The sequence below is a fragment of the Mustela erminea genome, chromosome 20 (assembly GCF_009829155.1).
Source record: "Mustela erminea isolate mMusErm1 chromosome 20, mMusErm1.Pri, whole genome shotgun sequence".
In the NCBI taxonomy this organism is placed as follows: Eukaryota; Metazoa; Chordata; class Mammalia; order Carnivora; family Mustelidae; genus Mustela; species Mustela erminea.
The window spans coordinates 30,867,643-31,379,141 of NC_045633.1; the positions used below are offsets into that span (position 1 = coordinate 30,867,643).

The following is a 511,499-nucleotide window of genomic DNA, read 5'->3' on the forward strand; positions in this document are numbered from 1 at the left end:
TCCTTGCTCCGCGGGGAGCCTGCTTCTCCCTCTGACTCTGCCTGCCACTCTGTCTGCCTGTGCTCACTCTCTCTCTCTCTCTCTCTCTCTGACAAAATAATAAAATATTTTAAAAAAAATAATAAAGTTACCATTTTAGTAATAATTGAGAAAACATGAATAAAAATAATGACAATTCTTAAGTATGCTCCATTACTGTCTGCGGTCTCTCGTTGAAACCCATTCTGACACACCTGTGTACTGGCACAGATGTGATGACTACAGACTAGAGGCACGTGGCCAACAACAAATGTAAGGCACTTCTGGATAACAGATAGACGAAAATGTAAAAAAACTGATTCTAAAGAATTAGTATCAGGGGTAACAGCAAAGTCAGCTTTTCGTGATAATACTGTGACAAGCACTCTGGGTTTCTGAGTAGCTGATAAACTCTGTGTTCCCTACCTGGGATTTTCAGATTCAAGCTGAGAAGTGCCTTTAGTCATAGTATTAAGTACCTTTGTAAGCCTTTATGAATAGTAGTATTGTGGGTATCTGCACAGCACAGGACAGAAAGCTGTGTTGTTAATTCAGTCATCCTTACTAGAATTTTGCAGTTTAGCTGGTATGTGTATTTTATTATTTCATTTCTCTAATTAACAAAAAATTACATAGGCTTTGTGCTCATCTTGGAGCCCAGTGCTGAGCTTGAACTCAGGACCCTGAGATCAAGACCCGGGCTGAGAACCAGACGCTCAACCAACTGAGCGACCCCGGTGCCCCCAAGCAGGGTTTTATAAACTGTGCTAAGGAGTTTATGTCTTATTCCAGGGCAGAGGGAAGTCGCTGAAGCGTTCTGAGGAGAGTGACATGAACACTTAATTTTTAGGGGCGCCTGGGTGGCTCAGTGGGTTAAGCCTTTGCCTTCAGCTCTGGTCATGATCTCAGGGTCCTGGGATCCAGCCCCTCTTTGGGCTCCAAGCTCAGTGCGGAGCCTGCTTTCCCCTCTCTCTCAGCCCGCCTCTCTGCCTACTTGTGATCTCTCTCTGTATCAAATATATAGGTAAAATCTTAAAAAAAAAACACACACACACAATTTCTAAACGTTCATCTTGGCTGTCTTCAATAGCATGCATTGAGAAAGGCAAGATTAGACGTGGATTGACTATTCAGGTGACTATGGTAATCTGGACTGGCATGACAATTGCTTTCTTTTGGTTTCTGAAGTAAAGAACTGGAGTTTCTTTTTCTTTCTTTTTTTAAGGTTTTATTTATTTATTTGACAGACAGAGATCACAAGTAGGCAGAGAGAGAGAGAGAGAGGAGGAAGTAGGCTCCCTGCAGAGCAGAAAGCCCGATGTGGGGCTCGATCCCAGGACCCTGGGATCATGACCCGAGCCGAAGGCAGAGGCTTTAACGCACTGAGTCACCCAGGTGCCCCGCCACGCCGCTTTTAAACGACACGTTCTCATTTTATTCAGAAAGGAGACCTATCCGATAAGGTATTATCTCCATCTTAACGACGGTACTGAAGGCCTGCAGTTCTCTCCCCTCGCTCTGCAGACGCCCCCCCACAAAGGACAGGCACCGATGTCCCCGAGCCCTCTGGGAAGTGGAGTCCTTCCGCCGGGACCCCCGACCTGGCGCGGTCGCCTCCAAGTGCGCAGATGCGACTCCAGACGGAGCCTCGGGCTCGAGCCTTTTGTTTCCCCGCAGCTCCGCGAGTCCAGAAAGCGACTCCGTCCGCCCCTCCTGTCTTTTCCAGAGCGCAGCCCGGCGAGGACCCGCCCTGTGGCCGGAGCCGAGTCCGCAGCGCGTCCAGGGGTAAGAGAAAGCTGGGCCCGAGGCGCGGTGCGACCCGCCGGTCCAAGCGCGCGGCTCCCGTGCCTCCCGCAGCAGCCCCGGCCAGGCTCTCAGATTCCGGCCCCCGCAGGGGAAGGGCGGACCCTGCCGGCGCATCCCGGGCCCACTCCTCGGCGCTCTGCGTACTCCTCTCCCTGCACTGGCTGGGAGGCGAGCCGAGTCCGTAGATTTCGCTCTAAGCGACAAGGCGTCCCGGAAGCGCAGTTGCCGCTAATCCCTCTGGGAAGTGGAGTCCAGGAGGCCAGGGGAGGCGTGGCCGACAGGGGGATTCTGGGAGCGGGAGTGCGGAGACGAGGGAGCTTGAGCGCCTCCCATCGGTTTTGGGCTTAAATCATACCACTCTACCAAGAGCCTTACCTGAACTTCTGGGACACAGAGAAAAAAAAAAGGGGGGGGGGGTCTGTGTGTTATTCATTACCCTCTGTGCTTTGCTTTATCAGAGTTTTGGGGTCTTTCTGTTATTTGGGGGCCAATGCAAGGAGTTGATTCTACACACACCACACCCACACACACACACATCAGAGTTTTGGTGTCTATTATTTTGGGGCCAATGCAAGGAGTCGACTCCTCTCTCTCTCTCTCTCTCTCTCACACACACACACACACACACATACACCCTGGAATGCAAGGATTTGGTCAGAAGCAAGGAAAACCTCTGTTGTCATGCAGTTTGCAAACTGGGAAATGGAGCCTTCGTCTACACACCGAGAATACATTTCAAAAGGGAAGGATTAGGCTCGGGGTTAAAGACACACAAACCACAAGTTTCAGGTGCCGAGAGACAAGCAGGATAGTTAATAAGTTATTTCTGGTGGCAGTTTCAGGCTGTGGCAGCCATTCAACAAGATGTGCTGTGGGCGTCCTTTTTTCTTTCTTTCTTCTTTTGCAAATTTTGTTGAATTTTGTGCCACCCCGTCACCTTAGTCTGTGCTGACTGGTTTTGTTCCTCATGGTTATTCAGTCTGATTAAAAGTTTAGTTTTTCTCCCTTGACAGGAGGGAACCCATCTTGTCTGTCAGTTACTACTGTCTAATTACCAAAGTCTTTTGTTCTCATTCTGGCCACGCAAGGGAATCCCTGTCTATACATTTTCAGGGCCTTTATTATTTTTTTAAGATTTAAAAATTATATATTTATTTGTCAGAGAGAGAGAGAGAGACAGAGAGCACAAGCAAGGGGAGAGGCAGGCAGAGGGAGAAGCAGGCTCCCCACTGAGAAGGGAGCCTGATGGGGGACTTAATCCCAGAAAGCTGGGATCATGACCTGAGCCGAAGGCAGATGCTTAATGAATTGAGCCACCCAGGCGCCCCCATTTTCAGGGTCTTTAAAAAAGAGCAGGTGGGGAATCAACTGCATAAGGGCCCCATCTGTCAACTGCCTGTCTTTATGAATAAGGATGAAGCAATGCTGGGAGTCTTGCTTATAGTTACTGCTACCGTAATCATAGGCCACCTTATGGCCAGTTGTGTGCTTTAGGGTCTCATGGGAGTTTGGCACAGTCTGGAACCAGGTGTGAGGCTCGTAGTTCCCTGCCCTGATTCTCTCCTGGTTTTGTCCTGGTGTGGCATGTAGTGACTGATCTCAGCACTCTAGAGAATGGTCTTCTAGCTGTGGAGATTAATTTAGCCTAAATAATAAAGGATTCAGGCGCCTGGGTCACTCAGTTGATTAAGTGACATCCTTCGGCTCAGGTCATGATCCTAGAGTCCTGGATCAAGTCCTGCATTGGGCTCCCAGCTCTGCGGGGAGTCTGCTTCTCCCTCTGACCTTCTCCCATGATCTCTCTCAATCTCTCAAATAAATAAATAAAATCTTTAAAGATAATAATAAAGGTTTCAAGCAAAGAAGAATTACTTTTGAGGCCCTAGGACTTAACTGCATAGGAATAAGCCTCCTAGGAGTAGAGACAGAAAGAGGGAGATGCCCCAGGGAGCAGGAACCAATTCCAAAGGATGGTGAGCCTAACCTCAAAAATCTCTCTCCAGAGTTTCAGAGTAGAGTTGAATGATTTGCACAAAGAAGCAGATTATATATTGCTGAAAAGTCCATATTTATCTCATCTGAAACTGTGAATAAGAAGGAAGTCATAGCAAAAACAGGACAAGAAAAGCGAAGCTGATCATGGATTATCTGACCATTGAAGCTGAGGAAGAAGGTAAGAATTATAGAAATAGCTGTGGAAGAGAGAATATTCCACTTTTCTTGCTTTTATGATAAAAGGCAGCTCACGCTTTTCCACTGCCGGTTAGACTCTTCCAAAAGGTTGATGAATTGCGGGTCTACAACTTTAGCTTTTCAGGCAATCCTCTTTTACTTTACCGTCTTACTCTATCCTCATCCCATCTTTTTGAGTTAAGTCGGGTAGGCCTTGCCTATATAATTTAGCTGGCTTGTGATGGCTTTTGTCTTAGTTAATAGAGTTTACCTCCTTCATGGCTTTTTACCCCCTAGTCCTTCCAGCCACGATCGCTGAGGATGCCTCTCTGCCCCAAAAACAGAACACAGAAGAAATGGAACCTACTGTTGAGCTACTTCCTGTTGAGTTCCAGGCAAGTTTGAGTTTAACTTCCCCCTTCTGAAATCTTAGCTTGATGTTCGCGATGTGTTGTTTCCTTTTTTCATCTTGCTTCAGAGGTCCACAACCATCTCTACTACAGAACTGAACCAAAGTAGTTTTTCCTTGAAGACTTGAAGTTCTGGGGAGAGCTCAGGCTCGAGCCTTGAATTCGGAAGTAATCTGAGTGAATGGTTTTTAAGCCATGATACTGTGATCACTAAGGGAATAGAAAAGAGATGAAATTTTATTACTGAGTCCTTTAGCTCTTCAACTCTTAATGGTCAGGGAGATGAAGAGGAACCAGCAAAGGAGACTGAGAAGGTGTGTGGCCAGTCAGGTAGGGGGAAGTCAAAAGTGTGGCATCCTGGTAACTAATTGGAGAAAGTGTTTCAGGGAGTAGAGAATGAGAGGTGCCTGGGTGGCTTAGTCGTAAGCGTCTGCCTTCAGCTCAGGTCCTGATCCCAGGGTCCTGGGATTGAGCCCCACATCAGGCTCTCTGCACTATGAAGGCTGCTTCTCCCTCTCTCATTCCCTCTGCTTGTATTCCTGCTCTCGCTCTCTCTCTCTCTCTGTCAAATAAATCCATAAAATCTTAAAAAAAAGTGGGGGGGAGTAGGAAGTGATCAGCTATGTTAAATGCTACTGCTAAGTCAAATAAGATGAGGCCTGAGAATTGACCATTGGATTTGAAAAATATTACTGCCAAGAACAATTGCGTGGAACAGTAGGAATGAAAGCCTGATTGAAAGGATTCAGGAGAGGGGTGCCTGGGTGGCTCTGGGTTAAAGCCTCTGCCTTCGGCTCAGGTCATGCATGATCCCAGGGTCCTGGGATCAAGCCCCGCATCGGCTCTCTGCTCGGCGGGGAGTCTGCTTCCTCCTCTCTCTCTGCCTGCCTCTCTGCCTACTTGTGATCTCTGTCTGTCAAATAAATAAATAAAATCTTAAAAAAAAAAAAGAAAAAGAAAGGATTCAGGAGAGAAATTGGAGCCAGGGACTATGGACAACTATTTTGAGAGTTTTACTCTAGAGAAGAGGACACAAATACGGTGATAGTGGGAAGGAAGACCAAAGAGGGTTGGTTTGTTTGTTTTTGGGTGTGTGTATGTGTGTGTGTGTGTGTGTTTGGAGGATTTTCTTACCTTTTTTTTTTTTTTAATTTAAAAAAAATTTTTTTTAGAAAGATTTTATTTATTTATTTATTTAACAGACAGAGATCACAAGTAGGCAGAGAGAGAGAGAGAGAGAGAGAGAGGAGACAGCAGGCTCCCTGCTGAGCAGAGAGCCCGATTCGGGGCTCGATCCCAGGACCCTGGGATCATGACCTGAGCTATAGGCAGAGGCTTTAACCTACTGAGCCACCCAGGTGCCCCAATTTTCTTTTTTAAATATAGGCAAAATAACAGATTGTTTATAGGTATGTAAGACTGAGTGGAGAAGAAATGACTGAGTTCTGGGGAACTCTAACACTTAGAGCCACTTTTCAAACATGACTTCATTTATTTTAAACAAAAAATCATGTGAATTAGGGATGATGAATCTTTCACAGTAAAACTGAGGCTCACAGGGGCACCTGGCTGGCTTAGGCAGTGGAGCATGTGACACTTGTTCTCAGAGTTTTAAGTTCAAGTTCCACATTGGGTGCAGAGATTACTTAAAATCATTAGGAAAAAAACAAAAAACAAGGCTTGCAGTAACTTGCTCAAAATCATAAGATAGTTGAATTCTAATCAAAACCCAGAAATGTCTGATCCTAAATCCTATGCCTCCTAACCACTGTAATCTTTTTTTTTTTTTAAGATTTATTTATTTATTTTAGAGAGCGATAAAGAGAGCATGAGCAGGGGAAGGGCAGTGGGAGAGGGAGAGAGAGAATCTCTCCATCTTCATGCAAAGTGTGGAGCCTAACGTGGGGCTTGATCTCAAGACCCTGAGATCACGACCTAAGCTGAAACCAAGAGTCAGATTCTTTTTTTTTTTTTTTTTAAAGATTTTATTTATTTATTTGACAGAGAGAGATCACAAGTAGGCAGAGAGAGAGGAGGAAGCAGGCTCCCTGCTGAGCAGAGAGCCCAATGCGGGACTCGATCCCAGGACCCTGAGATCATGACCAGAGCCGAAGGCAGCGGCTTAACCCACTGAGCCACCCAGGCGCCCAAGAGTCAGATTCTTAACCAGCTGTGCCACCACTGTGTTCTACTGACTGACTTCCTCACAAAGTATTCTCCCATTAATTATGGTCAACAAAATACACTCCCATGACTGTTGATAAAACACGGAATATGAAGAACAGTTGATTATTTTCAGTTTACAACCAGTAAATCCACTCATTCAGAACAACTGTAGTTATTAAAGGACGACTAAATATGAAAGTAATAGCCCTAAGCAGAGAGAAAGAAGAAGCCTCGGTTAGAACAAGATGGCTGTCTGTATACACTCAGGATATCAAGCAGAATGTCCTTAAAATCGGTGAATATTCCAGGAATCAGTATAAATTACATATTGGAGACTTATCCCATCTACAACAACTAAGTACAATTAGTAATTAACATTTGGTTGTCATTCAGTGGTTAATTTATATTGGATTTATTTAGTAAGCTATGTAAGAGACAGAAAAATATAGTTAAGAGTATAGCTTTGATGTCAGATCACTATGTTGTACACCTGAAACTAATATATTTTATGTCAACTATCCTTTGATTTTTTTTTAAAGATTTTATTTTTTTCTTTGACAGAGAGAGATCACAAGTAGGCAGAGAGGCAGGCAGAGAAGCAGGGGAAGCAGGCTCCCTGCTGAGCAGAGAGCCCCATGTGGGGCTCGATCCCAGGACCTGAGATCATGACCTGAGCCAAAGGCAGAGGCTTGACCCACTGAGCCATCCAGGTGCCCCAACTATCCTTTGATTAAAAAAGAGATAGCTTTGGAGTCAGACTGCCCGCCTGGGTCCACCTTTCAGATCTGGTGTCACTTCTGTAAATAATGTTAATAAGAGCACTTACTTTATAGAGTTATCATTACAAGAGGTAGTTCAAAGGACTTAGCACATAGCAAATATAAATGTTAGCTGATATTATTTTCCTTAACACAAACTAATACTTAGAAATTTTAGACTATTCCATTAAAATAAAGATTTAACCTTCAGATTAAAAAATACTTCCTCTTCTAGATTGTTCTCTTCCCTAAGTCCTATAAGAATGTGCTTGCTCTTCCAGGAACTGGTGACAGTCAAGGATGAGGAAATGGACTTCACTCATGTAGAAGAAGAACAGCTGAATTCTGCCCAAAGGTACATGGGCATGGATATGAAAGTGGAGAATTGTGGGAGCCTGGTATTTTGGGGTAAGGAAGTTATTCTGTAATGCAAACTCCTTACTGGGACATAAGCTTCTTCCATATCTAATGGCATCGAAAATGCCACAGTTTTGCTTCAGATCCAGAAAGCATTAATGCCCTAGGAGATCCCTGATCACTCTGGGCTCAGCAATGGCTTCTTTTCTCTTTTGGCAAGTAAAAGTTCACTGTCTGTGGTATTGAAAAAGGACAGTTTCATTACATTGGTTTTAAGATGTATAAAGTTATAGTAATCAAAAACCCTGTAGTTCAAATTAATGGGACAGAACAGATGGTCCAGAAATAGACCTACACATATATGGTCAATTAATTTCTGATAAAGATGGAAAAATCAATTCAATGCTAAAAGGAGAATCTTTCCAGTAAATAGTACTAGAACAATTGGACATCTATATGCCAAAAGAAAAACCCATACCTCCCACCATACGTGTTACTTTCAATGGATCACAGACCTAAGTATAAAACCTAGAGGAACTGTTAAAGACAGTCTTTGCAACCTTTGTAAGGCAAAATTTTATTAGATATGATATCAAAAGCTCAATCCATGGGGCACCTGGGTGGCTCAGTGGGTTAAAGCCTCTGCCTTCAGCTCAGGTCATGATCCCAGGGTCCTGGGATTGAGCCCCGCATCGGGCTTTCTGCTCAGCGGGGAGTCTGCTTCCCTTCCTCTCTCTCTCTGCATGCCTCTCTGCCCACTTGTGATCTCTATCTGTCAAATAAATAAATAAAATCTTAAAAAAAAAAAAAAAAAAGCTCAATCCATTAAAGCCATCTGGGTCTTAGGTTGGCTTTCTTGGAAGGTTTTTAACCTTGAATCCTGGTCCCTTGCTAGAGATAAGACCATTCAGATGATCTGTTTCTTCTTGAGTGAGCTCTGGTAATGATTTACCATCTCTCATTCCTGATATTGGTAATTATATTTTCTCTGTTTTAATTTTATTTGTTTTCTTAAGAGTTTAACAGTTTTATTGATCTTTTCAAAGAACTGACTTTTGATTTCATTGATTCCTTCTGTTTTCTGTTTTCACTTTTATTCATTGATGCTCTTATCTTTACTATTTTTCCCCTTTCCTAACTTTAGGTCTAATTTTCTCTCCTTCCTTTAGTTTCTTAAGGTAGAAGCCTAATCACTGGTATACGATTTTTTCTCTTTTAATATGAACATTTAATGCTATAAATTTCCTCCTAAGGACTGCTTTGGCTGCATTCCACAATTTTGATATGTGGTGTTTTCATTTTTTTAAAAAAGATTTTATTTACTTATTTGACAGATAGAGGTCACAAGTAGGCAGAGAGGCAGGCAGAGAGAGAGAGAGAGAGAGGAGGAAGCAGGCTCCCTGCTGAGCAGACAGCCTGATGTGGGGCTCGATCCCAGGACCCTGAGATCTTGACCTAAGCTGAAGGCAGAGGCTTTAACCCACTGAGCCACCCAGGCACCCCATGGTGTTTTCACCCAGGCGCCCCATGGTGGTTCAAAATAACTTCTATTTTCACTTGTCACTTCCTCCTTGACTCATGGGTTATTTACAGATTTCCAAATTTTAGATGATTTTCAATAAAATTTGTTTTCAATTCTGTGGTTTGGTTCTGTGTGGTCAAAGATACTTTGTTTGATTTCAGTTCTTTTAAATTTCTGAGATTTGTTGTATTACCCATAATATAGTCTTGATGAATGTTCCATGTGAACTTGAAAATAAATTTAATTAGGTCAAGTTGGTTGAGAGTATTCAGGTCTTCTGTATCCTTACTGATTTCCTGTCTACTGGCTTCTACTGATTACTGACAGAGAAGTGTTGAATTTTCCGATTATAATTGTGGGATTGTCTATTTCTCCTTTTAGTTTTATCAGTTTTTGCTTAATGTACCTGAAACTCTTTTGTTAGATGTATACACATAACAAATTATCTTCTTGGGGAATTTTTTAATGTCCCTCTTTAACCTTAGTAGTATTTATGTGGAGTTTTATTTTGTATGATAATAATATATAGCCACTCTGGGTTCCTGTTTGCATAGTATATTTTTTCTATTTTTAAAAACCTATTGGGGCACCTGGGTGGCTCAGTGGGTTGGGCCACTGCCTTTGGCTCAGGTCATGATCTCGGGGTCCTAGTATCGAGTCCTGCGTCGGGCTCTCTGCTCAGCAGAGAGCCTGCTTCCCTTCCTTTCTCTCTGCCTGCCTCTCTGCCTACTTGTGATCTCTGTCAAATAAATAAATAAAATCTTTAAAAAAAAACAAAAAACAAAAAACAAAAACTATCTAACGTAACTTTCTTGTGGACAGCATATACATTGGATCCATTTTTTAAAATTAATTAATTTTTTTGAGAGAGAAAGAGAATGAGCAGGGGGAGGGACAAAGGGGGAGGGAAAAGCAGACTCCCTGCTGAACAGGGAGATCAACACGGGGCTTGATCCCAGGACCCTGGGTTCATGACCCAAGCCAAAGGCAGATGGTCTATGAACTAAGCCACCGAGATGCCCAGTCACCAGTTCTTTCACAGAACAAAGATAAACTGTCAGGAGAAAGAGGATAATTGCGTGAAAATATGTGATGTAACTGAGGTGCTGTCACTACATCAGCAATCATATTATATGAATACATCAAATTACCATGTTGTGTGCCTTAAATTTACATGTCAAGTATATTTCAATTTTTCTAAAAAAGCAATGAATACCATGGACTGGATGAGGTCTTTACTGGAGACAATGTTGTGGGGGATGGGGAGGGGCAGCACAGGAGAGGTTAGATTCAATACCAGGAAACATCAACATTTAAGAAGAAGAAACAGAGGAAGTCCCAAATAAACAGAGATCAGGAGTAAACCCTTGACAGCTTAGAATCACAGAAGTCAAGAGAGAACACATGTCAATTATATCCGAATGAAGTTGGGGAAGGAAGCGGGGGGAATGTTGTTAGGAAGGAGGCATGGTCACCACTGTCAAGTGCTGTTGAGAGGCCAAGCGAAACAAGGAATGAAAACAATCCACTGGATTTGGGTGACCTATAAATGGTTAGTAACTTCAGTGAGAGCAGTTGCAACTGAGCAGTAGGGAGAGAAGTGAGAAGAGGAACAAGGATGTGATAAGAAAATGTACGAAAGCTTTTTGAGAAATTTGGGTATGACAAAAAAATAAGGAAGAAAGAAAGGAGGAAGAAAGGAAGGGAAGAAGGAGAGAAGGAAGGAAAGGAGGGGGCAGTGGTTAGTGGAAACAAAAATTCGTATTTAAAGTGTATGGTAAAAAAAATAATAAAGTGTATGGTGAACATGAAAAAAATCTGTGCCTTTAAAAAGGGACTGGGGGGGGGCGCCTGGGTGGCTCAGTGGGTTAAGGCCTCTGCCTTCGGCTCAGGTCATGGTCTCGGGGTCCTGGGATCGAGCCCCGCATCGGGCTCTCTGCTCAGCGGGGAGCCTGCTTCCTCCTCCCTCTCTCTCTGCCTGCCTCTCTGCCTACTTGTGATCTCTGTCTGTCAAATAAAATAAATAAAATCTTTAAAAAAAAATAAAATAAAAAAATAAAAAATAAAAAGGGACTGGGGTGGGCACCTGGGTGGCTCAGTGAAGCGTCTGACTCGTGATTTTAGCTCACATTATGATCTCAGTGTTGTAAGATTGAGCCCTCTCACTGGGCACTATGCTGGGCATGGAGCCTGCTTTAGATTCTTTCTCTCCCTCTCCCTCTGCCCCTCCACGCCCTGCCCCCTGCTCTTTCTCTCTCTCAAGAAAGAAAGAAAAAGAAAAGAAAAAAGGGGGACCAGAGGGAACTATTTAAAAAGTCAAAAAGTGGTTATTTCCAGGTGATTATTAGAAGTGATTTTTTTTTCTTGTACTTTTTCAAAACTGCCCAATCTCAACTTTTCCTCTTCCCACCCTTCATCAGATATATTTTTTTTAAAGATTTTATTTATTTATTTGACAGAGAGAGATCACAGGTAGGTAGAGAGGCAGGCAGAGAGAGAGAGAGAGAGGGGGAAGCAGGCTCCCCGCCGAGCAGAGAGCCTGATGCGGGACTCGATCCCAGGACCCTGAGGTCATGACCTGAGCTGAAGGCAGTGGCTTAACCCACTGAGCCACCCAGGCGCCCCTTCATCAGATATTTTATATCAGTGTTTATTCTCATCCCACCAGGCTCTCCTCCTTCCTGACTTGTCTGCTCAGCTTTCCATTCTCTTAGGTAGACCCTCCTCATCGTCCTCTTCTTGTGTCTTGTATTAGCCATTCTCCCATCTCTGTTAGTTCCTGAGACTCCCTCTGCCATTGCCAGGAGGTGCTTTCTTTCTTTCTTTCTTTTAAAGATTTTATTTATTTATTTATTTGACAGAGAGAGACACGGTGAGAGAGGGAACACAAGCAGGGGGGAGTGGGAAAGGGAGAAGCAGGATTCCCATAGAGCAGGGAGCCCAATGGGCTCGATTCCAGGACCCCGGGATCATGACCTGAGCCGAAGGCAGACACTTAACAACTGAGCCACCCAGGTGCCCCCAGGAGGTGCTTTCTGAAAACATGCTAAAAACATGTTTAATAAGTGTCATTTTTATTTTCTTTTCCTCTTGCCAACTCAGTCATCTTTTTTCTTTCAACACAGAGAACACAAATATTTGTACTTTTTGTTTATTTCAGATTCTGAATCTATACCTGAAACTAAAGAATGCTTTCTGAAGCAGGGACTTTATGATGAAATATCATCTGAAAGAGATCTGATAATGGAGAGACTTAAGAAGGATGAGTCCTGGGACTCCAGACTGATAGAAACCTGGCAATGTGAGGACACATTAGAAAGGCAGCAAGGAAAACTGAAGAAAGATTTAAGGCAAATCATAATTAAACGTCAGCAAAACCCTGTGGAGGATTGTAGTGAAAGTGGCGAAAGTTCAAGCCCAATTCAACATCACATTTACTCAGTGAAAAAGCCTTGGAAGTGCAGTGAATGTGGGAAGGCCTTCAGTTACTACTCAGCCTTCATCCTCCATCAGAGAATTCATACTGGAGAGAAGCCTTATGTGTGTAATGCGTGTGGGAAGGCCTTCAGTCGGAGCTCATCACTTATTCAGCATCAGAGGATTCACACTGGGGAGAAACCGTATGAGTGTCACGAGTGTGGGAAGGCCTTCAGCCATCGGTCAGCTCTTATCCAACATCACATCATTCACACTGGAGAGAAGCCCTATGAGTGCAGTGAATGTGGGAAGGCCTTCAACCAAAGCACATACCTTATTCAACATCACAGAATCCATACTGGAGAGAAACCCTATAAATGCAAGGAATGTGGGAAAGCTTTCAATGATACCTCATCCCTTATTAAACATCAAAGGGTTCATACTGGAGAAAAACCCTATGGATGTACAGAGTGTGGGAAAGCTTTCAGTGACAGGTCGGGCCTCACTCAACATCAGAGAACTCATACAGGGGAAAAGCCATATGAATGCAGTGAGTGTGGGAAAGCCTTCAGTTACTGTTCAGCTCTTATTCAACACCAAGGAACCCATACCGGGGAGAAACCTTACAAATGTAATGAGTGTGGGAAAGCCTTCAGTGACCGCTCAGCTCTTGTAAGACATCAGAGAATTCATACTGGAGAGAAACCTTACAAATGCAAAGAATGCAAGAAAGCCTTCAGCCAGAGCTCCTCGCTTACAAAGCACGTGAGAACTCATACTGGAGAGAAACCGTATAAATGCAATGATTGTGACAAAGCCTTCAGCCAGAGTTCATCTCTTATTCAACACCAGAAAACCCACACGGGAGAAAAACACTACAAGTGTAAGAAATGTGAGAAAACCTTTAACATGCGTTCAGCCTTTCATCAACACAAAGAAATTCATGATGAATAGAATGCAGTAAATTCACGAAGTAACTATGTAGTCTCAGAGCACCCAGGTGGCTCGGTGGGTAGAGCATGCAACTCTTGATCTGTGGGTTGTGAGTTCAAGACCCATGTTGGGTGAGGTTTTACTTAAAAAAAGATGGGGGGTATTATGTATTTTATCCTAATTGTGTAGACCTGTTCTACACAATTAACTACAATTACTACTACAAAAACATGAGGCTGTGTCATGCAAAAAATAGCTCTCTTTCTCGAAAGGTTATTAGGTAGGGGAAGAGGACTAGAAGTACAGTAACAAATCCCAAAAAGCTGAAGCAGTACAGAGAAATACTAGAAAAGCACATAAGGAGGAAGTCTGGTTCAGTCAGAGAAACAGACTCAGAAGCTAAGTATCTGAGTATTATAGAAAAACGAGGGGCGCCTGGGTGGCTCAGTGGATTAAAGCCTCTGCCTTCGGCTCCGGTCATGATCCCAGGGTCCTGGGATCGAGCCCCGCATCGGGCTCTCTGCTCTGTGGGGAGCCTGCTTCCTTCTCTCTCTCTCTGCCTGCCTCTCTGATCTACTTGTGAGCTCTGTCTGTCAAATAAGTAAATAAAAAAAATATTAAAAAAAAAAAAAGAAAAACGAATCAGAGGAGCAGCCTGACCAGTACTTGAGGCTAAAGAGTCATTTCAGTAAGGTAGGAGGAGTACAAGCAGCTTGAAAGGATAATAACAATCTGTATCAGCTCTCAAGAGCTCTGTGTCCTTATTTCTGCCTTTTCTTTCTGTTGCTAATTATAAAATGTCCCCTTCCTTCCTTCCCCCCCTTCCTCCCTCCCTTTCTTTCTTTCTTTCCTGACTTTGGATCCTTTTGTTTGGACCTTTAAAAAAAAATTTTTTTATAAACTTTTTTTTTTTTTCAAGATTTTATTTATTTATTTGACAGAGAGAGATCACAAGTAGGCAGAGAGGCAGGCAGAGAGAGAGGAGGAAGCAGGCTCCCCACTGAGCAGAAAGCCCGATGCGGGACTCGATCGCAGGACCCTGAGACCATGACCTGAGCCAAAGGAAGTGGTTTAACCCACGGAGCCACCCAGGCGCCCCATAAACTTTTTTTTTTTAATAAAGATTTTATTTATTTATTTAACAGACAGAGATCACAAGTAGGCAGAGAGGCAGGCAGAGAGAAAGGAGTAAGCAGACTCCCTGCTGAGCACATAGCCCGATGTGGTGCTCGATCTAAGGACCCTGGGATCATGACCAGAGCTGAAGGCAGAGGCTTTAACCCACTGAGCCACCCAGGCGCCCCTTGTTTGGAGCTTTTTTGTTTTGTCTGACTTTGTGTGAATTGAGCTTCCTCATACTAACTTCTGCTCTGGCCCTCACCCTTTAAGCCTGGATAAAGCTTTCTCAACCACTTCTGCCTATAAGGATAATATATTGTGCTTGCTACCTGTAGTCCACTGGTGGCAAATATTAACCTTAAGAAACAAGAGGAGGACCTCCACACCAGAAATCAGGAGTGGAGATAGGGTGACTAGGAGGGAACCTCAAAGAGTTGAATTTTTTTTTTTTAAGATATCATTTATTTATTTGAGACAGAGAAAGTGAGAGAGAGAGTGAGCAAGCACTAGTTGGGGGAGGAGCAGAGGGAGAGGGAGAAGCAGACTCCTAAATGAGCAGGGAGCCCCATGCAGAGCTTGATCGCACCAGGATCATGACCTGAGTCAAAGGCAAACACTCAATCGATTGAGCCACCAGGTGTCCCCAAAGACTTAAACTTTTGACTCCAACTGTATTGTTGGTATCTTAAGAATTTCCTGAAGTTATAATAAAATTTAGTTGTTTGCACAAATTAATACTGAACTTCAAGGCATGTAGGTGGGAGGAAAGGTCAATTTAAAAAGTTTCTACATTTAATATGACAAAGAATAATAATGCTAAGATTTTTTTTTTAAAGATTTTATTTATTCATTTGACACAGAGAGATCACAAGTAGGCAGAGAGGCAGGCAGAGAGAGAGTTGGTGGGAAGCAGGCTCCCCACTGAGCAGAGAGCCCAATGTGGGACTTGATCCCAGGACCCTGAGATTATGACCTGAGCTGAAGACAGAGGTTTTTGTTTTGTTTTGTTTTGTTTTTAATTTTTTATTTATTTTTTATTTTTTATTTTTTTAAAGATTTTATTTATTTTTCAGAGACAGAGGGAGAGAGCGCGAGCGAGCACAGGCAGACAGAGAGGCAGGCAGAGGCAGAGGGAGAAGCAGGCTCCCTGCCGAGCAAGGAGCCCGATGTGGGACTCGATCCCAGGACCCTTGGGATCATGACCTGAGCCGAAGGCAGCTGCTTAACCAACTGAGCCACCCAGGCGTCCCTGAAGACAGAGGTTTTAACCCACTGAGCCACCCAGGTGCCCTAGTGCTAAGGAGATTATGAGAAATTACAGATGACTTAAAAAAAAAGAAATTACAGATGATACTGTAATCCCTATAGACTATCCATTAAATGATAATGTAAGTAGAGGAACTACATTACATGTTAAAAAAATATTTAATTATAAAAAAATTTAATCCAAGGAAGGCGGGAAAGGAGAAAGAGAGGCACAGATGGGACAAATCCTAAACAGCAAAATGGTAGAGCTAAATGCAATCAGTAATTACATTAAGTGTAAAAGAAACACTCCAAATAAAACTCAAAGATTACGACACTGCATAAAGATGCCTGACCCCAGTATATGTAAAAGAGGTACATGTTAAATACAGAAACACAGGTTGAAAGTTCGAAAGATGAAGATACACAGTGAAAACACTAATCAAAAGAAAGCTGGAGTAGACATATTAATATCAGATAAAATAGAATTCAAGAAGGGTATCATCACAGATACAGAATGACATTTTGTAATGATAAAATGGTCAATTCATCAAGGTTAGGAATTCTTATGTGTAACTGCATTACATATAGGATATATGTTAATATTATAAATAAGGTTTATAATTTTAAGTTATTAATATATCATGTGCCTCATCTCAGGGCTTCCAAAATCACAAGGCAAAAACCAATGAACTAAACTTTTATAAAGAACAATCCACAATTTTATTATTTGGAAATTTTAACACTCCCGGGGTGCCTGGCTGGCTCAGCTGGTTGAACATCTGACTCCTGACTTTGGCTCAGGTCATGATCTCAGGGGTCATGAGACTGAACCGTGTGTCAGGCTCCGTGTTCAAAGGGGAATCTGCTTGAGGATTCTCTCCCTCTGCCCCACCCCCACCACAGGCTTGTGCTCTCATGCGCTCTCTCTCTAAAATAGATGTATGAGTCTTTAAAACACTTTAATAACCCATTCTCAGCAGTTGATAGAACATCTACACAAAAAATATTAAGGATCGAGAAAAGCTGAACAACACTGTCTACCATGTTGAATTGACTGGCATATACAGAATACTTTACACACAACTTCAGAGTGCACATTCCCTTTAAGTGCACATGGAGTGTTCACCAAGGTACGTTATATACTGGGCCTTAAAGCCAGGTCAGTAAGTGCAAAGGACTGAGAATATTTTCTACTACATTTAATGAAAGAGATCAATACAATAAGATAGGAAGTGCCCAAATATTTGGAAATTAAATGCCATACCTATAATTAACCCAAGTAAAAAAAAATTTTTTTAAGATTTATTTATTTATTTGAGAGAGAGAGAGAATGAAAAGCAGGGAGGGGCAGCAGGAGAGAGAGAGAGGGAAGCAGGCTCCTCACAGAGCAGGAAGCCCGACTCAGGGCTTGATCCTAGAACCCAGACAGAGACCATGAACTGAGCTGAAGGCAGACACTTAACTGAGCCACCCAGATGACCTCGAGTCAAAAATTTTAAAGGAAAATGGGTTGAAATAATATATGTTATCCTCTTTGACTGTAGTGGGATTAATCTAGATACCACTAACAGGTAGTGGGGGAAGAAGCCTCAAGTTCCTAGAAATTAAGAAAAACACCATTAAGTAACCAAAGAAAAATAGAAATTGAAAAACAATTTTTTTGACGGAATAAAAATGAAGATTCAATGTATTCAAACTTGTGGATACAACTAAAACAACGTATAGAGAGGGGCGCGGGTCGCTCAGTGGGTGAAATCCTCTGCCTTCAGCTCAGGTCATGATCCCAGGGTCATGGGATCGATCCCCGCATCAGGCTCTCTGCTCAGTGGGGAGCCTGCTTCCCCCTCTCTCTGCCTGCCTCTCTGCCTGCTTATGATCTCTGTCTGTCAAATAAATAAATAAACTCTTTCAAAAAAAAGTATAGGGAGAGATCTCTTGCATTAAATTACCTAACATTAGAAAAGAAGTTTGAAAATCCATCATCCCAATTTCCATTGAAACACTAAAAGTGGAAGCAAATTAAACACAAAGTAAAAGAAAATACGTAAGGAAGAGCAGAAATTGGGCTCCTGGGTGGCTCAGTCCGGGAAGCATCTGCCTTGACTCAGGTCATGATCCCAAGGTCCTGGAATTGAGCCCTGAGTCGGGCTCTCTGCTCCGAAGGGAGTCTCTCTCCCCCTCTGCCCCTCCTTCACCACTCAAGCTCTTTCTCTCTCTCCAATTTAAAAAAAAAAAAAACTCAAAAAAATACAGAACAGAAATTTAAAAATACAAAGCATGTATACAATATAGAACATCAACGAAGGCAAGGGTTGGTACTTTCTGTTTGGCTGCTTTTACAAAACAAAGCAAAAGAAAACAAAACTGAAAGAACATGCAAGAAAATTACATGTGGGGGTTGGAAGGAATGCCGTGAATGGAAGAGGGCAGAGTGCCACCCTTCACTGTATTTTGCTTTGACTTGAGCCAATCAAAAATTTTTTTTAAGATTTTACTTCTTTATTTATTTTAGAGAGAGAGAGAGAGCATGAAGGCGGGAAGGGAGGACCACAGGGAGAGGGAGGGGGAAAGAATCTCAAATAGATTCCACAAGGAGTGCAGAGACACTCGGGGCTTGATCCCAGGGTTCTATGAGATCACGACTGGAGCTGAAACCAAGAGTGAGACACCCAACCAACTGAGCCACCCAGGCACCCCTCAAAACATTTTAATAACTATCCAGTGCTATTCCAAGCCATATCGGATAGAAGCAAAAAGAAACATGTACCCCTATATACAAATTGGAAAAGTTAATACAAGCTCCATAATTCAAAAGAATAACTATGCGGCAGGCCCCTGGCTGGCTCAGTCAGTAGAGCATGTGACTCTTGATTTCTGGTTTTGTAAGTTCAAGCTCCTTGTTGGGCATAAAGTTTACTTAAAAAAATAAAAGTAAAAAAATTATTACATGCAAAGTCCACATTGCCCAGTCTGTTTGCACACCATTGTCAACCTGTACAAAGTAGGATGTGATGGCTTCATGGCCCAGGAACCAGGAGCTGATTGGAAATAACCTCTCAGTGCACAATAACCCTGGATTATAAAACAAGCAAACAACAGCTTGTCTTACTTAAAATTCTGATATTTTGTTTTTCATAGATTTTTTCTATTTTTTGTATTTAGAGATTTTTTTTTTTAATTTTTGCAGGCTCCTTGCTGAGCAGAGAGCCTGATGCGGGGCTCGATCCCAGGACCCTGGGATCATGACCTGAGCTGAAGGCAGAGGCTTTAACCCACTGAGCCACACAGACGCCCCTAGAGATTTTTTTTAAAAAAGATTTTATTTATTTATTTGACAAAGATCACAAGTAGGCAGAGAGGCAGGCAGAGAGAGAGGAGGAAGCAGATTCCCCGCTGAGCAGAGAGCCCAATGTGGGGCTCCATTCCAGGACCCTGGGATCATGACCTGAGCCAAAGGCAGAGGCTTTAACCCCCTGAGCTACCCAGGCTCCCGTAGAGATTTTTTTAAAAGACTTATTTATTTATTTGAGAGAGAGGAGGGGTAGAGAGAATCCCAAGCAGACTCTGAGCTCAGTGTGGAGCCTGACGGGGGTGGGTGGGCTCAATCCCGTGATGTCAAGATCACAACTTGAGTTGAAACCAAGAGTCCACCGCTCAACAGACTGTGCCACCCAGGCACCCCCTTTTTAAAGATTTTTAAAGTAATCTCTACACCCAACGAGGAGCCTGAATTCACAACCCTGAGATGAAGAGTCACATGGTCTACTGACTGAGCCAGTCAGGAGCCCCTGCATTAATTTTGATTTAGAAAATATTGCATTAAAACATTTCTCTTGATTACTGAATTTTTTTGGTGCCCTCTTAAGTTTTGCACCCAAGGTGCATGCGTCACTTGTCTCACCCTAGTCCCTGCCCTGAACGCATTATATGGGATCATCTGGTGGTGGAAAAGCTGGAATGGAGGCGATGCGGCGATTTTCAACATGCCCAAGGAAAGCAAAGACTCTTTGTGGACATATTTATCTACAAACTCATTAAAAAACTATAAAGATATTGGTAGATTTTAGGGAATTCTAAAACTTCATTTGCACTTTTTAAACTCAGAATCACAGCCTGGAGTTACTGGTCAGTTTGGGTCTTCATCTTTGCGACAGAGGAAATCAACAGAGACATTCATTTGTTACCAATCTCACTCTAGGATTTTCCACTTGGGGGTCTGGAAGCTTCATCTCAGGGGCCCTCCAGGGAACCATATGCCTCCAGACAGGGCCTGAAAACCCCGTATCCAACTGTATACAGCTGCCAAGCTCACCCTCCTCTGCCTCCTCTGATTGGGGATCTCAGCTGGCGCTGTCTGTGCCCGTGGCAAGATTGGTGGGACTATATACATTTCCCCAGGTGAGTGATCTGAAGCTCATTTTCATTTTATCACTTTTTACCCATCAACATGACCAGCCCCCTTGCAGGTTCAACCCAAAGTCGCAGTGCAGCCCCACTCAAAATGTAAATGAGTCCACACGCATTCCTCCTGAACCTGGCAAACATCTTCCTGTGATTCACTTCCCTACTTCATAGAGTTGTCATGTGAACGCGGTAAATTAATTCATGTAAAGCACATGGAAAAGTCCCCTGGCACACAGGGGAATCCTCAATACGTTCCAAGATATTATCTATTAGTTTCGTCACTAAATAAACTTTCAGTAAAAACATATAAGTAATTTTAAGGGAGTACCACCATTGGCGAAGAAGTAAAATGCATCATTCAGGTAACCAGATAAGTGGTTGGTGATAACTTTGTTTACAGTTTTAAGGAGGAAACGAAAAATTTTTGAGAGTCATGGGAATGAACTGAGAGCCATGGGAAAAGAGCAAAAAGAAATTCAAGGAAATAATCAAACTATACAAGAGAAGGAGGTATTGATGAACAGATGTTCAAGCCAGCAAAAGCCTAGAATCTTCGTGTATTTGCTGAAAGGAGCTGAGTAAGGAGTCACTTAAATTATTTAATCGGAGTCTAGTCCCCCTGGAGAACATGACTGTACATGACTGCATAGACTTCCCATGTATACATACTTGCTGAGTGCAGGTGTTCATACAAAATCATGCCTACTGTACTTTTGGGGTAAAGTAAAAGATTTTACAGGAATAATTTTGAAGTCATTTGATTTAGCTTACCATCTAATTTCAGAACCTACCCTCCACTGATGTATTTTCACAATAAATAGAATATTTGGGGAATGATAAGATGACGTGTTTGGCTGGATTATAAAAGGCATGACTCCTATTGAGAGGATCCTGAACATTAGATGAGAAATAGGGGGGCGGGCACGCCTGGGTGGCTCAGTCAGGTAAGTGTCTGTCTTCTGCTCAGGTCATGATCCATTGGGCTCCCTGCTCAGTGGGGAATCTGCTTTTCCTGCCTCTGCCCCACCCCTTGCTTGTGTGCTCACTCTCTCTCTCTCTCACTCTCCCTCACACAAATAAATAAAATGCTTTGTTGAGCTGCCTTCGATGAACACTTTAAAAAAATTAGGGACTTTATTTTGGGGCCTTACTTATTTAATGATTTTTTTTTTTTTTTAAGCAGAGGGTTGACAATGGTGACATAGCATACAGCAGAACACCAGCTGCAGAATTTCTGGGGACATAGCTATTCCAAATTTATGAAAGCATAATGGTTTCAGCTTCAGCATCTTCTGGGTGCATTTTTTGGCTTTGTTTCCCCCAACAGGTGAATTAACGATGTGATATTGCAATTCACCATCTCAAAATGGTTGCAATTTGCCGGAAAATAGAATGGCCCAAATGATCAGAACATGTGCATTACTGAGCAGGCCAGCTATGAGGTCATTGCAACTGTTCATTGTGAGATACACCATCTCGTCTGTATCGTGTGGACAGAGCCATTATGACATCATCTGTTGGTCACATTCAGCTTTCAGATTTATTATCTCCTGGCTCCATAGGCCATAGGAAATCTTGCTTAAATTATTTTGATCACATGATACTCTTTAATGGGTGATTACTGAAAAAAATCCTTTTACTTTTTAAAATTAAGTTTCTTTAATCACTTATTTAAGTCATCTCTACACCCAACATGGGGCTTGAATGATGAAGAGTCACATGTTCCTCTGACTGAGCCAGCTAGATGCCCTAAAAAAAGTTCTTTTTAGAAATATTCTTGTAGGGGCACCTGGGTGGCTCAGTGGGTTAAGCCTCTGCCCTTGGCTCAGGTCATGATCCCAGGGTCCTGGGATCGAGCCCCGCATCCAGCTCTCTGCTCAGCAGGGAGCCTGCTTCCCCGCTGCCCCCTTCCCCCACCTGCCTACTTGTGATCTCTCTGTCAAATAAATAAATAAAATCTTTTTTTTTTTAAAGAAATATACTTGTATTTGGCTATTTTCTGTATGTAAATTCCCACATTTAAAGTAAATAAATCTTCTGTATTTTTTTTTCCTTTTAAGTAGGATCCATGTCCAGCATGGAGCCCAACACTGGGCTTGAACTCATAATCCTGAGATGAAGACCAGAGTTGAGATCAAGAGCCGGACGCTTAGCTGACAGAACCATCAGATGCCTCTAAATCTTTCGTATTCTTGATAGTCCAGGGATGGACTGACCAATTTACAGAGAAATTGCTGTTTAAGAAAAAAAAAAAAAACCAGAGCATTTATGAAATGAATGAAAGTGCTCCAAACAGCTAACACAGCTCTGTGCTAAAAGTCATCTGTTGTTTGGAAACAATAGATTCCATGTTGTTTCTACTGTGCTATTGCAATGCCTCTGCCCCCCTTGACAACTGGATGTGTAGCTAATGCGGTTCCACATCCCTCAGGTCCCATCTCTTCCCCCCACAAGCCTGCCCAAGAGGAAAGTGGTGGTCGTAATCGCCAGTGGAGAGGGAGGGTGTTTCCAGGGCTGCTCTGGTTTCTCACAAGATCTAAAACCGTGAGGGCTGGTGCACGGAGAGCAGAGGAAGTGAGTGTGTTGTTGGGGTTGGGCTGCTTCACACCATGTTCTAATTTTCTACCAGAAAAACACTTAGGAAACAAACAATAATGATGTAACAGGTTATCAACTTTTTGACTACTTTTGTCAACTTATGTGACGTTGTGTGTGCCTAGGCCCTTAGACTTGTACCAGTTTTACATTACTGTGTTGTCAATTAATAAATGTGTTCCTAAATAACAAACGAAGCTTTAATTAAGCACTCAAATATTTGCATGACATCTCATTTGAATCATGTTGTGACTGGTTTAAATTAACAATAATTGGAGGCTCTCCCTGACTTTGTGCCACCTCCAGATCTATTACCCTCTTTAACCAAGACTTAACCATAGTTAAAAGATTAATGTGGCACCAGGATTTGGGGTAAAATGTGGGAGTGAAAAAGAAGAAGCAAGCAGATAAATAAAGGGGGCAACCAAAGCCAAAGTTACCACAGTAGCATAGTTGAGGAAACAGAAAGAAGGAACAAGTATGAAATAAATTACACAGGAATCATGGGCAGAACTCAAGGAAGCTTAGAGATAGAAGATTCAAGGTAACTTTGATTTTTTACAAAAGATTTTATTTATTTATTTGACAGAGAGAGATCACAAGCAGGCAGAGAGGCAGGCAGGTTTCGGGGGGGTGGGGAAGCAGGCTCCCTGCTGAACAGAGAGCCTGATGCAGGGCTCAATCCCAGGACCCTGAGATCATGACCTGAGCCAAAGGCAGAGGCTTAACCCATTGAGCCACCCAGGTGCCCCTAACTTTGATGCTCTAATCTTAGGTGCACAAGGTACCACTGAGGCCAACAGGGAAGTTAGGTTAGGACATCAACTTTGAAGGGATAGACAAATAAATGGAAAAGTCTTGACAAGCATTGTGGAATAAAGAGAAGGGAATCTGTGACCCTACAATTAAGCAGGAAACTAGATGGTTAAACTCAGGATCCCACTACTGCAAGTCAAACTCTCCTACTTGGTGGTTGTCTTTAGACTCCAAGAAAGTTTCAACCTCCAATTCTAACTCACAAACCCATTTTATCTGTATTACCTAAATCCATTTGCCTCCTAAGAGCTTTCTGGCTGTACTGCATAGAGCAGAGTTTTCGCAGGCATACGGATCACTCAGAGTGTTTGAAAAAATTCCCTCTCTGGGGCCTCTCCTCCAGAGATTCTTTTTTATTTTTTTATTTTTATTTATTTATTTTTTTTTTAAAGATTTTATTTATTTATTTGACAGAGAGAGAAATCACAAGTAGGCGGAGAGTCAGGCAGAGAGAGAGAGAGAAGCAGGCTCCCGCTGAGCAAAGAGCCCGATGCGGGGCTCGATCCCAGGACACCGAGATCATGACCTGAGCCGAAGGCAGCGGCTTAATCCACTGAGCCACCCAGGCGCCCCTCTTTTTTATTTTTTTAAAGATTTTATTTATTTATTTGACAGAGAGAGAGAGATCACAAGTAGGCAGAGCAGCAGGCAGAGAGAGAGGGGGAAGCAGGCTCCCCGCTGAGCAGAGAGCCCAATGTGGGGCTTGATCCCAGGACCCTGAGATCATGACCTGAGCCAAAGGAAGAGGCTTAACCCACTGAAACACCCAGGCGCCCCTCCTCCAGAGATTTTGATCCAGCAGATTTAGCTTGGGCAGGTTGATCTATATCGTAACATGCATGTGTCTCCGATAATTCGTGACTGACCATAACTTGTCAAACACTGCTGAAAAGTCTACAAACGTGAATACAAAAGAAAAGAAATGGTTTCCCAGTGAAAAATCATCTTCTGTCTCAAGACCATTTGCACAGAGAAGCTAGGATTCTAAAGCTCTATTTCCAACCGTCCTTAGAGTTCTTAGGCCTTATCTTCTAAACTGACTGTCCCTCAATATAAGATATATGTTTGCCTTTAAGTTTGGGAATTAAACTCTAAGAGGTGTATTCTAGTTGAACCTAGATTACACTGCCCTCTCCTTGGAGAAGTTTAGGGAGAAATTATTTCCAAGGGCTGAAAATTGCCCCACCTTTATTTAGAAAGTAAGTAAACTGGAGAAAATAATTTACATGTCCATTATGATTTGATATTAAAAAATCATCATAAATGTCAGAAACTCTGTGAGGATAGGCTTCACTATTCCTTCCATATGCTTCTGTCAGAATTCATTTCTGATTTTCTGAAAAAAATGTATTCGCTTTCCAGGTCAGTTAGGCACCCACGAAAGTCAACCTCGGTGATAAGACTGAGTTCCTGTTTTTCATAGGACAATATCCAGTGAACAGTCCTAGGCCTAGGAGGTGGCCCTAATCCTGAGCTACTTGAAGTGGACCTGAGTGGGTACTATGACTCAAGATGTTGATTTGGGAACCCAGGGGAGCTCTCCTGTTGGTCACTGAGCTGAAGAAAATGGGAGCCCATATAGAATTCCTAATTATCATTCCCATCTTCAAGGCCTGGAAGAACATAGACCACAAGGAACTGTGAAGGGCATTGACTTCAAGGTCATTATGAGGTTTCTTAACAGCGTGAGTTCCCTGGTGGGGAAGACTATTTACTGATTCCTATCATGCAGGAGTGGTGTACTGTTGATCCTGACCAGAAGAGAGAACTGGCTTACTTGCTACCATCTTGTGAGGATTCAGGTTAATTTTACTATTACAATTCAATAAACACCCTTTTGAACAGGGGATAAGAGCAGCAGCCAGTAGGTATGCTAGAAGGAGAACAGATACCTTCTCCTAGTATTAAATAATCTTATCCCCTGGTTTGGTCTATGCGAGGCTTAAGAGTAAATAGTCTTCCTTGCCAGGCACTTGCTTGATGGTGCCAGCGGTGAATGGGGGTGAATCCAGGAGCATAATCCCATCATCTAGGACCAAGAGGTCCCCTTATTGGATGCCAATATACATAATTCAGCTTTCTTTCTTTTTTTATTCTAAAGATTTTATTTAATTATTTGACAGACAGAGTTCACAAGTAGGCAGAGAGGCAGGCAGAGAGAGAGGAGGAAGCAGGCTCCCCGCCGAGCAGAGAGCCCGATGCGGGGCTCGATCCCAGGACCCTGGGATCATGACCCGAGCCGAAGGCAGAGGCCTTAACCCACTGAGCCACCCAGGCGCCCCCAAATAAATAAAATCTTAAAAAAAAAAAAGCAAAGGGGCGCTTGGGTGGCTCAGTGGGTTAAAGCCTCTGCCTTCGGCTCAGGTCACGATCCCAGGGTCCTGGGATCGAGCCCCGCATCGGGCTCTCTGCTCGGCGGGGAGCCTGCTTCCTCCTCTCTCTGACTGCCTCTCTGCCTACTTGTAATCTCTGTCTGTCAAATAAATAAATAAAATCTTAAAAAAAAAAAAAAGCAAAGAGGGTGTGGAACAAGGAAGTCATAAATTAAAAAAGAAAATCTTCTGGCAAGGCAAGGTAACCTTCCTTGGGGGCACAACAGAACCTGTTAGGAGCATTGCTTCATTGGTGCTGACCAGAAAATTCCAGACTGACAGGTTAGGATTACATTCCTAGGGAAGGTTGAAAGTAATTAGGTCAGGTATTAAATCCTGGTATGGTGTCATGGGTTTGAGGTAGGGAAACTGAAGGACTCCTGCTTTTTTTTTTTCCTCCTTTTTCTGTTTTTATTCTTCCTAGGACTTGCACCCCTACACCCTCACTCCACTCAACACAGGACTCAGAAAGTCCTCCTTATAAGGGACAAGGAGCTAATAATTCCTTTAGAATAGGTAGCATCTAAGGAAGGCCCAGGAGAGAATGACCAGAGGAAGCATTTGCTTTTAGGCAAACAGGCTTGAGTGATGGATTGTAGAAAGGGCCCACGGCGACCCCATAGCTGAATACAGACAGGCCTATCAGGGAACCCACCTCGTAATATCCATAGGCCCTAACTCACCAATGGTCTACTTACAATCGGGCACAATTACCAAAAAAGGAAAAATGCCCTATGTTGCCATTACCTCGTCACCTAACAGCTCCCACCCCTTTCCTCCTTGTAGACAGTCTCTGCTTTGCTGTCCTGCCCTCCGCTCTCTTGGGGGGGTATTCATAAACTCCTGTTACCTTTGTTTTCCCTCAGGTGAGTTCTTTCATGGCCCCCCCTACCGGCTTCCACCTGATCTCTGCCCCACATTTGGGGGCTCCCATCCAATTGGACAACCATCTCATTTAGACACCACAGCCATTATGTGCACATTCCAGACCATGACACAAGACATCTGGATCCCAAGGCCCCCTGGCTCCAAGGAATAACACCTGGGCCTTCGTCTTTGTTCTGACCAGTTCCTAGATGCCTGAAGGGACACGTTCACCAGGCCACTGTCCTTAGTAAAAACTCCCAGACCCTGAACAAAAATGAGTCTCCTTCCTTTCCTTTCTGACTCTCCCGGACACTCTGTACCTGCACTTCCTCTACGCCTTCAATAAACTCTGCTTTCATTTCCTGCTAGCATTGTTCCATTTCTGTCCTATGCACAGCCAGGGACTTCCACGGCTGGTCCTGCAGAAATCCCTCTGGGTTTCCAGACTTGGCCTGCTGGCATCAGGTTTAATCCAAGTGATTCCATTTTGGGCCTGTTGCTTCTTCTTCTTCTTTTTTTTTCTTTTAGATTTTATGTATTTTAGAGAGAAAGAGAGAAAGAGAGCAAGCAGGGGGAGACGCAGAAGGAAAGGGAGAGAATCTCAAGCAGACTGTGCACTAAACACAGAGCGCGATGCAGGGCTACATCTCATGACCTTGTGATCATGACCTGAGCCAAAATCAAGAGTCAGTCACTCAACCAACTGAACCACTCAGGTGCCTCCGTTGGTTCTTTTTTTTTTTTTTTTTTAAAGATTTTATTTATTTATTTGAGACAGAAATCACAAGTAGACAGAGAGGGAGGCAGAGAGAGAGGGGAAGCAGGCTCCCCGCTGAGCAGAGAGCCCGATGCGGGGCTCGATCCCATGACCCTGGGATCATGACCTGAGCTGAAGGCAGAGGCTTTAACCCTCTGAGCCACCCAGGCGCCTCCTCCGTTGGTTCTTTTTAATAGAATTCAGGTATATGAAAATCTTAAGTGTATTCATAATAAAGGAAATGCATGTTAAAACTATACTGAGTTGCCTCTTCTGGACGTGATGCAGTTACTAAGGCTGGGCTTAATGAACTCACCGTAAAAAACTATAAAACTAGACAGAATGCATGAAAAAATGTTTCTGACTGGGGACAACATGCAGTTCAGACCTGTGATCCCGGAAAAAAAGCATCTTCTATTCCATAGTATAGGGGAGGAAGGGTCCAAACAGACCACAGCAGACTCTCTAAGATGAGAAGACAGAGATTTGAATTCAAGGAAGTTGAGGTAACTGGGATTTGGGTAGCGGAATCCTAGGGAGCCAGAAGCTACACAGAGAAAATATCTAGAAATTTCTATAATGGGTCGTCTTGAGTCTGTTCCTAGTAGAATCAATGTCTGGCAAAGAATTAACAAGAAACTGTAAGCTGAATAATTCTCAGAGTTCATACAGAGCTTGGAGATGCTCATGTTCTAATTGCCATAATTAGTAAAAGTATAAAACTAGCCTTAGAGGAAGGTCAAGAATTGCTCAAGCTTCAAGCCAAGGTCACACTCTTCTTGGGGTGACTCATCTTTACAAAGCTACAAAACAAGCCTTGAAAGAGTCAAGCTGATATGAAAGTAATTTGAACTGTCTTTTTTTTTTTTTTAAGATTTTATTTATTTATTTGACAGAGAGAGATCACAAGTAGGCAGAGAGAGAGAGAGGAGGAAACAGGCTCCCTGCTGAGCAGAGAGCCCGATGCGGGACTCGATCCCAGGACCCTGGGATCATGACCTGAGCCAAAGGCAGCGGCTTAACCCACTGAGCCACCCAGGCGCCCACTGAACTGTCTTAAAGAAAAAAAAAATATCTTATTCTGGTAAAATACATATAACACGAAGTTTAACTTTTTAATTTTTTTAAATTTTTAAATTTTTATTTTTTTAATTTTAATTTAATTTAATTATTTATTTTTTATTTGTGAGTGGACAGTTCAGTGGCATTGACATTAAGGACATTCACACTGTATGCAATGATCACCACAGTCCATCTCCAGAACTATTTTCATCTTCCCAAGCTGAAACTGTGTCCCCATTAAACATCAGCTCTCCATTTCCCCATCCCTTCAGCCCTTGGCAACAACCCTTGTACTCTCTGTCTCTATGAATTTGACTACTTTATTTTTTTTTTTTTAGTTTTTATTTATTTATTTATTTGACAGAGAGAAAAATCACAAGTAGGCAGAGAGCCAGGCAGAGAGAGAGGGGGAAGGAGGCTCCCCGCTGAGCAGAGAGCCCGACGTGGGGCTCGATCCCAGGACCCCGGGGTCATAGACCTGAGTTGAAGGCAGAGGCTTTAACCCACTGAGCCACCCAGGCACCCCTATAAACTCTCTTAATAGAGTAGAGAACAAGCAGAAAGTGGCTCCTCTACTTTGTATCCCCCCTTTACCTGTGAAGGGATACATTCCAAGACCCTCCATTGATGCCTGAAACTGTGGATAGTGCCAAACCTTATATATACTATGTTTTTTTCCTATACTTACACACTTATGATAAAGTTTCACTTATAAATTAGGTATGGTAAGAGATAAACAACAACAATAATAAAATAGAACGACTATGACAATATACTGTAATAAAAGTTATGGGAATGTGGTCTCTCTTTCAAAGTATCTTATCGATAGTGTACTCACCCTTCTTGTGATGATGTGAGATGATAAAATGCCTGTGATGAGATGAAGTGAGGTGAACAAGGTAGGCCTTGTAGGTAGCGTTCGGCTACTACTGACCTTCTCAGTATATGTCAGAAGGAGGAGCATCTGCTTCTGGACCATGACTGCCACCGGTAACTGAAACTGTGGGAAGCAAAACAGGGGATTAGGGGTTACTACGACTCAGAACAACCCTAAGAAGTTCATAGTCCTAGTCTCATTGTACATGTATGGAAACTAACATACCGAAGAGTGAACTAGTTTGTCCCAGGTCAAACAACTAGTAGGATACTGGTAAAAACAAACACACTATCCCTTTCTCTCCCTCTCCTTCTCTCTCTCTCTCTGTTTCTAGTGTTTTGGCCCATGGAAATCAAGTCTGAAAGGGAGATTTCACACAAGTGTTTTTTCTTAATCTGTTTTTTTTTTTATTTGCTAAACATGGAATCGGATCAGAGGTTAGTTCTACTATCCATTACAACTAATCGCCACTGATAATAAATCCTATGTTGCTTTATTTAAATAGCATTCGGGAGTTAGGAGAAGGGAGTTGGGGGAAATTGGAAGGAGAGGTGAACCATGAGAGACTATGGACTCTGAAAAACAATCTGAGGGGTTTGAAGTGGGGCTGGGGTGGGGGGCTGGGGGGGAAGTGGGAGGTTGGGGTACCAGGTGGTGGGTATTAGAGAGGGCACAGATTGCATGGAGCACTGGGTGTGGTGCAAAAATAATGAATACTGTTATGCTAAAAATAAATAAAAAATAAATGAAAATAAATAGCATTCTGGTAATTTCCTAATACGCAATTTCAGGTAAGTACCTATTTTCATATTTTTATGTTGAATAACACAGATACGTATAGTCATTCATTGTATTCAACATACTATGTTATTCGTCTGGTAGGACTGCGTCCAGGGTTAGCGCTCTAAAAAGTTGGTCGCTGTACTCTACACTCAAAAGAGGAGGTTTTTAAAAACCCGGCTGCACGAGGGCCCATTCCTAGAAATTCTGATTCAATTGGTGTGGAAAACGAGCATCTCGGTGGTGGAATTTTAGAGCCTTCAGGTGATTCTTACTGGAGATTCCGGACTGCTTCGCTGGGCGGGAACCGGGCGGGGCGGGGCCTGGGAGTCACGTGGCTCACCCGGGGCCCTCTAAGGCCGTTGATTGGCCCCTACCACAGCGGCGGGTGCGTGAGACCGGAGGCTGCGGCTCTCTGAACCTGACCAAAGAGTTCCGAAGCCTCCGCGCTTCCTAGAAGGTACGCGGGGCGAGACGCGGGGCGAGACGCGGGGCTCTCCGCGCGCGAATGAGGGTCGGCGAGTGGAGCGGGTTTCTTCCGCGTTCGCGCTCTCGGGTTGGGGGGCGGTCATTGGAGGGGCGCCGACCGCATCGCGGGTCCGGTCGGGAACCTCGAGAGGGGATCCCGGCCCCTATGGCTGCTGCAGGTAGACACTGAGGACTTCCTGGAGGAGGTGAAGCGGCGGAGGGTCAGAGGAGCGCAGCAGGTGTGGGGAGAGAGGAGCTAGGGGGTGCGTGGCGCGGGCGAAACCCCAATGGCAGCTCCACGGCAGGTGTCAGGGCTCGAGAGACCTTCAGGGGAGGGCGCAGGGCACTTACGGAGCGTCTTCCTGAAGATGTCAACTTGTGAATATTTTCCGTGGCGTAAGGAAGAGCAAGTCGGATGAATGAGAGGCTGGTTTGGTTGTAGGCGAAAAGCAGATGTGATTGGACGTTTCAGGAGTTCCCATTATTGAGAAGTGGCATTCAAGATTCTGGCTTCCAAATGCACGGTGTTCACGGTAGACGGATAGTTTAGATAATGAAAGGTTTGAGGTCCCTTCCCCAATCGTGAAGTCTTTGGTCAGTGACATTTTTTGGAGTGCCTCCTTGCTTAAAAGACAGAGCATCTTCCAAATAATATTTTTAGGGAACGTGAATGGTGCGAGAGACTTTCTTAAAAATGCACTCACAGAAAGCAAGGTTCACCGGTGGCCAGAAAAAAGCATAAGGAAAAAAATAAAATGAAAATCACCTCTGTCCTATCACTTGTGTATTCCCAGAGAGTAACGATGTTGAGTTTCTAATGTCAAAGAAAAACCAAAGTAAAGATCACAGTTTGGATATACCCCCAGGCCAACCACCCCGAGCTGTGGAATCAAAACTAGAGCTGTCCTAATTTCCCCAAAATGCTGACTCTTCTTTTAGGAAAATTAAGCTGTCTTCATGTCAGGGTGACCTTGGAGCTTCCTAGCCAATTAGCTAAAAACAAGTAAGCTTCTGCAGTGCTTTTTAGTCTAGAAGGATTGTAAGTTTCTAGTAAACAGTCACAATAAAAAGCAAGGTACTTCCTCATTTCGTGTATAGGGGTGGAGAAATAATTTTCTTACTCCGTTCTTAGCTGAGGTCCCAGCAATAAAAGATTAAGAGGAAAACAAGTTTATTAACATGTGTAGGAAATACAGAGAAATGAGTAACTTCTGCAGGGGGTCAGAATTCAGGCCTAAAAATAAGTTAAAAAAATCTTTAATGGGGTGCCTAGGTGGCTCAGTGGGTTAAAGCCTCTGCCTTCAGCTCAGGTCATGATCCTAGAGTCCTGGGATCCAGCCCCACATCAGGCTCTCCACTCAGCAGGGAGTCTGCTTCCTCCTCTCTCTCTGTGATCTCTGTCTGTCAAATAAATTTTAAAAATTAAAAAAAAAAAATTCAGTCCTAAATACCCTCTTAGTCGGGAAAGGGGAGAGAGGATGTAGGCTTCTTAGAGGGGAATAAATGAGTTTTAGGAAAGACGAAGGGGTCCTCAGAAGAGCAGACAGGAGGCCTGAGGGCTTATGACAGTTTGGGGGTGGTGTTAATGTGTAGTCTCATCTGTGACAGAAGTCTATCTTCCCGGGAGGGGAATTTATGACAATTGAGTTCCTTTTCAAGGATCGGTCTTTAGGCAGATAAGGGGAGTTCAGAGAAAGGCTTTCTCTGTGTTTGCCGGTTTTCAAGTGCCTGTAGCTCAAGATAATTATGGGGTGGCATATTCTGCTACACCTTATGCTTTTTGAACTAAGCGGTAGCTGCTGAGAGCTCAGCCTCTTCATGCTTTCAGTTTTGAAGTATCCTTGTTTGCTGTGTATTTCTCAATAAATATTCATGTCAAGTAAAGCTCTCTGAATGTTGTTTTGACAATGATTGCTTCTGTGCTTGTAATATGTAGCCTGAAATCTCTAACTGCCTTAAAGTCGTTTTTATACTCTCCGAGTTAATCCTGTAGGATGTAGAAATACATGAACACCTTCCCCCATCCACCAAAACAAGAACAAGCAGAGGCTCTTCATTCAGATCCTGCGAATGATCTGGAATGATCAGATCCTGGTAGCAAGGGAGTGAGCTACCATCCCTTGCTTGGCAGAGACCCAGAGGCAGGCAGGGGTAATACGGTTTATGGTGGACAGAAATGGAAAACTCAGATGTGCCCAGTTTGGAGGGTGTTGGCTTGAGAAAGCTGGAGGTAGGTTAAATAAATAGGTGTTTGGGTAGGGGAGTGTATTTGGCTTTCTCTGTTGGTCCTCAGTTGTAGGAAGGAAGTCAGAATTAAGGATAAGCTGGTAGTTATTGACCTGATCTTGGTTTGGGCTGATTGCTTCATTGGGTGTGACTTGGGTTCTGGGCTGGTTGTTGCAAGGTGTGGGTCAGAGTTCTATTCTTGTCTATGGTCTTGTCCCTTTGCGTATGCGGTCTTTCAGTGAGGTCCTACAGAACATATTATAGGGAGAAGGGGAGGGCAGGGCCCTGAGAGAAAGCTTTGGAAATTGAGCTAACTTCAGAAGTTCCTTAAAAAGACCATTCTAGGGCGCCTGGGTGGCTCGGTGGGTTAAGCCACTGCCTTCGGCTCAGGTCATGATCTCGGGGTCCTGGGATCGAGTCCCGCGTCGGGCTCTCTGCTCAGTAGGGAGCCTGCTTCCTCCCCTCTCTCTCTGCCTGCCTCTTTGCCTACTTGTGATCTCTCTCTGTCAAATGGATAAATAAAATCTTTCAAAAAAAAAAAAGACTATTCTAACAGCTTCTTTCGTTTTTATCCCCTATTTCAGCACCAAACATGGTGACTGTATACTGGCTCAGGTGTGTATGGCCAGTTGGAATTCCCTGTCCCAGGGCTGCCTGGGGAGAGAGACTTAAATTGGAACTGGCCTTACTCATTATCTTTTTTTCTCCTTCAGTCCAGCCTGATGGCGGCAGTCCTGCCCCATCTCGGAGACCCGGACTTGGAAGCTGTATTCCTGACAGCTGGGTGGAAGGTAAGCTGGGCTTTTCCTCCCCTTCCTCAGGGTATGGTAGCCAGGCAATGGCTTTTACTCCTTTGTTCAGGTTGAGCCATCTTTATTAATTCGGGGATTTTTCCTTCTTGGAAGGTGGGCTGTAAAGAGCCTGAACTCTGGGGTCAGGCAGGTTCAAATCCAGGCTTTGTTGTCAGCAAGTTACATAAGCTCCCTGGGCCTCAGTTTACTTAACTGTAAATGGGATGATACTGCCTATGACCAAGAGTTCTGAAAATTAAGTGAGGCACTTAGTCAAATAGGTCAATAATACTTTACATAGTATCTAGTTCTATTTTAAACACTCTGTGAATTTTATTTTATTTTTTTTAAAGATTTTATTTATTAATTTGACAGAGACAGACACAGCGAGAGAGGGAACACAAGCAGGAGGAGTGGGAGAGGGAGAAGCAGGCTCTCCGCAGAGCAAGGAGCCCGATGCGGGGCCTGATCCCAGGACCCTGGGATCATGACCTGAGCGGAAGGCAGACGCTTAATGACTGAGTCACCCCAGGCGCCCCCACTCTGTGAATTTTAGATGTGTTATCATAGTTGTTCATTGTTTCTGTCAGTGAGTGTTACTGTGTATCAGATATTATCCTTTGTGCTAGAGATAAACTTTCTGAAGGAGTTTACAGGTTTTTTGTTGTTTGTTTTTGTTTTGTTTTGTTTTTGTTGTTTTGGGAAAAGTAGATATGTAAACAGACTCTTGCATTACAGGGATAAATTCTGATCTGGGTGTACTAAAGGGTACAAGTAAGCTTACTTACTGAATTTGTAACATTATGGAGGGTGATTCTAAAAAGCTGCATTTAAAAGTAAGGAGACAAGGGGCACCTGAGTGGCTCAGTGGGTTAAGCCTCTGCCTTCCGCTCAGGTCATGAGCTCTCTGCTCAGCAGGGAGCCTGCTTCTTCCTCTCTCTCTCTGCCTGCCTCTCGGCCTACTTGTGATCGCTGTCAAATAAATAAATGAAATATTAAAAAAAAAAAAGGGGGGGGGAGACAAGTTAGGAAGCCATGGCAACGATTTTGGAAGAAGGTTGGACAAGAGAGAGGGAATTCGAGTTGTTGCAGTTCTACCACACTGCTCCAGTGTGTCTGAACTTTCTGAGGAGTCCTAGGCTCTCCCTGCTTCCCCGGCTTTGTCCCCAGCCTGCCCTGCCCGCCAGAGAACCCGAGGTGCTCTTCTGTTCCTCCATTGCTGCGCATAGCCTGCTCTCTCCATACACAGGCAAACTCACATAGTCGTATTTCGAGACTGAACTAAAAACTCCTCTTCGTGAAACCTCCGGCTTCCTACATTAATAGCATGACTTGTCCCTGTGATCCCAAGTAGGCAGGGGAATAGCTGTTGCAGATGTGTGGTGAGGCTTAAACCAGAGGTTGTGAGAAGTGAGAGTAGTCTTACCCTAGGAGCTGGTTCCGAAGGGAAGGAGAGAGAGCAGAAATCAGACAGCAAGGCAGGCACAGGAATGTCTTTTTAAAGATTTTATTTATTTATTTGACAGAGGGAGATGACAAGTAGGCAGAGAAGCAGGCAGAGAGAGGAGAAAGCAGCCTCCCTGCTGAGCAGAGAGCCCCCTGGGATCATGACCTGAGCCAAAGGCAGAGGCTTTAACCCACTGAGCTGCCCAGGCGCCCCTAAACAAATAAAGTCTTTAAAAAAAAAAGAAAAAAAAGATAGAAGTTTTGGCATTTTTGCTGATGAAGGGGAAGGAGTGAGGGGAGTGAGTGTTTAGGAAAAACACTCCTGTGTTTCTCTGCTTTCTCCTTTCATGCCACACTTAGGACACCAGACATGTTGGGGTTTGTCCCACACGTCAGACAATTCTGTGACACCAGTGGGGTTGGGGGCACCTGCAATTTAACTCAGTTTTGACACTTTCTACTTGGAGTTAACATCAGACCCCATGGGGTAAGGGCCCAGTCCCAAGAGACTGCCCCTCCCCCCACTTCTGCCACCAGCCGGTTTTAAGTCCAGGTTGACACCTGGGCCTTGACTGGCTATATATTTGGAGCTTCCCATGACCCCCTTTGCGGTTTGATTAATTTGCCAGAGTGGCTCAAAGAGCTCAAGAACACTGTTTACTTCTACTGGCTTTTACTAGGTTTATTATAAAAGACTGTGACTCGGGAACAGCTAGACAGAGGAGGGGCACAGAGCTTCCACCTTCTGAGTACACCAGGCTCCCAGCTCTCCATGCACTCGCCAACCCTGAAGCTGCCTGAACCCCATTCTTTTGTGTGTGTGTGTGTTTTTAAGATTTATTTATTTATTTGTCAGAAAGAGAGAGCACAAGCAGGCAGAGAGAGAAGCAGGCTCCCCGCTGAGAAAGGAGCCCGATGCGGGACTCGATCCAAGGACTCTGGGATCATGACCTGAACTGAACGCAGCCACTTAACCAACCAAGCCAACCCAGGCCAAACCCATCCCTTGTGGTTGTTTTTTTTTTTTTTAAGATTTTATATATTTATCAGAGAGAGAGAGGGGGAGAGAGCGAGCACAGGCAGACAGAATGGCAGGCAGAGGCAGAGGGAGAAGCAGGCTCCCCGCTCAGCAAGGAGCCCGATGTGGGACTCGATCCCAGGATGCCGGGATCCTGACCTGAGCCGAAGGCAGCCGCCCAACCAACTGAGCCACCCAGGCGTCCCCTGTTTTGTGTTTTTATAGAAGCTCATTACATGGGCTTGATTGAGTAAATCATTGCCCTTTAGTGACTCATTGGATCTCCAGCCCCTCTCCCGCCTCTGAAATGGGGGATGGTTCAAACATTCTAATCACGTGGCTGGTTCCTTTGGCAACCTGCCCGCCATCCTTGGGGCCTTTCCAAAGATCACCTCATTAACATAAACTCAGGTGTGGTGGAAGGAAGTTGTGATGAATGTGGAGATTCTCCTTTGACCTCTGGAGCTATTTCAAAAACCAAGGACAAAAGACCAAATATAAAGAGAGGCTCCTGCTCTTATCCCTTAGGAATTCCAAGGGTTTTAGGAGTTCTGTGCCAGAAATGAGAATGAAGATTAAATGTATATTTCTTTTTAAGATTTTATTTATTAGAGCACGTGCACGAGAGGAGAGAAGGGGCAGAGGGAGAGGAAGAGGGTGATAAACAGACTCCCCACTCAGGAGGGAGGCTGGCTCAATCCCAGGACCCTGAGATCATGACCTGAGCCCAAGGCAGGTGCTCAACCGACTGAGCCAACCAGTGCCGCTAAAGATATATTTCTTGTTAAAAATCACAGCACCGGGTGCCTGGGTGGCTCAGTGGGTTAAGCCACTGCCTTCGGCTCTGGTCATGATCTCAGGGTCCTGGGATCGAGTCCCGCATCAGGCTCTCTGCTCAGCAGGGAGCCTACTTCCTCCTCTCTCTCTCTCTCTGCCTGCCTCTCGCCTACTTGTGATCTCTCTCTATCAAATAAATAAATAAAATATAAAAAAAAATAAATAAAAAGTTAAAAAAAAATCACAGCACTACACGGGAAAGAGAGTAAAGATATAGAAAAGGAAGAGTCCTCATCGTTGGATTAAGACCCTAGGGGAGACATGAGGGAATGGAAACTGAGGCAGAAGGGGAGGGATTGCTAGGAAGACAGCTTCTTTCGCTGAGGGAAAAGTGAAAGGATTGAATGAGAATGTAGGTAATGTGTGGCGGGGATGGCGGGGTATGTGTGTGTGTGTGTGTGTGTGTGTGTGAGAATTAGGGAGCATGTACCCTCTGGGCTCTTTCCTGGGACCTTGGACCTAACTGGCAATGACTTCTGGAAGGAAGTGGTTTTGTGAACACATGTCCTCCTAGGCCCCTCTGAGTACCTCCCACTAGACTGTTACCGTGTTGACTCCATCTTTCCCCCTGAATGGTCCATTCCCTAAGCAGGTACCTGGGCTACTATAGAATCATACAGGTTGTGCAGGTAGCAACTCCAAGGGACCCCATTTACACAGCTGTCATGTAAATGGTGCCTTCTAGGTTTGAGCAGTGCACAGCCTGAACAGCTGTATCCTTTGGCCTCAGCAGGAGCTGGAACCTTTATTGCTGGCCTGCAGCGTAAAGCCTAACAATTTACTGGTGCCCAGAGTTTCTTGGAAGAATGAGGGTAGTAAAGGTACAGAAGACCCTGGGGAGGAATAGGAGGGTGAGAGTTTGGGGCAACATTAAAGGCCATATAACTGAATGTATAGAGATTACCCTGGGGGAGATGAAGCCATTTTATTCCTCAGTGCTTGCTCACACTCACACAGCAGCAGAGAATGTCAGCTGAGGAGATCAGCAGGACAGCTCTGGTTGAAGGAGAGACTTTCGGGATGGTGGTGGGAGGGAGCTTGAAATGGTAATTCTGAAAGTCAGCCTTGGTAGGGAGGAAAGAGGGACCCTGTACTTTGGGAATTCTGGTGGTGGTTTCCTGACGGGTGGTGGTGGTATTTCCTATTACTGAATGCCCTTGCCCTGCTCAGATAGCCCCTCAGGCTACACCGTTTCTCCTAAGGGAAGGGAGTTTGGTGGGCAGACACCTGGCCTCTGCCCCAAAGGCTGCAGTAGTATGAGGCACCTTCTTTTCTCCGCCCACTTGAGTTGAACACTCGTATATACTTCTACCGTATATATTGTACTAAATAGTCTCTGTTTGCCCACCTTTGATGTATGCTTCAGCCTCCCCTACTTAGGTCTGTGCCTTCGGAGGCTGACCTTTATATGCCATCAGTGGGTTCTCTTGCCCTCTGGCTTCCGGTTGGATTTTGACAATGGGGTGGAGGGGGTCAGGGGGCCAGAAACCTGGAGGAAGGTGGTGGTCAGTTTTGTTCCCACAGTGCCCTGCCTGCCAGGCTATGGGATGACAGAATCCACATAGCCCCAGTCTTGCTTCCTCTCCAACAACTTTCTAGATTCCAGTAACCCTCCCCTACCTTCTTCCCCTTCAGACGGGGTGGGTGATTGTTCCCCATGAGAGCCAGCCTTGTTGGTTTCCACGAAGCACCTTCCTTTTGAATAGCCTGCATGCTAACTGATCTTCAGGGACCTTATTTGAATGTGCCATCTCTTTCCTAGGGGACCCAGGGCAGAAACATGTTCCATGTTAAAGGTGGTATTGTATGAGAGCGGGGTCAGCAAACTGACCTGGACCTGGCGGTCAGGTTTTACTGGAGCACAGCCATACTCATCCACTTACCTGTAGTTCCTCGCTTTTGTGCAGAATAATCCTAGCAGAGACCAAATTGCGTAGGAAGCCTAAAATATTTACCCTCTGGTCCTCTACAGAAAAAGTTTGTCTACTCTGTAATAGAGAAGAAAGAATGAGCTTGGCCGATTCACTTGACGGCCTCAAACCTCACCTATAGAATCATAGTGATAGCTCACAAAGTTATTGTATGAATTGAGCCTATAATTAGTGTCTGTTTTCAGGAGTTGCTGTCCTTTGAGGATGTGGCGATGTATTTCACCAGAGAAGAGTGGAACAAACTTGACTGGGCTCAGAAGGACCTCTACAGAGATGTGATGCTGGAGAATTACAGAAACATGATCTTGTTGGGTAATGAATCGGCTTGAAGATTTGACTCTGAGTGTCTACACAAGTCCTCAGTCCCTTGCCATTCCAAAATCAGAGAAACTCCAAAAACTAGTCTTTACCATAACTCATTTGGCTGCAAGACCCAACCTGTAAAGTCATCAAGTGGTCAAACCTGATCTCTTCCTCCAGGGAGCTATGTCTCATCCTTATTTTTCCCACTTGGTCTTTGTATCTGTTAAGCATCAGAAATATCACTGTGTTTGATTAAGGGTACAGCTGAACCCCTGTTGGGGGCAGTACACGATAAAAAATGGACACACCACATCACCTTTCTAAAATCTGGAAAAAATTTTGAATCCTGAAACATGCCTGGCTTCAAAGCTTTCAAATAAGGGATTGTGGGCAATGAATAGTTTCCTTTGGTTTAGAGGTCAGAGATGCTTAATCCACTCCCTACCCTGCTCTGCCTCCTCCACATCTATAAGATCTGTAGAATGGGGCACCTGGGTGGCTCAGTGGGTTGAGCCTCTGCCTTCGGCTCAGGTCATGAGGTCATGATCTCCGGGTCCTGGGATCGAACCCCACGTCGGGCTCTCTGCTCGGCAGGGAGCCTGCTTCTCCCTATCTCTCTCTGCCTGCCTCTCTGCCTACTTGTGATCTCTCTCTGTCAAATAAATAAATGGAATATTAAAAAAAAAAAAGACCTGTAGGAGCCGAAAAGATTATGGCTGATTGGATTCCAAAAGTTAGCTTCTTTTCTCTTGAAACATCTTTTTCAGTCTTCTCTCTGGAAATGGGTTCCTTCCTTTTTGCAGCATCACCAGGTGTCCAGGAAATGACTCTTAACTGACTTCATATCTGAAACTTCACTGCTTTTTCCCTTGGGGAGCCAGCCTTTGTCTTATTCCAGTGCAATCTCCTCCGGGGGTGGGGAGGGCATTTCTTCAACAAATAGCTTTCTTTCTGGAGCCACAGATTTGACCTCCACACTGACACTCTTGCCACAGTCTTGACCACCTCTTGTGGGATTGTCCACCCACCTCTGGAGTTTTTGATGTCTGTTTTCCTTCTAAAAGCATTTTAAGAGCAGACTTGAATACACAGAAGGTACAGGAAATTATGATGGGGAGGGGAGAACATTCAGGGATAACGCTGTTCGTATTTTGGAATATTTCCTTCCAGTTTTTCTCCCCCTATGCTCTTAAAAAATGTAGCCGAACATATTCTTTGTATAATGCTGTAATTCCATTAAATCTTAACATTATAGCATCTGATGCTATTGAAAGCCCCCACAAATACAGTAAATGGCCGTAATGTAATTCTATTGTATGATCTGTAATAGTTAATCATTTTCCCATGTGGAGGTATTTAGTTTGGGGTTTTTTTTTTTATTGTTGTTGGCTTCCTTATAAAGTCATCATTTTCTGTATTATAATTTTCGAATGGATGTTTCCGACCATAAATTCTCATATAAATTTCTGACTATTCCCCAGGATACAGAATTTTGGTGTTAAAGGGGACGGGGCACGTTCAAGTCTCTTTGTATTACCCAGTGACTTTTCAATAACAGATTAGGAAATAAAAATCCTTTGCAGGCCCACTGCCCAGAAATTATCCCCATTAACATTTTGGTTGGACTTTTTCCTTGTATTTTCATATATATGTATACCTATGTACATATACATGCACATGCATAGTTTTTTAAAAAATTTGGATTGTACTTCACATGAGTTTTGCATTCTGCTTTAAAACCTATAGGGAACATTTTCCTATTTTAATATTCTTGAACACATGGGTTTTTAGTATCTGCCTAATATTTTGCCTTCGTTGTATTTACAGGCCTTGTTGATGTTTACTTTATTTCCAGCTTTGCGCTGGTACAACTCTGCTGAACAGCTCTGGTCCATTCATCTTGGTCCTAATTGTTCCGTAGCCTCTATCCCTAAGAGTGAAATGACCACATCTAAGAGTGTGATGGTTGTTGAGGCTTTCCGTAAAGATTGTCAGATTGTCAGAAAGAAAGACTGGGCCGAATTCTATTCCCACCAGCCCTTTTGATTATTATCCTAATCTGTTTGCCACTGTAGACCCAAGGGCATTAAGCTGAGCACTAGGACATCTCTCCCTGACTCACTAACCACATCGCATTTACTTCCCCATGAGTAGGATTTCACTTTCCCAAACCTGAGGTGATCTGCCTGCTGGAGCAGTGGGAAGAACCGTGGATCCTGGATTTGCCAAGAGCCGGGACTAGGAAGGCTTCCAGTAGTGCTTGCCCAGGTGGGTGAGGAGAAGGCCCAGTTGAGTGGAAATCCTGAAGAGGCAGGAAAGCCAAACTAATGAAACCCCCTGTGTGCCCCAGAGATTGAGCCTGGGGTTTGGTGTACCTCCTCCCACTTTTTCATCCCTGCTGCCCTCTGAAAGTAGTACACGTGACCATTAGTCCCATTTAACAGACAAAAAAACTGAAAGATTCAGGGGCCCCTGTCTGGCTCAGTCGGTGGAGTGTGCAGATCTTGATCTTGGGGTCATGAGTTTGAGCCCCATGTTGGGCACAGAGATGACTTAAAAGTAAATAAATAAACTTCGAAAAGATTCAGATCTCTGTCACACAGTAGGTTGAGAGTTGGGATTCCATTTCAAGTCTGCCAAGCTCATTCATTGCGGTAGATTTCTTCTCTGAAGCAGCCCGTCCGACGGCTCTTAACGCCAAACCAGATAGGCCTTATTCTACCCTCGTTACTTTTCCTTCCTCTCTGTTTCCTCTTGTTCCTTTGCTTTCCATTTTATTTTTCACATTCCCATGGTGTTTCTTGACATACCTGCTTGTTCCTACTTACTGTGTCCTGATTGCTGCTTCTGCCTTTTTCCATAACCTTCTCCTCCAGAGTTTCTCAGCCTCTGTTCTGTTGACATTCTGGGCTGGATAATTCATTGTAGGGGCCTGTCCTGTGTACTGTAGGATGTTTAGCCATATCGTTGGCCTCTTCCCCCTAGATTTGAGTAGCACCACCCCAGATGTGACTACCAGAGAGGTCCTCTGACATTACCAACTCTCCCCCAGGAGGCAACATCACCCCTGGTTGAGAACCACTGCCATATTCTCTTGGCTTTTGTATCTACTTCCCTCTGGTTCCTTTCCTCTTCTGTCTTAAACTGCCCATTTTTTTTTTTTTAAAGATTTTATTTATTTGACAGACAGAGATCACAAGTAGCAGGGAGGCAGGCAGAGAGAGAGGAGGAAGCAGGCTCCCCGCCAAGCAAAGAGCCCAATGCGGGGTTCGATCCCAGGACCCTGGGATCATGACCTGAGCTGGCAGAGGCCTTCACCCACTGAGCCACCCAGGCGCCCCTACACTGCCCATTTTTAAGGAGTTGTTCTCCCAGAACTATTGAAAACCTGCTTATTGAGAAAGTATAAGATGCCTTTTCTACACTTATGTGACACTACTGAGTACCCAGAGTAAGTTACTTTCCAGTGGAGTTGATGGGTTTGTTCCATTCTCACTTCTCTGGCACACACTTGTGCATTTTTCTGTTGGTTAGTTGATGTCCAGAACTCTTTCTGCTATTGAAGCCAGGAGTTCTGTGAAAATCAGAATTTTGGCCCCTTTAGCCAGATGATATAATAACTGAGCACTATTTTAGCTTAATTTGAGTGTCTGATAGCATACACTGTTAGCTTCTCTTTTTTGCCTTCTGCAGTGCACAGGTCATTTCTATGTTTTCTTTTTATTGGTTAGGTTCTGAAATCAGATGCAGGATGAAAAAGCCAACTCCAAAACAGCAAATTTCTGAAGATTCAGAGTCCTGTAAGACATCAGTGGTAAAGCGAACAATGGCCAAGAGACCTGCAGAAAAGCTACATAAATGTAGTGAATTGGGGGACCTTTACAGACGTGCATTCCCTACTCTTGGTGATGAATGCCACAAGGACTTCCTTCAGAACCTTCACCTTAATCGAGATCAGAATGCTCAAACACGGAAGAAGCGGGGAAAATGCGAGGAGTACGGAAAACCTTTCCATCAGAGATCATTGCTTTTGCGGCACAAGCAAATTCTTACAAACGTAAAATCTTATGAATGCAGTGAATGTGGAAGAGTCTTCAGGCGTCAGGCAAATTTCATTCGACATCAAAGAATGCACACGTCAGAGGATCCCTTTGATTGCGACATATGCGGGCAAGCCTTCAAACAGAAGTCCACTCTTGCTGTCCATAAACAGTGTCACCCTCAGAAAAAGCCATATAAGTGTCATGACTGTGGAAAATGTTTCCGTCAGATGGCATATCTTATTGAACATAGGAGGATTCATACCAAAGAAAAACCCTATAAATGTAGTGAGTGCGAAAGAACGTTTAGTCAGAATTCAACCCTTATTCGACATCAGTTAACCCACAGCGGAGAAAAACCCCATAGATGTCTCCAATGTGGGAAGGCCTTTGGTCGGCATTCGACCCTTCTGAGCCATCAACAGATTCATACCAAACAGAACACTCACAAATGCGGTGAATGTGGAGAGGCCTTTAGCCGGAGTGTAGATCTCATTCAGCATCAAAGAACCCATACCAAGGAGGAATTCTTTGAATGTAGAGAATGTGGCAAGACTTTTAGTTTTAAGGCAAATCTTCATCGCCATGAGGTCATTCATACCGGAGAGAGGCCCTACAGATGTGACAAATGCGGAAAATCTTTCATCTGGCGCACAAGCTTTATTAAGCATCAGGGTACTCACAGAGAACATTTATCAATGTGACACTAACACAGGCTATTGTGTTTGGACTGCTCCCTTGAGCTCCTTATTCCTTCATTGTCCAAGTCCAGGCAGAAGGGAGGCATAAAAACTTCGTGGTTCCTTAGCCTTGAGACTATTTGACGGATTATGAATGATGTAGGAATACTTTTATTTCTCGTACCCCTGGGGGAAAATGTTTTTAAGTAAAAGAAAGGTGTAAAAAGATACTTTTCTTGGTTTTATGTAGAAAAATTACCTGATACTACATTAACTTTTTTAAATGATTTTATTTATTTGATACAGAGAGAGAGAGGTCACAAGTAGGCAGAGACGGAGGCGGGGAGAGAGAGGAGGAAGCAGGCTCCCTGCCGAGCAGAGAGTCCGATGTGGGGCTTGATCCCAGGACCCTGAGGTCATGACCTGAGCCGAAGGCAGAGGCTTTAACCCACTGAGCCACCCAGGCACCCCTACATTAACTTTTTAAAAGTAAAACAAAGGCCACTCACAGGTAACTAGTGAGATTATGAATTACTAAAATTTGGGTGCCTGGCTGAGACGTCGTGAATTCAAGCCCCACTTTGTGTGTGGAGCTTGCTTTAAAAAACTCGCTTAAATTTATCCATAAACTAAAATTAGTGTGCTACTAGATTCTACTGAGAGTTCTAAGTCAATTGTTGATAGCAGATGCTGTTGGCCTGCCCGCCCTCTGCTTACTCCCTCTGTTGGGTTTCATCTGACTTGGACCATGTGTCTCTCGTGTGTGTCTCGGTCTGCAGGATTTTTCTAAAACCACAAAAGGCCACTGCTCTGTAGAGTAACCACATTGTGGGAGCAGGCCCCAGCTAATGCTTGGTGGGAATTTCACAAACATGATCCTTTCTCCCCTTGGGTGGAATATCTCTGAAGCCTGCGTTTTACACTCGTTTTCGGTTTTGCCATTCACTCACCTTGGCAGCTGCTTTATCAGTGGTCTTCTCTGCTCTGTCTCTTCCATACTCCCCTGCCAGTGTTTCAACACCTCTTCTCCCCACAAGGGAGTTGCTTGTGCTCAGAAAGTGTCGACTATAGTCCTCGAGGAGCCCTAGCCCTTTTGCTTCCAGTTATTTCAAGCACATTCAACATTCAGGTTACATGGGTTGAGCTGACCATATGACTCTTCCCTGCGGCTACCAGTACAAGAAACCCATTTGAAATTCTAATATCCTAAACATCATCCTAGGTCTGCACTATAAACTGCTGCTATTTGGATGTTCTCCTATAAATCCCCTCTAGTTTCTTCTTGATTTTACTTTCTTGCTCCTACCAATTGTGACTTCTTACCCAACGCATAAAAATAAAGCTCTATTGAGAAAAAGGAAGTGGCACCTCTGAAAATAAAGGAATCATGAGGCTTGCCAGAGGAAAATAACAACAGATTGTATATTGGGTTCAAAAAGCAATAATTTGGGGGCGCCTGGGTGGCTTGGTGGGTGAAAGCCTCTGCCTTCAGCTTGGGTCATGATCCCAGGGTCCTGGGATCAAGCCCCACACTGGGCTCTCTGCTTGGCGGGGAGCCTGCTTCCTCCTCTCTCTGCCTGCCTCTCTGCCTACTTGTAATCTCTGTCTGTCAAATAAATAAATAAATAAATAAGATCTTTAAAAAAAAAAAAAAGGCAATAATTTTGTACTGGTCAGCATGAACAGGCTAGAAGAACCTAAACAAAGTTGACTTCTGACTGAGGGGGAAATAAGCCAGTGAGAGAGAAGCCCCACTTAAAACAACCTAGGGAGACAGGAACCTATGAAAAGTGCTTCCTTCCACTGCTAAATGGAAGCCATAAAGCTCCCTAATAAAGCAATAAAATAAATAGGGGTGCCTTGCAGGCTCGATCACGGATCATGTGACTCTTGATCTTGGGGTTGCAAGTTTGAACCCCATGTTGGCTGTAGAGATTACTTAAAATCTTTAAAAAGAAATACATACATTTGGGGCGCCTGGGTGGCTCAGTGGTTTGGGCTGCTGCCTTCGGCTCGGGTCATGATCTCAGGGTCCTGGGATCGAGCCCCGCGTCGGGCTCTCTGCTCCGCAGGAAGCCTGCTTCCCTCTCTCTCTCTCTCTCTCTCTCTGCCTGCCTCTCTGCCTACTTGTGATCTCTGTCTGTGAAATAAATAAATAAAATCTTAAAAAAAAAAAAAAAGAAATACATACATTTAAAAAATGGCAGCTTGGGGGCGCCTGGGCGGCTCAGTGGGTTAAGCCTCTGCCTTCGGCTCAGGTCATGATCTCAGGGTCCTGGGATCGAACCCCACATTGGGCTCTCTGCACAGCAGGGAGTCTGCTTCTCCCTCTCTCTCTGCCTGCCTCTCTGCCTACTTGTGATCTTTCTCTGTTACATGAAGAAATAAAAAAATCTTAAAAAAAAAATGGCAGCTTGGATTCCTGATGACAGCTCTCCTGTATTGTGTGGCTGAGAACTGATTTGGAAATCAGCAGTCTGGTCTGGGGAGACTCAGCTACAGGCATACATTCAGCTATAGGAGAACTAGAGGCTTGCTCTGAAGGCTACACTTGGGCTGTGGCCAATAGCTAAACTAAGCCTGCAAGTGGGCCTTGGACAATGAAAAATAAAGTGGGGAGCCCAATTACGATAAGCCTTTTGCCCACTAGAATTATCAGGGTGTTCCGAAGAGAACAGATGCTCTAGGCGAACCACTTGAAGAGGCAATAGGAATATGTGGGTATCCACGATGAGTGGCCACAAGGGCTCTCAAGCCACGTTGTGTCATACGAGCCCACACTCCATTGTGACCACCTACTGGGGCTCCGGGGGTTGCCAAAGACTGTTCAGAATCCTGCCAGGTTAGCACAGTGGGAAATGGGCTCACCAGCTCAGCCTGGCCCACCCCACTGTGTGTGCCTAGTAGATAGCCCTGCCCCACATCCCTTAAAGGAACCTCAGATGCTCCATGAACTTCTGGTCCCTTACTCTTTGGTGGGACCCACACATGTGCTGCTGTGGTTCCCACCCCTGGGCCCCAGGAGCTTCCCTTTTAACTCTATGCCACTGCCCTAGAGACCTCTGAGTCCTGAGCAGGGCACAGGACCTTCCAGAATACAACTTGGAAATGTTTGGGGCGCCTGGGTGGCTCAATGGATGAAAGCCTCTGCCTTCAGTTCGGGTCATGATCTCAGGGTCCTTGGGATCGAGCCCTACATCGGGCGCTCTGCTCAGCAGGGAGCCTGCTTCCCTCTCTCTCTGCCTGCCTTTCTGCCTACTTGTGATCTCTGTCAAATAAATAAATAAAATCTTAAAAAAAAATCGGAAATGTTTAAAATGAAGACATACTCGGGCAATAAATCAAATGACCATATCACTCTTCCCCTCAGTTCAGTCAGGTCTTCTAACACTTTTAACAAAAATCTAGCCTTACCATTTTGTTGGGCAGGACGCTGTGTGAGATGGGTAAGAGAAAGTGAAGATTGGAAACATTATTCCTGCCTGTTATGGACCGAATTATAAGCTGAAGTCCTAACCCTGGTGTGACTGTAATTGGAAATAGGGCCTTTAAGGAGGTAGCTGAGGTTAAATAAGGTTCTAAGTGCAGAGTCTTCGGTGATAAAGACTGGTGCCCTTTGAAGAGGAAGAAATTGTAGAGATCTCTCCATCCACAGAAACCAACCCTGAAACCAACCCTCATTGATCTTAGACGTCCAGCCTCCAGAACTTCAAGAAAATAAATGTGTGTTATGTAAGCCACCTGCTCTGAGGTCCTTTGTTTTGCCTCAGAGCCGACTAATACACTCACCCTTTACTGTCCTGGGATAAGACATGGCCTATACACATTAACTTATTGTATATAATAGTTCGCATGGTAAGTGACAAAGCCTGTAGATAATGTTAGCTCAGTAAGGGAAATATTTTGGGGTAGGATAACTAGGAAGTGACCCTTTAAAATTGTTTTACAAGAGTGGACTTCTGGGGTGCTTGGGTGGCTCAGTGGGTTAAGCCTCTGCCTTTGGCTCAGGGCATGAACTTGGGGTCCTGGGATTGAGCCCCGCATCGGGCTCTCTGCTCAGCGGGGAGCCTGCTTCCTCCTCTCTCTCTGCCTGCCTCTCTGCCTACTTGTGATCTGTCAAATAAATAAATAAAATTTAAAAAGAGTGGACCTGGGGCGCCTGGGTGGCTCAGTGGGTTAAAGCCTCTGCCTTTGGCTCGGGTCGTGATCCCAGGGTCCTGGGATCGAGCCCTGCATCGGGCCCTCTGCTCAGCGGGGAACCTGCTTCCTCCTCTCTCTCTGCCTGTCTCTCTGCCTATGTGTGATCTCTGTCTGTCAAATAAATAAAATCTTAAAAAAAAAAAAAAGAGTGGACTTCCGCATCGTTAATTTGGTGCGTTAGGGTCCAGGGAAAGGGAGCTGGGATTACTGGCAGAGGAAGCATCTTGACCAAAGGCATCTGTGTGGAAAATTGCAGTGTGTGGGCAACAGTCGTGTGTAGGGAAGGTGGAAGAGAAAGGGAAGAATGAAGGGAAAGTGAGAAGCACAGAGAGGCCAGTCCGCTCTAAGTTTGCGGCATTCCTCCAGTAAAAAGAACGCTGGGATCAAAACTTATACCACGTTATCATTACTACTCTATCGTTTACCACCTCTGTGACCCCGGGCAAATAACCTTGGTAAGCACGGGAACACCAGGGAGGTACAGCTCATGGCACATTTAAACGGACACCATTTACACATCTCTTCACTCTCAGCCCAGTGCCAGATATGAAATCTCACTGAAATCTGCAACATTCTCCACATGACTCCCCAAAGCCTGAAGGCACCCAGGCCAGCTCTCACCGTCCCTCCTGCTGGTCCCAAGGAGGGTCCGAGGAGAAGGCGTGCGCTACTGTTCCACCACGTCCAGGATCAAGGAAGTGAGTTCTGGAAGGCAAATAATTGAGTTTTGGTTTTTGTACATTTGGGGAGGAAAGAAAATCAAGATGCAAGGTTGACAAGGCTAAAGTAGGACACTCAGAATAGAATGTAATTTGGTACTTGCTTTGGGGGAAAGAAACAGGGAAAGTGTATCAGCTCACACACCGACCAAGGAATTCCGCTTCTGGGAATCTAGCCTTCGATTCTTTTTTTTTTTTTTTTTTAAAGATTTTATTTATTTATTTGACAGAGAGAGATCACAAGTAGATGGAGAGGCAGGCAGAGAGAGAGAGAGAGAGAGAGGGAAGCAGGCTCCCCGCTGAGCAGAGAGCCCGATGTGGGGCTCGATCCCAGGACCCTGAGATCATGACCTGAGCCGAAGGCAGCAGCTTAACCCACTGAACCACCCAGGCGCCCCTAGCCTTCGATTTTATTTATTTTTATTTATTTATTTTTTAAAGATTTATTTATTTATTTATTTGACAGAGAGACATCAAGTAGGCAGAGAGGCAGGCAGAGAGAGAGAGAGGAGGAAGCAGGCTCCCTGCTGAGCAGAGAGCCCGATGCGGGACTCGATCCCAGGACCCCGAGATCATGACCTGAGCCGAAGGCAGCGGCTTAACCCACTGAGCCACCCAGGCGCCCCTAGCCTTCGATTTTAAAGAACAAGGCAAATCACGTTAAAATCACATGGGCCTTCACTACAGCACTGCTTGCAACAATGAGGAGAAACGCCTGAAATGTCCAGTAAAAGGAGAATGGCTCCATCATTATGTCCATTTGATGTAAAATGATGCATGCAGCCGTTAAGTGTAAAGGTTATGACACCCACGTAAAATACTTAAGACAGAATATTTAGAAGATGTAAAATAGAAACACTATGATTTTCATTACATGAGAGGTAAGCAGAGAAAAAAATGAGAAGGAAAATGACAAAATGCCAGTAACGGGTGATCAGGGTGGTAGATTATGGGTAATTTCTTTTCTTGTTATTTTCCCAAATATCCAATAATGTCCTTTTATTCCCTTGATTAAAAACAAAAACAGGCGGCACCTGGTGGCTCAGATGGTTAAGCTTTTGTCTTCAGTTCGATTATGATCTTCAGAATATGCTTGTGCATGTGTCAAAAATTCTCCATAATAGGGGCACCTAGGTGGGTCAGTTGGTTAAGCGTCTGCCTTCAGCTCAGGTCACAGTCTCAGGGTCCTGGTCAGTTTACTGGCCAAGCAGTCTCATCACTTGACCTCTTTTTTAAGTAGGCTCCACACCTAGCGTGGAGCCCAGTGCAGAGCTCGAACTCATGACCCTTAGATCAAGAGACAGGCTGAGATCGAAATGGGGGCCCTTAATGGACTCAACCACCCAGGTGCCCCCCCCCCCAATCTAAGTTCCAAAGCATCAGCTGTGAGCTTTCATGTCTTCCTCTCCACCTGGGAATGCTGGGAGTCCCTACTTACTCATAGGGCTGTTAGGAAGTCAAATGGAAAAATGTCTGGGGATGCACTTTATGAACAGAATATTATAAGATGCCAGTGTTAATGCTGATAGCAAAACAAGCAAGAGTTGAAGGACCTTCTGCCTTTGGTGTCCTTTTGCGGGACACCTCCAAGGAGACGCTCCAGAGCATTTCCTTACATCCCATATGTTAAGAGGCCTTTGATAGAAAAAAATGTGCTTTAGGGTATGTGATATCACAAAAGCTCCTCTCCCCCCGACAAAGCTTACTTAAAATGTTTAGGGAGGACTTTCATCAAAAACCAAGTTTTCGAACAGAGTGCCCTTAATTGAACAAGCTTCGAAAATGATGCAGTGACGGGAATTAGTGGGTGTGTTTCGGTGGGGCTTTCCTTTGCTTCTACTTAAAAAGGAATCAACACGAGTTATAAAACAACTCCTAGAACGGGGAAGAAAGAGACTCTGCAAAGTCAGTATTTTAAAAAGCAAAATATAGGGGCGCATGGATGGCTCAGTGGATTAAAGCCTCTGCTTCGGCTCAGGTCATGATCCCAGGGTCCTGGGATCGAGCCCCGCATCGGGCTCTCTGCTCAGTGGGGTGCTGGCTTCCTCCTATCTGCCTGCCTCTCTGCCTACTTGTGATCTCTGTCAAATAAATAAATAAAATCTTGAAGAAAAAAAAAAGCGCAAAAAACATAGAATGCCTCTTGTTCGCACCGAACTTTACACGTGTTTTGGATTGTCGTATTTGAAATCCCCGTCCACCATCGAGATGGAAAGATCGTTCTAAGCAACTAAAATATTTCTCAGGGAAATAAGTGGAGCGGGCAAGGTTTGGGGCTGAAAGTGGGAAGAAGAGGGAAGAGGACAGGACTATCCTATGTCGGAAGGCCCTTCCCTGGGACCATCCTGTGGAAGGGCTCCCCACTTCCACATTCCTGCTTCACTGCGATGTTCTGAGTAGGTACTGAGACTCAAGTCACACTCACTGATCTGTCTTAACTGTGATGCCTGTGGAAACATGACCCACACCTGACTGAAATACTCCAAATGCCAAAGAATGTAGTTTCTGGACAATGGAAGGAACCAATCAACCAACCAACCAACCAACCAACCAACCAAAACAGCCAGGCAGGAGCCATGTCAGAACAGTGGGACTTTATTTCTGTGGATCCTTTGGTGTCGGATCAGGTGTGGACTCTGTCTAAAGCTCTCCCCACATTCAAGACATTTATAAGGCTTTTCTCCAGTGTGGGTCCTCTGGTGTGTAATGAGGGTTGCGCTCTGACTGAAGCGTTTCCCACACACCGAACACGCGTACGGCTTCTCGCCAGTGTGGACTCTCTGATGTTTAGAGAGGTCTGAGCACCGTTTGAAGCTCTTCTCACACTCTTCACACGTATAGGGTCTCTCCCCTTTATGAATCCTCTGGTGTCTGAAACGGTTGGAAGTACGGCAGGTTTCCCCACATTCGTTACACTTGAAGTGTTTCTCTCCCACGTGGATTCTCTGGTGCCGGTTGAGGTGGGAGCTCTGTCTGAAGCTATCCCCACATTTGGGGCAGGTGTAGGGCTTCTCGCCCGTGTGTGTCCTCTGGTGTTTAATCAGGGCGGCACTCTGGCTGAAGCTCTTCCCGCATTCCTGGCACTCGTAGGGTTTCTCCCCCGTGTGGATTCGCTGGTGTTTAAAAAGGTCAGAACGCTGTTTGAAACCCTTCTCACAGTGGTCACATCTGTACGGCTTTTCTTCACGGAACTGCCGCTGGGTCTCAGAAAGACGTGCCCTGCGGGAATGTCCCTCAATGGCGACAGAGCCCCGAGGTTTCGCCCTCTGACGTTTTACCAGGTCTCGGCATTCTTTCCAACTGTCCCCCTGTTCGTTCCCATTAATGGGCCTCTCCGCTGTCTGGATGTGTGGACAAGGAAGAAAGTTTGAAGTCAGGGCACTGTTGGCAAATTCATTATTTTTGGAGTCTCCCTCTTCTGTGGAACCATTCTTGAGATCTATGGTGCTGGAGAGTCCTTCCTCTTCAGGAGAATTTTCAAGTTTCAGATTTTCTACCCTGTTCACATGGGTATCACCATACCTAGAAAACGGGGGACCCTTCCTGCGGAACCCTTCTTGTAGCTGCTCCTTTGGCTCTACTTCTTCTAAAACTTCTTGCTTTGGAATAAATTCTTTGTTCTCAGTTCTGGTTTCCAAACCTGAAACGTGAAAAAGAAAGGAAAAATGGCTGACATGTCTTCCCTGCATAGGAGTGACGCGTATAAGCAGCGGCAGTAAAATATCCCCCTCAAAACCCTTTTCATATTCTCCATGAGCCACTCCCCAAGTTAAATTATTTTAATCCATCTGCCAGATGGGCTCATATTTACCAGTATAAACCCCATTCCTTTCCTTTTATACCTGCGCCGACACCCACAACCCATCTCTTTCCCCCCTGCCCATTTCCCTATTAGAGGAGTCACAGTGTCATAACAGAGGCACATCTGGAAAGGTTGTCAAGAAGGACAGGACAGGCCGTACCCCATGAATGGATGGTTTAACAAGAGAAATTCTACTCATGTGATGAGTTATCGTAACAGACACACCACGTGCCTCCAATGTCTGGAGGCATGGTCCGCGTGGGAGACAGATCTTGGACTGACTCAAAGTTTACAGGGGAGCAGTCCAGCCACCCAATCCAGAATATCTGAAGTTTACACTCCAGGGAGACTGAATCAGATAAATTCTCAGTTGGGGGTCCTCAGGCACGACTGAGAACAGAGGGTGGGGACCACTTGCCGATCAGGAGAATCAAGTGAAAAAGGACACACAATTGCGAGAACCTTAGCGCACTGTCGGCTGCTCCTGCCCCAATCCTTGAGCTCCAAAGCTGACATCCTCCAGGCAGAAAGGGAAGGGATGTCACTGGTTTTATTCCCTCTTATGTCCCCAATACCTAGAACAGCACCTGGCTTACTGGAGACATTCAAAATATTTGTTGAATAAATCCCTCTGTGGTAAAACTTGCCAGCCCAGGCCTGAAATATGGGAATTCCCAAATAAAACAGCACCCGACAGCCAAAGCAATGCTGAGAAAGAACAAATTACAACATCAGATTTTAAGATATACTACACATCTGTAGTAATCAAAATAGCCTGGTACTGGCACAAAAACAGAATAAAGCGCCCAGAAATAAACCCACACTTGTGTGGTCAATTACTTGATGACAAACGAAGCAGGAATATACAATGCGGAAAGGCAGTCTCTTTAATAAACCATACTGCCAAAACCAGACAGCTACACATAAATGAGTGAGGCTGGACCACTTTCTAACACTGTAAACAAAAATAAATACAAAATAAATACAAAATTAAAGACCTAAATGTGAGACCTGACACCATAAATATCCTAGAAAAGACCATCAGCAGCAATTTCTCTGAATTGGCTGTTTACTACACATGGCTCCTGAGGCAAAGGAAACAAGAGCAAAAATAAGCTATTGGGATTATATAAAAATAAAAAAAAGCTTTTGCAGAGGGTACTTAGCTGGCTTATATGGTGGAACATGTGACTCTTGATATCAGGGTTGTGGGTTTGAGCCCCAGGCTGGGTGTACAAATTACTTAAAAATAAAATCATTAGGGGCGCCTGGGTGGCTCAGTGGGTTACGGAAGAAGTCACCAGAATAAAAGGCACAGCTCGAGAAAGACAGTCGACGATATTTGTAATAGGATGTAATGTAATGGGACAGAAGGTAGCTACATTGTGAACAGAGCATAATGTATCAACTTGTCAAATCACTATGCTCTACACCTCAAACTAGTGTCATATTTGTGCGCCAACTGTACTCAAAAAAAAAAAAAAAAAACTGCACAGCACCAGACGACTGACCCTGTATCGAAGACCACCAGGTCACAATCCTACCCCAACAGAGTTTTCAGTCAGAATTCTTTTTTTTTTTTTTTTTAAAGATTTTATTTATTTATTTGAGAGAGAGACAGTGAGAGAGAGCATGAGCGAGGAGAAGGTCAGAGAGCGAAGCAGACTCCCCGTGGAGCTGGGAGCCTGATGCGGGACTCGATCCCGGGACTCCGGGATCATGACCTGAGCCGAAGGCAGTCGTCCAACCAACTGAGCCACCCAGGCGTCCCTTCAGTCAGAATTCTTATGTTTGGGGGTACCTGGGTGGGTCAGTTGTTAAGCGTCTGCCTTCAGCTCAGGTCACGATCCCAGGGTCCTGGGATTGAGGCCCACATCAGGCTCCCTCTCCTACTCCCCCTGCTTCTGTTCCCTCTCTCATTGTGTTTCTCTCTGTCAAATAAATAAATAAAATCTTTAAAAAATATCTATTTTTTAAATAAAATCTTCTTAAAAAACAGATATTTTTTAAAGATTTTATTTATTTATTTGACAGACATAGATCACAAGTAGGCAGAGAAAGAGAGAGAGAGGAGGAAGCAGGCTCCCTGCTGAGCAGAGAGCCCGATGCGGGGTTCGATCCCACAACCCTGAGATCATGACCTGAGCCAAAGGCAGAAGCTTTAACCCACTAAGCCACCCAGGCGCTCCTTAAAAAGAGATTTTATTTAATTATTTGACAGAGAGATGGAGCACAAGCAGGCAGAGCAGCAGGCAGAGGGAGAGCGAAAGCAGACTCTCCCCTGAGCAGGGAGATCGATGTGGGACTTGATCCCAGGCAGGCAGACGCTTAACAACGGAGCCACCCAGGCACCCCTGGTATTTTCCCAAGATTGGAAAAACACAAACCACATAACAAATGATTAAAAATCCGACCGTAGTTGACCCTCAAACAAGGGTTTGAACTGTATAGGCCCACTCATGTGTGGATTTGTTGGTAAAGATGGTACAATACCGAAGGCAAAAAAAAAAAAAAAAAAAAAAGACATTACAGTACTGTAAGGGTCTTTTCTCTTCCTTATGATTTTCTTAAGAACACTTCCTTTTTTCTAGCCCACTTTAAAGTAACAATATAGGGCGCCTGGGTGGCTCAGTGGGTTAAGCCTCTGCCTTTGGCTCAGGTCACAATCCCAGGGTCCTGGGATCGAGTCCCGCATCAGGCTCCTTGCTCTGCAGGGAGGCTGCTTCTCTCTCCGCCTCTGCCTGCCACTCTGCCCGCTTATGTCCATGCTCGTGCGCGCGCGCGCACTCTCTCTCTCTCTCTCTCTGACAAATAAATAAATAAATAAAATCTTTAAAAAAAAAAGAATGAATGAGAGCTACATGTGTTGACATGGATAAATACCAGAAATGTAATGTAGGCCAAAAAATAAATAAAAAAGGCAAGGTGCAAATGAATCATACAGGAATATATTAACATATTTAAATATTAAATTTGTTAAACCTGGGTGGTAGATACACAGATGCCCATTATATTTTTTGTATTTTTCTATGTATTTTATTTAAAACAAATGAAAACGGGGCGCCTGGGTGGCTCAGTAGATTAAAGCCTCTGCCTTCAACTCAGGTCTTTTTTTTTTTTTTTTTTAAAGATTTTATTTATTTATTTGTCATAGAGAGAGAAGCGAGAGCAAGCACAGGCAGACAGAGTGGCAGGCAGAGGCAGAGGGAGAAGCAGGCTTCCTGCCAAGCAAGGAGCCCAACGTGGGACTCGATCCCAGGACGCTGGGATCAAGACCTGAGCCGAAGGCTGCCACTTAACCAACTGAGCCACCCAGGTGTCCCTCAGCTCGGGTCTTGATCCTACGGTTCTGGGATCGAGGCCCCCATTGGGCTCTCTGCTCAGCAGGGAGCCTGCTTCCTCCTCTTTGCCTGCCCCTCTGCCTACTTGTGATCTCTGTCTGTCCAATAAATAAAATCTTTAAAAACAAACAACAAAAAAAAAAAAAAGAAAAGAAAAGAAAAGAAAAAGCTGAATCTAGCACCTAACAATATAGAACAGCAAGGTCCTGTTGGATCACAAAAGAGACAATAGCTCTCAACCTGTATGTGTGACCGGCCCTCCACAAATCACGCACAGCTTGAAAGGAAGTCAGCACTTACTCGGAGAGACCGATGAGACCGTGTTTCTGCAGTCCTTCAGGGCGTTCTCCCGGCAGAAGTTCCTCTGAGCTGGGTCCAGGTGGTCCCATGCCTCCCAAGTTAGAGACACAGCCACATTGTCAACCATCACCAACTCCTGAAATGACACGAGACCTCCACTCAGCGCCTGCTGTTCCAGGACAGTGTAAGTGACCACTCATCTCCGGATGAAGCCGGACTCCAGAGTAGTCTGCACACACTGAGCAGGAAGCCCTGGGAATCAAGTAACAACCAGGACTGTTGAGTCTTTTCCAGTGAGTCTTGGACTGACTGGAGTTTCAAAGTAAGAAAGAGGCTGAAATTCTCTTGCAATCCTGAAAAGCCTTTCTGTGGACTGTTTACAATAATGTGGAGAAAGAGCAAAATATTCATTTGAGTTACATCACTGTGATTAATCAAAATGGAAATCTGATATGGATTAAAAATATACAGGCAACCAGGAAGTCCCAAATTCCAGTGCTGACTCTGAGGCTTGCTCACCTCATGTGTGAAATGCATACAAATAATTTAAGAAGATGAGTGCAGCTCACTGACAGCAGCTGTTCAACGACATTTACTTTCCCTTCCCATGACCATTGCCCTATAAGATAATTAACCAGCAAGATGATCTTTTGCGCTAGCTTATTTAAATCTAAGTTGACCATTCTCAGAGGGTAAAACCGCAGTTCTTAGAAAGGGAAGGTTCCAACACTGGTGTGGGGAGATGTCAGTCCAGGCTTCAGTGATGGGTCACAAATTGACTCCAAGGATCTCTCACTAAACAACAGAAAAAAGAAATATATTTTTAAATTTTCTGTGTGTTGTTTTGATAGCTTTAAATTTTATTTCCTTTTTCTTTTTTTTTTTTTTCTGGCTAGGGAGACTGCCCTTCCCAGGGCTAGTCAATTCTTTGAGCAAAAGGCTCAGCCAGGGGCCTCTGGGTGGCTCAGTGTTAAGCCTCTGCCTTCAGCTCAGGTCATGATCTCAGGGTCCTGGGATCGAGCCCCTCATTGGGCTCTCTGCTCAGCGGGGAGCCTGCTTCCTCCTCTCTCTCTGCCTGCCTCTCAGCCTGCTTGTGATCTCTCTCTCTCTGTCCATAAAAAAAAAAAAAATTAAAAGGAAAAAAGACTTAGCCAATGCTATTTAATCTCAAGCCATACCTCCTCTACCTGGCCTGTATACCCTAGGAGGTAACACTCCTTTACCTTCATCACCCGAGAAGCAGGTATCAGGCCAACTACAGACCAGCCCGATAGGTTAGAGCCTGTTAAAATTATTCAAACCAACCAATTCTAAAGTGTTCCTCTGCCCTGCCTTGTCTTTCCTTGAGAAACCTCAGTATACACAGATAGGCTCTGGCCTAAACCTTCCCCTTGCTCCAGTGTTCTGCCTCCTCACCACCCGTGCTGTCCTTCCCAAGCAGCTCTGAATGTCATGCTGTGCCTCCTGTTTCTAAGATCTGAGTATAATAAAACTTGTTTTCTCCTGACCCTTGCTTCGGCTTCCTTGTAAATGAAAATCATACTCCTTCCTGTATGTCTCTTCTACTCTCAGTACTCTGAATACTTTCACCCCAACACCCCTTCACTTCTGACACCAGATGTAGGGGTTCTCATATATCTGGGAATTCTGTAATACAAGCTGGGTATCCTAAAGTTTAACTCAATTCTGGTATTATCTATCTGGATATAAACTCAGATCCCACAGGTTAAAGGCGGGGTCCCACAAGACTATATTCTCTCCCCTCAACTTTGGAAGCAGCAGGTCTCCAGGTTACCCACTATTTCTGACTTGACCATAAATCAGGGATTCCCAAGATCTCCCTCTACCAATTTGACTCTTTGCTTGAAAAGCTCACAGTACTTAGGGAAACACTTAAGTTTACCAGTTTATTACAAAAAGATATAATAAAGGATACAGATGAACAGCCAAATGAAAAGATACATAGTGAGGTCTGGGAGGGTCCAGAGAGGAGGAGCTTCTGTTCCCTAAAGAGTTGGGGTTTGGATGTACATGGGTACATGGATGTGTTCACCCATAGGAAGCTCTCTGAATCTCATACTGATGAAGTTCTAGAACATAGGCGAGGTTCGGTGGGCTGAGGTCCAGAGCCGATGACCAAGAAAGAATTCTTGAGCCATCTTTGGTGCAAAATGGTGGTTTATTAAAGCACGGGGACAGGACCCGTGGGCAGGAAGAGCTGCAGCTGCCCCGGGTGGTGAGGGATGGCAGGTTATGTACCTTGCGGTTGGGGGGAAGGTGAGGGGAAGGGAGGTTTCAGTGGAGTTTTCATATGCTAAAGAGGGCCTACAAGGTGCCCGGATATTGGAGGCCTTGCCCCTACGGCTTGATCAATGTTGTCTTTAGGCCAGCCATTAACATCAAGATAGTTAGGAGATTTTTGGTGGGATGTCACAATCCTGTTATCAATCATCTTTGTTATTAGAAGAGATTTAACTACATTTACATTCCCTTCTACCTCAGCCTCCTTCAGTTTTGTTTACGGTGGGGAGGGAGACATTAGGGCTTGAGGAACTGAGTTATTTGCCTCTGGAAATTGTGCTATTGATAAAGTAACTTCTTTGTTTGTAGATCTCTAGGACATTTGTAAACCTAGGGGAGACTGTCTTGCAGGATGTGATCTCTGCAAGTTAACTATTTGTTTCTCGTTTATGGCCGTCAGGGGTGCCTGAGGAATGGCACACACATTACCGAGGGGAGCAGGTGGAGAGGGGGCTGCAAGGTGCCAGCTTTTGCTTTGTCTTCAGCCAGTCTCCTGCTCCCTCATCAATACTGTTCGGACTTTTTATGGAGGCTTCATCACATAGATATAATCACTTAATTCCACTATAGCCCATCTCCCCTCTGCCCAGTACCATTATCAACTGTGTGTGTGGGGGGCGTCGCTAAACTTCTAAAAAGTAAAACAAAGTGGTGGAGAACTGCTGCTCTAGCCTAAGTAGTTAACGACATCAAGGCACGTTCCATCTGACATCTTTCTTCCCCAAATAATCTAGTTAGACTGGAGGGTGTCTTCCAATGGGTAAACAATGCTCCCATGTTGATTTTGTGCTCAGAGGTCGGTAACTCAAGGATCGTTTCCTGGGTAGATCTACCTGTCACTGTTTCCTTACGAAAAGAAATTTCCATGCACACCCTAAAGTTAGGACAAAACATAGTTAGGAAAGAAGGTCTGAAACTCAAGCATCCCGGCCACCAGAACACTTTGACTCCTCACCTGGGGTGAAGCCCCATCCAGCGCTCTCTGAAAAGCGCGCACCGCCGCCGCAGCCTTCTCCCCGCTCTGCGGGCAGTACCTCCGCACCCAGGCCTGGACCTCCTGGGGCAGGATGCTCAGGAACTGCTCCAGCACCAGCAGCTCCAGGATCTGCTCCTTTGAGTGCATCTCGGGTCTCAGCCACCGGCGACAAAGTTCCCGAAGCCGGTTCAGCGCCTCTTCGGGTCCAGCCACCTCCTGGTAACGGAACCGCCGGAAACGCTGTCGCGACTTTTCCGGATCCTGACAGTCCCCGGACGGGTCGGGCTCCTGACCTTCGGGAGAGTCTTCCTCCACTTTCACTATCAAAAGTCCATCACGCAGAGACGGCGCGCCCACCCTCGACCTCGCAGCTGCCATCCAGGCTCCTGCCTCAGCGTCAGTGACTTGACTCCCGGTCAAGCTCGAGCTCATCGTCCTCTGGCGCGCGCTGACTTTCCCGGAGTTCTGCCTTCAGGTGACAAAGACAGCAAACCCTACAAAAAGCCCCGGAACTCATCGGCCTTCCCCAGAACAGCAGCTTCCGATTAACCGGTCCCCAGCAGGGCCCTACTCTGCCCGGCCCACTCCGATACTCCTCCCACCCGCAGGTATTCCACCCACAAACCGCCTAGCCCGGTGACAAAAAGTACTAAAAAAAAGAGCCCGGAAGTGCGTCACCAACTTCCGGCGGTGCCCTCCCTCCCCGGCATTTCCTGGGCCTCTCTAGGCGCCCGGGAGGAGTGAGGTCCATCTCTATGGTGTGCCCTTCTGCCCCTTCCGCAGGTACTTTGTGTGTGTACCCCTCCTGGAGGAGTTTGCAGTCTCTGAGCTCAATAGAACTAAGTGATACTCTTATTTTACAGCTTGAATGTTATTTTTAAACACGTTGTCTGTGAATAAAGTTTTGTAAGTGTCAGGTCCCCCAAAATTGGGTACCCCAATAATGGGTCCGTGATTAAAGGAGCGAGACTGATACAAAGCGAAGGTCAAGCAAAGCTTTATTTTGCGCCAAGCATCAGAAATCAGACCGACAGTCAAACAGACAGGTCGGGGCTGCCCCTCCAGAGAGGACGACCCCTCCCTGCTTTCCAGACTAACTTATAGAGCAAAGGCCATGTGGTTGGACCTGGCCACACACTGGAAACTCCACAGTGATGCTAGGCGACCAACTGAATTACAATTTACCGTAAACATTTGAACCAGCCTATCACACCTTGGTTAGGATTGGAGCCAAAAGGCTCCCAAAGGGGGGGGGGGGGGGCCCATACTCCTTGGTAGCTAGGAGACAGTATGCGCCCCCACTGATTGAATACCTCCACCTGGCCTGACCCACCCTTGTACTTGGACTTTGTTACATGGGACTAGTTTCCAGGACTTGCTTTTAAATAAGTTCCCTTGTGGGGAGCAAGGTCAATTTAAGCTTTACAGCAAAATGGCAGTTCAACCGGGGTGGGGCTGCTCTGGCTGAATAGGCCCTTACATAAGTTTTGCCCTTACATAAGTTTTGTTGTAGAAGATTAAAAATCCACCTGTACAGTGAGTGGTAAACCAGCGTCCGTCCACGTGGTACTTGTTGATACAGGAAAGGTTTGTAGGGTACCTGCTACACACGGAGGATTCCTGCCTGACACTAAAATTACAAGACTGAGTAAACATAGTCTCTATCCTCAGCCTCCTAAAAGAGTCAGACACTTAGATCGTTACAGGACAGGGTGGTAAATGCAATATTTTGGCATGTATGGTCAGCCAATGGCTGATGGGGAGGGAGGGTACCGTGAAAGACTTCACCTAGGAGATTAAAGTTTAAAATGTCCATATGGACTGAAGACATAAATTTTTCTAAGGTTTTGTTTATTTGTTTGACTGTAAGGACCTATTTAGCAAGAGGCTTTCATTACAGTTAAACTGTCCCTGCTTCCCAATGCCCAGGGGATTCACTTAAAAACAAGTCCTGGAAACCAGCTTCAGGTAACAAAAGCCCAGACAGAAAGGCGGGTCAGGCCAGGTGACCTGACATCCGTTCAGTAGGGGGTTGCATACGGTCTCCCTAGCTACCAAGGAGTAGGAGCCCCCACCCTTTGGGAACGCTTTTTGGTGCCAATCCTAATCAAGGTGAAATAGGCTGGGTCAAATGTCTACTAGGGTAAATTGTAACTCGATTGGCCACCTAGCATCACTATGGAGTTTCCTGTGTGTGTTACAATCTCATTGGTCACCTGTGTGTGGCCAGGCCCCGACCGCATGGTTTTTGCCCTTAAAAGCTAGACTGTGAAACAGAGAAAGGTCGCCCACTCGTGTAAGAGGTGCGACCCTGGACGTTCGGTTAGATTCTTGATGCTTGGCGCGAAATAAAGCTTTGCTTGACCTTCGCTTTGTATCAGTCTCGCTCCTTTAATCACGGGCCCATTATTGGGGCATAACATGACAGAGAGGGAACACAAGCAGGGGGAGCAGGAGAGGGAGATGTAGGTTCCCCAATGAGCAGAGAGTCCTCCCCCACCCATGGGGCTGGATCCCAGGACCCTGGGATCAATACCTGAGCCAAAGTCAGACACTTAATCGACTGAGCCACCCAGGTGCCCCTGTGTTGACCTCAGCAGAAATCAAGAGTCCGTTCTCAGCCACCCAGGCACGCTTTAATGTTCATTTCTAATGAAACTTTCTTCCTTAATCATGAAAAATTTCCATGAAGCGTTTATATCAGGAATTAGGTAGCATGATGACTTAATTTTCATCTCCTCCAAGGAAAGTTTTTTTTTAATTTATTTTTATTTCTATTTTTAAAAGATATTTATTTATTTATTTGACAGAGATCACAAGTAGGCAGAGAGAGAGGAGGAAGCAGGCTCCCCGCTTGAGCAGAGAGCCCGATGCGGGGCTCGATCCCAGTGATGAGGGAGCAGGAAGCTGGCTGAGGACAGAGCAAAAGCTGGCACCTTGCACCCCCTCTCCACCTGCTCCCCTCCATATGTGTAGCATTCCTCAGGCACCCCTGACTGCCATAAAACGATAAATAGTTAACTTGCAGGGATCGCAATCCTGCAGAACAGGAATCTCCCTTGCTCTACAGATGTCCTAGAGACCTAAACAGGGAGGTTACCTTATCAATAGCACAAATTTCCAGAGGCAAATAACTCTCGGTTCCTGAAGCCCTAATGTCCCCCTCCCACCATAAACTGGAGGAGGCTGAGGTAGAAGGGAATGCAAATGATAGCAGGATCATAACACCCCACCAAGAATCTCCCAATTATCTTGATGTTAATGCCTGACCTAAAGACGACATTGATCAAGCCATAAGGGCAAGGCCCCCCGCCCCCCGTAGGCCCTCCTTAACTGTGAAAACTCCGTTGAAACCTCCCATCCCTTCCCCTCACCTTCCCCCAACCGCAAGGTATATAACATGCCGACCCTCACAACCCGGGGCAGCAGCTCTTCCTGCCCACGGGTCCTGTCCCCGTGCTCTAATAAACCACCATTTTGCACCAAAGAGGTCTCAAGAATTCTTTCTTGGTCATCGGCTCCGGACCTCAGCCCACCGAACCTCACCTAGGTTCTAGAACTTCATCACCAGGACCCTGAGATCATGACCTGAGCCTAACGCAGAGGCTTTAACCCACTGAGCCACCCAGGCGCCTCCAAGGAAAGTTGTTTTGTTTTTTAATATTTTCTGATGTGGCACCAAGCCAAGGTGTACACATATCCACAGGTGACAGGGCTGTATGAGGTTTTGTTTCTCAAACTGTGGGCCTCAGACAGCACTGGAACCTCCTGGAAGCCTATTAGAATTGCACAATTTAAGCTTTGCTCCAGACCTCCTGAATCTGATTCTGTTTTTTTTTTTTTTCTATTTTTAAAAGATTTTATTTATTTGAAAGAGAGAGAGCAGGGAAAAGAGGGTGAAGAAGGGTCTCCACTGAGCAGGGAGCCAAGTGTGGGGCTTAATCCCAGGACGCTGGGGATCATGACCTGAGCCTAAGGCAGAGGTTTAACTGACTGAGCCACCCAGGCACCCCAGAATCTGTATTTTAAAAAGATCCCAAGTGACTTGTATACACAAGAATTGCAAAGGAGAGATCAGATGAATTTTTCTGACCAGTACCAAAATTAAATATTTTGTGCAAATAGATTACTAGGACACGTAAATATTTTGTGTGACAATGTGAAACAGAGTTGTGTTTCAAGGGAAAATGTGGAAGGAATGGAGCTCCACCATAGGTATCCTGCCTCCAAGCATTTGAAACTAAACTTTGAGTTTGTAACAGGAATTTTGATCATTTAAAAACTTCATTTAACGGTGCCTGGGTGGCTCAGTGGGTTAAGCCGCTGCCTTCGGCTCAGGTCATGATCTCAGAGTCCTGGGATCGAGTCCCGCATCGGGCTCTCTGCTCCGCCGGGAGCCTGCTTCCTCCTCTCTCTCTGCCTGCCTCTCTGCCTACTTGTGATCTCTCTGTCAAGTAAATAAATAAAATCTTTAAAAAAAAAAAAACTTCATTTAAAAATATTTTATGATGGGGGCACCTGGGTGGCTCAGCAGGTTAAAGCCTCTGCCTTTGATCCCAGAATCCTGAGATCGGCCCACTTCGGCTCTCTGCTCAGCGGGGAGCCTGCTTCCCTCCCTCTCTCTCTGCCTTCCTCTCCGCCTACTTGTGATCTCTGCCTGTCAAACAAATAAAAAAAAATTAATGATGATATTGGGGCACCTGGGTGGCTCAGTGGGTTAAGTCTCTGCCTTCAGCTTAGGTCATGATCTTGGAGTCCTGGGATTGAGCCCCACATCAAGCTGTCTGCTTAGCAGGGAGCCTGCTTCCCCTTCTCTCTCTGCCTGCCTCTCTGCCTACTTGTGATAGCTCTATCAAATAAATAAATAAAATCTTTAAAAAAATATTTTATGATGATATCATTTTGACCGCTGGACTCTATTATGTGACTGTATCCTCATTATAGTATGTTTGAAAACATAAATACCAAAGACTTATGTAAGTATCATGGAAATAGCTTAACCTTTGGATCCTATATAGTCAGAAAAGTCAGAAGCAGAAAATAATCTAGCTAGTTAATAGAAAAAGATTTTAGGAGGTTTTTTCCTTGCTTCAAGGAACAGAATATATAATAAAAATACAATAATCATGTTTTACATGTTTCAAATCCATTTATACTTCAACAATGTTCAGAAAACAAATCATACAACTGAAATGAAAAATTCTGTACATTGGTTTAACATTTACATTAAATCATCTGCATTATTTAACAAGTGAAGAATTATCCAAGTTATATATTGTAGGTAAATTCATATTAAAAATTCATCTATTTGGGGCACCTGGGTGGCTCAGTGGGTTCAAGCCTCTGCCTTCGGCTCAGGTCTTGATCCCAGGGTCCTGGGATCGAGTCCCGCTTCGGGCTCTCTGCTTCGCTGGGAGCCTGCTTCCTCCACTCTGCCTGCCTCTCTGACTACTTGTGATCTCTGTCTGTCAAATAAATAAATAAAATCTTTAAAAAAATTCATCTATTTAAATGAGTACAATTAATATCCTGATTTATGAATGCAAAGTCCCAGGTAAGGTCAGAATTCCATATGACATCTTTATGGACTAAAACTTAAATTACAAACTAATGATTTATCCAAAAGTTGTGCAAAAGCACAGAGAGTCAACCCCTACTTTCTGCTTTAGCAACTATGTGGCTAGTTGGGTTCTGTTTTGGTTAGACATCAATGTGCAGCATGAAAGAGGCAAAGGCAGGTTATTTCAGGATTTATCTTTTTTTTTTTTAATCTTTTTTTTTTTAAAGATTTTATTTATTTATTTGACAGAGAGAGAGATCACAAATAGGCAGAGAGACAGACAGAGAGAGAGATGAGGAGAAGCAGGCTCCCTGCTGAGCAGAGAGCCCAATGCGGGACTCGATCCCAGGCCCCTGGGATCATGACCTGAGCCGAAGGCAGAGGCTTAACCCACTGAGCCACCCAGGCGCCCCTCAGGATTTATCTTTATGACAAATCCACTTCTAGAGAAACAACTTCATTATTCTCAAGGCTTAGGTTTGTCTTTCTTGAAATTTGGAGCAATTTATAATAATTTAAAGACATAACTGGTCCGATGTTTGTATCTGATATCTCCAAATGGTCTGAAAGTTCCTGGAAGGCAGAAACTTTGTATAAGTCTACTTATTCATCTCTGTGGGGATGTCATCACCATTTGGCAGGAAGTCAAAAGTTCTTTTCCCAGTATTTTGGGACAAGGCTTCCACTAGGGCCAGGTGGCCAAGGATGGGCAAAGGAATTAAGGACAGAATGCAAATTCCTAAGTTCAGGCAAACCTAGCTTCAGGAAATATCCATTTATATAACTAATTATGGAATCTGGAAGTCAATAACAAGTACTGTGAGGGCAGTACAAGCATTTTTCATCCCCTCCCATCAAGGTGGTCTGCTCCCCCCGTGATTACCAGTCAGGTTCCACCAGCTCCTGCCTCTGGGTTGTGTGATTATGGACTCTAACCACAACATACTGTCTCACCTTTAAAAAATAATTGGAAAAATAACTGAAAAGTAGGGGAAGGATAAATGGGGCCAGAGATGAAAATTAGATTACAAGTGGCCCACTGTAAGCTCCTACGTACTGGCGAAAGACTGCCCACAATTTGGCTCTGAAAAGCCTCAGCACCCAATGCAAAAGGAAAACAAGATCAGTTACGTGACATGCAGTGTGTCTTGGGTAAAAGCAAACTATTAATAGTAGTAGCTTAGGAGAAATTCAGCTATTCTTGATACCAAGTGGGAAGATAAATTTCCCATGACTGCCCAGGAAAAGGACACTGTGTGACATAGTGGACAGTATCTGAAGATCTCTGTAATAAGTAAATAAAATTAATGGATTTTAATGCCCTTTCAGTGTTAGCCGATGGCAAGTCCCAAAGCACAAATTCAAAAGAGCTAATTCTGTGAAGGAAGAAAAACAGTGTTGTTTAAGATTCAGCTCTCTGAAGGTCTGGTTTAATATAAAGACAAAATTCAAATTGCCTACAACATCGATTTCCAGACCTTTTACTCTGCCATGCAGGCTGTGATGATTATATGTGAAAAGCCCATTTCCAGTACTAACTGGATCATCACCCTTTTCTCTCCTCTTGATAGTATCTTATTGTGGTATATTGCAAAAATGGCCACAAAGTAAAACAAAAAGTACAGGACTAGGCTTTGCAGTTCCTCCTTTCTAAAAGTGGAGTCTTGGGCGCCTGGGTGGCTCAGTGGGTTGAGCCGCTGCCTTCGGCTCAGGTCGTGATCTCAGGGTCCTGGGATCAAGGCCCGCATCGGGCTCTCTGCTCAGCGGGGAGCCTGCTTCCCTCTCTCTCTCTGCCTGCCTCTCCATCTACTTGTGATTTCTCTCTGTCAAATAAATAAATAAAATCTTTAAAAAAAAAAAATAAAAAAAAAATAAAAGTGGAGTCTTATTTTCCCACCATTTTAATCTGGGCTGATCTTGTGGCTTGATCTGACCAACAGAATGTTGCAGAAGTAACACTGAGTTTCAAGCCTTGGGATCAAGAACCTTCGCAACTTCTGGCCTCTTGCTTTTGTAACCTGCCACCGCCAAGTGAACAAGTCTAAGTTAGGCTGCCAGGTGATGGAAAACATATGGCCCGCATGCCTTCTAGAAATCCAACTGACAACCAGCCAGTCCCCAGAAGGAGAAGTGCTTACCTCACCCGCTGCCGACCACAGACCAAAGGAACCCAGCAGAAAAGCCACTCAGCTAAGCGTGGACCAAATGGCCAGCCCACAGAGTCATAAGCAAAATAAGTTGTTGCTTTTTTAGGTCACTAAATTTGGTGTGGTTTGTTATGCAACAAAAACTAACAGACACACTTAAAAAAAACAAGAGCAACCCAATTCACAATATTAACAAAAAAGATAAAACGCTTAGGAATGAACATAACAAGCTGTGTGCAAAATATATGAAGAAAACTGAAACACTCCTGACGGATCCAAAATTAGGCTCCCCCCCCGCCCCCCCGCCCCCAGAAACGGAAAAACATACCATGTTCTTGGATAGGAAAATCAACTTCATAAGAATGTCAATTCTCCCTAAGTGAATGTAAGTTAAAACTGATCCCAACAGAGACTTCTCTCTGGAACCAGAAAAACTGAATCTAAAGTTAAATTTGGAAAAGAACTAAAGAAGCAAAAATACTTTGAAGAAGGAACCGAATTGGGGACATTTGCCCTCAGAGATATTAAAACCAAGGGCGCCTGAATGGCTCAGTCGGTTAAGCGTCTGCCTTCCACTCAGGTCATGATCCCAGAGTCCTGGGTTAGGGCTCCTTGCTCAGCGGGGAGCCTGTTTCTCCTCCTCCCTGCCACTCCCCCCTGCTTGTGCTCTCTCTCTCTGTGCCAAATAAATAAAATCTTAAAAAGAGAGATTAAAAAAAATAATAATAAAAAAAATTAAAAAAAAAGAGAGATTAATACCAAGTATTAATCCTCAATAAATTAAAATACATCATCACAGGGACAGACCATTGCACCAGAGTAGAAAATCTAGAAACAGACCACAAAGCACGAGGATTTAGTGTACGATAAAAGCAGCCTCACAAAATCTATGGGAGGTGAAGACACTTTCTCATAAATGAGACAACTGGGTAGCGATTTGGAAAAAGAGTTCGATCTATACTTTACACCATACACCAAGGTAATTTTGAATGGATCAAAGGCTCAGTGTTTAAAAGTGAACGTACGCAAAGAACATGTAAAAAGTGAAACCACACAAATCCTGTAACCCACCAGACATATCGCAGTGTCAATTTAGGCGTTTGTAAACATATACACAAACGAGAGGTTATTAAGAAGTGCATCCCTTTGGCTAAGAATCGCTGCACAGACGAGTCCTCTACTCCGCAGAAACATATTGCTCCGGACTCCGTTACCCCCAAGCCTGGAGAGCAACCCACTACCCCATAACCCGCCTTCCCCGCGGAGGCGCTCGAGGAAACGCCTCCTTGCCCTCCCACGTTCTGATAGGTTCTCGAGACCGAGGCTGCAAAGAGACCCGCGGACCTATTGGCTAGCGGGCGTGGCCCGCGCGGGGCTTGCTGGGATTTGTAGGCTTCTGGACTCCCCGTCTGACGTCGCAGATTTCGGCCCCTTGAGCACTGCGGTGGTGAAGAGGTGGGTGTGTCTGGAGACGGGGTGCAGGGAGGGGCGAGAATTCAGGAGGAAAAAAAAACCCACGAAGGATTAAACATTGAAGAGAAATTAGGGTTGCGGGCACTCAGGAAGGGGCGAACCTACTTCGAAGTGGGGCGCAGAGCGTTTGAGGTGGGGGAGCACAAGTTCTACGGCCAATCAGACATTAGCTAAACTGTCGCCTTAGCAACCAGTCCGGACAGCTAAGCCCGGTCCCTTGCCCCGACTCCAAGGAAATGGGGGGAGCCTGGGCTGTTTAAATGTGTTTGGGCTCGGATGGACAGAAGCAGAATCCCTTTCCTCCCAGCTCTAGTGGCGCTGAAGCTGCGGCTCGGTGGGCGGGGAACGGCCGCGTCCCGGAGCACCACAAACTCCCCGCCGATTGGCCCACAGCCCCTCCGGGGCGTGGTCTGGGGCGGGCCCTCCCGCCCGCTGCGAGGCGAGGACCTCCGGGATTCCTAGAGAGGACTCGGAAGTGCTTTCGGCGGTGGGATTGATGGCTCGACCCTGTTGGACAGGGAAAGCTTGGACTTGCTTACTTCCGGCGAGGAAGTGTTGCGAAGTGTCGGCTTCGGTTTTCTTTCCGTTTGTGGGGAAAAAAACCTGTCTTTCCGAGCGTGGCTGCGGGAGCTTGGTCTCCGGGAGAGCTCCCCGGGCCTGGTGCCTGGAGGAAAGGGGATGGGCTTTGTGTCCAGACGGGGGTCCTGTCTCTAACCTTGACCGACCCGGTTTCCGTGACTATGGGGTCAGGGGCGATACCGAAGACTCCAGGTCCGAGCCTGTACTTATAGCTGTGCTTCTCTTCGGGACCAATGAAGTTTCCTCTTGGTCTGTCATGCTCTTGTGGCATGAAGGACAAGACCCCTTTTGACCGCTGTAATGTGTTTGACCCCTGTTTTGACTTAAGTTTGGCTTGTGATAGAGACAAGCAGAGACTGCGTCTGGACTAGTTAGTAAGTCTTGTCCTATTATTTATAAGAAATATAATGTTCCTCACCATTAAAATTGTATTCGGTTAGGCCCGATGTCAGGTTTTTATTGCTTTTCTTTAAATTGTTTAAATGTTGGAAATGTTCTCTATTGGTAGTAATTTTATGGGCGGAGTGACGGCTGTCTTGTAGTCTGTATTTTAAAGTAAATTGCACTGTTGAGTTGTCATCTTTAGTACCGATGACCTCTTTGTCATCTCTCTGCTAATAATGATTTCCAATATATCAGTAGGTTGCACACTCACGGAAGTGCCCTTCAGAAGATCTTAAAGAGCAGAAAACAGATTTGATCTGTGTAACCCCGCTAACCTGGAGAGACATCCTTCTGAGTTGGAATGATAATGACAGAGTCTGGGGAAGTCATAGACTTAGACCCTCCAGCCGAGACTTCACAGGAGCAAGAAGACCTTCTAATAGTGAAGGTGGAAGAAGAAGACTGCACGTGGATGCAGGAGTACAACCCTCCAGTGTTTGAGACTTTTTACCAGCGCTTCAGGCACTTCCAGTATCATGAGGCCTCGGGTCCCCGGGAGGCCCTGAGCCAGCTCCGGGTGCTGTGCTGCGAGTGGCTGAGGCCCGAGCTGCACACCAAGGAGCAGATCCTGGAGCTGTTGGTGCTGGAGCAGTTCCTGACCATCCTCCCTGAAGAGTTTCAGACCTGGGTGAGAGAACATCACCCGGAAAGTGGAGAAGAGGCTGTGGCTGTGGTAGAAAATATACAGAGAGAACTGAATGAGCGCAGACAACAGGTGAGTGAAAGGGGAGACACTGGTGCAGTGAGGAAGGAGAGGAAGAGAGTTAGGTGCTGCTGAGCAGGGGTGAGATCCTTGGCGCTCGGGTCCTTCATCCATATTCTTTTGTTCTCCTGGGATTAGGTACACTGTGGAGATTTCCTGCCACTCCAGCAAAGAGAAGCAGTATCCAGTGTGTTAACCTGGAGAAGACAGTCAGCGATTTTATTTCTTTGTAAAATTACTGTATCTGTTTTTTGAATGACATGATGCAAAATTCAAAAGGTGCATAAGGTTGTTATGAAAAGTAAGTTTCCTCTCGCCCCTAAGTCCCCAGCTACCTTAATCCTCTTCAGAGGTAGCCACTGTCGCCCAATACCTGTATATCCTTACAGAGAGAGACTTTCTTCTGTGTATATATGAGCACACATGTAGGTGATATGTTTTAAGAAAGCATAGGTGTTTTTAAATCACTGTGCACTTCTGCCTTTTGCTTTTTTCTTACATTTTGGTTTGTTCCATGTTCGTGCAAACAACGCTGCCTCAGTCTCTGAAACTGTGTTATATTTCACTGCGTGGATGAGTGTACCAGAATTTTAACTCCTGTTGAAGCCCATTTAAGTCATTCCTTTCGATTGTTTCTGAACTTTTATATAACAAACTTTGCTGCAATGACTTTTACGTACATCATGAATTATAGAATAAATGCTTAGAGGAAGTCCGATTGTTGGCTCAGAGGGCATATGCATTTGTGATTTTTTTTTTTCCTTAAAGATTATATTTATTCATTTGACAGAGACACAGCGAGAGGGGGGAACACAAGCAGGGGAGCAGGAGAGGGAGAAGCAGGCTTCCTACTGAGCAGGGAGCCTGATGCAGGGCTCGATCCCAGGACCCTGGGATCATGACCCGAGCACAAGGCAGACGCTTAACCACTGGGCCACCCAGGCACCCCTGCATTTGTAATTTTGACAGCTGTTGACAGATTGCCCTCGGCAGGGCTTAGACCAGTTTTTACGCCCTCCTGCAGGGTACGAGAGAAATTTTTGCTCACAGCCTGATGATGTGATGTTATCCAACTTTTTGTTATTGCTAATCTGAAAGATGCAATATTCCATTACTGTGAGATTTTAGTGTGCATTTCTTATATTATGGGTGAGCTTGACCACAATATATTTTAAAGGGCTATGTGTGTACCCTTTTTTTTTTTTTTTTTTAAGTAGCCTCTACACCCAGTGTGGGGCTTGAACTCACAACCCCGAGATCAAGAGTCACATGCTCATTGACTGAGCCAGCCAGGCAGTATATGCGTGTACCCTTTTTTGTGCATTATCTGTTTGCATTATTTATCTATTTGAAAAAAGTAAGCACTGTGTCTGTCATCTGAGTTGCAAGTTTATATTTCCACTTTATTGTTGGTCTTTGCTCATGGAGATTTTTGTTTTGCAGGGGTTTTAATTTTTAGGTAGTCCATTTATATCTTTTAATTTATGGTTTCTGGGTTTTGTGTCATACTTAGAAAGGTCTTCTCCACTACAGTATTATAAGAAAATTTTCTAATAGTCTTTTCTCAGTTTTTAAGTTTTTATTTATTTATTGTTTTGGTGCACAGTGTTTGATATGGTTATAACTTTCTTTCCCCAGATGTCTGTCCAGTTGTCCCAGCAAACTTGTATAGTAATCCCTTTTGTCCTTTCTGATTAAAATGCTGTCTTTATTACATTCCAAATTTCTGCATGTATTTGGGTGTATTTATGGTCTTTTTAATCTGTTTTATTGACCTTATTATCTGTTAATGTTTGAGTTTTTTAATTATCTGAGCTCTGCAAAGTGTTTTGGTATTGATCGGGCTACCCTTTCCTGTTCCAAATTTTGTTCAATATTTTCTTTTTTCCTGATGAACTTTAGAATTACTTACTTTAGTTTTCACCACTCCAAAAATCCTGTTGTTTTTTTTTTGGCTGGGGAGGGGGGTTTTGCAGTAAATCATGTATTAATTTAGAGAGGATCAATATCTTTATGTTGTTACATCTTCTTGTCTGTTTTTTTTTTGGTAACTTAACGTATTTACTTGACAGAGAGCGAGACCACAAGTAGGCAGAGCTGCAGGCAGAGGGAGAGCGAGAAACAGGCTCTCTGCTGAGCAGGGAGCCCAATGCTGGGCTTGATCCCAGGATCCTGGGATCGTGACCTGAGCCGAAGGCAGACGCTTAACTGACAGGCGCTCCTCTTCTTGTCTTACTCATTTATAACCTGACCCTCTACCTTCTTGTTGCTAGGGTCACACTTTCTTAAACTTTAATTAATTAATTAATTTAGCGAAGAAACAAAAATTGTGAGACCTTAGGTCACAAGAGTTTGAAGTTAGGTGGAGAATTTCCCTCATTCTTTCTTTTTCTTTTCTTTCTTTCTTTCTTTTTTAAAAAATATTTATTTGAGAGAGAGAAAGTGCGTGGGCAGAGGGAGGAGGAGGGATAACCCAATTCCCTGTTGAGCGGGGAGCCTGACATTGGGCTTGATCTCAGGATGCAGGATGCTGAGATCATGACCTGAGCCAAAGTCAGACACTTAACTGCCTGAGCCATCCAGGCGCCCCTCCCTTATTTTTGAGAGCCATTGCACTTCATTGTAAGGTCCCAGTCTCATTATTCTTCATATCTGGGTGAGGGGTACTTCAACATTCCAGAACATCCTCAGGCTCTTCAGCTGGTATAATTCCCTCCATGAGGCAAGTGGGCAGCAAGAGAGAATTGCTACGGACCCTCAGCCAGACCCTTGGCTATACCGAATGATTATCCTCCAGATGGGAATGTCTGAACCTTTCTATTGCCTCCATCAGGACAGAAAGTAAAGGTTCATGGTGACCTCTGGTTATTCCTTTTTTAAGCCTAATTTGGGACATTAACAAACAAGCTTTTCCTTACTTTTTAAAATAATAATATTGAAAAATACAGAGGAAAACAAAACGGATTTTTGATCCAGGATTGACAGTCACTGTGTACTTTTACCTCTCTCATTGTGATATGCAGCCTGTCTTTGGCAGGGACACAGAGAAAATTAATTTCTGGTTGGTAGTAGGGATTTGAGGCCCATAGAGAGGATTTTTTTTTAAAAGATTTTGTTTATTTATTTGACAGACAGAGATCCCAAGTAGGCAGAGACCAGGCGGGGCGGGGGGGAAGAAGGCTCCCTGCTGAGCAGAGAGCCTGATGCGGGGCTCGATGCCAGGACCCTGGGATCATGACCTGAGCCGAAGGCAGAGGCTTAACCCACTGAGCCACCCAGGTGCCCCAAGAGGGGATTTCCTTAAGGGACCCCGTAGCTCACTTTGTTTGCCTTTCTCTCTGCCTGCCATCTGCATCCCCGACATTGTTCCTCAGCTTTATCTCCAGGCAGTTCTTGTCTCTGGCAGGCCTTTTCCCAGGCTTTATCCCTTACCCCTCCTCCTTGGTGTCTCTGTCTTAGTGTCAGGGAACCTCAAGGGCTACTTTGCTTTTTCGGTGCTGACATGCCCTTTGACATACTTGGCATCATCTTAACTCTTACCCTGAGTGGGTAAGGACACACAAGGACACACAAACTTCCATGCCAAATGATCTTTGCCGCAACTGTTGTGGAGCACCCGTTAATGTGACTCCTGTACCATGTTCTGCGAGTGCTAAGAGGGTGAAAATTTAAAGTGCTTTGAAACATAAGGGAGGGGAAAAGGGGGATGGCAGTTCTCTCTCAATGCAGGATCTTAGTATCTGCTAGGACGCTGCTGAGCTAGTACCTTCCAGAAAAGATAGATTGCGGAGACCAGTTGTGGCAGAGTAATTGTGTGTCTGCTAGGGTTGACCGAGAGCCCAGAACAGAAACATGGAGTACTGAGCAGGCGGGTCAGGAACTAGCTCTGGTCTTGGTGTTGGTCTGTCCTACACCTGAACGGCATCCACTACGGAACCGAGTGTGGCTTCCGGAGTCTATACTGACCTTTGCAACTTCCCTTCTCACTTCTTTCCCCTTCACTAAACTTGACTCACTGTGGCTTTCTTATGGTTCCTTAACTGTACCAGACACCTGTTTTCTGCCTGAGAGTCTTTGCTTATATCATTCTCTCGGATCCAGACACTTCTGACTTTTCTCCTGGCGGGCTTCTTTTGCCCTTTAGGTGTTTACTTAAAGGTGACACTTCCTCAGAAAAGCCTTTCTTGGCCGCCCTTTCTAAAGTAGGTCTCATCAGTTCTGTCTTAAGGCACAACTTTCTTCTCCTTTCTAACCATTAACAGTTTGTAATTATGTATTTATTTGTATGTGAATAAGCTTAATGGAAGTCATCTTCACCTAGAAAGAAATTGTGTTTATTAAGCCACTGTGTAGTCAGTTTGCCTGGCTCATTGTAGATACACATTAAATATTTGGCAAAAGAGTGAATGGAAGAGTGGGAATTTACTGGATTCTTCCACAGCCCTCTCTGCAACATGCTGATCAGTGTGGTTGTGCTTGTTAGATCGTGGTGTGTCCCGAAGGGCTTCCTCAGAAGATGGTGCCACCTGGAGTTGTACAGGAGTCCCTCAGCCACCAGCTCCTGTCCGTGGACCCCCAGTCTGAACAAGAGCCACAGAAGCCTCATCTGCTGGAGGAAAATGGTGAGGACATGAGATTTGGTGGAGCAGATATGGCTAGAAGTGGGTGGCCAGGCCACGTGGGTAAGCGGTAATTGTGGGAAAGAGACTTCGGGCTGGACAGCCTCTCTGCAGTCAGCAGGTTCGGGAGCTTGGGAAGGGCTGGGGACCTGGCATCGGGTCCTGGGCATTCAGAGAGAGGTCACCTTGTAGGATGATTCTTAGTGAATGTAGCCCCGTTCGAAAGCTGCCAGGATGATGACAGCTCTAAGTGCGGAGGCTGTCAGAAGACCTGCAGAAGTCCTTTACGAAAGTGTCGTACTTGTTTTATGACAGTTTTCCGGCTCCAACTTGTCGACTTTGTAGTCTTACTGCTCCCGTAAGAACAGCTCTCCAGTTCCTGACTGCGTTCCTTTCTGGCTCCTCAGTGGTTCACCTTGAAATCTTATTTTCAAGCAGGGCTTCCCGGTGACCATTAGAGTGACTGTTCTCTCTCTCTCCTCCCTTGCCCCCCCCCACTCAATTTTATTAACTTGTATTAGACACGTGACGGAAGGAAAGTGAACTGATGAGTCTTACTTATGATGGCAAATGTCCACAGGTCTCTAACCCTAATCTGAAACTCTCGCTATCAGATATATTTTAGAAGTCAGAAATTTTCAGATTTATTAAGGGAATATAGGAATATGATTTATATACCCTATAGTACAGTACCAACAGGATCTGAGGTGGGACTCCACAGTGCACACATTAATATTTCGGCAGTGAAATGTATGCAGCTTTGCAGTAAGTAGATTAAATAAAAACTTTCAAGAGCTTCACATCAGTTCTTTTTTTTTTTTTTTTTGTAATTTATTTTCAGCATAACAGTATTCATTGTTTTTGCACCACACCCAGTGCTCCATGCAATCCGTGCCCTCTATAATACCCACCACCTGGTACCCCAACCTCCCACCCCCCACTGCTTCAAACCCCTCAGATTGTTTTTCAGAGTCCATAGTCTTTCATGGTTCACCTCCCCTTCCAATTTCCCCCAACTGCCTTCTCCCCTCCATCTCCCCTGGTCTTCCATGCTATTTGTTATGCTCCACAAATAAGTGAAACCATATGATAATTGACTCTCTCTGCTTGACTGATTTCACTCAGCATAATCTCTTCCAGTCCTGGCCATGTTGCTACAAAAGTTCTGGTCAGGTTTTGCTGTCAAATTGATTCAGAGCCTAACTTAATGCGAGGAAGGCCTTCTTTTGTATTTAGCGCTTGGGGATTTCAAAATTGTGGAGAAGGTATCACAAACATGTGTTCCAGGTTTGGCCGCAGCCTTTCTTGTGTTTTCCCCTGAGGGGTCAGCCCTTCCATTTCGCATGCCCCATGGCTCCGGATGGCTCCAGTCTTTTCCAGCTTTCCTTTCACTATGGTAATAATAACAAAAGTTGGAGCAGCAGCAGCCGTACTAATATAGTGTTTACTGGGCATCAGCAACTGTCCCAAGTGCTTTACGTGTGGGAATCATTAAGCCCTCAGTGTACCAGAGAAAATAGTTTTTGCTGTTTACCATCTGGGGCCAAGGGACCCTTTTATTTTATTTTATTTATTGTTATATTATTTTATTATATATATTATATATTTTATGAATAATTTACAAAAGAAAGGATAATAAAAAATAATTCTCAAGGAAATTTTAATAAGAACTAAACCTCTTTATATCAAGTACATTTTGGTAATAGAAACATAAAAAAATGAAAGAATACTATCACCTAGTACTGTCCTTTTTCCCTTTAGAAAAATGAAAACTGTCCCTTTTGCAAAACTGTCCCCAGAATCTTGTTGCAAAATCTTGCCTGATGAAGTCCTTCCTGTTGAATAATTCACTGGATGAGAATGTCATATTTCCTTTTTGAAATTAGAAATAGAGTGTTTGTTGTCGATTCTTACATTTGAAAAAATTTACCTCTGATATTATTTGTAGAGTCCTTTGAAGATTTGCCCTTTGGGTTCAGTTTCATCGTTATTGTGTAGAAGGCCCTGCTCTGTCTCTTCACGGTGTCTTCTTACTCATCTAGTAATAGTGAAGTGTCTTCAGCTGCAAATTGTCTTTGCCGATGGGGTGGAAAATGAATTCTGAATTCACAGCTGTACTGAATGAAAGCTAAAAGCAAGCATCAGCAGTCTTTTTTTTTTTTTTTTTTTAAAGATTTTATTTATTTATTTGACAGAGAGAAATTACAAGTACACTGAGAGGCAGGCAGAGAGAGAGAGAGAAGGAAGCAGGCTCCCTGCTGAGCAGAGAGCCCGATGCGGGACTCGATCCCAGGACCCTGAGATCATGACCTGAGCCGAAGGCAGTGGCTTAACCCACTGAGCCACCCAGGCGCCCAAGCATCAGCAGTCTTATACCTTCTTGAAGATGATGCAAAACTCTGGGCAGTGAATATAATACTTGGAGACTAGTGAAGAATGATCACTTATTTCACTCTTACATCATCATCCTCAGTATTTCCTTTATTCTCCTGTTTTCTTACTATTTTAGTTTTTTTTGCCATCGTTGGGAATAATTAATGAATAATGATTAGGAAACATGCAGTAATTCTTAGTATGATGAATTAGGAAAATGTTTTATGATACGGGAAAAATACAGTCACTCAGATCTCAAAAGGTCCCCTCCATGTGTAGAAGAGTCCAGTGGACCCATACAGAAATTAGGAGACAGAATGAGTCATATTCTATTCTTTAATAGTACTAAAATAATTTTCTTATTGTTCTTCAGAAGACCTCTAAAGGAATAAAAGTCATGTAATTCCAGCCTTTAAAATAGTTAACACTGTTCAGAAAAGAAACCCCAAATCCCAAATTGTGTCTTAATATACTTAGTTGGCATACCAAGGGTTAATGCCCACACTAATCCAACGTAATAGGTACTACTGTTATCCTCGTGTTAGAAATTAAAAAGCTGAGGCCTGGTCAGGTTAGGTAATTCATTCAAGGTCACCGAGCTCTTAGTGACAGAGCTGGGATTCTAACCCCAGCAAAATCCAGTTCTACATTTATCCTTTTACCCAGTTCCTAGTTGTGCTGCCCTTGCTTCTCCACCAGGCCCTTCCAAGTGCACTCCTGTCCACTTCCCTCCACTGCCAGAGTCTCATCACGCCAGGCTGCTCTGTCTTTCTGTGCCTAGGTACGGCTTCTCTTTTCCGCCTTGTGAGCTAGACCCAGCCAGATTCTTTCTTCCAGCAAAATTATGAGGTTTGTTTTGTGTTTGTTTCGGTTTTTGATTTCCACACACTGGGGAAGGCTGCATTCCTCATGCCTTTGATAGCACCGATGGCAGGTTTTCTGTCTCTGGAACTAATTCCAGCGTGAGAGGGGCAAAGTCATTTGCTAAAAAGCTGAAGAAACAAAAGGTTTTATAGGAACTTCATAAAATAAGTGGAATTGTCTGGAGTATAATTATTTTAATTATTGTAGTTGTAATTGGAAGGTAGTCTATGCTCAAAATCCAAATTACTGTTTAAGTACAAACTATATTCATCCCTTCTATTTTTATTTATATTTTTTTAAGATTTTATTTATTTGACAGACAGAGATCACAAGTAGGCAGAGAGGCAGGCAGAGAGAGGGGGAGGCAGGCTCCCTGCTGAGCAGAGAACCCGATGCGGGGCTCGATATCAGGACCCTGGGATCATGACCTGAGCCGAAGGCAGAGGCTTTAACCCACTGAGCCACCCAGGCACCCCTCATCCCTTCTATTTTTTAATTAAGATTTTATTTATTTATTTGACAGACAGAGATCACAAGTAGGCAGGGAGGCAGGCAGAGAGAGAGGGAAGCAGGCTCCCTGCCAAGCAGAGAGCTTGATGCGGGGCTCAATCCCAGGACCCTGAGATCACAACCCAAGCTGAAGGCAGAGGCCCAACCCACTGAGCCACCCAGGCACCCCTATTCATCTCTTTCTCGGCGTCTTTTTTGACTCTCTAGCCACACTCCTGAATTCAGCTGCAGTCTCTGCCGTCTCTGTTTTTGGCTTTCGTCTCTAACCATTATCTCTTTTTGTGTCATTGTTGATTACTTCCTAGTCCATTATCTCTTTTGTGTCATTGTTGATTACTTCCTAGTCCTTAGAGAGAAGCAGACTACATAAGGACATACATCTTTAGGACCAGGGAAACCATAGCAACGTCTAAACTGTGAGATTAAAGATTAATACCAGGTGCATTTGTCCCAATCAGGGCATACATAGATCATGAGATCGTATGCACCCCCAATCTCAAACAAAGAACAAGCAGAGGTGATAGCAGGGGTCAGAAGGTCACCAACAGACCCTCTAGACATTTCACATACAATTCATTCTGCTCAGAAAGCACCCTCATCCCCCCAAGCCCACCCCAACCCTGCTTACCAGAGTCACATTCTGTGAAAAGGCTTTGCTGGTGCTCCCACCTCCTGCTGCTGTGGAGGTGCTCCTGCTTCTAGGCTCCTGTGGGAACTTGAGTGACTTTCAAGTATATTACCCTTACACTGTGCTGGAAGTAAGTGAGGCTCACATGTCTGCTCTCCCCACTAGACAGTAAAGTTTTTGGAAGGCAAGAATTGTTTTATCTTCCTTTCTTATAACACACAATGTAGACTTAGTGCTTTACTAATTGGCTGACTCTCCATCAACCATGGTAGCTTTTGGACGGAGGAGAACGTGGACTAAGACTTTGCTTGTCAAAATGGGGCTCAAGGAGCAGCACCAGAATCACATGGCTTTGTTAGAGGCGCAGGATATGGGGGCCGCTGCAGAACGGCTGAGCCGTATCTGTCCTGTACCAAGACCTCCACACGATTTGTGTGCACATTAAAATTTGGGAAATCCTGGGCTCTCCATAGCACTTCAGCCTCGTGGAAGCTGTGGGACTGGTTGTTCTTTGAGATGATGAGATTTGACCTTGGCGGAGCAGATTGCATCCTTTACAAGTGAATGGCACAGTCTTGAGGTCCCCAGCAGGGATTAGCCTGATTGACTACAGCAGGGAGTCTAGTTTTTGTGGGGGAAGAGAGAGTGTAGTTGGTGGGGGAGGAGCCACAACGTGGAGGGCCTTGAGAGCCAAGCAGAAAAATATGGCCTTGCCGTGGCAAGGCGCCATCGTGGATTCTTGAGTGCAAGTAGACCATGATGGGAGTTGGAACTGGACAAAGATATTCTCACTGATGCCTCTTTTTCTCCCCCCTCAGCCCTACCTGCTCTCCAAGTTCCTTCCCTTCCCCTGAAGGACAGCCAGGAGCTGACAGCCTCACTTCTCTCAGCTGGGTCCCAGGTGAGCCGGCGTCCCATGCCCACAGTGAGGACCCATGTCTGTTCTTGGACAAGGAGGCCCCCTAATCCTGAATCCCCATCAGGAGTTCTGTCTCACTGCAGACCGGGCCCAGCTGGGGTTCCTCCTTGAATGCTGCTTTCCCTTCGAGCCAGTGCTTCCCTCTCGTCTTTGAAGCACAGACCCTCCTTCTGTTTTTCCCTTCATGCTCCCACTTCTTCCCCTCACTCCAAATCTGAACAGAGGAAATGGGAATTTAGTGGTGATCTCGTGTTTCAGAAGTTGGTGAAAATTGAAGATGTGGCTGATGTGGCTGTATCCTTCATCCTGGAGGAATGGGGACATTTGGACCAGTCCCAGAAGTCCCTCTATAGGGATGACAGGAAGGAGAAATTTGGGAGTATTACTTCCATGGGTAAGAATGATTTCATCTGCATGGATTAGGACATCTTAACTTTGTTATAAAGAGTATTTCTGGCACATCATATAAAAGCATGTATGTGACTTAATTACTGTGACTTTGCTTATTTTTTTTTTTTCTGTGAAAGAGTAAATTGACATTCCCCCTTTTTTTCTTATTCAGCTTATTCTGATTATTTCCATCATCATCATCAGGGTATGAGTGAAGTCTGATAATACTTGGGGGATAGTATTTGCAATGCAGCAAATGTTCTCATTTTAGTGCTTTAAGATAAAAGAGCTCAGAGCTGACAGGCTTGGGTTTTAATAGATTCGTAGTAGTTAATTGTATTCTGTTCCTTGACACGTTGAATAATTCCTAACTGAATCATTCTCATCTGTGAAGGCATCTCAGACTTTGCCGAATAACTGCTTATTAGAGTACATTTGACCTTTGAGCAACATGGGGCCAAAGGCGCTGACCCCCCACACAGTCAAAAGTCTGAGTATAACTTTTTTTTTTTTAAGATTTTTATTTATTTATTTGCCAGACAGAGAGCACAAGTAGGCAGAGAGGCAGGCAGAGAGAGAGGAAGGGAAGCAGGCTCCCCACTGAGCAGAGAGCCCGATGCCGGGCTCGATCCCAGGACCCTGAGGTTGTGACCTGAGCTGAAGGCAGAGGCTTTAACCCACTGAGCCACCCAGGCGCCCCATGAGTATAACTTTTGACTCCGCCAAAACTTAACTAGTCATAGCCTACTGTTGAGCTGAAGTCTTCTGATAACATAAAGTCAAAAAATTTATTAAAGTTTATAAAAAATAAAAAATAAAAGTAAATAAAAAATTTTAAAAATTTTTAAAAAATCATAAAACCGAGTAACACATCCTTTATATATATATGTCATATATTGTGATCTTACATGAAAGTAAGCTAGAGAAAAGGAAGTGTTATTAAAATCGTAAGGAAGAGGAAATGCATTTATGGGATTGTATGTATCAAAGGAAAGTCAAAGTCAGTGGACCTGTGTGGTTCAAACTCGTGTTGTTCAAGGGGCGACTGTGTTATTGGAGGATCTCCCCTTTCATCAGTGCCTGGGGGGCTGGTTGTTCACTCCATCATCATTCTCAGATCGCGGGTGTCTATTTCATGACATCCGCCTGGCCACCTCCATTTTACATGTCCCCATCCCTTCTTGAAATTTTGTGCCCCAAATGAGATTTTGAGCTTGTTTCTAAATTATGATCCTGCAAACTATTACTCAATTATATGCCAGGCACTGATGAAAGGGGAGATCCTCCAATAACACAGTCGCCCCTTGAACAACACGAGTTTGAACCACACAGGTCCACTGACTTTGACTTTCCTTTGATACATACAATCCCATAAATGCATTTCCTCTTCCTTACGATTTTAATAAAAATCCAGGCATATAATTTTTTATAAAAAATCTCTCACCGTATAAATGCTGATCTCAGCACCAAAATTTTGGAGCTTATAGCTTTTATCTTCTTTTGAATGAATTCTCTTAGAAGAACCACTACAAACTAAGCACTCTGGTAGACTTCAGGTGAAATACACATATAATGTCAAATCTCTGTCTTTTTAAAAAAAGCTTATTTATTTAATTAGTCTCTATACCCAGCGTGGGGCTCCAACCCACCACTCCAAGATCAAAAGTTTTGTGCTTCTCTGAGCCAGCCAGCCACATATAATGCTAAATTTCTTTTAAGCATTTATACCAGCTTACATTGTTCTAAGAGTTTTAGTTCACTTATAGGCTTTTATTTAAAAAAAAAAAATTGACTCCTACTCTCTAAAATTCTCCGTTTCTTTTACTACTAGTGATACATACTAGTATTTCCTTTTCTTTGATTTGCTTGTTTGTGCCCTCTGAGGCTTTATCTTGTAGGGATATTAGTGATGGTGATTCGTCTCAAAGGATTACTTATGCAGCACAAATGTTATATGCAATGCAGATACTTCTTCATTCTCTTTTTATTTTTTTATTTTTTTAAGATTTCATTTATTTGATAGAGAGAGACATAGCAAGAGAGGGAACACAAGCAAGGGGAGTGGGAGAGGGAGAAGCAGGCATTCTACTGAGCAGCGACCCTGAGGCGAGGCTCCATCCCAGGATCCTGGGATCATGACCTGAGCCGAAGGCAGACGCTTAATGACTGAGCCACCCAGGCGCCCCTTCATTCTCTTTTTAAATGAATTTCAGATATCTCATATTTCACATTTGAGTCTGGTAGTATCCTATTCTTTTTTTTTTTTTTTTAATTTATTTTCAGCGTAACAATATTCATTGTTTTTGCACCACACCCAGTGCTCCATGCAATCCGTGCCCTCTCTAATACCCACCATCTGGGTCCCCCAACCTCCCACCCCCCTCCCCTTCAGACCCCTCAGATTGTTTTTCAGAGTCCATAGTCTCTCTTGGTTCACCTCCCCTTCCAATTTCCCTCAACTCCCTTCTCCTCTCTGTCTCCCCATGTCCTCCATGCTATTTGTTATGCTCCACAAATAAGTGAAACCATATGATAACCGTTTTCTTTTTTTCAGTTACTTTGCAGGCATTTAATGAGTTTCAGACTTTGAGTACTTGGCACAGTTTTTCTTTATATTGTTTTCCAAGCAGTTTTAACTTTGTCCTTTCTTTCTTTTTTTAAAAAAATTTTTTAATTTTCAGCATAACAGTATTCATTATTTTTGAACCACACCCAGTGCTCCATGCAATCCGTGCCCTCTATAATACCCACCACCTGGTACCCCGACCTCCCACCCCCCGCCCCTTCAAAACCCTCAGATTGTTTTTCAGAGTCCATAGTCTCTCATGGTTCACCTCCCCTTCCAATTTCCCCCAACTCCCTTCTCTCTATCTTCCCATGTCCTCCATGCTATTTGTTATGCTCCACAAATAAGTGAAACCATATGATAATTGACTCTCTCTGCTTGACTTATTTCACTCAACTTAATCTCTTCCAGTCCCGTCCGTGTTGCTACAAAAGTTGGGTATTCATCCTTTCTGATGGAGGCATAATACTCCATAGTGTATATGGACTACATCTTCCTTATCCATTCATCTTTTGAAGGTCATCTTGGTTCTTTCCACAGTTTGGCGACTGTGGCCATTGCTGCTATAAATATTGGGGTACAGATGGCCCTTCTTTTCACTACATCTGTATCTTTGGGGTAAATCCCCAGTAGTGCAATTGCAGGGTCATAGGGAAGCTCTATTTTTAATTTCTTTGTCCTTTCTGATTTTTTTTAATCCATCTGTTCATTACAAGCTCTTTACAACTCTAGTGTACTCCTACATTAAGAACACATTAGAGTATTTCTGCCCCTTATCTTCTCTGGGAAGGCCACATTAGATTATTTTCATGCCTTTGTGTTCTTAACAGCATTGAGAAGGTCAGGATTTGGGGTGCCTGTGTGGCTCATTTGGTTAAGGGTCTGCCTTTGGCTTAGGCCATGATCCAGTGGTCCCGGGATCAAGCCCTGTGTCAGGTTCCCTGCTCAGTGGACAGCCTCTGCTTCTCCCTCTCCTTCTGCACCTCCCCTGCTCATGCTCTCTTTCTTGCTTCTGTCTTAAATGAATTAAAAAAAAAAAAAAAGGAAGAGGCCAGGGTTTTTAAAGTATCCGTCAGATTCAGAGAGAGATTTTTTAAAACAATAGATGTATCCTGGAGACAGCCATTTCAGTGGGGTGTCCGGGATGTTGGGGAACAAGAGACAGTTTCTATTAAGATAGCAAAGGAGAGGAATTTGGGAAGGCTATCACATAAACCTTCGAGAACATTGTGAAGTTTCAGAGAAAGAGGGCTTATCACTGTAAGAGTACATGGCTTAGGTGGATAGCTTGGTTTTGTATGTTCTCTCTTTCCTTTCTTTCTTTTTTATTGGGAGGGGCAGAGGGGGACGGAAGAGAGAGAATCTCCAGCAGACTCCTCACTGAGCCACAGAGCTTGATTTCACGACCCAGAGATCATGACCTGAGCCAAAATTAAAGAATCCGCCGGTTAACTGACTGAGCCACCCAGGTGCCTCTGTACATTCTCCTGTTCAGTGGGAGAGTTCTAAGCAGACTTAAATGCAACTGGAAAAAAAAAAAACTAGTAAAGAGTGAATTGAAATGTTGGGACAAGGAAGAGGAGATCGTTGATGAGGGTGGTCCCTCAAAAGCGGGATGGCATTGGGAGGTCCAGGGAGCAGGAGCGAGGCTTGGCCTTTGGCCACGGAGACAGCGCTTCTTCCGCCATGATGGGAGGCTGACGGAGGAAGGCAGCCAGCAAGCTTTTGGTTGCGGCTATAGGGTGTTCAAGGAGCTTTGCCTTTCTTTGAAATAGGAGACAGTCACCTGTTGAGAACGAGCAGGTGATGAAGTAGGTGGCAGAGTAGAGGTTCGAATACACTGGCAAACTTTAGTTTGAAAGAGGCCGTAGGGGCACCTGAGTGGCTCAGTGGGCTAGAGCCTCTGCCTTAGGCTCAGGTGTGATCCCGGGGTTCCTGGGATCGAGCCCCGCATTGGGCTCTCTGCTCAGCAGGAAGCCTGCTTCTCCCCCTCTCTCCCTCTATGCCTGCCTCTCTGCCTACTTGTGATTTCTGTCTGTCAAATAAATAAAATCTTAAAAAAAAAAGGCTGTACATACACATAGTAAAACATATTCAAATAGTATAAATGGGTCTAAAGTAAAAAACTGAGTTACCAACCCCAGTCCTCAGTCTTCTGTTGACTATTACCAATTTCTGGATTGTATCTCTAGGCATATTCTGTCTACACACGTTTTTGCAAAAATGATAACATACCATACAGTTATCTGGAATTTTAAAGTAACAGTGATATATCTTGGAAGCCACGATGGAGATATTTTGACATTGCTGATGAGAAAAATGAGTGGGGAAAGGAGCCAACCGTAGGAACGTAGAATGCCAGACAGGACAGCAGTGAGGTTGAAGGGCCTGGATATTTAAAGCATCAAGTCTGCCTGATTTGTTTTTGTCTCCTCTGCCCCCCACCATTGTATTACTAACTAGCTGGGCAGAGCATTGAGCAAGAAGCATAGTCTTCTGTCAGATATGCAGATAAACCAAGAACATCAATAGAAAGTTTGTCGTGTACGTGGTAAAGGGGTGGGAAAAGAGGAAAAAAGTAAATCTGAACCCATTGGTGTGATAACCTATATAATCACTTTCTCTGGAAAAGGGCAGTTGTTAATAGAACGAGAGAGGTGCATTGGGCTAATCTGATTTTTTTTTTTTTCTTTGAATTCATCCCTGGAAAAAGAAAACCATGTGCTTTTTTGACTGGTTGAATGGGAGAGAATTCTGGTAAGAATAGAATGTATGGGCATAAGCAGATGTGAATAAAAGAGAAAAAGAAAGCCTGTGATGACAGGGAGATTACTTGCTTACTTAAATGGGGGAGGAAAAAAACCCATTCTTTTTGTGTATATGTTTGTTTCTACTATCAAGATGTCTTTTAGGAAGAGTAAAAAGAGTTTTAAGAAGTTGAAATGCAAGTTTTCTTGATGGTATAAGAATTACAACTTCTCCCTATGAAAAAAAGGTTTGTAATAGTATCTACCTCAGAAGGGCATTGTTAGGATAAAATGCCATAAACTTTATAGGTCTGGTCCATAGCAGCACTTAGCAAATGGTATCTCTCATTACCATTATTCTGTAATATTTGAAAGCAGCTTTTCTGTTTACAAAAAGAAAAATCTTATTAGAAAGTTCTCGATAGGCCCTTGTCTCTCTGTCTCTCTCTAGCATATAAAAAATAATAGTCCCTATTTTTTTTTAAAGATTTTATTTATTTATTTGACAGATCACAAGTAGGCAGAGAGACAGGCAGAGAGAAAGGAGGAAGCAGGCTCCCTGCTGAGCAGAGAGCCTGATGCAGGGCTCGATCCCAAGGACCCTGAGATCATGACCCGAACTGAAGGCAGAGGCTTTCATCCACTGAGCCACCCAGGCACCACCAATAGTCCCTATTTTTAACTACTGAAGATTTATCTCTGCAAAGCATAATAAATGTCCATGCTTCAAGTGAAATGTGGGTTGCCAGTCGGGTTACACTGGAGGTGATTGTGGTCTCTCCAGCGTCTGTAGTCATCAATGACTATTAGGTATTAAGCTAGCTCTTAACAGTACTAGATTCTTCCCTGGGTATAGGAAGAATGCATTTTTTCCTTTAGACTAATTCATACCAAACAGATTCTTGGGGGATTAAAAAAGCTGGAAAGATCATCTTTCTTCTCCATGCTGTAAATGAACAGACAGAAGGAGGTTAGCTGCACAACCCAGTACCACATTGTAGGAAGAAGGTTTACTGTTGCACAGGTGGGCACAGATAGGTCCTGTTAAATACGCCACCAGGAGGGCGTCACCTTCATTAAGTAGAAGGACTGCTCTCCTGGTTTCATCCGTTTGATGCATTCTTGCCAGCGCTTTTGTCCCCAGCCTGTTTCCACAGGGGATTCTTTGTCCCCTCCCTGGAGCATAAAGCCGCCTTTGCCAAGTCCTGCGGTGCTAGCACATGTTCGGCTTCATAATTACCCATGTCCTTCAGTCATTTTGTTTCTTCCCGTGTGGGGAGTAGCTAATCTGTTTTCCTTCTGTTACTTCAGATTATGAATCTGGGCATGACAATGTGGAACTCGCCGTCAAGCAGATTTCTGATGACGCTGAACCCCACTGGGTGACGTCAGGAAGCCCTGCAAGAAATGTTCCCCAGAGTCAAGGGTTTGGAGAAGTTAGTGACCTTCACAGCATGGTAGAGAGGTGGCAGGTAAACCCCGCAGCAGGGAAATCAAGGCAGAACCCTTCCCAGAAAAGAGATCTCAGTGCCATCGCGGACGCTCACCGTAAGCAAAACACAAGTGGCGAGAGAGGTCACAAATGTAACGATTGTGGTAAATTTTTCCTTCAAGCCTCAAACTTCATTCAGCATCGGCGAATCCACACTGGAGAAAAACCATTCAAGTGTAGTGAATGTGGGAAAAGCTACAATCAGCGCGTGCATCTGACTCAGCACCAGCGAGTCCACACTGGCGAGAAGCCTTACAAGTGTCAGGTGTGCGGAAAAGCCTTCCGTGTGAGCTCACACCTCGTCCAGCATCACAGCGTGCACAGTGGAGAGAGACCTTACGGCTGTACCGAGTGCGGGAAAAACTTTGGTCGGCACTCGCATCTGATCGAGCATCTGAAACGCCACTACAGAGAGAAATCCCAAAGATGTACGTATCAGGGGTTTGTGTTTGGAGAATGGGTGGAGACGAAAATGGTTTTATGAGCTTAGAGCAACAGGACAGACATGTTGTGCTACCGGGAGCAGTAGCTAAGGGGCAGAGATCACAGTCCGTTTTATTGTTTGATACTTTAATGAGTCCAGTGAGTGGGCAAACCTATGCCCTCTGCCCTCCCCAGCTTCCCTCTTCCCAGAGGTACCTGCTTTCAGCTTTCTTTCCTTTTTTTTTTTTTTTTAAAGATTTTATTTATTTATTTGACAGACAGAGATCACAAGTAGGCCTAGAGGCAGGCAGAGAGAGGGGAAGGGAAGCAGGCTCCCTGCCGAGCAGAGAGCCCGATGTGGGGCTCGAACCCAGGACCCTGGGATCATGACCCGAGCCAAAGGCAGAGGCTTTAACTCACTGAGCCACCCAGGCGCTCCTGCTCTCAGCTTTCTTACCTGTTTCTTCTGGTAATTCCCTTTTTTTTTTTTTTTTTTTTTTAAGATTTTATTTATTTATTTCAGAGGGAGATAGAGGAGGAGCAGGGGTTAGGGAGAGGGAGAGGCATGTTCCCTGCCAAGCAGGGAGGGGAGCCCAATGTGGGGCTCGATCCCCAGACCCCGGGATTATGACCTGGGCTGAACGCAGACACTTAACTGACTGAGCCACCCAGGCGCCCCTGGTAATTCCTTCTCTGTCAATCATACGGCTATTGCCCGACTTCCCGATTTTAAACATTATCTCTTGCCTTTCTGTTGTAGTAAATGAGGATTTTTGGCTCTCCTGCATGCACCCTTTTTCTCGTTTTGCTTACATTTTATTTTAAAATGATAAAATAATACTAGACCAGGAAGTTGGAGGAAAGGAAGCAGGATCCACAGTCCCACCATCCTGTTATTATTTAGTGTATTCCCTCTATCTTTTTTTTCCACAAGCTTATTTTTATGTAGGTGAACTTAGAGGGTACAGCTAAATATTAGACACACTTTGTCCAGTATGGCTCTGCCCTCCTGTCATTTCTGACAACCTGCCGTTGTGTGGAGACGCCAACACTTAGCTGTTCCTCAGTTGAACTTCGAATTGTTTTTTGCTTTTGTCCTGATAATTTTTAAAAAATATATTTAGGATTATTTCCTTATAGATGCCCGGAAGGGGATTAGTGAATGAAAGGTCAAAAACATTTTTACGGGTCTTTTTTTTTTTTTTTTAAAGATTTTATTTGTTGGGGCGCCTAGGTGGCTCAGTGGGTTAAAGCCTCTGCCTTCGGCTCAGGTCATGATCCCAGGGTCCTGGGATCGAGCCCCGCTTCGGGTTCTCTGCTCAGCAGGGAGCCTGCTTCCCCCTCTCTCTCTGCCTGCCTGTCTGCCTACTTGTGATCTCTGTCTGACAAATAAATAGTCTTAAAAAAAAACAAACAAACTGGTGACATTTGCATTTCCTCTTTATTCTTTCAGGCAATGACAAAAGAAGTAAGAATATAAAATTGAATGTTAAGAAGAAAATTTCAGAGTTTTCAGAAGCAGATGTGGAACTATCAGGAAGAATCCAAAGAAATGTTTCTGAAGGTCAAGATTTTGGAGAAGGCCATGAACACCCAGGCCAGTTGGATAGAAAGCAGGGAATTCCCAGGAAGGAGATACTAGGACAGCCCTCTTCAAAGAGGATAAATTTCAATGAAGTCACATATGTGCACAAAAAATCAGCCGCAGGAGAGAGACCACACAAATGTAATGAATGCGGAAAAAGCTTTATTCAGAGTGCACATCTGATTCAACATCAACGAATACACACGGGGGAGAAGCCCTTTAGGTGTGATGAATGTGGGAAAAGCTACAATCAGCGTGTGCATCTCACTCAGCATCAGCGCGTCCACACTGGCGAGAAGCCCTACACCTGTCACTTGTGTGGGAAAGCGTTTAGGGTGAGGTCCCATCTCGTTCAGCATCAGAGCGTGCACAGTGGGGAGAGACCCTTTAAGTGTAGCGAGTGCGGGAAAGGCTTTGGCAGGCGGTCCCACCTTGCGGGGCATCTGAGACTCCACTCTAGAGAGAAATCCCATCAGTGTCGTGAGTGTGGAGAAATCTTTTTTCAGTACGTTAGCCTCATTGAACATCAGGTGCTCCACATGGGTCAGAGAAATGAAAAAAATGGCATTTGTGAGGAAGCATATAGTTGGAACCTGACCGTGATTGAAGATAAGAAGATTGAGTTACAAGAGCAGCCTTACAAGTGTGATATCTGTGGCAAAGGCTTTAGTTATAGTGCAGACCTTATTCAGCACTACAGAACTCACAGTGCAGAGAAGACCCATAAATGTGACATATGTAGAGAAGGCGCTGGCCAGTGTCCCCACGTAAAGCAACATCAAAAAACCTACTCCAGCATGAAATCTCATCAATGCAATGAGTGTGGCAGAGGCTTCACTCTGAAATCCCATCTTAATCAGCATCAGAGAATCCATACTGGTGAGAAACCCTTTCAGTGCAAAGAATGCGGAATGAGTTTCAGCTGGAGTTGTAGCCTCTTCAAACATCTGAGAAGTCATGAGAGGACAGATCCCGTAAATACTTGAAGAGGATAGATGTTTCCGTTGTAGAACAGCTCTTACTCAATTTTAGAGAAGCCTTCCTAAGAGAAACCCTACTCCTATAATGAATGTAATAACAACTTCCAGCATTCTCTCCAGTGTAACCATCAAACCTACAGATTGGTTGAAATCCTTCAGTTAGAACTTAGGGACACTGGGGAACCCACAGTGAGTAGACACCTATTTGCTTTCCTCATTGAGAAATGCTTTTGTTAGCATCTTCATGCGTAAGAATCTAGACAAGAGAGAATCCATGGATACGGTGGATGAGGGAGAGCCTTCAGGTGGCACTTGTTTTTTGGTTGCATCTCAGAGAGCTCACACTGAGAAAAGCCTCATGAATGCAGTAGAAATAAGCTTTATTTGTAGTTTCTGCCTTGTTTGACAGCTTATTCAGGGAAGAGCACAGTGAAAGGAAGAGAGAACTCTTCAGCATGATTTCTGTTTTGGTACCTCAGCAACGAACCTTTTCTAGAAACGAGGATCGCAGCCACTAGAATGCTCCAGCTGTTATGCCCATCTTGAGTATTAAAGGCTTTAAAAAGAAATCGACTTAAGGTATTTATATTCTGGCAAAATTGGGGTTCAGAGGCTGGATGGTATGTGTTCCTGTTGCATTATTTGGCCTCTGACTTCTCCATGAAACATTTTCTGCCTTGTTTTTGTTTTGATCCTGCTAGCATCAAAGGTAGCTGCTAGCAAGAAGAGTTAAGTGTGTAAATTTAGGAGAGAAACTGTTGGTCAGTCACATCTTACAGGGAAGAGAGAGGGACCTTTGGAAGAGAGAAAAGAAAATAGGCCAAACTGTGGGCTGGTTTTCAGTCTGTCACCCACAAGATGGAGGGCAACTGGGTCCATGGAAGGACTTGGACCAAATTAAGTAAAGAATCTTGGTCCAAGGAGGATGTGTCGCAATTCCCAGTTGCTCTGGAGATAGACCTCCTCCCTAGGATAATGGTGTGTAGAGTAAGTGTCAGTTTGGATTGCTGTTGGATTTGAAAGTAAACCATAATCGGGAGCAGAAAGGTACAACATCTGGTTAGCCCTGCTTTGTTGGAAGGTCGTGGGGGAAAGATGACATGGATAAGAGGGTTAATTTGAGCCTCTTTTCTACAGACAGGGAGAGTGTGCTTCTGGGAACTGCTTCTGCTGACCGCTGGGCTTACAATAAACAATAAATAGTTGTTGACTGTATGTTTTGTACACTGGTGCCCTGCCCAGATCCTCATTACCAAGCTGGCACGCCCATCCCCTGGCCACCGAGTTTTGGCTGCTGAGTACTCACAACTCTCCCCCTTCTCTAGAGACCTTGGAAAGTTGTCCTCAGATGATGGGAGATTCCTCACAGGAGTTAGCTCTCCTCCATACCCGCCAGCCAGAGGCTGATTGATATGGGGGATACAAAAGGCCGATTGACTAGGTCTGTCTCAGTTGGGGACGGGGAGAACTGGTTCATTTACGCTCCAGAACTCTCCTTTGTGGATCAGGCCAGACTGTATCTGAGACTGCATCCATGCTTCGTTCTTGCCCCTCTCTATCCTGTTTCATTCCTTCCCATAAAGACTTTTCTGGAAGGGACACCTGGCTGGCTCAGATGGGGGAGCATGTGACTCCTGATCTTGGGGTCATGAATTCAAGCCTCACTTTGGGCATAGGATTTGCTTAAAAAAAAAAAAAATACAAAATTTTTCCTGAAGAGCACTTCCCCAACAAATCACATGGCTCTGAATCCCTTTCTCAGGCTCTGCTTTAGGGAATCTGATCTAAGACATTGGGTGCCATGAGTGGTCTCAGGAAGCTGAATATAAGAATGGATAGTGGAGTTGACCACTCAGCCAGGAGGCAGGGAGGACCCCCATCACTGCTAGTGCGTGGAGTACTGGTAGTTTCTGGTGTGAGGTTGTGGGACAGTTTTGGGACACTCACTGTGGTGAACTGGGAGGGGATATAAGTAGAAAGGGAGGCCCTGCTGGCTTATGTAGGGTTTGGGTGGAAAACAAAATAATAGAAAGGTTATGGAATTGGGTGGCTTTTGCTGAAAGCCATTAGTTGCTTAAAGAGACAGTGACACCCTCGGGACAGGTAACCACCAATTTCATGTAAAGTGAGTGTCGGAGGGCCTCACTGGTAGCATTTAAGAAGTCTCCTACAAAGAGAATCACTACCGAAGGTCTGATACAAGACCTAATGGAGAAGGAACACTTCAGTGAAGACTGGTATTAGTGTTTATTGAGCATTTGCCATGTTCTAAACATCGTGTGCTTTATTGGATCATCTCTCTTTAAAACTGAAGTTTACAATAGTTAATTCACGTGCCCAAAGTCACAGAGCATGTGGCAGAACTAGTATTTGAACCCAGCCAGACCACGTTCCACTTTGCCTCCAAATCTAAACTCATAAGCAGTAAACTATATTATGTCTTACATTATTTTTTTTTAAGGCTTTATTTTTTATTTATTATTATTTTTTTTTAGAGAGAGCTATGTGTGCGTGGGCACCTGACCTGGGACAAGGGTGTGAGAAGGGGAGGGAGAGAGAATCCTAAACAGGCTCCACGCCCAGCGTGGAACCCAACTTGGGGCTCTGTCTCACAACCGGAGATCATGACCTGAACCAAAATCCAGAGTCGGTCACTTAACTGACTGAGCCACCCAGGCACACCTGTCTTTTATTATTAAACATCAAACATTACAAAGTGGCAAAACTCTGTTTTTGTCACCTGTGTGAAAAAGAATTCTGATTCAAGATACCATAAAATCATAGTTACAAAATCTTAAAATTGTCACAGGTCCCATGGGATTATCACCCCCCTCCCAACGGAGGAATCCCCAGTTTTCAGGCACATTTATGTAACAAATGCTTAATCAACATGAACTGGAGAAAACATTTTCTGACAGTTGGTTATCCAGTTTCTGATTGCCAGAAACATCTTCCTGAGCTGACAACTATGTTGATCTGTCTTACAGATCAGACTTACAGCTTTCCTTCATTGCTTCTGGGTGCAGGAAGACCAAAAAAATAAAATAAAATAAAATAATAAAATAAAATAAAATTAATAAGACAGTTTTGTGATTTCAATGTTTGAAAAGCTTTTTGGTGTTAGTCACCGTATCCATCATACCTTCTCTTCCAAACCTCCAAAAGGAAAGGGAAACAAAACATTAGGGTCATACATTTTATTTTGCTCGAGTTTGGGCAAGTCAGAATAAGATTTGTTGGCTTGAGACACTACTTTCTTAACCTTTTTAATATTGCAAAATTGGAGGCGACTAAGGCAAAAAGGGAACAGAGCCGTAGAATCTATGTTCCAATCAATTACATCAGTAAATGGGTGCATGGAGCATGTTTTTAGAAAATGTTTGCTATGGTACTGGGGGCAGAGAGGAAACCTGTGATTGGTTCTATAAAAATTTTCTATTGTTTCTCCAAAAGTACTGGAACCATTAGAGCACAGCTAGGTCCTCCGTCATTATCTCGAGGTACTTTCCCTACAGAAGGAACTTGTGACCTGCACCTTCCACCCTGGAGGCTAGATTCCCCATAGTTCCCTTCCTTCTTTCTCACTGGGGCGGAAATGCTTCTAAACTTTGGTCTTTTTCCCAGTCTGAGGAGACTAAATCCCCCTGCCTATGTAAAAGATCAGGGAACCACCGAGATGGTGAGACCTCCCGGATTCCTAGAGAGCACCAATGACATGGAGCAAGGCGGGGCGGAGCTGTGAAGCACTTTCCGTGGGATTTCTGGGACTTGTATTTGTCCTAAGGTCTGGTTCTGCTGGTCTTCCTTCTCCCGGGTGGACCCCTCCGGCTCCGAGTTCTGGTGTGCAGGGTGGTGGAGGGGTCACCCCAGCAGGATGTGGAAGGAAGCCCCTCTGCCAGGGTGCCCTCGTCCCTGCCCAGCCCAGCTTTGTGCTTTGACTTAAACCTAAGTGATGGGATCCATCAGGAAAGGCGTGGGAGGAAAGACATGAGCGTTCTTTCTGCCCTTGTACAGACTTCTAGAATGATTTCACCAGTAAGTGCAGTTCTGGTGGTTTAGACCTGAGGAGAAAGAAACCTAGAGAAGGTCTAGAAAAAGAAAACTACACAGATCAGGGTGACCACAGAGTTGAACCTTCAGATCACATGTAGTAGAACTAGAAGACACATTTGAAATCAGAATGATGCAGGGAGAAAAAGAAGGGTAGGAAAGTAAGGAAGTACGTACAGAGATACAGAAAATGTAGCAGATTAAAAAAAAAAAAAAAGGATATTCAAGGATGAACACCAAAATGGAGGAACTAGCAGGTCTTAGACTTGATGTCAAGGACAATTTTACCTCCTTACATCTGCCTCTTGGTACCTCTGAGCATAATAAAGCATGAGTTTGGTGCAGTATAGCAACTGCTTTATTTTATCCTTGGCCGGAACTATTACAAGTACAGTACACATTCCTGGTTGTGAGCGCTACCAGGAGAAAATAGGATGGGTTGTTTTAGTACAAACGTATCACTCAGTCTAGATAAACCACCTTAAACCCTTGGGGTTATCTTGTTTCTATGAGGAAAAAAAGCTTGTATTTGTTGTGCATCCGACAACGTGTTTGTTTCCACGCTGAATACTTTGCCTGGTAAGTTAGTATGCTCTGCCCCTAGAACTAAATGCTGCAGAAAGGGTGACTCAAACGAGAGAAGCTAATTTTTTTTTTACAGTTTTGGAGGCTGGAAGTGAGAGATCCAAGTGACAGCAGAGTTGGTTTCTACTGTGCCCTCTTCTAGGCTTGAGGACAGCGGCCTTCTTGCTGTGTCCTCACATGGGCTTTCTCCTGTGTGCATGCACTCCTGGATGTGAGGACATAAGTCCTAGAGATGACGGCCAACCCTGTGACCTCATTTCACTTTACCCCCTTGTCTCCAAATGCAGTTACATTGGGAGTTGGGGCTTCAATGTATGAATTTTGGGAGACACAATTCTGTCCCCCTTAGGAGGGTATTTTCAACGTACTGGCTTCCAGTGTATTCCCAATACATGTAGATGTACAATACAATATATTTTTAATAACTACTTAGTAGTGTGTCCCAATTTTATTGTATTTTTAAAAAAAGATTTTATTTATTTATTGGACAGAGAATGACAGCTAGAGAGGGAACCCAAGCAGGGGAAGTGGGAGAGGGAGAGAGAAGCAGGCTCCCCCGCAAACGGGGAGCCCAACGCAGGGCTCAATCCTAGGATCGTGGGATCATGACCGGAGCCAAAGGCAGATGCTCAACAACTGAGCCACCCAGGCGCCCCAGGTGCATCCCAGTTTTAGTTGGCAATCCAAGCTTCAGAAGGTTACTAAGGTCAGATAGGTAGATGGGTAGTAAGGATCGGAGACAGAATTCATCTGTCCAGTTCTAGATCCTGAATTCTTTCTCACCAGCATGTGGCGTATCTTTTTTTTTTTTTTTTTTTTTTTAGTATTCCTTTTAATACACCCTGTTTATATAGTGCTTTTAGTTGTAAGACTGAAGTTTTGAAGACCATAGGAAATAGGAGTTTTTCCTATGGTTTTCTTTTTTTTTTTTTTTTTTTTTTTTTTTAAAGATTTTATTTATTTATTTGACAGAGAGAGATCACAGGTAGGAAGAGAGGCAGGCAGAGAGAGAGAGGAGGAAGCAGGCTCCCTGCTGAGCAGAGAGCCCGATGCGGGACTCGATCCCAGGACCCTGAGATCATGACCTGAGCCGAAGGCAGCGGCTTAACCCACTGAGCCACCCAGGCGCCCCTTTCCTATGGTTTTCAAAAGCTCTGCAGGGAAAGCAAGCAGTACAGTCCTCACTTTACAGCAGAAGAGATGGAGGCACAGAGATAGGACTTCACTGTGACTTGTTATCTCTGAAACGGAGGCTGGAGCCTCAGGTCTCCTCGGTGTAACGTAGACAGTGCTCCACACTGCAGTGAGAGACAAGGTCTGTACCTGATGTTTTCACAGCTTTCTAATTCCGGCAGCAGATTGAGTGAGCTTCACTCCCCATTCCAACATCTTCCCAGATAAAGATGGGTAATACGTGCTCTCCCAGAGGGGTCACTGCAATTCCAAACTGTCCCTGGTTGAATGGTGCTGGTGAGATACGTGTACTAGTTACTGTCATCATGAGAAAGCACAAAGGAAGCAGGTATTTGATCCAGAGGGGCAGGATTTTAGTAGGAAAAGACCCTTCATAAACTCAGGAGGATGGTGCTTGGGCACGTCTGTTATCTTGGAATTTGGCCACAGGCCAGTTGTCACTAGTCAGGAGACAAAAAACAAAACAAAACAGAACTGGACTGTGGGCGGAAGAAACCAAAGCAAGCAATCCTTAAGGACACAGAGATAAGACTTGGTGTCTCCTGTCCCCGTCTTAGTGAATTTGGATTCTACTCCACAGGGTCCATCCTACTCCTGAACTTTGCCAACACCTAAAACTCACCCTCTACTGAAGTGGGCAGCTGCTCCTTTTAAGCTGCTGGTCTCAGTGTCGCTCACTGAAATTTTGCACGAGTACCTGTTGATTATTTTGCAGCTTTCAAATCTATCAGATGCTTGTTTCTTCTGTTTTCCTTCTATACAATGGCTCGAGACCATGTTAGTTTTCTAACTGTTGGTGGTACCGTTACCTAGTTTTGCCATAGATGATGTCCATGAGTTTCCCTCTGGCTATCTTAGTTGCTCTGTTTTTAAGGAAAAACTTGGGGATGGGGCGCCTGGGTGGCTCAGTGGGTTGGGGCCTCTGCCTTCGGCTCAGATCATGATCCCAGGGTTCTGGGATCGAGCCCCGCATCGGGCTCTCTGCTCATCAGGGAGCCGGCTTCCTCCTCTCTCTCTGCCTGCCTCTCCGCCTGCTTGTGATCTCTGCCTGTCAAATAAATAAAATCTTTAAAAAAAAAAAAAACTTGGGGAGATTCAAAAACTATGCCCCTATCACTATCTTCTCTCTTGGGTCCCTCTGAGAGCAAGCAACACCTTCACAAAAATATACTGACAGAGTTTCCTACATATGCATCTCATTAGCTAGAATTATAACACGTGGCCATGCTTAAATAAACCCAGTGTGAGCAGGGTGTTAAACCGTGATTAGCATCAAGATTCACTTCCTGGAATTAGAACAAAAAAGGAAGAACACGGAAGTACACAGATGCTGAGAAATTGAACTTGAATGGGCCCTGCCTGAAAGAAAGACGTGCTGGATACACATACACTCAATTTGTGTAACTGGAACAAGTTTCCTGAAATGACACTTACTACATAGGAAAATGAAACATAGTAAATTCAAAATATAATTTTATTAATACTTTAAATACAATCTACTAAAAAAAACCCAAAACGCTTGGGGCGCCTGGGTGGCTCAGTGGGTTAAAGCCTCTGTCTTTGGCTCAGGTCATAACCCCTGGGTCCTGGGATCGAGCCCCGCCCGCATCGGGCTCTCTGCTCAGCGGGGAGTCTTGCTTCTTCCCCTCTCTCTGCCTGCTTCTCTGCCTGTTTGTGATTTGTCTGTCAAATAAATAAAAATCTTTTAAAAAAATGCCAAAAACATCACTTAAATAGGCCAGTTTTGTTACCCAAATGTCATCTTCAAAAATATTTGCCAAATGAGATTGCTTTTCAATGAGGAAAATGTAAATCTCATCCATATACTTCGCTCAATATTTTTCCTTGTGACAACCAACGAACTTCTGTATGAAACAGTAAGTGGGTATGGTTAACTCCAATCTCTGAACAGAGTATTTCAAGAAGTCGACTGTTCAGGGAGCCTCCCTTAATAAAATGAACAATTTTCACTCCATTTTTCAATACACCCGTTAGACTTGGTGGAATTTCCTTGGACACCAAAGCTTGCTTCTTCCTTCCTTCCCTCCCTCTCTCTCTTTATTTTAAAAGATTTTTTTTTTTTAAAGATTTTATTTATTTATTTGACAGACAGAGATCACAAGTAGGCAGAGAGGAAGACAGAGAGAGGGAGAGGAGGAAGCAGGCTCCCTGCTTTACAGCTTTCTCAGTTCAATTTATACTGACCAACAATGCACGTTTCTAATTCACCAAATCTAATCCAGTTATGTGTGAATTTAAACTTAAACAACACAACAGATCCTCTGTAAAACCATCTTGCCACACGTATCTGACATAAACCAGGAGTACTGGACAACTTGTGATATCGGTGCTCTCCTCAAGTTGGATTGCAAAATCAATCCCAGTCTGCAAGTGTGCAACAAGCATCGCCTCCAAGTGTTTTGCAATCGTACAGATTTGACGAGATATCATATTGTCACTAAGAGGTATGGTTCTTAATTTATTAGCTGATTTATCATCAAAAATGATCCGTACCGTATCTATACATGCTGGAAGAATAATTTTTTCAGCAGCTGTGTGAGCCATTTTCTTTTGCTACCCGACAGGCAATCAAGTATGATGATAACAAGGCCCTCTCATTCATGGTTGTGGGCCGTCTAAGAAATGGTGGGGATGATTCTGTGCTATTTCTTTCCCTTTGGAAATGGTCGTCTTCATCTTTATCTTCCTCCTCCACTTTCACTATCACTACGCCTTCCATCTCCTGGGTATGCCCTGACTCAGCAGTTGGGTGTTCAGGTTTAAAGAACTGGCCTACTTGATCCAAACAGGGTCTGTCTGCAGGACTGTCCTTTTTGTCCTAGATGTTTTAGGAGACCAGTTTCTGCTATCCTGCAGAGTAGAAAAATTTAATGGCAGTATGATAAAGTAACAGCATACTGTGATGCTAACACCTCATGCTAGGAGTCATGAAGACAATTCACTAAATCCAACGTCATGGTATGTGTGTGCGAACAGATTCGGTTCATTACATTATGTTTTTGTATACAGCTCAATACCCATGGAAATCTTATGCAGTACACAATTACTCCTATTTTAAAAAGCTCAGGAAGATTGGGGCGCCTGGGTGGCTCAGTGGGTTAAGCTGCTGCCTTCGGCTCAGGTCATGATCTCAGGGTCCTGGGATCGAGTCCCACATCGGGCTCTCTGCTCAGCAGGGAGCCTGCTTCCCTCTCTCTCTCTCTCTCTGCCAGTCTCTCTACCTACCTGTGATCTCTCTGTCAAATAAATAAATAAAATCTTTAAAAAATAAAAAAAAAAAGAGTGATGTGGTCACTCGTAAAATGACCACACAAGTAGGGTATACAGGATGACCCAAGGGGGCACAGGAAAAAAAAACTAAAACCTGTATTTATATTTGAAAAATACCGAAATCCACTTCATCATTCCTGATAGCCCTCCTCCTTTTTCTTTGGTCCCCATCTCACATCACTTACATTCTGTCACCATTTGTGTTGATGAACTTCACCTTCCAACTACTAAATTTTTTTGCTCATTTCTCTTATTTAATGATAGATCTTCAGAAAATCCCATCTGTCTCTGGTCTTTTAAGATGAAGGAAAAGGCATCTTAGTCTTTGATATCTGGGTCAAAGTTTTAAAGGTGGGAAAGTTTTTTTTTTTTTTTTTTTTTTGACAGAGATCACTAGTAGGCAGAGAGGCAGGCGGCGGGAGAGAGAGAGAGAGAGGGAAGCAGGCTCCCTGCAGAGCAGAGAGCCCGATGCGGGGCTCGATCCCAGGACCCTGAGATCATGACCCGAGCCGAAGGCAGCGGCTTAACCCACTGAGCCACCCAGGCACTCCATAAAGGTGGGAAAGTTTTGAAGGGGGAAATCACATGTTCCTAGATGCATTCCCTCATAATAGGAGTATGAATCAAAATGAAGGGACATGGAGGAAGTGAAACTCCAAAGATACAGGGCTGAGGTCAGGAGCACAGTCACTGCTCCCTGACCTAAATAAAGAGGCCTGCAAGGAGTAGTGGTGGTAAGATTCTGGGCAAGAGAAGCAGAAAGACGGGGTTTTACTTTACATTCCTTGAATGATCCCAGTACCCAGTCTTCCCTCAACTTTGGATTCATTGTTTCCATTACTAGTTTGGTATATGTAATATTTTTATGGCTTTTACCCTAAAATTTAATTTGTAATGGTTTCATGCCTTATCTCAACTGTCCCTCAAAAACAGACTGTCTTTTGCTCTTATTGTTGCCCTTAAGTCATTCTATGTAGTTCCTTGCTACCCACAGACATTTAAAAAATATTTGTTTGAATACAAAGGTATTTGCTGCCCATTTTTAGAAAGATCAATAAATTCCTTATAGGCTTGGTATTTCAATATCATGGCGTTTATAAATTAAGAGACTGTCAAGTTATTTGTAAAACATCTGAATAAGGATGGGAGGAGTATTATAGTAGCACAAATCTGAAGTACAGAAATTGTGTTCATGGGTAAGTTACTTATGTATCTCCCATTGCACTGTGTAACCAACCTACTTCTCCAGCAAATTAAGTATCATTGATATACTTTCAATTAATTCTCTGCAATTGATTTCTTAATTGCATACAATATTTTGAGCACTGATCTCTCTCTCTATTTTTTTGTTTTTGGTCCTCTGCCACTTTCTCTCAATGATGAAACTATTTCTGGTGGCATTGCAGGAAAGGGAGATAGGACAGTAGGTTTGGGCCAGGTGGATTTTTCAGTTAAATTCATTTATCAACGAATTTCCAAGTTGGAAGGGCCCTTTGAGATGATCTAGTTAATTTTACTTAGGACAAATTTGAGACCTGGTGGTGTTCTGTCCAGGATCATCTTGCTAATCGGTGGCAGAGAGAGCACTGGAAATAGTCTCCTAGTAGCCCAACACACCTTCCACTGCATCCTCAGGAGTCCCTTCACCGCTTGAGGTCAAGCACAATCACCCTGCACAACTAAAAAATCCACCAAAGAGTGAAGCGTATGTAATCTTTTCCTACTGCATCCAAATCACTTTATTCACTAGGTTTCGAACACTAACCACCACCATCATTGGCGATGGGCTTGGGGATGTGCAAAAGATCTGCAAACATTCACGAGGCATAGTAAAGCCGTCCCCTTAAAAGAAAAAGGTCCGGGGGCGCCTGGGTGGCTCAGTGGGTTAAAGCCTCTGCCTTCGGCTCATGATCCCAGGATCCTGGGATGGAGCCCCACATCGGGCTCCCTGCTCAGCGGGGAGCCTGCTTCCTCTTCTCTCTCTGCCTGCTTCTCTGCTTGCTTGTACTCTCTCTGTCAAATAAATAAAATCTTTAAAGAAAAGAAAAGAAAAGAAAAGAAAAGAAAAAGGTCCGTGGAGCTTGATAACCTCGTGGGTCTTCCTCATTTTACATTTCAGGGTCTCTGAGAACTCAGGTAAAAAAGCCCTCACCAAAAATAAAAGAAATGCGAACAACTGGGGAACACGTATTAGGTCAGGATCCTTTTGTCCGCTACCCTCTGGAGTGAAAACTGAGGACAGGTGAGGCACGCAGCGGACTGCCTCTCTACGGTCCCTGAGGCACCTCATCCTAGGCCGGTAAACAAAACGCCGTTCCCCTTCCGCTTGGATCCGGGGGTGTCTGCCCGGAAACGGCGCGTCCTCCGGCCGAGGCTGGGATGCAGGATGGGAGATGTGGACCGTCCTCCACCGTCGGGGGCAGTCTCGGCGAGGGAAGTCGCGGAACACGGCTCTACACATCCATTTCTGTCCCCGCCCATCCTCCCAGGCCGGGCCCGCGTCTCACCGTAAACCCCGGAGAAGTCTAGGGGTGCTGGGACAGAAAAGGGAGGTGACTCCGGGGGGAGGGGGGGCCGAAGGGCAGCACCTTTGGACCCAAGCCCCCTGCGGTCGCCATGATCCCGAGGGCGCGCGCCCGTTTGCGCGGCTCACGGAAGCCGGAAGAGCGTCCACGCCAGCCTTTCGGGGTCCACTCTAGGAACGCGGGAGGACTGCGGCCTTGTTCTCCAATCGCTGAGTCTGGTTTTGGGGGCCTCTCACCTCAGCTCAGCTTCTCCCACCTCGGAAAAGGAGGCTTAAATGTCCTTTGACACCATCCTGCTCGACTACCTACACGTTTATTGATGGCAATAATCCTCTAAGAATTCTGGTTATTATCAAACAATACGGCTCAGTGACGGTGTGTCTGTGTCAGAGGAACTGTAACAAAAATCTGGACAGAGGAATATCAAAGACAAGAATCAATGTTTTCAAAAAACCCAAGTGGTGGCTTCTCTGGGGACCCTGATTATGTACTGCCACTTGAATGGGCAGTATTTTCAGAAATTTTATGTGGGTAACAGACTTCTTGAGTACCAGACAGTGGTGAGATTCTGAGCTTGGATAGTGTTACCAGGGAGTTTTCAGCCTCATAATAACGTAATTACTGCAGTGAGTCCAATTTTGCTGTCAAAATGTTAACACAATAGTTATGGCTTTTACCATTACTTAGGGAGATCAAGAAACCTCACCTTTTATAAAACCAGAATCCAGACCTTGAAAGACTGACACTCCAAATTCCAAGACAAGTTTGAGCACAAGGGAAAACCCACAAAAGGAAGAGCCACATGCTACGGAGGCAACCAATGACCAGGTGATATCCTGAGTAACCTTTCAAGCCCTACATAATATCCCATTCTATATGAGGTTTGACCTTGATGTGGTTGTCGCTTACTAAACTATGGTCCTCCTTGAAGACCCCATAGTCCTACAATTTCTTCCTCTACTTACTTCTTCAAAGTTCCTTCCAGTGTTCCAAGTCATCTTAAGAGCGATTACATTGTTATGCATTCTTTCTTGTCTAAACCTTGTCCTCTCCCCTTCATCCCTACTTTCCCCTCCTCTGGCCCCATTCCTACACTAAAGTGCCTAAAAGGTTCAGGGAGGTAGCTTAATGACTGTAGATTGCTGGGTGTTTTTGTATTTATGTAGCGTGTGCAGCAGGGACTGGGAGGGCCTTAATAATAACTCCATTCTTTTTTTTTTTTTTAAAGATTTTATTTATTTATTTGACAGAGAGAAATCACAAGTAGGCTGAGAGGCAGGCAGAGAGAGAGGAGGAAGCAGGCTCCCCGCTGAGCAGAGAGCCCGATGTGGGACTCGATCCCAGGACCTTGAGATCATGACCCGAGCCAAAGGCAGCGGCTTAACCCACTGAGCCACCCAGGCGCCCCTAATAACTCCATTCTTTGCCTGCTGATCAACTGGCACAAGGAACCTTAAGGAGCCTGGTGATATTCTTACTTTCCAGTTCACTTGAAGACTTAATGTAGCTCCTAGAAGAAATATTCTTCCTGCAAATCAGAACCATAACCCAAAAGACTCTGGGTTTGGAGATATGAAGCACAAATTCCACAAGTGAGTTACAGCATATGATAGTAATAGGGGCTGCCCCCATACCACTTGGTTCCTGTACCCATATACTATTGGAGACAAAATATTGTGTTATTGGTTCGAGTTATCAGTGCATATACTGTATCCTAGAGGACAGCTCCCCAACGTTGCAAGTTGTAATTTAGCTGAGTCTTCAATATACCACTCCATAGTTTTTAAAGATTTTATTTATTTATATGACAAAGAGAGGGAGCACAAGCAGAGGGAGAGAAGCAGGCTCCTCACTGAGCAGGGAACCTGACACAGGGCTCGATTCCAGAACCCTGGGATCATGACATGAGCCAAAGAAAGGCAGATGCCCAACCAACTAGGCCACTCAGGTACCCTACCCATTCCACAGTTCTATCAGATAGCTGCTTTTGGGTGATGAGTAAGCACCACGAATTCTGCGGTTACAAGCTCATTGTCAGACCTCCTTGACCATAAAACGTATTCCTTGATTTAAGGTATGTCTAATGGATAAGGCATTCTATAAACCCTCAGATGATGGTGCCGGTGGAGATAAAGCAGTCAGGGAAAACTCCATGTTTAGAGCTTGTGTCAATTCTGATGTAATATTTTCCCTCTTTTGTAACTATCATACCTAGTTCAATGGTGGGCATATAGGAAAGACTAAGAAAGTGCTAGATCCCTTGGATCCCTTGGGAATAGTTGTTCATATATTTTTCTTCGAAGCAATGCAGTGTAAGATAAAAACGACAACTTTTTTTTTTTAAGATTTTATTTATTTATTTGACAGGCAGAGATCACAAGTAGGGAGAGAGGCAGGCAGAGAGAGAGGAGGAAGCAGGCTCCCCACTGAGCAGAGAGTTGATGTGGGGCTCGATCCCAGGACCCTGGGATCACGACCTGAGCCGAAGGCAGAGGCTTTAACCCACTGAGCCACACAGGCGCCCCCAAAACAACAACTTTTAAGAGATGGCTAAATGTTGTCACCTATGTCATCTGAAGAACTGTTGAAAGATTATTTTTGTTCAAAAGCAAAATTAGTTTCTTTTTGATAGGGACAGATGCCTACTGAAGAGAAGTGGACCCTTTTTTTTTTAAGATTTTATTTATTTAAAGAGAGAGAAGAGAGAGGACATGGAGGGAGGAACAGAGGGAGAGGAACAAGCAAGCAGACTCTTCCACATGCAGAGTCCGATCCCACAACCCTGAGATCATAACCAGAGCTGAAACCAAGAATCAGATGCTCAACTGACTGAGCCATCCAGGTGCCCCAAGAAGTGGACTCTTAAATGAGTGCCTCCCAAGGCCCTCTCACTGGAGCAAACTGCATGAGTCAGCTAAAGCTTAAGACACAAATGCACCCCTGCCATAGTTTGCTCACTTCTGGGGCAGAAATGCAGCTGCCTAATTGGTACAACCTGTGGAGAAATGGCAACTCAGGGAAAAACCCCAAACTCACAGTGATCCGAGAACATTAGAAGAGTTGTTAATGAAGAGGAGGGAGTAATGTGCCATCTACAGTCCCAGGAATCTCAAAAGGAACAACAAGCATCACTAGGGGGTATATTTTTGCTCATCAAAAGAAAAAGTTTCAGACTGGAGCTGTACAGCAAGCAACTGACTTCTGACTCCATCCTGCCGGACAACTTGGCTAGAGATTGTGTCATAGTAGGAAGTTGCATTAGATCAATGACCCTCAAGAAGGAAAGGGAATCTCGAGAGGCCGTTGGAATTTGAAAAAGCATGTGATTACTACACTTTTGATTTTTCTTGTATTTAATATGAAATGTCAAATGTCATTAAAGGATCACACTTGATTTGTAAACTTAAAGGACTAATATCTAAAGTCCCTTGCAAAATACTTTTTTTTAAAAGACTTTATTTATTTATTTGACAGAGATCACAAGTAGGCAGAGAGGCAGGCAGAGAGAGGAGGAGGCAGGCTCCCTGCTGAGTAGGGAGCCCCATGCAGGGCTTGATCCCAGGATCCTGGGATCATGACCTGGGCCGAAGGCAGAGGCTTAACCCACTGAGCCACCCAGGGGTCCCTGCAAATCACTTTTTATTCTTTAAGAGACTTGCCAGTCCAATTCCAACCCAAGATATGCCATTTTCTAAGGACCTGGGAGGTCACAAATTTCTGGCACAGCCCTCCCCCTCCCCATCTGTCCTCATGCTCCCTGCTTTACCTGTCCATTTCTGTACAAGCCAGTTTTTCCATCAGCAGCGCTGCTGTCTTCCAGGCTCAATTTCTCTGAGGAAACTCCAACTTCCTCAATGCCCCGTCCCTCCCCCCCAAAATTTATAGATTCTGATCCCACGATTTTTTGTGGTCCTCATACGACCCAAACACCTTCCACCCTCGCTTTAATCAGTGTAATTTGGGGGCGCCTGGGGTAGCACAGTTAAGGGACAGGTTCCCGGTTTCAACTCAGGTCTGATGTCAGGGTCATGGGATCAAGGCCCACAGCAATCACTGATGAGTCTGCTTGAGATTCTCTCTCTGACCTCATCCCCATCTCTCTCTAAAAAAATAACATAACACAACACAACATAACATAAAACATAACATAAAATCTTTTTTTAAAGATTTTATTTATTTATTTGACAGACACAGATCACAAGTAGGCAGAGAGGCAGGCAGAGAGAGAGGGAAGCAGGCTCCCCGCCGAGCAGAGAGTCCGACGTGGGGCTCGATCCGAGAACCCTGGGATCATGACCTGAGCCGATGGCAGAGGATTTAACCCACTGAGCCACCCAGATTCCCCCATAACATAAAATCTTAAAAACAATAATCAGTATATTTTGTACCCCTATGCTGTTTCCCCCACCCGCTGACTTAAGGAAGTAAGACCATGAGGTCCACCACTCCTTCTCGCCCCGGAGCCACACACACACCACCTGGGCGGCCACCACCCCACGGGGGCTCCACCGTTGGCTGGAATCAGGAAGGGCCAGCGGGGTCGCTTTCCCAAATTCGGGGCTGTCGCGGTCACTACTAGTAGACTGGCTACAAAAGCTGCCAGTGGGATCAGCACCGAGGGAAGTCATACAGAAAAAGCACACGAAAAACGACGCTAAAAACCCTCATCCGGGGCCCTCATCCGGGGCCCTCATCCGGGGCCCTCATCCGGGGCCCTCATCCGGGGCCCTCATCCGGGGCCCTCATCCGGGGCCCTCATCCGGGGCCTGCCTTCCGCCCACGGTCGTCGGACTCCGCCTCCGGAAGTGCCACTGAGAAGCGCCGGACTCCAAGCGGTCTAGAGCGACCCCGGAAACCCTGGGGCTGCTCCTAGAGCGAGGGTGTCCGCGACGGGACGGCCGCCTGGCCTGTCCCTCAGCACGGGTGAGTGCCCGGCAGCCGTTCTGGGGTCGCGGTAGGCGTCGCCGTTGGTTTAGGCTCCTGGGAAGGAGGAGGCGGAGCTCCGTTCCGGCCGTCGGCGGTTTCCGTCCCCAGGAGCGCTTCAGGGCCGGGGTGCGAGGGCCTGTTTCTCTTCAGTCAGGTTTCACCCTGACGCCCCGCGGACTAGGGCCTCGCCGCCGGGGCCCGGTGACCCTGCTGTGGTGCGAGCTGGGTGTCTGAGCCCCGCCCCGCCCTTCGGGGAGCGCGTCTTCACCTAACAGGAAGTGGGAGAGGGCAGCGCCGGGCGAGGCCTTCCGAGGGCTGGGCGCCAGGGCGGTTGCTGAGGGTTGTGGAAGCGGGACGGAGCCCTGTGGCGTCCTTGGATTTGAAGGACGCGAGCCAAACTGTTTGAGACGCAGCTCTTCCCTGGATCACTGTCAGGGCCGTGGAAAACGGCCTGCCCAGCTCGTCTGCGTTGCTGAACTGTATGACCACCCCCCTCCCCCACCAAATGGGAATTTTGTCATTAGGCAAGCCCATTTAGTAAATCACAGTGGGCAGGCAGAGTGTTTGCCAAGTAATGCCTGGGGGGGGGGGGGTTGCTGCTTAAAAAAAAAAAAAAAAGTAATCATAACTAGTATGTTTCTCTGGGTACAAACTTGACCCTTGAAAGAAGTTTGTACATTTCAAATATTTTAAATTTTCTTCAGAAATGTTTATTAAGTTGGGCTTTTTTTTAAAATTTAAGATTTTATTTATTCATTTGGCGGACAGAGATCACAAGTAGGCAGAGACACAGACGGGGGGTGGGTGGCGGAAAGCAGGCTTCCTGCCGAGCAGAGAGCCCAACGTGGGGCTCTGTCCCAGGACCCCGGGATCATGACCTGAGCCAAGGCAGAAGCCTTAAAAGTTGGGCTTGCTTTTTTCCCCCCCCCCCCCCCGAAATACCATAAATGCTGAATAAGTGGAATTTAAAGCTTCCCAATTGGACCATTTGATTTGGCTCTTAAATATTTGAAACGGAATAATTTCCATTTTTTCTTTCTGTTTTATTTAGGTGGTTAGTCATTATTAACTGTTTCTGTTGAGTATCTGCAGCGTGTAAGATACTTGGCTAAGTCCTGAGGAGGTAAAAAGATGGGCTGACTTAGCTTAGTACAATAAATTCTCACAGTCTGACCCGGCAGTGATGGTCCTTGTCCTTCAGAACAGGGATGGAGGAAATATCCGCCCAGGAAGCAGTTGGATCACCTGTTGTCCAGTTTCAGTCTTTGGAGAGCCTGTCTGAGGGTCTGTCCCCAGAGCCTCCGTTCGCACAGGACACCGACATGGAACAGGAGCTCAACGGGGGTAAGGCTGAGAGAGAGCACTGAAATCCAAGAGAATGGGGATACAGTGGGGGCTTCTGGGTCTGGTACGAGAGAGGCCGGGAACTTCTCTAAGAAGATGGCCCCTAGGGGAGGTCTGGAAGGGTGGGACCGATGTGACTCAGTTCAGTCCTGATCTTGGCCTCTTAAGGACAGCCCATCTTTCTTTAATAGGCAGAGTGGTGGTCATTCACTCTGCTTTGGCTTTTTTTTTTTTTTTTCCATTCATACAACCTTCACTTTATCCTGGTTTCACATCCAGAAAAATTTTTAAGATACGCTGCTTTTGCTGTATCTCACAAATCCTTGCCTTGCTTTTACTTCCTCTTACAGTTAGGGCCCTTCTCTCCCTCTGTTCCCTTCACTTAGTTTCTTCCCTCCTTGATGACTTTGCGAGCTTTGCCACCTGCCATTCTGTTGCAGCTGCAGTGTTTGTGACTAATCTAATTTTGGCCCAAAAAGCAACCATTTAATTCTTGGGTCGAGCGTAACACCTGTACGAGTGTACACATATCACATATTGACTCAACAGTAACATCTTTATAAATAGGTTGATGTGTTTTGTACTTCTCGTGTTTTGTAAGAACCTTGTTTTAAATTGCTGTGGCCAACTGCATTGCCTGAAATAACTTAAGTGTCAGCAACACCAGTTGAGTGCTGTGGTGTGTAGAGTGCTGTGGGGCGTTGTGGGAGTGTGGAAAAGGTTGTGAGGAAACAGACGACCATTCCTTATTCTTGGGAGCCTTACGCAGTGGTTACAGAGACAGTGTCCATTCACACGAAGGCTTACTAAAATTTATGTAACAGTAAATCAACTAAGTAGTCATTTCTCTGGACAAGTCACTGCAAGTCTTTGTGCTTTGCTTTGCCCATCTGCAAAACAGGTACAGTACTTAACCCTCTTGTTAGAAGAATGTTCTGTCCTAAGAATATGGTGATATTTTATAAGAAAATCCTGAATCACTGGCCTAAACATGGGTAAGGAGGTCATGCTGATGTTGAGAAGGAGCAGAGTAGATGCACTTGGTACCTGAGAAACGTTCACTGGTTTTACTAGAATGTTGATGTGAAGAAGGGTCCCGCTGACTCCCTCTTCTGTCAGGGAGCCCTGGGGAAGGGTTGCTCTCACTCTTGGCTCCTCTCTCCTCCCTCAGCTCCACCTGTTCCCCAGGTGCCTGCTCTTCCCCATGAGGGAAGCCCAGGAGACCAGGCAGCTACGCTCCTGACAGCCAGGTACCAGGTGAGCTGAGGAACCCTCTGCTTTTTCCTCAGGGACTCTTGCTACTGATTGAGTGTGGCCCTTCCCTCATCCCATCCGTAAACCCTGCCTTGAATTTTTTTCAATAGCAGACCCCAGTTTCGGAATTGACCCTCTTCAGAGACCTGGACTTCACAGAAACCACCTCCCCATGTCCCCACCTCCACCAGTAAACTCTATTCCTTCTCTGTCCCTGGTGCTGTGATGGGAGTTTATTAGATTTTAAAGGTTATGGAACTTATTCCCGAGTTTCTAGTCTGTTTTCCCTCCTCCCCAACTTTGCTGTACACTGGTCACTCTCTCTGTGTCATCTCCTTCATTTTCTGGCCACAATGCTATAGTGGCCTCATTCCCCAGAGCAGCCAGGCTGTGTTATTTCAGGAGTTTGTGACATTCGAGGATGTGGCTGTGCACCTTACTCGAGAGGAATGGGGATGCCTGGACCCTGTTCAGAGGGATCTCTACAGAGAAGTGATGTTAGAGAATTATGGGAACGTGGTTTCACTGGGTAAGGACTTTCTTATTTTTCAGTTTACCTATTAGGATTTCTTTACTTCCTTGTTTCTGAGGAGGTGCCAGGTCTCTGAGAAAGTACAGTGTGGCTCAGATTCCAGGTGTTAGAACCTCTGAATCCTCCATCTTCAAGGTCATCTCATCTGGGAGTGGGTTTTCTTGGGGGAGTGGGTTTCAAGAGGAGACCTTGTACTCCTTATCTTTAGTTAATGATTCCTGCTTTTGTGGGGCATCCGGTTCCTGTTAGAAAGGGGAAACTTGCTTGTGCTTTGCCTAAGTTCTTACCTTCTCTATCTTTTCCCTTTTTATGAGAGGGACCTTAAGGTCTCCCATTCCACAAGCAGACACGTTCCTTCCTGGTAATTCAATGCCCCTGTATCTGAAAGTTTTTCATTTACCTTGGAAGAAGAAATCCTTTTTTAAGTAGGCTAAAATCCTTGCTGAATGATCTCTCACCTCTTAACATTCCTAAACTCATCTCCAAGAGGCAGAGTGTGAGAGACTTCATTTAAAGACATGACTCACTGCGAGTCTATTTTCAGTGAGTCATCCAGATGGTAGTCCTAAGTAACCTTACCCGGAGCAGCAGAAGTTTTCAGCTTTAAACTGAGTCTCTCCTTTGTCATTTGGGCGGTACAGTGTGCTGCCGGGATTGGGCCCCTAATAGTGCTCTAGAGGGGCATCAGCAGGGCTGTTGGCAGCCCCTTGATGTGAGCATTGCTCCTTTTCCTTTTTTTTTTTTTTTGCCGGTCTCTGCTTCTGCCCCCCACCAATACATGTATGTATTTAATCACATTTTTTCTTTTCTTTCTCTCTCTCTCTCTTTTTTTTTTTTGGCTTTGCCTATGCTGGTGGCATCCAGGGTGTTCCTTTGTCTCCTTGATTATGCTCAGGGTTAAAGCAGTCTTTTTACCTGTGGGGAGGCAGCCTGCCCACTGGGAAGGTTTTTAGTGTGTTTCCCATTCCTGGCTCTTTGATCTTTATAGGCATACTTCTCCGCCTTCCTACCACCCGGATTCATAGTGTGAATTCCTGCCCGGCCCTGAGTCATACCCAGGCAAGTGCTTTCTCTGGAGAAACACTTGCAGTTCTTTCAGCAGGAATCTCCAAGAGATGGCCCAAGTATCGGCTTCCCATCGATATTGCTCGTCCCCGCTCGGAAGCTCCTTTTCCACGATTGTAAGATATCACACTTGATTGATGCTCTCAGGATGCCACCAGTATGTAAAATTGCAGCTCCTCAGATGACCTTTGTTAAATTTCGGAAGGGCCAAGGAGGCCCTCCGTTGCAACCAGATGAATTTTGAACCTGTGTTCTGAGTTCATTCAAAAGCCACGGTCGGTGGTCAGCTACTTGTGTTCTGAGAAACCACAAAGTTCAACTCCAGCTCTTCAGTTATAATCTTTTCATGTTATTTTAGAATGTGGAACATATGCTGTGCACCCCTCCTTTCTGTAGTGAATATGACCTGCCCCTTCTCTGGTCTGACTTTCCTGTGACCCCTGGGCTTTCCTCATGTTGAACACTCTAGTCTTCTCCAAGTCCCTGTCTCCCCGTCCCAAGGCCCTGACTTTGTCCCCTTTATTCTTTGTGGTGCTATACAGATTGATGAATTTAAATAACCTTTCCTGATCAAGTGTTCCTTAGCTCTGTCCTTGATGGATGGGAAATGGGAGGGCGAAAGAGTTTAATTTTTTTATTTCAGGGTATCAAATTGAATGTATATTTAACAACTTTGTAAACTGTAAAGTGATGTAATTGTAAACTACTGTTAATTTTATCTAATAATTACATAATTTCCAACAGTTAACCTGTCTACTTTTTGGAGTAAACAAACTTCTTAGCACTTTAATCAGCCTAGTAGCACAGCGTGCTATTAGACTGAATTTTATCCCATTTCCTGTGTCATCTCTGCACAAGTACAGGACACACATGCACATGCACACATACTGGGTACAAATGCATACAAGAACCCCCCACCCCCCACCCCCGCCGTTCACCTTGCTTTTGTGACCAAGTAAGCAGCATCTTTTCAGTAATTCCTTTTTATAGTTCTTAGGAAATCATTTTTATATTTTTAGGCTCAGCAAACTCCAACTGAAATGTAAGTTTACACACGTAATTAGCTTAATGTTTGGTGTTGTAAAATACGGGCATTGTAATTCAGTTCCTGACTTAGCAGCCTCACTGTCAAGTTCACATCTTTTTCCCACTGCAGTAGCTCAGTTGTCACAGACATCAGAACTTTGTTCCTTTGGGTAAGTGCTTCTACTATATAGTGGTAAATATACAGAGTATGAACAGCTGAGTAAAAGAATAGAAAAGTAAAAACTCATATTTTTCATTACTAAATCTGAAGTGTGTTCTGTTGACAGCGAGTGAATTACTGGCTTGAGGATCATACCCAAAAGGAAGTTTTCCGTGACTTAAGAAAGTGGTCTGGTTTGCATTTCACACAGGGTCAGTGTGGTGGGGGCCTTATTCAATGACATCATTAGAAACATGCCTATCAGAATTCTGGTTGTTAAGTAAGTTAATAAATCAGGAAATGTTTGGCACATACTCTTTCCTTTTGGAAGTTGATGTCATGAAAACAAAAATGATTTTGTATAGAATGTCTTTTTTACTGCCATGTCTCTTTACTGTTTATTGACGAGCCAGTGTGTTACAAGGTACGATACATATCTCATTTAATCCTTGCCATAACCCTGTGAGCAGATGTTACTCTATCTTATACCTGAGGAAACTCAGGCTCAAAAGTTAAGGGATCCACTCAGGGTCAGAACTAGGCGTAGGACTCAGATCTGAATCTGAAGCTCATGCTCTTTTTCACTGTTACGCCCCTTAGGACAATTAGTCCAACCACATACATTGTTTTTTTTTTTTTTTTTTTTAAAGATTTTATTTACTTATTTGACAGAGAAATCACAAGTAGGCAGAGAAGCAGACAGAGAGAGAAGGGGAAGCAGGCTCGCCGCTGAGCAAAGAGCCTGATGTGGGGCTTGATCCCAGGACCCTGGGATCATGACCTGAGCCGAAGGCAGAGACTTTAACCCACTGAGCCACCCAGGCACCCCTGCAGTGTTTTTTTTTTTTTTTTTAAATATTTATCCATCTATGTCTTGAGAGAGAGAGAGCGCGCGCGCACGCGGTGGGGAGGGTCAGAGGGAGAGAAAGTCCCAAACAGATTACAGTGCTGACTGCAGAGACTAACATAGGGCTTGGTCTCACTACCCTGAGGTCACCACCCTGAGATCACAACCTGAGTGGAAACTGAGTGGATGCTCAATTGACTCTGCCACCCAGGGGCCTCACATGTGTTTTTTAAAAGTAGTCTTGTGGCTTTATACTCTGATTACAATTAGAAAAATCCATCCAGTTAGAAAAATTGGACAGATGGGCATTAGGTTGTACAGTTTGGGAGCAGAAAGAACATGCATTCGAGGGGCGCCTGGGTGGCTCAGTCGTTAGATGTCTGCCTTCAGCTCAGGTCATGGTCCCAGGGTCCTGGGATTAGGCCCCACATCAGGCTTCTTGCTCAGCGAGGGGTCTGCTTCTCCCTTTCCCACTCCTCCTCCTCGTGTTCCTGCTCTCACTGTCTCTGTCAAATAAATAAAAATCTTTAAAAAACAAAACATGCATTGGAGAAGAAATAAAATTGTGTAGGGATACGTTCCATTAAAATAGGTATCTAGGGGTGCCTGGGTGGCTCAGTTGGTTAAACAGCTGCCTGTGGCTAAGGTCATGATCCCAGGGTCATGGGATCCACCCCGCTTCTGGCCCCCTTCTCAGTGGGGAGTTGCTTCTCTTGCTCGCTCTCAAATAAATAAATTTAAAAACAATAGGTATGGGGCGCCTGGGTGGCTCAGTGGATTGAGCCGCTGCCTTCGGCTCGGGTCGTGATCTTGGGATCCTGGGATCGAGTCCTGCATCGGGCTCTCTGCTCAGCAGGGGGCCTGCTTCCCTTCCTCTCTCTCTGCCTGCCTCTCTGCCTACTTGTGATCTCTCTCTATCAAATGAATAAATAAAGTCTTTAAAAAAAAATAAAAACAATAGGTATCTACCTCAGAACAGTATTACTAAGGAAAGATTTTGTGTATTAAGGACCAAGAAGAAGGGCATAAAGCTTCTAGGTGACTAAAATCTTAGCATAACTGGTATAGGCAACAAACCAAATAATGAGGTGAATTTTAAATGTCATTTTTAAAGACCAGATTAAGTTAAAATAAATCTCATTGGAACACTGTCAAGGTTTAAATTTCAAAAATCAAAAGATTTTAATAAAGGATCAAGTAATTTTTATTTATTTATTTTAAAGATTTTATTTATTTGAGAGAGAGGGAATGAGAGAGAGCATGAGAGGTGGGAGGGTCAGAAGAACAGGCTCCCTCCTGAGCAGGGAGCCCAACGTGGGACTGGATCCAGACTCTGGGATCATGACCTGAGCCGAAGGCAATCGCTTAACCAACTGAGCCACCCAGGTGCCCAAGATTAAATAATTTTAGATAGGAAAAATTAATTGCAAAGGTGTGTTTTGAAGGCATAGAGTTCTGACTTTAAAATTTAGGAAAAAGGCATTCAGGGTGATGGCAAGAAACCTGCCTTAATGCTTCCTGTGACCCTTAGAATGTTAGACTGGAAAGAATATAAACTGTGGAATCAGACTTGGGTTCATCTTACATCGAGCAGGTTATTTAAACTGGTATTCATTTTCTTCAACTATAAAACATGAAAAATAATGTCTGCCTTTCTGGGATTATGCCAAGGATTAAATTTATGCCCAGGATGAAATTAGATTAAATTACATTTGTGTAAGGACCTGGTTTGTGGTAGTTCCTTCAGTGTTGTTTTAGAAAGGACTGCAAGGGAAAAGAGCTATAGATCAGAATAAAAAATTTTTTTTTTTTTAAATTTTTAAGTAGGCTCCGTGATTAGCATGGAGCCCAAAGCAGGGCTTGAACTCACAACCTGAGATCAAGACCTGAGCTGAGATCAAGAGTCGGATGCTTAACCAACTGAACCACCCGGGTGCCCCAGACTAGATTATTTTTTTTTTTTTAGAGATTTAATTTATTTATTTGACAGAGATCACAAGTAGGTAGAGAGGCAGGTGGGGGCGAGGGGAAGCAGGCTCCCCGCCGAGCAGAGAGCCCCATTTGGGGCTCTATCCCAGGATGCTGGGATCATGACCTGAGCTGAAGGCAGAGACTTTAACCCACTGAACCACCCAGGCGCCCCTAGATATTTTAATATAAACAAATTTCAGGAATGTGTTCAAGTTCTTTCTTTATAGTTAATTATAGTTCTTTCTTTAATTTCCTCAAATTGAATATTGCTCATACTTTTGTAAAGGAGTTTGGATTTTTATTTTAAAGAGACTTTCATTTCTTTGACACTATGTGATTTTTTTTTTTTTAAGATTTTATTTATTTATTTATTTGAGAGAGAGACAGTGAGAGCATGAGCGAGGAGAAGGTCAGAGAGCGAAGCAGACTCCCCATGGAGCTGGGAGCCCGATGCGGGACTCGATCCCGGGACTCTGGGATCATGACCTGAGCTGAAGGCAGTCGTTCAACCAACTGGGCCACCCAGGCATCCCGACACTATGTGATCTTTTAGTTTGCTTTTAAAAGTTTTTTTTTTTTTTTAAAGATTTTATTTATTTATTTATTTGATAGAGAGTGAGAGAGAGAATGACAGGGGAGAAGGTCAGAGGGAGAAGCACACTCCTCATGGAGCTGGGAGCTTGATGTGGGACTCGATCCCAGGATTCCAGGATCATGACCTGAGCCAAAGGCAGTCGCTTAACCAGCTGAGCCACCCAGGTGCCCCTAGTTTGCTTTTAATTAGAACGTCCATGACTGCAAATCTGTTGGGTCTTGGCTCTCCGTGTATTACTCTAATAACTATTTCTCTGTCCTCTTTTTTTTTTTTTTTTTTTTTGGGAGAGAGAGAAAGAAGATGAGTGGGGTTGGTCAGGGGTGGGGTGGGGCGGTGAACAAAGGGAGAAGCAGAGCGGGGAGTCTGAGATGGGACTCGATCCCAGGACTCCAGGATCATGATCTGAGCCAAAGGTAGACGCTTAACCAGCTGAGCCACTCAGGCACCACTGTGTCTTCTTTTTATTTATTTTATTTATTTACTTTTTTACTCCTTTGTCAGTATGTTGATCTTCTGTTGTCTTTCTGTACGTATGTTGGGGGAAGGGACAGATTTCATTCACAACCATTATTTTTGACTAGCAGATTATGTAAAAGCCAGGTTCTGAAAGACTGGTGTTGAGCCCTAGGTTTGCTAGTTGTTGTGGTCTTGGGTGAGTTACTTTTTTTTTTTTTTTTTTTTTTTAAGATTTTATTTACTTATTTATTTATTTGACAGAGGGGGAGCAGAGAGAGAGAGAGAGAGAGAGAGAGAGAGAGATCACAAGTAGGCAGAGAGGCAGGCGGAGGGAGAGGGGGAAGCAGGTTCCCTACTGAGCAGAGAGCCTGATGCGGGGCTCGATCCCAGGACCCTGAGATCATGACCCAAACTGAAGACAGAGGCTTAACCCATTGAGCCACTCAGGCGCTCCAGGGCGAGTTACTTAAATTGTCAGTCTTTGTTTTCTTATTTGTTAAATGGGTACAGTGGTGGTTTCTACTTCATGAAGTTAGGATTTCTATTAAGTTAGTGAAATTTATAAAGTTCTTGGTGTGGTACTTTGGATCTACCAAATGTGCAGTAAGTGTTAGCTTAATTATTTTAATGATACTGATGATACAGATTTTTTTTTTAAGATATTTATTTTTTTGACAGAGACACAGTGGGAGAGGGAACACAAGCAGGGCGAGTGGGAGAGGGAGAAGCAGTCTCCCCGCCAAGCAAGAAGCTTGATATGGGACTTGATCCCAAGACCCGGGGATCATGATCTGAGCCAAAGGTGGCCGGCTTAACCAACTGAGCCACCCAGGCGTCCCAAAACTCTAGTCTTTTATCTCTAACTGCCTACTAAGCTTTTTCTTTTATCCTTGACTGCATTAACTTAAGCACGATCTAAAATCAAATGCTTCTGGGGTGCCTGGGTGGCTCAGTGGGTTAAGCCTCTGCCTTTGGCTCAAGTCATGATCTCAGGGTCCTGGGATCAAGCCCCGCATTGGGATCTCTGCTCAGCAGGGAGCCTGCTTCCCCCCATCTCTCTGTCTGCCTACTTGTGATCTCTCTCATAGATAAATAAAATCTTTCAAAAAATAAAATCAAATGCTTCCTTCCACGTCGAGACAGTCTTTTTTGTTGTCTGTAGGTGATAGGTGTAGATATAGAATAAATAAGCAAAGTTTGCTTCAGTTATCAAATACTTAGAAATACTTTAGCTGGGGCACCTGGTTGGCTCAGTGGGTTAAAGCCTCTGCCTTCGGCTCAGGTCATGATCTTAGGGTCTTGGGATTGAGCCCCACATCAGGCTCTTTGCTCAGCAGGGAGCCTGCCCCCCCCCACCTGTCTCTCTGCCTACTTGTGATCTCTGTCTGTCAAATAAATAAATAAAATATTAAAAAAAAATACTTTAGCTGATACCCGAGGTAAAAGTTACAAATTCTGTTATCAGAATTCAAGCAGAATATTTGCTGCTTCAAGCCATGCTAACCTTTTTTTTTTTTAAAACTTAGCAACTATTTCATTTGGCATGGAGGACTTCAACTAAATAAGCATCCAAAGGGGGGAATAGACTATTAAAGCCCAGCAGAAAATCAGAAACACAGTAAATGCCTTTCTTTTTTTTTTTTTTTAATATTTTATTTATTTATTTGATAGAGATTACAAGCAGGCAGAGAGGCAGGCAGAGAGATAGGGAAGAAGCAGGCTCCCTGCCGAGCAGAGAGCTCGACGCGGGGCTCGATCCCAGGACCCTGAGATCACGACCCGAGCTGAAGGCAGAGACTTTAACCCACTGAGCCACCCAGGCGCCCCAGTAAATGCCTTTCTTTCTTTTTTTTTTTTTTTTTAAAGATTTTATTTATTTATTTGACAGACAGAGATCACAAGTAGGCAGAGAGGAAGGCAGAGAGAGAGAGAGAGGAGGAAGCAGGCTCCCTGCTGAGCAGAGAGCCCGATGTGGGACTCGATCCCAGGACCCTGAGATCATGACCTGAGCTGAAGGCAGAGGCTTAACCCACTGAGCCACCCAGGTGCCCAGTAAATGCCTTTCTTATGTGTGTTCTGTATCTGCCCATTCGTAGGCTCGCATATGGAATTCCAAGAGGACAGCTGTTGGTTTGTCATATTTTCCAGGCCCAGTGCCCTTTTAGAAACCAGTTATCTGTGATATGTTGACACCAGGACACAAAATTGGCACTCAATAAGTAACTTCTTTTTTAATTGTTTTTAATTTTTTTTCAGTAAGTGACTCTTAAGTAAATAAATCAAAAGAAGATACTAGATGTGTGGTTCCTGCTAGTAAAAGTTTACAAATAATGTAGAGATGATAATTCCTGAAACCAATTAAATAAAAATCTATAAACTCCACTATATAGTGACATGTCAGGATAAGAGGAACAACTAATAAATTGTGTAGCTATTCAGTAAGTAGAAAGAAAGGTTTTTGAAGTTGATGGGCTTGAGCTAGCCGTTGTATGTGTGCTTCTAGAAGACTTCTGAGCTGAAGATGTATAAAAACTGCCCCTTTGATACTTTGATAGTTGTGTCTCCCTCAGGATCAGACTGCTTTTTGGTTTTGCTTTAAAAGAGATAAGATCCTAACAGTCCCATTACGTGAGCCAAGAGAGGCAGGCAGAGAGAGAGGAGAAAGCAGGCTTCCCGCTGAGCAGAGAGCCTGATGTGGGGCTCAATCCCAGGACCCTGGGATCATGACCTGAGCTGAAGGCAGAGGCTTTAACCCACTGAGCCACCCAGGCGCCCCAAGAAAGGCAATTTTTATGTTAAGGTGCACTTTTACTGAATTTACCTCTCTATCGTATTATACTTAGTTACTTATATCTGTGTCTATATACTTTCCAAATGGGAGGTGCCTCATAGATGTTTGTTGAATAAAGAAGAGTGTAAGCTCCTGATGTGTAAGAATGTGTTTTTTTTTTTTTTTTGTTTCCTCATGTGCACTGAAGCAAATTGAGATTCGTGACGTTTCTTAAGATTGGTTCTTGGAGTATTTATTCAGTCTTCAGTGATTGTGTTGCTGCAGTTTAGCTCACCCCACAATGGGTGTTTTTAGTATTCGCCTTTCTCCAGTCCAGCAAAGGTATATTTTGATGACCTCCCTTTTGACCGGGTCTAATCCAAAGATTGATCTATAGGCAATAGCTGAAGAAGATCACTTTTATGAAGACAGGTACACGCTCATGCACCAGTTCCCTTGTCTGAGTAATGTTTAAATGAATACTTTTCCCAAAGTCATCAACTTGCCCCATAACACACCTCTTTCTGGAGCACAAGTAGGAGCTCCTTGTAGAGGATCCTTGCCCTTCTCACTCTCCAGGACTTCCCTAATGTCTTCTAAGAATTTACTTTCTTTCTCCATTAACCATTAGTTAAGAGAAACAGTGGCTTTGTGTAGTGTCTGGGGGATAAATCGCCACATCCCATTTCCTTCTCTGTGAGCAGGATTTCCAATTTCCAAGCCTGATGGGATCTCCCTGCGGGAACAAGATCTACAGGTCTTTGATCTGGAAACTAAGAATAGAGAAGTCTTAAGAGATGACTGCTCAGGTGAGTAAGGTAGAATCAATCAGATGGAATTAGTAGGGAAGTAAGATTCAAATTGTTGAGCCAAACTGTAGCCGCTTTGGCAGTCAGAATGAAGAGCTCGGTCTCTACACCAGATGGCAAGCTCCTTTGTTTTCCCTTCAGTTTTGATGAATTCTTTGCATTTATTTTATCCCTTTTCCCTCACAAGTTGTACTGGGTCCCTATAAATCTTTTGAATTACTTCCCTATTACCTGCTTTGAACCATCTTAATTGGTTCCGTCCTCTGTTTTACCACACCCTGAACTATTTGTGCATTAACCTCATTGCTCCTGTTCATGCCCTTACATCTGCTGTTGAGATTTTGTGCCTCTACTTCAGAGTAAATAAACTTCTCTTCATTTTAGTAAATTCTAGATTACTTAATTTTCTCCTCTCTGAGGTTCCCCCCCCTCAAGCACAGGGTACAGATTACATTTGCATTTTCTATTTATATATTGAATCAGATGGAGAGACCAGAGAAGAGAACAAGCTGTTGATTCCTAAGCAGGAAATTTTGGAAGAAGTACATTCGTACAAGGTGAGAGTAGGAAGACTCAAAAAGGATATTGCCCAAGTTCCTGGGACTAGAGAAGTGTCTAAACCTGAGGACAGATTAGAAAGGCTTCAGGAAATCCTAAGGAAATTTCTGTTCCTGGAGAGAGAGTTTAGGCAAATAACAATCAGCAAGAAAGCCTTCACCAGTGACAACAATGAATGTCATGAACCTGAAAAAAGCTTCGGTCTGGACTCTACCCTGGATACGGATCAGAGAGTTCTTCGAATTCAGAATATTGATGACACTGATAAGTATGACATGGGGGTGAACCAGAATTCAGCTGCTGGGAAACAAGAACAAATAAATCTCATACAGGATGTTCAGAGTAGTGAATATAAGGAAAGCTTAATGGATGTCTCCCACCTTAGTAAATGTGACAGCATTCCTGCCACTGAGAAATCCTACAAATGTGATGCATGTGAGAAGGTCTTCCATCAGAGCTCTGCCCTTTCTAGACATCAGAGGATTCATACTAGAGAGAAACCCTACAAGTGTAAAGAATGTGAAAAATCTTTCAGTCAGAGTTCAAGTCTCAGTCGACATAAAAGAATACACACTAGAGAAAAACCCTATAAATGTGAAGCATCTGATAAATCCTGTGACACATCTGATAAGTCCTGTAGTCAGAGCTCTGACATAACTCCGCATAAGAGGATTCACACTAGAGCAAAGTCTTATAAATGTAGTAATTGTGAAAGAGTTTTCAGTCGTAGTGTACATCTTACTCAGCATCAGAAGGTTCACAGAGAGATGCCCTGTAAGTGTACTATATGTGGCAGTGACTTCCACCATACCTCATACCTTGCCGAACATCAGAAAGTCCACTGTGAAGAGAAAGCCTATGAATACAGTGATTGTGGGTTGACCTTTGTTAAACATCAAGGAATTCATCTCAGAGAAAAGCCCTATACGTGTAATGAATGTGGCAAAGACTTCAGACTGAATTCCCATCTTATTCAGCATCAAAGAATTCACACAGGAGAGAAACCACATGAATGTAACGAATGTGGAAAAGCTTTTGGTCAAACTTCATGCCTTATTCAGCATCACAAAATCCACGGGCGAGAGAAATCCTATGAGTGTAACGAATATGAGGAAAGTTTCAGTCACGGCTCAGATCTTGTTCTTCAGCAGGAAGTCCTCACCAGAGAAAAAGCCTTTGATTGTGACGTATGGGAAAAGAACCTCGGTCAGAGAGCACACCTCGTTCAACATCAAAGAATTCATACCAAAGAGAAACCTTATGAATGTGATGAACGTGGAGAGACCTTTAGTCAGATTCAGGCCTCCTTCAACATCTGAGAGGTTATACCAGGGAGAAAGCATACACGTACTGAAGGTGGTGAAGCCTTCAGTCACAGCTCAACCTTCATTCAGCATCAGAGAATCGACACCAGAGAGAAACCCTCTGAATGTGACGAATGTAGGAAGACTATTTGCCAGTGTTAAACTTCATCGACATCTGCAAACCTATACCAATGAGAAAATCTACGAATATATTGAATGTGGTAAATGCTTCATGCCGTTTTCATACCTTAGTCACCATTGGAGAATTCTTAACTGGAATAAAATTCTATCACCATAATAAATGTGAAATAGCCTTCAGTCAAAGTAACTACCTTGCTCAGCATCAAATTCATTCCATGCAGAAAGCCTATGAATGTAATAAATACGTATGCACGTGGGAGGATTCAGTCCTATTCTACCCCTTACTCAATGCTAAAGAATCCATGCCCAGGAGAAGCCATTCAAGTGTAGCAAAGGTGACAGACCTTCCAGTAGGAGTTCAAGTCTTTTTCATCATTAGAATCTCCACACCAGATCACAGTCTGCTAATAATGCAAATGGAAAAAATGTACTTCTACATTTCAGGCTTTATTCAACATCAAAATATTGGAGAGAAAATTTTATATAAAATTGTTAATACACAGCCCTGATCTTTTTCATTGCAGAAGAAGATAGTCTGAGGAGTGACTTGGTGAATGCAATGCTGATTCCTCATGGCATTCTTTTATTTAATAGGTGGTGTAAGTAGGTATATAAAATTTATGGAACTCATTTAAACTATTTTTTTAAATATGGCCTATGAACATTTTTATTTTTTCTGCAATTTGGTTACTGTTACAGCTTCTCTAAGATATTGTTAATATACCAATGTAAAGACATAATTAACTTCTGGAAAGTAGCTCATTTAGCTGTTTCTGCTGTTCTCAGCCCAAGTTCTCTCCAGAACAGACTCTTAGGTCTGCTGTTTCCTGAGCATCCTACTTTCCCGTTCCTTTCCAGGCACAACACTTGGATTCCTGATAATTTCTCCATTTTCTTAGTACCGTCAAGTGATGGTTTTCTAGTTTTAAGTGTCTCACCAGCAGGTATGCCGTCCCTATTTGATGTTCGTGTTCTGGTGTCTTCTTTCCTAAAGTGAAGCATCTACCTTTAAAAAGAATTGGAATTCCACATCCTGTCCATCCATGCGTTTGAAGGATTCCATCTCTGCTCTGTTTGTGGCAGGCAGCTAAACATTTTCAAATGACACCCAAGTTCTTAGCTGCCTTGTCTGCATCCACAGCCCTCTAAAAGAGATAACGACATCAGGGAGCCAACAAGACTCCTGGTGGTCTAGCTACATTCATTCAGCACCTATTCTGCATGTCAAGGTTTAGAATTATTTTATATCCTTCTGTTGAAGGCCAGCAATGTTCAGGTCTGCTTTTGATAGGGGCAAAATAAAAGAACATGTACAGAAAAGTCAGAGAACTTCATAAGGGAATGCAGCTTTTCAAAAAAAGATACTGCTGTTCTTCTGTAATCTCTCTGGAAAGAGAATTTCAAGAGTGGCAGGTATTCCTGGTATAATTTTAACCATTACGGTTGTTTCTTTATCTTTTTGGATTTTTGCCCCCTTCTCCCATCAGTCCAGGACAGTATTTGAAGTCTGGGGGCTTTGTGTATAATTGTTTTTTCAATCATCACATTTTCTGTATTTTGTGAGTCTACAGGCCAAGAACTTGGTTTTTTGATTGATAAAAGTGATCACAGATGTCAGGATGTCCAGAGTTCAGGGTCCCTGTCAACAACTCGCCAAGAATTCCTGATTGTTTAGATGATGTTAGAGCATTTTATTATATTTTTCCATCTCAAGTTTCATAACATTTTGTGAATAAGATGTCACTTAAAAGTCTTAATGTCATTCCAGCAAGTGAGGCCTTCGTAGTTCAGATGTTATAATATTTACTGGGGATCCTCAACAAATATATAACAATTTATTGCTTATTCTATAATCCTCTTATGGCTAAGCTCTAAGATAGTTCTACCACCATATTTTGCCTCTTAGCCGTCAGCAAGCATAGGATCTTATCAGGGCAAAGTAGAGATCTAAATGAATTGATTTAAATGTAAAAGCAAATGAAAAATGCATGTTTTCCCCCCTTGTTTATGAATGTGTATGCCCTTATGTACAGAGACCAATGGTCACTTCTGGTGATTATGAAACAGATTAATCCCTAAATAACAGAATATGTAAAAATCACATGTATGCATTTGGTTTAGGAATGTGCTTTTGTACTTCCACTTGAATAAAGGTGTGTTTGATACTCAGAATCTGTTTCAAAAAATATCTCAAGGCTTCAACCAGAAGCATTTGGAAATCTTGGAATCACCTTCCTGGCTGTGACTCACTTCCTTCCAGAAACCTGCTTCACAAGAATAGATCACTCTGTTTCATACCGATACAAAGCTTGCTCTTCCACAGACTTCGGGAACAAAGTCCATTGGAATGTTGAGGATTTTAAGAATTGTTCAGTTAGGATTTTGTTGGCACATAGTTTGAGGTTTCAGTAGAACTAGGCAGAGAGAGAGAGAGAGTGTGTGTGTGTGTGTGTGTTTTAAATAAGTAAAATGTTTAAAAAAATGAGAAACCAAAATAATTCTGGAGGACAGTTAACTTGCCTCTTTAAAATTCTGATATTTAATCAGTCCAACATAATATGAATTTGTGTTTTTAGTCTTTTAATCTTGAAGATTGAGGAAGGAAGAGAAGAGATCTAATAGTTGAGGTCTACCAGATTTATTTTCTGTCAGTCCACCTACCTACATGTGTATGTATGTATATGCATAGTCAGACCTAATTCTTACAACTCCACAAGGGAACTAGCTCCATTTTACAGAGTTACTGAAGTGTAGAGAGGTTGAAGAATCCGTTAGGGTCACTCAGCAAGTTAATGGCTCAAGTCAGGCCTGACTCCAAGCTTTCCATCGTCATGATGTTGGTATTAGACACATCCCAGAACCCAGAGAAGTTTTCTTTGATAGCTCTTCATTCCCTGTTAATCCTCAGTGGTTGACTGTTACCAGTTTGCAGTTTATCTGAATGCTTCCAGAGCTGTGTGGCGTACTACTGGAGTACTCAAGGTACTCTCTGTATCTTTGGGGAGCAAGTCCGAGATCCTGCTCCCTGAAACAGGCGTAGATAATTTTGACAATGACACGCCACAGGTCAGAGCTCCCAAACTCTTAACCTCCTGTCAAGCTATCCTAGCTCCCATCACTATACACATTTCCATTTCTCAATGGCCAGAATGTGCTGATTCCCCCTGCTAACTGGAACTTGCTGATTGATGGATGTGTATTAGATTTCCTATCACTTCTGATTAAATTATAGCAGTGAACAGGGTGGGTAATGGGAGAATCAAGTTTGATGACTAGGTTTTTGTCTTGAGCAAGAGAGTGGATAGATGTAGACTGGAGAGATGGGGACCACTGGAAGAGGAGCAGGGAAAGTATTTCAGGCAAAAGAGCATGCCAGAAGGCCTCCAGATGAGAGAGTTTGGCATCTTCAACGTAGTAAGCTCTCTGGAGGAATGGCTCCCCCTAGGAAGTAGTGGGCAACTGAGGAGATTTAAGAATGAAGTTCAGGGGCACCTGGGTGGCTCAGTGGGTTAAGTCGCTGCCTTCGGCTCAGGTCATGATCTCAGAGTCCTGGGATCGAGCCCCACATCGGGCTCTCTGCTCAGCAGGGAGCCTGCTTCCTCCTCTCTCTCTGCCTGCCTCTGCCTGCTTGTGATCTCTGTCTGTCAAATAAATAAATAAAATCTTTAAAAAAAAAAAAAAAAGAATGAAGTTCAAAGGAGGCCCCTTGGGTGTCATAACCGCAAAGCACAACGGGATTCCCACATCTGAAAGTGTGACCTCACCTGTCCTTTCATTCATTCATTAATACAGTTGCCAGATGCTATGTGATATTCAGTGCTAACCTGTGGGCACAGTTAAACCATCTACTAAGTAATGAAGACATAAGTCACAGCAATGACTTGGGAATTGGACATACCTGTGTTTCAACTTTGCTGTTTTACTAGCTGTGTGACTTTGGACATTTTAGCCTCTGGTTTCCTTGTCCATGTGATGATTAATAATAGCATGAAAATTAAACCAAGTAATGGAAGAGGTACTGGTCATATATTAAGTGCCAAAGAATTACAAATATAAACATCACTATAAAAACCAGTGAGAATGTAAGTGTTTAGCATGAAGTCTAAAAAAGAGCGAATTAAGGAGCAAGCATTTAGCAGTGCAGGACTAGCATCGTCCAGGGAGGGATACGCTGGGTTTGGAGAACTTAAATATGGCTTGAGAGGTCATCAGGAATCCTAGACTGGTAGGAACTGCCTCCTCATAGGCGCTCCTTACTGGAGTTAGCAAACCTTGACATCTCTTTTTTTTTTTTTTTTTTAAATATTTATTTGAGGGAGAGACAGTGAGAGAGAGCATGAGCGAGGAGAAGGTCGGAAGGAGAAGCAGACTCCCCATGAGCTGGAATCCCGATGCGGGACTCAATCCGGGGACTCCAGAATCATGACCTGAGCTGAAGGCAGTCACTCAACCAACTGAGCAACCCAGGCGCCCCTTGAGATCTCTTTTTGCTAAGATTTGTACCCTTCAGGATCCCATCTTATACTCACTTCAAAATATGGGTGCATGAATGAACCAGTGTTTAATCTGAGACTAGAAGGATGATTTCAAACAGGTAATGCCCTGTACAAGTCAATGGAATTTTTCATTTTGCTGATGCATCCTGTTCACACTCTTCACTTTTATTTTTTTAAGATTTTATTTATTTGGCAGAGACACAGCGAGAGAGGGAACACAAGCAGGGTGAGTGGAGAGGGTAAAGGATTTCTGCTGAGCAGGGAGCCTGATGTGGGGCTCCGTGCAGGGCTCATCTCAGGACCTTGGGATCACGACCTGAGCTGAAGGCAGTCGCTTAACAACTGAGTCACCCAGGCACCCACACACTCTTCACTTTTTAGAAAATGGTTGACCTCATATTTGTAATCCATGTTTATAAATTTACAACTTGGGCATAATGACAGTGTCTCTTTTTTTCCCCCACACTTGCTCCAATTACAAATCTCCACCCAGTCTAGCCTTTGTCCTTCCCCAGGCTCTGGTTTGAACTGGCCAGGGGTCTAAAGGCTGGCTTTACTTACTGAGTCTGCAGTTTGGGGCACCTAAAATTGTGAAAAAGTACGAACTTCATGGGATTGTTGTGAAAATTGAGACGCCATTTTACTCCATAAGTGGTAACTGCGGTTTCTGAGTTTAGCAGGAAATATCCCTATCAGGAACAATTCATTTCCCTAACATTTTTCCTGCATCAACATATCAAATATACCTCTGGCAAACTTATCTAGGCACAGTAGGGTGTTTGAAATCTTGATCCTATTTCCAAGGCTTTTCTTCCTCTTTTAGCCCATGGATACCAGTATGTTAGCCCTGCTTACTTACATACTTCAGGCCCGGTTAGGGGTTACTGGGGTAGTGTAGGGGTTGAAGCGACATAGGGAGAGGACAGGCTGGATTGCAGGTATAGATAAGAGATTTCCTCCCAGCAGGGTCATCCCCGCCTTGTGATTTGGAAGAAGGGAGGTGGGGATGGGTGGTAAAACCGCAGGGGTCAAGGGAGTAGGCGAATGGGGGTGCATACGGGACAATAGGGGTGAGAAAGAAGTAACCAATTTAGATCCAAGGTCCACATGGGTGATGAAGGGCAAATAGGGAAATCTAGCCCCATCTCCCTCAATGCCTCCTTGGGGCCCGAAAGAGGCGCTATCCCAAGCCGCTCTTGGCCAAGCTCCCCAGCGGCCCTTGAGAACTCGCGATCGAGAGGAGACCTCCGAGCTGCCTAGACGGGACCCGGAAGTGCGCACGGGGGAGCCCGAGTTTCCAGTCGTGCCGGGGGCCGTGGTCGACGCTGCTGCGGAGCGGTTGCGCCAGTGAGTATCGAGGTCCGGGAACGGGAGCTGCCCGCCCGCGCTGTCGCTAGGGGAGAAGCGCGGTCCTGCGGCGGGGGTGGGGCTCGGGCCGAGGGGACCCAGGTGGCGTGGGGGTGGGGCCTCAGGCTGGACCGCGCCCCCGGCGCCGGGGCCCAGGCAGCCTGGGGAGAGAGCAGTGGGACCCTCTCCTGGAAAAGCTTCACTTGCATGTTCCCCTACATCTGCCCTCTTCTCCCTCCCTTTCCCGCAGTGACTGCCCGTCCGTTGTGCCGCGCTCTAAAGAAATTATAGAGGTCTTGTCTTTGGAGCAGCACCGGGGATTGGATCCAGCCCATGGAGAAGCTGCCTGAGCAGATAACCCCGGAGTCCCTGTATCCATCCTCCCAGCAGGAGCCCCGAAAGAGCAAGGGTGAGGAGCTGACCTAGCTGGCTTTCTTTGTCTAAACTTTGTCCTTCCAGCCGCGGCCTCGGATCAGATGGACACGGTTAACTTTACACTTAGAATTGGCCTGGTGAAAAACTACTCCCCCCCCCCCTTTTTTTTTTAACCTCAGGGCTCTATTACCTGTAAATAAAGGCTGTAACCGAAGTTTCCTTTCTTGACTGTGTGGAGCAGACCTGCCTCAGCAGTACTATTCTAGCACTGAGTCGTGGAGGATCTGTCATTCCAGCACCTGCCAACTTGCTTGGCTTTCGGAGAAGCTCAGGAAATGTTGTGAGAATAAATGAATGAATGAACTCAGCCAAGTATGTCCCATACCTGAAGTACCAGGAAAAGAGCGGGCTTCTCCGCTCATCCTACCCAAGCTCTCCTTCATCCTTAGGGAAGATACATTTACCACCCGAGGTGTAAACTCCAAGAGGGTGCTTTGCCTGTGGAGTACAGTAGATAAGCTGCCACCTGCTGATGGAAAATGAGGTTAAGCTATTAGTATCAACATTTTTCCCCTGAGTATCAACATTTTTATTTCAATCTGCCACCCATCCCACCATTAAGAGATAGATATATGTGTAGGCATTAAAAAAAAGATTATTAAAATGGGTGACAAAGACTTAGATAAAGACTCTGTGATGGCTTATTTTTGGGGAGATTTTCTTTTACACATTTATTTGTAAGAACTATGTTTTCAGACTAATTTGTTAACTTGACAGGTATTGATTGAGCTCTTAGTATGAGGTGTTAGGACTAAGTTGGAAGAAAACCAAACTACTACTCACCTGCAAACTTAAGAGTTGGAATAGTTACCTGTGAGAGGCTTTGGGACAATAAACTGTAGAAGTTTGCAAGAGGAGATCCCCGTAGACTGGGTTTTGGCCCTGGAAGTCTTAGAAAGTCAGGAGTCTCACCTTGAAAGAATTTAGAGTAAGAAGGGTATGAAGTTGGCATTTCTCTTTTAAGTAGTATACTATTGTTGTATTTATTTATTTATTTAGAGAAAGCAAGTGAGCGAGCGGAGGAGCAGAGGGAGAGGGAGAGAATCCTAAGCAGGCTCCATGCCCAGCATGGAACCCGACATGGGGCTCGATCTCACGACCCTGAGATCATGACCTGAACTGAGATCAAGAGTCGGACGCTTATCTGACTGAGCCACCCAGGTGTTCCAGAAAGGAGTCAAGTTTTTTTTTTTTTCCTAAAGATTTTTTAAAAATTTATTTATTTGACAGACAGAGATCACAAGCAGGCAGAGAGGCAGGCAGAGAGAGGAGGAAGCAGGCTCCCCACTGAGCAGAGAGCCCATGCGGGCCCAATCCCAGGACCCCGAGACCATGAGCCGAGCTCAAGGCGGAAGCTTTAACCCACTGAGCTACCCAGGCGCCCCGAAAGGAGCCAACATTTAATTGAGGGAGGATAGATGCTTACCACAGGCTCCCTGTTGCTAGTCTTTCTAAAAGGCCAAGTGCCTATACTCACCTTCTAAAATACTAATTTCCTCATGTTAGTTCACAGTGCCCACTGCATTCAGTCCATACTCCATAACCTGGCATCCCGGGTCCTCTGCAGTGTGGCCTCAACCCACCTTGAAATCTTTCCTGTGGGCTCCCCAAAACAAACCCAGCAAGACTGTTGTGTCCTGCACTTTCCACCGTTGTGCCTTTGTGTCCTTTTTCTCACGTGCGTTGCTGCCCCGCTACATTCTCTGCCTACCCAAACGCCACATATCCCAGTGTCCATGCACAGGAGCCTCCTCCATGAAGTTTCTGAAGCAGACTTGGGCTTTGAGATGCAGGAGACGTTTACATGAAAACCCGAGGACCTGGTGGTTGATTGAGCATTAGGGAGGAATTGGGTACAATTGCTCTCGTTCCCATCACTGTCATACCCCTTAAAAAAATTATCACTAGTTGCTTTTGCTTTTTTTTTTTTTTTAAAGATTTTATTTATTTATCAGAGAGAGGGGGAGAGAGCGAGTACAGGCAGACAGAATGGCAGACAGAGGCAGAGGGAGAAGCAGGCTCCCTGCTGAGCAAGGAGCCCGATGTGGGACTCAATCCCAGGACGCTGGGATCATGACCTGAGCCGAAGACAGCTGCTTAACCAACTGAGCCACCCAGGGGTCCCTTGCTTTTGCTTTTGTAATGCCGGGCACTGCTTCTGCTCCATCAGAATTGATCAAAGCCACGTTGCCAGTGGCTTAGCTAATGAATCCACTGGACACCTTTATTCAGCTTTAATTTTTTGGCGCCTTTTAACTATTATTTTGTTGCTGTGATCGCTGTTCCTTGCACATCGTGTTCTTTGGGTTTGGAAGTACTCTTCTCTTTTCCTCTGGTCTTTCTTTTGTCTTCTCGGGCCTTCCCCACTGCTGTTTCTCCATCTGTTTTTAAAACATTGGTTTTTCCCCAAGACTGTTCTTAGCCCTCTTTTTTTTCCACTCCTGTGGGTGATCCTATCCCCTTTCAGGACCTCTCTTAACTGCTTTCTTCTGCTCTTGCTGTGAGCTGGGACCTGGATACTAGACGTTCGTGGGTGTACTTCGGAGCTCCTTGTTTTCTGCCGGGACCCCACCTCCCTACCTTCCAGTGACTGTCTTGGTTAATTGTGGTAACTGGTTTTCCCAAGCTGGAAAATTTGGATTTGTGCTCTACTGTTCTCCTTCCCCCCATATTCAGTCAACCACCGCCAAATCCTGTCATTTTTTCTTCAGAAAGGCCTGATTCTGTTGCCTGGACTGCCATTTCCTCACTTTAGACCCATTCTAGTTTTCTTGGAGTGCTGACACATCCCTATGCTATTGGCCATGTCCCCTACTCTAGGCTCTCCTCCGTCTGCTGCCAGAATGAATTTCCCTGGAAACAAATTTGATCAAGTCAGTCTCTGTCCAAAGCCCTGGGTGTGGCATATATGCTTCTTCATATCTGGCTCTACCCTTTTCCTATTTCCCTTTTTTCCTTCCTTCCTTCCTTCCATCCTTCCTCTTTTGAGAGAAAGAGAAAGCGCAAGCCAGGAGGCAGCATCCTAAGCAGACTCGGTGCTCAGCGAATAGCCCAATGTGGGCTTGATCTCATGACCCCAGGATCATGACCTGAGCCGAAATCGAGTCAGACACCCAACTGATTGAGCCTCCCAGGCACCCCATCTGGTTCTCCTCTATTTTTCTGCTGTATCTCTGGCTTCCTGCCCACATGGGCCATATATTTCACTCACATGGGGTTTTCTTTTCTTTCCTTTTTTTAATTTTCCTTAAACTTACTGTTCCCCTCCATGTTGCTGAGCCTTCACAGATGCTGTTACTTTTGCCTGGAATATTCTTCATCTTGTTGATCCTGATCATAGTTCAAGATCCAGCTCAACGTCATTCTTTGAGGCTGCCATCTCCAGTTCACCTAGGTAGGGGTTGTCCTTCCTGATTGTGCTTTGAGGCACCTCTATAAGCCCTCTACTGGTATCTTGCATGTAGTAGGTGGGATGTATGTTTGCTGATTGGCTAAATCAAACGGAGTGTATCTGTTTCCTAGGGCTTCCATAACGAATTACTACAATTTCATGGCTTCATACAGCAGAACTGTATTCTCTTGCAGTTTTGCAAACTAGAAGTCCACGAAGGCAGTGCTGCCTCTGAAGGCTGTAGGGTAGAATCCCTCCTCGGCTGTTCCCAGCTTCTGGTGGTCCCCAGCAATCCTTGGCGCTCCTTCACTTATAAGGCTGCCTCACCTGTCCCATGGCTTTCTTTCCTGTGTGTTTCCATGTCTGAATCTTCCTCTCCTTTCTCTTATATAGATGGCAGTCATTGGATTTAGGGCCTACCCGAATCCATTCTGACCTCATCTTAACTCTGCAAAGACTCCGCTTCCAAATAAGGTCATATTTGAGGTTCCAGGTGGACATGAATCAGTGGGGGGCGGGGCAGGTAAACGGCACTGTTGGACCCAGTACAGTAAGTAATGCTAATTTCTTCTGCTGTTAGAAGTAAATATACTTGGGACCCCACAGCTTTGTAGTTAGGGTTAGAAGAACTACTTTCCCCCCTTCCCTTTAAATTAGAAGCAGATCAGTGAAGAAACTTTTTTTTTTTTAAAAACTTCGTCCACAGGGACACATTTGATTTGTTTATTTCAGGGGACAACTGCTCTCTTCTTGGGCTTCTCGAGGTCTGTCTCAGTCTGACCACTGTCTGCTGAGGCATTCTAGAAGGTTCTACTCTCTACCAGGGTTCGAATCCAAGTTTTTGATATTTTTTCCGTAAGTGGCTCTAACCCATGAGGAGATACATCTCTCTGAATTCTGTTTGAGCCTCAGTCCGGAAGACGTTTTACAAATGGTCTGTTTGGGTCCCTCAGTGACTTAACGATTCTTCTCTGGATTGCTGGGAGATAATTAGGAGCATTTTTTCAGGTTTTTTTTTTTTTTTAAAGATTTTATTTATTTATTTGACAGACAGAGATCACAGGTAGGCAGAGAGGCAGGCAGAGAGAGAGGAGGAAGCAGGCTCCCTGCTGAGCAGAGAGCCCCATGCGGGGCTCGATCCTAAGACCCTGGGATCATGACCTGAGCCGAAGGCAGAGGCTCAACCCTCTGAGCCACCCAGGCGCCCCTGTTTGTTTTTTTGAAGATTTTATTTATTTGAGAGAGAGAGAGATAGCAAGAGAGATCTTGAGTGGGGAGGAGAGGAAGCAGCTCCCCGCTGAGCAGAGAGTTTGATGTGGGGCCAGATTCCGGGATGCGGAGATCATGACCTGAGCCAAAGGTAGATGCTTAACCAACTGAGCCATTCAGGCGCCCTAATTAGGAGCATTTTGAAGGCCAAATTGTGTGCAGGCTTCTTTACATAGTACTGGGCTTGGAAACAAAGAAATGGAAGACATCATTTTTTTAAAAAAGATTTTATTTATTCATTTGACAGAGATCACAAGTAGGCAGAGAGGCAGGCAGAGAGAGAGGAAGGGAAGCAGGCTCCCTGCTGAGCAGAGAGCCTGACGCGGGGCTCCATCTCAGGACCCTGAGATTATATGACTTTGAGCTGAAGGCAGAGGCTTAACCCACTGAGCCACCCAGGCACCCCTGGAAGACATCTTTTATTTTATTATTATTTTTTTAAGGTTTTATTTATTTATTTGACAGACAGAGATCACAGGCAGAGGCAGGCAGAGAGAGAGGGGGATGCAGGCTCCCCACGGAGCAGAGAGTCCAATGCGGGGCTCAATCCCAGGACCCCGGGACCATGACCTGAGCTGAAGGAGGCGGAAAGCAAATACTTTAGAGATTGAAGGGCGAGCTCACTTCCAGGTGGGATTAGAGTAAGGTTAGGTTTCAGGAAGGAGGCTGCCTTTGAGCTGGGGTCTGGAGGGTGGAATAGGTTTTTGATAGGTGGAGGAGAAGGACCTGGGGGGGGATATGCATGGCCAGGAAACTGGTCACATTGACTGGAGCATGGAGATGTGACAGAAGGTGAGTCTGTGAGGCGGAGTAGCGTAAGACTGTGGGAAAGGAATGCCAGGCCAAGGAGCTTAGCTTTCGTTTGGTAGATATTGAAGTATGTTATGTCGATTTTCTTTTCTTTCTTTCTTTTTTTTTTTTTTTTTAAAAGATTTTATTTACTTATTTGACAGTAGGCAGAGAGGCAGGCAGAGAGAGAGGAGGGAGCAGAGAGCCCCATATGGGGCTCGATCCCAGGACCCTGAGATCATGACCTGAGCCGAAGACAGAGGCTTTAACCCACTGAGCCACCCAGACACCCCTGTGTCGGCTTTTCTTAATAGGCGGCTAGCCGGTGACCTTTGTATATCGAGGGAGAGAATCTGATTTGTTGAGTGTGGTACGGGAGGCGAGAGGGGATTAGGATCTGACTGAGGCCGTTACTAGTGAGAATAGGAGGAGAGGGACAAAACCCAAGGAGTGTATTGTAGGTAGAAACAGTAGTACTTTATTTACCGAGTGGATGTGGGGCAGAAAAGGGCGTTACTGCTCGTGGTCACCCGTTCCCTTTTTATTTTGAAAACGCTAAAGCTAGAGGAGAGTTGCAAAGAACAGTATAACAAATACTCATACACCAGAGGGAGGAGCACGTTTGAGACATACGATCTCAAGAGACTTAGGGTATGAGAGCCACGCAGAAATGTCTTTTTAGATTATTGGAGGTGCCGTCGCCTGTCATAAATATCCCCCATTTCAGGAGAAGGGGGCACAATCCCTTCAGCTACTCAACCCAGAGAAAAAACTTGGTTTTTCTGTATTAATACCTGTCAGTCAGTAATCCTGTCCATACCTTCGTCACCATTTTTTTCCAGAATCCCAGCACTTCTTACCACCTTCTCTGCCACCATCTTGGTCCAGGGTGCCATCATCCCTCATCTGGATTGTGGCGGTGACTTCCTGGCTGGTTGTCCTGCCTCTGCCCTTGCCTCCCCACCGTCTCTTCCCAACATAGCCGGCAGCGTGATCCTGTTAAAATGTCAGGTCTTGTCTTCCTTTGGTCCCAAGCCTCCCAAGGCTTCCTGTCTCACCCAATAAAAGCACACCTCTTACAATAGCCTATCGGGTCCAGTGTTCTGTGATTCCTTTCTATGTCTCTGACCTTATTTCTTACTACTCTTCCCCATGCTCATTGCGTTCTAGTCATACTTGACTCTTTGAAGACCCCAGTCCTTTGCACTTGCGGTTTCTTCCATGTGTAACGCTCTTTCCCAGAAACCCTTATCTCCTTCAAGTCTTTGCTTCAGTGTCATTTTCTTAGTCCTCCTTTGACCATGGGGTGCAGAATTACAACCCTTCTGCCCGCTCCCTCCCTCTGGCTCTCTATTCTTGCTTTGTCTCGGTACCACTTGTATCATCTAGTAGTATGTAATTTACAAGGTTTCCTATCCGGCTCCCTTACTAGAATGAAAGACCTTAGAGGGCAGAGTTTTTGCCTGTTTGCCCCCTGCTGTATCTCAGCACCTGGGACTGTACCTGGCATGTTGTTGGTGCTCAGTAAGATAAATGTGAATGGGTCAAGTGTCACAGGACTGGTAAAGAGAAGGATTCAAGAGTTGTAAGAGAAGGATCACCTTCAGCTTAATGGAAAGAGCGATATTGAACAGGGCCTGAGAGCTGTAGGATTTACATTCTTGAAGATGTCGGGCCGGCTGTCAGTTCTCTGGCAGTGGGCCACATAAAAGGCTCATCCTCTAGGATACTAAGCCTTCACATGTTGGGAGAGAACAAATAGCATGTCCCACAGAAAGGAGAGGGGGCTTTATGTAGGGGAGGTGAGGGGGAATGAGGCTGGAAAGACGGGCCAGGCCAGGGAGATGTAGAAGAAACCCTCATTTTAATATTTGCCCAAGCCAACCACAGAAGGCACGTCTCCTGCTTCATGAAGTATTCCAAATCCAAGTCCAAATGGAGGCATTCCTAGGCTATTGATCTTTCCATTTTTTGTAAAGATTTAATTTAAAATTAAATACCATTAAAAGTTCAGCTGCTCAGTTGCACTGGCCACATTTCAAGTGGTCAGTAGCCACACGTGGCCATTGGCTACTGTATTGGACAGTGCAGATGTGGAATAGCTGTATAACCACAGAAAGTTCTGTCGGGACCATGCACAGCAAGTGACTTGAATTCATAGTACCAGTTCATTATGGTATCTTGCTAAAAAGAATTGGTCTGCCTAGCTACTATTTAGACTCGATTGATGCCTTTATCTTTCTTTTTAAGTTACCGAACTTTTTAGAGCTAGCTGGTGTTCTCTGTTTGCAATTTGTGTGACATATAAGAGAAATAGTTAAACACATGTACAAGCGGATGTAAAAACATTGAGTTAGTAATCACTCACACTGCTAGAATGGTTATTGCATAAAAGACAAGAAGTTAACATGTGTTGGTGAGGATGTAAATTGGTGACCTACCAACAGAACTACATATGATCTGTCAGTTCCACTTCTGAGTATTCATCTGAAGGCAATGAAAGCACTGTCTCGGAAAGCTACCTGCACCCCTACGTTCACTGCAGCATTAGGTCCAGTAGCCAAGACATGGAAGCAGCCTAAGTGTCCATCAGTGGACGAGTGGATAAAGCAGATGTGCTGTGTCTACAAAAATATATGAGTATACACAGTGGAATATTGTACAGCTACAAAAAGAAGGAAATCCTGCCATTTTCGACAACATGGATGAACCTCGAGGGCATTACACTAAGTGGAATAAATCAAACAGAGACAAATACTGTGTGATCTCAATTATATGTGGAATCAAAAAAACAAAACAAAACAAAAAGCAAAAAACCCCAACTCAGACACAGAAAACAGACTCGTGGTTGTCAGACGTGGGGGGTGGGAGGGGGGGAATTGGATGAATGGGGTTAAAAGGTAGAAACTTCCAGTTATAAGATAAACAAGTCCTGGCATGTAATGTACAACCTGGCAATTATACTTGATAATGCTGTATTGTGTGTTTGAAAGTTACTGAGAGAGGGGATCTTAAAAATTCTTATCAGAAGGAAAAATTGTTAAAAACACAATATCTAAACAACATGCAGAGGATGAGGGTATATTTGGGGGTGGAAAACAAGTGTGAATATGGTTCTGTGATAAGACAGCACAGATGATTATTCTTTTTTATTTTTTTAAGATTTTATTTATTTGTCAGAGAAAGAGAGGGAGAGAGAACAAGCACAGGCAGACAGAATGGCAGGAAGAGGCAGAGGGAGAAGCAGGCTCCCCGCCGAGCAAGGAGCCCGATGTGGGACCCGATCCCAGGACGCTGGGATCACGAACTGAGCCGAAGGCAGCTGCCCAACCAACTGAGCCACCCAGGCGTCCTGATTATTAAATTCTTAAAATGACCATTGACAAGTAAAATCAGGGCTGTTTATGTGTTAGCTTTCACTGCTGATGGAAATGCGACATTGGCTGTTTCACAGCACCCCCTTCTTTCGTAAAGATCCCTCTTAGCACAGGGCCTCCTTTCTCTAATATCATTGCAAAGCAACCTCTCCAGCTTTAGTAAGCGGTATTTCAGTTAAGGGGAGAAATGTGTTAAATAGGAGATGTTTTTCTCTCCTGCCTCCCTTGCATGCAGGGGTACAGGATTTTTTTTGTATATTCTCTTAGAGTTGAAATCAACTTGGGAATATTTCTCTGTACCCTATGGTTCATATTTTAAATAACTTTTCCTCCTCCCACCTCTTCCTTTATCAAATCTTACCCATTTGCTGTATTTCTAAAAGATGCATATGAGGTCTGAGATCGTGTTCATGAATGAGCATGTGAACATCTGAGTGTAGAGAGAGATACTCTAGTGAGAAAGGTGTTGGTCTCTGATACGTGAAGGGAGTCTTCCCTGTACCTCAGGGATGATCATGTGGCCAGGGTGCTATGTGGGCAGAACCTCTGGGGTGAGGTTCTCCTCTTTAATTTATCTGTTCAGACCCTGCCCCACCCCACATGTAGCTCCCAGCCTCTCCCTTCTAAAGTTCTGAGATGACTCCACTTCCCTCAAACTCTGCTTCCCTTTCTGCTAATCCCAGTATGTCTGTCTGGTTATCTACTTTATAAACCCAAATTTTAGTTTCCCCACCACTTTCTCCAAATCTGCTCAACTTGTATCCATCTTTTCCCTATATTGCAAGGCCATTTTTCATACATTTTTTTAAACCAAATGCTTCTGGAATACTGTGATCATCCTGTTCCCTACCAGGAGTTTTTCTTGTTATATTTTACTTTTTAAGTATTTTCTGTCAGATGGTGAGAACTGGACTGAGGATCAGTTAATTATAAAAGCAGAAAACTCTCAAAGTAGGACTACGACTACACAAAGGAGATGAATATGAACAAAACAAACACAAGGGGCTCTGTGAATATGGACAAAACTTTCATAACATCACAAACTCTATCGAACAGCCACAAATTCTTAATTGAAGAGAAATCCCAAATGTGTAATATTTGTAGAAAATTATTCAGGTGGAACTCATAACCTTATTCAGCATGAAAGGATCCACACATAAGAGAAACCTTATGAGTGTCATGAATATGGAAAAGCTTTTGGCCATATTTCGAACTTTATTCAGCAAAAAAGAACACATACTGAAGAGAAACCCTATGAATATAGTCACTGTGGGAAAACCTTCCAGTGCAGCTCACACCTTATCCAGCTTCAGACAATTCATACAGGAGAGCTGCCTTATATGTGTGATGATTGTGGGAAAACCTTTGGTTGGAGCTCAAGTCTTGTTCAACACCAGAGAATCCACATGAGGGAGAAACCCTATGTGTGTAGCGTGTGTGGGAAGGCCTTCAGCCAGAGCTCAAGTCTAATAGAACACCAGCGAGTTCACTCCAAAGAGAGACCATATGAGTGCTATGACTGTGGGAAAACTTACAGTCGTAACTCACACCTCATTGAACACCAGAGAGTCCACCCAGTGGAGACTCCTTATGATTGCAGCGAGTGTGGGAAATCTTTCAGTAGGAGTTCACTTTTTATTAAACACCACAGGATTCACCCTGGAAAGAGACCTTATGCATGTTGTGAATGTGGGAAGTCCTTCAGTTGGAGCTCTTATCTTATTTAGCACCAGAAATCTTATGGTGGAGCAAAATCTTCTGAATACAAAGAATGTGGGAAAACCTTCAAGTACAGTTCATACCTTTCCAGTCATCTAGGAATCCACACAAGAGAGAAACTGAATGAAATGAAGTGGGTAGAGCCCTTGGTCAGAGTTCAGCTCTGATTAAATGTCAGAGCTTGCAACCTGGGAGAAAGCCATTGGGTTTCATGAGGGTGGACGGCCTTCTGTGCTGGCTCAGCTCTTATTAAAACCTGAAAATACAGATGGTAGACAAATCTCATGGGTGTGTTCAATGCACAAAAAGCTTTAGATGGAGTTTCTGCCTTACTCAGCATCAGCAGATTCACTTTGGAGAAGTGTGTGTCAGAGAGGGCTGTGGAAGGAATGTAATGCAGCATGACCAAGGTGGTGGCTAAGCAGAACCTTCAGTTAACACTATTCAGTTAACATTTGGTGTCAAGGATCTGCATCAGAGGGAGATTCTGTGGTTTGGTGTCCAAATCTTCATAGTCTTCTGAAAATGGAATGAGTTAGGTCCATCCCAGGGAAGAAAGAATCAGGAAATTCTAGATTTGGACTTGTAGGTCAAGAAAGCAGCTGGGTGACCTTTGAACCCAGTAACTCTCCTATCTCATCTATTCCATTTGTTGTAACTATCAATGGAAGTGGCTCTTGGATCTTGTACCAGCATGTCACTCCTCGGTGTTCTGCAGACTCTCTTTTTGCTTTATAGGACATAAATGCACTTAATAAACAGGCAAATTTTCTAGACCAACAATCTCTTGATGACACGTTATGGGCTTTGTTATGTGTCAACTTGGGCTGAACTGCATTTGCCAGAATTCCCTTTTCTGTATTTTTCTTGGTTCTTGTGGGCTAGAGGGAGATTCTTAGGAGACCAGGAGGGCAGAAGAAAAGCAGCAGTTATTATTTTTGTGGCTCACCCACGTTGTTGCTAATCTGCTGACTCAGCTCCCCAGGGAGCCACAGCAGCTGGGCCTGCAACTGGCCTACCTTCGCCTGGAACCTGCTCTGCCTTTGGTGGGGTGTGTGTGTATGTGTGTGTGTGTTTGTGTGTCCTCGTGGTTTTACTTCTCTGATCGAATCCTAGTCATACACGTGCTTACTGTTCTTGAACAAGTACACACTGATTTTCAGTTTAGATAGAGAGGAATGGTTAATTTCTGGCTGTTTTTGAAAAAATAATTTTTATGATTTCCTTTGAGAAAAAGTCACGGTTCAAACTCCTTCATAATAAAATTTAAATCATAACCTGAGACAGAGCTTCACTACTGTATAATTGTCCAGGAAAAGGTTGAATAGCCAAGCAGTTGAATAGTGTGATACATAATGGATAAAATTCTTAAAAATATTTTTTATTTTTAAGAAATCTCTACACTCAACGTGGGGCTCAGACTCATGACTCCCAAGATCAAGAGTCACATGCTCCACTAGCTGAGCCAGTTGGGAACCATAAAATTAAAAAAAACTTTGAGCACCCATTTATCATGAAAATTTAATTAATTAATTAAATTTATTTATTTAAAGATTTTTTAAATTTATGAGAGATAGAGAGGAAACACAAGCACACGGAGCTGGGGAGGGATAAACAAGCTTCCCGCTGAGCAGGGAGCCTGATATGGGGTTGAATCCCAGGACTCTGGGATCGTGATCTGAGCCGAAGGCAGGTGCTTAATGACTGAGCCACCCAGGCGCCTCTAGCCCAAATATTTTAATAATTAAAAGAAATTCCAGGGGTGCCTGGGTGGCTCAGTGGGTTAAAGCCTCTGCCTTTGGCTCAGGTCATGATCCTAGAGACCTGGGATCGAGCCCCACATCGGGCTCTCTGCTCCACGGGGAGCCTGCTTCCTCCTCTCTCTCTGCCTTGCCTCTCTGCCTACTTGTGATCTCTGTCAAATAAATAAATAAAATCTTCACCAAAAAAAAAAAAAAGAAAAAAAGAAATTCCAGGGGCGCCTGGGTGGCTCAGTGGGTTAAGCCGCTGCCTTCGGCTCAGGTCATGATCTCAGGGTCCTGGGATCGAGTCCCGCATCGGGCTCTCTGCTCAGCAGGGAGCCTGCTTCCTCCTCTCTCTCTCTCTCTGGCTGCCTCTCTGCCTACTTGTGATCTCTATCTGTCAAATAAATAAATAAAATCTTTAAAAAAAAAAAAAGAAATTCCAAAAACACCTCTACTGGGTAGTATATTGTTAAGTTAGGTATCTGAAAGAAATATCTACTTTGTTGTAAGTGCTTTAAAAAAATTTTTTTTTTTAAAGTAGGCTCCATGCTGGGCATGGAGCCCAGCGGGGGTTGGGGTGGGGTGGGGTGAGGGCCGTCAAACTCACATCCCTGAGATCAAGACCTGAGCTGAGATCAAGAGTTGGATGCTTAACCGACTGAGCCATCCAGGCACTCCAAGTAAATGCTCATTTTTGGTTACAAAAAATCAGATTATGTTTCCTCCAGTTAGTTTGGATTAATGATTATCTAAGCTATCAATGAAAATTATACTTACATTGTGGACTCTTAAAATGGAAAATTGCCAGTCTCATAGCCCCCAAGTCTGGTCTGGTGCTGTGCACACAGCGGGTACTGAGTGAATGGCTCTGGAATGAATCTGTTTACCAGACACCACAGTCTTCTTTATTTCAGATCTCCTGTCTGCACTCCTCTACTTTTCTCCCTCTGTAATCGATAGGTGGTTATCAGCACTCACTGAGGGTCACCTTGCTCTAAGAACCGCCTTGCATCTGGATGTCCTGAGAATGGACTTGCCCTCTGTGAGGTCGGGTCTGAGCTCAAGTGCCCACTTATGCACTTGATACATGACCCTCCTTGAATCCATCCCCACTCCCTTCACCGCAGAAAGGGCTCTTTCCTTCTGTGGGGTCTTGAGATGTGTCAGGGATAAGGCAGGGCTTGATGAGTTGGGGTTGAAGGCTGGGCAGGATTCTGATTGGCGGAGAATAACAGAGAGGGGCACCCCAGGACAAGGCAAGTGCGTGGGGTCAAATGCCAGGCTTCAAAGGGCAGAGGTGTTTGTGGAGACCAGGAAAGGGGAGAAAAGAGTTTGTCTAGCAGCATCAAAAGCACTGAGGTTGGTGTGTGTGTGTGTATGTGTGCGTGGTCGGGGGAGATGCCTGGCTCGCTCAGTCAGTAGAGCATGTGACTTGATCTTGGAGTTGTAAGTTCAAGCCCCATGTTGGGTATAGAGATTACTTAAATAAAGTGTTAAAAAAAAAAAAAAGAAAAAACAAAACACTAAAGTGGGGGCTCTGCTTCTTTGGGCACAACAATTACAAGTGGCAAATGACCAAGCTCTTAGATCTCAGGTAAACACAAGGGCAACCACTCAGCCCAGTTACTGGTTAGGCCTTTCTCTGTCTTAGTACTGAACATTCCACACCAGGAAATGTTCAGTCCTGGACGAACGGGGATGACTGGTCACCTGACGCCATAGTAACCCCACCTTCCTGGTCCCTCATACCTCCCAGCTGCAACAGGACCCAGTAGAGTAGAGCAGGAATTCTTTTTTTTTTTTTTTTAAAGATTATTTATTTATTTGTCAGAGAGAGAGAGAGCGAGCGAGAGCTAGCACAGGCAGACAGAGTGGCAGGCAGAGGCAGAGGGAGAAGGCGGCTCCTTGCTCAGCAAGGAGCCCGATGTGGGACTCGATCCCAGGACGCTGGGATCACGACCCAAGCCGAAGGCAGCTGCTTAACCAACTGAGCCACCCAGGCGTCCCTAGAGCAGGAATTCTTAACTTAGGTTGCATACTGGAATCACCTGGGTAGCTTTCAGAAGACTATTGCCTCGGTCCCAGTCTCAGAGATTTTATGGTGTGGTGTTTGGCCTGGATATTGGCATTTTGCAAGTTCCCAGGTAATTCTAATGTGCACCTAAGGTTGAGAACCCATGCGACAGGGGATATTAATGCTTTACAGGTGCTGAGAGAAGGACACAAAAAGACCACATAGGATCTGTGTCTCAGTCACTAAAGCCTAGTAAGAGGACGGGGCTGGGACTGTGGAGTGCATCAGGGGCCCCATGTGAAAGTGGAGACAGGGTGTCCCAGGAGGAAGGAGCTGTGGGAGGGGGCTCTGGCCTTGGATTTGGAGGCAGCTTTTGAGGCGGGGGGGGGGGGGGGGGGGGGTTCCCTGAGGGCAGTAAGCTTGGTCTGGTGGGGAGGGAGCAGACGCCTGCTCACTTCCCAGTTCTGTACCTGGTAAAACTACAGTTTGGGTGCTTGGGTTTTCCCTTTGAAACTCTGGCCGAAGGAAGCACAGAGCCTAGGGGAAGTCAGAGCCCCAGTTCAGGGGGGTCCACCCCATTTTCCAGCAGGCAATTACTCTTCCATTGTCCATCCTCTACCCTGGAGCTGGGAAAATATTAAAATATTTCTAGAGGATGCTATAACCTAAACCTATGCACACATTCTAGAATTTCCAGTCCTAGTGGCGGCTGGCCTGGTAGCCCCTAGTCTTGCTGTGTATATAGCCTTGGGACCCCTGGGTGAGAGGCATTTCCTGTGCTCTGGTTAAAGAGGTAGGAGTCTGGGCAAAGGGAAGATGGGAGGAGGAAGAGGAATTTGGGTACTGCCATCCAAACATGACTGCTTTCATCTCACCTGTCGTGGCCCTTAGGATGAAATTCTACAAGACCCTTCACGTCCCAGCACTGCCCATTGATTTCCTCAGTCCTCTTGGGGATACTCCTTCCAGTCATTTTAAAATTTGTTGGGCCCCTGAACACAGTATTTTTCAAATGTAAGTCAAAGCAACTAATGGGTCATAAATTAATTTATCATAGTAAGTTGCAACCAGCACTGAGGGTAAAAGAAAACATTAGGCAGGACCGGAGAAGGATAGACAATATTTGCATGCATTGAGTGCAATGCAAAAGTGAAGCTTTTCTGTGTGCATGTGCACACGTGTGTGCCCGGTATAGTAGTTCTTGCTGTAGAACCAGTGAAAACCTTTGCACAATGCAGTCCCCTATCGGGGATGAGATTCCGTCGAAATCCTGCCCCCTTGCAGGTCTTCCCTTGCACCGTATTAGCCTCTGCAATCCCTGTAGCTATGTTCCTTTGTGCACTGATAACATCTGAAAAAAAAAAAAAGAAAGAATTATTCAGTTACTTGTCTCTGTGCTAGATTGCAAGCTCCATGAGGGTAAGGACTGTATGCAGTGAACATCTTATCTGTCATTGGAGAAAGCACTGAGATACTGTGTAGCTCAATGATAAACCCGAGTTTAGCATCCAGCTGTGTTTATGTCCTTTTTTTTTTTTTTAAAAAAAAGATTTTATTTATTTATTTGACAAGAGATCACAAGTAGGCAGAGAGGTAGGCAGCGAGAGAGCGGAAGCAGACTCCCTGCTGAGTAGAGAGCTAGAGAGCCTGATGTGGGGCTTGATCCCAGGACCCTGGGATCATAACCTGAGCTGAAGGCAGAGGCTTTAACCCACTGAGCCACCCAGGCGCCTTGCTGTGTATATGTTCTTAAACAATAATTTTATCTGAGAGATTTCAATATGGCAAAAAGCTGGAAAAAAGTATAATTACTCAGATTAATAATTATTACTGTTTTCTGGTACCTGCTTTCTATCCATATACTTTTTTCTGAATTACTTGAAAGTGAACGTGGATATAACCTTCACCCCTAAGTACAATGTCATGCTTCTCCTAAGAGGAAGGTGGTTCTACATCATTGTGACCCTAGTAAAATACCTAAGAAAAAGAATTTAATTCCCTAATACTGTCTGAAGTGCAGTCCATATTCAGACTTTCTCCAGTTGCCCCAAGAATGTATTTTATAGCTCTTTTATTTTGAATCAGGGGAAAAAAAAAATCAAGGGTCCTGAGGAGTTGGGGCCTTCCTCCAGGCACTTGCCATTAGGCCCCTTCAGCCACCCGGCAGGAGGAGTTATATTACCATTCCTGTTTCAGGAATAAGAAAACTGACACCCAGGAAGGAGAAATAACTTACCCAAGGTCACCCTCCTGGGAATGGCAGAGCTGGAATTCGAATTCAGATCTGCCCGGCTCCGGATCGCTTCCACCTCCATCAGCGCACCCACCGCGAACAGCTGCGGAGGCCAGGGACTGCAGAGCCGAGAGCCAGGTGAGGGGCGGGCGGCTGCGGTCGCAGGCCCGGTGAGTCCCTGCCCCCCTCCGCAGCGCCCCGCGGGCTCCGTGGGCTCCGTCCGCAGACCGCGCATCCTCTCGCTCCGGGCCTCCGGGCCCAACGGAAGCTCGAAACTCCGGGCCGGGGGACCAAGGCGCGGGTGAGGGGCCCTCCAGGAGGGAAGCCCTGCCCCGGAGACCGGGAGACCCTGACGGTTCGCAAAGCGGGAAGGGAGGCCGCGGGGGAGCGAGGGGCAGGGTGTTCCCGCGGATAAGGGGTTGTGAAAAGGGGCCCCAACCCTCCACCTCCAGGCCGCACAGAACCCTACGGGCTGTTGGGACCCACTGTGGGGTGCGGGCGGATCGTCAGATCTGGGTCCATTTTGGGGTCTGGAAAATGTCCCCGTGGCTTTGGGGCCAGAGAAGGGCCAAGGAAGCTTGTTGGCAGGAAGGATCCTCTGAACAAACCGGGGTCAGTTTGCTGCCCAGGTTGCCCCGAATCACTGGTGGGAAAGGGGCTGAGGCTCCTGTGGCCCTGACAGGTACCCCCACTGTTCCGACCAGATGTACTTTCTTTCGTCCATCCCTTTCATTCCCAGTACAGCTCCCTGCTGACCCCGGGGTTTGCGCGGGGCCTCGGGAGGGAACAGGGCTGCATCCAGGCTGCTGCAGGGTGGCTCAGGGACTCTCCCAGAGGGAACCCCGATTGAGGAAGCTCCCCCAGGCCCGCGGCTCCGGGCTGGTTCAGGCTCCACCGAGCTGCAACTCTTTTACTTTCCTGGGTCCTTTTATTTATTTATTTTTTAAAAAAGATTTATTTATTTATTTATTTGACAGAGACAGAGATCACAAGTAGGCAGAGAGGCAGGCAGAGAGAGAGAGGAGGAAGCAGGCTCCCCGCTGAGCAGAGAGCCTGATGCGGGACTCGATTCCAGGACCCTGAGATCATGACCTGAGCCGAAGGCAGTGGCTTAACCCACTGAGCCACCCAGGCGCCCTCCTGGGTCCTTTTAAAATAATAATTGAAACAGTGTGATAGTTGCGTCACTGACAGTTGTTTTTGTTTTGTTTGGAATGCCTTTTTTTTTTAATTAAATATTTTATTTATTTGAGAGAGAGAGAAAGCGACCACAAGCAGGGGGAGCAGCAGAGGGAGAGGGAGAAGCAGGCTCCCTGTTGAGCAAGGTGCCCCAGGCAGGACTGGATCCCAGGACCCTGGGATCGGGACCTCAGCCCCCGGTGGAGGCTGAACCTGCTGAGCCACCCAAGTGTTCCTGTTTTGCATGCTTTTGGCAAAATCAAAAGTTTTAGCAATTCTGTAACCCACCCACCCCCATTCACTCTCTCTTTCTCACTCATGCAAATGAGCTTATCTATTAGGAAGAATTCATTGGTTCCTGATTTGAAAGTCACCAAGCTGAACTCTGGGCCTGAGGCCTGAAGTGGGAGGGAGGGGCAGCCGTGTGGGCCTCTGGTCCTTTGTCCTTGTGCTGACCTACAGTGGTGGGTCTTTCTCTCCTGTTCTCCGTTTCAACAGTACAAAGGGGTCTACAGATTCCCTGTTGTATTAACATGTCTAGGGTCCTTTGAGTCTGGCCGAGATCAGTGCATCCCCCAAGTTGCATGTCGATGGGGTGCAGTGGTCTAATCCCCGTGCTAAGGGCTGTTCCAGAAGGCTGGCAAGGTCCTCCTCACTGGAGAGCTGCCAGGTTGGAGGTGGGGTCAGATAAGAGGTGGCACCCTGGGGTACATCTGGCCCTGAAGTCACCCAGGTAGGGGGGAGGAAAGCTTTGTACCCAGTGACCTGTTTTTTGTGTCTTTCTCCCCTCTAGTTACCAAGAGCCTGCAAGTTCCTTTTTTCATCCCTGAATCGCTGCCTCTGGCCTAAGCTGGGCATGGGGCGTCCGGTAAGTGTGGACGGATTGACAGGTGGTGGCTGGTGGCTGGGAGGGCTGGGTGCCGTGGATGGGGCCAAGCAGAGCTTTATGGGAGAGGCAGAGGGCCCTCCCACCCCACCCTAGGGAGGGAAGGACCCCACGGACGCTGGAGCTGCTTGGGAGGGAGACCTGTGTGCGTGGGGCAGGAAGAGTAGGGGCTTGGGGACTTCCTGGGCGGACGGCCGATGAGATGGAGGGGTCCTGTGGTGATGGAGCGTGACCAAAGCAGGGAAAACACGAAAGCCTGTTTCAGGCAAGTTGAGGTTGCAGGGGAACGGGCCGGGGTGCAGACCATCTGCTGACAGCGTCTAGAGGACTTGGTCCCACGTGGAGCAAGGGGTCAGGATGGCTCCGACCAGAGGGCTGTAGAGCTAGGACTGCTCTCCGGACTGCCTGACTCCATCATTGTAGAGCAAGGAAACCGAGGCCCAGCAGTGAGGTGACTGAGCGGTGTGGCCTGGGGGGTGGAGGAAGATCTAAGGGGAGCTTTGGACAGAGCGAAGGATTATTCAGGTGGGAAGAAGAGAAGCTAGTGACAGGAAGGAGGGGAAAGCGCAGGAGGCTGTTTCCAAACGAGTCTGACAGCACTCAGAGAGGAGTAGCTGTGTTCACGTGTTTATAAATAGCAGATTTTGGGGGGTGTGTGTGCATGAGCGCACCCCCCACTCTGCGGGTCCCACAGCCTCAGAGACACTCCCTGCCCCGGCTGCAGGGCGGGGGTGGGGGTGGGGGGACCGTGGAGAGGCCCCAGTGCCTGGGGGGATTGCACAGGGTGTGGACCAGGGAGAGCAGCCCACTCATTCTCTGCACTTCAGACCCCGGCCTAATGACCACCCCCATTGTCATCCTGAAATCCAAAGCTATTGGCTGTTAGCTGCCTGTGGAGCACAGTGCAGGGGGTCTTTGCAGGTGGGGTGATTGTTAACAGAACCGAGCGGTGAGAACTTTAGGGTTGGCGGGGCTTTGGGACTGGCCTAGTCCAACATCATTTATTGAGGTGGAAATTGGGGCTCAGAGAAGGGACCCTACTTGCCCAAGATCCCCCCAGTGACTCAGTGGCAGAAAACGTTTCATGCATATTTTAGGTCTGCTGAAGCGGTCTGTAAGGTTTTCAAGTTTATCCAGGCCACGAAATCAACATTTCCCGAGCCTCACGTATGTGCTAATATTTCTGCAGGAGTCATCTCCTTCCCCTGTTCCGCATGAGAAGCCCTCACTTTTCCCTTGAACAGGTGATGATGACTTTAGAGAACAAGGATATGAAGGGATTCACGTGGGCCATAGCCCCAGCCTTGACCTCCCTGGGCTACCTGCTCATACTGCTGGTCTCCATCTTTCCCTTCTGGGTACGGCTTGTAAACGAGGAGTCCCACGAGGTGTTTTTCAGTGGCCTGTTTGAGAACTGCTTCCATATCAAGTGCTGGAAGCCTCGACCCTTATCAGGTAAGGAGGGATGGAGGCAGGGACAGGACAGGGGGAGATGGGGCCAGCATGGGGACTTGGGGGACAGAGGACCAGATGGAGTCAGAGAGGACAGAATTTAGTAAGTGCATAAGGACATTTTCTGAGTCTCTGCTCTCTAGGTTAGAGGAAAGTATGTGGCTAGCAAAAAGTTAATAGTATCAAGTCGACCACGGGGTCAGGAGCAAATGTGTCTGCAAGGAAGTTGATTTCTGGGGTGGGAGTGGCTTTACCTAGGATGGAGGGGCAGGGGTCTTGCCCTACTATGTGAGGCTCCGACACCTCCCAGGGCTGCTGTTAGCTCTCCGACAAGGGACCCTTTTTGGTGGGCACAGCTCCCAGCTGGGGAACAGCCTTGTTAGGAGAACCCAGGCTGGATTTCAGCTCCCACTTGTCGCCTGTGCTGAACACCTGTCCGACTGCAGGTGGCAACCTGGCAGATAAGGTGCTCAGGCCCGAGTACCACATTCTCAAGGGAGAGCAGGCAGATAGGAGCCCAGTGGACCATGGATGCACTTGAGGCTGCGTTTTACAAGGGACTTAGGGAGGTCAGGAGGATGTCTGTGTTGGAAAAGGGGTGAGCCTCTTTGGGGAAGGGTCCTTAGGGACTCTCTCCTGAAGAGGAGAAACCTCTTTGGGGAAGACGGGCCATGCTGTGTGTGCTCTTCGATCTGGGGCTCCTCAGCCTCAGCGCTGCTGACACTTCAGCTGGATACTCTGTTGTGGGGGCGCTCCTGTTCCACGCAGGACAGTTTATGGCACCTTTACCCCCTCCGACTCGATGGATGCCCTCAGTTGCAACAACTAAAATGACCTCTTAGCATGGCCAGATATCCCTGGTGGGGGCTATAAAACTGCACCCGATTGAGAACCATTGGTTTAACCCCAGAGTAGATTCTAGAACATTTGGGTCTTTAGCAACACCTTTGTCTTTTTGTCCCACCCCTAGCTGTCCATCTCTCCGTGCTTAGGAGGGCGTACAGACGTGTGTTAATGTGTGTCTGAGTCATGCCAATAGTAGGGGATCATCGAGACCCTGGTTCTGCCATTTTAGATCTATTTCATTACTTCTGTTAACTGGGATAAATAAATAAGGATTACCCCCCCACCCCCCACCCCAGAGTTCAGAACATCTTAACCGCATAAGTTCTGATTTTCTACCAAGGGCTTATTTCAGTGATACAATTCTTCACATTGACACACACCACTTTTTTTTTTTTTAAAGATTTTATTTTATTTATTTGACAGAGAGAGAGAGAGATCACAAGTAGGCAGAGCCGCAGGCAGAGGCGGGGTGGGGAAGCAGGCTCCCTGCTGAGCAGAGAGCCCGATATGGGACTTGATCCCAGGACCCTAAGATCACGACCTGAGCCGAAGGCAGAGGCTTAACCCTCTGAGCCACCCAGGCGCCCTCCACACACAACTTTTATAATTTTTATTGTTTATTGAAAAGACCGTTTGTCCATCTAGATTTTTTCCCCCCCCATACACTTCCACGTCATGGGGAACAAAATGTTGGAACCAGAGCCTTCTCGGAGGCCAAGTGGTGGGGTTGGAGCCGTGGTCCCAGGCCACACTGTGGGACTGAGGGTGGCGAGTTCCGGGGGCCTTCTCTGCAGGCTCTGCGGGGCTCTGTCCCCGGTCACGGGTCAGGGTTTCCAGCTGCAGCCCAGCTTCCCTCCCCCGCAGTGTACATCATTCTCGGCCGCGTTTTCCTGCTGTCTGCGGTTGTCCTGTCTTTCCTCACCACCTTCGTCCTGGTGTCCTTTGCGTCTCAACTGTTTCCCAGGACCTGGAAGCACAATCTGGTGTCAGCCTTCATCAGCTTCCTCACAGGTGTGGAAGAGGCAGGCAGGCCTTGTCCTCAGGCACGCCTTGGCCTTGGGAAGGGGTCAGGGTGGGGGGACCCCAAAGCAGGGAGATGGTTGGTGTCCGTGATGTCAGGAGAGAGGGAATTTTTAGGGCCCCTCTTACCTGCTGCCTTCTCTGAGGCTGCCTGCTCCCCAGGAGGGCAGTCGCTCTCCCTGGGGGCCGCTTGGGCCCCTGCACTACAGCTAGTACAGCCCTTACTGGGTTGGCTTGGGGTCATCAGTCTGGGGTTCTTTTTTGGCCATCATCTCTATCCTGGCCACTGTCATAGAATCTGGTGCAGAATGACAATGTGGAAGTGAAATATAGAATATGAGTGAAATACAAGTGTTTCTTGGATGAGTGGACGGAAGACACCATCTCTGCCCTTTGGAACCTTGACTTCTTTTTTTTTTTTTTAAGATTTTATTTATTTATTTGACAGAGAGAGATTACAAGTAGGCAGAGAGGCAGGCAGAGAGAGAGAGAGAAGGAAGCAGGCTCCCTGCCGAGCAGAGAGCCCAATGTGGGACTCGATCCCAGAACGCTGAGATCATGACCTGAGCTGAAGGCAGCGGCTTAACCCACTGAGCCACCCAGGTGCCCCTGGAACCTTGACTTTAAAAGGCTGGCCAAGGCCCTGCCCCGGGAGACTCCCATCACAGGGAGAAGGTGGAATGCTCACAGTGGGAGAATCAGGTTGAGTTGCACCCAAAGCATCGCACCCAGGGGCCCCAACTGGAGTCAGCCAACAGCACAGGCACAGAGGGGACCCGGGAAAGGGATTTCTGGTTATGGGGCCCCTGAGAGCTGAGGCATATGGGCTCTGAAGTGAGTTGGGATGGAGGCAAAGACAGGCGTGTGGGGTAGAGGTTACGGGCTCTGATGGGGCTCAGGTGTGGGCTGGAGAAAACAGCCTCCGCACAGGAGGCCCCCCCCTCCCCCCCGTGTGGACCACGTGCCTCTGTCGGATTAAGAGCAAAGGTGGGAACCACGGGAGGAGAGCAAGAGTGCCTCCCTGTGACCCTGCAGGGGTCTGTGCCTTCCTGGCCTTGTTGCTGCATGCCCTGGAGATCCAGAATCTGAGGATGAAGCCCAGCCCCCCCCAGTTCTCCGTGCAGTGGCCTTACTACGTCCTTGGCTTTGCCATCGTTCTGTTCATAGTGGCTGGTGAGTGTCCTGGGGCTGGTGCCCCTCTCCCTGCCCTCTGTCCGGATTCCGGAGCCAAGGACGCTCTGGAGCGGTGCTGTCCGAAACTCTAGTCCCTAACTACTTGTGGCTATTTAATTAATTAAAATGAAATTTGTAGAAGTTCAGTTCCTCATTCATGGTAACCACACTTCAGGTGTTTGGTAACATCATAATGTGCTAGTAACTGCCATATTGATTGAATGGGGCAGATGTGGAAATTTCCATCAGTGCAGAAAGTTCTACAGAACAGCACTGCTCCGGAGCCTCAGCCCTCTCTCTCACCCTTGTCTTCCTTGACTTTAGAACCAACCTCCAGATTTCATATTCTACCTTATTCTGTCTTGACTCCTACAGGTTTCTGCGCCTGTCTCTATCTCTGTCCTGGAATCTGTGATCTTCCTCACCTCACCATCACCTTACTGTCTTATCTTTTTAAATTTATGTTTATTTTTTAGAAAAGAATTTATTTATTTGACAGAGAGAGACCACAAGGAGGCCGAGAGGCAGGCAGAGAGAGAGGGGAGGAAGCAGGCTCCCTGCCGAGCAGAGAGTCTGATGTGGGACTCAATCCCAGGACCCTGGGATCATGACCTGAGCCGAAGGCAGAGGCTTTAACCCACTGAGCCACCCAGGCGCCCCCTGTTTTATCTTTATAGACCATCACCATCTATGCCCTCCATCCTATCTGATTTTTTCCTTTTCCCTAATCTTCCTGCTATACTAACCTGACCCATGACGTAATCTATTTTAACTTGATTTTATTATACATTGAATATGTATATGTAATGAATGAATATGTAAAAATATTTGTCATATGTGAAGTAGATAATTAAAAATAAACTATGCTGGGGTGCCTGGGTAGCTCAGTGGGTTAAAAATAAACTGTATGCCCATTTCCACCATATAGTTTTAAGAATTAGCCATATTTTCATGGAGTCCATGGTTTGTAAGTTACATTCTTATTTATATGTCACTGAGAAAGAAAAAAAGGATGCCAAGAATCATTAATTATAAGGTGCTGTAGTCTGTAAGGCACATCCTCATTTCAGAAACGTGAAAAAAATGGGCTTGTAACATTGATGAAATATGGTAGGATATTAAGTATCTTTGAAGTCTTCACCCCTCCCAACCATGTGGCTCTTTGTGATCTTGTCCTCTTGTCTCCCCTCAGAAACCGATTATTCTGAAGTTTCTGATAATCATTATTACTGTACACGCGTTTGTCCTTAACAATTATAGGACTTAGTATTACTTGTTTTAAAACTTTGTATAATCATACTGTGTTTATACAGCAGTATAACCTCCATATTAATGCAAGGAACTCTAAGTTTCATTCATTTTTAACATTTTTTTTCTTTTAAAAATTTTATTTATTTGTTTGACAGAGAGAGATCACAAGTAGGCAGAGAGGCAGGCAGGGAGAGAGAGAGGAAGGGAAGCAGGCTCCCGGCTAAGCAGAGAGTCTGATGTGGGGCTCAATCCCAGGACCCTGGGATCATGACCTGAGCTGAAGGCAGAGGCTTTAACCCACTGAGCCACCCAGGCGCCCCCATTTTTAACATCTTAAGTACTTAATTGTATAAACTAAGCTTGTCTGTAGAAGGAGTATGGTATTTCTCTGTGAGAGAATTTTAAGTTCATGGTTCAGTTTCTTTTAATGACTATAGGACCATTCAGATATTTCATTTCTTCTTGAGTTAGTTTTGGTAATTTATATATTTCTATAGGTTTATACATTTTGTATAAATTTTGAAATTTATCGACATAAAGTTACTTGAAATATTTTCTTTTTTAATTTTATTTTGTGCTGCATCTGTAGTTATGTGCTTCATTTTTCATACTTAATTTTTTCTTTTTTCATTGCCAGGTTTGTGTTGGATTTACCACATTTTTAGTCTTAACAAAGGTCCAGCATTTAGCTTTCTTGAACTTTCATATTTTATGTTTGTTTTCTTTTTTTAAAATTTATTTATTTTTATTTTATTTATTTAAAGATTTTATTTATTTGACAGACAGAGATCACAAGTAGGCAGAGAGGCAGGCAGAGAGAGGGAGGGAAGCAGCCTCCCCGCTGAGTGGAGAGCCTGATGTGGGGCTCGATCCCAGGACCCCGGGATCACGACCTGAGCCAAAGGCAGAGGCTTTTAACCCACTGAGCCACCCAGGCACCCCTGGAGGTCCATTTTGATGTTTGATGTTGAATGGAACTTTTCACTTATAAACATTAGATCAAGCTTATTGATTATATTATTTTAATTTTGATTTAGAATTGTTCTAGTTGAAGCTAGTCACAGGAGAAATACTGCATGATTGTACAATATGAGATGACCGAAATAGTCAAGGTCATAGAGGCAGAGTAGGATGGTAGTTGCCAGTGGCTAGCAGGGCAAAATGAGATGTTGTTCAATGAATATAATGTCTCAGTTATTCAAGATAAGTAAGTTCTAAAGATGTGCTGTACAACATAATACCTATAGTTAACAATACTGTACCGTGCACTTACAGATTCATTAAGTAGATAGATCTCATGTTAAATATTCTTACCACAATAAAAAAATCAAAACAATAGCTGAAAATAATGAATTTGTTTTCAAGAAATGGAAATGATAAAGATACCCAAGTATATTTTTTAAATGGAGAAAATTACATTAATTTTAAAAGACTGGGAAAAAAAAGTACAATAGAGCCTACTTCCTATAGGCAGTTCTCAATCTCATTCACTTAGACGACCTGGTTTTTTGTTTTTTGGCTTTTTTTTAGATTTTTATTTATTTATTTATTTGACAGACAGAGATCACAAGTTGGCAGGGAGGCAGGCAGAGAGAGAGGGGGAAGCAGGCTCCCTGCTAAGCAGAGAGCCCGATTTGGGGCTCGATCCCAGGACTCTGGGTTCATGACCTGAGCTGAAAGCAGAGGCTTTAACCCACTGAGTCACCCAGATGCCCCAAGACACACTGTTTTCCTTTCTCATTGCTTCCAACTTAACGAGATAAGAACCATCCCTGACAATTCAGATGCCAGCTTCAGAGGGGCAGAGCTTACACATAGATGGAAACTTTTCTTTTGATTTTTTCCCCTGTAAAACTCCTCTAAACCGTCTTTATAAGTGGCTTAATGACAGCCTAACAATGGACCTCACTTGACCACACAATGCACAGACATGGCTGGCATCTCTCAGGCCAAGAAACAGAATCGAAGCCATGTGGAAAGGTCCACAAAGACACGGTCTGCTACAAAAGCATACCTTTCCAGAAATCCAGTTATTAATAAAGTTAACTCACATTTTATTTTATTTTTCAAAAGATTTTATTTATTTATTTGACAGAGAGAGAGATCACGAGTAGGCAGAGAGGCAGGCAGCTGGAGAGGGAAGCTGGCTCCCTGCTGAGCAGAGAGCCTGATCCGGGGCTCGATCCTAGAACCCTGGGATCATGACCTGAGCCGAAGGCAGAGGCTTTAACCCACTGAGCCACCCAGGCGCCCCTCTTCCTTTCATTTTTGTTTATTAAAATTAGTTTTGCTGAACTTACATTTTGAAGTTGACAGTATCCCCAAGCATTCAAGATATTATTTTATTATTTTTTCTTATTTGGCCGCTTCCATTGTTGTTGACTCTAAAAATATTCTTTTTTTGAAGCAATCTTTGTTTTCTCTCAGACTTTCTTTGGTACCTTACAGGGTGTGGCTAATTGTGTCATGACTTGTAGTGTGAACTGCGTCTGAGGAGTAAGGTCTTTCAAAATTTCTCAACCATCTTAATCTCTCTCTCTCTCTCTTTTTTTAAAATCTCTGTGTGCGTTCCTTCTCTCTTTTCTTTGCGGAACGCCAGGAAGACATCTGTTAGACTTTGTCGCTCTATCCTATGTCTGCCTCTCTCTGTCTTTTCATGCTTTCCATCTCTTTTTTTTTCTGGGCTGCCTCTGAATAACTCCTACAGATCTTCAGTTTCATCCATTCACTTTCCAGCTGTGTCTGGTGGGCTTCTTTACCGATTCATTACATTTTTATTTCAAGTCAATCTGTTTTTATAACTGGAATTATATTTTCCCTTAATTCGTGTGAGTTTTATGCTGTTTTTCCTTATTTATACTTTTAATCTATTCTCTAAATATATTTTTTATTACTCACGTTAAGCATACTTTGCATTCTGTGTCTTATTTTATTTTTTTAAGATTTATTTATTTGACAGAGGTCATAAGTATTCAGAGAGGCAGGCAGAGAGAGAGAGAGGGAAGCGGGCTCCCTGCTGAGCACAGAGCCCGATGCAGGGCTTGATCCCAGGACCCGAGATCATGACCTGAGCTGAAGGCAGAGGCTTAACCCAATGAGCCACCCAGGCACCCTGATTCTGTGTCTTTTAAGTTTAACAACTGAATGATATGCAGGTCTGTGTCTGTTGGCTGCTATTTCTACTGGCTCTTGTTTCTTGGTATGTTTGTAGATTCATTTTCCTTGGAAGTTTTTTTTTTTTTTTTTTTTGTAGAAGCTCGTTGAAGCCTGTATTTAAAGTTTTTTTTTTTTTTCAAAAAGGGATTTGCATTTGCTCTTGTTTGATGCTCGTATGTACAACTAGCCAAGGATCACAACAGGTATTGTGAATTTGGTTGCACACCCACAGAACAGCTAGCCTCTGTTTATGAATTCTCAGTCAATACAGGTAACTTTGAAGTTCTAGCACCATATGGCAGACCCTTGTTAGACTGGTCATCTTGAGCAGGCCCTGGGCTTTTCCTCTCACTTTGTGTCCCAAATGCCCAAAAGAATGGAAACTCAGGGTCACCTGGGTTGAGTGTATGTCCCTATGGTGAAGGCTGATTGTATGCTTGCTTAAACTCTCTAGGTTTCTGTTTTCACTAGAGTTTTCTTCCTAAGAATGCCTTACCCTGATGCCAGTTTGATGCTCTATTTACAAATAGGTTTCTGAGGAAATATCTTCTATCAAGTTTTTGGGTTTTTTTTTTTTCAGTGGGAGAGTATGTAATCTGCTGTCACATAGAACATAGAAGATGTCCTTCCCTTAGCCTTAACCTTAACACAGCATTTATTATTCACTCAAGCTATCTCCATTTATGACATCAGTTCTCTTTTTCCTTTCTTTTACTTTGCTAGGAGTCTTGAGTGGGGCATCCAGAGGCCTGGGTTTTGTGTCTGACCTTCCTCTCCTAAACCTTGTTTTCTTACCTATTAATAGTTAGCTGGTTTCTAAGACACCCTGAGCACTGGCTCTGGTTCTGTGAGTTTACCCATCTGTTCGTCTGCCTTGCCTTGTGATGCGTTCTGTTTTCCGTCTGTCTCTGTAATACTCTCTGTTGGAGGGGAGAACTAGGGAGGTTGGATGCAGGCCAGAGGGGGTCACATTCGAGGAGGGCATTCCTGATGTCACTCCCTAACCTGACCCAGACTTCCGCTGTTACCCAGGTGCCATCTGCCTCTTCCAAGAAACAGCCTACCTTAGCTGCCATTGGTTGCCCAGTTCCCGGAGGAGTATCGAGGAGACCCAGGGCGTCCCCCACCTGGAGAATCTGGAGAGTTTGGGAGGAGACCTGAGCTCCATACAAAAGGAGACACTGCTGAAGGAAGAAACGGTTATCTAAGGCGTCCTCCGCTGTATGAACCTGCGGAGGCCTAAGGGGCAGCCGGTCTCCGTCGCTTCGCTTCCGAGGAGCTTCGTGACTCAGATCAGTGCTCCCCTACCCTGTACTCACAGCTATTCTGTCTTGCTTGTATTTGCAATTTATTAAAAGTTTTTTGAATTAGTCTGTGTTTCCTGAGCGTTTTGTCTTTTTTTTTTTAAGATTGTATTGATTTATTTGAGAGAGAGAGCGAGAGAGAGCGAGCGAGCGAACACAAACGGGGGTAGTGGCAGAAGGAGAGGGAGAAGCAGACTCCCCATTGAGCACAGAGCCAGATGTTGGGCTCTGTCCCAAGGTCCTGGGATCATGACCTGAACCTAAAGCAGGTGCTTAACCGATGAGCCACCCAGGCGCCCCAAAACTCAAAATTTTGATGGAACGTTGTGTTGGCTAAGCTGTGGGGTGGTGGGAAGTCACGTGTTGTACATGGAAGTGCAAAATGACATAACCCCCGCTGAGGGGATTCTTACAATGTGTGCGAAACTGCAGAAGCATTCCTACTTTAACATTCTCAATTTAATGATTTATCTGACAGATATACCTACACACATGTTTAAAACTGACATAGGTATAGGGATATTAAGGGGTACATTTGTCACATCAAATGAGCAACTCACATGTCCATGAATGGGGGACATGTTAAGTTACGTTACATCCACACTAGCTTAAGGGGAAATAAAAGAGTGAGAAAGATGTTTATGTACCAACATGGAAAGTTTTCTAGGACATATTACATGATAAAAAATAAGGTATCTGGTGTAGTTCCTTTCATGCAAGAAATGGGGAGAAGATAAGGAAAATTTACAAATATTAGTATTTGAAAATAAACGCTTGAAGCCTATATGATAAACTAATAAATCTTTGGAGATGGAGATAGATTAGGGAATGGGCTGGAAGGGGCAGGCAGAGATAGGAGCAGTAATTCTCTGCGGCTAACTTTTTATATGATTTCGACTCACAAAACATGTAAGTGTTCTACCTATTCAAAAACCTATTGAATTGTAAAAGTTAAATAAGTAAGGGTAATATAAAAAAAATCCCTAACTGTCCATACCAGCACTCTGAACTTCTAACTTTCATATATATTTTTTAAAGATTTACTTACTTGAAAGGGAGTTGGGGGGCATAAAGGTCAGAGGGGGAGAGAGAAGCTTAAGCAGACTCCCCACGGAGCCTGACTCAGGTCCTGATCTTAGGACCGTGAGATCAGGACCTGAGCTGAAATCAAGAGTCAGTTGCTCGGGATGCCTGGGTGGCTCAGTTGGTTAAGTGGCTGCCTTCGGCTCAGGTCATGATCCCAGCGTCCTGGGATCGAGTCCCACATCGGGCTCCTTGCTCGGCAGGGAGCCTGCTTCTCCCTCTGCCTCTAGCCTGCCACTCTGTCTGCCTGTGCTTGCGCTCTGTATCTCTCTCTCTCTCTATAACAAATAAATAAAAAAATCTTTAAAAAAAAAAAGTCAGTTGTTCAACTGACTGAGCCACCCAGGCACCCCTATAACCTACTCTTCCATTGTTAATGCTAAAACAACTCTCATATCTTTCATTTTACTTTGTCCTGCCAAAGATAGGCCAGTTATAATTCTACCCATTTTTTAAATTAAAGACCCACAGAGGTGATGTCTTTTGTCAGATAATTTTCTTCCCCTCTCCCTCTGCCCCTCTGTCTCTTTCTCCCTTCCTTCCTCCCTTTACCCATTCTTTTCTCTCAGGGCCTCATAATGCTCTCACCTCATTCAGTATCATGTTCCTTGCTAGGAAAAAGGCCCTCATTTTCTCAGCATCCCTGAGCTGTTTTCTTTTTGACATTTCCATTTCCCTAACAATCCTTTGGTTATATTCGGACCTCTCAGGGCTATTCTTAATTTTTCTTCAAAAATATTCTCTTTATTTATTCTCTTTAAATATTCTCTTTATTCTCTTTATTTTATCATGAGAAAGAAGGGCCAGTGATGTAGAAAAGCTGTTCCAAATATAAAAGTTAAATAAATAACTGTGGTTATTAAACAATAAGGAGGTCCCGACATGGGAGCTAGATTAAAGAATAAGAGTCCAAACATAGAGGCAGCTTTATACAGGGAAAAATAGAGCCTTCAACAAATGGTGTTGAGAGAAACTTGCTAATCACTGGGAATATGGAAGGCACAGATTTTTTTTTAAAAGATTTTATTTATTTGAGGGAGTGAGAGAGAGAACGAGATAGAGCATGAGCAGGGGGGAGAAGCAGAGGGAGAGGGAGAAGCAGATTCCCCACTGATCAGGAAGCTTGACACAGGGCGTGATGCCAGGACCCCAGGATCAGGATATGAGCCAAAGGCAGACACTTAATGGACTGAGCCACTCAGGTGCCCTTGGAAGGCACAGAGATTTTAAAAAAGAATGAATGAAGGGCGCCTGAGTGGCTCAGTGGCTTAAGCATTTATCTTCCACTCAGGTCATGATCTCAGGGTCCTGGGTTTGAGTGCCACCTTGGGCTCCCTGCTCAGCAGGAGTCTGCTTCTCCTTCTACCTCTGCCCCTTCCCCTCCAACCCTCCCCTCCTCCAATGCAGATTTGTGTGTGTGTGCGTGCAGGCTCTCTCTCTTAAATAAATAAATAAAATCTTAAAAAAATAAAAAAGGATTGAATGAATTTGAATACATAAAACATACAATCTTTGGTCATGCATGAAGTTCATTAAGAAAGACAAATGAGGGGGCGCCTGGTTGGCTCAGTGTGTTAAGCCTCTGCCTTTGGCTCAGGTCATGATCCCAGGGTCCTGGGATAAAGCCCTGCATCGGGCTCTCTGCTCAGCAGGGAGCCTGCTTCTTTCTCTCCCTCTGCCTGCTTCTCTGCCTACTTGTGATCTCCATCTGTCAAAGAAATAAATAAAATCTTAAAAAAAAAAGAAAGACAGAAAAATGGGGGGGGGCACCTGGATAGCACAGTTGGTTAAGCGTCTGGCTCTTGGTTTCAGGTCAGGTCATGATCTCAGGGTCCTGGGACTGAGTCCCGAGTTGGGCTCTGTGCTCAGGGTGAAGGCTGCTTGAGGATTCTCTCTGTCCCTCTCCCCTTGCCCTTCCCCCTGTTTTATTTCTCTCTCTCTCTCTCAAGTAAGTAAATAAATCTTAAAAAAAAGACAAATAGGAAAATACTTGCAAGACATTTGGAAAAGGGCCAATTGTCTTAATGTCCCCAAAACACATATATCAATAAGAAAGAGATAAAGAACCTAACAGAAACAGAGGGAAGGATAAACATAGCTAGTCCGCAGAAAAAGAAATACAAGTAAATAATGTGGGTAGGAATAATGATTGACTTCCCTTATTATTAAGAAATGCAAGTAAAAAATTGTGACATTGGGGCGCCTGGGTGGCTCAGTGGGTTGAGCCGCTGCCTTCGGCTCAGGTCATGATCTCAGGGTCCTGGGATCGAGTCCCGCATCGGGCTCTCTGCTCGGCAGGGAACCTGCTTCCTCCTCTCTCTCTCTCTCTCTGCCTGCCTCTCTGCCTACTTGTGATGTCTCTCTGTCAAATAAATTAAAAAAAATTGTGGCATCATTTATTTTCCTCATCAGATTGGCAAAGATGGAAAAGTTTGATAACATCCAGTGTTGATGAGATTGTGGGGAAATGAATGTTAATATCCCATTGCCAGTGGGAATGGAAATTGGTGCAGACTCCTTGCAGGAAAATTTGGCAGTAGCCGACAATATTCCAAATGCGTATTACTTTTAAACCCAGCAATTCCATGTATGGAACTTATCCTTGGATAAAACTTGAATGAATGTTTAACAATGTTCTTTCTAGATTTCTGGTAAATCTTAATGCTGGAAACATCCTAAAAGTCTATCAAGAGTCTCCATAAGTCATGGTAAATCCATGCACTGGAACACTATGCAGCTGGTTAAAGAGAGTGGGGTAGATCGATATGTGTAGACACAGAAAGAGATGCTGTTTAGTGAATAAAAGCAAAGTGCAGAACAGAATATAGCATGATTCTGTTTATGGGAAACAAACAGGGTATGCATTTTATGCTTAGTTTGCCTATAATATTTCTGGAACCTGCTTCATGGCCTCATCCCAACCTCTGATTCCTCAGCTGTTCCGTTCTTGTTGGTTTCCATCCCTCCTCTCTGCTCAGCTTAGACTCCTGGTCAACACAAACTTTTCCCACCGGAGTCCTCTTTCCCTCCACTCTGGGATTCTCTATGTTAAATCCCAACATTAGGGACGCCTGGGTGGCTCAGTGAGTTAAGCCTCTGCCTTCAGCTCAGCTCATGATCTCAGGGTCCTGGGTTCGAATCCCGCATTGGGCTCTCTGCTCGGCAGGGAGCCTGCTTCCCTTCCTCTCTCTCTCTCTCTCTGCTTGCCTCTCTGCCTACTTGTGATCTCTGTTAAAAAAAAAATCCCAACATTAGATCAAGCCACCTGTTTATTTTAAGCAGATTTGCCCCAGATTGCACATACAATTGTGTGGCTTAATTCTATCACTTGTTTGGTTTCAATCTCACTTGGGTGTTCAGTGTTGCTTGATGATCTTTCCAACAACCTTACAATTTTTCCTTTTTTCTAAAAGATTTTATTTATTCGAGAGAGAGAGAGGAGGAGAGAGCACAAACGGGGAGAGAGGGTGAGGGAGAGGGAGAAGTAGGCTCCCCACTGAGCAGGGAGCCCAGTGTGGGGCTTGATCCGAAGACCCAGAGCGGAAAGCAAATGCTTAACCAACTGAGCCACCCAGGTGTCCCTACAGCTTTTTCTTACATTATTTCAATATCACAATAGATATTTCAGTTTTTTACTTCATTATTTAAGCCCATCATTGTCCTGTGCGTTCTCAGCAGGTAATATCACTGGGGAAAGAGGCCAAGAATGAACTCCTCAAACACCTCTAGAATGATTTTAAAACCATCTACTTCAGGAATCAGCCAGCTACAGTCCTTGTGTCAAATCAAGTGCCGGGTGTGAGCTAAACATGGTTTTGACATTTTTACAGGATTGCAAAAATGCAGAATATATGAAAATGCATCCAGCAAAACTTAGGATAGTTATTTCTGGCCTTTCGTGGAAAAAGTTTGCTGAGCCCTAACCTAGACCATCACTCTTTGAATCTTTTTGAATCTTTTCTTCCCAATTCCTCTCCAAAGCTTCCCTGGAAACCTGTGATCTGATCCAATCTCCTCCTGCCTCTGCCAGAATGCTCTCTTCTCTGTGTCTTCTCCATGGCAAGCTGATGGAAGGTTTTTGATATCACTAGGAATAGCTTAGTGTTCCCAGATAGACTGAGCCAATCAGGCAATTTCATTTGGCCCTGGATGTCAAGGTTGTCTAATAACTCTCAGATGTGAGTGCATGTTAGCGGATGGAGGCTATCCAACACTATTCCCAAGGTGGATTGATTACATAATTTGTAATATAAAAAAATCTGTGATCCTCTGAGCCCAGTGGACTTGGTCCCGAATGCGCCATAAGGTATGGACCTAACATTATTTCTTTCCAGATAACCAACAAGTTGTTTGCTTTTAAAATGTTCTTTCATTTTTTTAAATTTATTTTTTTAAAATTTTTTATTTCTTTTCAGCATAACAGTATTCATTGTTTTTGCACCACACCCCGTGCTCCATGCAATCCATGCCCTCTCTAATACCCACCACCTGGTTCCCCCAACCTCCCACTCCCCGCCCCTTCAAAACCCTCAGATTGTTTTTCAGAGTCCATAGTCTCTCATGGTTCACTTCCCCTTCCGATTTCCCTCAACTCCCTCTCCTCTCTAACTCCCCATGTCCTCCATGCTATTTGTTATGCTCCACAAAGAAGTGAAACCATATGATAATTACTATCTCTGCTTGACTTATTTCACTCAGCATAATCTCTTCCAGTCCCGTTCATGTTGCTACAAAACTTGGGTATTCATCCTTTCTGATGGAGGCATACTACTCCATAGTGTATATGGACCACATCTTCCTATCCCTTTGTCCACTGAAGTACATCTTGGTTCTTTCCACAGTTTGGCGACTGTGGCCATTGCTGCTATAAACATTGGGGTACAGATGGCCCTTCTTTTCACTACATCTGTATCTTTGGGGTAAATACTCAGTAGTGCAATTGCAGGGTCCTAGGGAAGCTCTATTTTTAATTTCTTGAGGAATCTCCACAGTGTTTTTCAAAGTGGCTGCACCAACTTGCATTCCCACCAACAGTGTAAGAGGGTTCCCCTTTCTCCACATCCTCCCCAAGACATGTTGTTTCCTGTCTTGCTAATTTTGGCCATTCTAACTGATGTCAGGTGGTATCTCAACATGGTTTTAATTTGCATCTCCCTGATGGCTAGTGATGATGAACATTTTTTCATATGTCTGATAGCCATAAAATGTTCATTCTTATAAATATATGCGGCTTTGCTCATTTACCAAATTATTTCACCCTCTCTCTCATCCTCCAGATCCAATCAATCCTCAAACCCTGGCAATGTTACTACCCCAGTAAGTTTCATATCGAATCACTCTTGGCAATTTCTGGTCTCAGGGACTGTCCCAGGTCTGTACCATCCTCTCTCTCCTGGACTGCTTCTTAAGCTTCTTTTTAAGCAACAGTCAGTCATCTCGTTTCTCCACCTCCCTCCCCTCTTGCTCGGTCTTTCTTGAAGGGTTCTCAGCAGCATCTTCACAAATTGTGTCCCTTCCCGCCTTGAAACCTTTCCATGGCTCCCCATTGCCTTTAGCTCACCAGCTGAAATACTAAGTTTAACCGTGTGCTCCAGTGGCCCGGGTTGTGTGGGAATGCCGTCAACCCCTCCCCACTCACTGGGGACACTCACCTCACTTTTTAAAAGCTCACCCTTCAAATCTGAGCTGAGGTGCCCCTCCTCCAGGAAGTCTTCCCTGACTCCCTCCTCCAAACTATTCGCGGGGGAGGCCCCTCTTATGTGAACCTATAGAATTCGGTGCTTCCCTCCGTCACCCTCGGCCCCTGCGCCTTGCACAAAGTACAGGAAGCGCGGAATAAGCACGTGTTGGCCTATACAGCCTGTTGAAAGAGGCTTCATGCCCAGTAGTGTGTCTGGAGGGACCTTCTCACGAAGGGAAAGCAGATGCCAAGGCGCGGAGGCGCCAAAAGACCTGACGACTGTGAGGACCTCGAGCCTCTAGGGCACGAGTTAGCCTGGGAAGAGCAGCTCAGTCTCCCCGGACAGGCCCAGTGGACCGGCGACCATAGAGACTCCCCGACCTCCGGGAGTCCTAGAGAGGAAGCGGAAGGGGGCTCTTTCCTCACGCACCTGTCTGACAGCGTCCGCGGCCCACATCCGGTCCTCTGAGCGCTCGGGCCTGGCTGGCGTTGTTGAAGGGCTGCGGGTGAGTGTTGGGTTGGGGCGACGCGGGGCGACGCGGGGCGGCGGGTGAAGGCGGCGGCGGGGCAGGGTTTCGGGGCCTCTGCGGGCTGAGGCGGTCGGGGGGGGGGCAGCGTTTCGGGGCCGCTGCGGTGGCGGCGGCGGGGCTGAGGTAGCGGGCGGCGCGTCTCCCCGGAGCAACCTCCCGCGGCACGGAGGCCTTGGTGGGGCGGGACGCAGGGGCTCAGGTGGGAGCGGACCCGGGCCCGCCCGGCCAGGGTTACCTCAGCGCTCGGGGCGTCCGCGAACTCGAGACCTGGAACCAGAGCAGCCCTCTCAGAAAATCGAAAGTAGCCATTTTAGATCAAGACGTGGGACGCTCACGTAAAGAATGGCTTCTCTTTTAAGCCTTCTCTTCGTGAAGGGCCAGGGATGAAGGATGAAAAAGGACCTGGCGCGCCTTCAGGGAGTCTGGTAGTCGGAGACACGCTGGTAAACATTTGCGCCGTAGCGCCCTAAATTCAACAGGGGAGTGAATGGGAGTGAGTACGCGCAGTAGCTGGGAAGTCGCGAGAGAAGTCTCTCTTGGTGCAGCAGAGAAAAATGAACGGGTTGAAAATGAAAAATGGGCTTACGAAGGGTGTATAAGTGCAGAGCACCCAATAGGATATTAAGTAGAAGTTTCGGAAGTACCTCCTGCCAGTTTGATTATTCTCTGTAGGTTAAGAGTGATCTTTCCCTTCTCCAAAAACCCAGCCCCTTCTCCACTTTCGACTCCCAAGTCTGTCTCCCCAGCCTGGGTACCGCGCACCCCCAGCCTGAACCCGTCGTGAAATGGAATAGTATTCAGCCAGTCTAGTGTAAGCCCCTTCTTTTTTCATGAGTACTTGAACCGACATTAACCTTTTTCTCATTTTGGCTCCCCCTGTGGTTTATCTGCAGCTTATCTTTTGGGAGGCCGACCTTGGTCATCTAACGTCTTACAGCTCTAGTTTCTTCATTTGAAAAGTAGGGGGAGTAATACTCCCTATACAGAATGGTTATTTATTTTTTTTTTAAAGATTTTATTTATTTATTTGACAGAGAGAGATCACAAGTAGGCAGAGAGGCAGGCAGAGAGAGAGAGAGGAGGAAGCAGGCTCCCTGCTGAGCAGAGAGCCCAATGCGGGACTCGATCCCAGGACCCTGAGATCATGACCTGAGCCGAAGGCAGCGGCTTAACCCACGGAGCCACCCAGGCGCCCTACAGAATGGTTATTAAGTATTGAATGAGAGTGTGTGCTCACAGGCTTTCTAACTGGTAGAGCCTACAGGAGTTAAAAAATCTTAATTTTTTTTTAATTTAAAAATATATTTTATATTTTAAAAATATATATAATATATTAAAATATTATATTTGTTTGTTTGACGGAGAGAGAGAGAGAGAGAGAGAGAGAGCGAGCGCGCACAAGTAAGCAGAGCGTCAGGGAGAGGGGGAGAGAGAGAAGCAGGCTCTTTGCTGAGCAGGGAGCCTGATGTGGGGCTCGATCCCAGGACCCTGGAATCATGACCCGAGCTGAAGGCAGCCGCTTAACCAACTGAGCCACCCGGGCGTTCCCCCCCCCCTTTAAAAAAATTTTTATTTTAGAGGGAGAAAGCAGGGGGTGGAGGGGCAGAGGGAGAGGGAGAGAATCCTGAAGCAGACCATGTGCTGAGGAGGAACACAAAGCAGTGCTGGATCCCAGGACCCTGAGATCATGACCTGAGAGAAATCGAGAGTCTGCCCTTAACTGACTGAGCCATCCCAGAAGTTAAAAATCTTTTGACCAATTGTAATGATACATATATGTCACTCTTTTGTTTTCTTTAGGCTGAGCACACGGTCACATCCAAGCTACTGGCAAGTCTATTGGTTTTACCTCCAGAATATGTACCAATTGTAATGATACATATATGTCACTCTTTTGTTTTCTTTAGGCTGAGCACACGGTCACATCCAAGCTACTGGCAAGTCTATTGGTTTTACCTCCAGAATATGTCTTGACTGTCTGCTTTGTCACCATCCTGAGCCTCTCCTGCTTGGACCACTGTAAGTGCTGCTTCCCTTCCTGTCCCCTCTAAACTATAGTCCATTGACATACACAGGCAAAATAAACTTTCTTTTCTTTTTTTTTTTCTTTTTAAAGATTTTATTTACTTGACTCACAGAGAAAGAGCACAAGTAGGCAGAGTGGCAGGCAGAGGGAGAGGGAGAAGTAGGCTCTCTGCTGAGCAAGGAGCCTGACATGGGGCTCGATACCAGGACCCTGAGATCATTACCTGAGCCGAAGGTAGCCACTTAATCGACTGAGCCACCCATGTGCCCTGCAAGATGACTTTTATAAAACATGTGGCTCCTTGCTAAAGTAAGATTAACTCATAATTTTTAGTGTGTTCCAGTTCCTGGATAATCTGGTTCTGCCTGCCTCTGCCGCCTCTTCTCGTGCAGCGTTGTCACTCCCTTAACTCTGCAGAAGCCATACTTCACTTTGGCTTGTTCTCAGATATACAGAGTAATTTCTGGTCTCAGTCCTTGTGTGTGGAAAAATCTGAATGACTGATTCATTCTCATCCTTTGGGTCTCAGCCTACATGTAATTTTTTCAGAAAATTGTTCATCCTCCATTAACAGCACTGTACATATTTCCTTTCTAGAACTTATTTCCATTTATAATTTTAATTTATTTGCATGTATATATTTTTTCTGTCTGCTGTGCTAGTATATGAGTATCAAAGGGTAAGTGCTGTGTTTGTCTTGTTTTATATTTTTTATATATATATATACATATATATATATTTAAGATTTTATTTATTTATTTGAGAGAGAGCAAGAGAGGGAGAGAGAACACAGAGGGAGGTGGAGAAGCAGACTCCCTGCTGAGCAGAGAGCCTTACACAGGGCTTGATCCCAGGACTCCAAGATCATGACTGGAGCTGGAGGCAGATGCTCAACCGACTGAGCAACCCAGGCACCGCATCTGTATTATATTTCTGGTTTTTGCAGGTTTGGCATATATATTTACTGAAAATGTATTACACCTTTGGAAGAGTAGGTCTGTGTGGCTGATCTAATTATAACCTATTTTATATTCTCTGATTTTCGTGTTATTTCCCTGATGAGATCCTGCAGTGTTTGTGGGCATAAAGTAAAGTCTCTACATTTTTCTGCACATACTTGGTAGTTAGCATAACTAACTAGAATTGATGTAATTTTTAGGATATATGTTCAGTTTTTTGAAAGTAATTGTCATGTTCTCCAGCAGAAGAGCCATTGATGGTAGGCACAGAACTGGGATGGACTGATTTTTTCTTTTTCTCATTTATGCTTCCATTATTGTTTGTCTGGCCTTCCCAGCAGACACTCAGTCTTCTGGGAGGGTGTGAAGATGCTTAAAGAGCGTCCAGGGATGGCAGAAGACCCTCAGCAGCCGATGGGTGTTCCTGTGGTAAAGCTGGAGAAAGAGTTGCCATGGGGCAGGGGAAGGGAGGACCCTAGTCCGGAGACTTTTCGTCTGAGGTTTCGGCAGTTCCGCTACCAGGAGGCAGCTGGTCCCCAGGAAGCCCTCAGGGAACTCCAGGAACTCTGTCGCCAGTGGTTGAGGCCTGAGCTGCACACCAAGGAGCAGATCTTGGAGCTGCTGGTGCTGGAGCAGTTCCTGACCATCCTGCCTCGGGAGTTCTATGCCTGGATTCGGGAGCATGGCCTGGAGAGTGGCAAGGCTCTTGTGGCCATGGTGGAAGACTTCACAGAGAGAACATTGGAGGCCAAGGCGGTGGGTGAGAAGGGGGAATCTGGGTCTTGTTTCATTGGTGTGGGAAGGGGAGATTTAAAGGATTGAAAGGTTTGAGGAAGCAGTGGGAGTCGATGAGGTATACAGTCTCCTTCCCCTGCTCCCAGACTCCCTGAAGTACTTTCTGGAGGGCAGTGGAGTTTTCAGCAAGAAAATCCATTCTCAGGGAAGGTGCAGGGCTTGTAGAAGGGCTGTTAGCTTCCTTTTTTGGTCATCAGGACAAGAGGCCTGGCCATATTTCCCTTGTGAGCCTCAGGCCCAAGGAACCTTACTTTTAAGGTTCCTCTTTGGGCAGGATGCATGTGAGAATGCAGAGAATTCCAGTTGGGTGAATATTCTTCTTAAGAAGCATGGTCTGCACAGTGCAGTTTCCACATCTGGGATATCATCTTAAGTGGCTCACATCAGCGATTCTGTGGTGGTGGTCTGGTGATGCCAGGCAACTGCATCTTAGATACTTTCTTGGGACTTTGGCTGGTGTCTGTGACTCTTTGGTATAATCACCTGATTATTGTCTGGGAAAGAAGAGAGCAGGACTTAACATTACTGTTTTGCTTGCAAGTAACTGTCTTTCTTAACTTCATCTTTCCTTTCCTGCTGTAGTTACCCCAGACTTCCTCCATAATCCTAAGAATTATTTTTTTACTTCCAGCCCAGAAGCTTAAAAGTAGACCCAAAGGGGCCTGTTTTTGTGAGTGTATCTCAATATGAGTTGTCCTGATTTTTCTTGCTATTTTTAGAGCTAGTTTTTTTCCTAGGTAATTCACTATGGAATCAGAGCTTGTATTTTTTACTTTTAGCATTTGTAATTGGGGGATTTTTTTTTTCCTAGTAGGGAGTGTTTTGGGCTAAAGTTCTCAGTCAAACAATATTTAGCCTCTCTGTGACATTATGCATGGTGGAATTCTGTTAGGCTGAGGGACCCTTGCAGAATGGCATGGACATAGAACAGTTGCTCATAGCCTGATAAAGAGAGCTTAGTCTCTTTTTCACCTTCTTACCGACATCCTGTGGAAGAACCTAGCCAGCTTTTTCTTCCCCTCCCTTGCAGCTGGAATGGTTCTTTTCTAGGTTTTCTTTTTAGGTTTTAATTCAGATCCCTCCCCCAGGCCTCATTCTAATAGGTGTTGGGGACTGTCCTTAGGTTCCATGCCACGTGCAGGGAGAGCAGCAGGAGACAGCACTTGGCAGAGGCTCTTGGGAACCAGGTGTGCACCTGGGGCCGGTGGAGATCAAGCCCGAGTGGGGGATGCCCCATGGGGAAGGAGTTCAAGGCCTAGACCAAGGCACTGAGGAGCAACTCAGTCAGGACCCTGGAGCTGGGACACAAGCCTTCCAGGAGCAGGGTAAGATGCACACAGTAAAGTAAGGACATAGAAGACTGTGCTTTGTGATCCTATCCTTTACAAGTCCAGCAGTTGTTAAATGAAGTGACCTGTGGGCTGTAATTCTGATTTTTCCTGGTTACTTCCTTGACTTTAGTAGGAAAGAGATGAAGTGGAATTGTTTCCTGTATCTTGATTCTCTGATTTCTGCAGGGGGTACCCGGGATTGTGTTCTCTTACCATTTCTTTTCTTCTCTTTTCCCTCACATCCCTTCTAGAAATCTCCTAGAAATATATAGGTGACATGTAGGGATATTTTTTAAGTGGGCAGACAGACCATATCCCTGAAAGTAATGTATGACTTCATTGTGTTAGTGAATCTCAAAGGAGCTTATTGCCAGAGTGTGACCAGGGAGCTTGGCTGGCCTTCAGGGGGCAGGGCATATTGGGTTGGGATTATCTTCCCAGTGGAGAGCAGGATAGTCTGTACCCGCACCCCAGCTTTAAGGTCCTTAAGGTTCTGTGTGTCAGGCAGTGGACACCTTTGAACAGGTTAACTGCAAGGCAGCGCTAATCTTTCTTATGCTTTTTTCCCTTTGCTTAGCTCTGCCAGTTCTTCAGGCTGGTCCTGGCCTCCCTTCCGTGAACACCAGAGACCAAGAGATGGCAGCTGGGTTCCTTACAGCTGGACCCCAGGTGAGCTGTACCTCTCCCCTTCTGGGGACCATGACGTTGTTTTGAATTAGGTTCACTTTTCCTAAGGTTTCTCTGCACAACAAAGTGCTATCCACAAGTTGAACTATTTCACCTTTCTTGTTCTGATGGTTGTGGCAGGTTTGTTTTCTTCATTTTATCATCCCTAGTTGTTAACACTCACTTTTACGGCTTTGTGACTTTTTTTTTCCTTCCCGATTGACTCAGGATTACTCTTTTAATCGTGAGGAGGAAGACCTTATGGATAGAAGCCACTAGGCTTTACGTGAGGGGATAAATAGCAGCTTTGAAGCATTTGAAAAATGGAAATTGGGTTCTTTGGTTGTGAGGGTATAAGCTTAGTGGCTGCAGCAGAGACTTAGAAATACAGTGGCTCAGACGAGTCCATTACTTCCCTGTCATTAAACTGTTGAGAGGTAGGCCCTTCTGCTCCCGAGAGCACTAGCGACCCAGTTCCTTTGGTCTTCTTGGTCCATTCTTCCCTAGAGTGTTGTCTCCTGTGTTCTCTTCTGCTTTTAGATTCTTCCTACCTTGGGATTGTTTCTCTATCCATAGCAGTCTCCTTTGTTTCAGGGGTTGGGGACATTTAAAGATATGGCCTTGGCTTTCCCTGAGGAGGAATGGAGGCATGTGACCCCAGCCCAGATAGACTGCTTTGGGGAATATGTGGAACCCCGAGACTGTGGGGTCTCAGCTCCAGGTAAGACTTTCCATTCCAAAGGTAAGAAACTGAGGAATTTTAAAAGCTACAGGTCAGGGTTCTTATCCTTGCCCTGGATTTTAGAACCTGGTACTACTGACAGAAGATGAGTAAATGGGTCCAAGGAAAGAGAGTGGACCCAGGTTTAAGGAGCTGGCCACGTGTTTTCCTGTCAGGACAGGAGCAGTCAAGGGGACAAGAAATCACAAGGTAGTTATTCTGGTTGTGATGAGAGTGGCTGGTCATTAGACTCCTGGAGCACCTGCTGTGTGACTGAACCCAGGCTCGAGAGCAAAAGAACAGCAAAAGATGATCCTCTGATCTTGTTTACTTGGCAGAGATGTATTGAGTGCCCCCCTGGGTGTTGGCCCCACCTTTGCAGCTTTGTTTTGGGGCTGGACTAAGGGCATGGAGCCTTTGGAGCACGAGATGTGTGTACAGAGGATGGCAGGAGCACGGACAGAAGGGTGTTAGAAGCCAGAGAGGTCCATGTGGGCCCGTGTTACAGAGCGAGCAGAGTATCACTCTACTTCTTTAGCGCATGTAAACCCATCCTGGCTCCATCACTTACTGAGTGTGACCTGGGGCACCACAGGTGACCTTCTCAGGCCTCTGGTTTTCAGTTGCAAAATGGGAACGTTTATAGAAATCTCACGGTGTTGTCAGGATTAATATTTGGTGAATATAGTAGTGTCAGATATTTTTATTAGTAGTACAAATATTTTTAAGAGTCAGCATTTATTTATTGGCTCAGAAATGTTTATTTGGCATTTTATGTGGTCAGCATTCTGCCTTAAAAGGTGCTTGCCTCTGTGATCTTACCAGTTCAGGTGAAGAGCTCAGGTGTATATAATGTCATTATGGCGTAGCGTAAGGGGCACTAGAGGAGGGACTTAACGAGACTTGGTCCAGGACAGGGTTGTCACGCCATGGTAGTGATGTGAGTGGCCAAAGGCTACCAACATACGTTACAAAGAGGTGTAAGACTTCTGTAACAGTAGAGGATGTGGAAACCCCCGGACATAACTGTGCAGTGCAGGAGCTAGTGCAGTCGCCCAGATGGTGGTACTAGTATTTCAGCACCTTGATCCCCCTTGGGATGAGATTCTACCAGTGATGCTGCCATGTGCTGGAAGTATTCTGTTCTCCTCCTTTTCCCAGAGGGTTTTTATGTGTTCTTGGCCATTCTGATTGTTCTAGAGAGTCTGACTGTATGCTCGTCCTCTTCCCATTGTTTCAAACAACCGAACCACTTCCTTAAGTGTTTATGGGGAGTCTGGGTGGGCCAAGGTCCATTTCCCACCCATACTATCTACCAGCTGTCTCCACCATCAGATCGTCCTGGGATTTAGTCCCATTTACCTATGGCTCCTGCATTGACAGCTGTGTAGGATTGGGCCTGAGAAATCAGAATTCCATGCTAGGTAATAACTGGCACATACTCGCATCGCCTCAGTGTCCAGGTAAGGCTCGTGCTTTGCATTTAGTTTCAGTTTTATTATTCATAACACCTCAAAACTGGAAACTACTCAAATGAACACCAGCCAATGAAATAAAGAGATTTCAATACATTCTTGACAGTGTAAAAGCATATACTACCAACAGCAAAAAAAAAAAAAAAAAAAGAATAATGTAATTATAGCTATGCTCCACCATGTGGGTGAATCCTAAAAGCATAATAATGAGCAGAAGCAGCTAGAAACAATGTGTGGATCTAATGTATAAAGTTCAAGACCAGGCAAAAGCACTTTATGGTGATCAAAGTCCGGATAGCATGTTTGTCTGGTGGGCAGAATATAGTCACTGGAGGGTATGGGAGAGGGCTTTCTGGATGCTGGTAATGTTTCTTGAGTTGGATGCTGTTTACATGGTTATATTCATTATGAAAATTTGAACTCTACAGTTATGTTTTGTGCAGTTGTATTTCCTGGAAAGTTTATGAAAGAATCTATCTGAGGTGAGACTGCTGTCCTTCATCTTTGTTTAGGTCCGGAGGCATGTGAGATTTTTCTCTCTGTGTTTTAACAGCCTCACCTGAAAGGACCCTTCCCATTCCTAAGTTCTGCTTGTTGTCTCTCTCTCTTTCTTTCTTTTTTTTTTTTTTTTTTAAAGATTTTATTGATCTATTCATCTGACAGAGATCACAAGTAGGCAGAGAGGCAGACAGAGAGAGAGGAGGAAGCAGGCTCCCCACTGAGTAGAGAGCCCGATGCGGGGCTCGAGCCCAGGACCCTGAGATCATGACCTGAGCTGAAGGCAGAGGCTTGAACCCACTGAGCCCCCCAGGTGCCCCTCTTTCTCTTTTTAAAAATTTTACTTTTAGTAATCTCTACACCTGGTGTGGGACTCGAATTTATAACACTGAGATTAAGAGTCGAATGCTCCATGGACTGAGGCAGCCAGGCGCCCATTGTCTTTTTTTTTTTTTTTGCTGTTTTGGCTCCTTTGCTCCCTAGAGCCTTCCTTTTTTTTTTTTTTTTTCACCTTCCTCATCTTCTGTAAATATTTGTTCTGTTTAAATTTAGAGAGAGTTGGAGAGAGATCAGAGGAAGGACACTGAGAAGGGTTGAGGCATTTCAGTAGCATTCACAGGCATTTCAGTCTGGTAGAAGTCAGTGACAGAGTGGGTTCATTCATTCATCCAGCAGCCGGTAAGCTTGTGCGAGGCTCCTAGGAGACCTTGATTAGTAAGATCTGGTTAGGCAGAGGGAGCAGTTTGAGCAGGGACTACTTGCTGAGCAAGCATAGGGAGGATATGTAGAACTCCAAGTAGTTCATCCCTGGAATAGGTTTATAATTTCTAGGGAAGGCAGGACACCTTGATGAATGTAAAATAGCATTTTCAGTAAGATTGTGTATAAATAAGTGTAGGATGGGGCGCCTGGATGGCTCAGTGGCTTGGGGCCTCTGCCTTCGGCTCAGGTCATGATCTTGGGGTCCTGGGATTGAGCACTGCATCTGGCTCTCTGCTCAGTGGCGAGCCTGCTTCCTCCTCTCTCCCTCTCTGCCTGCCTCTCTGCCTGCTTGTGATCTCTGTCTGTCAAATAAATAAATAAAATCTTTAAAAATAAATAAGCGTAGGATAAGCAAAATGCTTGATCAGTTTATATTTTATATATATTGATACAGTATATATTGATCGGTATATATTAGCTGAAGAGAGCAAGCAGGGCATGTTTCTTCAAGGAAATCACTGAATTAGATTTAGAAGGAAATGAAAGTCTGAGTTAGTAGAAAAGTGAGTGGGTGTTAAAGTTTGGCAGAGTATTCTGTAAAAAGGTACAGAGGTAGTCTTGTCTTGGGTTGCTATAGTAGAATATTATAGACTGTGTGGCTTAAACAACAGACACTTATTTCTCAGCGTTCTGGAAGTTCGAGATCAAGGTTCCTATAGATTAAGTGTCTGGAGAGTGCCTTCTTCCTCGCTTGCAGCCAGCTGCCACCTCACAGTCTTCAGGGGGCGGACAATTGAGGGATCCATCTTGTGACTCTGTCTCTTCACAAGGGCACTAATCCCATTGTGAGGAATCATGCTTACATAACCTCTGTGTAAAGCACTCTGATTTCTCTTCCCTTTCTTTTATGGACACTAATCCCATGGAGGGCTCTACCCTCATGACTGTACCTTATTTCTTCTCAAACACCCCGTCTCCCGATAGCATCCCATTGGGGTACAGGGCTTCAACCTATGAATTTGGGGGGTTAGGGACACAAACACTCAGAAACAGATGGAGAAAAATAGAGCAAAGTCTGGTTTTAGAGTCAATGAAAGGAAACTGTATTGAGGTTTTCAGTCAGAGGGAAAAAGAAGGAATTGTGAGGGGGAAACCCTTAGGAGCCAGATTCTAACGTATAAATGTACTTTCATAGTTCCTGTAGAATCAGCCTGTATCTCCTTTGTCCTGTAGGCATTGGGAGCAAGGAGAAGGAGGCTAAAACCCAGCAGTCAGACCTCAAGGGGGCGCTTGCTCGGGTGACACCAGAGAGGTTTGGGGATGCCACTCTTCAGAGCCCTGAGCTTGGAAGAACTTGTGAGCAGGAGCCCAGTAGTTCTCTGGGAAACATGCCGGGGCCGCTGCCTCCTCAGCATGGCGTCATACCCCTGCCGGATGACCTCAAGACCCACAGCTCCTTCTGGAAGCCTTTTCAGTGCCCTGAGTGTGGAAAAGGCTTCAGTCGGAGCTCAAATCTTGTCAGACACCAGCGAACTCATGAAGAAGAGAAATCCTATGGGTGTGTCGAATGTGGAAAGGGGTTCACCTTGAGAGAGTACCTCATGAAGCACCAGAGAACACACCTGGGAAAGAGACCTTATGTGTGCAGCGAGTGCTGGAAAACCTTCAGCCAGAGGCACCACCTCGAGGTCCACCAGAGGAGTCACACGGGGGAGAAGCCCTACAAGTGTGGTGACTGCTGGAAAAGCTTCACCCGGAGACAGCATCTGCAGGTGCATCGGAGAACTCACACGGGGGAAAAGCCCTACACCTGTGAGTGCGGCAAGAGCTTCAGCAGGAATGCAAACCTGGCTGTGCACCGGAGAGCCCACACAGGCGAGAAGCCGTACGGGTGCCAGGTGTGTGGGAAGCGGTTCAGTAAAGGGGAACGGTTGGTCAGACACCAGAGGATTCACACCGGGGAGAAGCCCTACCACTGTCCTGCCTGCGGGAGGAGCTTCAACCAGAGATCCATCCTTAATCGGCACCAGAAGACTCAGCATCGCCAGGAGACCCTGGCGCAGTAAGTGTCCCATGCTGAAATGCACCTTTTTTTGCCAGTAGAAGGTCCTGGAAAGTGCAGAATCTTTCAGGACCGCAACTGGAGGAAGACCTCATTGGAAGATGCATTTGTCCTTATTCACTGAAGGGCTTTGAGGTGGGGGCTGAAGAGTGATGGGGTGCAGAAAGGTACTTTGACCCATTTTCTTTCCATTTGTTGTTAAACAACCAGGGAAAGGCCTGATTTATTTTGAGTTTCCAGAGAGCACAGCTCCTCATGTCTCTAATCCAAGTGATGTGAACAGTTTCTCACCGTCTTTTGGAGAAAGGATATCCTGAATTTCAGAGCCTCTGTTGGTTCATATCTGCCTCTTGAGCAAGTCTGGTAGTAAAGGCAAAATTTTGTCCCTTGTTGACAACTTAAGCCTCTTTTTTATGAGGGCTGTTTCTACCTGCAAGATCATTAGCTCAGACTCTTCCTTCTTTTCCATTTAACAAATATTTATTGAACAGCTACTATGTGCCTGGTGCTGGGAACACAGTGGTGAACAAGACACATGAAACCTGAGCCTCCTGGAGCTTGTGATTTAGCGGTGGAAACATACAGAAACATTAATAACTCCAGGCATTCTAAGTTATGTTTGTGCTAAGTGCTGTGTGGGAAGATAGTCTTCTGGTGCTTGGTCGTTCTGCCCTGCTGCTCCGGTGCTGGATCTTTCCCTCCCCTGTTGGGATCTCTCAGGCAGCTTTGTTTATTTTACTTTATTTGTGGCCCCCTTTGTCTCTGTACCATTGTACTCTCATCTGTAAAGTTTCCCCATTATTCCTTGTACTGTAACAACAGTTCACATCCATTAGGAAGTTAATATTTTGTTATTGATCACTGAATAAACAAAGTATTTTAAAAAACATTCAGTTCTGTATAAAGATACAATTAAATGAATCTGAACAATGAACTTGTATTAATTAATACCCTCCATTTAATGTCACTGTAGCATGTAAGATGATTTTTTTTCTATTCTTACTTCATTCTACACATTTATTGAGGCCCAACAGGAACTTGGCTAGGTGTTTCCTGTATATCAGTGAATAAAATAGGGGGAAAAGATCCTTGACCTTGAGCTTATGTTTTAGTGAATATATTTGCTCTTTAGAACCACCTAAGGTGGAACCCACTGATACTCCTGTAAACACTGTGGACCTGGGATCTGCACCTTTGTCCTTGGTCCTATCACTGTCTTGCCTTGAAATGCGTTCGCCACCTACCTCTTGTTACTAAATAGTCTTGGTGCATCTAGATCCTTGTCATCTGAGAGGCTCTTGGTCACCAGCTGGGGATGACGAGGTGGTAGTGATCTGTTTTGCATGAGTGCCAATTCAGGAAAAATAAAAGATGTTTGTGGGCACTTAAAATTACATAATAATGAGGAGATACAGTATTTGTAACTGTTTATGCTTTCTTATTTTGCCATCACTAAAGGGTTTCATTTCTGTATAAAATTCCGGAATATTCTGCTTAAAATTCTGTGTAATGAGCATGGACCACACTACAGTCTTGTAATGCTGTGCCATCGAATGCTGGCTGTTGAATGAGTGAGTCTGAGTACTATAATTACAAGGTATGATTTGTCTTGTGGTGCCTTTTATTTTTATCTATCTATTTATTTATTTTTAAAAAAGGTTTTATTTATTTATTTGACAGAGAGAGAGACAGGGAAAGAGGGAACACAGGCAGGAGGAGTGGGAGAGGGAGAAGCAGGCAACTTACTGAGCAGGGAGCCCAATACATGGCTTGATCCCAGGACCCTGGGATCATGACCTGAGCTGAAGGCAGATGCTTAATAGTCTGAGTGACCCAGCCTCTCCATATTGATTTTTTTTTTTTTTTTAAAGTTTACTTGAGAGAGAGAGAGCTCAAGAGCATGAGCAGGGGGAAGGTCAGAGGGAGAGGAGAAGAAGACTCCCTGCTGAGCAGGGGTTGGGGTAGGGGGAGCCTGATGCTGGTTGATCCCAGAACCCCGGACCATGACCTGAGCTGAAAGTAGATGCCTGAGAGAGCCATCCAGGTGTCCCTTATGGTGCCTTTTTTTTTTTTTTTTAAAGATTTTGTTTATTTGTCAGATAGCCACAAGTAGAGGGAGCAGCAGGCAGAGGGAGAAGGACACTCCCCGCTGTGCAAGGAACCCCATGTGGGGCCTTGATCCCAGGACCCTGGGACCACGACCCAAGCTGAAGGCGGCCACTTAACTGATGACTCCTTATCCTTTGGGTGGTGAGAAAACCAGGTAACTTTCTGCCAAGGTCTGTCTTGGGGAGTTACTACATTAAACATTTGCTTTTCAAAATGTATGCCACGACTTGTTACCTGCAGCCTGATTAACTGTACTTCAGTATTTCCAGTTTGTCTTTTATCCCATCCAGCCTAGGGGCAAGTAGAAGAACCCTTCTTTTCTCTCTTTTTTTAAAAGATTTTGACGGGGAGAGAGAGCGCTCACAAGAGTGCACAAGCAGGGGGAGCAGGAAAAGGAAAAGCAGGCTCCCCGCTGACCTGGGGCTTGATCCCGGGACCCTAGGATCATGACCTGAGCTGAAGGCAGCTGCTTAACTGACTGAGCCACTTGGGTGCCCCCAGAACCCTTGTTTCTTAACAAGTAAGTTGGTTTCAAGTTCACCATGCAACGCAAGCTGACTTCATCCGCTTCTGAGATGTTTTGTGCATCATAGGATGTGGCGTGGCATCCTTGGCCTCAACCTGCTAGATGCCAGTAGCACCCCCCAACGGTAACAACTAAGGAGGTTTCCCACCATTGCCAAATGTCTCCTGGGTGGCAAAATTGACCCTTGGCTGAGAATCACTGCTTATAGTATTCAGGATAATAGCTGAAATGAATTAGATGGTTTAGTTATTAAAAAGACTGGCCTCCCAGGGACTAGAGCAATTTCCTGCTAAGCTTAATGCCCCAGCCTAACTTTATAGAAAACAAAGGAGTTTTATGAGAGATCACATAGATGAATTGTATTATTGCCATGCAGAGCCAAGAGCTATTGAAATAGAATCTCAGGATAGGGGGCTGGAAATATAAAACCCAGGTGGTTTCTATGCAGGCAGCCTGGCTTGTTGCTTTGAGTTCCTTTTAGGCAGGCATCTCCCACGGACCCTCTACATCACAAAGAACTTGCTTGGGGCCTAGATTCATCTTTGTAAATGCAGGTGCCTTGTGGGGCCACTTAAACTTAGTGCAGCCAGGGGCAACCTTTTTTTCTCCATAAGGTCTTCAAGGCACACACAGTAAATACTTGAATGCATGAAAGTCCTGGATCTCTGCCTTTTTCCAGTAGCTAGAAGGATCCTCAGGATGCCTGAGGAAGAAACAAGACATCGTGTAGCCTCTAGTGGCCTTCCTGATAACAGCAGTCATCTCTAGCTATTGTGCCACTAATTACAGTCCTATTAAAATCACCTAGAAATTCTACAAGCCAAAGAAATTTACTGGGGCTTCCTACAATTTTGTATTCCTATCTTACTTTTTTCTCCCTTTATTATCTCAGTTTCTGAAGGACACACTTCTAGAGATTTATTGTGTCCAAACTGTCCCTAGTATTGACACATTTTAATAAATTTCAGTTAAAATTTGTTACAACAGGGAGGACAGGCAATGTTCTCCCTTGTGTTTGTTGCTGGGAATTTAAACTGCTAGGAAAGAGAGGGTGGAAAGGGTTGGGTAATGCAGGTGTTGTACCTTGAAAAGCAGGACTTGGGAGAAGCAATTTCAGTTTTCTGGAAGAGCAGATAGGCTCCAGTAAAAGGGCTGCTGCACTGCTACATGCTCTTACCATAGCACTGTCGTCTGAGAGGCCAGAGACCAGGAAATGGCAGCAAACCCAGGAGCTTGTCTTAACTTGTTTTTCCTTCCTTAGTAAAAACTGTAATTTCTGAAGGAGGTAGTAGATTAACCTTCAGATAGATTGGGAAAAAGAGGTGGTACAATTTATACCTCCTTGACGCCCATCTCCGGGAGCTGTTCGCTTGTTATTTCTGTCTCTGAAATGCTTGAGGAAAACCCGATCGGTATCATCTAGAAATATCATTGATTCTTGCAAAAGGGCTCAGCATGTTGTATGAACAGGAAAAGTAGAATGGCATAGTGTATCATTGAGAGCCAATCTTCTCACAAGGTTTTTCCAGCCTTTATTTCAAAGGGTTGCTGCTGCCTGAATTGAGGCACTAATGGAAGGAATGGGAAATAAGTGATGGGAAAAAAACCCAGCAGGGAAGTCTGTGGGATTTGTGTGTAAATAGACCAATGGGATAGCAGGAAGGGTTGAGAAATAGCCCTCGGTCTGTACAGAAATCTAATATGTAATAAAGATGGACTCTCGGATCACTGGGAAGATTTATTTATTTAAGATTTTATTTATTTGAGAGGAGTAGGGGGAGGGGCTGAGGGAGAGGGAGAAGCAGACTCCCCACTGAGCAGGGAGCCTGATGTGGGGCTCAATCCCAGGACTCTGAGATATGAACTGAACCGATGACAGGTGCTCAGTGGATTGAGCCTCCCAGAGATTTTTTTTAAAAAGTCATATTGGAATAATTGGACAGTGATTCGGGGAAAGATAAAAAAAAATAGACCCATTTCTCACATCACATTCAAGAATAAACTCCAGATGAATCAGGAATCCAAATATGAAAATGAAAGTATGCAGGTACCAGAAAACGATGTGGATGCAAATTCCTCTAAAACATGGGTTCAGGGAAAGACTTTCAATCTAGGACTGAAAATCCAGAGGCATTAAGGAAAAGACTGATGCATTCCTACATAGAAATTTTGAGAACTTCTGGATGGCAGAAACAATAAGCAAAGACAGATGATAGGTTGGGAGAAAGTAATTGCAAAATAACACAAAACTCTAATATTTCTAATATACAAGGAACTTAAAAGGCGAAAAAGAAACCCCAAACCAGTCCCGTTGAAAAACTGTCAAACTTGACAGTTTGATGAGAAAATGGCTATTAGCCATATTCAAAGATGCTGAACTTCACTTAAATCCCAATTAAAACTACACTGAGAGATAAATATTTTTTTCTCCATCCGATTGGCCAAAATTCCAGAGCTCGACAGTTCATGCTGTGGATAGTTTGTGGGGCAACAGGAATTACATGTTGCTAATGGCATGCAAAACAGTGCAACCTTGTGCAGAGGAGAATTCCACAGTATCTTAACAAAATTGTGGATGGGTTTAAAGAATTGCCTCTAATAACGTGAAAATACATACACACATTATTCATTACAGCCCAATTACTAAGCACGAAAATATTGGGAGCTGCATAAATACCCAAGATATGTAATTTAAAAAACTGTGGCACATCCACACCTTGTAGTGTTGTGCAGCCTTAAAAAGCGTTGTTGGTTCAGTTTTCACAATTGCAATACGGATCTAGATTAGATAAAATTATTGTATTGATGTTAAAAGTACTAGCGTTGATAACTATGTTGTGCTTATGTGAGAGAGTATCTCTGTTCTTAGGAAATACACAGTGAAGTATTTAAGGATAGAGGACCATCATGTGTACGTACACAATATATACATACATCTGTATACGGAGGGGAGGTGGAGGCAGAGCAGAGGAGGAGGGAAGAAAAGGTAAAAGTGTCGATGAGAAATGAATCTGGGTAAAGGATATATGGGTATTTTGCATTATTGTTTTTGCAACTTTTTCTGTAAACTTTAAATTATTTTATTATAAGAATTTGAAATGAGGGATGCCTGTGTGGCTCAGTAGGTTAAGCCGCTGCTTTCAGCTCAGGTCATGATCCGAGTCCTGGGATCGAGTCCTGCATTGGGCTCCTTGCTTGACAGGGAGCCTGCTTCTGCCTCTGCTTGCCTGTGCACGTGCTCGCTTTCTCTCTCACTCTCTGACAAATAAATAAATAAATACAATCTTTAAAAAAAAAAAAAGAATTTAAAATGAAAAAAGAAATAAAAGTCCTGACAGGATTAACTAGTTAATGAGTGTGGGAGGAAAAGCGTAGCAAGTCCTTGTGCAATGATAATGGCCCTGAGCTGAGTAGGAGGGTGATGCAGCGTATAGCTAATACAGGCACTGAATTAATCATACCTCATCTTGGGCAAGAGATGCGGATTCATTCTTGTGCTTTTTTCACTGTGCCTGTGTTTGGCTAAGGCTCCTTCATGCAGTGACTTGAAGGAAGACATTTCGTGTGGCAGCTTCCTTTATGGAAAGCCCCATTTTCAGTGACTTCATTGCTGGGCTTGGTTTTGCGTAGGTGTACTCACATGATACTTTGACCTCACCCTTTAGGCTGGTCATTTGCTTAAGGCCTTGATGGCCTCTCCAGGTAGTTTCAGGCACATTTTACGTTCTGCCACAAGTAAGGGACCATTTTCCCCAAACCTGCTGGCTTTAACCCATTGCTTCAGGGAGCGTCTTTGGTAATTAATGCATGTTCTGGTTAATACAAATGTACAAGTATCCCAGTGGGCATTTAGTCCACAGTGTTTTGGAATTATTTCACAATTTGTAGCTTACTTGGTGCTTATGACAGACCTCTGTATCAGGGCAAAATTGATGGTCAAATAAATGAAATCTGGAGGGTTAACTGGTTTGAGCAGCAGTGAGTTAAAAGGCAAAAAAAAATGAGTCTAATTTTAGAATTGTTGGATATGAAATAACCGAAGTTAGATGTTGGGGACTGGTCTTCAGAAAGCCTCACTTTTTGGTGGTGGTTTGTGTTTTGGATTTAACTGATATGCTGGGAATTAGGCACCCCATTTGCTTGACACCTCTAATGTGTGATAGAGTTTATGTACCACCTGGTGACTCTAGGTTTACATGTGAAAGCTCCCATAACACCAGGCTCTAGCAAACCTCAGAGCACCTCAGCTCCAGCCCACAGCAGTGTCTTCACGCACTCTTAGATCAGTAGGAGCTGTTACACCTAGGGACCTGCAACATTCCAGTGTCCTTACTGTTCCCTAGCTTCTCTGCCCTCCCCTACTCCAAAAATGATCCCCACTGCCATCTGGTAAATCCCAGCTGGCCCTCATCATACCTCTACACTGAAGTACTCTACTTCAGAAAGGTCAGTGGAGCAGTGGGAGAGGTAACTAGATTGTATGGGGTTGGATTCTAGAAGATCATTTGCTCAGAGAATAATGGCATCTGACTCAGAAAATCCAGTGTAGCAGATCTGGAAGCAAGTGATCCAGCGCCACGGTCTTTGGACCTTTCCCGTGCTTTCTATGATCTTGCAGAGACAATTACTGCCTCTGGGTGGTAGTCAACAGCTCAGTAAAACCAGCTCCCTCAGTTTGCTGAGCTGTATTCATGCCTTTGCTGGTAGAGTTGGCAAGTCCCTGACACACTTAATACTCAAGGTGAAGACTGTCCTTAAGGTATTCCAGATTGAGGTTTTGTCCTTCATGCTGTTAAATTAATTAAACAAGGAGGCCATTAAATAGGGAGTTCTAATGCCTTGGCAGCCTACATAAGCAACCGCATACCTAAGTCTGTCAGTGCCTCAAAGAAATTGAAACATAAGGGCAAACAATCACAAATAGCCATAGGCTTTCCCCTGTAAGGCCAATCAGATAGTTGCTCTGCTTTGCTTCCTAGGTTTATAAATATCTGGCCGCTACCTCCTATGGGTGGAGGGCTGCTAGCCACTTCTGGTTTGCTACTGTCTGATGGGAATTGATTTTTGCTCAAACTCTAAACATTTTTAATATGCCTCACGTTATCCTTTTTTTTCCCCCGTGGAAAGAGGGTATTTTTTTTAAGAGCAATGATTCATATTTAATTAATACAACTCAATATTTAATTTAATTAAAAATTTTTAATTTAAATTAAATTTAAATTAAAAATATTTTAAAAATATTTAATTTTTATTTAATATTTAATATTTAATTTAATTTAATATTTAATTTAATTAATTTAATTAAAAATTTAATTAATACAACTCATATTTAATTAATACAACTCAATATTAACTCAATCCTTTCTTTTGACATATTGTCCTCACATAATGAGCCAATTTGTACCTATTCATTTGTAGAGTTTTCTTTTTCTTTTTTATTTCTTTTCAGCGTAACAGTATTCATTGTTTTTGCACCATACCCAGTGCTCCATGTAATACGCGTTCTCCCCAATACCCACTACCTGGTTCCCCCAACCCCCCATCCCCCGCCGCTTCAAAACCCTCAGGTTGTTTTTCAGTGTCCATAGTCTCTAATGGTTCACCTCCCCTTCCAATTTCCCTCAACTCCTTTCTCCTCTCCATCTCCCCATGTCCTCCATGCTATTTGTTATGCTCCACAAATAAGTGAAATCATATGATAATTGGCTCTCTCTGCTTGACTTATTTCACTCAGCATAATCTCTTCCAGTCCCGTCCATGTTGCTACAAAAGTTGGGTATTCATCCTTTGTGATTGAGGCATAATACTCCATAGTGTATATGGACCACATCTTCCTTATCCATTTGTCCATTGAAGGGCATCTTGGTTCTTTCCACAGTTGGGCGACCGTGGCCATTGCTGCTATAAAGATTGGGGTACAAATGGCCCTTCTTTTCACTACATCTGTATCTTTGGGGTAAATACCCAGTAGTGCAATTGCAGGATCATAGGGAAACTCTATTTTTAATCTCAGTTTATCTTTTAATAATGCTTTCAACAGAGATTCTCACAGTATTATCTGAAGGCCACTTAACATCAAAATCATCTGGGGAACTTGATTAAAATGTATTTGTAGAAGGAGCATCTGTCTGCGGGGAATCTTCATATTACGCAGCCCTTCAGGTGATAATCACATAAATTTCAGGAATGGTAGCTCCATTGTGGGAAACATGTGGCTTCACCAGAGTACCCATTCAAACATTGGAACAGACCCTGAAGTTTACCCCTACCAGCCCAAAGCAGATATGGCCCCAGGACAACAAGGCATGACTTAGAGCAAAGTGTTATTTTACTCCTTTCAGGTTGTAGCCATAACATGTGAATCTCTTCAACAATCCTGGCTACTTACACCCCGATCTTTCCCTAGAAAAATACTTTGATTCTGATTTATTTTGGTCAGAAATCCATTCACTACTCTGTCTCAGGGCTCACCATAATGTCCAGCTTAATAAATGTGCTTAAGAAAGATTTCTTCAATGAATCTGTGGTGGCTGTCCCTACCCAATTTTCTTGGATGCCATTGCTTTGCTGCACTTTTATGTCCCCATAACGGGCAAGGAGGATGAAGCACTTTTCTTTGGCCATCCCGAGGGTGCAGCTCATTGGAAAAATGCTTGAATCCTGATGTAGATAGGTTGTGCTTATCCCTGACTAGGTGCTGGACTGGATGTGGAGAGCGCAGCAAAGCAGCTGTGACACAACTGGGAGAGTCTGAGTGTCACAGAGGGTTTGTTAGGAACTCTTCAACAGAACCGTACCTGTAAGTTCTGAGATCTGTGTCTGTAAAAGATCTTTAACAGTATCCTTTTAAGTAAACTGATAGGTCTTTGTTTTATATAACTTCAGAGGAGAACTTGGAGGATATCAAGGGCATTGATGAGGCCACTGAAATGATACAGTAGAGCTTGGGAAGGAGCACAGCTTTTGCAAGTGAGAATCAGTCCCGATCCAGAAGTCAAGTTCAACAGTAGACTGGATTCTAGATAGTGCAGACTTCTCTTCAAGAAGAAAACCCTTCCCTTTTGCCTTATTTTGAATGAGGTGTTATATCCTCTTATTTTACCTTGGCTTCTCAGTAAAATATCCTAAGATGTCTTCTTTTGTGCCCGACTAAAGTAAAGAGAAGTCTTGATTTGTTGAGGGAAAAAGAAGGTAAGGGGGAGGTAGAGAAAGGAGGGAAAGAGTGAGTGCAAAGCCATTTGTAGATTTGGCTGTCACTTTGTTGGGAGAAGCCATCACAAAGGGCATGTGTGCTTTATAAAGCTGAGATAGCAAAACTAATTCTCTTTCTCAACCCACTGGATCTTTTCTCAAAAATTTAATTCAATTTTAATTCTAGTGAGTTAACATGCAGTGTTATATTAGTTTCAGGTGTATAATTTAGTGATTCAACTAGTCCATACAAAAATATAGAACACTTCATGAATTTGCATTTCATCCTTGCTCGGGGCCATGCTAATCTCTGTATTGTTCCACTTTAAGTGCTGTCCAAGCGAGCACTGTTCTCAGTTTTTTTTTTTTTAAGATTTTATTTATTTGAGAGAGAGCGAGCGAGCGAGCATGAAAGGGGTGAGGGGCAGAGGGAGAAGCCGGCTCCCTGATGAGCAGAGGGCCTGATGTGGGACTTGATCCTGGGATTCCAGGGTCATGACCTGAGCTGAAGGCAGTTGCTTAACCAACTGAGCCACCCAGGTGCCCGGTTCTCAGTTTTATATCTATTTCCTTACCACCCTTTGATTGAAACTGTTCCATTGTCCCACCCAACTTATTTGTTTACATGGAACTGACTCTAGGCACCAACTAAGGGGAGATCCGTACCTAGACTACCACTTGTATAGACCATATCATGGTCAGAATAACTCCATTCATAACAGCACACACTAATACCTTATCTCAACATTGGATCTTTACTCAGTATGTATTATATTCTTGCATTTCATTTTCTTTTCCTAATTTACTAAGTGTAACAGCAAAAAGGAAAAAAAAAAAGAATTAGATTAACCCCAAACTAGAGACAGATAGCAAAGATGTGCAACTTTTCCCTGAAGATGCTTACTAGAGATTTCATTTTTTAAAAAATCTTTTAGTTTGGGTGTGGAGGAATTGGAACACTTGTACACTTTTGGTGGGAATCTTAAATGCAAAAAATGCCTTGCAAGACAGTTTGGTGGTTCCTCAAGAAATTAAAACTAGGGTTACTATTATGATACAGCAGTTCTACTTCTGGGTACAGACCCCAAAGAATCGAAAGCAGGGATTTAAAGAGATATTTATACACCTATGCTCATAGCCTTGTTATTCACTATAGTCAAAAGGTGGAGACAACCAATGTGTCATCAATGGATAAGTTGATAAAATGTGATTTATTCATACAATGGGTTATTCAGCCTTAAAAAGGGAGGGAATTCTTTTTTTAAAAAATATTTTATTTATTTATTTATTTATTTATTTATTTGACAGATCACAAGTAGGCAGGGAGACAGGCAGAGAGAGAGAGGAGGAAGCAGGCTCCCTGCCAAGCAGAGAGCCCAATGCGGGGCTCAATCCCAGGACCCTGGGATCATGACTTGAGCCGAAGGCAGAGGCTTTAACCCACTGAGCCACCCAGATGCCCCCAATAGGAAGGGAATTCTGACATGCTACAGCACAGATGAAACTTGAAGACACTGTGGTAATTGAAATAGGACAAGTGCTATATGATTCCACTCAGATGAGGTACCTAATGTAGTCAGATTCATAGAGACAGAAGGTAGAAGGGTGGTTGCCAGGTGCCAGGAGCAGAAGGAATGGGGAGTTAGTGTTAGATGGGGGCAGACTTTCAGTTTTGGAAAGCGAGTTCTGTGGATGGATGGTGGTGTGGCTGCACAGCAGTGGGAATGTGCTTCATGCCACTGGCCTTATCAACTTAGAGAATCATTGGTAATATTGGTGAGATCTGTTTCAGTGGCATAGCAGAGGGTGGGGAAGCCACATCCCAGGGGATGTAGAACTCCACTGTGAGTTTTAACTTATAGATAGAGCTACCCATTTGAAGATCAAATAGGCATCTCAAACTTACACAAAACCGAACTCTTTGTTTTCTCTCCACCATCCAAACCTCTTTTATTTTCCTTCTTCTTATCAGAGTGGATAGACCTTGCATTCCCTTAGTTGCTCAGGCCATAAAGCCTAGAGCCTTCTCTCTCATTTCCTGAATCCAAACCATCAGTATTCTACCAGTTCTATTTCAACCCACACACGGCTAAGCAGCTTCTTATTACCTCCAGCACTTTCAGGTTCAAGTCACCATCTTCTCTCTTGGACTGTTTTATCAGGGAACTGATGCTTTTCTTTCCACTCTGTAGTTTCTTCATCATAAAAGAACTTTAGGAAATACAAATAAGATTATCTCACATCTCTGCTCAGAACTTTCCAAAGGCTTCTCTTCTCCGAGTAAAAGTCAAAAACTTTACTTAGCTAACAGTTCTTACTGGAGCATGTTCGCCAGCATGCTAAGAACACTCTTTCTTAGGGGCTGTGCTCTTGTTCCCTGTGTCTGGAACCCATTTTCTTAAGACCTTTTATGACTTTATTTCTCTCTTTATGTGAGTTTTTGTTTTGAGAGACCTTCCCTAACTACCTGTGACATTTTAAAAGCATGTCTCCAAATTCTTTGACATTCTTCCCATCAAGAGTTAAAGTCTAATTCCCTTTCCCTTGAATATTGTCTGGCCATAGTGACTCACTTTTAACAAATAAAATATGAAGGCAGTGATACTGTTCCTCTTCAGGCTGGGTCATGAAAAGTACTTGGAATGCTTGCCCCTAGGACAGAGCTATCATGCTGTGAGGAAGCCCATGTCACCCAGACAGACCACAGATATTCCAACAATGACAGGCCCAACTGTGGTCCTCATTGACAGCCAGCAAAGACCATTAGATGCATAATCCTTCAGGGTAACTCCCACCCAAACCTCTTTGTCTGCAACCACATGACAAACCCTGAAGGAGCATTGCCTCGCCCAACACAGTCACTCCAGAAAGATAAGAGATAAATGATTGCTGGGACACTTGGGTGGTTTAGTCAGTTCAGCGTCTGCCTTCGGCTCAGGTCACGATCCTGTAGTCCTGAGACTGAGTCCTGCATCAGGCTCCTTGCTCAGTGAGGAGCCTGTTCTCCCTCTCCCACTCTGCGTGTGCTCTCTCTCTCTCTCCCTGACAAAAGAAGAGATAAAAATCTTTAAAAAATTAAAAAAATTTAAGTGATTGCTGTTATTTTAAAAAAATTGTTGACTAATATTTATTGAGTGTCTGCTAGCTATTACAGGTATTTTATATATAAGAATTTGCTTGAACTCTGTAATAGCCCTGGTTAGGTAAGCATTATTTATTTTTTATTGTTTTATTATTACCTTTATTTTCACTCCTCGCCCAACACAGAGTTTGACATCATGACTCTGAGATTAGGAGTCCCATGCTCCACCAACTGAGTTAGCCAGACGCCCCAATGATTGCTCTTATTTTATGCCACTAAGTTTGGGTGGTTTGTTTTTCCACAACAGACCTTTGAAGCATGACCCTGCCACAGTTCCACAGTTACATTCCTTATCAATTACTACTCCCTGACCTAGATATATTTTTCTTCATAGCACTTAGAGCTTTCTGACTATATATATATATATATGTATATATATATATATATATATAGTCTTTTTTTCCCCTCCCTATTTCCTCCCCATGTCTTGGAACATCAGCTCCATGAAATCAGAAACTTTGTTTTGTTTGCTGATATATCCCCACTGCCCAGAATATAGTAGCTGGTACGGAATTCTCACTTGAGTTCAAACTGTATGTGTTAACCGGATGTAGCTGTGGTCCGCTGGTGTGGAAAGGCATTCAGTGGGAATGAGAAGGTATTGGATGAAAGGATTATATGTGACTTGGAAAATGCCGTATCGTTAATATTTACTATTCTCCTTATTCTTTATTATTATTATTATTCTCATTATTCTTGAAGATACTTCCACTTTATTACTAGTGGTACTTAATAGTGCTATTTTAAAATGTGGATAATGGAGCTATTTTTCTTCCTTTCTTGAATACATATTTTAAAAAAATTAATGTTCTGGTACATTCATGGGATCGGGTATATGCAGCCTAGTCTGGGAGGGTGGTTGATGTCAACTTTTCTTCACATCTTTTTTATAGGTTTGAGGTGAGATTTTGTTGGTATTGTTGTGGTTTTATGGTCAGAGGCCCAGGAAAGCCTATATCTTGCCCTGCCAATCATCCTAACTCCTGAGGGCTCCCAAGGAAACAATATGCTCAAAGAACAATAGCAAACTCTGAGCCAGAGTGCCACTTTGTTAGTGTCTGAGTTACAACCTGTAACCTCCATTGTGGACTCACTGGTCAAAGGTGAGCTGGAAAATAGTCTGGGCCTACCCTCTTCCCACTCTAAGCCCCAAATCTGAATTGAGGATCTGCGTGCTTAGCCCTGGTGTATTATAGAGAGAGGTGGCTGGGCCCAAAATGGGGACGCCAAGGAGACCAGGAATAGAAGAGGACTAACCAGGGGCAGGCTGGAAGGAAGGGGGCTTCATCCCTGGATGAAGGGCGCACTGACCTTCATAAAATATGCACCATTGAACTCTTTAGGTTCTGACCAGCTGGATTGGTAGCTCTTTTTCCTTGGAAGGGGAGATATAAAAGGTATTAGTTAAGACTAAATCATGGGGAGAGAGGACGTAAGTGGTTTTTTGTTTTGTTTTGTTTTGTTTTATTTGCAGTGTGTGCTGCCATTATCATGGTCGTCATTAGCATTTATTAACAGCGTACTTTTATTGAGTCCTTATTTTAAACCGAGCACTGTGATGGAGTCTTCTGAGGATGCTTTTCTTAAGAAGAACAGGACCTTTTATGAAGTTTAAAAAGGACCCAACCTTCCTGCTTGGAGTGGAGTTGTGGTGAACATGAATCATAAGGAGCCAGGTATGAAAAGTGTTGAACAGAATTAAAATTATATGGCATTCCAGGGGAGAGAAAATACTCTCTCTCACCTGGGGAGATGTGAAGTGGCTTCATTAAGGGCATGGTATTTTATCTGAGCTGCAGGCATTCCTGATGCAAGTACCTAGAGTTTGGAACCCCACCCGGCAGCATCCAAGGCCAGGAGTGGGATGGCTTTGAGGACAATCAAGTCTGTCCCCAGAGATAGATTCAACCCAGAATGTGGGGATGGTGGTTGAGGAAGAGGGTGTAGCAGAGGAGTTTAGAAATTGGGATGCATGAGGGTTAAGGATTTGAGGAACTGGGGGTGCATGGGGCTCTCAGAGGTCATCCCTTTGTCACAGCCTATTAGCACAGGCCATAGATTCTTATGAGTTCACCTTTTCCTCTTGTACCCTCTCTAGAAGGTCTGCAGATAAAGCTAATTTGCATCTGCTTTTTTTTTTGGTTCTGCCTTTAGGTGAGAGTTTATGCCCCTCAGCAGTCTGTGCGAGGGCCCAAGAAGGGACTTGGAAATTATTTATGGAGTAATGAGAAGACTCCCTGGCCATGGTAACCCAAGACAATGAGGTCTGTGTTCTTTAAGCCTTCTGTATGCAGAGCCTTCCCCTGGTTCATCCCATTCCCAGAACAAAGACCCTGAAAGGGGTCTTTGCTATCGTAGCCCACAGGATAAAGCCTTCACTCCAAATAGTTTTCTTAGAGCTCCCTTCATGTCCTTGTTCCTCAGGCAGTAGATGAAGGGATTCAGCATGGGTGTGACCACCATATACATCACTGAAGCCAATGATTCCTTATCAGCTGAGTGGGAGGACGAGGGATTCAGGTAGACCCCTGTAATGGTCCCGTAGAAGAGGAGGACTACAGTGAGGTGAGAGCCACAGGTGGAAAAGGCCTTTTGTTTGCCTCGGGCAGATGGGACCTTGAGCACAGCAGATACAATGCGGGTGTAGGACACGAGAATGCCAAGAAAGGGGATGAGGACAATCAAGCCCCCCACCAGCAGAATCATGAGCTGGTTGAGCTGGGTGTTAGAACAGGAGAGCTGGAGCAGGGGAATGAGGTCACAAAAGAAGTAAGGGATGGCGTTGCTGGCACAGAACTCCAGCCGGGCCATGAGGACAGTATGTAGCAGGGAGTGGAGGCTGGCAATGAGCCAGGAGCTTCCTAGCATCAGGGCACAGATTTGCAGACTCATCATGGTGGAGTAGTGCAGGGGGTGACAGATGGCCACGTAGCGGTCATAAGCCATTGCTGTCAGGAGAAAGTTGTCCATGTTGGCAAGCAAAATGCAGAAGTAGATCTGAGTTAGGCAGCCGCCATAGGAAATGGACCGAGTCTGCATCTGAATGTTCACAAGCATCTTGGGGACTGTGGCAGAGATGAAGCAGAAATCCACCAGGGAAAGGTTGCTGAGGAAGAAGTACATGGGCGTGTGGAGGTGGGAGTCTGAGCCAATGGCCAGGATGATGAGCAAGTTCCCAGCTGCCCCGACCAGGTACATGACAAGGAAGAGCCCAAAGATCAGCTCCTGCCTTTCAGGCTGGCTGGAGAGCCCTAGGAGGATGAACTCAGAGATGCTTGTGTGGTTTTCTCCCTCCATGATTGGCTGGTCCTGCTGGGAGATCCAGACCAGGCAGAGGCTATAGGGAATGGGGGATGGGACCCATGCCTCCCTTCTTCCCTCATACAGCCCCTCAACTCACATCTGGCTAACTCACATCTCTCTGTTCATTTGGACACTGAACGCTCTCCACCTACCAAAGGTAGTGGCCAAAGAACGCTCTCCACCTACCAAAGGAAAAGCTTCAACCAGGGAGTCTTCAGGCCCCAACAGACCCTGAAGTCAGGGTTTTAATTATTTCACTGCGAAAATACTGCTGATCCTGAACTTGCAAAGGCCCATATGCCATCCCTCTAAGGAGAATCCTTGTGACATATGACCAAGTACTCAGTGGTGCTAACAAACAAGGAGTACTTAGGGTGCTTTGCCCCCTGCCCCCCCCCCCCAGCCCCCTGCCCAGACTCTATCGTACTCTCATTCTTTGATTTGAACAACTCATGTCTCACTATTAAGTAAAGAACTATAGAAATACAATTTCTTCTTACTCCCAGTAAGGTTGCCATCTGAAGGCCCTTTCTCTACAGAATTCTGGAACCACAGTGGCACATATATAGAACCAGAGGGTCTTATTTGTACATACCCTTCTTCCCCTCAAATACTTTGTCTTCCTTTATTTTCCCCAGTCACATACAGCCCAGGGCTTAGTCCCGGCTGCCACTTGTCATAGGCTCTGGGTCATTTTGGTCCTGGTGATGATGACGTGAATGAAGTACGTCAGGACAAACCTGGACAGAAGAGCCTGCTGACTGGGACAGCACAGCCAGCCCTTCCGTCTGGGCTTATCCAGGAGGGGGATTTGCCTCTGGAGGGTAAGAGTTGCCCCTGCAGATAACAAAGAGAAACTACAAGTGTAACATCGCTCAAAGGAATGGAGTGGGCAAAAAAGAAACGATAGGAACACATTAAACTGCAGTTCAGAATAGTTCATTGTGAGCTCATTAGATTTATCACTTATTTTCCACTGCTTCACAAGACATAGTAGATCACAAAGAGGGATGGTGGGGAGAGAAAGAACTTGAGTCAGTGTGCTGAGTGGGGATGGGGGAAGAGCTGAGGGGGGAAATCAGTCTGGAAAAGCCATGGGGGCAGGGTTATGGCCCACCATGAACTGGACAGGGAGTGACAAGGGGAAAACCGTCTTGGGAGGTTGCCTTACTCCAAGGCACCATTTTGCTGAGGTGGAGCCTGCTTGGAGCTAAGGAACTTGCCAGTGCAGGTGGGGAGGGTAAAGGAGGGAAGGGGATTTTGACTACGCCGTAGCGTTGTTTAGAGCTATTCCTTAGTGTGGAAGATAAACGTGCTCCTTCAGCTTCACTGCTTTGATTTTCTCCAAAAGACCCAAAAAATGCCACCAGGTGAACTTAGTCTCAGGACATCTGTGTAAATGGGTCAGGCCTCCCTGGAGTGGCCAGTGCTGGGGTAGGAGAAGGGGGCATGTGGAGCAGGTGGAATGGGGCAGGGATATGGTGGGAGAGGGTCACCTGTACTGGGAGAGGTCCATTATGAGACTGGGAGCTGTGGTGTGTGGAGCAGCAAAAGCACCGTCCCTTCCTTGACTAGTACTCCTTTCAAACCAAAGTGGCACCAGCCTCTTTTCCTTCCAATCCTCTACTTCTCAGATGTGGGAGAAGAAAAATTTCTTGTTACTACTTCTCCCTCGTTAGGAAAGTACTCTTCCCAAGTATATATTCCCTGTTTGAAGAAGACCCACGCTAAGATTGAGTCTAACTTAAAATGAAAAGGATTTTCCTCCCAGCTTCTGGATCATTCCTGTCAGCACACAGAAATCACTGAGTTTTAAAAATCCATCCTTGACCCACATTCCTCTCTGGCTGTCAGCTCACTTCTCTACTCTCCCTTTCCACAAAAGTCCTCAAACTGTGGGCAGTACACAAACCCCAGTTTCCTTCTTCCTGTTTGCTCATGAAGCCCCCTTCTCAGGCTTCTCCCCAATCCCTGAAACTTCCATGGCCACCAAACTACCATGACCACATCTGAGGTTGTTTCTCAGGCTCCATCATACTAAAACCAACAAGGTGCAGGGGCACCTGGGCACCTGGGTTGCTCAGTGGGTTAAGGCCTCTGCCTTTGGCTCGGGTCATGATCCCAGGGTCCTGGGATCGAGCCCCGCATCCGGCTCTCTGCTCGGCAGGGAGCCTACTTCCTCCTCTCTCTGACTGCCTCTCTGCCTACTTGTGAATTCTGTCTGTCAAATAATTAATTAAATAATAGAAATCTTAAAAAAAAAACCAAAACAACCCCAACAAGGTGCAGTTAGTAGGGTTGGTCACTTCCATTTTTGGAAATGCATTCCCAGCTGGATTTTTTTTTTTAAGATTTTATTTATTCATTTGACAGACAGAGATCACAAGTAGGCAGAGAGGCAGGCAGAGAGAGAGAGGAGCAAGCAGGCTCCCTGCTGAGCAGAGAGAGCCCGACGCAATGCGGGGCTCGATCCCAGGATCCTGGGATCATGACCTGAGCTGAAGGCAGAGGCTTTAACCCACTGAGCCACCCAGGCACCCCTCCCAACTGGATTTTAAGCACAGTTTTTTTGTGGCATCTCTCCTGTCTTGCTGGTTTCTTGCTCTCAGTCCTCCTCATTCTTCTGACCTATCATATCATAAGCTCATGAGGGCAGGAGCTTTATTTTAATGTATTGCTATATCCCTAGTTTCTAGAATCATGCCTGGACTAAAGGAGACACTCAGTGTTTTTTGCTTTTGTTGAATGAAGGGATAACTGCTTTTCATATTCCTCTTTGTGACCACACATCTTTGAGATTGGGTGAGACCTTAAAGATAGTCCTCCCTCACCTGATACCAACCTTGTGTCTCCCAAACACCATTCACATTTACTTATCATCTGTTTTATTGTTTCATTAACACTCTTATTTAACTCACTAATTTTGTTAATTGCAATGAATTTATTAAAAGTAAAAATTTGTACCCCATGATACTTAAGAAATTAAGAATTTTAGCCAGATACCATTACCTGTAGGGAATTCTGAGTCTGAAACCCACTTTTCCTTGGTTAAAAAAGGAGAGGGGTGCCTGGTTGGCTCAGTGGCTAAGCTGCTGCCTTCAGCTCAGGTCATGATCCCAGGGTCTTGGGATTGAGTTCCACATCGGGCTCCTTGCTCAGTGGGGAGCCTGCTTCTCTCCCTGCCTCTGCCTGCTTGTGCACTCGTTCTCTCTCTCTCTCTCTCTCTCTGACAAATAAATAAACAACTAAAATCTCTAAATAACCCCACCAAAAAAAAAAAAAGGAGACTGTATAAAGTACAAGGGAGGAGTTAGGGAAATAGCACTTGAGGATTTCTCTGAGAGGTGTCAGAAGAGTTGAGGGAGAACTCAAAATGCAATCGCTTTCTCACCATGTGATTTGATGCTACTTGTCTCCATCTCTGTAAACCACCTAATGTCATCACTCAGACCTTCATAGGTACGGGCTCCATGCTACACTAACCCATACATACCTGAACCCAGGCACCTATTTGTTGGGGTCTGATCCTTGGGCAGCCAGCACACAGACTGGCCTTGTGTTCTGCTTCAGCGGCAGTCCTCTGCCTTTCTCTGGTGATCACGACAACTCTGCCGTTTGTGTTGGCTTAAATACGGGACCTGTTTTCTGAGAGCCCAAGGGGTGCAGAAAATGCTTGTCTTTGACTTTGGAGTCCTCATGTTTAGTTTTATTCAGTGACTGAGCCATAATGAGCTTTGCTTAAATAATTGAGAAGGGGAAACAAGTTAAAATATAGATAATAAAGTAAAAACAAATGACGTAGAAAAAGAAAATTAATTTAAGCAGAAATCTGATCATTGATTCTTTGAAAAAGAGTTACTAAGCAATTTTGATAAACAGATGAGAATGAAAATGAGAATGAGGCCAGGATTTGGAAAATTTAATAGCTAATACAAAAGATTCAAATTTAAGTTGGCTATTATTTTCAATTAGAGGCTAATACATCTTATCAAATAAAATAGAGGACTACTCACAAATATGCTCCGTAGCCCCATAGGTGCAAAAAGAATTAAAGAGCATGAATATAACACTAAAAGAGAAAGAAATACAAACTTATAAAATAGTCTGACTCCAATGAAGAAAATATTTAAGCTTTCTAAGGACCAATTCAATAATAAAAAGTATAAAAACAAAGTTATGGTGTAATTATCTGTAAAGTGGATTAGTAATATCTGAGTACAGGGGTTGTTACAAACATTAAGTGAGGAAATATCCATAATGTGCATAGAACAGTGCCTTGTAAGCAGTTGGCACCCAGTTAACTTGGCTATTGTAATTCAGTCATTATTTGTCAATTCATTTTTAGATGCAAATATGACTTCAAGCTCGAACTAAGCAAGATAATGCAAGGAATATTTTAGACCAATTTTGTTTTTAGACATAGATGCAAATGTCCCCAAGTAAAAAAAAAAGTGTGCAAGCCAAGGAAACTATGCATTAAAAGAATTCTCTATCAGATTCAAGGAAATCCATTAACCTAGTTTAACACAAACAAAATACCAACTACTGTAATGAGATCCAGATAAATTTATCAAAACCTTATAGATTAAAACTCTGAAAACAATGCTTTTTTCCTTAATATGGTAAGTGGTGTATTTGAAAACAAGAGTCGACATCATGTTTATTGAAGACTTCTACTTTTTCCCTAAAAAGAAGAACAAAATATGGGTATTCTCTGTTTTCACTCCTTATTTAATATCTTTATAGAAATGCTGGCCATCGCTATCTGTAAAGAAAAAAGAAATAAAAACATAACTTTTTGCAAAATATCTATTTATAGCTAAGCTATTATAAGAAATGAAGTCACTGCTAAAAATAAAGTTAATGAGCAGAGTTGTAAAGTGTAGTATCACACAAAAATTAGTAAATTGCTTACTGATAGATCAACTGTAAATAACTATCAAAAAAAAAAAGAAATGAAAATGGTGTTTTCATTTCCAGCGATGATGAAATTGAATATTTGGATTTTAATTCAACTTGGGAAATGAAATATTTGTTCAAAGGAAATTATAATGGTTAAGGTAAAGGAATATATATAATAGAAATGTATTCTAATTGGAAGGTTTTAATTAATTCAGATGATCATGCTTCCAAGTATATAGATATATTATTAATAATAAATAAATATATACCCTACAGCAGGCACTGTACCAAGTACTTAAACATTAATTTTAAAAATTTCTCCCAGGGTCTATATCTTTGCAATGATGATGTAGTGATGTAATAGAATATTATACAGATATTAAAAATGAAAAAAGTGTTGATTTCTGGATATTTGTCTATGACATAGACTTTAAAACCAGAACATAAGGTAGCAGGTACATACAGATAACATCTATGTACAACTGACAACAAAAATATGTTAATTTGGAGGGTAAGGGGAACAGTTTGAGGTTTAATTTCTGCTAGTTTTCCCCCTGCTAAGTTGCTTCCATTAAACAAGAAATAAGAATTAGGCTATTGTAGTCAGTCACTTGCTCTGCTTCTGAGCATGTCTGAGCAACAGCAAACATTTTCAGATGTCTCTGCCAAGGATAAGCATTAGAAAGTGTTGGAATGACTGGATAGGCCCTCACAGTTGGGAATGAAGGGAGGCTGAGAGAAATGGTCCCGACGTCTAGTCCTATGTGAGTTTAGGAAGTTTGTAAAGTGTTGGGGTTGGATCCCTGTGTGGTTTCCAAAGTCCCCTACAGGTCTCTGATTCTACTTGTCTTTGAGAAGTGGAGGAGTAGATGTCTTTAGTCTTACACATTTGGGGGCATTGAGAGAGGAGTGTCTTCTTCTGTCCCCACCTTATCACTGACCTGTTCAGTTGGTCTGATTTCTGCCAAGCCCACCCAAGGATGCTGCCTTCTCCTGAGTTACTCCTCCTTGCTAAGGAGGGGCAGATGGCTCACAAGCGTCCTGGAGCTGCAGACTCAAGCCTGGGCCCCATTGGAAGCAAAATGCAGAGCAAGTGTGTGGGTGGAAGGCAGGGTGAGCAAGGAGGCTGAGAGAGCTGGGCTCATTCCCTAATTCTTGGGCCAAGGAGAGATGTGTGGGGCTCACACTTGAATTATTTTCAGGTCTGCTGTTGGCCTCTAGGGAGCCATACTCAGTGGGCATTGTTAAAAATAAATGTGCAGTAATTGTCTTGGGTCTGGCTGGGCCCAATTCTCCTGGACTCCAGACACATCATCCCCTTAGGGTTTTTCTACTGGAAAGTTATTACTTCCAGTGGTTTAATTTGTTACTTTTGTCTACAGGGAAAGTCTTAACATTTTCTTACTTTTTATCTTCCATACAGGGAATTCATGTTGTTTGTTCAGTCAGATCGGAACTCAGCATTCATTAAAAAAATTGTAATGAAATGCACATAATATCTTAACCATTGTTTAGGGTACATTTCACTAGTGTTAAGTACCTTCATATCATGTGTAACTAATCTCCAGAATTCTTTCATCTTCCCAAACTGAAATCCTGTACCCACGAAACAATTCCCCATTCCTCTCTCCCCCAGCTCCCTGGCAACCACCACTGTACTTTCTGTCTCTGTGAGTTAGCCTACTCTAGGTACCTCATATAAGTAGAATCATATAGTATGTGTTCTTTTGTGATGGGCTTATTTCACTTTGCATAATCTCCCCAGGGTTCATCAGTGTTGCCACTGTCAGGATTTCCTTCCTTTTTAAGGCTGAATAATATTCCACCATATAGATATAGTCCATTTTCTTTTTTAATCTATTGATGAGACACTTGGGTTGCTTCTACCTTTTGGTTACTGTGAATAATACTGCTATGAGCATGGTGTACAAATATCCTCTTAAGTTTCTGCTTTCAGTTGTTTTGGGTAGATTCCCAGAAATGGAATTTCTGGATCATGGGGTAGTTCAATTCTTACTTTTTAATTTTTTTTAGGACTCTCCAATGCTGTTCTCCACAGCAGATGCACCATTTCACATTCCCAGCAGTGCACTAAGATTCCCACTTTTTTTGGGTCTTTTTAAGATTAACACATAATGCATTATTTGCTTCAGGGGTACAGTTCTGTGAATCATCAGTTTTACACGTTTCACAGCACTCAGCAGAACACATACCCTCCCAATGTCCATAACCCAGCTACCCTATCCCTCCCCTTCACCCCCCAGCAACCCTCAGTTTGTTTCCTGAGATTAAGTCTCTTATGGTTTGTCTCCCTCCCTGGTCCCATCTTGTTTCATTTTTCCCTCCCTTCCCTCATGAACCACTGTCCTGCCTCTCAAATTCCTTATATCAGAGAGATCATATGATAATTGTCTTTTTCTGATTGACTTATTTTGCTTAGCATAATACCCTCTAGTTCCATCCGTGCTGTTCTTTTTGATGGCTGCATAGTATTCCATTGAATATGTATACAACATCTTCCTTATCCATTTATCTATTGATGGACATGTAGTCTCTTCCCATAGTTTGGCTATTGTGGACATTGCTGCTATAAACATTCAGGTGCATGTGCCCCTTCAGGTCACTACATTTGTAAAAGGTTCCCACTTTCTTCTCATTGACACTTATTTTCTGTTTTTTTCTTACTAAAGTTTACTAGGAACAAAGAAGAATCTGTAGAGGGAACATCAATAAATATAAAATACATGTGAAACATTTAGGGAATCACAGACAACACTGTTAGCAACTGTATGCGAGTGTGGGAGGGCTGCTGTGACTTGGACGCTTCTATGAATTTATGGTCAAGGGGCTAAAACTTTGTCTTGCTGGGGGGACCTCAGGCACCAGCAAAAGGTGGAATTGCTTTTGTCTTCTAAGAGCCTCCTTAACCATGATAATTGAAACTTTTGTAATTTTGTATGACTGGGAGGGAGGTAGAGTGGATACTGTTACACACACACACACACACACACACAATAGTAGACAGTCTAATGGATATGAGGTTTTGATTTGCATTGCCTGAATATTAGTGCTATGAACATTTTTACGTGTGATTGTTGGTCATTTGTATATCTTTGGAGAAATGTCTATTCACATCCTTTGCCATTTTTTTAAAAATGTTCAGTTCACCATCATATAGTACATCATATAATACATTGTTACTCTTTGATGTAGTTCTCAACGATTCATTCATTATTTACGTATAACACCTAGTGCTCATCACATCACTTGCCCTCTTTAATGCTCATTACTCAGTTACCCTATCCCTCAACACCCCCTCCCTTCTATAACCCTCAGTTTGTTTCTTGGAGTTCAGTCTCTCATGGTTTCTCTCCCTCTTTGATTTCTTCCCATTCAGTTTTCCCTCCCTTCTTCTGTGTTCCTCCACACTATTCTTTATATTCCACATGAGTGAAACCATATGATAATTGTCTTTCTTTGCTTGACTTATTTCACTTAGCATAATCTCCTCCATTTCCATCCACGTCCAAGCAAATTGTGGGTATTCCTCCTTTCTGATGGCTGAGTAATATTTCATTGTATATATGTACTACATCTTCTCTATCCGTTCATCTCTTGAAGGGCATCTCGGCTCCTTCCACAGTTTGGCTATTGTGGACATTGTTTCTGTGAACTTTGGGGTGCATGTACCCCTTCTTTTTATTACATCTGTATCTTTGGGGTAAATACCTAGTAGTATAATCTCTGGTCATAGGGTAATTCTATTTTTAACATCTTGAGGAACCTTCATACTGTTTTCCAGAATTACTTTGCCAATTTTTGATGAGGTCTTTTTAAATTATTAAGTTGTAGGAGTTCTTTATATATTTGGGATATTAAATCCTTATCAACTATATGATATATAAATATTTTGTCCCATTCCATAAGTTACTTTTCACTCTGTTCATTGTGTCATTTGATATATAAAAGTTTTAAATTTTGGTATTCATTCATCTGTTTTTTCTTGTGTTTCATTTGTTCTTGGTGTCATATGCAAGAAATCACTCCCAAATCCAGTCATATGCAGGGAATCACTGCCAAATCCAATAGCATGAAGGTTTTACCCTATGTTTTTTTTCTAAGAGTTTTATTTTTTAATTATTTTAAAATATTTATTTATTTTAGATTGTAAGGGAGAGGCAGAAGAGGAAGGAGAGGGATGAGCAGATTCTGCCCTGAATGCAGAGCCAAGCACAGCTCGATCCTACAACCCTGAGATCATGACCTGAGCTGAAATCAAGAGTTAGATGCTTAACCAACGGAGCCACCCAGGTGCCCCTAGTGTTAGTGTATTCTGAATTTGACTGTATACTTTCCTTTTACAGTGAGTTTCAACCTTCGTATGCTTTCCTGTTACTAATTGCATCCTTTCATTTTGGCTTAAAGAACTCTTTAGATTTCCCTAAGGAGGCCTAGTGATGATGAATTCCCTCAGCTTTTATTTGGGAAAGTCTTCATGTTTTCTTAAGGACAGCTTTGCAAGGTGAGGCATTCTTTTTAAGGGTTTTATTTATTTATTTGAGAGAGAGAGAGAGAGAAAGCACGAGCAGGGGTGGGGGTAGAGGGAAAGGGAAAAGCGGACTTTCCACTGAGCCGGGAGCCTGATGTGGGGCTCGATCCCAGGACTCTGAGATCATGACCTGAGCTGAAGGCAGATGCTTAACCTCCACTGAGCCACCCAGGTGCCCTAACAATTTTCTTCTTTCGGCACTCTTTATATATTATCTCACTGCCTTTTGGCCTGCAAGATTTCTGCTGAGAAAGCAACTGATAGTAGCATGGGTGTTCCTTTGTATGAGATGAGATTCTTTTCTCTTGCTGCTTTCAAAATTCTTTGCTTTTTTTGATTTCTGGCAGTTTTATTATAATGTGTTTCAGTGAAGTCCTCTGGGTTGAATGTGTTGTGCCCTATGAGCTTCATGTATCTGGAGGTCTACATTTCCCCTCAGATTTGGGAAGTTTTCAGCTATTGTTTCTTTATATAAGCCTTTCCCCCCCTTTTCCCTCTTGTCTTTTGGGACTCTCATTATGTGAGTATGGTTTTGTTTGGTAGTGTCTCATAATTTCTGTAGGCTTTCTTCACTCTTCTTCATTCTTTTTTCTTTTAAAAAATTTTTAAAAAGATTTTATTCATTTATCTGACAGAGCTCACAAGTAGGCAGAGAGGCAGGCAGAGAGAGAGGAGGGAGCAGGCTCCCCGCCAAGCAGAGAGCCCCATGTGGGGCTCGATCCCAGGACCCTGGGATCATGACCTGAGCTGAAGGCAGAGGCTTTAACCCACTGAGCCACCCAGGTGCCCCTCTTTTTTCTTTTTTATCCTGAGTAATTTCAAATGGTTTGTTTTTGAGTTTTTAAAAAAAATTTTTATTTTGGGGCGCCTGGGTGGCTCAGAGGTTAAAGCCTCTGCTTTCGGCTCAGGTCATGGTCCCAGGGATCCCTGGGATCAAGCCCCGCATCGGGCTCTCTGCTCAGCAGGAGGCCTGCTTCTCTTCCTCTCTCTCTCTGCCTGCCTCTCTGCCTACTTGTGATCTCTGTCAAATAAATAAATAAAATCTTAAAAAAATTTATTTTATTTTATTTAAAAAAAATTCAATTAAGGGTGCCTGGGTGGCTCAGTGGGTTAAGCCGCTGCCTTCGGCTCAGGTCATGATCTCAGGGTCCTGGGATCGAGTCCCGCATCAGGCTCCCTGCTCGGCGGGGGAGCCTGCTTCCCTTCCTCTCTCTCTGCCTGCCTCTCTGCCTACTTGTGATTTCTCTCTGTCAAATAAATAAATAAAATCTTAAAAAAAATTCAATTAAAAAAACATGTAGTGTGTTAATAGTTTCAGAGGTAGAGTTACAGTGATTCATCAATTGTGTATAACACTCAGTGCTCATTACATCATGTGCCCGCCTTAATGCCCATCATCCTGTTATCCTCTCCCCTTACCCCTTTCCCCTATAACAACCCTCACAGATTCTTCCACTTGGTCATGTCTGCTCACCTTTTCAGTTTTCATTTCAGTCATTGTATTCTTCACCTTGAGCATTTCCATTTGGTTCTTTTAAAAAAAATTTTTTTTAAAGATTTTATTTATTTATTTTTCAGAGAAAGAGAGAGAGAGCGAGAGAGAGCGAGAGCGCGCACAGGCAGACAGAGAGGCAGGCAGAGGCAGAGAGAGAGGCAGGTTCCCTGCTGAGCAAGGAGCCCGATGTGGGACTTGATCCCAGGATGCTGGGATCATGACCTGAGCCAAAGGCAGCCACTTAACCAACTGAGCCACCCAGGTGTCCCTGGTTCTTTTTTTTTTTTTTTTAATGATTCATCTCTTTATTTGTCTCATTTTGTTCATGTACCGTTTAAGATGTTCATCAAATTGTGATGCATCTATGTTCCCTTGATGTTACCTGTGTTCTCTTATAGCTTGCTAGTAATTATTTTAAATTCTGTGTCTGGCAATTCATAGATATCAATTTCTTTGGGGTCAGTTATAGGGAAATTATTGTGTTCCTTTGGTGCTATCATGTTTCCTTGATATTTTCTTTATTTGTTTCTTGTAGCCTTGCACTGATATCTGTGCATTTGATAGAGTAGTCAACTTTAACAGATTTTAGAAACTGGTTTTGGTGGGGAATACCTTTACCTATGGGTAGGTGTGAGGGTGTTTGCTGGGCAGGATGTGGCAATTCCAGCTCCAGAGAAGGCCCAGCAGCATAATCTTTGTGCAGCTCCCTTAGCTGGGGTGAAGGTTTGTGAAGATAGAAAGGGGCTTTCAGTGGTCAAGACTGTAAATATCTACAGGAACTCTTGGGGTCTTCAGCTACCTGGAACCTCCTGATCTTATTTTCTCCTAGGGTTTTATTCTTCTAAGGGTTGTCATGGCTGGGAGTACCCCTCTTGGCACTGTATCCAGCTTGTGGGTGCCCTTGAAGTAGTGGTGATATTGTGTCTAAAGTTCCAATGACCATGTGCCCACCATGGCACAGGTGACTGGAATTGCAGTAGGATAGTGGCTCCAGGGTCAGGGACACTGAAGAGTCCACAGTGGGGATGGCTCTGTTGCCCAGATGCTGGCACTTGCTGAGCAGAACAGAGCCAGAGTCTGGAGTGCAGGTGCTCACAGAGTGATAGTGGCTGTAGAATCCTGGCACTGGCTAGCCTACAATGACAATGGCTCTGTTGCTGGAGATTTGAGTGCATACCAGTGGCCTCAGAGGCAGGTTCTAGAGCATGGGTGTGTGTGTAGCAATAGTGGCTCTAGGGTCTGGGGTGCTGGCTAGCCCATAGCAGTGATGTCTCTGGTGCCTGAGATAGGAATATATATGGAGCAGCCATGGATCTGGGATTTGAAGTGAGAGCACATTTAGAGTGGCTATGGAATCAGGGTCTGAAGTGTGGGCGCAGACAGAGAAACCAGGGCTCTGGAGTCTGGGGAACCCATGAAGTTAAGGGAGGCTGGCAGCCCTGGTCCTAAGGTGGCATAATAGTAGCTCCTTCTAGGGTATGTGCAGCAGCATATCCCTTTTTTGGGGGGGGGGAGGGTCTTCTGTTTCCATGGCCATTAGTTACCACAGTGTCAAAAGCTTCCTGTGTCTCCTGCAAAGCAGGTCACTGGGGTCTGTGCCAATGAACACTATGGAATCCTCCCCTAAGAAAGCTGTGGGGAGTCTGCAGTTTTTGAATTAAAATCTCTTTTGTCTGATATTAGTATAGCCATCCCTGTTCTCTTTGGTTATCATTTTCATGGAATATCTTTTACATCCTTTAACTTTTAACCTATGCATGTCATTAGATCCAAAGTGAATCTCTTGGGGGAAGGGCAGCTGGGTGGCACAGTGGGTTAAGTGTCTGACTCTTCATCTTACTTAGCTCAGGTTGTGATCTTAAGGTTGTGGGTTCAAGCCCCATATTGGTCTCCATGCTGGGTGTGGAGCCTACGTAAAAAAAAGTGAATCTCTTGGGGCATCTGGCTAGCTCAGTTGGTAGAGGATGTGATTCTTGATCTCAGAGTCATAAGTTTGAGCCCCAAGTTGGTTGTAGAAATTATTTTAAAAAATAAACTTAAAAAAGGGGTGCCTGGGTGGCTTAGTGGGTTGGGCCTCTGCCTTTGGCTCAGGTCATGATCCCAGGGTCCTGGGATCGAGTCCCACATCAGGCTCTCTGCTCAGCAGGGAGCCTGCTTCCCCCACCCCTCCGCTCTGCCTACTTGTGATCTCTGTCAAATAAATAAATAAAATCTTAAAATAAATAAACGTAAAAAACCCTTTTTTTTTTTAAGAGCAGGGAGAGAGAAGGGGTTTGGGGCAGTGAGAGAGGGAGAGAGATAATCTTTTTAAAAAAATTTTAAAAATTATTTATTTATTTATTTATTTAAATTTTTAAAAAATTTATTTTCAGCATAACAGTATTCATTATTTTTTCACCACATCCAGTGCTCCATGCAATCCATGCCCTCTATAATACCCACCACCTGGTACCCCAATCTCCCACGCCCCCGCCACTTCAAATCCCTTAGATTGTTTTTCAGAGTCCATAGTCTGTCATGATTCACCTCCCCTTCCAATTTCCCCCAACTCCCTTCTCCTCTCTAACTCCCCATGTCCTCCATGCTATTTGTTATGCTCCACAAATAAGTGAAACCATATGATAATTGACTCTCTCTGCTTGACTTATTTCACTCAGCATAATCTCTTCCAGTCCCGTCCATGTTGCTACAAAAGTTGGGTATTCATCCTTTCTGATGGAGGCATACTACTCCATAGTGTATATGGACCACATCTTCCTTATCCATTCGTCCGTTGAAGGGCATCTTGGTTCTTTCCACAGTTTGGCGACCGTGGCCATTGCTGCTATAAAGATTGGGGTACAGATGGCCCTTCTTTTCACTACATCTGTATCTTTGGGGTAAATACCCAGGAGTGCAATTGCAGGGTCATAGGGAAGCTCTATTTTTAATTTCTTGAGGAATCTCCACACTGTTTTCCAAAGTGGCTGCACCAACTTGCATTCCCACCAACAGTGGAAGAGGGTTCCCCTTTCTCCACATCCCCTCCAACACATGTTGTTTCCTGTCTTGTTAATTTTGGCCATTCTAACTGGTGTAAGGTGGTATCTCAATGTGGTTTTAATTCGAATCTCCCTGATGGCTAGTGATGATGAACATTTTTTCATGTGTCTGATAGCCATTTGTATGTCTTCATTGGAGAAGTGTCTGTTCATGTCTTCTGCCCATTTTTTTGATATGATTGCCTGTTTTGTGTGTGTTGAGTTTGAGGAGTTCATTATAGATCCTGGATATCAACCTTTTGTCTGTACTGTCATTTGCAAATATCTTCTCCCATTCCGTGGGTTGCCTCTTTGTTTTCTTGACTGTTTCCTTTGCTGTGCAGAAGCTTTTGATCTTGATGAAGTCCCAAAAGTTTATTTTCACTTTTGTTTCCTTTGCCTTTGGAGACATATCTTGAAAGAAGTTGCTGTGGCTGATATCGAAGAGGTTACTGCCTATGTTCTCCTCTAGGATTCTGATGGATTCCTGTCTCACGTTGAGGTCTTTCATCCATTTTGAGTTCATCTTTGTGTACGGTGTAAGAGAATGGTGGAGTTTCATTCTTCTACATATAGCTGTCCAGTTTCCCCAGCACCATTTATTGAAGAGACTGTCTTTTTCCACTGTATATTTTTTCCTGTTTTGTCGAAGATTAATTGACCATAGAGTTGAGGGTCCATATCTGGGCTCTCTACTCTGTTCCACTGGTCTATGTGTCTGTTTTTATGCCAGTACCATGCTGTCTTGGTGATCACAGCTTTGTAATAAAGCTTGAAATCAGGTAGCGTGATGCTCCCAGTTTTATTTTTGTTTTTCAACATTTCCTTAGTGATTCGGGGTCTCTTCTGATTCCATGCAAATTTTTGGATTATTTGCTCTAGCTCTTTGAAGAATACCGGTGGAATTTTGATCGGAATGGCATTAAAAGTATAGATTGCTCTAGGCAGTATAGACATTTTAACAATGTTTATTCTTCCGATCCATGAGCATGGAATGGTCTTCCATCTTTTTGTGTCTTCGACTTCTTTCATGAGTGTTCTGTAGTTCCTCGAGTACAGATCCTTTACCTCTTTGGTTAGGTTTATTCCCAGGTATCTGATGGTTCTTGGTGCTATAGTAAATGGAATCGATTATCTAATTTCCCTTTCTGTATTTTCATTTTATATTTTTTAAATTTCATTTCAGTGTACCAGAATTCATTGTTTATGCACCACACCCAGTGCTCCATGCAATATGTGCCCTTCATAATACCCACCACCAAGCTCACTCAACTTACCACCCCCACCCCTTCAAAACCCTCAGATTGTTTTTCAGAATCCATAGTCTCTCTTGGTTCATCTCCCCCTCCAATTTCCCTCAACTCCCTTCTCTGGAGAGAGAGAATCTTAAGCAGTCTCCATACTGAGCATGGAGCCCAGTGCAGGTCTCTATCTCACAACCCTGAGATCATGTCCTGAGCTGAAATCAAGAGTTGGACAATTAACTGACTGAGCCACCCAGGTACCTCTAAAGTAAATCTTTTATAGACACAGTATAGTTGGATTCTATTTCTGACAATCTCTGCCTTTTGACTGGGTAGTTTAATTTATATTTTTATTTAAAGTAATTACTGATAGGGAAGGACTCACTATTATCATTTTGATATTTATTTTCTGAATATCACATAGCCTTTTAATCCCTCTTTTCCTACCTTACTACCTTCCTTTGTATTTGGTTGGCTTTTTGTAGAGACATGTTTTGATTCCCTTTGCATTTGCCATTGTGTATGTTCTATAGATACTTTCTTTGTGTTTTACCCTGTGGATTATATAAGACACCCTGAAATATAACAATCTATTTTAAACTTAACTTCAATCACATAGGATCTCTACTCCTTTATAGCTCTCTACTTGCCACCCCCATTTTATTTTATTATGTCATAAATTATATCTTTAAATATTGTGTACTCATTTTTATGCTTTTGTATTTTAAATACTATAATACAATAAAAAGTGGAGTTACAAGCCAAAATTACCATAATACATGTTTTTATGTTTGTTCATATATTTATCTTTATTGGAGAACCATATAGTTTGTATGGTTTTTAAGTTACTGAGATCCAAAAAAAAAAAAAAGAAGATAGAATCCATTTCTACTAGCCTATCAGAATTCTAAAGGAATATTACACAGTCCCTTTCTCCTTCTTAAGAAGTATTTGAAATGGAGCACTGGGTGTGGTGAAAAAATAATGAATACTGTTTTTCTGAAAATAAATAAATTGAAAAAATAAAAAAAAGAAGTATTTGAAAAATTCTGGCTTCTGTCATTGCTAAAGTAATTTCATTAGCATTGCGATTTGTTGATTTATGCCCCCCAGTCACCCAGATAATTTAATGGGTATGAACCTATTATGTTTCGTCAACTTCTATACGGCTTTTTCCTTGGTGAATATAATTCCTGGTCATGCAAATAATACCCTTTAGGTTCTATTTAAAGTATATATTTTGAGAGAATTGAAACTGTCAAAGAGATCTTGACTTCAAGTGTCAGGCTAGAACTGTTTCATCATAGTGTGTTTCCTTGGTGAGCTGAGTTCATATTCTCAACCTGCTTATACTAGTCTGGTTATAATCTGAACTTCCTGAGGTTAATTTGCCAAGTTGAGGTCATTGTTTAATATTCAACCAGGATTATGCCAGCAAAGCAGTGCTGTGGGAAAACATCAGGTGTGTGTTGTAATTGGTGACTTTATTTGAGTTGCAACATATTCTCTCTGGTTATTGATCTCAGCCACCACTTCTGCCTTCTATCTCTGTTTTCTAGGTCTGCAACCTTGGAAGTTTTAAACTTAGGTTATAGAATCCTAGCACCTGGGCATTGAGAACATTTAGTATAATCTCCTTACATGTGGACAAGGAGTTGAGAGTGGGAGGGTCTTGCCCACAGTCAAGTGAATGAACAACAGATTGGAGTGGGACCCTTGGGTCTAAACTCCTGTGACTTCTTCCCAACAATACTGTTCCAATTGTCCCTTCATTTCCTCCATAATGTCACATCTGGTCTGATCTGGCCATTTCCCAATTTCTACCACCTCTTTTTGTAGGTCACTTTGTGACCCAGAGAACTTCTGTGGCCCTTGAATACATTCTTGGAAGGAATGCTAAGCCACAGTTTACAAAGCTGATCTGGGTGAATTTGATGGACGACCTGAGCCTTGTCCTCTTGGCATCATTGTCTTCTGACATCTGTTTTCCACTTCCATAGGTAGCTTGCATTTGAGAAGAGCTGTTCTAGGAGGTCAGACTTGACTCTTTGGCTGATCTTGGAGTGCTCACTCAAGATGTGACCCAGTTTCTTCCTTCCTATCTGTTTCCCATCCTTTAGACATGTCCTCTGTTCCAACATAGCAGTTCTGTGTGTTGTCTCCCTGTGAGGACTTTGCTTTCTAAGACTATGCTAGACTCCATGGAGAGAGATGCAAGCCCATGGGAGTGGCCTGTGGAAGCTCTGGAACTGGAGGTGAGGGCAGCCTTAGCAGTTGGCAGGCCAGGAGAGAATGGCTGAGCACACAAAGGCTCTCACTTTCGTCCATGGATAAGCATGCCCTCCTAAACTCTCTCGCTGGGTATGGTACTTAATGATGGAGAAATAAAAGCAATTTTACCTTTTTTTTTTTTTCTTTTAAGGCGGGTCTTCTCAGGGCTTTTATTTTTTTTATTTTATTTATTTTTTTTTAAAATTAATTTTTTATTTTTTATAAACATATATTTTTATACTTTTTTTTTCAAAGATTTTGCTTATTTATTAGAGAGAGACGGGGAGACCACAAGCAGAGGGGAAGGGCAGAGGGATTGGGAGAAACAGAATCCCCACTGATCAGGGAGCCTGACACCAGGCTCAATCCCAAGACTTAGAGATCGTGACCTGAGCTAAAGGCAGACAGTCAACCCACTGAGCCACCCAGGCTCCCCAAACCATTTCACTTCTATCAAGATTTCCAACCCACCAACTATTAATCTCTTTCCTCTGAAAACTTTGTGGGTATATGCTCTAGGCAAAAAGGAAAAGGAGAAGGAAAATTAACACTTAATTATATGTGTATTAGAGTAGATGCTTTGGGTGTGCTGTTCATATCCCTGAAGACAGTTTACAGGCTGAGGGCTTCCTGTGCCTCAGGGACTGGGGTGCTCTCTGCTCACTGGCATGTGTTTGGCTCACTGAGAGGAAGGCAGGAAGTGCCAGGCAGTTAATGCCCAAAGCAGCAATCTTTCACAAATAAGAGGTGGGAACACATCCTAACTTCCCTTTCCCTCAGCATGGTTCTGAGGCACATCATGCACAGGCATCAGAAGGTCCCCTGCAGGGTTGGGCTCCAGTTTTCTGTAGCACTTACCTGCTCATGAACATACACTGTATTCACATTCCTACTTTTCTTGAGCCATGTCTCCATCCTTTTTGAGTGCTGCCTGGGATCACCCCCTAAATTAACTATTTATATCCAAATGTTTGTCTCAGGGTCTGCCTCTGGGGAAAATTCAAACTAAGAGCCCTCTTATATACCAGGGGTTTTACATGCATTATTCACTTACTTTTTGTACAAACCATGAGATATGCATCAAATCCTTTTTAGAGATGAGGATGCTGAGGTTCAGAGAGGTTGAACAGATTCCTCAAGATCACATAGCTAATACAGGTAGAATCAGGATTTGAAACTATGTTTGTTTGACTGCTAAGCCTGTCCCATTTCTTCCATTCCAGGATGCTTCAGGAGAAAGCCCCTGAGTGAGGGTCAGCAGATCTAAGCTCTGGGTTCCCTTCTTTCTCCACATCATCGTGTGACCTTGGGCAGGCCCCTGGGTTGTTCTTGGTCTAAATCTCATTTGCATTCCTACTTCAGGGCTTTTGCACAAGCTCTTCTCTTTGTATGGGATGTTCTTCTTCTCATTTATCATCCCTATGTTAGGGGTCCTGAGTACCATACTCAGTGATTTTTGAGAAAGATTCACAGAACTCAGTAAAGCTTTTATACTCACGGTTATGGTTTGCTACAGCAAAAGCATATAGATCGAAATCAGCAAAGGTAAAAGGCATACAGGATCCAAGATTTCAGTTTTCCCCTCCCAGTGAAATTGTACAGACATCCCTGAATCCCCCCAGCAATGACGTGTGACAGCACGTATGATGTATTGCCAACAAGTGAAGCTCACCTGAGTCTTGCTGCCCAGGGTTTTTGTTGAGGGTTGGTCACATAAGCAGGAAGGGCTCATGTGACCTTAGTTATTCCATCCAGCACCTCCAAAGGTCAAACAAATACAGCATGGCCCAAGACCCCTACCACAATTCACAGTGCTGGCATAAACTATCTGGTATGGCCCATGGAGCGCAGGTATACAAGGACTCATAGTAGGCAACATATTCCAAGGGCTTAAACATTTTGCCCTGGAGCTGATCAGGATCAGTCCTTTCTTTGAGATATGTAGGATTTGGGTCTGCTGAGTTAGCAGGCCTGCTGAGTTAACCCTTTACTATACACTCTTTGCTTTTTCTGTCACTCAAGCCACAAAAATGATTTCCTCAGAGAAACTTTTGCCAACCAACCATCCTGAATTACCCTCTATCACTTCCGATCATTCTGCCTTTGTTTATTTTCATCATTGCTCTTCTGAACACCTTATATTTTTTTTAATCTATCCTCTACCTCCTCCCTCTAGAATACAAATTATTGAAGAGTAAGGACATTGTTGATCGTATTAGATCTCAAATGTCAAGAACAGAGAATGGCAAAAAAAATAGGCACTTAATAAACATTTTTTGACAAATGAAGGAACCTGGACAATTGACTTATTTTTTTTTCAAGATTTTATTTACTTGAGAGAGTGAGAGAGACAGAGAGAGACAGAGCAGGAGACAGGGAGGGTCAGAGGGAGAAGCTGCCTCCCTGCTGAGCAGGGAGCCCAATGTGGGACTCAATCTCAGAACCCTGGGATCATGACCTGAGCTGAAGGCAGATGCTTAATGACTGAGCCACCTAGATGCCCCATTTTAAATTTTCTGATAACCATATTGAAAACCTAAAAAGGAAGAGATGAAATTGATTTTAATAGCATATATTATTTAATGCAATATATATCCAGAGACTATCATTTTCTTTTTTAAAATTTAATTTTTTTCAGTGACCCATAATTCATTCTTTATATACCACACCCAGTGCTCCATGCAATACGTGCTCACCCAACTCCCCACCCTTCCCCTCCAAAAACCTCAGACAACAAAGAGAAATAAAAGGTATTCAAATTGGCAATGAAGAAGTCAAACTCTCTCTTTCCATATGACATGATACTTTGTATGGAAAACCCAAAAGACTCCACCCCCAAACTACTAGAACTCATTCAGCAATTCAGTAATGCAGCAGGATACAAAATCAATGTACAGAAATCAGTTACTTTTTTATACACTAACAATGAAAATACAGATAGGGAAATTAGAGAATCGATTCCATTTACTATAGCACCAAGAACCATAAGATACCTGTGAATAAACCTAACCAAAGAGGTAAAGGATCTGTATTCGAGGAACTACAGAATACTGAAAGAAATTGAAGAAGACACAAAAAGATGGAAGACCATTCCATGCTCATGGATCGGAAGAATAAACATTGTTAAAATGTCTATACTGCGTAGAGCAATCTATACTTTCAATGCCATTCTGATAAAAATTCCAGTCCCATCCATGTTGATACAAAAGTTGGGTATTCATCCCTTCTGATGGAGATGTAATACTCCATTGTGTATACGGACCATATCTTCTTCTTTTTTTTTTTTTTTAAAGATTTTATTTATTTATTTGGCAGAGATCACAAGTAGGCAGAGAGGCAGGCAAAGAGAGAGAGGGAAGGAAGCAGTTTCCCTGCTGAGCAGAGAGTCAGATGCGGGGCTTGATTCCAGGACCCTGGGATCATGACCTGAGCCAAAGGCAGAGGCTTAACCCACTGAGCCACCCAGGCGCCCCGTATCTTCTTTATCCATTCGTCTGTTGAAGCCTGGCTCTTTCCAGTTTGGTGACTGTGGCCATTGCTGCTATGAACATTGGGATACATATGACCCTTCTTTTCACTACATCTGTATCTTTGGAGGTAAATACCCAGCAGTACATTTGCAGGGTCATAGGGTAGCTCTATTTTTAATTTCTTAAGGAATCTCCACACTGTTTTCCAAAGTGGCTGCACCAACTTGCATTCCCACCAACAGTGTAAGAGGGTTCCCCCTTTCTCCACATCCTCAACAACACTTGTTGTTTCTTGTCTTGTTGATTTTGGCCATTATAACTGGTGTAAGGTGGTATCTCAATGTGGTTTTGATGTGAATCTCCCTGATGGCTAATGATGATGAACATTTTTTCATGTGTCTATTGGCCATTTGTATGTCTTCTTTGGAGAAATGTCTGTTCATGTCTTCTGCCAATTTTTTGACATGATTATCTGTTTTTTGAGTGTTGAGTTTGAGGAGTTCTTTATAGATCTTGGATATCAGCTCTTTGTCTATAGTGTCATTTGTGAATATCTTCTCCTATTCTGTGGGTTGCCTCTTTGTTTTATGGACTGTTTACCTGCTGTGCAGAAGCTTTTGATCTTGATGAAGTCCAAAAAGTTCATTTTCTATTTTGTTTCCTTTGCCTCTGGACACATGTCTTGAAAGAGGTTGCTGTGACCGATGTTGAAGAGGTTACTGCCTATGTTCTCCTCTAGGATTTTGATAAGATTCATGCCTCACATTGAGGTCTTTTATCCATTTCGAGTTTATCTTTGTGTATGGTGTAAGAGAATGGTCAAGTTTCATTCTTCTATACAAAGACTATCATTTTCAACATGTGACCAACATACAAATTAATTAATTAAATGTGTTACTTTTTTGTACTTAATCTTCACAGTACAGTAAATTCATATAATGCTTTGTAGCAAATCTCCACCCAGAGCAGCTGCATTTGAAGGGCTCAATAACCCAGTGGCTGCTGTATTGAACAGTTTGCCTGCAGAAGGAAAAAAAGTCTGAAAATGGGTCAAGAATTGGGAAAGGTCATGGGGTCAATAGGCCCCCCCCAGACTTAATTTCAAGGTTTTTTTTGTGCAAGAGTTGAAACTGGTTTGAGAAAGAGGCTGTGTCCAGAGTGATTCGAGCGCTTGCCCTGGAGTTCAAAGACCTGGGTTTAAATCACACTCCAACACAGACCAGCTGCGTAGTGTGGGGCAGGCACTTCCTTTGCTGTGTGGGGAGGAGAAGGTCACATTAGTTTCAGGCACAGAGGTTTGTTTTTGCATGTTCCAAACTTTTCATCTCCTGTTAAGTTGTCCTCCTAAGGGACTAATGGGTGCAGAATCAGCAGAAAGATGGTTCCATTTCCTGCAGAGACGCAAAACTTTGGGAGCAGCTGCACAGCCTACTCATTTGGAGTGAAGAGAGGAAAGGCCATCGCAGGGGAACTGGTGATGCTGGGCATCAGTCTCAGAAGCAATAGTTCTGTGAAAGGAGCTTGGAGCCATCTGGAGTATCTTGCATTATGTTCCATAGCATTCCAGAATTTTGATTTAGTCAACCAGTATCTGTAGAACTCCTGGTCTGTGCCAGGTTGTTATTTCAATGTTGAGAATATCAGGGTGAGCAATAGGGTTTCTACCTTTGTCATGGGGTCATGTCCTAGTTAGGAGAGAGATAGCCAATAAGTAGGCAAATATAGCAGTTATATGTTGCTGTAGAGGCAAGGAGGAAATGAACTGGTGCCGAGATTGCAGCTGGCGGGTCTGAGGGCCTGGGAGGGTCCCTCTGGCGAGATGGTATTTTAAGCTGAAACGTGAAGAATTAGGCCCCATGAATTGCCAGGGGAAGAGCATTCCAGGTGGCAGAAACAAGGAATACAAAGGCCCTGAGGCAAGAAAGGGCTTGGATTTATCTGACAATAAGATCCAGGTCTGGAGGGCAGCGAGTGAGGCTGGTGGTGGAAGGAGACGGGGCTGGAGGGGTGGACAGGGACCTCGGGGGCCAGTGGCAGGAGTCTGACTTTTATTAAGTGCATGGGGAACCCACTGGAGGGTCTTTAGTGGGAGAGTGAGACAATGGGCTTTCCCTGCAGTGGCAGTGTGGAGACTGGCTGGGAGCCAGCAGAGTAGAAGTCGAGGTCTGCTTGGGAGCCCTGTTAGGTATTAGGGAGAAAGATGGTGACAGCATGGCCAGGATGACAGCAGTGTTGGTGATTAGGAGATGCATTCTGTGGGAGAAATGGAGAGGCCTTGAGGATGGATGGAGGTAGGGGAAAGAGAAAGTATGAGAGAGAGAGCTATCAAGGCATTCTGGCTTGAGCACTTTGCCATCACTCACCATGATTTTTCTTCTGGCCTGATCCATACATACTAGTTGTACTTTGAGAGACTCAGATCTGACCTCTTTGGGTGCCCCAGGGGCTCATTATGAGAGGTAAGATCCCAGAAAGGCTGAACTAGAGGCCAGTTGCAGGAACTGGATTGTCCACTTCACATTTTATTGTGTTTATTTAGCAGCTTCTCCAGCTTGTTTGGATAACTTGGGCTTTTTGAGTTCAGTCTTAGTGATTTCCTTCCCATTTTTCTCATCCTCCAAGATGATGTTGGAGTTGGGACTTAGAGGCGTTAGAAGATGGGCCTCAGACTTGTGTTTTGCTCCAGGCCTTGCAGATCTCAGTGGTCAGTAGTGGGGTTCACCTGGCTCCACACTGTGGCTTCACCCCAGAGGTAGGGTCATCCAGGCTGAAGGGAAGACAGGATGTTGACTCCCATCATTGAGGGGTCAAGATGTGGGAAGAGGCTGCTGTACAGGGTAAGGCCAGGGCTACATAGGGATGTCTGCACTGTGCTCTTGCAAGCAGAGCATGGTTTGCAGAAACCATGGCTCCTTTACTTGCCCCAGGCTGCCCTGTTCCCAGTGTTGTGACTGGGACCTAGATGTCCCCCTCCATGACAGAATGGATCTGTATTAGTTTTCTGGGCTTCTGTAACAAAGTGCCACTCACTGGGGAGCTTCAACAACAGAAATTTATTCTCTCATGGTTCTGGAGGCTAGAGGTCCAAGATCAAGGGATTCTGAGGTCTCTCTCCATAGCTTGCAGGTGGCCATCATCTCCCTGTATCTTCATGTGGTCTACCCTCTGTGGATGTCTGTGTCCTGATCTCCAATTTTTTAAAAAAATTAACACATAATGTATTATTTGCCCCAGGGGTACAGGTCTGTGAATCATCAGGCTTATCATCTTAAAGCATTCACTATAGCACATACCCTCCCTAATGTACATAACCCAGGCACCCTACCCCTATCTCCCACCCCCAGCAACCCTCAGTTTGTTTCATGAGATTATGAGTCTCTTATGGTTTGTCTCTCTCCCGATCCCATCTTGTTTCATTTTTTCCTCCCTGCCCCCCACGACCCCCTGCCCTGCCTCTCAAATTCCTCATATCAGAGCCGATCTCCTCTTCTTATAAGGGGATTGGTTATGTTGGATTAAGGCCCATGCTAGTGACCTCATTTAACTTTCATTTCCTTCTTAAAGGCCATGTCTCCAACTGCAATCACATTTTGAATTGCTGGGAGTTAGGATGTCATAATACTGATTTGGAGGATATACAGTTCAGTCTACACCAGGACCTGTTGGCCAACACATGGCTGTCACCAGAAGGCTAGGGGACCTATAGCAGTGAATGTACACTCTCAGCAAAGCTGGGTGGAAGGTGGGGCTGGGTCCCAGGTGCTAGTGAGAAGGGCCCAGGTCAAGCAGGGGTAACTCCCAGCTACCAGACCATCATGGACCCTCTGTAGAACCAGGGCAGAGAGTAAGCATCACCTATAAGGTCCAGGGCAGAGAGACGTCTAAGGCCCACTTTCCCAGCTCAGAAGTCACACCCCAAACATCTTGAGCTCATTCTCGAAGAGCAAGGAAAGAGCAGAAAAGTGTGTGTGTGTGTGGGTGATGATGATCTCATTCTGAAAAGTTAAAAAGCTCTATTTTCTTTGAGAATTTGTGGTTTTCAGCAGCATTGTGTCTCTTATTTCTGCAAATGGTGCCATAACATGGTTGATTGTTCAGCACAGGTGAAAGAATCAGAGAGTTGAAAAGTGTTTTGCTGGGACGCCTGGGTGGCTCAGTTGGTTAAGCAGCTGCCTTCGGCTCAGGTCACGATCCCAGCATCCTGGGATCGAGTCCCACATCGGGCTCCTTGCTCAGCAGGGAGCCTGCTTCTCCCCCTGCCTCTGCCTGCCATTCTGTCTGCCTGTGCTTGCTCTCTCCCCCTCTCTCTCTCTGATAAATAAATAAAATCTTAAAAAAAAAAAAAGAAAAGTGTTTTGCTGTTTGAGTCAGAGGCTTTAATTTTAGACATTTTTTGTTTAATCCTTCTAACAGCCCTCTAAGGAAACTGAGGCACAGAAAGGTTAATGACTCGCTTATGGTGAGAAAGTAGAAAAGGCAGAGCCTTCCAGACCTGTGGCCACACTCATTATGCTGACAAGCTCTTTAGTCCCAGCGCTAGGCTGGAGTCCAAGGGCCCCCAGCAGAGACAGGGATGACTTTGAGGCTATTGTTGGCCTTGCTGATGTCTTCTCAGAGCCTAGCCAAGCACACACAAGGCCTTCAGTAAAAACATCTTTTTTGTGTGTGTTTTGTGGCTGTTTGTGAAACATATATTGGAAACAGCATGTGGACTTCTACCAGTATCATTCATGGCTTTGTCATTTGGGAATTTTCCAACACATGCCATCAGGAGTTTCATCTGAACCTCAAATATGCCTAGAAAGTTAGCAGGAAGGTTCTTGTCCTGACTTTTGTTTAGGTCCACAAACATTTCCTGAGCACTGAGCACCACTCTGGGTCAGGCGAGAGATGCCTTTGGTGGGGAAAGGTCAGACCCATGAACAAACTGATTCAATATGGTGAAAGGTCAACCTCGGTGCTTTGAGAACACACAGAAGGCACACTTGACCCCAAAGAGGGTTAGGAGGAGCTGGTATTTGGTCTGAGGCTTCTAAAAATTTATTTTAACAAATCAAATGTATAGGTGGACATGCTTTAAAAAGTTGAACAGTACAGTGGTTATAACAAAGCTCGAGGTGCCTTGCTTCACCTGATCTCCATTCCCATTTTTCCCTCTGGAGTCCATTTTCAACAAGTTTAGTAGTTTCTTCTGGCGTTTACTACTGTGTCATTAAATGGCATGCTCCTACTGCTACTTATTGATTACTCAGAAGCTGAAAGTTTAGGTTACTAATATCCTCTTGCCTCATACTCACTTCCCACTCTCCTAAAGCAGGGGTGGGAATTTAATTCCTATTCAGAGCTGCATCAATATGATTTAATTCCTTTCTATTCACAGTTGAGCCACTCACATGTCTATGCTCTTGATTCTCTTCTCTCAACAACTTCTAATATTACTTGGAATCAATATGTCCTTTTTGTAAAATTTGATTTTTCTATGCCCCATCTTCCATTTTCCACCAGAAGCATCACTCCCCCCTGCATGGCCAGACCCTCCTGTGGCTCTCTCCCTACTTTGGTCTAGTCTGCTTGCTCCCTGCAGCTTGTGCAGGGCCGCCATCCTGGGCATTTCCCTCCCCTTTCCTGTTCTTGTGGCTCCTCTTTCTTGGTTTTCTCCCTCATTATGTAGCTTTCATTAGAATGATGCAGAAGACGAGATTGGGCGTGTTCAGGGTGGCAGAAGAGTAAGTTTTTGTTTGTTCTTTTTCAAGAATGTGCATGTCTGAATATACCTATTTTCTACCCTTGTGCTTGATTGATGGTTTGGACATGGAATTCTAAGCAGGCTAGAATTTTCTCTCTGAATTTCAAGACACAGAATCGTTTTTGTTTGTTTGTTCCTTCCTCTCCCATCCCTGATCACTTGCCTTGAAGACACAGGGTGTTGCTTTGAGAACTTGAATGCCCTCTGATGTCTGAGCCTTTGTATGTGACCTGTTTCTTGCACCATCCCAGCGCCACTTCATTTCTGGAAGCTTGAGGGAATCTTCTTTTTGTCCCTGGTGTTCTGAACGTTCATGAAAGTGTGCCTTCATCCATTATGCCAGGCAGAGGTGTCCAAGAGGCCTTTTGCAGTGATGCAAATGTTCTGTGTCTGTGTTTTTCTATGGTTGCCTCCAGCCACATGAGGCAATTGCACACTTGTAATGTGGCCAGGGGGCGCCTGGGTGGCTCAGTGGGTTAAGCCTCTGCCTTTGGCTCACGTCATGATCTCATGGTCCTGGGATCTAGCCCTGCATCGGGCTCTCCACTCAGCAGGGAGCCTGCTTCCTCCTCTCTCTCTGCCTGCTTTTCTGCCTACTTGTGATCTCTCTCTCTATCAAATAAATAAAATCTTAAAAAAAAAAGAAATGTGGGGGCACCTGGGTTGCTCAGTGGGTTAAGCCTCTGCCTTCGGCTCAGGTCATGATCCCAGAGTCCTGGGATCGAGTCCCACATCGGGCTCTCTGCTCGGCAGGGAGCCTGCTTCTTCCTCTCTCTCTTTCAGCCTGCCTCTCTGCCTACTTGTGATCTCTGCCTGTCAAATAAATAAATAAAATCTTAAAAAAAAAAAAAGAAATGTGGCCAGTGTGGCTGAGGAACTGCATTTCTGATTTTACCTATTTTTTTTTGAGATAGTATTTTTTTTCATTTATTTATTTTCAGCATAACAGTATCATTATTTTTTCACCACACCCAGTGCTCCATGCAATCCGTGCCCTCTATAATACCCACCACCTGGTACCCCGACCTCCCACCCCCCCGCCACTTCAAACCCCTCAGATTGTTTTTCAGAGTCCATAGTCTCTCATGATTCACCTCCCCTTACAATTTACCCCAACCCCCTTCTCTCTAACTCCCCATGTCTTCCATGCTTTTTGTTATGCTCCACAAATAAGTGAAACCATATGGTAATTGACTCTCTCTGCTTGACTTATTTCACTCAGCATAATCTCTTCCAGTCCCGTCCATGTTGCTACAGAAGTTGGGTATTCGTCCTTTCTGATGGAGGCATAATACTGATTTTACCTATTTTTAATAAATTTATATTACAATGTCACCAGCCACATGTCTCCAGGGGCTACCATATCGAACCGTACTGTATTGGCCTTTCATCTAGAGACCCTTGCGCTTCAGTTCTGGGGACATGTCTTGAATTATTTTTTTCATTTTTTCCTATTCTCTGCTCTGAAACCCTAATTTGTTTCATGATAGAACTCATGCAGTGATTCTTAAGTATTATTCTTCTCTCCCATTTTCCATCTCTTTGTTTTAGTTTTCTTTCCAAGTGAATTCCCTTATTTTACCTTTCTACCTTTCTATGGAATGTTATGTCTTCTGTTACACTTTTCATTTACAAGATTCTTTTAAACTGTCTGCTCTGATTTCATCGGATTACAGCTCTCAGGCTACTGCAGCTGTTTTCAAAGCTCCCTTCCTTCCCTTCTTTGCTTCTTTTTCTTAGAGTTCTTTTCCCTTTTTGTGTTGATCTTTCCCTTGAATGCCAGCTTGTCCCTGACTGTCTTGCTCATATCTGGGCGTGTATGGGATTTGGCTTCAGTGAAGAACCATCTGGCTGGAGACTCCCTAAATATCAGGATTAGTAGATCTGTAGGGCTACTCTGTTTCCCAAGAAGGGGTTTTCTGGTCTTCTGCCTGTGAGGCAGAAGTGTGGCCTGCTTGCTGAGTGGCAGAGGGAGATGGAAATCTTCTGGATCCTCTTGCTTTCAGTCCCATGGTCTGTCCTCCTTTCTGCCTGGGGTCTCAAGTCCAGAGTATATCAGCATGTGCAGAAAATAGTCTCTTGGTCTTCTGCAGGGCGGACGAGGGGTAGCCGTAATGAAGCACCACAAACTGGGTGGCTTAAAACAACAGACATGTATTCTCTCACAGTTCTGGAGGCCAGAAGTCTGAGATCGAGTGTGGGCATGGTTGGTTCTTCCTGGAGCCTCTGGAGGAGAGTCTGCTCCATGGCCCTTCCTAGTTTCTGGTGGTTGCTGGCAGTCCTTGGTGTTCTTGGGCTTATGGTAGCATCATTCAATCTCTGCCTCCTTCTTCACACAGCTGCCTTCCCTCTCTGTGTCCTTGTGTCTCTTCTTAGAAGAATACCTGTCATTGCAGTAGGGCTACTCTACTCCACTGAGACCTCCTCTTAACTAATTGCATCTGTGAAGACCCTACTTCCAAATAACGCCATATCCTCAGTTTGCTGGCAGACATGATGTTTCAGGGGATCACCATTCAACCCAGTAACAGCAGGGAATCTGGAAGTCTGTCTCTTTATTATATGGACTCTTTTCAGCCTCAGTCACACCTCCTGATTTCAGAGGTACAGGGTACATTCAGTTCCTGAGTCTTCCTGGTTCTGTTTGTTTTTGGTATCCCTAGTGCTGCAGGCCTCAGTTTTTCTGCTATGCCAAGTGACCTCTCATGCCAGACATGACCCCAAGCTGGGTCATGGATATAAAACAACAAGGTTTATATCCTGGCCCTGTAGCTGTATGACCTTGCCCAAGTGACTTAACCTCTATGTGCCTATAAAAGGGGGTTGATGATATGAGTGCCTACTGCTGGGGCACCTGGGTGGCTCAGTGGGTTGGTTAAGTCTCTGCCTTCAGCTTAGGTCATAATCTCAGGGTCCTGGGATTGAGCCCCACATCATGCTCTCTGCTTGGCAGGGAGCCTGCTTCCCCCCCTCCCCCTGCCTGCCTCTCTGACTACTTGTGATCTCTGTCAAATAAATAAATACAATATTTAAAAAAAATGTACCTACTGCATATGGTTTTTCTGAAGACCAAGGAAGTGCTAAGGAGGATACCTGGTGTGGAGAGCTCATGATAGCTCTTGGCTATGTTTACTTGCTAGTTTCAAACATTTGGTGCTCTTTTCTCCTGTCTGATTGTCTTGGTCCTTGTAAATTGATGCCTTTTAAGAAAGCCTTTTTAATGGCTTTTACTTTTACATTTACTTTAATGCTTCAGGAGGCTTCAGAGGTAAATACTGTGTTTAAACCACCATGTTTAAGTTCCAGGAGGAATCTTAAATGTGTGGAGACATTCAGGGGAGAATAAGGCAGTTGGCACAGCATGAGCAAAGGCACAGAGGCATAGAGGTAGCACAGGGTGTGCAGGGACCTGCAAAGACTCCAGTGTGAGGCATGGAGTCTGAAGAGGGGTGCTGGGAATGCAGCTGGGGCAGTCACTTCTCACCTAGATCAGGCACAGGTAGTACCTGACTGTGGGGATATCAAGTTGGGAGCACAGATTAGATGAGCAAAGGTTGCCTTCTGTAAGGAGATCAGGCTGTGGTTGCTGTCAGGGAGAGGTGAAAGTCTGACTAGGGCTGGGGAGTGAGGAAATACTAATAATAATTTCTTTACCAATTTTATAAGGACAGTTTAAATATAGAAAATTTGAAAAGAAAGATGGAAACATTATAAACACTTGTGTCCTCACCACCTGGATAGAACAATTAGCATTTTGCTTTATTTGCTTTATCATCTGTCAGTCTATCCCTCTATACCTCTGTCAATGCATTTACTTTTTGATGCATTTGGTATAAGTTGCAGAATGAGGACACTTCACCCCTAAACGCTGCATATGGACCCTGGTATGTAGATAAAATTAACCTATTGATCCTGTCTTTATTTAAATTTTTGGTATTTTGTCACTCATTGATTTTTTGCATTAATATTGATTTTTTAAAGTAGGTGCCACACCCAGCTTGGAGTCTAATTCAGGGCTTGAACTCACAACTCTAAGATCAAGACTTGAACTGAGATGAAGAGTCTGATACTTTGACTGAGCCACCCAGGTGCCCCTGACTTCTATAAAGTATTGCATTAGAATATAATGTTACTGCATTAGAATATTTATTTGATTACTAAGAGTTTTGGCAATTTTGGGCTCAATGGAATGCCTCACCCCCCCCACTCTAGTCACAGCCCTGCCTTCAAGACCTGACTGAATTTTATAAATACACTGTGTTGGTAAGGAGAGAATGAGCTCTCCTTACTCCTATTTTTTGATTCATTTGTGATTTACCATTTCTTACCCTACTATGCATTCAACTTAGAAAACTGTTTAGAGAAAAATCCGGCCTAGACCAGGAAAAGGAGGACGAAAGAGATCTCAACCAAGTGGGTCTTTAGATTCTACAGGGGTAGGGAAAAGTGAAGTGGGGTGTTTCTGCTCCCTGCACTGTGTTTACACAACTGGAAAAACATGGCAGTCTTCAATTAGAACCCGGGAAATAAAGTCTCTAAGCATTTATGATCTCAGCAGCTACGTACAGAGCGGGCAGTAAAAAGAGCCATTTAAACATAATCAATAAGAAGGAAGAAGATAAACAGTCTGCATCTGGTAAACTCCGAACTTTTTATTTTTAAAGATTTTATTTATTTATTTGACAGAGAGAGACACAGCGAGAGAGGGAACAGAATCCAGGGGAGTGGGAGAAGCAGGCTTCCTGCTGAGCAGGGAGCCAGATGTGGGGCTCAAACCCAGGACCCTGGGATCATGACCTGAGCTGAAGGCAGAGGCTTAACCTACTGAGCCACCCAGGTGCCCAACTCTGAATGTTTTAATCATTTTGTTAATTAAACCTTAAATTCCCATTTCCTCCTCTTGTTCAAAGAAAACATATTACCCAATTTGGGGTTACTTTATAACTCTTGCCCTCTCTCAGCCTCAAGTTGAACTGTTTATGAGTTCATACTGAGTGAACATTTGTTTGAGGGTCAGATACTTAGCTGGCCACATTTCTCTCTCTCTTTTGTTTTTAATTTTGTTTTTAATTTTTAATTTTTTATAAACATATATTTTTATCCCCAGGGGTACAGGTCTGTGAATCACCAGGTTTACACACTTCACAGCACTCACCAAAGCACATACCTTCCCCAATGTCCATAATCCCACCCCCTTCTCCCAAACCCCCTCCCCCCAGCAACCCTCAGTTTGTTTTGTGAGATTAAGAGTCACTTATGGAACCAGAAAAGACCTCGAATAGCCAAAGGGATATTGAAAAAGAAAGCCAACGTTGGTGGCATCACAATTCCGGACTTCAAGCTCTATTATAAAGCTGTCATCATCAAGACAGCATGGTACTGGCACAAAAACAGACACATAGATCAATGGAACAGAATAGAGAGCCCAGAAATAGACCCTCAACTCTACAGTCAACTAATCTTCGACAAAGCAGGAAAGAATGTCCAATGGAAAAAAGACAGCCTCTTCAATAAATGGTGCTGGGAAAATTGGACAGCCACATGCAGAAAAATGAAATTGGACCATTTCCTTACACCACACACGAAAATAGACTCAAAATGGATGAAGGACCTCAATGTGCGAAAGGAATCCATCAAAATCCTTGAGAACACAGGCAGCAACCTCTTTGACCTCAGCCGCAGCAACATCTTCCTAGGAACAACGCCAAAGGCAAGGGAAGCAAGGGCAAAAATGAACTATTGGGATTTCATCAAGATCAAAAGCTTTTGCACAGCAAAGGAAACAGTTAACAAAATCAAAAGACAACTGACAGAATGGGAGAAGATATTTGCAAACGACATATCAGATAAAGGACTAGTGTCCAGAATCTATAAAGAACTTAGCAAACTCAACACCCAAAGAACAAATAATCCAATCAAGAAATGGGCAGAGGATATGAACAGACATTTCTGCAATTAATTTATTTTTTAATGTAAATTTTTTTATTTCTTTTTTTTAGTGTTTATAAATATAGCTTTATTGGAATATAGCTACCTTCAGTCATTTATGCATTGTCTGTGGCTGCTTTTGTAGTACATTGGCAGATTTGGGAGGTCAAGCGTAAGAGTATAAACTATCTGGATCTTTACAGAAATCGTTTGTGACCCTTAACCTAATCATAAATATAGTTCAACACTTTGATCATTTAAACTTTAGTGACATGAGTATATGACCAATACGTGTTGACCTTGGGAAAATGAGGGCATTCCCCAAAGTATTTCATTTGGAGGAACCCTGGTATTTTTTTTAAAATTTATTTTCAGCATAACAGTATTCATTGTTTTTGCACCACACTCAGTGCTCCATGCAATCAGTGCCCTCTCTAATAAACACCTAGTTCCCCCAACCTCCCACCCCCACCCCTTCAAAACCCTCAGATTGTTTTTCAGAGTCCACAGTCTCTCATGGTTCACCACCCCTTCCAATATCCCTCAACTCCCTTCTCCTGTCATATGCAAATATCTTCTCCCATTCCGTGGGTTGCCTCTTTGTTTTCTTGACTGTTTCCTTTGCTGTGCAGAAGCTTTTGATCTTGATGAAGTCCCAAAAGTTTATTTTTGCTTTTGTTTCCTTTGCCTTTGGAGACATATCTTGAAAGAAGTTGCTGTGGCTGATATCCAAGAGATTACTGCCTATGTTCTCCTCTAGGATTCTGATGGATTCCTCTCTCACGTTGAGGTCTTTCATCCGTTTTGAGTTTATCTTTGTGTACGGTGTAAGAGAATGGTCGAGTTTCATTCTTCTACATATAGCTGTCCAGTTTTCCCAGCACCATTTATTGAAGAGACTGTCCTTTTTCCACTGTATATTTTTCCCTGCTTTGTCGAAGATTAATTGACCATAGAGTTGAGGGTCCATATCTGGGCTCTCTACTCTGTTCCACTGGTCTATGTGTCTGTTTTTATACCAGTACCATGCTGTCTTGGTGATCACAGCTTTGTAGTAAAGCTTGAAATCAGGTAGCATGATGCCCCCAGTTTTATTTTTGTTTTTCAACATCTCCTTAGCAATTTGGGGTCTCTTCTGATTCCATACAAATTTTAGGATTATTTGCTCCAGCTCTTTGAAAAATACCAGTGGAATTTTGATCGCAATGGCATTAAAAGTATAGATTGCTCTAGGCAGTATAGACATCTTAACAATGTTTATTCTTCTGATCCAAGAGCATGGATGGTCTTCCTTCCATTGTGTCTTCTTCAATTTCTTCCATGAGTGTTCTGTAGTTCCTTGAGTACAGATCCTTTACCTCTTTGGTTAGGTTTATTCCAAGGTATCTTATGGTTCTTGGTGTTATAGTAAATGGAATCGATTCTCTAATTTCCCTTTCTGTATTTTCATTGTTAGTGTATAAGAAAGCCGCTTTCTGCACATTGACTTTGTATCCTACCACGTTGCTGAATTGTTGTATGAATTTTAGTAGTTTGGGGGTGGAGTCTTTTGGGTTTTCCATAGAAATAATCATGTCATCTGCGAGGAGAGAGAGTTTGACTTCTTCATTGCCAATTTGGCCACCTTTTATTTCTCTTTGTTGTCTGATTGCTGTTGGTAGGACTTCTAATACTATGTTGAACAAGAGTGGTGAGAGTGGGCATCCTTGTCGTGTTCCTGATCTCAAAGGGAAGGCTGCAAGCTTTTTCCCATTGAGGATGATATTTGCTGTGGGTCTTTCATAGATAGATTTGATGAAGTTCAGTAATGTTCCCTCTATCCCTATACTTTGAAGCATTTTAATCAGGAACGGTTGCTGGATTTTGTCAAATGCTTTTTCTGCATCAATTGAGAGGACCATGTGGTTCTTCTCTCTTCTCTTATTGATTTGTTTTATCACATTGATTGATTAGCGAATGTTGAACCATCCTTGATGGTTCCCACCTGATGAATCCCACCTGGTCATGGTGGATAATCTTTTTAATGTGCTGTTGGGTCCTGTTTGCTAGGATCTTGTTGAGAATCTTGGCATCCATATTCATCAGTGATATCGGTCTGAAATTCTTTTTATTTGGTAGGGTCTTTGCCTGGTTTGGGGATCAGGTTAATGCTGGCTTCATAGAAAGAGTCTGGAAATTTTCTTCTGCTTCAATTTTTTGAAACAGCTTCAGGAGAATAGGTGTTATTTCTTCTTGGAAAGTTTGGTAGAATTCCCCAGGGAATCCGTCAGGCCCTGGGCTCTTGTTTTTTGGGAGGTTTTTGATCACTGCTTCAATCTCGTTACTAGATATCGGTCTATTCAGGTTGTCAATTTCTTCCTGGTTCAATTTTGGGAGTTTATAGTTTTCTGGAATGCATCCATTTCATCTAGGTTGCTTAGCTTATTGGCATATAACTGTTGATAATAACTTCTGATGATTGTTTCTACTTCCTTGGTGTTAGTTGTAATCTCTCCCTTTTCATTCATAATTTTATGAATTTGGGATTTCTCTCTTTTCTTTTGGATTAGTGTGGCCAATGGTTTATCGATCTTATTGATTCTTTCAAAAACCAACTTCTAGTTTCATTGATATTTTGTACTGTATCTCTGGTTTCTACCTCATTGATCTCTGCTCTAATCTTGATTATTTCCCTTCTTATGTGTGGAGTTGGTTTGATTTGTTGTTGATTCTCCAGTTCTTTAAGGTGTAGAGACAGCTGGTGTGTTCTGGATTTTTCAGTTTTTTTGAGGGAGGCTTGGATGGCTATGTATTTTCCCCTTAGGACTGCCTTTGCTGTATCCCATAGGTTTTGGACCGAAGTGTCTTCATTCTCATTGGTTTCCATGAATTGTTTCAGTTCTTCTTTGATCTCCTGGTTGATCCAAGCGTTCTTAAGCAAGGTGGTCTTTAGCTTCCAGGTGTTTGAGTTCCTTCTGAACTTTTCCTTGTGATTGAGCTCCAGTTTCAAAGCATTGTGATCTGAGAATATGCAGGGAATAATCTCAGCCTTTTGGTATTGGTTGAGTCCTGATTTGTGACCCAGTAAGTGGTCTATTCTTGAGAAGGTTCCATGTGCACTTGAGAAGAATGAGTATTCTGTTGTTTTAGGGTGGAATGTTCTGAAGAGGTCCATCTGGTCCAATGTGTCATTCAATTCTCTTGTTTCTTTATTGATTTTCTGCTTCGATGATCTGTCTATTTCTGAAAGAGGTGTGTTAAGATTTCCTACTATTAATGTATTCATATCAGTATGACTCTTTATCTTGATTAACAGTTTTCTTATGTAATTGGATGCTCCTGTATTGGGGGTATAGTTATCCACAATTGTTAGATCATCTTGGTGGATAGTCCGTTTAAGAATGATGTAGTGTCCTTCTGTATCTCTGACTACAGTCTTTAGTTTAAAATCTAATTTGTCTGATATGAGAATCGCTACCCTGGCCTTCTTTTGAGGCCCGTTGGCATGAAAGATGCTTTTCCTTCCCTTCACATTCTGTCTGGGTGTACCTTTAGGTTCAAAATGGGTAGACAACATATGGATGGGTCCTGTCATTTTATCCAATCTGCAACCCTTTGTCATTTTATGGGTGCATTTAGGCCATTTACAATGAGAGTGATTATTGATAGATACGTTTTTATTGACATCGTGTTACCTTTGAAGTCTTTCTTTCTGCAGATTGTCTTTATATTTCTGTTCAATGCTTTTCTTAGGATTTTTCCTCTTTTATAGAACCCCCCCTTAATATTTCCTGCAGTGTTGGCTTGGCGATTGCATAGTCTTTTAAGCCTTGCCGGTCTTGGAAACTCTTGATCTCTCTATCCATTTTGAATGTTAGTCTTGCTGGATAAAGTATTCTTGGCTGCATGTTCTTCTCATTTAGTGCCCTGAATATATCTTGCCAGCCCTTTCTGGCTTGCCAGGTCTCTGTGGACAGGTTTGACGTTATTCTGATGGGCTTTCCTCTGTAAGTAAGGAGCCTCTTTGTCCTAGCAGCTTTCAAGAGATTGTATCTACAATTATGATTCCTCAATTTGACTACGAGGTGCCTTGATGTTTTTTTGGAATCTATAATCTTGGGTGGAGATCATTCTGGCCACATGTTCTCTTAAGTCAAAGCCACCATGAGCCTGACTTGCAGATTCAGGCCCCATGTTCCTGCAGGTCATGCCCAGGGTCTGGTCTGGTCCTCCTTTTGGAAGGGAAGGCTTAATTGTCAACAGGCGAGGCAGCTGAGGCTTGAGGGTGTTTAACTCCCACAGGGCCTTCGTATCAGTCATTTCTGCAGGTCACTATTTGCTGACTGTCTATACAATAGAGAGCATGGATATTTCTGGATTCTACAGAAAGTTCAGGGGCTACCTGGGCCAGGTTCCAGTCACACTCTTTCTTGTTCCTCTCTATCTCTGTCATGTTCTCTCAGATTCTTTTTTTAAAAATTCAAGTTAGTTAAGATACGGTGAGGTATTAATTTCAGGTATACAATTTAGTGATTCAGCACTTACATACACCAGCAGGTACTCATCACAAGTGCCCTCCTTAATCCCTATTACCTATTTCATCCATTTCCCCACCCAACTCCTCTCTCTAGTAACCTTCAGTTTCTTTTCTGTAGTTGAGTCCATTTTTGGTTTGCCTCTCTCTTTTTCCCCTATGATCATTTGTTTCGTTTCTTAAATTCCATGTATGAATGAAATCATGATACTTGTCTTTCCCTGACTGACTTATTTCATTTTGTACAATACTCTAGCTTCATTCATGTTGCAAATGGCAAGAATTCATTCTTTTTTATGGCTGAGTAACATTCCATTGTGTATATATATCACCCCTTCCTTATCCATTCATCAGTGGGCAGTTGAGTTCTTTCCCTAACTCAGCTATTATAAATAATGCTGCTATAAACATAGGGATGCATGTATCCCTTTGGATCAGTATTTTTGTATTCTTTGGGTAAATACTTAGTAGTGTAATTGCTAAATCCTAGGGTAGTTCTATTATTAACTTTTTGAGGAACCTCCATACTATTTTCCAGAGTGGCTGCCAGTTTGCATTCCCACCAACAGTGCAAGAAGTTTCCCCTTTCTTCACATCCTGGCCAACATCTTTGTTTCTTGTGTTGTTAATTACGCCATTCTGACAGGTGTGAGGTGAAACCTCATTGTAGTTTTGATTTGTATTTCCCTGATGATGAGTGATGTTGAACATCTTTTTTTTAAAATTAATTTATTTTAAGAAAAAGAGTATTCATTATTTTTTCACCACACCCAGTGCTCCATGCAATTTGTGCCCTCTATAATACCCACCACCTGGTACCCCAACCTCCCCCCGACGCCACTTCAAACCCCTCAGATTGTTTTTCAGAGTCCAACATCTTTTCACATGTCTATTGGCCATCTGTAGGTCTTCTTTGGAAAAGTATCTGTTCATGTCTTCTGTCCATTTTTTATTTAAGATTTTTTTCAAAGATTCATTTATTTGTCAGAAAGAGAGAGAGTGAGCGAGCACAAGCAGGGGGAGTGGCAGGCATAGGGAGAACCAGGCTCTGCACCAAGCAAGGAGCCTGATGCCCTACCAGATCCCAGGACTCTGGGATCATGACGTGAGCAGAAGGCAGGTGATTAACCGACTGAGCCACCCAGTCATCCCTTCTGCCCATTTCTTAATAGCATTATTATTATTATTTTTTAGGTGTTGAGTTTTAAAAGTTCTTTATAGATATTGGATATGGTCCTTCAGATTCGTAACCATTTTGGTTGCACAGAATTAAAAAGCCCAGAAATCTTATTACTTTATAACCACACAGATAGCTATAAAAAATATAAAAAGGAAAATAGCAAGTATTGGGGGGGTGTAGAGAAATTGGAACCCCCATACATTTTTGGTGACAGTGTAAAATGGTGCAGCCACTGTGGAAAACAGTTTGGCAGTTCCTCAAAATGTTAATCATAGAATCACCAGCTCCTCTTGTAGTTAAATACCTAAGAAAACTGACAAGTTTCTCAAAGAAATACATCAACCTGCATATCCATAGCAGCACCATTCACAATAGCCAAAATGTGGAAACAATGGAAATTAATGGATGGATGTGATGTAGGCTGGTTGAGTCTAAGGACTTGGAGCTGGGGGCATCCCACAAGACAAGCCAAGAGGGTCCTTGGCTTTGCACAGGATAGAAATAAAGCACAATCCAACAGAAAAATAGTGCAAAGTTTATTCAAGATATGTAGAACGTGTAGATATGGGCAGAGTGTCTGGGAGACTCAGAAAGGAAAGAAGAGTGAGTCTCATCATTGCTTGGGGCCTGGGGTTTTTACTGAGGATGATGGTCTGGTGCACAGTGTCTTCTCAGTAATCCAGGAACAAAAATAAATGTTTAGTTATTCTCTATAAGTCACTTATGCCCTGGAACCAGGGTGTTGTGTTAAGCTAGTGGTCTTGGAAAACATTCATGATGAACCGCCCAGTTACTCTTTAGGTGTTGTTTGTTGTGCTAGAAAATCTCAAAGAAATCATTAACTCCTTGACCTTTACAAAAAGGACGTACATTATCTGTTCTATAAGGTGTATGTAAGATGTGGTGTCAGTCCTAGTGAGAACAGAAGCAAGAACAGGAGCCAAGAAGCAGATTTCATGACGTCCCTTTAGTTTCCCTGTCTCAAATGGATGAACAATTGTGGTATATATGATAAAAAATTGTCACGACTGGAGTCATTTGAAAATAGAGCTGGAGCAATTTTTCATGTGTTTGTAAGCCATTTGTATATCTTCTTTGGAGAAATGTCTGTTCATCTTCTGCCCATTTCTTGACTGGATTATTTGTTTTTTGGGGTGTTGAATTTGATAAGTTCCTTATAGATCTTGCACTACTAGGTATTTACCCAAAAAATACACTCTTAAATTCTTGTCCTACCTCCTTCTACCAGTGTTTGTAGCAGCAATGTCCACAATAGCCCAACTTTGAAAAGAGCCCAGATATCCATTGACAGATGAATGGATAAAGAAGATGTGACACACACACACACACACACACACACACACACACACACAGTGGAATATTACTCAGCCATCAAAATGAAGTTTTACCATTTGCAACAATGTCGGTGGAACTATAATGTATTATGCTAAGTGAAATAAGTTAATCAGAGAAAGCGAATTATATGATTCCACTCATATGTAGAATTTAAGAAACAAAACAGAGGATCATAGGGGAAGGGAAGGAAAAATAAAATAAGATGAAATCAGAGAGGGAGAGAAACCCTAAGAGACTCTTAACTATAGGTAACAAACAGGGTTGCTGGAGGGGAGGGAAGGGGAATTGGGGTGATGGGTAGTAAGGAGGGTACATGATGTAATGAGCGCTGGTTGTTGTATGCAACTGATGAATCACTGAACCCTACCTCTGAAACTAATAATACATGTTAATTAACAGACCTTAAATAAAATAAAAAAAATTAAAAAAATAGAGCTAGAGCAGGCACTATGGAGAAACTATCTTACCAGCCTAGTTTGAACTGACCAAAACCTTTGGACCAGGCAAAATGGCAGTTGCTTTAAGCTATTGCTTGAGAAGTCAGGGGGATCATAAGACTGGTAGTTTCAGACTTTCTGAAAATAAAACCAGTAGTCAGAGTAGCTTAGCTTGTAAAAACTCCATGGAAAACTTTGTTTTCTTATTCTTGAACTCATGTCATTGCCTCCTCCCCTTGTCTCTTAAACCCCTGCTTTCATACTGAAGTGGAATCGTGTTTGGGTTTCTACCTGAATCTCCACCCCTTGGTTTGCAGTTACTTGATCCCAAATAAACACTGGTTTGCCTCTCATTGTGGCTTTTTATTTTCAGGTTGACAGTACATATCATAGGATGCTATTCAACCATGAAAGGAATGAAATGCTGATACATGCCAGAGCAGGAATCAACCTTGAAAACATTATTCTAAGTGAAGGAAGTGTTCAAAAGAAAAAAGCCCCAGATGGAGTCACTTATGTTAAGCCCCACCAATACTTAGAACCTAACCCAACCGCAGTTTCTGCCTCTCCCAGGCAATCTGGAATTTCCTGATCAGCAGCAGTGAGAACATCTGCAAGATAAAACCCTTTTAAGGAAGGCAATTTTGCCTGGGATAATACATTCTACCCCCTCCCCCGAAATAATATACTCTTAAATTCCTGTCCCACCTCCTTCTATCTGTAAAATCCTTCCATTTCATATAGTTCTCTTTACTAGATGGGATGCTGCTCATTCATGAATTGTTGAATAAAGCAAATTAGATATTTAAATTTAAATTAACAGGGGCCAGAAACTAGAGATCACATATTCCAGGACTCCATTTATATGAAGCATTTAGAGTGGGTAAATCCCTAAAGATAGAATGTAGATTGGCGATTGCTAGGGGCTGGGGAAAGGAGAGAGTGGGGAGAACCTGCTTAATGGGCACAGGATTTTATTTTGGAGTAGTGGAGATGTTTTGGAACCAAAAAGAGGTAGTGGCTGTACAACATTGTGAATGTATTATTAAAAAATGAAGCTGAGATGAGTAAATTTGAAGATCTCATTGGCTTTATGAAGCAATTCATGAACCTTCAGGCTACACCCTCTCTAGCTAGTAGATAGATGCTTTGACGAGTTGTACAAAATGGAAGATTTTTATAGGCAGGAGGGTGGAGAAAGGAAGTTATTAGCAAAAGGAAAGATTATTTCAACAAGATCATCCTCCCTAGGGGGAAGGGCAGGGATCTTATTAGGTAGATTACCTCCTCTTCCCTCTGGAGGTTGGAGAAGGGCCCATGTGACAGGTTACCTCATTGGTGCTGACTGGAAGATTCCTGACTGACTGGTTAAGACAACATTTCTGGGAGAGGTTGAAATGGCAAGTAGATTAGGTACTAAGTCCTGGTTTAGTGGCTTGTCCTAGCATAAGTGACTCCATCTTGGGATTGTGGTTTTTCCCTCAAACAGTACTAAGTGACACTGAATCATTCACTTTAAAATGGTTAGTTTTGCTGCTGTAAACGTTGTTTTTTATAGTAGCAATGTCCACAGTAGTCAAACTATGGAAAGAGCCCATATGTCGATAGACAAATGAATGGATAAAGATGTGAATGTATGTACAATGGAATATTATACAGCCATCAGAAATGAAATCTTGTCTTTTGCAATGACATAGATGGAACTAGACGATATTATTCTCAGCAAAATAAGTCAATCAGAGAAAGTCAGCTATATGGTTTCACTCGTATGTGGAATCTAAGAAACAAGACAGGATCATAGGGGAAGGGAGGGAAATATAAAACTAGATGAAATTAGAGAGGAAGACAAACCATAAAAGACTCTTTTTTTTTTTTACATTTTCTTCCTTTCTTTTTTTTATTTTTAAATTTTATATATTTACTTTATTTATTTTTAAAAAAAATTTTTCAATTTATTTATTTTCAGAAAAACAGTATTCATTATTTTTTCACCACACCCAGTGCTCCATGCAATCCGTGCCCTCTATAATACCCACCACCTGGTACCCCAACCTCCCACCCCCCCGCCACTTCAAACCTCTCAGATTGTTTTTCAGAGTCCATGGTCTCTCATGATTCACCTCCCCTTCCAATTTCCCCCAACTCCCTTCTCCACTCTAACACCCCTTGATATTTGTTATGTTCCACAAATAAGTGAAACCATATGGTAATTGACTCTCTCTGCTTGACTTATTTCACTCAGCATAATCTCTCCCAGTCCCATCCATGTTGCTACAAAAGTTGGGTATTCATCCTTTCTGATGGAGACATAATACTCCATAGTGTATATGGACCACATCTTCCTTATCCATTCCTCAACCTCATCAAATCTATCTATGAAAGACCCACAGCAAATATCATCCTCAGTGGAAAAAAGCTTGCAGCCTTCCCGTTGAGATCAGGAACAAGACAAGGATGCCCACTTTCACCACTCTTGTTCAACAGAGTATTAGAAGTCCTACCAACAGCAATCAGACAACAAAGAGAAATAAATGTATCCAAATTGGCAATGAAAAGTCAAACTCTCTCTCTTCGCAGATGACATGATTCTTTCTATGGAAAACCCAAAAGACTCCACCCCCAAACTACTAGAACTCATACAGCAATTCAGCAACGCGGCAGGATACAAAGTCAATGTGCAGAAATCAGTGGCTTTCTTATACACTAACAATGAAAATACAGAAAGGGAAATTAGAGAATCGATTCCATTTACTATAGCACCAAGAACCATAAGATACCTGGGAATAAACCTAACCAAAGAGGCAAAGGATCTGTACTTGAGGAACTACAGAACACTCATGAAAGAAATTGAAGACACAAAAAGATGGAAGACCATTCCATGCTCTTGGATCAGAAGAATAAACATTGTTAAAATGTCTATATTGCCTAGAGCAATCTATACTTTTAATGCCATTGCGATCAAAATTCCACCAGTATTCTTCAAAGAGCTGGAGCAAATAATCCAAAAATTTGTATGGAATCAGAAGAGACCCCGAATCGCTAAGGAAATGTTGAAAACAAAAATAAAGCTGGGGGTATCACGTTACCTGATTTCAAGCTTTATTACAAAGCTGTGATCACCAAGACAGCATGGTACTGGCATGAAAACAGACACATAGACCAGTGGAACAGAGTAGAGAGCCCAGATATGGACCCTCAACTCTATCTATGGTCAATTAATCTTCGACAAAACAGGAAAAAATATTCAGTGGAAAAAAGACAGTCTCTTCAATAAATGGTGCTGGGGAAACTGGACAGCTATAAGTAGAAGAATGAAACTCGACCATTCTCTTACACCGTACACAAACATAAGAGATTCTTAATGACAGAAAACAAACTGAGGGTTGCTGGAGGGGAGGTGGGTGGGGGGATGGGGTAACTGGGTGACAGGCATTAAGGAGGGCATGTGATGTAGTGAGTGCTGGTTGTTATATAAGACTGATAAATCACTGACCTCTACCTCTGAAACTAATTATACACGATATGTTAATTGATTGGATTTAAATAAAATTAAAAATTAAAAAAATGGTTAATTTTATGTTATGTGACTTTTACCTCAATAACTTTTTTTTTTAAATCCAGAAATTACCCTGGCAGGTGTTAAGACAGGTTACTGTAGTCGCTTTTTCCAGAGGCCCTGCCCTGTCTCCAGTTCCCTGCTGACCAGTGTAGGCTTTAGCCTTGGCCTAGAAGTGGAGGATCCTTATCTGGGGCTGTGATCTGATTACTTCCTTATTAGCAGCAATAAAAATCAGCTTGACTTAGATAAGTACTTTGCCACCAAGAAATGATAAACATACTCACCAATGATAATGATGGTAAACTGGCCATTCTCACAGCCCCAAATGCCCTCTCTCCTTCTCTTCTTCTGGTCAAATACTCCTCTGTCCATGGTACAACCTGTGTCACCCTCCTATGGTAAATACCCTCTCCCTACCCTCTGAAGGGTGGCTCCCCATCCCACATTTCTCTGCCTTCCCCCAAGCTCCCAATACCTTTGGGGATGTCTGCATAGAGTGGAGCACCCCACCTAGGTCCTCTATGTAAGTGCATTTTCTAATAGTCTTTTCTTTTCTTCTTTAAGTGCATGCCACGTCCAACTTGGAACCCATCATGGGGCTTAACTCACATCCCTGAGATCAAGACCTGAGCTGAGATCCAGAGCCAGATGTTTCACCGACTCAGTCACCAGGAGCCCCTCCCTTGGTCATAATCTTGTTCACCCTTTGCCTCCAGGGTGTGTCCTAGCACTGGGCACAGTGAAGACTGATTCAGATGGATAGAGAGGTCCCCATGGTCCTGGAAATAAACATATAACCAACCAGAATCTCCTGCTGGAGCTCAGAAGAAGGCCGCAGTTGGCAAGGCATGTTGTCTGGAAAAAAATCAGTGGGCTTGGCAGCTGCCATTGTGCCATGTCTCTTTGGGAATCCCTTGGAACTGTGCAAAAATGTTTGATGAGTGTTTGTGTATTTTCTAGGAGGAGATTGATTTCTTTCATCTGATTATCAAAGAAGGCTGTGTTCTAACTAAAGGTCAGGAACTCCAGCTTGTGAACGTAGATAATCTTGGCCAAATGAACCCTCTGGCCTTCTCCTTTCCCCTCTGTCCCTTGCTGAACAGTTCATGAAGTTTTTGTTGTTGTTGTTTTAAAAGATTTTATTTACTTGTTTGACAGAGAGTTCACAAGTAGGCAGAGAGACAGGCAGAGGGAGGGGGAAGCAGACTCCCTGCTAAGCAGAGAGCCTGATGCTTGATTCCAGGACCCTGAGATCATGACCTGAGCCGAAGGCAGAGGCTCGACCCACTGAGCCACCCAGGTGCCCCAGGAAATTTTTCAAGGTAGAAAAATATGTAATTTTTTCAGTGATTTTTGAACTTTTTATCCTAGGAGCCCCAAGCTGTCTTCCTGACAAAAACTAGTAGTGATGTTCTTCTCAAATACAGCAAAAAGTTAATCGAAGAGATTTTATTATTTAAAAGAAGGTGGGTATTAGGGAGGGCACGGATTGCATGGAGCACTGGATGTGGTGCAAAAACAATGAATACTGTTACGCTGAAAAGAAATAAAATAATAAAAAAATAAAAGAAGTTACTACTTTTGAAAAAGCTATATGTTCATAAGGTAAAACATTAAAGTGGTATAAGAGGAAAGTACTTTTATACTATGAAGAATGATATTTCCTTTAGGTTTTTCGGTAGATCCTTTCATCATGTTAAGAAAATTCCCTATTTGTACTTTAAGACTTTTATGTCATAAATGGGAATTGAATATTATCAAATGCTTTTTCTAAAAATATTTTGATGATAGGACTTTTCTTAATTAGTTAATGTGATAACTGATATTTCTATTTTTCTCGTTAAGTTCTAGAGTCAAATCCAACTTGGTCAGAGTGTGTTATCATAGCTGCATTAGGTGTGCCAGCCGAGGGTCAAGCAAAACACACTAGGAGTTCAACAATTAGAGACAACTGCTTGTTGACCCATGAATTGATTCAGGCAATTGGAGACGACGTGCCCTCTCCTCTGTCCTTGGAATGTGTGTTTTGCTGCCTTCCCTGTCCCAGAAATTGCCCCAAAGACACAGCTTCAACATAGTGATGTGGTGTTAAGATGTTCTGGACAGTGCACATGACTGAAACAAGTTAAGGGCTCTCTAAACTATTAAGAGGTGGCATTTGGGTGTGGAGATCTACTTCTTCAGCTGCCTAAGACAAAACTTGTGAGTAAATTCCCTTTGCTTATTTAAACTGCTGATCTGGGGTGGTATTATATTACTCAGATGTCTTCCTGCCTTTTTGCCTACAGGAACCAGTTTCAGATTACACGTGAGTAGGTTTTGAACTCAATCTTCCTTGAATGTTATTTGAGATTCAACTTGACCAATATCTAAGGAAACAGAGAAAGCTGATAAGCTGTTCCCTGTTGAAAAGAATGCATGGTTAATTTTTTCTTGGCTGTACTAAAAGTGTCTGTTAGTTTTCTCTGCTATAACTGAATGATGTCTGGGTCCTAGTTATATTTCTACCCCATGCATTGGAGCAGAGTATGGAAAGTACATGATGAACATAGTGCAGGAAGGAGTAGATGAGAGCCATGGGGTATGTGCGGTGTTTTTTCCAACACACATGTCTTCCTTCACACCCTCTGTGCAACTCTGAGGATGTGAGTCTCCTTGGGTCAGGTGTTCCTCCTAGGGAAGGATGGGGTGCAAAGCTCATGCCTCTATTATTTCACCCTTGCAGACAAAGCCATTTGCATTGGGTCAGTGCTGGCTGCATTTCAGTCTCCAGCAATGACTAGCCTATCGCTGTTGGGATGGATTCCATGCAGCTGGGGCAGGCACTGAGGTGAACAGGGCAGGTGGATGCTCAAATTAGGCTCAGTTACGAGTCATTCCAGCCAAGCCTGGTATTTGGAGGTTGAAACCAAGTCTCTGTGGGTAAAATAAAGTAAAATAAGAGGCTTTGTGTTTAGGTGAGAGAATTAATTGTCCAGATTATCAGGTGACTGGAATCTTTCCTTGTTTTTGTGTGCTCTCTGTAGTTCTCTGCTGGGGAACACAGGGTTGGGGGGGGATATCCCACCCAAGAATAAACTTACTTGCCATCTTGCATGTGTCTTCCCTGCTGAGATGAGGCAGAGTCCTTTGTTCTGGAAGACCCCCCAAAAAGTTGCTGTGTGGGTTGCCATGGAGTTTGGGACAGAATTTTAACCAGTTTGCTGTTGCAGCCGGGGTGCATACCTCCACCCGTATCAGGAAAGGGCAAGCACTGAATACCAATATTTCAGAACACAGACTTTTCAGTCTCTCTTCATGTTTACTTATTTACAATTTCTTCTTGTTATCAGTGGCTGTTGGAAACCCAATGCAGTCAGTGAGTCTCAATCTTTGTATCTGTAAACAGGGATAATAGCATGACCTCTGGAATGGTGCCCAGTGAAGGCACCAAAGGGGGGCCTTCAGAATATTTCAGAATTCCTAGGACTCTCTGGGGATCATCTTCCAGCTTCCTATGTCTGTCCATTGTTGCTATTCAAGACTGCAGCCACTTCTTTCTTTCTTTTGTTTTTTTTAAAATTTTTATTTCTTTTCAGTGTAACAGTATTCATTGTTTTTGCACCACACCCAGTGCTCCATGCAATCCGTGCCCTCTATAATACCCACCACCTGGTTCTCCCAACCTCCCACCCCCCCCACCACTTCAAACCCCTCAGATGTTTTTCAGAGTCCATAGTCTCTCATGGTTCGCCTCCCCTTCCAATTTTCCCCCACTCCCTTCTCCTAACTCCCCATGTCCTCCATGCTATTTGTTATGCTCCACAAATAAGTGAAACCATATGATACTTGACTCTCTCTGCTTGACTTATTTCACTCAGCATAATCTCTTCCAGTCCTGTCCATGTTGCTACAAAAGTTGGGTGTTCATCCTTTTTGATGGAGGCATAATACTCCATAGTGTATATGGACCACATCTTCCTTATCCATTCGTCCGTTGAAGGGCATCTTGGTTCTTTCCACAGTTTGGCGACCATGGCCATTGCTGCTATAAACATTGGGGTACAGATGGCCCTTCTTTTCACAACATCTGTATCTTTGGGGTAAATACCCAAGTTCTATTTTTAATTTCTTTTTTTTAAAGATTTTATTTATTTATTTGACAGAGAGAGATCACAAGTACGCAGAGAGGCAGGCAGAGAGAGAGGAAGGGAAGCAGGCCCCCTCTGAGCAGAGAGCCCAATGCGGGACTCGATCCCAGGACCCTGAGATCATGACCTGAGCCAAAGGCAGCGGTTTAACCCACTGAGTCACCCAGGCGCCCCTATTTTTAATTTCTTGAGCAAATATCTTCTCCCATTCCGTGGGTTGCCTCTTTGTTTTCTTGACTGTTTCCTTTGCTGTGCAGAAGCTTTTGATCTTGATGAAGTCCCAAAAGCTCATTTTTGCTTTTCTTTCCTTTGCCTTTGGAGACATATCTTGAAAGAAGTTGCTGTGGCTGATATCGAAGAGGTTACTGCCTATGTTCTCCTCTAGGGTTCTGATGGATCCCTGTCTCACGTTGAGGTCTTTTATCCATTTTGAGTTTATCTTTGTGTACGGTGTAAGAGAATGGTCGAGTTTCATTCTTCTACATATAGCTGTCCAGTTTTCCCAGCACCATTTATTTTTTTTCCTTTTTTTTTGGTTTATTAATTTTCTCATAAGCTCCTTTATACATAATTAATATAAAATTTTTGCTCCTGATACAAATAAGAAATATTAGGCAATGAAATAGAGCACTGATGATGAATATAATCTAGGCCATAAAACACATACAGTAAGCCTTAATTTTGCACTTACATTTTCAAAATGGTTGCTTCTGAGTATTGTCAATATTTCTATAATGTATGGAACTATAGATAAAACCTTTAAAAGTATGATAACTCTTAAAACACAAAGCACAAGTTGTATAATTGATAAAGAGGTAGAATTATTTTGCAATCTTTGCATTATTTTTGGCAAGAAACTGCATAAAAATTAACTCAGAATTGATATGTTACATACATTCACATAAATTATCAACTTTAATCTGAGCTAAATTGTGTATCTATGTTGTCCCAGCACCATTTATTGAAGAGACTGTCTTTTTTCCACTGGATATTTTTTCCTGTTTTGTCAAAGATTATTTGCCCATAGAGTTGAGGGTCCATATCTGGGCTCTCTACTCTGTTCCACTGGTCTATGTGTCTGTTTTTATGCCAGTACCATGCTGTCTTGGTGATCTCAGCTTTGTAGTAAAGCTTGAAATCAGGTAACATGATGCCCCTAGTTTTATTTTTGTTTTTCAACATTTCCTTAGCGATTCGGGGTCTCTTCTGATTCCATACAAATTTTTGGATTATTTGCTCCAGCTCTTTGAAAATACCGGTGGAATTTTGACTGGAATGCAGCCACTTCTTTCTTAATTATCTCTTTGCAGGGCTCCATTGTCCCAGAGATTCCTGAGGTATGCCACATAATCCAGTTTCTCAGGCCATGCAGACACAGAACATGGGTCAGAGAGTGGTATTAATGAGCAGTGTAATTTCCAGGTATGTTCTTAGATCTCACAGCAGGTATGTGGCCTGGTCACCAACAATCCACCCAGAAAGGACACACAGGAAGCCCTGCAATTTTACCTTTAACAACTTAACTCCACCAATCTTTCTGGATGCTCCTCCAAGCATATAGGGCTTGGCTGGGGACTAAGGACATAATGTTGACAAGTACTCAGACTGCACCCTTGAGAAGCTCTCTATATGTAAGGAAAAGAGGTGTGTAGACCAACTATGGGACTGGAGGGTAGAAAGGATGATAATAGAACTGGGACTGGAGGACAGAAATTTCCCAGAGGATGAAGTGTTTATATCTGTTCAAGGATATTGAGGAGGAAAGACTCTAACATAGGGGATTCTGTTGTAGCTCATTTTGAAGGATGAGTAAGGATCCTTGTAGGGGGTATAAGGGCATTTCTAGGCAGAGAAAACTACATCAGTAAAGATATGTAGATCTACACTTTCTTGTTTGCAGAGTTTCAAGTATTTAGAGGTGCAGGGAGCCATGCTGACAAGGACAGGTTAGAGATTTAAGGACAGTAATTTTAATGAGTTTCTGTAACTTTTGAGATTACTGGAAACACTGAGTTGTTTATTGATTTCCCAAAGAATATGAACTCACAGAAGGTCAAACTTGGAGTGTCCAGGATGCTTTGTCAGCACTCATGGCTGGGGAGCACCTGTGGGTGTAACTCGTGTGGCCACGCTACTGGCTGTTGCTCCAGCCCTGCCCCCTTTTCAGTATATACATCCCAGCCTCACTGAATCACCGCTGGTGAGAGGGGAAGCTCCGCACCCACAAGCCAGCAAGGACTAACACACACTGCTGAACGGAAGCAGAGAGAATTCACAGAGGAAAAGTGGCCATGGACCTGATCCCAAGCTTTTCCATGGAAACCTGGCTTCTCCTGGCTATCAGCCTGGTCCTCCTCTATCTGTGAGTAACTGTCCAGGTTCATTGCCTCTAGAACCCCGGACTTGGGTTGCTAATCAGCATCTATTTTCTTTGTCTGCTTTGAGGATCAAAAGAGTTAACAAAGGGGAAGTTGCTTACGTGTTGGGCACCTCAAACATGCTAGGAACAGGTAAGGGGTTATTATTGACCTCACCAGATCTGAAGAAGGAGTGTCTCCCTCACCCCAACTCCAATTGCTGTAGCCAGGAGGTAGAGTGACATTGCTTGCTCCTAGGGATGAGCTTCTGATTGACTACCAGCTGGAGTGTAGACTAATCAAGCTACATTCAGGAGAGGTAGAAAAATCACCAGGTCTGGTGCTCTGGGGTCCTCAAGCCCTTCCCAAGCTGTGGGAATGCTGGAGGCAGAGGGACTGGGTTAGATTTTTGTCTCATTATCTTGATCTCCTTGGTCTCTTTCCACTACAGGAAACATGTAGAAGGATTGGACCTTTGTCAACTCAGGGGGTCCTGCTCCCCTCTCTCCACCACCAGCCATCGTGTACACAAGGCTCCTGGTGCACCCAGACTTTGAGGGGGGCTGGAGATGCCTCACTTTCTCTTCTGACTAGGCTCTTCCCTCTTTGCCCTTCTCCTAACTATCCCCTGGCCCTGTAATATGCAGAGCTCTTGAACTCTAAATGAGCATCTTTAGAGGTGAGGAGGCTTGGCTGATTTCTTAAAATTTTATTCATTTCACCTTTTCTTTCCAGTGTTTTGGAGGTTTAGCATCAGTATAAAGATTCTGTCCCCCCCGCCCATATGAAATCTGCCAGCAGCCACAAAGACAGATCCTGAAAGCCAATTTGAATTTTATTTTATTTTATTTTTAATTTTTAAAGGATTTTATTTATTTATTTCTCAGAGAGAATGAGAGAGAGAGAGAGCAAGCGCACAAATGGAGGAGTGGCAGGAGAGGGAGAAGCAGACTCCCCACTGAGCAGGGAGCCTGATGTGAAGCTTGATCCCTGGACCCTGGGATCATGACCTGAGCTGAAGGCAGATGCTTAACTGACTGAGCCACCCAGGCCCCTCCCCGATTTGGATTTAAAAAAAAAAAATATTTTTTCAGTGTTCCAAGATTCATTGTTTATGCACCACACCCAGTGCTCTATGCAATCTGTGCCCTCTCTAATACCCACCACCTGGTGCCCCCAACCTCCCATCCCCCTCCCCTCCAAAATCTTCAGTTTATTTCTCAGAGTCCAAGTCTCTCATGCTTGTCTCCCCCTCCGATTTCCCCAATTCGCTTTCCTTTCCTTCTTCTAATATCCTCCATGTTATTCCTTATGCTCCACAAGTAAGTGAAACCATATGATAATTGACTTTCTCTCCTTGATTTATTTCACTGAACATCATCTCCTCTAGTCCTGTCTATGTTAATACAAAAGTTGGGTATTCATTCTTTCTGATGGAGGCGTAATACTCCATTGTATATGGACCATATCTTCTTTATCCATTCATCTGTTGAAGGGCATCTTGGCTCTTTCCAGTTTGGCGACTGTGGCCATTGCAGCTATGAATATTGGGGTACAGATGGCCCTTCTTTTCACTACATCTGTATCTTTGGGGTAAATACCCAGCAGTGCAATTGCAGGGTCATAAGGAATCTCCACACTGTTTTCCAAAGTGGCTGCACCAACTTGCATTCCCACCAACAGTGTAAGAGGGTTCCCCTTTCTCCACATCCTCTCCAACTTGTTTACTGTCTTATTGATTTTGGCCATTCTTTATTTTTTTTAAAAGATTTTATTTATTTATTTGACAGAAAGAGATCACAAGTAGGCAGAGAGGCAGGCAGAGAGAGAGGGGGAAGTAGGCTCCCTGCCGACCAGAGAGCCTGATGTGGGCCTCAATCCCAGGACCCTGAGATCATGACCTGAGCCAAAGGCAGAGACTTAACCCACTGAGCCACCCAGGTACCCGATTTTGGCCATTCTAACTGGTGTAAGGTAGTATCTCACTGTGGTTTTGATTTGAATTTCCCTGATGGCTAATGATGATGAACATTTTTTCATGTGTCTGTTAGCCATTTGGAAGAGGAATCAAAACATTTAGCAGAGCAATTCCTTTTAGTGGTGAGATTATCGGCATCATGGAGCAGGTTGGGAAAGGATAGTTTCACAATGTGGGTAGGGATAGATTCTCCATGTCACATGTGATCTGTGCCTCAATTTCACTTTTTTTAAGAGTAGGAAATCATGAGGATGTGAACATAGAACATGGATACCTCATTTTCATTTTCTGAGAGAAAGGTTAGGAATGCTGGGTGTTGTGGTAACACAATTTCTGTGTGATGACATTTAGGAGTAACTGATGTGGTTTAATTTAATTCTACTTAATAATAGTTTTTTTTTTGCTGAGGCAAACTATTTCTAGCATATTAAAAATTTTTTTTTAAAGTTAATATATATTTATTTTTTAAGATTTTATTTATTTGTCAGAGAGAGAGAACGAGAGAGCACAAGCAGGGGAAGTGGCACGCAGAGGGAGAATCAGTCTCCCTGCTGAGCATGGAGTCCAGTGTAAGACTCGATCCTAGGACCCTGGAATCATGACCTGAGCCAAGGGCAGCCACTTAACTGACTGAGCCACCCAGGTATCACTATTTCTAGCATATTCTTTCTGAAGAGGGCTGTTGGTTTAGCAGTTGTGACTATAAAGGTGCGTAATAACCTCAGCCTTCTAGAGTAATGTTGGCAATATGAGTTTACTGTCCACATGCATGCTTCTAGGATATATGTTGTGTATGTTTTTAAGTAAATGTGCATTTTTTTGAAGGGGCAGGGGGTGGGAGGTCGGGGTACCAGGTGGTGGGTATTATAGAGGGCACGGATTGCATGGAACACTGGGTGTGGTGCAAAAATAATGAATACTGTTCTGCTGAAAATAAAAAATAAATTTAAAAAAACTGAAAATAAATAAATAAATAAATAAATGTGCACAGCAGGTGTACATGTATTTTTAATTTTTTAATTTTTTGGGAGAAAGCAAAGTAAAATATCTTTATTACCTAGGGGCAACCTAAGGTTTATCGATAGAACACAGAAAGCAACTAGTTATAAAGGGACAAGATTGGTAAGAACTTCTGTTCATTTAAAGATTCCATAGGGAGGGGCGCCTGGGTGGCTCAGTGGGTTAAAGCCTCTGCCTTCAGCTCAGGTCATGATCCCAGGGTCCTGGGATCGAGCCCCACATGGGGCTCCCTGCTCATCAGGAGCCTGCTTCCCCCTCTTTCTCTGCCTGCCTTTCTGCCTACTTGTGATTACTGTCTGTCAAATAAATAAAATCTTAAAGAAAAGATTCCATAAGGAGAGTGGGAAGATGAGCTACAGAGCGGGTGAAGGTATTTTTAATACATATATCTAATATAGAACTCCCACCCACAATGTAGAAACAACTTCTACAAATCAATAAGAAAAAAAAATGGACATCCCAACAGAAAAATAGACAAGTCTTCCTAAAAGAGGATATCCAAATTCTTCTTTTTATTATGTATGTTAGTCACCATACCGTACATCATTAGTTTTTGATGTAGTGTTCCATGATTCATTGTTTGCATATTATAATACCCAGTGCTACATGCAATATGTGCCCTCCTTCATACCCATCACTAGGCTAACCCATCCCTCCACTCCTCTTCCCTCAGAAACCCTCAGATTGTTTCCTAGAGTCTGTAGTCTCTCATGGTTCATCTCCCCTCTCTGATGGCTGCGTAATATTCCATTGTATATATGAACCACATCTTCTTTATCCATTTATCTGTTAAAAGGCATCTCGGCTCCTTCTACAGTTTGGCTATTGTGGACATTGCTGCCATGAACATTGGTGCCCCTTCTTTTCACCACATCTGTAAATTTGGGGTAAATACCCAGTAGTGCGATTGCTGGGTAAAAGGGTAGCTGTATTTTTAACTTTTTTAAAAAAATATATATTTTTTAATTTATTTGACAGTCAGAGATCACAAGTAGGCAGAGAGACAAGCAGAGAGAGAGAGAGAGGAGGAAGCAGGCTCCCTGCTGAGCAGAGAGCCTGATGTGGGGCTCGATCCCAGGACCCTGGGATCATGACCTAAGCCCAAGGCAGCAGCCTAACCCACTGAGTCACCCAGGCGCCCCTATTTTTAACTTTTTGAGGAAACTCCACACTGTTTTCCAAAATGGCTATACCAACTTACATTCCCACCAACAGTTTTAAGAGGATTCCTTTTTCTCCACATCCTCTCCAACACTTGTAGTTTCCTGCCTTGTTAATTTTTGCTGTTCTAACTGGTATAAGGTGGTATCTCAATGTGGTTTTGATTTGTATTTCCCTAATGGCTAATGATGTTGAACATTTTTTCATGTGTCTGTTAGCCATTTGTATGTCTTCTTTGGAGAAGTGTCTGTTCATGTCTTCTGCCCATTTTTTGACTTGATTATTTGTTTTTTGGGTGTTGAGTTTGAGAACTTCTTTATAGATTTTGGATACCAGCCCTTTGACTGTAGTGTCATTTGCAAATATCTTCTCCCATTCCATGTGTTGCCTCTTTGTTTTATTGACTGTTTACTTTCCAGCAGGTTATTTTAACCTCTCAGCACAGGTGAGTAGTGATACTGTGAGCTGGTATTGATATGAGAGGCATCCAGGCAGGACTCTGGGGTGGAGTGGGAGAATATTCCTCCCTCAGAGCAGACCTCCGAGAGATACTCCTTGATCCTGATCCTACAGAAGGTTGTCACGGGACTGCAAGTCAGGGAACAGGACCACCATATAAGCCCCACTGTGTGAGGTCTTTCTGGCAGTGGGGCTGTCCCTGGATATAGTCACTATCATGCAATCAAAGCAGTAGACTTAGAGGACACGGGTGTAGCCACACGTCAGTAGCTGTAGACAGTGCCTTCTGCATGCCATGCAATGTAATGGCAATAAAAATGAATGGCACTATTGTTAGCCCCTTCCTTTTTACCACCAGCAGCATGGTGCTGTCAAGAAGAGGGAAACTGCTCCATGCAATCCATGCCCTCTATAATCCCCACCACTGGGTGTGGTGAAAAAATAATATTGTTATGCTAAAAATAAATAAATTAATTAAAAAATATTTACTTCTTTAATAACAAAAAAAAAAGAAGAGGGAAACTGGAAAGAATCAGAAAAATTCACCTAGCCCACCCTCTGCCTTTTTATGGAGCCATGTGAGTTTAGAAACTGAAGCAGATATTTCCCTGGGTCCAGTGTTGCTGACACATTCACTCACATGCTTGGCTTCACTTGGGGGTTCATGGAGCCCGTCAAATATTTAGAAACAGGAATTGATTGTTGTGGTGGGGATGGCAAGGAAGGAATGGAGGTGGGACTAGCCAAGGCCACCCCCCTGTTCTGGCAGTTGATACTCATGTGTCCTACTGTTCTGGAGTAAAGATCCAGACACTCAGCTGGGTCTTGCTAAGGCCCTCTGCTGGTCCCTTGATACATGTCCATTCATGAAATTTGTGGATTTATTTGACTGTTTTATAACATAAGATTTGCTGGATTTGTACAGATTGTTTGGAAACTGTACTATCTTAAAAGCTACACTCCAGAGATGAGGAGACAAGGTCTTCATTCCATTCTATAGAACATTTTGTCATTACTTATTTTATATTGCATAACATGTATTCTGCTGTCAATTGGAGGTATCTAGACTTTGGAAGGCCCCTTGTCTGATAGCTGAAAGACTTGTAGGGCATGTAACAATGTCTACCTAGCATCCTTTCCCACCATACTGTCCTCATTTGTGACTATGGGGGTTAGCCTTGTAGGCTTAGCAAGTTATGATTAAAATGGTTACTGGAGCCTCTTTCCTCATCCTTTTTACTCTACTCTGCCATCTGTCAGCAACGCCTAAGTGAAGGCTTGCAAGGATGCAGTTGTGGGTTTCCACACATGGCAAATGAAAGATGATTACAGGCAGGCCTGCCTTAGGGAACACCATCCATAATGGGTTTCTAAGAGAGCTGATGCACAGAGTTGGTAAACTAACTGCTTTGTGAGTGACCCTCTTGAAAAGAAAAAAAAGAGTGTATTTGGTAGTGTGCTGAGCAGATGAGTATCTCAGGTTGGAGGATCAGATGACATGAGGGGAAGAATGGTATGGACACGGATTGTTTCCTTACTGATTCTTTTATATGGTATCATTTAGGGCACATATGGATCGGTCCTCCTTCTCTGCAGCTCAAGAGAACCAGAGTGCCTGACAACAGAATAGGACCGTGCTGAAAGCATCTCACTTTTCAATGAGGCCAGTGGAGGCTTGGACACAGTTTTCATTGTATATCAATGAGAATACTGTCTTGCTCAAACCCTCCTTATGAAGATAGATCTAAGAAGGACCATTTCCCACAAAAACAGGGTTCATAGGAAGGAAAAACACAAAAGTCTCCGAGCAAACTGTATGAACATTATCATTCTAAGTTCTTAGTAACCCTCAGCTTTTTTTTTTTTTAATTTATTTGACAGACAGAGATCTCAAGTAGGCAGAGAGGCAGGCAGAGAGAGGGGGGAGCAGGCTCCCTGCTGAGCAGAGAGCCCGATGTGGGGCTCGATCCCAGGACCCTGAGATCATGACCTGAGCCGAAGGCAGAGGCTTTAACCCACTGAGCCACCCAGGTGCCCCTAACCCTCAGCTCTTAAGTGGATGCAATTAAATAAAATCTCATCAGAAGAGAGAATCAGTCTTTCCTCTTTCCATCTAGAATGAGAATCTCCCAGATCATGGAAGAGTCATTTACTGAATAAGCATGAGTGAATTTCCTGGAAGAAATCAGCATGAACCTTCCAGGAGTTCTCAAGTATGGAAACACCTAGTCTTCACTTTAGGGTTGGAGCTGTGAAGATTTCAGCTGCTCTTAGCTAATCATCCTTACTTTTTGTGAGGCCTAGTGGAGGTGGGAAAGCAGATGATGTGTGAATATAAGTATTGGAATTGGAATTGCTGTTATTATTTCTTGCCTGTATGTTACCTCTCCCCTTACCTGTTCATTTTGTGTCAGTGACTGACCAGCCCCAGCACTTATTCCACCATTCCTGTGACCTGGCTTTCTCTTTCACTTCATAGATATGGGACCTCCACACATGGACTTTTTAAGAAGCTGGGAATTCCTGGGCCCAAACCTCTGCCTTTTGTGGGAACTGCTCTGGCCTACTGTAAGGTGAGTGTTGTTTGAGCTCCCTCTTCTGCTTTTTATGGTTGCAAATCCCAGCTTAGTTTCATTGTAAAAATGCTCCTCTCCACGAGAAGTGCTTAGGTTTCAGACTTTCCAGAAGTGGTGTCATAGGCTCCACCCAACACATGGCCAGGTCTACCCCAGGGCTCTATTTTCTGCTGTTAGGAGTCTCAGAGTTTGCCTCAGTGGGCAGCCCAGCTGTCTAGCTGCTTCAACTCAGGCTTACTGTTCTAGCTTGTGAGCATTGAGAAGAAGCTTTTATTTCCTGCAGGTGCAGATACCTGGGAAGGTACCACCATACTTGGTATGAGGAGAAAAGTATCAAGGGGGTCCATGCTAGTGGTCCATTAAGCTGTGTATGCTAGAGTCAGACTTTTCTGTTCATCATACAAGCTCTGGACAGCATTTTGTTTTGCTGAATAGCTCTGGAACTTCGTTTTATCGGGCAGCCCAAATTCACCTTTGGGGATGTGCACACACTTGAACTGTCTCAAGAATTGCCAGCCCCCCAGAGTTATTTCCAAGCTCTAACTCACCCATTGCTAACGGTGACATCTCTGGGGATTTGAGAGTTTGACCCAGAGCTCTCTGCTTTACTTTTCTACCTTCATTGTGGACCCCTTCTGGGTGAGCTGAGCAGAGAGGGAGGATGGTGCTTGCCTACTGACTTCAGATTTTAATATTTGATTGAGTTGTGTGTATGCGTGTGTTGTTTTCACACATAGACCATTCATACAAAATCACTAGAAAAGAGATGCCCTGAAAGAATTTCTAAGAAATTACTGTACTGAATGGGATATACTAACAGATACACAGACTGATGTTGGTGGAGCCATTGTGGCTCATCTTGCTTCTATGCCTTGACCAAGGCCTGGCCCCTTAACAGAATGTTAGGAGCTCACATCTTAGGGTGAGCTGGCAGTCTCATGTGCAGGCTGCTCTCTACTGTGGAGTTCCTTTCCCCCAGACCTGAGGCTTGTTTCTCAGATCCCACTTCTCCCCACTGAGACCCTCAGTGCCCAATTATCATCTAATAAGTTCCCAGATTTTTTCTCTCCAAAAAAGCAGTAATCCCTTTACACTTTTCTCAGATCAACTCCTTAGCACCAGCACCCCAAGATCAACTTCTTAGTACCAGCACCCCAAGATCCACATTTCTGGGACCCTGTTTTGCATGATTAGAACATCAAAATCACAGCTGAAATGTAGGGACAGGAAGTTTTGTTTTTTCTTAAATGACAAAACTGAAAACTCCTATCAAGTGTTCTAATTTGTTCTCCCCCTTGTGGAGTGGTGGCCTGGTCCCCCCTTTCTGTGTGGAGCTGCATGAGTGAAAGGTGAGGCTGCCTTATCATTCGTTCACTCATCTCTCACTTTCTCACTCAACAAACGTGTTTAGAGTTATGTAAATTTGCTAGATGAAAAGAGGTCACTGGTGTCTTAATTTCCTAAATCCATTGGAATTTTAGTTGTGCTCTTGAGATCAATGAACAGGATGTGCAGGACTCAGCTCTTGTTTTTCCACATGGCCCTGAGGTAGTAATTCAGAGGGTTCTGAGATTTAGCGACAACACATGCACAAGCCAAACATGCCAGAAATACAGAGGTTCTGTAGCCTTGACAGACAGGGTGAGTTGTTCAGTGTCTGCAACACTTGGAGGGGATTCAAGAGGGACTTGAATTTCTCCATTTCAATATCTTCTTGTTTACTCTCCTTTCCAGTAAGACACCTGTGAATAAGAGCTTCCCTCTCACTGCCAGAGAGAGGTAGTAAGCTGCATTTCATGCGGTCTGGGTCATTTTTGTCCCTATTAGAGGTAGGACTCAGTACATTTAGTTTAGTAATATGTTTCATTTCTTCTTGCAGGGTGTTTCTGTTTTTGACACGGAATGTTTTAGAAAGTATGGAAGAATGTGGGGGTGAGTATTCTGGAAACTTCCATTGGATAGGCTTATTATGATGAAGCCCCCATGGTGTTAACAGTCTCAGTCAAGAGCCCTTTGGGATAAAGACTGCTGTAGTAAAACTTCTGGAACCTCTGATTCCTGGGATCTCACGTGTCACCAGGTGTGCAGGTCTAAGTATGAATTGGGTCTGGTGAGGTATACATGGTGCTGGGCTGCTCACAGCCAGTGTTGTACCCCTCCGTACCTCCTTATCTTCTCTGGTCACATCCTCAGAAGCCACAGGACTCTGCTGAGTTGCTTTGGCCCATAAGCAATATGGTGGCATGGAAAGAACCCAGATCTCTGGATAACCAGTGGTTCAGCTCCACTGCCCCTTCTTACATTCAGTACTGGTCAGCTCTGGAGGGAGCCAGTCTTATATTGTGGGCTTTAGTTCTGTGCTTAGTACATGGTTCTCATGGTTGGCTGTGGATAAGAACCACCTGGGAGAGCTTGTTAAAAATGCAGATTCTTTAGCCCCATCCCCCAGGAACACTGAATCTGAATCTGGAGGATGTGGGGTGGGTCCCAGGAATCTCAACTAACTAGTAGAGGAAGCAATATTAAGGCCATGTGAGATCAAGAATATATATATGGTAACACAAAAGCACTGTCCTTTGTCTACCCTGGTGTTTTTGAACAAATAGGATGGGACAAGGGGAATCATCCAAGAAATATGATCAGGCTGCTGGAAGAGCAGACTTGAGTGCCACCTCATTAACTTCTATTACTGCTTCAATGCTAAGTGTACATGACTCCCACTGAAAGCTTTTGCATATTAGAATACTTTCTGGAGATGGGTAGCATTTCATGTCATCCATTTTTAGATGTGATTGCAGAATCATTTGATATTTCTTTGTAATTCAAAAAAATAGGACTTTTGGGAAATCTTTCATTTTGTTCTAGTAAATGCAAATGATTTATTATGGAAAACAAGATGCCAAATGGTGATGTAATTAAGCTTAAAGTAAACCTCATGCTGGTGACAGATTCTCATTAACAGGCCATACTGATAGTCATGAGGTCAGGCTGATAAGGATGGATCACACATGGAGTCAGGTTTGTATGAGATATGTGCAAAAGTGGGCATGCTCTGCTGCCTAGGAATGTCACCTATAAGAAGCCCAAGAAACTCAACTTGGGACCCACATATAAGAATAAATATATATAATAGAAAATATGTCTAAATGAATTATACATGTTTCTCTGTATGTCTTTATTTTCTCTCTCTCTCTTTTTGTTTCAAAGTTTTCTGACCTAATGCTATCAAGGACCTCTATAATATTTAAAATAATATTTCCTTTAGAGTATAACTAGGAAATTTATTTTAGTAAATAGGAAAAAGAAATAATTGATAATTTTGCCATCACTTTTTAAAAATTCCAAGTCTTTTTATTTGCATATTTCTGATCATTGTGTCTATATTTTCATCTGATATTCTCTCCTATGCATTTCATGTGTTTGATATATCTTCAAAATTATAATTTGTAGTGACTGGGTGGGCAGACTCTCCATTATTGTTTTGTTCTTAGATAAGTTACTTGCCTTCAGTTATTTACCAACCTAACTTCCTTTTTTTTTGTAATTTTATTTTATGATTTTTTTTCAGTATTCCAAGATTCATTGTTTATGCACCACACCCAGTACTCCATGCAATATGTGCCCTCCTTACTACCCACCATCAGGCTCACCCAACCCCCCACCTTCTTCCCTTCCAAAACCCTGTTTGTTTCACAGAGTCCACAGTCTCTTATGCTTCATCTCCCCCTCCCAATTTCCCCCAACTATACTTCTCCTCTCCATCTCCTGGTGTCCTCCATGTTATTCCTTATGCTCCACAAGGTAAGTGAAACTGTATGATAATTGACTCTCTCTGCTTGACTTATTTCACTCAGCATAATCTCCTCCATTTCCATCCATGTTGATACAAAAGTTGGGTATTCATCTTTTCTGATGGAGGCGTAATACTCCATTGTATATATGGACCATATCTTCTTTATCCATTCGTCCGTTGAAGGGCATCTTGGCTCTTTCCAGTTTGGTGACTGCGGCCATTGCTGCTATGAACATTGGGGTACAGATGGCCCTTCTTTCTCCTACACCTGTATCTTTGGGGTAAATACCCAGTAGTGCAATTGCAGGGTCATAAGGTAGCTCTATTTTTAATTTCTTAAGGAATCTCCACACTGTTTTCCAAAGTGGCTGCACCAACTTGCATTCCCACCAACAGTGTAAGAGGGTTCCCCTTTCTCCACATCCTCACCAACACTTGTTGTTTACTGTCTTGTTGATTTTGGCCATTCTAACTGGTATAAAGTGGTATTTCAGTGTGGTTTTGATGTGAATCTCCCTGATGGCTAATGATGATGTACATTTTTTCACGTGTCTGGTAGCCATTTGTATGTCTTTGGAGAAGTGTCTGTTCATGTCTTCTGCCCATTTTTTTGATGTGATTATCTGTTTTTTGTGTGTTGAGTTTGAGGAGTTCTTTATAGATTTTGGATAACAGCTCTTTATCTGTAGTGTCATTTGTGAATATCTTCTCCCATTCCATCGGTTGCCTCTTTGTTTTGTTGACTGTTTCCTTTGCTGTGCAGAAGCTTTTGATCTTGATGAAGTCCCAAAAGTTCATTTTTGCTTTTGTTTCCTTTGCCTTTGGACACATGTCTTGAAAGAAGTTGCTGTAAAAAAAAAAAAAAAAAAGAAAAAAAGAAAGAAGTTGCTGTGGCCGATGTTGAAAAGGTTACTGCCTATGTTCTCCTCTAGGATTCTGATGGATTCCTGTCTCATGTTGAGGTCTTTTATCAATTTTGAGTTTATCTTTATGTATGGTGTAAGAGAATGGTCAAGTTTCATTCTTCTATACATAGCTGTCCAATTTTTCCAGCACCATTTATCAAAGAGACTGTCTTTTTTCCACTGGATATTTTTTCCTGCTTTGTCAAAGATTATTTGACCATAGAGTTGTGGGTCCATATCTGGGCTCTCTGCTCTTTTCCACTTGTCTATATGTCTGTTTTTGTGCCAGCACCATGCTGTCTTGGTGATCACAGCTTTGTAGCAAAGCTTGAAATCAGGTAACGTGATGCCCCCAGTTTTGTTTTTCTTTTTCGACATTTCCTTAGCAATTTGTTCCATACAAATTTTAAGATTGTTTGTCCTAGCTTTTTGAAAAATGCTGGTGGAATTTTGATCAGGATGGCATTGAAAGTATAGATTGCTCTAGGCAGTATAGACATTTTAACAAAGTTTTTTCTTTGGATCCACAAGCATGGAATGCTTTTCCATCTTTTTGTGTCTTTTTCAATTTCTTTCATGAATGTTCTGTAGCTCCTCAAGTACAGATCCTTTACCTCTTTGGTTAAGTTTATTCCTGGGTTACCTTATGGTTCTTGGTGCTGTAGTAAAAGGAATCGATTCTCTAATTTCCCTTTCTATATTTTCATTGTTAGTGTATAAGAAGGCAACTGGTTTCTGCACACTGATTTTGTATCCTGCCATATTACTGAATTGCTGTATGAGTTCTAGTAGTTTGGGGGTGGAGTATTTTAGGTTTTCCATATAAAATATCATGACATCTGCAAGGAGAGAGAGTTTGACTTCTTTGCCAATTCGAATACCTTTTATTTATTTATTTTTGTTGTTGTCTGTTTGCTGTTGCTAGGACTTCTAGTACTATGCAAACCTAACTTCCTTTTTGATAATATACATAAATTGTTTGCAATGTTTGAAATACTTCTAAAATATGTGATGGATTTTAAACATATAAAAATTATGGGAAATTACTAGGAAATACCCATGTACACATCTAAACTTAATAACTATTGTAATGGTATTTCTAACCATGATCTCAGAGAATGGATTAGGTACCATTGGGATAAAAGTCTGGACTTCCAGGCATGGCTGCAGCTGTAACAACTGTCATGTTAAGTGTGATCAGGTCTATTTTCCCCCACACAGGATTTATGATGGGCGACAACCTGTGTTGGCTATCACGGATCCAGACATGATCAAAACAGTACTAGTGAAAGAATGTTACTCTGTCTTCACAAACCGGCGGGTAAGCATGGATTTATTTTAAATTTACATATTTATTTATTTATAAACATTTTTTTTAAATAAGAAGAGATTCACAGAAAGTTGTAACAGGAGGTCCCATGTCATGTAACCTTCAAGCTATTTCCTCTAAGGTAATATCTTGCTTAATTATAATACAGTGTCCAAGCGGAGTTTGACATTGGTTCTAGTCACAGAACTTAGATTTCAACCTTTTAAAAGAAGATTTTTATTTATTTATCTGACAGAGAGACAGTGAGAGACAGAACACAAACAGGGGGATGGGAGAGGGAGAAGCAGGCTTCCCACCAAGCAGGGAGCCCAATACAGGACTTGATCCCAGGACCCTGGGACCATGACCTGAGCCAAAGGCAGACACTTAACGACTGAGCCACCCAAGCACCCCCAGATTTCAACAGTTTTATATGCACTTGTGTGTGTGTGTGTGTGTGTGTGTGTGTGTTGTCATCTGAACGTTTATCTTACATGTAGATTATGTAGATTTGTGTATCTAGCAACCCAATGATGTTATGGAGCTGTTCCATTACCAAAAAGTCTCCTTAGTATTCTTTCACAGGCATGGTGTGTAGCTTCTTTCTTCCTTGTCTCAGGATGTTCAGCAGAGCAAATTTTTTTTTTTTATTTTGATAAGGCCAGGTTATCCTTTTATCCTTTTATGGATTGTGACTTTGGCATCAAGTTTGAAAAATCTTTACCTAACCCTAAATTCCAAGGATTTTCTCCGAGTAGTTATTTTTTGTTTTACATTTAAGTAGTTATAATGTACATCTTACATAGTTATAACTTTGACATTTAAGTCTGTGATCCATTTTGTGTTAATTTTAAGTGTTAATTGTGAGGTCTCAAGTTTAAGTGAAAGATCTTCATGTTTGGCCTATGGATGTCTAATTGCTCTAGCACCATTTGTGAAAATACTGTACTTCCTCCATTGAATGGCTTTTGTACAGTATCAAAATTGAGTTGGGTGTGTGTGTGTGTGTGTGTGTGTGTGTGTGTGTATTTCTCATTCTCTGTTCTGTTCATTGATCTCTGTATCTCTCTCTCCATCAATGCCAATCTTGATTACTGTGGCCATACAGTAAGTCAGCATCATGAACAATGATGCCTCCCATTTTATTTTTTTGTTGAAATTGTTTTAGGTATTTTAACTCCTTTGCCTTTCCATACAAATTTAGAATTAACTTATCTATGCTTACATAATATTTGCGAGGATTTTTAAAGACATGATTTAAACCTATCGATCAGTATGCAGAAAATCTCTATCTTTACCAAGTCACATCTTTCAGTGTTATGAAAGCAATATTTTTTTATTTAGGTTTTCTTTGATTCTTTTCACCCACATTTAGTTTTCAGCACTGGAAAACCGTGTATGTTTTGTTAAATATACATCTAAAGTATTTCACCTTCTTTGTGTGATTATAAGTGTTATGGTTTTTTTAATGTGTTTTGACATATTCTTATTATATAGAAATGTGGTTGATTTTTGGTGTTGATCTTATTTCCTGTAACCTAGCTTAGCTCATTTATTAGATGCAGAAGCGTTCTTTTTATGTTCCTCAAGATTTTCTACATTGACAATTACAGAACCTGAAATAGGGATGCTCCTATTTTTATCTTTCCAATCTTACAACTTTATTTCTTTGTTTTATATTTTTGCACTAGCTAGGATTTCTAGTAAGATGTTAAATAAGAGTGGTGAGAGTACACATTTTGTCTTGTTCCTGATGTTAAGGGCGAGCATTAAGTCTTTCACCATTTAAATATTTATACATACATTTTTCATAATGAAAACTGTATATATTTAAGTGTGATGTTTTGATTTATGTATACATTGTGAAGTGATTATGACAAATGAATTAACATATTTATAATCTCCCAGAGTTTCTTTGTGTATGTGTGTGTGTTTGTGTTAAGAACAATGAATGCGTGGAGCACTGGGTGTGGTGCAAAAAACAATGAATACTGTTACACTGAAAAGAAATTAAAAAAAAAGAACAATGAATTATAGAACACTACATCAAAAACTAATGAAGTACTGTATGGTGACTAACATAACGTCAAAAAAAAAGAACATGTAAGATCTACTTTTTTTTTCATTTATTTATTTTCAGCATAACAGTATCATTATTTTTTCACCACACCCAGTGCTCCATGCAATCCGTGCCCTCTATTATACCCACCATCTGGTACCCCAACCTCCCACCCCCCCGCCACTTCAAACCCCTCAGATTGTTTTGCAGAGTCCATAGTCTCTCATGATTCACCTCCCCTTCCAATTTACCCCCAACCCCTTCTAACTGCCTATGTCCTCCATGCTTTTTGTTATGCTCCACAAATAAGGGAAACCATATGATAATTGACTCTCTCTGCATAATCTCTTCCAGTCCCATCCATGTTGCTACAAATGTTGGGTATTCGTCCTTTCTGATGGAGGCATAATACTCCACAGTGTATATGGACCACATCTTCCTTATCCATTCATCCGTTGAAGGGCATCTTGGTTCTTTCCACAGTTGGGCGACTGTGGCCACTGCTGCTATAAACATTGGGGTACAGGTGGCCCTTCTTTTCACTACATCTGTATCTTTGGGGTAAATACCCAGTAGTGCAATGGCAGGGTCATAGGGAAGTTCTATTTTTAATTTCTTGAGAAATCTCCACGCTGTTCTCCAAAGAGGCTGCACCAACTTGCATTCCCACCAACAGTGTAAGAGGGTTCCCCTTTCTCCACATCCTCTCCAACACATGCTGTTTCCTGTCTTGCTAATTTTGGCCATTCTACTAAGATCTACTTTTAAAGCAAATTTCAAATGTATAGTATAGTATTAATAATTATAATCACCATATAGTATATTCAGTCTCTAGAACTTTTTCATCTCATTAACAAAAGCTTGTACCATTTGATTTCTATCTTTCTTTTGCTCCTGATAACTACCATTCCACTATTTGTTACTGTGCTTGACTTTATTTTTCTAGATTCCACTTATAATCGAGATCTTGCAAATCCTGTCCTTCTGTGTCTGGTTTAGTGCCCTTAGCATGTTGTCCCTGTTGTCCAGGTTCATCCATGCTTGGAAATGGCAGGATTTCCTTCCTTTTTAAGGCCAAGTAATATTTTATTGTCTTTATCCATTCATCATTCCCTTTACATTTAAAGTAATTATTGATAAGGATTTACTATTGTCATTTGTTAGTCCTGGTGTTTCATAGATCAATTATTCCTGGTACATATCTTTCTTTTTTAATTTCATGTTGTTGTTTTTTTTTTTTACAGTAGTATGCTTTGATTTTTTTCCCCTCTTTTTCTTTTCTTTATCTGCTCTATGTTTTTGTTTTGCAGTTACCAGGAGGTTTACATAAAATATCTTCTAGATATAGTAGTCTGTTTTAAGTGGATAAGAATTTAACGTGTTTATTTTCAAACTCAATGCTTTTATTCCTCCCCCACCAATTTTACGTTTTTGATGTCACAATTTACATATCTTATATTGTGTATTTAACAAAATCTTTTAACTGTAGTTTTAAAAATTATTTGTGTCTTAAACTTTCACTAGAGTTATAAGTAATTTGTATATCACCAGTATAATACCACTGTATTCTGAATTTATGCATTTATATGTACCAGAGAGATTTATACTCTCATGTGATTTCATGTTACTATTAACTGTCCTTTTGTTTTTCAGCTCGAAGGACTCCCTTTAGTATTTCTTGTAAGGCAGGCTTAGTGGTAATGAATTCTGTCCACTTTTGTTTGTCTGGAAATGTCTTTATCTCTCTCACATTTCTGAAAGTCTTGTTTCTCTGGGTAAGGTATTCTTAGTTGGGATGTTTTTCAGCATTTCAAATAAATCATCCACTGTCTTCTGCCTTTCATGATTTCCACTGGGGATTCCACTGATAGCCCCATAGAGTTTCCTTGTATGTGATGAGCTTCTTTTCTCTTGCTGCTTTCAAGACTTTTTCTTTGGGTTTAATTTTTGACAGTTTTATTATAATATCTCTTGGAGAAGTTTTTTTCAGATTCAGTCTTATTGGGGACTTTAAGCCTCATGACTCAAGATTTCCATACATTTCTCTAAGTTTGAGAAATTTTCAGGCATTTTTTCTTTTAGTAAGATTTCTCTACTGGGGGAAATCCCTACTGGGACTCCCATAATATGAATGTTGTTTCACTTGATGGTGTCCTGTAAGTCCTGTAGGCTTTCCCCCCCAATTCTTTTCATTTTTGTTTCCCACTCTGACTGGATAATTTAAAATAATCGAGGAGGGCATGGTTGGTTCATGCATTTGGGAGCCACACGACTGCATGATCCTTGGCAACAAGAGCAGAGGAGGGTTCTTTGTGGCTGCGGTAGCAGTTGGGGTCTTCAGCATCACCCCCAGATCCAGCACCAGGAGACTGGAGAAGGAGAATGGTGGCCAGAGTTGGTGTTATGCACACACTCATCTGGAGGTCTGAAAGCAGGCTCATGCCCCAAACAGAGTAGTGCCAGTGGTGGGGGCTGTACCAACTGTGGGCACACAGGTAGCTTTGAGTTCCTGAGCAGTCTGTGTGCACTCACGTGGCTTCAGGGCTAGCCAGTACGGCATGCAGAGCAGTGGGGCTTTTAACTAGAGGATAGGCTGGCAGTGTGTAGGTGTGCATTTTCAGGGTTTAGCTGTGATCTCAAGTGTCAGTGCAGTCCAGTGACAGGATTCAGGCCTGGTATCAGGCCCAGAAACTGCTGGGGCTTGGGCTGGTGTTGTCCGTATGCCCCATCATAAAGGCGAAGACTGGCTGGTGGTGTAGATTTGGAGCTCACAGTGTTGGTGGTGGCACTGGCTGAGACAACTCGTGTGAGTGCAGATGGGACACAGCAGGACTCTGGAACCTTGAGTATGCAAGTGTGAAAACCTCTGGGATTATCAGCAGCAAAATCTTAGAGGGTACATAGTGCTGGGCCAACTGTTCATCTCAGCAACAAAGCGTTCTGGAGACTTCTGCAGAGCAGGACACAGAGAAGCATGGTCACTCCTTCCACTTAACGGATACTGGTAGTCCTGCCTTCTTTGTTCCTAGCTATATCTAGCTGTGTCAGCCATGCCAGTCTCTGGGATGTTTGAAACCAAAACAGGTCATTTGTGCCATGCCCTGAAGGGCTGGGGCTAATGGTTGCTCACCCTTCTGCTGTTCCCCAGGAAGGGGAACTATCTCAGGTCAGAGAGGGTCCTCTTAGTGCTGAGCAGTGCTGACCTGGGTCATGGGGTGATGCAGGCAAAATAAAGCTCTTCTCCCTACTTTTCTTGTACGGTTATTCTCACGAGTTTTGCTCCACTGTGTTGTTGAAGCTTCTTGAATGGACTCCTACACCCTGGAGCCCATTTTTTTTTATGGATAGCTGTCTGATTATTGTTATTTGTGGGATGACAGAGGCTGAAGTGTCCTGTTTCATCATCTTAGTGATATAACATCAGTTTGTCCTCACTGAGGTGATGTTAGCCGTAAGGTTTTTAGATGCTTGTTATTAAGTTGAGGAACTTTCTGTTTTTTCTTAGTTGGTGAATTTTTATCATGAAATGGTGTTAGAAGTATCCATTTTATTTTTATTTTATTTTCATTAAAAAATTTAAAATTAAGATTCAATTAATTAACATATACTGTATTATTAGTTTCAGAGGTAGAATTCAGTAATTCATCAGTTGCATACAACACCCAGTGCTCTTTACTTCATTACTTAATGCCCATCATGTAGTTACCCCATCCCCTAACCCCCCTCCCCACTAGCAACTTTGTCTGTTCCCTATAGTTAAAGAGTGTCTTATGGTTTGCCTCCTCTGTTATTATCCTATTGTATTTTTCCTTTCCTTCTATGTTCATCTATTTTGTTTCTTAAATTCCACATATGAGTGAAATCATATTATTGGCTTTCTCTGATTAACTTATTTCCCTTAGCATAATGCCCTCTAGTTCCATCTATGTTGTTGCAAATGGCACAATATTATTCCTTTTGATGGCTAAATAATATTCCATGTATACAATATAGATACACACACACACACACACACACACACACACACACACACACACACCATGTCTCATTATCCACTCCACTGTCAATGGACATCTGGGCTCTTTCTGTATTTTGGCAATTGTGCACATTGCTGCTATAATCATTGGGATGCATGTGTTCCTTCAAATCTATGTTTGATCTATGTTTGTATCCTTCTGATAAATACCTAGTAGTCCAGTTGCAGGGTCATAGGATAGCTCTATTTTTAAGTTTTTGAGGAATCTCCATACTGTTTTCCAGAGTGGTACACCAGTCTGCATTTTTACCAATAGTGTAAGAGTGTTCTCTTTCTCTGTATCCTTGCCAACACTTGTTGTTCCCTGAGTTGTTAACTTTAGCCATGGAGATATCTATTTTAAAACAAAATATAGTTTTATAAAATAGAAGAAATATTCAAACTGATTGGCTTGCTAGATCAATCCCAAGATGAGAAATAGAGCCATTTCTCTCTTTTTTCCTTATGTTTGTTTGGGAAAAATACAGGGGGAAGAGATTTCCATGTTACTGTACCCATTTCTTCACAAAATCAAACAGATTCCTAATCTTTTTAGTGTTAACTACAATGCTTTTTTTTTTTTAAAATCACCATATCAAGACATCCAATTTTTGAGTTTCATATGCTGTGGATATATGAAAAAGGTAGAACTGGTCTGAGGCAACATACAGTTTGCCAGGCTATTTGGCTGCCTTCCACCAATCCAATCTATTCTGCACAGTTTAAGAGAATGTACTAGGTGGTAATCCTGTGTATTCCCCTGGAGGAGTAGTTTCCCTGACAAATTCTCTCATACGACATATACACTGAAATGAAGATGGAATATAAAGGCTGGAAAGCACAGCAGGTGGCTGGATGTGTCCTCAGCCTTGCAAAAAGCTAGGCATTTGGGATAAGTCTCTGTTGATCACCTACCATAGGGCCACAACGAAGTTGATGATCACAAAATATTTGTTGAATAATTTCTGCCTGTTTAACAAATTTTCCACAACCTTTGAGACCTCCAAGACTTATGTAGGGCAAATTGTGTTTTTCTTTGACTCTAGGCTCTTGGTCCAGTGGGATTTATGAAAAGTGCAATCTCTTTGTCTGAGGATGAAGAATGGAAGAGGATGCGAACATTGTTGTCCCCTACTTTCACTAGCGGAAAGCTCAAGGAGGTAAGAAAAGAAGACGTTCAATTAGAAAGTAAGGAATACATCTGCGAGCAGGTAGGAAATACAATCATAGTCCATCTCAAAGGGGAAGTCTGCAGAATTTGGGCTTCATAAAAATGGCCTTTTTAATGTCCTATAAGAGACATGATTAGATTTGTTATTACAAATCACTGCTTCATGCTTGTGAGAGCCACATCATTCTAGGACTTGATTCTCAGATTTAACTTCAGGTGGTTGTATTTTGTGTGTAGATGTTCTCCATCATTGGCCAATATGGAGATGTGCTCGTGAAGAATGTGAGGAAGGAGGCTGAGAAAGGCAAGCCTATCAACTTGAAAGAGTAAGTAGGAGTGCAGCTGCTGGGATTCCAGCTCTGTCATGACATTTTCCAGCTGCTGCCACAGAGCCAACTGCCACTGTTGAGTCACTCCAGTGAAGCAGCTAAAGTATGCATGTGGTGTTACAACTCCAGTGGGCCAGCCAAGAAGAGGTAGCTCACCTAAAAAGCAGGACAGTCAGAAGATAAAGGGTCTCCTTTAGTGTATATGAGGCAGGATTAATTTATCTGCTTAACTGTCACCTTGGATATTCTGGAAGACCACAATACGTGATTGGAAAAAAAATGTACCAAATCTTTGAGTGTAGAGGGTATGTATGGTGGGAGGGGAAGGTACTTGGTACATATTGATGGGCACTGGGTGGAGTAAGAACATTAATATGTGGAACTTGGAACAACTTAAGACCCTTCTTGATTTTGTTGAGGATATTAGCAAAACACTAAATATTAATTCTCATGACCAGCTGTCCTTCTTTCAATCTCGAAAAAGAGAAGGCCCTGCTCATGTAATGGGATGGTGACACTATATGTGTGTATGTGTATATATATATAAGTGTGTGTGTGTGTGTGTATACACACATGCATACATGTATAATGTACATAAAATAAAATATATTTATTTATTTTTTCCCAACTTGGGATATTTTAAATTATGCAGGATGAACAGATGTACATTGGGATTGTCCTAGGAAAACTATTGGCATGTGGTCACTTAACTATAGAATCCCCTAAATCAATTTTGGTGTGACTTAATATATATCTTTAAAGTATAAACATTCTTAGTTCTTACATTTTCCAAAAATGAATGAGTCCTCAGGACAATCTCAGATTGATGAAGATGAGACAGAGTGGGTCTTTCAGGACACTTAACCAGGGTGTAGAGAAGAAGGGACTGTGGTCCTGGCAGCGCAGAACAGGGTGTTGGTGTTCTGTAATGTGCTGAAGAGGAATCAGCTCTGAGCACAGATACTGTGGTGAGAGAAGATCCAGATCAATTTCACGGTTCTTGACTTCATGAGGAAGAGTTAATTATCCTACCATTGTCCTGCTCAGACACAGTGCTTATCCACCTTCTGCTGCCCATACTCAAAACATGCTACTGTAATTTGTCCAACTTTGGGTCTCTATCCCTCCGTGACTGAGCTCCTTGAGCTCAGAGGTGTGTCTAACATGTCACAGTGTCCCCATCACTCCTAGCACAAGACCAGCTGCATCATTGGCACCTCACAAGCACCTCATGAGTGAGTGTGATGGCATCTAGACTCTTTTGACTGGACATTGGAATCTACGTGCACTTTTTGCTGCATGTGTTGGATTAAAATAATAAAGAGGTGGTGATTTTAATTACACATATTTTTTCTTCCTCTCACAGCATCTTTGGGGCCTACAGCATGGATGTGATTACCAGCACATCATTTGGAGTGAACATTGATTCCCTCAACAACCCACAGGATCCTTTTGTGGAAAATACTAAGAAGCTCTTAAAATTTGATTTCCTTGATCCATTCTTCTTCTCAATAAGTACGTTCAGTACTAGTTTTCTTTTTTCCTTCCTTTCTCTTTTTCCCTTTCTTCCTTCCTCCCTCACTTCTTCTCTTCCTACGTTTCTACACCAATTTTACTGAGATATAACTTCATCTAACATATATGTCCCCCCTTTTAAAATGTACAGTTCAGTTTTACAGCCTGAGTGTTCATCATCCAAGGAATGGATAATGAAAATGTGGTATGTATATACCATGGAATCTTATTTAGCCGTAAAAATGGAAAGACATTCTGTATTTGGACAACATGAATGGATCCCAAGGGCATTACAATAAATGAAATGAATCAGAGAAAGACAAATACTGTATGACCTCAATTACATGTGGAATAAAAAAACAGTACAAGAAACCAAGTCCTACAAAAAGGAGATCAGATTTGTGGTTATCAGAGGCAGGGGTTGTGGGGTGGTACTTGAATGAAGGTGACCAAAGTTGCACACTTTCAGTTATAAGATAGATGAGTACTGGACTGCAAACACAATGTGGGGACTATAGTTAGCTCTGCTGTCTGATGTGTTTGTAGATTTCCAAGAGAGTAGACTGTAGAAGTTCTCATCATAATGGCAGAAAAATTTGTTTTTTTATAACTATATGAGATGATGGATGTTAACTAATCTTATTGTAATCATTTTTATATATGTATGTCAAGTGTATGCAGTACATCTTATCAGAAACAGTGATGTATGTCTGTTATGATTCAAGGAATCTGAAAATTCTGCTTAGTGCCTTCAAAGATATGAGCAACTTTTGCTGCAGTCAATGGTTGGAATATTGTTTTTTTATTATATTTTTTATTATATTTATTATATTTTTTTATAGTCACCACACAGAAATTCTGTACTTTATTGTTTGACTATCACTACCCACTTCTCTTAGCCCTAAGCAACCACTAATCTACTTTCTGTCTTGACAGATTAACCTCTTCTGGACTCTTCATACAGATAGAATCATATAGCGTGTGATCTTTCTGGCTGCCTTCCTTCATTAGCATAATGTTTTCAAGTTTCATCCATGTTGCACCATCCATCAGAACTTTCTTTTTATGACAGAACAATATTCCATTGTATGGACATGCTGCATTTTGTTTGTCCTTTTATCATTTGATGAACATTTGGGTTGTTTCCAATTCTTGGCTATTGTGAACAGTGGTGCTATCCACATTCATGCACAGGTTTTTGCTTGAATACCTGTTTTCAACTCTTTTGGGTGTTTATTTGGAGGTAGACTTGTAAAAGTAACTTTGCTAAGTTTGTACAATGCTTTGCTTTATAACTTGCTGTGTTGCTAAAGTCTAGTGTTTTTAATTTAATAAGTAACTGCCAAACTGTTTTCCACAATAATGACACCATTTTACATTCCCACCTGTGAAATGTGAAGGTTCCAATCTCTACCCATCCTTTTTAAAAATATTTTTTATAGTCACCATACAGTACATCATAAGTTCCTGATGTAGTGTTCCACAATTCATTGTTTGTGTATAACAGCCAGTGCTTCATGCAATATGTGCCCTCCTTAATACCCATCCAGCCTCACCCATCCCCCCAAACCCCTCCCCTCTAAAACTCTCAGTTTGATTCCCCAAGTCCAGAGTCTCTCATGGTTTGTCTCCCTCTCTGATTTCTTCACATTCAATTTTCCCTCCCTTCCTCTGTAATCTTCCACGCTATTCCTTATGTTCTACATATGAGTGAAACCATATGATAATTGTCTTTCTCTGCTTGACTTATTTCATTCAGCATAATCCCCTCCAGTTCCATCCATGTTGATGCAAATGGTGGGTATTGATCCTTTTTGATGGCTGAATAACATTCCATTGTGTGTATGTGTGTATGTATGTGTATGTATGTATGCATGTATATGTGTGTGTGTGTGTGTGTGTGTGTGTGTGTGTGTGTGTGTGTGTATCCCACATGTTCTTTATCCATTCGTCGGTTGAAGGGCATCTCAGCTCTTTCCACAGTTTGGATGTTGTGGACATTGCTGCTATGAACATTGAGGTGCATGTGCCCCTTTTTTTCACTACATCTGTATCTTCAGGGTAAATACTCAGTAGTGCAATGGCTGGGTCATAGGGTAGCTCTTTTTTTAACTTTTTGAGGAACCCCGTACTGTTTTCTAGAGTGGCTATACCAGCTTGCATTCCCACCAACAGTGTAGGAGGAGGGCTCCCCTTTCTCCACATCCTCACAAAAATTTGTTGTTTCGTGCCTTGTTAATTTTTGCCATTCTAACTGGTGTAACATGGTATCTCATTGTTTTTTGGGTGTTGAGTTTGAGAAGTTCCTTTTAAATATTTTGTTTATTTATTTGAAACACAGAGAGAGAGAGAGAGCTTACAAGCAGGGAGAGCAGGAGAGGGAGAAGCAGGCTCTCCTGCTGAGCAGGGAGCCCGATGCTGGGCTCCATCCTAGGATCCTGGGATCATGACCTGAGTGGAAGGCAGATGCTTCATCTACTGAGCCACCCAGGTGCCCAAGTTTGAGAAGTTTTTTTTTTCTTTTAAAGATTTTATTTATGAGAGAGATAGAGAGCGCGCGCGCGTGAGAGAGAGAGATCATAAGAGGAGGGTGGGTCAGAGGGAGAAGCAGACTCCCTGCTAAGCAGGGAGCCTGATACAGCACTCAATCCTAGGACTCTGGGATCATGACCTAAGTTAACTAACTGAGCCAACCACCAAGGAGCCAGAGAAGTTTTTTATAGGTCTTAGATACCAGCTCTTTATCTGTAATGTCATTTGCAAATATCTTCTTTAGATAAATGTACATTCAAATTCTTGCCCATTTATAGTTCAGTTATTCATCTGTTTTTGAGTTGTAAGAGTTGTCTGTCTTCTAGATAAAAGACCCTTATCAGATATGTAATTTGCAGATTTTTTTCTCCCATTCTGTAGGTGTCTTTTCACTTTCTTCATAGTGTTCTTTGTAGCACAAAATTTTTAATATTTACAATATACAATTAGTGTAGTTTTCTTTTTATCATCTGTGATTTTAATGTTATATTTAAGAATTTATTGTAAAATCTGAGGTCATGTGACATGTACCAGTACCATTTATTGAAGATTATTTATTTCATTGATTGGTATTGGAAACCTTATCAAAATTCAGTTGATCATAAATACATGGGTATAATTTTACATTCCAAATTCAATTCCATTGATCTCCTTATGCCTGGACCACACTGTCTTGATCTTTATAACTGTGTGGTAAGTTTTGAAGCTGGAAGTTGGAGCTTTACAATTTTATTCCTTTTTTTTCAAGGTTGTTTTGGCCATCCTGGGTCCCTTACCTTCCATATAAATTTTTTAAATTTATTTTTTATTTATTTTCAGCATAACAGTATTCATTATTTTTCACCACACCCAGTGCTCCATGTAATCCGTGCCCTCTAAAATACCACCACCTGGTACCCCAACCTCCCACCTCCCCACAACTTCAAACCCCTCAGATTGTTTTTCAGAGTCCATAGTCTCTCATGGTTCACCTCCCCTTCCAATTTCCCCCAACTCCCTTCTCCTCTCTAACTCCCCATGTCCTCCATGCTATTTGTTATGCTCCACAAATAAGTGACACCATATGATAATTGACTCTCTCTGCTTGACTTATTTCACTCAGCATAATCTCTTCCAGTCCCATCCATGTTGCTACAAAAGTTGGGTATTCATCCTTTCTGATGGAAGCATAATACTCCATAGTGTATATGGACCACAACTTCCTTATCCATTCGTCCGTTGAAGGGCATCTTGGTTCTTTCCACAGTTTGGCAACTGTGGCCATTGCTGCTATAAACATTGGGGTACAGATGGCCCTTCTTTTCACTACATCTGTATCTTTGGGGTAAATACCAAGGAGTGCAATGGCAGGGTCATAGGGAAGTTCTATTTTTAATTTCTTGAGGAATGTCCACACTGTTCTCCAAAGGGGCTGCACCAACTTGCATTCCCACCAACAGTGTAAGAGGGTTCCCCTTTCTCCACATCCTCTCCAACACATGTTGTTTCCTGTCTTGTTAATTTTGGCCATTCTAACTGGTGTAAGGTGATATCTCAATGTGGTTTTAATTTGAATCTCCCTGATGGCTAGTGATGATGAACATTTTTTCATGTGTCTGATAGCCATTTGTATGTCTTCTATGGAGAAGTGTCTGTTCATATCTTCTGCCCATTTTTTGATATGATTGCCTGTTTTGTGTGTGTTGAGTTTGAGGAGTTCATTATAGATCCTGGATATCAACCTTTTGTCTGTACTGTCATTTGCAAATATCTTCTCCCATTCCGTGGGTTGCCTCTTTGTTTTCTTGACTGTTTCCTTTGCTGTGCAGAAGCTTTTGATTTTGATGAAGTCCCAAAAGTTGATCTTTGCTTTTGTTTCCTTTGCCTTTGGAGACATATCTTGAAAGAAGTTGCTGTGGCTGATATCGAAGAGGTTACTGCCTATGTTCTCCTCTAGGATTCTGATGTATTCCTGTCTCATGTTGAGGTCTTTTATCCATTTTGAGTTTATCTTTGTGTACGGTGTAAGAGAATGGTCGAGATTCATTCTTCTACATATAGCTGTCCAGTTTTCCCAGCACCTTTTTTTGAAGAGACTGTCTTTTTTCCACTGGATATTTTTTCCTGTTTTGTCGAAGATTAATTGACCATAGAGTTGAGGGTCCATATCTGGGCTCTCTATTCTGTTCCACTGGTTTATGTGTCTGTTTTTATGCCAGTACCGAAAATCTTCCTACCTCTTCTATTTTTTGAAGAATTTGTGCAAATTTAGCGTTGACTGCATTTTAAATATTTGCGAGAACTCACCTGAGAAACCATCTGGAGCTGAGCTTCTTTTTGTCAGTAGTTTCTTCACTACTAACTCTGTCTTTTTATTTGTCTTTCAGATTGCCTGTGTGTGTGTCATTTTATGTCACTTTCTAGTTTATCTTTTTCTAGGGATTTTCCCATTTTGTCTAATTTATTGGCATTCAGTTTCATAGTATTCCCTGTAGTCCTTTCTTTTTTTTTAAAAAAAAGATTATTTATTGGGGCACCTGGGTGGCTCAGTGGGTTAAGCCGCTGCCTTCGGCTCAGGTCATGATCTCGGGGTCCCGGGATCAAGTCCCGCATCTGGCTCTCTGCTCAGAAGAGAGCCTGCTTCCTCCTCTCTCTCTCTCTGCCTGTCTCTTTGCCTACTTGTGATTTCTCTCTGTCAAATAAATAAATAAAATCTTAAAAAAAAGATTATTTATTTATTTATTTGACAGACAGAGATCACATGTAGACAGAGAGGCAGGCAGAGGGAGAGGAGGAAGCAGGCTCCCTGCTGAGCAGAGAGACCAATGTGGGGTTGGGATACAGGATCCCAGGACCCTGGGCGCATGACCTGATCAAAGGCAGAGGCTTTAACCCACTGAGCAACCCAGCCACCCCACCTCTGTAGTACTTTTTATTTTTGTAATGTCAGCAGTAATCTCATCTTTCACTTCTGATGACAGTAATTATAATGTCTTCTCCTTTTTCCTTGGTTGTCTAGCTAAAGGTCTTTTGAAAGAATCAGCTTCACTTTCTTTGAATTTTCTCTTGTTTTTTAGTCTCTAATTCCTAAGTTTCTGCTCTTGTCTATATTACATGCTTCCTTCTGCTTGCTTTTAGTTTAGTGTGCTCTTGTATTTTCGGCATGTTTTTGACAGAAAGCTGGGTCATTGATTTGGAATCTTGGTTCTTTTTAAAGGTAGGCATATATAATGATAAATTTCTTTCTGGTCATTGCTTTTGATACATTCCATAAGTTTTGGTGTGTGCTTTCTTCATGCATATATTCTCCAAGTAATTTTAAATGCCCTTTAGATTTCTTCTTTGCTGACTGGCTGTATAAGAATGTATTGTGTAATTTTCACAGATTCATGGGTTTTCCATGTTGTTTGTGTTTTTGTTTTCTAGTTTTACTCCATTGTTGTTGAAGGGCATACTATGTATTATTCCATCCTGACACAATTTCTTAAATGGTGTGATATATTAAAGTAGCATATTATGGTCTTGTGTTTCCAAAGAGGCTCTAGTCCAAAATAAAAGGCTAAGAGATCCAAGAATATAATCCTGTTCCTTTGGTCACTCCATAGATGTGGCAGGAGACACTGATCTGACTGCTCTAATGGTGGCCTGTGTGTGTGACTTGCTGTGGCTTAGCCATTAGCTCGAAAGTTTGAATAAATGTCATAGAGGGAATAACCATGAATTCTGGTGTCTTTTAATTCTCAGGTTGGTAGACCAAATTATAATTGCTCTAGGGAAATTTTGCATTTTCATTGATATTTCCATTTTTTTTCTTATAGTACTGTTTCCATTCCTTACCCCAGTTTTTGAAATGTTAAATATCTGGCTATTTCCAAAAAGAGTTACTGATTTTTTCAAGAAATCTATAGAACGGATGAAGGAAAGTCGCCTCAAAGATAAACAAAAGGTAAATCCAGTGGTGGTTCCATGTGCATGTTAACTTTTGATCTTTTATTGAGCTGTATGCATCTGATGTGTACACTACTAAGTATGTTTTTATGGTAAACAGAGAACTCTAGAGTTTAGGGCAAGAGACTTCTAATGTTTTAGAGACAACGAAGAAGGTGGAGGTCAGGAGAGGAGATAAGAAGAGGAGTCAGAGAGTGTTTAAAATTTAAGAATAAGTTTGCCAATGAGTATGTCAGTGCATAAACTTTGGTGAGAGAAAAGCTATCACTTCCCTCAACAAATGGTCAAAGCATAAAAATTACTGTGTAAAATCATTTTCCTGGTAGTATAATTTTGCCATATATTACATTGGCAAAGGATCCCTTCAATTCCACGTGTCTTTTCTTACATGTTCTCTGGTAGATGGTCCCCTCAGGTGCCTGGTTATGTTAAATTTGAGGCTGTCATAGTCTGGAATGAGCAGGTGTCTTTTTTGGGCGCTGAGGCTGCAAGCTGGCCAAGTAGGGTTAGCCGTTCTTAGGCCTGGTGGCCGGCACTAGGGTGTCTATAGGACAGGGAGATAGGACTGTACTCCAGGATCTCTCTGTAGATTTTGCAGACTTCTGAGAGGGTGGGGCATTGGAAGATGCTGACACAGAAGCTTCTGTGGACTCTGGGTGTAAAGGAGCCATAATCTCAGGAGAAAGTTAGGTTCTGCACCCCTGTTTATTTCTGATTTCACAAGTGACTTTTTATCACTGAAATGTCTCTTTCTGTGTCCAGCACCGAGTGGATTTTCTTCAGCTGATGATTAACTCCCAGAATTCCAAAGAAATGGACACCCATAAAGGTAAGCCAGGAGAGCTTCAAAGGGCACTTGATGGGGTATCTCAAAGACAGGAGATGGTTCTGAGATACAGAGGAAGATTTTTAGCAGATGGAATATCAGAAAATCAAAGGAAGACACATGTTCAGATACAAACGGTAGCCAGAGCATTTTCGAGAACACAGCCACAGTTTGTTCAAAGCTCAAAGGGCAATGATAGTCAAAGATGGTATTTGACAAAAACCATTATTACTATGATGGTTGCAAATGATGACTTTCTACTTCCACCATTTCTTCTACATTTGGAGTGATTGTCCATTGTTAGGGTGAACTTTCCATTCATCACCATTATTATATTTATTTATTTTTTATTTTTATTTTTATTTTTTTATTATATCTAGTTAGCAGGCATAGAGTATATCATGAGTTTTTATGCAGTGTTCAACAATTGGCTAGTTGTGTATAATATCCATTATTCTGAATTTGTCTATTTATAAATGTCAGTATGATCTCATATATTAATTACTTACTTAGTCTCTTATATGATTTTTTATTTAGATTGTTAATTTTCTCAGATTTGTCTCTGTAAGTCCTTTCATTTGGGTTCCTGTGTTCTTTTTTTCCTTTCAACTTCTTTTTTTTATGTTTTTAGTAGACTTTATTTATTTTAAAAGATTTAGTTTATTTGTTAGTGAGAGAAATAACACAGGAGAGGGAGAGGCAGACAGAAAGAGAAGCAGTCTTCCTACTGAACAAGGAGACCAACAGGACTTTATCCCAGGACTCTGGGATCATGACCTGAGCTGAAGGCAGACACTTAACTGACTGAGCCACACATGCATTCCAATAGACATTATGTATTTTTAAAAAATATTTTATTTATTTATTTGAGAGAGAGGGAGAGAATAAGAGGAGAGATGGTCAAAAGGAGAAGCAGACTCCCCATGGAGCTGGGAGCCCGATGTGGGACTTGATCCCAGGACTCTGAGATCATGACCTGAGCCAAAGGCAGTTGCTTAAGCAACTGAGCCATCAGGCAGCCCTAGACTTTATTTTTTTTCCTTTGCTTATAATTTATTTAAAATTCAGTATTACTCCTGTGATTTAAGCATTTCTTCTGTGTTGCAATAAACTTTTTAAAAAATTTATTTATTTTCAGCATAACAGTATCATTATTTTTTCACCACACCCAGTGCTCCATGCAATTCGTGCCCTCTAAAATACCCACCACCTGGTACCCCAACCTCCCACCCCTCCGCCACTTCAAACCCCTCAGATTGTTTTTCAGAGTCCATAGTCTCTCATGATTCACCTCCCCTTCCAATTTACCCCAAACCCCTTCTCTCTAACTGCCCATGTCCTCCATGCTTTTTGTTATGCTCCACATATAAGTGAAACCATATGATAATTAACTCTCTCTGCTTGACTTATTTCACTCAGCATAATCTCTTCCAGTCCCATCCATGTTGCTACAAAAGTTGGGTATTCGTCCTTTCTGATGGAGGCATAATACTCCATAGTGTATATGGACCACAACTTCCTTATCCATTCGTCCGTTGAAGGGCATCTTGGTTCTTTCCACAGTTTGGCAACCGTGGCCATTGCTGCTATAAACATTGGGGTACAGATGTCCCTTCAATTCACTACATCTGTATCTTTGGGGTAAATACCCAGGAGTGCAATGGCAGCGTCATAGGGAAGTTCTATTTTTAATTTCTTTTTTTTTTTCTTTTTAAATTTTTTTTTATTTTTTTATAAACATATATTTTTATCCCCAGGGGTACAGGTCTGTGAATCACCAGGTTTACACACTTCACAGCACTCACCAAAGCACATACCCTCCCCAATGTCCATAATCCCACCCCCTTTCTATTTTTAATTTCTTGAGGAATCTCCACACTGTTCTCCAAAGAGGCTGCACCAACTTGCATTCCCACCAACAGTGGAAGAGGGTTCCTTTCTCCACATCCTCTCCAACACATGTTGTTTCCTGTCTTGCTGATTTGGGCCATTCTAACTGGTGTAAGGTGATATCTCAATGTGGTTTTAATTTGAATCTCCCTGATGGCCAGTGATGATGAACATTTTTTCATGTGTCTGATAGCCATTTGTATGTCTTCTATGGAGAAGTGTCTGTCCATATCTTCTGCCCATTTTTTGATATGATTGTCTGTTTTGTGTGTGTTGAGTTTGAGGAGTTCATTATAGATCCTGGATATCAACCTTTTGTCTGTACTGTCCTTTGCAAATATCTTCTCCCATTCCGTGGGTTGCCTCTTTGTTTTCTTGACTGTTTCCTTTGCTGTGCAGAAGCTTTTGATTTTGATGAAGTCCCAAAAGTTGATCTTCACTTTTGTTTCCTTTGCCTTTGGAGACATATCTTGAAAAAAGTTGCTGTGGCTGATATCGAAGAGGTTACTGCCTATGTTCTCCTCTAGGATTCTGATGTATTCCTGTCTCATGTTTTATCCATTTCGAGTTTATCTTTGTGTATGGTGTAAGAGAATGGTCAAGATTCATTCTTCTACATATAGCTGTCCAATTTTCCCAGCACCATTTATTGGAGAAACTGTGTTTTTTCCACTGTATATTTTTTTCTGCTTTGTCGAAGACTAACCACTAGGGAGATTCAAATTAAAACCACATTGAGATACCATCTTACACCAGTTAGAATGGCCAAAATTAGCAAGACAGGAAACAACATGTGTTGGAGAGGATGTGGAGAAAGGGGAACCCTCTTACACTGTTGGTGGAAATGCAAGTTGGTGCAGCCACTTTGGAGAACAGTGTGGAGATTCCTCAAGAAATTAAAAATAGAGCTGCCCTATGACCCTGCCATTGCACTCCTGGGTATTTACCCCAAAGGTACAGATGTAGTGAAAAGAAGGGCCATCTGTACCCCAATGTTTATAGCAGCAATGGCCATGGTTGCCAAACTGTGGAAAGAACCATGGTACCTTTCAGCAGACGAATGGAAAAGGGAGATGTGGTCCATATACATTATGGAGTATTATGCCTCCATCAGAAAGGACGAATACCCAACTTTTGTAGCAACATGGACAGGACTGGAAGAGATTATGCTGAGTGAAATAAGTCAAGCAGAGATAGTAATTATCATATGGTTTCACTTATTTGTGGATCATAACAAACAACATGGAGGACATGTGGAGATGGAGAGGAGAAGGGAGTTGAGGGAAATTGAAAGGGGAGGTGAACCATGAGAGACTATGGACTCTGGAAAACAACCCGAGGGTTTTGAAGGGGCGGGTGGTGGGAGGTTGGGGGAGCCAGATGGTGGGTATTAATGAGGGCACATATTGCATGGAGCACTGGGTGTGGTGCAAAAACAATGAGTACTGTTACGCTGAAAAGAAATTAAAAAAATAATAAAAAATTATAATAGTATACGCCATGGGAATAACCAGGTCAAGACAACTTCTGGGTTTTCTGGCTCTGTAAAATAGACATCAGAGTGCAAACCACTGTGAGTTTGACTCTGGATTGTTTTTAAATTTTCCCCCAAGGGAACTGTGTGTTTCAAATAGATATCTCATCATCTAAAATGTGGTATTTTATATTCATCTGTTTTAGTTCAAATGTCTTTCTTCTCCTTTTAGCTCTGTCTGATCTGGAACTCGTGGCCCAATCTATTATCTTTATTTTTGCTGGCTATGAGACCACTAGCACTTCTCTTTCCTTCCTTGTGTATGAATTGGCCACTCACCCTGATGTCCAACAGAAACTGCAGGAGGAGATTGATGCGACTTTCCCCAAGAAGGTGAGTGGGTCCTACTGAGGAAGGAGTCAGAATAGGCTTGGTTATATCTCAGTAACAGATTAGTTCTCAAATCCAGAGTGTTTTCATAAAAAGGTTTACTTATAACACTCATTTGCATGTCCAGCATGGGGTTGAGACTTTGCTTCATGTAGTTATTTGGTGGAACTGGGGAGAGAGGTTCCACTTTCTTATACCTGTATTATCTGGAACTTGGAAACTAATTGTTGGCTGGGGAACAAGGAACTAAACTCCCAGCTTATGAAAAGACCTGGCCTCGGGGGCTGGAGTACCTTATTGGGCAAAGAGTGAACCCCCAGACCAACAATGAGGAGACCTTTACAGCAACAGAGGTTGGGGCTAAGATCTGATTCCCTTCACAATATTCTCTAGAACTGAAATTGTGTTCCCTTAGTTGGTGGCATCCAGTCCTATCCCTCTCTTCCCCTATTTGTGTTGAAAGGAACTAGTGTTTCCCCCAGTTATAGTTTTTATGTAATACAGCGTTTCTCTCTAAATATTGTAAATATAATTGAAAAGATATAAAGCAGGATATTTCCACTAGAAGAGTTTATGTGGAAGAGGAGATATTTTCTGTTACACGTTCTTCCTCTATGGTGTGGGTGTGTGACCTCTGCTTTGAAAGGAGATGGTGACCTCAACATACTTCACTGATGACTAAGGGTCAGAGGGAAGGAGAAATAAAATAAGATAAAGATAGGGAGGGAGACAAACTATAACTCTTAAGTATAGGAAACAAACTGGGGGTTTCTGGAGGGGAGTGGATGAGAGGATGGGGTAAGTGGGTGATAGGCATTAAGGAGGGCACCTGATGTAATGAGCACTGGGTGTTCATTATGCAACTAATGAATTATTAAATTCTATACCTGAAACTCATAATACACTATATGTTAACTAAATTGAACTTAAATAAAAAACTAAAAAAAAAAACCCATTAAGTGTCACAGTCTAGTCTCTTTTGTTCACATGAGGAAGAAAAATCACTACCTAGGAAGGATTTCAGACCCTGTTTAGGGGATTGTCCCAGCTGTCTCCCCTCATCATTACTATTGCACACATGTCAGTGGGCCACTGAGCAGGTCAAAGGACATGGTAGATATGAAAATGCCCATAAATGCCCTTTATCAAAATTCATGATTCTTAGATGTTCCTAACTTCAGTAATAGTGTATAAAGTGAGTTGAATGATGATTCCACATCTCAATGTATCAAAATCTGTTTCTTTCCTTCCAGGCACCACCTACTTACGATGGCCTTGTACAGATGGAGTATCTGGACATGGTGTTGAATGAAACTCTGAGATTATACCCAATCGGTGGTAGACTTGAGAGGGTTTGTAAGAAAGATGTGGAAATCAGTGGTGTGTTTATTCCCAAAGGGACAGTGGTGATGGTGCCAGTCTTTACTCTTCACCGACACCAGGATCTCTGGCCAGAGCCTGAGGAGTTCCGTCCTGAAAGGTACAGGAAACCCTAGAATGGGGAACCCCCCCCCATTTTGGAGGATATTCTGATATTTCCTTTGTATAGATGAGAAACATGTGGCTGACAATTATTTATTTGTACATATTTTTGTTTTTAGAAGTATTTTTTATTATGAGATGATCATTGTAAAAATTTTGCAAAGCCTAGTTGAGAAAAAAGAAGATTAATGTCATCACCAGTCACATACATCATTATTAATCATATGATATATGTCCTTGTGGATATTTTTCTATGCATATAGATTAATAAAAATTTAGATTTTTTTTTTAGTGTTCCAAGATTTACTGTTTATGCAACATACCAGTGCTTCATGCAATATGTGTCCTCCTTAATACCCACCAACAGGCTCACCTAACCCCCCACCTATGTCCCCTCCAAAACTCTCAGTTTGTTTCTCAGAGTTCACAGTCTCCCATGGTTCATATCCCCCTCAGATTTTCCCAATTCACTTTTCCTTTCCTTTCCTAATGTCCTCCATCCTATTCCTTGTGCTCCACATGTAAGCAAAACCATATAACTGACTTTCTCTGCTTGACTTATTTCACTCAGCATAATCTCCACCAGTCCTGTCCATGTTGATACAAAAGTTAGGTATTCATCCTTTCTGATGGAGGCATAATATTCCATTGTATGTAGGGACCATATCTTCATAAAATCTTCTTTATGAAGATATGGTCCCTAGCTATATGTAGAAGAATGAAACTGGACCATTCTCTTACACTGTACACGAAGATAAACTCAAAGTGGATAAAAGACCTCAACGTGAGACAGGAATCCATCAGAATCCTAGAGGAGAACATAGGCAGTAACCTCTTCGATATCAGCCACAGCAACTTTTTTCAAGATATGTCTCCAAAGGCAAAGGAAACAAAAGCGAAGATCAACTTTTGGGACTTCATCAAAATCAAAAGCTTCTGCACAGCAAAGGAAACAGTCAAGAAAACAAAGAGGCAACCCACGGAATGGGAGAAGATATTTGCAAATGACAGTACAGACAAAAGGTTGATATCCAGGATCTATAATGAACTCCTCAAACTCAACACACACAAAACAGATAATCATGTGAAATAATGGGCAGAAGACATGAACAGACACTTCTCCAATGAAGACATACAAATGGCTACCAGACACATGAAAAAATGTTCATCATCACTAGCCATCAGGGACATGCATATTAAAACCACATTGAGATACCACCTTAAACCAGTTGGAATGGCCAAAATTAGCAAGACAGGAAACAACATGTGTTGGAGGGGATGTGGAGAAAGGGGAACCCTTTTCCCACTGTTGGTGGGAATGCAAGTTGGTGCAGCCTCTTTGGAGAACAGTGTGGAGATTCCTCAAGACATTAAAAATAGAGCTTCCCTATGACCCTGCCATTGCACTCCTGGGTATTTACCCCAAAGATACAGATGTAGTGAAAAGAAGGGCCATCTGTACCCCAATGTTTATAGCAGCAATAGCCACGGTCGCCAAACTGTGGAAAGAACCAAGGTGCCCTTTAACGGACGAATGGATAAGGAAGATGTGGTCCATATACACTATGGAGTATTATGCCTCATCAGAAAGGATGGATACCCAATTTTTGTAGCAACATGGACGGGACTGGAAGAGATTAAGGTGAGTGAAATAAGTCAAGCAGAGAGAGTCACTTATCATATGGTGTCACTTATTTGTGGAGCATAACAAAAAGCATGGAGGACATGGGGAGTTAGGAGAAGGGAGTTGGGGGAAAATGGAAGGGGAGATGAACCATGAGAGACTATGAACCCTGAAAAACAATCTGAAGGTTTTGAAGGGGCGGTGGTTGGGAGGTTGGGGGAGTCAGGTCGTGGGTATTATGGAGGGCACGGATTGCATGGAGCACTGGGTGTGGTGCATAAACAATGAATTCTGTGACACGGAAAATAAATAAATTAATTGATTAAAAAAAGATATGGTCCCTGTATACAATGATATTATATTTTTTTAATTACTTACTTAATGTGACAGTAAGCTATAAAAAACATATTTGTGTTTGTGATTATGCATATATCATAGTATACATTATCGTTATCCTTTTTAAGACAAAGGGGCTTTTTTTCCTTTAAGTTTTTCTGCTTCCTCTAGCTGTCTGAATTTACTCCTCACCATCTCACATTCCATATTTGCAACCCTGGGCCACCGTTTCTGCTAGCTGTAGTGGGAGAGCAGCAGCTGTGGAGCTGAGAGTTCATGTCCCTGACAGGAGGAACATCCTCAGGAGGGCATAGGCACACAGGCCTGTGCCAATGGCTGTGGTCCTGTGCCAGCTTCCACCTCTCTCAGCATCTGGGGTTCATCCAGAGCAAGCTCATCTGCTCTCTAGCTGTCTGAGCCATCCTCCTTGGAGGGGTTTGAGCTTTCTCTTCTGATGATTCAGAGCAGAGTCTGGGTTTGGGTGCAGCTTGAATTCTTTTTTTTTTAAATTTATTTTCAGCATAACAGTATTCATTATTTTTTGCACCACACCCAGTGCTTCATGCAATCCGTGCCCTCTATAATACCCACCTTGAATTCTGCTACAGTCCATGCTTTCCTGTTTTTTGTATTGGTGAGCAAAATTTGGATGAACGTTTTAGGGATTTAGATGTTTAGCTCTGGCCTCTAAGCTCCTTGATGGCAGAGCCTTTGTCCTGTTGCATGGCGTCCCTAGTGCTAGCAATGCATCTACACTTACTTGCTGAAAGATCTCAAAATGACCAAGTCATCTGTTTTGTGTACCAGGAGACCTGCTGGTTCCCAGAAGCTCAGCAGTTCCCTCTCCTGTAGCTTCTCTAATGGAAACCAGGGAGGACTCCTGATACTTGTCTGTGATTCATTCAGTCACAACAGGAAATGCTTATCTGTGTGTGTCAGGGACTGGACCAGGCAGTATGCAATCCATGTATTAAAAATGCCTATTATGGATAATTTTGTTAAAGATTTTATTTATTTGATGGGCACCTGGGTGGCTCAGTCAGTAAGAGCTGCCTTCAGCTTGGGTCATGATCTTAGGGTCCTGGGATCGAGCCTCAGATTGGACTCCCTGCTCAGCGAGAAGCCTGCTTCTCCCTCTCTCACTCCCCCTGCTTGTGTTCCCTTTCTCATTGTGCCTCTTTCTCAGTCCAATAAATAAATAAAATCTTTTTTTTTACAAAAAAGATTTAAAATCTTTTTTAAGATTTTATTTATTTGCATGAGAGAGAGGGAGAACGAGCACAAGTGGGGGAAGGGGCAGAGGGAGAGGGAGAAGCAGGCTCCCCACTGAGCAGGGAGCCCAACATAGGGCTTGATCCCAGGACCCTGGGATTATGACCTGGGCTGAAGGCAGATGCTTAACCAACTGACCAACCCAGGTGCCCCTATTGTGGAGAATTTTGATACATGCACAAGCATATTGTATAGACACAAGTCTATGAAATACTTTACATGAATCTATATGTGCCCATCACCTGCCCAACAAACACTAACCCATGTCAGCTTCCCCATCCATGCACTGTTATAATTCCTTATCTGTTTTCCGTATTACATTAAAGGCATATCATCGGTTAATATTCTATTATCTTCTCTATAATATAGTGAGTTTTAAATAGTACCTCACCACAATGCCATTATCACTTTTCATTGATATAAATACGGAGGAATAAATTTTGAATAAATTGTAGGTCTAACCTTTAAGGCGTTTATAGCTTTGTGGGACAGATAGACCAAAATTCAGTAATTAGAGTGATTATTCATAACTGTGAATATGATTATAGTGGAGTCATATCACATGCTTAGGTAAATCATCTGAATATTGGTTGGGGTGGTCCTAGCAGGAGGGTAAGGAGGTAAAGGGAAAAAACAACAATGTAAACCATGGGAGGCATTTGTCCTGCTTCCTTTTTCCATGGATATATGACCAACATCAGTCAGTGGAGGCAGATCCTACATTTCTTTCAATCAGGTTCATTTCTTGCTTGCCTTTCAGCTGGTGAACATCTCACTACCCTGAATATAATTCTAGTGTTTAAGATAAATCTTTTCAAAAGCATTCCTCCCATCTCTTCAACAAGACTGAATGCCCCCATAGAGGAAGGGGTATACAACAGCCTGTAGCTTATAATTGTCACAGAGTAGTGTAGCAGGACTTCTGTAACCAGCCCATCAAATTTCCTATGTACCCCTGGTTGAGGACCCCAAATATATACCTCTTGTGGTTTTTATGTTTCCTAACCTGTTTCCAACTTGTATTGTGGAACCAGGTTCAGCAAGAAGAAAAAGGACAGCATAAATCCTTATACATATCTGCCTTTTGGAACTGGACCCCGAAACTGCATTGGGATGAGGTTTGCGATCATGAACATGAAACTTGCCCTTGTCAGAGTCCTGCAGAACTTCTCCTTCAAACCTTGTAAAGAAACACAGGTCAGAGAGAGCACTTTCTGTAAAAAGAATGTTTTATTGTATTTTTTTTAAACTAAGGGATATGGAATAGAGCTGTGTGTGTGTGTACTCATTCATGCCTAGTAATTTGTTCTATCAGCCAGAGAATCTATTTGAAGACTTCTGTGATATTCAAGGGCCCTTCCGTTCCTGAGTGCCATATCTGTTGTTCATGACCACCCAACCATAAGGGTCACATGGTCAGTACAGTTCATGTGACATCATTATACACAGACTGATGACCTTGAGCAATATTTTAAATTTCTTTTAAGTTCACTGAAGGGAAGGAACCAAGTTGTGCACAGCCATGACTTGCAGTGACAACCACGATGTGACTTTTGAACAATGCTCTTCTCCACCACAACTTACAGACTTATAGACACCTATAGACTTATAGACACAACTTATAGACACTCTGGTGACCAAGGTTCTCAAACCCTCATTGTATGTGGGAACCAGTGAGTTTGTGAAACATCCTGATGCCCAGGTCATTTCAGAAACCCTAATCTAATTCACCCAGAGTGTGGCTTTAAAGGTACCCCCGTGATTCTCAAGGGCAAGCAAGGCTGAGAATCTGATGTGAAGCATGTCTGCCTGATGTGAAGGACTCCCACGGTCCAGGCAATCCTGTGTACGTGGCTCCACCTTCTTCAAGCCTGGCTCAGCCAGGCTGTGCTTCTTTCCCATCCCAATCGGTCATCATGAATGGATGTTTCAATGAGAGAGCGTGTTTAGCAGTGTATATGTCCATACAAAAAAATGTGGAATAAACACTCAGGAGTCAACATATAAAAAATTAACTCAGATACTTTTCAAAATTGTTTGCCATAATGGCTAAGAATATGTTTTAATTTTAAAAGACTCATCCTCTTTCCTTAAAATTTAAATAAAAGAAGAACACCAGCCAACATGAATCTGTCTCCAGCCTGGTACAGAGTAACAATAGATGATCTGTTGAATGAGTGATGGATGAATGCTTTCATGCTCCAGTCTTGACAGCTTATAGATAACTTTTAAAGAATCAGAGATAGATAAATCTAATAATAGTTTTTATATGTTTGTAATGCATCATTGTCCTTCATGTATCTTGCCTTCTTTGCTTCTGTTCATGGGATTTCATTTGTTGGTTCTCATATGCTTGTTTAACTGTTGCAGATCCCCATGAAATTAAATGTTCAAGGGTTAATTCAACCAGAAAAACCCATTGTTCTCAAGGTTGAGCCAAGAGATGGCAGTGTGAGTGGAGCCTGACTTTCCCTATGGACCTCCCCTTTGTTCTTCAAGAAGCTGTATCCCAGATCACCAGAGACCTCAATTTCCTTTGTGAGTAAAACCCAGAAATGAAGATGGCCTGCATCTACAGCCTGTGACAGATGACTAGGGCTTCCATAGCTTCATTTAGCCTTTTTGGTGTCTGTGTAGAGCATTCTGTATTGTGGAGAGGGAAGGAGGTGACCAGTAAGTGCCAGAGATGTCGACTCAGCCTGTCTGGTTCACACAGACTACTCCCAGTTAGTACCATCTGTTATGATCAAGAATAAAACTTTCTCAATAATTTTATCAGCCTACTTTAATGAAAATAAGACTTATTGTCATGACTATGGTAGTAATATTTCTATCACATGTCTTCTTTTGATCAAGAATGAAAGTGATCAAGAATAAAACTTTCTCAATAATTTTATCAGCCTACTTTAATGAAAATAAGACTTATTGTCACACTATGGTAGTAATATTTCTATCACATGTCTTATTTTGAACATGCTACATTAAATATCACACTGAGCAAGTCAATCAACATCACTTTCAAAACTCTGAACTGATAGATTTGTGCACATTAAAGGGGGATCCATAGAACGATGAGTGAGAGCCAGTGACTGAATGTTTTGATCATTATAGTCGCTGGGTGGGTGGAGCTCATTCATAACTCCAATGTGGTATATTAAGATAAGTGAGAGTAAATCCATTGTGACTGCCCATTGGTTAGAAAGTCTATTCGCAATTGAATTCTACAGGTTTTGGAGCACATGTTTTTTCTAACTCTCGATTGAGGCACTTAGTATTATATGATTAGTTTTCATCTCATCTGCTATGATGTTCTGGTAGGCAGAGGACATGCTTTCTCTTTGTGTTCTAGCCTCAGCTCACAACTGTCCTGACGGAATGAACGTTGAATCAGATGTGGTTGATTGGCCGGTTGACTTGGCAGGAAGGCTAAAAGCATTTGTCCATTTCAGTTTGTATGAGTTGCTGCATAGAATTCTTCCTATTTCTCCCCTCCCCTCCAGCCCCTTCTATGTCCTTTCCTGGCCTCTTCCTTTGCCTTTCCTTTATGGATAATTCAGTCCTAATGCCATTGGTGGGGCAAATCCAGGTGGGCAGCCCCACACTGGGGGTCAAAGGCAAAGAATAGAGTCACAGTGACTCTAAGTTAGTGACTGAGTGGGGTGGGGAGGGTGTACACTTGGAAAAGGAAGCTGGCATGGGTGTGGGAGCCCAAGCTAGATGAGAGGGGTGCCCACACAAAGGGTTGGTCTGAAGGAGACCTTGGAGCCCAAGTACAGTATGGAGAACCCAAGTAGCATGGTGGGGGTGATACATGAGTGTTAAGGGATAGAGTGAGGGTTAGTTACATAATGGGGGATTGATCAAATAAGTAAATATATTACCACTAAATGGTGTCAGGACTTTCTCACTGTTGGAGAAGGGAGACACTGATTTGGAAAGGGAGAAAGCCAAATGAAACCAAATGAAGTGTATTCAGAGACGGGAAGTGAGTGTGTCAATGTAATGTTGTGCTTTCCCATGGATAGATGATAGATTGGTAGAGAAATAGAAATGTGTGTGTGTGTCTGTGTGTGTGCCAGAACACATATCCCCTACCTCTCTCCATGGACAGTTATTAGAAACAGTCACGTGGTAAGGGCAAAGAGCATACCTACTGCCCAGATCATGGCTCACAAATGTCATTTTCCACTGAAGGGAACTAGGGCTTTTCAGAGAAATGGCTGATTCCAGACTGGGAGAGAACATGATGAGTCAGGAGCATCTTGTGCTCCACAATCATGGGGACATGTCCATAGGACACAGAGCAAACATGCAGGGTCTCATCCACCCCTCAGGCATGATTTGGGCATCATGATAACTAACGATAGGAAGAGATTATAGCCCATTGAATAAAACTGGACTCTTGAGTACACACAGGTGGACAGAAATGTAGGAACAGATTACAATCGATGAGGACACACACAGTTTCAAAGTACTACAGCTCAGACACCCATGAGTTCCTGAAGAAAGAGCGGCCCACAGAGCAGAGACCCAGCAGACCAGTGAGCATCTTCAGGAACAGGAGGAAGGGATGGAGCATCACCGGAGAGGTTACTGTGAGAGGAACCCAGCATCCCCTCTTGGATATACTTGCCAAGGAGGCAAACCTGAAAAGAAATCCCCCAAATTGTGAGACAGACCTGAATAAAGGAATATCTACCCCTAATTTGTAACTGGTGTATAATCTTCTACAATGTAATGGCCCTGAAAGCAATAAAAAAGCAATACAAAAGAAAGCACAAGCCAGGATTGGAGTCACTGGCCCCCAACTCCACCTCACAACAAACAACTGTGGATCAACCTATCCCAGGGAGGGAACCTTTCAAGAGTCTGTCTGAAATTTCCTGATGTGTACTAGTGAGTCATCTGCAGGATAGAAACCCTGCAAGTCCATCCCCCAGAATGAAGGTGTCCTGTCCTGAAGCAATGCTTCCTTTTCCCTTTGTTCTCTTCCTGCCCCACTCTCCTCCCTAGAAAGCCCTGCATTTGTACACATCCTGGGAGCATCTGTCGAGTTGGCAGGTGGGATGGTGTCGGTGCATGAATTGCTTAACAAAGCCGATTAGATGTTCAACTTGCTTGCTGGATTTTTTCCCCCACCAAAACCAGAGGCAAAGTAAGGAAATGTTCCAGACTGAACAAAAGAGACTAAACAGGGGTGATATGTAACTTCAGTGTGTGAGCAGTGTCCTTCTGCTATGAAGGGCATTATGGGGCTGTTAGGGAAATTGAAAGATCTGACTGTTATTTGCAAAATTGTCAGCTTCCAATTCCTGACTTTCATAGATTACAGGGGATTATGAAATACCATGTCAGCAATTACTCTGAGATGTATCAGGAACATAGTTCTTGGAAGAGACTCTTCTGGAAGGCTATGATTGTTTTCAGGAGGAGAGGGTCACCAAAACAGCTTGAGACTACACATTTCTCTCCGTTCTTTGTTGTTGTCTGACTTGTATTATTTAATACACACAGTGATTGAGAGATGGGGAACTCTGAGGCTGGAGCTCCTGGGGTTTGAATCCCAGCTCAGTCCAGGGCTGAGTCTAGACCAATCAGTGGCCTTGGGTAAATGAAGAAAAGATACCCCCTTTGCATAGCTGGGCCCACAAGGTTTGGGCCACATTTCAGCACCTGTGTGCCCCTTAGCTGAATGCCACTATACACAAGTTAGCCTGGGCTTTGTCATTATCTCAGGTCAGGTCCCTAAAAGTAGAGCCTGAGGTGGGGGTTCTAGAACAAATGGTCTACTAAGGCAGTGCTCTCAGGAGAAAGGATTGAGGGGAGCTAGGTAGGGCAGGACATGGAGAGCTCTGAAGTCAAAATTATATTACAGAGTTGATATCACTGTGAAGCAGTCACTGGTATTTTGTACCCCATCAGTGGGTCATAGACTTCCCTCCTGCCCCCAGAAGGCAAGAACTCCTTGGTGAAGTGGATTCAGTTTGGCCAAGGGCAATTCTCCAGAGAAAGGGGCAGTTTGAGCTCATAAGAGTGAATACTGCCAGCAACTGGGGATGAGTATGTTGCCCAGTGACTGGATTCTGGTACCCTCCTCCTCTATAGACACTTTTACGGGTAACCTGGAGTTAATTAGTTAACACCTTCCTGCCTTGGTACTTAGTACCTCAGATTGTGTAAAATAGGGGCAGAATACCAGTGCCTATCTGACGTGATGATGAAACCAGATGATGTGTATGAGGTCTTTGGAACACAGATCATGGAGCATGCAGTGAGCTCATAATCAATGTTGACCTTTACTTTCGTAGCTGTATTAGCCTCAGTCCTCTAGAGACCACGTTCATTTGGACATTTGGGCTCCATCCCTGTCAAGTCAATGTACAGAAATCAGTGGCTTTCTTATACACTAACAATGAAAATACAGAAAGGAAAATTAGAGAATCGATTCCATTTACTATAGCACCAAGAACCATAAGATACCTGGGAATAAACCTAAACAAGAGATAAGGAATCTGTACTCGAGGAACTACAGAACACTCATGAAAGAAATTGAAGAAGACACAAAAAGATGGAAGACCATTCCATGCTTTTGGGTCAGAAGAATAAACATTGTTAAAATGTCTCTACTGCCTAGAGCAATCTATACTTTTAATGCCATTCCGATCAAAATTCATTATGCCTCCATCAAAAAGGATGAATACCCAACTTTTGTAGCAACATGGACGGGACTGGAAGAGATTATGCAGAGTGAAATCAGTCAAGCAGAGAGAGTCAATTATCTTATGGTTTCACTTATTTGTGGAGTATAACAAATAGCATGGAGGATATGGGGAGTTAGAGAGGAGAAGGGAGTTTGGGGGAAATTGGAAGGGGAGGTGAACCATGAGAGGCTATGGACTCTGAAAAACAATCTGAGCGGTTTGAAGTAGCGGGGGGGTGGGAGGTTGGGGTACCAGGTGGTGGGTATTATAAAGGGCACGGATTGCATGGAGCACTGGGTGTGGTGAAAAAATAGTGAATACTGTTATGCTGAAAATAAAAAAATTTAATTAAAAAAATAAATTAAAAAAAATTCCACCAGTATTTTTCAAAGAGCTGGAGCAAATAATCCTAAAATTTGTATGGAATCAGAAGAGACCCCCGAATCTCTAAGGAAATGTTGAAAAACAAAAATATAACTGGCGGCATCACGTTACCTGATTTCAAGCTTTACTACAAGGCTGTGATCACCAAGACAGCATGGTACTGACATAAAAACAGACACATAGACCAGTGGAACAGAGTAGAGAGCCCAGATATGGACCCTCAACTCTATGGGCAAATAATCTTCGACAAAACAGGAAAAAATTTACAGTGGAAAAAAGACAGTCTCTTCAATAAATGGTGCTGGGAAAACTGGACAGCTACATGTAGAAGAATGAAACTCGACCATTCTCTTACACCATACACAAAGATAAAGTCAAAATGGATAAAAGACTTCAACGTGAGACAGGAATCCATCAGAATCCTAGAGGAGAACATAGGCAGTAACCTCTTCCATATCAGCCACAGCAACTTCTTTCAAGATATGTCTCCAAAGGCAAAGGAAACAAAAGCGAAGATCAACTTTTGGGACTTCCTCAAGATCCAAAGCTCCTGCACAGCAAAGGAAATAGTCAAGAAAACAAAGAGGCAACCCACGGAATGGGAGAAAATATTTGCAAATGACAGTACAGACAAAAGGTTGATATCCAGGATCTATAAAGAACTCCTCAAACTCAACACACACAGAACAGACAATCATGTCAAAAAATGGGCAGAAGATACGAACAGACACTTTTCTAATGAAGACATACAAATGGCTATCAGACACATCAAAAAATGTTCATCATCACTGGCCATCAGGGAGATTCAAATTAAAACCACATTGATTGGAGCACCTGGGTGGCTCAATGGGTTAAAGCCACTGCCTTGGGCTCAGGTCATGATCCCAAGGTCCTGGGATTGAGCCCTGCACTGGGCTCTCTGCTCAGCAGGGAGCCTGCTTCTCTTCCTCTCTCTCTGCCTGCCTCTCTGCTTACTTGTGATCTCTGTCTGTCAAATAAATAAATAAAATCTTTAAAAAACCCACATTGATTGACTTATTTTTATTTATTTATTATTTTTAGTTCCAGATAAATAGGTCAGTTATTTGTCAGTTGCATATAATACCCATTACTGATTACATCAAGTACCTTCCTTAATACTCACCACCCAGTGACCCCATCCCTGACCCACCTCCCCTCCAGCAACCCTCAGTTGGTTTCCTATGGTTAAGAGTCTCTAAGCATTTGTCTCCTCTCCTAATTTTGTCTTATTTTATTTTTCCCTCCCTTCCCCTACAATCCTCTGTTTTGTTTCTTAAAGTCCACATATGAATGAAACTGTATGATAATCCCCTTTCTCTGATGGACTTATTTTGCTTAGCATAACACCCTCTAGTTCCATGCAAGCTCAGATGTCCATCAGTAGATGAATGGATAAAGAAGAAGTGGTATAGATACACAACCACACACCAAAAGGATGGAATCTTACCATTTCCCTCCTTGATTTCTTTGCATTAATATTTATTTTTTAAGACAATGTGTTCAAATCAAGTGTGTTATTTGTATAATTACTGATAATTTGGCAATTTTGCCCTTAAATGGAAAATGTCACTCTCTTCTCTGGTCCTAGTCCTGCCTGGGAGTCCAACTGAATTTTCTCAAACACTGTGTTGGTAAAGAGAGAATGAGTTGTCCTTACTCCTACTGTTTGGTGCTTTTGTAGTTTAAGTTTGCTTGACCCACAAGGCCTTATGCTTATGGATCTGTTTAGAGAAAAAGTCTGCCCACTAGGAAAGGAGGACAAATGGGTTCTCATCCTAGAGTTTCTTTAGATCCTACAGAGGTGGGGAAAAGTGAGGTGTGGTTGTCTTGCTCTTTGTCCTGTGTTTACACAGCTAGACAGACACTGCAGGCTCCAATTAGAATCCAGGAAATGAAGTTTCTAAACATTTATGTCCTCAGTGGATCCTCATCCTCACGTGGAAAAAAAAAAGCCATTTACACATAATCGATAAGGAAAAAGGTCAATAGTCCACATCCAGTGAACTCTCACCTTTTGAGTTATGTTTCATTTAAAACTTGAACTCATGTCTTCTCCTCCTACTACAAGAAATGGCATTGCATCATTTGGGGTTACTCTAAAAACTCTTGTCCTGTCTCAGCCACCAGTTGAACTGTTTCTGAGTTCGGATTCAGTGAATCTTTCTAAAGGGCCTCTGTGGGTCAGGTATCTGGCTGGGCAAAGTCAACAGATAAACCAAATACCATTACGTTACGGCAGGTTTTGATTTATAACTTGATAGTTGTGTGGTTATTTGTTTAGTGTCTCTCATCTCTTTAGAGTGTCAAGTTCATAAGGCAAGGATGTTGACTTTTTAATATTTAGTGCTTGGCCCATGGACTGAATGCAGCAGGTATAGAACCCAAGCAATCCTGAATGACAGTGGGAGAGGAGCACACTTCCTCCAATGGCAGGAATGTCCACGGACCTGTCACTTACCTCACCACTGCCACACCAGTGTCAAGGCCCAGCCAACAACACTTAGATACCATCTGGTTATCCAGAAATGGCAAGATCAAGTTTGGCCTTACTGAAAAGAATGGGAGCTTGATTGCTTAGGAACAGACACATAATCTTGCTTTCATTTTTGTATACTTGAGATTGTGACCTGTGAAATTTGAATGTAATGCACAAATAATTCCAGAACAACACTGGCTCCTCTACCATGAGCAGTTTTCTTGGCTAGTAGAAATCAGGCCCAGCTTCTGAGAAGAGGCGCCATATGGGCTCATGATACAAAGGGATGGGACTATTAGACAGCCAGGGCTTGTCGCATCACTGACGTTCTGACAACCTGTCCATCTACACTGATATCTGAGCCTACGTCTTCCCTGAATGGTAGTTGATTCAGTTTTGACGAATATCTAGGAAGACTGAGAAAGCAGATGAATCTTCCACTATTGAGGAGGATGCATAGTTCCTTTTCTTTGGCTGTACATAGCTATCTATTAGATTCTTCTATTTTCATCCGGAATCATGTCTGAGTCTTAGTTATATTTCTACCCCACACATTAGAGCAGAGAATGGAAAGTACATGATGAGTATAGTGCAGGACAGAGTAGATGAGAGCCATGGGGTGTGTGGGGTGTTCTTCTGACACATGGTGTCTTCCTTCATACCTTCTGTACAACTCTGAGGATGCAAGTTTCCTCATGTCAGGCGTTCCCTTCTTGGGAAGGGTGGGGTGCAAAGATCAAGCCTCTGCTATCCCCTTGCAGACAAGGCCATTTGCACTGGGTTGGTGCTGGTTGCATATCAGCCCCCAGCAAAAACTAGCCTATCACTGTTGGGATAGATCCATCCAGCTGGGGCAGGTGGTGAGGTGACAAAGGCAGGTGGATGCTCAGATTAGACTTAGTTATGCAATCATCATAACTGAATATGCATTTTGGAGAAGGATGAAACCACATTAGTTTCCACAGATGCCTGATTTTCAAGTAAAATAAGAAAGGCTTGGGGGGCGCCTGGGTGGCTCAGTGGGTTAAAGCCTCTGCCTTCGGCTCAGGTCATGGTCCCAGGGTCCTGGGATCGAGCCCCGCATCAGGCTCTCTGCTCAGCAGGGAGCCTGCTTTCCCCTCTCTCTCTGCCCGCCTCTCTGCCTACTTGTGATCGCTCTCTCTCTGTCAAATAAATAAATAAATAAAATCTTTAAAAAAAAAAAAAAAGAAAAGAAAGGCTTGGTGTTGGTCGCCTGAGTGGCTCAGCTGGTTAAGCGACTGCCTTCAGCTCAGATCATGATCTTGGAGTGCTGCGATTGAGTCCCATGTGGGGCTCCATGCTCAGCAGGGAGTCTGCTTCTTCTGCTGACCTCTATCCTCTTATGCTCTCTCTCTCATTATCTATTTATCTCTCAAATAAATAAACAAAGTCTTAAAAAAATAGAAAGGCTTTGTGTTTAGGTGAGAGAAGTAACATGTCTAGATTATCAGATGACAGGAATCTCCCTAGTTTGTGTGTTCTGTGTACCTCTCTGCTGGGGAGGATAGGGAGGGAGATCCCACCCAAGAATACCCTTACTGCAATCCTGAATAGCTTGTGTCTTCCCTGCTAAGATGAGATGGAGTAAGAACTGTTCTGGAAGACCCCCAGGGAAGCTGCTGTGTGGGTCACCACGAGGTTAGGGACCTAGGTGCAGCCTAGGTCACGCTATTTCCTGGAGTGACCCTTATTGGGGAAAGGAAAGCACTGAATACTGATATTTCAGAGCACAGACATTTCAGTTTCTCTTCAAGTTTAATTATTTACACTATGTTCTTGTTATCAGTGGCTGTTGGAAACCCAACGCAGTCAGTAAGTCTCAGTTTCTGTATCTGTAAATAGGGATAATAGCATGACCTCATGGAATGGTGCCCAGTGAAGGTACCAAAAGGGGGAAGAAATATTTCAGAATTCCTGGGACTCTCTCTCTCTCTTCCTTTACCTGGGGATCATCTTCCAGCTTTCTATGTCTGTCCTTTGTTGCTATTCAAAATTTCTCTCAGTTATTTCTTAATTTTTTAAAAGATCTTATTTACTTGAGAGAGAGTGAGCACTAGAATGGGTAGACGGAGCAGCAGACAGAGGGAGAGAGAGAAGCAGACTCCCTGTCGAGCAGGGAACCTGATGTGGGGTTAAATTCCAGGACTCCAGGACCACAACCTGAGCCAAAGGCAGATGTTTATCCAGCCAAGTCACTAAGAGCCATTAACTATCTATTTGTAGGGCTCCATTGTCCCCTGGATTCCATAGGTATACCACATAATCCACAGTTTCTCAGGCCTTGTAGACAAAGAACATGGGTCACACTTATGATAATGAGCTGGTATAACTTCCAGACTATGTCTCAGATCTTTCCCATTAGGAATGTCGCCTGGTCACCAAAGACCCACAGGCAAGGACACAGGGAGCCCAGTAATTTCACCTCTACCAACTCAACTCCACCAACCTTTCTGGTTGTCCCCTGAGCTTATAGTGCTTCGAGGGGAACTAGGTTCATAATGTTGATGAGTACACAGACTGTGCCCTTGAGAAGCTCTCTGTAAGGCTAATAGATGTCCAGGGCCTGGAAGGTAGAAAAGGTAATAATAGAAGTGGGACTGGGGGACAGAAATTTCCCAGAGGATGAAGTGGTTATATCTGTTCAAAGATGCTGAGGAGGAAAGACTCTAACAGAGGGGATTCTATGGAGATGGGTTTAAAGGATGAGGAGGATCCTTGTGGAGGGTGTAAGGGGCATTTCTAGGCACAGAGTACTACATCAGTAAAGAGGTGTAGATCTATCCATTCTTGTTTGAAGGGTTTCAAGTATTTAGAGGTTCAAGGAGCCATGCCGACAAGGACAGGTTAGAAATCTAAGGACAGTGACTTTTTTTTAAATTTATTTGTTTGACAGACAGAGATCACAAGTAGGCAGAGAGGCAGTCAGAGAGAGGAGGAAGCAGGCTCCCTGCTGAGCAGAGAGCCCGATGCGGGGCTCGATTCCAGGACCCTGGGATCATGACCTGGGCCAAAGGCAGAGGCCTTAACCCACTGAGCCACCCAGGCGCCCCCAAGGACAGTGACTTTAATGAGTTTCTGTAACCTTTGAGATAACTGATAACACTGAGTTGTTTATTGATTTCTCACAAGGTATGAACTCTCAGAAGGTCAGACTTGGAGTGTCCAGGATGCTTTGTCAGCACTCATGGCTGGGGAGCACCTGTGGGTGGAGCTCAGGTGGCCACACTACTGGCTGTTGCTCCAGCCCTGCCCCCTTTTCAGTATATACATTCCAGCCTCACTGAATCACCGCTGGTGAGAGGGGAAGCTCCGCACCTACAAGCCAGCAAGGACTAACACACACTGCTGAACGGAAGCAGAGAGAATTCACAGAGGAAAAGTGGCCATGGACCTGATCCCAAGCTTTTCCATGGAAACCTGGCTTCTCTTGGCTACCAGCCTGGTCCTCCTCTATCTGTGAGTAACTATCACTGCCTCTGGAACCCTGGACCTGGGTTGCTAATCGCATCTACCCCATTTTCCTTTTCTGCTTTGAGGATCAAAAGAGTTAACAAAGGGGAAGTTGCTTAAGTGTTGGGCACCTCAAACATGTTAGGAACAGGTAAGGGGTTATTATTGACCTCACCATATCTGAAGGAGGAGTGGCCCCCTCACCCCAACTCCAATTGCTATAGCCAGGAGTTAGAGTGACATTATTTGCGTCTAGGGATGAGCTTCTGATTGACTAGCAGCTGGGACCTAGACTAATCAATCATAATTCAGCAGAGGCAGAGTAAAATCACCAGGTCTGGTGCTCTGGGGTCCTCAAGCCCTTCCCAAGCTGTGGGCATTCTGGAGGCTGAGGGAGTGGCTGGAGTCTTTGTCTTATTATTTTCACCTTCTCCTCTCTGTTCACTATGGAGAGCATGTAGAAGGACGGGGCCTGTGTCATTTAGGTGGTTCCTGCTCCCCTCCCTCTACTGCCAAGCACGATGTACACAAGGCACCTGTTGCAACTAGACTTACAGGGGGGCTGAAAATGCCTCACCTTCCTCTCACGACTTGGCTCTTCCTTCTTTCCTGCCCTTCTCCTGGCCAGAGCCTCCTCCCCCCATAATATACGTAATATATAATATATACATACTATACCCCTAAATGAGCATCTTTAGAGTTGAGAAGACATGGCAGATATCTTAACATTTTATTCATCTCACCTTTTCTTTCCAGGCTCTGGGAGGGTTTGCATCAATATGGAGATTTCTTTACTCATGATATGAAATCTGTCAGTGGACACGATGACTGAGCCCTGAAAGCCAATTTTAAATTGTTTTTACCTTTAACACCTAATGGATTTTAAATTGTTTTTGCCTTTATGTTATAGTACAGTAGGAAGAATCAAACCATCTATCAGAGGACTTCCTTTCAGTCGTGGGTTTTCCAGCATCATGGAACAGGTTGGGAAAGGACATAGTTTCACAGTGGGGGTAGAGACAGACCGTTGATGTCACATTTGACCTCAGTCTCAATTTCACATTCTTTAAGTGTAGGAAATCATGAGGATATGAACATATAATATGGAAACCTCATTTTCATTTCCTGAGAGAAAGGTTAGGAATGCCAGGTATTGTGGCAACACATATTCTGTGTGATAATATTTGGTGGGAGGGTGGAGGGAGAGAGAGAAGACTAGAATATATATTTGAGCAAATCATAGCTGAGAATTTCCCTGTTCTGGGGAATGAAACAAGCATTCGTGTCCTAGAGGAAGAGAGGAACCCCCAAGATCAAGGAGGGAGATTCCTTTCATACAGAGGGAGGAACATCAGAATAATGTGAGACTTGTCCACAGAGACCTGGTAAGCCAGAAAGGGATGTCAAGACACATTCAGCATACTAAATGAGAAGAACATGGAGCCAAGAATACTTTTTCTGGTTAGGCTGTTATTTCGAATGATGGAAAGCTAAAGAGTTTCCAAGAACAGCAAAAACTGAAAGAATATGTGGCCACTGAGCCATCCCTGCAAGAAATATTCAGAGGGGTTCTATAAAAGGAGAAAGACCCCAAGAGTGATATAAAAGAGAAATTTATGGAGACAATCTATAGAAATAAGAACTTCACAGGCAACATGATGACAATAAAATCATGTCTTTCAATAATCACTCAACATGAATGGACTAATGCTCCCATAAAATGGTACAGGGTTGCAGACTGGATAATAAGACAGGACCCATCCACATGCTGTCTACGAAAGATGCTAAAAAAGTCTCTACAAAAGAAAGACTCTACAAAAGATTCTAAAGAACTTATAGATACTTCCAGACTGAAGGTGAAGGGATGAAGAACCATCTTTCATTCCAACAGACCTCAAAGGAAAACTGGGGTAGCAATTCTCATATCAGACAAATTAGATTTTAAGCTAAAGACTGTGGTTAGAGATACAGAAGGACACTATATTATTCTTAAAGGGTCTATCCAACCAGGAGATCTAACAGCTGTAAATATCTGTGCCTGCAACTTGGGAGCAGCCAACTACATAAGCCAATTGTTAACCAAGGTAAAGAGATATATTGACAATAATATGTTAATAGTAGGAGATCTCAATATTCCATCTCAGCAAGAGACAGATCATCTAAGCAGAAAATCAACAAAGAAACAAGAGCTTTGAATGACACACTGGACCAGATGGACCTCACAGATATATACAGAGCATTCCACTCTGAAACAATAGAATACTCACTCTTCTCGAGTGCACATGGAACTTTCTCCAGAATAGACCATATACTGGGTCACCAATCAGGTCTCAACTGATACCAAAAGACTGAGATTTTCCCCTGCATATTCTCAGACCACAGTACTTTGAAACTGGAACTCCATCACAAGAACAAGTTTGGAAGAAATTAAAACACTGGGAAGCTAAAGACTGTCCTGCTCAAGAATGTTTGGGTCAACCAGGAAATCAAAGAAGAACTTAAACAATTCATGAAAACCAATGGGAATGAAAACACTCCAGGCCAAAACCTATGGGATACAGCAAAGGCAGCCCTAAGGGGGGGAATATATAGATACTCAATCCTCACTCAAAAAAACCCCAGAAAAATCCCAAATACAAAAACTATCTTTACATATTAAATAACTGGTGAATCAACAACAAATTCAGCCTGACCCATGCTCAAGGAGGGAAATAATTAAGATTAGCACAGAGATCAATGATATAGAAACCAGACATACAAAAGATTAATTGATATAGTTTAATTTCATTCTATTTAATAATAGGTTTTCTACTGAGAGAAGACTATTTACAGCATGTTCTTTCTGAACAATACAACAGGGTTGTTGGTTCAGCTTTTGTGACTATAAAGGTACATATCTAACCTCAGCCTTCTAGAGTAATGTTGGCATTATGAATTTGGTGTACCCATAAGTACTTCTATGGCCTAGATTGTATATTTTTTAAATACATTGAGCCAGCACATTATTTAAACCTCTCTGAACAGGTGAGTAGTGAGACTGTGAGCCAGTACTGATGTGAGAAGCATCCAGATAGGACCCTGGGATGGAGTAGGAGAATATTCCTCTTTCAGAGCAGACCTCTGAGAGATACTCCTTGATCCTGTCCTACAGAAGATTGTCGCGGGATCACAGGATTAGCATCTCATCTGCTAGAGGCCAAGAGAGAGAACCACTATATATACATCACACTATGTGAGGTCTGACTGGCAGTGGATCTGTCCCTGGATACTGTCACCACCAGGCAAACAATCATGTAGACTTAGAAGACACTGGTATGCCAGGTGTTACTGCCTATAGACAATACCTTCCACATGCTAGTGTAATGTAAAGGCAAGAAACATGAGTGGCTTTATTTTAACTCCCTCATTTGTACCAAAAGCAACATGACTTTACCAAGAAGAGGGAGACTGGAAACCATCAGAAAAATTTACCCAGCCCACCCTCTGCTCCTTCGTATGGAGCCATGTGAGTTTAGACACTAGACCACATCATTCCTTGGGTCACATCACTCACTTGCTTGGCCTCACTTGGGAGTTCATGGAGCATGTCAAATGTTCAGAAACAGGAATTGATAATTGGTGGTGGTGAGGCAAGGAAGGAATGAAGGTGGGATGAGGCCACTCCAGGTTCTGGCAGTTCCTGCATCCAATTGTTCTGGAGGAAGGATCCAAACACCCATCTGTTCCTGGCTGAGGTGTCTCTGCTGGTTCCTCAAACCCAGCTCCTCTCATGCAATTTTGGGGAATTATTTGATTATATAAGATTTGCTGGATTTGTACAGAGTATCTGGAACCTGTAGTGCCTTTAAGGCTAGCCTCCAGAGAAGAGGAGAAAAGGTCTTAATTCTAATCTTGGAATATGGTATTATTACTCATTTTATGTTGCATAACATGGTTCTGCTGTCGACTAGAGGTATCTGGACTTTGGAAGGCCCCTTATCAGTCAGCTTAAACACCTACAGGCCCTGTTGAGCCATTTCTTCCTAACATTATTTTGTAGCACACTTTCCTAATTTGCCTCTATGGGTTTAGCTTTGTAGGCCTAGCAAGCTATGATTAAAATGGTTTCTGGCAGCTTCTTCCCTCAACCTGTCTTCTTCCTCCGCTCTGCCATCTCTCAGCAATACGTAAGTGTAAGTCTTGCAAGGATCCAGAAAACTAATTGTGGGATTCCACACATGACCCATGAAAGATGATTGTAGACAAGCCTGCTGTAGGGTATACAATCCATAATGGGTTTCTGAGACAGCTGATGCACAGAGTCAGTAAATGAACTGCTTTGTGAGCGACCATCTTGAAAAAAAAAATAGTGTATCTGTTGATACACTGGTTGAAGGACCATATGCCATAAGGGGAAGAATGGTTTGGAAACATATTGTTTCCTTGCTGATTCTTTTATATGGTATTATTTAGGGCACCTATAGGTCAGTTCTCTTCTCTGCAGCTCAAGAGAACCAGAGTGCCTGACAACAGAGACTTGGGTGGAGCTGAAAGCATCTCACTTTTCAATGAGCCCAGTGGAGCCTTGGAAACATTGTATAGAAATGAGAAAACTTGTTCAAGGTGTCTCAATGAAGATAGATTTAAGAAGGACCAGATCTCACACAGTGATAGGTCCTGCAAGGAAGGGAAAACACAAAAGTTTCTGAGCAAACTGCAACACACTTTCATGGTAGGTTCTCACAAACCCTCTATTATTGAGTGGATATAATTAAACAAAATCTCATTATCGGAACAGAAAGAAATTTTTCTTCTCCATAGAGAAAGTTATGGAAGAGTCATTTACTAAATAGGCATGAGTGAATTTTCTGGAAGAAATCAGCACGAGCCTTGAAGGAGCACTCAAGTGTGGAAACACTTATCAAGTCTTCACTTTAGGATTGGGACCGTGAAGATTTCAGCTGCTCTTACCCAATCATCATTATGTTTTGTAGGGCTTACAGTGGAGGTGGGAAAGGAGATGATGAATCAATATATTTATTGCCCTTGGAATTGCTCTTATTCTTGCCTATATGTTACCTCCCTCCCTTGCCTGCCCAGCTCTGTGTTAGTGACTGGCCAGCCTCAGCACTTATTCCACCATTCCTGTGACCTGGCTTTCTCTTTCACTTCATAGATATGGGACCTCCACACATGGACTTTTTAAGAAGCTGGGAATTCCTGGGCCAAAACCTCTGCCTTTTGTGGGAACTGCTCTTGCCTACCGTAAGGTGAGTGTTGTTTGAGCTCCCTCTTTTGCATCTTATATTTGCTAATCCTAGCTTAACTCCATAGTGAATACTCTCCTCCTTAGGAGAAGTACTTAGGTTTCAGACTTCCCAGAAGTGGTGTCACAGGCACCACCTAGCATATGGCCCTATTCTCTGCTGTTTGGAGCCTCAGAGTTTGCCTCAGTGGGTAGCCCAGCTCTCTGGCTGCTTCAACCAAGGACTTACTGTTCTAGCTTGTGAGCATTGAGAAGAAGCTTTTATTTCTGGCAGGTGCAGATTCCCAGGAAGGCACCACCATACTTGGTATGAAGAGAAAAGTATCAAGAGGGTCCATGCTAGTGGTCCATTAAGCTGTGTATGCTAGAGTCAGACTTTTCTGTTCATCATACAAGCTCTGGGCAACATTTTGTTTTGCTGAATAGCTCTGGAACTTTGTTTTATTGGGCAGCCCAAATTCACCTTTGGGGATGTGCACACACTTGAACCATCTCAAGAATTGCCAACCCCTGATTCTTCTCCTACCCACTTAAGCCCCCATGTTGCATCACCCCTTCCTCATATCAGAGAGATCATATGATAGTTGTCTTTCTCTGCTTGACTTATTTCGTTAAGCACCTGTACCCCTGGGGATAAAAATACATGTTTATAAAAAATAAAAAATTAAAAAAAAAAAACAATTGCCAACCCCTGCAGTTATTTCTAAACTCTAACTCACCCATTGCTAATGGTGACATCTCTGGGGATTTGAGCAGTTGACCCAGAGCTTTCTGCTTTACTTCTCTACCTTCTTTGTTGGTACCTTTTGGGTGAGTTGAGCAGAGAGGAAGTTTTGCTGAGGGGAGATGGTGCTTGTCTATTGACTTCGTGTTTTAACATTTTTTTTCTTTTTTTTTTTAAATTAAATTTATTTATTTTTAGCATAACAGTATTCATTATTTTTGCACCACACCCAGTGCACCATGCAATCCGGGCCCTCTATAACACCCACCACCTGGTACCCCGACCTCTCACCCCCCCGCTACTTCAAACCCCTCAGATTGTTTTTCAGAGTCCATAGTCTCTCATGGTTCACCTCTTCTTCCAATTTCCCCCAAGTCCCTTCTCTGCTCTAACTCCCCATGTCATCCATGCTATTTGTTATACTCCACAAATAAGTGAAACCATATGATAATTGACTCTCTCTGCTTGACTTATTTCACTCAGCATAATCTCTTCCAGTCCCATCCATGTTGCTACAAAAGTTGGGGATTCATCCTTTCTGATGGAGGCATAATACTCCATAGTGTATATGGACCACATCTTCCTTATCCAGTCGTCTGTTGAAGGGCATCTTGGTTCTTTCCACAGTTGGGCCACCGTGGCCATTGCTGCTATAAACATTGGGGTACAGATGGCCCTTCTTTTCACTACATCTGTATCTTTGGGGTAAATACCCAGTAGTGCAATTGCAGGGTCATAGGGAAGTTCTTTTTTTTAATTTCTTGAGGAATGTCCACACTGTTCTCCAAAGAGGCTGCACCAACTTGCATTCCCACCAACAGTGTAAGAGGGTTCCCCTTTCTCCACATACCCTCCAAGACATGTTGTTTCCTGTCTTGCTAATTTTGGCCATTCTAAATGGTGTAAGGTGATATCTCAATGTGCTTTTAATTTGAATCTCCCTGAGGGCTAGTGATGATGAACATTTTTTCATGTGTCTGATAGCCATTTGTATGTCTTCATTGGAAAAGTGTCTGTTCATATCTTCTGCCCATTTTTTGATATGATTGCCTGTTTTGTGTGTGTTGAGTTTGAGGAGTTCATTATAGATCCTGGATATCAACCTTTTGTCTGTACTGTCATTTGCAAATATCTTCTCCCATTCCGTGGGTTGCCTCTTTGTTTTCTTGACTGTTTCCTTTGCTGTGCAGAAACTTTTGATTTTGATGAAGTCCCAAAAGTTCATCTTCGCTTTTGTTTCCTTTGCCTTTGGAGACATATCTTGAAAGAAGTTGCTGTGGCTGATATCGAAGAGATTACTGCCTATGTTCTCCTCTAGGATTCTGATGGATTCCTGTCTCACGTTGAGGCCTTTTATCCATTTTGAGTTTATCTTTGTGTATGGTGTAAGAGAATGGTCGAATTTCATTCTTCTACATATAGCTGCCCAGTTTTCCCAGCACCATTTATTGAAGAGACCGTCTTTTTTCCACTGTATATTTTTAGCTGTTTTGTCGAAGATTAATTGACCATAGAATTGAGGGTCCAACATTTGAAGAGGTGTGTGTATGCATGTGCTGTTTTTCACACAAAGTAGAACCATGCATACAAAATCACTAGAAAAGAGATGCTTTGACAAAATTATTAAGAAATTAATGTACTTAATGGGATGTACTAGCAGAAACACAGACTGATATTGATGGAGCCATTGTGGCTCATGTAGCTCCTACACCTCATGTGAGACACTGCCCCTGAAGGTTAGGAGCTCATATCAGAGGGTGAGCTGACTAAGTCTCATGTGCAGGCTGCTTTCTGCTGTGGAGTTCCTTTCCGCCAGGGCTGCGGCTTGTTTCTCAGATCCCACTTCTCCCCACCGAGACCCTCATTGCCCAATATCATCTAATACCTTCCTGGACTTTTTCCTCTCTGAAAAAGCAGTAATTCCTTCCCACCTTTCTCAGATCAACTCCTTAGTACCAGCACCCCAAGATCCACATTTCTGGGACCCTGTTTTGCATGATTAGAACATCAAAATCACAGCTGAAACTTAGGGACAGGAAGTTTTATTGTTTTTTCTCAAGTGACAAAACTAAAAACTCCTATCAAGTGTTCTAATTTGTTCTCCCCCTTGTGGAGTGGTGGCCTGGTCCCCTCTTTCTGTGTGGAGCTGCATGAGTGAGGCTGCCTTATCATTCTTTCACTCATCTCTCACTTTCTCACTCAACAAACGTGTTTAGAGTTATGTAAATTTGCTAGATGAAAAGAGGTCACTGGTGTCTTAATTTCCTAAATCCATTGGAATTTTAGTTGGGCTTTTGAGATCAATGAACAGGTTGCTGACGGGGGGTTCATTGTGTGCAGGCCACACCGACTTTCCCTCAGCTCTTGTTTTTCCCATGTGGCTCTGAGGTAATAATTCAGAGGGTTCTGAGGTTTAGCGACAACACATGCACAAGCCAAACATGCCAGAAATACAGAGGTTCTGTAGCCTTGACAGACAGGGTGAATTGTTCAGTATCTGCCATACTTGGAGGGGATTCAAGAGGGACTTGAATTTCTCCATTTCAATATCCTCTTGTTTTCTCTCCTTTCCAGTAAGACATCTGTGAATAAGAGCTTCCCTCTCACTGCCAGAGAGAGGTAGTAAGCTGCATTTCATGTGGTCTGGGTCATTTTTGTCCCTGTTGGAGGTAGGACTCAGTACATTTACATTAGTAATATGTTTTGTTTCTTCTTGCAGGGTTTTTCTGTTTTTGACGAGACATGTTTTAGAAAGTATGGAAGAATGTGGGGGTGAGTATTCTGGAAAATTTCATTGGATAGGCTTATTATGATGAAGCCCTCATGTTGTGAACAGTCTCTATTGAGAGCCCTTTGGGATAAAGCCTGCTGTAGTAAAGCTTCTGGAACCTCTGATTCCTGGGATCCCATGTGTCACCAGGTGTGCAGGTCTAAGTATGAATTGGACCTGGAGAGGTATATGGGGTGCTGGGCCACTCACAGCCAGTGTTGTACCCCTCTGTACCTCCTGATCTTCTGTGTTCATGTCCTCAGAAACCAGAGGACTCTGCTGAGTTGCTTTAGCACATAAGCAATATGGTGGCATAGAAAGAACCCAGATCTCTGGATAACCAGTGGTTCAGCTCCACTGCCCCTTCCCACATTCAGTCCTGGTCAGCTCTGGATGGAGCCTGTCTTATATCATGGACCTTAGTTTTCCAAAAGTACATGGTTCTTATGGTTGACTGTGGATAAGAACCACATGGGAGAGCTTGTTAAAAAGGCAGATTCTTTGTTTCCATCCCCTAGAATGCTGAATCTGGAGGATATGGGGTCTGTCCCAAGAATCTGAATTTAATTAGTAGTGGAAGCAATGTTAGGACTGGGTGAGACCATAAATATAAAGCATTATCACATATCATCATGGGGGAGGGAAGGAAAAACTGATGGGAAGAAATCAGAGAGCGAACCAAACCATGAGACTGTTGACTCCGGGAAACAATCTGAAGGCTGTGGAAAGGGAGGTGGTTGGGGGGATGAGGTAACTGGATGATGGGCATTAAGGAGTGCAAGTGATGTGATGAGCACTGGGTGTTATATGCAACTAATGTATCATTGAACGTTATACCAAAAACTAATGATGTACTATATGTTGGCTAATTGGATTAAAAAAAAAAAGCTATGGTGAAAGACATCTCATAAAAAAAAAAGGTTACCCAAAAGCATTGTCCCTTGTCCACCCACATGTTTCTGAAGAAACATGATGGGACAAGGGGAATCATCCAAGAAATATGATCAGGCTGCTGGGAGAGCAGACCTGAGTGCCACCTCAGTAACTGCTATCACTGCTTTAACACTAAATATACCCAACCCCCACTACAACCTTCTGAGTTTTAGAATACTTTTTGGAGATGGTGTAGTGGTTAGTGTAGTGGTCTTATCCATTCTTAGATGTGATCACGAAACCATTTGAAAATCCTTTATGACGTCAAGGAAAGAATAGGGGACTTGTGGAAAATCTTTCAGTTTGTTCTAGTAAATGCAAATGCAGTTTGTTCTAATAAATAGTGGAAACAAAATAAATTTTACTTATTTATGGTATAATTAAGCTTAAAGTAAACCTCATGCTGGTGACAGATTCCCATTAACAGGCCATACTGACAATCAAGTCAGGCTGGATAAGAAGATGTGGTATATATATGCAATGGAATACTCTGCAGCCATCAAGAATACCCAGCTTTTGTAGCAACATGGACAGGACTGGAAGAGATTATGCTGAGTGAAATAAGTCAAGCAGAGAGAGTCAATTATCATATGGTTTCACTTATTTGTGGAGTGTAACAAATAGCATGGAGGACAAGGGGAAATGGAGAGGAGAAGGGAGTTGGGGGAAATTGGAAGGGGAGGTGAACTATGAGAGACTATGGACTCTGAAAAACAATCTGAGGGCTTTGAAGGGGCGAGGGGGGGTGGGAAGTTGGGGGAATCAGGTGGTGGGTATTATAAAGGGCACGGATTGCAAGGAGCACTGGGTGTGGTGTAAAAACAATGAATACTGTTACGCTGAAAAGAAGTAAAAAAAAAAAATTAAAACACACACACATACACACACACACACACCCAAATCTTGCTGTTTACAATGACATGGATGGAACTAAAGGGTATTATGCTAAGTGAAGTAAGTCAACCAGAGAAAGACAATTATCATATGATCTCTCTGGTACGAGGAATTTGAGAGGCAGGGTGGGGTTGGCGTTGTGGGGGGAAGGGAGGGAAAAAATGAAACAAAATGGGACCAAGGAGGGAGACAAAGTATAAGAGATTATTCATCTCAAGAAACAATCAGGGTTGCTGAGGGGTGGGGGCGGGAGGGATAGGGTGGCTGGGTTATGGACATTGGGGAGGGCATGTGCTGTGGTGAGCGTTGTGAATTGTGTAAGACTGATGATTCACCTGAAGCAAATAATACATTAAATGTTATATGTTATGTTTTTTTAAAAAAAGGATGGATCACATATAAAGAGTCAGCTTTGTGTGAGACATGTGCAAAAGTGGGCATGGCCTGCTGCTTAAGGATGTCACATGAAGCCCAAGGAATTCACACCTGGGACTCACATATAAGAATAAATATAAGTAATAAAAGGAAATATATTCAAAATGAGTTATACTTTTCTGTATTTATTTTTCCTCTTTTCTTTTGTTTGAAAAATTTCTGACGTAATGCTGTCAAGGATCTCTCTCCATATTAAAAATAATACTTCCTTTTGAATGTAACTGGGAAGCATATTTTAGTAAATAGGGCAAAGAAATAATTCCTAATTTAACCATCACTTCTTGAGCATTCCAAGTCTTTTCATTTGCAGACCCATCTTCCATATATGTGGTCAGTGTATGTACAATTTTCATTTAATATTCTCTCTAATGTCTTTCATGTTTGAACTATCTTCAAAATTAGAATGTTTAGTTACTGGGTAGATGGATTCTCCATTTTTTTGGTTCCTAGATAATTTACTTACCTTCAGTTATTTACCACCCTCATTTCCTTTTTGTTAAATTATTAAATTAAATTAGATAAATTATTTTAAATGCTTGACATACTTCTAAAATGTTTACAATAATTTTTTTTATTTTTATTGTTAGTCACCATACAATATGTCATTAGTTGTTGATGTAGTGCTCCATGATTCATTGTTTGTGTATAACACCTGGTGCCCATGCAATACTTGCCCCCCTTAATATCCATCACCAGGCCAACTTATCTCCTCCCCTTTCTAAAATCCTGTTTGTTTCTCAGAATCCACAGACTCTCATGGTTCATCTCCCCCTCCCATTTCCTCCCTTCATTTTTCCCTCTCTTCTCCTAAAGTCCTCCATGTTATTCCTTATGTTCCACAAGTAAGTGAAACCATGTGATAATTGCCTTTCTCTGTTTGACTTATTTCACTCAGCATAATCTCCTCCAGTCCCATCCATGTTGATGCAAAAGTTGGGTATTCATCCTGATGGCTGAGAATATTCCATTGTATATATGAACTACCTGTTACTTTTTTATTAACATACAATGTATTATTAGCCCCAGGGGTACAGGTCTGTGAATCACCAGTTTTACACACTTCACAGCACTCATCCTAGCACATACCTTCCCCAATGTCCATAATCCCACCACCCTTTTCCTACCCCTCTCCCCCAGCAACCCTCAGTTTGTTTTGTGAGATTGAGTCTCTTATGGTTTGTCTCCCTCCCAATCCCATCTTGTTTAATTTATTCTTTTACCACCCCCAAACCCCCCACATTGCATCTCCACTTCCTCATATCAGGGAGATCATATGATAGCTGCCTATCTCTGCTTGACTTATTTCACTAAGCATAATACACTCTAGTTCCATCCACATCGTCACAAATGAACCACATTTTCTTTATCCACTAGTCTGTTAAACGGCATCTCTGCTCTTTCTACAGTTTGGCTATTGTAGACATTGCTGCTATGAACATATAAAAAATTATGGAGAATGGTCCAGGAAATATCGATATACAAATCTAACCTTAATAATTGTTCTAATGTTTTTTTCTAACCATGATCTCAGAGAATGGATTAGGTATGATCAGGATAAAAGTCTGCTTCCAATGAAGACATACAGATGACTATCAGACACATGAAAAAATGTTCATCATCACTAGCCATCAGGGAGATTCAAATTAAAACCACATTGAGATACCACCTTACACCAGTTAGAATGGCCAAAATTAGCAAGACAGGAAACAACATGTGTTGGAGAGGATGTGGAAAAAGGGGAACCCTCTTCCACTGTTGGTGGGAATGCAAGTTGGTGCAGCCAGTTTGGAGAACAGTGTGGAGATTCCTCAAGAAATTAAAAATAGAACTTCCCTATGACCCTGCCATTGCACTCCTGGGTATTTACCCCAAAGATACAGATGTAGTGAAAAGAAGGGCCATCTGTACCCCAATGTTTATAGCAGCAATGGCCACAGTCGCCAGACTGTGGAAAGAACCAAGATGCCCTTCAATGGATGAATGGATAAGGAAGATGTGGTCCATATACACTATGGAGTATTATGCCTCCATCAGAAAGGATGAATCCCCAACTTTTGTAGCAACATGGACGGGACTCGAAGAGATTATGCTGAGTGAAATAAGTCAAGCAGAGAGAGTCAATTTTCATATGGTTTCACTTATTTGTGGAGCATAAGAAATAACGTGGAGGACATAAGGAGATGGAGAGGAGATGGGAGTTGAGGGAAATTGGAAGGGGAGGTGAACCATGAGAGACTATGGATTCTGAAAACCAATCTGAGGGTTTTGAAGGGGCGGGTGGTGGGAGGTTGGGGGAGCCAGGTGGTGGGTATTAAGGAGGGCACATATTGCATGGAGCACTGGGTGTGACACAAAAACAATGAATTCTGTTATGCTGAAAAGAAATTAAAAAAAAAAAACAATAAATAAATAAATAAATAAAAGTAAAGCTCTTTATATTAAAAAAAAAGTCTACTTCCAGGCATGACTGCACTGTAGAAACTGTCAGGTTAAGTATAATCAGGTCTGTTTTCCCCACACAGGTTTTATGATGGGCGACAGCCTGTGCTGGCTATCACAGATACGGACATGATCAAGACAGTACTAGTGAAAGAATGTTATTCTGTCTTCACAAACCGGCGGGTAGGCATGGATGTATTTTAAATTTGCATAGTTAAATATAAAACTTTTATTTTAAAATAAGAATAGATTCACAGGAAGTTGTCACAGGAGGTCCCATGTCATGAAACCTTCAGGCCATTTCCTTTATGGTAATATCCTGCATAACCATAGTACAGTGTCCAAGCTGAATTTGACATTTGTTCTAGTCACAGAACTTAGATTTCAACAGTTTTATATGCACTCATATTTGCCATCCTGTTTTTTTTCCATTTTTTTTTTATTATGTTATGTTAGTTAGAGGCACCGACAGAATGGGAGAAAATATTTGCAAAGGACATTACAGATAAAGGGCTGGTATCCAAGATCTATAAGAAGTTAGTTGTAGTTTTTAAAATTATTTGTGTTTTAAGCTTTTACTAGAGACATAAGTAATTTTTACATCACCAGTACAATATCACTATGTTCTGAATTTAGACATTTGTATTTACCAACGAGATTTATAATTTCATGTGATTTCATGTTACTAGTAACAGCCCTTTTGTTTTTTCAGCTTGAAGAACTCCTTAATATTTCTTGTAAGGCAGGCTTAGTGGTAATGAATTCTGTCCACACTTTTTTGGTCTGGAAATGTCTTTTTCTCTCTCATTTCTGAAAGCCTTGTTTTTCTGGGTAAAGTATTCTTTGTTGGTATTTTTAATAGCATTTCAAATAAATCACCTACTGTCTTCTGTCTTTCATGATTTCCACTGAGGATTCCACTGGTAGTCGCATGGTGTTTCCTTGGATGTGATGAACTCCTTTTCTCTTGCTGCTTTCAAGATTTTGGGGGGGTTTAATTTTTTTTTATAATTTTTTATTTTTTATAAACATATATTTTTATCCCCAGGGGTACAGGTCTGTGAATCACCAAGTTTACACACTTCACAGCACTCACCAAAGCACATACCCTCTTGGGGGGGGTTAATTTTTGACAGTTTTATTATAATGTCTCTTGGAGAAGTCCTTTTCAGATTCAATCTTATTGGGGACTTTAAGCCTCATGACCCAAGATTTCCATACATTTCTCTACGTTTGAGAAGATTTCAGCCATTGTTTCTTTCAGTAAGGTTTCTGCCCACTTCTCTCCTCGCCTGCTGGGACTCCCATAATGTGAATGTTGTTTCACTTGATGGTGTCCTGTAAGTCCTGTAGGCTTTTCCCCGAATTCTTTTCATTTTTGTTCCCCACTCTGACTGGATAGTTTAAAATAATCCAGGAGGGCATGGTTAGTTCATGCATTAGGGGGCCACACCTTGAGCAACTGCATGATCCTTGGCAACAAGAGCAGAGGAGGGTTCTTTGTGTCTGTGGTAGCTGTTGGGGTCTTCAGCAGCACCACCAGATCCAGTGACAGGAGACTGGAGAAGGACAATAATGGCCAGAGTTGGTGCTATGCACACACTCATCTGGAGGGCTGAAAGCAGGCTCATGCCCCAAAGAGCTAGGCCAGTGGTGGGGGCTGTACCAACTGTGGGCGCACAGGTAGCTTTGAGTTCCTGAGCTATCTGTGTGCACTCACATGGCTTCAGGGCTATCCAGTATGGCATGCCCAGCAGTGGGGCTCGTAACTAGAGGTCAGGCTGGCAGTGTGTAGGTGTGCATCTTCAGGGTTAGCTGTGGTCTCATGTGTCAGTGCAGTCCAGCGACAGGAGTCAGGCCTGGCCTCAGGCCCAGAAACTGCTGGGGCTTGGGCTGGTGTTGTCCATATGCCCAGTCATAGAAGCCATAGAGGTGTAGATTTGGAGATCACAGTGTTGGTGGTGGCACTGGCTGAGGCAACTCGTGTGAGTGCAGATGGGACATAGCAGGACTCTGGGACCTTGAGTCTACAAGTGTGAAAACCTCTGGGACTATCAGCAGCAAAATCTTAGAGGGTACACAGTGCTGGGCTGGCTGTTTGCCTCAGCAGCAAAGCCTGCTGGAGACTTCTGCAGAGCAGGACACAGAGAAGCATGGTCACTCCTTCCACTTGACTGATACTGGTAGTCCTGTCCTTCTTTGTTCCTAGCTGTGACCACCTGTGTCAGATATGCCAGTCTTTGGGAGGTTTGAAACCAAAACAGGTAATTTGTGCCATGCCCTGAAGGGCTGGGGCTAATGGTCGCTTACCCTTCTGCTGTTCCCCAGGAAGGGGAACTATCTTAGGTCAGAGAGGGTCCTCTTAGTGCTGAGCAGTGCTGACCTGGGTCATGGGTGATGCAGGCAAAATGAAGCTCTTCTCCCTACTTTTCTTGTACAATTATTCTCAGGAGTTTTGCTCCACTGTGTTGTTGAAGCTTCTTAAATGGACTCCTAAGCCCTTGAGCCTATTTTTGCTTTGTGGATAGCTGTCTGATTGTTGTTGTTTGTGGGGTGTTAGAGGCTAAAGTGTCCTGTTTCATCGTCTTAGGGATATAACATCAGTCTTTCCTCACTGGGGTGATGTGATGTTAGGTGTAAGGTTTTTAGATGCTTGTTATTAAGTTGAGGAACTTTCTGTCTCTTCTTAATTTGTGAGTTTTTATTGTGAAATGGTGTTGAAGGTATCCATCTCAATTTTTATTTTCATTTTATTGTAATTAAAAATTTTGGAGGGGTGGATGTCTGGGTGGCTCTGTTGGTTGAGCATCTGACTTTGGCTCATGTCATGATCCTGGGGTCCTGGGATCTAATTCTGCCTCAGGATTCTTGTTCAGTGGGGAGCCTGCTTTTCCCTCTGGCTGCTGCTCCCCTTACTTGTGCTGTCTTTCTCTCTCTCTCTCTCTCTCTCTCTGAAAAATAGATAAATCTTTAAAATTTTTTTAAATTTAAATTCAATTTAAGTAACATGTACTATATTATTAGTTTCAGAGGTAGAATTCAGTGATTCATCAGTTGCATACAATATCCTGTGCTCATTATATCAAGTGCTCTCCTTAATGCCCATCATCCTGTAACCTCATCCCCCACTTCCCTCCCCACCAGCAACTTTTAGTTTGTTCCCTATAGTTCCCTTTAGTTAAGAGTATCTTATGGTTTTCCTCCATCTCTGTTTTATTTTTCCTTCCCTTCTGATATGTTCATCTTTTTTTTTGACAGAGAAAGAGTAAGAGAGCACAAGCAGGGAAGAGAAGCAGAGGGAGTGGGAGAAGCAGCCTCCCCACTGAGCAGCGAGCTCGATGTGGGATTCAATCCCATGACCCTACGATCTTGACCTGAGCCACACATACACCCCTGTTATATTTTTTAAATTCCACATATTAGTGAGATCATATTGCATTTGTCTTTCTCTCACTGAATTATTTCTCTTAGTATCATACCCTCCAGTTCTATCCATGTCGTTGCAAATGGCAAGATTTCATTCTTTTGATGGCTAAGTAATATTCCATTGTGTGTGTATGTGCATGTATATATGTATGTATGTATGTGCATATATATGCAGACACATATGTCTATATATATACACACCAGGTCTTTGTTTTCCATTCATCTATCATGGACACCTGGGCTCTTTCTATATTTTGGCAATTGTGGACATTGTTGCTATAAATATTGGAGTGCTATAAACATTGGGATTCAAATCACTATGTTTGTATCCTTCTGATAAATGCCTAGTAGTCCAATAGCTGGGTTGTAGGGTTGCTCTATTTTTAAGTTTTTTGAAATATCTCCATACTGTTTCCAAACTGGCTACATCAGTTTGCATTTCCACCAACAATGGAAGAGGGTTCCCTTTCTTAGCATCCTTGCCAACATCTGTTGTTCCCTGAGTTGTTAACTTTAGCCATGGAGATATCCATGTTAAAACAAAATATATTTGGGAAAATGGAAGAAATATTCAAACTGGTTGGCTTGCTAGATGAAGAATAGAGTTATTTCTCTCATTTTTCCTTATGTTCTTTTGGGGAAAAACAGGGAAGAAATTTCCATGTTATTGTACCATTTTGTCACAAGAGCAAAGAGATTCCTAATCTTTTTACTGTTAACTACAATTTTTTTTTTTCAAATCACCATTTCAAGACATCCAGTTTTCAAGTTTCTCATGCTGTGGATATATGTAAAAGGTAGAACTGGTCTGAGGCAACATACAGTTTGCCAGGGCAACTGACTACAATTCTACTCTGCTCAGTTTAGGAGACTGTATTAGGTGTTAATCCTGTGTACTCCACTGGAGGAGTCGTTTCCCTTCCAAATTCCCTCATACGACATTTGCCCTGAAATGAAGGTGGAATATAAAGACTGGAAAGCACAGCAGGTGGCTGGATGTGTCCCCAGCCTTGCAAAAGGATAGACCTTTGGGATAAGAATCTGTTGATCACCTACATTGGGCCTACAATGAATTTGATAATCACAAAATATTTGTTGAATAATTTCTGCCTGTTTAACAAATTTTCCACAACCTTTGAGACCTCCAAAACTTATGTAGGGCAAATTGTGTTTTTCTTTGACTCTAGTCTTTTGGTCCAGTGGGATTTATGAAAAGTGCAATCTCTTTGTCTGAGGATGAAGAATGGAAGAGGATGCGAACATTGTTGTCCCCTACTTTCACTAGCGGAAAGCTCAAGGAGGTATGAAAAGAAGACGTTCAACTAGAGAGTAAGGAATACATCTGCAAGCAAGTAGGAAATACAATCATAGTCCATCTCTAAGGGGAAGCCTGTGGAATTTGGGCTTCATAAAAATGGCCTTTTAAATGTCCTATAAGAGACATGATAAGATTTGTTATTACAAATCACTGCTCCATGCTTGTGAGAGCCACATCATTCTAGGACTTGATTCTCAGATTTAACTTCAGGTGGTTGTATTTTGTGTGTAGATGTTCTCCATCATTGGCCAATATGGAGATGTGCTGGTGAAGAATGTGAGGAAGGAGGCCGAGAAAGGCAAGCCTATCAACTTGAAAGAGTAAGTAGGAGTGCAGCTGCTGGGATTCCAGCTCTGTCATGACATTTTACAGCTGCTGCCACAGAGCCAACTGCCACTGTTGAGTCACTCCAGTGAAGCAGCTGAAGTATGCATGTGGTGTTACAACTCCAGTGGGCCAGCCAGGAAGAGGTAGCTTACCTAAAAAGACAGGGCAGTCAGGAGAGAAAGGGTCTCTTTTAGTGTACATGAATCAGGATTAATTTATCTGCTTAACTGTCCCCTTGCATATTCCGGAAGACACCACTACATGCCTGAGAAAAAGAAACATGATTGTACCAAATCTTTGAGTGAGGAGGGTATGGTATGGTGGGAGGGGAAGGCACTTGGTACATATTGGTGGGCACTGGGGTGGGGCAGGAACATTAACATGTGGAACATGGAACAACTTCAGCCCCAGCTATCCTTCTTTCAATCTCAAAAGAAAGAAGTCCCTGTTCATGGGATGGGAGTGTGACTATCTATCTATCTATCTATCATCTATCTATCTATCTATCATCTATCTATCTATCCATCATCTATCTATTGGCTAATCTGGGATATATTTTAATTATGCAGGATGAACTGATGTACATAGGGTCTGTCTAGGAAAAATAGTGGCATATAATCACTTGTCTATGGAATCTCCTAAATCAATTTTGGTGTGATTTAACATATATACTTAAAGGATGAACATTCTTAGTTCTTCTTTTTTCCAGAAATGAGTGCATCCTCAGGGCAATCTCAGATCAATGAAGATGAGACAGAGTGGGTCTTTCAGGAGACTTAGCAGAGGTGTAGAGAAGAAGGGATGGTGTTCCTGGCAGCACGGAACAGGGTGTTGGTGTTCTGTGATGTGCTGAAGAGAAATCAGCTCTGAGCACAGATATTCTGGTGAGAGAAGATCCAGATCAGTTTCATGGTTCATGACACCATGAGGAAGAGTTAATTATCCCACCATTTGTCCTGCTGAGACAGTGCTTAACCACCTCCTGCTGCCCATATTCAAAACACACTAGTGTAATTTGTCCAACTTTGGGTCTCTATGCCTTCATGACTGAGCTCCTTGAGCTCATAGGTGTGTCTAACATGTCACAGTGTCCCCATCATCTCTAGCACAATGCCAGCTACATCATTGGCACCTCACAATCACCTCATGAGTGAGTGTGATGGCACCTAGACTCTTCAGATGATGCAGCAGCTGGTTCTGAATGTGTGACATTTGTCTTGTCTGGACATCAGAATCTACAAGCCCTTTTGCTGCATGTGTTGGATAAGGACAGTAAAGAAATGGTGATTTTAATTACATATGTTTTTCTTTCTCTCACAGCGTCTTTGGAGCCTACAGCATGGATGTGATTACCAGCACATCGTTTGGAGTGAACATTGATTCCCTCAACAACCCACAGGATCCCTTTGTGGAAAATATTAAGAAGCTCTTAAAATTTGATTTCTTCAATCCATTTTTCTTCTTATTATGTACGTACAATACTAGTTTTCCTTTTTCCTTCCTTCCCCCTTTTCCCTTCTTTCTTTCCTTCCTCACTTTTTCCCTTCCTACCCTTCTACACCAATTTTACTGAGATAGAACTTCATCTAACATATATGTCCCCCTTTTAAAATGTACGATTCAATTTTTACAGTCTGAGTGTTCATTGTCCAAGGAATGGATAATGAAAATGTGGTATGTATATACCATGAAATCTTATTCAGCCATAAAAATGGAACGACATTCTCTATTTGGACAGTATGGTTGGATCCCAAGGGCATGATGACAAGTGAAATGAGTCCGACAGGGAAAGGCAAATACTATATGACCTCAATTACATGTGGAATAAAAAAAAAAAACAGTACAAGAAACCAAGTCCTACGAAAATGAGATTAGATTTGTGGTTGTCAGAGGCAGGGGTTGTGGGGTGGTACTTGAATGAAGGTGACCAAAGGTACACACTTTCAGGCATAAGATGGATGAGTACTGGACTGTAAACACAACACAGTGACTGTAGTTGACACTGCTGTATGATGTTTTGTAAGTTGCTAAGAGTAGATTGTAGAAGTTCTCATCATAATAGAAAATTTAGTTTTATAACTATATGAGATGATGGATGTTAACTAATCTTACTGTGCTAATCATTTTTTATATATGTCTGTCAAGTATATATAGTGTGCCTTATCATATACAGTACTGTATGTCTGTCATAATTCAAGGAAGCTGAAAACTCTGCTTAGTGCATTCAAAGATAACATGAAACTTTTACTGCAGTCAGTGGTTGGAATATTGTTGTCAACACAGAAATCCTGTACTATTTTTTACCATAATACCTCTTTTCAATTCTTTTGGGTATGTACTCAGAGGTGGAATTGTGAAGTAAATTTGCTATGTTTGTACAATGCTTTGTATTGTAACTTGCTATATTGCTAAGATATAGTGTGGTTAATTTAATAAGGAAGTGCCAAACTTTTCTCTACAATAGAGATACAATTTTACATTCCCACCAGAAAGTAAGAAGGTTCTGGTTTCTGTCCATCCTTGGTGCATTTGGTCTACACCTGTCTACCTTTTGGGTGATTGCCACATTAATGGTGTGAAGGGTATCTTATTATGGTTTTGTTTTGCATTTCTCTAGTGGCTAGTGGGGTTGAGCACATTTTTATATGCTTGTTGCTTACTTCATAACTTCTTTAGATAAATGTTTGTTCAAATTCTTGCCCATTTATAGTTTTGTCATTCATCTGTTTGTAAGAGTTCTCTGTATCTTCTAGATAAAAGCCCCTTATCAGATAGATGACTTGCAAATTTTCTCTCCCATTCTGTAGGTGTCTTTTCACTTTATGCTTTTCAATTTTCTTATGTTATGTTAGTCACCATAGAGTACATCATTAGTTTTTGGTGTAGTGTTTCATGATGCATTGTTTGCATATAACACTGTGTTCTTTGTAGTACAGTTTTTAATTTTGACAATGTATAATGCATTTATTTTTCCTTTTATTTTCTGTGATTTTAGGTCATATTTAAGAATTTCTTGTAAGATCTGAGGTCATGTGACTTGTCCCTGCACCATTTATTGAAAAGACCATTTTATTTATTTATTTATTTTTAGAATTTCTTTTTATCTTCTCTTTTAAAATTTATTTATTTTTTTTTTTAAGATTTTATTTTATTTATTTGACAGAGAGAGATCACAAGTAGGCAGAGAGGCAGAGAGAGAGAGACAGAGAGGAGGAAGCAGGCTCCCTGCTGAGCAGAGAGCCCGATGCGAGACTCGATCCCAGGACCCCGAGATCATGACCTGAGCCGAAGGCAGCGGCTTAACCCACTGAGCCACCCAGGCGCCCCAAAATTTATTTCTTTTCAGTGTAACAGAATTCATTGTTTATGCACCACACCCAGTGCTCCATGCAATACGTGCCCTCCGTAATATCCACCACCTGGCTCCCCCAACCTCCCATCCCCCGCCCCTTCAAAACCCTCAGATTGTTTTAATTCCATTGAATGGTATTGGAAACCTTCTCAAAATTCAGTTGATCATAAATACATGGGTAAAGTTTTGGACTCCAAATTTAATTTCATTGATCTATGTATCTCTCCTTGTGCTGGGACCACACAGTTATTTTTTAAGTATAAATAACTTAATTTTTATTATTTTTTTTACTTTTGGCAGAGTTTATTCATTAGTATATTAAAGGTGTATATATTTTTTAAATTTATCTTATTTTTCCAGTGTTCCAAGACTCATTTTTACACCACATTTATGCACCACACCCAGTGTTCCACGCAATATGTGCCCTCCTTAGTACCCACCACCAGGCTCACCTAATTCCCCACCCCTCTCCCCTCCAAAACCCTCAGTTGGTTTCTCAGAGTCTACAGTTTCTCATGGTTCTTCTCCCTCTCCTATTTCCCCCAGTTCACCTTTTTTTTTCCTCCCCTAATGTCCTCCGTGTTATTCCTTATGTTCCACAATATGATAATTGACTTTCTCTGCTTGACTTATTTCACTCAGCATAGTCTCCTCCAGTCCCATCCATGTTGATACAAATAACTTTTTTTTCAGGGTTCAGTGATTCATGTTAAGTATAAACACCCAGTAGCCATCATAGCATGTGTCCTCCTCAATACCAATCACCCTATTAACCCTCCCCCACACCTGTCTCCCCTTTGAAACCCCTAGATTGTTTCTTGGAGTCCATAGTTTCTCATGGTTCATCTCCCTCTTTAATTTCTCCCCTTTTGGATTTCCCTCCCTTCCCCTATAGTCCTCTGTGCCATTGCTTATGTTCCACATATGAGTGACACCATATGATAATTGTCTTTCTCTGTTTGACTTACTTCACTTAACATAATCCCCTCCAGTTCCATCCACGTCAATGCAAATGGTGGGTATTCATTCTTTCTGATGGCTGAATAATATTCCATTGTGTATCTGTACTACATCTTCTTTATCCATTCATCTGTGGAAGGGCATCTTGGCTCCTTCCACAGTTTGGCTATTGTGGACATTGCTGGTATGAACATTGGGGTGCCTGTGGCCCTTCTTATCAGTACACCTGTATTTTGGGGGTAAATAACTAGGAGTGAAATTGTTGGGTTGTAGAGAGCTCTATTTTTTTTAAGAGTGCATGTTTAATCCAACTTGATTCATTTTGTTTTATTTTATCTATTTTAATGTCTTGAGGAAACTCCGTACTGTTTTCCAAAGTGGCTGTGTCAGCTTACATCCCACCAACAGTGTAAGAGGGTTCCCCTCGCCAACATTATTGTTTCCTGCCTTGTCAATTTTGGCCATTCTAACTGGTGTAAGGTGGTATCTCAATTTAGTTTTGATTTGAATTTCCCTAATGGCTAATGAACATTTTCCCACATGCTATTAGGCATTTGGATGTCTTCATTGGAGAAGTGTCTGTTTATATCTTCTGTCCATTTTTTGACATGATTATCTGTTTTTATGGATGTTGAGTTTGAGAAGTTCTTTATAGACCTTGGATCAGCCCTTTGTCTGCAGTGTCATTTGCGAATATCCCCTCCTATTCCATGGGTTGCCTCTTTGTTTTGTTGATTGTTTCCTTTGCTGTGCAGAAGCTTTTGATCTTGATGAAGTCCCAAAAGTTCATTTTCACCTTTGTTTCCTTTGCCTTTGGGGCGTGTCTTGAAAGAAGTTGCTGTGGCCATTGTCGAAAAGGTTACTGCCTATGTTCTCCTCTAGGATTTTGATGGATTCCTGTCTCATATTGAGGTCTTTCATCCATTTTGAGTTTATCTTTGTGTATGGTATAAGAGAATGTGGACCACACTGTCTTTTTAAAAATTTTTTTAATAAACATATAATGTATTTTTATCCCCAGGGGTACAGGTCTGTGAATCGCCGGGTTTACACACTTCACAGCACTCACCATACCACATACCCTCCCCAATGTCCATAACCCCACCCCCTCTCCCGACTCCCCTCCCCCAAGCAACCATAAGTTTGTTTTGTGAGATTAAGAATCATTTATGGTTAGTCTCCCTCCAATCCCATCTTGTTTCATTTATTCTTTTCCTACCCACCAGGCCCCCAACGTTGCATCTCCACTTCCTCATATCAGGGAGATCATATGAAAGTTGTCTATCTCTGCTTGACTTATTTCACTAAGTATGATACCCTCTAGTTCCATCCACGTCATCGCAAATGGCAAGATTTCATTTCTTTTGATGGCGGTGTAGTATTCAATTGTGTATATATACCACATCTTCTTTATCCATTCATCTGTTGATGGACATCTAGGTTCTTTCCATAGTTTGGCTATTGTGGACATTGCTGCTATAAACATTTGGGTGCACGTGCCTCTTTGGATCATTACGTTTGTATCTTTAGGGTAAATACCCAGTAGTGCGATTGCTGGGTCATAGGGTAGTTCTGTTTTCCACTTTTTGAGAAACCTCCATGCTGTTTTCCAGAGTGGTTGCACCAGCTTGCATTCCCACCAAGTGTGTAGGAGGGTTCCCCTTTCTCCGCATCCTCGCCAGCATCTGTCATTTCCTGACTTGTTAATTTTAGCCATTCTGACTGGTGTGTGGTGCTATCTCAGTGTTGCTTTTTATTCTGCCTGGTGTGAGGTGGTTTCTCATTGTGGTTTTGATTTGTATTTCCCTGATGCCGAGTGATGTGGAACACTTTTTCATGTGTCTGTTGGCCATCTGGATGTCTTCTTTGCAGAAATGTCTGTTCATGTCCTCTGCCCATTTCTTGATTGGATTATTTGTTCTTTGGGTGTTGAGTTTGATAAGTTCTTTATAGATTTTGGTCACTAGCCCTTTATCTGATAGGTCGTTTGCAAATATCTTCTACCATTCTGTCAGTTGTCTTTTGGTTTGTTAACTGTTTCCTTTGCTGTGCAAAAGCTTTCGATCTTGATGAAATCCCAGTAGTTCATTTTTGTCCTTGCTTCTCTTGCTTTTGATGATGTTCCTAGGAAGAAGTTGCTGCGGCTGAGGTCAATGAGGTTGCTGCCTGTGTTCTCCTCAAGGATTTTGATGGATTCCTGTCTCACATTGAGGTCCTTCATCCATTTTGAGTCTATTTTTGTGTGTGGTGTAAGGAAATGGTCCAATTTCATTTTTCTGCATGTGGCTGTCCAATTTTCCCAACACCATTTATTGAAGAGGCTGTCTTTTTCCCATTGGACATTCTTTCCTGTTTTGTCAAAGATTAGTTGACCATAGAGTTGAGCGTCTAATTCTGGGCTCTGTATTCTGTTCCATTGATCTATGTGTCTGTTTTTGTGCCAGTACCATACTGTCTTGATTATGACAGCTTTGGAATAGATTTTGAAGTCTGTAATTGTGATGCCACCAACTTTGGCTTTCTTTCAATGTTCCTTTGGCTATTCGAGGTCTTTTCTGGTTCCATATAAATTTTAGGATTATTTGTTCCGTTTCTTTGAAAAAAATGGGTGGCGTTTTGATAGGGATTGAATTAAATGTGTAGATTGCTGTAGGTAGAATAGACATTTTCACAATGTTTGTTCTTCCAATCCAGGAGCATGGAATATTTTTCCATTTCTTTGTGTCTTCCTCAATTTCTTTCATGAGTACTTTATAGTTTTCTGAGTATAGATTCTTACCCTCTTTGGTTAGGTTTATTCCTAGGTATCTTATGGGTTTGGGTGCAATTGGGATTTAACTCCTTAATTTCTCTTTCTTCTGTTTTGTTGTTGGTGTAGAGAAATGCAACTGATTTCTGTGCATTGATTTTATATCCTGACACTTTACTGAATTCCTGTACAAGTTCTAGCAGTTTTGGAGTGGAGCCTTTTGGTTTTTCCACATATAGTAATATATCATCTGCAAAGAGTGATAGTTTGACTTCTTCTTTGCCGATTTGGATGCCTTTAATTTCTTTTTGTTGTCTGATTACTGAGGCTAGGACTTCTAGTACTATGTTGAATAGCAGCGGTGATAATGGATATCCCTGCCATGTTCCTGTCCTTAGCGGAAAAGCTTTCAGTTTTTCTCCATTGAAAATGATATTTGTGGTGGGTTTTTTTTTAAATTTTTTATTTTTTATAAACATATATTTTTATCCCCAGGGGTACAGGTCTGTGAATTACCAGGTTTACACACTTCACAGCACTCACCAAAGCACAAACCCTCCCCAATGTCCATAATCCCTCCCCCTTCTCACAAACCCCCTCCCCCCAGCAACCCTCAGTTTGTTTTGTGAGATTAAGAGTCACTTATGGTTTGTCTCCCTCCCAATCCCATCTTGTTTCATTGATTCTTCTCCTACCCACTTAAGCCCCCATGTTGCATCACCACTTCCTCATATCAGGGAGATCATATGATAGTTGTCTTTCTCTGCTTGACTTATTTCACTAAGCATGATACGCTCTAGTTCCATCCATGTTGTCGCAAATGGCAAGATTTCATTTCTTTTGATGGCTGCATAGTATTCCATTGTGTATATATACCACATCTTCTTGATCCATTCATCTGTTGATGGACATCTAGGTTCTTTCCATAGTTTGGCTATTGTGGACATTGCTGCTATAAACATTCGGGTGCACGTGCCCCTTTGGATCACTACGTTTGTATCTTTAGGGTAAATACCCAGTAGTGCAATTGCTGGGTCATAGGGCAGTTCTATTTTCAACATTTTGAGGAACCTCCATGCTGTTTTCCAGAGTGGCTGCACCAGCTTGCATTCCCACCAACAGTGTAGGAGGGTTCCCCTTTCTCCGCATCCTCGCCAGCATCTGTCATTTCCTGACTTGTTGATTTTAGCCATTCTGACTGGTGTGAGGTGATATCTCATTGTGGTTTTGATTTGTATTTCCCTGATGCCGAGTGATATGGAGCACTTTTTCATGTGTCTGTTGGCCATCTGGATGTCTTCTTTGCAGAAATGTCTGTTCATGTCCTCTGCCCATTTCTTGATTGGATTATTTGTTCTTTGGGTGTTGAGTTTGCTAAGTTCTTTATAGATTCTGGACACTAGTCCTTTATCTGATATGTCATTTGCAAATATCTTCTCCCATTCTGTCAGTTGTCTTTTGATTTTGTTAACTGTTTCCTTTGCTGTGCAAAAGCTTTTGATCTTGATGAAATCCCAATAGTTCATTTTTGCCCTTGCTTCCCTTGCCTTTGGCGTTGTTCCTAGGAAGATGTTGCTGCAGCAGAGGTCGAAGAGGTTGCTGCCTGTGTTCTCCTCAAGGATTTTGATGGATTCCTTTCGCACATTGAGGTCCTTCATCCATTTTGAGTCTATTTTTGTGTGTGGTGTAAGGAAATTGTCCAATTTCATTTTTCTGCATGTGGCTGTCCAATTGTCCCAGCACCATTTATTGAAGAGGCTGTCTTTTTCCCATTGGACATTCTTTCCTGCTTTGTCGAAGATTAGTTGACTGTAGAGTTGAGGGTCTATTTCTGGGCTCTCTATTCTGTTCCATTGATCTATGTGTCTGTTTTTGTGCCAGTACCATGCTGTCTTGATGATGACAGCTTTGTAATAGAGCTTGAAGTCCGGAATTGTGATGCCACCAACGTTGGCTTTCTTTTTCAATATCCCTTTGGCTATTCGAGGTCTTTTCTGGTTCCATATAAATTTTAGAATTATTTGTTCCATTTCTTTGAAAAAGATGGATGGTACTTTGATAGGAATTGCATTAAATGTGTAGATTGCTTTAGGTAGCATAGACATTTTCACAATATTTATTCTTCCAATCCAGGAGCATGGAACATTTTTCCATTTCTTTGTGTCTTCCTCAATTTCTTTCATGAGTACTTTATAGTTTTCTGAGTATAGATTCTGTGTCTCTTTGGTTAGGTTTATTCCTAGGTATCTTATGGTTTTGGATGCAACTGTAAATGGGATTGACTCCTTAATTTCTCTTTCTTCTGTCTTGCTGTTGGTGTAGAGAAATGCAACTGATTTCTGTGCATTGATTTTATATCCTGATACTTTACTGAATTCCTGTATAAGTTCTAGCAGTTTTGGAGTGGAGTCTTTTGGGTTTTCCACATATAGTATCATATCATCTGCGAAGAGTGATAATTTGACTTCTTCTTTGCCGATTTGGATGCCTTTAATTTCTTTTTGTTGTCTGATTGCTGAGGCTAGGACCTCTAGTACTATGTTGAATAGCAGTGGTGATAATGGACATCCCTGCCGTGTTCCTGACCTTAGCGGAAAAGCTTTCAGTTTTTCTCCATTGAGAATGATATTTGCGGTGTTTTTTTCATAGATGGCTTTGATGATATTGAGGTATGTGCCCTCTATCCCTACACTTTGAAGAGTTTTGATCAGGAAGGGATGCTGTACTTTGTCAAATGCTTTTTCAGCATCTATTGAGAGTATCATATGGTTCTTGTTCTTTCTTTTATTGATGTGTTGTATCACATTGACTGATTTGCGGATGTTGAACCAACCTTGCAGCCCTGGAATAAATCCCACTTGGTCGTGGTGAATAATCTTTTTAATGTACTGTTGAATCCTATTGGCTAGTATTTTGTTGAGTATTTTCGCATCTGTGTTCATCAAGGATATTGGTCTATAGCTCTCTTTTTTGGTGGGATCCTTGTCTGGTTTTGGGATCAAGGTGATGCTGGCCTCATAAAATGAGTTTGGAAGTTTTCCTTCCATTTCTATTTTTTGGAACAGTTTCAGGAGAATAGGAATTAGTTCTTCTTTAAATGTTTGGTAGAATTCCCCCGGGAAGCCGTCTGGCCCTGGGCTTTTGTTTGTTTGGAGATTTTTAATGACTGTTTCAATCTCCTTACTGGTTATGGGTCTGTTCAGGCTTTCTATTTCTTCCTGGTTCAGTTGTGGTAGTTTATATGTTTCTAGGAATGCATCCATTTCTTCCAGATTGTCAAATTTATTGGCGTAGAGTTGCTCATAGTATGTTCTTATAATAGTTTGTATTTCTTTGGTGTTAGTTGTGATCTCTCCTCTTTCATTCATGATTTTATTTATTTGGGTCCTTTCTCTTTTCTTTTTGATAAGTCGGGCCAGGGGTTTATCAATTTTATTAATTCTTTCAAAGAACCAGCTCCTAGTTTCGTTGATTTGTTCTATTGTTTTTTTGGTTTCTATTTCATTGATTTCTGCTCTGATCTTTATGATTTCTCTTCTCCTGCTGGGTTTAGGGTTTCTTTCTTGTTCTTTCTCCAGCTCCTTTAGCTGTAGGGTTAGGTTGTGTACCTGAGACCTTTCTTGTTTCTTGAGAAAGGCTTGAACCGCTATATATTTTCCTCTCAGGACTGCCTTTGTTGTGTCCCACAGATTTTGAACCGTTGTATTTTCATTATCATTTGTTTCCATGATTTTTTTCAATTCTTCTTTAATTTCCCGGTTGACCCATTCATTCTTTAGAAGGATGCTGTTTAGTCTCCATGTATTTGGGTTCTTTCCAAACTTCCTAATGTGGTTGAGTTCTAGCTTTAGAGCATTGTGGTCTGAAAATATGCAGGGAATGATCCCAATCTTTTGATACCGGTTGAGTCCTGATTTAGGACCGAGGATGTGATCTATTCTGGAGAATGTTCCATGTGCACTAGAGAAGAATGTATATTCTGTTGCTTTGGGATGAAATGTTCTGAATATATCTGTGATGTCCATCTGGTCCAGTGTGTCGTTTAAGGCCTTTATTTCCTTGCTGATCTTTTGCTTGGATGACCTGTCCATTTCAGTGAGGGGAGTGTTAAAGTCCCCTACTATTATTGTATTATTGTTGATGTGTTTCTTTGATTTTGTTATTAATTGGTTTATATAGTTGGCTGCTCCCACGTTGGGGGCATAGATATTTAAAATTGTTAAATCTTCTTGTTGGACAGACCCTTTGAGTATGACATAGTGTCCTTCCTCATCTCTTATTATAGTCTTTGGCTTAAAATCTAATTGATCTGATATAAGGATTGCCACTCCTGCTTTCTTCTGATGTCCATTAGCATGGTAAATTCTTTTCCACCCCCTCACTTTAAATCTGGAGGTGTCTTCGGGCTTTAAATGAGTTTCTTGGAGGCAACATATAGATGGGTTTTGTTTTTTTATCCATTCTGATACCCTGTGTCTTTTGACAGGGGCATTTAGCCCATTAACATTCAGGGTAACTATTGAGAGATATGAATTTAGTGCCATTGTATTGCCTGTAAGGTGACTGTTACTGTATATGGGCTCTGTTCCTTTCTGATCTACCACTTGTAGGCTCTCTCTTTGCTTAGAGGACCCCTTTCAAGATTTCCTGTAGAGCTGGTTTGGTATTTGCAAATTCTTTCAGTTTTTGTTTGTCCTGGAAGCTTTTAATCTCTCCTTCTATTTTCAATGATAGCCTAGCTGGATATAGTATTCTTGGCTGCATGTTTTTCTCGTTTAGTGCTCTGAAAATATCATGCCAGCTCTTTCTGGCCTGCCGCGTCTCTGTCGATATGTCAGCTGCCAATCTAATATTTTTACCATTGTATGTTACAGACTTCTTTTCCCGGGCTGCTTTCAGGATTTTCTCTTTGTCACTGAGACTTGTAAATTTTACTATTAGGTGATGGGGTGTGGGCCTATTCTTATTGATTTTGAGGGGCATTCTCTGAACCTCCTGAATTTTGATGCTCGTTCCCTTTGCCATATTGGGGAAATTCTCCCCAATAATTCTCTCCAGTATACCTTCTGCTCCCCTCTCTCTTTCTTCTTCTTCTGGAATCCCAATTATTCTAATGTTGTTTCGTCTTATGGTGTCACTTATCTCTCGAATTCTCCCCTCGTGGTCCAGTAGCTGTTTGTCCCTCTTTTGCTCAGCTTCTTTATTCTCTGTCATTTGGTCTTCTATATCACTCATTCTTTCTTCTGCCTCATTTATCCTAGCGGTGAGAGCCTCCATTTTTGATTGCACCTCATTAATAGCTTTTTTGATTTCAACTTGGTTAGATTTTAGTTCTTTTATTTCTCCAGAAAGGGCTTTTATATCTCTCGAGAGGGTTTCTCTAATATCTTCCATGCCTTTTTCGAGCCCGGCTAGAACCTTGAGAATTGTCATTCTGAACTCTAGATCTGACATATTACCAATGTCTGTATTGATTAGGTCCCTAGCCTTCGGTACTGCCTCTTGTTCTTTTTTTTGTGTTGAATTTTTCCGTCTTGTCATTTTGTCCAGATAAGAGTATATGAAGGGGCAAGTAAAGTACTAAAAGGGTGGCACCAACCCCAGGAAAATATGCTTTAACCAAATTAGAAGAGATCCAAAATCGTGAGGGGGAGAAAGGGGATAAAAAGAGGTTCAAAAAGGAAGAAAGAAAGAAAGAAAAAAAAAGAAGAAGAAAGAAAAAAAAAAAAGAAAAGAAAAGAATTTAAAAAAAGAGAAAACACCTAAGAAAAATGTAAAAAAGAAAAAATATATATATTAGATAAACTAGTAAAAAATCGTTAAAAAAGAAAAAGGTAACAGTTAAAAAAAAAAATTTACCCGAAGGCAAGAAAAAAAAAAAAAACCAAAAAATGAAAAAGAAAAAAATTAAATTAACTGCAAGACTAAAAAAAAATCACAGGGAAAAAGCCATGAGTTCCATGCTTGGCTTTCTCCTCCTCTGGATTTCTGCTGCTCTCGTTGGTATTGAAACCGCACTCCTTGGTAGGTGAACTTGGTCTCGGCTGGATTTTTTGTTGATCTTCTGGGGGAGGGGTCTGTTGTAGTGATTCTCAAGTGTCTTTGCCCCAGGTGGAATTACACCGCCCTTACCCGGGGCCGGGGTGAGTAATCCGCTCGGGTTTGCTTTCAGGAGCTTTTGTTCCCTGAGCGCTTTCCGTAGAGTTCCGGAGGACGGGAATACTAATGGCGGCCTCCTGGTCTCCGGCCCGGAGGAGCCGAGAGCCCAGGGCCGCACTCCTCAGTGCGCCCTCAGAGAACAGCGCCCAGTTACTCCCGTCTGCCCGACCTCCGGCCGCGCTCCGAGCTCTCCGAGCCTGCGACCGGTTCAAGGTAACCCCGAGCTGCGAGCTTACTGTCGGCTCTGTCTCTGTAGCCGGCTTTCCCGTTCCAATACCCGCAAGCTCTGCGACACTCAGACACCCCCGATCCTTCTGTGACCCTGCGGGACCCGAGGCCAGGCTGACCCCGTGTGGGCTTTGCCCCGGGTAGCCTCTGGAGCGATGTCCCTCAGCGGAACAGACTTTTTTTTTTTTTTTTTAAAGATTTTATTTATTTATTTGACAGACAGAGATCACAAGCAGGCAGAGAGGCAGGCAGAGAGAGAGGAGGAAGCTGGCTCCCCGCTGAGCAGAGAGCCCGACGCGGGACTCGATCCCAGGACCCTGAGATCATGACCCGAGCCGAAGGCAGCGGCTTAACCCACTGAGCCACCCAGGCGCCCAGAACAGACTTTTAAAAGTCCTGATTTTGTGCGCCGTTGCTCCGCCGCTTGCCGGGAGCCGGCCCCTCCCCCCGGGGTCTATCTTCCCGTCGCTTTGGATTCACTTCTCCGTCAGTCCTACCTTTCAGAAAGTGGCTGTTTTTCTGTTTCCAGAATTGCTGTTCTTCTTCTCTTCGATCTGCTGATGGATTTTCAGGTGTTTGCAATCTTTAGATAAGCTATCTAGCTGATCTCCGGCTAGCTGAAGTAGTCTCAGCCTGCTACTTCTCTGCCATCTTGACTCCTCCTCCTGTGGTGGGTTTTTCATAGATGGCTTTGATAATATTGAGGTATGTGTCCTCTATTTCTACACTTCGAAGAGTTTTGATCAGGAAGGGATGCTGTACTTTGTCAAATGCTTTTTCAGCATCGAGAGTATCATATGGTTCTTGTTCTTTTATTAATGTGTTTATCACATTGATTTATTTGTGGATGTTGAACCAACCTTGCAGCCCTGGAATAATCCCACTTGGTCGTGGTGAATAATCCTTTTAATATACTGTTGGATCCTATTGGCTAGTATTTTGGTGAGAATTTTTGCATTTGTGTTCATCAAGAATATTGGTCTGTAATTCTCTTTTTTGATGGGATCCTTGTCTGGTTTTAGGATCAAGGTAATGCTAGCCTCATAAAATGAGTTTGGACGTTTTCCCTCCATTTCTATTTTTTGGACAGTTTCAGGAGAATAGGAATTAATTCTCCTTTAAATGTTTGGTAGAATTCCCCTGGGAAGCCGTCTGGCCCTGAACTTTTGTTTGTTTGGAGATTTTTGATGACTGTTTCAATCTCCTTACTGGTTATGGATCTGTTCAGGTTTTCAGTTTCACCTGGTTCAGTTGTGGTAGTTTATATGTCTCTAGAAATGTATCCATTTCTTCCAGATTGTTGAATTTGTTGGCATAGAGTTGCTCATAGTATGTTCTTATAATTGTTTTCATTTCCTTGGTGTTGGTTGTGATCTCTCCTCTTTCATTCATGATTTTATTTATTTGCGTCCTTTCTCTTTTCTTTTTGATAAGTCTGGGCAGGGGGTTATCAATCTTATTAATTCAAAGAACCAACTCCTAGTTTTGTTGATTTGTTCTTTTTTTTTTGTTTCTATTTCATTGATTTCTGCTCTGATCTTTATGATTTATCTTCTCCTGGTGGATTTAGGCTTTCTTTGTTGTTCTTTCTCCACTCCTTTAGGTGTAGAGTTAGGTTTTGTATTTGAGACCTTTCTTGTTTCTTGAGAAAGGCTTGTACTGCTATATATTTTCCTCTCAGGACTGCCTTTGCTGTGTCCCAAAGATTTTGGAAGGGGAGGTGAACCATGAGAGACTATGGACTCTGAAAAACAATCTGAGGGGTTTTAAGTAGTGGGGGGGTGGGAGGTTGGGGAACCAGGTGGTGGGTATTAGAGAGGGCATGGATTGCATGGAGCACTGGGTGTGGTACAAAAAGAATGCATACTGTTAAGCTGAAAATAAATAAAAAATAAAAGTAGGTCCACCCCCGTCACCTAATAGGAAAATTTACAAGTCTTAGTGACAAAGAGAAAATCCTGAAAGCAGCCCGGGAAAAGATGTCTGTAACATACAACAGTAAAAATATTAGATTGGCAGCAGACTTATCCACAGTTCAAATTCTTTCAGTTTTTGTTTGTCCTGGAAGCTTTTTATCTCTCCTTCTATTTTCAATGATAGCCTAGCTGGATATAGTATTCTTGACTGCATGTTTTTCTCATTTAGTGCTCTGAATATGTCATGCCAGTTCTTTCTGGCTTTGTTGATTTTGAGGGGGTTTCTCTGCACCTCCTAGATTTTGATGCTTGTTCTTTTTGCCATATTAGGGAAATTCTCTATAATAATTCTCTCCAATATACCTTCTGCTCCCCTCTCTCTTTCTTCTTCTTCTGGAATCCCAATTATTCTAATGCTGTTTTGTCTTATGGTGTCACTTATCTCTCGAATTCTCCCCTTGTGGTCCAGTAGCTGTTTGTCTCTCCTTTGCTCAGCTTCTTTATTCTCTGTCCTTTTGTCTTCTATATCATTAGTTCTTTCTTCTGCCTCATTTATCCTAGCAGTAAGAGCCTCCATTAAAAAAATTTTTTTAAATTTCTTTTCAGCATAACAGTATTCATTGTTTTTTGCACCACACCCAGTGCTCCATGCAATCTGTGCCTTCCTTAATACCCACCACCTGGTTCCCCCAACCTCCCATCACCTGCCCCTTCAAAGCCCTCAGATTGTTTTTCAGAGTCCATAGTCTCTCATGGTTCACCTCCCCTTCCAATTTCCCTCAACTCTCTTCTCCTCTACATCTCCCCATGTTCTCCATGCTTTTTGTTATGCTCCACAAATAAGTGAAACCATATGATAATTGACTCTCTCTGCTTGACCCGTTTCACTCAGCATAATCTCTTCCAGTCCCGTCCATGTTGCTACAAAAGTTGGGTATTCATCCATTCTGATGGAGGCATAATACTCCATAGTGTATATGGACCACATCTTCCTTATCTATTCGTCCATTGAAGGGCATTTTGGTTCTTTCCACAGTTTGGTGACCATGGCCATTGCTGCTATAAACATTGGGGTACAGATGGCCCTTCTTTTCACTACATCTGTATCTTTGGGGTAAATCCCCATTACTGCAATTGCAGGGTCATAGAAGAGCCTCCATTTTTTATTGCACCTCGTTAATAGCTTTTTATATTTCAACTTGATTAGACTTTAGTTCTTTTATTTCTCCAGAAACGGCTTTTATATCTCCAGAGAGGGTTTCTCTAATATCTTCCATGCCTTTTTCAAGCCTGGCTAAAACCTTGAGAATTGTCAGTCTGAACTCTAGATCTGACATATTACCAATGTTTGTATTGATTAGGTCCCTAGCCTTCGGTACTGCCTCTTGGCTTTTGTTTTTGTTTTTGTTTTGTGGTGAGTTTTTCCTCCTTGTCATTTTGTCCAGATAAGAATATATGAAGGAGCAAATAAAATACTAAAAGGGTGGCAAAGACCCCAGGAAAATGCGCTTTAACCAAATCAGAAGAGACCCCAAATCTTGGTGGGGGTAGAAAGGGGATAAAACGAGGTTCAGAAAAAAAATTAGAAAAGAAAACAAATAAAGAAAAAATATAAAAAAGAAAAAAATACACATATATTAGACTGGTGACTAGAACAGGGTCACCCACTTAATTTTGGGAGTATTATCGTCTCTTAGAAGAAATTACCTCTGAAAAACAATCTGAGGGTTTTGAAGGGTGAGGGGTGGGAGGTTGGGGGAACCAGGTGGTGGGTATTGGAGAGGGCATGGATTGCATGGAGCACTGGGTGTGGTGCAAAAACAATGAATACTGTTACGCTGAAAAGAAATAAAAAACAAAAAAAAAAAGAATGAAAAACGTATATAAGGGTAAAACACAATGAAGGGATGGAATATGCCTATAAAGATGAAAAAAATTTTTTTTCATTTATTTATTTTCAGCATAACAGTATCATTATTTTTTCACCACACCCAGTGCTCCATGCAATCCGTGCCCTCTATAATACCCACCACCTGGTACCCCGACCTCCCACCCCCCCGCTACTTCAAACCCCTCAGATTGTTTTTCAGAGTCCATAGTCTCTCATGATTCACCTCCCCTTCCAATTTACCCCAACCCCCTTCTCTCTAACTCCCCATGTCGTCCATGCTTTTTGTTATGCTCCACAAATAAGTGAAACCATATGATAATTGACTCCCTATGCTTGACTTATTTCACTCAGCATAATCTCTTCCAGTCCTGTCCATGTTGCTACAAAAGTTGGGTATTCATCCTTTCTGATGGAGGCATAATACTCCATAGTGTATATGGACCACATCTTCCTTATCCATTCATCCGTTGAAGGGCATCTTGGTTCTTTCCACAGTCTGGCGACCGTGGCCATTGCTGCTATAAACATTGGGGTACAGATGGCCCTTCTTTTCACTACATCTGTATCTTTGGGGTAAATACCCAGGAGTGCGATTGCAGGGTCATAGGGAAGTTCTATTTTTAATTTCTTGAGGAATCTCCACACTGTTCTCCAAAGAGGTTGCACCAACTTGCATTCCCACCAACAGTGTAAGAGGGTTCCCCTTTCTCCACATCCTCTCCAACACATGTTGTTTCCTGTCTTGCTAATTTTGGCCATTCTAACTGGTGTAAGGTGATATCTCAATGTAGTTTTAATTTGAATCTCCCTGATGGCTAGTGACGATGAACATTTTTTCATGTGTCTGATAGCTATTTGTATGTCTTTATTGGAGAAGTGTCTGTCCATATCTTCTGCCCATTTTTTGATATGATTGTCTGTTTTGTTTGTGTTGAGCTTGAGGAGTTCATTATAGATCCTGGATATCAACCTTTTGTCTGTACTGTCTTTTGCAAATATCTTCTCCCATTCCGTGGGTTGCCTCTTTGTTTTCTTGACTGTTTCCTTTTCTGTGCAGAAGCTTTTGATTTTGATGAAGTCCCAAAAGTTGATCTTTGCTTTTGTTTCCTTTGCCTTTGGAGACATATCTTGAAAGAAGTTGCTGTGGCTGATATTGAAGAGATTACTGCCTATGTTCTCCTCTAGGATTCTGATGGATTCCATCTCACATTGAGGTCTTTTATCCATTTTGAGTTTATCTTTGTGTATGGTGTAAGAGAATGGTCGAATTTCATTCTTCTACATATAGCTGCCCAGTTTTCCCAGCACCATTCATTGAAGAGACTGCTTTTTCCACTGTATATTTTTTCCTGTTTTGGAAAATTAAAAAAAAATTTCTATAAAAGGAGTTGACAAAGTAAGTTAGTTGGGAGAATAAAGAAAAAGAAAGTGGAGAGAATTTGCTCAGGCTTGAGACTAGAACAAGCCTGGAGCTAGATTTAGGGTATATTTGGATCTATTAAAAGAAGTTGTACCCCAAATTTTTTAGAAGAAGAAACCCAATGTGTATACAAAAAATAAAGTTAAATACAATGAAGGATAAAATATGACTATAATAATGAAGGTTCAAAAAAGGTTATTGTTATTAATTTTTGAAAGGTATTGTTAAGATAAACTAGTTTAAAAATGTTAAAAAGGAAAGGGTAAAAGTTAAAAAAAATTTAGCGGAAGAAAAAAAATTAAATTAACTGCAAGACTAAAGAATCATGGGGAGAAAGCCATCAGTTCCATGCTTTGCTTTCTCCTCCTCTGGAATTCCGCTGCTCTCCTTGATAAGTAGGATTTCTTGTTGATCTTCTGGGGGAGGGGCCTGTTGTAGTGATTCTCAAGTGTCTTTGTCCAAGGCAGAATTGCACCGCCCTTACCAGGGGCAAGGCTAAGTAATCCGCTCAGGTTCGCTTCCATAGCTTTTGTTTCCTGAACACTTTCTGTAGAGTTCCGGAGGATGGGAATGAAAATGGCGGCCTCCCAATCTCTGGCCCAGAGGAGCTGAGAGCTCAGGGCCCCACTCCTCAGTGCGCCCTCAGAGAAAAACGCCCAGTCACTCCCATCTCCCTGGCCTCTGGCTGTGCTCCAAGCTCAACTAGTCTGTGACTGGTTCAAGGTAACCCTGAGCTGAGAGCTCACTCCTCAGCTCCGTCCCTGTAGCTGGCTTCCCTGCTCTAATACTTGTGAGCTCTGTGCCACTCAGACACCCCCAATCCTTCTGTGACCCTGAGGGACCTGGGGCCATGCTGACCCCGTGTGGGCTTCACCCCAGTTTAGCCTCTGGAGCGATGTCCCTCAGTGGAGCAGATTTCTAAAAAGTCCTGATTTTGTGCTCCGTTGTTCTGCTGCTTGCCAGGAGCCAGCCCCTCCCTGCGCTGGACCATGCTGTCTTGATCATTATAGCTTTGTGCTAAGTTTTGAAACTGGAAGTTGGAGTTCTATAATTTTATTCTTTTTTCTTTCAAGATTGTTTGGTCATTCTGGGTTCTTATAATTCCATATGAATTTTAAATTCAGTATGTCAATTTCGACAAAGAAGCCAACTAGGATTCTGATAGGGAATGCATTAATCTCTAGATCAACTTGAGGAGTTATTGCCATCTTGACAATATTAAGTTCTAATTCATGGTCATTAGATATTTTCCATTTACATAGATTTTCTTTAATTTATTTCAACAATACTTGTGGTTTTTAAAGTATAGCACTTCGCTGACAAAAAAAAATAAAGTATAGCACTTCTTTCATTAAATCTGTTCCACATTCTGCAATTAAACCATTTTGCTCTCAGTTTATATATATATATATATATATATATATATATATATATATATATTTTTTTTTTTTTTTAAAGATTTTATTTATTTATTTGTCAGAGAGAGAGGGAGAGAGAGCGAGTACCGGCGGACAGAATGGCAGGCAGAGGCAGAGGGAGAAGCAGGCTCCCTGCCGAGCAAGGAGCCCATTGCGGGACTCGATCCCAGGATGCTGGGATCATGACCTGAGCCGAAGGCAGCTGCTTAACCACCTGAGCCACCCAGGCGTCCCTCAGTTTATATTTTTAGGGAGCTATCAGTTAATATATTTCCTTGTTTAAAAAAAAAAAAGCTAGGGGTGCCTGGGTGGCTTAGTGGATTAAGCCGCTGCCTTCAGCTCAGGTCATGATCTCAGGGTGAGCCCCGCATCTGCCTCAGCATCCCTGCTGAGCAGAGAGCCTGCTTCCTCCTTTCTCTGCCTGATTCTCTACCTACTTGTGATCTCTCTCTCTGTCAAATAAATAAATAAAACCTTAAAAAAAAGCTATTCCTAAGTATTCAGTTCTTCTTGATGTTATTGTAAAGGAGTTGTATTCCTAATTTCGCTTTTGGATTTTTTATTGTAGTTTATGAAATACAATTGATTTTGTATGTTGATCTTGTATTCTGAAATCCTACCAAACTGGTTTATTATTTCCAATAGACTCCTATTGCATTCCTTCAGATTTTCTATGTACAACATTATGCTCTCTGATAATAGAGATGTTTTTACTTCTTTATTTCCTCTATGAATAACTTGTGTTTCCCCTTCCTCCCTCCCTTCCTTCCTTCCTTCCTTCCTCCCTCACTCCCTTTCCCTCCCTCCCTCCTTCTTCCTCCCTCCCTTCCTTTTCTTTCTTTCTTTCTTTCTTTCTTTCTTTCTTTCTTTCTTTCTTTCTTCTTTCTTCTTCTCTCTCTCTTTTTTTGCATATATTTCCTGGCTAAAACTTCTAGTACAATGTTGAATAGAAGGGTGATAGAGACATCCTCATTTTGTTTAATCTTATGGGTAAGTGCCCAGTCTGTATCCAATAAGTGTGGTGTTAGCTCTGAGTTTTTCATAGATGCCCTTTATCAGATTGAGGACATTCCTTTCTGTTTCTAGTTTGTTGAGTATTCTTATTGCCAAATTGTGTTGGATTTTTGTTCTATACTTTCTCTGGATGTATTGAGATGACTGTGTGGTTTTTAAAAATATTTGTCATTCTATTGTATTATATAAACTGGAATAGCTGGGATAAACCCCTCTTGGTTATAGAATATCCTTCTTTTGATATGTTGCTGCGTTCAGTTTGCTTGTATTTTGTTGAGAATTTGAGGATCCGTGTCATAAGATACATTGGTCTGTAGTTTTCTTGTTTTGTAATATCATTGTCTAGTTTTAGTATTAGGGTAATACTGGCCAAGTAGAATGAGTTTGGAAGTGTTCCTACCTCTTCTATTTTTGGAAGAATTTGTGAACAATTGGTGCTGATTGCACTTTAAATATTTGCTAGAACTCACCTGAGAAATCGCCTGGAACTGAGCTGCTTTTTTGTCAGCAGTTTCTTCACTACTAACTCAGTCATTTTATTTGTCTTTCAGATTGCCTCTGTGTGTGCGTGTGTGCGTGTGTTGTTTGTGTCACTTTCCAGTTTCTCTTTTTCTAGGAATTTTTCCATTTCGTCTAGTTTTTTGGCATTCTCTGGTTCATAGTATTCCCTATAGTCCTTTTTAGTTTTGTAATGTCAGCAGTAATCTCCTCTTTCACTTCTGATGACAAGTAATTGGAATCTCTTCTCCTTTTTCCTTGATTGTCTAGCTAAAGGTCTTTTGAAAGAATCAGCTTTGCTTTCTTTGAATTTTCTCTTGTTTTTTATTCTCTATTTCCTAAGTTTCTGCTCTTGTCTGTATTATGTGCTTCCTTCTGCTTGCTTTTAGTTTAGCATGCTCATATTTTGGGCATTTAAAAAAATAATTTATTTTTAAATTTCTTTTCAGTGTACCAGAATTCATTGTTTATGCATCACACCCAGTGCTCCATGCAATCTGTGCCCTCCATAATACCCACCACCAGGCTCACCCAACATCCCACCCCTTGCCCCTTCAAAATCCTCAGATTGTTTTTCAGAGTCCATAGTCTCTCATGGTTCGTCTCCCCCTCCAATTTCTCCCAACTCCCTTCACCTCTCCATCTCCCCATGTTCTCCATGTTATTTCTTATGCTCTACAAATAAGTGAAACCATATGATAATTGACTCTCTCTGCTTGACTTATTTCACTCAGCATAATCTCTTCCAGTCCCGTCCATGTTGCTACAAAAGTTGGGTATTCATCCATTCTGATGGAGGCATAATACTCCATAGTGTATATGGACCACATCACCTTATCCATTCGTCCATTGAAGGGCATCTTGGTTCTTTCCGCAGTTTGGTGACCATGCCCATTGCTGCTATGAACATTAGGGTACAGATGGCCCTTCTCACTATATGTATCTTTGGGGTAAATATACAGTTGTACAATTGCAGGGTCATAGGGAAGCTCTATTTTTAACTTCTTAAGGAAACTCCATGCTGTTTTCCAATGTGGCTGCACCAACTTGCATTACCACCAACAGTGTAAGAGGGTTCTTTGGCATGTTTTTGACAGAGTATTGGGTCATATATTTGAAATCTTGGTTTTCTTTAAAGATAGGCATATATAATGAAAAATTTCTTTCCAGCCATTGCTTTTGCTACATCCCATGAGTTTTGGTATGTGGTTTCCTCATTTTTGTGTTCTCCAAGTAATTCTAAAATGCACTTTAGATTTCTTCTTTGCTGACTGGCTATATAAAAGTGTATTGTGTAATTTCCACAGATTCATGGGTTTTCCATGTTAGTTGTGTTCTTGTTTTCTAATTTTATTCCGTTGTAGTTGAAGGGCATACCTATGTATTATTTTCATCCAGACACAATTTCTTAAACAGTGTGATAAATCAAAGTAACATATTATGGTCTGGTGTTTCCAAATATTCTCTAGTCCAAAAATAAAAGTCTAAGAGATCTGGGAATGTAATCCCATTCCTTTGGCTCTGACTGCTCTAGTGGTGGCCCATGTGTGTGACTTGCTCTGATTCAGCCATTGGCTTGAAAGTTCAAGTAAAGTTCATAACTCCTGATATGAATGAATCCTGATGTCTTTTAATCCTCAGTTGGTAGAGGAAATTATACATGCTCCAGGGAAATTTAACAATTTCATTGATATTTCCATTGTTTTTTTTTCTTATAGTACTGTTTCCATTTCTTACCCCAGTTTTTGAAATGTTAAATATCTCACTATTTCCAAAAAGTGTTATTGATTTTTTCAAGAAATCTATAAAGATGATGAAGGAAAGTCGCCTCCAAGATAAACAAAAGGTAAATCCAATGGTGGTTACATGTGCATATTCACCTTTGATCTTTTATTGAGCTGTATACATCTGATGTGCATGCTACTAAGTATGTTTTCATGGTAAATAGAGAACTCTAGAGTTTAGGGCAAGAGATTTCTAACACTTTAGAGAGAAAGAAGAAGGTAGAGGTCAGGAGAGGCAATAAGATGAGTCAGCTGATGTTTAAAATTCAAGAATAAGCATGCCAACTAGTATGTCACTGCATCAGTTTGGTGAGGGAAAAACTAACACTTCCCTTCAATAAATGGTCATAACATAAAAATTATGTGTACAATCATTTTCCTGGTAGTATAATTTTGCCATATCTTATGATGGCAAAGAATCCCTTCAATTCCAAGCCTCTTTTCTTACCCATTCTCTGGTGGAAGTTCTCCCCAGGCACCTGCTTATGTTAAATTTGAGGCTGTCATGGAGTGAACAGGTGTCTTCTTTGGGCACTGAGGCTGCAATCTGGCCAATCAGGCTTTGCCTTCCTGAAGCCTGGTGGCCAGCACTAGGATGTGTGCAGGACAGGGAGACAGAGCTGGGTCCGCCAGGATGTCTCTGAGGATTGTGCAGAGCTCTGGGAGGGTGGGACATTGGAAGATGCTGACACAGAAGCTTCCTGTGGAATTTACAGAGGCCGGGGATTCATATATATGGCCATTCATTAATAATTGAGGCTGAAAAAACAAACAGACTAAAATCAGATACTTCCTCCTGAGCTAGTAGGTGTGATAGGAGAGGGAGCAGGCAACTCTTGGGCCAGGAAGCTGTATTCAAAAGCCAGAGAAGCTGAGGAACAGAGAGAGCAAGAGCCAAAAAGCAGTGGGACATAATGGCTGGATTCCTGTCAGGGAAATATAGTGCTCTCTAAGATTTGTTGCTGGACATTTTTGTTCACTGATGTCTCTGACAATATTAGTTAAATTTCCGGGTGTAAAGGCATCATATACTTAGGAAAGAAGTTAGTATTTCTGGCTTCACAAGTGACTTTTTGTCATTGAAATGTCTCTTTCTGTGTCCAGCACCGAGTGGATTTTCTTCAGCTGATGATTAATTCCCAGAATTCCAAAGAAATAGACACCCATAAAGGTAAGCCAGGAGAGCTACAGAGGGCTCTTGATGGGGCAGCCCAGAGACAGGAGATATTTCTCAGATACAGAGGAAGATTTTTAGCAGATGAAATATCAGAAAATTGAAGGAAGACACATGTTCAGATACAAATGGTAGCCAGAGCCTTTTTCAGAAGAATACAGCCACAATTTGTTCAAAGCTCAAAGAGCAATGATAGACAAAGCTCTCAGTGGTCTGCCACATGGGGGCTTGTTTGCAATGGCTATCCTCCAGCCTAATCTAGGCCCGCTGAATCAGAACCTCTGCCTGGATATTCACATCAAGGTTTCATCACATCATGAGGCACCTGGCTGCAGTATTGGTGACCTTCACTTGGAACACTTGGTTAAACTTGTGTTCACTGGCTTAATCTACTGCAAGTTTGTCTTTTACTTCTGTAATTAAGAAGTAACTGGTGCAGTATGACTTTGTGACTGTGTATATATGGTGTTTCTCTTTAAGTCATCACCTATTACTTTTATCATCCATGGATGGTATTTGACTAGAATCATTATTACTATGATGGTTGCAAATGATGGCTTTCTACTTCCGCCATTGCTTCTACATTAGGAGTGATAGTCCATTGTTAGGGTCAGCTTTCCATTCACCATAAATTATTGTATTTGTTTATTTATTTTTTATTTTTATTTCTATTATGTCCAATTAGCCCGCATAGAGTATATCATGAGTTTTTAATGCAGTGTTCAACAATTCACTAGTTGCGTATAACATCCAGTATTCTGTATTTGTCTATTTATATATGTCAGTATGATCTCATATATTACTAACTTAGTCTTTTATATAATTTTTTATTTGGATTGTTAATTTTCTCAGATTTGTCCTCTGTAAACACTTTCTTTTGGCCTCCTGTGTACTTTATTTTTTCCTTTCAACTTCTTTTTTATGTATTCAGTAGACTTTATTTATTTAAAGATTTATTTATTTATTATTTATTTTTATATATTTCATTATTTAAATATTTAAATATTAATAGATTATAAAATTATAATATTTAATTGTAAATTATTTTGTTATTTAAAGAGAGCAAGAGAGAGAGAACACAGGAGAGGGAGCAGCAGACAGAAAGAGAAGCAAGCTCCCTGCAGAGAAAGAAGTCTGATACAGAACTTGATCCTAGGACTCTGGGATCATGACCTGAGCTGAAGGCAGAAGCTTAACTGACTGAGCCACACAGGTGTCTCAACAGACTTTATTTTTTATAGCAATTTTAGGTTCACTGCAAAACTGAGTGAAAGACACAGTGATTTATCCCATATTCCCCCTGCCCCACTTACATGCAGCATCCCCCTCTATTAAAATCCCACACCATGTGGTAATTTTGTTATAGACAATGTCCCTATAGTGACACGTTATTACTACCCTAATTCCATAGTTTACATTACAGTTCACCCTTGGTGTTGTATATGTTATGGGTTTAGACCTATGTATAGTGATGTATATCCACCACTATGGCACACAGAGTATTCTGTATCCTTTTACCGTATTATTTCCTGAGCATTTTCTTGCATTCTGGTGTGAGACATTCCAGTTTCTCTACTGTTTCCTGTGATGGTCCCTTGGAATGAGCGGTTTTCTCCAAGAAGCTCTGTTTCTTTTAGTGAGAATGGTATTTAGGAACCAGAATCTGGGATCTAGGAGTGCTTGTTGCTACGAGGGTGTCTTTGCTTCTATTTCCTCTCAGTAGGTCAAGCCCTGAATGTCAACTATATTTACATAGGACTAATCAACATAAATATTTCTATAACCATAACCAGTGATCTAATTATGGTCTCTGCATCTGAAAGAAAAAAGGGGGTTTGATTTGTAGTTGTTTTTGTGACAGAAATATTTCCATTGTGGTTAATTTTAAGCCATGCATGGTTTGACAACCACCTTACAAAATTCTTGAATATATATAACAGCTTATTCTAGAGAAAAAATGATTAGCTTACTTTACCACACCACTAATATCTGTATTTCTGTATCTATTATGATGTCTACTTCTATTCTTTTAAAATTTTTTAAAAAATATTTTCTTTACTTGACGGGGGGGGGGGATGGAGATGGTGATAGAGGGAACACAAGCAGGTGCAGGGGGAGAGGGAGAAGCAGACTTCCCACAGAGCAGGGAACCTGATGTGGAGCTCAATCCCAGGACTCTGGGATCATGATCTGAGCCAGGGGCAGACTGAGCCTCCCATATGTTCCTATATCATTCTATTCTCTCTCTCTCTCTCTCTCTCTCTCTCTCTGTCATTCTACTACATTCTATGATAAAGGAAATATTCTATATATGCTTGTTTCTGTACAGAACCACTACACACATGTGGTTATCAAGCACTTGACATGTGGCTAGTATCACTGAAGATATGAATTTTATATTGTATTTAATATAACTAAGTAAAACTTAAATAGAAATAGCCACATCTGGCAAGTAACTATCTTATTGGACAGCACAGCCCTAAACTTTGATTATCATGGGGCTCATGGCAATCATGGAAAAACTCTGATTGTTGAATTTATCCACAGCAGCATCACAGAAAGTAAGACTGTCATATCACAACTCTACAGACCTTTCTTAGACTTTTTGTATTGTTTTTAGTTGTGACTTACATGTTGGTGGCAGGTACCATGTTCATTTCTGTGTTCTAAGTATATAAATGTCCTGACACAGTTGTGATGAAAGAAATTAGAGCATGACCATGCTGAGTTTCTGCCAAGAGAAAAGTCAAAGGAGATGCCAACTTGTATTCAGAGTGGGGCCATTCACTAAGGAAGGTGACATTCAGGTTTTGATTGAATAGGCATTGCTAATGCCATTCACTGGATTCAGCTTGTCTGTTTCTTGCTAACTAGTACCTTCTATTGACACCTTCTTTCTTCTGCTCCTTTAATGGCATGAATTATCCTAGTTTAGTCACCACTCTTCTCACTTTGTCTGTGTCATAGTTTCTGTACATACTGGAGGTCATCCACTTGAGAAGTTGTGTGCCAGGACTATTAGCTGAGACCTCGGAAAGGTATAAGCTGTGTTTCTCCAGATAGGTTGTACACACAGATCACCACATCTCATGAAAGGTCAGATTTTGATTCGATTGTTCTAGGGTGACATTTGAGAGTCTGCATTTCTAATAAGCTACCAGATACTGCAGATCCCAATTTGGGGCAGCAAGATTTATCTGTCACCCATTTGTATTCTTTAAAGTTCCCCACAAATATACTTAGGTAAAACATCATTTATTTTTCCTGACAATTAAGCCTTAGCATTGCAAATTCTCTAAAGAAATTTATGTTCTGTTTTAGTGGAAAGGATTTAAATTTTCCTGGGAGAGAATACTATCCCATGTGACTTAGGACTGAAGTCCTGTTGGGATTCTCCAAAGGACATACTGATAACTCTGTGTACATTAGATGAAATGCCATTTTCTGAAATCACCTATCCATGTTGGTGGGGAAGGTGGCATGAGCAGGAATGGATGGTCAAGACCATGAGAATAGGCCATGGGAATAACCAGGGCAAGACAACTTGTGGCTTTTCTGGCTCTGTAAGATAGACATCAGAGTGCAAACCCCTGTGAGTTTGATTCTGGATTGCTTTTAAATTTTCCTCCAAAGGAAATGTGAGTTTCAAATAGATTTCTCATCATCTAAAATGTGGTATTTTTTATTCATCTGTTTTAGCTCAAATGTCTCTCTTCTCCTTTTAGCTCTGTCTGATCTGGAACTCGTGGCCCAATCTATTATCTTTATTTTTGCTGGCTATGAGACCACTAGCACTTCTCTTTCCTTTCTTGTGTATGAATTGGCCACTCACCCTGATGTCCAACAGAAACTGCAGGAGGAGATTGATTCGACTTTCCCCAAGAAGGTGAGTGGGTCCTACTGAGGAAGGAGTCAGAATAGGCTTGGTTATATCTCAGTAACAGATTAGTTCTCAAATCCAGAGTGTTTTCATAAAAAGGTTTACTTATAACACTCATTTGCATGTCCAGCATGGGGGTGAGACTTTGCTTCATGTAGTTATTTGGTGGAACTGGGGAGAGAGGTTCCACTTTCTTATACCTATATTATCTGGAACTTGGAAACTAATTGTTGGCTGGGGAACAAGGAACTAAACTCCCAGCTTATGAAGAGACCTAGCCTCGGGGGCTGGAGTACCTTATTGGGCAAAGAGTGAACCCCCAGACCAACAATGAGGAGACCTTTCCAGCAACAGAGGGTGGGGCTGAGATCTGATCCCCTTCACAAAATTCCCTAGAACTGAAATTGTGTTCCCACAGTTGGTGGCATCCAGTCCTACCCCTCTCTTGTCCTATATGTGTTGAAAGGAACAAGTGTGTCCCCCAATTATGGTTTTTATGTAATATAGTGTTTCTCTTTAAATACTGTAAATATAATTGAAAAGATAGAAAGCAGGATATTTCCACTAGAAGAGTTTATATGGAAGAGGAGATATTTTCTGTTGTATGTTCTTCTTTTATGGTGTTGGTGTGTGACCTCTGTTTTGAAAGGAAATGGTGACTTCAACATATTTCACTGACGACTAAGGGTCAGAGGGAGAAATAAAATAAGATAAAAACAGAGTGAAGTAAGTCAAGCAGAGAGAGTCACTTATCATATGGTTTCACTTATTTGTGGAGCATAACAAATAACATGAAGGACATGGGGAGATGGAGAGGAGAAGGGAGCTGAGGGAAATTGGAAGGGGAGGTGAACCATGAGAGACTATGGACTCTGAAAAACAACCTGAGGGTTTTGAAGGGGCGGAGAGTGGGAGGTTGGGGGAACTAGGTGGTGGGTATTGGGGAAGGCACAGATTGCATGGAGCACACTGGGTGTGGTGCAAAAACAATGAATACTGTTACGCTGAAAATAAATTTAAAAAAATAATTAAAAAAACAGAGAGGGAGACAAACTATAACTCTTAAGTATAGGAAACAAACTGGGGGTTTCTGGAAGGGAGATGATGGGAGGATGGGGTAACTGGGTGATGGGCATTAAGGAGGGCCCCTGATGTAATGAGCACTGGGTGTTATATGCAACTAATGAATTATTAAATTCTACACACAAAACTCATAATACACTATATGTTAACTAAATTGAACTTAAATAAAAAACTAAAATAAACCCCCATTAAGTGTCACAGTCTTAGTCTCTTTTGTTCACACCAGGAAGAAAAATCACTACCTAGGAAGGATTTCAGACCCTGTTTAGGGGATTGTCCCAGCTGTCTTCCCTCGTCATTACTATTGTACACATGCCAGCGGGCCACTGAGCAGGTCAAAGGACATGGTGGATATTAAAACGACCATAAATGCCCTTTACCAAAATTCATGATTCTTAGGTGCTCCTAACACTTCAGTAGTAGTGTATAGAGTGAGTTGAATGATGATTCCACATCTCAATGTATCAAAATCTGTTTCTTTCCTTCCAGGCACCACCTACTTATGATGGCCTTGTACAGATGGAGTATCTGGACATGGTGTTGAATGAAATTCAGAGATTATACCCAATCGGTGGTAGACTTGAGAGGGTCTGTAAGAAAGATGTGGAGATCAGTGGTGTGTTTATTCCCAAAGGGACAGTGGTGATGGTGCCAGTCTTTACTCTTCACCGAGACCAGGATCTCTGGCCAGAGCCTGAGGAGTTCCGTCCTGAAAGGTACAGGAAACCTTGGAATGGGGAACCCACCCTCATATTGGAGGATATTCTGATATTTCCTTCATATAGATGACAAGCATGTGGTTGTACAATTATTTGTACATCTTTTTATTTTTAGAAGTATTTTTTATTACAAGATGATCATTGTCAAAATTTTGCAAACTCTAGTTGAGAAAAAAGATTAATGTCATCATCAGTCACATACATCATTATTAATCATAGGATATATGTCCTTGTGGATATTTTTCTATGCATACAGATTAATGAAAGGATGGCATTATATATTTATGTACTTTTTAAAAATTTAGATTTTTTTTTAGTGTTCCAAGATTCATTGTTTATGCACCACATCCAGTGCTCCATGCAATCTGTGCCCTCCTTAATACCCACCACCAGGCTCACCTAACCCCCTACTCCAGTCCCCTCCAAAACTCTGTTTGTTTCTCAGAGTCCACAGTCTCTCATGGTTCATCTCTCCTTCAGATTTTCCCAATTTACTTTTCCTTTCCTTTTCCTAATGTCCTCCATGTTATTCCTTATGCTCCACAAGTAAGTGAAACCATGTAATTGACTTTCTCTCCTTGACTTATTTCACTCAGCATAACCTCCTCCAGTTCCAACCATGTTGATACAAGAGTTGGGTATTCATCCTTTCTGATGGAGCCATAATATTCCATTGTATACAATGGTCCATATCTTCTTTAGTCCATATCTTCTTTATGAAAACATGGTCCTTATATACAATGGCATTATATATTTTTTGAACTACTTACTTGACATAACAGTAAGCTATAAACAAAATACCGTATTTGTGTTTGTGATTATGCATATACCATAATATATGTTACTATTATCCTTCTTAAGACAATGAGACTTTTTTGGGGTACCTGGGTGGCTCAGTCGGTTAAGCTTCTGCCTTTGGCTTGGGTCATGGTCCCAGGGTCCTGGGATCAAGCCCTGCTTCGGGCTCTCTGCTCAGTGGGGAACCTGCTTCCTTCTTTCCCTCTCTCTGCCTGCCTCTCCGCCTCTCGTGATCTCTGTCAAATAAAAAAATAAAAAGAAAATCTTAAAAAAACAAAGACAAGGGAGGTGAACCATGAGAGACTATGGATTCTGAAAAACAATCTGAGGGTTTTGAAGGGGCGGGGGGTGGGAGGTTGGGGGAACCAGGTGATGGGTATTAGAGAGGGCACGGATTTCATGGAGCACTGGCTGTGGTGCAAAAACAATGAATACTGTTACACTGATAAGAAATAAAAAATTAAAAAAGAGGACAATGGGACTTTTTTTCCTTTAAGTTTTTCTGCTTCCTCTAGCTATCTAAATTTACTCCTCACATCCTCACATTCCATCTTTGCAACCCTGGGCCACAGTTTCTGCTAGCTGTAGTGTGAGAGCAGCAGCTGTGGAGCTGAGAGTTCACGTCCCTGACAGGAGGAACAGCCTCAGGAGGACATAGACACACAGGCCTGTGCTGTCTGTGGCTGTAGTCCTGTGCCAGCTCCCACCTCTCTCAGCATCTGGGGTTCATCCAGAGCAAGCTCATCTGCTCTCTAGCTGTCTGAGACATCCTCCTTGGAGGGGTCTTGAGCTTTCTCTTCTGATGATTCAGAGCATTCTGGCTTTGGGTGCAGCATGAATTCTGCTACAGTCCGTGTTTTCCTGTTTATTGTATTGCTGAGCAAAATCTGGATGAACATTTTAGGGATTTAGACATTTAGACCCTGTCTCTAAGCTCCCTGATGGCAGAGCCCCTGTCCTGTTGCATGGCGTCCCTAGTGCTAGCAATGCATCCACACATAGTACTTGCTGAAAGATCTCAAAATGACCAAGTCATCTGTTTTCTGTACCAGGGGACCTGCTGGTTCCCAGAAGCTCAGCAGTTCCCTCTCCTGTAGCTTCTCTAATGGAAAACAGGGAGCACTCCTGATACTTGTCTGTGATTCATTCAGTCACGAGAGGAAGTGCTTATCTGTGTGTGTCAGGGACTGTGCCAGGCAGTAGGCAATCCATGTATTAAAAATGCGTATTATGGATAATTTTATTAAAGATTTTATTTATTTGATGGGCACCTGGGTGGCTCAGTTGTTAAGCAGCTGCTTTTGGCTGGGGATATGATCTCGGGTTCTGGGATCGAACCTCACATCAGGCTCCCTGCTCAGCAAGAGGCCGGCTTCTCCCTCTCCCACTCCCTGTGCTTGTGTTCCCTTGCTCGCTCTGTCTCTCTCTCTGTCCAATAAATAAATAAAATCTTTTAAAAAGATTTTATTTATTTAAGTGAGAGAGGGGGAGAAAGAGCATAAGTGGGGGAAGGGGAAGAGGGAGAGGGAGAAGCAAGCTCCGGACTGAGCTGGGAGCCCAACATGGGGCTTGATCCCAGGACCCTGGGATTATAATCTGAGCTGAAAGCAGATGGTTAACCAACTGACCCACCAGGTGCCCCTATTGTGGAGAATTTTTGACACATGTACAACCATATTCTATAGACGCAAGTCTATGAAATACTTTACATGAGTCTATCTGTGCCCACCACCTGCCCAACAAACACCAACCCATATCAGCTGCCCCATCCATGCACTGTTATAATTCCTTATCTGTTTTCTGTATTACATTAAAACATATCATCGGTAAACATTCTAGTATCTTCTCTATAATATAGTGAGTTTTAAATAGTACCTCTCCACAATGCCATTATCACTTTTCATTGATATAAATATGGAGGAATGAATTGTAAATAAATTGTAGTTCTAACCTTTAAGGAATTTATAGCTTTGTGGGGCAGGTAGACAAAAACTCAGTAATTAGAGTGATTATTCGTAATTGTGAGTATGATTATAGTGGAGTTGTATCACGTGCCTATGTAAATCATCTGAAAATCGGTTGGGGTTGTCCTAGCAGGAGGGTAAGGAGGTAAAGGGAAATAATAACAATGTAAATCATGGAGGGCATTTGTCCTGCTTCCTTTCTGCATGGATATAAGACCAACGTCAGTCAGTGTAGGTGAGATCCTACATTTCCTTCAATCAGGCTCATTTCTTGCCTTTCAGAGGATGAACATCTCACCACCTTGAATATAATTTGACTATTTAAGATAAATATTTTCAAAAGCATTCCTCCCATCTCTTCAACAAGACTGAATGCCCCCATAGAGGAAGGGGTATCCAATGATCTGTAGCAATGACCACAGCAGAGTAGCATAGAAGGACTTCTGTAACCAGCCAATCAAATTTCCTATGTATCCCTGGTTGAGAACCCCAAATATGTAGCTCTTGTGATTTTTAAGCTTCCCTAACTTGTTTCCAACTTTTGTTGTGGAATCAGGTTCAGTAAGAAGAACAAGGACAGCATAAATCCTTATATATACCTGCCCTTTGGAACCGGACCCCGAAATTGCCTTGGGATGAGGTTTGCGATCATGAACATGAAACTTGCCCTTGTCAGAGTCCTGCAGAACTTCTCCTTCAAACCTTGTAAAGAAACACAGGTCAGAGAGAGCACTTTCTGCAAAAAGAATGTTTTATCGTATTTTTTTTAAATTAAGGGATATGGAATAGAGCTGTGTGTGTGTGTGTGTGTGTGTGTGTGTGTGTGGACTCATTCATGCCTAGTAATTTGTTCTATCAGTCAGAGAATCTATTTGAAGCCATCTGTGATGTTTCAAGGCCCTTCTGTTCATGAGTGCCATGTCTGTGGTTTATGACCACCCAACCATAAAGGTCACATGGCCAGTACAGTTCATGTGACATCATTATACACAGAATGATGACCTTGAGCAGTATTTTAAATTTCTTTTAAGTCCATGGAAAGGAAGGAACCAAGTTGTGCATAGTCATGACTTGCAGTGATAACCACGTTGTGACTTTTGAACGATGCTCCTCTCCACCACGACTTACAGACACTCTGGTGTTCTCAAACCCTCATTGTACGTGGGAATCAGTGGGTTTGTGAAAAATCCTGATGCCCAGGTCATCTCAGAAACTCTAACCTAATTCACCCAGAGTGTGACTTTAAATGTGCCCCCTTTAATGAAGGCTGTGTGATTCACAAGGGCAAGCAAGGTTGAGAATCTGGTGTGAAGCATGTCTGCCTGATGTGAAGGACTCCCAGGGTCCAGGCCATCCTGGGTACGTGACTCCCCCTTCTGCAAGCCTAGCTCCTGTCAGGCTGTGCTTCCTTCCCATCCCAATCTGTCATCATGAATGGATGTTTCCACGAGAGAGGTGACAGCGTGTTTAGCAGTGTGGATGTCCATACAACAAAATGTGTAATAAACACTCAGGAGTCAGCGTATAGAAAATTAACTCTGGCACTTTTCAAAATTGTTTGCCACAATGGCTAAGAATCTGTTTTAAATGGTAAAGTCTCACCCTTTTTCCTTAAAATAAAAGAAGAACACCAGCCAACATCAATGTGTCTCCAGCCTGCTACAGAGTAACAATAGATCATCTGTTAAATGAGTGATGGATGAATGCTTTCATGCTCCAGTCTTGACAGCTTACAGAGTACTTTTAAAAAATCAGAGACAGATGAATCTAGTAATAGTATTTATATGTTTGTAATGCATCGTTGTCCTTCAGGTATCTTGCCTTCTTTGCTTCTGTTGTTGGCAGGGTATCATTTGTTGATTCTCATATGCTTGTTTAACTGTTGCAGATCCCCATGAAATTAAATGTTCAAGGGTTAATTCAACCAGAAAAACCCATTGTTCTCAAGGTTGAGCTAAGAGATGGAGTGTAAATGGAGCCTGACTTCCCCTATGGACCTCCCTTTTGTTCTCCAAGAAGCTGTATCCCAGATCACCAGAGACCTCAATTTCCTTTGTGAGTAAAACCCAGAAATGAAGATGGCCTGCATCTACTGCCTGTGACAGATGACTAGGGCTTCCATACATTCACTTAGCTTTTTTGGTGTCTGTGTAGAGCATTCTGTATTGTGGAGAGCAAAGGAGGTGCCCAATAAGTGCCAGTGATGTTGACTCAGCCTGTCTGGTTCACACAGACTACCCCCAGTTAGTACCATCTGTTCCCCTGTTAAAGAATAAAACTTTCTCCACAATTTTATCAACCTACTTTAATGAAAATGAGAATTATTATCATGACTATGGGAGTGATATTTCTATCACATGTCTTATTTTAAATATGCCACATTAACTATCACACTGAGCAAGTCTATCAACATCACTTTACAAAACTCTGAACTGATGTTTTTGTGCACATTAAAAGGGAATCTGTAGAATGATGAGTGAGAGCCAGTGACTGAATGTTTTGACCATCACAGTTGCTGGGTGGGTGGAGCTCATTCATAACTCCAATGTGATATATTAAGATAAGTGAGAGTTAAGCCACTGTGACTTTGCCCATTGGTCAGAAAGTCTATTCACAATTGAATTCTACAGGTCGTGGAACACATGTTTTTTCTAACTCTCAATTGAGGCACTTAGTATTATATGATTAGTTTTTATTTCATCTGCCCTGATATTCTGGTACCCAGAGGACATGCTTTCTCTTTGTGTTCTAGCCTCAGCTCCCAACTGTCCTGACAGAATGAACGTTGAATCAGATGTGGTTGATTGGCTGGTTGACTTGGCAGGAAGGCTAAAAACATTTGTCCATTTCAGTTGGTATGAGGAGCTGCATAGAATTCTTCCTATTTCTCCCCTCCTCTCCAGCCCCTTCTATCTCCTTTCCTGGCCTCTTCCTTTGCCTTTCCTTTCCAGATAATTTAGTCCTAATGCCATCAGTGGGGCACAGCCAGGTGGCAGCCCCATGCTGGGGTCAGGGGCAGAGAAGAGTCATAGTGACCCCAAGTTAGAGACTGAGTGGGGTGGGGAGGGTGTACACATGGAAAAGTAGGCTGGCATGGGTGAGGGAGCCCAAGCTAGATGAGAGGTGTGCCCACACAGACATTGGTCTGAAGGAGATCTTGGAGTCCAAGTACAGTGTGGAGAACCCAGGTAGTATGGTCGGGGCATACATGAGTGGTAAGAGATGGAATAAAGGTTAGTTACATAAAGAGGGATTGATCAAATAGGTAAATATATTACCGCTAAATGGTTTCAGGAGTTTCTCTGTTGGAGAAGGGAGTCACTGACTTGGAAAGGGAGAAAGCCAAATGAAGCCTGTGTATTCAGACACTGGAAGTGAGTGTATCAATGCAATGTCGTGCTTTCCTATGGATAGATGTCAGATTGGTAGAGAGAGAGAGAAATGTATGTGTCTGTCTGTGTATGTGCAAGAACACACATCCCCTACCTCTCTCCATGGACAGTTCTTAGAAACAATGACTCGGTAAGAGCAAAGAGCATACCTACTGCCCAGATCTTGGCTCACAAATGTCATTTTCCACTGAAGGGAACTAGGGCATTTGAGAGAAATGACTGATTCCAGGCTGGGAAAGCACATGATGAGCCAGGAGCATTGTGTACTCCACAGTGATGGGGAAACATCCACAGGACACAGAGCTAATATGTGGGGTCTCTTCCACCCCTCAGGAACAATTTGGGCATCATGTTAACTAGCGATAGGGAGAGATTATAGCCCATTGGATAAAACTGGACACTTGAGTACGCACAGGTGGAGAGAAATACAGGAACAGATTACAATCAATGAGGACACAGTTTCAAAGTACTATAGCTCAGACACCCATGAGTTCCTGAAGAAAGAGCAGCTGACAGAGCAGAGACCCGGCAGACCAGTGAGCACCATCAGGAACAGGAGGAAGGGATGGAGCATCACCAGATAGGATGTGGTTGGAGGAACCCAGCGTCCCCTCTGGGATATTCTTGCCAAGGAGGCAAACCTGAAACGAAACCCCCCAAATTGTGAGACACACTGAAATAAAAGAATATCTACTCCTAATTTGTAACTGGTGTGCAATCTTCTACAACATCACGGTCTGAAAGCAATAAAAAAAGAAAACGCAAGCCAGGATTGGAGTCGCTGGTCCTCAACCCCACCTCACAGCAAGCAACTGTGTTTCAACATATCCCAGGAAGGGGACCTTTCAAGAGTCTGTCTGAAATTTCTTGATGTACACTAGTGAGTCATTGCAGGATAGAAACCCTGCAGAATGAAGGTGTCCTGTCCTGAAGCAATGCTTCCTTTTCCTTTTGTGCTCTTCCTGCCCCACTCTGGTCCCTAGAAAACCGTGCATTTGTACACCTCCTGGGAGCATCTGTGGAGTTGGCAGGTGGGATGGTGCCAGTTCATGAATTGCTTACTAAAGCCAATCAGATGTTCAAGTTGCTTGCAGAATTTTGTTTCGTTTGTTTTGTTTTTTAACAAAATACCAGAGACAAAATAAGGCAGTGTTCCAGACTGAACAAAGGAGACTAAAGAAGGGTGACATGTAACCTCAGTGTGTGAGCAGGGTCCTTCTGCTATAAAGGACATTGTGAGACCAGTTGAGGGAACTGAAGATTCTTTTTTAAAGATTTTATTTATTAATTTATTTGACAGACAGAGATCACAAACAGGCAGAGAGGCAGGCAGAGAGAGAGGAAGGGAAGCAGGCTCCCTGCTGAGCAGAGAGCCCAGTGCAGGCTCAATCCCAGGACCCTGGGATCATGACCTGAGCAGAAGGCAGAGGCTTTAACCCAATGAGCCACCCAGGGAATGGAAGGTTCTGGTTGTTCCTTGCCATAATGTGTCAGCATCCACTTCCTGACTTTGATAGAGATATCTTCATAGGAATATGGGGGATTTTGAAATACCGGATCAGCATTTACTCTGAGATGTGTCAGGAGAATAGTTCTTGAAAGAGACTCTTCTGGGAGGTTGTAATTGTTTTCTGGGAGAGGTGGATCACAAAAGCCGCTTGAGCCTACACAGCTCTCCTTGTCCTTTGCCTGAATCTAGCTTATATTATTTTAAGCAACGAGGCAGCACCACACAATGAATGAGAGATGGGGAGCTCTGAGGCTGGAGCTCCTGGGGTTTGAATCCCAGCTCAGTCCGGGGCTGAGTCTAGACCAATCAGTGGCCTTGGTAAATGAAGAAAAGGTACCCCCTTTGCATAGCTGGACCCACAAGGTTTGGGCCACATTTCAGCACCTGTGTGCCCCTTAGCTGAATGCCACTGTGCAGAAGTTAGTTAGGGCTTTTTTATTGTCTCAGGTCAGGTCCCTAAAAGTAGAGTCTGAGGTGGAGGTTCTAGAGCAAATGGTTTACTAAGACAGTGCTCTCAGGAGAAAGGATTGAGGGGAGCTGGGTAGGGCAGGAGCACAAGCTGAGCAAAGCTGGGGCAGGGGGAGCCTAATACCATGGAGAGCTCTGGAGCTAGAATTGTATTACAGAGTCGATATCACTATGAGTTAGTCACTAGCATTTTCCACTCCATCAGTGGGTCATAGACTGCCTTCCCGCCTCCAAGAGGCACAAACTCCTAGGTGAAGTGGGTTCAGATGGGCCAAGGGTGATTCCCCAGAGAGTGGGGCAGCTTGAGCTCATAAGAATGAATTTTGCCAGAGACTGGGGGATGAGTGTGCGGCCCAGCGACAGGAGTCTGGTACCCGCCTCCTCCACAGACACTTTTCATGGAACCTGGAGTTAATTAGTTAACACCTTCCCTCCTTGGTACTTAGTGCCTCAGATTGTGTAAAATAGGGGCAGAATACCGGTGCCTGTCTGACATGATGATGAAACCAGATGGTGTGTGTGAGGTGTTTGGGACACAGACCAGGGAGCATGCAGCGAGCTCATAATGAATGTTGGCTATTACTCTCGTAGCTGTATTATCCTCAGTCCTCTAGAGACCATGTTCATTTGGACATTTGGGCTCCATCCCTGTGAAGTCCAGCTTCAATCTGCCATTTGAGAAAGTAATTGCAGACATCTTTCCCAGAGGCTTAACTATGAAGATACTAATGCCTCAGCTGGTGTTGTCCAGGAATTTTCCAAAAAACAATATAAACACGCCCTGTCCAGAAGTGACTTTGTAAGATGAAAATCAACATGTGAACCTCACTGGGATGGTCAGCAGGGGCACCCTCATGCCCTAGCACCCAGACCCAACATGAAGTGATGGACTTGGCCTCAAAGGAACTTGGCCTTGCTCTCTAACTTACTATCCCAGCTGGAGGCAAAAGGGTTCTCCTTGTCACCACAACTACCACCCCTTCGGCCCCACAAGAGCTCTGGCATAGAGAAGCCAGCACACTTCAAACTCCTGGGTTACTCCAATGGACTCCAGTTTATAACAACCTTCCCTACTTCCCCTTTCCCCCTGAAAAAGTACAGCTCCCTTTTGTTCTTCAGACTTGACTACGGTTGCTGCAGCTTGTTTGTTCTGGATTGCAATTCTCATTTCTTTCTGATTAACTCCTTCTGTGCTATTAGAACAACTGGCAGGTTTTAGTTTTAAGGTTAACAGTCATCACGACTAGGAGCAGGCAGTCCTGGGGCCCGGGATGCATTGCAGTAATAGCTCCGTGTTCTGATGGCATCTCTCCAGGACGCTCTTAGAATTGCTTTTCTGGTACCAGAATTCTGCCTAGTGTGTCTGGTCATCTCCACGCTGTACGGTGTCCAGGATACACGAAGAGCTCAGATGAGAGCTACTTAAATCTTTGAGGGTCAAAGACAGGCAGGACCAGAAATGTCGAGTCAAAATTAGCTCATTCAGGGGCTTATTTCTTCTCCTGTGACAGATTAGCTTCTGCAGAGGAGGTGACTGTCCATGGGACTGATAGGACCTATGGGGTGTGTGAACTTCTATATTCACTTTTTTAGTTCAAGAATTGTCTTCTCCATGGAATCTTGTTTGAAGATGCAAATCCTTGTTTGTAAATGTATAGTACTGTAAGTCTATATGTAAGTATATAGGATTCTCTATTTATCTGTCTCTATCTCTATCTCTTTATCACCTAATCATATTTACCTCTTTACCTACCTGTCATCTCTATCTATCTATCTATCATTTATCTATTTATCCTCATCATCACCAGTCATCATTGTACGTATCTAGAAATGCTAAAATCCCTAGAAGCCCCGGACATTCCAGGCCCAGCTGTTCAGTTCTCTTCAAACCAGACATGGAAAGAAAGCCTTCAGGATGACTCCAGCCCCAAACTGTCTCCAACCACATGAGACTGCAAGCAAGGGTTGGCCAGCTGAGTCCAGTCCCTTATTTCATGGGTAAAAGAAAAGATTGTACAGTCCTTTTGGGTGGTCTCTCATGCTACATTAAATCATTGCAATATCCCTTCTTCACTTCAGTGGAGTCAGATGTATAGGACCCAGAAGAGAGGTGACAATTGGGGGAAGTTGGTGGAAGCCATCACCTTTCAGTTCCTGTGAATTATGGAGGCAGCAGTGGGGTTGTGGATGAGCTCAGAGAAAGGAGTATGGTTGTCTAAACAGGGGTGGTTCTTGGAGTCCTGTAGATCAGGACAAAAGGGAAGAAGGGAGAGGACTGACTTTCTTGAGCACCTGAGGACCTTCATGACACCCAAGGCTTTATGCCCCTCCATGCCTCTCAGAAGGACAACACTTTGGCTGTAGGGTACCTAGGTTTGAAGAGCACCCCAGTATCTCTCCTCCTGGTGTGTAGTCCCTCCGCATGAACAGGGCTGGCCTGGGATACCAGGAGGATATTTTGGGCATGTCAGTGTGTGACTGCAGCTGAGTCATATGAGAAAAAGATGCTTCCACCTTGCCCCTCTTGGTCAAGTGACTGGGACAAGTCAGCTGCTATGTTGTAAGGACAGTAAAGCAGCCACATGGTACACACCTGAGACCTCCTGTCAGAGTTGGTGCTGACCTGCCAAGCCCATGAGTGAGCTACTTGTGATGTAGCTTCTAGCTCAGTCCAGCCTGCAGAGGATGGCAGCCCCAGCCAATAGCTTGGCCACAGCCTCTTGAGAGGCTCTGGTCAGAACCACTCAGCTAAGTCATTTCCAAATTCCTCACCAACAGATTCTGAGATAATAAAATCATTGTTTTATGCCACTGTGTTCTATGGTAATTGATTACAGTGTAGTAACTAATACAGAGACAGAGGAGCTGGGATGTCTTAGATGCCACAGCTTAGAACTCAGCAGAGTGTCCAGGGGTTGACTGTCTGCTGGGCTTGTTGGGCAGAGAGGGGGGTGATGGTGGTGGTGGTGTGTTTGTGTCCAGAGGTGTGTATGTCTAGGGGTGTGTGTGTGTATGTGTGGCTTTTGTGTAACGGGAGTGTGTGTTTAGATGTGTGTTTGTTTTTACAGGGGAGTGTGTGTGTCCAGAAGTTGTGTGTGTTTCTGTGTACAGGATGTGTGTATAGGGGGGCATGTGTGTATATACAGGGGTTTGGTTACAAGGGAGTGTGTTGGAATGGGTATGCATACACATAGGTAAAGAGGTAGGGTCCCAGCAGTTGTTCTATTGGGAAGCTGAAGATTACTGCCACCATTAGGCTGTGCTGGTTGAGGGGCAGACTCTGCCTGGATCCAAAGCCAGCTGTGCTAAAACAAGCTAGGGGATCTAGTTATTTAAACCTAAGGGTCTCCGTTTCCCCATCTATGATGCAGGGATGATAATAGTGGGCCTTCACATGCCTGTCACCGAGGGCTAGAGAACACACAACAGTGAATGTGTACTCTCATCAGAGTTGGGGGGAATGGTGAGACAGGTCCTGGGTATCAGTGATAAGGGCCCAGGTCAGCAAGGGCAACTCCAAGTCCTCATGGAGCCATGGACACAGCCACAGAGCATCACGGAACCCTCTGTAGAGCCAGGGCAGAGGCCAGGTGCCACCTGTAAAGTCCAGAGCAGAGAGAAGTTCAGAGGCCCACTTTCCCAGCTCCGAAGAAGTCATACCCCCAAACATCCAGAGCTCATTCTGGGAGGAGCAGGGAGAGGGAAATGGTGGGGTAGGGGGGAGGAATCAGAAAGACTGAACTCAGAAGCTCATTATCTAAGTGAGACCAAGAAGTTCTTGATGGTAACAAGAAATCCTTCCTCCACAATGTCACCCCAAGAAGAGTCTCATGGGGATGATGATGTCAATGATAAAAAATCAAAGAGCTACATTTTCTTTGGATATCTATGTGTTTTCAAGGGCAGTCTGTCTGACTGGATTATAATTCTTATAGCTAAGACTTGGGAATTGCAAATGATAGAAAGCTCAGTTATGAGCTAAAACTATGACATGGCTGCTAAAAAAAGCTACTAAAACCACAGGCTGCTTTTTTGGTATGCAGATCAAAGGAAAGCTAGCTCCAGGATATGGTAGACCTTGAGAGATTTTCTACCCTTTGTATTTTAAGCCACAATACTCTCCTCCTTCTCATACTGGTTCTTTGTTTATTCTTCAGTGTCCCTGTCCTAGATATTTGTAGTTGAAAAAGCAAGACCTATTTTGTTCATATTTAATGTTATTATGTTTGTTTTGACATGCTATACTAGTTTATCCAAAAATTTTTTACATCTTGATTCTGACATTCAACATATTAACGCTTTTCCCCAGCTTTCTGTCAACTTCAATTTAATCATATCACTGTCAATATCACTGTCTATATCTTCATCCATATCATTGATTAAAATGTTGTCTAGAAAAGGAACAAGTCTAGTATAGAGCTATATATCTCTTTTAGGCTGTCATAAAACTCAAATCAACTATTTTGGAGTTAAACTTATGGATCATATGCTACTCCATCATTCAACCCATGTTTCTTCATTCTGTCCACAAAGAGATCACAAAGAAATTTTACAGAAGCCAATATACATCATTATTTATGTATTCTCTTTGTATAGAAGTCCAGTACCAATCCAAAGAAGAAATCAACTTCCTTTGGTAGGCTAGCTCCTACATGTTCACCTTTTCATTCCACGTGGCAAATAAAGAACATTTAGTCCACACTCACTGCACACTAGAAGTTGTATAGGCCCTTTACATATATTATTTCATCTAAAGTTCTCCCAACAAACCTGGAAGGTGGATAATATTACTCTTCCTATATAAAAAATGGTAAAACTAAGGCTCAGAAATATGAGATGACCAGGGCACCTGGGTGGCTGTCAATTAAGTATCTGTCTTCAGCTCAGGTCATGATCCCAGAGTCCTTGGATCAAGCCCTGTGTCAGGCTCACTACTGGGCAGGGAGTCTGCTTGTCTCTCTCCCTCTGCCTTTCCCCCTGGCTCATGCTCCCTCTCCCTCTCTCACTCTCTCTCTCTCAAAAAGATAAATAAAATCTTGAAAGAAAGAAAGAAGGAAAAGAAGGAAAGAAAGAAATGAATGTGGGATGATCTGTCTGAGATCACACTTCTAGCAAGTGGTCTAAGTAGAATTTAGACATTCAAATGCTAAAAGTTGTGTTCTACTATACCAAGTATCTGATATAAAATTGGTCCTTGATAAATGTTTTTTTAATCAATCACAAAAAAAGAAAAAAAAGAGCAGCCTGTCTCCCATTTCTTCAGTTGGAACCATATCACCGTTGATTGATTAACAAAGATGAAATGAAGAATCAGCAAGCTGGAAAGATCTCACTGTTGAAATCAAAGGCTTAATTTTACAGATTTATCATTTAATCCTCCTAATAACCCTCTGAAGAAATTGAGGCACAGAGAGGTTAGTGACTTGCTTACAGTGAGAGAGTAGAAAAGTTGGAGCCCTTTGACCTGTGGCCTCACTCACTATGCTGAGCTGCTTCCAGACAATTTCATTAGTCCCAGTTCTGGGCTGGAGCCCACTCGCCCCAAAGGACAGAAAAGGCTTTGTGACTAATGCTGACCCCACAGCTGTCCTTTCAGAGCCTACGCAGTGCTGAGCACACAGTGTTCTTCCCTTTAGCAAAATATTGTGGCTGTTTGTGAGACACATCTTGGATACAGCCTGTGGACTCCATCAGTACCTCTATTGTTTTGTCACTTGGGCACTTCCCAACACCTGCTATCCGAGGCTCATCTGAACCTCAAAAATGCCTAGAGGTCAGCAGGAAGTTCCTTGCTCTGGTTTTTGTTTAGATCGACAAACATTTCCTAGTTACCACTCTGGATCAGGTCCAAATATGCCCTGTAGGCAGGGCAAAGTCCAGACTCATGGATAGACTCAATAGATTCAATATGGTGGAAAGTCAACTGCAGTGGTTTGAGAGCACAGAGAAGGAGCACTTGTCTCCAGAGGAGGTTGGGGGAGCTGATACCTTGTCTGAGCCTTGTAAAAATTTACCTTTAAGAATAAATGTATAGATGTGCATGCTTTAGAAAGTTGAACCAGTACTATAGTGGCTATAGCAAATGTAGTGACACCTTTGCTTCACCTGATCTCTTTCTTAGTTTTCTCCCTCCTCTTGGCAAGAGGCCATCTCCTTGTAGCTTTCCGAAGAATGATGCAAAGGAGTAAATTTTTCTTAAGAATGTGTGTGTATGAAAATATCTCTACTCTACACTCTTAGCTTGATGGATGACTTGAGCATAGACCTCCAGGTGGGCTAGGATTTTCTCTGTGAACTTGAAGACCTAGATACTTGTCTCTAGTATCACTGTTGAGAAGATAAGTACCCTTCTGGTTTCTGATTCCTTGTATGGGACCTGCATCTTGCTCCCCTCACTCTCTTTGCAAGCATTTGGAATCTTCTTTTTTGTCCCTGATGTTCTGAAAGTTGATTATAGTGTGCCTTCATGGATCTGCTGTCATCCATTATGCTAGGCAGAGGTGTCCAAGAGGCCTTTCAGCAATGAGGCAAATGTTCTGTATCTGTGTTGTCCAACATGGTTGCCTCCAGCCACATGAAGCTACTGTGCACTTGAAATGTGGCTGGTGTGGCTGAGGAACTGCATTTCTGTTTTTATCTATTTTTAATAAATGTAAATCTAAGTGTAACTTGCCACACGTGTCTGGGGGCTGTGTATTGGACAACACAGTGTATTGGCCTTTCATTCTAGAGACTTGCTCTTCAATTCTGGGAAATTCTCTTGAATTATTTCTTTCATTTTATCCTTTCTTTGTTCAGAAACCCCTATGGTCAGATAATGGAACTCCTTGAATTATTCTCTAGTTTTCTTACCTTTCCCTACCTTTTTTTGCAGTGAATTATTCACATAAAATTAACCAAGTGAACATGTCTTTATTTAAAGTTTTGATCTGTTATGCTTCATTTATTTTTTTCTGATTGACTTATTTTGATTTATTTATTCTTTTTAGTTCCAGATAAAGAGTTCAGTTATTAATCAGTTGCATATAACACCCATTGCTCATTACATCAAGTGCCTTCCTTAATGTCCATCACCCAGTTACCCTATCCCCTACCTGCCTTTCCTCCAGTAACCCTCAGTTGGTTTTCTATGGTTAAGGGTCACTTATGGTTTCTCTCCCTCTCTGATTTTGTCTTATTTTATTTTTCCCTCCCTTCTCCTATGATCCTCTGTTTTGTTTCTTAAATTCCACACATGAGTGAAACTCTGTGATAATCCCCTTTCTGTGATAGACCTATTTTGCTTAACATAACACCCTCCAGTTCCATCCAAGCTCAGATAAAGAACATGTGGCATATATACATTTACATACATATACATATGTGTGTGTGTGTGTGTGTATCTCAGCCACCAAAAAGGATGGAATCTTATCATTTCCCTCCTTGATTTCTTTGCATTAATATTGATTTTTAAAACATCGTGTTCAAGGGTGCCTAGGTGGCTCAGTGGGTTAAGAGCCTCTGCCTTTGGCTCAGGTCCTGAACTCAGAGTCCTGGGATCGAGTCCCTGTCTGGCTCTATGCTTGGCGGGGAGCCTGCTTCCTCCTCTCTCTCTGCCTGCCTCTCTGCCTGCTTGTAATCTCTGTCTGTCAAATAAATAAATAAAATCTTAGAAAAACACAAAAAACGTCATGTTCAAATCATGTGTGTTATTTGTATGATTACTGAGAATTTGAAAATTTTGCCCTTAAGTGGAATGCATCACTCTTTTCTCTGGTCCTAGTCCTGCCTGGAAGTCCGACTGTATTTTCTAAAACACTGTGTTGGTAGAGAAAGAATGAGTTGTCCTTTCTCCTGCTGTTTCATGCTTTTGAAGTTTAAGTTTTCTTGACCCACAAGGCCCTCCTCTTAGGGATCTGTTTAGAGACAAATTCTGCCCACTAGGAAAGGAGGACAAGTGGGCTCTCATCCTAGAGTTTCTTTAGATCCTACAGAGGTGGGGAAAAGTGAGGTGTGGTTGTCCTGCTCTCTGCCCTGGGTTTACACAGTGGGACAAACACTGTAGGCTCCAATTAGAATCCAGAAAATGAAATTTCTAAACATTTATGTCCTCAGCAGCTCCTTACCCTCAGTGGAATAAAAAGAGCCATTTACACATAATCGATAAGAAGGAAAAAGGTCAATAGTCCACATCCAGTGAACTCTCACCTTTTTAGTTATGTTTCATTTAAAACTTGAACTCATGTCTCCTCCTCCTGCTAAAAGAAATGGCTTTGCATCATTTGGGGTGACTCTATAACTCTGGTCCTCTCTCAGCCACCAGTTGAACTGTTTCTTTTAATTAATTAATTAATTAATTTTCAACGTAACAGTATTCATTGTTTTTGCACCACACCCAGTGCTCCATGCAATCCGTGCCCTCTATAGTACCCACCACCTGGTACCCCAACCTCCCACCCCCCGCCACATCAAACCCCTCAGATTGTTTTTCAGAGTCCATAGTCTCTCATGATTCACCTCCCCTTCCAATTTACCCTAACCCCTTCTCTCTAACTCCCCATGTTAAATAGCATGCTATTTGTTATGCTCCAGAAATAAGTGAAACCATATGATAAGTGACTCTCTCTGCTTGACTTATTTCACTCAGCATAATCTCTTCCAGTCCCATCCATGTTGCTACAAAAGTTGGGTATTCATCCTTTCTGATGGAAGCATAATACTCCATAGTGTATATGGACCACAACTTCCTTATCCATTCGTCCGTTGAAGGGCATCTTGGTTCTTTCCACAGTTTGGCAACTGTGGCCATTGCTGCTATAAACATTGGGGTACAGATGGCCCTTCTTTTCACTACATCTGTATCTTTGGGGTAAATACCAAGGAGTGCAATGGCAGGGTCATAGGGAAGTTCTATTTTTAATTTCTTGAGGAATGTCCACACTGTTCTCCAAAGAGGCTGCACCAACTTGCATTCCCACCAACAGTGTAAGAGGGTTCCCCTTTCTCCACATACCCTCCAACACATGTTGTTTCCTGTCTTGTTAATTTTGGCCATTCTAACTGGTGTAAGGTGATATCTCAATGTGGTTTTAATTTGAATCTCCCTGATGGCTAGTGATGATGAACATTTTTTCATGTGTCTGATAGCCATTTGTATGTCTTCTATGGAGAAGTGTCTGTTCATGTCTTCTGACCATTTTTTGGCATGATTATCTATTTTGTGTGTGTTGAGTTTGAGGAGTTCTTTATAGATCCTGGATATCAGCCTTCTGTCTGTACTGTCATTTGCAAATATCTTATCCCATTCCATGGGTTGCCTCTTTGTTTTTTTGACTATTTCCTTTGCTGTGCAGAAGCTTTTGATCTTGATGAAGTCCCAAAAGTTCATTTTCGCATTTGTTTCCTTTGCCTTTGGAGACATATCTTGAAAGAAGTTGCTGTGGCTGATTTCGAAGAGGTTACCACCTATGTTCTCCTCTAGGATTCTGATGGATTCCTGTCTCACGTTGAGTATCACTGATGAATATGGATGCTAAGATTCTTAACAAGATCCTAGAAAATAGGATTCAACACCACATTAAAAAGATTATCCACCATGACCAGGTGGGATTCATCTCTGGGCTACAAGGATGGTTCAACATTCACAAGTCAATCAATGTGATAGAGCAAATCAATAAGAGAAGAGAGAAGAACCACATGGTCCTCTCAACTGATACAGAAAAAGCATTTGACAAAATCCAGCGTCCATTTCTGATTAAAATGCTTCAAAGTATAGGGATAGAAGGAACATTCTTGAACTTCATAAAATCTGTCTATGAAAAACTCACAGCAAATATCATCCTCAATGGGAAAAAGCTCAGACTTCCCGTTGAGATCAGGAACACAACAAGGATGCCCACTCTCACCACTCTTGTTCAACATAGTATTAGAAGTCCTAGAAACAGCAATCAGACAACAAAGAGAAATAAAAGATATCCAAATTGGCAATGAAGAAGACAAACTCTCTCTCTTCGCCGATGACATACTTTATATGGAAAACCCAAAAGACTCCACCCCCAAACTACTAGAACTCATACAGCAATTCAGTAATGTGGCAGGATACAAAGTCAATGTACAGAAATCAGTGGCTTTCTTATACACTAACAATGACAATACAGAAAGGGAAATTAGAGAATCGATTCCATTTACTATAGCACCAAGAACCATAAGATACCTGGGAATAAACCTAACCAAAGAGGTAAAGGAACTGTACTTGAGGAACTGCAGAACACTCATGAAAGAAATTGAAGAAGACACAAAAAGATGGAAGACCATTCCATGCTCTTGGATTGGTAGAATAAACATTGTTAAAATGTCTATACTGCCTAAAGCAATCTATACTTTCAATGCCATTCCGATCAAAATTCCACCAGTATTTTTCAAAGAGCTGGAACAAATAATCCTAAAATTTGTATGGAATCAGAAGAGACCCTGAATTGCTAAGGAAATGTTGAAACACAAAAAAAAACTGGGGGCATCACATTACCTGATTTCAAGCTTTACTACAAAGCTGTGATCACCAAGACAGCATGGTACTGGCATAAAAACAGACACATAGACCAGTGGAACAGGGTAGAGAGCCCAGATATGGACCCTCAACTCTATGGTCAAATAATCTTTGACAAAGCAGGAAAAAATATCAGTGGAAAAAAGACAGTCTCTTCAATAAATGGTGCTGCGAAAATTGGACAGCTATATGTAGAAGAAAGAAACTCGACCATTCTCTTACACTGTACACAAAGATAAACTTGAAATGGATAAAAGTTGAACTGTTTCTGAGTTCATATTCAGTGAACGTTTCTAAAGGGCCTGTGAGGTTAGGTATCTGGCTGGGCAAAGTCAACAGATAAACCAAATACCATTACTTTATAGCAGGTTTTGATTTATAGCTTGATAGTTGTGTGGTTATTTGTTTAGTGTCTCTCATCCCTTTAGAGTGTCAAGTTCATAAGGCAAGGATTTTGACTTTTTTTTTTAACTAATTGGAATTTATTTTTTAAATTTTTTTTTCAGCGTAGCAGTATTCATTGTTTTTGCACCACACCCAGTGCTCCATGTAGTCCGTGCCCTCTCTAATACCCACCACCTGGTTCCCACAACCTCCCACCCCCAATGCCCCTTCAAAACCCTCAGATTGTTTTTCAGAGTCCATAGTCTCTCATGGTTCACCTCCCCCTCCAATTGGAAAGATGAGAGGATTTTGACTTTTTAATATTTAGTGTTTGGCATGTGGGCTGAATGCAGCAGATATAAAAGCCAAGCAATCCTGAATGACAGTGAGAAAGGGGCCCACCTCCTCCAATGGCAGGAATGTCCACAGACTTGTCACTTACCTCACCACTGCCACACCAACCACAAGGCCCAGCCACCAACACTTAGATACCACTGGTTATCCAGAATTGGCAAGATCAAGTTTGGCCTTACTGAAAAGAATGGGAGCTTGACAGCTTAGGAACAGACACATAATCTTGCTTTCATTTTTGTACACTTCAGATTGTGGCCTGTGAAATTTGAATGTAATGCACCAATCATTCCAGAACAACACTGGCTCCCCTACCATGAGCAGTTTTCTTGGTCAGTAGAAATCAGGCCCAGCTTCTGGGAAGAGGCACCATATGGGCTCACAATACAAAGGGTTGGGACTATTAGCCAGGGCTTGTTGCATCACTGACGTTCTGACAACCTGTCCATCTATACTGATATCTGAGCCTATGTCTTCCCTGAATGGTAGTTGAGATTCAATTTTGACCAATATCTAGGAAGACTGAGAAAGAAGATGAATCTCTTACTGTTGAAGAGGACTCATGGTTTCTTTTCTACAGATAGGCTGTATCAGAACTGTTAGATTCTTCTATCTTCACCCAGAATCATGTCTGAGTCTTAGTTATATTTCTACCCCATGCATTAGAGCAGAGAATGGAAAGTACATGATGCGCGTAGTGCAGGACAGAGTAGATGAGAGCCACGGGGTGTGTGGGGTGTTCTTCTGACACATGGTGTCTTCCTTCACACCTTCTGTACAACTCTGAGGATGCAAGTTTCCTCATGTCAGGTGTTCCCTTCTGGGGAAGGATGAGGTGCCTACCTCATACCTCTATTATTTCCCCCTTGCAGACAAGGCCATTTGCATTGGGTCAGTGTTGGCTGCATTTTAGTCCTCAGCAATGACTGGGATAGATTCCAACAAGCTGGAGGAAACCCTGAGGTGACAAAGGCAGGCAGTTGCTTGTATTAGGATTAGTTATGAAATCATCATAGCCAAGCATGAATTTTGGAGGAAGATGAAAATCCATTAGTTTCCACAGAGGCTTGGTTTCTAAGTAAAATGAGAAAGGCTTGAACAGAAGTTCAAGTGAGAGAATTAAGTTGTCCAGATTATCATATGACTTGATTCTTTCCTTGTTTGCATGTATTCTGTGTACTCGGGAACACAGGAAGACCGTTCCCTCTCAACAATACCCTTTCTGTCATCTGGGCTAGTATCTGTCTTGCCTGCTGAGATGAGGCATAGTCTGTCATTCAGGAAGACACATAAGAAAGCTGTTGTTCAGGTCACCATGGAGGTATAACAGAAGTTTAACCAATTTGCTTTTGTTGTCTTGGGTATCAGTTTTCTGATGACCCTTATCAGGAAAGGGCAAATGTTGATTACCAGTGTTGCATAATTCAGAAAACTTTTCAGTCTCTCTTCACGTTTACTTATTTACAATTTGTTCTTGTGATTAGTGACTGTTGAAAAGCCCATTGCAGTCACTGAGTCTCAGTCTCTACTTCTGTAAACAAGGATAATTGCAAGACCCTATTAAATGGTGCCCAGTGAAGGCACCAAAGGGAGCAGAAATATTTCAGAATTCCTAGAACTTTCTCTTCTACTTTATCTGAGGGTCATCTTCCTCCTTCCCATGCCTATCCATTGTTGATATTCAAGTTGGAGTCACTTCTTTCTTTGTAGGGCTCCATTTTCCCAGCGATTCCTGAGGTATGCCACATAATCCACAGTTTCTCAGGCCATGCAGACACAGAACATCATCACAGTCAGAGTAATTTCCAGATGCTATATTCTCAGATCTCTCCCAGCAGGTTTGTGGTCTGGTCACCAACAATCCACCCAGAAAGGACACACAGGAAGCCCAGCAATTTCACCCCTACCAGCTCAAGTCCAATCACCTTTCTGAATGCCCCCCTGAGCATATAGTGGTTTGCAGGGGACTAGGGACATAATGTTGACAAATACTCAGACTCACCTTTGAGAAGCTCTCTATCTATGGCTAATAGGTGTGGAGCCCACCAAGGGGGCTGGAGGGTGGAAAGGACAATAATAATAGAACTGGGGCTGAGGGTGTAGAAATTTCCCAGAGGAGGAGGAGGTTGGTTATATGTGTTAAAGGAAGCATGTGAGGAAAGACCCTAACACAGGGGATCCTGTCAGAGCTGGGTTTGAAGGATGAATAGTTCCTTCTAAGGGCCATGGTGGCATTTCCAGGCAGAGGAACCCTCATGGGTAAAGACATGCAGACCAAGCTTATTTGAACGATTTCATGTATTTAAAGGTAGAGGCAGCCATGTGACAAGGGCAAGTTAGAGATTTAAGGACAGTGACTACCTGACTTTCTATAACCTTTGAAATTACCAATAACACTGACTGAGTTGTTTACTGATTTGGGACAGAATATGAACTCAAAGGTCAATCTGGGAGTGTCCACAATGCTTTGCCAACATTCATGGCTGGTTGGGGGGTGGGGGCGTGCTAGTGACTGCAGTCCAGCCCCACCCCCTTTTCAGTATATATAGTCCAACCTCACTGAATCACTGCTGGTGGGAAGGGAAACTCCGCACACACAGGCTGGCAAAGACTAGCACACACTGCTGAACGGAAGCAGAGAGAATTCACAGAGGAAAAGCGGCCATGGACCTGATTCCAAGCTTTTCCATGGAAACCTGGCTTCTTGTGGCTACCATCCTGGTTCTGTTCTATCTGTGAGTAACTGTCCAGATTCACTGCCTCCAGAACCTTTGAGTTGGATTGCTAATCAGCATCCACCCCCTTTTCCTTGTCTGTTTTGAGGATCAAGAGTTAACAATGGGGAAGTTGCTATAGTGCTGGGTACTTCAGAAATGCTAGGCACACTTAAGGGGTCATAATTACCCTTACCAGATCTCCTGAGGAGTGCCCTCCACCCAGACCTCAACTACAATTTCTGTAGCTAGGAGGGTTTAAGTGACATTATTTGCTTCTGGGGATAATCTTCTGATGGAATACGATGTATTTTTAATACGTGTACCCAGCAACAATTTTAACCTTTCAGCACAGGTGAGTAGTGAGACTGTGATTCAGTACTGATGTGAGAAGCATCCAGATAGGACTGGGGATGAAGAAGGAGAATATTCCTCCCTCAGAGAAGACTTCTGGGGATACTCCTTGATCCTGGTCCTACAGAAGGTCATCATGGGACCACAGGATTAGCATCTCATCTGCTTGAAGCCAGTAGACAAGACCACCATGTAAGCCACATTGTGTGTTGTCTGTCTGGCAGTGGAGCTGTCACTGGATCCTGTCACGACCAGGCAAACTACCCTGTAGACTTAGAAGACACTGGTGTGGCCAAAAGTCAGTAGCTATAGACCATGCCCTCTGCATGGAATGCGATGTAATAGCAATAAAAATGAGTGGTTTATTTTTAGCCCCTTCATTTGTGCCAACACCAGCATGACTCTACCAAGTAGAGGAAAGCTGGAAAGAATCAGAAAAATTCATCCAGTCCACCCTCTGCCTTCTTATGGATCCATGTGAGTTTAGACACTAGATCAGATCTTTCCTTGGGTCTGGTGTTGCTGACACATTCACTCACTTGCTTGGCTTCACTTGGGAATTCATGTAGCATGTTGAATGTTCAGAAACGGGAACTGATTTGTTGTGGTTGGGATGATAAAGAAGGAATGGAGGTGGGACTAACGAAGGCCACCCTGGCTTCTGCAATTGGTACTGATGCATCCAGCTGTAGTAGAGGAAGGATCCAAATACCCAGGTGGACCTGTGGTGTCTCTGCTGGGTCCCTAAAGCACATGTCCTTTCATGCAACTTTGTGGGTTTCTTTGACTATAAAATATAATATTTGCTGGATTTGAACAGAACATTCAGAACCTGTACTCCATTAAAGGCTAGCTTCCAAAGAAGAGGAGACAAGGCCTTAATCCCAATCTCTGGAACATTTTACCATTACTCATTTTATGTTGCATAATACATATTCTGCTGTCAACTGGAGGTACCTGGATTTTGGAAGGCCCCCTATCAGTTAGCTGAAAACACCTCAGGGCTTGCTGAGCCGTTTCTACCTACCGTACTTTCCTTATTTGCCTCTATGGGATTAGCCTTGTAGGCTTAGCAGGCTCATGGTTAAAATGGTTTCTGGCAGCCTCTTCCCCCACCTCTCTTCTTCCACCACTCTGCCATCTCCCAGTGACGCCTAAGAGGAAGGACTGCAAGAATCTAGAACCCTCAATTGTGGGACACATGAGAGATGATGGCAGGTAGCCCTGCCATTGGAAGCACCATCTGTAGTGGGTTTTTGAGATAGTTGATGCACAGAGTTGGTAAACTAACTCTTTGTGAGTGACCATCTTGCAAAAAATGAGTATACCTGACAGTGTGCTGAGCCAGTGAGTGTCTCAGGTTGAAGGACCAGATGCCATGAGGGGAAGAATGGCTTGGAAATAGATTGTTTCTTACTGATTCTTTCATATGGTATCATTTAGGGCACACACAGGTCAGTCCCCCTTCTCTGTGCTACAAGAGAACCAGAGTCCCTGACAATAGACTTGGGTGGAGCTGAAAGCATCTCACTTTTCAGTAAGGTCAGTAGAGCCCTGAATACAGTTTTAATTGTACAGAAATAAGACTGTTGTTGCTCCAGGCCTCTCTACAAATATAGATTTAAGAAGGTCCAGATCCACAACCATTACAGAGCCAACAGGAAGGAAAAGCACAAAGGTCTCTGAGCAACTGTATGAGCATTTTCATGGTAGACTCTCAGTAAGCCTCAATTCATAAGTAGGCTGGTGGGCTCCAGCCTACTTGAGTAGGTGCAATTAAGCAAAATCTCATCATTGGAGAAGAGAAATAATTTTTCCTCTTTCCACCTAGAATGAGAATCTCCAAAATCATGGAAGAGTCATTTACTAAATAGGGATGAGTGAATTTCCTGGAGGAAGTCAGCATTAGCCTTTCAGGAGTTCTCAAGTGCTTCTCAAGTATTCTCAAGTATTTCTGAAGTATTTCTCTAGCATTTCATTCTCAAGTTTCATTCCAGGATTGAGACCATGATGTTTTCAGGTACTCTTAGCTAATCATCCTTACTTTTTATGGGTCTTGCAGTGAAGGTGGTAAAGCAGATGATGAGTGAATGTAATTATTGCTGTTGGAATTGCTGTTATTATTTCTCACCTACATGTTATTTCCCTCCCTTGCTTGTTGCAGTTCTGCATCAGTGACTGGCCAGCCCTAGCACTTATTACACCATCCCTGTGACCTGGCCTTCTCTTTCACTTTATAGATATGGGACCTCCACACATGGACTTTTTAAGAAGCTGGGAATTCCTGGGCCAAAACCTCTTCCTTTTGTGGGAACTGCTCTGGCCTACCGAAATGTGAGTGTTGCTTGAGCTGCCTCTTTTGCTTCTTAAGGTTGCAAATCCCACTTTAGTTCCATAGTAAAAATATTCTCCCTCAGGAGGTAATTCTTAGGTTTCCTGACTTTCCAGAAATGATGTAATAGGTCCCACCCAGCACATGGCCAAGTCTACCCCAGGCCTCTATTGTTCTGTTGTTAGGAGCCTCAGGGTTTGCCCCAGTGGGGAGCCCAGCTCTCTGGCTAATTGAGCAAAGGACTTGATGTTTTAGCTTATGAGCCTCATGAAGAGGCGTTTGTTTCTGGCAGGTGCAGATTCCCACATAAAAGGCATAATTGTACTTGGTATTAGAAGAGCAGCAAAGGTGTCCATGTTACTTGTCCATTAAGCTGTGTATGCTAGAGTCAGACTTTTTTGTTCATAGCACAAGCTATGGATAGTCTTTTTCCCCCCAGGATATCTCTAGAACTTCAGTTTGTTGGGAAGCCCGAGATTCACTTTTGGGGAATTTGCACATACTTGAATTCTTTCAAGAACTGGCCAATAATTGCAGTTATTTTCATGGCTCTAATTCTCCCTTTGCTAATGGTGAAATCTCTTGGGATTTGAGAGGTTGAAGGGGGAGCTCTCAGCTTTACTTCTCAACCTTCAGAGGAGGCACCCTATGAGTGAGTTGAACAGGGAGGGACTATATAACTGAGGTGAGATGGTGTGTGTGTATTGATTTCAGATTTTAAGCTTCAAATGAGTTGGTGTGTGTGTTTTGTTCTTCATACAAAGGAAGAACTGCCCTTATAATGTCACTAGAAAAGAGATACTTTGACAAAATTATTAAGAAATTAATGTAACTGGAGGTGCCCAAGTGGCTTCAGTCTTTCCATGTGGCCCCGAAGGTAATAATTCAGAGGGTTCTGAGATTTAGACACAGCACATGCATAAGAAAAACACATCAGACGGAGAGAGGTTATGTAGTCTTCACAGATAGGGTAAGTTGTTCAGTATCTATAATACTTGGACATAATTCAATATGGACTTGAAATTCTGTTTCAGTATTTCCTCTGTTTTCTTTTATTTTTGGTAAGTCACCTGTGAATAAGGGCTTCTCTCTAACAGCCAGTCAGAGACAGTAAACCACATTTCATGTGATCTAAGTCATTTTGGTCCTCATTAGATATAGGGCTTTGTACATTTAGATTAGTAATACATTCTGTTTCTTCTTGCAGGGTTTTTGCGATTTTGATGAGAAATGTTTTAGAAAGTATGGAAGAATGTGGGGGTGAGTATTCTGGACATTTCCGGTAGATAGACTTGTTATGATGAGGACCCTATGGTGTGGATTGTCTCAGTCAAGAACCCTTGGGATGCAACCCACTGTAGTAAAGCTTTAGCCTCTGCTTTCTGGGACCCCCTGTGTTACCAGGTACACAGGTCCAAATGCAGATTGGGCCTGGAGGGTATTCTTTATTTATATTTTGGATTAAATATGTCCTTTTGAAAGAAGAGTTGGGGTAAACACAATAGAAAATCAATTCTACTCACCTTTTTTTACTTTCACTATAAAGGTGGAGTTTATTTTCTGAGAAAGGCAATTATCATATGGTTTCACTTGTATGTGTAGCATAAAGAATAGAGCAGAGGACCACAGGAGAAGGGAGGGAAAGCTAAATGGGAAGAAATCAGAGAGGGAGACAAACCATGAGAGACTCTGGACTCCAGGAAACAAACTGAAGATTACAGAAGGAAAGGGGTGGGAGGATGGGGTAACCAGGTGATGGGTTAAACCACAATTGCAACCCAAGAATTAATCCTACTTAATTATGGTGAAAAAAAAATCAGGCCAAGATTTTTCTTTCAATAGAAGTATTCAATATACAAATGTTTCTTTATTCTATGGACTTGAAAAGATGTAGGAAAATTTTAAACCCCAGTGTTTCCTGGTGGGGTGATGGACTTGGTGATTTTGTAGTATGGCCTTGGCTGCTTTTATTAGATGGTCCTGCTCAGTTTTGCCAGGGGTTTGATGAGGTAGAGGAAGAGGTACAGTATGGTGCTGGGATGCTCACAGCCAGTGGTGTACCTCTTTGCACCTCTCTATCTTCTCTGGTCAAGTCCTCAGAAACCATAGGACTCTGAGTTGCATGGCCCATAAGCAACATGATGAAAGAACCCAGATCTCTGGATCACCACTGGTTCATCTCCACTACCACTTCCTACATTCGGTGCTGGCTAGCCCTGGATGGAGCCAGATTTACACTGTGGGGCCCAGCTCTGTCTTTAGTACATGGTTCTCATGATTGACTGTGGATAAGAACCACCTGGGAGAGCTTGTTAAAAATGCAGCAGCTTCTTGGGCTCCATGCTCCAGCAACACCAAATCTGGAGGATATGGGGTGGGTCCTAAGAATCTCAAATTAACTGATAGAGGAAGCTATGTTATTGTTGTGTGGGATCATGAATCTAAAGGGTTACCCCAAACCACTGTCCATTGTCCATCCAGGTGTTTTTTTAGAAGATTTAATTTATTTATTTGACAGACAGAGATCACAAGCAGGCAGAGAGAGGAAGGGAAGCAGGCTTCCCACCAAGCAGAGAGCCTGATGCAAGGCTCCATCCCAGGACCCTGAGATCATGACCTAGGCTGAAGGCAGAGACTTCAACCCACTGAGCCACCCGGCACCCCATCCAGGTGTTTTTGAACAAATATGATGGGACAAGGGAAAATATGATCAGGCTGATGGGAGAGTTGTCCTACATGACACCTCACTAAGTTCTATCACTGCTACAACAGTAAAGGAACATGACTCCCACTGAAACCTTCTGAGTTTTAGAATACATTTTAGGGATGCATAGCATTTAGTTCATCGATTCTCCTATTTATTTATTTATTTATTTATTTATTTATATTCAGTTCAACTCAACTAGCCAACATATAGTAAGTACATCATTAGTTTTTGGTGTAGTGTTCAACAATTCTTTTTTATTTTTTTAAATTTTTTTTATTAAATTAATTTATTTATTTTTAGAAAAACAGTATTCATTATTTTTTCACCACACCCAGTGCTCCATGAAATCCGTGCCCTCTATAAAACCCACCACCTGGTACCCCAACCTCCCACCCCCTGCCACTTCAAACCCCTCAGATTGTTTTTCAGAGTCCATAGTCTCTCATGATTCACCTCCCCTTTCAATTTATCCCAACTCCCTTCTCCTCTCTAACACCCCTTGTCCTCCATGCTATTCGTTATGCTCCACAAATAAGTGAAACCATATGATAATTGACTCTCTCTGCTTGACTTATTTCACTCAGCATAACAATTCATTTTTAGATGTGATAACAAAAGTATGAAATTCCTCTGTGATGTCAAAGAAAGAATAGGGGACTTGTGGAAAATTTTTCATTTTGTTCTAGTAAATGCAAATGAGTTATAGAGGAAAATACAATGTTAGAGGACAATGTGATTAAAGTTAACCTTGTGCTGGTAACCAATTCCCATTAATGTGCCATATTGACAATCAGGAGGTCACACGAGATAGGGATGGATCAAATATAAAGAGTCAACTTTGTGTGTGAGACGTGCAAAAGAGGGTATGCCCTGTTGCTCCAGGATGTCACCTACATGAATTCCAAGAAACTCACACTTGGGACCCACATATTAGAATAAATACAAGTAGTGAAAAGGAAATATGTCTAAAATGAATTATACATGTTCCTTTGTATTTATTCTCTTTGCCCTCCTGTTTCAAATTTTTCTAACTTTTATGTTACCAAGAACCTCTCTTTAATAGTTAAGATAATATTTCCTTTAAAATGTAATTAGGAATGTGTTAGAGGGGATGTGGAGAAAGGGGAACCCTCTTCCACTGTTGGTGGGAATGCAAGTTGGGACCGCCTCTTTGGAGAACAGTGTGGAGATTCCTCAAGAAATTAAAAATAGAACTTCCCTATGACCCTGCAATTGCACTCCTGGGTATTTACCCCAAAGATACAGATGTAGTGAAAAGAAGGGCCATCTGTACCCCAATGTTTATAGCAGCAATGGCCACAGTCGCCAAACTCTGGAAAGAACCAAGATGTCCTTCAACAGATGAATGGATAAGGAAGATGTGGTCCATATACACTATGGAGTATTATGCCTCCATCAGAAAGGATGAATACCCATCTTTTGTAGCAACATGGACAGGACTGGAAGAGATTATGCTGAGTGAAATAAGTCAAGCAGAGAGAGTCAATTATCATATGGTTTCACTTATTTGTGGAGCATGACGAATAGCATGGAGGACATGGGGAGATAGAGAGGAGAAGGGAGTTGGGGTAAATTGGAACCATGAGAGACTATGGACTCTAAAAAACAATCTGAGGGGTTTGAATTGGTGGGTGGATGGGAGGTTGGGGTACCAGGTGGTGGGTATTATAGAGAGCACAGATTGCATGGAGCACTGGGTGTGGTGAAAAAATAATGAATACTGTTATGCCGAAAATAAATAAAAAATAATTTTTTAAATAAATAAAATGTAATTAGGAAAGGGGGCATCTGAGTGGATCAGTTGGTTATATATAAGTTGGGGTCCTGGGGTCCTGCGGGGAGCCTGCTTCTTCCTCTCCCTCTCTCTCTCTCCCCCTGCTTGTGGGCTTTCTCTCTCTCTCTCTCTCTCTCTCTATGTCAAATAAATAAATAAATAAGATCTTCAAAAAATGGTTCTAGGAAAGAGATTTTAGAAAATAGGGCAGGGGCATCTGGGTGGCTCAGTGGGTTAAAGCCTCTGCCTTTGGCTCAGATCATGATCCCAGGGTCCTGGTATCAAGCCCTGCATCGGGCTATCTGCTCAGCAGGGAGCCTGCTTCCCTTGCTGCCTCTCTGCCTACTTTTGATCTCTCTCTCTCTGTCAAATAAATAAATAAAATCTTTTTTAAAAATAGGGCAAAGAAATTATTCATAATCCTACCATCACTTTTTGAGCATTTCAAGACTTTTTTATTTGCAGACAGCTTACATATTTGTGATCAGTGTGTCTAAAATTTTCATCTAATATTCTCTCGTGCATTTTGGGTGCTTGGAATTTCTTTTTTTTTAATTTAGTTTCATCTTTTCAGTGTTCCAAGATTCATTGTTTATGCACCACACCCAGTGCTCCATGCAATACATGCCCTTCTAAATACCTACCACCAGGCTCACCCATTCCCCCATTCCCCTCACTTCCAAAACCCTCAGTTAGTTTCTCAGGGTCCACAGTCCCTCACGCTTCATCTTCCCCTATGATTTTCCCCAATTCACTTTTCCTTCCCTTCTCCTGATGTTCTCCATGTTATTCCTTATGCTCCACAAATAAGTGAAACCATATGATAATTGACTCTTTCTGTTTGACCTGTTTCACTCAGCATAATATCCTCCAGTTCTGTCCATGTTGATACAAAAGTTGGGTATTTATCCTTTTTGATGGAGGTGTATATTCCATTATGTATATGGACCGCATCTTCTTTATTCATTCATCTGCTGAAGGGCATTTTGGCTCTTTCCACACTTTGGTGGTGGTGGCCATTGTTGCTATGAACATTGGGGTATATATGGCCCTACTTTTCACTGTATCTTTGGGGTAAATACCTGATAGTGAAATTTCAGGGTCATAGGGTGGTCAGAGATACAGAAGGACACTACACATTCTTAAAGGATCTATCCACCAAGAAGACCTAAAAACTGTAAATATTTATCCCCCCAATATGGGAGCAGCCAACTACATAAGCCAACTATTAATCAAAATAAAGAGTCACACTGATATGAATACATTGATTTTAGGGGATCTTAACATGCCACTCTCAGTAATAAACAGGTCATCCAACAGAAAGTCAATAAAGAAACAAGACCTTTGAATGATATATTGCACCAGATGCACCTCTTGGATATATACAGAACATCCCACCCTAAAACAACAGAATACTCATTCTTCTCGAGTGCACATTGAACTTTCTCCAGAATGGACCATATACTGGGTCACAAATCAGGGCTCCACTGATACCAAAAGACTGATATTATTCCCTGCATATTCTCAGACCACAATGCTTTGAAACTGAAACTCAACCACAAGAAAAAATTTGGAAGGAATTCAAACACTTGGAAGCTAAAGACCATCCAGCTCAAGAATGTTTGGATCAATCAGGAAATCAAAGAAGAACTTAAACAATTCATGGAAACCAATGAGAATGAAGACACATCATTCCAAAAACCTATGGGATATGGCAAAGACGGCCCTAAGGGGGAAATACATAGCCTTCCAAGCCTCCCTCAAAAAAGTTGAAAAATCCTGAATACATTAGCTCTCTTTACACATGAAAGAACTGGAAAATCAACAACAAAGTAAGCCAACCCCATGCACAAGAAGGGAAATAATCAAGATTAGAGCATAAGATACCTGGGAATAAACCTAACCAAAGAGGTAAAGGAACTGTACTTGAGGAACTACAGAACACTCATGAAAGAAATTGAAGAAGACACAAAAAGATGGAAGACCATTCCATGCTCTTGGATCAGAAAAATAAACATTGTTAAAATGTCTATACTGCCTAGAGCAATCTATACTTTTAAAGCCATTCTGATCAAAATTCCAAGTATTTTTCAAAGAGCTGGAGCAAATAATCCTAAAATTTGTATGGAATCAGAAGAGACCCTGAATCGCTAAGGAAATGTTGAAAAAGAAAAATAAAACTGGGGGCATCACGTTACCTGATTTCAAGCTTTACTACAAAGCTGTGATCACCAAGACAGCATGGTACTGGCATAAAAACAGACACATAGACCAGTGGAACAGAGTAGAGAGCCCAGATATGGACCCTCAACCTTATGGTCAATTAATCTTTGATGAAACAGGAAAAAATATACAGTGGAAAAAAGACAGTCTCTTCAATAAATGGTGCTGGGAAAACTGGACAGCTATATGTAGAAGAATGAAACTCGACCATTCTCTTACACCGTACACAAAGATAAACTCAAAATGGATAAAAGACCTCAACGTGAGACAAGAATCCATCAGAATCCTAGAGGAGAACATAGGCAGTAATCTCTTTGATATCAGCCACAGCAACTTCTTTCAAGATATGTCTCCAAAGGCAAAGGAAACAAAAATGAAAATAAACTTTTGGGACCTCATCAAAATCAAAAGCTTCTGCACAGCAAAGGAAACAGTCAAAAAAAAAAGAGGCAACCCATGGAATGGGAGAAAATATTTGCAAATGACAGTACAGACAAAAGGTTGATATCCAGGATCTATAATGAACTCCTCAAACTCAACACACACGAAGCAGGCAAACATATCAAAAAATGGGCAGAAGATATGAACAGACACTTCTCCAATCAAGATATACAAATGGATATCAGACACATGAAAAAATGTTCATCATCATTAGCCCTCAGGGAGATTCAAATTAAAACCATATTGAGATATCACCTTACACCAGTTAGAATGGCCAAAATTAACAAGACAGGAAACAACATGTGTTGGAGAGGATGTGGAGAAAGGGGAACCCTCTTCCACTGTTGGTGGTAATGCAAGTTGGTGCAGCCTCTTTGGAGAACAGTGTGGAGATTCCTCAAGAAATTAAAAATAGTGCTTCCCTATGACCCTGCCATTGCACTCCTGGGTATTTACCCAAAGATACAGATGTAGTGGAAAGAAGGGCCATCTGTACCCCAATGTTTATAGCAGAAATGGCCACGGTCACCAAACTGTGGAAAGAACCAAGATGTCTTTCAACGGACGACTGGATAAGGAAGATGTGGTCCATATACACTATGGAGTATTATGCCTCCATCAGAAAGGATGAATACCCAACTTTTGTAGCAACATGGATGGGACTGGAAGAGATTATGCTGAATGAAATCAATCAAGCAAAGAGAATCAATTATCATATGGTTTCACTTATTTGTGGGGCATAACAAATAGCATGGAGGACAAGGGGAGATGGAGAGGAGAAGGGAGTTGAGGGAAATTGGAAGGGGAGGTGAACCATGAGAGACTATGGACTCTGGGAAACAATCTGATGGTTTTGAAGGGGCGGGTGTGGGAGGTTGGGGGAACCAGGTGGTGGGTATTGGAGAGGGCACGGATTGCATGGAGCACTGGGTGTGGTGCAAAAATAATGAATACTGTTACACTGAAAATAAATAAATAAATAAATTTTAAAAATGGGGGGTGAGTTGAGGGAAATTGGAAAGGGAGGTGAACCATGAGAGACTATGGACTGTGAAAAACAATCTGACGGTTTTGAAGGGGCGGGTGTGGGAGGTTGGAGGAACCAGGTGGTGGGTATTGGAGGTGGCACAGATTGCATGAAGCACTGGGTGTGGTGTAAAAATAATGAATACTGTTACACTGAAAAAATAAAAAAATTTAAAAAAATAGAATGTACTGACAGAATGGGAGAAGATATTTGCAAATGACATATCAGATAAAGGACTAGTGTCCAGAATCTATAAAGAACTTAGCAAACTCAACACCCAAAGAACAAATAATCCAATCAAGAAATGGGCAGAGGACATGAACAGACATTTCTGCAAAGAAGACATCCAGATGGCCAACAGACACATGAAAAAGTGCTCCATATCACTCGGCATCAGGGAAATACAAATCAAAACCACAATGAGATATCACCTCACACCAGTCAGAATGGCTAAAATCAACAAGTCAGGAAATGACAGATGCTGGCGAGGATGCGGAGAAAGGGGAACCCTCCTACACTGTTGGTGGGAATGCAAGCTGGTGCAGCCACTCTGGAAAACAGCATGGAGGTTCCTCAAAATGTTGAAAATAGAACTGCCCTATGACCCAGCAATTGCACTATTGGGTATTTACCCTAAGGATACAAACGTAGTGATCCAAAGGGGCACATGCACCCGAATGTTTATAGCAGCAATGTCCACAATAGCCAAACTATGGAAAGAACCTAGATGTCCATCAACAGATGAATGGATCAAGAAGATGTGGTATATATACACAACGGAATACTATGCAGCCATCAAAAGAAGTGAAATCTTGTCATTTGCGACAACATGGATGGAACTAGAGCGTATCATGCTTAGTGAAATAAGTCAAGCAGAGAAAGACAACTATCATATGATCTCCCTGATATGAGGAAGTGGTGATGCAACATGGGGGCTTAAGTGGGTAGGAGAAGAATAAATGAGACAAGATGGGATTGGGAGGGAGACAAACCATAAGTGACTTTTAATCTCACAAAACAAACTGAGGGTTGCTGGGGGGAGGGGGTTTGGGAGAAGGGGGTGGGATTATGGACATTGGGGAGGGTATGTGCTTTGGTGAGTGCTGTGAAGTGTGTAAACCTGGTGATTCACAGACCTGTACCCCTGGGGATAGAGTATTATGCCTCCATCAGAAAGGATGAATACCCAACTTTTGTAGCAACATGGACGGGACTGGAAGAGATTATGCTGAGTGAAATAAGTCAAGCAGAGAGAGTCAATTATCATATGGTTTCACTTATTTGTGGAGCATAACAAATAGCATGGAGGACATGGGGACTTAGAGTGGAGAAGGGAGTTGGGGGAAATTGGAAGGGGAGGTGAACCATGAGAGACTATGGACTCTGAAAAACAATCTGAGGGTTTTGAAGGGACGGGGGGTGGGAGGTTGGGGTACCAGGTGGTGGGTATTATAGAGGGCACGGATTGCATGGAGCACGGGGTGTGGTGCAAAAATAATGAATACTGTTATGCTGGAAATAAAAAATAAATAAATTAATAAATAAATAAATAAAAAGAAAAAAAATAGAATGTATTTCAGTCCAAGATGTACAAATCTTCTGAATTATTTAAAATACATATTTGTAATAATTACATTAAAGCTGATATCTATCTATATACCTAGAATAAAAAACAATGAATACTATTATGCTGAAAATAAATTTTGAAAAATTTTTAAAAAATTTAAAAAACTATTAAAAAAAAAATAAAAAATTTTTAAAAAATTTAGAAGGGTGCCTGTGTGGCTCAGTGGGTTAAAGCCTCTGCCTTCGGCTCGGGTCATGATCCCAGGGTCCTGAGATGGAGCCCCACATCAGGCTCTCTGCTCAGCGGGGAGCCTGCTTCCCCCCCTCTCTCTGCCTGTCTCTCTACCTACTTGTGATCTCTGTCAAATAAATAAATAAAATCTTTATCTTTTTTTAAAAAAAGATTTTATTTATTTATTTGACAGACAACGATCACAAGTAGGCAGGAGAGGCAGGCAGAGAGAGAGGAGGAAGCAAGCTCCCTGCCGAGCAGAGAGCCCCATGCGGGGCTTGATCCCAGGACCCTGGGATCATGACCCCAGGTGAAGGCAGAGGCTTTAACCCACTGAGCCACCCAGGCGCCCCAATAAATAAAATCTTAAAAAAAAAAAAAGATTAGAGCAGAGATCAAAGAGTTAGAAACTAGAGATAAGCAGAACACATCAATGAAACTAGAAGATGGTTTTTTGAAAGAATCAATAAGATCAATAAACCACTGGCCAAACTAATGCAGAAGAGAAGAGAGAAGACCAAATTAATAAAATTATGAATGAAAGGGGAGAGATCACGACAAACACCAAGGAAATAGAAACATTCACCAGAAATTATTATCAACAGTTATAAGCCAATAAGTTAAGCAATCTAGAAGAAATGGATGCATTCTCGGAAACATATAAACTTCCGAGACTGAAACAGGAATTTCTTTAAATTTATAATTTTTCATAACTAAGTGGGTGGTCTCTCTCTATTTTTTTGTTCCTTGATAATTTGCTTGCCTTCAGGTATTCACTAACCTAAGTTTCTTCTTGATAATATATAAAAATTACTTGAAATGTCTGGACACATAAAAATACTTGAAATACTCTAAACATGCAAAAAATTACGGAAAATGGTCCAGGAAGTACACACGTACACATTACCTAGAGCTGATAAATGTTCTAATGTTATTCCTTTTTTTTTCCCTAATGTTATTTCTAATCATGATGACAGATTTTAGATTATATAACATCAGGATGAAAGTTTGGGCTTCCAGGCATAGCTACAGCTACAGAATCTGACATGTTAAATGTAATCAGTTCTGTTTCCCTAAAACAGGTTTTATGATGGGCAACAGCCTGTGTTGGCTACCATGGATCCAGACATGATCAAAACAGTACTAGTGAAAGAATGTTATTCTGTCTTCACAAACCGGCGGGTAGGCATGGAGTTATTTTAAATTTATATATATATATATATATTTATTTATTTATCTACTTACTTATTTATAAAACTTTCATTTTGACACAATTATAGATTCACAGGAAGTTGTCACAGGAGTTCCCATGTTGTATGGTCTTCAAGCTTTTCCTCCTAATATTCTGCAAAGCTATATATAGTATGGAATTGGAAATTGACTTTGGTTCCAGCCACAGAACTTATTCAGGTTTCAATATTTTTATGCACACTCATTTGTGTGTGTATGTGTGTGTGTGTGTGTGTGTGTGTTGCTTTCTGAGCATTTATCTTTCATGTGGATTTGTGTACCCACCACCCCAATCACATTACAGAGCTGTTCCATCAACAAAAGTCTTCCACTTACTATTCTTTTGTAGGCATGGTGTATGGCTTGTCTTTTTGTTGTATCAGGGTCTTAAGCAGACCCTGGTTTAATTTTTTTAATTTAATTTATTTTTTTAGTGTTCCAAGATTCATTGTTTATGCCCCACACCTACTGATTTGATTTGAATCTCCCTGATGGTTAATGATGATGGGCATGTATCTGTTACCCATTTGTATATCTTCTTTGGAGAAGTGTCTGTTCATGTCTTCTACCCATTTTTTGACATGACTATCTGTTTTTTTTTACTTTTTTTCAGCATAACAGTATTCATTGTTTTTGTGCCACACCCAGTGCTCCATGCAATACATGCCCTCCTTAATATCCACCACCTAGTTCCCCCAACCTCCCACCCCTCTGCCACTTCAAACCCCTCATATTGTTTTTCAGAGTCCATAGTCTCTCATGGTTCACCTCCCCTTCCAATTTCCCCCAACTCCCTTCTCCTCTCTAACTCCCCATGTCATCCATGCTATTCGTTATGCTCCACAAATAAGTGAAACCATATGATAATTGATTCTCTCTGCTTGACTTATTTCATTCAGCATAATCTCTTCCAGTCCCGTCCATGTTGCTACAAAAGTTGGGTATTCATCCTTTCTGATGGAGGCATAATACTCCATAGCGTATATGGACCACATCTTCCTTATCCAGTCGTCCGTTGAAGGGCATCTTGGTTCTTTCCACAGTTTGGCGACCGTGGCCATTGCTGCTATAAACATTGGGATGCATATGGCCCTTCTTTCCACTACATCTGTATCTTTGGGGTGAATATCCAGGAGTGAAATGGCAGGGTCATAGGGAAGCACTATTTTTAATTTCTTGAGGAATCTCCACACTGTTCTCCAAAGAGGCTGCACCAACTTGCATTCCCACCAACAGTGGAAGAGGGTTCTCCTTTCTCCACATCCCCTCCAACACATGTTGTTTCCTGTCTTGCTAATTTTGGCCATTCTAACTGGTGGAAGGTGGTATCTCAATGTGGTTTTAATTTGAATCTCCCTGATGACTAGTGATGATGAACATATTTTCATGTGTCTGATAGCCATTTGTATGTCTTGATTGGAGAAGTGTCTCTTCATGTCTTCTGCCCATTTTTTGATATGATTATCTGTTTTTTTGAGTGTTGAGTTTGAGGAGGTCTTTATAGGTCTTAGATATCAGCCCTTTGTCTGCAGTGTCATTTGTGAATACCTTCTCCCATTCCGTGGGTTGCCTCTTTGTTTTGTTGGCTGTTTCTTTGCTGTGCAGAAGCATTTTATCTTGATGAAGTCCCAAAAGTTCATTTTTGCTTTTGTTTCGTTTGTCTTTGGAGACATGTCTTGAAAGAAGTTGCTGTGGCTGATGTTGAAGAGTTTACTGCCTATGTTCTCCTCTAGGATTTTGATAGATTTCTGCCTCACGTTGAGGTCTTTAATCCATGTTGAGTTTATCTTTGTATATGATGTAAGAGAATGGTCAGGTTTCATTCCTCTATACATAGGTGTCTAATTTTTCCAGCACCAGTTATTGAAGAGACTGTCTTTTATCCACTAAATATTTTTTCCTGCTTTGTCAAAGATTATTTGACCATAGGCTTGTGGTCGATATCTGGACTCTACTCTGCTCCACTGGTCTATGTGTCTGTTTTTGTGCCAGTACCATGATGTCTTGGTGATCACAGCTTTGTAGTAAAGCTTGAAATCAGGCAATGTGATGCCGCCAGTTTTATTTTTCTTTTTCAACATTTCCTTAACAATTCGGGTTCTTTTCTGGTTCTATACAAATTTTAAGATTGTTTGTTCCAGCATTTTGAAAAATGTCTGTGGAATTTTGATCGGGATGGCATTGAAAGTATAGATTGCTCTAGGCAGTATAGACATTTTAACAATGTTTATTCTTCCAATCCATGAGCATGGAATGCTTTTCCATCTTTTTTGTCTTCTTCAATTTCTTTCATGAGTGTTCTATAGCCTCTCAAGTACAGATCCTTTACCTCTTTGGTTAGGTTTATTCCCAGGTATCTTATGGTTTTTGGTGCTATAGTAAATGGAATTGATTCTCTAATTTCCCTTTCTGTGTTTTCATTATTAGTGCATAAGAAAGCAACTGATTTCTGAACATTAACTTTGTATCCTGCTGCATTACTAAGTTGCTGTATGAGGTCTTCTAGTTTGGGGGTGGAATTTTTGGGCTTTCCATATAGAATATCGTGTCATCTGTGAAGAGAGAAAGTTTGACTTCTTCTTTGCAAATTTGAATACTTTTTATTTCTTTTTGTTTTCTGATTGCTGTTGCTAGGACTTCCAGTACTATGTTGAACAACAGTGGCCAGACTGGACATCCTTGTCATGTTCCTTATCTCAAAGAGAAGTCTGTCAGCTTTTCCCCATTGAGAATGATATTCACTGTGGGCTTTTCATATATAGATTTTATGAAGTTGAGAGCACACATATTTTATTTTGATAAGGCCAATTTAACATTTTTTTTCCTTTTATGGGTTATGAGTTTGGCCTCAAGTTTGAAAAATCTTTATCTAGCCCTACATCCCCAGGATTTTCTCAAAGTAGTTCATTTTATGTTTTACATTTAAGTATATATTTTTATATTGTTTTATGTTTTACATCTATAATATAAATCTTATATAATTTTATGTTTCTTTTTTTAAGATTTTATTTATTTGATAGAGAGAGATCACAAGTAGGCAGAGAGGCAAGCAGAGAGAGAGGAGGAAGGAGGCTCCCTGCCAAGCAGAGAGCCCGATGTGGGACTTGATCCCATGACCCTGAGATCATGACCTGAGCTGAAGGCAGAGGCTTAACCCACTGAGCCACCCAGGTGCCCCTATAATTTTATGTTTCCCATTTAAGTCTGTGATCCATTTTGAGTCAATTTTTTAGTGTTAATTAGGAGGTGTGAAATTTAATTCAAAGATCCTTGTTTTTGGCCAATGGATGTCTAATTGTTCCAGCACCATTTGTGAAAAGGCTATACTTCCTCCATTGAATCGCTTTTGTACCAGGGAAAAAATTGAGTTGGGCATATGTGTGTGTCTATTTCTCATACTTTGTTCTGCTCATTGATCTCTGTATCTCTCCCTCCACCAATACCAGACTCTCTTGATCACTGCAGCCATATAGTAAGTCTCAGCATCACGAGCAGTGATTCCTCCCATTTTATTTTTCATTGGAATTGTTTTAGGTATTTTAGCTCCTTTGCCTTTCCATACAAATTTAGAATTAGCTAATCTATGTTTACATAATATTCGCTTGGATTTTCTTTTATTTATTTATTTTTTAATTCTTTTCAGCGTAACAGTATTCATTGTTTTTGCACCACACCCTCACTGGGACTTTTTTTTTTTAAGATTTTATTTATTTCTTTGACACAGAGAGAGAGATCACAAGTAGGCAGAGCAGCACAAAGAGAGTGAGGGGGAAGCAGGCTCCCTGCTGAGCAGAGAGCCTGATGCTGGAGTCAATCCCAGGATCCTGGGATCATGACCTGAGCTGAAGGCAGAGGCTTTAACCCACTGAGCCACCCAGGTGCCCCTAGCTGGGATTTTTTTAAAGACATGATTTAAACTTATCAATCATTTGTGAAAAATTTCTATCTTTACTAAGTCATGTCTTTTAATGCATGAACACAATATGTGTTTATTTAGGTTTTCTTTAAAATTTTTCACCAACATTAAGTTCTCAGTGTAGGAACACATCTTTTGTTCAACACACATCTCAAATGTTTCACCTTCTTTGTGTGATTATAATTGTTATTGTGTTCTTAATGGGTTTTCACATATTCATTATGTAGAAATATGGTTGAGTTTTTGTGTTGATATTTCCTATAACCTAGCTTAGCTCATTTATTAGATGCAGAAGTGTTCTTTTTATATTCCTCAAGATTTTCTACATTGACAATTATATCACCTGAAATAGGGACACTCCTATTTTATCTTTCCAATCTGTATGCCTTCATTTCTTTGTTTTGTCTTATTGTATTAGCTAGGGGATCTATTATGATGTCGACTAAGAGTAGTGAGAGTGAACATTTTTGCTTTCTTCCTGATGTTAAGGCAAAATATTCAATCTTTTGCCATTTATCAATTTATGTATACATTTTTACAATGAACACTGTATATTTAAATGTGATGTTTTCATTTATAGAGTGATTATGACAAATGAAACATAGTAACATATCTATCACCATCCAGTTACTTTGTATGTGGGTGTGCATGTATATTAAGAACGTGTAAGATCTACTTACACCATACAGTATTCGATTAGCAATAATCGCGCCTCGGATAAACTTCACTGGCTACGGATACTGCCACTGCGCAAAGCTACACCGTACAGTATTAATAATTATAATCACCGTGTAGTATGTTGTCTCCAGAACTTACTCATCTTAAAACTGAAAGTTTGTAGCATTTTATTACCATCTGCCTTTTGCCCTCCTCTTCAGCCTCTGATAGCTACAATTTTCCCTCTGTTACTAAGCTTGACTTTATTTTTCTAGATTCCACTTATAAATGAGATCACGAGACACCTGTCCTTCTGTGTCTGGTGTAGTGCTCCTAGCCTGTTGTCCACCTTATCTAAGTTCATCCATGCTTGGAAATGACAATATTTCCTTCCTTTTTAAGACTGAGCAATATGCCATATTCTCTATTTATCCCTCCATTTACCTATATTTATTTATTTATCTATCTTTTTTTTTAAGATTTAATTTATTTATTTGACAGAGAGAGATCACAAGTAGGCAGAGAGGCAGGAGAGAGAGAGAGAGGAGGAAGCAGGCTCCCTGCTGAGCAGAGAGCCTGATGCGGGACTCAATCCCGGGACCCCAAGATCATGACCTGAGCCGAAGGCAGCGGCTTACCCAACTGAGCCACCCAGGTGCCCCTTTATCTATCTATCTTTAAATTCCAGTTAGTTAACATACAATGCAATATTGGCTTTAGGAGTACAATTCAGTGATTCATCACTTACATACAATACCCAGTGCTCATCACAGGTGCCCTCCTTAATGCTTATCACCCATCTAGCCCATTCCCCACCCACCTCCCTCCATCACCCCTCAGTTTATTCTCTATCGTTAAGAGTCTCTTATGGTTTGTTTCTTTCTTGAAAACCCTTTTTTTACTCCCTTCCTAAATTTTCTTCTGTTTTCTTTCTTAAATTCCATATAGAGTGAAATCATATGGTATTAGTCTTTCTCTGACTGACTTGTTTCACTTAGCATAACACTCTTTTTGCTTCATTCACATTGTTGCAAATAGCAAGATTTCTTTCTTTTTGGTGGCTGAATAGTATTCCATTATATATATAGTGGGATATATATATATGTGTGTGTATATACACATACATATATATGTATATATACAGACACACACACATAGATATAGATATAGATATAGATATAGATATAGATATAGATACAGATAGATATAGATCTCACATCTTCTTTATCCATTCATTAGTCTATGGATATATTTGTGCTCAATCCATAGTTTGCCTAATGTTGATAATGCTGCTATAAACATTGGGATGCATGTGTTTTTTTGAATATGTATTTTTGTATCCTATGGGTAGATACCTAGTAGTATAATTGTCAGGTCATAGGGTAGTTGTATTTTTAACTCCTTAGGAACCTCCATACTGTTTTCCAGCGTGATGGCACCAGTTTACATTTCCACCAACAGTGCAAATTCCCCTTTCTCTACATCCTCACCAGCATCTTTTCTTTACAGAGTTGTTACTTTTAGACATTCTGAGAAGTGTGAAGTGATGTCTCATAATGGATTTGATTTGTCTATTCATATCTTCTGCCCATTTCTTAACCAGATCATTTGTTTTTTGGGTGTTGAGTTTGATAAGTTCTTTATAGTTTTTAGATACTAGCCCTTTATCACATATGTTATTTGCAAATATCTTCTCCCATTCCATAGACTGCCTTTTAGTTTTGTCAATTGTTTCCTTCACTATGCAGAAGACTTTCATCTTGATGAAGTCCCAATAGTTCATTTTGGCTTTTGTTTCCCTTGTATCCAGCAATGTGTCTAGTAAAAAGTTGCTATGGCTAAGGTCAAAGAGGTTTCTGCCTATGTTCTCCTCTGGAATTTTGATGGTTTCCTGTCTCATATTTGGATCTTTTATCCATTTTGAACTAATTTTTGTATATGGTGTGAAAAAGTGATCTGGTTTTATTCTTCTGCATGTGGCTGTCCAGTTTTCCTAGCACCATTTGTTGAAGACACTCTCTTCTTTCTATTGGATATTGTTTCCTGATTTGTTGCAGATTAACTGATCATATAGTTGTGGGTCCATTTCTGGATTTCCTATTCTGTTACATTGACATTTAAAGTAATCATTAATAGGTAAAGATTTGGCATGATTAGGTCAGTAATCCAAGTGTTTCATAGATCAGTCGTTCCTTCTTCTTGTCTTCCTTTGTAATTTCATGGTTTTTGTTATAGTGGTATGCTTTGATTTTTTCCTCTTTATCTTTTCTGAATATACTCTAGGTTTTTGCTTTGCAGTTACTAGGAGGCTTACATAGAATATTTTATACATGTAGAAGTCTATTTTAAGCTGATGAGAACTTAACTTTGTTTGTATTCAAAACAATGCTTTTACTCCTCCACTACCAGTTTTATGTTTTTGATGTCAAAATTTACATATTTTCATATTGTGTGTTTGAAAATTATTTTAGCTATGTTATTTTAATTTTCTTTTAACCTTTCACTACAGTTATGTGTGATTAGCAAGTCATTACTATAATATCACTGTGTTCTGAATTTGATTATATATTTATATTTACCATTAAGATTTGTACTTTCATGTGATTTCATGTTCTTAGTAAGTGTCCTTTTATTTTAGCCTGTAGAATTCCCTTTAGTATTTCTTGTAAGGCAGGTTCAGTGGTGAATTCTTTCCACTTTTTGATTGTCCAGAAATGTCTTTATCTCTCTCTTATTTCTGAAGGCCTTCTATTCTGGGTAAAGTATTCTTGGTTAGTGTTAATTTTCATAGTTTGAATAAATCATCCACTGTCTTCTGGATTTCCAGATTCCTGCTGAGGAATACACTGACAGCCTTATGGGTGTTCCCTTCTTTGGGATGAGTTCCTTGTCCCTGGATCCTTTCAAGAATTTTCTTTGTCTCTTATTTTTTTTCTTTGTCTTTAAATTTTGACAATTTTATTATCCTGTGTCTTAGTGAAGTCTTTTTTGGATTTAGTCTTACAGGGGACTTTAAGCTTCACATCCCAAGATTTTCATATATTTCCCAATTTGGGGAATTTTTCAGCTATTGTTTCTTTAGTAAGTATTCTGCCCACTTCTCTCTTCTCCTGATATGACTTCCATAGTGTGAATATTGTTTCATTTGATGGTGTCCTATAAATCTTGGAGGTGTTTCTCCCCAGTTTTTTTCCCATTATATTTGACTGCATAATCTAGAGAGCACCATTGGTTCAGGCAGTTGGGGCCCACACCTTCAGCAATTGTATGATCCTTGGTAGTAAAGCAGTGGAGGGTTCTTTGTGGCTGCAGTAGCTATTGAGGTCTTCAGCAGCAGCACCAGATCCAGCACCAGGAGACTGCAACTACACCAAGCAGAGTGGTAGTTAGAGTTGGTCCTATACACACACTCATCTGTGGAGGCTGAAAGCAATCATATGCCCCAAACAAGCCTGGGTCCAGCAGAGGTACCGTGGCCAACTGTGAACACACGGGCTTGAGTGTCTGGGCTGCCTGTGTGCACTTATGTGGCTTCAGGGATAGTCATTACTGCATGTACAGCAGTGGGTGCTTGTTACTGGAGTTCAGGCTGGCAGTGTGTAATTGTATAGCTTCAAGGTTTAGCTGTGGTCTCATGTGGCAGTACAATCCAGTGACAGGAGTCAGGGATGGCCTTATATCTGAAATGTGCTGGGATCTGAGCTGGTGTTGTACCTAAGCCCAGTCACAAAGGTATACAGATTCCAGTGATCAGGGTGTAGGTGGTGCCACTGACTGAGGCAACTCAAGTGAGTGCATATAGGATACAGCAGGACTCTGGCAGCTGAAGTCTGCAAATGTGAAAACCTTTGGGACCATCAATAGCAAAATCTTAGAGGATACACAGTGCTGGGCCAGCCATTTGTTCCTCAGCAGCTAAGGTTGCTAGAGTATTCTGCAGATGAGGACACAGAGAAGCATAGTCACTCCTGCCACTTGATGTGCTGGTAGTCCTGCCCTTCTTTGTTCCTACCTGTGTTTAGATGTGTCAGCCATGCCAGTCTCTGGAAGGTTTGAAACCCAAACAGGTAATTTGTGCCATTCCCTGAAGGCTGGTCTAATGGCCTCTTACCCTTCTGTCCTTTTCCCAATAGGAGAATTCTCTGAGGTCACAGAATGTCCTCTCATTGCTGGCCTGGCTCCTGGTGTGATGCAGGCAAAATGAAGCTATTCTCCCTACCTTTTTAATGCCATTATTCTTAGGACTTTAACTCTACTGTGTTCCTGAATCTTCTTAAATGGACTCCCAAGCTCTTAGACCTATTTTTATTTGTGGATAACTAATTGTTGTTCTTTGTGGAGTAACAGAAGCTGGAGTGTCCTGTCCCATCATCCTGGTGATATCACATCAGTCTTTCCTCATTGAAGTGATATTAGGTGTAGGGTTTTTAGCTGCTCTTTATTAAGTTGAAGAAGTTATCCTCTCTTCCTAGTTTGTGAGTTTTTACCATGAATTCATATTGGAGATATTCATTTTAAAACAAAATATAGTTTTGGAAGATGGAAAAAAGATTCAACGTTGTTGATTTGATAGGCCAGTCTCACTTCTGAGAAACAGAATTATCTCCCTCTTTTTCCTTACATCCCTGGAGAAAATACAGGGGAAGAGATTTTCATGTAACTGCATCATTTCTTGAGAATAGAAAATAGATTATTTGCTGTTGTTATTTTAAACCAATAGGTTTTTTATTATGTTATGCAAATAGATTATCAATCTTTTTAGTGCTAACTACTACTTTTTTTTTTAATCACTATATGGAGAGGAGTAAGATGACAGAGGAGTAGGAGATCTAAATTTTGTCTGGTCCCAGGAATTCAGCTAGATAGTTATCAAACCATTCTGAACACCTACAAACTCAACAGGAGATCAAAGAAAAGAATAGCAGCAATTCTATGAACAGAAAAGTGACCACTTTCTGGAAGGTAGGACATGCACAGAAGGCTAAATTTGCAAAGATAGACCCGGGGTGTAGGGAGCGTCCATCACTAACCAGCAGGTGATAGAGCAGTGGAGCACAAAATTCAGAACTTTTAGAAGTCTGTTCCACTGAGGGATGTCACTCCAGTGGCTAAGCAGGGAGTGGAACCCTCACAGGGATGGTGTGGTCTTAGGACCCTCAGGGTCACAGAAAGACCAGGGATGCCTGAGTGTGGCAGAGCCCCCAAGTATCAGAGTGGGGTAGTTGGCTGCAAAGGTGGAGCCAAGGAATGGGCTCTCAACTTGGGGTTGCCAGAAACCATGATCCATGGCACAGTCAGCCCACTGCTCTTTGAGCAGGGACCCAACAAGTGGCATATCCAGGAAGACTCCCCTTCCTCCCCCAGGAGGAGTGGCATGGGAGCATATCACAAGAATCTGCTGGGTTTGGAAACTTTAAATGGAGTTGTGTGCCAGAGATAGAAATGTGCAGTCAGAGGCTGGGTGAACATAAAGTGTGGTCAGAGACCAGAGATACAGGAGTGATTGACTGCTTTTCTCTGAGGACTCACTGAGGAGTGGGGCCCCAAGCTCTCAGCTCCTCTGGGGCCAGAGACTAGGAGGCCACCATGTTCACTCTCATCCTCCAAAGCCATATGGAAAACTTTCAGGGGATGAAAGCTACCAAGAGCAAACCTGACCAGATTACTTAGCCTGGCTCCTGGGAAGGGTGGTACAACTCCACCTCAGGCAAAGACATTTGAGAATCACTGCAACAGGCACCTCCCCCAAAAGATCAGCAAGACCATCCAGCCAAGAATAAGTTTACCTATCAATGAGAGCAGCAAAACTCCAGTGTTAGGGGCATTCAGCACATAGAACTCATGGTTCTTCCCCACAATTCTGTAGTCTTTCAAAGTTAATTTTTAAAATTTTCTTTATATATTTCTTTTTCTGTTTTTTTAAAAAATTTTTCTTCTTTCCTTTTTCAACCAACATCTTATCTTACCAACTCCATTTTTTAAAATTTTTTCAATTTATTTATTTTCAGAAAAACAGTATTCATTATTTTTTCACCACACCCAGTGCTCCATGCAATCCGTGCCCTCTATAATACCCACCACCTGGTACCCCAACCTCCCACCCCATCCGCCACTTCAAACCCCTCAGATTGTTTTTCAGAGTCCATAGTCTCTCGTGATTCACCTCCCCTTCCAATTTACCCCAACTCCCTTCTCCTCTCTAACACCCCTTGTCCTCCATGATATTTGTTATGCTCCACAAATAAGTGAAACCATATGATAATTGACTCTCTCTGCTTGACTTATTTCACTCAGCATAATCTCTTCCAGTCCCGTCCATGTTGCTACAAAAGTTAGGTATTCCTGGCAGTCTAGTGGTTAAGATTCGGCGCTCTCACCAATTCCATTTTTAAAATATATTTTTTTTATTTTCCATTTTTGTAGTCATTCTATCCCTTTATTGTATTTAACCTTATTTTGCACATATATTTTTTCCTTTCTTTTTTCCTCTTTTTTTATTGTGTTATGTTAGTCACCATACAGTACATCATTAGTTTTTGATGTAGTGTTCCATGGTTTATTGTTTGTGTATAACACTCAGTGCTCCATGCAATCCATGCCCTCCTTAATACCCATCACCAGACTCACCTATCCCCCCATCCTATCTCTTCTAAATCTAAGTTTTTCTTTCATTAAAATTTTGTGATACAGTTTCTTCTAACAGACCAAAATATACCCTAAATCTAGTGTATGGCTTTGTTTTAGTCTGCTGCCTGATTATATTTTCTCTCTTTTTTTTTTCATTTTAAATTTTTTTCTTTATTTTTTTCAATTAACTTCTTATCAATTTCTTTTTTTTAATATTTTTACATTTTCATCTTTACAGTCATATTCCATCTTCATTGTATTTACCCTTATTTTTGTGTGTATATATATAAGTTTTTCTGTCTTTAAAAATTTTGGGAGGCAGTTTCTCCTAACAGACCAAAATACATCCAAAATCTAGTATGTGGCTCTGTTCTAGTCACCAGCCTGATCACTTTTTTTTTTCTTTTCTCCCTGGTTTCAGGTCTTTTCTGATTTGTTTAATGTATATTTTTCTGGAGTTGTTGTTACATTTTTAGCATTTTGCTCTCTCATTTATCTATTCTCTGGACAAAATGACAAAATGGAAAAGCTTACCTCAAAAAACCAACCAAACAAAAAAACTGAACAAGAGGCAGTACTGACTGCTAGGGACCTAATCAATAAATACAGACATTAGTAAGATGTCAGAACTACAGTTCAGAATAATAATTATAAAGATACTAGCTGGGCTTGAAAAAAGCATAGAATATACTAGAGAATCCCTTTCTGCAGAAAGAATGGAACTAAAATCTAACCAAGTCAAAATAAAAAAAGCTATTAATGAGATGCAACAAAAAATGGAGGTTCTAACTGGTAGGATAAATGAGGCAGAAGAGAGAATTCGTGATATAGAAGACCAAATGTTGGAGAATAAAGAATCTGAGAAGAGGAGAGATAAACAACTACTGGATCACAAGGGGAGAATTCAAGAGATAAGTGATACCATAAAATGAAACAATATTAGGATAATTGGGATTCCAGAAGAAGAAGAAAGAGAGAGGGGCAGAAGGCATAGTGGAGAAATTATGGTGGAGAACTTCCCTAATTTGGAGAAGGAGACAGGCATCAAAATCCAGGAGGCACAGAGAATCCCTCTCAAAATAAATAAAAATAGGTCAACACCCCGTCATCTAATAGCAAAACTTGTAAGTCTCAGAGACAAAGAGAAAAATCCTGAAAGCAACTTGGGACAAGAGTTCTGTAACCTACAATGATAGAAACATTAGATTGGCAGTAGATCTACCCACAGAGACCTGGCAGGTCAGAAAGGACTGGCATGATATATTCAGAGAACTAAACGAGAAAATATGCAGCCAAGAATACTATAGTGAGGTAGGGTGTCATTGAAAATAGAAAGACAGATTAAATCTTCCAGGACAAACAAAAACTAAAAGCATTTGTGAACACCAAACCAGCCCTACAGGAAATATCGAAAGGGGTGCTCTGAGCAAAGAGAGACCCTAAAAGTAATATAGACCAGAAAGGAACAGAGACAATATACAGTAACAGTCACCTTACAGGCAATGCAATGGCACTAAATTCATATCTTTTAATGGTTACCCTGAATGTAAATGGGCCAAATGCTCTGATCAAAAGACACAGGGTATCAGATTGGAATTAAAAAAGAAAAGACCTATTGATATGTGGTCTGCAAGTGACTCATTTTAGACTCAAAGACACCTCCAGATTTAAATTGAGGAAGTGGAAAAGAATTTACAATGCTAATGGACATCAAAGGAAAGCTGGGGTGGCAATCCTTATATCAAACACATTACATTTTAAACCAAACACTATAATAAAAAATGAGGAAGGACACTATATCATACACAAAGGGCCTATCCAACAAGAAGATCTAACAATTTAAAATATCTTTGCCCCTAACATGGGAGCAGCCAATTATATAAGCCAATTAATTACAAAATCAAAGAAACACATCAACAATAATACAATAATAGTAGGAGACTTTAACACTCCCCTCACTGAAATGGACAGATCATCTAAGCAAAAGAACAACAAGGAAATAAAGACTTTAAATGACACACTGGACCAGATGGACTTCACAGATATTTACTCAGAATATTCCATCCCAAAGCAACAGAATACATATTCTTCTCTAGTGCCCATGGAACATTCTCCAAAAGAGATCATATCGTGGGTCACAAATCAGGTGTCAACTGGTACCAAAAGATTGGGATCATTCCCTTCATATTTTCAGACCACAATGCTTTGAAACTAGAGCTCAGCCATAAGAAGAAAGTTGGAAAGAAATCAAAATCATGGAGGCTAAAGAGCATCCCACTAAAGAATGAATGGGTAAACCAGGAAATTAAAGAAGAATTTTTTAAAAATTCATGGGAACCAAAGAAAATGAAAACACAACTGTTCAAAATCTTTGGGACACAGCAAAGGCAGTCCTAAGAGGAAAGTCTATAGCAATACAAGCCTTTCTCAAGAAACAAGAAAGGTCTCAAATACACAGCTTAACCTTACACCTAAGGAGCTGTGGAAAGAACATCAAATAAAGCCTAAACCTAGTAGAAGAGATAATAAATATGAGAGCAGAAATCAATGAAATAGAAATCAGAAGGACAGTAGAACAGATCAAGAAAACTAGGAGCTGGTTCTTTGAAAGTGTTAATAAGGTTGATAAATTCCTAGCCAGACTTATCAGAAAGAAAAGAGAAAGGACCCAAATTAATAAAATATGAATGAAAGAGGAGAGACCACAACCAACACCAAAGAAATACCAACAATTATAAGAACATAATATAAGCAACTATATGCCAGCAACTGAAACAATCTGGAAGAAATGGATGCATTTCTAGAGATGTGCAAACTACCAAAACTGAACCAGGAAGAAATAGAAAACCTGAACAGACCCATAACCTGTAAGGAAATTGAAGCAGTGATCAAAAATCATGGATAGAGGGTACATACCTCAATATCATAAAAACCACCTATGAAAAACCCACAGTGAATATCATTCTGAATGGGGAAAAACTGAGAGCTTTCTCCCTAAGGTCAGGAACACAGCAGGGATGTCCACTATCACCACTGTCACTCAGCTTAGTACTAGAAGTCCTAGCCTCAGCAATCAGACAACAAAAAGAAATAAAAGGGGGTGCCTGGGTGGCTCAGTGGGTTAAGCCACTGCCGCTCTGGTCACGATCTCAGGGTCCTGGGATCAAGTCCTGCATCGGGCTCTCTGCTCAATGGGAAGCCTGCTTCCCTCTCTCTATCTCTCTGCCTACTTGTGATCGCTCTCTGTCAAATAAATAAATAAAATCTTTTAAAAAAAGAAATAAAAGGCATCTGAATCAGCAAAGAAGTCAAACTCAAACTCTTTGCAGATGATATGATACTTTATGCAAACAAACCAAAAAGATACCACCCCAAAACTGCTAGAACTTATACAGGAATTCAGTAAAGTGTCAGGATATAAAATCAATACACAGAAATCAGTTGCATTTCTATACACCAACAACGAAACAGAAGAAAGAGAAATTAAGTAGTTGGTCCCATTTACAATTGCACCCAAACCTATAAGATACCTAGGAATAAATCCAACCAAAGAGGCAAAGGATCTGTACTCAGAAAACTATAGAATACTCACAAAAGAAATTGAGGTAGACACAAAGAAATCTAAAAATGTTCCGCTCATGGATTGGAAGAAAAAATATTGTGAAAAGGTGTATGCTACCTAGAGCAATCTACACATTTAATGCAATCCCTATCAAGATGCCATCAACTTTTTAAAATTTTTTTATTTCTTTTCAGCGTAACAGTATTCATTGTTTTTGCACCACACCCAGTGCTCCATGCAATCCGTGTCCTCTGTAATACCCACCACCTGGTTCCCTCAACCTCCCACCCCTCGCCCCTTCAAAAGCCTCAGATTGTTTTTCAGAGTCCACAGTCTCTCATGGTTCCCCTCCCCTTCCAATTTCCCTCAACTCCCTTCTCCTCTCCATCTCCCCTTCTCCTCCATGCTATTTGTTATGCTCCACAAATAAGTGAAACCATATGATAACTGACTCTCTGCTTGACTTATTTCACTCAGCAAAGAAATGAAACAAATTATCTAGAAATTTATATGGAACAAGAAAAGACTCCAAATAGCCAGAGGAATATTGAAAAAGAAAACCAAAGTTGGTGGCATCACAATTCCAGACTTCAAGCTCTATTACAAAGCTGTAATCATCAAGACAGTATGGTACTAGCACAAAAACAGACACATAGATCAGTGGAACAAACTAGTGATCCCAGAAATGGACCCTCAACTCTATGGTCAACTAATATTCAAAAAAGCAGGAAAGAATGTCCAATAGAAAAAAGATAGTCTCTTCAACAAATGGTGTTGCGAAAATTGGACACAGAAGAATAAAACTGGGCCATTTTCTTACACCATGCACAAAAATAGACTTAAAATGGATGAAAGACCTCAGTGTGAGACAGGAACCCATCAAAATCCTTGAGAATAACACAGACAGCAATTGCTTTGATCTCAACCGCAGCAACTTCTTCCTTGAAATATTGCCAAAGGCAAGGAAAGCGGGGGCAAAATGAATAATTGGGACTTCATCAAGATAAAAAAAACTTTTTCACAGCAAAGGAAACAGCCAACAAAACCAAAAGACAACTGACAGAATGGGAGAATATATTTGCAAAAGACATCAGATAAAGGGCTAGTATCCAAAATCTATAAAGAATTTATCAAACTCAACACCAAAGAATAAATAATCTAATCAAGAAATTGACAGAATACATGAACAGACATTTTTCTAATGAAGACATACAAATGGCCAACAGACACATGAAAAAGTGTTCAACATCCCTCAGCATCAGGGAAATACAAATAAAAAGCAACACTGAGATAGCACCACACACCAGTCAGAATGGCTAAAAGTAACAAGTCAGGAAATGACAGATGTTGGGGAGGTTGCAGAAAAAGGGGAACCCTCCTACACTGTTGGTGGGATTGCAAGCTGGTGCATCCACTCTGGAAAGCAGTATGGAGCTTCCTCAAAAAATTGAAAACAGAGCTACCCTACAACCCAGTAATTGGACTACTGGGTATTTACCTCAAACATACAAATGTAGTGATCTGAAGGGGTACATGCATCCCAATATTTATAGCAGCAATGTCCACAATAGCCCAACTATGGAAAGAGTCTAGATGTCTATCAACAGAATGAATAAAGAAGATGTGGGATATAAAAATACAATGGAATACTACTCAGCTATCAAAAAAATGAAATCTTGCGATTTGCAACAATGTGGATGGAACTAGAGGGTATTATGCTAAGTGAAATAAGTCAATCAGAGATAGACAATTCTCATATGATCTCAATGTATGAGGAATTTGAGAAACAAGACATAAGATCTTAGGGGGAAGGGAGGGAAAAATGAAACAAGACAAAACCGAAGAGAGAGAAAAACCATAAGAGACTCTTAATCTCAAGAAACCAACTGAGGGTTGCTGGATTGGAAGAGGGAGGAATGGGGTGGCTGGGTGATGGACATTGGGGAGGGTACATGCTGTGGTGAGTGCTGTGAATTGTGTAAGACTAGTAAATCACAGGCCTGAGTCCTGAAACAAATCATGCATTATATGTTAATTTAAAAATCACCATATCAAGACATGTTTTACAGATGCTCATGCTATACATATATATGAAGACAAGTGGTCTGAGGCAACATACAGTTTGCCAGGCTATCTGGCTATCTTCCACCAATCCAGTTCTACCAATGCCCCTGGAGGAGTAGTTTCCCCACCAAATTTTCCATACCACATTTACATCAAAAAGGAGATTGGAATATAAAGGCTGGAAAGCACATCAGGTGGCTTGACACCTCCTTCAGCCTTGCAGGATGCTAGGCATTTAGGATAAATATCTATTGAGCATCTAGCATAGGGACTGCTACTAAGTAGACAGCCACTAAGTATCTGGTGAGTAAGTGTGGCCCAGTCAGTTAAGCATCTGGCTTCACTCAGGTCATAATCCCAGAGTCCCTGGATTGAGCCCTGATTCTGGCTCCCTGCTCAGCAGGGAGTCTGCCTCTGCCTATTCCCTTGTTCATGCTCTCTTTCTCTCTCTCAAATAAGGAAATGAATAAATAGTAATAAAATAATAATAATAAATAAAAATAAATAATATAAATATATAATAAATATTAAGAAATATAACAAATTATATAATATATAATATATTATAACATATAACATATAAATATAATATAATAATAAATATAATAATAAAAAATTGATGAGTAATTTATGCCCATTTAACAAATTTTCCAAACTGTGAAGACCTACAAAACTTATGTAGGGCAAAATGTGTTTTGCTTTGACTCTAGTCTTTTGGTCCTCTGGGATTTATGAAAAATGCCATTTCTATGTCTGAGGATGAACAATGGAAGAGAATACGAACATTGCTGTCTCCAACTTTCACCAGCGGAAAACTCAAGGAGGTAAGAAAAGAACAGGACTTTTAATTAGGAAGTTAAGGAATATTCCTGGGGACAGGTAGAAAATAAGGTCATAGTCCATCCCTAAGTGGTACTCTATTGTATTTGGGCTTCCCCCAAATGGTCCTTTATCTTCATGTTCTGGAAGAGACATGATAAAACTTGTTATTAAATGCCCTTACTGCTTCATGCTTATGAAAGCTATGTCATCCTAGGACTTGATTCTCATATTTAACTTCAGGTGGTCATGTATTTTGTTTGTAGATGTTCCCCATCATTGGCCAGTATGGAGATGTGTTGGTGAGGAACCTGAGGAAGGAGGCAGAGAAAGGCAAACCTATCAACTTGAAAGAGTAAGTAGGAGTCCAGTTGCTGGGATTCTAACTCTGTCGTGACACTTTCCAGCTGTTGCCATAGAGTCCATTCCCATTGTTGAGTTACTCCAGTGAACAAGCTGATGTAGGTGTATGGTGTTACAACTCCAGCGGGCCAGCTAAGAAGAGGTAGCTCACCTCAAAACGCAAGAAGTCCAGAGAAAAACAGTCTTCTTTTGTGTGCGTGAGTTGGGATTTATTTACTTGCTTAACCATCACCTTGGACATTTTAGAAGACAAAAATACATTGTTTGAAAAGAAGAAGTATGAGCTTAGAGAGTATGGAATGGTGGGAGGGGAACGTACTTGGTACATATTCCTGGGCACTGGGTGGGGCACAAAAGTTACCCTATGGAACTTGGAACAACTTAAACCCTTCCCTGATTTTGTTAAGGATATTAATGAATACTAAATATTAACTTTTTTAAATTTATTTTTTATTTATTTTCAGCATAACAGTATTCATTATTTTTACACCACACCTTTTATAACCATTTGTCCATCTTTTAATCTCAAAAGGGGGAAGGCCCTGCACATGGGATAGGTAGGGTAATGATGATAGATAGATAGATGATAGATTTTTTTTTTTGCCTAAGTTGGATATATTTTAATTACGCAGGCTGAACAGATGTACATTGCAACTGTCCTGGGAAAACTAGGCCATATGACCACTTAGATATGGCACCCCCATTTCAATTTTGGATTGATTTAATATATATGTTTTAACTAGGAACATTCTTTGTTCTTACATTTTCCAGAAATGAGTATGCCTTCAGGGCAAGCTAGATCTCTGTTGTTGAGAAAGAGTGGGTCTTTCATGAAGAAGCCTTAGTTGGGGTTTAGAGAAGGGATGATGTTTCTGGCAGCACAGAATATGGTGTTGGTGCTCTGTAATGTACTGTCAAGGAATAACCTCTGAACATAGTTACTGTAGTGAGAGAATATCCAGACCAGTTTCATCTTTCTTGATTCCCTGAGAAAGGGTTCATTATTCCACCATTTGTCCTGCTCAGACACAATGCTTATCCACCTTCTATTGCGCATACTCAAAATTTATTACTGTAGTTTGTCGGGCTTTGTGTCTCTATCCCTCCATGACTGAGCTCTTAGAACTCAGAGGTGTGTCTAACTTGCCCTAATGTCCCCATTACGCCAGGACAAGGCCAGCTTGAGTGAATGTGATGGTATATAGACTCTTCAGATGACCCAGATGGTGGTTCTGAAAGTGTGGCTCTTGTCTTGCCTGAGCATGGGATCTACATGCACTTCTTGTGTTGTATAAGGATATTAAAGAGGTGCTGATCTTAATTATCCATGTCTTTGTTTCTCTCACAGCATCTTTGGGGCCTACAGCATGGACGTGATTACCAGCACATCATTTGGAGTGAACATTGATTCTCTCAACAACCCACAAGATCCCTTTGTGGAAAATGCCAAGAAGATCTTAAAATTTGATATCCCTGATCCATTTTTACTCTCCATAGGTATGTACACTACTGTTTCTTCTTTTCTCCTCCTTCCTTTTTCTTCCCTTGTTTCCTTTTTCTCTCACTTCCTCCCTTCCACTTTTCTTTTCGTTTTCCAAATTTACTTTTTGTAAATATTTTATTTATTTATCAGAGAGAGAGCACAAGGAGGGGGAGAAGCAGGCAGAGCAGGCAGAGGGAGAAGCAGGCTCCCCCCACCTTGAGCAAGGAGCCCAATGCTGGACTTGATCCCAGGACCCTGGAATCATGACCTGAGCTGAAGGCAGGTGCTTAAACAGACTGAGCCACCCAGGTGTCCCAAACCTTCTAGTTTTCTACAACAATTGTGCTGAGATATATCTCCACATAACATATAAGTACCCCCCCTTAAAATGTAGAATTCAATTTTGATGGTCTCAGTGTTCATCAAAAAAAATTTTAATGTTGATGATGTACAATGTATGTATTTTTCCTTTTATTTCTGTGCTTTCAGTGTCAGAATTCACTGAGAAATCTGAGATCATCAAAATTTATCCCTTGGTTTTCTCCTAAGGGTTATAAAGTTTTACTTTTAGATTTGGGTCTTTAATTCATTTTGAATTTATTTTTACATGTTGTATTAGGTAAGAGTCCAACTTCACTTTTTTTTTTCTTTTTTTGCATGGGACTGTCCTCTTGTCCCAGCACCATTGATTAAAAAGACTATTTTTTTCTTCATTGAATGGTCTTAGAAACCTTAGCAAAATCAGTTGACCGTGAACAGGTGGGTATCATTTTGGACCCTAAATTCAATTCCTTTGATCTATATTGTCTATCCTTATGCTTCTGCTCTTGTCTCTATTGTGTGCTTCCTCCTTCTTGCTTTGGGTTTAGTTTCCTATTGTTTTTCCAGCTTGTTTATAACCAAAAAATTGGGTCATTGATTTGAGATCTTGGCCATTATTTTTATTATTAGATTTTAGTTTTTAAGTCATCTCTACACCCAACAGGGAGCTTGAACTCACATCTCCAAGGTCAAGAATGGCACATTCTACCAACTGAGCCAAATAAATGTCCCAAGATCTTAGTTCTTTTAAATGTAGACATACATACATATATATATATATATATATATATATACACATATATATTATATGTATATATATACATGTATATATATACACATATATACATATATATATATATATACACATATATATATATAGGTGGGAGTGCAAGTTGGTACAGCCACTTTGAAAAGAGTATAGAGGTTCCTCAAAAAGTTAAAAATAGAGCTACCTTATGATCCAGTAATTGCACTACTTGGTATTTACCCCAAAGATACAGATGTAGTGAAAAGAAGGGGCACATGCACCCTGATGTTCATAGCAGCAATGCCCACAACAGCCAAACTGTGGAAGGAGCTGAGATGCCCTTCAACAGATGAGTAGATAAAGAAGATGTAGTCCATATATACAATGGAATATTACTCAGCCATCAGAAAGGATGAATACCCCATTTGCATCAACATAGATGGTACTGGAAGAGATTATGCTAAGTGAAATAAGTTAAACAGAGAAAGACAATTATCATGTGGTTTCACTTACATGTGGAACATAAGGAATAACATGGAGGACATTAGGAGAAGGAAGGGAAAAATGCAGCAGGTGAGAAATCAGATGGGGAGATGAACCGTGAAAGACTATGGACTCTGGGAAACAATCTGAGGGTTTTAGAGGGGTGGGGGTTGAGGGATGGGTTAGCCTGGTGATGGGTATTAAGGAGGGCAGGTATTGCACGGAACACTGGGTGTTATATGCAAACAATGAACCGTGGAACACTACATGAAAAACTGATGAAGTACTGTATGGTGTCTAACTAACTAAATAATTTTAAAAATGTAGGCATATATAATGAGAAATTTCTTCCTAGTCACTGCTTTTTCTCATCCCATGAGTTTTGTATATAGTTTCTTCATTTTTGTAATCTCTAAGTAATTCCTAAGTGCCCTTTTGATTTCTTCTTTGGCCACGGTCTATACGGGACTGTAATGTTTAATTTCCACATATTTACAAAATCCAATGTTGTTTGTATTCTCAATTTCTAATTTTATTCCATTGTGGTTGAAGGGCATGCTATGTATTATTTGCATTCTGACAACACCTTCTTAAATAGCATGATAATTAAAGTAACATCTTATGGTCTGGTATATCCAAAGAGACTCTAGTCCAAAATTAAAAGGCTAAGAGATCTGGGAATGTAATTCTGCTTCTTTGGTTACCCAAAGATGTGGTTGGAGACACTGCTCTCACTGCTCTAGTGGTGGCACCTACTCGTGACTTTCCCTGGCTCAGCCACTGGCTTGAAATTTCAAGTAAAGTTGATAGAGGGAATGACTCCCAGCTTCAATGACTCCTGGTGTCTTTTACTTTTCTGTTATAGTCCAAATTATAATTGCTCTGGGTAAATTTTGCATTTTCACTGTGATTTCCAATGTTCTTTTTCCTTACAGTACTCTTTCCATTCCTGACCCCAGTATATGAAATATTAAATATCTGGCTATTTCCCAAAAAAGTTACTGATTTTTTCACAAAATCTATAAAAAGAATGAAGGAAAGTCGCCTAAAAGATAAGCAAAAGGTAACTATGGAGGGGATTACATGTGTGTGTTTACTTTCGATCTCTTATTTAGTTGTATACATATCATGTGTACTCTTCTATGTATTTTTTTTTACTGTAGAGAACTGTAGGGTTTAGAGCAGGAGACTTCTAACATTTTAGAGAGAATGAAGAAGGTGGAATTCAGGTAAGGAGATAAGAAAATGAGTCTAAGATTCAATGTTTAAGATTTAATAATGAAGGTGGAACATAGTGTGTCCCTGCATGAGATTTCTCTTCAATAAATTATCAAAAGGTAAAAATTATTGTGTGAAAATCATTTTTCTGATAGTATAACATCCCCAGATGTTATATTGGCAAAGAATCCCTTTAATTCAAAGCCTCTTATTTCACACGTTCCCCAGGGGAATGTCCTATGAGGCATCTGCTGGAAGATAGTCTGTGTTAAATTTGAGACTGTCACGAATAGCCAAAGGGATATTAAAAAAGAAAGCCAACGTTGATGGCATCACAATTCCGGACTTCAAGCTCTATTACAAAGCTGTCATCATCAAGACAGCATGGTACTGGCACAAAAACAGACACATAGATCAATGGAACAGAATAGAGAGCCCAGAAATAGACCCTCAACTCTACAGTCAACTAATCTTCGACAAAGCAGGAAAGAATGTCCAATGGAAAAAAGACAGCCTCTTCAATAAATGGTGCTGGGAAAATTGGACAGCCACATGCAGAAAAATGAAATTGGACCATTTCCTTACACCACACACAAAAATAGACTCAAAATGGATGAAGGACCTCAATGTGTGAAAGGAATCCATCAAAATCCTTGAGGAGAACAGAGGCAGCAACCTCTTCGACCTCAGCTGCAGCAACATCTTCCTAGGAACAACGCCAAAGGCAAGGGAAGCAAGGGCAAAAATGAACTATTGGGATTTCATCAAGATCAAAAGCTTTTGCACAGCAAAGGAAACAGTTAACAAAATCAAAAGACAACTGACAGAATGGGAGAAGATATTTGCAAACAACATATCAGATAAAGGACTAGTGTCCAGAATCTATAAAGAACTTAGTAAACTCAACACCCAAAGAACAAATAATCCAATCAAGAAATGGGTAGAGGGGGACGCCTGGGTGGCTCAGTTGGTTAAGCAGCTGCCTTCGGCTCAGGTCATGATCCCAGCGTCCTGGGATCGAGTCCCACGTCGGGCTCCTTGCTCAGCAGGGAGCCTGCTTCTCCCTCTGCCTCTGCCTGCCACTCCGTCTGCCTGTGCTTACTCTCTCCCCACCTCTCTCTCTGATAAATAAATAAAATCTTAAAAAAAAAAAAATTAAAAAAAAAAAAAAAAAAGAAATGGGTAGAGGACATGAACAGACATTTCTGCAAAGAAGACATCCAGATGGCCAACAGACACATGAAAAAGTGCTCCATATCACTCGGCATCAGGGAAATACAAATCAAAACCACAATGAGATATCACCTCACACCAATCAGAATGGCTAAAATAAACAAGTCAGGAAATGACAGATGCTGGCGAGGATGCGGAGAAAGGGGAACCCTCCTACACTGTTGGTGGGAATGCAAGCTGGTGCAGCCACTCTGGAAAACAGCATGGAGGTTCCTCAAAATGTTGAAAATAGAACTGCCCTATGACCCAGCAATTGCACTACTGGGTATTTACCCTAAAGATACAAACGTAGTGATCCAAAGGGGCACGTGCACCCGAATGTTTATAGCAGCAATGTCCACAATAGCCAAACTATGGAAAGAACCTAGATGTCCATCAACAGATGAATGGATCAAGAAGATGTGGTATATATACACAATGGAATACTATGCAGCCATCAAAAGAAATGAAATCTTGCCATTTGCGACAACATGGATGGAACTAGAGCGTATCATGTTTAGCGAAATAAGTCAAGCAGAGAAAGACAACTATCATATGATCTCCCTGATATGAGGAAGTGGTGATGCAACATGGGGGCTTAAGTGGGTAGGAGAAGAATAAATGAAACGAGATGGGATTGGGAGGGAGACAAACCATAAGTGACTCTTAATCTCACAAAACAAACTGAGGGTTGCTGGGGGGAGGGGGTTTGGGAGAAGGGGGGTGGGGTTTATGGACATTGGGGAGGGTATGTGCTTTGGTGAGTGCTGTGAAGTGTGTAAACCTGGTGATTCACAGACCTGTACCCCTGGGGATAAAAATATATGTTTATAAAAAATAAAAAATTAAAAAAATAATTTGAGACTGTCATACTCTGGAGTGGGAAGGAGTCTTCTCTGGGCACTGAAGCTGCAAGTTGAGCCAGCTTCACCTTCCTGAGGCCTGGCAGCCAGCACAAAGATGTGTGTCTCCCAGCAAGACAGGGCTGGGGTACCCCCAGAATGTCACTGAAAATTGTGCAGAACTCTGGGAGGGTGGGGCATTGGAAGATGTTGACACAGAAGCTGCCCATGGATTCTGCAGAGATCAGGAAATTTGTCTATGTAGCCATTCATTAAGAATTAAGGCTGGAGGGAAAAAAAGGACCGAAATCAGGGACTTTCCCCTGAGTTAGCAAGCATGACAGGAGAGGGAGTATGCAACACTTTGGTCAGAAAGTTGTGTTCAAAATCCAGAGAAACTCAGGATCAAGGGAGAAAGAACCAAAAAGCAGTGGGACACAATAGCTGGATTCCTGTCGGGAAAACATCATGCTGCAAGATTTGTAGCTGGATGTTTTTGCCGCTGGCAAATCAGTCTTCTGGACTTAAAGGGACCATATTCTCAGGGAAAAAGCTAAGTCCTGCATCCCTAATTTATTTCTGACTTCCATGAGTGATGTTTTGTTGTTGAAACTATTCTTTCTGCTTGTAGCACCGAGTTGATTTACTCCAACTGATGATTAACTCCCAGAATTCTAAAGAAGTGAATAACCACAAAGGTAAGTAATGAGAGCTTCAGAGAGCCAGTGATGGAGAGTTTCTGATGCAGGGTTCTGAGATGTGGAGGAAGATTTTTAGCAGATGGAATTTCTGCAAATTGAAGAAAGACACAAGTTCAGGTACAAATGGTAGTAGAAGCACCTTCCAGAAGCACCCAGCAATAAGTTTGTTCAAAACCTTAAGGGCAACCATAGACAAGGAAGTCAGTGGTTCATAGATCACCTGCATCAGAACCTCTGGGGAGCTTATTTTCCATGTCAATCATCTGGCTTAAATATGACCAGTGAATTTGAAACTGGAAATTCACATCAAGGCTTCATCATCTCAGAAGACACATGACCCCAGTGTTGGTGACCTGGAACATTTGGTTAAAATTGTATTCACTGGCTTAATGTATTGTAAAGTTTTACTTTCCATTTTGTAATTAAGAACTGGTGCAAGATGCCTTTTCAACTGTGTAAATGCTGTTTCTCTTCAAGCTTTCACCTACTGCTTTTACTGTTCACGGATGGAATTTGAAACAATTATTACTATGATGGCTCCAAAATGGTGACTTTCTAGTCCCATCAATTCTCCCACTTTGATAAGTGATTGTCCATTGTGAGGGAGCTTTTCATTCACTCTCTATAATTAATTAATTAATGTCAATATGATTTCATATATTACTAGCTTAGTCTCTTACATCATTCTTTTTTTAGATCCTCAATTGTCTCAGATTTGTCTTCTGGAAGCCCTTTCAAGTGGGCTTCCTGTTATTTTTTTCTTCCTTTTTAAAAATATTTTCAATAGACCTTTTTTTTAGACTTTATTTTTTATAGCCATTTTAGGTTCACTGCAAAAGTTAGCGAAAGACACAGAGATATCTCATATTCCCCCTGCCCCACCTACACACAGCATCCCCCCACTGTCAAAATCTTCACCATTTCATACATTTATTACAATCAATGTCCCTACAATGACACATTATTACCACTCAAAATCCATAGTTTACATTACAGTTCACCCTTGGTGTTATACATTCTGTGAGTTTTGCCAAAGGTATAATGGTCTATCCACCATTATAGGACAGAGTATTCTATTTATTTTCCCATATTATTTCCGAAGCATTTGCTTTCATTCTAGGATAAGACATTCCTGGTTTCTCTTCTCTTTCCCTTGATGAGTCCTGGAATCAGCCGCTTCTCCAGAAGCTTTGTTTCCTTTCAGTGAGAAATGGTATTTAGGAACCAAAATCTGGGATCTAGGAGTGCTCACTGCTGTAAAGTTTTTTTGCTTCTATTTCCTCTCAGTGGGCCAAATTAATAATATCAAATATATTTACACAGCACTGATAAACGTAAACGTTTCTATATCTATCCATCACCAGTGATGTGATTATGGCCTCTGAGTCTGAAAGAAAAAAAGAGCCTTGATTTATAGTTTTCTTCTATGACAGAAATATTCCCATCATGGTTAATTTCAGGCTAAATATGATTTGACAACCATCTCCCAAAATTCTTGAATATTTAACAATTGATTCTAGAGAATAAGGATGGGTTTACTCTATCACACCAGTAAAATATATACATACATATGTATACATCTACTTTTATCTATTATCTATCTATCTATCATCATCATCTATCTATCTATAGATAGATTTTCTGTGATACAGAAAATATTCTATGTATGCCCAGTTCAATACAGAACCACTACACACATGTGGTTAATTGATCACTTGACATGTGGCTAGTGTCACTGGATAACTAAATCGTATATTGTTTTTAAAGTAATTAATTAATATTTAAATATAAATAGATACATCTTGTAAGTGGCTACCATATCAGACAGCAGGAGCTACAAAATGTGATTAGCATGAGGTTCATGGCAGTTGGGAGAAAGACTATGATAGATGAATTTATCCACAGCAGCATCACAGAAAGTATGACTGGGGAATCAGAATTCTGTAGACTTTTCTTACACTCATTTTTATTATTTTTAGTTGAGAATTTCATGTCTGTGACAAGTACTATGTTAATTTCAGTGCCTTACATATTATCTAATCCTGTTCTGATCAAATAGATTAGAGCATGACCATGCTTAGTTTCAACCACAAGAAAGTCAAAGGGGAGGCCAACTTGTACTCAGGGTGGGGCCATTTACTAAGGAAGGTGACCTTCAGGCCATGATTGAATAGGCATTGTTAATTCCACTCACTAGATTCTGTTTGTCTATAATTCATGCCGGCCCATGTCCTCCTATTTATCATTGGTTTTTTGCTATCTTACGCAGTTGATTAGACTAACATCATTCACCAGTCTTCTAGAGTTTTGTCTGTGTCATAGTTTCTATACATATTTGAGATCATCCATGTGAAGAATGTGCCCCAGGGCTTCTCTTACCTGAAACCTCTCAAAGGTATAATCCATGCTTCTCAAGCTAGGTTGGACACACAAATCACACCTCAGGAAGCTCAGATTTTTATTCCATAGTTCTAGGGTAAGGTTTGAGATTCTGCATTTCTAGTAAGATCTCAGGTGCTGCAGACGCTGCTAGTCATGGACCACACTTGGATAGTAAGAGTTTATCTATAACCCAATATTATCCACTTAAATTCCTGCAAATAACGTTTAGATGAAAGATCATTCAATTTTCCTGATAATTAGCCTTAGCATTGCATACTTTCAAAAGAATTAAGCTGTATTTTAGCTGGAAGAAATTATATTTTTCCTGGGGGAGGATGTTAGCCCATGTTACTTAGGGCAGAAGTACTTTTACAATTCTCTAAAAGACAACACTGATAACTCTGTGTATGTTAGACAGAAATACCATCTCCTGAAATTTACTCACAATTGTTTGTAGGGAGGATGGCATAACCAGTAACAGATGTCTAAGAATATTACGAACCTTTGGAATAACCAGATCAAGACAACCTTTGCCTCTTTCTGGCTCTACAAGAGATATTAGAGTGAAACCACTCCCAATTTGATTCTGAATTGCTTTTACATACTCCACCAGGGATTTCAAATGCATTTGTCATCATCTAATCTGTGATGTTTCATATTCACCTGTTTTAGCTAAAATGTCTTTCCCCTCCTTTTAGCTCTTTCTGATCTGGAGCTTGTGGCCCAGTCTATTATCTTTATTTTTGCTGGCTACGAGACCACTAGTACTTCTCTTTCCCTCCTTATCTATGAATTGGCCACTCATCCTGATGTTCAACAGAAACTGCAGAAGGAGATTGATGCTACTTTCCCCAATAAGGTAAGGGGGTCCTGCTGTAAGAGGGAGTCAAGATAGGCTCAGTTATAGCAGTGGCCACGGTCGCCAAACTGTGGAAAGAACCAAGATGCCCTTCAACGGACGAATGGGTAAAGAAGATGTGGTCCATACACACTATGCCTCCATCAGAAAGGACAAATACCCAACTTTTGTAGCAACATGGATGGGACTCGAAGAGATTATGCTAAGTGAAATAAGTCAAGCAGAGAGAGTCAATTATCATATGGTTTCACTTATTTGTGGAGCATAACAAATAGCATGGAGGACATGGGGAGTTAGAGAGGAGAAGGGAGTTGGGGGAAATTGGAAGGGGAGGTGAATCATGAGAGACTATGGACTCTGAAAAACAATCTGAGGGGTTTGAAGTGGCGGGGGGGTAGGAGGTTGAGGTACAAGGTGGTGGGTATTTTAGAGGGCACGGATTGCATGGAGCACTGGGTGTGGTGCAAAAATAATGAATACTGTTATGCTGAAAATAAGTTAATTTTAAAAAAAGATTAAGTGTCATAGTGTATTAGTCACTTTTGTTCATATGAGGAAGAAATGCCACTACTTGGTAGTGGAAAGGATGTCAGGCCCTGTTTAGAGGATTGTCCTAGCAATCTCTTCTAATTGTTACTACTGCATATAAGTCAGTGGGCCATTGAGCAAGTCAAAGGACATGGTAGACATTAAAATGCCCATAAATCGCTGTTACCAAAATCATTTTTAAATGTTCTTTTCTAGCACTTCAGTAGTAGTGCACTGACTGAGTTGAAATGGATCCCAAATCTTAATTTGTGAAAATCTGTTTCTTTCCTTCCAGACACTGCCCACTTACGATGCCCTTGTACAGATGGAGTATCTGGACATGGTATTGAGTGAAAGTCTCAGATTATACCCAATCGCTGGGAGACTTGAGAGGGCCTGTAAGAAAGATGTGGAAATCAGTGGTGTCTTCATTCCCAAGGGGATGTTGGTGATAGTGCCAACCTTTTCTCTTCACCGAGACCAGGATCTCTGGCCAGAGCCTGAGGAGTTCCATCCTGAAAGGTACAGGGAACCCACCCTCATACTGAAGGATATTGTGATATTTTCTTAGTATAGATGACAATTGTGTGGTTGTATAATTATTTATTTGTACATCTTTTTTATTTTTAGAAGTAATTTTCTTATTGCAAAATGATCATTATTGTCAAAATTTTATAAACTGTGGACCCTAAAAAAGAATATTAAAATCATCCTCAATCCCAATATATCAAGATTATTAATAATGATATGTATGTCCTTGTGGGCATTTTTCTATGTGTATATTGACTACTAAAAATTATAATGGCATTACATTTTTTGAATGACTTACTTAATGTTACATTAAACTGTAACAACATACTATATTTGTGCTTGTGATTATATGCATATTTCATAATTTATTTAGCCACCATCTTATTGAAGGAAATAGGTCTTTTCTTTTCCTTTAAGTTTTTTGGTCCCCTTTAGCTCTTTGAATTCACCCTTACATCCCCCATTCCATGTTTGTGAACCTTGGCTGCTCGTCTGCTAGCCATAGTGGGAGAGCAAAGACTATGGACCTGAGAGTTCTCATCCACAGGAGGAGCAGCCTCATGAGGACATAGGTGCACACAAGTCCTGTGCTTTCGGTGGCTGCAGTCTTGTGCCAGCTCCTACCTTTGTTGGTATCTGGGGCTTGTCCAAAGCAAAGTCATCTGAAAAGTCTGCTCTCTAGCTGTCTGAAACATCCTCCTTGAAGGCATCTTGACCTTTCTCTTCTGGGATTTCAGAGCAGAGTCTGGCTTTAGGCACAGTCTGAATTCTGCAAAAGTTGGTTTATTTTATTGATGACAAAATTTGGAGTGAAGCTTTTAGGGATCTAGACTTTTAGCCCCTGACTCTAAGCTGCCTGATGGCAGAGCTCTTGTCCTGTTGCATGGTGTCCTTAGTGCTAAAATCACATCTATACATAGTACTTGCCGAAAGAAGTCAGAATTGACCAAGTCATCTGTTTTCTGGACCAGAAGCCCTGGTGGTTCTCACAAGCTCAGCAATCCCTGGTCCTATACTTTCTTGAACAGAAACCAGAGACCACTTCTTCTTGACAGTTCTTTGTCATGATTCATTCAGTTATGAAAGGAAGTGCTTATGTATGTGTGTTAGGGACCCTGCCAGGCAGTGCAAGATCCACATGTTAAAAATGCCTATTATGGAGAATTTTTAACACATGCACAATAATATGCTAAGAAATACTTCTAATGCATCTATATGTGCCCATAACCTGCCCAACAACCACTAACCCATGTCAGCTGCCCCATCCACACACCATTGCAATTCCTTGTCTGATTCGCATGTAATTTTAAGGCTCATGATCTGTAAACATTCCAGTATGTTCTTCACAACATACGGAGTTTTTAAAAATGCCTACTGAGAATGCCATTATTACTTTCCCCAAATCCACATATTTTCTTAATATAAATATTGAGGAATGAGACTTCAATAAAATGTAAGTCTAACCTTCAAGGAATTTATAACCTCATGGAACAGATAGAGAAGAATTCAGTGATTGTACTGGTTATACATAACCATGAGTATGGATATAGTGTGTGTGTGTGCTCATGTAAATCATCTAAGATGCTGTTCTGTGCAAGTGGTTGGGGAGTGCCAGTGGAGAGGGCAGGGAAGTAAAGGGAAAATTAACAATGCAAATCATGGGAAGCATCTCTCCTACTTTCTTTGTCCATGGGTATGTAACCAGTGTAAGACAGTGGATGCAGGATCCTACCTTTCCTTCAGTCAGACTCGTATCCTGCTCACCTTTCAGAGTATGAACTACTCACTACCCTGAATATAATCCCAGTGTTTAAGATAAAGCTTGTTTCAACAACATTTGTCTCACCTCCTCAACAAGCCTGAATGCTCCCATAGGGGAAGGGGGTTTCCAACGACCTGTAGCTTATAATTGTCACAGCAAAATAAGCATAGCTGGATTACAGTAAACAGCCCATCAAAGTTTCTATATACTCCTGGTTGAGAACCCCCAATATGTAGCTCTTGTGGTTTTTATGTTTCCTAACTTGCTTCCAACTTGTATTGTGGAACCAGGTTCAGCAAGAAGAACAAGGACAGCATAAATCCTTACACATACCTGCCTTTTGGAACTGGACCCCGAAACTGCATTGGGATGAGGTTTGCGATCATGAACATGAAACTTGCCCTTGTCAGAGTCCTGCAGAACTTCTCCTTCAAACCTTGTAAAGAAACACAGGTCAGAGAGAGCACTTTCTGCTTAACTAGTGTTTTATTGTGTTTCTTAAATCGAAAGATGGGTATGGGTGTGTGTGTCTGTGTCTATGAGAGAGAGGGCTCATTTATCCTTAATAATTTGTCCTATTTCCTGAAGAATCTATTTGGAGCACTTGTGAACTTCTAAGGGTCCTTCAGCTCCTGATTGTCATGTCTGTGGTTTATGACCACCCAGCCCTAAGGGTCATCTAGTCCATGCAGTTCATGTGACATCGTTATGCATGGATCTATGAACTTCAGCAAAGTATTTAATTTCTTTCAAGTCCATAGAAAGGAAGGAAACATGTATACAATCATGATGTGCAGTGATTGCTACGACATAACTTTTGAATGATGCTCTTCTTCACCACAGCTTATAGATACTCTCAGACTATGGTTCTCAACCCCTGGTTATACACTGGAATCAATGGATTTGTTCAAAATCCTGAGGCCCAAGTCATCTCAGAAATTCTTTTTTTTTAAGATTTTATTTATTTATTTGAAATAAAGAGAGAGAGAGCACAAGCAGCGGGAGAAGGGTAGAGGGAGAAGTAGACTCCCCACTGAGCCGGCAGCCCGAGACATGGTTCCATCCCAGGACTCTAAGACCATGACCTGAGCCCAAGGCAGAGGCTTAACAGACTGAGTCACCCAGGTGCCCCCGTATCAGAAATTCTAACATAACTCACACAGAGTGTGGTTTTAAAAGCGCAAACAATGTTGAGAATCAGCGGTGTGAAGCATGTCTGCCAGATGTGAAGGGTCCCAGGGTCCAGGCCACCCTGGGTATGTGGCCCCACCTTCTGCAAGCCTGGCTCCTGTCTAGCTATTCTTCTTTTCTATCCCAATCTGCCATCATGAATGAATGGTTCCACCAGGAGAGGTGAAATTATCTTTAGAAGGGGAGATGGCCATAGAATAAAATACATAATACCCACTCAGGATGATCTTGCAAACTTCAACATACACAATTTAACTCTATCACTTTTCAAAATTGTTTGCCATAATGGCTAAGAAACCATTTAAATGTTAAACACTCATCCTTTTTACTTAAAATTTATTTTTATTTTTTTAAGATTTTATTAATTTATTTGATAGAAAGAGACACAGCAAGAGAGGGAACAGAAGCTGGGGGAGTTGGGAGAAGGAGAAGCAGGCTTCCCGCTGAGCAGGGAGCCCAATGCAGGGCTCTATCCCAGCACCCTGGGATCATGACCTGAGCTGAAGGCAGACACCTAACGACTGAGTCACCCAGGCGCCTCTATTTATTTATTTTTTTATTATGTTATATTAGTTACCATTCAGTACTTCATTAGTTTTTGATGTAGTGTTCCATGATTCATTGTTTGCGTATAACACTCTGTGCTCCGTGCAATACCTGCCCCTCCTTAATACCCATCACCAGACTAACCCATCCCCCCACCCCCACCCCTCTAAAGCCCTCAGTTTGTTTCTCAGAGTCCATACTCTCTCATGGTTCATCTAGCCCTCCGATTTCCCCCCCTGCCTTCATTATCCCTTCTCTCTCTCTTTTTTTTTTAAAGATTTTATTTATTTACTTGACAGACAGAGATCAGAAGTAGGCAGAGACAAAGGCAGAGAGGAGGAAGCAGGCCCCCTGCCGAGCAGAGAGCCCGATGTGGGGCTCGATCCCAGGACCCTGAGATCATGACCTGAGCCGAAGGCAGAGGACTAACCCACTGAGCCACCTAGGCGCCCCCATTTTCCCTTCTCTTAATGTCCTCCATGCTATTCCTTATGTACTTAAAATTTAAATCAAAACAGAACACAAGCCAACATGAGTTTGTCCCCAGCCTGGTACACAGTAAATATTCAGTAGCTAATCTGTTGAATGGCTTGGAAGCATTCATGAATGCTTCCATGCTCCAGTCTTGAGAGCTTACAGGGTGATTTTGAAGAATCAGAGATAGGTGATGCTAAATAGCATACATTATTGTCCTTCGTGTGTCTTCCCTGCTTTGAATCTGTCATTGCCAGGGCCTGGTTCTCAAATCCTTGTTTAACTGTTGCAGATCCCCCTGAAATTAAGTTCTTATGGGTTAATTCGACCAGAAAAACCCATTGTTCTCAAGATTGAGCCAAGAGATGGGGTGTGAGTGGAGCCTGACTTTCCTAAGGACCTCTTCTTTGTTCTTCAAGAAGCTGTATCCCAGATCACCAGAGACCTCAATTTCCTTCGTGAGTAAAACCCAGAAATGAAGATGGCCTGCATCTACTGCCCATGACAGATACCTAGGGCTTCCATACATTCACTTAGCTTTTTTTGGTGTCGGTGTGGAGCATTCTTTATTGCAGAGAGTAAATGAGGTGACCAATAAATACCAGAGATGTAGACTCAGCCTGTCTGATTCACAGACTACCCCCAGTTAGTACCATCTGTTCCCCTGATCAAGAATAAAGCTTTCTCTACAATTTTATCAACCTACTTTAATGGAAATAAGAATTATTCTGGTGAATGTGGTAGAGACACTTATATCACATATTATTCTGAATACTCCACGTTAAATATTATACTGAACCTGTCAATCAACATCTCTTTACAAAAATGCTAACCGATGCCTTTGTGTGCACTAATGGATAATCTGAGAAATGGATGAGTGAGAGCTGGTGACTAAATATTTTTGACCATCACAGTCACTGGGTAGATGGGGCTTGTTCAGATTTCCAAAATGATATCTTAGGGGTAGGTGAGATTTAATCCACTGTGACTTTGCCCATGGCTCAGCAAGTTTGTTCATAGTTTATTTCTACAATTTCTATTTTTTTGTTTTTTTTTAAAAAAGGCTTTTTAAAATTAACATATAATGTATTATTTGCCCTAGGGGTACAGGTCTATGTATCATCAGGTTTACACACTTCACAGCACTCACCATAGCATATACCTTCCCCAGTGTCCATAACCCAACCACCCTCTCCATAACCCCCTCCCCCCAGCAACCCTCAGTTTGTTTTGTGAGATTAAGAGTCTCTTATGGTTTGTCTCCCTCTGAATCCCACCTCGTTTCATTTTTTTTTCCTACCCTATCCCCCAAACCCCTCACTTTGCCTCTCAAATTCCTCATATCAGGGAGATCATATAATTGTCTCTCTGATTGACTTATTTCGCTCAGCATAATGCCCTCTAGTTCCATCCACGTCATTGCAAATGGCAAGATTTCATTTCTTTTGATGGCTGCATAGTATTTCATTGTAGATATAGACCACATATTCTTTATCCATTCATCTGTTGATGGGCATCTAGGTTCTTTCCATAGTTTGACTATAGTGGACATTGCTTCTATAAACATTCGGGTGCATGTGCCCCTTCAGATCACTACATTTGTATCTTTAGGGTATTTAACCCAGTAGTGAGATTGCTGGGTCACAGGGTAGCTCTATTTTCAACTTTTTGAGGAACCTCCATGCTGTTTTCCAGAATGGCTGCACCAGCTTGCATTCCCACCAACAGTGTAGAAGGGTTCCCCTTTCTCTGCATCCTGGCCAGCATCTGTCATTTCCTGACTTGTTAATTTTAGCCATTCTGACTGGTGTAAGGTGGTATCTCATTGTGGTTTTGATTTTTATTCCCCTGACACTGAGGAATGTTGGGCACTTTTTCATGTGTCCTTTGGCCATCTGGATGTCTTAATTCTACAGGTTTTAGAGCACAGGTTTTGTTTGTTTGTTTGTTTTTTAATAACCCTTGAGTGAGGCACATAGTATTACATGATTCTTTTTTTTTTAATTTTTAATTTTTTAAATTTCTTTTCAGTGTACTAGAATTCATTGTTTATACACCACACCCAGTTCTCCATGCAATACATGCCCTCCATAATACCCACCACCAGGCTCACCCAACCTCCCACCCCCCCACCCCTTCAGAACCCTCAGATTGTTTTTCGGAGTCCTTAGTCTCTCGTGGTTCATCTCCCCCTCCAATTTCCCCCAACTCCCTTCTCCTCTCCATCTCCCCATGTCCTCCGTGTTATTTCTTATGCTCCACAAATAAGTGAAACCATATAATTGACTCTCTCTGCTTGACTTATTTCACTCAGCATAACCTCTTCCAATCCCGTCCATATTGATACAAAAGTTGGGTTTGATTTAATGTTTTCATCTCATCTGCCCTGATGTTCTCGTAGGCAGGGAACATGCTTTCTCTTTGTGTTTCAGCCTCAGCACCCAACTGTCCTGAAAGAATGAACATCAAATCAGAGATGGTTGATTGGCCAGTTCATTGGACAGAACAGCTAAAAGCATTTGTCCATTTCAGCTGTATCAGAAGCTGCATAGGATTCTTCCTATTTCTCTCCTCTCCCCCACCCCCCACCCCAGCCCCTTCTATCTCCTCTCCTTGCCTCTTCCTTTGCCTTTCCTTCCTGGATAATTTAGTCCTAGAGCCAGTAGGTTGGACACAGCCAGATGGGAATCCCCACATTGGGGATCAGGGCCAGAGAGAAAGAAGTCAGAGTGACTACAAGTGGGAGACTGAGTAGGGTGGGGAAGGTGTCGACATGGAGAAGCAGCCTTGGGTGTGGCAGCCCAAGCTAGGTGAGAAGGGTGCCCACACGAGGGTTGGTCTGCTGACAGCCCCCAGAGCCTAACAACAGTGTGGAGGACCCAAGTAGCATGGTGGGGGCATACATGAGTGTTAAGGGATGGAGTGAGGGTTAGTTACATAATGGGGGATTGACCAAATAAGTAAATCTATTACCACTAAATGGTGTCAGGAGTTTCTCACTGTTGGAGAAGGGAGTCACTGATTTGAAAAGCGAAAAAGCCAAATGAAGCCTGTGTATTCAGAGACTGGAAGTTTGTCAATGTAAAGTCATGCTTTTCTACAGACAGATGATGAATTGATAGAGAGCAATTGAAATGTGTGTGTTTGTCTCTATGTGTGTAAAACAAACAAACAAACAAAAAACCACCACCAACAACAAAAAACCCAAAACATTTTCTCTATCTCTCTCTACAGACAGTTCTTAGAAACAGTGACATTGTCAGAGCAATGAGCATAACTTGTGACCATATCTTGGCTTATAAGTGTCATTTTCCTCTCAAAGGAACTAGCGCTTTTCAGAGAAATGGCTGATTCCAGGCTGGAAGAGCACACAATGAGCCTGGAGCATCTTGTGCTCCACAGTGATGGGGACACGTCCACGAGACTCAGAGCCAGCCTTCGGGGCTTCACTGACACATCAGGCACAATTTCATAACTGACAATATGAAGGAATATAACTCATTGAATAAAATATAAATACACAAGTATACACAGGTGTAGATAAATACAGGGATATATTCCAATCAATAAGGATACTCACACAGTTTCATAGTACTACTCAAACACCCATGAGTTACTGAGGAAAGAGCAGCTCACAGAGCAGAGACTTGGCAAAGGAGTGAAGTTAATCAGGACAGGAAAAAGTGATGGCCCATCACCCAATGAGATAGGGTAAGAAGACCTCAACATCACCTACCTCTGGCATATTCTTGCCAGGGAGGCAAACCTGCAAGAAATCCTAAAAACAAGTCAGGCAAAACCAAATAAAGGAATATCTACTCTTAATCTGTAAGGGGTGTGTTATCTTTGATAAAATCAAGGTCTTGAAAGTGATAAGAAAAGAAAAAACGAGCCCAGATTGGAGGCACTTGCCCACCCCCTCAGCTCCACCTCACAGCAAACCAAGACTAATGAGCTTCAACCTATCCCAGGAACGTGAACTTCTAACAGTCCATCTGAAATTTCCTGATGGTCACTAGTGAGTCATCTTCAGGATAGAAACCCTGCAAGTCCATCCCCCAGAAGGAAGGTGTATTGACCAGAAACAATCCTTTCTTTTCCCTCTGTGCACTTCTTGCCCCACCGTCCTTCCTATAAAACCCTGCATTTTTCTACACCTCCTGGAAGCTTCTGTCTACTTGCTAGTTGGGATGGTGCTGATTCATGAATCACTTAATAAACTCAGTTAGATCTTCAACTTGACTTTATAGAATTCTATTTTTTAATAAAAGCCAGAGACAAACTAAGGAAGTGTTCCAGACTGAAGTAAAGTTACTAGAGAGGGGTGACATGTAAAATGAGTGTCCGAGCGGAGTCCTTCTGCTATAAAGGACATTCTGGGGATGATAGAGAAACCAGCTCTGATGATTACATGGCAGTAATGTGTCAGTGGAGATGGAGAATGTCTTTGTAGGAATTACAGGGGATTATGAAATATCAGGTTAGCAATTTACTCTGAGATGGATCAGGAACATAATTCTTGAAAGAGACTCTTCTGGAAGCTTGTGATTATTTCTGGGAGAAGTGGGTTACAAAAACACCTTGGGCCTACACAGCTCTCCCCATCCCTTGTCTTAGTCTAACTTGCATAATTTAATACAATGACGCAGCACCACACAGTGACTGAGAAATGGGGAGCTTGGAAGCTGGAGATCCTAGAGTTTGAATGCCAGCTCGGTCCAGAGCTGAGTCTAGACCAGTCAGTGGCTTTGGATAAATGAGGAAAAGGTGCTCCCCTTGCATAACTGGGCCCACAGGACTTGGGCTACCCTCCACTACAGACATGCGACCTTGAACAAGTCACTTAATACCTCACTCCACAGGACTTGGTGCCTCAGACAGTTAAAATATAGGGATAATGCCAATGCCTATCTGACCTGATGATAGAACCAGCTAATGTGTGTGAGGCATTTAGGACACAAAACACGGAACATGCAGCGAGCTCATAATCAATGTCAGCTATTACTTTCATAGCATTGTTATGCTCGGTCCTCAGGAGGCCAAGTTGGTTTGGACATTTGAGCTCCAGCCTAGGCAAGTGCAGCTTCAATCTGCCATTCGAGAAAATAATTGCAGACATCTTTCATGGAGTTTTAACTATGAAGGTATTGATGTCTCGGCTGATTTCTTCAGGAATTTCCAAAGAACAATATAAACATCCCCCTTCTGGAAGTGCCTTTGTCGAAAGAGAATAATGTGAGGCTCACTGGGTTGGAGGGGTACCTCCAGGCCCCACCACACAGACCCAACAGGAAGAGATGGACTTGGCCTCACAGGGACTTGGACCTTGCTCTACCTTACTATCCCAGCTGGAGGAAGAAGGGCTCTCCTTGTCACCACAACCCACCACCCCTTCTGCCTCACAAGGGCTCAGGCAATGAGAAGACTCCACACCTCTAAATCCTGGATTACTCTAGTGGACTCCCGTTTGTAACAGCCTTTCCAGCTTCCCCTTTTATCCTGATAGAAGCAAAACTGTAGAGGCCATTTTTAGGCAAACAGGTCTGCGGGATGGAATGTTGAAAGGGCCCACCCTGTCCCCCTGCCTGAATACAGACAGGCCCATCGGGGACCCACCTCAATATAGCCACATGCCCTAATTTACCGATGGCCCACTTACCAAAAAAGGAAAAATGCCATATGTGGCCTTACTTCCTCACGTTCCCCCTTTAAAAACAACCTCCAGGCAATGCCTCCTTGCAGACAGCCTCTGCTTTGCTATCCGGCCCTCTGCTCTCTGGCAGTGTATCCAATCAAGTTCTCGTTTATTGACTCCTTCCTTCTGCCTCAGGTGAATTCTCTCGCAGCCTGTGCGCAGGCTTCCACCAGATCGTCGCCCCACATTTGGGGGCGCCCATGATTGGGACAGACGCTGCATTCAGACACCACATTTAGTGGCCCCTGGCGGGGGGGGGGAGAACCCCCACACAAGATCCCTTTATCAGTCCCGTGACTCCCCCCGGATTCTCCAGGAATTTATGGGGACTTTCCCTCGGTGGACCCACTCCAGGACTCCTCAGGGAACTGACAACCACCGCTGAGGTGACTCCTTGCTGAGGGTCCCCAGCCCCAAGGGGAAACAGCCCAAATGCCCCTGCCCAGAAGGGTGAGGGATTTCCCCGTCTGCCCTTCGGGGAGGTCCTTCCCTCCCCGCCCCGCCTCCCCCGATCCCCGCCTCTTGGCGGCCCTTCCACAGTCTAACCCTAGTACCGCTGAAGGTCTCAGACAGCCGAAGGTCTCCGGCTGGGGCTGCTCTCCCTTGTGGTCTGAAGGTCCGAGTGCGACCCGCTCCGACCGCCGGCACTTGGGAGAGCGAAGGACCCCTTTGCTCTGCTTCCTCACCCAGCCCTGGGAGGTGTGTTTCCAGCTTCCTGCCCTATTGGCTGGCGCCGCGCGAATCCGCACCCGGGAGGTTCGGGGCGTGGCTTGGTGGGGGGCGGGGCAGGGGTGTTGCCCCGACGCGGGCGACTCGCCGCCGCTCAGTTTCTTCAGCCTCGGCTCCTTATCCTCTCTCCCCGCGCGTCGGGCCGCCGTGTGCATCTGCGGGCAGCGCCATTCCCGCTGCTGTGGGCGGTGAGTCCTCCCGCTCCTTTTCCCCAGCCGGTCTGGCCAAACTGCTGTGCGGCTCTTCCTGTTGCCAGGGGACATCCCCACGGGAAGTGCCAGGCCAGTTGCTGTGCCCCGCGCCGTGGTGGGACGCCCCCAGAACAGTCTGCCGCCTCCTGTGGGTCCTTCTCCTTCTTCAGGTCAGCGGGTCGCCCTGAGTGAAATCCCGACACCACCACCCCCCCACCCCCGCCGCCCCAGCCGGAGCTTCCAGTCCCTTTGGCCGGATGCCCCCTTGGGATACGTAGCGGGTCTTTCTCACTGTGGGATTCCCCTTGGGCTCTATTTATAAAAAGCTGGAAGAAATTTGGGACACCCGAGTGACTCAGTCCTTTTGAGCATGCAACTCTCGGTTTCTGTCCGGGTCAAGATCTCAGGGTGTGAGATGGAGCCTGGCCTTGGTGCAGACTCCCAGATCAAGACCCTTCCACATGATGGGGTTTTGGAATATAGGTGAGGTTCTGAGCCGAAGGCAGAGGCTTGACCCGCTGAGCCACTCAAGCGCCCCGAGGGTTGACTTTTAAGTGAACCAAGTGGAAGTAATTTGGTATTTTAACTGGTTGCCACTTTTATTCTACCAAGGTTTTCTCAAAGTCAAATTGATGAGGGAGCAGAAGGCTAGCTGAGAACGGGCAGAAGCTGACACCCCACCGCCCTGCCCTCCCACTGGGGGTGTATGTGACATTCCTCAGGCACGCCTGGCTGCCCCAGAGGAAAAACAAATAGTTAATTTATAGAGATTCCATACCTGCAAGACAGGAGCCCCCCCACCCAGTTTAGGAAAGTCTTAGTAATTTACAAGAACAAAGCATTTGTATCAATGACCTAGCTTCCAGAAGAGATTGTAGATAGAATTAAATGTCCTTATAATCTGCAGCCCACTGACAGACACTTGAAGTGGGCAAAGGGTAATGTTCCTCCAGGAAGCTCCCAACTATCTCACTGTTAAGGCCTCCTAGAAGGAAAAATAACCTTAACTTGACAACGGCAAGGCCTCTGGTATCCTGGTACCTGGTTTGTTAAAGTCTTCTTTAACAAGCAAAAATCCTCTTGAAGTCTCTCTCCCCTTTTCTTACCTCCCCCAACTCCCAAGTATATAATTAGCCACCTCTCACAAACCCAAGGCAGCAGCTCTTTCTGCCCATGGGTCATGTCCCCGTGCTTTAGTAAAACCACCATTTTGCACCACAGACTCTCAAGAATTCTTTCTGGGTTGTGGGCTCTGGACCTCACCCCACAGAACCTCACCTATTTCCAAAACCACATCAAAATAACCTCGTGTTATCGCTGTTGTAATTTGTTTGTAAAAAGATGACTTAAAATGATGATTAATTTTGTCTGTCATAAAGTTTTCAAGGGTCATTGGTACCATAGCTTTCAAGGTCATTGGTGAACTGCAACTTTGAAGTTGTGCTTGCGTTCAGCCAAACTGGATTGAATTCATTGCACCTCCAAGTCTTTTCCAAATGAGATAAAATTCTAAAACATTGATTACTGAACATAGGTTTGTGGTTTTGGTTTCTGACTGCAGATAAACTAAGGGTATTTGAATCTGTTGGTAAACATGCTTTGTGTTTAATTGATTGATAAATTTGCCATCTAAAGAATTTTGGTGTAACGATTCATGATTAGTTCCTACTGAGTTTTCCTGGAGACTTAAGGTTTCTAAGAGTTAAAATTCTGCTAAATACAGCTAAGCCTGATGGAAGTAGGGGAAGTAACTATGTAGGAATAAAGTCAAAGATCTGTAAGAAAGATATAAGGAGTGGAAATACATTTTTGTTGAAGGAGAAAGAATGTAGTCTTGCCTCCAAATGAGGCTGGTTGTTTGAAAAGAAATGGCTTGGTACAAAATCTGAATACATAAGAAAGTTGTAGAAGGTTTGTGAAGGGAATCTTTGGAAAGGTAATTTTACGTGTGGTCAGGACAGGTGAAGATTAAATGAATGGATTTTAAATTACACTGTATAAGTTTGAAATTCTCTTTCTGTTAAAGTTTTCTTGGATTGTTGGTCTGCTCTTGATAAGAAAATGTAAACATAGCTATTTTCTCTGTCTGCCTGAAAAACCCGTTTCTGTTTTTTCTGGTCTTTGATTATCTATAATCCTATTGGGCATATGCTTTAAAATTTTCTAAGGTTTTTAACAAATGCCCCCTAGATTTGAAATTGTAAATGAAGTCTTTTTGACTAATTAGGCTTGTTGATTTGGAATGTTGTGTTCTGGTATAAATTCATCACTCTATACTATTATTATTAAAGTGGTATGTGATATGTGTCACAGAAATAACTGAATTTCCTTATCAGCTACATTATAATGAACTCTCTTTTCAGATTATTAACAGTGTCCAGTTCAGAGTTTTTTGGTCACTTATTGTTCTGATACTCTTGCAAAACATGTTTCATCTTCAAGGATTTCATAATGGGCTTTTGACAGATATAGGTATTTGATACCTTTAAGATCAGAAAACTGAAATGGGTAAGAATTTCCAGAACTGACTAAAAATCTCCATTCAAGTGGAGTAAGAATTAATAACATGGAACTAAATGAACTGGAGAAGAGGATTATAGTTTCGTGACTCTTGTTTAAACATTGCTGGTTCTCTAATGTTTGCTCTTATAAAGATTAAGGAAACTTTCTCTTAAGATGTCTGTGCCTTACAGTAATGTGATAAAGTATTCATATGTGAAGAAATGGAAACATTTAAGTTTTCTCTCTATTCACAACTTTTCAGTGAGTACTCCTTCTTTCATGACAGTCATAGTTGTTTGCGTTAGTTGACTAAGAATCTGTTCTCCTTGTAACGGGACATCATTGGAAACATTGGTTATTTAGCAAAGCTTTGACTGGAAGGTCATAGTCAAGAGACATGCATAGACTCAGATATAACCAGACAGCCTTGAGGAACTAAGACAAACTTTATGGAGTCAACAAAACCCCTTGGAAGTGTTCCTCCAAAACCTTGCTTCCAGAGTTCCCAGCAGCCTTGCCAGGTGAGTAAAGAATGTCAGTTCCTGGCAGGTGCAGGGAACTCAGGATATTTGGGGACCTCCAGAAGAGGAATTTGCATAAATCTACAGGTATTGTAGGCATGTCTGATGGCATGTGTTCGCTTGGATTCTGGCCTGGGGAGGCTACTGAAAGTTCAATTGAGATTCCTTATGAATAGTTCCAGCAGAGTAGATTTTAGATCTAGTGATCATCACTATTCTTGCTGAGCTTATGTAAATAATTAGGTCAAGTTTGTTAGAATTGGCCTTGTTTGCAAATGAATTAGTCTTGATTTGGTTATCTCTGGAAATAGGGGTGAATTTAGGGAAAAATAATGTTTCAGTAACACACCTTTGCAGATGTTAAATTCTAGTTCTGATTGTCTTTGACTATTTGTTGTTTGCCTAAGCTAAACAACTTGAGGTAAAGTTCTGAAACATTGCCATAGTAGCACATGTATAGATACTCTTCATGCTTGTTATCCTGTGAGGATAATAACAAGACCCCTGGACATACGATCTTTTGAAGAGCTGGAAAATGGAATGGGCTCTCCAACATCTGTATAAGTCAACAAGCACCTTGACCAGTTCTCTGTGGCTAGAGTGACAAAAATTTTTCCTTAAAAGCCAGTGTGAACCCCATTCCATGGGGTTAACTTTGGACTTGTGGCGATAATGGATTGCCCCACTTTCCTTATGACTGGATGGATGATACAGTTAGGGCTGTCCATGTTCCCAAACAAATCTTCTCCCACTTGCCAGTGATTCCTCATAATAAGCATGTTGTTTTGATTGTTATGGCTAGCTTCAAACAAAGAGGACTTCTTGATTGTTTTATTCCTTAGCCATATTTTCCCCAGAGGTCACTTCTGTTGATAAAAAAGTACAAATAGAGGCTTGAACCAAGCACACAGTGACCACCTTTAACTAAACTTGATATGCAGTCACCCACAAATTCAAAAGATGGCCCTCCCAAACTGAATGACCCTTGATGTTCTGATGGGACTCAAGGAGGAACCTCTGATTTATTAAAACAGAGTGTTACATATATACTTCAGAGTACCACAAAAATAGTCTGGGTTTCTAACTGACATGGGTTCTGGGGGCCAGTGAGAAGGGCCCAGGTCAGCAGGGGCAACTCCCAGTCCTTATAGAGCCATGGACACAGACTATAGACCATCAGGGACCCTCTGTAGAACCAGGGCAGGGAGCAGTCTGCCTAAAACTCCTAAAAACCCAGGGCAGAGAGAGGGTCTGAGGTACAATATCACAGCCTGAAGTCATAGCTCCAAACATCCTAAGCTCTTTCTGGGAGGAGCAGGGAAAGTATAATGGGGTAGTGTGGGGAGATAAGATCAGAAAGACTGAATTTAGAAAAGCTCCTTGTCGGAGGCAGGCCCCTGGCCAGGGCGGCCTCCGCCATTAAAAGATGGCGCCTGGCTAGTTGCCAGGTTAGGATTGCCTCGTGAGACTAAGCGGAACGCCCAAAGAGGAAGTAAACAGCATGGGTTGCTAGCGAAGTTGTTCATTTAGGTGCACAGCCTGATTCGCTCGCTCCTGTACCCTGCTCGCTGATTGGTCATGTAAGCGTATATAAGTGTGTAGACTTGTGGAAATAAAGAGAGAAAAGAGAGAGAAGATGCATCCGAACCAGGGTTCTTGTCGTCCTTGCGGGGCGAGGGCGATAAATGGCGCCGGCACCCGGGAACTAAATAAAAGAATCTTGCAAGGTAATCCGCAGGAAAGCGGGGAGTAAAGGTCCGCAGGTAAGCGGGGACATTAGCCACGTTCAAAAGTGGGAATTGCGCGGTAAAGCGGGGAGTAAAAATAGAAAAACTTTGCAAGGGAGAAGTCCGCAGGTATGCGGGGTAAAACCACGACAAAGGTGGTGGGAAACTTGTATAAGACTGCAACAAGAAGCGGGGCAGCCATAGAGCCGGGATTTTCTTAACGAAACCTCAGGTAAGCGGGGAAGGGACCACGATTAAAGTGGTGGGAAACTTGTACAAGTCGGCAATAAGAAGCGGGGCGGCCTTAGAGCCGGGATTTAGCGAGTCCGCAATAAGAAGCGGGGCAGCCTTAGAGCCAGGATTAACTTGTACAAGTCCGCAATAAGAAGCGGGGCGGCCTTAGAGCCGGAATTTAGCGGCGAGTCTTTAACGTCTGCGTCTCTTGTCTGTGTGTTCATAATGGGATCTGAAGTATCTAAAGTGCGTTTGGAAGGGTCTTTTTAGAAGACCTGCTGAAAGCCAATGGAACTCCACTAAAAGCAAAAACTGCTCGGGCCTTTTTGAATACAGTGGAAAAGGCGGCTCCATGGTTCCTAGATGAAGGCTTGCTAAACATACCTCAATGGGACCACTTAGGGGAGGATTTGAAGAAACAGGATGCTTTAACTCTTTGCCTGAAATTTAACATAACAAAAGCACAGGCACAGGACATAGTAGTCTCCTGCAGAAATTGTGTGATCTTACTACCTGCATCGTCCTTGGGGGTTAATCCTAAGGGTTTGTTACCTAATCATATATGGCAAATGGATGTCACACATGTTTCAGAATTTGGAAAGTTAAGATATTGCTGTCTTTCCCAGTGCTGGAATGTCACGGCCTTCAAGCTGGCTGTGATTATGCGTATCCCTACCCATGTTCCTATCCCAGTTTCCATTCCAGAGGACAAGTTACTGGTGGTGCTATCCAGAAAGAAGAAAGGTTTTGGTATCACAGCTGCCGTTGTGACAGCATTGGCTATATCTACAGCAGCTGCCACGGCAGCAGCAGTCTCGCTTGCTGCAACTATACCCACTGCGGAAGCTGTGAACACCCTTGCAGAAGGAACGGCGGCTGCCCTTCAAACACAGACTCAGATCAATGCACATCTGCAAGCAGGAATCCTGATAGTCAACCAGAGAGTGGATTTGGTTCAAGAACAAGTGGACACATGGGGGGCCCTATTGGGACTGGGATGTATAGTACACTTCCCGGCAATTTGTGTAACTCCCATAGCCTATACTAATGTGAGTGACTTACAGAATGTCTCCCGACAGCTCTCCCAATACTTGTGGGGGAATTAGTCCGCAGAATTCCAAAACTATACTCAGCACCTGCTACTAGGCATAACAAGGATAAATAACACAAGAGTTGAGCTTGCAACCCTCCCAGAGATAATCAAAACATTGCAAGATGTGTTAACCTTTATGAAACAATGGGCTAGCGTAATTGGTCTGATGATAATCCTCGTAGTGGGCTTGATTCTGCTAGTAAGGAAACTGCAAATTTGGAGGCGACAGCAACATAGGCAGCAGCAAGCCATGGTGCAGGCCTTGTTAGCCATCGAGTCTGGAACATCCCCCCAAGTGTGGCTAAGTATGCTGGATCGGTAGTCAATGACGGGTAAGATTGGTGGGGGAAATATACCAACCTAAGACAGGACGCAGATCATTGATATCTGCCGTCTCATGACGGGTAAGGATATTCCCCGCCACTGACAACCTAAGACAGGCATGATCCCTGCCATAAAAGAAAAAAGGGGGAGATGTCAGAGGCAGGCCCCTGGCCAGGGCGGCCTCCGCCATTAAAAGATGGCGCCTGGCTAGTTGCCAGGTTAGGATTGCCTCATGAGACTAAGCGGAACGCCCAAAGAGGAAGTAAACAGCATTGGTTGCTAGCGAAGTTGTTCATTTAGGTGCACAGCCTGATTCGCTCGCTCTTGTACCCTGCTCGCTGATTGGTCATGTAAGTGTATATAAGTGTGTAGACTTGCAGAAATAAAGAGAGAGAAGAGAGAGAAGATGCATCCGAACCAGGGTTCTTGTCGTCCTTGCGGGGCGAGGGCGATAGCTCCTTACCCAAGTCAGACCAAGAAATAAGTCGTTTTAGGGTTCAGTGAAATTCTCCCTGCCCAATCTCACCCCGGGAAGGGTCTCAAGGGGATGATGATGTCAAAGATGAAAATTTTAAAAGCTACATTTTCTTTGAGCATCTGTGTGTTTTCAAAAGCAGTGTCTCTCATTCCTGCAATTGGAACCATAACACGGTTGACTGATGAACAAAGATGAAATGGAAGAATCAGAAAGCTGCAAAGGTCTCAATGTTCAGGTCAAAGACTTTAATTTTATAGGTTTCTCATTTCGTCCTAACAGGCCTTGGAAGAAACTGAGGCATAGAGCAGTTAACGACTTGCTCAAGGTGAGAGTGGGAACAGTGGAGCCCTCTGACCTATGGCCCCACTCATATGGTAAGCTGCTTCCAGAAAAGCTCATTAGTCCCACTGTTGAGATGGACTCCCGGGCCCCCAAAGGGATAGGGATATCTTTGAGGCCAATTTTGGCCCCACTGGTGTCTTCTCAGTGCCTAATACACTGCTGAGCACACAGTAGGCCTTCATTAAAAACATCCAGATGTTGTTTATGAAACACTATTTGAAAATAGTGTTTCTGCCCTACCAGTACCACTCATGGTTTTGTCCTCTGGGGTTTTCCCAACACCTGTTATGAGGAGGTTCATCTGAACCTCAAACATGCCTGGAAGGTCAGCAGGAAGGCTCTTGCTCTGGTTTTTGTTTAGATCCACAAACATTTCCTGGGCACCACTCTGGATCAGATCCAAATGTGCCCCATTCATGGGGAAAAGTCACCCATGGATAGACAGATTCAATATGGTGGAAGATCAGCTTGGCTTCTTTACACAGAGAAAGTCCTCTTGTCCACAAAGGGGGTTGGGAGGAGCTGATACCTGGTCTGAGGTTTCTAAAAATTTATTTTATTTTAAAAATCAGAAGTATAAATGTGTATGCTTTATAAGGTTGAACAGTACTTTAGGGGCTATAAGAAAACTAGTGACATTTTGCTCCACCTGATCTCCATTTCCATTTTCCTCTCAGAGTCCACTTTCAACCAGTTCACTAATTTCTTCTCCTGTTTACTGGTGTGTCATGAAATGACATGCTCCTACCGTTATTTCTTGATTGCTGGGAAGCTGAGAGTTTAGGTGCCAATATCCTCTTGCCTCAGACCCACTTCTCACCCTCCCAAAGCAGAGGTGGGAATTTGATTCCTATTTGGTGAATGACTTAATTACTCATTATTCACCTTGAACCATGTACATTTCTATGCTTCCATTTCTGGACAAGTTTTCATATTCCCTGGAATCAAGAGTCCTTTTTTATAATTTTAGAGTTTACTATTTCCCATCATTTTGTTTTATTTTGTTATGTTATGTTATTTTATTTATTTATTTATTTAATATAATTTTTTTATTTTTTATAAACATATATTTTTATCCCCAGGGGTACAGGTCTGTGAAACACCAGGTTTACACACTTCACAGCATTTTTTATTTATTTTATTTTATTTTATACTAGAAGCTAATTCTTCTCTCCATGTGGTCAAGCCCTCCTGAGACTCTCTCCTTGCTTTGGCCTAGTCTCTTTGTCCCTGTAGCTTATTCAGGGCTGTTATCCGCATTCTGGTCACATCTCTGCTGCACTGAATTACCTGTTTGCAAATACAGAGGTATTGTCTTTCTCGGTTTCCTCAGTCATTTTGGCAGAGGCCATCTCCTTGTAGCTTTCAGAAGAATGATGCAGAAGAGTAAATTTTTTTAAAGAATGTCCATGTCCAAAGACATCTCTGTTCTACCCTCATACTTGTTGGGTGGTTAGTCTGAGCATAGAATTCTAGGTGGGCTAGAATTTTCCCTGTGAACTGGATGACACAGAGACTTTCTCTAGTATCACTATTGAGAAGATTAGTGCCCTTTTGTTTTCTGATTCCTTGTACGTGATCTGTGTTTTGCTTTCCTCACTCTTTCTATAAGCATTTGGGATCTTGTTGTCCCTGGTGTTCTGAAAATTCATGATGGTGTACTTCGTGGACCTGCTGTCATCTGTTATTCCAGGCAGAGCTGTCCAACAGTCCTTTCTGCCCTGATGGAAGTGTTCTCTGTGTTGTCCAGTGTGGTTGCCTCCAGCTACCTGAGGCTATTGTACACTTGAGATGTGGCCCTTGTGGCTGAGGTACTGCATTTCTGATTTCATCTGTTTCTTACCAGTAACTGTAACTCACTACATGTGTCCAGGAGCTGTGTATGGACAGCGCCGTGTATTGGACCTTTCACTCTGGAGACTGTTGCTTTTCAGTCCTGTGAAATTTTCTTGTATTATTTCTTTCATTTGTTCTCTTCTTTATTTAAAAACTGCTGTTGGTCAGAGGATCGAATTCCTGGAATCATCCTTTAGTTTTCTTATTTTTTCCTTCTCATTTTTGTAGTGAATTGCTTACATAAATTTATTTATGTAAGTTAAAATGTCTTCATATAAAATTTTAATATTTTACCCCTTATTGATTTCTTTGCATTAATACTAATTTTTAACATAATATGTTCAAATAACATTTATAGTTTATGTAATTACTGTGATTTTATTTTTTTTAAGATTTTATTTATTTATTTGACACAGAGAGAGAGATCACAAGTGGCAGAGCAGCAGGTGGGGTGGGGTAGGGGGACGGAGCAGACTACCTGCTGAGCTGAGAGCCCGATGCGGGACTCGATTCCAGGACCCTGAGATCATGACCCGAGCCGAAGGCAGAAGCTTAACCCACTGAGCCACCCAGGCACCCCAGTTACTGTGATTTTTAAAAAGTTTTTATATAAACTCTAGTTAACATATAGTGTAATCTTGGTTTTGGCTGTGCAATGTAGTGATTCAACACTTCCATACAAAAACTGGGGCTCATCACAGGTGTACTCCTTATATTACCTTTTTAACCTGTCCCACTCACCCCCATATCCTCTGGTAACCATCAGTTTATTCTCTTTAGTAAAGTGTCTCTTTCTTGGTTTAACTCCCTCTTTTTTTCCCCCCTTTGCTTGTTTGTTTTATTTCTTAAATTCAACATGTGAATGAAATCATATGCTATTTGTCTTTCTCTGACTGACTTATTTCAGTTAGCATTATACCCTTTTCCTCCCATGCCATAAGTTGCCTTTTGGTTCTGTTGTTTGTTTCTTTTGCTGTGTAAAACCTTTTTATATTGAGAAAGTCCCAATAGTTTAGTTTTGGTTTTGTTTCCCTTGCCTCAGGACACATATGTAGAAAGAAGTCGCTACCACTGATGTCAAAGAGGTTACTACCTATGTTCTCCAGTAGGATTTTTATGGTTTCAGGTCTCACATTTAGGTCTTTAAACCGTTTTGAATTTATTTTTGTATATGGTATAAGAAAGTGGTCCAGTTTCATACTTTTGCATGTTGCTGTTCCATTTAACCAGCAGCATTTGTGGAAGAGACTGTCTTTTTCCCATTCAGTATTCTTTCCTACTTTGTTGAAGATTCATTGACCGTAGAGTTAATAAGTTCCTTTCCGGGTTTTGTAATCCTTCCATTCATCTATGTGTCTTTTTGTGCCAGTACCATACTGATGCTGTTGCTTTGGCTGTTCAGGTTCTTTTGGGATTTTAGGATTACCTATTCCACCTCTGTGAAAAATGAAGTTGGTATTTTGATAGGATTTGCATTAAATGTATATGTTGCTTTGGGCAGTAGAGACATTTTTAACAATATTTATTTTTCCAATCCATGAGCATGGAAGGTCTTTCCATTACTTTGTGTCCTCTTCAGTTTCTTCCATCTCTGTTTTATAATTTTCAGAGTACAGGTCTTTCACCTCTTCAGTTAGATGTGTTCTTAGAAATCTTATAATTTGGGGTATGATTATAAATGGGATTGATATCTTAATTTCTCTCTCTGCTGCTTCATTATTGGTATGTAGAACTGCATCAGATTTCTGGATGTTGATTTTGTGTCTTATGACTTTGCTGAATTCATTGATCAGTTCTAGCCATTCTTTGGTGGAGTCTTTTGGATTTTCTATATAGAGTTTCATATCATCTGAAATAGTGAGAGTTTGATTTCTTCCTTGCTGAGTTGGATGCCTTTTATTTCATTGTGTTGTCTGATTTCTGTGGCTAGGGCTTTCAGTACTATGTTAAATAACATTGGTGAGAGTGGACATCCCTGTCTTATTCCTGACTGCAGAGGCAAAGTGCTCAGTGCTCAGTCTTTTCCCATGGACGATAGTAGTTGTGGCCTTTATTATGTTGAGATATGTTTCCTCTAAACCTACATGTTGAGGGTGTTTATCACGAATGAAGGTTACACTTTTTTTTAAAGATTTTTATTTATTTATTTGTCAGCAAGAGAGCACAAGCAAGGGAAGCAGCAAGCAGAGGGGAAGCATGATCCCAGGGTCCTGGGATTGAGTACCGCATCAGGCTCCCTGCCCAGTGGGAAGCCTGCTTCTCCCTCTCCCACTTCCCCAGCTTGTGTTCCCCCTGTCTTTGTGTCTCTCTGTCAAATAAATAAATAAAATATTTTAAACATTTTTAAATTCAATTAATTAACATATAGCATATTGTTCGTTATAGAGGTAGAGTTTAGTGATTCATCAGTTGCATATAACACCCAGTGCTCATTACGTCAAATGCCCTCCTTAATGCCCATCACCCGCCTATGCCATTCTCCCACCAACCTCCCCTCCAGAAACCCTCATTTGTTTCCTATAGTTAAGAGTCTCTTATGGTTTATCTCCCTCTCTGATTTTGTCTTACTTTATTTTTCCCTCCCTTCCCCTATGATCCTCTGTTTTGCTTCTTAAATTCCACATATGAGTGAAATCATAAAATTGTCTTTCTCTGGTTGACTTACTCTGCTTGGCGTAATACCCTCGAGTTCCATCTATGTCATTGCCAATGGTGAGATTTCATTTTCCTATGGCTGAGTAATATCCCATTGTATATATATACCACATCTTCTTTCTCCATTCATCTGTGGATGGACATCAGGAACAGGATGGAGGTTCCTCAAAAAGTAGAGCTACCCTACGACTCAGCAATGGCACTACTAGGTATTTACCCAAAGAATACAAACATAGTAATCCAAAGAGACACCGGTGCCCCAAAGTTTATAGCAGCAATGTCCGCAATAGCCACATATGGAAAGAGCCCAGATGTTCATAATATTCTCTTATAATTGCTTGTGTTGCTGTGGTATTGGTTGTTATTTCCTCTCTCTCATTTGTGATTTTATTTATTTGGGTCCTTTCTCTTTTCTTTTTGATATCTCTGTCTGTCTAGAGGTTTATCAATATTATTAATTTTTTCAAAGAACCAGTTCCTGGTTTCACTGAAACTATTGGCTATTGGCTATTGTACTATTGGCTTTTATAATTTCTATATCATTTATTCCTTCTCTAATCTTTATTGTTTCCTTCCTTCTGCTGACTTGAAGCTTCATTTGTTGTTCTTTTTCTAGCTCCTTTCAGTATGAGTTTAGGTTGTTTATTTGAGATATTTCTTGATTCTTGAACTAGGTCTGTATGTCTATATACTTCCCTCTTAGGACTGCTATTGCTGCATCCCCAATTACTGAGATTTTTGGCAATTTCGTGGTCAAGTGGAATGTCTCACTCTTCTCTTGTCCCAGCCCTTTCTAGAAGTCTCAACTGAATTCTATAGAGTCACTGTGTTGATAAGGAGAGAATGAACCATCCTTACTCCTGTATTTTGGTTTTTTTAGGGTATAACATTTTTTGGCCTTTTTTAGGGTATAACATTTCTTGGTCAAAGCCTTGACTTTTACTTAGTAAATTGTTCAGAGACAAATTCTGCAAACTAGGAGAAGGTGAACAAGAGTTGTAGCAACCTAGTGGGGCTTTAGATCCTACAGGGGTAGGGAAAAGTGAGGTGTGGTTTCCTACTGCCCACCCTGTGTTTACACAGGTGGACAGACACTGCAGGCTCCAGTTAGAATCCAGGAAATGAAGTCTCTAAACATTTAAGAGCTCAAGGACTCCTCACAGACCAGGAGGTAAAAAGAGCCATTTAAATACACTCAAGAAGAAGGGAAAAGTAAACAATCCATACCCAGCAAACTCCCAGTCTTTTAATTACGTTTCTTTCTTTTTCAAATTCTTATTTAAATTCCAGTTAGTTAGCATACACTATAATATTAGTTTCAGGAGGAGAATTTAGTGATGAATCACTTACATGTAACCCCCAGTGCTCATCACAAGTACCCTCCCTTGATACCCATCACCCATTTATTTAACCCATCCTTGCCCACCTCCCCTCCAGCAACTGTCAATTTGTTCTCTATAGTTAAGAGTCTAGTTTGTGGTTTGCCTCTATCTTTCCCCCACTGTTCATATAGTTTGTTTCTTAAATTCCACATATGAGTGAAATCATAATGGTATTTGTCTTTCTCTCATTGACTTATTTCAGTTAGCATAATACGTTCTTTGTAGATTTTGGATACTAACCCTTTATCAGATATGTAATTTGCAAATACCTTCTCCCATTCTGAAGGGTTCCTTCATCAAAATGGATGAAAGACCGAAATATGAGATAGGAAATCCTCAAAATCCTAGATGAGAACACAGGCAGCAACCTGCCGACATAGACCATAGCAACTTCTTATTAGACATGTCTCTGGAGGCAAGGGAAACAAAAACAAAAATGAACTATTGGGATTTCATGAAGATGAAAACCTTCTGCACATCAAAGCAAACAGTCAAAAAAACTAAAAGAAGACCTTCAGAATTATGTTTCTCTTTTTTTAAGATCTTATTTATTTATTTGACAAAGAGAGAGATCACAAGTAGGCAGAGAGGCAGGCAGAGAGAGAGGGGGAAGCAGGCTCCCTGCTGAGCAAAGAGCCTGATGCAGGGCTGGATCCCAGGACCCTGAGATCATGACCTGAGCTGAAGGTAAAGGCCTAACACACTGAGCCACCCAGGCGCTCCAGAATTATGTCTCAGTTAATCTTGAACTCATGTCTCCTCCTCCTGCTAAAGAAAATACATTGCATAATTTGAGGTTACTCTTTAACTCTTATCCTCTCTTAGATACAAATTGAACTATTTACATATTGAGTGAACATTTCTAAAGGGCCTGCCAAGGGTTACATATCTGGGTGAGCAAAGTCTCCAGATATACCAATACCATTATTTTATAGCAGGTATTTTGATTTATAGCTCAATATTTCAGTGGTTGTTTAGTGCCTCTCCCTTTTAGAGTGTTGGGTTCATAAAGGAAGGATTTTTACTAATTTTTATATATATATATATATATGTATTTTTAAAGATTTTTTTTATTTATTTGACAGACCGAGATCACAAGTAGACAGAGAGGCAGGCAGAGAGGGAGGAAGGGAAGCAGGCTCCCTGCTGAGCGGGGAACCCGATGCGGGGCTCAATCCTAGGACCCTGGAACCATGACCTGAGCCGAAGGCAGAGGCTTTAACCCACTGAGCCACCCAGGCGCCCCTATTTTATATTTAATGCTTGGTGTACAGACTGAAAACAGCAGGTGTAGAGCCCAACCAACATCTAATGACAATGGGAGAAGCGCCCACCTCCTCCAATGCCAAGAATGTCCATGGACCATGCACTTCCTTCACCACTCCCACACCAACCATAGGGTCCACCCACCAAAACGTAGATACCACCTAGAAATTGGCAACATCAACTGTGGTCTTACTGAGAAGAATGGGGACCTGAGACAGGAAAAACAGACACTTAACTTCTCTTTCATTTTTGCACACTCGAGATAGTGACCTGTGAAATTTGGGTGTAATGCACAAATCATTCCAGAGAAATACTGGTTCTCCTACTATGAGCAGTTCTCTTGGCCAGTAGAAATCAGGCACAACTTCTTAAAGAGGTGTCACGTTCCTGATGGAAAGGGATGGGAATGTTAGCCAGATCTCCTGTATCATTGGTTTCTCCCAACCTGTCCACCTACACTGATACTTGAGCCTAAGGCTTCCCTGAATGGTATTTGAGATTCTGTTTTGGCCAATATCTAGGGCGACTGAGAAAACAGATAAATCCTTCACTGTTGAGGAGGACGGACGCATAGGTACTTTCACTTGGCTCTACAATAATTATCTGTTGGTTTCTCTATCTTCAACCTGAATGATGTCTGTTATCTTCGATAAGTTTTTACCCCATGAATTTAGAGCAGAGTTTGGAGACTTCATGATGAGCGTAGTACAGGAAGGAGTAGATGAGAGCCATGGGGTGTGTGGGGTGTTCTTCTGACACACATGTCTTCCTTCACACCTTCTGTACAACTCTGAGGATGTGAGTCTCTTCATGTCAGGTGTTCCCTTCTGGGGAAGGATGGGGCACAGAGCTCACACTTCTATAGTGTTCTTTTGCAGACAGGTCATCTGCATTGGTTCAGTGCTGGCTGAACCAGAGTTCAGTGCAGGCATTTTGGTCCTCAGGAGCAACCATCCCATCTCTAGATACAACCGGCTGGAGCAGGCCCTCAGGTGACTAGAGCTACAGTTGATCGTATTAGGCTTACTTATGAAATCATCATAGATAGCTTTGCCTTTTGGAGAAGGATGAAAGCATATGAGTTGCCACAGAGACTTAGTTTCTAGTAAAATAAGATTAGCTCTTTGTTTAGGTGACAGAATTGTCAAGAACTATTGTGAGACTACCTGGGTGGCTCAGTGGGTTGAACAACTGACTTTTGGTCTTGGCTCAGGTCTAGCCAGACATTGGACTCTGAAGTCAGCGGGGAGTCTGCTTCAAGAATCTGTCCCTCTGCCTCTCCCCCAACTCACGCTCACTCTCTCTCTCAAAAAAAAAAAAAATTATCAGATGACACACATCTTTCCTTGTTTGCACGTATCCTCTGTAGCTCTCTTCTGGGGAACATAGGGAGGGAGATCCTACGCAACAATACCCTTAGTATCATCTTGATTAACATATGTCTTCCCTGCTAAGAGAAGGTGGACCTTTGATGTGGAAGACCCATGATAAGGCTGCTGTGCAGGTTGCCATGTAGATAGGAACAGAATTTTCACCAGTTTGCTGTGTAACCTGGGTCTCCCTGTTTCCCATAGCGACCCTTCTCAGGGAAGGGCAAACATTGAATATCAGTATTGCAGAATGCAGAAGACTTTTCAATCTCACTTCCTGTTTGCTTATTCACAACACGTTCTTGTTGTGATCAATGGCAGTTGGAAAGCCCAATGCAGTCACTGAGTCTCAGTCTCCACTTCTGTAAACAGGGATAATAGCACGACCCTATTGAACGGTGCCCTGGGAAATATTTCCGAATTCCTTGGACTCTCTCCTCCTTTACCTGGGGATCATCTTCCAGCTTCTTAATGTCTTTCCACTGGTGGTATGCAAGCACAGAGCTACTTCTCTCTTAATACCTCCATTATCCCAGAGATTTCAGAGGTATGCTGCATAAACCACAGATTCTCAGGCCATGCAGACACAGATCATGGGTCAGAGTGATGATATTGAACAGGTGTAATTTCCAGATCCTCTGTCCCTGGATCTTTCCCCACAGGTATGTGGCATGGTCCAAAAAGTTCCATGGAAAGGACACACAAGAAGCCCAACAAGTTCACTTCAAAAACTCAAATCCAGTAACCTTTCTGGGTGCCCACTGAGTATACAGAGCATTGCTAGGGACTAGGGACATAATGTTGACAGTACTCAGACTCACCCTTGAGAAGCTCTCTATCTAAAGCCAATAGGTGTGGAGACCGATAATGGGGCTAGAGGGTGGAGAGTACAATAACAGAACTGGGGCTGGGGCAGGGCAGGGTGGGGGTGGGGGGAGGAGGGGCAGAAATTTCCCAGAGGAGGAAGTGGTTGGTTTATGTGATAAGGGAGGCCTGAGGGGAAAGAACCTAACACAGGGGATCCTGTCAGAGCTGGGTTTGAAGGATAAGTAGTTCCTTGTAAGCGCCAGGGTCGCAGTTCTAGGCAGAGGAGCCTTCATGGGTAAAGATGTGCAAACCAAGCTTGCTTGAATGATTTCATGTATTTAAAGGTAGAGGCAGCCATGTGACAAGGGCAAGTTAGAGATTTAAAGACAGTGACTACCTGACTTTCTGTAACCTTTGAAATTACCAATAACACTGACTGAGTTGTTTACTGATTTTGGACAGAATATGAACTCAAAGGTTAATCTGGGAGTGTCCACAGTGCTTTGCCAACACTCATGCCTCGGGTGGGGGGGTTCCAAGGGGGAGCGTGCTAGTGACTGCAGTCCAGCCCCGCCCCCTTTTCATTATATTTAGTCCAGCCTCACAGGCCGGCAAAGACTAGCACACACTGCTGAACGGAAGCAGAGAGAATTCACAGAGGAAAAGTGGCCATGGACCTGATCCCGAGCTTTTCCATGGAAACCTGGCTTCTCCTGGCTACCAGCCTGGTCCTCCTCTATCTGTGAGTAACTTCCCAGGCTCATCGCTTCTGGAACCTTTGAGTTGGTTTGCTAATCAGCATCCACCCCTTTTCCTTGTCTGTTTGAAGGATCAAGAGTTAACAGAGGGGAAGTTGCATTAAGTGTTGGGTGCTTCAGAAATGCTAGGAACACATAGGGGTTATTATTGACCTCCCCCAAACCAGCTGAAGGAGTAGCTCCGTCCTCCAATCGCTTTTCTGTAGCTAGCAGGACTGAGTGACATTATTTGCTCCTAGGGATGATCTTCTCATTGTCCACCAGTGTGGACCTAGACCAATCCAGCAGAATTCAGCAGACGCAGACTAAAATCGACAGGCCCCAGGGCTCTGAGGTCCTCACCGGCTTCCTAAAATGTGGGGATTATAGAGGAAGACGAGTGACTTGGGTCTTTGTCTCACTATCTTCACCTTCTGATCTGTGTCTGCTGCAGGAGACATGTAGAAAGACTGGGCCTGTGTCACTCAGGTGGTCCTGATCCCTCACTCCACCACCAGGCCCCATGTACCCAGGCACCTGTGCACCCAGACTTCCAAGAGGACTGGAGATGCCTCACCTCCCTCTTCTGTCTGGGTTCTTCCCTCTTTTCTGTGTCCCTCTCCTAGCCATCCCCTACCCTATAAATGCAAAACTCCTTACCCCCAGAGCATCTTTAGAGCTGAGGAGACTTGGCAGAAATCTTCAAATTGTATTCATTTCACCTTTTCCTTCAAGTCTCTGGGAAGGTTAGCACCGGTATAGAAATTTCTTCCGCCTATCCCCCAATATGAAGTCTGCTAGCAGCCTGCAAAGGCAGGCCCTGAAAGCCAGTGTGGATTTTTTAGGTATTATTTTTCCCTTTATGTAATAGTACAGGAGGAGGAATTAAAACATCTAGCAGAGGAGTTCCTTTCAGTGGTGGGATTTCTGGCATCATGGAGAAGGGTAAGAAAGGACTTAGTTTCACAGCATGGGTAAGGACGGACCCCCCATCACATTTGACCTCTGTCTCAATCGCACTCTCTTAAGAGTAGGAAGTCATGAGGACAAGAACATAGAATATGGAAGCCTCATTTTTGTTCTTTTTCCCATATCTGGCATTTCCCCAATCTAACATTGTTTATTTGGAATTAACAATACCCATTTTAAGATTTAACACCCACCACAACTTTCTCTCCCCTTTATCTTCTCCTATTATATTAAGAAGTTTTAAAAAAAAAAACACTAATTTATTCTCTTACAGTTCAGGAGGTCAGAAGTCAGAATGCCACGTATTGTGGCAACATATTTTTTTGTGTGATGATATTTAAGATTAATTGATGTGGTTTAATTTCATTGTATTTAGTAATAGATTTTTTTGCTGAGATAAGACTATTTCCAGCATGTTCTTCCGAAGGATAAAAGAGGGCTGGTGGTTCAGCCTTTCTGACAATAAAGGTACATAGATAACGTCAGCCTTCTAGAATAATGTTGAGAATGTGAATTTAGTGGACCCATACATACTTCTATGATATAAGCTGTGTATATTTTTAAATACATGTGCCCAGCAAGTTATTTTAACCTCTCTGCACAGGTGAGTAGTGAGACTGTGAGCCAGTATTGATGTGAGAGGCATCCAGGTGGTACTCAGTATGGAGTGGGAGAATATTCTCCCTCAGAGCAGACCTCTGAGAGATACTCCTTGATCCTGGTCCTACAGAAGGTCGTCACGGGACCACAGGGTTAGCATCTCATCTCTTTGAAGCCAGGGGACAGGACCACCATGTAAGCTACACCATTGTCTGTATGGTAGTGGGGAGGTCGCTGAATCCCGTCACCACCAGGCAATCAAAGCTGCGTGCAGACTTAGAATTCTGACGCTGGTGTAGCCAGGAGTCAGTAGCTGTAGACAGCGCCATCTGTAGGCAATGCTTTGTAATGGCAATAAAAAGGAGTGGCTTCATTGTTAGCCCCTTCATTTGTGCCAGTAGCAGCATGACTCTACCAAGAAGAAGAAGGAAGCTGGAAAGAATCAGAAAAATTCACCCAGCCCACCCTCTGCCTTCTTATGGAGCCATGTGAGTTTAGATTCTAAAACAGATCTTTCCTTGGGACCAGTGTTGCTGACACATTCGCTCATTTGCTTGGCCTCACTTGGGAGTTCATGGAGCACGTTGAATGTTCAGAAGCAGAAATCCATGTGTTGGGTCGTGATGGCAAGAAGCAATGGAAGTGAGACTAACCAACGTCACCCTACTCCTGGCATTTGGTGCTCATGCATCTGAACTGTTCTGGAGGAAGTACTAAATTAAACATCCAGCTGAGCCCAGCTGTGGTCCCTCTCTGCTGGTCCCTCAAGGACATGTCCTTTTAGGCAATTTTGCGGGTGTATTTGGTTACACAATATAAGATTTGCTGGATTTCTACAGAATATTTGGAACTGTACTATCTTAAAGGCTACACTCCAGAGATGAAGAGATAAGGTCTTCATTCCATTCTATGGAACATTTTCTCATTACTCATTTTATGTTTTGTAACACATAATCTGCTATCAATTGGAGGTATCTGAACTTTGGAAGGTCCCCTATCTGTTAGCTAAAAGCACCTACAGGGCTTGTTGAACCATTTCTACCTAGCATTCTTTCCCACCATACTTTCCTAATTTGCCACTATGGGATTAGCCTTTTTTTTTTAAGATTTTTTATTTATTTATTTGACAGAGAGAGATCACAAGTAGGCAGAGAGGCAGGCAGAGAGAGAGAGGAGGAAGCAGGCTCCCTGCTGAGCAGAGAGCCCGATGCGGGACTTGATCCCAGGACCCTGAGATCATGACCTGAGCCGAAGGCAGCGGCTTAACCCACTGAGCCACCTAGGCGCCCTGGGATTAGCCATTTAAGGCCTGGCAAGTTCATGGTTGAAATTGTTTTGGGCAGCCTTTTTCCTCAGCCTCTCCTCTCCCTCCACTCTGCCATCTCTCACCAACACCTAAGAAGAAGGCTTGCAAAGATCCACAACACCGAGTTATGACATTCCTCATCAGGCTAATGAAAAATGAATTATAAGCCGTTGTGTCATAAGAGGCACCATCCGTATTGGGTTTCTGAGATTGGTGATGCACAGAGTCAGTAAACTGATAGCTCTGTGAGTGGCCATCATGAAAAAACGGAGTGTGCTTGGTGGTGTGCTGAACACATGAGTATTACAGGTTGGAAGACCAGATGTCCCACAGGGAAGAATGGTCCAAAAATGGATTGTTTAGTCACTGATTCCTTAATACTGTATCATCAAGGGGACATATGAGTCAGCCCCCTTTCTCTGCAGCTCAAGAGAACCAGAGTGCCTGATAACAGACAGACGGAGCTGAAAGCATCTCACTTTTTTATGAGCCAGTGGAGCCTTGAACACAGTTTTCATTGTATAGAATGAGAATACTGTGGCTGCTCAGAGCCTTTCTGTGATGAGAGATTTAAGAAGGACCAGATCCCGAAGACAAGGCCTACAAGGAAGGAAAACCTCTGAGGAAACTATAAGAACATTTTCATGGTAGGCTTTCAGTAACCCTCGGCTCCTGAGTGGATACAGTTAAGCAAAATCTCATCATTGGAGGAGAGAAACACTTTTTCCCCTTTCCACCTAGAATGAGAATCTCCAAAATCATGGAAGAGTCATTTACTAAATAGGCGTGAGTGAATTTCCTGAAAGAAATTGGCATGAAACTTTCAGGAGCTCTCAAGGGTGGACACATTGCTCAAGCATTCATTCTAGGATTGAGACCATGTGGTATTTTGCTGCTCTTAGCTAATCATCCTTACTTTTGTGGGTCTCACTGTGGAGGTGGGAAAGGAGATGATGGGTGAATTAATTATTGCCGTTGGAATTGCTGGTATTATTTATTGCCTACATGTTACCTCCCTCCCTTAGCTGTTCCACTTATGCATCATTGACTGGCCAGACCCAGCACCTATTACATCATTTCTGTGACCTGGCTTTCTCTTTCATTTTATAGATATGGAACCTCCACACATGGACATTTTAAGAAGCTGGGAATTCCTGGGCCAAAACCTCTGCCTTTTGTGGGAAATATTCTGGACTACCGTGAGGTGCATGTTGTTTGAGCTCCCTCTTTGCATCTTGTATTTGCGAATCTTAGCTTAATTCCACAGTGAATACTCTCCTCCTTGGGAGCAAGTGCTTAGATTTCAGACTTTGGAGAAGTGATGTCTTAGGCCCTACCCAGCACATGACCAGGTCTACCCCAGGGCTCTGTTATCTGCTGCTTGGAGCCTCAGGGCTTCCATCAGTAGTCTGCCCAGCTCCCTGACCGATTCAGCACAGGACTTGATGTTCTAGCTTGTGAGCATCATTGAAGAGGCTGTTTCTGGCAGGTACATATTCCCAGGAAGGCATTATTATATTTGGAATTAGGAGAAGAGCATCAAGGGGGTGCACACTACTGGTCCATTAAGCTGCGTACCCTAGAGTCAGACTTTTAAGTTTATAGCATGATCTCTGGATAGCCTTTTCATTTTCCTGGGTAGCTCTGGAACGTCAGGTTATTGGGAAGCTCAGGATTCATTTTTGGGGAATACTTGAATTCCCTCAAGAACTGCCAACCCCTGCAGTTATTTCCATGGCTCTAATTCTCCCTTTGTTACCCATGACATCTTTTGGGATTTGTGAGGTTGAACCAGGGCTGTCTGCTTTACTTCTCTATCTTCAAAGGAGGCACCTTCCGGGTGAGTTGAGCTAGGAGAGAGTATAACTGAGAGTAAATGGTGCAGATTTTAACTTTTGAACAAGTTTGCATGTGGATTGTTCTGCACACAATGGTAGAACCACTCATATAAAATCATTAGAAAAGAGACACTCTGAGAAAATTACTAAGAAATTAATGTAACTCAATGGAATGTGCTATCTGACACACACACTGAATGCTAGTAGAGCCATTGTGGCTAATCTAGGTCTGAATGCCTCACATGAGGCATTCACGTGAATGACAGAAGTTTAGGAGCTCATGTTCAAGGCCAACAGGTAGTCTCACGTGCAGGCTGCTATCCGCTATAGAGTTCCTTCCCACAGACCTGAGGCTTGTTTCTCAAATCCCACTCCTCCCCTTTGAGGCTCACAGTGTCCAAAACTGCCTAAGAACTCCTGGACTTCACCCCTCCAAAACAGTAATCTCCGTTCCACTTTTCCCAGATCAACTACTTAGTAGATACACCTAAGACGCACGTTTCTGAGACCTTCCTTTGTGTAGTTAAAACATCAAATATCACAACAAAACTTAGCAAGAAGAAGTGTCGTTTTTCTTTTCAGTGACAAAAGTGAAAACAAAGAGCAAGTGTTCTATTTTTTAATTAATTTTTAAAATTTTTATCATTTTATTATTATGTTCAGTTAGTCATCATATAGTTGACATCATTAGTTTTTGATGTAGTGTTCCTTAGTTGCATATAATACCCAGTGCTCATCATAACACGTGCCCTCCTCAATACCCATCACCTGGTTACCCCATCCTCCCACCCGCCTCCCTTCTGTAACCTTCAGTTTGTTTCCCCCAGTCCAGAGTCTTTCATGGTTTGTCTCCTTCTCTGATTTCTTCACATTCATTTTTCCCTCCCTTCCCCTGTGGTCATCCACCCTATTCCTTAAGTTCCACATATGAGTGAAACCATATGATAATCGTCTTTCTCTCCTTGACTTATTTCACTTAGCATAATCCCCTCCAGTTCCAAGCATGCCAGTGCAGATGGTAGGTATTCATCCTTTTTGATGGCTGAGTAATATTCCATTGTATACATGAACCACATCTTCTTCATCCATTAATCTGTTGATAGACATCTTGGCTCCTTCCACAGTTTCACTGCTGTGGACACAAGCAAGTGTTTTAACTTGCTCTGTCCTTTGTGAAGTAGTGGGACCATCCCCTCTTCCCCGTGTTGAGGTAGATGACCGGAAGGTGAGTCCACCTTTCATTCATTCATTCATCACTCACTTTCTCACTCAACAAACATGTCTCAGACTTCTGTAAGTCTGAAGACTGAAAGAGATCTCTGGTATCTTAATTTTCTAAATCCCTTGGAATTCTAGTAGGGCTCATGAAATCAGTGAACAGAGTGGTAACTGGGGGTTCAGAGGATGCAGGCCACTTTCCCTCAGCTCCAGTTTTCTCACATGGCCCTGGAGGTGATAATTCAGAGGGTTCGAGTTTTAGAGAAAACTCATGCACAAGCCAAACATGTCAGAAAGATAGGGGTTACACGGTCCTCACAGGCAGGGTAAGATGTTCAGTATTTACAATACTTAGGATTTAAGAGGGACTTGAAATTCTCTGTTTCAATATCTCCTCTACTTTCTCTCCTTTCTGGTAAGATGCCTGTGAGCAAGAACTTCTAACTGCCAGTGAGATGTAGTAAGCCTTACATTTCATGAGAACTGAGTTATTTTTGTCCCCATTAGAGGTAGGGCTCAGTACATTTAGATTAGTAATATGTTTTGTTTCTTCTTCCAGGGCTTTTGGAATGTTGACAAGAAATGTTTTAAGAAATATGGAAGATTCTGGGGGTGAGTATTCTGGAAACTTCCATCAGATAGGCTTGTTATGATGAGGCTCCCAGCCACTTAGACAGTCTCAGTTGAGAGCCTCTTGGGATGAAGCCTGCTGTAGTAAAGCTTCTGGAGTCTTTCCTTCCTGGGATCCCATGTATCACCAGAGTACAGATCTAAATGTGATCAGACCTGGAGAGCAGCAGGACATCACTGATCTCCAGACATTGCTGCCCAGGGACTCCTAACATTGCTCTCTACTCTGTCTTGTGATTACCCTCTTCCCCATTTTCCCTCCTTATGTCCCCTTTAATCGCAAAAATGCATTATTTCATCAAGACATACAAATGGCTATCAGACACATGAAAAAATGTTCGTCATCACTAGCCCTCAGGGAGATACAAATTAAAACCACATTGAGATATCATCTACACCAGTTAGATATCACCTTAAACCAGTTAGAATTAACAAGACAGGAAACAACATGTGCTGGAGAGGATGTGGAGAAAGGGGAACCCTCTTACACTGTTGGTGGGAATGCAAGTTGGTGCAGCCTCTTTGGAGAACAGTGTGGAGGTTCCTCAAGAAATTAAAAATAGAAATTCCCTATGACCCTGCAATTGCACTCCTGGGTATTTACCCCAAAGATACAGATGTCATGAAAAGAAGGGCCATCTGTACCCCAATGTTTATAGCAGCAATGGCCACGGTCGCCAAACTGTGGAAAGAACCAAGATGTCCTTCAATGGACGAATGGATAAGAAAGATGTGGTCCATATACACTATGGAGTATTATGCCTCCATCAGAAAGGACGAATACCCAACTTTTGTAGCAACATGGCCAGGACTGGAAGAAATTATACTGAGTGAAATCAGTCAAGCAGAGAGAGTCAATGATCATATGGTTTCACTTATTTGTGGAGCATAACAAATATCATGGAGGACAAGGGGTGTTAGAGAGGAGAAGGGAGTTGGGGTAAATTGGAAGGGGAGGTGAATCATGAGAGACTATGGAATCTGAAAAACAATCTGAGGGGTTTGAAGTGGCGGGGGTGTGGGAGGTTGGGGTACCAGGTGGTGGGTATTATAGAGGGCACGAATTGCATGGAGCACTGGGTGTGGTGAAAAAATAATGAATACTGTTTTTCTGAAAATAAATTAATTAATAAAAAGAAAAATGCATTATTTCAAACCTTTCTAATATGTGCCCATCAGTGCCTCTCAGTACCTCTTTCCCACGTGATTCACTTTTCATTAAGAGCCAAAGGTCCCATACGTAAATTTTGTATTAAATATGTCCTTTTGAAAGGTGGCTGTGGGGGTGTTGGCGGACAGAATGGGAAGCCATTTCTTTTTTTTTTAAGATTTTATTTATTTATTTGACAGAGAGAGAGATCACAGGTAGGCAGAGCAGCAGATATAGAGATAGCAGAGATAGAGGGAGAAGTAGGCTTCCCATTCAATGTGGGGCTTGATCCCAGGACCCTGAGATCATTACCTGAGCCGAAGGCAGAGGCTTAATCCACTGAGCCACCCAGGCGCCCCAATGGGAAACCATTTCTGCTCAGTTTTTTCTTTCTCTGCAACTGTGGAGTTTGTTTTGTTTTTTTAAATGGGGCCAAGTCTTTTCTCTCAGTGCAGATATATATATGTTTCTCTTGATTCTACAGACTTGAAGAGATGTAGAATATTTCTAAACCAGTGTTCTTGGTGCATTGAGGGACTTGTGATTAAGTAGAGTGTTCTCTGCTGCTTGCAGTGGCTGCTCCCTTTCAGAGCGACTGGAAGTTTGGTGAAGTGGAGGGAGAGATACACTGTGGTGCTGGGATGCTCACAGCCAGCACTGTACCTTCTCGCACCTCCTAATCTTCTCTCATCCAGTCCTCAGACACCATAGGGTCCTGCTGAGTTGGTGTGGCCCATAAGCAACATGGTAGACTAGAAAGAATACAGATCGCTGGGTCACTGCTAGTTGCATTCCCTGGCCACTTTCTGTAGTTGATACTGGTCAGCTCTGGATGGAGTCAGTTTTACGTCATTGGCCCCAGTTCTGTCCTTAGTACGTGGTTCTTGTGCTTAGCGATAGAAAAGAACCACCTGGGAGATCTGGCTAAGAATAGATATTCTTGGAGCACCTGGGTGGCTCAGTGGGTTAAAGCCTCTGCCTTCAGCTCAGGTCATGATCCCAGGATTCTGGGATCGAGCCCCGCATCAGGCTCTCTACTGAGCAGGGAGCCTGCTTCCCCCCGCTCTGACTCTTTGCCTACTTGTGATGTCTGTCAAATAGATAAATAAAATCTTAAAACCCTTTTTAAAAAATAAATAAATAAAAATAAAAATGGATATTTGGTTTCCATCCCTCAGCAACACCAAATCTGGAGGATGTGAGGGTGGGACCCAAGAAGCTGAATTTAACTGGCAGTAGAAGCAATATTAGGGCTGGGAGAGACCATGAAGGTGAAGAGTTACACCAAACCAGTGTCTCTTGTCCATTCAGGTGTTTTTGAACAAACAGGATGGGACAAGGGGAATCATTCAAGAAATATGGCCAGGCTGATGGGAGAGTGAACTTAAGTGCCACTTCAGTAATTTCTATCACTGCTTCAATAGTAAATATACTCAACTCCCACTTCAGCCTTCTGCATTTTACTTTTTAGACGTGGGTAACACTTAGTTCAGTGGTTCTCAGCCATTTTTAGATGTGATCACAAAACCATTTGAAATTCCTCTGTGACATCAAAGAGAGAATAGGGGACTTGTGGAAAATCTTCCATTTTGTTCTGGTAAATGATTAATAATGGAAAATAAAATGCCAGAGGGCAGTGTAATTAAGATTAAAATAAACCTCAAGGGGCCAGTTGCCCCTTGCCTTTTACAGGCATACTGACAGTTAGGAGGTCAGGCTGGACAGGGATGGATCACATACAAAAAGTCAGCTCAGTGTGTGAGACATGTGTCAAAAGGAGGAATGCCCTGCTGCTCCGGGATGTCACCTACATGAAGCCCAAGGAACTCACACTTAGGACCCACATACAAGAATAAACACAAGTAATAAAAAGAAAATACTTTGGAAATAAATTGTGCAATGGCAGGGTCATAGGGGTATTTACCCCAAAGATACAGATGTAGTGAAAAGAAGGGCCATCTGTACCCCAATGTTTATAGCAGCAATGGCCACGGTTGCCAAACTGTGGAAAGAACCAAGATGCCCTTCAGCGGATGAACGGATAAGGAAAATGTGGTCCATATACACTAATGAGTATTATGCCTCCATCAGAAAGGATGAATACCCAACTTTTGTAGCAACATGGACAGGACTGGATGAGATTATGCTGAGTGAAATCAGTCAAGCAGAGAGAGTCAATTATCATATGGTTTCACTTATTTGTGGAGCATAACAAATAGCATGGAGGACATGGGAAGATAGAGAGGAGAAGGGAGTTGGGGGAAATTGGAAGGGGAGGTGAACCATGAGAGACTATGGACTCTGAAAAACAATCTGAGGGGTTTGAAGTGGTGGGGGGTGGGAGGTCGGGGTACCAGGTGGTGGGTGTTACAGAGGGCATGGATTGCATGGAGCACTGGGTGTGGTGCAAAAATAATGAATACTGTTATGCTGAAAATAAAAAATAAATTAAAAATGAATTATGCATGTTTCTCTTTATTTCTTCATTTTCTTTGTCCATTCTTTTCAAATTTTTCTGACTTTGATCTTACCAAGGACATCTCTTTAATGGTTAAACAAATATTTTCTTTAATATGTTATAAACTGGGGCACCTGGGTGGGTCAGTCATTAGGCATCTGCTTTGGCTCAGATCATGATCCCAGGGTCCTAGGTTCAAGCCCCACATTGGGCTCCCTGCTCCATGCGAAGCCCATTTTCCCTTCTCCCCCTTCCCCTGCTTGTGTTCCCTCTCTTGCTGTGTCTCCCTCTGTCAAATAAATTAATTAAATCTTTAAAAAGAAAAGTTATATACTAGGAAGGAAATTTTAGAAAATAGGGCAAAGAAATCATTCATAATCCTACCATCACTTTTTGAGCATTCCAAGATTTTGTCATTTGCAGATACATCTTTACACGTGTGTGATCAGTGTATCTATAATTTTCATCTAATATTCTAACATATGTCTTCCATGTGTTTGATATTTCTTTAAGATTTTAATTTTTCTTTTCTGGTGGGTAGATTCCCTTGTTATTTTTTTCTTCCTAGATAATTCACTTGCCTTCAGTTACTTATTAACCCAACTTTCTTTTTGATAATATAGATAAATTATTTGAAATGTTTGAGATACTTCTAAGATATTTGAAATATTCTAAACATGCAAAAAATTATGGAGAATGGCCCAGGAAATACCCATGTACACATCGCCTAGAGTTAACAAATATTTTAATGTTATTTCTTTTTTTTTAAAGATTTTATTTTTTTATTTATTTTTTTTTTTGAGATAGAATGAGAGCAAGTGAGAGAGGGAGCACAAGCAGGGGGGCAGCAGAGGTAAAGGGAGAAGCAGACTCCCTGCTGAGCAGGGAGCCTGACTTGGGGCTCCATCCCAGAACCCTGGGATCATGACCTGAGCCAAAGGCAGATGCTTAACCAACTGAGCCACCCAGGTGCCCCTCTAATGTTATTTCTAATCTGATGTCAGAGTTTGGATTATGTAATGTCAAGATAAGGCCTGGACTTCCAGGCATGGCTACAGCTACAGAAACTGCTATGTTAAGTGTAATCAGCTCTGTTTTCCCGACCCAGGTTTTATGATGGACGACAGCCTGTGTTGGCTATCACGGATCTGGACATGATCAAAACGATACTAGTGAAAGAATGTTATTCTGTCTTCACAAACCGGCGGGTAGGCATCAGTTTAGTTTTAATTCACAGATTGATTGATTTATAAAGCTCTTATTTGGAAATAATTATAGATTCATAGGAAGTTGTCTCAGGAGATCCCATGTCCCGTGGCCTTCAGATTATTTTCCCTTAGTTAATAAAACTGTAATTTGTATGGAAATGGAAATTGACATTGGTTCTAGCCACAGAGTTAGATTAAGATTTCAAGTTTTATGTGCACTCATTTGTGTTTGTGTGTGTGTGCGCACGCGCGCATCTCTGAATATTTATCTTACACGTAGATTTGTGTATCCACTACCCAAGTCACATTAGAGAGGTTTTCCATCACCAAAAATCTCCCTCTTCCTTTTCTTTCATAGACACGGTGTATAGCTTGTTTCTTCATTGTTTCAGGGTCTTCACCAAAGCAAACATTTTTTTTAAGACCAGTTTATCCTTTTTTCCTTTTATGGTTTGTGAGTTTGGCATCAAGTTTGAAAACTCTTTACCTAGGCCTAGGTCCCAAGACTTTCTCCAAGTATTTAGTTTTATGTTTTATAGTTAATATATTATCTTATGTATTCTTTTTTTTTTCTTTGTAAGGCTTTAAATTTTTTTTAATTAATTTTTTATTTTTTATAAACATATATTTTTATCCCCAGGGGTACAGGTCTGTGAATCACCAGGTTTACACACTTCACAGCACTCACCAAAGCACATACCCTCCCCAATGTCCATAATCCCACCCCCTTCTCCCAAACCCCCTCCCCCCAGCAACCCTCAGTTTGTTTTGTGAGATTAAGAGTCACTTATGGTTTGTCTCCCTCCCAATCCCATCTTGTTTCATTTATTCTTCTCCTACCCACTTAAGCCCCCATGTTGCATCACCACTTCCTCATATCATATCTTATGTATTCTATGTTTTACATTTATAATGTAAATGTTATATAATGTTATGTTTTACATGGAAGTCTGTGATACATTTTGTGTTGTAATTTTTTTAAGTTGTATTTGTATTTAAATATTCAATTAAGTATTCAGTTAATTAATAGATTGTTATTAATGGAGTGCTTTATTAGTTTGAGAGGTAGAGTTTAGTGATTCATCAGTGGCATATAACATGCAGTGCTCATTATATCAGGTGCCCCCCGTATGGCTTACCCCATCCCCTCCCCCACCTCACCTCCAGCAACCCTCAGTTTGTTTCCTATAGTTAAGAGTCCTGTTATTTGTGAGGTGTGAAGTTTAGGTCAAAGATCTTTGTTTTTGGCCAATGGATGTCTAATTGCTCTAGCACCATTTGTGAGAAGACTCTACTTCCTCCACTGAATTGCTTTTGTACCAGGATCAAAATGGAGTTGGGGGGCGCCTGGGTGGCTCAATGGATTATGCCTCTGCATAGGCAGAGGTTGTAATCCCAGGGTTCCAGGATCGAGCCCCGCATCAGGCTCTCTGCTCCGCAGGGTGCCTGCTTCCTCCTCTCTCTCTGCCTGCCTCTATGCCTACTTGTGAGCTCTGTCTGTCAAATAAATAAGTAAAATCTTTAAAAAAGAAAAAAATCAAGTTGGGCCTATGGGTGTGTATCTGTTTCTCATTCTTTGTTCTGTTCATTGATCTCTGTATCTCTCCCTCCGCCAATACCAGGCTCTCTTGATTACTGCAGCCATAGAGTAAGTCTCAGCATTGTGAACAGTGATCCTCCCATTTTTTTGTTGTTGTTTGAATTGTGTTAAGTATTTTAGCTCCTTTGCCTTTCCATTCAAATTTAGAATCAGCTTATCTTTGTTTACAAACAGTTTGCTTAGATTTTGATAAGAATTGATTTAAACCCATAGATCAGTTGGGGGGAAATCTATGTCTTTACTAAATCCTGTCTTTCAAGACATGAACCCCATATGCTCATTCATTTATTTAGGTTTTCTTTGATTCTTTTCACCAACATTTAGTTCTTCATGTAGAGACCTCACACGTATTTTGTTAAATGAGCACCTAAAGTATTTCAGTGTTTTGGGGTGATTATAATTGTTACTGTTTTTTTAATGTGTTTGACCTATTTGTTAGGGTCTGTAATCAAAGGAATGAGACTGATACAAAGCAAAGTTCAAGCAAAGCTTTATTTCGCGCCAAGCATCGAGAATCAAATCGACGGGTCGGTCCACTTAAGATTTTCTGCATTGACAATTATGTCACCTAAAATAGGATCACTACGATTTTTATCTTTCCAATCTGTATACCTTTTTTTTCTTTGTTTCCTCTCTTGGGCTAGCTAGAATTTCCAATGAGATTTTAATAAGAGCAGTGAGAGCGGACATTTTGTCTTGTTCCTGATCTTAAGGGGAAGCATTCAGTCTTTCACCAATTAAAAAAATTTTTTGTTTATTTACTACAACTAAAAGTATGTATTTTTTAAGGTGCGCAGTGGGCTGTTGTAATGTATGTTTTTACATTTTGAAATGATGAACACAAATGAATTAACATAACCATTACCACCCAGAGTTACCTTTATGTAAGATCTACTTTTTTTTTTTAGCAAATTCAAGTATAAACTTCAGTGTTTACTATGATCACAATACAGTACATTTAGTCTTCAGATATTTTTCTTCTTATAACCAAAAGTTTGTACCATTTGATTAACAACTGCCCTTCACCCCCCTCTCTAGGTTCTCATAACTATCATTCTACCCTCTGTTACTGAGCTTGGTTTTATTTTTAGGTTTCACTTATAAGTGAGATCATACAGTATCTATCTGTCCTTCTGTGTCTGATTCAGTTGTACTTATTAGCATGTTGTCCTCCAGGTTTATCCATGTTTTTTGGAGAGCACAGGATTTCTCTTTTTAAGACAATGATATTCCATTTTCTTTTCTTTTTTAATTTAATTTTATTTTTTCAGTGTTCCAAGATTCATTATTTATGCACCACACCCAGTGCTCCATACAAATTCCACGTTATTTATGCATTCATCTGTCCGCTTACATTAAAGTATATATTAATGGGTAAGGATTTACTATTGCATTTCATTAGTCCATGTTTTTCATAGATCACTTGTTCCTTCTTCCTGTCTGTCTTTGTGATTTCATGGGTGTTTTTTTATGGGGGAATGCTCTCGTTCCTTTATTTTTGCCTTTTCCATATCTACTCTAGGTTTTTGCTTTGCAGTTACCAAGAGGCTGACATGAAACTTTATATAGTCTTATAGATATAGCACCCTGTTTTAAGCTCATAAGAACTTAACTTTGGGGACGCCTGGGTGGCTCAGTGGGTTGGGCTGCTGCTTTCAGCTCAGGTCATGATCCCAGGGTCCTGGGATCAAGTCCTGTGTTGGGCTCCTTGCTTGGCGGGGAGCCTGCTTCTCTCTCTGCCTCTGCCTGCCACTCTGCCTGCTTGTGTGCGCGCTCTCTCTCTCTGACAAATAAATAAATAAAATCTTTAAAAAAAAAAAAAAGAACTTTGTCCTCATTCAAAACTTCAGTGCTTTTACTCCCCCTCTATTTTATGTATTTGAATTCACAATTTACATATATTTATACCATGTATCCATAAACAAATTCTTATAGGTATTTTAAATTACTTTATCTTTTACACTTGAGTTATAAGTGATTTGTATATCATCATTACAATATTACTGTATTCTGAATTTGAGTATATATTTGCATTTACCAGTGAGTTTTGTACTTTCATATGATTTCATGTTACTAGTAAATGTCCTTTCTTTTCACCTTGAAGAACTCCCTTTAGTGTTTCTTGTAAGGCAGCTTTAGTGGTGATGAAATTTTCCACTTATGTTTGTCTGGAAGTGACTTTCTCTCTCCCTCATTACCTGCTTTTCTGGGTAAATTATTTGTGGTTGCTAATGTTTGCTTTTGGGGTTTGTTTGTTTGTTTGTTTCTTTTATGACTTTGAATATTTTATTTCACTCTCTTTTGGCTTTCAAGATTTCTGCTGCTAGATCCACTGAATAGCCTTGTAAGTGTTCCCTTGTCTGTGATGAGCTCCTTTTTTCTTGCTGCTTTACAGGTTCTCTGTCTTTGATTTTTGACATTTTTTTAATAACATGTCTTGGTAAAGTCTTTTTGGGATTCAATCTGATTGGGGACATTTTTTTTATTATTATGTTATGTTAGTCACCATACAGTACATCATTAGTTGTTTCTGTAATGTTCCATGATTCATTGTTTGCATATAAAACCCAGTGTTCCATGCAATACGAGCCTTCCTTAATACCCATCACTGGGCAAACCCATTCCCCCAACCCCTCTCCTGTAAAACCCTCAGTTTGTTTTCTGGAGTCCATAGTCTCTCGTGGTTCGTCTCCCCCTCTGATTTCCCCCCCTTCATTTTTCCCTTCCTTTTCCTAATGTCCTCCATGCTGTTCCTTATGTTCCACATGTAAGTGAATTATGCTGAGTGAAATAAGTCAAGCAGAGAAGGACAATTACCATACAGTTTCACTTATATGTGGAACATAAGAATAGTGTGGAGGACGTTTGTTGACTGGGGACCTTTAACCTTCATATTCCAGATTTCCATATATTTCCCTAGGTTTGGGAAGTTTTCAGCCACTGTTCCTTTAAGTAAGCATTCTGCCCACTAAATTTTGTCCTAGTAGGACTCCCATAATGTATTGTTTCACTTGACGGTGTCCTGTAAATCCTGCAGGCTTTCTTCCCCAGTTATTTTCATGTTTTTCCCTGGCTCTGATTGCGTAACTTCAAAGGCAGAGAAGTGCAATTGGCTCGGGCAGTTGGGGTCCTCAACATCAGCAACTGCTTGGTCCATAAGAGCAAGAGCTGTGGGGGCTCGTTGTGGCCGTGTTGCTATTTGCCTGTTCAGTAGCACCTCCAGATACAGCGTCAGTGGACTGGGGCAGGCAGAATGGTGGCCATGGTTGGTGCTGCACACACATTCACCTGTGGGCACTTGACGGTGGAGTCAAGAATGGAGGCACATGCCCCAAATGAGGGCTAGGCCCAGTAGCAGGGGCCAAGGACGAATGCAGGCACATAGGTAGCAAGCACTGAGTGCTGTCTGGCTGCACTCATTTGACTTCAGAGGCTAGCCACTATTGCATGCATGGCACTGGGGCTTGTGACCAGAGTTGAGGCTGGCAAAGTACAGGGTTTAGCTGTGGACTCGTGGCAGTGCAGTCCAGTGACAGGAGTCAGGCCTGGCCTTAGGCATCTGAGAAGCTGCTGGGACCTGGGCTGGTGTTGTACCTATGTCCAGTCACAGAGGCCAGGGTGGCTTCTGGTGCAATTTCCAGGGCTCAGGGTGCTGATCGTGGCACTGGCTGAGGCAAGTCCAGTAGGGGCAGAGGGAGCAGAGCTGGACTCGGGCAGCTGGAGTCTGTGAATATGAAAACCTGTGAGACCATCAACAGCAAAATCTTAGAGGGTGCATGGTGCTCTACCTGCTGTTGGTTCCTTAGCAGCTCAGCTGCTAGGGTCTTCTGCAGAACAGGACACAGAGAAACATGGTCGCTCATGCCAGGTGGCTAAGGCTGGTAGTCCTGTCCCTCTTTGTTCCTAGCTGTGTCTAGACGAGTCAGCCATGCCCGTCTCTGGGTGGGGTGAATCCAAAGTGCATCATTTGTATCATGCCCTGAAGGGGTGGGGCCAATGGCCACTCACCCTTCTGCCCATTTACCAGGAAGGGGAACTATCTTAGGTCAGAGGGTGTCCTCTTGGTGATCAGCAGTGCCGGCCTGGGTCATGGGGTGATACAGGCAAAATGAAGCTAATCTCCCTATTTTTCTTGTAAAGTTCTTCTCAAGAGTTTTGCCCCACTGTGTTGTTGAAAGTCCTTCAATGGACTCCTAAGCTCTGAGGCCTATTTTTTTTTAATTGTGATAATTTTTTAAAATTTATTTTTTATTTATTTTCAGCTTAACAGTATTCATTGTTTTTGTACCACACCCAGTGCTCCATGCAATCTGTGCCCTCTCTAATACCCACCACTTGGTTCCCCCAACCTCCCACCCCCCCACCACTTAAAACCCCTCAGATTGTTTTTCAGAGTCCATAGTCTCTCATGGTTTACCACCCCTTCCAATTTCCCCCAACTCCCTTCTCCTAACTCCCATGTCCACATACTATTTGTTATGCTCCACAAAGAAGTGAAACCATATGATCATTGTCTCTCTCTGCCTGACTTATTTCACTCAGCGTAATCTCATCCAGTCCCGGCCATGTTGCTACAAAAGTTGGGTATTCATCCTCTCTGATGGAGGCATAATACTCCATAGTGTATATGGACCACAACTTCCTTATCCATTCGTCTGTTGAAGGGCATCTTGGTTCTTTCCACAGTTTGGTGACCGTGACCATTGCTGCTATAAACATTGGGGTACAGATGGCCCTTCTTTTCACTACATCTGTATCTTTGGGGTAAATACCCAGGAGTGCAATGGCAGGGTCCTAGGGAAGTTCTGTTTTTAATTTCTTGAGGAATCTCCACACTGTTCTCCAAAGAGGCTGCACCAACTTGCATTCCCACCAACAGTGTAAGAGGGTTCCCCTTTCTCCACATCCCCTGCAACACATGTTGTTTCCTGTCTTGCTAATTTTGGCCATTCTAACTGGTGTAAGGTGATACCTCAATGTGGTTTTAATTTGAATCTCCCTGATGGCTAGTGATGATGAGCATTTTTTCATGTGTCTGATAGTCATTTGTATGTCTTCATTGGAGAGTGTCTGTTCATATCTTGTGCCCATTTTTTGATATGATTGTCTGTTTTGTGTGTGTTGAGTTTGAGGAGTTCTTTATAGATCCTGGATATCAACCTTTTGTCTGCACTGTCGTTTGCAAATATCTTCTCCCATTCCGTGAGTTGCCTCTTTGTTTTCTTGACTGTTTCCTTTGCTGTGCAGAAGCTTTTGATTTTTTTTGTTTTGTTTTTGTTTTATTTATTTTTTATTTTCAGCATAAAAGTGTTCATTATTTTTGCACCACACCCAGTGCTCCATGCAATCCGTGCCCTCTATAATACCCACCACCTGGTACCCCAACCTCCCACCCCCCCGCCACTTCAAACCCCTCAGATTGTTTTTCAGAGTCCATAGTCTCTCATGGTTCACCTCCCCTTCCAATTTCCCCCAACTCCCTTCTCCTCTCTAACTCCCCATGTCCTCCATGCTATTTGTTATGCTCCACAAATAAGTGAAACCATATGATAATTGACTCTTTCTGCTTGACTGATTTCACTCAGCATAATCTCTTCCAGTCCTTTTGATTTTGATGAAGTCCTAGAAGTTTATTTTGGCTTTGTTTCCTTTGCCTTTGGAGACATATCTTGAAAGAAGTTGCTGTGGCTGATATCGAAGAGATTACTGCCTATGTTCTCCTCTGAGGCCTATTTTTGTTCATGGATAGCTGTCTGATTGTTGTCCTTTGTGGGGTGACAGAGGCTGGAGTGTCCTGTTCCATCATCTTCGTGATATCATGTCAGTCTTTCCTCACTGAGGTAATGTTAGGTATAGGGTTTTAGATGCTCTTTATTAAGCAGAGAAAGTTCCTTCTGTTCTTTGTGAGGTTTTTTCTTTTAAGATTTTATTTATTTATTTGTCAGAGAGGGAGAGAGAGTGAGCGAGCACGGGCAGACAGAGTGGCAGGCAGAGGCAGAGGGAGAAGCAGGCTCCCTGCCGAGCAAGGAGCCCAATGTGGGACTCAATCCCACGCCGATGGGATCATGACCTGAGCTGAAGGCAGCCGCTTAATCAGCTGAGCCACCCAGGCGTCCTTCTTTATGAGTTTTTATCATGAATGCATAGAGTTTGGGAAGATGGGGGAAAGATTGGAGATAGTTAGCTTGGTAGGCCAGTCCCAAGCTGAGAAATAGAATTATCTCTTTTTTTCCTTCTGTCTCTTTGGAGAAATACAGGGGAGAAAGAGCTCCACGTAACCAATAACATATAGATTCCTAATAGTTTTAGTCTTCAGTACTATTTTTTTAAAGAATCACCATATCAAGACATCTGTTTTTCCAGATGTGCATGCTGTACATATATGTAAAGACTGAAGTGCTCTGAGGCAACATGCATTGCCAGTCTATTTGGCTGCCTTCCTTTGCAATTCTACTCTGCATAGCTTAAGAGAATGTACTAGTTGTTAATTGTGTGTATTCCCCTAGAGATATAGTTTACCTACCAGATTATTCCATACCATCTTTATATTGGAAAGGAAATTGGGACATAAAAGCTGGAAAGCATAGCAGGTGGCTGGATGCCTCCTTCAACCTTGCAGGAAGCTAGGCATTTGGAATAAATATCTATTAAGCATCTAGCATATGGCCTACTATTAAGTAGGCAGTCACTAAATATTTGGTGAGTAATTCACACCTATTTAACATATTTTCTACAAACTTGGAGATCTCCAAAACTTATGTGGGGTAAAATGTTTTTCTTTGACTAGTTTCTTGGTCCAGTGGGATTTATGAAAAATTCCGTCTCTATGTCTGACGATGAAGAATGGAAGAGAATACGAACATTGCTGTCTCCAACCTTCACCAGTGGAAAGATCAAAGAGGTAAGAAAGACGAGGATTTCCTTTTTTTTTTTTTTAAAGATTTTTTCTTTATTTATCTGACAGAGATCACAAGTAGGCAGAGAGGCAGGCAGAGAGAGAGGAGGAAGCAGGCTCCCTGCAGAGCAGAGAGCCCGATGTGGGGCTCGATCCCAGGACCCTGGGATCATGACCTGAGCCAAAGGCAGAGGCTTAACCCACTGAGCCACCCAGGTGCCCCAAGATGAGGATTTCAATTAAAAAGTTAAGGAATACATCTGGGGACAGGTAGGAAATAAGAACATATTCCATTTCTAGGGAGTAGTCTGCTATATTTGGGCTTCCTAAAAATGGTCTTTTCTTTTTCTGTCCTAGAAAACACATGATAAGATTTATCATTAAACGTCTCTTGCTCTGGCTGACTTATTTTGCTTAGCATAATACACTCTAGTTCCATCTACATTATTGCAAATGGCAAGATTTCATTCTTTTTGAAGGCTGAATAATATTCCATTATGTATATATGCCATATCTTTTTTTTTTTTTAAGGATCTCACTTATATGTGGAATTTAAGAAAGAAAAAGGATAAATGTATGGGAATGGGAAAAAAGAAAAAAGGACAGAGGGAAGCAAGCCATGATGACTCTTAAGGAGAGAACAAACTGAGGGTTGATGGAGGGAACTGGGTGGGCTAGGGGCTAGATGGGTGATAGTTACTAAAGAGGGTACTTGTTGTGATGAGTACTGGGTGTTGTATGAAAGCGATGAGTCATTGAATTCTACTCCAGAAATCAATATTGCACTATATGTTGAGTAACACAATTTAAATTAATTAAACAATTAATTAAAAATAATTAATTAGGGGCACCTGGGTTGCTCAGTGGGTTGAGGCCTCTGCCTTTGGCTCAGGTCGTGATCCCAGAGTCCTGGGATTGAGCTCCGCATCAGGCTTTCTGCTCGGCGGGAGCCTGCTTCTCTCTCTCTCTGCCTACTTGTGATCTCTCTGTCAAATAAATAAATAAAATCTTGAAAAAATAATAATTATTATTATATTATATTTTTATATATTTTATATATTTATATATACTTTTTATATATATAATTAATTTAAAATAAAAATAAAACAATTTTTTTTTTATTTTTTAAAAATTTTTTCAATTTATTTATTTTCAGAAAAATAGTATTCATTATTTTTTCACCACACCCAGTGCTCCATGCAATTCATGCCCTCTATAATACCCACCACCTGGTACCCCAACCTCCCACCCCCCCCCGCCACGGTCGCCAGACTATGGAAAGAACCAAGATGCCCTTCAACGGACAAATGGATAAGGAAGATATGGTCCATATACACTATGGAGTATTATGCCTCCATCAGATGGATACCCAACTTTTGTAGCAACATGGACGGGACTGGAAGAGATTAATAAGTCAAGCAGAGAGAGTCAATTATCATATGGTTTGACTTATTTGTGGAGCATAACAAATATCATGGAGGACAAGGGGTGTTAGAGAGGAGAAGGGAGTTGGAGTAAATTGGAAGGGGAGGTGAATCACAAGAGACTAAAACAATTAATTTTTAAAAATTAATTGAGTAGGCATAATACTCTATCCCCAGGGGTACAGGTCTGTGAATCACCAGGTTTACACACTTCACAGCACTCACCAAAGCACATACCCTCCCCAATGTCCATAATCCCACCCCCTTCTCCCAAACCCCCTCCCCCAAGCAACCCTCAGTTTGTTTTGTGAGATTAAAATTCACTTATGGATGAATACCCAACTTTTGTAGCAACATGGACGGGACTGGAAGAGATTATGCTGAGTGAAATAAGTCAAGCAGAGAGAGTCAACTATCATATGGTTTCACTTATTTGTGGAGCATAACAAATAGCATGGAGGACATGGGGACTTAGAGTGGAGAAGGGAGTTGGGGGAAATTGGAAGGGGAGGTGAACCATGAGAGACTATGGACTCTGAAAAACAATCTGAGGGTTTTGAAGGGACGGGGGGTGGGAGGTTGGGGTACCAGGTGGTGGGTATTATAGAGGGCACGGATTGCATGGAGCACGGGGTGTGGTGCAAAAATAATGAATACTGTTATGCTGGAAATAAAAATTAAAAAAAAATTAATTGAGTAAACACAATGTAATTTTTTTTTTAAGTCCCCTACTGCTCCATGTTTGTGAAAGCCAGATCATTCTGGGACTTGATTTTCCAATTTAACTTCAGGTGGTAGTATATTTTGTGTGTAGATGTTCCCCATCATTGGCCAGTATGGAGATATGTTGGTGAGGAACCTGAGGAAGGAGGCAGAGAAAGGCAAACCTGTCAACTTGAAAGAGTAAGTAGGAGTCCAGTTGCTGGGATTCCAACTCTGTCACGACACTTTCCAGCTGCTGCCATAAAGCCCAGTTCTCTCTGTTGAGTTACTCCAGCAAACAAGCGGAAGTAGGCGTGTGGTGTTAAACTCCCATGGGCGAGCCACAAAGAGGTAGCTCACCTAGAAAGGCAGGGCAGCCAGAAGAGAAAGGATTGGCTCTTGCTTTCGGGAGCAGGGATTAAATTATCTACTTAATTGTCACTTTGGTTATTCTGGAAGACCAAAATACATTCTTGAAATGAAGAAACAGAATTGTACCAAAGTTTTGAGAGTAGAATGTGTGCAGTGGCAGGAGGAGACGGTACATATTGGCAGGCAGTGGGGGGGGGGGGGGCCGGAAAGTTACAAGATGGAATGGGAACGACTTTTAAAAGTATCGTTTTGTGTGTGTGGATATTTGCAAAATGCTAAATATTAACTTTTATTACCACTTTTCCTTCCTTCAACCTCAAAAGAGCTAAAGTCTTACACACAGGGCATGGGTAGGCTGACCATGTCATTTAATATCTAAATTTGGGTATTTTTTAATCATGCAGAAATAACTGAGGTACACTGCGTTATCCTGTGAAAACGAGGAGCATATGATCATGTAGTTATGGGCTTCTGTGAACCAGTTTTGGAGTGATCTACTATTTTTCTGGGAACATTCAGAGTTCTTTTTTTTTTTTTAAAGATTTTATTTATTTATTTGACAGACAGAGATCACAAGTAGGCAGAGAGGCAGACAGAGAGAGAGGAGGAAGCAGGCTCCCTGCTGAGCAGAGAGCCCGATGTGGGACTCAATCCCAGGACCCTGAGATCATGACCTGAGCCGAAGGCAGCGGCTTAACCCACTGAGCCACCCAGGCGCCCCAACATTCAGAGTTCTTAACCTTTTCCAGAAATGAGTGAGTCCTCAGGGCAATCTCAGATCGATGGAGATGAGACAGAGTGGGTCTTTCAGGAGCCTTAGCAGGGGTGTAGAGAAGAAGGGATGGTGTTCCTGGCAGCGCAGAACAGGGTCTTGGTGTTCTATAATGTGCTGAAGAGGAATCAGCTCTGAACACAGATACTGTGTGAGAGAAGATCCAGATCAGTTTCACAGCTCGTGGCTCCGTGAGGAAGAGTTAATTATCCCACCATTTGTCCTGCTCAGACACAGTGCTTATCCACATTCTGCTGCCCATACTCAAAACACACTGCTGTGATTTGTCCGATTTTGGGTCTCTATCCCTCCATGACTGAGCTCCTTGAGCTCGCAGGGTGTCTAACATGTTGCAGTGTCCCCATCACCCCTAGCACAGGGCCAGCTGCATCACTGGCACCTCACGAGCCCCTCATGAGTGAGTGTGATGGCATCTAGACTCTTCAGATGATGCAGCAGCTGCTTCTGAATGTGTGGCTTTTGTCTTGTCTGGACGTCGGAATCTACGTGCACTTTCTGCTGCATGTGTTGGATTAAGATAGTAAAGAGGTGGTGATTTTAATTATACATGTTTTTTCTTTCTCCACAGCATCTTTGGGGCCTACAGCATGGACGTGATTACCAGCACATCATTTGGAGTTAACATTGATTCCCTCAACAACCCACAGGATCCCTTCGTGGAAAATGCCAAGAAGCTCTTCAGATTTGAGTTCTTTGACCCACTTTTGTTCTTAATATGTATGTACACGACTGTTTTTTCTTTTCTCTTTCTCTTCCCTTCCTTCCTCCTACCCTTCCTTCACTTTTTTCTTTCTTTCTACAATAGCTTTATTGAGCTATTATTCACTTACTATATATGTTACCCATTTAGCATATAAAATTCAGTGGTTTTTATGGCCTCAGTATCTATCAGCGAATGAATGTAGAAAATGTGTACACACACACACACACAAACACACACACACACACGTATATACATACATACACAATGAAATCTATTTAGCCATAACAGGAAGGGGATCCTGTATTTGTGACAACATGGGTGGGATTTAACTAAGTTAGAGGAAGACAGAGACACCTGGGTGGCTCAGTTGGTTAAGTTGCTGGCTTCGGCTCGGGTTGTCATCCCAGGGTCCTGGGATTGAGTCCCGCATCAGCTCCTTGCTCAGCAGGGAGCCTGCTTCCTCCTTCCCCTCTGCCTGCTTCTCTGCCTACTTGTGATCTCTCTCTCTCTCTGTCTAATAAATAAATAAAATCTAAAATAATAATAATAAGTTAGAGGAAGACAAGTTCTCTTATGAGCTTACTTCTGTACAGAATCAAACACCCCCCCCCCAACCCCGAAACCAACTTCATACAAAAACAAGGTGAGATTTGTGGTTACTAGAAGCAGGAGTTACAGGGGTGGGAATTGAATGAAGGTGATGAAAAGGTACAAAGTTTCAATTATAAGATAAAAAAGTACTGGCTTATAATGTCCAACAGGATAAGTATAGTTAACACAGCTGTATGAAGTGTTTCAAAGTTGCTATGAGAGTAGATCCCAGAAGTTCTCATCACAAGGATTAAAAAATTTTATTTTGTAAATACATGAGATGATGGACATGTTATTGTGGTAATCATCTCTTGATATATGTGTGTCAAAGCCTTAGTCAGTATACCTTAACTTGTATAATACTGTGAATCTGTAAACTCAAACTGAAAAAAAAAAGGTTTTGGTGCATTCAAATATATGGGCAACCATTACTATAGTCAATTGTTAGACCATTGTTGTCAACTCAGAAATCTGTACTTTTTTACTATCACTACCTACATTCCTTAGTCCTAAGCAGCCAGTAATCTACTTTCTGTCTTAATAGATTCTGGACTCTTCATAGAGATGGAACCATAGAACATCTGATCTTTGTGGCTGCCTGCCTTCATTAGTGTAATGTGTTCAAGGTTTATCCATGTAGCACCATGCATCAGTACCTTATTTATTTTTATGGCCAAAAAATATTCCATTTTGAGGACATACTGCATTTTATTTATCCTTTCATTATTTGATGGACATTTAGGTTGTTTCCAGCTCTTGACTATTATGAATAGTGGTGCTATCCACATTCACGCCCAGGTTTTTGCTTGATTACCTGTTTTCAAGTCTCTTCAGAATGTACTCAGGGGTGGATTTGCTAAGGTATGTAGTTAATTCTGTGTTTAAGTCAATAAGGAACTGCCAAAGTATTTTCCATAGTAGCTACACCATTGTACATTCCCAGTAGTAAAGTGTGAAGGTTCTGATTTCTCCATCCTTTCCAACACTTGGCCAACACTTTTCTGTCTTTTTTAATGATGTCTCTTTAATGATCCACCTTAATGGGTGTGCTCTTGTTTTGCATTTTCTTTTTTTTTTAAGATTTTATTTATTTATTTGACAGAGATCACAAGTAGGCAGAGAGGCAGGCAGAGTAGGGGGTGGAAGCAGGCTCCCCGCTGAGCAGAGAGCCCGATTTGGGGCTTGATCCCAGGACACTGGGATCATGACCCAAGCCAAAGGCAGAGGCCTCAACCCACGGAGCCACCCAGGTGCCCCTGTTTTGCATTTTCTAATGGCTAGTGTGGTTGAACCACTTTTTATATGCTTGTTGGCCAATTTTTTAAAATTTCTTCTCAGTGTTCCAGAATTCATTGTTTATGCACCACACCCAGTGCTCCATGCAATACGTGCCCTCCATAACACCCACCACCTTGGTGTCATATCTAAGAATTCATTGCAAAATCTGAGGTCATGACCACGCCTGAGTTTTCTTCTAAGAATTTTGTAGTTTTAGCTCTCATATTTGGGTCTTCGATTCCTTTTGGGTATTTTTGTTTAAGGTAAGAATTCAGCTTCATTCTTTTGCTTGTGACTATCTTTCTGTCTCAGCACCATTTTTTGTAAAGACTGTCTTTCTCCATTGAATGGTCTCAGAAACTTTCTCAAAATTCCACTGACCATAAACACATAGTTGTATTTTTGGAGTCTAAATTCAATTCCACTGATCTGTATTCCTGTCTCTATGCCCGTACTACATTGCCTTGATCATCATAGCTTTGTGGTAAGTTTTGAAATGGGAACCTGGAGTTCTACAACATTATTCTTCTCATTTTTCAAGGTTGTTTTTGGCTATTCTGGGTCACTTACAACTCCATATGAATTTTAACTTTAGAATGCCGATTTCTACAAACTACCCAGCTAGGATTCTGACAACAGAATGCATTAATCTGTAGATTAATTCAGGAAATCTTGCCATCTTGACAATGTTAAGGTTTCTGATCCATGAACATGCGATGTTTCTCCATTTATGTATCTTCTGTAATTTTTCTCAACAATTTTTGTAGTTTCCAGAACATAAGTTTTGCACTTCTTTTGTGGAAGTTATCCTTAAGTATTTTATTGTTCTCAATGTTACTCTAAATAGAGTTTTATTCTTAATTTCACTTTTGGATTATTCAGCATATAAACATAGAATTGATGTTGTATGTGGATCTTGTATCCTGAAACCCTGCTAAACTTTATCAGTTTATTAAGATTTTTAGTTCATTCCTCCAGATTTTCTATATAAAACATCATGTTATCTGATAATACAGATGGTTTTACTTCTTTATTTCTTTTTTTTAAAGATTTTATTTATTTATTTATTTGATGTTACTTATTTATTTGACGGACAGAGATCACAAGTAGGCAGAGAGGCAGGCAGAGAAAGAGGGAAGCAGGCCCCCCGCTGAGCAGAGAGCCTGATGTGGGGCTTGATCCCAGGACCCTGAGATCCTGACCTGAGCTGAAGGCAGAGGCTTAACCCACTGAGCTACCCAGGCACCCCTACTTCTTTATTTCTTATACGAATGTCTTTTATTCTTTTTCTTGCCTACTTCCCCAGCTAGAACCTTTAGTACAGTGTTGAATAGAAGTGGCAATAGAGACATCCTTGTTTTGTTTTTACTCTTAGGGGAAAATGCCCAGTCTTTCGCTGTTAAGTATGGTGTTAGCTATGAGCTTTTCATGGATGCCCTTTAATAGACTGAGAATATTCCCTTCTATTCCTAGTTTGATGAGTGTAATTATTGCAAAAGGGTATCGTGTTTTTGTCAAATACTTTTCCACACCTATGGAGATGACTATGTTATTTTTGTGTTTTATTCTATTGATATGGTGCATTACACAAACTCACATTGCTGGGATAAACCCCTCTGGTATATTCTTCCTTTGTTTGCTATGTTGCTGGGTTCAGTTTGCTAGCATTTTGTTGAGGGTTTGTGCATCTCTGTCATAAGATACATTGGTCCATAGTTCTCTTTTGCCATGATACCTTTGTCTGTTTTTAGTATCAGGATAATACCTCCCTCATAGAGTATGTCTGGAAATACTACATCCTCCTCTCTTTGGGGTAGGATTTATTCACAATTGGTGTTGATTCTACTTTCAACATTTGGTAGTAGAGTTTCTTCACTACTAACTCAATGTTTTTCTTGTCTTTAAGATTGTCTACTTTTTTAATGTCCATTTCCTGTTTGTATCTCCCTGGGAATTTTTCTGTTTCGTCTAAGTTACCTAATCTATTAGCATGTTCTTGTTCGTAGTATTACAAGATACCACCATATTATTGTGAGATAGCACCTCACACTAGTCGGAATGACTAAAACTAACAAATCAGGAAACAACAGATGTTGGCAAGGGTGTGGAGAAAGGGGACTCCTCTTACAATGCTGATGGGAATGCACACTGGTACAGATACTCTAGAAAACAGTATGGCGGTTCCTCAAAAAGTTGAAAATAGAGCTACCCTATGACCCAAAAATTGTACTAACTGGGTATTTACCCAAAGAATACAAAAAGGGGCACCTGCACCCCAATGTTCATAGCAGCAATGTCCACAATAACCAAACTGTGGAAAGAGCCAAGATGTCCATTGATAAGTGAATGGATAAATAAGGTGTGGTGTGTATATATATATATATATATATATATATATATACACACCACACCTTATTTATCCATTCACTTATATATATATATATATACACCACACCTTATTTATCCATTCACTTATATATATATATACATATATATATATATATATGTATATATATATATACACAATGGAATATTACTCAGCCATCAGAAAGGATTAATAATTACCACTTACATCGACATAGGTGGAACTGGAGGGTATTATGCTGAGCAAAATAAGTCCATCACAGAAAGACAGTTATCATGTGGCTTCACTGATACGTGGAATATAATATGGATCATAGGGGATCCTATGGATTCTATGGATCAAAGAGGATCATGGGGAGGGAACACTGAATGGGAAATCATCAGAGAGGGAGGATAAAAACCATGAGAGACTTTTGTCTACAGGAAACAAACTGAGGGTTGCTGTAGGGGAAGTAGGTGGCGGGATGGTGTAATTGGGTAAAGGGCATTGGGGGGGCATGTGATGTGATAAGCACTGGGTATTACATGCAATTGATGAATCACTGATCTCTGCTTCTGAAACGAATAATACACTATATGTTAATTAATTGAACTTAAATAAAATAAAATTTTTTTAAATGAAAAATAAAACCTTTTTAATGTTAGCATAAATCTCCCCTTTCATTTCAGATGATAGAATTTGAATCTTTTCTCCTTTTCTCTTGATCATCTAGCTAAAGATCTTTTGAAAGAAATCTGCCTTGGTTTCCTTGATTTTTTTTTCCTATTGTTTTTTATTCTTCGTTTCATGAGTTTCTGTTCTTGTCTCTATTGTTTGCTTCCATCTGCTTGCTTAATGTGCAGTTTGGTCTTGTTATTTCAGCATGTTTAAGATGGAAAGTTGGGTCGTTGATTTGAGATCTTGGTCCATTTTGAATGTAGACATATAGCAGTTTTTCTCTCTGGTGACTGCTTTTGCTGCATCCCTTGAGTTTTTGTATATCATACACATTTTATCAGTCTCCAAGGAATTCCTAAGTGCCCTTTTGACTTCTTCTTTGAACCATTGTTATATAGCAGTGTCTTGTTTAATTTCCACATATTTGTGAATTTCCTAATGTTCTTTCTGTTCTTGATTTCTAATTTTATTCTGTTGCAGTTGAAGGGCATATTCTGCATTATTTGCATCCTGACAACAATTTCTTAAATGATACAATTAATTGAAGTAGCATATCATGGTCTTGTTTATCCCAAGAGGCTCTAGTACAAAAGATAAAAGGCTAAGAGATCCAGGAATGTTCTCCTGTTCCTTTAGTCACTCCAGAGATATTCAAGAGGCTGCTGATCTCACTACTGGAGTGGTGGCCCTTATGTATGACTTGCACTGGCTTAGTCCTTGGCTTGAAAGTTGGAGGAAAGGTCATAGAGGGAATGACTCCTAGTTTCAGTAACTCCTTGTGTCTTTTGCTTTTCTAATTGGTAGACCAAATTATAATTGCTCTGGGTAAATTTTCCATTTTCACTGTGCTTTCTGTTGTTCTTTTTCCTTACAGTATTCTTTCCATTCCTGACCCCGGTTTTTGAAATACTCAATATCTCTGTGTTTCCGAAGAGTGTTACCGATTTTTTTACAAAATCTGTAAAAAAGATCAAAGAAAGTCGTGTCAAAGATGAACAAAAGGTAAATCTGTTGATCGTTAACATGCAGTATTTTACTTTTTGATAACTGAGCTGTGTGCATCTGATGTGTGCTCTTCTATGTAATTTTTAGGGTGGGTAGAGAACTGTAGTATTCAGATCAGAAGAGTTCTGTCATTTTGGGCAGAATGAAGAAGGTGGAGGTTTAGGAGCCAAAGAGGCAACAATTAAAATTTAGTAATAAGCATGGCAATTAGTATGTCACTGAACAAGATTTGTTGAGAGAAAAACTACCACTTCCCCTCAATAAATTGTCAGAGGATAAAAATCACTATGTAAAAACCATTTTCCGGATAGTATAATTTTGCCATATCTTATATTGGCAGAGGTCCTTTCAATTTCAGGCCTTTACTTTACACATTCTCCAATGAAGCTCCTATCAGACACCTGGTGTCTGTGTTAAATTTGAGCCTGTGACAGGCTGGAGTGGGCAGGAGACTGCAAGATGGCTGAACCTGCTTTGCCTTCCTGAGCCTGGCAGCCGGAACAAGGATGTATGTAGGACAGGGATACAGGGCTGGGTGCCTCAGGATGTCACTGAAGATTCCAGAGTTCTGGAAGGGTGGGGCATCAGAAGATGCTGACACAGAGGCTGCTGGTGGACCCAGCAGAGGTCAGGGGATTGATCTATGTGGCCATTCATTAAGAATTGGAGCTGGAGAAAAAAAGAAATGAAGTCAGGGACTTTCTCCTGAGGAACCAGGCATGACAGGAAAGGGAGCAGACAACTCTTTGGCCAGAAAGCTATGTTCAAAAGCCAGACAAGCTAAAGATCAGAGAGGGCAAGGACCAAAAATCAGTTGGACGTGATGGCTGGATTCCTATCAGAGAAGCATTCAGCTCTTCAAGTTTCTTATCTGGATTTTTTTTTCACTGATGACTCAGACAACAGTATTCAGACTTCTGGCCATAAAGGGGCAATATTCTCAGGAAAGAAGTTAGATATCGCACCCCTGATTCATTTCTGACTTCATAAGTGACATTTTACCATTGAAACTTCTCTTTCTACTTCCAGCACTGAGTGGATTTTCTCCAACTGATGATTGACTCCCAGAATTCTAAAGAAACAGACACCCATAAAGGTGAGCAAGGAGGCCTTCTGAGGGCCAGCAATGGGGAGGTTCAGAAGCAATGGGTGGTTCTGAGATGCAGAGGAAGATTTTTAGCAGATGGAGTTTCTGCAAATTGAAGAAAGACACATGTTCAGATATAAATGGTAGCCAGAACCACTTTCCAGAAGCATGCAGCCACAACTCTCTTCTGTACTTGAAGGGCAGCCATTAACATGGCAGTTGGTGGTCTGGTCTACATCAGAACTTTTGGGGAGCTTGCTTCCAATGTCAGTTCTCCAGTTAAATCAGACCCTCTGAATGGGAACCTCTACCTGAAAATTTGCATCAAGTCTTCATCACATCAGGAGACACTTGGCCCCAGTGTTGGTGACCTTCACCTGGAACACTTGGTTGAACTTGTGTTCACTGCCTTAATGTATTATAAAGTTTTATTTTTCACTTTGTAATTAAGTGACGTGCAAGATGCCTTTGCGATTGTGTAAATACTGTGTTTTTCTTCAAACATTCATCGACTACTTTTATCATGGATGGTATTTAATTGAAACTATTATTCCTATAATGGCTTCAAAATGGTGACTTTCTAATTCCATCATTTCTTCTACATTTAGGGGTGATAGTCCATTATAAGGGAGCTTCAAGTTCTCTCTCAATTTATTTATGTCAGTCTGATCTCATATATTCCTAACTTAGTCTCTTAAATCATTCTTTATTTGGATCCTCAAATTCACTCAGGTTTGTCCATTGGAAGCCCTTGCAAGTGGGATCCTGTGTGCTTTCTTTTCTCTTTTTTCTTTTCTCTTTTTCTTTTCTTTTCTTTCTTTTTTGGGGTTTTGTTTTGTTTTGTTTTGAGTAGTTTTTTTAAATTTATTTATTTTCAGCATAACAGTATTCATTATTCTTTCACCACACCCAGTGATCCATGCAATCCGTGCTCTCTATAATACCCACCACCTGGTACCCCAACCTCTCACCCCCCGCCCCTTCAAAACCCTCAGATTGTTTTTCAGAGTCCATAGTCTCTCATGGTTCACCTCCCCTTCCAATTTCACCCAACTCCCTTCTCCTATCTCCCCATGTCCTCCATGCTATTTGTTATGCTCCACAAATAAGTGAAACCATGTGATAATTGACTGTCTCTGCTTGACTTATTTCACTCAGCATAATCCCTTCCAGTCCTGTCCATGTTGCTACAAAAGTTGGGTATTCATCCTTTCTGATGGAGACATAATACTCCACAGTGTATATGAACCACATTTTCCTTATCCATGCGTCCGTTGAAGGACATCTTGGTTCTTTCCATAGTTTGGCCACCATGGCTGTTGCTGCTATAAACATTGGGGTACAGATGGCCCTTCTTTTCATGACATCTGTATCTTTGGGGTAAATACCCAGTAGTGCAATGGCAGGGTCATAGGGAAGTACTATTTTTAATTTCTTGAGGAACCTCCACACTGCTCTCCAAAGAGACTGCACCAACTTGCATTCCCACCAACAGTGTAAGAGGGTTCCCCTTTCTCCACATCCCCTCCAACACATGTTGTTTCCTGTCTTGTTAATTTTGGCCATTCTAACTGTTCTAAGGTGATATCTCAATGTGTTTTTAATTTGAATCTCCCTGAGGGCTAGTGATGGTGAACATTTTTTCATGTGTCTGATAGCCATTTGTATGTCTTGATTGGAGAAGTGTCTGTTCATATCTTCTGCCCATTTTTTGATATGTTTGCCTGTTTTGTGTGTGTTGAGTTTCAGGAGTTCATTATAGATCCTGGATATCAACCTTTTGTCTGTACTGTCATTTGCAAATATCTTCTCCCATTCTGTGGGTTTTTTTGACTGTTTCCTTTGCTGTGCAGAAGCTTTTGATTTTGATGTCCCAAAAGTTTATTTTCGTTTTTGTTTCCTTTGCCTTTGGAGACATATCTTGAAAGAAGTTGCTGTGGCTGATATCGAAGAGATTACTGCCTATGTTCTCCTCTAGGATTCTGATGGATTCTTGTCTCACGTTGAGGTCTTTTATCCATTTTGAGTTTATCTTTGTGTACGGTGTAAGAGAATGGTCGAGTTTCATTCTTCTACATATAGCTGCCCAGTTTTCCCAGCACCTTTTATTGAAGAGACTGTCTTTTTTCCACTGTATATTTTTTCCTGTTTTGTCGAAGATTAATTGACCATAGAGATGAGGGTCCATATCTGGGCTCTCTACTCTGTTCCACTGGTATATGTGTCTGTTTTTATGCCAGTACCATGCTGGGTGATCACAGCTTTGTAGTAAAGCTTGAAATCAGGTAACGTGATGCCCCCCGTTTTATTTTTGTTTTTCAACATTTCCTTAGCGATTCGGGGTCTCTTCTGATTCCATACAAATTTTTGGATTATTTGCTCTAGCTCTTTGAAGAATACCGGTGGAATTTTGATCGGAATGGCATTAAAAGTATAGATTGCTCTAGGCAGTATAGACATTTTAACAATGTTTATTGAGTAGATTTTTTAATAGCAGTTTTAGATTCAAGCAATATTGAGTGAAAGGCACAGAAATTTCCAGTATTTTCCACCTGCACACAGCCACCCCCACTTTCAAAATCTCCACATGTGGTAATTTTGTCACAATCAGTATACATACAATGACACGTTATTACCATTTAAGTCCATAGTTTAAATTAGGATTTATTGTTGAGGTGATATTTCTATGAGTTTTGACCAATGTGTAATGGTGCAAATCTATCATTATAGTACATAGAGTCTCCTGTATCCTTTTCACAGATTACTTTATGAGCACTTCTTGCATCTGACATAAGACATTCCAGGTCTCCCTTTTACTTCCCCTGATGAGCCTTGAAGTCAGCCATTTCTTCAAGGAGCTCTGTTTCCTATTAGTGAGAATGGTATTTAGAAAACAAACTCTGGGATGCATGGGTGGCTCAGTCAGTTGAGCATCTGACTCTTGGTTTCAACTCAGGTCATGATCTCATGGATCATAGGATCAAGCCCCACATCTGGCTTTGTGCTCATTGGGGAATCTGATTGGAGATTCTCTCCCTCTGTCCCTACCCCCCTAGCACACGTGTGTGTGCTTTCCCTTTCTATAAAATAAATGAATGAATTGTAACTTAAAAAAAAAAAAAGAAACCAAAACCTGGGATCTAGGAGCGCTCATTGCTGTTAGGGTTGCTTTTTTTTTTCTAGATCCTCTCAGTGGACCAGGCTAATCACATCAAATATATTTACACAGGAATGATAAACCTAAATATTTTTTATATCTCCATATCCAGTGATTGTAGACATGCTGTCTCCCAAATAAAAGCCTTGATTTATAAATTTCTTTCAATGACAGAAACATTCCCATCATGGCTAACTTCAAGCTATCAAGGTTTCACAACCGTCTCACAAAATTCCTATATATTTAACAATGGATTCTGGAGAAAAGGGACAGCCTTCCTCTGTAACATCACTAAAATATACCTATACCAATGTATACATCTACCTCTATCTATCTGTGTGTTTGGTTCAAGATTGTGATGAAGGAAATATTCTATATCTGCCCTGTTCGGTACAGTGACCACTGCACACATGTGGCTCCTGAGCACTTGACATGTGGTTAGTGCCTCTGAAGAGCTGAATCTTATATTGTGTTTAATGTAATCAATTAAAATTTATATTTAAATAGCCGCATCTGGCAAATGGCCACCACATTGAGCAGTACAGATCTAAACTTTGAATGTCACTGGGTCCATGCTAAAGGAGGAAAGGTTGGATAGTTGAATGTATCCACGGTGACCTCACAGAAAGTATCACCGAAAATCTGAAATCTCTGGATCTTTCTTAAAATTATGCTGTGTTGTTTCTAGTTGTGAATTTCATGTCTGTTGCAGGTACCTTGTTCATTTCAGTGCTCTAAGGATGTAAAGGTCCTAATCCAGTTCCAATCAAATAGGTTAGAGCCTGGGCAGCTTCATTTCTATCAGGAGAAAATCAGAGAGGCCAATTTACATACAGGTTGGAGCCATTCACTAAGGAAAGTGACATTCAGGCCTGACTGAATGTGCATTTCTCTATCTACTCACTAGATTCTGTTTCTCTGTATTTCATGCTGGCCAGTACCCTTCTATTGACGCATTCTTTCTTATGCTTTTTTTTTTCTAATTAACATAGAGTGTTTTATTTGCCCCAGGGGTACAGGTCTATGAATCATCAGTCTTACAATGCCTAGCACTCACCATAACACATACCCTCCCCAATGTCCATAACCCAGCCACCCTGTCCCCCCACCCAAAACCCCCCAGCAACCCCTAGTTTCATTCCTGAGGTTAAGAGTCTCTTACGGTTTGTCTCCCTCCCTGGTCCCTTCTTATGCTCTTTTAATGGCATGAGTTACCCGGCATCAGTCTCCCCTCTTCTAGCTTCTTGTCTGTGTTACAGTTTCTGTACATATCTGAGATCATCCACTTGAAGAGTCGTGGGCCCCAGGTCTTCTATTACCAGATTCCTCCCGAAGATATAATCCATGCATATCATCACATTTTGTGAAAGCTCAGATTTTGGTTCCATTGTGCTAGGATGAGGTTTGAAATTCTGCATTTCCAGTAAGCTCCTGGATGCTGTTGATGCTACTGGTCCATGGAGCACACATCGGACAAAAGCTTTTCTGTAGCCAAATATTGTCCTAAGTTCCTGCCAAATGTTTAGATAAAAGTTCATTGAATTTTCCTGACAATTAAGCCTTAGCATTGCATACTCTCTCAAAAAAAAAAAATTAAGCTGTAGAAGAATGTAGATTTTTCCCAGGGAAGAATACTAGCCTGTGTTACTTATGGCTAAACTACTTTTAGGACTCTTCAGAGATATACAGAGAACACTATGTATGTGAGACAGAAATGCCATCTCCTGAAATTAGCCACCTGTGTTGGTGGGGAAGGTGGCATAAGCAGGAGCAGATGGCCAAAAATAGTTATAATCCTGGGGAATAAGCAGATCAAAACAACTTTTGCCTCTTTCTGGCTCTGTAGGATAGACATCAGAGTGCAAACCACTCCTAGTCTGATTCCAAATTGCTTTTACCTATTTTCCCCAAGGGATCTAGGAGTTTCATTTGGGTTTCTTGTCATCTGAACTGTGATGTTTTTCATTCACCAGCTTTAGCTAAAATGTCTTTCTTCTCCTCTTAGGTCTGTCTGATCTGGAGCTCGTGGCCCAGTCTATGACCTTTCTTTTTGCTGACTACGAGACCACTAGCACTGCTCTTTCTTTCTTGGCATATGAACTGGCCACTCACCCTGATGTCCAGCAGAAACTACAGGAGGAGATTGATTCGACTTTTCCTAAGAAGGTGAGCAGGCCATGCCTGAGGAGGGAGGTCAGGATGAGCTCTGTGATGCCTCAGATCTTGTGGGTTTATATAGCAAAGGTTTACTTTTGACTCACATTCCCATGTCCACGATGGGTATTAGTTGAGGATGGGAGTATTCGGTGATCCAGGGTAAAGAGGCTCTGCTTTCTTATACCAGCGCTATCTAGAACACAAAGACTTTATGTTAGCTGGAGAACAAAAAACTAGAGTGTTGCTCACTTGCTTTTCCAGTATTTGGCCCCAAATTGACATAGAGATCCTCGGATCACAGCTCATTTGCAAAGTGGTTTCCCCTGAGGTCAGGTGGGCTGGGAACTATGGGGGTCTACATGGATCTTGGGTGAGCAGTGTCTATGCCCCACACCCTCTGAAGGGTCAACTCTAATTAGCTCAACGTAACAAGTCAGAAACTGAGCTACAGAGACATAATATAACTTTCTTTCACATCCTATACCTAGTGGTGAAAAAGCCAAGCTACAAACCAGGTTGCCTGGATCCTGATGGAACTCATAACTCCTACTACAGTGTTGGCTCTTAAATATAACACCAAGTGACAGACACAATTGCCCACAGTTTTCAGGCCTCTGCACAAACTGAAATTCTCTGCTTATGAAGGCACCTGGCCTCTGGGGCTGGAGCGGCTTATTTGGTTTATTGTCAACCTTGACGCAGCAACTATGAGACCCTTCCAGCAACAGAGGGTGGGGCTGAGGGTAGGGCTCTTACTCCCTTTACATCTTTCCCTAGAACTGAAATTGTGTACCATGGTACCATCTTAGTCTTCTTTTCTCATATTTGTGTTAGAGAAGAACTTGTTACTCCCCAGAATATTTATAGACTTTTTACCTAATACAGTGCTTCTCTCCAAACTTTATATATATAATCAAAAGTTAGGAAGCAGGATATTTCAACTAGAAGACTTTATGTGGAATAAGGGATTTTTTTCTGTTTTTTTCTGTCCATTCTCTTTCCTTGGTACAGATGTGCAGGCCCTCTTTTGAAAGCAAACAGTGACTTCAGCATATTCCAAGTAAGAGTAAGTGTTATAGGCTTTTAATCACTTTTGTTTACATGAGGAAGAATAACTACTATATGGTGGTGAGAGGGACTTCAGGCCCTGTTTAGGGGGTTGTCCCAACGGTCTCCCCTAGTGACTTGTGTCCCTACTCTACACATGTCAGTGGGCCACCGAACAGGTCAAAGGACATGGTAGATATGAAAATGTCCATAAATGCCCTTTACCAAAATACATGATTCTTAGGTGTCCCTAACACTTCAGTAGTGTATAGAGTGAGTTGAATGTTGATTCCAAATCTCGATGTATCAAAATCTCTTTCCTTCCAGGCACCACCTACTTATGATGGCCTTGTACAGATGGAGTATCTGGACATGGTGTTGAATGAAACTCTCAGATTACATCCAATTGGTGGTAGACTTGAGAGGGTCTGTAAGAAAGATGTGGAGATCAGTGGTGTGTTCATTCCCAAAGGGACAGTGGTGATGGTGCCAGTCTTTACTCTTCACCGAGACCAGGATCTCTGGCCAGAGCCTGAGGAGTTCCGTCCTGAAAGGTACAGGGAACCCTGGAATGGGGAACCCACCCTCATACTGGAGGATATTCTGATATTCCCTTCATATAGATGACAAGCATGTGGCTGTACAATTATTCATTTGGACATCTTTGTGCTCCTAGAAGTTTTTTTCTTATTACAAAATGATCATTCTTTGTTGTCAATATTTTTTAAGCTGTAGACTTAGAAACTATAGAAATGAAGAAAATTATAGTCATCTACAGACCGAATATATTAAAATCATCAATAATGTCATGTATCTCCTTATGGACATTTTTCTGTATACTATAGATTACTAAAAAATAGGATGATATTATCATTTTTTGTTTTGAACTGCTTAATGTAACATTAGACTACAAACAACGTGCTATATTTCTGTGTGTGATTATATGTATATGACTTTTTTTTTTTTAACCACTATCATCTTTCAGGAAATAGGCCTTTCTTCCCTTTAAGTTTTTCTGTCCTCTCTCGCTCTCTGAAATCACCCTCCAGCCCCCACATTCCACGTTTATTAACCTTGGCCCCCATGCCTACTGGCCTTAGTGGGAGAGCAGATGCTGTGGACCTGAGTCCTTATCCCTGGCAGGAGGAGCAGCCTCAGGGCTGCTCATCTCTGATTCTTTTTTAACTCTTTTGTCTCTTTTTAGGGTATATCACTGATGTCTTCTCTTCTTTGCTCAAGCCCAGTGAGTGTTCTTATGATTGTTGCTTTAAATCCTCCATTAGGCCTATTACTTGTATCTGTTTTACATAAATCTCTGGCTGTGGTCTAGGGTTCTACAGGGCCTCAGTTCTGGTGGAGGCGGTGCCAGGTCTCATTTCACAAGCAGACCAGAGCACACCTAGTTAAAACTCGCCACATTCAGGCCAGGGACCAAACATTGCCCACAGCAAGCAAGGAGAGCCTCTACCGACAGCCGGCCTGAAGGATAGAGCTGCTAAAACACAACAGCAGAGCACAGGCACCACACACCAGTGACACTCTGTGAAGCTCCAGGCCCTGGGTGCTACATGACTTCTTATTCATAAGGCCATTACTTTCAGGAGCACACACAGGTCCCATGTTATGTGTGGCTACAGTCCTGTGCTAGCTCTTGGTATCTGGGCTTCATTAAAAGCAAACTCATCTACTCTCTAGCTGTCTGAGACATCTTCCTTAGAGGGGTCTTGAGCTTTCTCTTTTGGGAATTCAAAGCAGAGTCTGGCTTTGGGCAAAACATGAATTCTTTTTTTTTTTTTTAAGATTTTATTTATTCATTTTACAGACAGAGATCACAAGTAGGCAGAGAAGCAGGCAGAGAGAGAGGAGGAAGCAGGCTCCCCACTGAGCAGAAAGCCCGATGCAGGGCTTGATCCCAGGACCCTGAGATCATGACCTGAGCCGAAGGCAGAGGCTTTAATCCACTGAGCCACCCAGGCGCCCCCAAAACTTGAATTCTTAAAACAGTGGTGCTTTCCTCTCTATTGTATCGGTGAACAAAATTTCGAGTGAACTTTTTAGGGATCTAGACTTTAAGCCCCTGACTCTAAGCCCCTACGGCAGAGGCCTTATCTTGTTGTGTGGTGTCCCTAGTGCTAGCATCACGTTTACACACTGTACTTGCTGAAAGAAGTCAGAATTGACCAAGTTGTCTCTTTTTTAGACCAGGAACCCTGGTGGTTCCCACAAGTTCAGCAGTACCCACTCCTGTAGCTTCTTGAACAGAAACCAGAGAGCACTCCAGGTACTTCTCTGTAATTCATTCAATCATGAGAAGTGCTTATCTATGTGTTTCAGGGACTGGGCCAGAGAGTAAGAAATCCACATATTAAAAAAGGCTACTATGGAGCATTTTTGACACATACACAGGCATATCCTAGAGAAATACTTTTAATGCATCATATGTGCCTGTCACCTGCCCAACAACCACTAATGCATCCACATGCCATTGTAATCCTTCATCTGATTCCCATATTACATTAATGTACATCATCTGCGATCATTCTAGAATGCTCTCCATAACATAAAGACTTTAAAAAATAACCTCACCACAATGCCATTATCACTTTTCCCAAATCCACATTTTCCCTTAATATAATCAAATATTCAGGAATCAGTTTTAAATAAAATATAGGATTAACCTTCAAGGAATTTATACTCTCATGAAACAGATAGACAGTGATTATACTGATTATACATATGGGAGAGTTTGACGACACTAGAGTAGCATCATGTGCCTGTGTGAATCTTCTGACTTGTTTTTGAAAGTGAGAGGAGGTGCAAGTGGAGACGATAGGGCTGAAAAGAGAAAAATAGAACTTTAAGTCATGGGGGGTGGGGTGCCTGGATGGCTCAGTTGGTTAAGTGCCAGGTCATGGTCCTAGGGTCCTGGGATTGGGCCCCACTTCAGGCTCCTGCTCCGTGGGGAGCCTACTTCTCCCTCACCCTCTGCTTGCCACTCCCCACTGCTTGTATGCTCTCTCTCTCTTTTTGTCAAATCAATCAGTCAGTCAGTCAATCAGTCATGGGAGGCATTTTCTCTGCTTTCTTTTTCCATGAGCGTGTGACCAATATAAGTGGGAGTGGAGGCAGGAATCGACCTTTCCTTCAGTCAGGCTCATTTCCTGCTTGCCTTTCAGGGTGTGAACATCTCGCCATCCCAAATGTAATTCTAATGTTTTAAGATAAATCTTCTTTTCAACAGCATTCATCTCTCTCAACAAGACTAAGTGCTCCCATAGGGTATGGGAAATGCGTAGGATCTATAATTTACTATTGTCACCACAGAATCAGCATAGCAAGATTTGAGTCACCAACCCCCAAAAGTGTGTCCCGTGTAGTCCTGGGAAGAATCCCAAATCCCAAACGTGTAGCTCTTATGGTTTCTGTGTTTCACTAACGTGTTCCCAACTTGTATTGTGGAACCAGGTTCAGCAAGAAGAACAAGGACAGCATAAATCCTTACACATACCTGCCTTTTGGAACTGGACCCCGAAACTGCATTGGGATGAGGTTTGCGACCACCAGCATGAAACTTGCCCTTGTCAGAGTCCTGCAGAACTTCTCCTTCAAACCTTGTAAAGAAACACAGGTCAGAGAGATTGCTTTCTACATAAATAGTATTTTATTGTGTTTTTTTTTTAAACTAAGAGATAAGTAATGGATATGTGTGTTTCAGCGGGGAGGGGTCATTTATCCTTAATAATTTGTTCTGTCAGCCAAGAGAATCTATTTGGAGTCATGTGTGACCATTATTCAGCTCATGAGTGCCATGTCTGTGGTTTACAACCACTCAACCGTAAGGGTCATCTAGTCAGTTGCATAGCTTGATATGCTTACGCACAGACCTTTGAACTTGAGCAATGTTTTAAATTTCTCTCAAGTCCACTGAAAGGAAGGAAACATGTTGTCATAGTCTTGACATGCAGTGATTATCATGACATGACTTTTTGTTGTTTTGGTTTTTTTTAAGATTTTGTTTATTTATTGACAGACAGAGAGGACAGGTAGGCAGAGAGGCAGGCAGAGAGAGAGGAGGAAGCAGGCTCCCCGCTGAGCAAAGAGCCCGATAAGCGGCTCAATCCCAGGACCCTGGGATCACAACCAAAGGCAGAGGCTTCAACCCACTGAGCCACCCAGGCACCCCCATGACATGACTTTTGAAGGATGATCTTCTCCACCACAACATACAGACACTCTCATGACTGTGGTTCTCAACCCCTGTTTGTACATTGGAATCAGTGGGTTCTTTTGAAAATCCTGACCTAAGAACACCTGGGACACACAGAGGGGAGATCATCCCTCTTTTAGGAGTGCATCCTTGAGAGGCAGTGTTCACGAAGATGCCTCTCCAGGAACAAATGAGCGGGCTGGTACCTTTTACTCCCCCACCCCTCCCCACAAACACAGTCATCTGTAGGAAGCAGCACAGTGCCAGTACTGGCTGCCCAACTCGCTTACACCGAGCCCCACCCGCCTGTGCTGGTGGGACTGCACTTCTCAGTCAGGCTTGCCTCCCAGCATAGCAGACCCTTTCCCCAGAAGACTAGGATAAACTCTTGCCCACACCAAGCCTCTTGACCTCTTATTCATAAGGCCATTACTTTCAGAAGCAGGAGACATAACTGGCTATTCTAACACAAAGAAGGCAGAGACTTAAACAAAATATCAAGATGGAGGAATTTACCCCAAATGGAAGATCGAGATAAGACCACAGCGAGAGATTTATGTAAAATAGATATAAGTAACAGGCCTAAGGGAGAATTTAAAACAGTAATCATAAGGATACTCACTGGGCTTAAGAAAAGAAGATATCAGTGATACCCTAAACAGAGATAAAAGAGTTAAAATAAGAATCAGTCAGAGATTAAGAATGCAATACATGAGATTGAAAACAAGCTTGATGCGGTGAACAGCAGCTAGAGGAAGAAGAGGAATGAATTAGTGACCTAGAAGATAATGGAAATAACAGAAAATAATGAAGCTGAACAAAAGAGATAAAGAAGAATTATACAATGCAAGAATAGACTTAGGGAACTCTGATTCCATCAAACATGATAACATTTGTATTATATGAATCCCTGAAGAGGAGAGCGGAAAAGGGACAGAAAACTTATTTGAACAAATAATATCTGAAATCTGGGGAAGGAAACAGACACCCCAACTCCAGGAGGCACAGAGAACTCCCATCAAAATAAAAAAAATCAGGCCAACACCAAGACATGTAATTAAATTTGCAAAATAAGATTGCCTGACTGGCCCAGTCAGTAGGACATGCGACTCTTGATCTCAGAGCATGAGTTCAAGCCCCACATTGGGCACGGAGCCTACTTAAAATAAAAAATAATAATAATAATACAGAAAAATTTAAGAACCTTTTGAAAAAAATCTGCAAAATATAGCGATAAAGAAAAAATCTTAAAAGCACCAAAGCAGCCATCAAAAGAAATGAAATCTTGCCATTTGCAACAACATGGATGGAACTAGAGCGTATCATGCTTAGCGAAATAAGTCAAGCAGAGAAAAACAACTATCATATGATCTCCCTGATATGAGGAAGTGGTGATGCAACATGGGGGCTTAAGTGGGTAGAAGAAGAATCAATGAAACAAGATGGAATTGGGAGGGAGACAAACCATAAGTGACTCTTAATCTCACAAAACAAACTGAGGGTTGCTGGGGGGAGGGGGTTTGGGAGAAGGGGGTGGGATTATGGACATTGGGGAGGGTATGTGCTTTGGTGAGTGCTGTGAAGTGTGTAAACCTGGTGATCCACAGACCTGTACCCCTGTGGATAAAAATATATGTTTATAAAAACTAAAAAAATTAAAAAAAAAAAAAGCACCAAAACCAAAGCGGTCTTTACCTTAGAAGAGAAAACCTATAAGGCTAGCTGGGGATTTCATTTTAGAGCTAAAGATACCTGCAGATTGAAAGTGATGTGATGGAGAAGCATTTATCATGCAGATTGATGTCAATGGAGAACTGGAGTAGCAATACTTACATCAGACAAACTAGACTTTAAAACAAAGGCTGTGCAGCCATCAAAAGAAATGAAATCTTGCCATTTGCGACAACATGGATGGAACTAGAGCGTATCATGCTTAGCGAAATAAGTCAAGCAGAGAAAGACAACTATCATATGATCTCCCTGATATGAGGAAGTGGTGATGCAACATGGGGGCTTAAGTGGGTAGGAGAAGAATAAATGAAACAAGATGGGATTGGGAGGGAGACAAACCATAAGTGACTTTTAATCTCACAAAACAAACTGAGGGTTGCTGGGGGGAGGGGGTTTGGGAGAAGGGGGTGGGATTATGGACATTGGGGAGGGTATGTGCTTTGGTGAGTGCTGTGAAGTGTGTAAACCTGGTGATTCACAGACCTGTACCCCTGGGGATAGAGTATTATGCCTCCATCAGAAAGGACGAATACCCAACTTTTGTAGCAACATGGACGGGACTGGAAGAGATTATGCTGAGTGAAATAAGTCAAGCAGAGAGAGCCAATTATCATATGGTTTCACTTATTTGTGGAGCATAACAAATAGCATGGAGGACATGGGGACTTAGAGTGGAGAAGGGAGTTGGGGGAAATTGGAAGGGGAGGTGAACCATGAGAGACTATGGACTCTGAAAAACAATCTGAGGGTTTTGAAGGGACGGGGGGTGGGAGGTTGGGGTACCAGGTGGTGGGTATTATAGAGGACACGGATTGCATGGAGCACGGGGTGTGGTGCAAAAATAATGAATACTGTTATGCTGGAAATAAAAAAAAAAATCAAAAAAAAAAAAAAAGGCTGTAAAAAAGAGACAGAGAAGGGCATTATATAATCATACAGGAGACAATCCAACAAGAAGATCTAACAGTTGTAAATATTTATTAACCAACGTAGGAGTACCCAAATATATTAAACATAATAATGAACATAAAGGAACTTATTGATAATAACACCAGAACAGTGAAAAACTTTAACACACCACTGACAGCAATGCACAGATCATCTAAACAGAAAATCAGCAAGAAAACAATGACTTTTAATGACACCCTAGACCAGAGGGACTTAATAGATATATTGAGAGCATTCCATCCCAAAGCACAGAATACACTTTCTGTTCAAGTGCACATGGAACATTCTCCAGAATAGATCACATATTAGGTCACAAAACAAGCCTCAAAAAATGCAATAAGAATGAAATCATACCATGCACCTTTGCTGACTACAATGCTGTGAAAAGAGACATCAAACACAATAACAAATTTGGACAGACCACAAATACATGGAGACTAAACAATGTTACTAACAATGATGGGTCAGCCAGGAAATCAAAGAAGACCTTAAAAAAATACATGGGTACAAATGAAAATGAAGACACAATGACCCCAAACCTTTGGGATGCAGAAAAAGCAGTCCTAAGAGGGAAGTATATAGCATAGAGGTGTGCCTCAAGAACAAGAAAAATCCAAAATAAGCAACTTAACCTTATACTTAAAGGAGCTAGAAAAAGAACAGCAAGTGAAGCCTACAACCAGCAGGAGGGAGGAAATAATAAAGATTAGAACAGGAATAGATGATATAGAAACCATAAAAACAATAGAACAGATCAATGAAACCAGGAGCTTGTTCTTTGAAAAAAATGGGTGAAGTTGACATACCTCCAGCCAGGCTTACCAAAAAGAAAAGAGAAAGGACCCCAATAAATAAAATCACAAACAAGAAATGGGAAATAACAACCAATACCACAGAAATTTTTTAAAAAATTATAAGAGAATATTATGAAAACCCATATGCCAACAAATTGGACAACCTGGAAGAAATGGATAAATTCCTAGCAATATATAAACTACTGAAACTGAAATGGGAAGAAATAGAAAACTTGAACAGATCAATAATCAGCAAAGAAATTGAATCAGTAATCAAAAAACTCCTAACAAACCAGAGTCCAGGGCCAGATGGTTTTACCAGCAAATTCTACCAAATATTTAAAGAGTTCATGCCTATTCTTCTCACAGATCTCTTCTATGAGACCAGCATTGCCCTGATACCAGCACCAGATAAAAGACTCCACTAAAGAAAACTACAGGGGTGCCTGGGTGGCTCAGTGGGTTAAGCCTCTGCCTTCGGCCCAGGTCATGATCTCAGGGTCCTGGGGTCGAGTGCCACATCAGGCTCTCTGCTCAGCAGAGAAGCTCTGCTTCTCCCTCTCTCTCTGCCTGCCTCTCTGCCTACTTGTGATCTCTCTGTGTCAAATAAATAAATAAAATATTTTTAAAGAGAGAGAGAGAACTACAGGCCAATATCCCTGATGATCATGGTGTAAAAATGCCCAATGAATACTAGCAAACTGAATCCAACAGTACATTAAAAAAAAAAATCATTCACCACCATCAAGTGGGATTTATTCCTGGCTTGCAAGGGCAATTCAGTATTTGAAAATCAATCAATGTGATACACCACATTAATAAAAGAAAGGATAGGAAAGATGTCATTTCAAGTATTTGACAAAGTACAACAACCATTCATGATAAAAGTCCTCAACAAGACACATTTTGAGGGAACATACCTCAACATAAAAAGGCCACATATGAAAAACCCACAGCTAATATCATCCTCAATAGGGAAAAATGGAGAGTTGTTCCTCTATGGTCAGGAACAAGACAGATGTCCACAGACATCACTGTTGTTTAACATAATACTGGAAGTCCTAGCCACAGCAGTCAGACAACACAAATAAAATGCTTCCAAGTCAGCAAGGAAGAAGTTGAACTCTCACTACATGCAGATGACATGATACTCTACATAGAAAACCCAAAGCCTCCACTAAAAAGCTGCTAGAACTGATCAATGAATTCAGTAAAATTGCAGGATACAAAATCAATGCCAGGAATTTCTTGCATTTCTATATACCAAGAAGGTAGCAACAGAAAGAGAAATCAAGGAATCAATCCCATTTAAAATTGCACCAAAAATTAAGATGTCTAGGAATAAGCATAACCAAAGAAGTAAAAGACCTATGCTCTGAAAACTATAAAACAGAGATGAAAGAAATTGAAGAGGCACAAAGAAATGGGAAGACCTTCCATGCTCTTGGATTGGAAGAACAAATATTGTTAAAATGTCCATACTACCCAAGGCAATGTACGTGTTTAATGCAATGTGTTTCAAATATCAATGGCACTTTTCCACGAATCTGGAAGAAATAATCCTAACATTTGAAAGGAACCCAAAAGAATCCAAACAGCCAAAGCAACCTTGAAAAGAAGAGCAAAGTTGGAGGCATCACAATTCCAGACATCAGGTTATATTACAGAGCTATAATGATCCAAACAAAATGACAGTAGCACAAAAAAAGACACACAGGTGAGTGAAACAGATTTGAAAGCCCAGAAATAAATGCACAACTATATGGTCAGAGAATCTTTGACAAAACAGGGAAGAATAGCAATGGGAAAAAGACAGTGTGTTCCACAAATGCTGTTTATTAAACCAGACAGCAACATGCAAAAGAATAAAACTGGGCTGCATTCTTACACAATACACAAAAATAAATTCAAAATGGATTTAAGATCTAAATATGAGACCTGACACCATAAAAAGTCCTACAGGAGAATATGGTCAGATATCTCTTTGACATCATCCACAGCAACTTCTTTCTACATACATCTCCTGAGGCAGGGGAGACAATATCAAAAACAAAAACAAGAAAAGAGATTCCTCAAAAATTAAAAATAGAACTTCCCTATGACCCTGCCATTGCCCTACTGGGTATTTACCCCAAAGATACAGATGTAGTGAAAAGAAGGGCCATCTGTACCCCAATGTTTATAGCAGCAATGGCCACAGTCACCAAACTGTGGCAAGAACCAAGATGCCCTTCAACGGACGAATGGATAAGGAAGACGTGGTCCATATACACTATGGAGTATTATGCCTCCATCAGAAAGGACGAATACCCAACATTGTAGCAACATGGACGGGACTGGAAGAGATTATGCTGAGTGAAATAAGTCAAGCAGAGAGAGTCAATTATCATATGGTTTCACTTATTTGTGGAGCATAACAAATAGCATGGAGGACATGGGGAGATAGAGAGGAGAAGGGAGTTGGGGTAAATTGGAAGGAGAGGTGAACCATGAGAGACTATGGACTCTGAAAAACAATCTGAGGGTTTTGAGGGGTGGGGGGAGGGAGGTCGGGGTACCAGGTGGTGAGTATTATAGAGGGCACGGATTGCATGGAGCACTGGGTGTGGTGCAAAAATAATGAATACTGTTATGCTGAAAATAAATAAAAAATAAATTAAAAAAAAAAGAAAACAAACAAAAATACTACTGAGACTTCATCAAAATCAAAAGGTTCTGAACAATGAAGGAAATAACAGAACTAAAGGCAATCTACAGAATGGGAGAAGACATTTGCAAATCACATATCTGACAAAGGGATGATATCAAAAGATATAAGAACTTATAAAAGTGAACACCTTGAAAATAATTAAGGAGGGCACATGTGGTGATGAGCACTGGTTATTATACGCAACTAATGAATTGTTGAACACTACACCAAACACTGATGATGTACTTAACTATATGTTGGCTAATTGAACATAATAAAAAACAAAACAGAAATAATCCAGGTTAAAAAATGGGCAAAAGACAGGAATAGACATTTTCCCAAAGAAGGCATACAGATAGTGAACATACACAGGAAAAGATACTTAACATCACTCATCTTCAGGGAAATACCAATCAAAACTGCAATGAGATGTCACCACACCCCTGTCAGAATGGCTAAAATCAACAACATAAGAAACAACAGGTGTTGGTGAGGGTGCAGAGAAAGGAGAACCCTTTTGCACTGGTCATGAGAAAGCAAACAGGTGCTGCCACTCTGGAAAACAGTATTGAGGTTCCTCAAAAAGTTAAAAATATGACTACCATGATAGGTATGAAGGAGGGGACTTCTTGTGATGAGCTCTGGATGTTATATGTAAGTGACTAATCACTAAATTCTACTCCAGAAACCAGTATTACACTATATGTTAATTAATTACAATGTAAATTAAAATTTGGTACCAAAAAAAAAAATAGTACTACCCTACCATTGTACTACTAGGTATTTACCGAAAGATACAAAAATACAAATTCAAAGGGATATGTACACTCTGACGTTACTAGCAGCATTATCTACACTAGCCAAATTATGGAAAGAACCCAAATATCCACTGACTGATGAATGAACAAGGAAGATGTAGCGTATGTATACAATGGAATGTTACTCGGCCTTTAAAAAGAATGAAGTCTTGTCATTTGCAACAACATGGATAGAGCTAGAGAGTATTACGCTAAATAAAATAAGTCAGAGAAAGACAAATGCATGATTTCACTCATATATGGAATTTAAGAAACAAAACAAAGAGGAAGAAAAAGAGAGAGTGGCAAACCAAGAAACAGACTCTTGCTGATAGAGAACAATCTGATGGTTACCAGAGAGGAGGGGGTGGGAGGAAGGGTGAAGTGGGTGATGGAGATTAAGGAGTACGTACACTTGTGAGGAACACAGGGCAATGTACGGAAGTGTTGCATCACTATGTTGTATACCTGAATCTCATATTATACTACGTTAACTAACTGGGATTTAAATAAGAAGAGTTTTAAAAAATCAATAAAAGTCCTGATGCCCAGGTCACCTGAGATTTTTCAAACATAGCTCACCCAGAGTGTGGCTTTTAAAGTGCCTCCATGGATTCTCATGAGGACACAAGGTTGAGAATCCATGGTGTGAAGCGTGTCTTCCAGATGTGACGGACTCCCATGATCCAGGCCGTCCTGGGTGCTTGGCCCCACCTTCTGCCAGCCGGGCTCCAGTCAGGCTGTGTTCCCCTCTCCATCCCAGTCCGAGTTCTGTGAAGGCTTAGCACGCTCTTCCCCCATCTGTTCTCATCCTTCCAGGCCTGGTCAGTCTCCAAGCTCCTCCCTGGGGCCTCCCCATGCACCAGATCCCAATGCCTCCTCTGCTCTGTTATAAGATACTACAGGCCACTGTCATCAGCAGAATCGCCAAGCTGAACGTTTGGTCATTAAACCAGCCACTCCGTTCTATGTTTTCTTTGGACCAAAGAGTGTCTTTAACTCTAGCATCTCATTTAATTCCTTTCTTAAACTCCCACTAGTGGCTTATAGTCACCCAGTAAAGTTCACAAGCGATTTGAAGTTGATGGAGAGCCCTGGGATGCAAATTGTAAAGAATTTTCATTTTAATAATTGAACAAATGACATTTGTTCAATTATTAAATTGTGTGTGTGTGTGTGTGTGTGTCTTGTCTGTCTTTCTGCAGGGGAAATACAAGCATGCCATTTAAAATTTAAAAATAACAAGTTACATTTTTAGAAGGATCTGGAAAACAGAATTGTTGCCACTGATTCATCTCAAGCAAGGCTGTACAATACGGCCTACTTTTAGGACTTGTGCATTTATTATACAGCTCTTCCCTTTATTAGACTTCCTCAGAGAAGAGGAGGAAGACGGAACTGGTCTCCATTTTATTTGTGGCTTTGGGGCAGCTGCATAGCAGTGACTGACTACAAACAAGGATCTAAGCCCTGAGAGGAAGCGGGGCTCTGGCACACCCGGGCTGGGGCAGACACTCCCTGAAAGCTCCTGCTCACCCACGGGCTGGCAGTTCTCACCTTCCAAGGCATTTGCATACCCTTCAGTCAACCGACTTTAGAAGGTGACTCTGCTTGTGGCTCCCCCACACTTTCGGATAGTCACTGGGAGAGAATGGGGCTAAAGGTTCACTCAGAACACTGTAGGGTCTTCAGCAGCTCACCATTTGCCTTAGATTCTGGAGCCAGGAGATGGTAGAGAACAACCATCATGCTTCACGAAGAACTCCTTCCATCAAGAATGGATGGTTCCACTGGGAGAGGTGACAGGATCTTTAGCAGGGACGATGGCCACACATTAACGTGTGTAAGACCCACTCGGGTTTACTTTGCAAGCTTGAACATACACAAAGTATACTCTGTATTGCTTCTGAAAATGCTTTGACATGATGCCTAAGAATCTGGTTTAAAATGTAAACATTTATTCCTTTTACTTAAAATTAAAGCAAAAGGACCACAAACCCAACAAAATTTGATCCCCAGCCTGGTACAGAGTAAGTGCTCAGTGGGTATTTGCTGAATGAATGATGGATGTATCCTCCCGCCCCCCAGTCTCGACAGCTTACAGAGTAGGAGTAAGATCCCAGACATATGAGTCTAATAGTAGTATTTATGTGTTTGAAAAGCATTATTGTCCTTCATGTTTCTTGTCTCCTTTGGCTTTGTTGTCAGTAGGGCTACATTCCTGGTTCTCATATGCTTGTCTAACTGTTGTAGATTCGCCTGGAAAGGAGCACTCAAGGGGCTGTTAAACTGGAAAAACCCATTGTTCTCAAGGTAGAGCCAAGAGATTGGTGTGTCAACAAAGCCTGACTTTCCCTAAGGACTTCCCCCTTTGTTCTTCAAGATCCTGGACCACCAGAGACTTCAATTTACTTTGTGAGTAATGAAATGAAGATGGCCTTCATGTACTGCCCGTGACAGATGACTAGGGATTCTGTACATTCATTTAGCTTTCTCCAGTGTCGGTGTGGAGCATTTATTGTGGAGAGTAAAAGAAGTCACTAAAAAGTGCCAGAGATGTAGACTCAGCCTGTCTGGTTCACACAGACTACCCCCAGTTAGTACCATCTGTTCCCCTGACCGTTGATCAAGAATAAAACTTCCTCAACAATTTTATCAACAAACTTTAATGGAGACAAGAATTACTGGGGTGACTGTGGTAGTGACATTTATATCACATGTCTTATTTTGAATATTCTACATTAAATATTAACACTGATCCAGTCAGTCAACAACTCTTAACAAAAATACTAACCAATGCCTTTGTGTACATCAAGGGAGAATCCGTAGACCAACGAGTGAGAGCCAGTGACTGAATGTTTTGACCATCACAGTTGCTGGGTGGGTGGAGCTCATTCATAACTCCAATGTGATGTATTAAGATAAGTGAGAGTTAAGCCACTGAGACTTTGCCTATTGGTCAGAAAGTCTATTCACAATTGAATTCTACAGGTCGTGGAGCACATGTTTTTTGTAACTTTCGACTGAAGCACTTAGTAGTCTATGATTCCTTTTGATTTCATGTTTTCGTCTCATCTGCCCTACTTTTCTGGTAGGCAGGGAACATGCTTTCTCTTTGTGTTTCAGCCTCAGCTCCCAACTGTCCTGACACAATGAACATCAAATCAGGGACGGTTGATTGGCCAGTGCATTGGACAGAAAGGCTAAAAGCATTTGTCCATTTTGGCTGGTATCAGGAGCTGCACAGGAGTCTTCTGTTCCTTCCCCACCCCACCCCTACTTTCCCTTCTCCTCTCTTCTCTTCCTTTGCCTCCCTTCCTAGATAATTCAGTCCTAAAGCCATAGGTGGGGCACAGCCAGGCGGGCAGCCCCATATTTGGGGTCAGGGGCTGAGAAGGGAGTCACACTGACTCCAAATCAGAAAAATCAGAAACTAAGTAGGGTGCGAAGGGTATTCACATGAAGAAGGAGGCTGGCATGGGTGTGGGAGCCCGAGCTAGGTAAGAAAGATGTCCACACATAGGGGTGGTCTGTCAAGAGTCCACAATGGGATGGCGTAAGAAGACCTCAACATCACCTCTGGCATATTCTTACCAGGGAGACAAATTTGCAAGAAATTCTCAAAAAAAATCAGGCAGAACCAAACAAAAGAATATCTACTCTTAATCTATAACTAGTGTATAATCTTCAATAAAATCAAGGCCCTGAAAGTGATTTTAAAAAAAGAAAAAATAAGCCCAGATTGGAGGCACTTGCCCCCCGCCCCTGCCGGCCCCACCTCAAAGCAAACCAAGACTAATGAGTTTCAACCTATTCCAGGAAGGTGACATTTTAACAGTCCATCTGAAATTTCCTGATGGCCACTGGTGAATCATCTTCAGGATAGAAACCCTGGAAGTCCATCCGCCAGAAGGAAGGTGTCTTGACCAGAAACAATCCTTTCTTTTCCCTCTGTGCACTTCTTGCCCCACTCTCCTCCCTAGAAAACCCTGCATTTTGTACACTCCTGGGAGCAACTACCTACTTGCCAGGTGGGATGGTGCCAGTTCATAAATCCCTTAATAAAGTCAATTACAGCTTCAACTTGATTGCTGGAATTCTGTTCTTTAACAAAAGCCTTAACTTAGATGAAGTAAGTGTTCCAAGCTGAAGTAAAGAGACTAAAGATAGGTGAAATGTAAAATCAGTGACCGAGTGAAGTCCTTCTGCTATAAAGGACATTGTGGGGACACTGCGGAAACAGGCTCTGATGGTTACTCGGTAGTAATATGTCAGGGTCCACTTCCTAACTTTGAGGGAGAATGTCTCTGTAGGAATGAGAGGAGATTCTGAAACATAAGGTCAGCAATTTACTCTGAGATGGGTCAGGAGCAGAGTTCTTGGAAGAGACTCTTCTGGAAGCTTGTGATTGTTCTCAGGAGAAGAGGGTCACAGAAGCAGCCTACACAGCTCTCTACATCCCTACCTTAGTCTGACTCGTATTATTTAATGCAACAAGGCAGGACCACACAGTGATGAGAGATGGGGAGCTCTAAGCCCGGAGCTCCTGGGGTTTGAATGCCAGCTCAGTCCAGGACTGAATTTGGACCAATCAGTGGCTTTGGGTGGAAGACGTAAAGGTGTCCCTTTTGCATGACTGGACCCACAGGGCTTGGGCCACCCTCCAGTACAGGGACCTTGAACAAATTACCTAATTAATACCTCACTCCTCAGGACTTGGTGCCTCCGACAGTTAAAATATAGGGTTGATGCCAGTGCCTATCTGACATGATGATTAAACCAGGCGATGTGTGTGAGTTGTTTAGGACCCAAAACACGGAACGTGCAGTGAGTACATAATCAATGTCAGCTATTACTTTCATAGCATTGTTATCCTCAGTCCTCAGAAGGCCATGTTCATTTGGACATTTGGGCTCCAGCTTAGGCAAGTGCAGCTTCAATCTGCCACTCGAGAAAGTAATTGCAGACATCTTTCATGGAAGTTTAACAATGAAGGTATTGATGTCTCGGCTGATGTTCTTCAGGAATTTTCCAAAGAACGATATAAACATCCCCCCTTCTAGAAGTGCCTTTGTCAAGAAAGAATAATGTGAACCTCACTGAGTTGAAGCGGGGAGGAGTCAGCAGGGGGCGCCCTCGCACCCTACTATGCAGACCCAACAGGAAGAGATGGACTTGGCCTCGCAGGGACTTGGACCTTGCTCTGCCTTACTATCCCAGCTGGAGGAAGAAGGGCTCTCCTTGTCACCACAACCCACCACCCCTTCTGCCTCACAAGAGCCCCACCAATGAGAAGCCTCCATACTTCTAATTCCCGGACCTCCAATGGACTCCAGTTCATAACAGCCTTCCCAGCTTCTCCTTTTCTCCTGGAAAGAACATACCATAGAAGTCACTTTTAGGCAAACAGGTTTGAGTGATGGATTGTAGAAAGGGCCCATCGTGTCCCCCTGGCTGAATACATACAGGCCCATCAGGTGACCCATCTCAAAATATCCATAGACCCAAACTTACCAATGGGCTACTTACAACTGTGCACAGTTACCAAAAAAGAGAAAATACCCTTGGTCACCATGCCTCATCTTCCCCAAACAGTCCCCAGCCACTGTGTCCTTGCAGTGTAACCAATAAACTTCTATCTCCTTCGTTCTGTCTCAGGTGAATTCTTTCACAGACTGTGCCACCAGGTTCTTCCCAATCATTGCCCCACAATTGGGGGGCCCCCATCCGAATGGGACAGGCACACTGTTTAGACACCAGATTTGGTGGCCCCACGTGGGGAGCCTGCCTCCCCCCACACACACACATTTGGTGGCCACTGACGAAGAGCCTCACTCTCCCCGGGTTCTCCAGGAATTTCTCAGGACTTTCCCAGTGGACTCATTCTAAGCGGACCCAAGTGGAATGTAATTTGGTATTTAAACTAGTTGAAACTTTTATTCTACCAAGGTTTACTCAAGGTCAAATAAGATTGCAATTTGTTCACAAAAAGATAACTTTACGAGATGGTTAGTTTTGTCCATCTTAACGTTTTCCAGGTTAATTTTTAACATACTTACCAAAGTGTTTGGTAACCTGAAACTTTAAAGTTTTGCTTGAGTGATAAATTGGATGAGTTCATTGGCCATCTAAATCTTTTCCAAATTGGGGCGCCTGGGTGGCTCAGTGGGTTGAGCCACTGCCTTCGGCTCAGGTCATGATCTCAGGGTGCTGGGATCGAGTCCCATATCGGGCTCTCTGCTCAGCGGGGAGCCTGCTTCCCTCTGTCTCTCTCTTCCTGCCTCTCCATCTTCTTGTGATTTCTCTCTGTCAAATAAATAAATAAATAAAATCTTTACCAAATAAGGTAAGATATTAAAGCATTGATTACTGAACTTAGGTTTGTGCTTTTGGCTTCTTACTGCACACAAACCAAGGATATTTGAGTCTATCAATAAACATGCTTTTTGTTTAATTGATTCATAAATCTGTCATCTAAAGAATTGTAGTGTACAGTCAGAATGGCTAAAACAACAGATGTTGGCAACGGTGTGGAGAAGAGGGAACCATCTTATACTGCTGGTAGAAATGTAAGCTAGTACCGACACTCTGGAAGACAGTATGGAGGTTCCTCAAGAAGTTGAAAATAGAGCTACCCTATGACCCAGCAATTGCACTACTAGGTATTTACTCCAAAGATATAAATGTAGTGATATGAAGGGACACCTGCACCCCAGTGTTCATAGCAGCAATGTCCACAATAGCCAAAGTATGCAAAGAGCTGAGATGTCCATCAACAGATGAATGGATAAAGAAGGTATGTATATATACAATGGAATATTACCTAGCCATTAGAAAGGAGGAATACTTACCATTTACATCGACAAGGGAGAGACTGGAGGGTATTATCCTGAGGGAAATAAGTCAATCACAGAAAGACAATTATCATATGGTTTCATTCATTTGTGGTATAAGAAACCACATAAAGGATCATAGGGGAAGGGAGGGAATACTGAATGGGAAGTCATCAGAGGGGAGGAAAAACCATGAGAGACTTTTTTTTTTAAGATTTTATTTATTTGACAGAGATCACAAGTAGACAGGCGGGCGGAGAGAGAGGAGGAAGCAGGCCCCCTGCTGAGCAGAGAGCCCAATGTGGGGCTCAATCCCAGGACCCTGAGCCAAAGGCAGAGGCTTCAACGCACTGAGCGCCCAGGCGCCCCAAGACTTTAATCTGTAGGAAACAAACTGAGCTTTACTGGAGGGGAGGTGGTAAGCTGATGGGGTAACTGCTTAATGGCTATTAAAGAGGGCACTTGATGTAATGACCACTGGATGGTTTACATAATTGATGAATTATTGAACACTACATCTGAAGCTAATGATGTACTGTATGTTGGCTAATTGAATTCAAATTTTAAAAATTAAGAATTCCAATGTAAAAATTCACGTTTGGTTGCTACTGAGTTTTCACTGGAAGAATAAGGTTTCTAAGGGTTAAAATTCTGATAAATGTAATTGAGACTGATGGAAGTAAGGGAAACAACTCTGTATGCAGGAAATAGGAAATGTATAAGAAAGGTATGAGGAATGGGAATATATTTTTGTTGAAGGGGAAAGAAAGTAACTTTGTCCTAAAATGAGAGCAGTTGTTTGGAGAGAAACAGTTTGGACAAAATATGAATGCAAAAGAAAACTGTAGAAGGTTGTGAAGGGAAATCTTTGGAAAGGAATATTTTGTGTGGTCAGAATGGACTGGACTAAAATTGAAATGAATGGGTAAAATATGCTGTTAGAAGATTGAAATTCTGCTTTCTCTCTGCTAAGGAGACAAGATTTTCTTGGATTATTAGTTGAGAGACATGCGTAGACTCACTTGTGCCCAGACAACTTTAAGGAACTAAGGTTGACTTTATGGAGCCAACAAAGCCCCTTAGAAGTTTGTCCTGATTCCTTGTTTCCAGAGTTCCTGGCAGCCTTACCAGGTAAGTAAAGAATGTCAGGTCCTGGCAGGTGTGGGATCCTCCAGATATGTTGGGGAACTCCAGAAGAGGAATTTGCCCAAATCTACAGGTATGGGTATCAGACATGATGGCAAGTATTTGGCTTGGCTTCTGCCCTAGAGAGGCTATTGAAAGTTCAATCAAGATACCTTATTGAAAAGTTCCATCAGAACAGATTTTATATCTGTATGATCAATCACTATTCTTGCTGAGCTTATGAAAATAATTCAGTCAAGTTTGTATAATGCAAATGGATTTAAATGTTAAATTCAAATGAATTATAGTCTTGATTTGGCTACCTCTGGAAATAAGGGTGAATATAGAGAAAGGTTATGTTTCAATAGTACAACTTTGCGGGTGTTAAATTCTAGTTCTGATTATCTTTGAACATTTGTTGTTTAGCAAAGCTAGACAGCTTGAGGTAAAGTTCTGGAAAATAGCCACAATGGCTCATATACAGATACTCTTCATGTTTGTTATTGTGTGGAGATAATAACGGGAGCCTTGGATGTATGATTATTTGACATGCTTGAAAATGGAATGGATTCCCCAACAATAATTCAGCCACAACTTTGACCAGTTCTTTGTGGCTAGGATGACAAAAGTGTTCCTTAAAAGCTAGAATGTACTCCCACTCCACAGGGTTAACTATGGACTTGTGGAGAAAATGGATGACACCATTTTCCTTATGATTGAACTGGATGATACACTTGGAAATGCCCATATTCCCAGACAAACCTTCTCCCACTTGCCGGTGATTCCTCATAATTAGCATATTATTAACGCTAGACATCAAACAAAGAGGGCTTCTTGGTGGCATTATCCCATAGACATGTTTACCCCAGGAGCCACCTCTATTGATATAAAATTGCAAATAGAGGCTTGAGCCAAGCATATAGTGACTGCCTTTAACTGAACTGGATATGCAGTCATCCACAAATTCAAAAGGTGGTCCTCTGAAACAAAATGACCTTTGATATCCTGATTGCATCTCAAGGAAGAACTTGTGGTTTAGTAAAACAAAGTGTTATGTATATACTCCAGAGTACCATAAAAGTGGTCTGGGTTTCTAACTGACATGGGTGCTGGGGGCCAGTAAGAAGGACCCAGGTCAGCAGGGCCAAGTCCCAGGCCTTATGGAGCCATGGACACAGCTACATACCATCAAGGACCCTCTGTAGAACCAGGGAAGGTAGCTGGTGTCCCCTGTAAGGCCCAGGGCACACTTTGCCACCCATAAGTCACACCCCCAAGTATCCTGAACTCATTCTGAGAGGAACAGAGAAAGGGTAATGGGGACGGGGCTATGACCAGAAAGACTGAACTCAAAACAAGCCCCTTATCCAAGTCAGACCAAGAAGTTGTGTTAGGGTAACATGAAATTCTCCCTGCCCAGTCTCACCCCAGGAAGGGTCTCAAGGAAATGATGATGTCAAAGATGAAACTCTTAAAAGCTATCATTTCTTTGAGTATCTGTGTGTTTTCAAAAGCAGTGTATCTCATTCCTGCAGTGGGAACTGTGACACAATTGACTAATTAACAAAGATGAAATGGAAAAATCAGGAGAGCTGGAAAGGTCTCACTGTTCAGAGGAAAGGCTTTAATTTTACAGATTTCTCATTTAATCCTAACAGGCATTGGAAGAAACTGAGGCAGAGGGAGGTTACTTGCTCAAGGTGAGAGAATGGGAATGGTGGAGCCCTCCAACCTCTGGCCTCACTCACTATGCTGAGCTGCTTCCAGACAAGCTCATTAGTTCCACTGTTAAAATGGACCCCAGAGTCCCCCAAGGGAGAGGGATGGATGGCTTTGAGGCCAATTTCAGTCCCACTGGCTTCTTCTCAGGGCCCAGCACACTGCTGAGCACACAGAAAGCCCTCAGTGAAAACATCTTGGGGCTGTTTGTGAAACACGTATTGGAAGAATACCCAGACTTTCACCAGTACCACATATCCTTTTGTCATTTGGAGATTCCCCAACACCTGCTATCAGGAGGTTCATCTGAACTTCAACTATGCTTGGAACGTCTGCCGAAGGTTCTTGTTCTGACTTTTGCTTATATCCACAAACATTTTCTTGGCACCACTCTGGATCAGGTCTAAATGTGCCCCCATTCATGGCAAAAAGTCACTTCCCTGTATAGACAGATTCAGGACTGTGGAAGGTCAGCTTCAGGAGGTAGAGAGCATGCGCTCAGGAAGAACACTTGTCCACAAAGGTGGTTGGGAGGGGCTCATACCTGGTCTGAAGCTTCTAAAACTTGATTTTATTTTAAAAATCAACAGTATAAATTTATATGCTTTGTAAAGTTGAACAGTACTACAATGGCTATAAGAAAACTAGTGGTCCCTTGTTCCACCTGACCTCCATCCCATTTTTCCCTCCAGAGTCCAGTTTCAACCAGTTCAGTAGTTTCTTATGTTTACTGCTATGTCATTAAATGACATGCTCCTACTATAACTTGTTGATTACTTAGAAGCTGAAAGTTAAGGTTGCTAATATCCTCTTGCCTCCCACCCACTTTCCACCCTCCATGGGATGGGTATTGTGTTCTCTTTGGGGAATGACAAACCTCATTATTCACAGTTGAGCCCTCTTCAAGTCTATGCTTCCATTTCTAGACAAGTTTTCATTTTTCTTGGAATCAAGAGTTCCTTTTTATGATTTGATGAGTTTTCTATGGCCCGTTAGTCTATTTCCACCAGAAGCATCACTGCCTTCTGCATGGTCAAGCCCTCCTGAAGCTCTCTCCTTGCCATAACCTAGTCTGTCTTCTTCCTGTAGCTTGTACAGGACTGTCATCCTGGGCATTCCCGTTGCCTCTCTGCTGCCCTGAGTTACCTGTTTGAAGATTCTAAGGTGGTTTCTTTCTTTGCTTTCTTCCTCATTTTGGCAGATGCCATCTTGTAGCTCTCAGAAGAATGATCCAGGATAAATTTTTTTAAATAATGTGCATGTCTGAATATATTTCTGCTCTACTTGTGAATGATTTGAGCATAGACTTCTAGGTGGGCTAGAATTTTCTCTGTGACCTGGAAGACCTAGAGACTTGTCTCTAGTATCACTTTTGAGAAGATTAGTGCCCTTCTGATTTCTGATTCCTTGTATGTGAACTGTATCTAGATCCCCTCACTCTCTCTGCAAGCATTTGAGTTCTTCTTTTTATCCCTCGTGTTCTGAAAGTTCATGGCAGTTTGCCTTCACAGATCTGCTTTCCTCCATCATTCTGAGCAGAGCCGTCCAAGAGACCTTTCCACAGTGAAGCAAATGTTCTCTATCTGTGTTGTCCAGTATGGTTGCCTCCAGCCACATGAGGCTATTGCACACTTGAAATGTGGCCAGTGTGGCTGAGGAACTGCATTTCTGATTTTACCTATTTTAATAAATTTACATTTAGCATAACTGGTCTCATGTGTCCAGGGGCTGTGTATTGGATGGTGCACTCTAAGGCCTTTCACTCTGGAGCCTGTTGGGGAAATTTTTGTTATTTCTTCAGTGTTTCCAGTTATTTAGAAACCCCTATGGTCAGATGACTGAACTCCTGCAATTATTCTCTAGTTTTCTTATTTTTCCGTTTTCGGGTTTGTTTGTTTGTTTTTTTTTTTAGTGAATGACTTACATTAAGTTAATCTAGGGAACATATCTTTATTTAAAAGTTTTATCTGTTATTTTATCTAAGTATTATTATTACTTATTTTATCTAAGTATTTTATCTGTTATTGCACCTTGTCTACCTTCCCATTCCTTTCTAGGTATTTGTCTAGTATTTCTTTCATTCTAGGACCTTCTTGTGGGCTTGGTCTTCCTGTTTTTCTCTCCTTAATTTTTCAAAATGTTGTTCGTTCCTACTTTGTAGACCTTTCAACTTTCATACTTATTTTACAATTGACAACAAATTGCTCTCACCTTTCCATTATTTTTTTCCACACCATCAATCTAGTTACCAATTCCATTGTCCTCGTAGTTACTATTTCTCATGCTTCTCAAATGCCTAATATTTCACATAAGCACGAGAATCGCCTTCAATCCTCTTACCATCATACTTTGTCACTGATTGAATGTTTAACAGTTGGATCTCCAACTTGTGCCAGATATTATCTATGTTCACCACTAATGATGCGGTCTTCTTTGCCACCTGAAAGTAGAGAATGATCCCATCTTGAAACCCCATATTAATGGCTGTGTTCATTTTGTTTGTTTGTTTGTGTGTGTTTGAGGGTTTTGTTTGTTTTTCAATTACCCCCTAATGCCAAACATTACATATTCAGTTTCCTGGAAAGCAAACTCCCAAGACAGGGTTTATCATGCAGATGGTTACTTAAAGAAGTACATTAGAAGTGAAGAGGAAAAACCAAGGGTGGACAGAGGAGTAAGTTGAGCTGTGATGCACAACTAATGACAGTTTGGACCAACACCACAGGGAGCTCTAAAACTAGAATGTCCCTTCAGAATTGTCTTGAGTTGAGCTTATATGGCCAGGCTTTTATAGTCTTATTTCAATCTTTTCATGAACATGGTCCACCCCAGGAAAAGAAACAACCTTGAATAAGGAGGACACATGATGCAATGAGCACTGGGTATTATATAAGACTGAGGAATCAATGACATCTACCTCTGAAACTAATAATACATTATATGTTAATGTATTGAATTTAAATTTAAAAAAGGAAGAATGTTTACAGCTTAAAGTGTACCCCTGGAGAACTTACCACCAAGTCCTCTGACCTCTGTGTTCATTGGAATAGAAACTCCTGACCACACTTAGTAACAGATCATCAGAGTGTGGTTCTCCCACCCAAAACCCTCACTCTGGGTTTGGTTCTGACCTGCTAATTAGCTGTCCTCACTCGTTAGGATGTGGCAGCTCCTCATTTTTTATTAGAAGTAGCAGAGTCAGGTTGGCTTTACGTGGCCCATTTTCTCCTAAGACTCTTCAGAAACATCCTGTCCTCCAGAAACTCCAGAGTGGAGATGTTCAAACCTAAGAATTTGACTTAAAAGTCTGGATTAAAGAAATTCCAATGGTGAAAAAATAATGAATACTGTTTTTCTGAAAATAAATAAATAGAAAAAAATTTTTTAAAAATTCCAATGAGATAAAAAATTAAATTAAAAAAAAATAAAACTTGGGCGCCTGGGTGGCTCAGTGGGTTAAGCCGCTGCCTTCGGCTCAGGTCATGATCTCAGGGTCCTGGGATCGAGTCCCGCATCGGGCTCTCTGCTCAGCGGGGAGCCTGCTTCCTCCTCTCTCTCTGCCTCTCTGCCTACTTGTAATCTCTCTCTGTCAAATAAATAAATAAAATCTTTTAAAAAAAAAAAATAAATAAAACTTGCTGATTTTCCCTGAAGTGCCCTGGTTACACAGTACTAGGACATATTTGCAGATTTTAATAAGACTTTCCTCTGATTTCTTCAGACTTCTCACTCTGTGTGCAGCAAGCCAGAGCTGTTGCCATGGACCCAGGCAAGTTCCACAATGGGGAAAGGTTGCCTACTGCTTTGACTGAGAAGGAGATTGCCAATGACACAGGTACAGACCTGGAGGGATTTCCCTTCTTGTCCTTTCATTTATATCCCCACTTGTCCCCAAAAACTGGAAGGATCTAGAATAGGAGTGGAATCTCAGAGTTGTTCTTTTCATTTATTCAGTAATTTCATTATTGAAGTTAGTAATCCTCCTGAGGAAAAGATACTTTTCTCTTTGGCCCAATTTATTACCACTCATCTTTTCGACCATTAGCATTACCTCCCCCAGGAGATATTTTTATGGACCATCCCAAAATGTTCTGTTTGTTTCTTCCATGGAACTTGATACATGGTATTGTGAGTATGCTGGTTTAATCATACGTGTTTCTTTCAACCAAACCCTGACCACAGTGAAGGTTTGCATAAGTTTGATTTCCCAAGTGCCTAGCACCATTCATGACACAGAGTACGTGTTCAGAGATAAATTTCATGATTAAAAGTATCCTTTATCACTGCTATGAACCAGCCACTGTGCATTGTGCATGTTTGCCATGTCTGTGCTCTACGGGTTCAAACGCAGGGACAGGAGATGAGCATGATGAATGAGCAGTAAGTACAAAGATGTGGGGAATAGGGGGTAATCTAACCTTACTTTGGAATGTCAGGGAATTTTCCACAAAGGATGCAGTTTTGTTTTGTTTGAGTTCTGAAAGATGAATAGGATTATATCAGCTGAATAGGTGGAGAAAAAAATTCCTTGTCAGAAATAATTAAAATGGCACATTCCCGGCCCCACCCCCTAATATTCAAGGACCTGAAAAAAAAAAAATCTAGAAAAAATGGCTAGAAAACAGCAAGTCTAGGATGGGATGGTGAACAGTGACAATAGACTGGCTGGTAATGAAGACTTTTCACACCATTGCTAACATTTGGAATTGCCAACAGACAATGGAAAACTAGAAACACCCTCCAGCAATTAAGTTTGTAGACAAAACAAGATGTCCACTTTCATTCCTGTTATTTAACGTTGCTGTGAAGTCTTGAGCAGTACAGGATTTCACAAAGCAAAAAGGATCATCTTAATGGAAGAGGAAGACCCAAGAGATTAAAATATACCATTTTATACCAAAACTGCTCCAAAAAATCAACTGAAACAGTATAAATTACGCAGTAAAACACAGGGGAAGGGAAGGAAAAAATAAGACAAAAACAGAAAGGGAGACAAACCATTAAAGACTGTTAATCATAGGAAACAAACTGAGGGTTGCTGGAGGGGAGGAAAGTGGAAAGGATAGGCTAACTGGGTGATGGGCATTAAGGAAGTCACCTAATGTAATGAGCCCTCAGTGTTATATGCAACTGATGAATCACTGAATTTTACCCCTGAAACAAATAATCTACTATATGTTAATTAAATTTAAATAAAATTTTTTAAAATAGAGTAAAATCTCCTAGATATGAGATATGTATATAAAAATACAATTTTTCTTTTTATAATAATAACCAAGTAGATAAAATAATAAAATATTCCATTCAGATAGTAACAATTGTTATATAATTCTGGGTAACTTTTAGGACAAGTGCATGGTGATTACATAATCAAAATACAAACTTAAGAATAGATATAATATATACCAAGATTAAATGAAAGAACATATTGTTCTTGACTTCTTTACTCTGCTGAGCACTCACATTTGGACCCATGGTGAAAGGTTGGAGACTAATTAATTAAATCTTCTGAGACCAAATTTCAACAGCACCATCAGCCACATTTTTCTGTTTTTTTCTTCCATAGTCAAATTTTAATTTTTTTTTCCAGGGCTCAGTTGGTTAAGCATCCGACTCTTGGTCTCAGATCAGGTCATAATCTCACGTTCGTGAGGCTGGCCCCCATGTGGGGCTCCCACAGAGTGTGGAGTCTGCTTGGGGTTCTCTTTCTGCCCCTCCCTTCCTGCTCTCTCTCTCTCAAAAAGAAAAAATATATATATATCTTAGGGAACAGGATTACTTAAGAGGTTAGTGGAAACAAAAAATGAAACACAGTGGATTTTCCTGAGGTTTGTCATGCTCAAAATGGATATAAACCTTCGTTAGCAGATTTCCACCTCTGGGAAGATGGAATAAACATACTTTTCCCTCTAAGTACGACTAAACAACAAGAAATATGTATACAACCAACCAAAGAGGACTCGGGAATGTGGGGAGAAGAAGGCAGACTTGCAGAACCACATAATGTGGTGGGTTCCCTGCATTTTCTTTTGCTTCGTATGTCCTAGAGTTGAACCCAAAGGAACCAACAACCGGAGAGGCCAATGGGCATTTACAACATTAAAACGCCCCAACAAAAGCCTGCTCTGTCTAGCCAAAGGAGCAGGAAAAGGACACCCTGGCAAGACAGAAATTTATAAGAGAGTAACTACTCTACTCTAGCCAAACATCATGAAAAAAAATTCTATGGCCCATTCCCACCAGGAAGGGCCAAGTGGGAAGTCAACACTCGCACCTTCTTCAGGTTACAAGGCACCCCACTCTCCACCCTTCATCTCTAGCCAGGGTGGTATCAGAGAAGGTCAAGCAGGAAGGCAGGATATTCATCACCACTGAGCAGTAACCAGGCCCTTCCTACAAAGTGCAATGCCTAGACTTTCACCCCCAAGTGACCATGATGAGGTGGCCCTCCTTCTCCCTACTCGTGTAGTCTTAAAGGAGGCCAGGTGGAGAATCAGGGCTTTCATCATGGCCAATAGGATGCCACCCCTTCCCCCACAGCATGGTGGTGGCCACATGGGAAGAAGTAGGGAGACATCATACTCCTTCCAACAAAGAGGAATCAGTGAGGCCTTTGGGGGAATCAGAACACCTACCCCTACCCAGAAGTGAGGAGATCTCTATCATGTGTCAACAGAGGCTAAGTGGAAAACTTGGACTTCCGCCCACCCTGGCGGTAACAAGACAGTCTCCCCCAGCCTTTCCCAGCCACAGCAATGTCAGAGGAAGCCAGATATAACAGAAAGTTGAAACAAACTCCAGAGCGTCATATCACAATACTCAGAATGTTCTAGTTTCCATCAAAAAGTATTCATCACAACAAGTGCCAGGAAGATCTCAAACTGAATGAAAAAAAGAGAGTTAACTTGTGAGATCACAGAGATCTCAGAATTATCGTAAAAATGCCCCAATGGGGAAAAAAAAGTGCTCCAATGAGCAATTATGAACACATTTGAGACATACAAAAAAAAAAAAAAAAGAAAGCCTTAGCAAAGAAATAGAAAGCTTCAACAGTGAATGAATATTAGTACCAATATTCCAGTTGTGATACTGTACTAGGGTTTTGCTCAATGTTACCATTGGAGGAAACTAGGTAAAGGGCCAAGTGACCCAAGATCACACGGAATTATTTCTCACAGCTGCTTGTGACTCTACAGTTATCTCAAAAATTGAAAATTAGTTTAAAAACTACACAACTCAGATTTAAGAAGGCAGACAGAAATAGCATTTTTAGTGTCAGTCAACACCTAAAATCTGTGCTTATTAAAGATGAATGTGTCACTCTTTTGTCTCATCCCATTGTCATCCATCCAGCAAATAATTGTATTTGTGCTCAACAATGTATGGATCCAACAGATATATATTGAGTGCCTGTTAGGTATGATATACCTATATAATATACCTATGTAATATAAAATATACCTATATAAGAGGAAGTAGTGTTAACTACAAAAACCAGTTATTGAGAGACTGTTACAGGTACATACACACATACTCATTTTTTTTTCATAAAAAACCTATGAGGTTGGGGTGCCTGTGTGGCTCAGTGGGTTAAAGCCTCTGCCTTCAGCTTGGGTCATGATCCCAGGGTCCTGGGATCCAGCCCCACATCAGGCTCTCCGCTCAGCTGCCTGCTTCCTCCTCTCTCTCTGCCTGTCTCTCTGCCTACTTGTGATCTCTGTCAAATGAATAAATAAAATCTTTAAAAAAAAAAAAACCTATGAGTTTTGGTGTTATCAGCATTGCCATTTTACTCTGAGTTGAGTTTACTATGAGTATAGGTTTTTAAAAGTTAAGCCCATGACTTTCAAACATACCATGTATCAGAGATTTTATTCAGCTGTTAAGAAATATGGAGATCAATAAAAGAAAATTGCTTCCAAGGGGTTTTGTAAAACCAAGGTTTATAGAGTTCAGCAGTAAAGGCATTTTTGATAACACATCCACAAAGAACATGAGAATAAGATTTCTAGGTCAAATAGAAAAATGGATAATGTCCTACAAGGCAATAAAACCATAATCTTTGGGTTTGTGTTTCTCCCAGACAGAAATCAAGCTAACAAGTGACTGTATGATGGGGTCTAGTCAAATAATCAATCACAAAGTCAAATGGATACTTTCTGCTAGATAAATAAATAAATAAGCCATAGGTTGACTTGTTAAACAAAGCTGCAGTATGCCATTTAAAGGGTATTAAGCCATCCTATTAGGTTATTTCCAAGTTTTGAATATTTTTTTTAAGTGAGAGAGATCACAGAGGGAGAGGGAGAGAGAGACTCCGGGCCGAGCAGAGAGCCAGATGTGGGGCTCGATCCCAGGACCCCAGGACCATGACCTGAGCCGAAGGCAGATGCTTGACTGATTGAGCCACCCAGGCGCCCCTTGAATAATTTTTAATTAAAAAAATTGATTAGTAAAATCAGACTCCTAGTAAACAGACAAGCCCAAGTTGGAGTACTGTTTTAACTCCAAATCTTGTTCTCTTCCACATAAACCACACTGGCAGTGAACGTCTCCAGTTTAGTGATATAAGCAGGCAAGTAAAGAAAAAGTGCAACAGAATGTAAAAAGGAATTCTAGAAATATAAACAGGAAGGGTACCTGACTGGCTCAGCTGGAGAAGCATGAGACCCTCGATCCCGTGAGTTCAAGCCCTGTGGTGGGTATAGATATTATCAAAATAAAAAAATGGGCAGAAGATATGAACAGACACTTCTCCAATGAAGACATACAAATGGCTACCAGACACATGAAAAAATGTTCATCATCACTAGCCATCAGGGAGATTCAAATTAAAACCACATTGAGACACCACCTGACACCAGTTAGAATGGCCAAAATTAGCAAGACAGGAAACAACATGTGTTGGAGAGGATGTGGAGAAAGGGGAACCCTCTTACACTGTTGGTGGGAATGCAAGTTGGTGCAGCCACTTTGGAAAGCAGTGTGGAAATTCCTTAAGAAATTAAAAATAGAGCTTCCCTATGACCCTGCAATTGCACTACTGGGTATTTACCCCAAAGATACAGATGTAGTGAAAAGAAGAGCCATCTGTACCCCAATGTTTATAGCAGCAATGGCCACAGTCACCAAACTGTGGAAAGAACCAAGATGCCCTTCAACGGACGAATGGATAAGGAAGACGTGGTCCATATACACTATGGAGTATTATGCCTCCATCAGAAAGGATGAATACCCAACCTTTGTAGCAACACTGACAGGACTGGAAGAGATTATGCTGAGTGAAATAAGTCAAGCAGAGAGAATCAATTATCATATGGTTTCACTTATTTGTGGAGCATAACAAATAACACGGAGGACATGGGGAGATGGAGAGGAGAAGGGAGCAGGAAATTGGAAGGGGAGGTGAACCATGAGAGACTATGGCCTCTGAAAAACAACCTGAGGGTTTTGAAGGGGCGGGGGGGTGGGAGGTTAGGGGAGCCAGGTGGTAGGTATTAAGGAGAGAACGTATTGCTGGAGCACTTGGGTGTGGTGCAAAAACAATGAATACTGTTATGCTGAAAAGAAATATAAATAAATAAATAAATAAATAAATAAATAAATAAATAAATAAATAAACTTTTTTTTTAAAGAAAAAGATATAAACAGGATGTGTTGGAGAAATAAGGAGTCAATAACCCTTAACTGGGCAAGGCATGTTTCCCAGGTGAAATAATTCAAGCTCAGTTAGAGACAGGTGTTCATAGTTAGGTATTCAAGGGAAGAAATGGTGTCCCAGGAAGAAGAGAAAGCATGTGTTATATGCACAGGTATGAGGATATTGGAGCAATCTGACATTTAAAGACAGCTTTCTCTTAAGAATTTGATACAGCTTTGAAAGAAGCAGACTCTTAACTATAGAGAACAAACTGATGGCTCTCAGAGGGGAGGACATGAGGAGACGCGGGAAATGGGTGATGCGGGTTAAGGCGTGCACTCGCGATGAGCACTGGGTGATGAATGGAAGTGCTGAGTCACTACGTCGTACACTTTAATCTAACACTGAAGTTAACACTGCGTGTTAACTATACTGGAATCAAAATTGAAAACTCAAGAGAGAGGGCGCCTGGGTGGCTCAGTGGGTTAAAGCTTCTGCCTTCGGCTCAGGTCATGATCCCAGGGTCCTGGGATGGAGCCCCGCATCGGGCTCTCTGCTTGGCGGGGAGCCTGCTTCCTCCTCTCTCTCTCTCTCTGCCTGCCTCTCTGCCTGCTTGTGATCTCTGTCTGTCAAATAAATAAATAAAATCTTAAAAATAAAAATAAATAAATAAATAAAAAGAAAACTCAAGAGAGCTATTGAGGGGCTACCCACCCCAAAATGCATTAGGTCTGGACATGTTCACATGGGAATTCCATCAAACCCGCAGGAAACATAATTTTCACTCAATTTGAACGGTATCATAAAATTGAAAAGAAAGCTTTAGGAATTTTATTGTTTTTATGTATAATTCAATACAAAATTGATGCTGGGCTACCTGGCTGGCTCAGTTGATAGAGCATGTGACTCTTGATCTTGGGGTCATGAGTTCAAGCCCCAGTTGTGTGTAGAGATTAGTAAAAAAATTAATAAATAAACTTTTAAAACCCCTCTATTTTAAAAATAAGAAATAAAATTGATGCCAATATTTGAACTACATTGAACTCTCTTCTTCCTGACTCTAAGTTAAACATCCTTTCAAGTTCTCACATTTGAAAACATTAAAAAAAAAAAAAAAACCCAGTTGGCTGTGGTGTGCTATTTCTTTAATGTACTTTATGAGATTTTTCTAGTATTTTATTTAATAATTAATTTATAGCATTTTAGAGCTTTCCTTTTAAATGACAAATCTATGAAATTAAATCTTGAGAAACCTCTTGAGGACAAAAAAAATACAGAAACTTCTCTAAGCCCTCTAAGAGGGCTTTTTAAGAGAAAGTAAGCTTTCTCTTTCTAAAAGAGAAAAGGATTTTCTACAAATCTTCCTAAACTTTTTAAGACAAAGTACTGCTGTGAATATTAAAGTTAACAAAAGGTGTGCAATGGAAAAATGACAAGCTTTGGAGTCAGATAGTCCTGAATAGGGCCATGACTAGGGTAAGGTGAGCTGCTGGGGATGCAGAATTTAAGGAGGCACTCACTCTCTGGGTCCTGCAAGACCACAGGTGAAGGTGAGACCTTCCTTAAATTCCGCCCCCACCCCCGCGTCTCATTTGCTTCACCCAATCCTGCAGCCTCCCCTTGAGTCAGCCCGGATCTTAGCCCTGCCTTCCAGAACTCCAAGATCTTAGGTGAGTTACTTGACCTCTTCAAACCTCAATTATGTCCTTTTGCAAAATGGGTTTGTACTACCTGCCTCACAAGATTGTGTGAGAAGTGAAGTGAGATATAAGCTCTATCAAGAAGAGTCAGCCTGGGGGCGCCTGGGTGGCTCCGTGGGTTAAAGCCCATGTCTATGGCTTGGGTCATGATCTCAGGGTTCTGGGATTCAGCCCCACATTGGGTTCCTTGCTCAGCAGGGAGCCTGCTTCTCTCTATCCCTCTTCCCTCCTCCTGCTCATGCTCTTTCTCATATAAATAAACACAATCTTTAATAAGAAAAAGAAATGTAAATTTCAAGTTTCTGAATCAGAAACTCTAGTGGTAAGTTCTAGCCAACTGCTTTAATGAGCCCTCCAGATGATTCCAATGCTCACTTAATGCCTGAGAGTCCCTGCTCTAGCCGAGGAGGAATGATTGTGGAATTTTAAGCAAAAAAGTATTATGAAAAAAACATTAATGGGTGTGATTGAATGGATGGGAGATGAGAAATATTCAAAACAGAAAACAGGGTGGCTCGTTAGGGAGTTATTTTGTTAAAATAGAAGTTACTCAAATCTTAACAAGTTAGTGGAAGTGATGATCAATAGGAGGTAGGTTTGCAATTACTTAGATAACAGAAGTAATGTAAATTTGAAACTTAAGTGAAAGGTTTTTTTTAAGATTTTATTTATTTATTTGACAGAGATCACAAGTAGGCAGAGAGGCAGTCAGAGAGAGAGGGGGGAAGCAGGCTCCCTGCCGAGCAGAGAGACCGATGCGGGGCTCGATCCCAGGACCCCGAGATCATGACCCGAGCCAAAGGCAGAGGCTTTAACCACTGAACCACCCAGGCGCCCCCCACCATTTTTTTTTTTAAGAGAAAGTTAAGTGAAAGTGTTTGTCTTGTCATCTCTATCTGCAGAACTTGGGATATTATCTGTGTCACTGCAGGTTATTGATAAATGCTTGCTTTTAAGTGACTGAATCCAGGATATGTCCTCCTCCACCTATATTTTTTTTTAATTTATTTTTTATTTTCAGCATAACAGTATTCATTATTTTTTCACCACACCCAGTGCTCCGTGCAATCTGTGCCCTCTATAATACCCACCACCTGGTTCCCCCAACCTCCCACCCCCCCACCACTTCAAACCCCTCAGATTGTTTTTCAGAGTCCATAGTCTCTCATGGTTCACCTCCCCTTCCAATTTCACCCAACTCCCTTCTCCTGTCTCCCCATGTCATCCATGCTATTTGTTATGCTCCACAAATAAGTGAAACCATGTGATAATTGGCTCTCTCTGCTTGACTTATTTCACTCAGCATAATCTCTTCCAGTCCTGTCCATGTTGCTACAAAAGTTGGGTATTCATCCTTTCTGGTGGAGGCATAATACTCCATAGTGTATATGGACCATATCTTCCTTATCCATTCGTCCGTTGAAGGGCATCTTGGTTCTTTCCACAGTTTGGTGACTGTGGCCATTGCTGCTATAAACATTGGGGTACAGATGGCCCTTCTTTTCACTACATCTGTATCTTTGGGGTAAATACCCAGTAGTGCAATGGCAGGGTCATAGGGAAGATCTATTTTTAATTTCTTAAGGAATCTCCACACTGTTCTCCAAAGTGGCTGCACCAACTTGCATTCCCACCAACAGTGTAAGAGGGTTCTCCTTTCTCCAATCCCCTCCAACACATGTTGTTTCCTATCTTGCTAATTTTGGCCATTCTAACTGGTGTAAAGTGATATCTCAATGTAATTTTAATTTGAATCTCCCTGATGGCTAGTGATGATGAACATTTTTTCATGTGTCTGATAGCCATTTGTATGTCTTTATTGGAGAAGTGTCTGTCCATATCTTCTGCCCATTTTTTGATATGATTGTCTGTTTTGTGTGTGTTGAGTTTGAAAAGTTCTTTATAGATCTGAATATCAACCTTTTGTCTGTACTGTCATTTGCAAATATCTTCTCCCATTCCGTGGGTTGCCTCTTTGTTTTCTTGACTGTTTCCTTCCACCTATATTTAAGTGATAGGGTTGGGTATAATTTTTGTTTCTAGAAAAAAGAACTTGTTTCCTTGCATATGGAGGATCAACAAAAGAGGTGATCCTGGCTGCTTGGCCCTTGATATGCTAAGAAAAAAAATAGACATCATTAGCCTGAAATTTTACTCTCTATAACATTCCTTTATTTGGTATCTATAGTGATTTGGCCAAAGATGAGTATTTGGGGAGCTCATGAGATCAACTGAATTCAAGATAATGGCCCTTTGTTTTTATTGCCAGGTATGAAGCCATGTATGAAGTATCCAAAATACACAAATAGTGGTGGAGATCATTGCCTCTCAAAGGTTGTGACTTCCTTGGGCAATGAGGATCTTTGGCGATAGTGCATGCCTGTGTAGCCCTTAATCTGTCTGTCCTTACAGCTGTGGTTCTTGGGATTTTTGTGAAATATAGGGAAACTCCCATGTCAAAGCTAATAACCAAGTTCTCAGCTACATCCTGTTCATCTCCCCCCGCCCCCGCCCCGTGCTTTCTTTGTTCCTGACCCTTCGTTGGCCATCCCAATACTTCCAGCTTCATCCTCCAACAAATGACATTAGGAGTCCTATTCACTGTGGCTGTTTCCACCATTTTGGCCAAACACCATCACTGAAGCTCTGGCTTCCAAGATCACAATACCAGGGAGAAAGCTGAGACAGTGGTTATCAGGGGCACCTAATTCTGTCATCCCCATCTGCTCACTGATACAAGTGACTTTCTGTGTAGTCTGGTTGGGAACCTCTCCAGCTTTAGTGGACATAGATGCACTTTCGGAGCCTATCTTCCTTTACACTGTGTGCAGTGAGAGCTCGGTCATTATGGTCTCCCTTTCCTTAGGATATTTGGGTTCCTTGGCCCTTGAAAGCTTCACCTTGGATTTCTTGGCTGGGAGCCTACCTGACACTTTCACTGTAGCCAAGTTCCTGACTGTTTAGTGTTCTCTAGTGCCTGGATCAATTCCTCCCTGTGTATAATAGCACCTAAGGGATGGTAATGGCAGCTGTAGAGATCTTTTCTATCTTGGCTTCCAGTGCTGGGTTACTAGAATCCATCTTTGCCTCAAAGTCCTGGAATATTCTCCCAAAGCCAGATAAGAATACCTTGCCAGGATTAAGCGGTAAAACCAACTCTAGAGGAGGTGCCCCTGGGTAGCTCAGTCAGTTAAGCAGCTGACCCTTGATTTTGGCTCTTGTCATGATCTTGGGGTTGTGAGATCGAGCCCCACAAGGGGGCTCTGCACTCAGCATGAGGTCCACTTGAGATTCTCCCTCTCCTTCTGCCCCTCCCCCCAGCTGCACTCATGTTCTCTCTAAAATAAGTAAATAAATAAAATCTTTAAAAAAGAACTCTAGGGGGAACATAAATATTCTAAGGCTCTACATCATGGACTTCATAAAATATTTAGAAAGGCTGAAAATTAAACAGTACTTGAACATTCTCTCCCCATACCTTGCCATGGATATGTAAATGTTCTAACATCATTTTCCCCCTGATTTGAAATGTCATGGTTATTATAAACTAAATTCCTGTATATAAATCTGTGTTCTGGACTCACTATTCATTCATTGATTCTTTCCTTGAATGAATACCACACTACGTTAATTTTCTGAATTTCATAGCATGTTCTGACAGCTGATACCACCTGCTTGTCATTGTTGCTCTTTTTCAGTTATTTTGTACTTATTCTTACAGATTTTCTCTTTGATTTGACTTTTTGAATTGTCTTGGCAAACTCCTTGATACATACTAAGAGATTTGGATTACAATCATTTTGAATTTAAAGATTAAGTTGTGGAAGAACTGACCCCTTTGCAATAAAGTTTCCCGTGTGGGTATACACTTTATCTCCATTTTCATTTTCATCTTATTTATTAATGCTTTGTTATATTTTCTGACTGGGTTATTTGGATTGTTAAGTAATATATTGCTTCTATACATTTCTTGAGCTTACTTGTTCCAGTTAATTGTAAGTTGATTCTCTTGGACATGTAAGGCATAAAAATTAATATAATATATGCAAACAATGAAACATGGAACACTACATAAAAACTAATGATGCACCATATGTGACTAACATAATTTTAAAAATCCAAAAAAAAATTTCAATATAAGTAAAATGTTTCTGCTTAAGTTTTATCCTTCTAATTGTATTGACAAGATTATATAATGCTTAATAGTAGTAGTATAGTAGTAGTAATTGTGGGCTATGTATTGTTCTTGGCTTTAGTGGGAATGTTTCTGGTATTTTTTCCATTAAAATTTATGTCATGGTAGGTTTGGGGATAATACCTTTTTAAAATCCAAATGAGTATTTCATTAATGATGAAAGTGTTCTCTATTCAATCCAACTTAATTTCTTTTTTTTTTATTTTCAGCATAACAGTATTCATTATTTTTGCACCACACCCAGTGCTCCATGCAATCCGTGCCCTCCTTAATACCCACCACCTGGTTCCCCCAACCTCCCACCCCCCGCCCCTTCAAAACCCTCAGATTGTTTTTCAGAGTCCATAGTCTCTCATGGTTCACCTCCCCTTCCAATTTCACCCAACTCCCTTCTCCTCTCCCTCACCCCTTGTCCTCCATGTTATTTGTTATGCTCCACAAATAAGTGAAACCATATGATAATTGACTCTCTCTGCTTGACTTATTTCACTCAGCATAATCTCTTCCAGTCCCGTCAGTGTTGCTACAAAAGTTGGGTATTTATCCTTTCTGATGGAGGTATAATACTCCACAGTGTATATGGACCATATCTTCCTTATCCATTCGTCCGTTGAAGGGCATCTTGGTTCTTTCTACAGTTTGGCAACCGTGGCCATTACTGCTATAAACATTGGGGTACAGATGGCCCTTCTTTTCACTACATCTGTATCTTTGGGGTAAATACCCAGGAGTGCAATGGCAGGGTCATAGGGAAGCTCTATTGTAATTTCTTGAGGAATCTCCACACTGTTCTCCAAAGTGGCTGCACCAACTTGCATTCCCACCAACAGTGTAAGAGGGTTCCCCTTTCTCCACATCCTCTCCAACACATGTTGTTTCCAACTTAATTTCTTACATAATTTTTCAAAAATTACAATGAAATACACATAACAAAATTTACTATCTTAATTATTTTTAAGTGTCATTTCAGTAGTGTTAAATATCTTCACACCAATCTCCATAATGAATAGACCTCCAGGTCCATCCGTGTTGCTGCAAATGGCAGGATTTCCTTCTTTTTATGGCTGAATAATATTCCATTGTGTGTGTGTGTATGGGTAGGTACATTTTCTTTATCCATTAATCAATCCATAGGTGAACATTTAGGTCATTTCCATGTCTTGGCAATTATAAATAATGCTGGAATGAACATGGGGGACATCTATCTCTTTGTGATAGTGATTTCACTTCCTTTGGATATATACCCACAACTGGAATTGCTTGGCCATATTGTAGTTCTATTTTTAATTTTTTTTAGAAACCTCCATACTGTTTTCAGTAGCGGCCATACCACTCTACACTCCCTCCAACAGCACAAAGCTGTTCCCTGTGCTCCTTTTCTCCACATCCTTGCAAGCACTTATCTCTTGTCTTTTGGGCAGTTGCCATTCAAACAGGTGTGATGGAGTATCCCATTGTAGTTTTGATTTGCATTTCCCTGATGCTTAAGGATGGTGAGCACCTCTTCATTTACCTGTTGGCCATTTGCATGTCTTCTTTGGAAGCTGTTTGGTTCCTCTGCCCATTTTTAAATCAAAAATTTTTTTTTGTTTTTTTGGTTATTGAGTTGGAGGAGTTTCTTATACATTTTGGATACTAACCACTTATCAGATATATGATTTCCAAATATTTTCTCCCATTCCATAGGTTACCTTTTCATTTAGTTAATAATTTTCTCTGTCAGAAGTTTTATGGTTCGATATAGTCTCATTTGTTGTTGGTCTTTGTTTTTATTGTCTTGGCTTTGGTATCAAATCCAAAAACTCATTGACAAGACTGGTGTCAAAGAGACCACCCCCTACATTTTCTTCTAATAATTTTATGGTTTCAGGTCTTACTTTCAAGTCTTTAATCCAGTTTGAGTTGATTTTTTTCCTAATCATATCCCTAATGATTAGTGATGGTGAGCATCTTTTCATGTGCTTGTTGGTCACTTGTATAACTTGTTTGGAGAAATTTCTATTCAAGTCCTTTGCTTATTTTTAAATATGCTTATTTTATTTTTGTTGTGTTGTTATGCATATTTTATATGCCCTGGATATTAACCCCTTATCAGATATATGGCTTATAAATACCTTCTCTCTTTCCATAGGTTGTCTTTTCAGCATACAAATCTTTCACTTTCTTGTTTCATTCCTAGGCATTCTTAGGCATGCAACTGGTGGCTCATTTTATAGAATGCCCCCCCCAAAAGTTATTTCTCAAAAAGAAAATGCTTTCTTGTGAAAAAGAGTGTAACTTGGCTTTTAGACTTAAGCTCTTGTTCTTCTGAAGATGGTCCTAGGGATTTATAACTTTTTTTTTTTAACTAATAGGGAAGCAAGATATAGAAATTTGTCCTCACTTTGGATCCCTCAGAACATTAGATCCCAGAAAAGTTCACTGAGATGTCAGGCCTCTCTGTATTTATGTGAAATTAACATCTGGCTGTCTGGGGCCAAGGATGTCAGCCAAAGCCATCTACCGTATCTCATTTTTATAATTTCTTCCCCTTTCTGAGTTAAATATCATTAATGTCATGGGATAGTTAACAGTCTAGGTTCCTTTTGTT

At 42.3% G+C, this 511,499-nt stretch overlaps 11 protein-coding genes, 2 long non-coding RNA genes and 3 pseudogenes across 44 annotated transcripts; 10 read left to right on the forward strand and 6 right to left on the reverse strand.

Moving 5' to 3' along the window:
- Positions 1 to 1,562: 1,562 nt before the first annotated feature.
- On the forward strand, positions 1,563 to 21,291 carry LOC116581167 (zinc finger protein OZF-like). 4 transcript variants are annotated; one of them, XM_032328229.1, is made up of 6 exons: positions 1,563 to 1,803; positions 3,828 to 3,997; positions 4,294 to 4,391; positions 7,612 to 7,738; positions 12,370 to 13,518; positions 20,031 to 21,291. In XM_032328229.1, coding segments are annotated over exons 2-6 (1,410 nt in total). In that variant the 5' UTR covers positions 1,563 to 1,803; positions 3,828 to 3,963; the 3' UTR covers positions 20,033 to 21,291. The 4 variants fall into 4 exon arrangements, with proteins under 4 accessions (XP_032184120.1, XP_032184121.1, XP_032184119.1 ...); XM_032328230.1 differs by having other exon boundaries at positions 20,125 to 21,291; XM_032328228.1 differs by lacking the exon at positions 20,031 to 21,291 and having other exon boundaries at positions 12,370 to 14,008.
- Positions 21,292 to 30,835: 9,544 nt separating this feature from the next.
- On the forward strand, positions 30,836 to 44,540 carry ZNF789 (zinc finger protein 789). 6 transcript variants are annotated; one of them, XM_032328233.1, is made up of 5 exons: positions 30,836 to 30,916; positions 33,864 to 33,941; positions 39,359 to 39,485; positions 41,631 to 41,744; positions 43,208 to 44,540. In XM_032328233.1, the coding sequence occupies exons 2-5, from the start codon at positions 33,873 to 33,875 to the stop codon at positions 44,218 to 44,220; spliced, it is 1,323 nt and encodes a 440-aa protein (XP_032184124.1). In that variant the 5' UTR covers positions 30,836 to 30,916; positions 33,864 to 33,872; the 3' UTR covers positions 44,221 to 44,540. The 6 variants fall into 6 exon arrangements, with proteins under 6 accessions (XP_032184124.1, XP_032184123.1, XP_032184127.1 ...); XM_032328232.1 differs by lacking the exon at positions 30,836 to 30,916 and adding an exon at positions 30,926 to 30,970; XM_032328234.1 differs by lacking the exon at positions 30,836 to 30,916 and adding an exon at positions 30,977 to 31,103.
- Positions 44,541 to 51,673: 7,133 nt separating this feature from the next.
- ZNF394 (zinc finger protein 394) lies at positions 51,674 to 60,491 on the reverse strand. The gene is made up of 3 exons (XM_032328341.1): positions 59,815 to 60,491; positions 56,559 to 56,694; positions 51,674 to 52,755 (listed from the first exon to the last, which is right to left on the reverse strand). Exons 1-3 carry the CDS (start codon positions 60,265 to 60,267, stop codon positions 51,695 to 51,697), a joined length of 1,650 nt encoding a protein of 549 aa, XP_032184232.1. The 5' UTR covers positions 60,268 to 60,491; the 3' UTR covers positions 51,674 to 51,694.
- Positions 60,492 to 68,929: 8,438 nt separating this feature from the next.
- On the forward strand, positions 68,930 to 91,406 carry ZKSCAN5 (zinc finger with KRAB and SCAN domains 5). Of its 7 annotated transcripts, none has more exons than XM_032326655.1 (7): positions 68,930 to 68,997; positions 70,237 to 70,753; positions 75,225 to 75,363; positions 80,554 to 80,636; positions 80,913 to 81,048; positions 87,669 to 88,277; positions 89,726 to 91,406. In XM_032326655.1, the coding sequence occupies exons 2-7, from the start codon at positions 70,340 to 70,342 to the stop codon at positions 90,841 to 90,843; spliced, it is 2,499 nt and encodes an 832-aa protein (XP_032182546.1). In that variant the 5' UTR covers positions 68,930 to 68,997; positions 70,237 to 70,339; the 3' UTR covers positions 90,844 to 91,406. The 7 variants fall into 7 exon arrangements, with proteins under 7 accessions (XP_032182546.1, XP_032182545.1, XP_032182544.1 ...); XM_032326654.1 differs by having other exon boundaries at positions 68,934 to 68,997; positions 70,234 to 70,753; XM_032326653.1 differs by lacking the exon at positions 68,930 to 68,997 and adding an exon at positions 69,458 to 69,968 and having other exon boundaries at positions 70,234 to 70,753.
- Positions 91,407 to 107,253: 15,847 nt separating this feature from the next.
- On the forward strand, positions 107,254 to 122,853 carry ZNF655 (zinc finger protein 655). 6 transcript variants are annotated; one of them, XM_032326660.1, is made up of 6 exons: positions 107,257 to 107,405; positions 108,610 to 108,752; positions 109,924 to 110,009; positions 110,409 to 110,535; positions 120,133 to 120,237; positions 120,721 to 122,853. In XM_032326660.1, the coding sequence occupies exons 2-6, from the start codon at positions 108,617 to 108,619 to the stop codon at positions 122,112 to 122,114; spliced, it is 1,848 nt and encodes a 615-aa protein (XP_032182551.1). In that variant the 5' UTR covers positions 107,257 to 107,405; positions 108,610 to 108,616; the 3' UTR covers positions 122,115 to 122,853. The 6 variants fall into 6 exon arrangements, with proteins under 6 accessions (XP_032182555.1, XP_032182551.1, XP_032182557.1 ...); XM_032326661.1 differs by lacking the exon at positions 107,257 to 107,405 and adding an exon at positions 107,412 to 107,887; XM_032326663.1 differs by lacking the exon at positions 107,257 to 107,405 and adding an exon at positions 108,314 to 108,531.
- A 4,205-nt stretch (positions 122,854 to 127,058) lies between these two features.
- Positions 127,059 to 157,388, forward strand: TMEM225B (transmembrane protein 225B). Of its 3 annotated transcripts, XM_032326668.1 has the most exons (10): positions 127,074 to 128,083; positions 128,334 to 128,492; positions 131,807 to 131,912; positions 145,019 to 145,193; positions 147,028 to 147,102; positions 148,365 to 148,575; positions 150,283 to 150,429; positions 151,474 to 151,611; positions 156,163 to 156,221; positions 157,051 to 157,388. In XM_032326668.1, the coding sequence occupies exons 2-10, from the start codon at positions 128,417 to 128,419 to the stop codon at positions 157,177 to 157,179; spliced, it is 1,116 nt and encodes a 371-aa protein (XP_032182559.1). In that variant the 5' UTR covers positions 127,074 to 128,083; positions 128,334 to 128,416; the 3' UTR covers positions 157,180 to 157,388. The 3 variants fall into 3 exon arrangements, with proteins under 3 accessions (XP_032182558.1, XP_032182559.1, XP_032182560.1); XM_032326669.1 differs by lacking the exon at positions 156,163 to 156,221 and having other exon boundaries at positions 127,082 to 128,083; XM_032326667.1 differs by lacking the exons at positions 151,474 to 151,611; positions 156,163 to 156,221; positions 157,051 to 157,388 and having other exon boundaries at positions 127,059 to 128,083; positions 150,283 to 150,877.
- A 7,148-nt stretch (positions 157,389 to 164,536) lies between these two features.
- Positions 164,537 to 176,784, forward strand: ZSCAN25 (zinc finger and SCAN domain containing 25). Of its 5 annotated transcripts, none has more exons than XM_032328292.1 (7): positions 164,537 to 164,591; positions 166,523 to 166,634; positions 167,939 to 168,356; positions 169,519 to 169,720; positions 170,304 to 170,395; positions 170,987 to 171,113; positions 173,251 to 173,291. In XM_032328292.1, exons 3-7 carry the CDS (start codon positions 167,970 to 167,972, stop codon positions 173,262 to 173,264), a joined length of 822 nt encoding a protein of 273 aa, XP_032184183.1. In that variant the 5' UTR covers positions 164,537 to 164,591; positions 166,523 to 166,634; positions 167,939 to 167,969; the 3' UTR covers positions 173,265 to 173,291. The 5 variants fall into 5 exon arrangements, with proteins under 5 accessions (XP_032184183.1, XP_032184184.1, XP_032184180.1 ...); XM_032328289.1 differs by lacking the exon at positions 173,251 to 173,291 and adding an exon at positions 175,022 to 176,784 and having other exon boundaries at positions 164,545 to 164,591; XM_032328290.1 differs by lacking the exon at positions 173,251 to 173,291 and adding an exon at positions 175,022 to 176,784 and having other exon boundaries at positions 164,545 to 164,591; positions 167,942 to 168,356.
- A 9,143-nt stretch (positions 176,785 to 185,927) lies between these two features.
- Positions 185,928 to 186,024, reverse strand: LOC116581565 (annotated as a pseudogene).
- A 5,081-nt stretch (positions 186,025 to 191,105) lies between these two features.
- Positions 191,106 to 192,118, reverse strand: LOC116581218 (olfactory receptor 1F12-like). Its single transcript, XM_032328305.1, has one exon. The coding sequence runs from the start codon at positions 192,113 to 192,115 to the stop codon at positions 191,168 to 191,170; it is 948 nt and encodes a 315-aa protein (XP_032184196.1). The 5' UTR covers positions 192,116 to 192,118; the 3' UTR covers positions 191,106 to 191,167.
- A 48,995-nt stretch (positions 192,119 to 241,113) lies between these two features.
- On the forward strand, positions 241,114 to 283,215 carry LOC116581213 (cytochrome P450 3A12). Of its 5 annotated transcripts, none has more exons than XM_032328298.1 (14): positions 241,114 to 242,283; positions 249,014 to 249,109; positions 249,376 to 249,469; positions 251,352 to 251,404; positions 255,392 to 255,491; positions 262,600 to 262,713; positions 262,962 to 263,050; positions 264,420 to 264,568; positions 270,898 to 271,025; positions 271,790 to 271,856; positions 275,450 to 275,610; positions 276,861 to 277,087; positions 281,356 to 281,518; positions 282,692 to 283,215. In XM_032328298.1, exons 2-14 carry the CDS (start codon positions 249,087 to 249,089, stop codon positions 282,785 to 282,787), a joined length of 1,464 nt encoding a protein of 487 aa, XP_032184189.1. In that variant the 5' UTR covers positions 241,114 to 242,283; positions 249,014 to 249,086; the 3' UTR covers positions 282,788 to 283,215. The 5 variants fall into 5 exon arrangements, with proteins under 5 accessions (XP_032184189.1, XP_032184188.1, XP_032184191.1 ...); XM_032328297.1 differs by lacking the exon at positions 249,014 to 249,109 and having other exon boundaries at positions 241,114 to 241,343; positions 242,089 to 242,283; XM_032328299.1 differs by lacking the exon at positions 241,114 to 242,283 and adding an exon at positions 247,396 to 247,833 and having other exon boundaries at positions 248,998 to 249,109.
- A 9,823-nt stretch (positions 283,216 to 293,038) lies between these two features.
- Positions 293,039 to 349,382, forward strand: LOC116581214 (cytochrome P450 3A12-like). The gene is made up of 13 exons (XM_032328302.1): positions 293,039 to 293,380; positions 298,530 to 298,623; positions 302,063 to 302,115; positions 306,898 to 306,997; positions 311,428 to 311,541; positions 311,790 to 311,878; positions 313,206 to 313,354; positions 335,209 to 335,336; positions 336,379 to 336,445; positions 340,174 to 340,334; positions 341,901 to 342,127; positions 345,449 to 345,611; positions 346,781 to 349,382. The coding sequence occupies exons 1-13, from the start codon at positions 293,310 to 293,312 to the stop codon at positions 346,862 to 346,864; spliced, it is 1,500 nt and encodes a 499-aa protein (XP_032184193.1). The 5' UTR covers positions 293,039 to 293,309; the 3' UTR covers positions 346,865 to 349,382.
- A 14,723-nt stretch (positions 349,383 to 364,105) lies between these two features.
- On the forward strand, positions 364,106 to 412,485 carry LOC116581212 (cytochrome P450 3A12-like). Of its 3 annotated transcripts, XM_032328294.1 has the most exons (14): positions 364,106 to 364,257; positions 364,963 to 365,067; positions 366,831 to 366,924; positions 368,130 to 368,182; positions 377,996 to 378,095; positions 395,680 to 395,793; positions 396,055 to 396,143; positions 397,500 to 397,648; positions 400,122 to 400,249; positions 403,090 to 403,156; positions 406,240 to 406,400; positions 407,224 to 407,450; positions 409,512 to 409,674; positions 411,725 to 412,485. In XM_032328294.1, the coding sequence occupies exons 1-14, from the start codon at positions 364,187 to 364,189 to the stop codon at positions 411,806 to 411,808; spliced, it is 1,605 nt and encodes a 534-aa protein (XP_032184185.1). In that variant the 5' UTR covers positions 364,106 to 364,186; the 3' UTR covers positions 411,809 to 412,485. The 3 variants fall into 3 exon arrangements, with proteins under 3 accessions (XP_032184185.1, XP_032184186.1, XP_032184187.1); XM_032328295.1 differs by lacking the exon at positions 364,963 to 365,067 and having other exon boundaries at positions 411,725 to 412,479; XM_032328296.1 differs by lacking the exons at positions 364,963 to 365,067; positions 366,831 to 366,924 and having other exon boundaries at positions 364,143 to 364,257; positions 411,725 to 412,474.
- On the reverse strand, positions 382,596 to 382,817 carry LOC116581557 (annotated as a pseudogene).
- A 5,059-nt stretch (positions 412,486 to 417,544) lies between the features above and the next one.
- Positions 417,545 to 486,118, forward strand: LOC116581209 (annotated as a pseudogene).
- Positions 435,250 to 454,595, reverse strand: LOC116581228. The gene is made up of 3 exons (XR_004281960.1): positions 454,585 to 454,595; positions 443,696 to 443,698; positions 435,250 to 435,324 (listed from the first exon to the last, which is right to left on the reverse strand). It is a non-coding gene; the product is annotated as an uncharacterized LOC116581228 (long non-coding RNA).
- On the reverse strand, positions 457,518 to 476,134 carry LOC116581227. Its single transcript, XR_004281959.1, has 3 exons — positions 476,040 to 476,134; positions 458,432 to 458,610; positions 457,518 to 457,679 (listed from the first exon to the last, which is right to left on the reverse strand). It is a non-coding gene; the product is annotated as an uncharacterized LOC116581227 (long non-coding RNA).
- Positions 486,119 to 511,499: the final 25,381 nt, after the last annotated feature.

What these genes read in the sequence shown, in the direction of transcription:
- LOC116581167 (XM_032328228.1), top strand. Translation starts at nt 3,964, where the DNA reads ATGGATTATCTGACCATTGAAGCTGAGGAAGAAG. An exon ending in TACTTCCTGTTGAGTTCCAG is followed by an intron (nt 4,392 to 7,611) that starts GCAAGTTTGAGT and finishes TTGCTCTTCCAG; the next exon opens with GAACTGGTGACAGTCAAGGA. An exon ending in TGGGAGCCTGGTATTTTGGG is followed by an intron (nt 7,739 to 12,369) that starts GTAAGGAAGTTA and finishes TGTTTATTTCAG; the next exon opens with ATTCTGAATCTATACCTGAA.
- ZNF789 (XM_032328232.1), top strand. An exon ending in CAGAAACATGATCTTGTTGG is followed by an intron (nt 39,486 to 41,630) that starts GTAATGAATCGG and finishes CCCCATGAGTAG; the next exon opens with GATTTCACTTTCCCAAACCT. An exon ending in TTCCAGTAGTGCTTGCCCAG is followed by an intron (nt 41,745 to 43,207) that starts GTGGGTGAGGAG and finishes TTTATTGGTTAG; the next exon opens with GTTCTGAAATCAGATGCAGG.
- ZNF394 (XM_032328341.1), bottom strand. Translation starts at nt 60,267, where the DNA reads ATGAGCTCGAGCTTGACCGGGAGTCAAGTCACTGACGCTGAGGCAGGA. An exon ending in TGGATGGGGCTTCACCCCAG is followed by an intron (nt 56,695 to 59,814) that starts GTGAGGAGTCAA and finishes GTGTCATTTCAG; the next exon opens with GAGTTGGTGATGGTTGACAA. An exon ending in GGTCTCATCGGTCTCTCCGA is followed by an intron (nt 52,756 to 56,558) that starts GTAAGTGCTGAC and finishes TTCACGTTTCAG; the next exon opens with GTTTGGAAACCAGAACTGAG.
- ZKSCAN5 (XM_032326655.1), top strand. Translation starts at nt 70,340, where the DNA reads ATGATAATGACAGAGTCTGGGGAAGTCATAGACTTAGACCCTCCAGCC. An exon ending in TGAATGAGCGCAGACAACAG is followed by an intron (nt 70,754 to 75,224) that starts GTGAGTGAAAGG and finishes TGTGCTTGTTAG; the next exon opens with ATCGTGGTGTGTCCCGAAGG. An exon ending in TTCTCTCAGCTGGGTCCCAG is followed by an intron (nt 80,637 to 80,912) that starts GTGAGCCGGCGT and finishes CTCGTGTTTCAG; the next exon opens with AAGTTGGTGAAAATTGAAGA.
- ZNF655 (XM_032326660.1), top strand. Translation starts at nt 108,617, where the DNA reads ATGGAGGAAATATCCGCCCAGGAAGCAGTTGGATCACCTGTTGTCCAG. An exon ending in TGGGAACGTGGTTTCACTGG is followed by an intron (nt 110,536 to 120,132) that starts GTAAGGACTTTC and finishes CTCTGTGAGCAG; the next exon opens with GATTTCCAATTTCCAAGCCT. An exon ending in CTTAAGAGATGACTGCTCAG is followed by an intron (nt 120,238 to 120,720) that starts GTGAGTAAGGTA and finishes ATATTGAATCAG; the next exon opens with ATGGAGAGACCAGAGAAGAG.
- TMEM225B (XM_032326667.1), top strand. Translation starts at nt 128,417, where the DNA reads ATGGAGAAGCTGCCTGAGCAGATAACCCCGGAGTCCCTGTATCCATCC. An exon ending in GGAGCCCCGAAAGAGCAAGG is followed by an intron (nt 128,493 to 131,806) that starts GTGAGGAGCTGA and finishes GAGCCTTCACAG; the next exon opens with ATGCTGTTACTTTTGCCTGG. An exon ending in AGCTGGGCATGGGGCGTCCG is followed by an intron (nt 147,103 to 148,364) that starts GTAAGTGTGGAC and finishes TCCCTTGAACAG; the next exon opens with GTGATGATGACTTTAGAGAA.
- ZSCAN25 (XM_032328289.1), top strand. Translation starts at nt 167,970, where the DNA reads ATGCTTAAAGAGCGTCCAGGGATGGCAGAAGACCCTCAGCAGCCGATG. An exon ending in ACAAGCCTTCCAGGAGCAGG is followed by an intron (nt 169,721 to 170,303) that starts GTAAGATGCACA and finishes CCCTTTGCTTAG; the next exon opens with CTCTGCCAGTTCTTCAGGCT. An exon ending in TCCTTACAGCTGGACCCCAG is followed by an intron (nt 170,396 to 170,986) that starts GTGAGCTGTACC and finishes CCTTTGTTTCAG; the next exon opens with GGGTTGGGGACATTTAAAGA.
- LOC116581218 (XM_032328305.1), bottom strand. Translation starts at nt 192,115, where the DNA reads ATGGAGGGAGAAAACCACACAAGCATCTCTGAGTTCATCCTCCTAGGG.
- LOC116581213 (XM_032328297.1), top strand. Translation starts at nt 242,213, where the DNA reads ATGGACCTGATCCCAAGCTTTTCCATGGAAACCTGGCTTCTCCTGGCT. An exon ending in AGCCTGGTCCTCCTCTATCT is followed by an intron (nt 242,284 to 249,375) that starts GTGAGTAACTGT and finishes TTCACTTCATAG; the next exon opens with ATATGGGACCTCCACACATG. An exon ending in TCCATTCTTCTTCTCAATAA is followed by an intron (nt 264,569 to 270,897) that starts GTACGTTCAGTA and finishes TTTTTCTTATAG; the next exon opens with TACTGTTTCCATTCCTTACC.
- LOC116581214 (XM_032328302.1), top strand. Translation starts at nt 293,310, where the DNA reads ATGGACCTGATCCCAAGCTTTTCCATGGAAACCTGGCTTCTCTTGGCT. An exon ending in CTGCTCTTGCCTACCGTAAG is followed by an intron (nt 298,624 to 302,062) that starts GTGAGTGTTGTT and finishes TTCTTCTTGCAG; the next exon opens with GGTTTTTCTGTTTTTGACGA. An exon ending in CTAGCGGAAAGCTCAAGGAG is followed by an intron (nt 311,542 to 311,789) that starts GTATGAAAAGAA and finishes TTTTGTGTGTAG; the next exon opens with ATGTTCTCCATCATTGGCCA.
- LOC116581212 (XM_032328294.1), top strand. Translation starts at nt 364,187, where the DNA reads ATGGACCTGATTCCAAGCTTTTCCATGGAAACCTGGCTTCTTGTGGCT. An exon ending in ATCCTGGTTCTGTTCTATCT is followed by an intron (nt 364,258 to 364,962) that starts GTGAGTAACTGT and finishes GTTTATTTTTAG; the next exon opens with CCCCTTCATTTGTGCCAACA. An exon ending in GCCTAAAAGATAAGCAAAAG is followed by an intron (nt 400,250 to 403,089) that starts GTAACTATGGAG and finishes TTCTGCTTGTAG; the next exon opens with CACCGAGTTGATTTACTCCA.